Source organism: Rhinolophus hipposideros (genome assembly GCF_964194185.1).
Source record: "Rhinolophus hipposideros genome assembly, chromosome: 9".
NCBI lineage: Eukaryota > Metazoa > Chordata > Mammalia > Chiroptera > Rhinolophidae > Rhinolophus > Rhinolophus hipposideros.
The window spans coordinates 13,041,570-13,586,423 of NC_138055.1; the positions used below are offsets into that span (position 1 = coordinate 13,041,570).

The 544,854-nt window shown below is 43.9% G+C and overlaps 4 protein-coding genes across 8 annotated transcripts; 2 read left to right on the forward strand and 2 right to left on the reverse strand.

The window, feature by feature from the left end:
• Nucleotides 1-6,922: 6,922 nt before the first annotated feature.
• Nucleotides 6,923-30,065, forward strand: PRDM4 (PR/SET domain 4). 3 transcript variants are annotated; one of them, XM_081061527.1, is made up of 12 exons: nt 6,923-7,043; nt 7,361-7,627; nt 10,876-11,009; nt 12,737-12,922; nt 14,993-15,787; nt 19,567-19,716; nt 20,726-20,844; nt 21,802-21,887; nt 22,475-22,602; nt 23,231-23,545; nt 24,655-24,823; nt 28,404-30,065. In XM_081061527.1, the coding sequence occupies exons 2-12, from the start codon at nt 7,617-7,619 to the stop codon at nt 28,714-28,716; spliced, it is 2,406 nt and encodes an 801-aa protein (XP_080917653.1). In that variant the 5' UTR covers nt 6,923-7,043; nt 7,361-7,616; the 3' UTR covers nt 28,717-30,065. The 3 variants fall into 3 exon arrangements, with proteins under 3 accessions (XP_080917653.1, XP_080917654.1, XP_080917655.1); XM_081061528.1 differs by lacking the exon at nt 6,923-7,043 and adding an exon at nt 7,067-7,192; XM_081061529.1 differs by lacking the exons at nt 6,923-7,043; nt 7,361-7,627; nt 10,876-11,009; nt 12,737-12,922 and adding an exon at nt 14,697-14,831.
• A 4,619-nt stretch (nt 30,066-34,684) lies between these two features.
• On the reverse strand, nt 34,685-54,689 carry PWP1 (PWP1 homolog, endonuclein). Its single transcript, XM_081061530.1, has 15 exons — nt 54,503-54,689; nt 52,289-52,347; nt 51,650-51,834; nt 49,880-49,965; nt 49,680-49,776; nt 47,587-47,697; nt 46,621-46,751; nt 45,934-45,995; nt 40,972-41,068; nt 40,291-40,352; nt 39,155-39,266; nt 37,402-37,492; nt 37,186-37,307; nt 35,921-36,026; nt 34,685-35,043 (listed from the first exon to the last, which is right to left on the reverse strand). The coding sequence occupies exons 1-15, from the start codon at nt 54,572-54,574 to the stop codon at nt 34,934-34,936; spliced, it is 1,503 nt and encodes a 500-aa protein (XP_080917656.1). The 5' UTR covers nt 54,575-54,689; the 3' UTR covers nt 34,685-34,933.
• An 18,814-nt stretch (nt 54,690-73,503) lies between these two features.
• On the reverse strand, nt 73,504-349,426 carry ABTB3 (ankyrin repeat and BTB domain containing 3). 3 transcript variants are annotated; one of them, XM_081060704.1, is made up of 17 exons: nt 347,806-349,426; nt 176,499-176,648; nt 169,651-169,855; nt 135,483-135,635; nt 113,091-113,256; nt 110,940-111,029; nt 108,610-108,711; nt 106,586-106,679; nt 106,339-106,474; nt 105,422-105,642; nt 103,486-103,664; nt 94,307-94,412; nt 89,765-89,867; nt 87,381-87,462; nt 84,901-84,969; nt 83,145-83,258; nt 73,504-75,698 (listed from the first exon to the last, which is right to left on the reverse strand). In XM_081060704.1, exons 1-17 carry the CDS (start codon nt 348,944-348,946, stop codon nt 75,489-75,491), a joined length of 3,321 nt encoding a protein of 1,106 aa, XP_080916830.1. In that variant the 5' UTR covers nt 348,947-349,426; the 3' UTR covers nt 73,504-75,488. The 3 variants fall into 3 exon arrangements, with proteins under 3 accessions (XP_080916830.1, XP_080916831.1, XP_080916832.1); XM_081060705.1 differs by lacking the exon at nt 108,610-108,711; XM_081060706.1 differs by lacking the exons at nt 105,422-105,642; nt 106,339-106,474.
• Nucleotides 349,427-497,075: 147,649 nt separating this feature from the next.
• On the forward strand, nt 497,076-541,649 carry CRY1 (cryptochrome circadian regulator 1). Its single transcript, XM_081060870.1, has 13 exons — nt 497,076-497,955; nt 520,444-520,552; nt 528,378-528,520; nt 530,761-530,945; nt 531,325-531,413; nt 531,978-532,118; nt 532,200-532,511; nt 533,998-534,149; nt 534,385-534,587; nt 534,690-534,785; nt 540,059-540,130; nt 540,205-540,308; nt 541,038-541,649. Exons 1-12 carry the CDS (start codon nt 497,798-497,800, stop codon nt 540,306-540,308), a joined length of 1,764 nt encoding a protein of 587 aa, XP_080916996.1. The 5' UTR covers nt 497,076-497,797; the 3' UTR covers nt 541,038-541,649.
• The last annotated feature ends 3,205 nt before the right edge of the window (nt 541,650-544,854 follow it).

The window sequence follows — 544,854 nt, forward strand, 5'->3', positions numbered from 1 at the left end:
GAGGGAGGCTGCCTTCTTCAATACAAACAAGCAGATCAAAGGAGGCGGACCTGAGTCCCAGTCACCCAAGGGTTCTCCCCAACTTTAAAGATGTCTCCCATTAAACTGGTGAGATTGAGTTACAGGTATGCTAAACCTCCAAGGACACTTGGGACTAGGCTTCTATGGTCCTAGGTGGACTGCTCGAGTCACTACCGATCGGCCTCAGTAGATGTAAAGGGGCAGCTAAGGCCAAGGAGAACTTCTACCCCTAAAACTCAGGTCCTTTGTCACCTGCTTGAAACCTGTGAGATGAGACTATGATCGGCTCTTCACGACCTCACAGGAATAGCTTCCAGGGACCCACCAGGGCCCAATTACAGAGTTTTCACCCTCAGGGAAGCCTAAAACTATGCTCTCCCATGAGGTAATTATAGTTTGCCAGTCCAAATGCAGTGTACCCATCAGGTAATTGCTCTAATATAAGTGATGTTGCCTAACGATGTAGCTGACTATTCTATCTTTATCAGGTTTCAGAGGAACAGATAACAGAAAGTTAACTGAAGGTCAAATTGCTGTGCAGAAGGGTAAAAACTTTATTAATTCTTTAGCTACATCCTATTTTACAGATAACTGGTAACAAGATTTAAAGAACCACAAATATTGAGGTACAACTTATCATTTATTTTTTCTGTTGTTCCCAAACACTATTTGCATTTTCACCTTGTCTGTGCAGTCTTTTGTCATACAGAAATGTAAAATTTTGATGTAGTCCAATACATTAATTCTTACCTTATGGTTTTTGCCTTTTCTTTATTATTGAAGGCTACCTTCTTCAACTACACCTTTTACAAGGCCTTTTCTTGTCTATGTGGTGCCTTTGTGTGAATTAGAAAAAGGCACTAAACTCAAGGCTTGGGGAATGAATGGCTGACTCCTCAATTCGTCTGGAAGAACTTCGTGAGCAAGGTTGCCCAAAGTTGGAAAAGAAGAGCAAAGGTGACATGCACTTTTAATAGCCAGGAGGAACAAACAAACAAAGAAACCTGGGGTTCTAACTAGGATTGTATTAAATATACAGATTAATTTGGAGAGAATTGACTTTTTAAAAAACATCGAGTCTCTCTGATATGAACATAGAACTCATTTATTCAGGTCTTCTTCTTTTTTTTTTTTTTTGGTCTTATAAAAAGTTCCACAGGTTTCTTTATGTAGATCTTACATGTTTCTTGTTATGTTTATGTCAAAATGTCTCATAGGTGTGGTTTCTGTTGTGAATAGAATTTCTTTCTGTTCTTCAAAGCTATTGATTTATTTCATGTGAATCTTGAATTCAGTCATTTCAGTGATCTCTCTTATTAGTTCTAATGGTTTTTAATTGAGACAAAAATCTACATACAGTTAAATGCACATACTCTCATATATTAAATGCACAATGCAACGAGTTTTGCCAAACGTACACATTTGTGACAACACTCCACTCAAGATACTTCTAATTGCTATTTTTAAAACATGATTTTCTAGGACTTCTTAAACTATAATCATATTATCTACTAATAATGATAGTTTTGGTTCTTCCTTTCTAATATAACTCATTTGTTTTTCTAATTGAATTTCTCTGGAAGATCTCCAGTCCAATGCTACTTGTAGTAATCACAGCTAGCATCTTTGTATTTTTTAAGGGAAAGCTAGTAATGTTTCACCATGTAGATGATATTCTTTACCAAATTAAGGAAATTTTCTTCTACTCCTAGTTTGCTAAGAATATTATCAGGAGTGGCTATTAAATTTTATCAAATGCATCTATGAAGATATTCACGTGTATTTTTTTCTTCTTTAAATAGAATTTACTTCTATTACAGTACATTACGATGATAGGTTTGCTGATGTTGAGCCATTTTGCATTCCTGGGATTAAACCCTATGGAGTCATAATTCTTTTAATGCCCTGCTGGATTCAATTTGTTAATGTTTTATTTAGAGATTTAGTCCCAAGTTACATTGGCTCATGGTTTTCTACTCTTGTGTTCTCCTTTTCTGGTTTCAGCATTATTTTAAACTCTTAAAAATAAGTTGAGTAGCTTTCCATCTATTTCTAGGATCTGGAACCACTTGTAAAAGGTGGAAACTATCTATTTCTTGAAAGTTTGGTAAAACACATCTTAAAAAAACACATGGAAGTTGTTGAGTGCTAAATTTTCAGTTACCTTGTAATTTCTTTTATTATTACTGTTGGAATTTTAGGAAGTCTATATAATGCTCTTATCTTTCCCTCCTGAGTTTTTATCCTTCTTCTTTGGCAACTTCTCCTCCTTTGTTTATCATCCTAGAGTCACATATGGGCAGTTTAGGTTTTGCCCCTTAAAATCTCCAAAACTGATCAGAACAATACTTTAGTTAAATTAACTCCAAAGCCTGGTGGTCCCTCAGCCCCAAACCCATTCTTGATTCTTTTCCTATCTCTAATGAAGAATATTCCAGTATAGCTGACCAGAGCTTATGCAGTCAAATAAATGATCAATAGAGTAATACTCCAAATCGAAAAGTACACCCCTCGTTATCAAATTACTAGGGATAAATTAAAACCCAAAGTTTAAATAATTTGCCCTTGTAAGTTAAAATTTAAAGATCTCAATATCAATATTTCTTTGGTTAAACTCCACAGATTAATCCCCAGGATCGAATTCTGCTCAGTCTCAACTAGCGGGGTCTGACTCCAAAGCCTGAGTGGTCAGGGTTCCTTCAGCAGTCACCGCCTGGCCAGTCCTCCACTGAAATTAATGTAGTTCCTTCAGATCTGACAAATTGAATTAGTTCAACATCACGTGTGTTCCACTTTTTTAAGTCTAAAGAATTAACAGAACCCACAAGATTATCCCCAGTTCTAGTCCCACATCCACTCCATTAAAAAAAAGCAAGCCATTCTGCAGCCCTTACAGGAGTGAAATGAAGTCCTTGGACCATTAACCCAAGAGAAATAATGTTCCAAATATTAGTGCTTAATCTTTTATACCCATGTAACAGTTTCCAAAGGTCAGAGCAGAGACTTAGTGGTATCCAAGAAAAGGAAGGCAGCCTATTAGAATGGCCACCAAATAAAGCACCCTGAGACTCAGAAGCTTAACAGTATAAGCATTTATTTAGTTCATGAGCCTCAGGGGTAATGATTTAGGCTAAGTTTGGCTGAGTTCTAGCATGTCTGGTGTGGCAAACCCAAAATCACGAGGGAGGAAAGAGGCTCCACCTCTTTCTGGGATTACCTGTAGTCACCTTGCAAAGGGCATGGTTACCAGGAGGAAGAAAGAACCGGGGCCATTAACACAGATCACTCTATTTTACTCTCCTACCCTAAGATAATCACACAATGTGAACTAGGCACATTTCAGGGCTCAGTAAACACATGTGACTAGTGGCTAGTGGCCACTATATTGGACAGTACAGTTCTAATGTTACTGGCCTCCTTGCAATTCCTCAAGCTGGCCAACCACTCTCTTGCCTTGGGGCCTTTGCACTCGTCCTGCCCTCGGACTGAAACACTCTTCTTCTAGATGTCCACATAGATCACTCCTTCAACCTCCTTTGGTTCAAATGTCACCTTTTCAATGATATCTTCTCTGTCTACCCTATTTAAAATTGTAGCCCCCATCCTTGAGCACTTTCTGTCTTCCCTGCCACATTTTTTTTCGTGGTATTTATTGCTATCTGGTATATTTTATGTTTTAATTATTTATTTGTTTATTATTGGTTTATTATTTATTTATTATGTCCCACTATTAATGTAAGCTCTATATAGACGGGTATTGTTTGCCTGTTTAATTCTGCTTTATCCCCAGTGCCTAGAGCAATGCCTAGAACATAGTAGGCACAAATATTTGCTGAATAAACTCTAGCCTTTCCATGCCTTTCTGCAAATATTAAATAAAGAAATGAGTCACTTTGAATCGGATACAATAAATTATAATTGTATCAGGCTTTTATGGAGGAGAATCCCAAGAATGCCAAAGAACAGGTTCACCCACATGAAAAGTCGTTATTTCCAGACCCTCCTTACCATAAAAGATTAGAAGCAGGATTTGAAATAGTAATTATAGGCAATTGAAAGAAAGATATCCTGAGAAGCCTACTCCAGGCCCAAATTTACCTATCACTGTCCTTGTTTGAGGGCTAGAAGATAATGTTTAAGGGTAATTTGTTCTCTACATCTGTCTTTTCCACGCAGCAAAAATATTAATGGTTGTTATCTGGTTTATCTCATATACAGTTATCTCTAAGGTCTACCCTACATCTTTGTCTCACAGTCTTTCGAATACTTGGTCTTCCAATACCAAACAAGCAGCAACACTCTTCATTTCTGTTTGTCTGATTGGTCAGTAATTCTCCCGTTGTCTTATTGTCTTATTGGCAACTTGGTGTCTCTTTAAAGTGGGGTGGTACCGTAAATCAGCTCCTCAGGCAACCTTTAGGTATGCATTTGCTGTATGTCTCCAAGTAAATAGATATGTGAATCCATAAGGATAGCTTAGAATTATACCAGTTTGACTTTCATTTTTTCATCAAGTACTTATTGAGCTCCCAATATGTGCTAGGTATTGTGTTATGTCATATAGCATTAAATAAAACAGACATGGGCGTTTTCCCCAAAACTTAAAATCTATTTGGCAACACAATTTCTGTTTTTATCTAATTCTAATAAAGATAGAAACAATGAGAGAACATACAATGAACCTATTCTAGTCTGGGAAATAGAGTTAGGATGCTTCAGTTTTCGGTGATCCTGATAGCATTTATTTTTTAAATTGATTTTTTGAGGTATTTTTACATATAATAAAACTCATCAATTTTAAGTGTACTCTGGTGAATGTTGACAAATGTGTACAGTCGTGTAACCACTGTCACAATCAAGATACTTTCCATCACCCCTAAAAGTTCCCTCATGCTCCTTTGCAGGCAACCTCTTCCTTCCCAATCACTCCTAACTCCTGACAATCACTTATTTGCTTTCTCTTACTATAGTTTTCCCTTTTCTAGAATTTCATACAAGTGGACTCTTAAAATATGTAGTCGTTTGTGTATGGTTTCTTTCACTTAGTTTACTGTTTTTGAGATTAATCCAATATCAATAGCGTGTTCCTTTTTATTGCTGAGTAGTATTCTAATATGTAGGTATACTCTAATTTGTTTATTCACTCACCAGTTGATGGACATTTGGTTTTTTTCCGGTTTGTGGTTATTACAAATGAAGCTTCTATGAACATTTGTTTACAAGTGTTTGTACAAATGTTTTTATTTTCTCTTGGGTAAATAAATACCTAGGAGTGTAATTACTGAATCGTATGGTGTAAGAAATTGCTAAGCTGCTTTCTAAAATGGCTGCAGCATTTTGCATTCCCACCAGCAAAGTGTGAGAGTTCCAATTTCTTTAGATCTGCACCAACACTTGTTATAGTTGGTCTTTTTAATTCTGGACACTCTAATAAGTATGTAATGTTACCTCATTGTGTTTTGATTTGCATTTTCCTAATAAGAAATGATGTTGCTCATCTTTTTGTGTGCTTAATTGCCATCCATGTCTTTGGTAGCTATTCAAACATTTTGCCCATTTAAAAAAATTGGGTTGTTTGCCTTATTATTGAATTTAAAGGATTCTTTATATATTCCTGATAAAAGTCCTTTGTCAGATATTTGTTTTGCAAATATTTTCTCCCTTTCTCTGGCTTGAGTTTTTATTTTATTGACCGTGTATTTTCAAGACCAAAAGTTTTAATTTTAATGAAGTTCAATTCATTAACTTTTTAGTGGTTCCTGAGTTTTGTGTCCTATCAAGATTACAAAGATTTTCTCTATTTTTCTTCTATAAGTATTAAAATTTTAGCTCTTACACATATCTGACCTGATTTTTACATACACCTCTGATATTTACAAAATTGTTCAAAAAGAATAGGCATGGAAAACCAGAGTGAAATCATTCAGCCTTTTATCAAACACATCATCATTCCTTTGGCCCTGGGTTTGAAGTGACATTTTAGGGAATAATGTCTATTACTTACTTGTGATATGACTTTCTTGCTTTAGATTTCTATCTGTCGTCAACAAGAAAGCAAAACCAATGTGACCTGTCAATGTCCAGTGATTAGTTCCCTCGTGTGGAATGTGCTTTCTCCTTATGACAAGTAAAGAAGGAAACATTAAGTGAGTCGACACCACTCCCGGCTCTAGTCCAAAACGTGGTGTGTGCCTCTGCCCTTTCGCATGAGATAGAATTTTCCAACCTCACTAGTCCCCACTACACTGCTCCCTGTTGAAGGTCAGGACATGGGTCTTATTTTGTATCCCTGTGTTCGAGATGTAACTCAATCAATGTCTTCTGAAAGAAAGGAATTCCTGGGTCTCCGCTGTTCTGCTGGTGTGTGGAAGCTACCAGGCAGTGTGTTGTGGTTTCAATGGCCAATCCTCAGGAACCTGGAACCATTTTCCTTTAAAACGATCTCAGTCTTATTCCTACGGGTTAGCACACAGTGCCTGGCGTGCAGTAGGGAAAGAAGGGCAAAGAAAGAAGGGGGGAGAATTTTGTGCAAAATCCCACCACCACCGTTAGTGACTTGACGCAGGGAAACTGGGCACCCGACAGGTGTCATATGTGAAAAGTACTGGGGCTACAATCCCAATCCCAACACTGCCATTTCTGGGCTAAGTCCCTTGTTTCGAATCTTACGGGCTTGCGTGGGCCCGCGCTTCCCTAATGCGCGAACACCTGGAAGACTGAAACCCCGAGTCTGGGGTCCTTAAGGGACCCAGAACCCACTCCCTGCGTGCACATCCGCCCTGGTTGCCTAGCAACTAGGTCGATCGCTCGGCGCTCCACTGCATCCTGCCGGCCTGAGACGCGGCCCGCCCCGCCCGGCTGCCCCGGTCCCCACGGTGCGCACGCGCGGAAGGGGCTCGGCGGGCGGAGGGGCAGCCGGCGCGCGGGTGCCGTGTGCGGGCCGCGGCGGGGAGGGGCGCACGCACGAGGGGAGGAGCGGCGGTGCCGCGAGTGGCTGAGGAGCCGGAAACGCGCCTCGGAGGGTGCGGCGGGCCGGGCCGGGCGGGGAGCCTTAGGCAGTCGGCCCCGGGGGCGCGGGGGTCGAGCGGGCGGGGAGGCCCTAAGGCGACCTCTGCGCGGATGAGGAACAAAGCGCTGGGGCTGGCGCGCGCGCCCCCCGCGCGGCCGACAGGTGGGCTGCGCGCGGGCCGGGGCGGGGCGCGGGCGGCCTGGGGTCCCACGCGGGCGGGCGGGCGGGCCGCCCTGGGGAGGCGGTGTCCGCCGGCCTGGGCTCTCCGGCCGCGAGGGCCGGGGGTTGCGTGTCGCTGTGTTTTGGTGACGGCCCTCGCCCTCCCCGCAGGTGGAGCAGCCCCCCTCCCGAGGCTCCTGGAGGAGAAGCCCCGGGGGTCCCCCGGCATGTCCCCTCTCGCGGCGGGGTGCGTGGCCGCCGGCCCCCGGGAGAAGTCGGGCGGCCCCGGACGGCCCCGGGGACCAGTGGCCGCATCTGCGCAGCGGTTGTAAGCGAGATGCGGCAGCACGTGACCCCGGACCGCGCACCCTGATGCCGGTTTCCCGCCGCCCGTGTGCTGTTTCCTCTGAGCCTTGACCCCAAGCAGATGCATCACAGGTAAGGAGTGAGGCGGGGTCAGCGCTGGGGACGTCTTGGGAAAACCTGTGGCACTTGAGAGTTCAGAGAGCCTTTGTTTTGGGTACCTTTGGGAGGGTTACAGGTGTGATTCGCAAGTCGATTTGTGTCTCAAAGGGAACAAGAATTCCAGAAACTAACGTTGGGTATACTCTCATTCAACCTAATGTACTCCAGATTTGCATAGTTGTTCTAAGTAGCCATTCATCAATTGTTGGCTCGTTGTCACCTTTATCGTATGCCTTTGAATTATTTGAGCGTTTAATCATATCTTTATCTGGCTTCCAGAGTGTGTTTTTAGCTCATCACCATGCATCACCTTGAATTTTGCTGGTTACCGTCTGTCTGGATGGTAAGGTGGAGAAATTAAGTCCTTAATTCTGCAGGCTTCATGCTGTTGAAAGTTTGCTACGTTTTGGTACCATGCCAGTACAATACAGAAAGTTACATTTGTCTGGTCTTTTAGGATCCTTTCCCTAGGCTGTATGTTTAGGATACAGAAGATAAAGCAAATTCATTGAAATTACTGTAACTATTGCATTTTTAAAATGACTACGTTTCAGTTAGTTTTTTATATGTCAGTCTAAGTAAAGTTGTAAGTCCAACAACGGGCAGATGGTTCATACCATAGGTTAGTTAGAAACACACACATATTAGCTGTACAAGTATGAAGGGAATAATTTTATGAGGAATGAATAGGGAAGAAGAGAGAGCTTGGTATCTTGATTTCTGGCCCTTCTCCCGGGATTGCTTCCTAGATCCCATATGAGAAAGGTAGATAGAATAGAGTTGCACTGGGGTGGCCGGTTGGCTCAGTTGGTCAGAGCGCAGCGCTCATAACACCCATGTCTCCAGTTCGATTCCCACATGGGCCAGTGAGCTGCGCCCTTCACAACTAGATTGGGGAAAAAACAAACAAACAAAAAAAACAATAGAATTGCAGTTTAGAGTGAGAGTTTTATGAGGGTGATGTTGTAAATTCCCTTCCTTTGCTTTCTCTCTGGGATATTACTTACCTTTGGTTTATGGCTGCTGAGGTCATCACATTTTAGTGACTCACAACAGCAGAAATCTGCTGAGCCTTTCACATTAAACTCTGGCTTGAACTGGTTTGAAAAGTCAACCTAGAAACACCATTTTGATTTTTATCTCGATTGGTACACAGATTATTAATATTCAGGAATTTTCAGAATGGGATTTGAAGCCACAGACTTTTAATTGTACTTTAAAAAATTAGTGGAACCAATTTGTTGAAGGTCATTACTACTTCAGTAATTGCAGAGTTTTAAGGAAACATTCTGTTTGTAGCTATAAAAAGTTACAGAAAAAGTCTGTTTGAAACCAACCCAAGCCCAGAAACTTTCAGTACTGAGGTAGCTGTGGTTTCCTTAGGCTATAAGGTGTTTTTTTGTTGTTGTTTTTGTTTTTTTGCATTTTTTGATAACGTAATTACTGTCCTTCATCAGATGTACCTAATTTGTCCTGTGCTTCTAGTTATCTTTCTAGTACGGATGAGCTTGCATTGCTCCATCTAAGCTCCATCAATTCAGAGTGCCTGCTCTATACAGGGTACTTATTCAGTCAGCCTTGTATATTTCATTAATGTCTGGGAGCTTAGTTTCCTGAGATACATGGCCAGGGATAAGGTTGAAGCCTGTGGGTATAGAATAATGCAGGAACAGGTCTGGATGGGACTTGAAAGCATACCCCACTATATAAATACAGATCGAATGTATCGGAATTGTGTAAAAGGCAAAATGGTCCTTTTATTGTAATTGTCTTTCTCTAATTGTAATTAAGAGCTTGGTTTTATGAAGTTAGGCAGACCTGATTTAAATCCCAACTCTGCAACTTACTAGTTATGTAATCTTGGGTTAAGTTTCTTCATGTCTCTGAGTCTCATTTTCCTCATTTCTAAAATGGGATTAAAAATAATATCCACTTTACAGGAGTTAAGGATTAGGTGAGATAATTACATGCCAATCACTTAGCCCTGAATCTAACACATATAGTAAGGGAGTAATAAGTGTTAGCTATTATTTTCAGGTTGATTGATAGCTGATACTGCCACTGTTCAGAATTAAAAACCTATTTAGATTTGCTGTCATGGCTAAGGAATATGTAGATCCATTTGAGTCCTCCTTCCCTTCTTCACCCCTCCCAGGTATACAGGCGCACACAGAAGAATGTACGTTACTGTGATATTCATTGTAAGGATTGGCGGGTGTTAGTGACCTCCCTTAACTAGCCTGTTGGCTAGCCTCTTGAAAGTATAATGTTTATACTATGGCAGTCTGTAAATTCTGATCCAGGAACTAATACTTACTGATAACAACCTCCAATTATGTCTTGTTCAAATCAGTATTACTGTTACGAAGTTACTAATGGTAATGCAAGATAGACGGCATAGCAAAGGTGATTCTCAGATTCTTCAGCCTGCCCCAAGTGGTCTGTTGGTGAAAAACAATTGGTGTATTGAACAACTTTTTGGCAGTGTTTTGCAGCAAGATCTGTATGTGTGCACTTCCACTTAAGTGCTGTGTGATTTGGGGCATATGGCATACTCTTTTAGAGCCTCAGTTTCCTTATGTACCTTATTTTCATGACTTGGTGAGAGACATGAAGTAGAATCTGGCAAAACTTACGTAACCAACCTCGATATGTGGAAGATATTAAGATGATTAATTATTAAAATGTTGATATACAATTTTAATAAAATGCTGATCCATGAGAAAATACGGTGCTTCTTCACACCATTGATAATCTAATGCAGACCCAGTATCACTTTAACTCCTGGTAAGAACTAGCAAATGTTTTTTGAGCAGGTTAAAACAAACTGCCTATAAAAGTCCTGGTTCAAAATAACAAGCCAATTGGAGAAAACAAATATTGTGAAAGGAAAAACTTGCGTGATTTAAAAAAACAAACCAACCCTCTTTGCCAGTGTGCTCTAAGGATTGCAAAGTTTAGACAGCGTGCATAGCATTTGGAACAAGGCACACCCGAGTTAAATCCTATTTCTGCTGTGTGACATTGACTGAGTTACTGTCTCTGAATCCCAGTTTCCTCATTAATAGAAAGAATATGACACTATCTCAGAGCTGTGAGCACAAAATGAAATGATGGTTAAATCCCATTTCCCCACCCCCATTGTTTTAGGTTCTTTTGTACCTTAAATGGAGTTACTGAGGTAATTGTTTGCATAACTCCTTACGTGTACTCTTTCTTAGGATGAATGAAATGAACCTGAGTCCAGTGGGGATGGAGCAGCTGACTTCATCCTCTGTGAGCAATGCCTTGCCAGTCTCAGGGAGTCACCTGGGGTTGGCTGCCTCACCCACTCACAATGCCATCCCTGCCCCAGGTGAGTGGTAAGGGAGAGCAACTGAATTTCAACACCTAACTGCTTTATCAATTCTCAAAGGAGCCTAGACAGGATCAGAGTCAAGGGAGAAGAGAGGAAGGGAGAAGCCAAGCAGGTGTGAATGGCGGCCCCACATGGGGTAGTGGCACAGTGGAAGAAGACATTTCTGCAGAGTACTGGAGTTCCATTGGATAGGAGTAGCGGTTTTTTCTTAGTTCTCTGTTTCAGTTGGTGGCCTTTTGTCTCGAGCTGTAATTGACTTGGCATTTTGTCTAAGATTACCCATTAATCTGGTTCCCATTCTTGGCACTCTGTTCCTGGGTTAACGGTGGAGGATCAAAGCTTAATAACTATTCCTTGAAAGCATGAGAAATCCAGCTTTATTTTCTACTGCATCTGAAACTGGCAACAACTGCAAATGCTCCCAGCCTAGAGTTATGGGGAAAGAGGAGCACCAGAGATGGATCTCTTGCATGGAACTGCTCACGAGCCTCAATACCTGGGAGAACAATAGAGGAGAAGCTCATTGCCCATCACTATACTTTTAGACCCTCTTTTATCTGCCTAGTTTAATTTTCTTTTTTCTATTGAAATGGAAAAGAAACAAGTTCTTGATTCTTAGAGTGGTAAGCTAGTGATTCTTAAGGCTCCGTGACATTGTAATGTATTTGGACCTTTATCAAAATAAGAGTTAATGTTTAAGAGTATTTAAATCTATAAGTTATTTAAATGGTTCTCTGTAGAGAATTACTTGCTTAATTACTAAAATGCAGCAGTTAAATAAGTTTCATCTAAACTAAGGCCTCTCTACATTCCTCTAAGTGTCCATAAAAGAAGCCTGTTAAAAAATATTGCCACGGGTAAAAATAATGCAAATCAGTATTGCCTAAGTTGGTGAGTATTCATTATGATAATTAGGCACAGTAAGAGTCACTTCGACACTTTGCAGATGGATATAATCCAAGGTAGATATAAGCTCAGGGTTATGTTTTTTTAATCATGAAGTACAGCATATATGCAAAAGATTGTATAAAAGTACACACACACACACACACACACAGTTTTACCTCTAACTTTCAATTAGATTATTTTCCAAGTAGAAGTATATCTGTGCATTTTTAAAAGTGAAACATTCTCACCAGATAAAATGGGAAAAATAAAATATGTAAAAACCTGTAATATCACAACTCAGAGACCATTCTTGTGAACTCATGTATGTTTCTTCTCATCCTTTTAATCTCTGTATGATTTGTTTTCTCAAATTGTATTCAAACTAGATTTTTATTTCTTTTTTTTTTTTATTAATTAATTTATTTATTAGTTTCAGATGTACAAAACAAGGTAATACTTAGACGTTCATCATCTATATCCCTCATACTGTGAACCCCCCTCCCCCCATCCACCATCCCTCCGACCTCACACCGAACCATCACATTATATATATAAAATTATAGTCAAACTAGATTTTTAATTGTAATTAAATGTTTGGTACTTAAGAGCAGTACAGACAACTGGAGGATCAGTGTGGCATTTTAAAACTAACTTGAGAACTAACTTTCGGACCTGTTTGTGATGTCTGCACAACACTCCCTATCGGGGGATGGCAAGGGTTGCTAGGTGAGATTCTTGCCCGTAAGCAAAAACCTGTCTAAGAGTTTAGCCGGTGATTATAGACAGAATTGTTACATCCTTATTTTCTTTTAATTGAGAAAAGCATTTTTTTATAGGCCTGCCAGTGGCAATTCCAAACCTGGGTCCCTCCCTGAGCTCTCTGCCTTCTGCTTTGTCTCTGATGCTCCCAATGGGTATTGGGGATCGAGGGGTGATGTGCGGGTTACCTGAAAGAAACTACACCCTACCTCCACCACCTTACCCCCACCTGGAGAGCAGTTACTTCAGAACCATCCTACCTGGTAAGTATTATATGGTAGTTCTCCGGGAAGTTAGAAGAAAGAATAGGGCTGACTCCTGACCTCAGTGCTTTAAGACTTGAATAACACTTTTTTCTGTCTGTCATTATTAGATATTAATTAATTTCTAGGTAGAAAAAAAGTTGTTTATATTTATGTCCTTTTCCTCTTAGAATGTACAGGTAATGCATGATTAATGTAGCAGTTTGACTAAGCTTAATTTTCTAATGGCATATAAGTAGTTTTTCTCCTTTCTCCCGCATCCCCTTGGTTTAAATTTTTTTAACTCTGCAATTGTAATTTCTCCCTATTACATGTCCTGCTACAGTGTTGTCGTTTTTTATCAATTAAAGTTTATTGAATTTTTATTCTGATATAAAGTATATACTCATTTCATACAATTAAGCAAATAGGTAGGGGAACCTCTCATAGTACCATTGTCCATATTTGGTGTACTTCCTCCCTGTCTTTGGTTTATAGATTTTGCTGTTTTTATTAAGATTATACTTTTTACACAATTGTCTGTCCTTACTTTTTTCACTTAATATATTTCTCTATTTTTACATACTGTGTTTCCCCGAAAATAAGACCTAGCCGGACAATCAGCTCTGCTGCATCTTTTGGAGCAAAAATTAATATAAGACCCGGTCTTATTTTACTATAAGATTATATTATAAGATACTATAAGATACTATGATACTATTATACATAGTATAATATAAGACCGGGTCTTACATTAATTTTTGCTCCAAAAGACACATTAGAGCTGATTGTCTGGCTAGGTCTTATTTTCAGGGAAACTGGGTAGTTATTTTCCCCGACTGCTACATGGCTTTCAGAATCAACCTTTTTAATGATATATTACATTTTACTGAATGGATATTCCATGGTTTATTATCAGTCTTTATTGTTGGACAGTTTGATTCTTTCATTTTTTCTTTATTACTATTACATGAACATTTTTATGTATAATATTTACGAAATGCATTTAGGATTACATTAAGTGGAATTTCTTGTGCAAGAAGGAATATATGAACGTTTTTGAGGTTCTTTTTTTGGGGGGGAAGGGGAAAAACAGCTTTATTGGGGAACAGTGTGTACTTCCAGGACTTTTTTTTTTTTTCTCCAAGTTAAGTTGTTGTGCCTTCAATCTTTGTTTTTGTTGTGGAGGGTGCCGTTCAGCTTCAAGTTGTTGTCCTTTCAGTCTTAGTTGTGGAGGGCGCAGCTCAGCTCCAGGTCCAGTTGCCGTTGCTAGTTGCAGGGGGCACAGCCCACCATCCCTTGTGGGAGTCGACCCAGCAACCTTGTGGTTGAGAGGACGCGCTCCAACCAACTGAGCCATCTGGGAGGCAGCTCAGCTCAAGGTGCCGTGCTGAATTTTAGTTGCAGGGGGCGGAGCCCACCATCCCTTGCGGGACTCAAGGAATTGAACTGGCCCATGTGGGAATCGAACCGAACCGGCAGCCTTCGGAGTTAGGAGCATGGAGCTCCAACCGCCTGAGTCATTGGGCCGGCCCGAGGTTCTTAATATGTATACTTTTCAAAGAGCTTTTTGTAATTTACACTCCTCTCCTGTTAATGCGGGAAGTACCATTTCACCGCACCCTCACAAGCATGAGTAGTCAAATATTCCTTTCTGTGTTTAATAAAATAAGTGCACTTGTGATTATTTTGAAGAGCCTAGTGTGTTTAATAAGTTAAAAGTTATATTTAATCAACTTTTATTTTTTACATGGAAGATCTACTTTTAAATCATTTTACCTTTTAACTCTTGCAGAGCAAATTTCAGCATCTTAGGACTCAGGAATTCCAAACATGTCTATGTTAAAGGCAGCATTTAAATGAGTAATTTTCAGTGATTTCAAAAGAACATAGTTATTTTTTACGATTTCACAGGAACAACTGAATTATGGTATGTATGTGTTGCTATTATGAAGTGTGTGTATTGATTAGACCACAGAAGTAGTTCAGAGATTATTTTAATTTAGTTACATTTGTAAGGAAAATAGTTTCTAGCCTGTGGGACTCTTTCTATTTAACAGCCCCTGTTCTCTCCTCTTTTCCTTCCCTCAGGTATTTTATCGTATTTAGCCGACAGGCCCCCTCCTCAGTACATCCACCCCAACTCCATCAATGTTGATGGTAATACAGCATTATCTATCGCCAATAACTCTTCAGCACTGGATCCTTATCAGCCCAGTGGAAATGTTGGATTGGAACCAGGCATTGTGTCAATAGACTCTCGCTCTGTGAACACACATGGTGCCCAGAGTCTCCATCCCAGTGATGGCCACGAGGTGGCCTTGGACACAACCATCACTATGGAGAACGTCTCCCGGGTTACCAGCCCCATCTCTACAGATGGAATGGCGGAGGAGCTTACAATGGATGGTGTTGCAGGCGAGCATTCTCAGATCCCAAATGGCTCCAGAAGTCATGAACCTCTGTCGGTGGATTCGGTGAGCAGCAACCTTGCAGCAGACGCTGTAGGACACGGTGGTGTGATACCTATTCATGGGAATGGCCTGGAGCTGCCTGTAGTCATGGAGACGGACCACATTGCAAGTCGGGTCAACGGGATGTCTGACGGGGCCCTCAATGACTCTATCCACACCGTGGCCATGAGCACCAACTCTGTAAGCGTGGCACTCTCTACCTCACACAACCTCGCCTCCCTAGAATCGGTTTCCCTCCATGAAGTTGGCCTAAGCCTAGAACCTGTGGCTGTGTCCTCCATCACCCAGGAGGTTGCTATGGGGACAGGTCACGTAGATGTATCGTCAGACAGTCTTTCTTTTGTACCACCTTCGCTGCAAATGGAAGACTCCAACTCAAACAAGGAAAATATGGCAACCCTGTTTACAACTTGTGAGTGTGCTTGGCCTTTTTCTTTTGGAAATTTTTGTAGAAAGGGCCATCATCCCTAACAGGCTTAGTCACTGTCAGGCGTTGCGAGAGTATAGAAAGTAAGGGGCTTTGGATGTGCCTTTGGAGTGTCCTTTATATGAATGTGGTGCCCTTTGCTTCAAGTAAGCCGAATGACATACAGACATTTCCCTGGTTCCTACAGCATCCCCCTGAAGTACGGAAACCGTCATTTTATAGATAAGCTTACCTCAATCATATGTAAGGTATTTCCCAAGGTTTCACAGATAGAGAGTTAATTATAGGAATAAACTTTAATGAGGTATTCTCTATGAGATGCCTTGTGCTTTTTCAACATACGACAAAATTGATAAGATTATGTATACTTTTTTTTTGTCCCCATGAAGAAGTGTAGGTGGATACAAACACAATTTTGTGTTTGCTCAAAATATAAATTGCCACAGTTGGGCATGTAAAATTCTTTTTATGGGGCAACAATAACCAAAAGCAATATAAAAACGGTCATTTTTTTTGGTGTCACTGCATGTGTCATTCATGCAGGAAACATGTTGAGTGCTTATTACATGGCAGCCTCTGTGTTCGATGCCGGCGAGAGAACGGTCTACAAGAGACAGCACATGCCTTTAAGGAGCTTGCGGTCTGAGGGGAAGCATAGGTGAGCCAGGCTGTTGCAGTTCAGGTGTGATAAGTGCAGAGGGGGGGTGAAGTGCAAGGGGTCTGAGGAGGGGCAGGGGAAACTTACCGGGGGGGGGTGGGGGACATACGTGTTAGCACGGTCCTGAAGGGCAAGAAAGGTGTTGGCAGTTGAGGATCAGGAAGAACAACGTTCCAGGCAGAAGTTGGCTCCCCTTAAGTGCCCAGAACTGAGAGAGTCACGAGTGGTTCAGAATTGCCAAAGCAGAAAATGGGGGTGAGGGGAGGGGTATGTGATGAAAGAGAAGTAGGAGCCAGAACAGCAAGGGTTTTAAGGAGTGAGGCTTAGCACCGGTGGGAGGTGCTGATGTAATGGATAACTAGTTTAGTAGGGGCAAGTAGACAGGTAAGGAAGATGATGCCATCGTTGAAGTGAAAGGTGATGATTTTCCAACCTAGGTAGAGGTTATACGGATGAGGAAAAGTGGAGGACGTTTACGAGAACTCGGTGGAGCTTGTTGAGTGGGTGGAGCTGGAGTGAAGTGTTAAGGAGAAGACCCTGGTTTTTGGCAGGAGAAACCGGGTGGATAGTGGTGCCATTCCTTAGGATAACGAATGGCGGAGGAGGAGTAGATTGTTTTTTTGAGGAGTGATCGCTGAGTTTTAGACATGTTGATGTTAGTGTCTGTAAGATACTCAGGAGCGGTATCTGGAGCTCAGAGATCTGTCTGGAAATGTTTAGGGATCCTCAGCGTTAATCGTGGCCATGGAAGTGGGGGCACAGCAGCTAGGAAGAGTATGGAGTGTGGAGGCCTGGGGATAACATGCAGCAGCAGAGGAAGAGCTTCCAAAGGAGACCGGACAGGACGGTCGAAAAAGTGGGAGGAAGCTTCCGGTGCTACAGAAGCCAAGCGACGGGGAGACCCTTTTGTGTTAACCTTTTAAGTCTCAAATTTATAATTTTTGAATGTTTTCATCTGGGAATGTAATGTAGGCTCATGAATTTAGCAGGAGATAAGAGGTGGCCTGAATCAACCTGTTGGTCCTCTTGAAGAGGGCAAGCAGAACCTCTTGCTTTTAGTTGTGTTTTTGAAAACTGAGATATAATTCACATGTACGTTTTAAAGTATGTAATTTAGTGGTTTGTAGTAAATTGCCAAGATTGTGCAACTGTCACAACTGTCTAATTCCAAAGTATTTTTCTCACCCCGTAAAGAGCCACTCATCATTCCCTCCATAACCCCAGGCTCAGGCAACCACTATTTTCTGTCTCTGTGGAACTGTCTATTCTGGACATTTCCTCTAAGTGGAATCACCCAGTATGTGGCTTTCTGTGTCTGGCTTCTTCCGCTTAGCATAATGCATGGTGTCATGGCCCATTCGTGTTGTGGCATACGTCAGGACGTCATTCTTTTTATGGCTAAAAAATACTCCATTGCGTGGATGGAGCACATCTTACCCACTTATCGTTTGTAGGCGTTTGGGTTGTTTTTCCCCTGTGGCTGTTGTAAACTATGCTGCCATGAAACATTCACGTACAAGTTTTTGTATGAACATGCGTTTTAAATTCTCTTGGATAAATATTGAGGAAAATTGCTCTGTGTTGCACTTTTTGAGGAATTGCCAGACTGTTTATCCAAGTGGCTGCACCATTTTACATCCCCAGCTTCAGTTGAGGGTTCCAGTTTCTCCCCATCTTTACCAGCACTTACTACCTTTCTGTGTTTTCATAGCCATCCTAGTGGGTGTGAAGTGGCATCTCACTGTGGTTTTGTGTAGCATTTCCCTGATGACTGATGATGTTGAACGTCTTTACATGTACTTTTTGGCTATTTGTGTATCTTTAGAGAAAACTGAGCATTTTTGCTGTATGAAATCTTAATCTCCTTTATTTGGAGGTAATTCCCTGCTTATTAAGAAGCAGTTCTCAGTGAGGGGAGGGGATCTCTAATGTGGTATTCAAAGAAGTTTTAATCAAGTAGTAGTTGAAGAAGTAATAGGTTATTACTGTTTTGGCTAAATCTGAAAACACTGGTATTTTATGCCACATAAGTAGAAATTTTAACAACGTGCTTAGGAAAAAGATATGCTTAGGTGGCTATGGTTTCTAAGGGTTACGTAATTCATCTATTTTGTGAACACATTTGGGAAGTTTGAACTCATTTGTTGGCTAATCGAGGCATGAACTACAACATAGAGAAAGAAAAGTAAAAGGAGAGCAAAAGGTTTATGGTGAAAGACGCCCATGAGGTCATAACAGTGACGTTACACTAAGCGTAGGGAACAGTGTATGAAGGAAGGACCCTTGCCGACAATGCATAAAGACAGACCCTATGAACAGTGAGAAATTAAGAATGTGAAGCAGAGACACCTGCAAGAATATATGCTACCTGCTGCTCCACAGAACAGGTTGCAAATTTTTGTGTGTGTAAGTATCTGTCCTCAGAATCTGGCTGACCAGTTTGTTTGTAGCAAAGCAAAAGAGAACAGCGTGTAGCGTGGTCCTGGAATGTCATCTTTGGTTTGGCTTTACATGACTAACAGCATTTGGCTCAGTTTCGTCTTGGAGTTTAGTAGAACTGGAATCTAATTTTGGACTTTAGAACATCCTATCTAAAGGTATTTCTTATGTATTTAACGTAAGGAATGCTGTACAGTCGGCCCTCCATATCCATGGGGGGTTCTGCAATCTGCTGATTCAACCAACTGCAGATCGAAAATATTCGGGAAAAAAAAATCTCAGGAAGTTGATCCCTGAGCAATACAGTATAATAGCTATTTAAATTGTATTGGGTGTTATACGTAATCTGGGGATGATTTAAAGTAGATGGAAGGATGTGCGTAGGGATGAGGTAATGTAGTGTTAGTTTTTTGATCAGTCTCTCCCTTGTGCACTGGAGACTGTCCTGTTTGATCCAAAGGGAAAAAACCAGATCTTGCTGAAAAATATAAGAGTGCATGTATATATATGTGGTATATTTTAGTGTAAGAAAGTAGTTCTTTGGTTAATTTCTACTAGAACCTTGCTTCTTACTAGATTTTAGTAATTAGCGTTTAACTAAAAAGCGGGTGGTAATGCAGCGTGCTTGAACTAACCCATCTGTGTTTCTCATATTTTCCTCCTGCAGGGTGCACCCTCTGTGACCGAGCCTATCCCTCAGACTGCCCCGACCACGGACCAGTGACTTTTGTTCCTGACACGCCAATAGAGAGCAGAGCGAGACTTTCTCTCCCAAAGCAGCTTGTTCTCCGCCAGTCAATTGTGGGAGCAGAAGTTGGTAAGAACCGTGGGACCATAAAACCCCATCTGTTCTCTTCTTTCTTTGTAGGGTTGAGTTGTAAAAGTGGATATGTGTAATTTGGTGACTATTTGGTTGACCCCAGTCAATTTATGGCTGAAGATGTATCCTTTTAGGGAATCTTCATCTTGGGCCTTGGTGATAGGAATGAATCAAGTTGAAAACTTTATTGGGAAGGTTCCCCTTTCTTAGAGTCAGAATTGAATAGAGGAGAGAATCCTGGCCCGAGTCTTTGAAGACTTGACTTTTATTTTCAGCTATAGCATCCACTAACAATTACCATGACAAAACACTCTTTGAAACTTTGTTTCTTTCATAGAAACATGGAAAATTCACCCTGACAACCGTTTATTGCAAAAGATACTTAGAGCGAATGTTTGTAAATTGTCTAATACTCCTTTGGGAAAATGAATAAGGAATGCAGACTGCCTGAGTAAGCTTACCCATATTTGAATTTAACGTGGTTTTTGAAGTATTGCACCATTTCTTTGAAAATGTGAATCAAAGTTCGTTATTCTTTGAGTTGTAGCTTGGGCATGATGTCTTTTGAAAACATGAAACAACTTAGGTAATAATAGAGTAGTGCTTTAAGCACAAACGATTTTAGAAGTTTGATTTACTTTGTAATAATTGCTTTATATTTTTATAATAGAATAATGTTCTCTGGTCTTTTTTATGTATTAACTCCAAAATAACATATTTGGAGAGATATGCTTTGATTCCTAGTATATAAATCTGGGTTCAGGAATTTCCGATGCCATTTCTTACTCTGCATGTTTCTTCTGAGCTCCCTGTAATCTGTTCATGACATTTTCCATATTTACAGGATATGCCTATAAGACTTAGATATGTCTCAGAAGTGCTGGATTCTCAGTAGTTCTTGGGTTCACTGAAAATAAGATTCTTTGCGTGGACTTAGCTACTCTCTTCTGTATCATCTGAGAAGTTTAAATCATTGTGTGGCTGATCAGTGTGCTTCCGCTGACAGGCGTGTGGGCTGGAGAAACCATTCCTGTGCGGACTTGCTTTGGGCCTCTTATTGGCCAACAGAGTCACTCCATGGAGGTAGCGGAATGGACAGACAAGGCAGTGAGCCATATCTGGAAGGTCAGTGTTTAGGAAACTTGTGTGTGACTTTTGGATGTTTTTATTCTAATGAGGTAGTTAAAGGTGATGTAAAAGTCAAAATTAGCCACAACTCACACAGTGCCATTCACCTGTCAGTTACTTAATATTACTGACTTCCTGTTCTGGGTAGCCAAGTTATATATATTGCATAGCAAAACACCAGCTATAGAATATAGAGGATAAATGTTTTAGTCTCCATTTCATTAGAAAATCAAATGATTCTGCTTTTAAACTTGTGGCAGCTGAGGCTATTGGCTTTGTTTATATGATGAATGCCTTATTTTATAATCAGCCAAAACATTCCTGAAATATTTATCATAGAGAACAATTCTAGAGTTAGAAGTGACATGATTCTCTGGTTTTCTAATGGGAGGGGCTATAAATACAAGGTATTGACATAACAGCTATTTCTGTGACATGTTTGTATAGATCTTAGTCAATAGATTGGGAGTGACACTTTCAAAAGTGACATGAGGGGAAACGGGTCTTGTGATCATTGGAAAGGTAAGATGCCACCGGCACTGGGGACTTTTAATTTTGGTATCCAAAAGGGAACCTAGAAGAATGCTAAGTCCATTAAAAAAGAATGAGAAGAGAAGGTTCTCTGGCCTTACTGTCCATTCGGTCATTCAGTGGCACCATGTGGGGTGTGATAAAAACAAGTAGACTAGTTTTCTGTCTTTTCCAGTCAAGCCAAAATGCGATTCATCAAGAACAATGTCATTCTAAGCACTGAACGTTGAGTGTAGGTCTCTGATGGTCTTTATGGGATTGCCAGGGGGACTGGTGAAATGACAGATGTAAGAAGGCTGCCGTGGATTTTCCCACTGACTAGGAAAGCTGGTACCTAATGCAAAGTAAAAGAAATTGCTAGCCTAAATTTAGTAGCACTTTGTATCAGTTCATTTGATGTGTATGTTTGCCTTCCGGTGGCAGATATACCACAGCGGTGTCCTGGAATTCTGCATCATTACAACTGACGAAAATGAGTGTAACTGGATGATGTTTGTGCGCAAAGCCAGGTAAGCGTAGTCTTGAAATTGTTATGATTCAGATGTTTTTCAGTAGGAAACTTGATGTGACAGGGAATAGCTAGAGAATAGAAATTACACTGACATCTGCACATACTTTAAGGCCTAAGGCTTTTCACCTTCACTCCAGTAGTTGTTGACTAATCGTAATTGTAAATCAAAACACAAGAAACTATCCTTTCTTAATGAACAGTTTCTTCAGCTTTACCAATGCAGTAAGGAACAATACTGTTACCTTTGAATTTGCAAGTGGATACCTTCTCTTTATATTGGCTATTAGTTGTAGTTAATTCTTTTTCAACTGTCTCTCTCTGTGACTTTGTCATATTGTTTTTTAAGACTAAATTTACTTTTCTTCTAATAATAGACTCTAGTGTTTCTGACTGTAAAGGGCGATAAACTGATGTACTGAAGAATTCTGTTTCTATACACGTCTTTCATAATAGGTAGGATAGACAATTAGAAAAATGACCCAGAGAAGTCATTATATCATACAAGATTTTGCTAAAGGGATATGATGTATTTGGTAAATATTTCAAAATTAATGCGTTTTTGATCTATTAAATATGATAACTTAGGAACCGGGAAGAACAGAATTTGGTGGCTTATCCCCATGATGGAAAAATTTATTTCTGCACCTCACAAGATATTCCTCCTGAAAACGAACTGCTTTTTTATTACAGCAGGGATTATGCTCAACAGATTGGTAAGTGAACGTAAGATTTGTTTGTCATAAATCTAGCTTAGTAAAAACACCAAGGGCCAGAAGTAAAGTTTTGGTAATGATTTAAATATCAGCTGAAACAAATGACACACCTTTGTCTATATAAAAGGGCATTACCCCTATGTTAGACGTGTTAAAATTGGTGAGGTTTTTCACAAATCTGTGACTGTTACGGACCAAGCAGTATTCATTCATAGCTTTTGTGTTGGGACTTTGATTTGGGGAATTTGAAGTTCCTGAGGCTGCTTGTTGAGCCAGTACCATTGCAATTTAAGTTCGTAAAGGACAGGAAAACTCCTTGAATTGATTTCACGCTGTAGGTTTTTCTTTGCACTGTGTCATGATGACGCATAAGGTTAAGTGTGTGCTGCACTTGGGTTTCTTGCCCAGGAAACCTGCCTTGTAGTCCACGTTTTACTGAGTGCTTCCTTTGTGCCCGGCACTACTCGAGCTGCTGGAATAGAGCATTGAACAAGACATTGTAGTTTTAGCGGTAGTAGGAAAGCTGGAAATTGTGGTAGAAGGGAGAATTGTGAGCAACAATTGTTGATATCAAGAACAAGCATTACAATTTAAGTATCAGGAGACATTGAGTAATTTTTCTTTCGAGGTGCTCCCGAACACCCAGATGTACACCTGTGTAACTGCGGCAAGGAGTGCAGTTCTTACGCGGAGTTCAAGGCCCACCTGGCCAGCCACATCCATAACCATGTTCCCAGCCAGGGTCACAGCGGCAGCCATGGGTCCGGCCACAGCAAAGAAAGGAAGTGGAAGTGTTCCATGTGCCCTCAGGCTTTCATCTCTCCTTCCAAACTTCATGTCCACTTCATGGGTCACATGGGGATGAAGCCCCACAAATGTGACTTCTGCAGTAAGGCCTTCAGTGATCCCAGCAACCTGCGCACCCACCTCAAGATACACACCGGTAAGTGAGGTTGGACCACCAAAATGAAATCGTGCAACAGCAATTGCAGTGGTAAAGGCTTCACGGCGAGAGAGTCTTGCAGGGAGGGGTGAGAGAAGATGTTAGAGGATGAATCCAGCGGGCTGCCAGCAGGACTTCACTGGGTGGTAAGGGTACTGGGCACTGGGTACTGCTTCCTTAGAGTAGTTATGAGGTGCTCCACTTTCCAGGTGCCCCGCCATACTTTGAATGCGGCTGGGGAAATGCAGTTAATAAGCAGGAAGGTGATCCATTTGTTTGGACTTAAAGCAAAGGGAATTCTCTGGAAATAGCCGGAGCCTCCCCTTAGAGTTCCCTCTTGGTCACCAGCCAGAGCCAGTTTTCTCGCCTGGGACTATGGCTCAGTAAACGCTGCCAAATATGCTGAGTTTCCATCTTCTAAATTCCATGCAAACGAACCCCTTGCTTTTGGCACTTGTTTTTTTCATGCATACTACAAAACACCTGATGAAGTTTTAGTTTTCTTAGCTGGGTCATTTGTTCTCTTTACTTTGAAAGTGAAATTCTTGCTCATCCCTTTGCGTTACGACCGAGTAGTCACAACAGACACTGTATGTCCCACAAAGCTTAAAATACCGACTAGCCTTTAAGAAAAGGTTTGCCAGCCCCTGACATAGAGTCATCTTCTTTCTGCAGTCTTAAGAATTTTATTTCATCCCTGGTTTTTGAGGTCAATGAATGTAGGTTGTAAAAATATGTTTGCCTATAGAAAAGTACTGGAACTCATGAGGTTTTTTTGTTTTTCTTTTTAATTGAGTTAGGTTGGGCGCTAGGATTATAAGTGACTTTTCAGATTTTATATTGTGCCCGCTATAAGTAAGTAAATAAATGAATGTTTTAGGTAAGCAGTCCTAGAAGTAGGTTAGATTTATTGGCTTCACTAGCTTCAGTTGCAGAAGGTAAGTTGTGTGGCTGTGAGTGGTTCTCGGTAGACAGCCCTAGAAAGTGAAGTCCCCGCTTCCGTCGGGCTCTGTTTTATGCCTGCCTCTGCCTCTGCCTCGTACGTGTGCCTGCTCATACTGAGGTGCGAGCGGCTGCACGATGCCAGTGTGATCGCTTATAATGTGCAGGTCAGAAGAACTACCGGTGTACTTTGTGTGACAAGTCTTTCACCCAGAAGGCTCACCTGGAGTCACACATGGTCATCCACACCGGCGAGAAGAACCTCAGGTGTGATTACTGCGACAAGTTGTTCATGCGGAGGCAGGACCTGAGGCAGCACGTGCTCACCCACACGCAGTAAGTCGCCCCACGCCCGCTGGTCCCCAGGGCCTGAGGCGGGGCTGGCAGGTGCTGGCTGACCGCCTGTCCCCTGCCCTGGCGCCCTGCTGGGTGCCTCTCGTGTCCGCGGAGCAACAGGTCAGAAGCCCGAGGGTTTGGTTTTATCCTGGAAGATTTCACTTGGTTGCTTGCTTTCTTTTTTTTAAATTTTCACTTCTCTCTCTTGTTACTTTTATTCATATTTTCAAAACAAAATATTTAATTTAACAAATTTGGGGGAGGGGACAACATTCGACGCATAACACTGCCTTAGTAATCACCTGGGAAATGGAAACAACAGCAGTTGGTGCCAGGGCCCCGCCTCCAGCGATTCTAACTTAGTTGGTCAAAGGTAGAGCCCTGGCCTTGGTTTTTTAAAAAGCCCCCCCAAACGACTCTGGTGTCCGGTCAGGGTGGAGAACAACTGAGTTCATCCAAATGCAAGACTTGTTTCCACAGTATCTCTGGCAAGTATAGTATTTCTTCTTGAATACCACATAACTGATTCAGTTTTGAGGAGAAGTTTTGCTTGTTTCAAGCTTGTTTCAGCCTTTATCCATTTATTCTACATCTGCCCTCTGGAATCATACACATAGGTTTAATATTTCTTTACCTTGACAGCCTTTCAAACTTATGATCATTGTCGTGGTCTCTTTAAATCTTATTTTCATCAGGTCAAATGTCCATAATTTCTGCAACTTTTCCTCTTACCACCTAGTTTCAACTTTGGTACCCACAAGTGAACACAGTATTCCAGAGAAGATCTGTTCAAGTTTTAATAGAGTTACTCTCTTCTTTGATCTTGACTTTCTCTTCTTTCAAGTGATGCCTAAAGTTGCACTTTTTCTTTGTCACCATTTCACAGCATAATGCAATATAAATTATTTTGAGATTAGTTTTGTAGCTTTCTCTCCATGTGGGTTGAGAATGGGCTTTATCTTTTTGAAAATGGGCTTTATTTTGGGGAGGGGGGGTTGAGAATGGGTAATGACCAATGAAAACAGTTCTCTTAAATGTGGATCTGGACTCTTTGTCAGTATGATGAAATACAGAGGGTGCCAAAAAATACATACATGTTTTAAGAAAGGAAAACTGTATTAAAATTGTAATACTCAATATATACCGCTAACAGAAGATGAATACAAGTTACATTTGACTTCTGCAATTACAAGAGGTGGTTGTAATCAGCGTCCAGACACTTCTGATTACGGCAAACTGTTGCTTGAGCAACGCTGACCGGTGTCCACTTGTATACATTTTTTTTGGCACGCCTGCTATAATATGCCTCTTTGCCAAACTCCCATGGGATAGAAAGAAGTTTTTGGACTATCAAGACTTTTAGCTAGTGTAAGTCATTCATAAAAGAAAACTATCCACTTAAAATATATTTGAATGAGACTTTAGGCTTCCTATAAAGATCATTGGGAAAAATTTCAGGTGTTTGTGTTTTTACTTTTAGGAATTTCAAAATGGATAGAATAGTATTGCAGTTCATTCTGTTTACCTGATTAGAAAACAGCTACAGCCCTGAAGCCAAATGCAGGAGTGGGAGTTCCTCTCCCACAGGTTCCCCAAGACTAGAAGGCCTGAGGCAGATGCGTTTTGCTCTAGAGGAGCTTGAGCACAAGAGCCACGACGCTTACTCCCCAGGTCATCTCCTTAGTCCCGTGGCTTTAGATGCCATCTTTGCGATGTATATCTCCAGCCTTACGCGTCTAATTCAGTCAGCGTCTCTGAGTGGTGCTTGTTTGCGAGGCAGCTCAAACCTGAAGTGTCCATAACTCAGCTCTTACCATGATCTCTATGAGCTTGATTGTCCCCGTGTTCACCAGCTCACTAAGTGGCCTCCCCACTCATCCCAGTGGCTCGAGCCAAGCAGCTTCGAGTCGTCCCTCCCTCAGCCTTCCATCCTTCCCTTCCTTCACATCTTCCCTTGTCCAGACCACCAGCACCTTTTGTATGGAGCACGTCCCCGGTGCCCTTGCTGTGTCGGCTCTTCTTGCCTCACACATTTCCCAGCACAGCCTGCCAGGCCTGTGCACACAAACCCTGCCTTCTGTCCATATTCTGTCCACAGTGGCTAGAGCAATCCAGTGAAGCGGAAGGAAGGGTGTGCCCATCTCCACTTAGAATTCTCCAGTGGGCGTGCCATCATACTTGGCTTAAAACGTCTTTAACGGAGCCTAGAAGCCCCTTCATGAAGTGGTGAAGGTACTTGGTGACCTCTGCCATTTCATCTTTTATCACGTTTCTCCTCACATTCTGCTTTAGCCACACTGGCCCTCTTCTTGCTGCTGCTACAGCACCGTACACCCACTCCAGGCTCAGGGCCTTTGCACTATACCTCCTGTCTAGAAACTTCTCCTACTGGATAGCTTCCTGTCTCCATCCCTCACTTCATTCAGGTTTCTGCTCAAACGCCGTCACCTCCTCAGAGTGGCCTTCCTTGACTATCTGATCTAAAATAGGGCTCCTTCACTCTTACCTGGCTCCTTTTTTTTTCGTAGTACTTATTACTATCTGATGTCTTGCTATATATTTACTGTATTTGTTCATGGTGTCACTCCTCCACTAGGATGTAAGCTCCATGAAGGCAGGGGCTCCTGCTTGGAGAAGGGGGTGGAAATGCTAAGGTCGCCAGTCTTCCGAGCCTCCCACTGCCCCTTACCACTCCGTCACGGATTTAACCCCCTTTTACCCGTTTCACATACTGGGCTTTCATTAAGACAGGGTTCAGCTGCTCGAAGAAGAGTTTAAAAATGCCGGGTCTGTATGATCTCTAAGGTTCTTTTCAGCTCCAAAATGTCTAGGCCAGGGTTACTCAAACCTTGATGCTGACGTTTTGAGCTGGGTGTTTTTGTTGTAGGGGCTACTGTTAACACCCGAGTGAGGTAGATTCATAGACTAGCCAGCTGACAAACGTTTTCAAATTTGAGTCTTCCATTTGTTGATGAGAAAGTGGGCAATAGGAACTGTCAGATGGCTGCTCATGGATATGTATATTGATAGAACCACACTGGAAAACAGCTTAGTGTTATCTCAGAGCTGAATGTGCTTACTCTTTAATCCAACTAGACAGCTCCCGAGTGTACACGTGTGCCCTAGAGAAACCCGTGCGTATGTGAACCACCTTACAAGTAGAGGATTGTTAAGAGCAGCCTTGCCTGTGGTGATAAAAAACTGGAAACCACCAAAATACCCATTAACAACAGACAGACCCAGACCACAGATAAGGTGTGTGTTTGTCAGTAGTGTACAGCAGTGGAAGGGGACAAACCACTGACACTTGGAGCAACTTGGATGAATTTCACAAATACTATTGAGTGAAAGAAGCAAAACACAAAAAATACGCAGTATGATTCCATTTAGCAAAATCAATCTATGCTGTTTAAACTATACAAGTGTTTTATGACTCGTCTGTAGGTTATGTCTCCTATAAAAAAGTCTGATTCTAGATGGATGGAGCTTCTCTGACAAAGGCCTGAGGTTGGGAGGATAAGCCTGTGCCTCAGTTGTCATGTGTAACCCCAAATCATGTTTTTTCTCATGTTTCTCTTAGAGAACGCCAGATCAAGTGTCCCAAGTGTGATAAGCTGTTCTTGAGAACAAATCATTTAAAGAAACATCTCAATTCACACGAAGGAAAACGGGATTATGTCTGTGAAAAATGCACAAAGGCCTATTTAACCAAATATCATCTCACCCGTCACCTGAAAACCTGCAAAGGGCCCACCTCCAGTTCCTCAGCACAAGAGGAGGAGGAAGAGGATGAGTCCGAAGAGGAAGAGCTAACAGACCCCCTGGGGACAGAGGACTGTCGGATGAACAGTGCTGTGTATTCAGCAGACGAGCCTCTCTCGGCACATAAATAAAAGCCAGCTGTTTTGGATGGAAAAGGCAAAAGGGAAAAACACACGTAACCAGTTATCCACTACAATGGTTTATCTGTAAAATGGTTTCTGACTTCCTTCCAGCCAGCAGTCAAAACAGACTGAATGGGGTGGATGATGCACTTACAGAGGGGCATCCTAAAGAAAACACTTTGACACAAATGGGGAACAAGGGCACAGGTCCTATTTTTAAGTGATGTGTGGGGAGGGGAGTGTCAACTTCTGAGGTCTGTTCTGTACACGGTAATCTGCCTGTTGCTTTACTGTCCGAGTCAAAGTTGCCCTCTAGGATGAGAGAAGCTACCCAAACAAACCAGATTTCCTTTAAATTGTCCCATCATTCCCTTGTCCTGTGATTTAGCATCTGAACTGGGTCCCTGCCTCGTCCCGGATGCTGAGTGTTCCGGTGTTTTATGTGCAGCTGGAACTTCCACTCATCCCAGTGCAGGTCAGAACGCAGCCGTGTAAGCTCCGTACTTCGACGGCAGCTAACAAGTTTAAAGCACCACCTGCCTTAATCTCTGCTTGGGAGTTTAGGGTAGATCTTGCTTCCCCAGAATTTCCCAGGTGCCTAGTGGGCAGATGAAATAGCAGCAGCCAGGCAGTGGGCAGTGATGGAGAGGAGGAGAGATTCCCAGGCAGCTGTCCAAGAAACTGGCTTTGACGGAAGCCAGGGTTTGGCACCTGATGGCGGTTCCTTAGAGATCTTTGTAGGTTTAGACGTATCTGTCTCCAGTAAAGCTTCCAGCCCCTAGACGAAGGGGAGCTGGAGGTGGAGAGTCAAATAATGCCTGCTGGGTCATCTGACAACAAGCACTCAGCTGGCAAAGGGGTACCTTGGCCCACAGAAGGAGGGAGGCAGTGATCCTTTATATCTGGCTTACCCTATGAAAAGGATCAAGGCACCGTTAAAATGCTACCAACTCAGAATGGCAGATGACTCCAAATCCATTGGTGCATTTGCAAGGATAGGCCATCCTAGTTGTCTGGTGAAGGACCTCAGCAGTTAACATGGTGGATGCCAAAGGATTTGGAAAGTAGAAGGCTTACTGGTCACACGGGTGTGTTTGCAGGGTCCCGGCTTAGTTGCTGCTTCCCTCCCATCTGCTCTCACCTGGTGCCCCCCATGCATACCCTGCTCTCAGCAGGAGGCAGATGTGTCCTTAGGTTGACGTTGATAATCGTGCTCCTATGCTGAGGCATGCCCTCTGGGCCGGAGAGCAAGGACTGGTGGGAAGGTTTTGCTGCTAATGTATTTATGGAATGAATGTATTTCATTCAAATCTGTATTCCTCTAGGAAGGATTAAAATAAAAACTTTTTTTAAAATACAGGATTCGTGTAATTTCATTTTGTAGAAGGAGAGGAATGAGTCTTTTAGGGAAAAATCTGGTACAACTTGAGTTTTTTTAAGGTTAGAAGTGGAGAAAGCATTTCCTAAGTATAATTTTGAGATCATATTCAAATACACATCTGCATACAGTGCTTAGATAAACTGCTTCCTGTGTTTCCAGCTCATGTGCCCTCTGCTGCCTCTCTGGAGAACTGGCCGGTGGACAGTTGAGGGAGGAGGTGAGGTGGTAGTCAGGGTGGGTGGCTGCACACTGCGTCATGAAGCCTTTGTCAGGTCAGGGCAGCTCTGGTGGGGATGGGCCAGCTCTGAGCTCAGCCTTTTGCCAAAAGTATCCTGGTGGCAAATCAGCCCTGTTCCCAGGGAACCACTGATGCCAGAACTACAAGTTTCCCCTCTCCCTTTATCTCAGTAGCTCCTGCGGGGTTAAATTCATTTCCCAGTGCTGGTTGAAATTCTGCCTAACAGGAGCCTAATGTCAAAAGGGCCAAAACCAAAACAAAGCGAAGCCTGGAAGAGTTAAGTGAGACTAGCTGTGTAGCTGTTACTGCTTATACCACTGTCTCCTGCTTTTCACCTCTTAGACTTAAATGAGTCCTCCCAAGAGGAATAAATTAGTAACTGTCCTTCTGCCACGATTTGACTCTGAGCCTTTTCTGCCAATTGCAGGTGGCCACGTCTGCTGTTGCTGTTGGGATCAGTCCTTTGGGTAAGTGGTCACGTTGAGAAGCAGGATGTGACGAGCGAGCTCGGGATCCCTGCTGAATGTTCTCCCGTCTGGGCTTTGCTGCGGGACGGTTTGCAGCCGTAGCTAAGTTACGTAACCTCTGCCTCTGTACTTACCTGGAAGTAGAGAACAGTTTAAGAGTTCCCATTTCATAATCAGTTAGTTTCATTAGTTAAGTTAGTTAACCTGTGTAAAGGGCCACCACAGTGCTCAGTGTACAGTACACATTAGCCAATATTCTTGTTTTGGATTAGCTTAGCACAGATTTCTATCCTAAAGAAAGGCTGTCGATGGCCCAAGAAGCCCTAGATGTTGGAAACACAAGTAAAACTGGGCGTGATTTGAGTTTCCAAGGCCAAAGCCTGGAATGTAGTCTGCCGTCTTTTGTAGGTCCGTGTGTGTGGTATTTCTCCCTTAAAAGTAGTTGCTCGTAACCTTCCATGTGTGCCGAGCTGAGGCCCCACAGGGCAACAGGAACTAGTCTCCTTTGGCCTTTTCAGCCTGTTGACTTGTATACATACTCCCTAGTAAACGCGTAACTGTCTTGAGGAACATAAACACGGCAGAAGCTGTCAGCCCCCCATCAAGTGTGCCAACTTACAGTATCTGATCACCAAGCTACAGATCTTAGCGTCAAACTCAAAAGCGACGTATGTTCAGTTATGTAAGTGGTTGCCGTCTGTTGTGGGCTGGATTGTATCCCCCGACCCCAAATTCATATACTGAAGTTCTAACCCACAGTGCCTCAGGATGTGACCGTAATGGAGCTAAGGTCTCCAAAGCAGTGATTAAGGTAAAATGGAGTCCTTTAGGGCATGCCGTAATCCGGTGTGAGTGGTGAGGCTATGTGGAGAGAGTCGCGTACAGAGGAAGGACCGTGTGAAGACGTGGAGGAGCCTGCTATTTACACGCCAAGGAGAGAAGCCTGGGAACGAACACTTGGACCTCGGCCTCGGGGCTCCAGAACTGAGGAAATTTCTGTTTTTTAAGTCCATCTGTGGGACTGGTTGTGGCAGCCCTGGCAAACTAAACAGCGTCCAACCCCATAGTCCAGCTTTATGACGACTGCTTATAGAGAAGCAGCTTCTAGAACAGTGACTACAGGCAACCTCAGTTTTACAAGTTATGAGCAGCACAAACGGCGAGAACAAACTGTAGCGTTTCTGTCCTACCAAAAGGGACACAGTCACTCAACTGTTTCAGCTCCTTTGTGTCTCTTTCATACACACACTTGAGCGGCATGAAGCCCCCAGGCCTGTGTAGTGCTCAGACAAGAACAACTTTCTTTTCAAAAACCACTTACTAAGTGCTGGCACAGTTTAAGGCAGTGGCCCAGACCCTGTCCCTGCCCTCCAAAACGCACTCTCGCAGAGCCCTGGCTGCACAGCCGATCTCCTGAGGAGCGGCACCCTGTGAGGTGTGCAGGTCAGCCCAGGCCTGCCCAGGGGGTTCTGACGCAGTCACCACACAAGGTACAGACGCAGACATCTATACCTAATGCGAAGCAGACCGTGCCTGTGTTACAAGTACTAAAATCTAGGAGCAGGAGTGAAAAAGTCACACTAAAAGACTAGTCAAGAAAAGGTGGACGAGCCTGGGTTTGTGGTGTGGTAAAATAAAGCTGACGCAACACATTTGAGATACAGGACTACAGATTTTAGAATACCTAGTTTACCAAAGCAGCTTTTTGATTATTTTTAATCAGTGTTTCCTTGTCATACGCATTGTTCCAAGTGTTTTATCAATAACATCTACTCTGCACTGTAGGCCTGTGACTATCCTGTTTCCCTAGAGACGGGAGTGCAGAGCGGCGAGCCATTGGTGCAGTCACACACCTAGAAGTGGCGGTCTGGGCCTAGCCCACCAAGCCTCACTGATTCTCCAGTGGTCGGGTGAAATCGGGGCTCTCACCATGGCAGGGGTAGGTCCAGGCCACAGGTCTTTACAGATCAGAGAAGCTAATCTATTCCAGTTAGCGTTTGTTTATGTACGAGGATTACAGAGCTGTTTGGTCTGTTTCTGCTCTCTGCAGCCCGCTCGCCCCACCCTCCCGTTTGTGTGGCTGCAGACCTGCCCAGGCACAGGCTGGAGAGGGGCTTTGGGAGAAGACGAACACGTGAGCAGAATGAGGAGAGAAAATCACTTGCAGAGAAAGGTGCTGATTTGGGAAAGTTTACTTCTTCAATGAACTATCATTTGTCAACAGACAACTTCCTGCTTTTCTCAGCTAACATGCTCTCGGGCCGTTGTGACATCTATTTGCAGGTACAGTCTGTAATAGCAGTAGTATGTTTTAGTTTAGTATTTGTTTAGTCCTCATAGGGCACTCATTATAACGGTGGGTTTTACCCCCATTTTATAGATGGTGAAAATGAAGTTCAGAACATTTAAGATTTTCTGTATTTCATGTTGTGATTTGTGTCCTGGGAGTACTTTTAAAAATATTTCTCCTCCAGGGTTCACTTCTATGCTAATCTACCTGCTGCTGTGCTGACACCTCATCTCAGGCACATCACACTGCTACCTACAGAAGTTGTCTATTTGCACTGAGGTTGTGAGATACATTTTTATAAGCAGAGGACACCTTTGTGGGCCATTGTGCTTAATTGGTTAGAGACAACTGGCACTTGTCGGTGAAAAAAGGAATTATTCAAAAGTGTGGGAGATGCCTCACCCACATACGCTGTGGCAAAAAGAGAGCGTGCCAGGCTTCTCTGCATCCGCAATTCCCAAAATGGAAATAGTGTTTCGTGGCAAGAGGAAAGCAGGATGATCCATTCAGCACATACTCGCGTTGGGAAAGGTACATATTGGACTTTAAAGGTGGGTGTGTGTGGAGTCACATATATAAAGAAAAACGATGGCCAGAAAATCCAATTTTAAGTCCAGAAGCACACATGCCAAAAAAAAAAAAGTATGTACAGGATCCTGCTCCTTTCTTACAGGTGTGATTAGGATGAAGGAATACAGCAATGTTTTTAACAGAGAAGGTGGAAGGAACCTAAGTGTGCTGCAGAAGGAAAATAGTTATGGCATGTCCATATTAAGCAATACAATGCTGCTATCAGAAAGGATAGGGTAATTCATGTTTACAAATATCTCCAAGACATACCAATTTTCAAGTTTTCTTCTTGTAATTGATTTCTAGTTTCATACTATTGTGGTTGGAAAAGATGCTTGGTGTGGTTTCAAACAAATTAAGAACTTATTTTGTGTCCTAACGTGATCTGTACTGGAGAATTTTCCACGTGTGTTTGAGAAGAATGCGTATTGTTCTTTTGGATGAAATGTTCTGTATGTGTCTATTAAGTCTGCCTAGTCTAATGAGTTGTGTAAGGCCAATGCTTATTGATTTTTCTGTCTGAAGAATCTGGCCATTGGTTAAAGCGGAGTATTCAAGTTCCCTACTATTATATTGCTATTTCTCCTTTTAGGTCTGTTAATATTTACTTTATATATTTATGTGCTCCTATGTTGGGTGCATAAAATTTATGAATGTTATTATATCCTCTTGTTGGGTTAATGCCTTTATCATTATGTAATGTCTCTTTTCTTTGATAACAATGAATACCATGCTAGGAGTAAGAAAAAAAAGGCGTGCCACTTTTACTTTAGTTACCAAGTAGCACTGAGCACGCCTCTAACTCATGAGTGTTAACTGGGTAACAGTCCGTTTGGAAAGTGCAGTCCCTGTGGTATCTGCCTGTTTGTGGCCTACCGCGCAATCTTGGCCAAATCACAACCTTTCCAGGCCTGGGTTTACCCATCTGTTAAAATAACACGATTTTCCTCTTTTAAAATTCTATAATTTACTAGCTATTTTACAAACCTAGGTTACTATGACAGATGGCATATTTAAGGAATTTGTTTTTTAAAGACCTTTTTTATTATCCTTTTCAAGGAGCCCTGCAACAGGAGCTTTATACACCACACGCTCGAAAGGCCAGCACAAAGAACAACCCTGTTTGTGTTGCCACCACAGCTGCAGAGAGGAATGTCAGGTAGTAGGAAATGAGTTTTGTTCAGTCACTCCATGGCTGCAGCTACACATGGAACATTTTTAGGCCAGCTTCCTAAAACTCTGAGTTAAGGTAAGTAAAACAGGAAAGTGTATGATCTTCTTTAAGACTCCATGGGTGTGTCTGAGCTCCTGCTCCCAAAAGGACCACTAATAGATGAATTTCTTGTACTGCCGAGAACAAGCCTCTCTCGTCTTCCAAATGCTTCATTTACTAAAACACAAATAAATAGTTAAAAAAACTACCAGATCAGAAAATTAAGTCTATAATATACAGAGACTAAAATGTAGAAATGAGCAGTAAGTTACTCTGCCTTGTGGTGGAAATTTCATGAATGTGTAGTTAATACTTTGTAAATGGAAAAGTAAATAATCAGCTCAGAAGCCCAAGTTACTGTTCTGAATGAGGTTAATGTTAAATTGGTCTACTTTTTAAAATGCTTTCTCTGCCTTGTCCTGGATTTCTCTAATCCATCTTGGTAACAGATGTCCCCCTTATAACAGTGACTCTATCCTTTCATTACTCTACTTCTGATAGTTTCCTATTTTCTTTTTTCCATCTGTCTCTATCATGTATACATAGAATGTTTTTGGATTTAGGATGCTTTTTCTATATGGGAAGGAAGATTCAGGAATCAGATAGTGGGGCTCAATGTTTATAGGACAAACTAGACTACCTCAAAGTAATGAATAAGCAGCCAGGCTCCCAGAAAAGGAGAGGAAGAGAAGGGAGCCGCCCCTTGAGGAGAGCTAGATTCTATAGAAAGTAGTTGAAAAAAGGCAGATTTATTCACACTGGCAACTGGGAAGGGGAGGGTCATGCTACATTTGCTTCCAGCTTTCCTATTAAGATCTTTCCATTTTAAAATTCAAATTTTGTCATAAAGACAATAGGTATTTCAAATATGAAGACAAATTTATTTGTGAACAAGAACGTTTCCAAATTACATTTGCTCCTATTTCCTAAGCAGACTACACGACAGATGGACACTGAATCTGCCTCTGCTGTTTATCTAATGTATTCAAGCAACACGTTCTGTGTTAGCCATTACAGAGCTCGTTTAGAAAAAGCAGGAAATTAAGATTCTTACCTGAAGAGACTGTGCTTATATCCCAGACCCGAAGCCCTTCTTTCTGACCTCCAAAGGCATAAATAAATGGCAAATCAGGGCAACAGGCAGAACAGAAGAGAACTCCCTGGTGAGAATAGAATAGAAAGGTGGTGATTTAAATTTTTCTAGAGAGCTCTAATCGAGATCCCTGTTCCTGTCTACAGGACCTATGATTTGAACAATTACTCAAAACCAGCTCACCAGTATCTCTTACAAGCCTCCTGCAAAGGTGGTTCACAGTCAAGTTGGAAGGAATATTACAATAATAAAAAGCCAGACGAGTTCAGCATAATGGATAACTGTGGGAACGTGCGTATGGTGTGACTACTCAGGTCTCTTATCTCCATTAGCATTCTGTCTGTTAGGGATTTCCTAATAAATCTTATCTGCTAAGTATTTTTTATTTTACTTTTTGAGCAATGATCATAATACCAAAGGTCGCTATTAAATAATTTTTAAACTTTCAATGTTTTCTTTTTTTACGTTTTTATTACTAGGTAACACATGCAGTATAGAAAATATAAATAAGTAAAAGTATAAAAACCACTCAGTGAGATAATCACTGTTCATGTTTTGGGATAGGGTCTTCTAGATTTAAATATACTCATCATTCAAGCACTTAAACATTTAAATATAAACATGGATGGTATTATAAAACTTGCTTCTGTAATCTGCCTTTCCATAAATATTTATACCCACACTGGTATACATACCTATATAATTTTAAACACTGCGTAGTGTTCTATGTCTGCAATTTAATTTATATAACTCAGTGTCTGGCATGTAGTAAGTACACAATAAATATTTGCTGAATGAATAAATTCCAGTTATTTCTAAATTTTTTGCCACTACATAGTAATCAATTTCAGTGTAGTCAGAACTAGTTATGCAAAGAGGTGATAAACTGACCCCAACAGCTACGGCACTCTCAAGGTTCAAGACTTCCTGGGATGGTCCTGATTTTAGGGTAAAGAAAAACGTGGCCATTCCACTTGTGTCCTAGAAAACCTTCTCCCCCACTTGTACTTACCAAGCAACTGTTAACCACGGGAGTTGGAAAAGGAATCAGATGGTCCCTGATTTCCCCCTAAACTTTCCTAAGCCATAAAACTCGTACCAAATTTGGCTAAGCTCAAAATTAACTTCCCCCAACAAATTCCTACCCTTTACTGCAATGATTCCTGGAGAAGACAAACACTGCAGGTCAGAAACAGAAAACAAAAGATGCCCATGGATAGTCTTACCATTTTCATGTCCCTGGAGTGGACTAGACTTGGCCTATCTCCTAGTATGTCCCAGATCTTCACATATTTGTCTGCTGACGCGGTCACAAGACAACCCTTGATTTGACTGCTTAGATTAAGACCTAAGGGAAGATCAGTTCAGAGACTCTGACTTTGAAATACAGATTTACTTCATCATAATTGAATAGAAATGAAAGCAGCACTATTTTTGCTCACCAGAGATTTCATCATTGTGTGCATTAAGTGTAAAAATGGGCTTATTTGAACGTGCATCCAAATTATATACAAAGCCATCATCTGTACTGGCCTGGAAAGAGTAAAAGATCGAAAAGGTCAGGCTACATGACGTAACACTCATTAATGAGTGAGCAGTATAAATCACAGTGAAAATCAGCTATATACCTGACTTACCGGAGGAGCTTATTAAAAATTAATATGGAAGGCATTTCCTTCTGGGTAAGCCACGGTTGCTCTTACATGGACAAATTCAGCTGCTATGTCTGCTAGGCAGCTGGATATGAGGCTGTGGGAGTGGTGTGGAGCAGGGTTAGAGAGGTGGCAGTTACACCCATGAGAACAGAGGGCTATGCCCTGGGAGCGTAGACTTAAAAGACCAGTGTGTTGGGGACAGAGGCCTGGAGAGCATGGCCACTTAAGGTGCAGCGTAAGGAGGAGGAGCTCACAGAAGAATCAGGGAGGAGGGAATAAGGAAGAGTGTGAGAAAGCCAGAGTAACACGGCTTCTAGAGGAGTGATGACTGCTGTCAATATTTTGGTAGTCAGTCAATCAGATAAAAATTGAAAGGCAGATTACAGTGGGTTGTTACACTTTCAAACAAGGGAGAGGAAACGAAGGAATTAAGAGACAGACCTAGTCAAGGACAAGCCTACATAAAGGCCAAGAGCAACAGCCAGTGCAGACAAAAGGAAAAAAAAAAAAAAGACAATTGACACAGTCTTGACGACTGGGCTGCGGAAAGGGACAAAAACAGAAGAGGGAGGTCTCTACCTCTGAGACTGGAGGGAAGAAGGCACACCATTTTCTCTTTTGATCACTTCCCATTTCCCTAAATATTTGTGATTTTAGTACCAGTGACCATTTATTAGCAAATCACCTCAGGAAATATGGGTGCTTGACTTCTGAGAGCCAAAGTATAATACAACATTCAGAGACAACTGGGACCTCCCTCCTGGTAATTGTAAAATGGAACTGGGTTCACGGCAGCTCAGCTGGGAAGTGCATGCACCCGTCCATCAAGTGTGCTCAGAATCGTTACTTCAGGAACCTTCTTAAAACTGTCCACATATTTTAAGAAAGCTGTTTTGTAAAGAACTCTTTCTCTCATTTACAAGGCACTCATAAATATGGAAAATTAGGAAATGTATGGGTGTATCACAATTTCTTTTATTACTCTTCCCTCCAGATGAAAGCTGGCATATTATTTCTCCATGGATTGAAATGCCAGTGGAATCTTTTGGACGCTACATGGAAAACTGTCATTCTATAGACATTGAAGGTATCTATAGAAAGATCTCGTACTTTTTTCCTGTCTGGGAGACAGTGCCATATTAATTAATTAGGCTAGTATTCTCATTAGTGGAGCTCCATTTAAGTACCAGGACTTAAATAGTATCTTCCTGGATTGATTTAACCATTAAAAAACACAAAAACAATATTAACCATGCTAAGTATTTCAAAAAACACATTAATAAAATGATCAAAATCAATAAAATAAAAGGGCACACTTTGGTTTGGTTGGAAATTAGCAAAGTCATTTACATGTTTACTATTTTTTGTGGCTGATCTATTGTTCTCTTGTTAAAAATACCTTATTTTTTTACCCTAAAATCCAAACACTTCATATTATTAATACAAGAAAAGGTTTTTAGAGACTCTTTCTACAATGGAATTAAAGAAAATAAGTCATTAATAACCTGGATAAGCAACACAGTAGTATGCATAGTCTTACCAAAAAATGACAAGGTGAAAAGTGATTCCAGGTTACTCTCTCAATCTGCCCACTGAATCGCCACATTCGATGGCTTTCCTCCGGACTTCGGCAGTCATACAAAGCCACTGACCTGAACACATTCAGGCAAAGTTAGGGTTTTAACAGTTCAATTCTTCTATGTGTCTTAAGTTTATTTATAATGACATGGTAATAAAACACTGTAAGTCAAGATCTAATTATTTAAAGCCTGCTTTGAAGTTCTAAAATAAAGTATAAAAGATGAATTGATTTTCACTAACTGGTGGACCCTGGTCCTGTCACGTGGAGGCATGAGTGTCTCTGGAAGGAACAGTGGCCTTGACCTTCTCCAGATCGAATCCTCCACTTACAAGATGAATCATCTCTATTTCCAGAAGACTAGACAATCTCTACCTTCTGCTAGTGCTCAGAGCCAGGTAACCAATGATCTCAGTCACACTTACTCTCTACAATCAGGTTATTTGCTGGGGGAACCGATAGATACACTTTTATAATTGTGCATGAATCACAACTAAAAAATGTAGACATTATCACTCTTCAAAAAGATAAGGAATCAAAGATGCAAGTTGGTTTCATTTCCCACTGCATTTTGGCCAAGAGAATAATAAGACAGAAGTGTATGAGTTCTGAGCCTAGGTCTCAAGAGTCCTTGGTGTCTCTGCTTGAGCTTGCGACCCCGCCATGACCTAACACGCTGGTCCCAGGATATGAAACACAAGGATACTGCCAAGTCTCCATGGCCCAGCCAAACAAGCCATGATTAGTGGAGCTACCAGCTGAATATAGCCTAGATTACCTCAACCTTGCAGAGCTATAAGAAATAAATGTTTATTGTTTTAAGTCACTGAATTCTAGGATGGCTTGTTTCACAGCAATGGTTAATTAGAAAATCCTCTAAAAATCATAGTAGTTGCTACTTAGGAACTACATTATTATGACAGAACAACATTCCCTTGCAGACTGAAAGGACCCAAATTGAAAGGACAAATTAGTATTACTAAAAATTTAAACATCAATGCCTCAGTAATGTATTCTGTCTGAGCATCAAGTATTACTTTCTGAATTAGTTCAAGAGGATAAAAACAGAAGCAATAATTCCTGAAATGCTATCTTACTTATCATATGATCCAGAAATCAGAGTCTGTGCTTCAAATGGATGAAACTGCAGAGTTTGGACCTAAAAGGAGGAAACACAAATGAAGAGATCTGTTTGGTTTTGGTAAACTGCCTAATACTTGGTGAAAATCAATTTGGCAGTGTTTCTATAAATTTTATCTTTCAAATTTCGTACTAAAGAAATAACAAAACATATTGGCAAATAAAGGCTGACACTTAAAAGGCATAATACAGCATTCCCAAATTGTATTTGGCAGATAACATGTCCCTCAAACGTTAAAACATATTCTGAAGGGAAAAGGGGCGTGGTCAAACGTATCTGGGAACGCCACGTGCTCCGGAAGTCCCACGGTGTGCCTGGCACATAAGATCCCTGAGTTATGCAGGAACAGATCTATTAAATTCTTTAACCCCATTTGGTGGCTGATACCCCCAGTCCCTTTTTAGGAATCTCTGTAAAGGTGTTACTAAGCACTAGTGTTCCCAGTCACTTCATATTTCTGCACTCATATTTGTGTCTCTAAGATGGGTAATTATAACTATCATACAGGGCTTTGTGAAGAGCCAATAATGAGATAGCATGTCAAAGCACTCTAATTCACATAAATGTTTGGGATTATTCACAGCCAGTACCTGTCTCAGATTTTTTAGAATCCCTTTTATCCACGAAACCACCATACCTTGTCTGTGTGTACGGCAAGGCTAGCTGCTGGTTTCCCCAAGGACATATCCCACAGAATGACGGTGTTGTCAGCTGATGCACTTGCTAGCACGTTTCTAAGAAAGTAAGGAAATCAATCAGGTAATCTTTTAAAGGTCAAGAATATTTAAATGGAAGAATTCTATTTATAATAGCATCAAAAAGAAGAATATGCTTAGGAATAAGTTTAATAAATTCAAGACTTATGTACTGAAAAACTATAAAAGATTGTTGAAAGAAAATACCTAAATCAATGGAAAGTGATTTCATGCTCATGGATTGGAAGAGTTAATGTTGTTAACGCAGAAATACTGCCATCTACACATTGACCAGTAGATTAAACCAATCCCTTTCAAAATCCTGGATGACATTTTTGCAGAAAACTGACAGGCTGCTTTTAAAATTCATATGGAAATGCAAGGGATCCAGAATAGCCAAAATAATCTTGAAAGGAAGAGAAAAGTTGAAAAAAATCACGGTTCCTGATTTCAAAACTGACTGAAAAGCTACAGTAGTCACATGGTACTGGCATAAGGATAGACACAGTAATATTAATACAATGAAGAATCTAGAAATAAACCCTCAAATTTATGGCCATTGTTTTATGATGAGAGTGCCAAGATTACTCATTGCTCAAGGGGGGAAAACAACAGTATTTTCGACAAATGGTTCAGGGACAACTTGGTACCTTCACGCAAAAGAATGACATTAGATACAGCCTACCTCACACTATACACAAAAAGGAATTCAAAATAGATCATAGACCTCCTAAATGTAAGAGCTAGACCTATAAAACTCTCAGAAGAAAACATGTAAATCTTTGTGACCTTGGCTTAGGCCATGGTTTCTTAGACATGACACCAAACGTATTAGGTTGGTGCAAAAGTAATTGTGGTTTTGCAATTGTTTTTAACCTTTTAAACTGCAATACTTTTGCACCAACCTAAATATAAACAACAAAAGAAACAGACAAATTGGACATCATCAACATGAAAAACTTCTGTGTTGCTAATGACACTATCAAGAAAGTAAAAAGAACTCACATAATGGGAGCAAATATTTTTAAGTTATATTATTTTTAAATCATATATATCTAGAATATATAAGGAACTCTTAACTAAATAATAATAAGACAAATAATCCAACTAGAAAGTGGGCAAAGGATCGGAACAGATATTTCTTTACAGAAGATATACAAATGGCCAATGAGCATGCGAAGAGATACTCAACACTATTAGGGAAATGAAAATAAAAAATAGGATATTATTTCATACTATCGTTCATATAGCCTGGCTATAATGAAAAAGTCAGACAATAACAAGTGTTAGCAAGATGTAAAAAAACTGGAACCATCCTTCACTGCACTGGGAATATAAATGGTATAGACACTAGCAATTACACTCGTAGGTATACGCCCAAGAAATGGAAACATTATGCAAAATCTTGTTCATATGTGTTTACAACAACATCATTATTTGTAATAGACAGAAAAGCAAACCAAACCAAATGTCCATTAACTGGTGAACAGATACACAAAACGTGCCACTCCATACAAGGGAATATTACTCATCAATAAAGGGATGGTGTATGGACACACGCTGCAATGTGAATGGACCCTGAAAACATTATGCCAAGTGAAGAAGCCAGACAGCAGGCCACATGTTGTATGATTCCATCTCTAGGAAATGTCCAGAAGAGGCAAAGCCACAGAGACAGAAAAGAGCTTAGCTTAGTGGTTGCCAGGCGCTGGAGGGACAGGAGAATGAGGAGTGACTGCTAATGGGTGTGGACTACTTTCTGGATGGATGAAAATGTCATGGAATTACACTGGTGATGGGTGTAAACTTTATGAATGTACTAAAAACCACTGAATTATACACTTTAAAAGAGTGAATTTTATGATACGAGAATTTATTTCTCAACTGGTTTTTCTCAACTAAGGAGCATTCAGTACTATTCACAGGAAAAACCAATATATCTACCTCTTAGGGCTCAAGCGATAATAATGTAGTTTCCCAACAGAACATAGGCTTTAGAGCCCAGAAAACCTGAAATGGATTCATGGTGCTGCTACCATGTTTCCCAGAAAATCTAAGACCTAGTCAGACCATCAGCTCTAATGCGTCTTTTGGAGCAAAAATCAATATAAGGCCCACTATTATGTTATGTTATATTATATTATACACGGTCTTGTATTATATTATGGGTCTTATATTAAAATAAGACTGGGTCTTATATTAATTTTTGCTCCAGAAGACACATTAGGTCTTATTTTCGGGGAAACACGGTACTTATGAGCTGTAACACTTAAAAGTAAGTCACACTCCTTTGCCTGCCAATACGAATGATACAACCAGCCCCAAAGGGCTGCTATGCAAGTGCCTGGCTGAGTGACCAGAACATAGCAGGCCCCCGAGAAATGTTAGTGGCTACTTTTCCTCCTTGTAAAAATACAGACTCCTGAAATTGAAAGCTCATTTTTCAACATCTAGCTTTAAAACGGCTCAACGTAGAATCAAGTCCTTAATGATAATGTTTCTGTTCAGAAAACCAATACACTGTTCAAACAAAACATTGATAGGTTCATTTTTGGATATTATTTCCGGAAGAAGTTACTTCCATTACACAAACTACTTTCAGTTTTATAACCCCCATGTTTTCAGTTACTTGAAGTAACAGCTGTTACAAGAATTTAGTGTATGTAATTAGGGTGACAGTTTAGACTCGTAAGTAAGGGTGGGTTTCTAAAAGCAAAGTACACTCGTTATTAGATCTCGTATTCATTTGCCCATTTAGTCAGGCCCAGGCCCAATCCAGACAAAACCCTCAAAATTGCTTTTAGCCTGGTAGCATCAGATTCACCTTACAAAACAAAACAAAAAACAAAACAAAAAAACAAACCCACACAACAGACCAAAGGAACAAACCCACCACAACAAACAAACCTCCCCTTCCTCTTGCCCCCCCAAAAAAACCCCAACAGGTTCTTGGGCTGCTCTAGATCTGCTGACTCAATTTTGGGGAATTAGAGCCCAGGAACTTGTACTTTAAAGGATTGCGCAGAAGATTCTGACTTGCAGCTAAGTTTGGGGAATACTACCCTAAGCGACTTTCTCAGCTCCATTTGGCGCAATGGAAGTCTGACCACAAACAGGAAGATAGGCTACCCTCCGGGAAGCTAGCACTGCGGGATCCTCTTCTGAATGCTCACAATTACAGTGTGCAGTGTAAGAGGAATGCTACGCAGATGTAACTTGGGCAATCCAGTTTGTTCTTAACCCCCAAATAAGTTGTACTCAACCTAAAGCTTACCTTTCTTGCATTAGCAGCCCTTCAAACCACCTATCCTGTTAGGAAAATGGCTTTTTGGGGGTAACTGTTGTTTATGGATAAGCATAATGTGTGGATGACACATGCAGAAGAATGAAGATGAACCCTTACCTAATACCATATACAAAAGTTAACTCAAAATGGATCGAAGATCTAAACCTAAGAGCTGAAACTATAAAACTTTTTGGGGAAAAGCTTCATGACAATGAATTTGGCAATGATTTCTTGGATGTAACACTAAAAGCACAGGCAACAAAAGTAAAAATCAACTGGACTACATCAAAATTCAAACCTTCTGTGCAAAGGATATTATCAAGTTAAAGGCAACCCACCAAGTGGGGGAAAACATTTGCAAACCATAAAACTGGTAAGGGATTAATATCCAGAACCCAATACCCAGAATATCCAGTTATAAAGAACTATAACTCAATAACAAAAAACCCCCAAACAACCCAATTCAAAAATAGGTAAAGGACAGAACAGCCATTTCTCCAAAGATATACAAATGGCCAATAAGCACTTGAAACAGTGCTCACCGTCACCAATCATTAAGGAAATAAAAATCAAAACCACAGTGATACGACTTCACACCCATTAGGATGGTTACTACAAAAGCAAAACAAAAAAAAGTAACAAGTGTTGGCAAGGATGTCGAGAAATTGGAACCCTGTGCACTGCTGGTTAGAATGTAAAATAGTGCAATGCTACTGAAAACAGTATGGTGGTTTCTCAAAAAGATAAAAACAGAATTATCTCATGATCCAGCAGTTCCACTTTTGGTTATACATATATTCAAAAGAGCTGAAAGCAGGGACTCCAGCATATACCTGTGCACCCAGGTCATTCACACGTGTGTAACAGTAGCATTGTTCACCACAGCCACCACCTGGAAGCAACTCCCGTGTCCACTGACAGATGGGTAAACACAGTGTGGCCGAGACACACAACGGAGTATCACAATCCTGCCACATGCTACCACACGGATGAACCTCGCGCTAAGGGAAAGGAGCCAGTCACAAAAGGACAAACACTGTACGATTTCACTTACGTGAGGTACCTGGAGGAGTCGATTCAGAGACAAAGCAGGAAGGTGGTTGCCTGGGCCTGGGCAGTTAGTGTTTAATGGGGACGGGTTCAGTTCTGGAGACGGATGGTGGTAAGGGTTGCTTAACAACACCCACTGAACTGTACACTTAAATATGCTTCGGATAGTAAATGTTAGGTTACATCTATTTTACCACCATTAAAATAAATTAAAATATTATTTAAAAAATATGTGGATGAGATTTTGTGAACTCTAAATGCAGTGAGAGGAAAATCTTCCGTGAAGGAACCATTCTGCACCACTGACCCCGTGGAACAGTTCTCCCGGTGGTGCTGGAGAGGAGGACACCTATTCACCCACACGTAACGAGCAGCTGTTAAGTAAAGAGCTGCCAGGGGGTGAGGGGGATGCAGGACACACATGGCACAGCCCCTGCCTTCGAGCAGCAACCACGGCAGGGAAGGAAAAGGAGACACTGGCATGGAGACCTGCCCCACACAACGGAACGTGAGGTAAAATGGCAGTGTTACAGTCTTCACCAAACACTTCAAATGTTAGTTCTTTTACCTGATCAGCTTATTCCAAGAAAGGTCCAGGACCGCGTCGGTGTGCCCTTCTGCTGCGGAACTCTGTAATGAGCGTTCAATTTTTGTATTAAAGCCTCCAATTTTTGTATTTGCCCACGCAAAATAAAATTGGTGTTAATCTGAAAGATTCTTTCAATCTTGAGGTTACCGTTTTGATCTTAAGCAAACTTGCTTGAAGACCCAGAGAAGGAAACACTTGCCTCCCTGACAGAGACCCATGACAAATGTTCTTCTGAGAAGAAACTGTAGCCCTCCTTAATCTAGGTGTTATAATTCTGTAAGTATCAACCCCCTGCCCCCAAATTTAACAATTTAAAAATCTACAGGAATTAATACAAGGATATTTAGAATTCAACATACTAAAGGCTAAACAGAAATTGTTTTCAAGTTCAAAACAAGCATATTAGTGTGAATAGTTACTATATACAAAGGAAGGTCATGACCAGGGAGGAAAATGTTTTGTGTGACGATTAATAACGTTGTCAACAGAGGTTGTATGCAGTCAGGTATCGATTTATCCTTGGATAAGGTTTTCAAAACTAGCAAGTACTGTATTTATAACTCCTGTCCTGTTCCACCCAAGTGTCTGTTCTTATGTACCCCCCCACTATCCTCAGTAAACTTACCAGTTTGTCACTAGAGATTAAATCTCTATGAATTGGCTTACCTTCTTTCCTTTCTTTTTCTTCTTTTTTGATAGCTTAGTTCCAAGTGTGAAGACGGGCTCTAAAGAGTCCACTATATCAAGGTCCCACACTTCAATAACAGGGGTCATGTTTCCCACAGCAATGTAATTGCCTACAGGAGGAAATTATGGTAAAAAATAACTTGTACTGAACTACACTACACTGTGGATTAACTGAGCCAAGGCTTAGAGCAGTTTCTCTCAAACGCTTACAGGCACGTACATCACCCGAGTGCTGTTAAAATGCAGAGTCCTTTTCAGGAGATCCTGGGGGGACCCACGTCTACATTTCTAACTTGCTCCCAGGTGATGCCCAAGCCGTGCAGCCAGGTCCCTGGACCACAGTACGAGTGACAAGGGCTTAGGCTCTCGGCCCAAGGTCCTCACTTCGGTGATGAGAACAAACACCCCTTCCGCCTTCACAGGCTATTGTCAGGATGGGGAATCTGGTCAGATCACGAATGGGAATAAGCTTTGCAGATGAGATGTAAGGTTATGAGTATTATCAGATTTTACTCTTATTAAGAAGAAATAGGACGAGGCAACCAGTACTGTGCAGCTGTGGCTAAAAAGACTAACATGAGAACCTAATTCTCTCCTAGTTTTGATGTTTTCCAAAAAGGGTCATGCCACCAACCTCTAGCTGGCAACATGAGGCACATCATGTCATTTTCTACTGGGTTTTTATGAGACCTTCACACGCAGCCCCAAATGCTTTCAGGCCCTATTCTTCGGCCTACAGTGGAGCAGCTACCCTTTTAACCTAGCTAAAGCCTGGAGACATACAGACCCTCAACAATTAAGTGATTGTATTTTAAGAACTATATAACTACAACTTCACAAAACATCAATAGTTCTGAAAACATTCACACAGAACACATAACTTAGGTGGCTAGGAAAAACACCCAGGACTAAGAACCATTGAGCAATCTTAAGTTTTCTCATTACCAGTAGAATCCTCTGGGCTAGGATCAAAATTCAGCCATTCCACACTCAGAGGGTACGCAGACAGCAGTATATCATGATGCACATAAAAAGAATCTTCTTCTTGGTTATAAACTGAAAAGATTGGGAAAAGAAACTTGACTGAATCAGAATAAGAAATCACATCCCACTCTGAAGAACAGACTCTCCCTATTAAACCTACAGGTGCCACACATCTAAAATGAGACATTTTATGACATTAAAGGAGACTCCCAAGTTGTTGATATTGCTAGGCAAAAAAATTGCATGTCTACTGTGTTGCCATCACCTGGTGTGCCCCAAGGGGAACAGGACACTGGTAGGGCCTGGACATCTGTCTGAAAACTCCATCTGCGTGCTCACCGGCCAAAGTGGTCCCGTGTCCTGGTTCTCCCATTATAGAAAACGAATGCTCCTAAGGTCTCCTAAGGACTGGTCATGCACCGAATAACGACGTTTCTGACTCTCATGAAATTCAAAAGAATGACTAGAGTAAGTTCTCACATGAGACGGTATAAAAATCAATGTAATTGAGTTTCGATTTTTTGAAGTTAGAACTGGGTCTTTTAAAAATTTCAGCAACATGGTTTTCGTTTGAAATATGTAACAAGTTCACAGACAATTAGAATTACTTCACCTGGAAGTATCTATTATTTAAAGCCTTTTTGACTTTATAAATAGAGCACAATAGGCCACGGGATTAAAATGGTCTATTCCATAGGCTTCCTGCAGGCAACCTAAAGACTGAAGAATTACAGAAACCCAATCTGATACACAGAATAAATGACAAAGTAACCTAGAAGATGCCAGTAAACATTAAAGGTTTTCATTTTCAAACTGTGCAACTGTGCTTCCTATAATAAAAGGCCTTAAGCTTAATAATTTCTTTAAAGCTTCAAAATTTTAAGACAGATGAATAAAATATAGTTGGGGAAGGAGAGTATCTGGGCAAGAATGGACTTGTCTGAGAATGTCTGCACAGAGAAACAAAAAGGCATGAAAACAAAAGTGGGAATCTGAAGGCAGCCTATTCCAGACTCCTAGAAGGCCAATTTTTAAGGAAACAATCATTCAACTGATGTTTGTTGAATTAATATAAACCAATAGTGAAATACATCGGATTTAAAAATTCAAATAAAAAAGGAAAATTTAAATCATTGACTAGTTCAGAGTCAAAGTATTCACCCCATGTTCTGACACAAACATTCCCTGAACTGGGAAAGGTGACCGAGTGTTCTGATTCCTAAAGAGAAATGCAGGCATCTGTACAGAATTTCTATGAAGAAAATAAAGTGCATTGCAAAAGGGGAAATACTTGAAATGACTCTTGTGGGAGAAAAAAAAAAAAAAAGAAAAGCAAAGCAGGATAAAAGCCTGTCTATTGAGTATAATCTTTGCCACATAAAGAGAAAGCAGCCAGGGCAGCTGGATAGCTCAGTTGTTAGAGCGCGAGCTCTCAACAACAAGGTTGCTGGTTCAATTCCCACATGGGATGGTGGGCTGCGTCCCCTGCAACTAAACACTGAAAACGGCAACTGGACTTGGAGCTGAGCTGTGCCCTCCACAGGTAGATTGAGAGACAACGACTTGCAGCTGATGGGTCCTGGAGAAACATGCTGTTCCCCAATATTCCCCAATAAAATAAAAAGAAAAAAAAGAAAAAGCAGCCAGAAAGGAGACTGGAGTAAAAAGCCAGGGGGCAACAAGTCACCTTAGAGTGACTTAGATGGGATATAAAGTTTTTCTTATAATTTTATATAGTTTTACATCCAGGTTTTCTCTAATGGGGTGAATAAATGAAACATTGGCAAAAATATTTATATAAAAGATTAAAAATCCCTGTTAGAACCTTCCATGAGACCTCTTTTCCATAAAGTCGGGTACCGAAGTGATATACCAGACTATACATGCCCGGTACAATAACCTGGAAATCTGCAGAATTGAACCATGTAACCAACTTAACTGAGAGAAGGCAGTCTGGTGCCTAACAGCTCATAATAGTAACTATTATCATTATTATTTTAATATCACTTTATAAATAGACTAGAACCGTTTTGTAAGGGATGCATTTCACTTACCATGCACCTCTAAATTGCACTGGTCCTGTTCAGCTCTACCACAAACTATAAGGTTGTCAGTGGGTTTAATCAAGAAATCGTCACGCTCATATTGCTCCTAAGTGGGAGAGAAAAAGTCAAAAACCTTACCAAAGCAAATATGCGGTAAGGTTTCCCAAACACCTGAGGAGCATGATTAGAAAAGCCACGTAAATATTTACCGTATCTTTCAGAGTAACATAAGGATCTTGATCATTACTCCCATAGACTGTAAGACCCAAGAGAGATTCGCCAAGAGTTTCAGTGTCTGTAAGAATTCGTAAGTTTAAATGAATAAAACAGTCCTTTCCACAAAGGCATTTTTTCCTATGGCATCTTATTCTTAGACTTAGATCCAACCGTCTATTTCATAACTAACTCTGGATCATCTATAGCTGGGAAAGGAAATAGTGAATAATAATAATAAATAGGAATTTAAAAGCCATTTATATTTGACCTTAGAACACATATCTGATAGTCTTGGAATTCACAGTCTTCCAATAAAAGAATTAAATCAAACCATGAAACTCCCTTTGAAGGTATGAGAACTCTGTTCAGATTCTCTAACTTGCTCCTTGTAATCATTATTCAAAAGTGCTACAGAGAGGCAGCCCTGAGGACCTGGAAATAAAGTTACCCTAAAACACTGCAACCAACCTGGAATAAGTAAGGGTTGCTAGTCAAATAAAATTGAAAAATGATGGGCTTCACAAAGTTAAATGGCTTTCTTTATTGCAAGTTTCTCAGAAATTCTGATAATTTGCCTTATGAATCTGAAAGATGGGATACTATATACCTTTTTCACTAAACTTACCTCAAAATGGAATTCTTTTATGGCATATCTGCATAGAGTTGACCCCAAGTAACATAAAACCCAGGAAAAGGAAGGTAGTCTTAACTGTCAGGGGAAGCTAGTTTAAAGGGGAAGGACTAATAGGTCTTAAACATCTGACAGGCAACAGAGATGGGAACTTCTACTGGATGAAAAAGACAGAGCCAAGGATTTGTCAGGTGTGGAGAGTATTAAGGAGCAGTTTCTGAATGCTACCTCTCCAGGCTGGGTTAGCTCTTCCTTTCTCTGTATCCTATGGCACTCTGTTCTAGCAGGATGGTAACAACCGAGTTCAAAGGAAAAAGCCATTCTCTGCATCTAATGAAGTATACAGACAGTCCCGACTTACGATGATTCAACTTACAATTTTTCAACCTTCTGATGGTGCAAAAACGATACACATCACTAGAAATTGGCTAGGCTAAGCTATGATATTTGGTAGGTTAGGTGTATTAAATGCATTTTCAAATTAAGGTATTTCAACTCACGATGGGTTTATTGGGACGTAAGTCCCTTGCAGCTTGAGGAGCATCTGTACTGAAAAGAACAAAGGCTTTAGAGCCACAGAATGTTCAAATCTCAGCTCCATTATTTAGTTATGCGATACTGGCAAAGTTATTTCATCTTTGTAAGCCTCAGCTTTCTCTTCTGCAAAATGGAGGTAATAATTCCTCTCTCATTATTGCAGATAAAGAGAAATGAGTTACAGAGTATTATACTCACTGCTTACAATAAAATACACTATTTAAAAAAAATTTAGATCAGTGGGTTAGAGCTTCTTTTCAACTGAGGAAATGTTTTTTTCCTTCATTTTTATTTTTAACTGTGCTAAAATACACACAACATAAAATTGACCATCTTCACCATTTTTAAGTGTACAGATCAACAGCATTAAGGACAAGCACACTGTTGTACACCCAATCTCCAGAACTTTCTTTTTATCTTGCAAAAAGGAAACTCTCTACCCATTAAATAACATGTCAGTCTGTCTAAGCCTTGAGCCAGATTACCTGACTGACAAAGGACAACAAGCTCTCAGAGGAAAGCTTTGGAACACTAGAAGCATGATCTAATACACTGAGTTTGTGACTAAAACCAGTAGCAGTGGGTGAATTCTAACCTGGGTCGCCTTCCTCATCATATTTATCTAAGTCGTACTCTGCCAGCTCATCGTCATCCAGCGTCCTGTCATCCTCCGGGTCACCATCCTCCAGGGGCTCCCGTGGCCGTGCCTGGGTACGTGCACTCTGCATGCCACCTTCTGAAGGATCGCCTGTCTCCTCTTCATCACTGCCACCTTCTTCTCTATGCCAATGAAAAATCACCCAAATGGCATCATTCAATAACAAGACGACCTGGTCATCATTATTTAAGATTTACATTCTTAGGTATCGATCCAGAGAAATCCAAGACACTAATTCAAAAAAATATATGCACCCCTGTTTACTACAGCGCTATTTACAACAGCCAAAACTTTGAAATAACAGAAATACCCATCGGTAGACGACTGGATTAAGAAACATTTATACAATGGAGTATTACTCGGCCATAAAGAATAATGAAATTTTACCATTTTCAACGATATAGATAGATCTAGAGAACATTATGCTAAGTGAAATAAGTCAGTCGGAGAAAGACCATATGCTCTTACTGATATGGGGAATCTAAAGACCTGAATAAATGAGCACAGTAAATAGAAAAAAGAAAGATTTACATTTCATCTGGACTTTACTATAAAAACCAACATTCCTAAACTTACTGTAATTTTTCTTTTGCTTCAGCAATGAGACGTTTTACTTCATCTTTACTAAGCTCTACCTATAAGAGAGCAAACATTTCATTATGATATAGTTAAGGAAATCATTGTAAGTCTGAATTAAAAAGATGTTTGCAAACTAATGTAAAACGCAACTTGAACAGACATCAAGAATCAAACATCAATCCAGGCTCTCTAAATTTAACATAATTGTAGTTTTCACAGGTCCTTACAATTAAGATCCTGTCCCACCTGAAACTGTTAAAGAACGTGCAGTCTACTTCTCTCCAGTCTTTCCAAAAAAGACTGTATGAACTGGCTGCTATGGAAGCCCACCTCATTCTCCTCCAATTACTCTGACTCCTTATTGGTCACTTCCTAAACAAACCACCCTTGCCTTGGTCCTCTGCTCTTTTCCCTGTTATCACCGGCAAGTATTCACTCATCATGCTTCACTTCCTTGCAAAGTTCTTTCATCCTCAGGACTAAAACTACCACCTTTGAACTGATTACTCTAACTTTTCCTTTTTCTTGCACCATACTCCAGGTCCATTTTCCCAGTTGCCTATAAGACCTTCCACTTGGACATCCTGCTCAAAACTGAAGTCATTATCTTCAAAATTGGCATGCCTCCACCTAATCAATGCTTCAGTACCTTTTAAAACACCTCCATGACTGCCAAACTGTGAGCTCCTGGAAGACAGAAACTGACTCGTCATTGTGTGCCTAAGCACAAAGTTCAGTGCTCATGGTAGGGACGCTTGAAGACAGATGAATGAATGAATGAATGAATGAATGAATGAATGAATGAATCAACCAATCAATCACTCTGTTTGTACCAAAATGCCTCTAGTAATGTGGAAATCCTCTTGAGGGATCACACTCCATTGCTGGATAGCTCCAGAAAGGTTCTTAAGTTTAATTAAATGATACTTATTTTTCTGATTTCTCGTCATGGTCTGAGTTTTTCTTTCTAGAATTTTGTGGAATAAATTCAATTTATTTTCTATAAACTTCAAGCAATGGTTCCCAAATTTGTATGTACATTAGAATTAAGTGTGTGTGTGCGGGGGGTCTTTTAATAATTTCAGGCTATTCTCCAGACTAATTAAATCACAATAGTTGGGAGTGGGACACAGGCATCAGTATTTTCTGAAGCTCCCCCAGTCGTAACAACGTGTAGACATGTTTGGAAATCATTGTCTTCAAGTAAATGAAAGGCTATGGGTCCCTTTTAAATAACTTAGCCCCCTCAGTAATGTTAATGTGCGGTAACTTCCTGTCCCTATTCTACATACACACATTGAGTACCTCCTGTGAGCCAAACACCAGGGAAACTGGTGAATAAAATACACAGCCTGTGCCCTAAGGGATTTCCATCTATCGGGGCAATTTCAGTCCTTCATTCCTGTTAGTTGTCTGTCCCCGCCACTGACATTTCTACCCCCTTTTTTTAATCTGTCATCACTGGCCCACTTCCACCCAAACCACCCCCCCCCTTCTTTCACAGCCCTTGTTCCCACTGACACACACCATTCACACGTCAGCTCCATGACAGCGAGGGCTTGGTCACGCTCAGCGCAGGACCGTCAGCCATGGAAGCACAGCCCCCGGCAGGTGCCCGCGGAATGCCAGCAGCAACCTTCCCGTCTGCCACCCACGCAGCCCCCACGGCCGGGGGCTTTCCCTCCCTGGGTCACGTTTACCCCCCCCACTGCCACATCAGCGTCTCACTGGGTTACGGCAGGACCCTCCTAGTTCCACTCCCCGCTCCACGACACCCTGGTCTCCACGCCCGTGTCCCCACATCGCGGTTCTGGTCCTGTCCACGCCTCCGAACGCCGAGCGCAGGGCTAGGTCCCCGTGTACGCGCCCTCCCGCCCCCGTTACGCCTGAACACGCACCGGCGCGCAGCTGAAGCGGGGGTGTCACCCAACGCTTCTGGGGGGGTTTCCGACGCCAAGCAACCACCTGCCCCCTGCAGCCCAGGAAGCCCGCGAGCGCGGGGCTGGGGCTTGACTGCGGGGAGGCGCGGCCCCGACTGCCCAGGTCCTCGGACCGCGACCCTAGTCACGACACTCAGGCCTACGCCGACCTCACCCCGGCCAGTCATGCCAGCCAGGCCAGGGCCGCATGTTCGGGGTCCAGGTCCCCAGGCGGGCCTCACCCCGGGGCCGCAGAATCCGCTCCCTCCACGTCCGAACGCCCGGCCCTTACCTTGTCTGGCGTCTCTTTGGCCACGCCGCTGCGGACCCAGGCCACGCACGTCACCTGGCGGCTGCGGTTCATCGTGCTCCGTTCAGGGACGCTCGGCCGCCGCCGGACTGGGACTCTCTGGACCGCACGCTCGAGGATCAGCACAGGAGCGCTTCCAGGGCAAAGCGCAGGCGCAAACACCACTTCCGGCGGCGGCGGCGGGTCCTTCTGACGTCACTGGCAGGCGCCGAATGGGAAAGGGGTGGGGAAAGGGTTAGAAGCGGAAGTGGACGCCGAGGGGCGGGGAACCCACGTGGGTTCGACTGGGCTGCGTCGGGAGAGGTGCCTGGGTTTTTGAGGACTGTCCCGCCTGTGATGATGTCTTCAGGTTTTATGGCGGCGTTAAACAAATAAAATTGGAACTGCAGAGGTCAGGCAGAGGCAAGTGTCCACCAACATTTATTTTGCTTGCCGTTCCGTAGACTTCGAACTGATCAATGGTAGAGGTCTGCGGTGGTTGCACGCTTTCTCCAAAATGTCATTTCAAGGATGCTTCTGCCGTTACGTTTTATTACATTCTTGGCTGTTACATTCTCACCCTAAGACACTTAGCACCTATTATACACTAAGTACACAGTAGTGGTCGTCGCAGCAGCAAGCACAGAAGTGCCTGTCCTGTGCGAGGCCCAGGTTCCCGTGCCCGAGGTTAACGTGGTCACTTGTTAACCCCAGGTGGGAGGTCTTATTCCCATTTGACACACGGGGACGCAGGGATTGTCTTCCCCAAGGTCTATAGTAAGTGGTAGAGCTAGGATACGAACCCAGGTGCTGTGACTCCAGATGCTGCCTGTAATCCGTCCTCCTTCTCAGCTAAAGTCAGAGTCATCTATTAGACAATGTCAGTGGTGCGAGGACTTAGACTGGAAAGCCTTAGCATCCCGGAAAGATCTGAGTTTACTCTCTTGCTTGGCTGTGAAACCCTGCCCCTGTCACGTGCCCTCTCTGAGCTTCCCTCCGCCTCTCCTATCTCTGAGACAGGCAAGCAAAAACAGAAGAATGGCTGCTATGGGGAAAGTCTGGTGGCAACGATAAATTGGCCGTACTTGGCTTTCTCCAGTTGTATTGTCAAAGTGGGCTGTCCACCTGAGAGGTCAACTTGCGGACATTTTTTGCAACAACTTTGTCTTCATACATATATACAGTACATACATGCATAAATACATACAGTATTTACTTGGTTCTCATAACAACACTGATGTAACATGATCAAGAATTAGCTCTTTTTAAAGATGAGGAAGTTAAAAATTCTCAGCGGTGTAAGCCCTCACTACTTGAGATCACACACACAGTTAGGAACTGATGGAACTACAACCAAGCACCACCAGCTCTGTGCACTTAGCCTAATGCACTTGCACTCCACCAGCCTGAGGAGGGATGATCGGAGGAGTGAATTGCTTATTCTTTTGGAAGGCAGATTGTATGTTCATTAGGGCCTCGCCCCGTGCTGTTTCTGTAAACTGATTCTTCTGTGGTTTCTTGGCTTTTGGTCCATTTAGGAAGGTGGTGTGGCAGATGGTAGTTTTCAGAAATGGCTCCAACAATATCTTCCTTCACACATTTTTCTACAGTATGATCTTGATACTCCATCAAAACATGGAGTCTAATTCTATCATCTCCTACCTTGAATCTGGGTAGACTTACAACTAATTTGACCGATAAGAGTATGACAGAAATGACACTTCCAATGTTAGGCCATAAATGGGATGAAGGTTTTGGTTCTTTTTTTTAGGAAACACTCATCTTTGGAGCTCTGAGTTACCATATAAAAAGTTTGACTCTCCTGAGACCGTTATGCTGTGACGAAGTCAAACCACGTGGAGAGGCCACATGTGAGCTCGGTAGACAACCCTAGTTTTTGAGTCAACCAAGACATATCAATAAAAGAGCCTTTAGATGATTCCAGCACCCAGACATTGACTCACCTTCATCCAGCCTTCGAGGCTTAGATACTGTGGAGCAGAAATGAACCATCCCCACTGTGCCCTGCCCAAAGTTCTGATCCCCAGAATCTGTGAGCTTAAAGGACTGTTTCAAACCATTACATTTTTTAAATACTTCCATAATTTTTATGGTAAAATATACATAACATGAACTTTACCATTTTAACCATTTTTAAGTATATAGTTCAATGGCAATCAGTACCACACCACTAAGTTTTGAGGTCATTTTTTTTAATGCAGCAATAAAAATTGGAACAGGCTAGAACCTGTGCTATATTTAGACTAGAGCCCATGAGCTGATTTATTAGTAGAGGCTGATTTATTAACATCTGGCTGGGCTTGGCCAGGTGTGCACATCTGGTACGTGGGAGTGGGCCTGTGTTTGAGTATTTGCCCCTGGATCTGTCCCCTCTCTGCACTGTCCTTTTATGAGCCAGCTGCTGCTCTATGATGGTGCCTGGTACAGAGAGGGCACTTGATAAATATTTGTTAAATGGATGAATGAATTAAATAACAGAAGGTGGATTAGGACTCTGGTTATTTTGGGCCTGCTAAATTTACACTCTTTTTCTGGCCTTAGATCTGACTTTCTGCCACTTGACCCCAAGCTGTGAATTCCCTTTCAAAATGAAAATCCAACAGAAATTGAAAGAGCTCAAGCTTAAGTAAGTCCATTTCTAAGCCTGATTCTTGGGAACACTGATGAGCTTATTTGACTTAGAAAAGTCTCTTTGCCAGAGGCCAGAAAACGCATACTTGGTAGCATGGTGGCTCTTCTTAGAACTAAAGGTCCCAGAGGATTGGATCCAGGCCCAGGCCAGGCTCTCATTACACCCTCGAGCTCAGTGCCATGTATAATTAGGCTCATAAGCATTATTTCTGAATGGCCTTGAGCACGGGCAAGGAAGTGAAGTCTGTGGTACCCTCCTCTTCCATTACAATAGGCTCCATGTAAGTCTTGCCCCTCCTCTGATTAACCCTGTAATATTAGCTAATTACGAGTTGAAGGAATAATAATAGCTACCAGTTATCAAGGGCTGGAGACTTCTACCGCAGACAGATTTACAGTGACAAAATCAGTTGTACCAAAACGAAACCTTACTTTTCTAGACCTGAACTTCATTTCCATTTTCATGAGAACAGGAACCATGAGGGTTTTGTTACCACAGTTAGAGCCAACACCTAGTACGGCGCCTAGCACAATAAATGCCCATAAATACTGAATAAATGAATGATATCAGAATTCTAAACTGAAGTCCAAAGACAGTAGGCAATTTCCCCAGTGTCAAATATACTGTCCTGACTCCTTGCACAGAATCTTTCCCTCTGTGCCACAGTTTTCTGGTAGATCCATTCATTCATTTCTTCATCTGTCAGGACTCTGGGATGCAAGTGACAGATAGCCCAACTCTAACTGCCTTAGGCAAGATACGGGATTAATATGCTTATGTGGCTCAAGAGTCCAGTGACATAAATGGCTTCAGACACAGCTAGAAACAGGAGCTTAAACCATGTCATTGGACTGTGACTTCCCACTTACTACTTGCGGCCTAGAATGAAAGCACTTGCCTTTATTCTTACCTCTCTCTGTCTCATTTGTCTCCTCGGTTCTGACCCGGTCACTGTGCTCAGGAGACAGTGATGTTTTGCTTGGCTAGGTCTGAGCCATGGGTCCAGCTTTTGAGTCAGGGAGGGAGTCATTTCTTACATGGAGCACATTAGTGAGAATGGGGAAGGGAGGATTCTCTAGAAGAAAATGGGGTGCTGCTACCAGGAGTGGGCTGGCAAGAACTGCTGCTTATGACATTCATCAAACATCTTCTCTGCCATCTTTGTGCAGAGGTCTGTTGGGGAAAAGGGAGCTACAAAGATGAATATGACACAGTCCTTTCCCAGCTGTGGAGTTTATGCTCTAATGGAGGATCAGAGTTGTATAGTCAAGGGAAAAGTAAACAAGACGTGCAAGCAAATGTGGTTTCCGCCACCTGACTGGTGACTCACCCTGGTCACCATCCAGTTGTGGGGTGACAGCAGAGGTTTCTGATCATTCAGCTTCCAGCAGAAACTGTATTTCCCAAACCCCTTCCTCCTTGATGCCACCACCATCACCACCTTTTAGAAAAACTTGCCCCAGGTTCAAGGAGTAGTTTTCTGTCTCCTTTCACTTCTGGGTAACACTTCAGTGTTTATCTTAGAGTGAAACTTCAATCCCATAAACTTTCCAACTCAAGCTCTTCCTTGGTTTTCAGCTCCCATCTGTCTCCAGATGAGCAGGTTTGTGGTACCGGGGTGTGGTACCAGGGTCCCAATCCCAGATGTGAGGCTGGCGCAGTGTGACTGAGGAGGAGACAGACAGAGAGGTGGCAGGGAGCCAGATAGAAAACAGTCTCACAGTTCATGGTAAGCGGGGCCGGGGGCTGTCATTAGGAGAAGTATATGGCAGACAAATGACATGATCTAACTTATACTTTCATGTCATTCGATCTCCTGTGTGTAGAATGGGTGGTGGGTGGAGTGAATGTGGGGAGAACCATTTGGAGGCTATTATATGGCTAATCTAGGGGGAGATGAGGTAACTTGGGCTAGAGGGTGGCTGACTGTGAGATGTAGGGAAGTGGGGAAAGATGCCATCTCCTGAGGGCAGGGTCTGTAAAACATTTGCGGCCTTATGTAATCTACCACAGATGAGAAGACTGAGGCTCAGAAAAGGGATATCACTAATCTATGACCACACATCATATAAGGGACAAGATGGCGGTCAGAGCCCAGGTCTAACTTCAGTCTTACGGATTTTTCTCTGTATCCACACAGCCTCCTTTGGAAGGGAAGGCAGATATGTGTGTCCAGGGAAGAGTGAAAGCTTCCATAAAGCCCCAGATGTAATAAAATCAATCACATCCCTGCCATCCCAGGCCCTACCTAGGAGGCATTAACAGATGTCTGAGGGCTCAGGGGAGCAGATCCAATTGTTCACAACAAGCTGAGAAAAGGATGGATGGGGCAGAGGTTTTGATCTCCCCCTTCAGGATGCCCGAAGAGAATGACTTGATTTTAAAGGATCTTGAAGGTGAGTTCTGGGCCCCTCCGGCCAGCCTTTGGCCAACATCGGTCTTCACACAGGTTGGGCTGCCTGCTCGTTAGTCACGTGTTTGTCTTCTCCACTAGACAGTATCTGGTCCATCTTAGTATTCCTGGAGCTCGATGGAGAATACATGCCAAGCAAATATTTGAGGAAGAAACAGAGTAATTACGTCTCTGGGCCCTTGTTAAGGGTGGACTGAATGGAATTATGTAGTTGCATGGCTATGAGATTCCTTGCAGAAGCAGAGAAGTTGTCAGATTCTAATTAGTGTTCTAATTAAGTACAGTGTTTATTGTTGTACCACCATGCCTGGCACAGAATAGGTGCTCAGTAAATATTTATTGAACGAATGATTGAAGTGACCGAGTGAGTAAATGAGTGGACTTTTTCAATCCATCGCTTGTGAGCAAAATTCATACTCCTCTCTACAAAACGTTTGGGAACCTGTGAATGCAGAAACGTGGCTCCACCTAGTGGATCCTTCAGGATCATGCCTGGTACTGGAATATTTTCCCCCCCACTTAAAAACATTTTTTTTCAATTACGGTTGACATACAATCTCATATTAGTTTCAGGTGTACAACATAGTGATTAGACATTTATATACCTTACGAAGTGATCTCCCTGATAAATCTAGTACCACCTGGCACCATACATAGTTATTACACATGATTGACTATATTCTCTACGCTGTACTTTACATCCCTGTGACTGTCTTTTTGTAACTGGCAATTTGTACATCTGAATCCCCTCCCATTTTTCACCCGTGCCCCGAACCCCCTTCCCATCTGGGACCCATCAATTTGTTCTCTGTATCTATGAGTTTGTTTCTGTTTTGTTTGTTCCACTTGTTTTGAACTGTACCTTCTCTATTTGCTTGTTCCCATATCCCCCATTGTGGCACGACCCAACAAGTGTGGCAGCACAGCCCTCCAGGTGAGCGAAGCCTATTTGGAGCCCTGAAATGGGAAATTTGAGAAAGACGCTGGGAGGGGGTCTTCCTCAAAGGGGGCCAGATATACGAAATAGCTTAGAGCAGCTGATGGGCAAAGAACACTGGACTGTGTCCAGAGGCCTGCCACTGGTTTGCTGTGTGGCCTGGGGCAGCCAGCTTGTTCCCTCTGGGCTTCAGTTTTATCATCACCAGCTGTGTGCCCCATATCCCCCTGGGCTAATGCTCAGATGCCAACACAGCCTCACTGGACACATGGGGACCCCATGCCCATGTTATAGCTGAGAACACTGGCTTTAAATTAAGTAAGGAGCCTGCGACCTCACAGCTAATAAGGGTCAGACCAGGATTTGAATCGATATCTGTCTGATTCCAGTGCCTGTCCTGTTGGCAGTGCACTGTACCCCCTCCTTCGATGTTGTCTAAAGCCATTCTCTGGTTCTGTACATCCTGAAACTGCATCTCTCCTTTTGAGAGGCGATGCACTAAGTCCCTACTCAACGTCATCAATAGGGTCTTGGAGCTGCAGTGAAACGACATCTAATGACACCAATTTTACCATAGGCTAATGGATATAAACAAGAGTTAAGTTCAATATTACAATGAAATGACATTGAATGAAACGATGTTATTCAAGGACGCGCTATGTGACAAAAATAAAAATTAAGGATGTAGCCTCTAGAGCCAAACTCCCTCAGTTTGCCTCCTGATTCTACTTACATACCTGCTTCTGCTAACATACTATACTTTACTCAGAACGTGACCCAGGATACCAAGTATTAATATGTTTTAACTATAAATATGTAGTTCTACATATACATACATGGGGTGCCAAAAAAATGCATATACATGACTTGTATTCATCGTTTGTTATCAGTATATATAGAGTATTACAATTTTAATAGAGCTTTTTCCTTTCTTAAAATGTGTATACACTTTTTGGGTACCCTCTGTATATGTATATATGTAATTATTTATATATTTTAACTATTATTTTCTGCCTTTAAACTTTCGCTGCTCCTTATGACATAGCCTCAAAGAGCTGTTAAGTTGAGATTCTTTTATATTTTTCCCAGTAAGGTATATTTCGTTACAGAGACACACTGACAGGACTGAAGAAGACTTTCACTGTACACTTTTAAGGTTGTATCCCATTACAGGAAAACCCTGCCTGTAGGGTACTCTGAATTAATACATGCATTTTATACATATTGTAATTATATTGTGAATGGTATGAGTATGTTGCATTCCATTATTTGGGGATAGAAGTATTAATTTCTCATATGAAAATATTTAAAAGCAACATTTTATAGTCTCATTTTTGCCTTTCTTTATTTTTACACCTGGAGCTTCCAAAGGAGACGTGACCTGGGTTTCTCTTGACCTGCCAGAGGCCCTGATCTATGCCAAGGTAGCGGGACTGGAAGAAGCTAAACCCCAGAAACCCCTTGGAGGACTGAAATTAAAGGCGTGGTTGTGCTCCCTGAGGAGACCCAGACGACACAGCTGAATGTAGGTGGACTCGGCTCTGGGATCAGAGCCATTTGAGCTCATCCCTGGAGACTTTTCATGTCGACTCTCCTGTGATCCAGGAAACCACGGGAGGAAGTCCTGACCCACATTCCTTCAGTACCACTGGGTTTGAGGTGGAGACTCAAATCCGTCTCCCTAGAGCAGAGCTTTTCAGCCTCAGCACGGCTGGCATTTGATCTACATAATTCTCGGCTGGGGAGCTTGTCCTGTGCACTATAAGATGTTTAGCGGCATCCTGGCCTCTGCCCATTAGAGGCTGGTAGTATCCCCTCCCTCAGTGATGACGACCAAAAATGTCTCCAGACATTGCCAAGTGCCCCTAGGGGCAGATTCCTCCCCGTCAAACTTGCACCTTGTCACAAGGCTGGCGGTTTGCTAAACCAAGTCCCAATCATGTGATTTGTCCCCCTGGTCAGATGTTTTTGGAAAAGGCCACGATGATGGTTTGTGTACAGAGGTAACTGGGCTGGGAGGTTGGCCTTGAATTATTGGGATAATTGATCAATTTTCCTCTTCCATCCTGCATTGTAGGCAGGGCCCCAGGCTCCTTTGGGTCAAAAGAATTGTTTTTGTACCAGCAAAAAGGTCATGTTTCATTAACAGGGATATAGGAACACAATCTAAAGGCTGAAATTCCAGGAGTTGGGAGCACTCTGTAAAAATCAGTTTCTTGCCCGATTAGCGGCCTGTCTGTCCCACTTGGGACACAAGTTGCTTTTGACAAACCTGATGTATGTGCATGTAGTTTTATAAAAAGCCTTGGACTTCCTGTGTCATTTCCCCCCAGAATAGAATGATTTTTATCTAATGCTTGATAAAAAAGCTGATTCCTAAAGTTGTCAGCAGAAACAGGTGGCTGGAAAGGGTGATTGCTTATACAGTGTTCCAAAGCTCCCCCCGACCCCTCCCCCAATGTCCCCCACGGTGAGAGACAGCAGGAAAGCAGCCATCCAGTGGGTAAGGACATTTACCAGACATTGACAGCACGCTTGAGAAACATCTCACACCTCTCGTCAGGGGAGAAATTACTGACAGTAGAAAGATGCAGAAATGACGGTCAGAAGATGTGTCAGAGAACAGGGAAGTCTGAGAATGACTTATTACAGCCGAATAAATGAAACATTTTGAGAATCTTCTCCCACATCCCACCCCGGGCCACTTCCCAAGTCCTGACCTTATCAGATCGTGTTTTCAGGCATGTTTTCGTGTCTCCCTTAAGAAATACAGACAAGCTTGGTACAGTGACAGCGACCCACTCTTCTCAGACTTCAGCGTGTTCAGCAGTCACCTGACCCCCCCCCCCCCTTAACACGCAGATTCCAGGGCAGTAGGCCTGGGGTGGGGAGGGGTGCGACTCTGCATTCCCAATAAACTCCCGGGGTGGCCGATGCTACTGTCTGTGGACCCCACTTTGAGAGGCCAAGGAGGAGAGTACTTCTCTTAGGGAAAGCCATACATGCTTACTAGGATGGAGAAATGTGACAGAGCAGCTTCCTGCTCACCCGAAGCTGCCAACAACTGTGAGGGTGAGTGACAGGTGGCGCTGCCACTCCTGGCTCCCAAGCTGCTGTTCAAGTCTCTGTGGTGCTGTTGCTTTTCATTCCAAGGTGAAGAAGCAGCAGAAGGAGCAGCAGCTGAACTGTAACTTCCTCACTGGACCATGAAAGGACAATTAAAGAATTTTACCCAATCATAAAAACCCTCCATTCGCGCCCTACCTACCCTCCACTACTCTCCTTCAACATAACTGAGTGACGGAGTCGTGAAATGACCCACATACAGTAGGTCTGAAACAAAGGCCGGACCATCCAGCTCAAGGCTGGCATTTCTGAAAGCACTTTGAGGACCCCTCCTTGCCGCTCAGCCCAGAGTCCACATGCGAACCATAAGTTGTTCAATGTCCCGACTTCCTGCTGTCTTGGTATCAGAGCTGTTTACTTATTTCCTATAAAAAAATAACAAAAAAACTGTGCATATACTGGGCTTTCTCAATCTGCTGCAGGTTCTTATTCCCCTGAAAACATATTCTGAAGATTAAGAGTCTGTAGGTACAGTAGGAAATGGCAGAAAGCAGAACTGTGCTTCAGCTCCAACTGACCCATTTTTCTACAAACCAACAACCATGAAAAAACCAGAATCCCTATGTAAGCTTGAGGAGTTTTTCATGGTTTACTCTTGGGGAGCTTCTGAAAGGTTGCAGCTAAAAGCAACCTTTGTTTTTGTAGCACACAAACTTGTTTTTATAGCATTCTCAGCAACAGAAAGCAAGTGAACCTCTCGACCTCCCCGTGGAGGTCAAAGTAAGATGCCTGGTTGGTGTGTGGCAGGAACTGGAACACAGAACACACCTTCCTCACCCTCAGGGAATCACAGAGTCCCCGGTTGCAGGCTCCGTGGGCCTTGTCTCGGTTATAAAGCTCTAAGAAGCGGTTGAGTCTTTCTCAGCTCTAACAAGGGACTAAACATCAAACCTCCCAATTTCAGATTGCTTCCTGCCTGGAAAGAGGAATAAATCTGGCTTTGTATTAATACAGCTACTCCCTGATCCCCACCCCCATGGTAACGGAGAGCAGGTCTTGGAGGCCCAGAGATGCCTCCTGGAGTGTGTCTCTGGGTAAATGATTCCCATCTCTGAGTTGCTGTTGTGGCGAAATCTGCTTTTAGGGAACTTTCCCCAAACGCTTTCTCTAGTTATCAGCAAGGCTGAGGACCCAGGTTGGTGGAACCTTGGCTCAATAAAAGCCAAAATTCTGAGTTAGGAAAGCTGTGGACTCATAGGCATAACAGGCCAATCATGTTTCCTGTTTGACCCATTGCCCTACTGAGCATGACCATGACAATGGGTGACCTTGGCCCATCTGTCAAAGATGTGTGGGGGTGGTCCTAGGGGTGGTGGGTCCTTGGAGGCTATCTGGCCATTTCACTTCACAAGAGTCGTCCTGGTAGCAACTCAGTCCCCAGGCTGTATCTGCATGTCAGGGAGATGAAGAAGATGGAGGGCCTCCATCTTCCTCATCTCTGTCCCCAGTGACAGTACCCATTAAATACTGGTCCTTAGGAACTGAACTCTTATACCACTCAACACTCCTTTGCTCCCCAAACAAGACCCACAACAAAAACTGACATCTGAAGACAATGACCTTGGCATAATAGCACCACAGGTACACGAGTAAACTTAGTCTGAGCCCATAAGGCTTTTTCTTCCTCTTCTGAATAGTCATCTGAATGGTCATTTTCGCTCTCTCTTTTTTTTTTTAAGCGGAGAGGAGAGACTATCTTATCCTCCCCACCTCTCTTTAAAGGAGGCATTATAAGTGAAGAGACGTGGCAAAGAGGAATCACACCAACGTTGGTCCCCATTCCAGCTCTGCACTTCCTAACTTCTTAGCCTTGCTATCTGCATCTCACTTTCCCTGTCTGTAACATGGGAATACAAACCCTTGTGTGATTCACTGTGAGGACTCAACCATATATTTACAGCACTAGGTAAAGTGTCTGCAATGCAATACATGCTCAATAAAAGTTAGATGTCACTATAATGTCCAAGTCAGAGAGAGCAATGCTGGATTTTCCTTGTTTTCATATTTATGTATATTGCAGAGTGTCTTTCCATCATAGGTATGTATAGGATTAAGCTGTGGTGGTCCTTTATCTGTCAGCAAACCGTTCACTAAAACCAACCCTGAGTGCTGATTTCTGCACTCAAAGATATAAAAGAGGAACACAAAATATAAAGGAATGGAAAACACACCATGCTCCTGCCCACTGAAAATGATCTCTCAGTCCTGTAGAAGCATCTCTGATGCAGCTCACAGAGGCACTGTTTCCATCACCTCTGGGACGAAATGTGACACCTGGCTGACAGTCACATAGTCAATTCCATACCGTAGAGCTCAGAGCAGGAGATGAACAAAACGCTGGGGTTCCTGGGGGAGCTCCAGGGAGTAAGGCTGTCAAGACAGTGTTGTATCACACTGGAACCCAGGAATGACCCCTCAAACTCAATAGTGCAGAAAGAGGGGAGCTGTGGGGCTGCCCTGGCCTGGATGGCTGACAGAGCCACTGCTGGCCTTTGGGGACCCGAGGCTGCAGGTGAGGTGGACTTAACCAATCATTGATCAGATTGGAGGTGCAGCTCCAGGGCAGGAACAAACCCTGGTTTCCCTCTTGCTTCTCCCATTTGCCAGATAACCGTATTCTGTATTTTGACAGAGCCCTCCCTCCCACCAATGCTACCAGAGTACCTCTGTATCACTTGCTGTGACAATGCACTGACATTCCCATTCTGTAGGTGGGAAGGTTGAGGCCAAGAGGAGAACTCACCAGGCACTTGTGGCCAAACTGATGCACAGTATATGGTTTTTCTCTGTTGAGTTTCATTTAAAAAATGCATAACAGATGCAGTGTTGACACGTGTAATTTCACATACCTGGATTTCATTCTCTCAAAAACGGCCCTTCCCTAACTTGATTGGTTTACTGAAATCAAATTTTTTCCCTTTATAAAAAGAAGCTTCATTTTTCAGTGACCAAATTGCTTCTAGCTACTTTTTCTTTTCCTAGCTGGTGAGGTTTTGTAGACCATTTCTCTTCCTTCTGTATTAGATAAGTAAGAATCATGAATTGATCTGCTGCCTCACTAACTTGATGAGGATAAATAGGGTGGCAGGCTTTAATAAAATGCAGCACTAGCAAAAATGAAGGCCGGGAGGTCGTTATAAATTTTGCATAAGATATTTCAAGATTGATTTGTTGTCTGAGGCCAAATAGATGACTAATATCAGAAGGAGAGAACTAATAAGGACAAAATCCCTGAGTTATAAGGGACCTTTCCATCCTACACTCCTTTATTACTTGAATCTCTATCAAGTGGTTGCTTTCCTTGAATGCTTCCTGTGATGGGCAACTCACTTCCCCGAGACAGCCCCTTCCATCTTTGGAAGGCTCTGCTCTAACTTTTAAAATTTCTTATTTACACTTAGGTAAAATCTGAATCCATGAAGAGTCCATCATTGGAACAGCTCTAATCCTGGTGGCCATACTGAATAAGGCTAATTCTTCTTACTTATGAAACCTCTCCTGCTATCTGAAGACAACCATGATTGTCACCCAAGTCTTTTATGGGCCAATCATCCCAGTTCCCTCAGCCATTCTTTCACATTCTGGTTATTTCCTTCTGATGAGGCTGCAGTTTCTCTGTGACTTTTATTAAGTATAGGGGACATTTGTCATGTTCAAAGCTACCCATCAATCTTTCTGTATTTGTAGAAATACCTTATGTCCTATCTCCCTAATGCAGCAGCAAGAACTGAAATTCCCAGCCTCCCTTGCAGCTAAGACACAGTCATGTCACCCAGGTCTTGTCAGTAGGGTGCACAGTAACAAAACGCTTTCTGAAGAGAACAACATGAAGAAATGGGAGCGTCCATACAGCGCAAGGAGAGGCAGAGGCAAAGAGCTTTTTGGGTCAGGTTGAGCTCCTGATTCAAGGAGGGTATTGGTGCTGGCAGCAGTAATAGTCACAGAAAGCAAGTTCCTGGTAACTGTAGAATTGCCATTAGTAATTTTTCCCTTTGTAATATTTGGTGGCAGCAGTGGCAGCAATGACCTCATCAGACCTTTTCTGTGCCCTGTTTTGTAAGTTATTCCTAAAAGCTCCACCTTTAAAATGGTTTCTTTAGCCTTTTCGACGATTGGGTGAATCATAGAATCGCTTCGAAGAAATCCCCTTTCTTCTTAAATTAGCCAGAGTTGATGCTAGGAACTCTGACTCATACAGGCCTTGAACCGAATGTACAACTCCATCAGGGAACTGTCTAGTGCAGAGAGGGGAACCGTCACCTCCTCATTCTAGCGGCCATGCTTCTATTAATGTAGCCTGTAGCTGAATGAACTCTTATAAGCAACCACATCACAGAGCTGACCTAACATTAAACTCACTGGTCAACTGAAACCCTCACATATCAGGGTCAGGGACTCATTCCCTGGTGTAAGGAATTTTTAGAAAAACAGACTTTTGTACTTGCTTATTACTTGTTTGATAGAAAACAATGTTTGAGCTTCCCTTACATCCCAAACCATGATAATTAACGTATGAGAGAGATTCCTTTGAAGTGCTGAAAATGCAGTCATTCCCTTGACAAGGAAAGAAAACAATGAGGAATTATGGATAAAATCCTGCCACTTTTTCTTCTTTCCCATCCAGTCATTCCCCATAGCACACAACTGACAGGTCTCAAGGTCACCCAGCAGCCATTTTGAACCAGATGCTTCATTCATCCCTCTTCACTATCACGCATTTTGAGGCGAACATGGAAGCAGCAGCTATCTTTGATGTTTCCCTTCTTGATCCTCCTGGGTGTCCCTACCACTCCCGGGGGGCCTGTGTATGTGCAGAAAGAAGCCTCATAAAACAATCTTAAAATAAATAAGAACTTCTGCTCTCTTTCTACTGCCAACCCTGAAGGAGAAGGGAAACATAAAAGGGGGAGCGGTAGGGTGCTTAATGCCATAGCAAAGAGATGAGCTCCTTATACATATTAGACTATCAGTAAACACCTGTGAAATAAACACATGTGATTTAGACCAAAGGCAGCCCAGGAAAACGTGAAGGTAGGATGGGGTTGTATGTGAATAATTCCTTAGGCTTAATGCAGACTGTTTGAAACCTCCAACTAGAAAAATGTAATTTTAAATGATTTTCTCTGAGGTATTGCTAGAATTTCTTCATAGTCTGGGTTAGAAGGAAAGGCTCATCATAACTCACGAGGCTGAGGTCCCAGGAAGGTCAGGTGACGACAGAAGTCACAGGTTGGTCTGGTAGCAGAAAGGGTTTGCGATGAATCTGACCTCTATACCTGACATCTTCTCTACTCAAAGAGCGCTCCCTGGACCAGTAGCATGAGCATCGCCAGGCTGCTTGTTAGAAATGCTGCTTCTCAAGCCTGACCCAGCCCCACTGATTCAGAACCTGCCTTTCAGTGAGATCCCCAGTGATATGTACACAGAGTGAGTTTGAGAAACACTTCCATGTACCATCAACGAGGGGTTTGGAAAAGTCAATCATAGAAGGACCTTATCATGGAACTGAGAGACCATTCAGCCCAGGTGGGAACAGTGGACCTAAGAGATCCAGCAGCAACACTGAATTGTGAGACTAACCCCATGGGACAATCTCACCTGCATACTGCAGGATGAGGAAGTCATGTCTAGCTCCCAGGGGACATAGTTGTCTTCTGGGACCTGTGACAGAGAGTCAGCTGCCACAGCCAAGCTGTCTTACTGCCATACTTCCTGATATGCTCATGTGTTTGGTTAAAGAGAGATGGGCCACTGGGAATACTGCTGAGCAACAAAAAGGAACAGACTCCTTGATACACGCAACGTCTTTGGATGGACCTTAAGGGCTGAATGTGCTGAATGAAAAAAGCCACCTGCTATATGGTTCCATTTATATAACATTCTCGACATGACGAAGCAATGTAAATGGAAAGCAGACTCATTAGCGGTTGCCAGGGGTTAGGGATGGTGTGTGTGTGGAGGATGGGTTAGGATGGACTAGAAAGGGCTAGCATGAGGGAGGGCTTCATGGTGATGGAATAGCGATGGTGGTGGTTAAATGCGTCTCCACACGCCATTAAAGGGCAGCGCACTAGACACACACTAGACACACACGTAACCAATGTCATTTTCCTGGTTTTGATGTTGTGCTGATACTGTACATTGGAGGAAAGTGGGTGAAGGGTACACACGACCTCTCTGTACTATCTTTACAACTTCCTGTGAGTCTAGTTATTTAAAAACAAAGAGAAAACAAACAAACCAAAAGGAGATGGTAGTCATGAGGCCGTCATCGGCTTAGAGGCAGCCTCATCATAAAACACCCTTGGAGCCTATTGTAAGGCTTTTAAACAGGTTTCCTGCCTGTTTCACCGAAGACTTTGTACACAGAAGTACATTTTCCTAAGTCCTCCTGGATGCAATCCAGAATGTTCTATCACACGAGATGGTGTTACCATAATGTCCTGACATATGAATGTAGTAAGCGGAGAATGACATGTCCCCGTCTAGGCTCACAGAACATCAGCTCAGAAAACGCTCGTTTAGACTGGAGGAAACAGGAATGGAGAAGAGGCCTCGCCAAGGTCACCCAACTAGCTGATACAGCAAAGGACATTAGCTGAGATCTGGTTCCCATCCCAGGGCCCCATCTGCCTCCTCTCTGTACAGCTCTTCTCCCAGAGGTTTGAGATGGCATCAGAGCTCATCCCCAAGTTAACTCTAAAAAGCAACATCCAAAGAGCGTATCCATGATATCAGGGCATCTCTTCTAATTGCCTATTCACGCAGACAGACTGTCTTTTCAGATTCAGAGCTAAACTTGGAGACGTGTCTTTTCAAGGCACACTCGTTATCTGACTGCCTCATCAGTAATGGGAACTCATATGCGATGTGATTGCGGAGTACCAGTTCTATTTTTTTTCCTACCAAGCAGGAAGTTTAAAATCTGCTGGGTTATTTTTAAAAAGGCCAAAAAAAAAAAAAATAGGCATCTGTCCGAAGGCATGTGCTGCTTGTTTCAAGGCATTGGCCAACTGGGAGGTACAGAGGCGACGTGAAGTTTCACCAGGGAGGTTTCTCAGTGGAGGTGTGACGAGTGAGTGTCACACACTCAAGTGGCCACAACGGACACAGGCTTAGCTGCTGAGTTGAGGAGGACAGCAATCCGGACTTCCCTGAAGTTGACAGCTAGTAGTTTGTTTTATTTGTGGATTTGTGACTATTCCCCTCCTCTCCAAAGGGCTCTGGTCTCCAGTACTAGATAGTGGGTCTGGGACCTGCTCAGTTATTTGTGGGGTCTTGGGCATTAGACTCAACGTCATCTGAGTTACAAATGTGCGTCTCACATTCCTGAGTAGATGAGGAGTGGGGAGAGCTACTCCCTGCAACTCTAATATTTAGGCAATATAGTATTTATACGAAAGGCAGTCTAGCTGACCTTGGCTTCCATTGATATGAACGTTTCTTGATCACCGATTTTGTATGAGGTACTATGCTGAGAACTAGGATACAATAGATCTTTGCTGGTGGAATTTCCCCACCGCCCCTTGATAAGTACCAAAACCCTAGAAAATCACAAACCCCCATGGGAATTGCTGTAGAAACTTCTAGAAATGAATGGATGGCACTCAGACCTGGCAAGTGGAAGGCCAGTTACACGTGGGGCAGGGGCAGCAGAAGCCAAGTCGAAGCCTTTGTGTTTATTGGGGTGGCTGCACACACACTCCATCTAGTGTCTCATGGCACATGGAAGGTGTGGAGGGGAGCCTTGTGGCAGGCAGGCTCCCCTTCCTGCCCCCAGATGCTAAGGGCCTTTGTGTAGGTTTTCCTGAGGACTAGATGACAAAGCTGCCTGTCAGAGGAGTAGAAGGCAAATGCCGTAGCCTACACTTTGTCTTTCCTAAAGGAATGAATCAAGTGATTCCTCACCATGAGGCTACCTGAAATGTGATACACAGCCCAAAATAAATTGACTTTCTGTTCTCCTGGCCTGACTGGGAGATCTGGCCGCTGGCACTTGCCTGCTTTTGTCATTTCTAAAAGGAGAAATAGAGCACGACGGCTAAGCAGGGGTGGTGTCTGCTGTTTACAAGCCTGACTGGCTCAGGTCTCCTGGGGCTCCCTGGGTCTTTCCCTGGCTTCCTGCAGGCCTTTGTGGATGAACCATGGGTATTAATCTCCACACAGACCTGGGTTGGGCCCAGGCCGGGTCAGGTGCCACAGGGGACCAGCTGGGAACTTGGGCTGACCTCAGTGACGATGACACCCAAGAAGACAGCTGCACGTCCTTCCTTAAGCCCCATCCCAGAATGCTGTCACCATCCACGAGCATGGAGTCATACTGGCCCTTGTTGGGGGCCACACCAGGTTGAGAACTTGTCTTCGTCCCCCAACCCAAAAAGTTTCATCAGGGCACAGAAAATGCGGCCCCCTGCAGGCAAGTTAGCTACAGTAGGCAGAGACAGAAGACAACGGCCCAAATAGCTGCACCTGTAAGTCCTGTGCATGATGGGAAGGAAAGCTGAGGTGGCAACAAGAGGTGCACGCTGACCCAGGGGTCTAGAGTTTGCCCAGCCACCCTCTGGTTGGCAGAGTGGATAGATGGTGGCTCACTGCAAGTGACACAAGCATCCATCTTTGATCTAATGTCATTTCTCCCGACTTTTTCTGTGGGGTCTCACTTTCCAGTCTCTCAGATGAGTGAAGTTCTTAAGCTCCAGCTGCTGGGTAAAGAGCTCACTCACATCAAAAAATGGGCAGAGGACACGAAAAGACATCTCTCCAAAGAAGACAAACAGATGGCCAACAGACACATGGAAAGATGCTCAACATCACTAGTCATCAGGGAAATGCAAAGAAAACCACAGTGAGGTATCACCTCATACCTGTCAGAATGGCTGTCATCAAAAAGTCAATAAACAACAAGTGCTGGAGAGGATGTGGAGAAAAGGAAACTTTGCACTGTCGGTAGGATTGCAAATTGGTGCAGCCACTAAGGAAAACAGTATGGAGGGTCCTCAAAAAGCTAAAAATAGTTCTACCATATGACCTAGCAATTCTACTTCTGGGTATTTATCTGAGAAAACAAAAACACTAATTTAAAAAGATACATGCAACCCTATATTCACTGCAGCACTATTTATAATAGCCGAGATACGGAAACAACCTAGGTGTCCATCAATAGATGAGTGGATAAAGATGTGATCACACACACACACACACACACACAGAATGGAATACTACTCAGCCATAAAAAGATGAAATATATTGCCATTTGGGACAACATGGGTGGACCTACAGGGCATGACGCTAAGTGGAATTAAGTTAGAGAAAGACAAGTACTATATGGTTTCACTTATATGTGGAATCTAACAAAACAAAACAAACAAATAAAACAAAGGCAGACTCATAGAAAGAGACCAAAAGGATGGTTACAGAAGGGAGTGTGTGGGGGATGGGTGAAAAAAGTGGAAGGGGAATAGAGTCAGTAATACAGTGATAGGTTTGCACAGTGACAGAGGAGTACTACCGTGTTACTCCGAAAATAAGACCTAGCCCAACCATCAGCTCTAATGCGTCTTTTGGAGCAAAAATTAAAATATCAAAATATATTAAAATAAGACTGGGTCTTATATAATAAATATAAGTCTTATATTCATTTTTGCTCCAAAAGATGCATTAGAATTGATGGTCCGATTAGGTCTTATTTTCAGGGAAACACAGTAGGATTAGTGGGGTGATCACATTGCAAAACATAAAAATATCAAATCACTATATTGTACACCTGAAACTAATATACCTAATATCATATGGTATACCAACTATGCTTAAACAAACAGAAAAAAATTAAAAAAGAAGAGCTCACTCGTATACACAAAGTATGCGCAGCTTGGGAAAATCATTTCTTTTAATGACAGAGAAAGCGCACCAAACTATAACAGAAGCCCATCAGGAGCTGCCACTGTACAAGTCAATGCCCAGAGGCCCTGAACAAGCATGAGACATTCACAGGGAAGTCAGTCACGGTTAAGGAAACATCCACGCAGCATCTCTGAGGACACGGAGGCAGAAGGCAGTGACGAGTCACGTGCGTGCTGTGTATCTGTAACTTGGACTCCTCTGCACTTTTTGTTTCTTCCCCTTCCTCATTTGATGGTAGGGCCTGGGGAGGTTTGCAAATGACCAAGTGGAAGAGAGGCCTTATGTATCAACATCACAGAAGAGCCAATACGTAGACAGACGTGGCTCAGGATCTCCATGGGTCACACCCATGAAACAGGGACGTTAACATCTGTCCTCTGAACAGTGGCTCAGGGAGCAAGTACGATGGATGAACAGCAGCTCCTTTGAAATCTAGGGTCTGCGCACAACTTCCCAAAGGCATGCTAGGAAATAGGCTGAGCAACGAAAACTTTGCCATCCCAAAGGGTAAAAGTCATTCTCCTAGTTTTTACTGCATGTACCTAGGTTTCAAATTAAAGGACAAGAAAAAAGGCAGCAACTCAGAAATTATTTGGAATATTGTGGCACTTCACCAATCTCTTTTGCTTATAATATATGGCAGAGCAAACGAAACCCTGTCGATATAAACTTTCATTATAGATAACCTTATACTGTACACTCTCAGAATACAGAAAGAATCCATCCTATCATACAGGTTTCATCTTTAAAAATAATCTAACATAGTCATATTCTCTGGCTAGTAACAAACTATTAACATCTTCTGAGAATACAGAGAAAACTCTGAAATTAATAGTAAATTCTCTGACGTGCTCTCCCCCCACCCCCCATTCAGCATCATCTAAGAACACATTTCTGCAAAAGCATCCCAGAATCATTCGTAATTAGGAAAAGAAATGGATATGTTCGTTTCACCAAATGGAGTTTTAGCAAGAAGTGATGGAACATTTTTACCTTGGCAAAAAACGAAGCACAAACATTAACATTTCACAGGTTCGGGCCCATGCAAATGCATGTTTTGTTATGTGGGGCTGTTTTATTGTCACCCCGAAACCACAATTCGCATGCAGGTTGTTTTCGACTATTAAGAGATAATTATTGGCAGTGCACCTCTTTTGTGTAACCATGATCACTAAGGCAAGATTATTTCACCTTGTATAGATTATCAGCAATATCTTGTCAGATGCAGGTTTATACAGTGTGGACCTGTGACGGACTGCTTTTTTTTGTTTTTTGTTTTTTTAAAAGAAAAAAAAAATAACCTCAAAACACACATCCCTAAACACAATTCAGTTGAAAATGAACTGTTATGCCTTTAGAAATATATTTTAAACTACAAGGCTGCCCTGTTTTGGTAATTTTTTTATGAACATTTTAAAAAGTTCCCACCCCTAAAAATTTGTCAAATTATTTCTTCATCATTGGTAACAGTCTCACCAATCTGCTACCACGGTTGGCTCTTGCTGAACTGTAGCTACGAAGTCCTTAAATGTAATGTGATGTTCTTCAGGGCCAGTCAGTACAGTTAAGTTCTCCAACTGTCAACCTGGAACCCCAGCAACCTTTAGTTCCCAAACCATCCATTCGACAGTGGTCCCCGCAATGGGTGCTCAACTACCCCGGCGTGCTTTCCGATGGCGTTAGCTTGGCTGCCCCATGTTGACCTTCAAACTCTGGCTGCCCCATGTTGACCTTCAAGACCCAGCTGTGCTCTGATCTGTAGACCAGTGAACTTCCTTTGGTTTTTTCCAACAGGAACACATGGGAGCTGAACTTGCTTATTTAAGGGAAGCTGAGGCAGCAGAGGCAGCTCCGTGGCCCAGCCCAAGACAGACGCCAGGTGAAATTTGTATGTTTGTGTGAAGCCAATGCAGCAGGAGAACTGGAAAGTCCCCGGGGAGCATTCCCTGCACTGGACGTTTCATACAATGGAACCTTTGGAAGATGACAAGTGGATGGACTGAATCCTGACGGCCAACGTCCTCTGTAAGTCCTGGAGCACGTCGTGGCCCGTTCCCTCGCCGTTTTTGTCATATAGGAGCTGCTTGAACGCTTCGTTTTCAATGAGGACCATCATGTTTTTGAGGAAGTAGCCTTCACAATATGCTGAGAGCTCTGTGACTCCGAGAAACTGCAGAGTGGAGAGGAAGCACGAGATGGTTATATTTCTGAAATGTACCCTATGGCTTTCACATATGAGGCTGGTGCAAAAGTAATTGCAGTTTAAAAGGTTAAAGGTAACTGCAAAAACCGCAATTACTTTTGCACCAACCTAACAGAATAATGGCGACACCTATGAAGGCAGATTGACTGCAGAAGAGGCCCTGATTCTCCACCCTTTGCTGTGTTCACACCCTTGGGACAGGAGTCTGAAGCTCCTCCCATTACAGGGCTGGAGTCCACCGCGTAGTCCTGTGACCTGCTCAGACCAACAGAACATGGTACAAGTGAGAGTCACCAGTTCTGAGCTAAATTCAAGTGGCTGCGTGTGCTTCTGGGCTCTCTCTCAGAACCCTGCCTCTGCCACAAAAATGAGCCCGAGCCTGTCTGCTTGGAGAGTGACAGACCACGTGAGGATGAGTGGAGTCAACCCAAATAAGGGCTCGCTGCTTTAACCACTGGGTTTTGTGTTTCTTTGTAGCACCACAGGTCACTGGTACACAAGTGGAGTTGTGGACACGGTTCTAAGCTCTTTCCCAGTATTAACTCATTGAATTCTCACAACAGTCCTGTAAGTGGGCACTGCCTACCTACTCCCTGTATTCAGGGGCGATTTTGCCTCCCAGGGGACATTTGGAAAAGTCTAGAGATATTTTTGATTGTCATAGCCTGGGTGGTGGCGGTGGTGTACTACTGGCATCTAACAGGCAGTGCTGCCAGACATCCCGCGACACAGGAAAGCTCCCACAGTGAAGAGTTATGCAGCCCAAGCTGTCAATCAATAGTGCTGAGGTTGAGAACCTCATCTAGAGACATGGTTCCTGAGAGAGTAAATCAATATGCAAGGGACTATATTGACTCGGCTCACCATTATAAGCCCACGTAGAGGGCTTGGCAGATGGTAGATATTTAATACGTATGTGCTGAATGCGTGAATAAACAGTTAACTCTCAGAGTAATGAAACTAACGGCAAACATTTATCGAGAGCTTACAATTTGCCGGGCACTTTACAAATGCATTTCATATGCACCATCCTGTTCAATGCTCAGATTTCCTTGAGGCAGGTATTATTATCACCTGCAACGTACAGATGAGGAGATGGAGACAAGAGAGTAAGTCACAACAATTCACACCTCATGTCAAGGGCAGAAGTAGGAACTGAGTCCTGATAATTCAAGTCCTTTAGGCTCCTTCACCGTGAGGCTGGCACTGCCTCTAGCCTGACGCCATTAACCAGAGGGTAGGTGTTTAACCCCACAGGCAGGCTTGGTGGAGGAATTCATGTTTGAAATGCAGAAGCTAACGTGGGTATGTGGGTCTGCTGCCTGCCTTCAGACCTTTTCTACAGTTTTCAAAGCTTGTAGGTCTCTTATAACGAACTGGATGCTCAGACGTTGGTTGGGAAGTGTTCCTTGAGATGACATCCTGCTGCTTTATTTAGATGCTGAATCATCCTTCTGAATGCTCTAATATTCTGTCCTTTAGACCAGAGATGCATTTGAACTTGTTAAATGTGGAATGGTGGCATGATGATGAGGCAATGCCGACAGGGCTATGGTGGAATGAGCTGGAAGACTTGGATTTGAGCTGGAACTCCCCAACCTTTCTGAATATGTGACCAGGGCTGGGTCACTTGACCTCTGGCTTTAGGTTCCTCATTTTCAAAAGGGGAATTATGACTCCTGCCACACAGACTTGTTGGTGGGATTCAATGGAATATGATTTATGGCGGGGCTCTTGTCATCCGTCACACTCAGAGGAGGCAGGTTAGGAAGGTAGCTAAGACGGGGGGTTCTGGAATATGCCGCTCACTAGCCACCTGCTGTTGGGCAAGTTATTTAATCTCTGTGCCTCAGTATTCCTATCCATAAATGGGGGTCATAATAATAACCAATAAGCTGTTGTTGGGATTAAATGAGATAATACATGGCGTGTTCAGAGTGCTGATTGTAACCAGCCCTCACTCAATGCTGGTTGGTATTATATATGTAAACTATCATTATTACTCTTCTTTTCAATAACTTGTATCCAGTGACCCATGTGTGGCCCAGGTTGTGATAAGAGGAGTTGACTGTATCTAAAGAGTCTAGCTCAGCTAACTGGTCTGTAACCTTGAACTCTCTGACATCATGTGCTAATTCACTGAGTCAACAGCCCAACTGTCTGCATAAACGCCTTGTGCAACCAACTCAACAACAATAAAACAACTTTATTAAAAAATGGTTGAAGGATCTGAATAGACATTTTTCTAAGGAAGACACATGGATGGCCAACAAACACAAGAAATCAAGATGCTCAACATTACTGATTGTTACAGAAATGCAAATCAAAACCACAATGAGGTATTACGTCATAGCTGTTAGAATAGCTATTATCAAAAAGACAAGAAATAAGCGTTGGAGAGGATGTGGAGAAAACAGAACACTCATAATACTGTTGGTGGCATTGTAAATTGGTGCAGTCACTCTGGGAAACAGAATGGAGGTTTCTCATAAAATTAAAAAGAGAACTACCATATGATCCAGCAATTCCACTTCTGTGTTTATCTGAAGAATGTGAAAACACTAACTCGGAAAGATATATGCACCTCTATGTTCATTGAAGCATTATTTACAATAGCCAAGCTATGGCAACAACCTAAATGTCCATCAACAGACAAATGGATAAAGAAGACGTGGTACATATAGACAATGGAGTATTGCTCAGCCATAAAAAAAGATGAAATATTGCCATTTGGGACAACATGGATAAACCTTAAGGTTTTATTATGCTACGTGAAATAAGTCAGACCGAATAGGACAAAAATCATATGATTTCACTCATATATGGAATATAAAACAAAAAAGAAACAAAGGAACAAACAAAATAAAAAACAAACGCAAAGATACAGACAACAGATTTGTGGTTACCAGAGGGGAAAAAGCAGGTTGGGGAAGGGTGAAATGGTTTAAAGGGGGTCAACTATATGGTGACAGATGGACACTAGAATATTGGTGGTGAGCACACTACAGTGTATACAGATATCGAATTATAATGTTGTAATGCAGGGTCTCAGCTCCCACTCCCCGCACAAGAATGCAGGACATGGTGAGGCCAAAAAGGAACACCCACAGAGCCATAGATAGGGGAGTCATACCACTATATTCTCAATGGCGGCTGGTAGAGACACAAAAGCAAACATCCGCCAGTACCCCAATGAGAGGTCTTCCTGCACCCCAGTCTTGCTGGCGGCCGGGAGAGACACAGGAAGTAGGATCCACACGATCCACTTGCTAACCGCACTTGCTAGCCGCCATCTGCTTCTCTGCCAACCAACCAACCCCCTACCTCAGCCACGGCAGTTATACTAGTGGCTAATGGCTAACTGGTAACAGCTGACGGCCACCTAGTCACAGCTGATGACCATCTACTACCCGAGCCAGCACCTTTCCATGTGAGGCCGAGAGCCTGGAAACTGCTCTCTGGGACTCTGTCTCCACAAATGTTGCACACCTGAAACTTATATAAGGTTATTAACCAATGTTACTACACAAAAAACAGTAATTCTTCCAAAGTGCTTGAAAAACAAACAAACAAACAACCATGTGCAATCTTGTGCAAGTCAGATCACATCCTGGGCCTCTGTTTCCCAAGCTACAAAATGAGGGGGGTGGGCTAGAAGCAATCAGGCCATGCTGTGCATTTAGGACAGGGACACACCAAGCAATTCGGTGTTCTGGGAGTGAATGGAGACTATACACCAGACATTTGCCTATCTGCACATAGCTAACTATTTACAGAATTGGGATTGGAACTCTCATACCCTAGGCCAGTGTTGACAAACTTCAGGCCTATGGGCCAAATTTGGCCCAGCACCTGATTTTGTAAATAAAGTTTTATTGGAACACAGCCACACCCATTCATTTACATACTGCCTGGATGCTTTTGCACTACAATAGCAGAACTGAGTAGGTATACAAGGGACCGTATAGCCTTTGTGAAAATACCAGGGGTGCCAAAACACATATACAAGTGGACACTTGGGTCAACGTTGCTCAAGCAGGAGTTCGCCGTCATCAGAAGTGTCTGGACGCTGATGGTAACCGTTTGAGCACCTCTTGTAATTGCAGAAGTCAAATGTGACTTGTATTCATCTTTTGTTATCCATATATATTGAGTATTACAATTTTAATAGTTTTTTCCTTTCTTAAAATGTGTATACATTTTTTTTTGGCACCCTCTGTATTTATTGGGCCCAAGTGTGTTGATCCCTGCCCTAGACTATAATTTTTTCAAGGGCAGAGACCCTGTCTCACTAATTTCTTATTCTGATGAATACAATTCCTGGTAAATAGTGGGTGCTCAATAAACACTAGTGAATGAATCCCGTGTGTTCCAAACCTGTGTTCTTTTCATCACGGCGCGCTGTTGAGCTCACTGTATTAGCTTAGATTCAGTCTGATGAACTAGCTCGTTCTTTTACTCAAGGTGAAAGATACCCTGAAAGGGCCATCAGAAGCCTCAGGGCCTCTTTTGCTATAACTGAATAGTTCAGCACAACTTTACTAGTTAAAGGATGGAGAAGCCGTGCATTTATGGGCTGGGCTTCTCATCTGCGTAACACTAATTCTATGCCACGAATAACACTACATCTAACTGAGACAGACAGCTGTAGCATAGAGGCCTTGCTGACATTTGGAACATGGTTGTTAGCGTCTAAAATGCCTGCGTTTCGTGGGGTTCCAAACCGAGTGTTGGTTTCTTTCTTTTCCTTCTCTTTTACTAAATCAGCTTCAGTTTGCAGCAGTCAGTAATAGAATCCACATGGCGGGCCATCATTAGCGGGGGCTCCAGTATCCACAGCACAGAGGAAGCAGAGCACAGAAAGGGCAGGGGTGCTGGCATCGCCCCCTTCCCCATGTGTGTATCACGAAGGGCAGACGTTTGCATTGGCAGCACTCCAGGATGTAACCTAGGAGGCTGAAGCTGTCGTTTGCAAGAGGCAAAGCTCTGGCTGCAAAGGTACAAACACGACAGAGACATTTCGCTGCCATAGGTGTTCTAAGCCTGTAGCACAAACATGTTCCCAGCTGGGGCTCATGTTGCATGGGGCTGCAATAGTAAATAACAAGATAGCTACAGAAGCTGCCTGCTGAGAGAGAGAGAGAGAGAGAGAGAGAGAGAGAGAGAGAAGAGAGAGCCTGACTGTAGTTTTTGATTTACTGATGACCAATCAGAAAATGTTTGTTTCGAGTATCAAGGATTATTGAAAATATTTCAAACATTTTTTTAGGCCAGACAGTGAACACAAGGTTAAGAACCTGTGCTTTGGAGTGAGATAAATCTAGGTTTATGTTTCTGGGTATGTACCCCAAAGTACTGAAAGCAGAGACTCAAACAGGTATTTGTCCAGCCATGTTCACAGCAGCATTATTCACAATAGCCTAAAGGTGCTACCCAAATGGACAGATGTCCATCGATGGATGAATGGATAAACACAGTGTGGTATATACATACAATGGGATATTATTATTCAGTCTTAAAAACTGTAATTCTGACACATGCTACAACATGAATGAATCCTGAGGACGTTATGTTAAGTGAAATAAGCCAGTCACTTAAGGACAAATACTGTGTAATTCCATTTACATGAGGTTCCCGGGATAGTCAAATTGATAGAGACAAAGTAAAATGGTGGTTTCCAGGGGCTGGGTAAAGAGGGAAAGGGGGAGTTAATTGTTTAATGGGTACAGAATTTCAGTTTGGGAAGATGAAACATTCTGGAGATGGAGGGTAGTGACGGCTGCACAACAATGTGAATGAATTTAATTCCACTGAATGGTACACTTAAAATTACTAAAAATGGTAAATTTTATGTGTATTTTACCACAATAAAAAGAGATATAGCTGTGCGACCTTAAGCAAGTTACTTCACCTCTCTGTGCCTGGTTCCTTATTATGACATGGGACGAATGATAGCATTTACGTAAAAAGGTTGTGGTGAGGATTCAAAAAGTTGGTACACCAAGGCTCTTAGCACAGGTGCCTGCACATTGAAAGGGCTCACTGGCTGTTGGCTTAAGACAGAAAATGACATCTCAAACGCAACTTGATTTTTCACAATGAGCAACGAGAGCGTTCTTCACATCGGTTGTCACTCTCCAGAGCTGTGGAGGTGGGAGGCAAGGATGCTGGGCTCCAGTTATGTTTGTTTTAAACTAATTCCTGATCTTATTTCATTGTTTCCTCCTAGCAAATCTTAATCCTCCAACCTGAGCACACGAAACAAAATGGTCCCAGTATCCCCACTTGTGGAATTAATTGGGGGAAATCAGAGGTTCCTGCAAAATGACATGAAGACTGGCCTTAGGGCTGAAGTCACCACAGTCGCCCTGAGACCTTGTTCAAAATCTACAGAGGGTGCCCCCCCAAAAAGTGTAACATTTTAAGAAAGGAAAAAACTGTATTAAAATTGTAATACTCATATACTGATCACAAACGATGAGTACAAGTCATGTGTATACATGTTTTTGGCACCCCCGGGAGATTCCTGGGCCCCACTGCAGACAGTGCTCATTGGGGTGGGACCGGTAAACAGAGATGCCAACTCTCTCTGATTGGTGATTCTGATTGGTAGTCAGGTGTTGGATTTACTTCTCCATGGATCTCTCCAGTGTTGACAACCTGTTCTCAAACTTAGCCATTTCCAAGAATCACCTGAGAAGCTGGGAAAGACACCTGTTCCCAGGCTGCACCCCAGAGGTTGATTCAATTGCTCCGTGAAAGGTCCCAGGCATGGAGATTTTAGGGGAGCGCCCAGGTGACTCTCCTGTGCAGCCAGTGTTGGAACCACGGCTCTAGAATAGCAGTCCTCTCCTTTAAGCACGCACCAGAATCTTCTGGAGGGCTTTGGAAGCCACAGATGGCTGCGCCGCCTCATTCACCCCGAGTTTCTGATTCTGTAGGTCTGGGGTGGGGCCCTAGAATTTACATTTCTAACAGATTTCCTAGTGAGGCGGATGTTGATGGACTGAAGCCCACACTTTGAGAACCACAGTTTCAGAACCTTGCTACTCGAGGTGTGGCTTAGACCAGCCGAAGAGGCTTCTCCTAGGAGCCTGTAAGAAACACAGAGCCCAGGGCACACCCCGGGCAGGCTGAGACAATCTGCAATGTAGTTCACGTGCACGTTCGAGTTTGAAAAGCACTGTGTGAGAACAGCTCTGCTTTGAGAACTTCTGGGTTCCTGCTTTCACTGTATTCTGGAGGGGAGGGATGGAGGGAAAGGTGGCTTCTCCAGAGGAGGAAGCAGACGTTGGGAGGAGTGCAGGCGGGTGAGGCCCTGTGAGCAGGCTCCGACTCAGTGCATCCACGAAGGCGAAGCCTCGCTCCCGTGAGTGCACGGTGTCCGCTCAGCAGTGACAGTGGGCTGCTTACCTTGGCGTGGTTGTAAATATCCACACAGTTGTCCGTGCTGATGCCTTTTGCACAGATAATCTCACAGTGTCGCTGCAACGCCTCCAGCTGGAAAAATTTAGCCGCAGACAGAAGCTAAAATGCACAAAAAGAGCTTGTTAGAGGTTGGGGGGGTAAGAGGAAAGGAACAACAGTGCTGAGAAAAATCCTCATCTTCCACAGCGAAGGGACTGGAAAGTGTCGGTAGGTCACTTTCAAGCACGGAGGTTGACACTAGAGGAATAAGACACAGTGATGGAACGACCGTAGGGGACGATGACAGAGGGGAGGGATGGGGTGGAAGTGAACCAAGTTCACATCGATAATAGCCGGAGGTCAAGTAAAAATGCCTGAAATTGTTCTGTCCAGAAGTAAGGGTGAATGATGTTATTTAGCAAGATGGATATCGACGTGGCTCGCTCCCTTTGTTCATCTAGTATCCACTCAAATATCACCTCTGAGGAGAAGCCTCCCAGACGCCCTCGCCTCAGGTCGCGCCCTCCATCACCGTCTGTCCTCCTTACCCTCTCTTTCTCCTCCTCGCAGCCCTTCTCACACCAGACATACCATGCCTGTCACCCGCCCCAGAGTCCCAGAAGGCAGCTATCTCTGTCCATTTACATCACTGCTGTCTCCCAGCCCTGAGTACGGTGTGTGGTCAGGGCAGATGCTCAACAGATGTGTGTTGGAAGAGTGACAGGCTTGGGAGAGGAGAAGAAAAAGCTAAAGCAAGGATTCCAGAGTAAGAAAAGGATTAAAGGGCCACACAATGGGAGTATACAGCCCTTAGGGCACCCACTATGTGCCACGCACTGTTCTCAGCACCTTAGACACACAGGAACTCTTAAAATCCTGACAACCCAACGAGGTAGGTATCATTACCCCCATTTTATAGATAAGGAAACTGAGGCTCAAAGAGGTTAAATAACCTGTCTCAAATCACACAGCTCAGAAGGGGCAGAGCCTGGATTTAAACCCAGTTTGGCTCAGAGTCTATGTTTTAACCACTGTGTGGGTTCACCTCGTGAACTGATCGGGTTCTGACATCTCAGACCAGGCAGGTACCCTGGACATCAGACACCTGAACGAGGTCCTGGCTGTTTGAGCCACATTATCGGAGTGATTTTGGCTTTAGGTTCAAAGCTCCCAGCTTTGAGTAGAAAAAGCAACAAGGGTTCTCCTTTTAGGAAAGAACAGAGGAAATCTTGACCTTGGACAGAAAAGAGCAGAACAAGCCCCCCTGGAACAGAATGAATCACCAATGGCTGACGGCAAACGCGACAGCCGAGGCGCCATGCTATGGGAGTGAGGGATGGTCAACGTGCATGAAGCCAGGAGAGCTTGTAACTGGCTCTCGGCATCTGGTCAGCGGACAGTGCTGTGATCTGAGGAATGTTTTCAGATAATAGAATTCTCTTACAAATGACAAGGGGAAGAAGTCATCAAGGATATTTCCTGATGATGATATTTGAGCCCTCAGCTGTGCTTGGAGCCTCAGACTCTTCAGTAGATTTCCTTTACCTCACCTTCCAAAGCCAGTAAAATTGGGATTGAGCTACAGCATCGAACACCCCAGCCTTCCAGAGGGTGATAAGAAGCCTTCTGTTTGAGTCAAGCAGGCTTCCAAAGCCTGCATCGAAAGGAAAACCCAACACAGGTCCTCCAGACCTGCCCACGTGTGCTGGTGACCTGACTTACAAAGGCGCCCCTTCCCCCAATGACAGACCGAATTCCTTACCTCCATTATCTCATTGTTTTTAATGAGAAGTGACTCTGGGCCCCCGTAGTAGAGATACTGCATGACCAGCTGGAAGAAAGGACACAGTAAATAGAGGATCAGTGGCACACACAATCATCTTCAAATCTTATTAAAATCAAGTCATTCCCCTAGCACTTCTCTTATAAAGGCCAAACCAGTATCAGCCACAATAATAACGGCCCCAAACATAGGGCCTCTCCATGTATAAAGCGCTTCCCCATCACATTATCTCATTGACTCAAGGTTGCGCAGTGGACTTGACATGCTGCTCCTTAGTGGAGGCCCTGCGGCTAATGGAATTTAAATCGCGCTGTCCCATGCCTCCTTCAGACTCTGCCAGCACAAGCCTTTTCTGCAAGGGGGCCAAACGAACCATCATTAGGCTGAACGGCCTGTGTATGGAGTTGTTTTCCTTGGCAGCTGTCAACCTGCATGACGCAGGGCTTCAAATGGCATCCACAGCCTCCTGGAGGCCCCAAGGCCAGGTGCAGCCTCAGCTGTGTCTGGCTCCTGCCTGCCTGTGATGTTGAACAGTCTTGGAGGGAAGGAAACGCAAAGCAGTCTCATTTAGTCAAATGCTTCTGTCAGCATGGAAGTGAAGTGAACAGGCCCCTGGGACCCTCTTGCTGGGTTGAGTTCAGCCCGACTAGGCCTATTTCAAGCCACAAATGAGGCTTTTTTTTTAAATGGTGAAGGAGGCGGGGAGAAGGAATAGTCCCCGGGGCCTGCTCAGTCATCCCCATTACGGGAGCTTGAGGCTCGTGTGGCCGGGAAACCTTCCCCAGTCAAAAGCAATTACAGGCCTTGATTCTCCGGGACCGTGCCTTCCTGAGAAGGCCACTCATTCAGTGCATCTGCTGAATTTGCTGAGTGACACGGCAAGCCAGGTTCTTGTGAGGGCACCACCCCAAGCAGACCCCAGCCTCATGGCATACTTGTCCCGTTCCCGAGCACTCAGAGAGCTGGGGACACAGCTGCTGCCCTCAGGCCTGGGTGACTTTCAGGGAGGGCCGAGGCCCCGCAGCAGGGAGGCAGTTAAGAGATTGGGTCGGGGGTCCGCCCAGCAGTGATGATCAGCTGGAGTGTGGGCCACTCCTTTCACTTCCCTGAGTCCAAGTCCTGTCTGTAAGGTGGGAGGGGCAGCTGGAAGGCTTGCGAGAGATGATGGAGAACAATGGTTCTCAGAGGTGATGAACCAGCATCACCTACGTCCCAGCAAGAACACAAGTTCTCAGGCCCCCTCCCAGACGTACAGAACCAGGAATTCCAGGGGTGGGGCCCAGGAATCTGCATTTTAGCAGTTTTCTGTGTGTTAACAAACATCCCTCCCTGGTCATGACCAGCCTTGCCTCTTGCTTATCTCTGAGTTGTCTCATCAACCCTCTTAGAGTCTCCTGAGGGCTGGCCTGGGTCTTACCCACTCCTGTACTCTTTCCAGGGCCGTCCTTCCAGAATTGAACCAGACGAAACAAGGTCTTATTCAGAATCCTATGAACTTCATCCCCAGGATACCCACGTTGGCTTACTAACCCTGGCTGGTGGGAGGACAGCATCAAGGGACCGCAATTGCCCCTGCAGGCTGGCCCTGTATGGATGGAAGCAGCCCACCAGGACTCACGCCCTGGATGAGACTCGGAGCTCTAGAAATGGGCGGCAAAGAAGGCGTGGGGGTGGTGGTGAATTTCTATTAGCTGCAAGGATGTCTTTGTGGGCAGGCCATATGAATCAGGCATGAAGGAAGGTGGAACAGGGAAGAAAACTGCTGTGCCCCCTCCCTCAGAGATGCCACATAAACCAAAACCCATCGTTAGCGGTATGGACTTCCCCCAAACGGAAAGAGACATGGTAATGTCATCTGTTCTTCACAGAGAGATCTTTCTTTCCTCGTTATGTACATTAGGTTTATGTTAGATTCCGATCAATGTTAAAATGATACTGGGTCCCCCAAAGTCCATCAGTTCCCGATCACAATGGTCTCAACTGCAGTTCTGGGACTTCACACCTACTCCCTCCCACCCCCAGATTTCTTAAGCCCTAAGCCTTCCTATGGCTCACAAACTTCTCAGCCTTCAGTATTTTGGCTAACACCTCATCCAGGAAGCCTTCCCTAATTTCCCTGGTCTGAGATGCCACAGCACGTTGGGTCACCCCTCTCTCACACACCCCACATTACACTAGTAATTAATTACTCAGTTACCCCCTCTGGACTGAGTCCCCAGGAGAGGACTATCCTTTATCCTGTGTCCCCAGGTCCCAGCACAGTGTCGGGCGCATAGTAGGTGCTCAAGTAATGCTGTAGGGATGAATGGATGGTAAATGGGAAGGGCGGTGTGAGGAGGGGGCCAAGAGTACAGGAAACTTATAATGAGGTGCAGTGGCTAAGTCACAGGTCAAGGACTGGAGGGAACCACCTGTACCCCGCACCTACCGCCAGTGTTCCAGGCCACAGCAGGGCTCACCTGAAAGATGGGGTACTTCACATAACCAATCTCTATGCAGGTGCTGTCATTTGTTGGTTTGCTAGAGAGGAGCGCTTTGAACCTGAACAAGAACACAAAACAAGAGAGAAAAACTCACCAACACATCCACAGCTTGCAAGAAACTCAGCTCTTTTATCTCTTCTGACTCTTGACATACAACGATGACATATCCAGATTTCTTAATTTAATCCCCCTCCCTATGTGATTCCATAATCCAACATGAAGTTTAAACTCAACTTGAAAAAAACAACAACAGTGTTTATTTCTCAGGCAGGTGATTAGAAAAGAAAGAATGCCTTTTGAAACCCATTCCATCTTGCAGGGCCCGTCGCAAAGGCTGGCTCCTTCTTGGAGTCTTTCCTGAGCTCAGGCTTCACTCTAGTGCCCACACAGCCCTCCTCTCCAATCCCGTTCTTCCATCACCCACACAATCTTTGCTCCAAGAGGGCAGGGACTTCCACCATTTCTGTCTCTGCTTCATTCTCAGAGCCAATACCAGTCTGGACTTCATGCATTGTGGGTATTGAATCAACATCTGTTAATGACCTAATGATATCCCTCTGGCTGACCTTCTGTCTGGGGTTTTAGATGCACTTTCCTGCCACCGACTAAACTATACACTCCTTGACGTTAGAGACCCTTTCATTGGAATACACTGATACTCAATATATTTAAGAATAAGCTCTCTGGGATTTTTAAAATTAAACTTTTAATTTTGAAATAATTACAGATTTCCAGAAGAGTTGCAAAGATACTACGGAGTTCCTGTTTACATTTCCCCCAGCGTCCCCCAATGTTAACTAATGTTAACTAACTATGCAGCCATGGTCCCTTTGTCAAAACTGAGAAATTAACATCGGTACAATGTTGACTTGGTTCTTCTACGGTCTTGCAACCAAGAGCTATGCAAGGGACAACATATTTTTCTTGTGGTGGCAAAGCAGACATCTGGGGTTTGTATTTGGTTGTGTGGGGGGCACTGTGGATGCCACGATGCTTTTACGGTTCATGAAGTGCTGGTCACACACATTCCTTAGCCAACTTCCCGGAAGTGGATTCTGCTTCTGGGTGCCCAGTTCCTCAGCCTCTGCTCACCTGGTGACCTGCCTCCTCCCCGTTTCAGGGTCAGTCTCTCCTCTGCCCAGCTTCACTGATACTGTTCAGGTCCTTGGATAATGTGGTTCTAAATGGTCAACCCCATCTCATCTCAAATTGAGAGGCCGAGAAAGGCCAGTGGCAGAGCTGGCAGGAGGGTGTTATACTGTTGTCAACTCCACAGTTAGGGAAAAGTAAGATTCAGAACCTGTGTACATGTATTTTGGTGGCTTATGGCAAAGTTTCCTGGTATTTGGAGAGCAGGACCATCATGGCCACTGTGTATGAGGTTTCAGGTTGTCCGTTGCACGAGGCAGTTGGCTGAGGGAGCTAAAATCCAATCCATGCTCTGCTCACCACGCTCTGCCCGCCACGTGCTGTGTTTGCCTAGACAAACAGGCCCTTTGGCTACATCACACAAAGGTGCAACTGTTTACGCTGATGGCAGCCCTGTAATGATTTTTTGTTTTTATTGTAAGTAAAAAACATGTAACAAAATTTACCATCTTAACCATGTTTACATGGTTAAGTACAGTAATGTTATGTATACCATGTTTCCCCGAAAAGAAGACCCAGTATTATGTTATATTATATTATACCCAGTATTATATATTATATTATATATTATATTATGTTATATTATACTAGTCTTATAGTAAAATAATTTATTATTATAAATTATATTATTTATATTAACTTTTGCTCCAAAAGATGCATTAGAGCTGATTGTCCGGCTAGGTCTGACTTTCGGGGAAACACGGTATTCACATTGTTGTACAACTCCTCTTTAGAACTTACTCTGTGCCCATTAAACACTAACTCCCCATTCCCCCTGCCCCCAGCCCCTGGCAACCACCATTCTACTTTTTGTCTCTGTGAATCTGACTACTCATATAAATGGAATCATACAGTATTTGTCTTTTTGTGACTGGCTTATTTCACTTTGCATAACACCCCCAAGGTTCATCTGTGTTGTCGTACGGGTGAGAAATGCCCTCCTTTGTAAGGCTGAATAATATATGTATATACCACAGTGTGTTTCTCCAGTCATCCACGGATGAACACCTGGGTCGCTTCTACCTTCTGACTGCTGTGAACAATGTTGCTGTGAACATGGTGTACAAAAGCCCTGTACACTCTGGAATCCTTGATTTTGAGAAGATAATCTGCCAGTCTAGAGGAGATACCACCAAACTTGAACTTCAGAGAATAGGAATGGCAGCGGCCACGCTCATAATTCAGCGGCTTTCCCAAGTGACGACACATACCTTGGAGAGGCTGTAAATAACAGCACTTTGTGAGCATAAAATGGTCTTCCTTCTACCAGAAAGGTGACATCAGACATTTCTTTATTGTTGAGGAAATGAGGATCTAGAGTAGGAAAGGGAAAAACGAAAGCTTTAGCAGAGAGAAGAGTGAAGTTTAGATTCCTCTTTTGGAAAGTGCCACTAAGAGCTGATGGGATAAAATGCTCCCTGGTGACACAATGACCAAACAGGAGCTAGCTCAAAGGAACGCTCAAACCACTGAAATTGGTTTTCATAGGAAAGCTTCATAGCTTATTCGTGATTAGAAGTAGCCCTTCCCCATAGACTGAGGCACACAGAAGTTAGGGTGCCTGGCGGAAGCCAGTGACAGGTGGAGAAGCCAGGGTTTGAATGCAGACGTTCTGACGGGAGGGGCTGCTTTGTTCAGCACCAGCATCCTCTCATTTTAGCCATGTAGGCCTCGGGCTGCTAAGGTGCCCGTCTGTCCTCTGCCCTGCGCTTCTGCCAACACCCCCCACCTCTACCCCTACCAGGCTCCACCTCGCTCAGTCTCTAAGTCTGTCCCAACTGAGGCAAGAGGGCAAGGTGGCTGTGACCTCTGGTGGGGCTTCCTCTGAGGTCACCCACCCTGTTAGTTCACTGGAGCTGCGTGCCCCATAAAGGCCCCAGGGTGGACCTTTATGAGTCTCTAAATTGAAGATTATTCAAGTTCCTGAGGTTGGGGACCCCCCGCATTCCCAGCTCAGGTGAAAAAGAGCAAAATGCTCTTTGTCCAGAGCCTTTCATCCCTGCAGATGGCACCACCATCTACCAGTTGCCTAAGCCGGGGATACGAAGGCAACAGGATACTCTCCTGTCCTGGGCTCACTCAGATCCACAAGCACTGTCCTTTCTTCCTCCTAAGTGCTTCTCGAGTCCATCCCCTCTGCCACTGCCCTCCCTACAGCTACATTCTCTCCTGTCTGGGGAACTGCAGGAGCCTCTGCGGGTCCTGCCTCCACTCTCGGTTCCCCTCAATCAGAGTCACCCTTCCTAAAGACAGATCTGACCCCACCCCTCCTCTGCTGTAAACCTTGCAAGATCTCCCCAGTGTTCTGAGTCCGAACCCAACAAAGCTCCTGTGACTGGCAGCTGCTGCCTTCTCCGGCCTCTCCCATCACGGGCCCATCAAACTGCATGGGGGCTTGCGCCTCTGTCACCTCTGGACCTCTGCCCATGCGGCTCCTTATACTTAGAACACTCTGGTAACACCTTCCAAACCTGGCACACCCCTACATGGTCTTTGACCTTCAGCGCACCCTTGGAGCCATGCCTGATCTCTCCGCCCATCCCAGGCTGACCGAGTGTCCTCCAGCCGTGCTCTCGCAGCACCTGTCCTGTGCCTGCTGTCACCTCATGGCTGCAGTGTACCCACTCTATTTGTCTGCCTCTCCCTGCGCCCGGCACGTTCAGGAAGGCAGGACCTTGCCTGGCCTTTTCACATCCTTTCCTCTGTGTCTAGCACAGGAAGATGGTAGAGTATAGAGCACAGCTGTGGGGCTTGGAAGCCAGAAATCTCAGCTGTGTGACCTTGGGCAAGTTATTAAACCGCTCTGTGCCTCAGTTTCCCCTTCTGTAAGATGGGAATGGTAATACCCATTATACATCTACATTGTACAGTTGCAATGAGCATTAAATGAATTAATTTATGTAAAGCACTTAGCAAATTGGCTGACATACTGTCTGTAAATAAACATGACCATTATAGTAGATGCTCAATTAATTTTTTTTTTGCATGAATGAAAAAATGCCTGACCCTTGCTTCAGAGTGTTGTTCTCGGAGCCTGCTGAGGACCTCAGGCCCCTTCTTAACCTCGGGACCTTGCTATTATTGACTGGCCCTTCCTCAGGGGTTTAAGATCTGTCCTGAAATCAAACTCGAGCTGCTTTGTACGACTGGATTTAGGCTGTCCTAACCCATTGAAGGCAGGCCAATCCCCTGGACTCCTGGGGGCCATGACCCCCCCCCCAGCTGTTGGGCCCACCCTGTCTGACTGTACCTTGGACTCTGGCCTGGACCCATTTTTGCCCAAACCCTGCTGTAACTTGGACCCAGAACTGGCCTTCATGGATGATTCTTCTTACTCAGCCCTCAGAGGCGGGACGACCCCTCCATCCTGAGCTGCCCCAGATGGTGGTCCTGGTGGTCCTTCTCTCTTCTGTCAGCTCGTGTAACTACCTCACCTCTTCCCATGAAGAAGTTTTAATATAAATCATCAAAAAGGCACCAAAAGTCAAAATCACCTGTAATCCCCAAACTTCTAGAACTATCCAGGTAAAGGGAAGAGAGGCTACAAGGAAAGGCCTCAGAGTTGACTAAAACTCACTTCTCCACTTGCTTTAAAGACTGTTAACAATTTGGAGTGACTTTCTCCCTTGTCTCAGCAACCTGCCTCCCTCTGCTCACTGTCTCTCACTCCCACTGTTTACCTCCAACCAGCCCACACTCGTTTTCCAAATTGCTACTCCTCCTTCTTTTCGCTCTTTTTTTACATTCTCTCCCAGAATTCATTGGGATGGCAAGAGGATAATATACTACAAAAAAATCAGGCATGTGCTTACCAGTTTGCCAGAGTTCCTGCCACTCTCTAATGTTTCACAGTAAGCCCGTTTCACTCATTTACAGGACCTGCGTGGCTCTCTAAAGATGCCAGTTTGGGACCCTTGTCACTGATGATTCTTATCTTTCCTTTAAAGTAGGTCCCTAAAGAACCACTATTTGGCAAACTATAGTTATCCTAGCTTGAAATGCTATATTGAAGATGTAAAATACTCCATGCTTTATACTCCATTTGTTAATAATGACATATTCTGCCCTTTTTCTTTCATATTGTGAGCTTTGAGGCTCTCAGGCTTGCCTTCCTTCTCTTGTGCTAACCCTTGGAATTCCAAAGCTTGGCAAAACAAAACAAAACAGAAAACAAATACCCTTCCCTTAAAGTTGCTGATGAAAGAAATCTCAGTAAGTTCTGGAAGAAAAAAATGTTCCTTTTTCTCCTATAGTTACAGAAAAGCAGACTTTTATGCCGTGCCATTAAAACAGCCCTTGCAAATATTTGCTGTAACAAGGGTGTCTTGTAAGACACCTAGATGTCAGAGAATTGCTATGTTGTGAGAATATACCCTTCCGTCTCTAACATCTATTAATATGATTGGTCTTTATAATTTGTTGTGCTTATAACATTTTAATTAACACCTATTTTCTACAAGGTGGGAATACTTGTGGTTTTGGTACATCCTGGTTTGCCGACAGAATGGGTGGAAAGAGAAACAGACAACCTTTGACTCAGTTGCTAAGTTTTTCATTTAGCAAAAAAAGTTGTGTCATTTATATGAACCCGTTATTCATGACAGGCACAAAAACACTTTAAAACGGTTCCATGAATTCAGCCTTTTCACTCATTTAAACTAGCTCACCTGTTTCAAAAGTAATGATATTGCTAAAGAGTAGAATTTTCAGATGCTTCCATGGCTCAAACATTTCCCAGTCTTTACAAGAAAAGGAGCCAGGAAATTGGAAAGTTCCCCAACCTTCACTGTAAAAGGAATCCCTTATCCTGAATATTTTATAACTCCCCAGGCAGCAAGGAGACAGGCCCCTGCAACTGACAGCTCATGTTTCAGGTTTCAAGGCAGCCGAGTACTTTTTCACCCCCTGGACTGATCAGCGGGGTTTCAGCAGCCCCAAGATCCTCTGAATGAAATCAGTGCCTGATGGAAAGGTTTTCTCCTGGAAAATCCCAGAAGCTGGGACCGCAGAATGATGGAATCACAGCTTTGGGTGGACCTGGGTTCAGCCCCTGCCCCACCTGATCTGATACTGCAGGCTCTGCAGAGCCTCCCTTTCTTCAGCTGTGACAGGATGACTGTAGTGCCTGCCTTCTGGGGGGCGGGGGCGGGGCGCGGGGGATAGGGTCGGTCAGGTGCTTGGCTCAATACAAGTGTCCAAAAAAAATAGACAGTGGTTATCGCTGCCAGTTTCCTCAGCTCAGGTGAGTTCCCCCGGGTGTGCGTGTGGGGGGGTGCAGATGGGGGCTACTTGTTCCCTCACCCTCCTAGTTCCTTACAGAAGGACCCCATTTCAGCAACACTGCTGGCCAGTCACTGTCCTTTGCTCGGTCCTCCTCAGGCAGGAAGAGGGACGTCTTAGAAGGGAGAGGAGAGGGAAAAAGCTGCCATGCACAACTCAGCCTGCTTTTGGAATCCACCTGCCTGCAGCTGGGGAGACCTTCTTGCTGTCACTGCCTGTGACTGCGGGAGAAAATCCCTCAGTCAGAGGAAGGAGGTATCAGTGAGTCTCCTTGTCCCTCCTCCTGACGTATGTTGTCCAGTTTTATCACGTAACAAAGGTGATATCCTGATCTCCCCCCCCTTGACTCCTGTATCTATCTTGTTTGTCCCTGAATACCCGCCCCCACCCTTCTTTTATGGAGTTTGCTTCCTCTGCGCCCTCAAACCACAAAACAATAGCTCACTGAAGGGCAGGGCCGGAGAAACACTCACCCAAGCGCGAGGTCTGCTTCCGCTTGATCTCCGTGAGCTTGGGGATGGGGTAGGGCCCGTAGCAGTGCGTGAAGATGACACACAGCTGCTGGCTGATCACTTCGTTCTGCAGAAAAGAAAGAACAGCTCACCTTGCTGTGCACGACCTCATTCAAGCTGTTGCCAGGGATGTGTCCCTCCAGGCCAGAGGAGCCCACAAACTCACCTTCCAAGAGAAACTCAGCTTCCAAGAGAAATTGCCCTGGACATCACATATTCAGTTTGCCCTGGCAAGCCCTGGGTTGCTTGCTCTGTTTGTCTATTTCTAGTGAGTTCGTTGGTGAAAAATTAATTTGTAATTCAAATCCTTCCCTCTTGCCCTACTCATTTACTCTCCATTGGAAAGCAGGTTTTGGAACTCATGGAATGGAAAATAAGTTTCTTCCTCAAACATTTATCAATACTCCCAAATTCTGGAAGCAGCTAATTATCCTGGAGATACCAGCAGGAAACCCTTTTGATCTCGTGACTGTCTCCATCACCAAGGCACAAATGGTCCTGATTCAGCTTTCTTATGAATTTGATTCTGGTGCTGAGGGCTTTCTGCATCAGGAGTGCTCAGCTGAAGCACTTTCTCCAAAAAAGGGGGGAGGAAACAGTTGTGCCATGCAGAATCCCAGCTACCACTGATTATTGCTCAGGGACGAAGGATCCCTGTTTCTGATTGATCCCCGTTCTTCATGTTTTTGCCTTTTCCCTGTGGGGGCCCAATGCTGTTCCCCAAGTTCCCTCCAACTGCAGGTGTGCAAGACAGCCACGTTTCACAGCACTTGGATGCCTTTTATTGCGAGAAAGGGGGTTGAAACTTGGGGCTCAAAAGGGGGGCTCGATAGACATTTATAATGTATTCTAAAAAGTAGGTTACAACACAGTTTGTAGCACGTATTCTGGGAAATAAAACCGTATATACGTATTTGGATTGACAAGGATTTATAGAAAAAGGTCTGGAAGAATACAGTAACTACCTTTGGGTCGGATTATGTTTTCTTTGTATCTACATTTTCTACAACAAACAAATATTGCTTTTGTGATAAAAACAACAAATATTCTATTTGATTTTAAAGGATGGGTTTGGAACAACTAATGATGTCAGTGGTTCAAGCTGTTCATCAGTCTAATTCTTTGTGTTCCCAAAGCAGAAGGATATAGCTCAGCACATGAAAAGAAAATCCAATCCTTTGATTAACGTGGATGAGATCCCAAAAGGCACCATGTCACTTCAGACGGGATCCATAGAAGTGCCTAAGGGGACTAAATCATATTGGATGGAAAAAGGGACTCTGCTTTCAAAGAGGATGCCTTATAAACAGAGGGTGTTAAATACTCCTGTCACTTCATGCAAAGTAACTGCCTGTCTCCGGGCTTCACGCAGTGGTTCTCAGAGGGTGTTCCCCTTATCAGCAGCCAGCGTCACCTGGCGGCCTGTTAGACCCCATCCCGGACCTTCTGACTCAGAAATGCTGGGGGTGGGGCCCAGCAATCTGTATTTTTCACAAGTTTTCTGGTGATTCTGATGCTCCCTTAGGTTTGGGAAACCCCGGTTTCATGTACTGAAATTCTGTATTGGGTTTGACCTGGGCTGGGGGCTGTAAATTGGTTTCCTCTGCTCTAAGGCTTTGCCACTGAAACGTGCTCAATCGACCTGCAGCAGAAGTGTCACAGTGGAGACTGCAGAGATGCAGACTCTCACCTGAGGCCCACTGAGCCAGGAGCCACAGTAACACGTTCTGCACGGGATTCCCAGGCATGTTCGAGAAGCACTGTGTGGTAGGCAGAATTATGGGCCCTAGGAGACTGCCTGCCTTAATCCCTGGGACTGAGGAGCATGAGAAATCCCGCTTGTGAATATGTTACCTTGCAGGGAAAGGGGACTCTGTAGGAGTTAATTAAAGTTACTAATTAGCTGACCTTAAAGAGAGCAATTATCCTGGATTACCTGGGTGGGCCTTTATACTCAGAAGCAGAAAAGGAATCCAGAAGAGAGGAGGGATGTTTTACACCTGAAACTAATATAATATTGTATGTCAACTGTAATGGAAAAAAAGTTTAAAAGATGAGGGAGGAGAGGAAGTCAGAGGGATTAGAAGCCTGAGGACTTGGTGTGCTGTTGCTTGAAGATGGAGAGGGCCACATGGCGAGCTTCAGAGGGAAAGCAGACCGTGATAATAGGAAGAAAATGTGACCCCCTGCTGACAGCCAGCAAGGAAATGGGACCTCAGTCCTACAACCACAAAGAACTGCATTCTACCCACATCTGAATGAGCTTGCAAATGGATTCCTCCCTAGAGCCTCCAGAAAGAAGCCCAGCCTTGCTGACACCTTGATTTTGGCCCTGTGAGACCCTCACCAGAGAATGCAGTAGAGACACTATGCCTGGACTTTTGACCCATGAAAGCCATGAGATAACGAACGGGTGTCGTCTCCAGCCTCCGAGTTCTGGCAGTTTGTTACTGTAGCAATACAAAGAACACAAATACACCTCGTGTCGCATGAGCCTCAGGGACACTACATTTCGTCATCCCTGAGACCCCAGAGTGCCAGACACACTGTGGACGCTCAATAGGTACTTGCAGATCACAAGATAAGACAAGGCTGTGCTCTGCAAGATGCTCTGTGCAGATTGATGAGTAGCGCTGGTCTCACTCATCTGGACCAGGGTTTGTCTTGTGAGCCTTGCTGGTGAGTCAGGCCCATTTCATCCATTCAGGATGAAGGAATGAAAATCCATTTTCTGGACTTGGTGGCCTCTGAGAAGGACCTGAGCAGCCAGTGGACTCTTCTGTGGGGCTTAATTTTTTTGGGGGTGGTGGTGGTGGTTTTTTTTTTTTTTAAATTTTATTGGGGAAGGGGAACAGGACTTTATTGGGGAACAGTGTGTACTTCCAGGACTTTTCCAAGTCAAGTGGTTGTCCTTTCAGTCTTAGTTGTGGAGGGCGCAGCTCAGCTCCAGGTCCAGTTGCCGTTGCTAGTTGCAGGGGGCGGAGCCCACCATCCCTTGCGGGATTCGAGGAATTGAACTGGCAACCTTGTGGTTGAGAGCCCACTGGCCCATGTGGGAATAGAACCGGCAGCCTTCGGAGTTAGGAGCACGGAGCTCCAACCGCCTGAGCCACCGGGCCGGCCCCAGTGGTGGTTGTTTTAATTCAATTCAACATTACTTAAGCATCTAGAAGATGTCCTGCTCTGTGAAAGGAGCTGTATTCAAGTCAGTTAAAAGCAGGCAGGGCAAGACCCCTCCTCTCCAGGAATTCACAGGTCAACCTCACTTACTAATTTTAATATGTCACCTGAGAAAGTAAAGACAAGGTCTGGCTGTGTCAACTCCAAATGGACAATCCTCAAATACTCAAACATTATCTGGCAGGAGCATAACTGCCCACTCCTAAGCGAGGACTGCCCATAGAGTCTTGATTTCAAAGAGCGCTGTAGTCTGGAAACAGGGGGATGCGGTGGGGGGGTAGTGTTTGTGATGGAGAAACCTGATAAACACTACCTCAGTCAGGTGATCAATGGTGATAGTTCATATTGATAGAATGTACCTTTGATAAGATGTGATGAGAATGGCACTCTACCTCTGTGATCTTCCCCAAAACCCATAGCCCCAGTTTAATCATGAGAAAAGCATCACTTATTCCACTAGAGGGCATTCTACAAAATATCTGACTAGTACTCCACAAAATGTCAAGGTCATCAAAAACAAGGAAAGTCGGAGAAACTGTCTCAGCCAAGAGGAACTGGGTCCTCAGGACTCGACACTGTGTGGCCACAGAGAACTAAACGAGAATGAAGCAAAATCCTTAATCCCAGTTACCAGGAGACTCTCTAAGATGGAGTCCTGTGGATTTCAGGGCTGACATCTTCCCTCTCATTCTCTGCCCCTCACTCCTCTCCTAAAAAGATACCAAACACTTCCTTTTCTTTGCAAAGGAGTGCTAGGACTGTCCCAAAAGTCCTTTACAGGTGGTTTAGGCAGGGGTTCTACACAGGTAAAAACATGGACCAGATGGAGGGGGGCCCAGTCTTGGCTCCTCGCTTACTAGCTCTGAGACCTTAGGAAAGTTACCCAGCTTCTCTGAGCCTTGGTGTTCTCTTCCAAAGTGGATTTAAAACACCTGCTTGGTGAGGTTGCTACGAGGGTTCAAAAAGATAATGCATCACAATATACCATTAGGGTGAACAAAAGGCAAGTGTCAATATTTGACCATTTTTGAACCCCTGGAATTATAGAAACAGCAATTTTCCATAATTAAAATTAATCTCTATTTTTCTAGATTCTAAATTACTAGCAGCTTTTAGGAAGAGAAAAAAACCTCAATGCAATAAAAATACACATCCATCGTTAAGATCCATTTCAAATTGAGAAATGCAAAAAGGTGAAAAAAACTATATCTCAGAATCAAGAGAATGTGAATTACTGTTACTTTCCAGGGTCATTGACAGTGAATTCTTTGCCTCAATCCATCATCAACAGCGATTCGTCCTTACAGATGGGCTGAATATGCTGGGCTGACTTGTGAGCAGTGAGCCCCTCTCTGCTGGAGCACCCCTGGAAAAGGTAGAGGTGGGAAGGTTGTACGGCCCCAGATGGATTCCCTGAGGTCAGCACATAGTCCCGAATCTGTCACACACCCAAGTGAAGTGGTGTGCAAGATGAACATACAATGAACTTGAAGTGCTTTTCAATCATCACCCATTTATTTTGATATATACCTTCTATTCATGGAAAGTGATGAGAGTTTTCTATTTATGGTAGTCATATAATGTTTCTTTTCTAAATACATTTAAGGGAAGGTAAGATGATTTAAAGAAAAATATTAAGTAATTAATAACCAGTAAAAATATCCTTTAGGAATAAAAGGGAAATCAGACATTTCAGAGGAAGGAAAATTAAGAGAATTTGTCATCAGGATACCTACCCTAAAAGAACAGCAGAAGGAAGTTCTTGAAACAGAAAGGTAAGAATAAAAGAGGGAATTTTGGAACATCAGGAAGGAAGAAAGAATATGGTAAGCAAAAATATGGGCAAATATAATAGGCTTTCTTTTTCCTCTTGAGTTTACTAATTAGGTTTGATGGTTGATGCAAAAATTATAACAGTCTGATGTGGATCTAAATGTATGTAGATGAAATATTTAAGATGGTTATGTCATAAATGAGGGAGGGTAAAGGGACATGAGATAAGAGACGAGAGATAAGGTTTCTATATGTCACTTGAACTGGTAAAATGATGACACCAGTAGATTTCAATGTTATGTATGTATAATGTAATACATCAAGCAACCACTAAAAAAAGTTACACAATGAGATATACTCAAAAGCACTATAGATGAATAAAAATTGAATTACAAAAAATGTTCAAGTGCTCCACAGAAAGGCAGGAAAAAGAAAAGACAGACCACACAGAAAACAAAGAATAAGATGGCAGACTTAAGCCCCAAAGTATCAATAACTGAATAAAATATAAATGGTCTAAATATTCCAATTAAAAGACAGAAATTGGCAGAATGGATGAGAAGCCCAATTACACGCTATTTATTGAAAATCACCTCAAATATAATGACATAGGCAAGTTGAAAGTAAAAGGATAGAAAAATATCAAACATTAATCAAAGGAAAGCAGGAATGGCTATATTAATATCAGAATAAGGAGACTTCAAAGAAAATTAGCAGAAGCAGAGAGGGGCATTACATAATGAAAACAGGGTTAATACACCAAGAAGACACTGCAGTCCTAAATTTGTATGCACCAAACAATAGTGCAGCAAAGTACATGAATCAAAAACTGATAGAACTGAAAGGGGAAACAGACAAATCCACAATGATAACTGCAGACTTTAACACTCCCTCTCTCAACTAGAATAACTAGATGGAAAATGTATATGATATAGAAGAACATCATAACCAACAAGATGTTATCGACACGTATAGAACACTCCACTCAACGATCACAGAAAGCACATCTTTTCAAGTGCCTGTGGAACCCATACCAAGATAGACCATGTCCTGGGCCTTACAATAAATCTCAAAATTTTTAAAGGATTGAAATAATATAGAATATGTTCTCCAACCACAGTGGAATCAAAGTAGAAATCAGAAACAGAAAGATAACAGAAAATCTCCAAATACTTGGCAACAAAATAACACACTTTTAAATAAGCCATGAGTCAAAAAAAAAAAAGTTTCAAGGGAAATAAAAATGCACTGAACAGAATGAAAATAAAACATGAAAAACTGGGACACAGCTACAGTAGAGCTGAGAAGTAAATGTATCAAATGCATACGTAAGAAAAAAGAAAGTTTCAAATCAATAGTCTAAACTTCTACCTCAAGAAACTAGAAAGAGAAAAGCAAAACAAACCCACAGGATCCGACCACAGGGCTATCACCCAGGCTTGGGGAATGCCTGACTTCACACTTTATCACCTCGTCCTTGGATGCCTGGTATATGTGATGTGTAATACCACACTTGTACAGTACAGCTGCCTGGGAGCAGGCCCTAGTCCACACGTCCTAGCAAAGGCCCCTCCCTTCTTCCTGGCCCCCAGCTGCGGCTGTCAGAGCTGTTGGCTGGCCTTTGGGAGTAGTGGCTAAGTGGGGCAGGACGGGGCGGTCGGGTGCTAGCACTGTTCTATTTCTTGGTTTGGGTGTTGACCACACAGGTAGGTTTGTTTACTTGTGAAAGTTCATTAGGCTCTATCGTAATGATCTGGGCGCTTTTCTGTATGTATGTCATACTTGAAAATAAAGTTTACTTTCAAAATCTATAGATTAGGTTTATTTAAAACAGGATGCCTCAGTAATTTTTGGAATTCCTACTATAGCCCGAAGGAAAACAAACAAACAAAAAAACAATTAGAACACCAGACCCTGGGAACAGAACTAGGAATGTTTTTCATGCAGGTGGTTTCTTAGGTAATTTCAGGTGAAAGCCTTCTTATCTATTTTCAAGTTGGGAGTGGGGGGTGAGGGGTGAGAGGCAGGGAGCATTTGGTTTTGAAAGCTTCCTGCAGGTTTTGCTCTCAATGGCACTGCTGAGGCTCATTATCCGAGGTCCCTCACACCTGCTCCCATTTTGGGCCTCGGTGGGACCTGATGTCAACTGACGTCAAGCACCAAGCCAGCCTGAAGGGGACCCTGAGATGCTGGGCTAAGGACGGGGCATTCATGAGAAGACTGAATGGGACTCGCTCTGGACCCCAGGCCAGGTGCTCCAGGCTCAAAAAGCAGCTGGCCGGGTTGCTGCTGCCTTACTGTGGGACCATCCCCGCTGCCCCTTCACTGTCACTGTCACAGGCAGCCCATCAGCCAGCCTGGCAGCGGAACCCACGCTGCCTTTTTGGCTCAGAGGCCTATTTACCCCGCGACTTCACAGGCTCCACTGTCTTAGAGGGACCCCAGAGTTCCACAAAGCCTGTTCTGAGGCAAAGGGGTAAGAGGCTGGTGCTCGGGCTAGGTCGCTTGGGTTCAGTCCCAGCTCTGCCACTTACCAGCTGTGTGACCTTGGGCAAGGTAGTCACCCCCTCTGTGCCTCGGTCTCCCCATTTGTTAAATGGGGATAAGAACAGTACTTGCTTGAAAAGTTGCTGGTGAGGATTAAATGAGTTAATCCTTATAATGTGCTTAGGCGTATGGGAAATAGGAACTACATATTTTAGCTTAAGAAAGTTCTCATTTATGTCCTGAGACAGCTCATGACAAAAGGGTTCCAAGGTCAAGTGAGTTTGGGAAACACCTGATTGCCTTTGTGAATCAGGCTGTTCAAGGCTCTGCAGTAGAGAAATTGGGGTAATGTTATCCTGATTAGAGGGGGCTGACATTCGGCTGGTTACACGTTGGTATTCATAGGCTCCTGGTCCTTGGGGATGGTTTCTGCAGAACGCCCCTTGGGAAATACTGGAGGTACCACATCCCCTGCTGAGGCCATCATTACCATAGAGATTATAAAGCACACACTAAGTGGCAGGGACAATTTGAAGGGCATTGACTTATTTTATCTTCACAACCAGCCTAAGAGGTTAGTTAAATGGAGGCAGAGGAAATTAAATAACCTGACTGGGGTCACAAGGCCAGTGACTGGCAGAGCCTGGTTTGAACTCCTGTAGTTGGGTTCTAGAGCTCAGGCTCTGAACCACTGTGCTTTCCTGTCCTCTGTGGCCCCTAGGAAACCTTGGGGTATGTCATGGCTGGGGCACAAACTCCTCATAGACTCTGAAGTGGACGGGTCCCCCTGGTGCTTCTACAGCCACAGTGGTGGGGCCTTTGTCACCCTGATCTGGGCTCTCCACCCCGAAGGCTGGCCGGAGAAGGGTATGCCACAGCTGTCCATTCTCAGAGTTCCCCACCCACCCACACACCCAATGCCACATGGCCCACTGGCGAGGACTGGATGTCCATATGGTATCACCACATAAGTGACCCCAAAGAGATTTTTAAGAGCTGATGGCATGATAGCCCAAGGGCTGGATTGGGGTTTTGAAAGCATGGTTGCATTTCCCTGTTGCTGTGAATGCAGGTGCCAGGAGGAGTTAGGGGGCCCATGAGAAAGGGGTGACCCTCAAGGGGTCAGCGCTGGGCTTACCCAAACCTCTGTACCCGAAAAGCCTTCCCCAGGGCTTGGCTCCCAGGAACCTCGGCAGCGCCCATACCCTGTCCATCTAGGGTGCTGCACCCATTTCCCTCTGCCCGCTGGCCTCCTATCTGTCTGCCCGCTGGCCTCCTATCTGTCTGTCAGACCTGCTCTAGTCTCGGCACCTCAGTGGCACCTTCTCTGATCGTCTCACACTTCTCAGAGTCTGTGCCACCCAATTTTACATTGTTTCATAAACCATTTCAGATGCCCTTGGGGCACATGTGTTGGTATTATCTTCCCAGTTTTCGTGCAAGTTCCCTGGGTTAGAAGTTATCATTCTACTTTTGTGCCCAAGTGCCTTGGAACATAACAGGTGCTCAACAAAACAGCTGCCCCACCCACAAATGACCACACAAGTAGCTTTATCCAGCTGCGGTACACCCCCCCCCCCAGTGGCCATTACCACAGGGATCCTACCCGAAGGGCAGGATCAGGCTAAGGGAACACTGAGATCGGGAACCTCCAGCCTACTTCTCTGCCGATGACCACAATAGCATTAAACCCCTCGTACCTTGCTGGCCTTCAAGATCTCAAACATCAGGGGCAGGCCTTGGGTAACAAGCTCCTCTGTGTATTCTTCCTCCTGAATGGTCTTAAACTCCTTTAACAGGCACTGGATGAGAGGCCTGCGGTGCTGCTGGAAGGCGATCCGCAAAGACTCCAGCCATGTGTGCAGGGTCCACGGGACACCTGGGAGGTGAGGAGGGGAGGGGCAGGGCGGGGAGGAGAGGGCAAGGCAGAAAACAACCACAAGAGAAGGCATGTTTTTATAGAAAACTTGGCCTTTCCCCAGGACATGATCCAATTATGAGACTAAGAGAAAGACTTGTGATGAATAGAACCAGTGTTGGTTTTTCCCCCCGAGACTTGCAGAAGTTGAAATTAAAGGTCATAATTCAATTCCCTTAACTATGCGTGTCCATTTCTGCATGCTACTCATATTATCAGGGGCTGCATTTTCCAACATATAATTATGGTGCAGAATATTCGACTTATTATGCACACAACTTATGCCTATTACATAGTTCTGAGTGCTGACTTCATTCGTTTCTATTCCCTCTGCATTCTGGGGAGGGAGAAGCTCAGGGAGGGGCAGAGTCTTGCCTAGGATTGGATGGCACATCCATGCCCAGATGAGAGCAGAGAGCTGGTGAAACCCACCGGTGGGCTCCACCATCTACTGCTCTGGCTAAGACAGGTATCTGAATAAGGAGATGGGGAGGTTATAGCAGCTGCTCCCCTGTGCAAAACCACATTTCCATCTGCAGGCACTTTACCAGGTCTTCCTCCTTCAACAGAAACCTCTCCAGCAGCTGACTGCTGTGATGTGCTTCTCTCCTCCGTGGTGAGGCAGACGAGAGAACTTGCGTGTCTCACTATTGTGTATAACAAGCTGACCATTAGTTCTCTAGCTGCATCATCAGGCTACTATGTTTCCCCGAAAATAAGACCTAGCCAGACCATCAGCTCTAATGCGTCTTTTGGAGCAAAAATGAACATAGACCGGGTCTTATATTATATTAGATTAGATAAGACCCAGTCTTATATTAACTTTGCTCCAAAAAACGCATTAGAGCTGATGGTCTGACTAGGTCTTATTTTCGGGGAAACACAGTAAGTAGGCTCTCAGGGCAGAGGTACACATATCTCACATACTAAACAGCCGCTCTACGAGAGAGGCCCATTTCCAGAACAGCGACAGGGGGCCCCTTCTCAGGCCCTCAGTCTACCTTGACCTGTCACACGCTGTGTTTAAGGCCTAGGTTAGGTCCCACCGTTCCTGTGCAGGGTTGCTAATGACGCTAGACTGGTGATGGCTGGTCTAGCCTGGTCCCCAGATGCATGGAGCAGATGGCTCTAGGCTACCTCACTCAAAGAAGAGCCACCCCAAGCTTTTCCTGAGAGTGGCTCTGGCCGACTGAAGCTCAGAGGGTTGAGCCGTGGTCAGGAAGGGATGTCCTCATCCCCTCATCGTCGCTGCTGCCCCTCCAGCCGCAGCTTCATGCGTTTGGGTGCTCTGAGCAGTGACTCCCCAACCACTGGGAACCACCTGGGATGATTGTTAAATATAAAGATTTCCAGCCTTTATCCATCCAGACCCTCGACTGAAGAGCCTCTGGGTGTAGGGCCTGGCAATCTGTATTCAGACAAGCTCCCAGGTGATTAAAATTCCTAACTTCCCAGGGTCCAGAGTTTGGGAATCACGGAAAGATGACCTGAGGATGGGTCTTCGGGGCTGGCAGGACATCGCTGTTGATGGGGACAGTGTGTGTGTGTGCAGACTGGAAGCACAAGTACTGTAGTCAGTAAGTGAGAAGTTTCCTGAGCCCGCGTGGTGTGTGTGTGTGTGTGTGTGTGTGTGTGTGTGTGTGTGTGTGTGTGTGAAAGACCTAGAGCTGGGTGGGCAGTGGGGCCGTGCCCAGAGGTAAAGGCTGCTCAGAACTGACCTATGCTCCTGATATCAATTGTGACATCCACGTAGCCATGCTCAGCGCTGTGATACATGGCCTCTCTCAGGGCTCTCAGTTTGGCCTTGCTGTTGCGGCTGGCGCACAGGGGGGGCGGGGCTGTCTCCGCCAGGTCAGTCCCCTCAGCCAGAATCTCCTCCAGGGACAGGATATCACTCTTCTCCTTCTCTGGCTGAGCGAGCAGTTTGCGGAACACATTCCTGTCAATCATAAACCCAGAGAGGAAGACACTCAGAGATGGAAGGGCTTTGCCAGGACAGGGGAAGTGGGGACACCACTCACTTGGGACAAGGGAATGACGGGACCAACTCTGGGGTGGTGGTTTCGGAGGCCTGACCACGGGCACTGTGCTTCGGGGATGGAGGAGATGGTGGGGCACAACTGGCCGTGTTTCCTCAGGGACAACTGGAAGTTCAGTGTTTTCCTCAAATATCTAGGAGGCTCTAGAACTCCGCCCTTTTAACCATCAGCCTGCACCTCCCCGCCCCCAGTGAATTTGCTTTACTTGGGGTTATGTGTAATAAATCCTGATGGGGGTAAATCCTAAAGGAATGGTAGATAGGAAGTAACCAAACACGAAGGGTGTTATTAGTTTTAAATGGATTCTTCTCACTTCACTTCAGAGACGTAGTCTAACACTGGCCAAGAGTGAAGTCTCTGGGAGGTGAATGCTGGTTGGGAAATGACAAAACAAGCCACTCTAAGTGAATGTGTGCTGCATGAAGCTGGCTCTTCAGCAGAAAGCTAGAAGTTAAGACCAGTCTGGCCAGGCTGGGGCCTGGACTGCCTCTGGGCCCCACATCCAGAGATGCAGTGGGTCTGGGGTAGGCCTGGGAATCTGCATTTTTAACAAGCACCACTTTGGGACCTCGTGGCTTTGGCCCGTCCTAGCCTACCTGTGTCCGTGGGCTGCAGCCTGGCTGAAAGAGTTCATATCACCCTGGGGCGTGGTAGAAATTCCATTTCTGTACATGGTTCCTATCAGGGGGTCCGCACCACGCTCCAACAGCAAACTAACCAGCTCAAAATTGCCTGCAAGCCCAGAGAAGGGGGTTTCATAAGAGATATAATAGCAAAGATACAGTCACAGACACATCACAGTGTTGGAGACCCTCGGCCAGGGCGAGAATCAGCAACTCTTACCTACGGCGGCTGCGAGCTGGAGGGGCGTTTCCGAATAGTTCTCCTCGCCGTGCTCCACAGAGCCTTCCACCTTGGCCCCGGCATCCAGGAGGAGCTGCGGAGGAAGAGTGGCCATTGAGATGTTTAAAGGACATGCACTGTGAGGAGAGGTCAGAAAAACGTTGGCGGAAATCGGTGAAACGCTAATGTCCTGCTTTCCCTCTGGGTCAGTGATCACGTGCACAGGGTGAGGGGAATTGTACCTCGAGGAGGAACTGAGCCTCTCGTATCTTCTAGAGCCTGTGACTGCCCGAGGTGTGGTCCAGGGACCAGCATTATCAGCATTACCTGGGAGCTTGTTGGAAACACTGGCTCTCAGGCCCTACCCCAGACCCTCTGAATGAGCCTGCATGTTAACAAGCTCTCCAGGTGATTTACCCATACATCCACGTTTCTAGAAGCACCGAGCTAGAAGCCCACAGCCCCCAGCGTGCTGTAAGAGTCCCTTTTTGGGTCAGAGAGCATGACAGTGGGCTCTCAGAACCCCAGAATCAAGAGTTCTGAAGGACCTTGGGGATGCCCCCACCCAGGGCTAACCAGGGCAAGAATCCCTTCTAGAACACTCCGGCTAGCTCTGGGGACAGTTCAGCAGATGCTCAGCTTCTTGGCTACCAGGATCAATGAATAGAAAGAGGCAGAGTGAGCTTTTTGCTTCATAGGACTCCATTCTGTGTATCCCCTAAGATATCTGGGCTTCTTAAACACTGAGATTCTGTGCAGGCCAGATCCTCACTCACAGTTAAATGTGCTGTTACTGATGTGAAATGGGGGAAGCGGGGTGTCTGCTTTCTTTATTACCTATCCGGGGCTCCCTGAGGGCGCAGCCAGGAGGGGGCCGCCGCCATGACTTGTGTACCCACACCAGACAGGCGGTCTAACTTCTGTCTGGCTTTGCTTGGCTGCCCAGTGCTCCTACTCCTGATTTAAGGACAGGGCGACCACTGCCTGTTAAGGGATGGCATCTGAGTCTGCCGGGCCACCTCTGACCCCGCCTTTCTTAGAGTCCTCCACTAGGAGTGCACTGGGTATGACGTTCTGCAGGCAGCAGCCGGGTCTCAGTGTGACCCGTCGCACACGCAACCTCCTGACACGTGACTTTGGATCTGTCTTCAGGATTCCCATAGCCTAGGAAACAACAGAGGATTCCGGTGGAATTCCAGCACTGCCTCGTGGTCCCTGTCACACTGTGCCCTGCCCTGCCACTTCTCAGGGGTTTGGGCCACACAAAAGGACGTGAGTTCCTGCTGTCCCTAAAGCACAGCACTACCTATAGAGTCAGCTGTGGTCACAGACTCAGATGCTGATCTCTCTTTTTCGACGAAGCGTAGATCATGTTTAAGATCTAGAATGTATTAGATGGCTACTCACTGGACACCAATTCTACAACAGCCAGAAAAGGTGAAAGCAATACCCATTATGTGCCCAAGGACCTCGGATGAGGACATCTCTCCACGCTTGGGGAGCTGTTTCAGAAGACGCGGGCGAAGGCCCTCTGCTAGACCTCCTGGATCCGATTCTCAAGAACTGGGATCCAAGCGAGGGTCTTTTGGAATGGTTGCCTTGGTGACAAGAACACTTCTTTCCACTGTTGGAAACTACTAGACTCTGTGTAAATGCCGGGGTCACGCCTAATGGGAGGTTCTAAGGTCTCACACCAGCCAAGTTTTATGTTTACGTTACGACAAATAAAATGAACCGATCCACAAAAACCACAGCTCAGGCCCCACCCCCGAGCAACCGGGAACAATTTCATAGATTGGCCATTCTGTGTGTGAGGCTGCGTGTAGGTACGTGATAATTTCATATTGGTTAGAGCCAGGCATTACGTGTAATATTTTCATTCATATGCTACGAATGTGCTATATTTAACTGCAATTAACCAATATGAATCTCTTACCGCATATGCATGCTGGGACGGGTACAGATTTGCATAATGGAAGAGGTGAAATTAAAGGTCAGATGTGGATAGGGAAATACGTTAATACCTGAACTACAGGAATATGTCCATGCAACACAGCAAAAGTCAGAGCCGTCCAATGGCGGGTCTCGGGGTGGACGGATGGATATTTATGAGGAGTACTGACAACCTATAAACAAATTGAAGTTATTTTTAAAATGTGACCTTCACAATACTTAGACCAGCAAATCTGACCTGTCTGTGGCTAGGCATGTGGGCTAGAGACGTACAGAAGGGCATCCTGGAAGGTGCCTTGGGAAATGCTGGTGATGTGGGGTAGCTGAGAATAAAGATTCCTTTGCTTCTCATCTGAAAGGAAGTAAATGGATGACTTCTGAGCACCTACCTCTAAGGTGCCTTGGAGAAGCAGTCATGGCATCTACAATGAGCAAGCTCACCTGCCTGTCTCCTCTTTCTGCTTAAGTAAGGGTTGTGGTTCTGAGAACTATAGGATATCAGATAGTATGAGATGCCACTACCATTACAACCACACCATTAGGGGACATTCCTGGTGGCGGCAAATCCCAGGCAAGGGGAGGTCTGCCAGGGAAGACCACCACCCATCTGATGGAGAAATGTCACCATCAGGTCACAGCTCACTAGTGTCCTCATCTCATTCTTCTGCTGGTTTCCTGGTTGACAAGGACCTCACGCTACTGGAAACGGAGCATAACAACCTACCCTGGACACACCAGGAATGAGCAATCTGATATTGGCCTTTTGATATAGGGACCTCAGGACACCCCAGGCCAAGACACAGGTGGCAGGTCAACCTAAGGTTGCGGTCCTGCAGAGTTGGCACCCGCACATGGCTTTTCTCCCAAATATTCTTGGGACCATGTAACTGTGACGCCTGTTTCATTCAGAGCAGTTGAGTTCACTCATCACCCGCCAGGGAAAGACCATGAGCTGGGAGCCATGGGATGGGCTAGGGAGGACCAGAGAACCCCACCAGGACCCAAAGCAGAGGAGCCCTTGCAGGGATCTGCACCGTGCTTGGGGATTCGTAACAAGGGAAAAACATCCCCAATACTGGAAACGTGAAAGATCCAAAATGGTTCTGGATCCAAAACTATGTCTATTGCTTGCTTTCCTCAGACAAATATAAATCTCACTAAAAAAAGAAAAGAAAAAAGAAAAAAAAAATCCCAAACCCCAAAACCAAAAAACCCACAGTACTAAGACTTCAAGAGCATCTAATTTTGAACTAAAAATGTTTCCCAGAGTTGCTGAGTTAGGATTGCAGCACATCTAACTTCCCAGCCTCCAAGTATGCCAATGTCTGGCTGCTGGAGAGAGTGGGTCTTAAGACAGCATAGAACACGGCAAAAAAGTGTGACTTCACCTACTACAGTACAACCCTTGGCGGGGGAGGGAACAAATATTAACTGAGGCCCAAACTATGCCAGGTACTCTCTGTATTTATTTCTTCCAACAACTCTCTGAGATGGGTGTGATTATTCTCCCATTTCGCAGATGGGGACATCGAGGCTCAGAAGGTTAAACCACTTGCCCAAGCACAAAAGCAAGTTACTAAGATGCAGCAGCTTCAGAATTGGAATGCCAATGTCAAGTTCTAAAGCCTGTAGGGTTGTGCTTTCTACTATACCACACTGCCTCAAGAAAGCTTTGCAATCAGCTTTAAGACCTGTGGCTCCAACTCTGCTAACCAGGTGAGCCAATCAGGATTTGGTGGGGGAGAGGGAGCTACACCTCAGCTCAGGGAACAAGGCCCAGCTTTGCATTAGGCAAAGGGAAAGGGCTGATGGCTCAGGAGAGCTCTCTTTGCCCCAATCCCAGAAGGAATGGATCAGCAGTAAGAATCAGAGACTTGGTACAGCTGAGCCAAGGAAAAGCTGGAGCTCCTTGTAGGTTTGTTGATACTGTTTTCCAGAAAATAAGACCTAGTTGGACAATCAGCTCTAATGCATCGTTTGGAGCAAAAATTAATATAAGACCCAGTCTTTATTACATTACATTATATTTTATATTAATTATATTATATTATATTATATTATATTATATTATTAGGTTATAAGACCCGGTCTTATAGTAAAATAAGACTGAGTCTTACATTAATTTTTGCTCCAAAAGACAGATTAGAGCTGATGGTCCGGCGAGGTCTTACTTTGGGAGAAAAATGGTAGTTTTTAAGTGAAACATACATGCTGGCAGCTCCGTGGCATTTGGTTGGGCTGGGGCCTTGGGCTGGAAGAAATCTGTCAGCTGGTGTGACCTATCTGCTGGACTGAGTGCCCCTCAGTGGTGGCCCTCGGGAGAAAAAAGCCCCCCTCTCTTTGCTGGCCTGCTCCCGGGGACTGCCAGGCCCAGGGGCCCTGCAGCGCTCTGCACCCTCACCTCCACGTTCAGGTCAGCTCCGGCATCCAGCAGCATCTGAACCATCGCCTCGTCCCCACGGACGCAGGCGTACATCAGGGGGGTCATGCCCTGCGGTGAGTTAAAAACCAGAGAATGGAGAAGGTTTACAAGGTGGCTGTGTCACTTGATGTGAACAAATGGAAAATCTTGTGTGTAGAAGGCTAGGCTTGTACTCAAAACCTAGCATTAAAAAATAAACAGCCCTGTGATACATACGGTCACAATCCTCCATATTTTGAACACCAAAATGGCGGCCAGAAGGGAGCATAGATTGCCTTTTTTGTATTTATCTTTGCTAAAGTTGGAAAATTTTTGTTTGTCTGTCTTAGAGTTCAACAGACCTAAGAGTGTTTGCTAAAACAAGCGGCTGCTTTCAACTTACAGCACTGGGGAACTTTCTGGATTCTGTAACATCTAAGCTATCTAATTGACAAACACTGTTTCCTTGATATTTTCCCTTTTGCAGTAGAACAAGCGTCATCTTTACTCTCTATAAGCTGCTGGTCAGTGTCAAGGGAAATTGGATGCCTCTGAGCATATCCCCATCACTGACCCCTGGTTTGACGTTATCATTTATAAGCAAAAGGTAAGCAAATGAGGAATCGCTTTCAGAAATTCCATATTTTCCCATGGCTCCTGTTTATTAAAAAGTACCACAACCAACAGAAGGAAGGGATGGATTTTTCAATAAACTGTTGTGAAGGCGGCTATTGGGGAAAACATACAAGTTAGAGCTTTATCTCACACCATACACCAAAATCATTTCTAGTTTGATTAGTGATATGGAGAAAAAATTAAAACCATAAAAGACATCTAGGCATAAAATTAATAAAAGAAATAACAAAGGAAAATCATAACAGCATTGAGGACATAAAATTGAAAACAAAATTAAAACGTGAGCAATAAATTGAGACATCTTTGTCACATTATAATAAAGGGTTATTTTATATGCGTAAAATGTAAAGAGCTCTTCTAAGAAAGACAGTAAAGCTCCAATGAAAAACAGGCAAAAGATAAGTAAAAGATTAATAGGGAACTCATATAGTTGAAGGGTGTGTATAGGAAACAGTCTCTGAGAAAGTAATTTGAGATTAAAAACCCTAAGGAATGTTGATGAGTTTGAGCCACTATTTCCACTTTTAAGAATCTCCCTAATGAAATAATCACAGATTTGAACGAAGACTTGTGTTTAGTTAGCTCAGCATTATTGATATAAGTAATTAGAAACAACCTAAATATCCAACAACCCAGGCATGGTTAACTGAATAAATAATATGACCATTTTAATTAGCCATTAAAAGTGGTTAAACATATTTAATATTACAAATTCCCTTGATAAAAATGTTGAAAAAAACAAGATATAATAAACTCGTTTTTGTATAATAAACTTGTGTGTGTGTGTGTGTGTGTGTGTGTGTGTGTGTGTGTGTGTATGTTAGGGCTTCTTGGTGCTGCTCACGGAAATTATTAGCTGCTATCCCTTCCGTGGAACTCACTGCATGAGCTGTCCATGTGAGAAACCAGAGAAACCAGCTTCATCTCTCCCTTGTGACTTTCCCTCTGGGGCTTACATGGAAAACTTGTTTTCTCTGTCCATGACATCTTCACCCACAGAGGATTATCTCCCTGATCGGTAGACCCATCAGCCTTTCACTGTAAATCAGTGTCAGCCACTTGCGGGACACACAGCTGCTACTCTCTGAGGTGTCTCTGAAGGTCCCCCAGAATGACTTCTGTGTATCTTAAACACACCCTGAAAGTTTGGTGAAAATCTGCCTGGACTTGTTCTGTGACGCAGTGACAGGCAGGCAGAGAACTAATTTTAACCATGCTGGAAAAAGAACTTAAAAGGACACATACTAAATATAAATGATGGTGACCTGGGTGATGGCATTATTTACGTTCCAGAATAGGCCTATTTTTCTCTATTTTCCATTTCAGTTGCAATGATTATGTGCAACGTCTATAAAGATGAACAAGGGTATTTTTCATATTTTTTTTTTTAAAAAGAAAGAAAGAAAATCACCCTAGTCACCAGTAGGGGGAGCGTCTGTCCAGTGCCTACTGTTTCTATCTCGCCATGGGGCTGAGCTCATGGTGAAAGTGGGGATGCCCCAGAATTTCCTGTACCTGTTCGCTCATGGTGTTGATCCCATCAGGCCCCAGGAGAGACACTGCTTGCTTCACCAGGTCTGTTCGCCCACAGTTCAGCATCCGGAAACCCAGGTCCTGCTTAAACTTGGCTTCGATGGCCACTGCGTCCAATTTCCGAGAAGCGAAAAAGCAGTCGTCAGCCCTAAGAAGGGAGAGATGGTCAGTTGCATGAGCTTCCCCAGGGGCTGGTCCTGGAGGGCCACAAGAGTTAGAAAGCACCTGGAGACTATGCATTTGTTTTTCATGTTAATGGCCTCTTCTTGGACTCCCGTTCAAATATGGATGTCTTGATCCTTTGTCCTTTATAACTGCTGCGGATCTGGCCAGTCCATCCTCTGTGTTCCCAGCATACTGAGCTAAGTATAATAATGGCTATTATTTACTGGATGTTCACTAGGGGCTTGGCCCTCTGCTAAACTCTTAACACGAATGAATTTGTTTAATCCCCACACAACCCCAAGAAGTAAGTACTATCACTACCCCTTTTAACTCTGGGGAAACAGATAAGGGACTTGCTCAAGGCCACACAGCCAGCAAGCAGTGGAGCTGGGATGTGAACCAAGGCAGTCTGTGGAGAGCTGGACTGGATATCCACTGTGTCCCCCTGTCCCCATCACAGCACATGCTATTTGCTTTTTTCCTTGCCTGACTTCCTCTCCAGACTGGGGACTTCTGAGAGCAGGGACCTTGTCTAAAGTGTCTCTGCATCCTAGTGCCAGCCAGCACACAGCACACGGAGGTGTTAGCTGAATGAACACAGAATGGGTGCGTTCTCCACATTCACAGCAGAAGCAGGGCAGAACCGGCAAGAGGGAATGAGAGCACAAATGGTAAGATGCACTGGGCACCAACCCAGCCAGCCAGGCTCGGGGAGAGGTTAGGGAAGGGTGGACAGGACAATCAGCAGATTCCAGAAGGTGTTACAAGCTCTGCTTGTAAAGGATGTTACTTCCTTCTCACGGTGAACTCATCAATCAGTTATCAGATCAAATCACCAAGCATTCATTGAGCACCTGTGTGTGACAAGCTCTGCTCTAGGTGCTGCAGACACAAAGCTAAACATGTCATTGTCCCTGCCCTGGGGCCCCCTGCCCGAGAGGGGGGAGAACATGGCACCGGTCGTCATAATTCCATGCTGCAAATGCAATGATGGAGGGATCAGAGACATGCCCAAACAGAGCCCAGGGGACACAGAAAGGCTTTCTGGGGGAGGTGACCCCTAAGCTGTGACAAATAAGGAGATAGGAGGAGAGAGGGCAGAAGAACTTTGAGGAGGGCCAGTATGAGCAAAAGTATGGAGGTGAGACATGACAGGTAAAGCGGAGGGGAGAGGGAAACTATGAAAGTTTCAGTGTTCCTGGGACACAAACTTCTAGGCAGAGGGCCAGAAGCTGAGGGTGATGAGTAGGCAGGGGCTAGATTACAGAGGAACTTTACTTAATACTTAAGGCTCCAGTCTTTATCCTTAAAAGCCACTGAAGGTTTTTATGCAGGCAGGGGATGGCTGGATTGCCAACTCTAGGAAAGAGTGGAGGATGGGTTTCAGGGGAGCCAACCCTAGAGGTAGGGAGACATGTTAGTGCTAAATGAACGGCGGAATGGACAGAAGCAGCCAAAATATGAAGTGACAAGGTGCTGAGTGAAAGCAGTGGTTGCTAGTATGGAGCAGAGGCCGTGGATTCCGCCTTCTCCACCTACAGGTGCCCATTTCTCAGATTACGGCCCTTGCTCCAAGGCTGGGGAACCACACACTCGCATCAGCTGGAGTCAGTGCTGTCCCAGGCCCCTGCCTGTTCTTCTTCTTGCTAATTCAGAGGGTGGAAACTGAAGAAAGGAGCCAGGGGTTCAGAATTCCTGGTTCCATTCCTGCTTCTAACTAACCCACTTTGTGGCATAAGGAAAGAGTAGGTGTATGGGGGGATTACCTTCTTTTTTATTCTTGGAGGAAATGAGAGGGGCTATTGTTCCAGGACGTTGATGGCACAAAGAGTCCCGCTCATCAATAAGGCTGTGATGTGGGGACAGGACTTGAGGGGTGAACCACAAATAGAGCTACAGGGAGTGAGTGGGATGGGTGTGCACTTGACCCCTCACTGGGCTCCTGATGTATCATTTATCTCTGATAACAGAGGAGCCTTGGGCCCAAGGCTATCCTGAAATAGGAACTCAGTGGTAGGAGATATTAGGGCTCCCCAAAGGAGACTCTAGGAGTTTGCTTCTGGCCGCCAGGGGGAGCTGATGAAGCGAAGATAGAGTCCAGAGAAAAAGACCTGAAGCTTGGTGTCGACAGGGGGTCTAATATGTACACATGCTCCAGGAACTGTGTTTCAGGCTTGGCTCCAAGTGCCTGTATGTATGAGAGTCCTGGGAGGAACCAAGAAAGGCATTTAGGGGCCCAAAGTTGACCAGGACCCTGGACTCCAGGATTATGACCTTTTCATGGCAGGTGGAGGAGCTAAGACGACCCCAAAGAGCTGGGCGAGGAGCTAAGACGACCCCAAGGACTCTGGCCTGGCTTTAGACCATCCAAGGTGTGAACTTCTGGGGCACAGGATGGGGTGTGCCACGGGGCCCAGTTCATGGGGCTTTGGACTTGGGACTCATAGTTAAGGCTACAGATTTAGCAGGTATTGCATGGGACAAACTTATACTAATGTTTAACTGTTTATCTGAAATTGAACTTTTTTTTTTTTTAAATCTGAGAAAGGGCAGAGCCACTTGCCATGATCCGAAAAGCACACAAGAAGAGACCATGGAGCCTGGGGAAGTGTAGACAGCACCTAACTCCAGGGAAGAGGGGAGATCATTGGTGTGGCAGCAGGCTTCATGTAAAGGATCTATGCTCCCTAAAAATGGTTAAGGAAAAAGCTTCAGGCCAAATGAACTATCTAATTCTGGAAGAGCGTGCTCTGAAATCAAGAGCCTCCTTCTTGGGAACAAAGATGCTGTAAACTGTCATTGTCATAGACTTTGCCATTTCCTCTTTCCTGTCTGCTATCCTCAATGCTTCACTGATTCTCTCAAATAAGCATTTTTTTTCCGGAGTCAAGTGAATTCCACATGACTGGGTAACTGATACCTACTACCGTGTTTCCCTGAAAATAAGACCTAGCTGGACAACCAGCTCTAATGCGTCTTTTGGAGCAAAAATTAATATAAGACCGAGTGTGATGTGATGTGATGTTATGTTATACCTGGTCTTATAGTAAAGTAAGACCGGGTCTTATATTAATTTTTGCTCCAAAAGACGCATTAGAGCTGATTGTCCGGCTAGGTCTTATTTTCGGGGAAACACGATATGTGTGGGCAACACACAAGGGTGCTAAGAGGAGGGAGACACAAACCCCATCCCATCCGTGCCCACTGAGCTCCCGGGCTGCTAACATGGTAATTCCAACAACATCAGAAGTGTTTACCAGCTACAGATGCCCTTGACTTTAATTAGAAAGAGACAAATGGCAAGAAAATTACTGTCGCTAAGATGCTGACGTTAATAATTGTTATTATAGGAAGTTGACATTTACTGAATACTTACTATTGAAATCTAAGCTCTTTCCATCATATGACCTTCAAAAGCCCATGATGAAGGTGTGATAGGAGCCCCATTCTGGAAATGAGGACACTGCCCAAGGTACAGAGCTAGTAAGCAGTGAGCCAGGATTCTCCCCAGGGCATTGATCCCCCCTGCCAGACTCCTCTTAGCGGGACCTGGCACTTCTCCATCAAACCAGCGTGCCCACATATGCAACTGCCTACCTGAGTGCATCTTTTGGATGTCTCCCAGACCCTCAAATTTAATATGTCCCAAATGGAACTTTTTATTAACATATTTACTTCTCACCCTCTAAACATGTCCCCCGGTCAGCCCATCTCCATAACTGGCACCAGTGTCAACCCAGGTGCTTAGGCCAGAACCTTCTCTCATGCCCATATCCATTTCACCAGCTGTTGATTCTGCCATCCGAATCCCCAATTCCAAATCCATCCACTTCTCTCTACCTGCATCGTCCAGTACCTGCTTCCAAACTCCAGCATCTTTTTTTTGCCTAGGTTATCGCAGTTGCCTTCTAACTGGTGTTCCTGCTGTCATTTTTCTCTTCATCCAAACCAATCTGTTACTCAAGGGAAGAGTGGGCTTAAAACGTAAATAGGACCCTGTGATGCCCCTGCTTAAAACCTTTCAGTGCCTTTCCATATATTAAGAATAGGCTCCAGCTCCCTACGCATGCCCAGCTCTCTAACACTTCCCTTCCTCCTTCACTCTGCACCAGCAACTTCCCTTTTCCGTTCCTTGAACAGGCCAAGGTCTTTCCTGCCTTGAGGACTTTACTCCTGCTGTTCCCTCTCTTTAAATGTCCTTTCCCTGGCTCTTTGTAGGGCTGGCTCCTTTTCACAGTTCAAGTATGAGTTTGCATGTCACCTCCAAAGGAGGCCTGCCTTCTCTGACCAGGGTATGCTCTTCGCGTTTACACGCCCCATCTCTGGGCCAATTTCATCCTTCCCTTGTTAGCACCTTTTCCCATCTGTGACTATTTTATTTATTTGTTTTTACGTTTTCAAGTTTTCTTTTTCCCCGGGAATGTCAACCTCCTTGGCGGCAAGGTCACATATCTGTCTTGTTATGCCTATCTCGTATGCCCGAAGCACACGTATTAACTGACAGGTGAGCCACGAACTACACACCGTTCATTCTGGAAGCCCCTAGAAACATCTGTTTATTAAGAATCCCTCGGTCACACAAAGTAAGTAATGGTTCTGCTTACTGAATTTTACTAGCCAAGGTAGACAAGCAGGTAAGTAAGACAGTAGGTAAGAAACATCTCTCATAAAGGTCTAGGCAACATGGCTTTCTGTTCAACCGGGTTTGATAGAAAACTAAACTGTGCAAAATCTTAATTCCTGCAGCATTCCTGTAAAGATGACTCAGAGCTCCATTTCCTCTTTCTGAAAAGTCTCTGAAGGATCTGCCACTGAAGACCAACAGATCCCCGATGGCCTGGCCAAATCGGTGTTCCCTTCTAAGTGCAGGTCTTATCTATGCAGAAATCTATTAAGCCGGCAAGCTGGGGCTTCATCAGAAGGTGATCAAGTTAGTGGTTTTCCCTTCGAATAGCTTTCAGGGATGCCATAAAAAATTGGATCAATTCAAGTTAAGAGGTCAGCTACGAAAGCGGTCAATTTCTCTGATTTCTCAAGGGCCCCAGCCCCAACAGACTAGCTCAATAGCTTCCATCATTTCAGGAATGTGACTTCAGAAAGATGTATTCTCGGAGGCTTACAGGCCTCAGCACAGCAAGGAGTGGTGTGGAGGGGGGAGCGGATGCCTTCTGCTGATCTCTTGATGCTCTCTGAGTGACAAATGAAAGCTGGTGAGGCCTCAGACACAGTTTATTCATTTACTAATTTTTAAAGCTAGCATAGAAGTTATGAGCAGGGTCTCTGGTTCCCAGCTCTGCTATTTAGCAGCTGTGTGATCTTGGGGCAAGTTACTTACCCTCTTTGTTCAGTTTTCTCATCTGTAAAATGAGTTTAGTCATAATACCTTCCTTCTAGGAGTTTGGGTGAGGATTAAATGAGATAATCCATGCACAGTGCTTAGAGGAGTCCAGAGCTTGGCACACAGCTCTTGTTAAATGTTAGAGATTTCATATCATAATCATTACTATAGATTACAAAGCAAGGTGCAATCTGTTTGGAGAGAATACACCCTATTTGGCAGATGCAAATACAGAGACACAGAGACTAAAGAACATTCCAGTAAAAGTGCCTCTTAAGGTCTCCAATTAGCTACTGTATCTAACCACCTCCACCAGGATAAAGGCAGGTCTTTTCCCAGTGGGGAAACCCTGGGCCCCAGAAGGGCTGCTGTCCTGTCCAGCATGGTTTTTCAAACAAACTAAGTGATGACACAGGTTGGGAAGGGAGGGGGAAAGGGAGTCACTCTTGATGAGAGCAGTTCCTGGAACAGTTCAACAAGGCAAAAATGAAGCTTCTCAAGGTGCTGGAGGCCCGTGCAGCCAGGATCCCACACCTCTTTCCTCCTCCACCCCCGGGACCAACCCGGACGCACCGGTGCTGGAGGAAACCGGCAGCTCCCAGGTTCCCTGCGTGCTCACTCCAGTATAACTCTGGGAAGCTCATCCTGAGGGCGTGGGCTTGGAAGCCAGAATGCCTGGGTTCATCGCTTGGCTCTGCCCTCACTAACTGAGAAATTCTGCACAGGGTCCTTAACCTCATTTATTTTTCTGATGTGTACAATAGAAACACTAATATTACATGTTTTACTTGTTGAACAAATACTGAGCACTTACCATATACCAGGCATATTACGTATAAGCTTTTTATAAATAGTAACTTGTTTAATTCTCATGATCACCCCTATGAGGAAGTCATTAATATTATTAACTTGTACAGATGAGGAACATGGGGTACAGAGAGGTTAATTAACTTGCTCATTGTCACACAGCTAGTAAGTAGGAGTCAGGATTTGAACCGAGGCAGTCCCACTGACGACTCTGTACCACCCAGTTCTTAGTGATGCCCTGGCGATTTCTGGGCTTCCAAAGGGATTCCTCATGCAGGACTCTGGGATCTGTAGCCCAAGAGGCCTAAACAGTTCCCCCACCATGACCTTCCTCAGCAGTAATAAAAAAAGCTACCCTTTATTGCATGCTCATAGACACTGTGCTGTGCGCTCAGATCCCACCACTTCAACTGATCCTCTCCTCGAAGGAGCTGCTGTTATTCCCATTCGATTGGCAAGGAAACTGAGGCTGAGGTCTGAGAGTCTGACACAAAGCCTGTGCACCCTGGAGCGGGCAGAGCCTCGTGCCCAAGACCAGAGTTCACATCCCCATTTGGCTTCTGACTTGCTACCTGGGACAGGTAACTTAACCTCTCTAAGCCTCTGTTTCCCCGTCTGCAAGACAGGGATGAGAAGAGCAGCACCGTCTGTATCTGTGGTGAGGATTAAAGGAGAGAATACATTTGAACCACGCAGCACAGTGTGTGATACTAACTGCCCAGTGCATGAAATGCATATTCATTACTATACCATTATCTTCTAATTGTAGGTCCTCTTCTCAGGGATGTAATCAGTTCATCTGGAAGTCCCACCCTCCCCCCATCCTCCAACCGCACAATCCTCCAGTCCCTGAGGGCCTCTCCTTGCCCCCAATCTGTCCTGGCACCTGGCCCCCTGAGCGAGCCCTCCCTGAGTCCTCTGCTTGCTGGGCCCTGTGACAACTCTGCTGTTGTCCATGGCTCCTTACTACCCTCTCCCCGGGTTTCTGTTCTCATTCATGTGGGTCTTACCAGCAGGCTGGTAACGTGGGACAGAGCCCCTCTGAGAGGCAGGAGCCTGGGGTCAGCCTGGGGGGCCGTGTGAGGGGAGGGGCCGCTGTGCCCTACTCACAAGGAAGGTGCCCCAGCTCACCATTGCAGGACTGTCGTGGGGATGACCAGGTGAGGGAGCAGCCCCACTCTGCTACCCGGGCCCCACGGACCCATGATGTGGTTTACAGTATGGCTCCCCAAGGCCAGTGGAACAGATGTTAGTGATAATCAGAGAAATAGGAGTATTTACAGTTTTCCTAACACACTATCATTAATATAATGATGATGATAATAATAATAATAATAATTTATACTTAGATAGCTTTCCATGTGCCAAGCACTTCCCATGTAATGGGCCACTTCATCCCCCAAATAATCCCATGGACCAGGCCCTGTCCTCTTCATTTTACAGATGAAAACCCTGAGGCCTGGAGGTTACGTCACTGGCCTAAGATCACACGGCTCATAGGTGGTGGGGCTGGCATTGAGTCCTGAGCCTATGCTCATATCTTGTTTAAACCCTCATCGGAAGCCCAAAAGGCGGGTTTCAGCATCCCCATTTCACAGATGAGGAAACAGAGCCCGAGAGGAGTGACATATGTTGCCCTAAGCGCACTCGGCTCCTTCTCCCTCCATTTAACCCAGACCTGTCTCACCTCAAGGACCAGGCTTAAGGAAGACTTGGATTTGTGTGTATTCCCACACTCTGTTCCAGCCCAATTCCACAGAACCCAACATTACCGAATGTCTGCTATGTGCCACACACTGGGGACACAGGGAGGCCAACCGGATGAGATTTCTGCCCCGGAGAAGCTCGGAGGCTAAAGGAAGTGCCATGGTTCATGCATTCCCACATACACATTCTCTGAGCGCCAGCTACAGGCCAGGCACTGGGTGAGGTGCTGGGATGCAGCAGCCAGTGAGACAGACACGGGCCCTCCCCTCCCAGGCTGTCACGGAAAAGGACATTAAGCAAACTGGCTATAGAGGTGACTACATAATTGAAAATGCATGTGCCTCGGGGAGAAAAATGAAAATACAACACTAACACAAAATAATGATTAAGGATCAAGATGCTGGCCTCTCTTATCTCTCTGCAGGCACATCAGAGAGATTTATGATATCCAGGAGCAGACAACAAGGCTGACTCCATTTATCTGGAACCTCACCCAAGGGCGGCAGGAAAAACTATTGGTGTTCACGTATACGCCAACACAGCCTATTTCCTTGCAGTACAATCTTGGGCAAGTCTCCCCATCTTTCTCTAGGCTTCCACTTCCTCGTGTACAAAATGGAAGAGCAGTGCCTCTGTGTTAAGGTTTTTGTAAGGAATGAGATGGTTGCATATGAATCTATTCTTGTTGGGCTGGAGGCACTGTTTGAATATGGACACAAACCTAGAGCATGTGGGATACGTGATGCTGACATAGACGAAGAATGTCTAGAAGATGTGGAGCTAGGTCAGCCATCTGAAATGTAAGAGAGACATTACAGGCAGTCAACACCCCCATACCTCTTTGGGAACTCGGGGTAATGTGTTGGCTGTGAAATGACACCTAGACCAGGGATGGAAAACAGGGTTCATCTTGGGCAAACTTGGATTCCCCGGTCTGGCTGTTGGCAGTATGGGGTTAAGGAGGATTCTGAGGCCATGTCCAGACTGACCCAGAAAAGGAACCCTACAGAACAGGGGCTTACAGAACAGTTCTAAAGGCAACTGGTAAAGCAGGAGTAGGGCCAGTGGTTTTAAGTCATTAGCTGGATAAGTCACATTTCCACTGACAGCCTGAGTTGCCTTATCTATAAAATGGGGTGTTGGGCTAGTCAAACTCTTGGGTGCCTCCAAGCATGTACATTCTCTGAGCTTATCATATTTTCTGGGGCTCACGTGCCATTCTTTACAATGCAATAGCTTTTCTCCCTTCCTCTATCTCAACATTTTAGCTTCTCTGTTTTTTTTTTTGCTCTTATTTCATACAAATAGTTATTACCAAGAGGATCATTTGGGAAAGAAATGTGTGTCCACGAGTGTTAACTGTCCCCCCAGCATCCATTCTCCACTTCCTCCTTATAGTGATACAGAATCACCTGCCCTTACAAAGCTTTGACTGGGCATATGGCTGTTCAGATAGAGACTACCTTTCCCAGAAATTAGGAAATTAGAAAAAGCAGCCATTCTGACCGTAAGTCAAACAGTTTGTTAGGCACACTGAGAGCTTCCATACTCAAACTATTTTATTGGTTCAATAATAATAATGATAATAATAATAATAGTAATAATAATAGCAGCAAACACATATAGTATTTATTGTGTGCCAGGAATTAGTCTAATTGTACATATACATATATAAAACCTACACATATCTGTGAATGAGTATTACACACATACACACACATTCACATATATGAGCTTATGTAATCCTCACTTTGACCATAGAAAATTTATCTTCATCTTTCAGGAGAAACTGCAGTACTTGCCCCAGGTCACGTAGACTATGAGTAGTAGAACTGAGATTTGAAGCAGGCAGGCTGCTGCTGGAGTTCTGCTCTTACCACTGCGGGACTCCATGGTCTCTCTGTGCTACCAAAGGCCTTCCATGTTCTCACAAATTCTATTCAACTGCTATCTGGGTAACTACTAGACGCCGGGTACTGGGCAAGGTGCCAAAGAAATAGAAATTCCCATCCACAGGCTTCAAATTCAAGGCCCTCTTGCAATAGACCTGAAAAAATTCTCCATCTCAACCATTTCTACTTTCTCACCATTCCAGCTAACAAGGCCAGCTTCCCTCTCCATATACACAGTTTCCCACTGCTTTCTTGTCTGCATGCATGGTGTCTCCCTCACTTCCAATTCTCTCCCCTGTACCCTGCTTTCCTTCCAGTTGTATTCTAGAGACAACTACCATGTAACAGCTTGTGACTTGCAGAATCACAGAATGTCAGTGCTGAGAGAGGGCGCTCAGCTCAACGCCTGACCTTAAGATCAGGAAGCTGGAAGCCTGAGACAGGTTAACTAATCGTAGGGGTCACAGATGTATGTAGGAGCAGAATCCATGTCTTCTTCTAAAGTCATTTAGCAATGACTTTTAGAACCTTTAGGTTTGTGTAGGTCAGTGCCTCTCAGCCAGGGGTGATTTTATCACCCACAGGGGACATTTGGCAATGTCTGGAGACACTTGATTGTCACAACTAGGGAGGTGCTATTAGTGTCCAGTAGGTAGAGGTGAGGGATGCTGCTAGCCATCCTACAGTGCACGGGACAGCCCCCCTCAACAAAAAATTATCCAGCCCAAAATATCACTAGTTCTGAGGTTGAAAAACCCTGGTGGAGGGTAATAATTTTTTTTTCCATCATCTCTTATATATCAAGCAGTTCCCATTACAGGATTCTGTAAGCGTGACAATAAAATGGTGTCTTCAGAAATGGATTGTGAAATGGCAAATCATAGTCCTGACTTGGATACAGGCCCTCGACCCCCCTCTTCAACACATTTTCCCAAGAAAGCCAAATTCCCTTTCACAGGCGTCAAGTCCCGCAATTGATGAGTTTTTCTTTTTCTTTTGGGTAGGAAAAAGATGAACAAATTGAGACTTTTGTGCTGAAGCAAGTCACACCAACATCTCCATGCACCTTTCTAAGAAAAAAAATTATATTAAAGCAGCAAATGGAGCATGCGATGCTTGCAAAGTTCCTAGGAGAAATCTTTGTCCAAAAATTGTGCCCACTTGCTGTTTAATGCTGCTACTAAAATACAGAAAAGAGCCAGCTCATTAAACCTGCCTCGAATAAGAGAAAGAAAGGGTGATTCCACATTCTCCTCCCGGCCAATCTTTTCTGCATTGCAAGAGTACCGAGAGGCCAGGAATCATTCTCCTCTTTAGGAGTAAATGCCCAGTTCGTGGTAAAACCCACTGTGTTTGCCTCCTCTCACAATAGAAAATCTGGGTCTGTTCAAATATGTGAAAAAAGATTTATATCACATGCGAGCACCCAGGAGAATGAAACTAGTGTGTTCACAGCTGAATGTATTGTCATGTTATTTTGAGTAGAAAATAATGAAGTTCCATTACACATCTCTTACTTCGGCATCATGCCTTGTTTCAAAAGAGTTGAAAATAAGGCAAAGTCCCTAGAGAAAGGAGTCACCCCTGATTTTGGCAAGCTGTTAATGTATATACCCCTTTGCCTTTTTGGCAAAGACTTGTTGTTGTCCTCCAGAATGCTTCATCTCCTTTATGTATTGTAGGACCTGAATTTTTCGCTGGCTACGTGGCTGCCCACGACAAAGACTACATTTCCCAGATTCCCTTGCAGCTAGTCCTGGCAACGTGACTAAGTACTGACCAACGGGGAGTGAGGAGGAAGTGATGTGTACAATCTCTAGGGCAAGCCCTATCCTTCTACTTTACCTCTTCCTACCAGGTATAGATCTGGTAGGTGGGGACAGCCATTATCGACCACACAGAGGATGGTATCACCTAAGGGATGGCAGAGTAACAACAGGGAAGGTGCCTGGGTCCCTGACCTGCAGTTGCCGTAACAGCCCAGGACTGCTTATGCCTGGATTGTTACATGAGGGAGAATTTTAAACTCCTATCTTACTGAAGACACAGGTATTCTGCACGTCTGTTATAACTAATGAATCCCCAGCCTAGTTAATCCATTCCACAAATGGTTTTTAAATTTAAAGCAATTCAGTGAAACATGCAGAAAGGGTTAAGTCAATGCTGGGATACTGGGCTAGGTGCTAGAAATCCAAAGATGAATGCACACACCATCCTCCAAGAAATTCTAGAAAGAACTGATAGTCTTCTTGACAACAATTTTCATAAATGAACATACCAGTTCTCGAGGTGTAAAGACAAAGTTCTAGTGTTACACTCCCAGGTCTGTGCTCTATGAAATGCTTTATGACAGGTCTGCACATTTTTTTTTCTGTAAAGGTCCAGATAGTAAATATTTTAGGCTCTGTGGGCCATATGGTCTCTGTATAACTACTCAACCCTGCCACTGTAGTGTGCAAGCAGCCATAAACAATACTAAGCAAATGGGCGTGGCTACATTCCCCTACAACTTTCTTTACAAAAATGAGTGACAGGCAGCTGTAAATTGCTGACCCCTGATCTCTGGTAAAAGATTTAAATAAGATAACCTTCTCTTTGGGATTTATAAGAAACACAGGATGTTAAAAATGTTGAGAAAAAATTTTTAAAAGCCTATTTAATTTTTTTAAAATTTATTGGGGTGACAATTGTTAATAAAATTACATAGATTTCAGGTGTACAATTCTGTAAAGTCTATTTAATTTTATTTAAGCCAGGGTTTCCCGAGTATATTGAACCACTTAACAGGTTTTTTTTAACTAATGCTTATTAATATCCTAGAACTGGTCTTCTGAATGTGCTATAGCCAACACCAGCTAAGTAACTTTTATTGTTAGTGAGTTATTTTAGGCATACATAAAATAAAGAGGAATACAGTGACCACCTACATGCTTACTACCCAACCCAGCTGAAAAAATAAAGCATTACAAATACAAAGACCTCTGTACACCCCTCCTGATTCCATCAACACTGCTATCTTTTTGAGATCACCATTTCTCCTGAATTTGACATTTACTATCCCTATGCATGCTTTATATTTATACTTTTTACTACTTTTATGAATTCCTCATGATATATGGACTGTCTTGAAAGTTGGTAAACTTTCTGTCAATGGTAGTATACTACACAAATCCTGACTCAACTAGCTTTTATCCCCCCACAGTATTATGTTTCCAGAGTTTAGCTGTTTAATAACCTGTAGACCTAGTTCATTTATTTTCATTGTTACTTGGTACTCCAAGTATAAACATACCATAATTTATTTATCTATTCTCCCGTAGACAGACTGCTTATTTCTCTTCTTTTATTTTGCGATTACAAACTCTGCATCTATGAACATTTTGGTACATGTCTCCTTATCTCCATAAGGAAGTTTCTCTCTACGGTATAGACCTGAGAGTAGAATTATGTGTTTTCAAGTTTACTTGAAAGAGGATTCAGAGTCCCCTCCAGTAGTGTTTAAGAGTTCTCATTATTCTATATCTTTGCTCAAACTTGATATTGTCAGACTTTAATTTTTTTGCCAATCTAATGGGTATGAAATACTAGAGTTTGGGAGGTTTGTTGGCAGATGAGGAAATAAGCACGTTGGGCAGAAATTGAACAGACTCAAGAGTGGGCCAAAATAAAAAAAATTCCTGTTCTTCTGGAAGCCAAATCCCATATGGCACATGACATACCCTCAGCCTGCCAGCCTGAATTGGAAGCCCTAATTTGGAAGTGAGCCCCAAATGCCATTTAAGCTGTAGTTCTCTGTGTTGCTGTACGCACCAAATGTGTTTCTGTTTTGCTTTTAACACTTTGGAAGCTCAGAACAAATTCCAAGTGTTGGCAAACTGTCTGTCGCCTGCAATCTGGTTTCCACCCACATGAGGTTATTGAAACTGCTGCTGTAAAGAGTGTGGATGGCTCTTCACTGCCACGCCTGGTGGCATCTCTCGGTCTGCGTCTTCTCCTCCGCAATGGCAGCCTTGCATTCTGGTGACTCCTTTCCATCTGAAGCGCCCTTGGGGTCTGCCACCTCACTTTCTTTGGGCTTTTCTCTGACCTGGGACCACTCTTCTTTTGCCTCATGATGACGTGTTTCCATCAGTCCCTCCCTGGGCAAGTTCATCCACACCCATGACTTCAAAGGCCACCTGTCTGCCAGCATGTCCCCTAAAAGCCTCTTTGGTGAAGACCTCTATTCGGAGATTCACATCTGAATCTCACCTGTCTACCAATGTCTCCATGCTGAAGTCTTTTTGCTTCTGAATTAGTGCAGGAAAAGTCTTAGTCTGTTTAATTACAGTATCACCAACACACCTAGCAATAGCCTTTTTCCTCATTCATTCATTCATTCATTCATTCATTCATTCATTCATTCATTCATTCAACCAATATTTATTGAGCCCACTATGTGCCAGGGTTGGTGGTAGATCCCATGATGAAGGAAACTGATTTCTGCTCCAGTCCTAAAGAGAGAATGAAACCAACTATCTGAGATAAAGTCCAGGCTGTCACTCTTTCTTCTGGAATATTCTATGCCCCGTAACTTCTCTCCTAATCTCTGCTCACTTGAGACAAGACCATATTTGACATCAGGGGCCATATTTGCTGACTACACATGTCTTCCTTTTCTTCTCCTATATCTTCCCACTCGTGACTCCAAGGTTGCAAATGCAGCTGGTGATGGACATTCAACTGCTTTGGACACGGTTCAAATGGACTCCAGCCAATGACAGTTTTGAGAATCTGATACTTCAGAGAAAATATAAAACCAGAGTTATCCAGAGGAACTCTTGAGTCACTGAGGTGGGGACGGTAACCCCTAAGCCAGTCAGTCCCTGTTGATTCTTTTTTTGCACTGGGTGGGGACTGATTCACCAGCAGTGGCAGAAGGGCCAACACACATTGGACTCAGCCTGGCCTACAGACCATATCCCCTGTGATATCCCACCATATCTCTTCAGGATATTTATTTCCCCCCTCTCTCTCAGAGGAAGTTGAGGCTATTGTTTTGGCAACCAGAGGAGCTGACCTTCTTGGTTTGGGGTGCGGGTGGGGCTAAGAATAATCACTAATATATAATGTGCATTATTACACGATAGTGAGTCGTGGTAGCGGATATAAGTGTGCTACAGGGTCTCCATGCCTGACACGGATGCTTCCATTTCCACGGTCAACCACGTGGGATGGCATCTTGCACTCACCATTTTCAAAACTGAACCCGTGATCACTTCTCCCCCATTGTCCCTGTATTTGTATTTGTGATAAGAATCCCTAGCTATATACTCTCCCAAGATAGAAACCTTAGAGACGATTTTTAACATAAAAATTTGGTGAAGGGGAATCAGTATCACGTGTACACGCTACAAAGTCCACGAGTGAAGTAAGTTTCCTCCCATGTCTGTTCCCCAGTGTGGGGTTCAATTACACCCCCTAAAAAGGTATGTTGAAGTTCTAAGCCACCTTTCCTCCCGTGCCTGTGAATGCAATTTTATTTGGTAATAGGGCCTTTGTAGATGTAAGCAAGTTAAGACAAGGTCATTAAGGTAGGTCTTAATCCAGTGTGACTGGTGTCCTTATAAGAAGATGGAAATTTGGACAGAGACACAGAGAGAAGACAGTTGTGTGAAAAAGGAGGCAGAGATTGGAGTTATGCTGCCACAAGCCAAGGAACACCTGGGGCCACCAGAAGCTGAAAGAAGCAAGGAAGGATCTTCCTCTAGAGGTTTTGGAGGGAGCACGGCCCTGCTGACACCTTGATATTGGACTTGTGGCCTCCAGAACTGGGAGACAATAAATGTCTGCTGTTTTAAGCCACCTAGTCTGTGGTCCTGTTAGAGTAGCCCTAGGAACCTGATACACCCAGTTTTCCAATTCCCCTCGGATGTGACACTGGTTATCAGTTTCATATCTACACTTTCGGAGATATAAGTATGGACAGCAAATACACCTGTGTATATTTCACACAAGGGTGACACCTTATACACTATTCTGTGTGGCCTTTTTCACTTGATAACACGCCAGGGCCATTTAAAAAAAGTGTAGTAAAATATATTCAGTGCCCCTTAACCTAAACATATGTACACACATAATTATATGTATCCATGAAATGCTAACTCCCTATGCCCCGCTCCCCCCAGCCCACCTGGGCCTTTTCTAACACTTTTCACTCTATCACCCCCCACATTAGTCACCAAGTCCTGCTGCTTCTACCTTCTCTGTGTCTCTGGCATGCTCGCCATCTCTCTGTCCCCATGCTTCTGCCTTAGTCCAGCGGTCCACACCTCTCACCTGGGTTCTTTCAAGCTTCTTGGCTCCACGCCCCTGCTTCTGCCCTCCTCAGCCCATTGTACAGGCCACTACCAGCCCTTATTTCTACAATATAAATTGGATGTCACTTCCTTGCTTAATAATCTGTGATAATAACCATCAACTCCTACAGGATACAGTCAAAATTCACTGGCACGGCATAAAAGACCTTCCCCGGGCTGAATTTAGCCAAGTTTTCAGTACCAGGGGCAGGTCCACAGGAGGCACTCAACAGTCCTGCTGGCTGAACGCTCTGCACTTGATTTGAAATTCTTGTTTCCCCCAACACACGTTCCCATCTTGAGGCCTTTGCATCTGCGGTTCTTTCTGTGTGGACTTATTTTTCTAATGCCCTCCCTCTTCTTCTCCTCTCTTCACCGTCTCTACCTGGTAAATCTGTTTATTCCTCAGGATTCAGACCAAACAGTATCTTGTGCATTTCTAGCTCTCCCAGACCTCGATCTTTACTGCCTATTAGAGCATTTACCAGATTTTTCCTTCATGACTTTGACCCCTCTGCCCAATCGTCCCTCCCCAGTGTAACTCACAGTAGGTCAGCCACACAGTAGGCGCTTGGTATGTGCCTATGGAGTGCAGGGCTGCCTTGCCCGCTCAGCTCCTGGAGCCAGCTCCATGGCCTGTCCCTGGCACTGTTAGGGGAGGATAGCTGAGCCCCAAAGTGACCCTCCTGGGATCAGGGAGACGGCAGTTTCCTGTCTTCCAGGAGGCGATAATGCATTGACATCAGTGCAAGGGCGGCGGCAGCTCCCACGGGGTCGCCATGGGGCCTGCAGTGTGGACTTTATGTCTGCTGGAAGTGAAGAAGGGGCTGGCATTCTGTGGCTGCACTTCCATGGCAGCCGCGCCGGGGAGGCTATGGGGAGCTGTGGGATTTGTCTAGAGCTAGGCAAGGACAAGGGCACTCACAGGGAGAGGAAAGGGTGGTTCTGACTCTGGGAGAGGCTGGGAGCATTCAAGGGCCCCACAGAGCCATGCCCAGGCCCAGGTGTTCTACCGCTGCAGGTGACCTCCTGCGGGAGAAAGTGTGGAGGCCCTACGTCTGAATTCAGGGCTCGATGTGGACATGACTGAGGGAATGGCTGGCAAAGATGTAGCCCAAGATGTCCCAGTCCCTGTCTCTCCCAGACTCCTGACTGGGATACCCCGCAGGCCTCCAAAGCAGGAGAGTAACACTGTCCCCTCCCCTTCAGATGTGCTCTCTGGACAGCCCATCCAACTGTCCTTCCCTCAGTTCCTCTCTACCCTGTTTTGATTTTCTTTGTAGAACTCATACTCTGTGAAATTATCTTGCTCATTTGTTCACCAGTGTTTATTGTCTGTGTCTGCCCAGCAGGGACTCCGTCTCCTCTAAGCCCAGAAGAAGACCTGCATCCATCTAGATGGATGGAAAGCATCTGACCTTCTGACGCCAAGGGCTGGAATTCCCGTCATCTGGGTGATCATCTTCTTAAAGGGCCACTGATGTTTATAGGAACGAGGGCCAGCAGCTCCAACAGCACAGGGCCTGACTCCTCCTTGACTTGGCAGCACCAGATGCTGTGGTCCTTCAGGGAAGCAGCAGGATCTTTCCTGACTTGGTCTCCCTGTGCCCCACACAGGGCTTGGTGGGCCATCAGCACCTCATCCATATTTGGTGAATGAACCTGAACTTTCAGCTGTCATTATAGGGCTATGTAAGAGGAACCAGAATTTTAGGACAGGTACTATTGTGGCACAACCTCCACCTTAGAACCCAGTCTGACTTGCAGCGTACAAATCGCAAAACCTGCTAACCTCAAAAGGTGTCCAGGAGACCTGGGGCGGATGAAAAGTAGCCGATCAAACAATTCATATGTGGCTCTCTGTGAGGTTCCTCGTCCCACGAAGCAGCTGTCACCCTCATCTTTACAGGAGAGGACAACAGCCCTGTGAGAAGGGCTAGTGACCTGCCCAAGGTCACCTCTAGGAAGCAGCAGACCCAGATGACAGCATCTGGTGTGGGGTTTGGCACTTCGTAGGTGCTCAACAAACATAACGAAACTGCAAAGGAAAGGATATGATGACCCAGGGCTCCTGAGTCCCATCCTGATAACTCTTTGTGCCTTACACCCCAAAACGTATGCACTTTGAGACAGCTCAAAATCTGGTTTGAATTTAAGAAACACCTGCAAAAAGATTAACCATTTTCTAGAGCGAGTTCATGGTTCTAACAACCCTCAAATCCTACTGGTAGGTGCCGTGTAGCAGCTAAGATAGGAACTGGGAACACCCCTTACTACCATTTTTTTTTTAACACAGCCTCACTTTGGAGCAGAAAACCTGCCTCTTACAAATATGGAAAACAACAGTATTTACCCTTTGCATTTCTGAAATGTTTCAAAACCAATTAAAAAAGAAAAATGTACTAACCCTGCCAGGAGGTACCATTTGTCCTGTTCCTTGTTCTATTGCCCAAAAGACAGGAAAAAGAAAGAAAAAAAAGGGGGGAGGGAATTTCTCAGGGGTAGATTGATACTTTAATTAAGGAAGAATACATAGGTCACCCCTTCAAAACTGCAGCCGCATCAAATGGCATTCCTCTTGAATAAACCTGATCACCAGGGTGAGGCTTCTCTGCAGCCAGATAAAGACCAAAGCAGAAATCCCGCAGCTTCTGACCAAGGTCACTCTGAAAATCAATGGCAGCACGCGTGCCAGGCCTGGGAATCCTTGACTTCGGTTGCTCTGTCTTGGCTGGTGTCCGGTTGCCTCCCACCAGGAAACCTCAGCCAGCTGGTAGGTAATATGTGCTAATGGTCACGGACACCCGAGTCTCCCACACCAAGATCCCAGCTCCTGTACTTGTCAGGCCGCCCAACTACCCGAATTTTTCTAGGGCTGTTTTGGACAGGGGAACTCCACACTGACTGACTCAGACCTAGGAGCCTGTCTGGCAACTTCGAAGATGAATGTCTGAGGGGAAAGAGACAAGCAGACTATATATAGATTTTTTTAACTCTACTCGCCAAAGCCTCATGCCAGACCTCATCTGCCTCACGGTAGCCTGTGTGACCTAGGATAAGTTCCATAACCTCAAGTAACCTCAGCTTTCCTATTTGTAAAACGGGACAATAAAGTCTGCCTTGCACAGTTGTTGAGGAAAGCACACCATGAAGACTGTTAGTGCAAGGCTCAGAGTAAGGATGTCTGCATCAACAAAACTTCTCCGATCCTGCTACCCGTAAACTGAAGACAGTAATTCCTACCTCATGTCACATCAAATGAGAATGTACAGCTGTACCTATATGTTGCCTAGACTGAAAAACAGGTACTTTAAAAAAACAACTCATTCATCCTTTCACATACTGAATTTAGTCTAGTTAACGGAACTTGTCTTACACTTATTATTTAGGAAAGCTAATGAAAGACTCTATTTTAGTTGTTATTCGTTGAAAACGATTTTTAGACTTAATGAGAATATAGCTGGAACAATCAATTAGTATATTTTCTATGCACAAATCATTCTTCTAGAAACAAACGAGTCCAGAATGGAGAGATAAATGCCCACAAATAGCCCAGAGACTCACAGGGAACTGACTTCTTTCTCTCCCTGCTCTAAGTGTGTGCGTTTTGGCCTGCCAGGACATCACACGCACAGCCTGAATGCCATGCTGAGTTCTCAAACTGGACGGATGGTGAAATTGAACTCCTTGGCATGACTGTCAGAATAACACACACTTGGTCCCTAGACCATGGAGTGAAAACTCCTTGCTGGACGAGGGCCATAGAGACGCACAGTGGCCCTTGAAGCTCATGTTCAGCCTGTGGAATCAGGACAAAGAACACAGGCAGTTTGAAGAGGGTTGCCAGCATTCTCCAAGAGGACTGAGTCTAGGACTAGGGCGAGGGACCAGAAAACATGGTTGTGTCTCTGGGTGTCTGGGTTTGATATCCGGCGCCTAACTCTGTCACTTCATACCTGTGTGATGTGGGGAGAGTTACCTAATCCTGCTGGGTCTTGATTTCTTCCTCTGTAAAATGGGACAGCACTACTTTCCTGGGTAACAACAGTGTTTGTTTGGAGGCTCACATGTTCAAAGCCTTTCAGAACTGTAAAGCAACACGTAGGTGTGAGCCTCCAATATGAGTTCAGGGGTAGTAGAGACTGGGACAATGCGAGCTCGTAACAACCACGTCGTGAGCATTTATTCCTTTCAGGCATTGTCTGCATAGGTGCTTCTTGTTCATAACCCGGCTTTGTGCTTGCTTTCACCAACCTCCAAAGGGAGCTGCTATGAAGTCTCTGTTTTGGGTGGGGAAATGAAGGTCCAGAGAGGCTAACTAGCTTGCCCAAGGTTGCACAGCTAATTAACCATGTGGCGGGATCTGGACCCAGGCAATGGGACTCTGGAGCCCAGCTTCCTAACCTGTAAGCTGTGGGGTCTCTTAAGAGCATGACAAACAAGGAGTACTTTGTCAGCAAGAGTAAAAGAAACATCTTCCTTTTCCCACCACCCAGCCGCCCCAGGCTTCCTGCAAGGAAGCAAGCTAGAATCTCAAGGTCATCCCAGGTTGGAGCTGGGGCAGTGAGCAGGGGTGATGGGAGTGAGCCTGCAGGTAGGGTGCCACACGCAGGAAACAGGAGGCAGGAGAGTCTGGGGAGCAGAGGAATGGGCTTTGGAGTATGTGTCACCAGAATCTCAACCCTGGCACCTCCACCAACAAGCTGTCCGACCAACAGCTTCCTAATCTGCAAAACAGGAAGATTACACTAACCTCAGGAGGCTGCTTCAGGGACTAAAGGAAATAAGTAACGCATACAAATTTATTGTTGCAATTGATAAATGGCACATAAATGCTCAATAGATGGCTGCTCCCTGGCCTTTCCTTGAGATTTGCTGTTATTCTAAGTGGTAAGGAGTAAGGGATGGTGGCACAGCCAGAAAATGCCCAGACAGAAACCTTAGAATAGCACAACTCAGTCGTTCAAACTATGGGCCTGGGGGGTCTGGGCTACCTGAATTCATGTCCTGGCTCCACTACTTACTAGTCCCTGTGACCTTGGGCATGTTACTTAACCTATCTGTGTCTCAGTTTCCTTATCTGTAACGTGGGCATAATAGTACATGCTTCATAGGGTTTGGAGAATATTAGATATTAGTTTAGCTGTGTAAAGCACTTAGAACAGTGCCCAGTATATGGTAAGCATTCAATAAATCCTGCAATGATGGCTCGGATCAGCCCCTTGCTGAGGGGTATCTCTGGGCTGCTAGTGGGCTATGTTTGATACCGCAAACCCTCCATTTCCTTGCAGATCCCCAATCAGATCCTGGAAGAGTGAAAATCGCTGCAGCCTGGCCACATGATCGGGCCAGATGAACTTCAGAGGAAGGGCGGTTTCTCATCAAGTGGGCAGGGGGCGTTTGAAAATATGGACAATGACCACCTGGCAAACAGCTCAGGGAGTCGGGAAAGCGCGCGCACACACACACACCTCGGCGTTTCTGTGCTTTTTACATTTGGAGTCAGGTTTTGACTCAGCTGAGTGAGTTGTTTTATTTCTTTTGCTTTGGATGAAAACGAGCGCCCGTGCATGGGGTACCCAAGCAGCCCATGAATAATTCCCACCTGCCTGGAGAGGAGACAGAGGCGTGAGAAATAGAGAGCGAGCCACTAGTGGCTCCATCCCCAAGCACGTGAAAAAAAAGAGCTGTGCTCCTCCCTGGCCAGAAATTGTACTCTGCAAGCTTTTGTTACAAAACTACAGGAAGACCCAAATTTACTTCTTGTGGAGGGAGTGGAAGGGAGGTAGAGAGGGAGGGAAAGAGAGAGAGAGAGAACTCACGAATAGAAAGAATAGGAAAGAAACAAGGCACAGGATGTCTTGTAACTGAAGAATCCGGGCATTCCCACAGAGCCTTGCTTCTGTCCTCCATCCATCCCTGGAGCTCTGGGGCTTGCCTATTGTGAAGCCCACGCCCGTCATTTAAACCAGCGCAGCCTCAATCTCGGCCAGGGCACCGTCTGCTGGCCAGCAGAGCAAAGCGCCCTGCAGGACCCAGACTGGAGGGGTGGATGCAATGAGTCCCAAGGCCCGCGGGCTGCCGGCGGCTTCCTTCCCCCCGGACGCGAAGGGCGCCCCCTCCCTACCTGAGCTGGCGCGGCTCGCAGTCCACGCCTGGCAGCAGCAGCCGGGCCGCCTGGCGGACGTCGTCGCTGTCCATGGAGAAGCTGCGGCGGTGGCCGGCGTGTGCCACGGCCACCCGGATCCACTCCATCAGCGGCGGCAGCACGAGGAAGGGCCTGCAGCGGGGGAGTGACGTGGAGATGCGTTAGGGCAGCCGGGGCCCGGGGGCTGCCGGCCCAGCTCCCCCGTCCCCGTTCGTCGCCTGTTCCCTCCACCTCCCGACCCCATCCTGCTTTCCCGGGAGACCTTGCCTCTGAATTCCAGAGTAGCGGGATAGCCTTTGGAGACATCCTGACCGCACCGGTGACCTCGGCGCAGGCTCTCCCGAGTCTTTAGGCCTCAGTTTCCTCATCTATACACCGGGGCTAAAGTGACTGTGAAAGGATGAGATGGGACTATTCTGGGAGTATTATCTCCCTCAGAGATCATGTGAACATAATGGAGATGAATCACTTAAAGCACCAAGCACAGGGTCTGGTGCTTGGTAGAACCCCCCCCGCCCCCCTCCCCCGCTCCCCCCCCCACAAAGCCTCAGGGTATTAGTACTTGGGGCTCCCTATTCTGGGCTCAATGTTAAGGCGACCTTCAGCTCTCCCTTCCCGTCCCCAGGCTGCTCCCTGTCATCCTTCTGGAGCTCTCCCAGGCCTCAGCTCTGCCCAAGCACCCAGCTGCCAACAGGCTTTAGCACCTGGGAAAGGCGTAAAGAGAGCCAAGTCAACAAGCAGCTGCCCAGTCACAGCCTGCAAAGGTGGAGGGGCCCAGGGGGCCTTGGCCACAGGCCTGCAGCTCTGGGAGCCTCCGGTTCCTCACCTGCTAATGGGATCACAGCAGGGTGTCCAGCCAGGGGCAAGAATTAACTGAGAGACAATGCCTGTGGCTGAACTACAACTTTCTAAGTGCAACCCATTTGTGCCATCGTCCTGTTTCTTCCAGAGAGGATTATAAATCTCGGTCCTCCCATAAGGATTACAGAGGAGGGGGGGCGGAGCTTTTGAAAAATAAGGAGACCTGAGTCTATCCCAGGAATTCTGATTTAATTCATTGAGGATGGGGGCAGTCCTTGGTAGTTTTTAAAACCCCCCCCCCATGTGAATTTAATGTGCATCAGAATTATCTGGAGGGCTTGTTAAAATACAGATTGCTGGGCGCCACCCCCAGAGCGTCTGATTCAGTAGATCTGGGGAGGTGACCAAGAATTCGCATTTCTAAGGAGTTCCTGGGTGTTGCTGCAGCAGCTGGGCTGAGGGGCCACTCTCAAAGAATTTCTGCTCTAAAGTGTTGGTAGAGGGCTTGGGAATTACGCGTGTGTATTAAAATGCACCTTCCCAGCCTTATCTCCATAAACGTTGATTGTGTAGGGTCCAGGAGTATAATTTTAATAAGCAGCCCGCATGATACTGATTTAGGTAGACCAAGGACCACATTTTGAGAAACATACTGTGTAGATCAAAAATGTTTCTTCCCATTAAGCAGGGCTGAGACTAGGATGACACATGTGGGGTGTCTAGGGTGCAAAATTTGAAGAGGTCATGGAATTTGTTCTAGGTGCCTCTCTTGCCTTACCCTAGCCCTGGTGCTGACACTCAGTCCAGCATGGCTGCCATGGGAACGAGAGGGGGTAGAAAACAGTTTACAAGGCAGAGAACCCCTCACTATATGCAGATGTCATGAGCTTCCCACCAAGAGTTGGTGTCAGGTTCTGGTTTCCCAGAGTAGGGCCTATTTACCCAATGCTAACAATATCCAACGGCTAAGTGTATTACATTCATCTCAGTTAATCCCATTTATGATCTCATCTAAATGCTTAGGACCAGCCAATGGGCTGGGAGTCAGACCTAAGTGTTTAGACGACATAGTCCATGTGCCATAACACCATGTGATACCGACATTGTCTTGTCCAACTACCCAGCATGCACTCTGTTCCCCAGCACGCACCTGTTACCCGAGGGGAGTACCTTAATAGCACACCTTGCGCAGTTCTATCAATGCAGTCCAACCCCTCTCTGAAAGGACTCCAGCCCTTTAAAAATCTGTACCTCACTTAACCTTCAAACCACAGTTCAAATCCCACCTCTCCCTAGACATTTCTCCTGATGACTCCACCCCACCTGGACCCCTCGCATGGTGGGCTGGCCTTACCTGCTGTCCTTGCAGCTGCCCCATCAGAATGTAAACTCCACGGGGCAGGGACCTGGGACTGCTCAGTTCGCTGATCCAGCCCCAGTTCCTGGCAGGCCGTAGCACTTAATAAATGTTTGTTCATGAAACAGACTAAAATTTACCAATTTCTTACTGGGTGAAATGGATAAAAATCAAGTTTCTGGAGCCACGGACCTATGGGGCAGGCTACCAGGTTATTTCTGCCTGAATGGGCTTGCTGCTAAGCTGTCTCCCTCGTTCTCTCATTCTCTCCATCACCTAAACTGAATCAGGCACCCAATAAACACACACTGACTTGAAATTGAATTGGATTCTATTGTCTCAGGTGAGCAGGACTTATTTTTGTCACCACGTCTCCATCACTGCTGAAACTAGCCCCGAGTGCTCAGAAAACTCCCCTGGGTTGTTCTGCAGCGGCAACGCCATCCCCCTTCTGCCCCCATCACTACTTTACTTTGCTCAGTGCCCCCAAAGCACAGCCAAGCACTGAGCCCAGTCTTGGGGGCTGTGTTCCTTGGGGGCTGAACTCCATCACAGGCTGCCCTTCGGCTGCTGCTTTTCATATGAGATGCCAAGGCCCAGGGCAGGCAGCCAGCTCCTGATGAATGCCAAAAGAGGAGAAAAAGAGGCTCTGCTGCCTTCAAAACACCACCTTGACCAAGACAGCTGGCAGCACCAGAATAAGAAACCTTGATCCCTGGGATTCCAGCCTCCTCTGAAATTTTCTATGTACCTATTCTGTCCTTTCAACATTGCCTTCTTTTCATCCCTCGGACCTCAACAGTTTATAAGCTCGTGAATTCTTTGCCAGCAACTCATTTAAAAATCTTCTTATCTTGTCTACTCAGAGTGGAAAAAAAATAGTACGATTTTTGAGTTTCCTTTGGAGGAGTTGGCAATAGGAAAAAATTCTAGGATTTTGAGTTGAGGAGAAGGTAGAGAATGCTGAGGGAAAAAAGACTGCATTCTCCTTATAGGTTTTTGAAGAAAACATTGTTGCACTGGCTACCAACTTTGTTCTGAAGTCCTCTGTAGTGACCAAAACCTAGAGGGAGCTTAAGGAGCTCGTGGCTTAATGAACAGGCTCTTTAGGTTGTATCAGCATCAGGACCACGGGCGGAGTGTGTAAAAATGGCCAAATCCCTGATTTCAACAGGTCTGGGTGGGGCCCGGGCAAGTGCATTCTAAACAAGCTCCTTTGGGAATTCTACAACAAGCCATGTTTGGTAACCCCTGACAGGTGGCCTGAGGTGAACGGGGGGTGGGGGGGGTTACACAGTCAACTCACATAGGGCAGTGGCCATTGAAATCTTTGTTATGGTGTTCAAAGAGACAGTCTGTGGGGTGGGACCAGACCCTCTAGAAGGGAAGGGAAAGCCTAGATGGGCTTCTTGTAGGATCAAGAGAGCAAGTCAGCTTAGGAAGTTTGCTGGGACCTGTCTGAAATGTGAAGAGAGAGCTCTGGTGATGGGGGTGACTATCTAGAATTGAAAGGAGTTTGGATGGGGAGGGGCTGAGCGCTAAAGAGGATGGTATGACGTGTGGGAGAAGCATGGTTTGGGATTCTGCAGAACTGAATTCCAGCCCTGAATCTGCCTGGACCTCACAGTAGGACCTCTGGCTCCGGCCTGTAAACATTTGGCTCTCAGTGCCTTCATCTGTAAAGTGGGTGGTTTTGGATCAGATGATCTATTTCAGGGGTCAGCAAACCTTTTCTGTAAAAGGTCAGATAGTACATATTTTGGGATTACAGGGCACACAGTCTTGTTGCAACTACTCAGCTTGCCCATTATGAGAAAACAGCCACAGATAACACATAAATGAATGAACTTGGCTGTGTCCCAGGAAAACCTTCTTCACAAAATCAGACGGCGGGTCATAGTTGGCCGACCCGGGGGTCTATTTGGTTTCCTCCTTCTGTAAACCTTTTTGATTCTATTGAAATAGTCAACTGCCTGGGGGCTTAGGAAAGGTCCCTTGTGTGAAGCAAGGAAGGTGGGAATAAGCACAGGAAGGTGCTAGTGATGGGGACAAAAAGCTCTGGAGATATTAGAAAATAGGACCCTGCCACAAAGAGGTCATGGCTGGATTTGGGGACGACTGAGCCACAGGCATACCAGAGGCCATACCTTCAGTGATAAAACCCAAACTTGGCCATGGTGTGTTACTGATAAATGTCATCTATTGACATCATTTATTCACCCAACAATCCTTTAGGGAACACCAAATTGGACTCACACTTCGAGGAACTGGAGATAGAGTAACCAGAACTCACTAGGTCCTTGTTCACATAGACTTAACAGTCTAATAGAGAGACAGATAAGAAACACATAAACCAACAAGTATGGAACGAAGCAATTACAATTGCGATCAGTGCCAGGGTGCTGGGGTTGACAATAAACAGGGTTGAGGTGAGAAGGCCTCTCTGAGGAGGTGACAAAGCCTCTAAGATGGGAAGGAATCAGCCATATGTGAACGTGTGTGCAAAAGGATGGATGTTCCAGGCAGCAGTAACAGCCTGTGCAAAGGTCCTGAGGCAGAAAAGACCTTTACAGCTCACCAAGGGCTTTCACAGGTATCATCTCCTATTTGTCCTTCCAGGGCACATGGGGTGGCCAGGACACGTGTGAGGAAGGATCTGTGGTAGGTGAGTTCTGGCTCCAAAACACTTGACACCTTTATGTTTGGACTGCTAAAACTGATTTGGGACAACTGACCTCTAGAACTGCAAGAGAATAAATGTGGGTTGTTTTAACCCACCCAAGTGTGTGGTAATTTGTCCCAGCCGCCAAAGGGAACTAATATGATCATGAAGCCAGGGTAATGATAAGGTCATGGCGACTGAGGCTGGAGACACGGTGATAAAGAGGAGGAAGCAAGTATTAAAGTGGGAAGGAGGGTATCCACAGGGCTCTGGGATTCGTCTCAGATACCTAACCTGCCTTGTGCCTGCGGTAGGAGACAATATGGGCTGACGTGTAGCCCCCCAAATTTGTATGTTGAAGCCCAGTAATACCTCAGAATGTTTAACTGTATTACCATGAGGTCATGAGGGTGGGCCTTAATTCATTATGAGTGGTGTATCTTACAAAAGATTAGGACACCCAGACACCAGGGGCATATATGCACAGAGGGGCACCCATGTAAAAGTCGCGGCAAGAGGGCGGCCATCTGCAAGCCAAGGAGAAATGCTTCAGAAAAAAACCAAACTGGATGCAACCTTGACCTTGGACTTCCAGCCTCCAGCACTGTGAGAAAATAAGTATCTTTTGTTCAAGACCCTTAGTCTGTGTTAATTTGTCACGGAAGCCCTGGCAGAATAATACACCTGTGGTTTGACTTAATCCCGGCCCTGCCCGTGAGGTTTTAGTCTGAGGTAGAAGAGCGTCAACTTCTACCTAAGTAAGGTCAAACTGTTTAGAGGGCTGATGCTTTCGGTTCACTTCCTTTAACCTAGTGACAACAGTAGATGAATTCAAAGCCATCTGGAGGCCGTACAGTGCAGAGGTTAGAAGCTCAGGCTTTGGAGAGAGACTGACCAAGAGCTGGATTCAGGCTCCACCTTCTAGCTGTGTGACCTTGAACAAGGTAGTTTCATTGTGCCTCCATTTTCTCATCAGGAAAAAAGGGGATAATAAAAAGTCCCTATTTCAGAGGGTGTGGGGGGCTGAAGAATGGCTCCCCCCAAAGGGGTCCACATCCTAATCCCTAGAACCTATGAATGTTCCCTTACCTGGACATGGACTTGGCACATATGATTAAGTTACGGATTTTGAGAAGAGAAGACTATCTTGAATTCTCCAGGTGGGCCCTGAATGCCATCACAAGGGTTCTTAGAAGAGGGAGGTAAGAAGGTCAAAGGAGGAAGTAGGAGACAGGACAACAGAAGCAAAAAGTTGGACCGATGCAAGAAAAGGGTCATGAGCCAAGGAAGGCAGGAGCCTTCAGAAGCTAGAAAAAAGGCAAGGAAACAGGTTCTTCCCTGGAGCCTCCAGAAGGAACCCGGTGAGACTGATTTTGTATTTCTGACCTCCAGAACCATTTAGATAATAAATCTGTGTTGTTTTAAGCCTCCACGTTTGTGGCAACTTTTTACAGCAGTCACAGGAAACTAACAGGGTTATTGCAAGGATTGAATGGGATGATGACATAGCCTGGTGCCTGGTACCAACAAAGGGCTCAACGGCATCACGATCACCAGCTTGTTTTTAGCATCACTTGACCTTCTCTCTGCCAGACGGAGGAAAGGCCCTGTTACACACAGCGACACTCCTGTCTTCTCTTTTCCAATCAAAGCAAACCTCTGCTGTTGCTATGCCTTTACTTATTAATTGCATGGCCCTGACTTTTCTGTGGATTTTCTGTTATCTGTGGATTCTCTCTTAGGCTGAAGAGGAATTTAGATGTTTTACTGTGGTTTAGAAAGTTCATAATTCCACAGATACAGGGAGTGAAGGCAAACAGCAAAATTCATGGTAGGCCATCTCCAGTGCTGGTTTCTATAGCAATTGTCATTGTAATCTCACTGCATTTGTGGGCACGGGAACTAAAATGATGGCAGAGGTCAGAGGTGGCCATGATGGTTACTATAGTGACAATCCTACTGTGCAAAGTGTGGTCAGACTGCGCATGAGGGTGGTTCCTGTAGATGGCCTGGAGTAGGAGGAGCCAAGGGGTATGATCTAGGTCGGTGCTTCTGGAATATTTATGTGCATATGAGTCGTCCAGGATCTTGTTGAAATGCAGATTCTGATTCAGTGGGTCTGGGGCAGGGCCTGAGATTCTGCAGTGATGCAGCTGCCAGTCTATGGACCACATTTTGAGGAACCAATCCCTAGGGATTAGTACGACTCAAGCCAGAAACCGGAGAAGGTGAATTCTATTATCACGTTTAAGGGGGAGAACGTGAGGCCAGAAGTGAGAGAGCTGCAGGAGGGGTTAGAGGCCCGGGAGACAATGGAATAGAGGAGTTTTTTGTACCTGAACCTCCTGGTGAAAGATTGGCTGAGCCTAATCCACAAGCCTGCGCCAAGCTGCAAGGGAGGCTTGGAGAGCAAGTGTCTGGTGGTGATTTCAGCTTTTATCATGGAAGGTCGGTTCTGCCTCCTACCAGAATTCTCCTTTAGCCTTCCAACAAGCTTATGAAACAGAATCTTTCAGTTTGGGGGAGTTCATTTGGAACCAAGCACCCATCCCACTGTCTGATAGGTATCTGGTCTTCATGACGGTGTTTAGGATCCTCTGGGGAACGTAAATGCTTTAAAAAATATACCTTGTGATGGTTAATATTATGTGTCATCTTAGCTAGGCCACAGGATGCAGATACGTGGCCCAACACTAGACTGGGTGCTGCTGTGAAGGTCTTTTTTTTTTTTAGATGAGATCAGTACTTAAATCAGTGGACCCTGAGTAAAGCAGATTATCCTGCATAAGGTGGGTGGGCCTCATCCAATCAACTGGAGGTCTCAGGAGAAAAAAGTCTAACCTCTTCTGAAGAACAGGGACTTCTGCCAGCACACTACCTTCAGATTTGAGCTGGGGTCATACGCACATCCTATTGGCTCTGTTTCTCTGGAGAACCCCGAGTCCTGCACACCTGCCACAGGTGCCACGAGACAACAGCCAGGCAGCCTCCTCTTACCACACTGATTCCACTCTTTCACCACTGTCCACATCGGCCAGAGCAGGGCGGAAGCTTGGGGCTGAACCACCCAGAGTACCACTTCCCAGCATCCCCAGTGTGCAGGCACGCTGTTTTGGAAACTGTGAGACCAGGCCACTGTGGGCATGGCCAGTGATTTTAGGGAATGGTTAGCCATTTCAGACAAAAGGACCAGCCCTTTGTAGTGTGGAAGTCGGCCCCATTCACGGGTGATTATGTAAATTGCCTGACATGGGACAAGTGCCAAGGGGCACTGAGTGAGGAGGTGACTTCTGCTAATAGTGCCAGCTGGTGCCTGTGACCGACCACGGTACCCTCTTGGCTTTCCTGTCACGCATTTTCAAGAAGGTGACTTAGAGGGCTGGAGGGTTGGAAATGGAGTGCTGAAGTACAAGCAGGTTCAGGCAGAGCAATGATGATATACAAATAACAACAATCTCCTCCCTGATGACAAACAGCTGAGGACCCCACGCCATGCATGCCCTTCTCTGGGGACGTGGCTCCATCACTGTCCTCCCAGCAGTCCCATGATGCGACCTCCACCTCCTCCGTACTTTCCCAGCAGAAGCATTTAAGCATTTGACATGTTCCCGTCTCTCACAATTTGAATAGGAGAGAAGCAAAATGATGGAGTGTAAGAATCCACAATTCTCCTGGAATTTCAGTCTAGGTACTCTGTCTAGTGCACCATCTTTGGGAGGCAGGGCCTCAAAATCACCTGGAAAACTAGTTAAAATGCATATTCCTGGATTCCTGCCAGTTTGCTAGGTGTAGTAGTTTCCTGGGGCTGCTGTAACAAACTACCACAAATGTGGTGGCTTAAACAAACAGAAATTGGAAATCTCAAGAGTGCTGGAGGCCACAGGTCCACAATCGAGGTGTCAGCAGGGCTGTGCTCCCTCCAGAAGATCTAGGGAGGGCCCATTCCTTGCTTCTTCTCGCTTCTGCTGGTTGCTAGCACTCGTGGAGTGTGGCGACACCACTCCCATCTCTGCGTCTGTGTTTATGTCACCTTTTCCTCAAATCTCCTGCTGTCTTCTAAGAACACTTGTGCTTGGCTATGGGGTATGCCCAGAAAATCCAGGATAATCTCCCCATGTCAAGACCCTTCACTGCATCACATCTGCAAAACCCCCCTTTCTTTATAAAATAACATTTATAGGTTGCAGTGATCAGGACCTACTCTTTTTAGGGGTCATTACGTAGCCTACTATACTTGACATCTTTATCTAGTCCATTCTCTGCAGGGCTTGTGATGCTAATAGAAGGCTGAGACCCTCGGGTCCAGAGAACACTAGCTCTGAGGGGCAGGATGCTTGCTGGGCCCAGGGTCACTGCTCACACGCCACGCAGGGGTCAGCACACCAGCCTGCACGTCTCCTCTCCAGGCTGCTGGCTGCTCCACAGCGAGGCCTGGCTTAGGGGTGCGGAGGCCTCTGTGGTGGGAACCCGATCTCCAGTGGGTGGAATGATGATGGGGCCCAGGATATAAATGGCCATGGGAGGGGAGTGGTGGCTTCAGAAGTCTAAAAGGGAAGGGCCTAGCCTATTGCAGGCCAAAAGGCGGAGGTGAGAGAAGGGCTCCCAGGAGTCATCTTGGCCTGCCCCATGTCTCCCAAAGGATTCTCAGGAAAGTCTGCAAAGGCAGCAGACGGCCTGACAAAGGAAACCCACCACACCTTTGAATCTGGGGCGGGCGTGAGGGAAAGGGCACACACCCAGAAGACAGAAGGCCCTACATTTGAGCCCAGGCTCCATTGTTTGCTAGCTGTGGGACCCTGGGCAAGTTACTTAACGTCCCTGTGCCTCAGTTTCCTCCTATGTAAAACAGGAGAAATAGTAAGGCCACCCCACGAGACTGCTGTGAAGATTAGGTGAGAGAATCTCTGTAAGGTGGGCTCATTACATGGTAGGCACGGTTCTGAACATTTTTCTTTCATTGGCTCATTTAATAATGACAAGAATTACAAAGTAAGTACTGTTATTATCTTCAGTCTACAAATAATGAAACAGAGGCACAGAGCGGCTGTGTAACTCCTACGGGATACACATATAGGCAGTGGGACCCAGAGTCAGGGCTAATAGCCATGGGTTCTATCATTTCCAGGTACAGGCTACAGCATGTGCAAAGGCCCAGAGGCAAGCTGGGGCATAGTGCTTTGGAGGAACTCAGCTTGGTGTGGCTGGAGCTGAGATGGAAGAAAGGGAGCAACGGAGGGAAGTGGATTAGTAGGAGATAACATTGGAGAGAGACAGGGGAAGAGTCATATAGGGCCTTTACCTTCTGGAATAAAACTATAAACTCCTAATACTTTAATTTTTCCTCAGTTAGAACTGCAATTGAAAAACACAAAATCAGAAAAGTATTTGAAAGGAAACATCAAGAATGGATTGACAAAAATACCTCTGAGAATGCCAAACAATGGGTCTGCCATAACCGTTTGTTTAGAAAGTTAACAGAGAATATTGTTATACTCTGGCAGAGACGACTGGGTGTCCCTCTGGAAGTCTTATCCTCTTCTTCCTTGGCAATAAACCCCCACAATCTTTATCTGGGCTTCGGACCACCTAGCATACATCTTTCAGCTTCCCTTGCATTGGTGCTTAAGATGATATAAACAGAAGTTTCTTGAAGGATTTCTAGAAAGGTCCCCAAAGGGAGGTGGCCCAACTATCTCAGGCCTTCCATTGTGCTGGCAAGGACACCATGGCTCGTGCTCCAGCAGTCAAACTGGAACATGAGGTGGAAGACGCATGTTGATGGCAGAGCAAAAACACAGAAGAAGGACCTAGATTTCTGACAATTGCTTACGTGGCCAGACCTGCCTTGGGTTCTGACTCCCAGACTCTGTTTATATGAGAAATAAACCTCCGTCTTGTTTAAACGCTCGCATTTGTGTTTTCTGTCACTCACACCCAAACCTCATTCTAAGTGACACATCGGTTCCCTTGACATCTCAGTTAAATCTCTATTGTTCTTTTTTTGTGTCACTATGGTTTTGAATTTCTGTTTACCAAAAAAGAACAAAAAGCCTTCCTTTAATAGTTATCTTCTAAAGACTGTGAACTTGTAGCCCTGAGACTCTATTTGTGCCAAGAAACATTTATTCAAATATTTATTACAATTGTTTGTTCATTTCCAGGTATAAACTATGTCATAGAAAGTTGAGTTTGTTCATCAACCTTGTGAAAATTATGATGAGCTCCAATGGGCTTTGAGCTCATCATAATTAACCCAATCAATGAAAAATAACAATATAGACGCTCTTGGAGTCAGAAAACATATCTCAAAGTCTTTATCCTTGCAGAAGTCTTCTTGCAAGGAAACATTTTAAATTTAAAACGGACAGATCAATTTTATTTTATTTTAGCCATTTCCCCCCAGCTTTATTGAGATATAACTGATATATGACATTGTGTAAGTCTAAGGTGTACAATGTGATGATTGCATGCACTTATATATTGAGAAATGATTGCCACAGGAGGGTTAGTTAACACTTCCATCCCCTCCCATAATTACTACTTCCTTTCTGTGACGAGAACGTTTAAGATCTACTCTCTTAGCAACTTTCAAGCATTATAATACAGTCTGGTTAACCATAGTCACTGTGTTGTACATTAGATCCCTAGAACTTATTCGTCTCATAGCTGGAAGTTTGTACCCTCGTACCAATATCTCCCCACTCCCCACCTCCACCCCGGCCTGTAGTAACCACCATTCTATTCTCTGTTTCTATGAGTTCAGCTTTTTAAGATTCTACATGTAAGTGAGATCATACAATACTTGTCTGTCCCTGTCTGACTTATTTCATTTACATAACCCCTTCAAGTTCATCCATGTTGTTGCAAATGTCAGGATGTCCTTCTTTCTCCTGGCTGAATAATATTCCATTACACAGATCAATGTTATAATAAAACACCACGCAGAATCTCTTTCTTCCACACAAACAAAGGGCATACAAAGGAGCAGCTGAGTGTGGTCTCGAGCTTTCTCCATGCTGTCCGTGGTTGTGGTTTTGAGAAAACGATCTTCTAGTTCTCTTGTAATAAACCGTTTGAACTCACATTACCCTGCATTTAGCAGTGTGACAGGATGGATAAAATTCATACCCCAGCCCTAATCAATCAGAACCCTAGTTATCAAAACACAGATTTGAAAGAGCCGATGCCCCAGGCGTCTTGGGCCACCACTCATGCTTGAAGAGTGTTTTGGAGCAGGTTCTGCTACTAACTCGCTGTGAGATTGTGTCTCCTTGAGGCTCTGCGGGCCTCGATTCTACTCACTGTCAAGTTAGGAGACCAGAAAACCTTTTCTTCCCGCTTAAAATGATAGTATAATATTTTGAAATAAATAAACAACAAAAATACTGACATAAGGAAGTTAAGGGGGGAAAAAGCCAAGCAGGCAGCTTCCAATAGAACCTTCTGCTATGATGGAAATGTTCTCTATCTGTGCTGTCCAATGTAACAGCTACAAGCCACATATGGCTACTGAGTACTCAGAGGGTGGGTAACATTCTAATTTGATATAATTGTAATTAATCTAACTTTACTTTTATTTATTTATTCATTTATTTTTTACTTTTATTTATTTAAGTGTGTTTTACCAGGACCCATCAGCTGCAAGTCAAGTAGTTGTTTCAATCTAGTTGTGGAGGGCGCAGCTCACAGTGGCCCATGTGGGGATCGAACCGGCAACGCAGTTGTTAAGAGCACCGTGCTCTAACCAACTGAGCTAACGGCCGCCCCCTAATTAATCTAACTTTAAATAGCCACATATGGTGAGCAGCTACCCTATGACATAGTGCAGATCTCTGGAATGTCCTTCTGGCCGATATACCTTCAGACAAGAATCCTGGTAGAACACGGGTGGAGAAAGGGCTATAGTAGATATTAGGTCATGTGAATTTTTTAACCTAGTTTTTCCATCATCATGATCTGCATCATCACCATCATGATCATCATCAGGATTTTATAGTGTCTGCCATGTCTTGAGTGCTTACATTGTTCCAGGCTCTCTGCAAAAAGCTTTATATTAAATAATCAGCATTTCATTTAACTACAAAAGCATCCTTGGAAGGTATTTATTATCATCCCTACTTTACAGATGAGCAAACTGAGCCTTAGCAACACTCATTAACATAAAATAACTCAGAGGGGCAGAGCTGGGGTTTGATCCCAAGTCAGCCAGAATGCAAAGTCTGTGCTTAGTCATTATCATATCACTTCTCCAAAGATCGGTGTGGCATTGAGTGAGTCACTGAACTCTGAGCAGCTTCAGTGCTCGGTCTGTGAAGTGAGGAGGCTGGGCCATATGAACTTTAAGATCTGCTTCAGTGGGAAAAGGTCATCATTCCTATATGCCGCTTCCCTCGAGGGCCACTTTTATACAACGAATGCTCCTGTTTATAGATGTGACACGAAAAGACCCCAATTGCTGCTCTGAGCACAGTTCAATGATTGTCCTAAACAGAACCCTGGACTCCATTATAGATTGTTTTTAAAGGCTCCCCAGGTGATTCATACCATTAGAAAGGTCTAAGAGTATCAGCTCTGGACTGAACCTGCTCAAGTCAGAAAAGACCCTTCTGTGAACAGTTTTTGGATGAAGACTTTTGTGTTGGTTTGTTTTTGTGTATGTGTTTATATTAGATAATGAGAGCTTTATAATGCATGTTGCCCTTTCTGCCTCGCGGGCCAGGAAACAATGCTCAATTTTATGCTTTATTATAGTAACAAATCTGAGGTGAGATTTTTCTGGTACAGCGTCTTCCTTAGTGCTGATAACATATCTTTTTTTGTATGCTTATCCTTGTTTTGTGGTTCTGTTAGATCTAACTCACACTGTGAGTCTAGCCCAAACCTTTTTCAGAATTAGATTAGTTATAAATGATGAATAGATACACATCATCTGTCTCAGAATGAGCCAAAGTCCCAAGACTAACTGGGATAATAAAATGAAAAAGAGAATGTCACCATGTAGAATGGGGGGGGGGTGTCCTCTGAAAAGGTAGGAGATAGCAATGGGATAGAATTTCCCAGTAAAACAAAAATAAAAAAGGAGAAAGGAAGGAAGAAAAGAGAAATCCCCAGAGAGCCTTAAAAATCAAGGAAGAGACAAGTGGGGGGAAAGAGGCCGTTTTGGTGTCTACACAAAACAACTATTTGGCCATTTAGCAGATTTATGGGATCTCCACATGCGTGAGAAGAAAACATCTGTGCAATGTACTTCTCGGACCAAATGTTACCAATTTTACATTTTGCTGAATCTGGAAGTGAGAGATGACAGAAACCAGGAAGGATGCTTGCGATTTTAATAAAAGGAAGAAAACCAAAAGGGCTATTTTTTAAGCTGGACTTTGGTGCTGTCTAAGAAAGGACCCTTGTACAGGTCAGTACTCCAGGGCAACCTTCTCCAACTACACATGCAGAACAACCAGGGCTGATTATCTGGTGAGATGGAAGGGAGACTGGGTGTGTCCCTTACCCACCTACCACGACCCATCTAACCTTCTTAGTAGAAGAGTTCTTGCCGCCTCTCTCTAAAAACCAGCTAGTGAAGAGGTTGAGTTCTGGGGCCAGTTCCAGGGTAGGCAAAGTAATTACTAACCAGAAGAACCAAAGCAAATCTCATCCAGGGCTAAGCCCAGGCCAGGGAAGGGGGCCCCGCCAGCTCAGGAGCAGTACTTCTCCAAGACGGAGGGGCGTGGGCTGGCAAACAGGTGGGGGTGTCTGGGTGTGGCTGGGGTGCAGGTGCTGGTTCTGCATGGAAGCTGAGTGGATGGTGAGTGTATGAGGCAAAGATATCACCTAACACTTAGATCCTTCTGCCACCTAAAGACGGAGGGTCCTTCTTTACGGAGCCCCCGAGAGGATAAATGAGGTTAACAGGTGTGGAAGTACAATTATATGGAAGATTTACATTCGGGCATCTTCACATACATCAGGCATCTATCACATCTAGTCTAAGTTGTTACCAATTAAAGACCAGATTAAGAAAAACACACCTAGGAAGGTAAACCCACTAACAAAAACTTCCTCTTGTCAGGGTTCATTTCCTTTAAGTCCTCGGGCCACAACTGGAGCAATATCACAATCTGCCTGAAGGCGGAGCTCCTGCATACATGCTCAGGGCACAGGCTCCGTTCTGAAGGCTTTGCCCATCCTTTCCTGACACCTGTTCTCCTTCTGCTTCCAGCTTTCCAGCCTCTCAGTCTTGTCGTACTCCTCTCTGCTCAGCTCTGGGATGTGTCCAAGTTAAGCTTAATTGTACTCAAATTTGATTATACACACCGGTCTCATGCCTCCCCCCTTTCTAAGTACATCCTCCTCCTACAGCCTCCTGGGATACAGAGCTCTTTCCCAGGCACCGACTCCTCGGGGTGGTGGCTCCTGCAATGGGCCAAACATAAATCACTTTCCTTTTCTGGAACAGCCAGGCTACAAGCCAAAGCCAAGTGTGCATTATCACCATGCTGGGGTGTTGACTCCACTGTCCAAACTACTAGAAAGGGGACTTAGTAACCATGCTTATTCATCTTAGGTTGCTCCTTCCTATGATACCCAGGACAGGGGGTTTCATTGGAGTATGTGCTAAATAAATGTTTGTCAAGTTAAATTGATAGCTATTTCCAGGAGTGCGGGCTCTGGACTTGAAAGCTTTGGGTTTTAATCCTGTTAAATTGGGTCAGTTACCAAATCTCAGCAAGTCACACGGCCAATGAGCCCCAGGTTCCAATCTGGAAATGGGGTAATGTGTGCCCTGCAGGCTCACCTGGCACACAGATGGTGCTTGGTAAATTGCAGCTGTTTTTAAATAGTGAAAAGTTGCATCTGAATTAGGAATTGGATGGGTCTGGAAGCCCCAAGGAGCAAAAGAAGGAGAAATGGTAGTAGCTCCAGGGAGCAGATCCCAGCTCCACATTCAGTAAGTCCTCAGAGGATGAGTCTCAGCTCTCTGAAGCCAGATGGGAAGGAAGCCTCCAGGCTGGTGCCTTGGTTGGACAATCCCTCGGGTAAGATGTTAGAAAGAGATTCAAACATCCAATGGGTGTTTGGACTAGACGACTTTTAGAGTCCCTCCCTACCCTAAGAGCCCAACGTTCCAAATGGAACTGGTTGGCCACTTTAGCAGACTCTTTGTAGGATTGGACCATTGCATTATTTTCATAATAATTCCGATCCTAGTTTCTCTCTCCAATCCTTTCACACTGCTGCCAGGATGAATGTGCTAACATGTAAATCTGATCATGTGATATAAATCCCAAGGCCTGGCCATTTATTAACTGGCCTCAACCCCCGTCTTCATTCTCTCATGCTCCCACTCCATGCCTGTCCCAGATGACCAGCCATTTCTGGAACACACATGTTTTTCACTCCAAATGACCAGCCATTTCTGGAACACACATGTTTTTTTCACATCTCCCTGCCTTTGCTTCTGCTGTTGTTTCCACTCTCTTTCTACCCTCTCTATCCAGTTAAGTTCTACTTATTTTTCTAAGACACCGATCAAACGTCTCCTCCTCTGGGAAGTATTCCCCAAAAGGCCCCATACCCACAATAGAGTTAGTTATGTGTTTCCCTCGGTCTCCATAGAATTTTGTACTTAATTCCATAATACCATTTACATCATTTATTAGTGTTAGAATTTATGTCTTTACCAGCCGCCCCACAGCACTGTGGAGGCATGAATCATTCTTTGTATCCCCCAAACTTGCACACAGCAGCCACTTGCCACTACTCAAGGTGACATGTTATGTAGGTGCCCTCATTAGAGTTCTGTCTCCTGCACTGGACTATCAGCGTCATGAGGGCAGGGGCTTATCCTGTGCTCTGCTGTATCCCCAACATTTAGTATAGCACCTGCCACTTTGCAGGTCTTCAATCAACATTCTTTGAGAGAATGAGGGGATGTCAGGTACAGCATGGTGACTATAATTAATAAAACTGTGTTGTGTATTTGAAAGAGATTAAGAGCACACCTTAAAAGTTCTCATCAGAAGAAAAAAAATTTTTGTAAGTATGTATGGCGACAGATGTTAACTAGACTTCTTGTGGTAATCATATTGTAATATACACAAACATCAAATCATGTTATACACCTGAAACTAATGTTGTATGTCAATTATAACTCAAAAATAAAATAAAATAAAATACTTCCCAAGTTTCTGACAAAAAAAAAAATTCTTCGAGTGAATGAACGTTTGTTAAGTGAATCCATAAATGTATGGTTGAATCCTGTGAATGTGCCTAGCTTAAATTCTGGTGGGTTTCCCACTTTTCTCTGAATAATGGTTCACTGGAACGGTTTTATAAAGACTAAATAAAATGATAAAATTGGCTCAATGTAGTTTATTTCAGTTGTATTAAGGGTAGGAATTCCACATGATTAAGATTCAATGAGAACCAGGCTTGGGTAAAAAACTATGTTAAAAGTTAGGCCCTGGACCCTGGCCAAGGCCCGGAATAAATTCCAGTGACCCTCCAAAGACTTCAGACTCTGGGAAAGTCAGAAATAAAGCAGAAATGATAGGCAGCCAGTAGGGCCACATTCCTCTAGAATTTAGATATCCCCTGTACCTATCTGTCACCACAATGAAACTGGTGGGAAGTGGGAGGGGCTGGCCAAAGTGTCACTGGCCACAGGCTTTTGGAACAACCTACAAGGTCGCCCAGTTCTAGAACAGGCAGACTCACAAACTAACAAGTTCTCAAAGTGGGACTGTTTATAGTGCTTTTCCATTTGGAGGTAATAAGGGCAGGCTAGGGATATTGCAAGATTCAAAAAATTGTATACAGTCTGTACTAAGATGAGACCCGGTTCTGTTCAGCTCAGGGGAATCCAATTCAGTTCAGTTCAATTCAAATAATTCAGTTTAACCAACATTTACTGAGCTTCTCATCACACATGGACTAGAAACCCAACTCTTCAGCATGCCCAAAAAACTCTGCAAGATCTGACTGTGCCCACCTTGGACTTCATCTCCTTCATCTTCTAACACGCTCACTCATTCTGTTCCACCCTCATGGGCCTCTGTGCTGTTCCTTGCATGGCCAAGAATTCATTTTTCCCAGGTACAGCATGGTACTGTTCTCTCTCTGCCAAGATCTTTCCTCAGATATCCACGTAGCTTACTGCCTCATTTCCTTTAGTTCTCTACTCAAATGCTACCGTGTTTCCCCCAAAATAAGACCTAGTCGGAACATCAGTTCTAATGCATCTTTTGGAGCAAAAATTAATATAAGACCTGGTATTGTATTGGTATTGTATTGGTATTGTATGGTATTGTATTGTATTGTATTGGGTCCGGTCTTACATTATATTAAAATGAGACTGGGTCTTATATTGATTTTTGCTCCAAAAGACTCTTTAGAGCTGATGGTCTGGCTAGGTCTTACTTTTGGGGAAACATGGTATTTCTTTAGAGAAGCCTCCCCTAACCATCTTGGCTAAAATAGCACCTCTCATCATCTGTACCTGGTTTGAGTACCCAGTTTTATTCCTCTATGTCACTTATCTTTGCCTGATAATTTAGGATTTATGCATTTGTTCCTTGTGTGTTTCTCCTAGTAGAATGTAAGCACCACAAAGACAGGCATTTTGCCTGGCAGAGGGTAGATGTTCTATGAACACTTGTTGAATGAATGAATGAATGAATGAATGAATGAATGAATGAAAAACTGAGTATCTGCTATTTACCAGCTTCTATACTTGCTAGTATTACAACAGTCCCAGCCCTCAGTGAATTCCTGGTCTAATGTAAAACCACGAGAAAAGAAGCTATTTGAAAAGATTTATGGTAAAAGAATGCAGAAAGCCTTATGAGAGAACTAATGAAAATAATCAGCTGGAGTTGAAGGGTGTGGGAGTGTGTGGGGAAACATTGCTTTGAGCCTGGCATGGGGAGAAAGAAGAGCTAGGAAGAAGATTCCAGGCAGAGGAAATCAGATGAGGAAAGGCAGAACAAGTTTGGGGGACCCTGTGCAGACTGCAGTAGCTGAAGGGATAAGTGGTTAGGAGATATTGCAGCAGATGAACTTCAGAGATAATAAATGCATGAACACGGACGGCCATTTATGGAGCAAGCTGATCATTTAACTTGTTCCCCGTTCACTGACTATCTCTTTGGAGCAAGGGTCTATGCTGAGTTTTGTGGAGGACACAGGGATTTCAAAGCCTGGAGCCTGGTGGTCTATCTAGCAAAGGAATTTAGTGTGGCCACACGTCCCCAATTTCCCAGGGCAGTGCCTATTGCAATAAGTCTCTTTGATTGTCTTTAATTATCCTCGTATACTTGTTGGATCATGACTTTTGATTGGTGGATTGGAGCATAAAGTGGCCGTCAGAGAAGAAAGGGCAGATAACCATATGCAAGGCTTCCTGTGGAAAGTGCCTTGTGAGGTGTTACGATAAAGTGCTTGGGGTCTGAGGAAGGAAGTGCCTCCAGGGAAGGATTTTGGAGGCAGTGGAGCCTGCAGTCAGCATTAGTGTTTTCAACAAGTTGGTCGTTAGTTCTGCCTATTTACTCGTTTCCTTGTTTCTTCACAAAAATGGTCCTTTCCCACTCTGCTGTCATAGGATCTGGGGAGTGGCTGTCTGAGGGGTGGGATTCTGTGTAAGGAACTAATAGCAGCATGACAAGAGACTGCTCAAAGGGCTCACTCCAGCCTTGGAATTTGAATTTTTCAGTGAGAACAGAAGCCTGGGAAAATACCCACCTTCTTTTGCCAGCACGTTCTGTCTAAATTCCCGGGCAAGCCTGAACCTGACTGGCTGAATCTTGACAGATTCACACACCAGTTTGAAACAGGCGAGGAAGCCTTCATGGCCAATGTTTCTTATACGTGCGGAAAACATAAAAACAGAGCAAAAATTTTAAACCTAGAATTATAAACAAACACGACCACCAAACAAACAAATAATGTCTGGAATTGTGGAGACTTCCTCATCTAGAGACGTGGCCAAGTGCATATGCAATGACCTTAGTACAAGGTACAAGCTCAAAACTAGCTTTCTGATGGTATGTAATGTCTCTTCTCCATTCTAGAAGCAATATAGATAGGAAGGAGGGTGGGGATTTCTAAGGGTGCCTAGAACAGCCTTCTGGTTTCAATTTGGCCACTCACTGCTGTGCTTTGGGCATATCTCAGGATTTTAGTTCTAGAGTCTCCTGAGTTGTGAAACGCAACCTTGGCTGGTCTTCCCACTTCTAGAATCCAGGGAGATTGTATGTGTGGAAGACCCCTGGAAACCATGAAGTGCTTGCTCCAAGAGATTTTGATGACTGTGGCTAGAGACCTCGCAGGCCAAGAGGGCGACACTCCTTATGGTTCCCACAAGGCCTTTCTTCCTGGAAAAAACAACAGGGTGGGTGGGGCTGAGTAAGCCAGCCTCCCAGGCTTTCCTTCTGCAACTTCTCACATACACAGACCATCAGAGGTCTTGTGCATTAACTCTTTAGTTGCTCTCCTCCAGACAGATGACTCTATATTTATTCCTTCTACACGAGTGTTTTAGTCACGCTACTATGGACAGTTTCAAAAAAACAGCATTTCACAAATTGGAAACAACCCCAATGATCAGTAACCTGGGAACCAGTAGGCGAGTTATGGAGTATCCACAAGATGGACTAGTTAGTAGTCATTACAAAAACGATGTTTACGAACATTTTGTAGAAAAATGCTTATGGCATACTAAGTGAAATAAAACAGACATAAAATTATATATGTGCCCAGGACAGCTATGTTAAAAAGCCTCACTATTTGTATTAAAAAAAAAAAGACAGGAAAATATATCAAATAATCAGTTGGTTGCCTCTGGGTCACTGAACTGTAAATAATTTAAATTGTCTTTTTTTTTTGTACTTGCCAAAATTAAAAAAAAATAAGTCTATGTAACTAACTTTTCAGTAAAAAATACGATCATATAAAAATTTGAATTTATAGTACCTTGCATTATAAGCAAATGAAGTTCATGAGGAGACAAAAATGGAAGGGAGAGAATAATTAAATCAATAAAAACCTAGGAAAGCGGCAGACCAGGATACATGTAGACATGTATAGGCTTCATTTGGGAAGTCAGACTTTGAAGCATGCAAAATCAATGCAGATGCTACTGGGCAAATGACCAGATTTACTGCCTGGGTTATTTTCCTAAACATGTGAAACCCAGCTATGTGCTGGCAGCTGTCAATATACTATTTCTGACAGAATAAAAAGGAGCGGAAACTTGGCACAGGGGCAGATGATTTGGAAGCAAGCTGAGTCTCTCCCTGCAGCCTCTCTGTTCCCAGGCACTCGGTTTCCCTCTGGCCCTTGGCATTCTGGGGCTGTCCTCAGGTTGTACTGGGCAGATTCAGGGGCTAACTTTTGCTAATGTTCTTTAAAAAAAAATTTTCCTGCATGTTCAGAATATTCAGGTACAGTGCCCAAGGCCCCACACAGAGCAGGCAGAGGGCTGCCAGTTCCAGGCAAGTGAGAAAGAACTGAAAACCCAAGGAGGCTAATGTAGCGTTCTTTGGGACCATTAAGCAAAGGGAGGCGGCCAGCTGGTGACATTTCTCACTGTGGGATAGAGAGGATGGCATTCAGTCGGGCCACGCACTTGTCATCTGTCTTTAGGAGTCTTGTAGGAACCTTCTAATGTGTCCCTACGTCATGTTCAATTCCATCCTCCTGCTGCCATGTACTCAGATTGCTCTTTGTGTCCCCCAAGCACTCTGTGCCAGGCCCTGGCTGGCTGCCAGAGAGAGTAAGGGAGGATCCAAACCCAATCCCTGCCTGTGGGGAGCTCAAAGTCTGGCAGCAGACACAAGACATGAAAGCAAATGACGCCACAGCAACGACTGGAACCACACAGGAGGTGGTCAAGAGGACGCAGGCCTTGGAATCACAGTGCTTGGGCTCACCCTCCAGCCAGCCACTTACTAGCTTAGCTGTGTGACCTTGGGCACATCCTTGAACTTTGCTAAGCCTTACTCTCCTCATCTGTGAAACAGGCAGAATGACTGTATCTCAGAGGGTGATTGTGAAGTCCAAGTGGGGTGATCTGGAAAGGCACTCGTCACAGGACCTGGCATACGTTGGCGCTCAAGGGTTGTTAGAATTATTCACAGAGAGCTTCATGGAAATGGGGGCGGGGAGGAGTACAGATTTCACAGCAAAGGTGAGGATCCAACAGAACCTTGAAGGGTGAGCAGGCATTTGCATTTTCCCATGCTTCTCCCTTTGTCCAAACCGTCACCCTAACCCCACTGTCGAAGGAACAGGGCCCAACATCACTTGCAGGACATCCTTCTGTCGAACACACTTTCAACTCAGCAGTGATACTTAAATACATTTAACTATTGGTAAGGCACAGGCACACAGGGAGCCTGTTGGACAGGCACAGGCACACAGGTGCAGCTGCTGAGTAGCAGGCGGGAACACCAAAGGGAGCATGTGGGGCAGTGGCTCTTTACCAACCCACAGAGAACTATTTCAGTTTTTAACAACTGGCTTCACACCTGCACCTCTGCAAACTAGTGGAAGGTCAGCCTGGCTTCTCCCCGTGTCTGACTCGGTTGGTCTATGGTACATGGTTCCTCCCCATGTATCTTGAGATTTCCTACCTTGGAGCTTTTGCCAGCGGTTCCTCCCACCCAGAATGTGTGATATTATCCATCTTTCAGAGTTTGATTCAAAACCACCTTCCCTGATCCCCTTTAGCAGTTTATCTACACCTCCCTTCTGACTCTTTGCACTTTCTTTGACAATACATGAGCTGTGCAGGACAGGAGCCACGTGAGGTCCCCTGTGTTCCAGCTCCCTAGTACAGGGTCACTTCGGAGCCCTGTGAACTTGGGCAAGTTACTTATTCTCTCTGCCTCACTTTCTCCACCTGTAAAATGGGGATGACTAATAATATCTACCTTATGGGGTTATGAGAGATAAATGAGTTAATTCATGTAAAGTATTTATAATGGTGCCTGGCACGTGTGAGAATTTGATGAACACTAGCTCTTGCTAGTACTACCGCATGCTTAGAGCAGGCACTCAATGCGTGTTCACTGAACAGAGGACAAAAAACTGAACAACAAAGCCAATAAAAAAAATGAATAATTTTAAAAATTAAAAAATAAAACACAAATGGAAAAGCTCAAGTAGCATCGAGGTGAAGATTTAAAAGGCAGGTTCTATGTTTATATAGACAGCAATTTGTTTCAGGTAAGCTTGTTTCTCAAAGGTTTTTAGCTACTGTCTGATGAGATGAAGTCATTTGATTATCATTCCATTTGCAAGAGCAATATTTATTGAGGCCTAAGCCATGGAGAATACTAGAAGGAAAAGGGAAGAGGTAGGGGAAGCTTATTCAAGCAAGAATGCTAAGTTCCTCATGAGAAGATAGAGGGCAATAGAGAAAGATGGTGCTATTACGCTCATAAGATTCTTGGGAGGAGTCAGTGACTAACGCACTTAGAAGAAAGAGAACCCAGTGCATGGTAAATACCTGGTAAAACTTGGTGGTAATGTTGAGTGAAGATGAGAGTTGCTTCAAAAGACAGCTCTGGATGGCTCAGTGGGTTAGAGCACGAGCTTTTAACAACAAGGTTGCAGGTTCAATTCCCACATGGGATGGTGGGCTGCGCCCCCTGCAACTAAAATTGAAAACGGCAACTGGACTTGGAGCTGAGCTGCGCCCTCCACAACGAGATTGAAGGACAACGACCTGGAGCTGAAGGGCCCTCGAGAGACACGCTGTTTCTTAATATTCCCCTTCCCAAACCTCGAAAAAAAAAAAAAAGACAGCTCTAAGATGATCAAAACATGGAAAAAGGGAATATGCAATGGCAGGTAAGCTGGTGCCTGGTCTCTCCACTCCCTCCTTACCTCACTGCTTTGGGAGTGCTGATTACCGTGGGCTTTCTGTTTTTTTTTTTGGAGGGGCCCTACCTGCACTGAGTCTCAGTTCAGTGCTGTCCGATAGAAGGTTCTGTGATGTTCGAAATGTCCTGTATCTGCACAGGAACCACGACCCACTGGTAGCTATTGAGCGTCTGAAATGAGGCCGGTGGTACTGAGAAACTGAGGCTTTCGTTTGATTTAATTTTTTTTGATTTAATTTTAATTCATTTAAATCTAGGCAGCCTCACATGGCTACTGATGACCGTACTGGAGAGGACAGTGCTAGTTCCTCTGTCTTTGTGTGATAAAGGTTTAAGTTTCTCCTTCCTTTTTCCATTAAATGAAAAGAAGCTGGTGTTAGACCAGGCCAGACGCTGTGGCAGCCAGTCCACTGGGGTTCAGAAAAGACGTGGACACTGAAATGAACAAGGCTGGTGCATGCGTTTGATCGGACTAACCCCGTATAACAGCAGAGGGGGGGGCTGTTTTTAAACTTGAGCCCTTCAGCTTGTCACCTGGAGTCAGAAGCAACCTCTTCCCCTTGGCTGGGAAAAGACTCCTGGGTAAATGAGTCTAAGCTGTTGACAAGCCCTGGAGGCTGGAGGTGTTTCATAGCCCTGAAGCTGGTGAGGTTCCAGATATGCCTTACTGCCTCTCTCCGGGGAGGACACCTGTCACATCCTGTCTCACCTTTTTCCCTTGCATGCTTGTTGCTCATTTGCTATCCCTGAGCCGCTTTAGACTTGTTGGCCACCTTGTTAGGCTAAAGATGATCATTACATTCGGATACTCAGCATCTTTCCTTGGCTGCTGCTCCAAAGCCTGGGAGTTCGACAGGCCGGCTACGTCTGAACTCTGGGATCCATTCATTTTGGAAAATTGCAAAGGGATCCAGCATCTCATGAGGTAAGGTAAGTAGAGGTCCTGCAAGGCTCACGCCAGCTCCCAAAGCCTGCGAAATATTTAATAGGCACCTATTATGTGCCACAGTCTACCAGAGACGAAAATCACCATACATGCTTATTTCTTGCCCTTTTGTAACTTAGGAGCTGGAGTAGGTTGGGGAAATGAATGACAAACACACAAAAACTATCATATCTTGTTATTCACAGAGTGGTCCATGGGCCAGCAGCAACACCTCACCTAGGGACTTGTTAGAAACGAAGTATCTCAGGCCCCATCTCAGACCTAAAGAACAGAATCTGCATTTTAACAAGATCCCAGGGAAGTCAAATGCATATTCAAGTTTGAGAAACACTGCTATAGTACACATTCAGTTATGAGCACCATGACAGCGAGAATAATAATGGCCGTGATCTCTAAGGAGCCCATGCTGGGTTTTAAGTTCTCTCTTTAGATATATATATACATATATATCTATATATATGTATATATATATAGATATATATATATATATATCTCACACATATACATATACATATACACATATATTATATTACATATAGCATCTAAGTGCTATATGTGTGTGTACGTGTATATATGTATATACATGTATTTTATATATATACATATATATACACACATACACCTAATAGCTTCATAACAGCCCTCTGAAGTAGATTCTATGGTACCTCCCATTTTACAGATAAGAAAACTTAGGCTCAAAATGGTTAAGCAACTTGTTCAAGATCACACAGCTACTAAGAGTTAGTACCAAGATATTAATTTAGGCATTCTAACTCCAGAATAAAAAATATCCAGAGATATAATTATTGTGCAATGAAGGTCCTTAACGTTACCTAAAAAGCTTCCAAATAGCATTTTCCTACTAAGTAGCAAAGAGACTTAATTGTGTCATCTGTAGGTGCAGTCTACCTCACAAGTTTGATGTGAGGATTAAACTCTGTAAGTAAAGTGCCTTGCATAGCACATGGCACATAGTAGGTGCTCATCAAATGTCCATTACCTTCCTTATACCTCTGTCGAGGGAAGTGATTGTCAGATACAGGTCTCACCTCCTCACCTCCCTTCTCAGCATCCCTCCTGGTTCCTCACTGCTTATAGGAGGAAGTCCTGACACCTTGGCGAGTCTCGCGACCTCCTTCTAGTCCAGTTTATTGCTGCCTCCAACACCTCTTCAGAATAAGATCTCACTTTCTTTTGTCTCATTTCCTGCCCCGCCCCCACACCATAGCATATATTCTGTTCCTTTAGTGGATAGCTTTCTTCCCCAGCATTCATTTGATATTTTTGATATTTATAGACCTGCTGAAATGCGAAGTTATTTAACCTTACTGCTCCTCAGTTTTCTCATCTATAAAATGGGCAGAGGTAAGGCTAATCTTGCCTCAAGGGGTATTGTGAGGACTGACTTAGTTAATACACATACAGTAGGTACAGCAAGGCCTGCCACATACGAAATGTTGATCAAAATTTCTTTTATCTAAGAAGATACCACCCTAGATGAAAGGAGTAAATAATGATTCCTGCCATTTATGGATAAACCTGCTATGCACCAGTGATTGTGTGTGGCACTTACATAAGTTAGTTCACTAGTCATTGAAACAGTTCCATGAAGCACGATTATTTATTTACAGCTGAGGAAACTAAGGCCTGGAGCATGTGAACTGTAGAGCCAGTACCAACTGAGGGCTGCCTGAGTTGACAATGGCCACATGGCTCTCTGGACCAAGATCTGGAACACATAGGTTTCCGACCCAGCTCTGTTCAGTTCCACAAGCATTTATTAAACACTTACTATATGCCATGCCCTGAGCTAGGCCCTGGACACTTAGTGCAGATGGAGGAGGTGATACCTAAAATGCGTCTTGAAGGATGAAACTGATGGAGGTAGCCAGATGATGGAGTAGAGGGGCGACACTGTTCCAGGAAGAAGGCAACGCATGTGCAAAGGCACTGAGGCACTGCCTTGCAAATCCACTGCAAATGTGCTTACGACTCCAGACAAGTCCTCTTGTCCCTCTAGGCCTCAGTTTTATATTTTCTCCATAAAGCATGTTTGACAGGCCTACTCCCAGATCTGTCTTGAGTTTAAGTTCCATTTCCAAGGATGGAACAGTCCATTGAAAAATAATGCTTTTAAAGGCTAGTCAGTGATACAGACCAACCATGGATATGATCCTTGTTTTGTGAAACAACCAAACAAAACGTATATACACAGAAAGCTAAGGTTGCAAGGAAATGCCCCAAAGGGTCACAGTACTTATTCCTGGATGCAGAGACTACGGGTGATTAAAAATTTCTTTTTTATTGTGTGTATGTGTTTTTTTTTAATTTACCGCATTTTATTTAGTAAGTGTGTTAGTTTTAAATCCTGGAAACATTCATGAAGATTCTTTAAAAAAATTCTAGGGATTAGGGACAAGGCTTTCATATATTATGATTTCTTTAAAACCACAGTCCATCAATAATAGCAAAATAGCCTCGTGAATACAAGCACAGACCAGGGCCTGACTCCAAGAGTTCAAACACTAGTTCTGCAATGTTGGCTATATGACCTTGGGTAAGATAATCAACCTCAACTAATATAACTGAAAAAATGAGTTTCATGAAACATACTTTACCTCATGTAAACTACTCTGATTAAAGAAAAATCCAATTCTAGTTCATTTTTTATAAATGCAGGTCATAGTCCACAAGATCAGGGGTCAGCAAAATTTTTCTGGAAAGGGCCCAATAGTATTTTCAGCTTTGTGGGCCATTTGACATCTGTTACAACGAATCAAAAGTGGAAAAGCAGCCACAAACAATATGTAAACAAATGAGTGTGGCTCTGTTCCAATAAAACTTTATAAAAACAGGCAGTGGGCCAGATTTGGCCCGTGGGGGTATATAGTTTGCCAATCTCTGCACTGTACTGATTTAATGGCCCATTTAATGAGCTGTAACCTACAGTTTGAAAAATATTGGGATTAGAGTTGTTTTTACCCTGGCCAAATGAAATAAATTGCAGCAATGCTCAAGGTACAAATGGATCATGTTTTAAAACTTTGTTTCTTAGCTGAATCATTTAGAGCCACTTAGAACTCCTTAGAACCACTTGGAACCACTTATATGGTGGTTGAGGTGCCAGGCCAGCCCCAAAAGCCCACATACAGCCCTGCGTAAAACAGGTCTAATATATACATGGTCCTCTCCCTCTAGCGTGTCCCCAATTCTTCAGTTGACTCTGAATTTCTCCAGTACCCACTAGCATTGGGCTGGGCATTTTAGAGGACTTCTATGCCAGATGTGATCACTGTCCTTAGGAAGATGAGGGAGGATAATTTTTCCTCTGGGTAAAGGTTTCTGTATCCTTGCTTAGGATGCCAGGAACAGCTATTGAGGTTCCCAGGGTGTTAGCCCAAGGGGTCCTTATGCTGGGGAGTATTTTGGTTCTCAACTATGGTCTGTAAACCAATCAGTTGTGAGATGTATGGGTAATAATGGTCAAAAATACTGATTTGTGTAAATGATCCACTTGTGTCTTATTTATAAAAAACAAAAAGAACGAAAGAAAAAGCAAAGTAGAAGAGTGTAGTGGAATTTCATCAACTTTTTTAACTGCCTAGAACCACTGGTGACCTTACTATATTTGTAGAATTTCCCATACTATTAGTCCATGATTCAACAAGGTAGACTGTCACCTTCCCAGACTCCCTTGCAGCTATGGTGCAGGCATGTGCCCTGGGCTCCAAGCACCTGGTGTGACGTAGGTGAAACATGGAACTGACAAGGGTGATAGCAGAGACATACAGCTTTCAGAGGTAACAGTAACAGAAGTCCTGCTCGGAGTGTCCAATGCCCAGCATCAGTGGTAAGAAGGTCAAGTGTCTGTGCCCAGCCCTGGAGGCTGTGAAGTCTCGGCTGGAGCAGTCCTGGGGTGCAACTTGGGCACTGTTCCAGCTTGTGTAGCCTCGAGTCTGGTGCCCAAAAGAAGTCTTCTTAAGATCAACTAAACATTTAGACTCATGGGACTCCCATAAGTCACACTTGGCCCAGCAGGACATCATCAGGAACATCATCAGATGTTCCTTTGAGTGGGAGTCCTAACAGCAATTCACGCAGAGCTATCTTCTGCCCAGAGGACAGGTACAAGGAGATGGGATTCACTTGGGTGGTTGTGGAAACTTCCCTGGTTTATGAACCCCAATATCTCCTGTAACAACTTCATAAAAATAGTTCCCAAGGTCCCTGCAATGACATAAGCGTCAATGAATTTAAGGAAGCCCAAAGCTCTGGATATTTGTGAAGTATTTATAGTACCACCAAGTTAGATCTAATTTGCCAATCCACGGTCATTTTGACCATAAGCAATGTTGCTTAGCAACACAGTTGATACTGCAATTTTTAGAGGTTTCCAGGGGAACCGAGCTAGAGAATTAACCCAAGGTCATATTCTCATGCAGAAGGGGAAAGGATTTGGTAACCTCTGCCTCCACTAGACCTCCCAGGGGTTTTCTTTCTGCTTTAAGCAGTCATAGTACATTCAACTTTTATAACTAAGCATTCCTACTAGGAGTGCTGCTTGTATCGAGGATAACTCCACTCACTTGGATTCTGATACATTCCTTCACAGGAAAGAATGAGGGAGTTACAACTATAATGCTGGAAATTTTGTGTAACCTTGGATATGTCCATTGGAGTATGTTAAAATTTGAATATCATTTGTCACATATGCCACAGATGACAAAGCATTAAGAACTGAGGTGTCGGGGTGATCTTTCAGTAGGGTGAATGTCTTGGAAGATGTATTTGGATACCACTAACTTCTAATGTCTGTTATATTTGCTTTATTAACTCTATTTCTTCAAGTATAAATTCTTCCATTTGTTAAGATTATTTTGTTGCTTCCATTAGTTTTCCCTGAATAGTTGATTGGTGATTGTATACTTGTGTTTGCAGTTGAGATTCCCCTGGTAGACAGCGTGCCACATCTGTTTGTACAGCAACGGTTACAAAAGAAGTAAGAGCAGCCACTGCCTAAGTATAAATCCTTGTTTGTTTCCAGTGAGGTTGGGGAGAGTTGAACTACCTATTTGTCTAGTCTTCTAGGTGAAGCGATCACTGTTCCTCTCAGGATACCTCAGGAACAAAATACTTCTACTCAACCTACTGTTTTTTCATTTTGTGGTAACAAATTACCCAAATCATCCATGGCAAACACAGCTAAGGATCACTGAGATTTCCAGGAATGATACAGGAGAAGAAAATCTTATCACAGATTTACGATGATTCCATTTCAAAACAGCAGTCTCCTGGGGCCCCTACCATCAAAATTAAGGTGTTTACCTTTATTATTATTATTTGGAAAGTAAACATTGCCTAATCATAATCTTACAAAATAAGTTTATTTGAGTTTTTTGTGTTTTTTTTTAAATAAAAACATCAGAGGTACTTGAAAAATTTCAGAAGCTGAAAAAATAGTAGCCAAAGTTCTGGAAAAACTTAAATTACAGAAATTTCACATTGGCACTGAGCTGCTTCAAAATCCCACAGTGAAACATGAAACTCTCCAAAACAAATGCAGCAACTCTAAAGCTGTGCCCACATGAGAGAAGAAAATGGTTCGCGTAGGCCTAGATCCAAATACTCCCACCAAGAAAGGCTCTTCTGACAAGTAGAAATGGTTTCAGGCACAAAACAATCCATATTTCAGTCAACAACTATTTCCCAGGCTTTCTGCTGGGCATGAACAAAAGCAAATGATATTCATCCCCTGTTCCTGCAGAGCTTATATCGTCTAGTGGAAAACCATAGGCACCATGGCCCTACTTGACTTTGCCAGAAGAGAAATAGAGAGTCAAAGACATGTTGTTTGATCTGGGGGATTCAAAAAAAAGACAGAAAGAGAGAGAGACCAACAACTCCCAACTCGTGTTCTACCTCCCACTGGAAATTTCTTGTTTCAAGATTTTGGTAGGGAGTTGGTGTAAACACTTGACTGAGACAGTTAAAGGCTCTCTGTCCTCTGAAGCCCTCCCGTGTGTGTTTTCAGATGCTAAACACCAATGTCGAGTCCATCAGGGAACAGGAAGAAATAGCTTTTGTCTAGAAGAATTCACATACGGGCTTCTGTAGGGACAACGATGACAGATTTTAGAGCAACAAAAAAATGTGTAAAACCAGCTACTGTTTGGGGGGTGGGGAGGAGGGCCCTGGCACAGGATGTCTCAGCCATAATATCTAATTCATTGATTATGCCAGTCCTGCGAGGCTGCTCTGGTTCTCCTTCTACGGTTGAAGAAAAGAAGTTCAAAGAAGTGAAATGACTTGTTCAGAGCTGGAAGAAGCAGAGCTGGGATCCAAATCCGAGGTCTATCTGACTCCCAAATCCATACTCTTTCCAGAGGATCAACGTGAACAGAATTCTAAAAATGACAAGTTCCACTTTGTGTTTTGTGTGGTTGCCTGAAAATTCAACCAAAAAGGAATGGAAAGACCAAGATAAATGACTCCAACAAATTTTGGGACGTGTTCTCTTTGCTCTCCCTTGTAGTTCGTGACTCTTTAAAACTTGTCCAAGAACCACCTCAGGGATGATGTAGATGCCTGATCACCGCACTGTCCACCTGAAGCTGAAGCTGAACAATAATGAATGTCAACTACAAGTTTATATATACACATATATATATATATATAAAATGCTGTACTCCACTTCTTGTAAGAATGTAATGGCTGTATGCGATGTCAGAGGGGTAGTGGATGGGGGGAGGAGGGTTATCACTGTGTGAGAGATATAAATGATAAATGTCTAACTATTACATCGTTTTGTACACCTGAAACTAATAAAAAAATTTATAATCCAAAAAAAATAAATAAATAAAGCTTGTCCAAGAGAATTTGGAATTCTTAGATGGTCTTCCTAGATGTAGCCATTCCATCTACACTCTGAATTCTGAAATAGATTCCAGAAGGGAAGAGGGAAACTGCATATTAGAACATGTGACAGCAACTGTGCAATTGTGTTGAGGAGGGGGCAGGGAGTACGTCACGTGATGAGGTTTATATTTGAGAAACTTGAGTCTGGTGGCTGTGAGGGGGATGGAGCTGGTCAGAGGACACTCAGCCTCCCATCCAGGGAGACCATTTAGAAATCAAATGGATAACGGAAGTAAGAGGGAACGAGGTCCTGAGTCATGCAGTTGCAGCAATCTGGGGAGGAAGGACTAGAGACATGAGAGATGTCACAGGTGTAGCATCAATGAGACATACTGACCAGTTGGCCATAGGAGGCAGTGAGGGAGACAGAAAAGTGTGGGGCGAGTCCCCGTTTTCTGACTGCGGTGACCCGATCGATGGTGAGACCATTTGTAGAGACTGGGGAGAAAGGAGGAATGGTCGGTTTGGAAAAGATGATGGCTTTCGTTTTGAGGTGGTTGTGAGCACTCTACATTGAAATGTTCCGTAGGCAGTTGGATCAATGGATTTGTTCGTTCTTTCGTTCCACAAATATCTGTTGACTTCCCACTATGCACCAGATATTGAGCTTGGCATTAGGTGTGTGGCGATGACCAAAACAGATGTATTCTCTGCCCTCATGAAGCTTACAGGCAATAAACAAAACAAACACAGAAATACACGTATAATTATAAATTGTGGTACGTGTTAGGCAGAAAAGAATAAATGTGCTAAGAAGAACCAGATTGAGTATGAGACTTGACAGTGGAAACCAGAAGGATGAGGTGGATGGAAGGTTCTGGAGTTCAGAGGAGGTGCTGGCTGGCTGGAGATGGAGAGGGGTCAGCTGCTTCAGGAATTGAAGACAAGATGAGAGGCGTGAGTCAGAGAAACTGCTATTGCTCAGGCTGTGGGGGAGGGGCAGAGAACCTAGACACCGCACAGGCCAATGGTTTCCATTCTTTCTACACAGGATTCACACTCTTAGAAAGCAAACTTTTGGTGTGTCTGACTGCTGTTATTTTCTGCCCAGGGACCAGGGAAATTTTGCCACCTCTCATCCTGGGTATGTTTGGAACACGAAAAAGGCGTAGGGCACCCTCTGATTTGGCCTGGAGCAGGAGATCTGAGTAATCCTCTCACTAAGTTAACTCCAGACTGGACTGAAATACTAATGCTAACTTGGGATGTTTAAAAAGAAAAAGAAAAAAAGGGCACCTTCTGTCTAGCCCAGGCTCCGTCCTCTTTCCTTAACTGAAAAGCCAAGAGATGTGGTTTCGTAAAGGAGCCCAATTAAGCTCTAATCCATCCTGGCAGAAACAGAGCGTCCAATGAGAATTGCAAAACCACTTGGAAGCATTCAACAGAGAAAGGAAAATGCATTTGAGCCCAAATGGAGAGTTGTTCAGCTACGTGCAGATAATATTTACAATAATAAATTAACTGCAACAATAAAAGTGAACATTTATTGAGCACTTACTATGTGCTGGGCATTATTCAACTCATCTAATCTTCAAACAGCCCTATGAAGGAATTACTCTTTAGTAGCCCTATAATGCAGATGAGGAAACTGAGGCACTTTCCCAAGGCCCCCTGGCTTTTATTGGAAGAGCTTGGACTTGCACCAGAAGTCTGGGTCACAGAGCATGCTCCCTTAGCCACTGCTTTGATAAACAGGGATCACTGCTGCAGGAGTTGGAGTAAAGAGGCCTGTGTGGAGGAGGGGGCTGATTTGTGAGACACTCTGGGGAGATGAGCTCTGTGGGCTTGCTCCCAGAGGGAGAGGGGTTGCCTCCAGGCAGCCTTTTCTCCTCGGGGTGGTTCCTGATGCCCTGCCTCTGAGAGGCTGAAACCATCCTAAGAAAATCCTGTGGTTTTCCAGATAGAAGGGAATCTGGGAACCACTTAGGTAGGTCAGCTGCTGGTTTACAGATGGGGAGACTGAGGCACAGAGAAGCAGAGGGACAGCACCAAAGAGCAGCAGAAGCCGGGTCAGGGGGACCTTCGTCTCCTAGGAAGCTCTCCCTTCCATCTCTCCTGTTTTACCTTTCCCTTGAGGATTCTACTTCCCCAAGCAAGCCAGTCTCCTGCCTACCTGAGAGGTCCATTCTGGCTGAGCAGGTAGGTATGGTCCAACGTCCCCACTATACCCCCAGGCCTCAGGGCAGCCAGGAAGACAAGAAGACAAGACACCTCCCACCCAAGGAGCTGGCATTCCCCCAAAGCTGCCTTTACAAGGAAACCACCCTGCACTACAGAGGCCCTCGTGCCTCCAGAATTTCCTGACCTGCTCTTCTGACCCAGGCCATTTTTACCTTGAACTGGACTAGCCTTAAGCAATACCATTTCAAAGACCCTACCACGGTCTCAGATACCCTCTAAGGGCACCAAGTACCTTTCTGGACTCCTCTAGCGAATTTCTGGGACCTGGCAGTTCTGATGCCAGCTTCTCTCCCCTCCCCAACCTTGTGCTGCCCTGGAGGCAGTACCCACCCTCCCATGACAAGGCAGTGTTGGCCACAGGGCAACTCCTTTTGTAGGCCATCCAAAGCAAAGGTAAGTCTTACCTTTCCACCTGGAGGTTGACTTTGGAAGGCTCCACGTTGGGATTTTCCCACTCCATTTGCGGGCAGTGCATGAAATAGCAAAGGGTGTAGAGGGCCTCGGGCTCCCAGTAGAGCGCCCCCTGCTTGTGGTGCAGGGGGGTGCCGTTGCCATGGTGCTTGGCATTGAGGGGCTGCAGGTGATGCATTGCTCGGGACACCAGGTCACCTGCGGACAGAAGTAAGATTTCAGATCCTTCAGGCAGCAAAGACTTACAGAGAAGATGTGCTTGAAGATCTTTGAGAAATCCTGTTCTATAGATAAGGAAACGGAGGCTCAAGGTCGCAAGATTAGTGAGAGGCAGAGACAAGATTCCAAGCCAGGTCTATCTGACTCTAATGCTTGTGCTCTTCACTCCACACTGACCTAATGCAGCCACGGCCAGCTCCAAGTCCATCATGAGGCAATTTGGCCTTATGCAGCCAAGGTGTTAAAGAATGTTTTTTACCCTTGATTCAGTAATTCCATTTCTGGGACTCAGTCCCAATGTGAGAATCCAAAATGCAGCAAAATCTTTATGCACGAGGATTTTCACCCAAACCTTATTTATAGGATCCAAAATTTGACAAAGAAACAAATGTTTAAAAATAAGAGCATGGTAAAATCAACTCTGGTACATCCACATGATAAAATCATAAACTTATGCAGTCATTAAGAATGTTTACATAGAGGTACAGTAGCATGAAAAAAAATCCTTATGTTAAAATGGTAAGTGGGGGAAAAAGTGAAATTTAAAATTGCACAGTGTGATTAGGATTATGTTATTAAAAACTATGCACTGAATAAATACCAGAAAAAAATACCAAAATGTTGACCAAGGATTTCTCTGCCTCGTGGGATTATGGGTGATATTCCCTTCCATTTTTTCTGTAGTTTCTAAATTTGAATTATGGCATGTGCTACTTGGTATTATCAGAATAATAAGCCTACCAAGGTGGCATGTGTATGCTCTTGTACTTTCCTTTGGGGTCAGGTTGGAGGGCATTCACCTTTCCACCTGTTTTTCTTGAGACTTCCCAAAAAAGCAGCTCAAAACAAGAAAAATCAAAAGGGAATGGAAAAGAGAAGAGGGTCTGTGTTTAGGGCTCTTGTACCACCCCCACTCCATTCCCCAAGACACCGGGAAGCCTTTTTCCTCTGGCTAATTGTCTCCTCTGAGCATCACTCAGCTCGCCCTGTACTTCCAGCTTCCCTGCTTTTGTTCTTGTTTTCTCACCGTAGAGTACCCTTTCCTTCACTCTCCCAACTAATGAAGACCTTCAAGGCTGTGATCAAATGCCACTTCTTCCATGGAGCCCTCCAGAATGGCTCCAGTCAGAATCAATCTCCCCTTCTCCTGTGTACCCGGTAACACCTGCTAAGAAAGTCTAACACATTACTTGTTTAATTCTGTCGTGTTTCCCAGTTAATTGTCCCCATGTCTGCTTCCCCTACTGAATCTCAAGGGCAGAGACGATGAGACTCATTCATTGTCCTGTTCCTGAAGGAGCAGTGCAGTGCAGTGGTTACGAATATGCCCTCTGGACTCAGACTGCCACATCAGAATCCTTTTCTTCTTCCTCTTCTCTCCTCTTCCTCCTTTTCCCCCTCCCCCTCCTCCACCATCACCATCACCATCACCATCATTATCAGCCCAGTCCCTGAATCAGATGTCCCAGGCATGTTTCTGAGCAGGGCTGGCCGTGGGGGATGAAATTGGTACGGGGATTCTGTAATCACTAGCTCCATTTTAAACCCCACTCTATATAAGTGCTATCTGCTGCTTTATCTGTCAGCTTCATGAACCCAACACAACGAATCACTTGTAACCCCAAACAACAAATCACTTGTAACTAGCTGCCCTGAGTTTGGGCCGCTGGAGTTTGGCTCTAGGCACCTACTTGAGAATCCATGTATAAACCAGGTTTCCGAAATGTCAGCCATTTGGGAGTCACCATTGTGACTTCTTTCATATCTGTGTGCCACAGGTACAATTTATTTATTTAATAATTTTCTTTAAATTGGCTCATTCTTTCACACACATAAATTCATTTTAAAAGGAAACCTCCTATCAGTGCCATAAATGGAAAACCAATATTTTCCTAGTACTCATAAAAAATTCATAGCAATTAAAAACTGAAAGTGTTTTGTGTGTATCACCTACCATCATCTCCAGGGCCACCCTTTGGGAAATGCGGCTCTAACCTGCCAGACGCAGGCTCTGATCAGTGCAGCTCCCACTAAGCCGTCCTCCTGCATGCCAGATGTGACTGCCCTGGGACAAAGGGCCACACATTCCAAAGGGCAGGGGGTGGGGGGGCTCCCTCTGCTCAAGCTTGTGCTTAGACAGCACTTTCACTTCCTTCCCTTCTCTTCGTTTCATCCGTGGTCACCTACCACTTACTGCAGCACGTTTTCAAAACCTCCCACAACTCTGGGACTAGAGGCAGTTTCAAACGAGAAGAGAGGCCTCCCCTTGTCCAAGCAATAAGGGCTGTTTTGTTTTCTTTTGTTTCTGTTGGCACCGAGGAGAGACGACCCAGAAACGCTTTTTACACACAGCTGTAAATTAATGGCCCCAGTTTGACTGCCTCATGGAGTGGAGCAACAAGTTCATGGTTTAGTGTGAAAAGACAACAGGAAGAGGTATTTTTCAATGGGGCCCTCAGTTTTTTCCCCTTTAAATGACAGAAAGCAATTACTATAATTAATGACTGACCAATGGGGGGTTAATTGGGAGCTTGGGGGGCAAGACTGGGATGTCAGACAGAAGAGTAGAGACAAGATCTCGGGGGGAAAAAAAGAAAAACCAGCACCTCTCCTTCCGTCGGGCCTCAATGGAGAGGACTGGGTGGGCCCCATTCTCCCAGACCTCAGCACTGGTTCAGGAAGGAGACGTGGCCCGCCCACCAGACCCACCAAAGTCAGCTGTGAAGTTTGGTGCATCACTATGCAGATTCCCAGGGCTCGTGGTTAAAGAATCACCAGCCTGCGTCAGTTTGAGGACCCTTGTGGTATCTTGATTAAGCTTCTCATTCAAATATTTTAGACATATAGAGGCTCAGATCTAATTCTCTGAGTTCAAAATTCAGTTCAATAGAGTATTTAATATTTGACTGGCGTTTCGTGAAGAGTTCCCCTGACCTACAGCATTTTCTGCAGCTTTTGTTTCAGACTAGTTCACTGTGGGTCATTCATTTATTCATTTCACATTCAACGGGTTTTTCCCAAGCTATGGGCGATGTGTTAGGTGCTAAGAAGGCAAAGCTGAGTTGGACACAGCATATCAAAGAGGAGAAAGGAAAAACTAGGCTTGAATGATGACTCTGTTACTTACTAGCGAAGTGTGGCCTTGGGCCAGACATTTATCCTTCCAAGTCTCAGTTTTCTTATCTGTGAAATGGGAATAATAATATCTTTAATGTATTTAAATCACTTGGCATAAGTGCTCCGGAAATAGTGGATGTATTTTCACCCCAAGCTGTAACAGGCTGGACAGAGACGGCTCTGGACGTCACCACTGATCAAGGCAGTTCTATATTTTGATATGATGGCCACAGGGAGAAGACTCAGCCTGTAGGGGTGCGCACCCATCTAGGTGCCTGGAAAGGGACTTGCTAACTAACCTTTGTGAATTTTCACATCTCCAATTTAGTTTTGAGGAGCGCATCCACAATGCATCCTACAGAGAAAAGTGCAAATCCTCAGCTGGAAGGAACACAGATCAGACCAACACCCCAATCTTACAGAGGGGCCTCTCATTCCCCCCTGCAACACGTAGAAACATGTGCTGGGCTTCCCCCAGGAGGAGTCTAGTCCAGTGGTGAGGCACGAAAGCTCTGCCTTGTTACCTGGATTCAATCTCCAGCCCTGAATTCAGCTCACAGGTATGGTTGATCTTAGAGGAACTGTTTATCCTCGTCTCACCCCACTCCCACATCAATATAGATAGTAATAGTGACATTGAAAATAATTCACATAGATTTTTCATAGTTCCCTAGTTCAATAACATCACTTACTGCTGTTATTATTATTGGCTATTAATAAGGCCACGGTCAGGGGCTCCGCCCTCGAGCCTGGACAGTCTGATTCAAGAAGAGCAGGGACGCCTGGGCAAAAATTCTTTCCACCTCTCCTTTGCTGGAAAAACAGTGGTTTGTAAAATCCACACTGGCAGAGTAACCTTTGAATATGAATAATAGGTCTCTATGTACACAGAGAGAGCAAGGCTGTATTAATTCAGACCACAGAGCAAGCCAATCTAACTTACAATCAGATCAGAAAAGAAGGCAATTTTATTACCTTCAGTCACCTACTCAACATGCTTCCGTGCATTTGTTCTATGGGGCTCACTTAATGAATGTACAAAATCCGTTCATAATTAGCAGCACCCATTTGTGTGCCAACAATTCATATGCAAAAGTCAACACTCAACCACAATGACAGCATTTAATTTGCAGAGTAAATTGTCCTTAGAAACAATTTATGCGGCAAGCCGCTCCTGCAGACTGCCTGCTTAGGTGAAGCGCACATTTGTTTAGCAAATCCTTTCTTCGAAGAGAGCTCCAGAATTAAGCAGGGCCCAGCCCAGGGAGGGGCCATTAGGATAGCCCAGGACAAACCTTTAAGAACCCAGGGGACAGTGCGTGTGGACCAGCTGGAGTGGGGGCCTCTTCCCAGGTTATGCCTTGCAGACATGACCCAGAACTGTACCAGCTTCTGCATTTCCCCTGGGGTCCCGGGCATGTCTTGGCATTTCTTACAGTGACGTTCTCCCAGGGGGCTGCTTGACCCTCTATATCTGAATGGGCGGGGGGTGGGGGTCGGGAGGAGCTGTTACAATGCAGACATTTCCTTATCCCGTGCCAATTGTAGCTATCTCAAAATATCCTTCCCACACATCACCATCTCAAAATAATGAGGTCACCAGAGCTGCTGCTAGATTTTGTTACCGTGCTAAGCAAAAAGCATAGAATTACTACACCTCAGTTGAGATGAAAATGTTAGTGTAATTGCTTTCTTTTGTAAACCTATGCACTTTATTGGACAGGGTCCATAGGCTTTACCAGATTGCCAGAGGGGTCCATGGCACCCCAAAGTTGAAGAAAATCGACTCACTGGTAACTGGAAGGCCTGGTGACTTGGAAGCATCGTGTGACTTCAGGGCTTTAACGAGAATGGAAATGCAATTTCCAAATCCGGGTGCCAGGAAAGTGGCTCCAATGACCACAAGGCCCCACTACGGCTTCAATCAGCTATTACTTCCCTTTCCAGAGGTGCCATATGCTAAAGGGAGGATGGCTGCCTGTCCTGGGTGTATGCAGTCCCCTTGGGAAGAGGCACACGTTCCTGTCTAGATTCAGAAGCCTTTTATAGTTCAGGATTTTCTAGAATCGCACACCAACTCATCCTTGAGGATAATCTAGCATTTCTGAGTTCAATGATCCAGGCCCATCAGGAACGAACACACAGCTACGTCATTTAACATTCTATGGGATCATAAGGAAACACAGGTTTACTTTTCCTCTGAGAGCACAGCCCTAAATTAGGGGTGCACCAGCATGACAAATCGTTACTCCAACTTGAGGCACCCCCAATCTTCTTCAAAATCCCTCCCTTCTCTCTGCCTCCCCCCCTCCTCTCTCTGTCTTTCTCTCTCCATATATATACATATATAAAATTTCCTGAGGCCCTATTATGTCCCAGTATTCTTGGTGCTGGGGTTACATTAATAAACGAAACAAACATCTCTACCCTTCGTGAAACTATCTTCTAGTAGGGAGAGGGAGATAATTTTTTAAAAAATAAATGAGTCAAATATAGGGTGTAATTAGGGGGCAGGGAAGCAACTGCTAATGGTCATCAGGTTTCTTGTTGGGGTGATGAAAACATTCTAAAACTGATTGTGGCTATAACTGCACAGCTCAGTAAATATATTAAAAACCATCGAATTGTATACTTTAAATAAGGGAACTGTATATCAATTATACCCCAGTGATGCTGCTATTAAAAAACAAAATATGTATAGAGTACGTCATAGGATAACTGCTAGGGGGAAAGGTAAAGCAGTGAAGGGGGTAAGGGCCTCAGGGCCCTTATAATGTTAAATGTTATAATGTTAAATAGGGTGGTCAGGGAAAGCCTCACTGAGAAGGTAACATTTGGATGAGACTTGAAGGTAATGAGGGAGCAAGCGCTATGGATATCCGAAAGAAGCATGGTCCAGGAAGAGGGAACATAAGTGCAAAGGTCCTGAGGTATGCCTTCTATGTTCAAGGACCAACAAGGGGCCAGAGTGGCTGGAGTTTAGTGGGCCACAGGCGAGAGTAGAAAGAGAAGATGGCTGAGGGACATGGGCTGGGGGGTCCAGAAGCAATTCTGAGAACTTAGGGTCAGATGGGGAGCCAGTGGAGGATTCTGAACAGAGGGGAGATGTGATCTGATATATGCTTTAAATGGATCCCCTTGTGAAAATCAGGTGAACAGCCCCCGTTTACAGAGGATTTCCTGTGTGCCAGGTACCATACCAAACTCCTTTACGGGCATTCGCTCATCGAATCACCACAACTCCACTCTAAGCAAGGGAGTATTATTTTCTTTATTTTATGGAAAAGGAAAGTGAGACTCAGAAAGTTTATGAACTTGACCTACGTCAGTGGCAGGGCCAGGGCATTTACCAGGCCTGCCTGACTCCAGAGCCCTCCCCTGGGCACTGTTTTGTGCACACAGCAGGTGCTCAATAAGAGGTGTCAGCTGGCTGGTGAGAAAGCACTGCCCTGAGGGCAGGGGCACCTTGGGCACAGAGAGGGCTGGAAAACCAGCATCCACTTACTCAGTTCTGCGATGCTGCCCACACGGGTGGCCAGTAAGGACTGCTCGATGGTTCTCAACTCCGACTGGCTGAACATGGGCAGTTCTCCAGGCTTGTTTGACCTCTGTGGGTCTCTGTGAAGATTCAGACTGTCCGGCAGGCACAGCACTCCTGTAGTCAGTGGGGAGAGAGAAGGAAAGGAAACCAGATCGTTAGGTTTCAGTGAACTGAAGGAGCGGTACAAAACCTTGCACAACCTTCCACCACACCAGAGTGCACACCCTAGAGCCGAGCTGACACCCAAGGCTCCGGACTCCTTTTGGAAATGATGTCTAGCTGTTGTAGAAGGTTTCCAAGGTCCTGGCCTGCTGATTTTAACAACCACGTGGGCATTCGTCTGTATGCACACATTTCCAAAGGACACAGAAACTTTTCCTTGGTCCGCAGGATTCTGTCCGCTCAGAGATGCCTCTTGAAAAGCCAGTGGTCAGTGTCCCACTCTCCCTCCCAGAGGCAGCTGGTGTCCGTAAGAGCCCTGAAGAAGGGTCTCTGGTGGCAGTCTCTTCTGAGGGCTTGGTTTATTTGCCCAACACATTTACCTCTGGGTGGCTGGGCTGTTATCTATTAGACAAGGCTCTGGCTTTCTCTGTAGAGGTCAGTGTCAGGTGGTAAAGAGTCCCCATGGACTTCTGTAACTTGTATGGAGCATACCCAGGGGAAACCCTGGAATCCAATTATTCTCTTCCTTTTCTTTCCACTCCACAAATATTTAGCGAGAGCCTGAGCACTTACTCTGGTAGGTAATTCAGAAATAGTCACTATTCCCTTCACCACCCCAATCTCCAGAGGCAGAATGTGCTACCTAGTTCCTTGACTTTGGTCTTGACTACTGACTTACTCTGGCCAAAGGAATATTAATGGACACGGTGGAACTGAAGGCCCGAAAAGCACTTGTTCAGTTGAACTCTCTTGGGTCTCTGTCATCATCATGAGAAAAACATACCCTGGCTAGCCTGTTGGTCTCAGGAGGGTGAGAGATACACAGAGCAAACGCAGTACCAACCTGCGGCCCAGAGCTGTCCCACAAAAACAAATGCTAATTTGGTATGCCATTGAGCTAGAAGGGTTGTTTGTTACTCAGCATTACCATGGTGATAACTGACAGCTCCACCTACCAAGAGTCAATCACTGAAGATACAATGAACAAAGCAGGCATTGTACTGTGATAGGGGCTGAGAACACAGTTAGACAATACACACACTGCCTGCCCTCAGTGGGCTCACCTTTTAAGCAAAGGAGACAGACTGCTACACACATAACTACAAAGCCATATGAAAAATGCTCTATGGTAGGAGAACAGGAGGAATGAAGGGATGCCTTAGCAGGGAGCTGCACAATGAATAGTTGTCAATAAGTAGGAAGCACTTATTGAGTGCCTGCTGTATTCCCAATGCGGATAGGCATTTTGGAGATGCAAAAGAAGCAAAGAAGTGTTCAAGTAGTGTATAAATTAATTGAAGAGACAGGACTGGCGATGACAAAATAATTCGGGAACAATAGGACAGTATCAATATATAGGTGCTAAATTATTTAAGAAAACTGGCAGGGTGAGGGGAAACAGGGAGAATGCAATGGTCAGTAGTTCCAGTCTACTCCTCACCCTGCTCCAATCACAAAAGCTCCACAAAGGTTCCTCCTTTGAAGATGTGCCGGTGAGAGGTGGCACCTGTCCCACACCTTTCCTGGCCTGTGCTGCCTAATTAGTGGCTCCAGCCACACTGAGCCAGTCTCTTGTTCCTGAATGTTTCACCTTCACACCTAACAGGATGACACAATGGGGAAGGTAACTAGAGAAATGTTTTTTGGATGAACAGTGAATAAACGGATGAATGGTGCTCACTTTTAATGTTCCTATCATCAGGAAACTGGGCAAATAAGTTTCTTTCTAAGATTGTTCTCTAATCATTGTTTTTCAAATACTTTTGACTGTGACTCGGAAGAAGAATATATTTTGTATCATGATCCAGTACACACCCCACCACCAGCACCACCACACACTTTTCCGTTTTCCATGAAAAAACATTTCATGGAAAATGATGCTGACCCTTACTATCACACAATCTCCCCTCCCCTCCCTCCTCTTCCCTCCCTTCCTCTCCTCTCAATAAAAAGTGCTGTCTGCAGCACTAACAGTGATGTAATGGGTGATGATGGGCAGTTTGAAAAACACTGCGGACCGAGTACACAACTGGACATTAACTGGGCAATACAGACTCACCATTTACTGGACACCACCTCGTGCCACGAGAGGCTCTACATGGAATGCAGATATGACCAAAAGGTGATCCCCGCACTTCAGCAACCCTTAGCTTTTCAGGGAAGACAAGACCTTTACTGAAATTCCTATCATCCAAGGCTGGCCTCCCACCTGTCCCCTCTCACGTGCCAGCCCAGTCAAGGCATTCTCCTGTTGACTAGGGACACCCCGAGTCATTCCTCCTGTTTGTTCACCTGCCGGAACATTTGGTCAGAGGCCAAATCAAGTAGACGTTGCCATGGCAAGAACGTTGGGCCAATACCTTATCAGATGCTCTGGATGTCCCTGACTCTTATTCGGAGACTTACTACCTTGGGAGCAGTCACTGCAGATGGCACCAGAGGACCATGACCCTGTGTGATAAGGGACCCAAGGCTCCAGGGCATGAGTCCCCCCATCTAGGGGGAATGGGATGGTGGTCAGGGGGCTTCAGAACAAAGGAGACCTGAGACAGAGCCCTGGATAACGGGGAGGATGAAGTTACCTAATTAATAGAAATGACCCTTACACGTATTCACAGGATCGCTTTCTTGGTATAGCAAGTGTTCTCATCTCAGACCTGCATCTGAGAAGTTGCCTCACACACTGGTTGAGGCACAAGCAAATGGGACTTGGGAGTCTGGAACCCAAAGCTTCAGTCTTGGCTCTGCCACCTCCCACCTCCTCTGTTTAACCTTAGGCAGGTCACAGCGCCTCTGTGGACCTCAGTTTCCTCTTCTGTGAAATGGAGGTGATGGTAATGACCTTGTCTCCCTCATGGGGTTGAGGCTGCTGGGATTGGGGGGATGAAACAAAATAATGTATAGCAAAATATTTTACATATGCTGAGCAAATACCGTGCTTCCCTGAAAATAAGACCTAGCTGAACGATCAGCTCCAATGAGTCATTTTGGAGGAGAAATTAATATAAGACCCGGTCTTATATTATATTATGTTAGATAAGACCCGGTCTTATAGTAAAATAAGACTGGATCTTACGTTAATTTTTCCTCCAAAAGATGCATTAAAGCTGATTGTCTGGCTAGGTCTTATTTTTGGGGAAACACGGTAGTAGGTTCTCAACATGTTAACTGAGATGAAAATCAGTTAATATGTAGAAACCCAGCTTTAGACTACTTTACGCTTTATCATAAGAATAAACAATTTCCCTTGGGATTATTCCTCCTTTTAGAGGGTTATGAAATCTAAGCGTGAAAATATAATTATTCAAAGAGGCTTTGAAAGCTTGTATAATTGATCTATTATGCAAAGATTATATACCAAAATTTTCTTCTTTCCTCTCCTTTCCTTCCCTCCTTCCTTCCCCTTTCTCCTTCTCTCTCTCTCTCAATGGGGCTATAGAGGAGTATATACATAAACTGGAGTTATTTACTTTTTTATATAAAAATCAACTAGGTCAATAAGAAGTTCCCAGCATCACATTTTAGTGTCAGATGCAGGCCTGAATTTTGGGCTACTCACCAATTTCCATTATTGGAGCCAAGGACAGCCACAGCCTGGTGATTAAGACTCCTCAAGTTCAAAGACAGGGAGAACCAAGGTTCAAATATGATTTTGATTGGACCTAAAGGGAATAATTTCCTTGGACAGCAGGTGATCATCACCTACGGCCCACAATGGGCTTGAAAGGATCATGACCTCCCTGAAACGCGATTACTTTGGAATGGGTTGTGCATTTGTCTAAGGGGAAGTAGATTCACATTCTCAAAGGTGTCTGCGGGCCCTAAACGGTGAGAAACCAATACCTTTGAGTGTTTACACTCCCAGCCATCATCACCAGGTCTCTGCTCGGGGACCGACTGGCTGTAGGTGGGACAGAGTGGGCCGGGTATGACCGTGGGCCCTGATGGAGCCCTTTGTGCAACGCGAATAAAGACCTTCCCAGATCCCCAGTCAGCCTCCATGCCAGCAGAGGGGTGAACATGTCTACTTCATTGGATTATTGTGGTGATTAAACAAGACAATATATTAAATATTAAATATATCAAATACTCTGGCCTACAGTAAGTGCGTGCTAAATACCCTGTGCCCACAAATATACAGTTTTGTTTATTTCATGTCTGGATTCAAACAGTCTTGAGGATCATCTTTCGAAAATATCGTGCAACTGGAGACAGATAACTTTTGGGTAGGTCACTGGGGACATAATATATGCGAGCTGCTCCTCTGGGTGGGCCCCTGGGCTGACCACATCTGGCATCTGTCTCCAATGGGGTCGATCAGGGTGCACTTCTGCTTCCCTGTTACCTTCCCATTCACACAGGAAAGCCCCTTGGCAAATATAATGCCCTGCCATCCTTTCTCCCCTCTCAGCTTTTCTCTGTGTCTCCATTCTGGGGCCTTGATGTTATCTACCCGCTAAAAGAAAACCAAGTAAGAGCCGTCAGCACTCGCCCATTCTCCCCTCAGTGATGGTGGTGAGAATGGTGATTAAGGAGGAGGCGACTGCTTATACCTTGGCACCCTGGACATAGGCATGGGGTGTGCCTTGTCTGTCTCTGGCTACAAGAGGAGAACAGACAGTCCTAAGCCCCTGCCTGCCAAGTTACACCTTGTTTTCTGCTAAGTTATCCCCAGAATTTAAAGTGGAGGGTCCTGGCACCAGTCCCAGCTTTAAGAAATGGGAAGGAAGCAGGTGGGGTGCAGCAGACTGGCCCTTGAACGTGCACCGGACAGACGTGGCCAGGTTCACATTCCTGCCTTGCCATTTCTCAGCTGTGTGGCACGGGGCTTGTGATTGGCTCTTCTGAGCCTTTGTTTCTCCCTCTATAAAATGTTCGATGCTATCTACCTCCTAGCGGGGTTGGGGGGGCCCTAATGCGATAATGTATAGAGACAACCTGGCACAGAAAAGGGGGTCGATAAATGTTTGCTAATAATCCAAATGACGTTCTTTCTTCGAAGCTAAAGATTTAGGAATTCAATAACACAATGCCAGAAGGCATCTTTTACTGTTAAATTTATTAAGAAACAAAATAGGAAGTTATCAGATTTTTTCCCCTAACGTTAGCACAAGTAGCTTGGAAACCCCATTTCATTTTAAGAGACTTGACAGTGGGAAACAGATTCAGAGGCGATTCGGTAAACCCATTCGTCTATGAAAGGCAAGCCATACTCCAATTAGGATAAACCTAGACCATGCTTCAGTTTTCCCCCTCCCCCGCAGAATGAATTACATTTAAAGAAAAAGTTCTTCGGAATTCTGAAGCCAAACCATCAAAAAAAAAAAAAAAGAAATAAGAAGCAGAAAACACAAAATGGAGAATTTTCAGAAATGGGTTCAAGGACATGCTCAGACGTGAAGCCTGAAATACACAGGAGGAATACGTGTGCTCATCTGAAAAGAACATGAAGACACTTAGGAAGACACTGAGCACCAACCACAGAGACAACAGGACACGTTTCTGCCCTCAAAGGCTCCCAGTTGGCCGGAGAGACAGATCCCCCACCAACTGAAATACTATGGGGAAAAGACTAGAGCAGAGGCGTGCATGGGCTCCCAGTGGGGAGGACAGCAGGGTGAGCCCAAGTCAGCCTAGGAGCTTTCGAGAAGCTTCCCAGGGGAACTTACACTGCAGTTGGGGGTTAGGGAAGCAGACACCTCACAGTGATATTTAGAGTGGATTCTGGCGCCTGAATGAATGCTCTCGTTAAACCACAGCTGTGCACTTCCCAACAATGTCACCTTAGGCATGTCATTAAACCTCTCTGTACCTGTTCCCTTGCAAATATTAGGTCGGTGCAAAAGTAATTGCGGTTTAAGAGGTTAAAAATAATTGCAAAAACCGCAATTACCTTTGCACCAACCTAATAATATGGGTCATAGTATAATGCTCATAGGGCCACTGAAGAGCAAATGAGTTAATACATGTCCATTTTGGCCCCTATTCATAGCTCAGTAAATATTACCATTACTACTACAACTACTATTAATACTACTACCATTATCATCATCGTCATCATCATCATCATCATCATCATCAGAAAAGGACATTACAAGGGAGAGTAAGGCCCAGGGTATATGCTGTGCATATGAGTGATTGCATGGAGCAGAGGGTACAGAAGGTGGGAGAAGAAGCTGGACTGGGAAGCAGGGTGGGCCATGGAGAACCTTGGGCATTGGGCCAAAAAGGATTTGGACTTAAAAACTGAACCTTCGGGGCTGGCTCAGTGGCTCAGGCGGTTGGAGCTCCGTGCTCCTAACTCCGAAGGCTGCCGGTTCGATTCCCACATGGGCCAGTGGGCTCTCAACCACAAGGCTGCCAGTTCGATTCCTCGACTCCCGCAAGGGATGGTGGGCTGCGCCCCCTGCAACTAGCAACGGCAACTGGACCAGGAGCTGAGCTGCGCCCTCCACAACTAAGACTGAAAGGACAACAACTTGAAGCTGAATGGCACCCTCCACAACTAAGATTGAAAGGACAACAACTTGACTTGGAAAAAGTCCTGGAAGTACACACTGTTCCCCAATAGAGTCCCATTCCTTTTCCCCAATAAAGGTCTTTAAAAAAAGCACACACACACACAAAAACTGAACCTTCACCTTCCAGCTACTGCGTGTCTCCATCTTCTCCATTTCACAGCCAAAATTCTAGAAAGAGTGGTCTACACCACTATCTCCATTTCTTCCTCTCCCTCACTATCTCTATACCTTGTTATCTCCATTTTTGCTGGGTGCCCAGTAAGTTCATGTTCATCCTTCAAGGCCCAATTCACATGTCCCCAGATTCAAAGAAGCCACACGGCCTGTTCTTAGGAAGCTCACAGTCCAGACAGTGAGATCCCGAGACAACAGTACCCAGCATGTCTGCTGAGTACTGAACAGAGAGAGGCAGGGACAGGGTAGAGGGTGTCACAAAGGAGGAAGTGGCCCAGGCGGCCCCACAGGCTGGAGCCAGATGCAGTCAGCTTTCCCTCGCAGTCAGCTCAGGAGCCAGGGGAGCTCATTAAAATCTGGGCTAGGGAGTGTTAGTCCTAGGAGCAGGGCACAGAGGCAGCCATGCAGTCATTAAGACATTGCACATGGTATGAGGCACGCAGAGCCAGTATGGGGATAGTTTGGCTCTAACAGTGATAGCCTAAATAAGAAAATCAACTGTTACAGGACCGTGAAGAAACAAAGGGCAAAACACTTTGTTCATTCACTCCTTCAGTGGCTAGGCACAGTTCCAGGTACTGGGAATCCAGTAGCAAAACAGTAGAAATCCTTGCCATCTTGGTACATATGTTCCAAATACATAATTAGAATATGGAGCTAGTTGGATGGTAAGTGCCACGGAGAACAGCAAGAAAGGAAGATGGGGAGTGCTGCGTTGGGGAGCAAGGCACTGAAAAGGGGACATTCAAGGAGAGTCTTGAAGAAAGTGAGTGTCCAAGCCAGGCTAACATCTTGGGGTAAATACAGGCCAGCAGAGGGGACAGCAAGGGTAAAGGCCCCGAGGGGTTTGGGCTTAGCCAGTTGGAGAAAGGAAGAGAGAAAGTGAGGGGAACAGTAGTAGGTGACCAGGTGACCAGGTCAGAGAGACGGTGAGGGCAGAGCCTCCCGGGTGACTCTAGACTTTGGCTTTTATTCTGAGTGAGATGAGAGCTGCTGGCGTGTGCTGAGCAGGGGAAGGATGTGATCCAATCTTTTTGGAGAGTCACTCCAGCTAGTGAGTTAAGAACAGACTGTAGGGAGTGGCCAGGTACAACCCGAATAGTTATGGTGGAGGTGGTACAAACATGATTTTCAATATAAAGTGAATGTACGGCCACTGGAATTGCTAATTGTGTGTAGAGTGTAAGAAAAAGAGAGGACCCAAGAGTAACTGCAGGGATTTTCACTTATACAACTGACAGGACAGATTTACCAATTACTCAAATGGGGAACACTGCAGGAGGGTTGGGTTTGGGGGATAGATCAAGAGTTCAGTTTTGGTCACATTCAACTTGAGACACCTGTTGAACACCCAGGTGGAGTTGCTAAGCAGGTTTCCCTGCTCTCCCCCCACCTCCTATGATGCAAACCCTCATCCTGTAAGCTCCAAGGCTGTTTATGCTTCTTTTGCTCTTTCCTCTTCCCTGTCACCAGGAAGCACTATTAACATCCTTACAAGACCCTTGGTCACCTCCTTTGCCCTCCTTCCTTCTCTCCCAAGGTTAAGCCTTTATTGCATTATCTTTACAACCCAGCGTCCTGAGCTACATCCATCTCATAAGGACTTAAGAAAGACTCGTTTTCCTCATCTCAGCAGTAAGGAGTGCCTGGGGTCCTGCAGGGCTCGTGAACATCTGCTTCAGTCCCTGACTCCTCCTAAGAGGTTCAGGGCTCCAGTTCAGAGTGTCTAGTAATGAAATGGTATTAAAATTTTAGACCTCCAGCTAGGTTTTGGGTAGCTGTGGGCATGTCAGAGATTGGTCAGATTTTAGAGATCATCTGGCTCCTGGGAGCATGGACTGTGGCCTTTTGGAAATTCTGACAAGCATCTCCGTTGCTCCCTACACAGCAATGACATTTGTAGGCATAGTGGCATGTGGTGCTGATAAAATAGCCTTGGGTGTGACTGACAGGAAAGTTGTGTGTTGGAGTGTTTCGAGTTAAGAAATAGTCTGACATTTCAATTAACACATGTCAACAGGCCAGGGTAAAATAATGAGGAGGCAGTTTTTTGGAAAATGGAGAGTCTTGCTCTATATATCAAGGTGGCCATGCATTTTCCTGAGGGAATTGCAATCCAAATTCATTTATCAGTTCATCCATCCATCCATCCAGCCAGACAAGCTTCTGTTTATATAATGAACCATCCTTTACCAAATTAAAGGGTAACTAATTGCTTTTTTAAATGTGGCTGTCCAACTGTTCCAGCACCATTTGTTGAAAAGATTATCTTTGTTCCATTATATTACTTTTGCTCCTTTGTCAAAGATCGGTTGACTATATTTATGGGGGGGTCTATTTCTGAGCTGTCTATTCTATTCCTTTGATCTATTTGTTTATTCTTTTGCCAATGCCACACAGTCTTGATTATTGTAACTTTATATTAAGTTTTGAAGTTGGGTAATGTCAGGTTATTCTGGGTCTTTTGATTCACCATATAAACTTTAGAATCAGTTTGTTTATATCTACAAATTAACTTGCTGGTATCTTGATTCAGACTGAGTTGAATCTACAGATGCAGTTGGGAAGAACTGATATCTTGACAATATTGAGTCTTTCTATGAACGTGATATCTTTCATCAGACTTTGTAGATTTTCTTTTGTAGATTTCCTCATGTAGGTCTGATACATATTTGGGTAGATTTATACCAAAGTATTCAACTTTGGGGGTTGGGGCTAATGTAAATGGCATTGTGTTTTTAACTTCAAATTCCATTAGTTCACTGCTGGTATATAGGAAAGCACTTGACTTGTGTATGTTAATCTTGCATTCTGCAACCTTACTATAATTGCTTCGTAGTTCCAAGAGGTGTTTTTGTTGATTCTTTTGGGTTTTCTACACAGATGATCACATTATTTGCTAAAACAGACAGTTTTATTTCTCCCTTCCCAGTCTGTATACCTTTTATTTCTTTTCCTTGTCTTATTGCATTAGCAAAGACTTCTAATATGATGTTGAAAGGTGAGAGGGGGACATCCTTGCCTTATACCTGATTTTAGAGGGAGAGCTTTAAGCTTCTCACCATTAAATATGATGTTAGCTGTAGTTTTTTTGTAGATCTTTTAAATCAAGTTGAGGTGGTTCCCCCCATCCAAGTTTCCTGAGAGTTTTAAAATCATGAACAGGTGTTGAATTTCGTTAAATGATTTTTCTGCATTTGTTGATATGATTATATAATTTTTCTTCTTTAGGCGGTTGATGTAATGGATTACATTAATTAACTTTTGAATGTGTAACTAGCACTGTATACCTGGGATAAATTCTACTTGTTCATGGGGTATAATTCTTTTTATAACTGTTGGATTCGATTTACTAATATTTTGTTGAGGATTTTTACATCTATGTTCAAGAGAGATGTTGCGCTGCAGTTTTCTTACAATGTTTTTGTCTGGTTTTGGTATTGCAGTAATGCTGACCTCATAGAATGAGGTAGGAAATATTCCCTCTGTTTCTATCTTCTGAAAGAGACTGTATAGAATTTGGTATAATTTCTTCCTTAAATGTTTGGTAGAATTCACCAGGGAACCCACCTAAGCCTAATGCTTTCTGTTTTGGAAGGCTGTTGATTCTTGATTCAATTTCTTTAATAGATATAGACCTATTCAGATATCTTCTTATGTGAATTTTGGTAGATTGTGTCTTTCAAGAAATTGGTTCCTTTCACCTATGTTATCAAATTTGTGGACACAAAGTTGTTCATAGTAGTCATTTATTGTCCTTTTAATTTCCATGGGGTCTGAAATGATATCTCCTTTTTTAAAAAAAAGATTTTATTGGGGAAGGGGAACAGGACTTTTATTGGGGAACAGTGTGTACTTTCAGGACTTTTTTCCAAGTCAAGTTTTTGTCCTTTCAGTCTTAGTTGTGGAGGGTGCAGCTCAGCTCCAGGGCCAGTTGCCGTTGCTAGTTGCAGGGGGCGCAGCCGACCATCCCTTCAGGGACTCAAGGAGTTGAAATGGCAACCTTGTGGTTGAGAGCCGACTGGCCCATGTGGGAATCTAACCAGCAGCCTTTGTAGGTAGGAGCACGGAGCTCCAACCGCTTGAGCCACCGGAGCCGGCCCCAATATCTCCTCTTTGACTTCTGATATTAGTGATTTGTGTTCTCTTTCTTCTTCTCTTAGCCTAGTTAGAGATTATATGATTTTACTAATATTTTCAAAGAACCAACTTTTGATCTCGTTGATTTTCTGTTTTAAAATTCATTGCTTTCTGCTTTAATTTTGATTATTTATTTTCTTCTGCTTACTTTAGACTTAATTTTCTGTTTGTTTTTCTACTTTCCTGGGTAGAAGTATATAGGTTACTGACTTTAAACTTTCTTCTTTTCTAATGTATGCATTCACTGCTATAAATTTCCCTCTAAACACTGCTTTTACTGCATCACACAAATTTTGAAAACTAGTGTTTTCATTTTCATTTAGCTCAAAATATTTTTTAAATTTCTCTTGAGATTTTTTCTTTGACTCCTGTTTTATTTAGAAGTGTGTTGTTTAATTAGCAAGTATTTGGGTTTTTCTATCTATCTTCCACTACCAATTTCTAGTTTAATTGCACTGTGGTCTGAAAACAGACACAGTATGATTTCTATTGTTTTATATTTGTTAAGATATGTTCCATGGCCCAAAATATGGTCTATCTTGGTGAATGTTCCATATGAGCTTGAGAAAAATGTGTATCACTGTTGTTGGATAAAGTAGTCTATGGATGTCCATTATATCCAGTTGATTGATGGTGTTGAATTAACTATACCCTTGCCGATTTTCTGTCTGCTGGATCTATTTCTGATAGAGGGGTATTGAAGTCTCCAACTATAATAGTCGATTCATTTGTTTCTCCTTTCAATTCTATCAGTTTTTGCTTTTTCTTTTTAAAGGGTATATTGAGGCTCTTTTTATGTTTCTTCCCCAGATTAATTTTAATTCTGAATCATTAAGTATGTGAATATGGCTCAAATGGGGAAGGCTGGTCACACTAGAAAGGAAAGGAAGGAGATGATGGGCAGTAGGGGTGGCAAGGAGGTGTATGTCCATTTAAGAAATGCTCTGGATTCATTATTTGAATATACGTTATGTGCCCTAATGCAAATTTAGCTGTACCCTTCCCTGTTGCCAACTCCCTAATTCCACTGTGTCTCACTGAGACTCACTTAACAAGTGACTCCTGGGTGGAGTTACCGGTGGTAAAGATAGATTAGTAAGTTTTAAAGAAAGGTGTTAATAACACATTAACACCCCCACTGAAAATTTCTCCCTGTTAAAAGAAATAAAAGGCGGCTCAGAAATGGAGAGATTTCAAATCAGCTGTCAGAGCATTTTATGCCAAAGACAAATATTCACAGATCTGTAATCCCCAGGATGTTCAGAAACCACTTCCAGATAATAGCGAGCGTACCCTGTACAGTGGAAGCCCGTGCACCTGGCAGGCTTCCAACCAGAAATCTCTTTCCAATGAAACTTCTGCAGAGTAAGAGCACAGGATCATTAATATTCATAATGAAGGCCCCCAAGGCCTGTAAGATCCTGAATCATCCAAGAAAGATGAAATCCTGTTGAACCAAGCTTTAGTGTTAAGTGCATTTAATTGTATTCTAAGTCTTCAAAGACTGATTATTTTTAATTAAACAGCCGGGTGACGATAACTTGTCACTTATTTGATATAATATAGTGGGGAACTATTCACTAGAACGTTGAGTAAGTTGAAATACCCTATGGCTGACCACACGGAATGACAAGTACGTGTATGTTGACAGGCGTAGAGATTAGGCTAACATTTTGAGAGCTAGCTAAATGCTGCTGTTAATATAGTTTAGATGTTAATGGCACATAAAAGCATAAATCTGCCATTTGCAGCTATGTATGTGAATGCTGATATAAAGAACTAACAGGGCTTTCACAATCCATCAAAAATACAGCAGGTCCTCAAATAATGCCGTTTCATTGTCATTTTGTTATAATACTGATGAGATGCCGTAGGAACATAACTCTTGTTTCTATCAATTAGTCTATGATAAAATTGGTTTCATTGTATGTTCTTTTGTTTAAAGTCGCAGAACCTATTGGGATGTTAAGTGAGGATTTACTGTACAATGATTACTAAATTGGCTTTTAAAAACATTAGGATCCCATTAGGTTAAATTCAGCAGCTGATTACAGAGCAAAATAAACCACAAGAGGACTCTAAATTCTCGTTTGTTGCTGCTGTTAAAAGGTACTGCACTTTCAACAAGGCCAGGGGCCCCTGGTGAAATGAGCACATGGTCCTTGCTGGTGAAGAGGGGCCCTATCTGGCTATACATCTGGATAAGGATATTTATGGGGAGATGCCTCCTCCTAGCACCTATTCTGGAAGTTCTATCGAGAAATATGTGAAATAGCCCAGATATAACTCAATATTTCTCAACCTTTAAAAAAAATTATGGCCTTCTCCGCACCAAGAAAAATTTTTGGACATTTTCTTCCCTCCAACCCTACTCCTCACCTCCACTATATTCACCAGGTCTTTTATTTTCTGTATGCTGATGTTTTGACATCTGGGCCTTGCTCACCCAGTAGGGGCTGCCCCTCCCAGGTTAGCCACTTCCTAGAGATAGCAAACAACCTGCCTAGTGTGTGCATCTCCTTAATCGGGCTCTCCGCTCCAGACCACTATCCACCTGTCCTGATCATGATCACACCCCAGGGCCAGGTACCAGACAACCGGGGACATCCCCTGTGGGCTTCACCACCCCATCCCACGAGCCGTCTGAAATTATTCAAACCAGTCAATCCTAAATTTGCTCACCTTGCCTCACCAGCTCCTTCGCAGGAAATCACAATAAAGGCTCCTGCCTATTTGACCCCCCCTCCCCCTGCCTCTTGACCCACCCTGGTGCTTCCCTGTGTGTTCTCCCCACCCCCAGTGGTGCGCCTCTCTTCTTGGGAACTGAGATTAACAAACTATATTTTCAATGGCAATCGTCTCCTGATCTGTTGACCTCACTGTCCCTCAGATTTTCTATTAATATATATTTTAAAACACCCCACCCCAAGAACTTTTAATACCATAGATATACTGTGTATCAGCTTGTGGACTATGGCCCTTAGAAAGGTCACAAATCATTACAATATCTAAGGGCCTTTTTTTTTAAATCCCCCAACAACCAATTTTCACCCCCTTGGTGCTATTTTGTCCCTGTAGAAAACCTATGAATTAACCTATCATCACTGTACATGAAAACAACTTGAACTTGGGGAGTTCTGAGAAATACCTACACTCGGTCCCCACCCCAGACCAATTAAACCAGAATCTCTGGGGGCAGTACCAGGCACTGGTATCTTTCCAACATTCTCCCTGGTGATTCTAACGTGCACCCAGATTGAGAACCTCTGAGTTAACCCAAATCACAGGAGTTGCCCCACCCGACCCCTCACCAAACCTGGCTCCTGCACACTACATGTACTTGTACAGACAGGAACCACAGGAAAAAACCCAAATGAGTCAGGGTTCCACGGCCCTTCCACACTTCTAAAAGTTCTATCCTGTTTCAGCCCAGGAAACTGGCATTTAAGTGTAGACATAGAACAATTGTTATAGCCACTTGTAGTAAGTTGAATGGTGGCCCCCAAAAGATATGTCTGTACCCCTGGAATCTGTGAATGTGACCATATGTCACATAAAAATTTGCAGATATAATTAAGGATCTCAAAATGAAATCATCCTAGATTTAGAGTAGGCCCTCAAACCAAGGACACGTGTCCTTCTATCAGAAAGGCCGAGGGAGATTTGAGACACAGAGACACACAGAGACGAAGAGCGTGCGAAGATAGTGACAGAGATGGGAGTGACTCGTCTAGAAGCCAGGGAAGAGCAAGGACTGCGGGACCGACAGGCAGGAGCCTTTATTGTGATTTCCTGCGAAGGAGCTGGTGAGGCAAGGTGAGCAAATTTAGGATTGACTGGTTTGAATAATTTCAGACGGCTCGTGGGATGGGGTGGTGAAGCCCACAGGGGATGTCCCCGGTTGTCTGGTACCTGGCCCTGGGGTGTGATCATGATCAGGACAGGTGGATAGTGGTCTGGAGCGGAGAGCCCGATTAAGGAGATGCACACACTAGGCAGGTTGTTTGCTATCTCTAGGAAGTGGCTAACCTGGGAGGGGCAGCCCCTACTGGGTGAGCAAGGCCCAGATGTATACTGGTGTGTGTGTGTGTGTGTGTATGTGTGTGTGTGTGTGTGTGTAGCCATGTATTCATGTGACTTTATATACACACACACATAAGACACCCCCATTCACAATTTCCCATCTATCTATTTACTGTATGTCCATGTGTGTATAATTGAGAAAATGACACTTTTTGCCTGGGAGGAGTTTTTTAACAGATGTGAGTATCCATTTTGAAAGTTTGCATTCTGTTATTTAGAACCAGTGAGTCATGCAATTGTGGACTTGGAAAGCTGGGAAGGGTAGATACCACTAAATCCAGCGCCCCCCTAGTCAGCACAAGTATTGCCTGAGTGCCTAGATGTGCCAGACGCTGGGTGTGAAGTGGTCAAGCCATGGCCCCTCTTTAAGACAGCTTACAGCTCGACTCTTAGAGATGAGAAAACAAAGGTTTAACCAGAGAGGTTAAGTAACTCTTGAGGTCACACTACCTTGGTTTAATTATATTAACGATACTTCCAGTTCTAGGCATGAATCCCAGTTCCAGGCATGAATCACCAATTTTGAAAAAATCAGAATACAATCCTATAATATGCTTAACACCAAGTGGTAGGCAAAATAATGGTCCCAAAGATGTCCACATCGTAATCCCTTGAATCTGTGAACCTGTGAAGTTACCTGGCAAGGGTGGAAGGAATGAAGGGAGCAGACGGAATTAAGGTTGCTAATCAGCTGACCTCATGAGAAGGAGATTACCTGGGTGGGCCCAGTGTAACCACTAGGTCCTTTACATAGAGAAGAGGAAGGCAGAAGAGCCAATGTCAGAGTGACGCAGTGTGAGAAAGACTCGACTGGCCATAGCTGGTCTTGAAGATGGACGGTGCCCACGAGCCAAGGAAATGTGAGCAGCCTCTAGAAGCTGGACAAGGAACACGACCCTGCTGACACCTCAATTTTGGCTCTGCGACATCATTTTGGACTCTGACCTCCAGAACTATAAAGGAGAATAAATTTATGTTGTTCTGGGCCAATCAGCTTGTGATAATTTGTTACAGCAGCCATAGGAAACGAATGCTCCCTATAATTAGACCTTACAAAGCACCTCGAGATGCTGAGGGCCTGCTAGAGTCACTTTTCTTTCCAGAAGCCCAGACATCGCGTTTAAAACTTAGGACCTGTTTTCAATTAGGCCATCTTCCTCAGCTTTTGCTCTTTCCCCTCTGGGTACATTCCAGCATGTAATGCAGAAATAGAGATGAGCAAAGGATGCCATTTTTTATAACTTTCTTCCTCAGTTCTTCCAGACACTTCTCTATCTACCTCCAGATCACTGTTTCCGGCATTTCATTTACAGAAATGCTCTTGGTGTTTATTCCTTGCCGCCCATTGAAAAAGTGACTGTGGGGGCAGTGCTGCTCTCCCCATGGCCCCAGCCTCCTTTCATGTCTGTGTCTGCTTGGAGACTGTCTTCAGCTTCGGGGGCTGTGCTTCAGATCCAAGGCCCTCCTGACACAGATGGAAAGGAGAGGGCCTTACGGAGGGGGGCCAGGCTCCATGTTCAGGCGCGAGGAGGAGGAATCATTCCTGCCCACCAGGGTCAGAGAGCTGAGGTGGGAAAGATCCACTTCCAGGAGAAGGAAGGGTGCATCGGCCATCTTGGGGGAGGGAGATGGGCAGCAAATGGCTTCTCGGGGGACTCAGAGAATCAGAGCATTGATTTTCTGACATTGAAAAGCTGTCCCTGCTGGGAATGTAAGTGATTTTGAAAAAGGCCTTGTCATCCATTATTCAATAAAATATTCACTGAAAACCTTCTTAGTCCCGGATACCGTGCAAGGGACATGATGATGATGATGGTCATGATTGAGATGATGGTGATAATGGTTATGGTGATGATGATGATGGTGGGGGTGATGAAAATGATGATGAAGATGGTGATGATGGTGGTGATAGGAGCTAACACCCACTATCGTGTTTCCCCGAAAATAAGATCTAGCCAGACCATCAGCTCTAATGCGTCTTTTGAAGCAAAAATTAATATAAAACCCGGTTTATTTTAATATAAGACCGGGTCTTATAAAATAAAATAAAATAAATATAATATAATATAATCAGACTGGGTCACACTACCTTGGTTTAATTACATTAACGATATTTCCAGTTCCAGGCATGAATCACCAATTTTGAAAAGATCAGAATACAATCTTATAGGCTTAACACCAAGTGGTAGGCAAAATAATGGTCCCAAAGATGTCCACATCCTAATCCCTTGAACCTGTGAACCTGTAATATAAGACCAGGTCTTATGATATGATAATATAATATAGTATAGTATAATATAGTATAATATAATGTAATATAATATAATATAATATAATATAATATAATATAATATAATATAATATAATATAATATAATCAGACCGGGTCTTATATTAACTTTTGCTCCAAAAGACACATTAGAGCTGATGGTTCAGCTACGTCTTATTTTCGGGGAAACAGTATGTGCCAGGCACTGTTTAAAGTGCTTGTCATATACTCATACATTTTATATATTCAGGTGGTGAGTGTGAAATATTTGCGGAATTAATAAATTAATGAATAGAGGATGACTTGGTCCCTACCACCCTAAGCTCACAACGAGGGGCAGGGAGTGGATAAAGCAGAATGAAGAGAAGATGGGAGAGGGGAAACAGAACTAGAAACAATAACGGGATACAGTAAGACAGAACAGTGCTTAGGTGTATGGGCTCTGGAGCGCCAGGTTTAAATGCAGGCTTTGTTACCTATGAACTATACCAACTCCCTAGCCAAATGCATGAACCTCTCTGTGCCTCAGTTTCCTAACCCATAAAGCGGGGGTGATAGGAATAGCATAAGGTTGTTGTGCACACATACACACCTGAACAGTGTCTGGCACACATGAGATACTCAATAACTCGTTTCCTGTTATTGTAAGGCGCTCACCAGAATCCATCTAAGACACTCAGAGGCAGATTTGGTTGCTTCAGATTCCTAATCTTGGTTTCTTCCTAGTTCTCAGCATCTAATTGGGAGTCTTTACAGCCTCCATTTTTGCTGCCATCCTGGATGCCCAAATCCCCGCTTCTGATTAAACCTGATTTCCTATTTTGCATCTTCATTTCTTCCCAGCCAAGAAAGACTTCATCCAACAGATGAAATTTGAGGCGAATCTGTAGCAATGTGTAATTTTAAAAAGGAGGGGGAGTTAATAAAAACAGAAGGAGCTGCTCTGGCTAGAGGGGAAATGTGGGGGAGAAGGGTGCATTAGGCAGGAAGCAGAACGATAGTAGGTAAAACTTTGACCATATGAACTTTTTAGAAGTTCGGTGGGGAGCCACTGACGTTTCCAGCACTTTATAAACCTGTAATTGTTATGTACAGCCTAGGTGGGGGTGTTTATTCCAGTGGTGGTATTAGTAACAGCACAGACAGCAGTTGAAGTATTGTATGCCATTAGTCGTCATAGCGGTGATGACAGTGGTGAAAGTAAGAGTAGCAGCATTGTGGGAAGTGAGTCCTCATCATTGTCCTTCTCCTTGCAGTTAACGTGTATTTAGTCCTGACTAAGTGCCACTCTAAATAATTTATCTCATTTAATCCTCACACTAAACCATACGAAGTAGCTACTATTATTATCCCCATTTTACAGATTAAAAAATAGAGGCAAGGAAGAGTTATGTGACGTGGGCAAAGCTGCACTGGAACCCAGAGACCCAGGACCTGGATGCTTGTAAGACTATGTTAGGCCCCGTGAGAAGCCGCCCGGCTTACCCAGCAGGAAATGGACGTTACGAACTGATACCTCAAGTACCAGCTAAAGACAGGCCTTCCCCCAATTTTAGGGAGCACTCCTGGAGCACAGCCCCTGAGAGGGGATTGTGGGGTCCTGGCTGAGTCTTGGAAGGTGGTAATTGATGGAGGCACCCAGTTCTAGGTTCTCTGATGCCCCTGTGGCCCATGTCAGGGCTGGGGTTCTGGGATGGCTACACCCCGTTCTAGAGAGAACCCAGGCCAGGGCTATGACTAGCACACAGGGGCCGGCAGGAGCTCCCCCTGCAGGTCTCCTACCATCTGGGGCTCGCCATCATCCCCAGCACATGGGGGTCTGGCTGGGTCCCTGAGTCCCTCTGCCGCCTGCTTTGAGCCTGGTCTACTTGTAGAGCCCATCACATCATGGCTGAGCCAGTGGAAGTGGGCCTGGCTTCCTTCCGAGGTGGTCCAACAGGAGGCAACTGCTAAGGCAAAATGTAATTACCCCAAGTGCGCTTTGGCTCTGCTGCCTGCAAAACATGCCATGTCCCCTTTCCACTCCCCCTTCCCAGTCACCGAGGGAGAGGCTACATTCCTGAGGACAGCTGGAAGTGCAAACGCCCCAGAGAAAGGTCCTGGCCCCGGGGCCTTCCTCTGCATCTTGAGAAGCAACAACCAGCCTCTCTACCTCTGCATTTCCCAGTTAGCGACAGCTCCCCCAAGTCCCCCACAGTCCCCTGGCAGAAGACGCATCTTAAAAGTCCTGTTTTGCAGGCTCCAGGGGGAGTGCAATGCCATCTTTCTGTGCCTTGATTAAGAATGATCCTTGGGGCCCTGCGGTAGGAGAGGATGAGTTCCCCTGATGGTGCCGGATACAGGAGAGGGAGAGGGATACTGCAGAGAGAAAGCCCTCGCCAGGAAAGGGAGGTGCTGCCTGGGGAAAGCTGCTGGAGCCCTAGGGAGGGGGCAAGGGGAAGAAGGAGGCCTGCTGGGAATAGTCTGTATTCTAGCGCTGTGGGGAGAGGCCCAGGCAGAGAAAGCACACAGAGAAGAACATTACAGACAGCCTGAGGCAGATTTACTCAGCCCTCTGGTGGACACTCCAACGACCTCCTGGCTCCTGGCCCCTGCAAGGCCAAGCCTTATAGCTGGAGCCACTTGGCTCCCTGGCCACAAGAAGCCCAGGCCAGGAGAAGCCTCTGAACGCTGGCCTTTGGTCAGCTGGCTGAGCCACTCCCTCTGATTTCTGGTCAGCTCCTAACCCTTGACTTTTCCAGACCCCTTACCAGCGACTCAGCTCAATTCCCTCTGGGCTAATCCTGACTTTTCTGTCCCAGCCCCCATAATTGTGGGCAGCTGAAAGGACTCTGCAGGACGCATTCTGTAGGCCCTGAATTCCAGGCTTTCTTTCTAGTGCTTCCCTGGGAATCTCACAATGGTTCTCAGATCTCCTTTGCTTCCAACCAAGACCCAGGATTCAGGTCTCAAATGGCTCCCACATTGCCTGTGTGCTTGGAGATGAACAGAGCGGGGCTCACCACCTCCTCTTTTCTTGCTTACTGTGCGGCTTTGGATGAGTCACCTGACCCCTCTGAGCCTGAATTTGTAAAGTGTGGATAATAATATCTCCCTTTGCAGGCTTGCTGTGAGGTCTAAGAAGGTAACAGACTATTTTCGTTTCCTAGGGCTATCATAGCAAAGTACCATAAACTTAGTGGCTGAAACAACAGACTTTTATTGCCTCAGTTCTAGAGGCGGGACATCTGAGATCAAAGTGTTGGCAGGAGTGGTTCCTTCTGAGGGCTGGGACAGAGAATCTATTCCATGCCTGTCCCCTCGCTCCTGGTGGTTTCCTTGGCACAGAGAAGCATCACCCCATCTCTGCCTTCATCTTCACGTGGCGGTCTCCCTGTGTGCATGTGTGTCTGTGTCTAAATTACCCTACTCCAATATGACCTCATCTTAACTAATGGCATCTGCAGTGACCCTATTTCCCAAATAATGTCACCATCTGAAGTACTTGGCGTGTATTGAAACTTTTGGGGGAGACACAATTCAATTTATAACATGTACATAAAGGTACTAAGCATAGGTGGGTTTTCAAGAAACGCCAGACCCTTTTCCTTCCCCATGAAGGAGGAGCTGACCTCAGAGGCTGAGAGAAGGTTCCAGCACTTGGACTGCTTTGTTGGTGGATGCAGGCCCTACTTCCTGGAAAAATGCCCCGTGGCAAGTGCCGTCAGAGATCCGCATTCATGCTCTGGCCCGACTTTCTCATCGGGGATGCCCTGCCCCAGAGAACACTTTCCTGTTCCACACGGTGACGCTGTCCTTGGCATGACAGCTCCCCCTGCCTGTGAGAGTGGAGGGACGGGGCCAAGGCCGGCAGGGAAAGGCCCACCTGTTCTTAGTCCTTCTTGACCACGTTTCCCTGAGGGGCCTCTGAGTGGGGAAGCCCTAAGAGCTGCCTCAGTCCCCAGGTGACTCCCCTGGGCTGGCGCTTAGCGTTTTTCCTCTATGTCCTATTATGATGGAAGAGAAATCGTTTCTCTGTGGCTTGGCCCTGGGGGAGCTTAGCTCATCTCTCCAACCCTGGGGATTAGCATGCTTCCTGTTTGTCTAATATTCTGATCCTAACAGCAGCACAGTGAAAACAACAGGTACCAAACACTGACTCTGGGTGGCACTTATTAGCCCAAAGTTCCTTCTGGGCCCTCAGCTCACTCTGCACCAGGGGCCTGGGAGGTCCTGGGTACTCTCCTGGGAAGATAAATGACTGCTGAGGGCACAAAGCTAATAAATAAGCAGGGAAGCCAGGGCACCTTGGGCAATGCACTCCAGGCACGCGCGTCTCTCTGACCCTCAGCTTCTCCTTCTGAAGGACAGAGGGAGGGGAGCAGCGACGGCACTTGGGTTGGCAGCACCACCTTCACTTTTCAGATGAGGAAATGGTGAGTGGTCAATAAATGATTATTAGGAGGTTTTAGACAGTGGAGGTGAAAATGAAACATAACAGGAAAGGGGTAAAGGGGAAGGGGCATCTTTCCACTCTCGAAATCTAGATTCTCATCTAAAGTCTTCAGAAACAATCACTTTATAAAGTCTCCTCAGAGAACGGCTCCTTTTTATAACCCTCTCCTTAAGGCCCCTGGCTCCATGACTAGCACCACAACTCTACCCCATTCTTGGATGAAGTGGTTTATCACTGTTAACTCCTCCGTCCTACCCATTGATTGTGCTCTGTGGGGGCAAGGACTGGGTTCTGGTCAGCTTGCAACGCCAGTTCTTAGCTCAAGGTCTGCCACAAAGGGAATGCCTGGCTGATGTTTGTTGAATGACTAAATGAGTGAATGGGTGAAAGAAGGCATGAACACATTTAAAAGGAAACTGCACACTTCTGGGACCATGTTCCCTCCTGTCTGTTAACATCGTAAGCAGGTCTGAAGAACAGAGCATGAAGACTAGGAGTGTGGATCTGCTCTTATCCACGGGACAATCCAGGTGCGGAGGCACGTGGCTAAGGAGCTATGCCCCTGGGTGATGAACAGATGAATGAACCTTGGAGAGCTGGTCTTATCTTTGGTCTTGGAGGCAGGCTGATTCCTCAGCCACAGAGGCCTCCTGCCCACATAAACAGTATTATTACACAACAGTAACTCCTGTAAAGGTGTCGCCCCAGCAGGCTATGGAGTCAGGCAGAACTGAGTTCTAATTCTGAGAAGCTGTGTGGTCTTAGCCAGTGATTCAGCCTCTCTGAGCCTCCTTCCTCATCTACAAAAGGGGTTATCCATAGGGTGGTTGTGCAGACTGAAATAAGAGAGGCAATGATTTAAAAGCTCCCAGCACAGTCCTGGAAACACTGTATGTGGCTAACACATGCCAGTGCCCTTTCTCCCCTGATCCTTGATGCAGCTTAGGAAGCAAATCAGGAGCGGCCGGAGGGCTCACTGGTTAGAGCGCGAGCTCTGAACAACAGGGTTGCCGGTTCGATTCCCACATGGGCCAGTGAGCTGCGTCCTCCACAACTAGATTGAAGACAACAAGATGCCGCTGAGCTTCCAGAAGAGGGGCAGGATGGCTCAGTTGGTTAGAGCACAAGCTCTCAACAACAAGGCTGCCCGTTCAATTCCTGCTGTGTCCCCGTGCAACTAAAGATTGCTGTGTCCCCGTGCAACTAAAGATTGAAAATGGCGACTGGACTTGGAGCTGAGCTGTGCCCTCCACAACTAGATTGAAGGACAACGACTTGGAGCTGATGGGCCCTGGAGAAACACACTGTCCCCCAATATTCCCCAATAAAAAGTTTAAAATAATAATAAAACTGGTTAGCATTTTTTAAAAATTAAATAAATAAAAAATAAAAAAATAAAAAAGAATAAAAATACAGGACGCCCAGTTAAAAAAAAAAAAAAAGAAGCAAATTGCTCTACCCAACCATGCCTCAGTTTCTCCCTCTGTGAAGTGTGGTCAGTAATATCTGCCCAGCCTCCTACAAAGGACTGTTGCAAAGAGATAAAGAAAATGGCAGTGCTTTATAAACATACAGGCACCCAGGGAAAGGTAGTTTTCATTTTGCAGTTAATTCCTATGGGTATCTGCGCCATTTCGATTGCTAAGGGCGTGCGAGCTTCCAGGGTTGGATACTCCTGGTGAACATCCACAGTCCTCTGTCCTGGACACTGTCACGTCTAATCCTATAGCCTAACAAGTCCAGAGGCAGCACTACACCACCACCTGCCACTTTCCCTAGTTTGGATGAAATCATATTCTTCCCAAAGTGGACAGAAGATGCCCTCTCCTATCCATTACGTGGGCCATTGCCAGTTTCAGTGATGACGGCCAGGCTTTCTGTCTGGGCAGCTGGAGATAAGTGGGATTAAAGAGTCTATGGACACACATCCTCCTAGGAGGGGATCTCACTTTTCCATTGGGTCTATAACTCCCTAACTATTGCATATAAATATAATTTTTGTCCAACTCTATTTTAAATGCCTATAAGTACCTCCCTCCCTAATGAAGCCCTACAACACATCTTTTGAAAGAAAATTTTTAAGGGCCAATGCCATGGTTTATTGAACTATTCTATTAATCAGGGACATTCGAGTTGCTTCCACTTAGGGGTATTGCAAAATAATAATAATAATAATAATAATGATAATAATAATAATAATGATGTGAGGTTCATGGATATCAATACACACACAGCTTCGTGAAGTCTGTCTTATTCTGAGGATGGATTCCTGGGAAGTTGAAGCACGGGATCAGCTTTTGACATGTATTCCCAAATCAGTTTTCTAAAGATTGTGCCCCAAGTAATACACTAACATGCTAATTTCACCATAACTTCACCAGCATTAAGTATTATTAAGACTGCCAGGATCATAAGCCAAATAATATATTGGGAATAGAAGTATGTATTACAAAGAGCTTGAAATGTCCTTTCATTTCTTCTTGGAAATCACAGTCATCTTTGATTCTTTCTTTCTTATACCCAGACTGCAATCATTTACCGAATCTTAAGGGTTTTTCTTTCCTAAGTGCTCTTTTGTGTTTTTTCCATTCCTGTAAGTTCCTCCTTCGTTCAGGCCCCTACCATCTCCCAAAGGTCCTGTTCTAATTATGTCCTCAAGGTCTCCCTGGAGTTTCTCTCACCTCTGGGTTATCCTGCCCAATTCTTTTCTTAAAAACAAAGTTTAGGATAGTGCTGGTTGTTGCACAACAATGTGAATGTACTTAATGCCACTAATCAGTACACTTGAAAAATGGTGAAAATGGTAAATGTTATGTTATTTTTTTTAACACAATTTAGAAAACACACAGCTTTGATTGCTTCCTTGCTCAGATATCTTCAATAGATCCCTGCGTCTACCAGACACAAGTTCAAAGGGTTCAGCTTTGGCTTTTAAGGTTCTCCACAATCATAACACAACAGGCATCATAATGTGCTGAGCCAATAGTGGGTTACACAGTTTACAGGCCATTATCTCGATCAATCCTCACACGTTCCTAGGAAATAGACACTATTATTCTTCCCTCGTTCTGATGAGGAAATCAGGGCACGAAGAGATTTTCTTCCTTTTAAAATCAACTTGCAGTATAATTTGCATACAATAAACAATCCACTTTTAAGTGTACAGCGCGTTGAGTTTCGACAAATGTACAACCTGAGTACCTAAGACCTCAACCAATTCCTCGTAGATTTCCATCATCCCCAAGCATACAGAGCTAAGGGTACACTGCTAGCAAAGAGAGTGGCTGAGAATTGAACCCAGGTCTGATGCTGGAACCAGACTCTTGGCCACGCTGTCCTCCCAAATCTCCCACCACCAGCTGTACCTCCTCGGATGTGTCCCTTTGAAGCCAGGCCCTTTGTACCTAAATGTTTCCCAAACGGGAATGCCTCTCTTCCCTTCTCCTCCTGCTCGACCAAATCCCACCACTCCCTAGGAGCTGGGCTTTAACCTTTTTGCCTCCAGAAAGGCTTTCTGCCCTGACGCAACCCACCTAAGGGCAGCCCCCTCTCCCGTAAGTGCCCATCTCCTTGTCATCTGTGTCACTCCTTGGACGCTACTGAAATATTCAACTGATGGTGATCAAATACCATTTGCACTCTGGTGATTTTTAAAAAATTGTTCTTTCCCTCTCATGGACTAGATGACTGATTTTGTGACTGCCAAAATGTCACTGGGGTCTTTGTCCATCAGCGGTTTTCCTCAAAGATCAACCCCACTGGAACGAAAGGGAGGTACATTCCATTTGCTGAAATATGTCCAGGTTCTGGCAGAATTTATGCTGATCTACTCCTTAAGTGCAAGCAGTGAAAAGGCAGCCAAGTCACATTAAACACCAGTGAATGAAGCGGGTCTCGTCCTTCCGTTCTCCGGGGAATGCCTCCTAGCCAAGTTAAACAGGCGCTGGCATAGAGGATTGGCTGACCTCTTCCTATCGGCAGTCTGGAAGATAGAGGCCTTGTGTTTCGGCGGCCAGTACTGGATAGAAGTGATGAGCTGAAGGCACAAAGAAATGGAAGGGCACGTGTAAGGCAAAAGAGAAGGGCTTCCTAGTCCCAGAAAAATCCCTTTCTTCCTCATCCATTTGCTGAGCCCACTTCTTGGAGGCAAGCCGTGTTGGGCACAGGGGACCGGTGATAAATGAAATGACTTTCCTGGACTTGAGGGGTTCCCAGTAGAGAAAGTGACTCCACCTTAGCCTTTGGCTACTGAGCGTCTGCTGTGTTCCAGGCTCCGGGTCTGGGGTGAGGACAGGAATATTTGCCCTCCAGAAAACACTGGGAAGAGACAGACATGGCTGCACCTTATTGTAACACAAAGGAATTTAACCTGTATACTAGTTCTTGCTTCTCAACTGTAAATGGAGGGTACTAACAGCACCTAATGGCAAAATGGTGAATGGACTGGCCTCCGGAGACAGACTTCCTGGGTTCAAACTTCAGCTCACCTACTTACCAGCTGTGTGACTGTGGAAAGTTCCTTAATCTCTTTGTGCCTTGGTTTGGTCACCTGTCAAATGGTGATAATAAAGGCACCTACTACTTAAGAGTTGCTACGAAGGTTAAATTACTTAGCCCATGTGACATGCTTAGAACAGAGTCTGGCACACAGTTTTCTAGAAATGTCAGTGATTATTTGCTATTCAACATTTAAGCGAGTAAAATAGATATATAATGTCATTTTTTTCCAGACTACCCATACATTTTTTTTTCATGAAAGTAATTCTGACCATAGTTTTGTGCAGTCCTGGAAACAGTGCTTTCCAGAGAAAGTTATGTTTTGTGTCAATATGAAAAGAAAAGAAGAAAGGAAGGAAGGAGGGAAGGAAGGAAGACAGAAAGAAAGACAGACAGATAGAAAGAAGGAAGGAAGGAAGGAAAGAGAGAGAGAGAGAGAGAGAGAGAGAGAGAGAGAGAGAGAGAGAGAGAGAGAGAGAGAGAGAAAAGAAAGAAAAGACAGGAAAGAAAAGAGGAGAGGAGAGGAGAGGAGAGGAGAGGAGAGGAGAGGAGAGGAGAGGAGAGGAGAGGAGAGGAGAGAAAAGAAAAGAAAAGAAAAGAATAGAAAAGAAAAGAAAAGAAAAGAAAAAAGAAACAATGGTTTCATCAACTGCCCTACAGGTGTAATCCCTCTTGGGCTGGTGGAGTGGCTGATTTATTTGCAAGGTTGGATTATTCACTTCACAAGTTCACACCTTCTGCTATTTTCATTGTACTAGCCTACAATGTGCAAAAACATACACAGAGACACACATGGACAGACATACCCAGAGTCCTCTAAAGAGCTTCCCTTTCCAGGAGCAAGAGGCAGAGAGCCAGAAGAGAGAGGCATTCAAGAAAAAACTTCCAGGTGAATTAGACGGCCCCATTACCTGACTTGGGAGTGGTTCTTGTGTCCTTGTCACCCACAACCCAGCCTGCCCAGGACACAGCAGCAGCTGTGGTGCAGACAGGAGTTCTCCTCCCTTAGCTGGGAGTGACAATGATAACATTCTCTGGGTCTCCATTTCCCCACCAGTTTTTTAATCTCTTGAAAAACTGGAGGGGGCAGCATGGTAGAGAGGAAAGAGGAGATGGATTTGAAATCAGAGGGGCTGAGCCTGCTTTGTTGCCTATGTATCTCATGACCTCTGGCCAGTTACTTACCCCTATGACCCTCAGTTTCCTCACCTTTAAAATGGGTATAATATAACCCACCAGCCTCTGGTTCTTATACGTATTAAAGAAGAGAACGTGTATGAAGATCTTTTTGTAAGCCCCAGAATACGCCTCCTGTAGCCTTCTCCACCTCAGTAGACGCCTACTGGACATTGTCACTTGATGTCAATGGGCATTTCAGACATAACACGTCCCACACTGGCGTGTTGATCTGTATGTATCGTCCCCAAACCAGCCCTGCCAGCCTCTTCCTCTCCAGCTCAGTGAACGACCCTCCACCGTCCAGTGTTTGGGCCCAAATCCCTGGAGTCAGCTTTTACTCTTCATTCTCTTACCCCCCTTATCTAATCTGTCAGCCAACTCCGCAGTCTGTTTTTCAAAGTAAGTTCGGAATCTGATCACCTCTGAATACCCACACGGTTACTGCCCCAGGCCTGCCACCCTCATCTCTGACTGCGATTATCACCGTAGCCCTGGGACCAGTCTCCCCGCTTCCATCCTTGCCCCCACCCTCAACCAGGGCTATTCTCCACACAGGAGCCAAAATGATTCTGTCAAGAAGTTGGATCACGTCCCTTTTCCTCCCCAAACCCTCCAATGGCCCCCATCCCACTGGGGTAAGGGCTGAAGTCCTTACAATGCCTGGTGGGGGTATCATGCACCTCTGGGGCTCATCTGCCATCACCCACCTGGCTGGCTCAGCTCCACACACTCTGGCCCCTTCGCTGTTCTCTGACCTTGCAGGTACACTCCTCCCTTAACCTGTGCTCAGGCCCACTGCCTGGGGCCTCTCCCTAGACAACATGGCTCCCTCCCTCCCTCCCATCCTTCAGGTGTACATGCAAATGTCACTTTCTCAGGGGCTCTGGGACTCCCTGTCTGAAGTGGCAGCTTCTGCCCCTGGTACTCTCGATCCCCCATCCCACTTGGTTTTTCTCCACTCAGCCTTTCCAACCTGACATACTATCTACTTGACTTCTTATATGCTGTTCATGGTCAGCAACACGAAGGCACAGATGGTTGTCTTGTGTTTCCTTCCCCATCCCAGTGCCCAGAAGAGTATGTGGCACAGAGCACGCAGTCCATGGACACCCAGGAAGGACTTAACAGATGCTTATTTATGAGGCAGAGGCACACTTTATATTCCTGGTTTGTATTCCATTAAAAGGAAGCAACCTGGACCCATCTAATCAATGCCATCTCCTCTCTACCTGGAAAGAGCTTTGGGCAAGCATTCTGGAGTAAGAACAAACAAGTTCATTCTGCTTCTAGCTGGTGCCAGTCAGAGAGCTGCCAGGAGCCTGCCGGGAAAGGGGAGGGGGCTGCAGGGAGAAAGGCTGGGGGCCTCACATGTGGCAGCGTGCCTGGGAAGGGGCAGGGAGTGTCTGCAATGCCAGATGGTCTGACAACTCACTGGACCCCAGGAAGAGCAGGAGCCAAGGAAACCAGGAGGCGGAAACCCTCCACCCCTGCATCCCCTATAGATGAAAAGGGATTCGCAGAAACATCAAAGCAAACTCTGGAGGGGCCAGGAAGAGGAGGAGACATCCTACACCTGAGCGTCCTGACCCTCGGCCTGGAGTGGCAGATAAGCAGGTGATGTACATGCGACTCCTATTTCTCAGAAGGAGGCGAGAAGGGAGGAAGGGAGACAGGAAGGCAACAAAATGAACGGGAAGTCATTTCCCAATCCTGGATGCAGGCCCTTCTTGTCCTCTGTCTCCCTGAGTCTCTGCCCAAATCAAAGCCACCTGCCCCCACTCTGTTAACCACAGTAGAAACTGAGGAGAGCAGGGCCAGATCTCAGTCCCTGGGCTGTCCGCTCCCCAACCTGGTGCATCTTGGCCCAAGTGCCAAAACCATGTGTGGGGCCCTGGGAGGCAGCCGCTGTGCCTTAGGGACGATGACACGGCCGAAAGAGCAGGCCCGACAACAGGACACCTGGGCTGAGAGCCTGCTCAGCCACTTACTGGCTGAGGATGTGACCATCGTCATTTTGGTCCACTCGGTGTCCACTCCCCCTTCCTGGGGTAATAGCCTCGTCAGATTTCCTCTGGAGGACTGGCCCTCTGCCATGCTGAGCAGGCACTGGGGCCCTCCTGTCTGCTCTGGGATGGTCATTTGGAGCGTCCCTATGGACACGTTCCCTAATTCAGAGCCACAAAGGTGTACTCTGGGGACCGTTGCGACAGAAGCAATTATTTTCCCCTCACTTGAAGCTGTGAAGGTATAGCTTGGAAACCCAGGGATTATCTTGCCTCCAAGAAGGGCAAGACTTGGAATGCCCCAGGGAGAGAACAGAGCTGAGGACAGGAGAGCAGAGCCCAGAGGGCCAGAGGCGGGACCTGATGACACCGTCAGGGCCCCTGGACCCAGCTGTGTTTGAAGCTGGAATTCTGGATGTGTCGGTTATTGATAAGACACTTGGCTTAATCCGGTCTGAGCCAGATTTCCTGCCACTTGCCAGAAAAGTACGCGTGGGTACACAGCCACAGCGTTGGGCCAGTCGGCTCAGCTCCCTGGGTTTTATTGCCTTCCCCCCTCTACATGGGTGGGGGGACTTCATGTCATGACATCCTAGGTCCCCTCCAGCTCTGCACTGTAGGTCTGTGCAGAGGGCCATCACCATCAGCCCAAGTCCTGAGTTTCCACTAATGAGGGGGAGATGCGCCCTGGTGTCCAGAGGGACCCAGGCCAAGTGGGCACTGGACAGGGCCTCCTGGGTCAGGCCTGGGGTCCCACATGGTCCCCTTTCTACTGATGGTTAATGGATATCACAAAGCCTTCCAGGCACCTGCTCAGCACACTTCAGTCTGCCACTCCATAGGAGGCCAATGGCCCTCGATTTCTTCGGAAGCCGAGGGAAGCAGCGTGGAAGGCATGAACCCAGTGGTCCTGCTCAGCCTCTGAGTGTTTGTAAGGCAAGACTTCTTTCTCTCTGCAGCATGCTCAATATTACTGACATCAGGGTCGGATAATTATTGCTGGGAGGCTGTTCTGTGCTTTTTAGGATGTTTGGCATCACCCTTGCTCTCTTCCTGTGAGATAGATGCCAGTAGCATATCTCCCCTACTTGTGACAGCCGAAAATGTCTCCAGACATTACCACATGTCCCCTGGCGGGCGGAGGGGGCAGGGGAAGGCAGGGCAAAATCACCCCTGGTCAAAATTACTGCTTTAAAGAATGCTGATAGCCCAGAGGGCGACACTTGGTTCCTAAGCTGGAAGTGTCCATTTTACCTCTATCCTTATCTCTTCCCAGCAAAATCAATCAACAAACCAACCAATCAGTCTCTTTCTCCTTGCTTTTGGGTTCCAGGCATTATTCCCGCGGAATCCTGGGCTTCCCCTTTGGCTGTGACCCTGACACATCACAGTGGTTCGTCATTGTTGTTGTGGTGATGGCTTCCTCTACAAAGCAGTGACCATCTCCCAAGTGAAATGCCACCTGCGCACATGCTCACAGGACACACACACATACCACCATTCTGCCCACACAATGGCAGGGAGTCCTCCGACCCCTTCAAGCTAGAGCCAAGACCCTTTGGAGCTCGTGGTGCTTGAACCTTGCAGACCTTCTCACAGGTTCTGCCATGTCTCTGCCTAATAGAGCAGAAAGAACACAGAATTCAGAGTCAAAAGACCTGGCTGGAGTTTGGGGTCTACTAACTAACTAGCTGTGTGACGTTGGGTAAGTTGCCTGACCTCAGTGAGCCTCAGTTCTGAAAAGTTGGAAAGACCTCATTGATTTAGGGCTGCAAGGAAAATTAGTCATCATCGGATCCAATGATCTCCTAATGTCCACTCTCTCGACCTTTCATGCTACCGGACATTCCTCTCCTAGATTAATCTTCCTAGAGTACAGCTGTGGCCATGCTCTCCTCTGCTCAAAGGCTTTGCATGGCTCCCTATTTCCTAAAGAAAAACATCCACCTTTTGTCATCCAATACCCTCCATAGGCAGGCCCTATTTTAGCTTTCTACCTACCTACGCCCCAGCTAAAGCGAACTACTTCCGTGCTGAAACACTGTTTGTTTTGTTGTTTTACCTTTGTAGTTTTGTTCATGCTGCTCCCTCTCCCTGGAATGCCATTCTCTAGCCTCCTTGCTATCCGTCCTTTTTAAGGCCTTGTTCAGAGGACCCCGCCTCTGGCTCAAAGGCCACTTCCTCCGGAGGCAGACACCACTGCTTCCCACCCCAAGTTGCTACAGCACTTGGCCTCACGTCTTCTGTCTGTATCCCACACCTGTGGCTTCTCACCTACAGACGTCCTTCTGTGTGGTAGTTGAGAACATGGGATCTGAGGTTGATTACCCTGGATCAAGTCCTAGATAGCACCTGCTGTTTCAGCCCCTCTCTGAGCCTTCTTTTCCTCAGCGGAAAAATGGAGCTAATAGTAGTGCCTACATCCAAGAATTATTACGTGTGTTCAACTCCATGTCAGGCACTGAGCCAAGCTATAGGAGCGCACATAGGCTCCATCTGTCAAGTGTTACCACGGAGGATATGCTCAGTAAGTTTCAGTACTATCATCGCTATCGTTATCAGACCCTGGGGAGAGATGAGAAACGAGGCTAAGGTGAATTGATAACAACCAATTAAAGGACAGGAACCCACGTCAAGTTCCACAGTGGCCCCCGAGAAGGAGGAAATTAGGAATCATAACAGCAAATACCTACTTCATGCCGAGTCTGTGCCAGGCACTGTCCTGAGCATTTTATGTGCATGAACTCTGTAATTCTCACTATAGCCCTGGAAGGTGAAAACCATTAGTTCTCTTTTAGAGATACAATCACTGAAACACAGCGAGGAGAAATCATTCACCTGAGGTCACACTGCTGAACTGGGATTCAATCCCAGGCCCCCTGGTTCCCAAGCCCCCTACACTGTCCTAAGCAATCCTGTGCCCTAACAAGGTGTGTCTGTGATGTCCCTTGAAACAGAGACCCTGGGGAGCTCTTCAAGGAGCGTCCGCGACCAGGAGAAGAGTGTCATAGACCATCCGGGACTGTGAAAGGTGTCTTTATGCAGGGCGATCTGCTGTTTAGTCTGAGCTCTGTCCACACCACCTGGGATCGCGTATCACTCTGTAGGGCTGGAAAACATCTGGAGCCCAGATGCGTCCACTAGTCCCTGGGCCGAGTAAATGTATGTGCCATTTTCAAAACTTGTTGATCCTCAAAGCATTTTAAAATACTTCTTGAGAAGGAGGGAGAAGGAAGTTGGAGGGTAAGGTTAGAAAGAACATCTCCGGGGAGAATCTCAAACAAATCCCACTTCCCCTGTAAGTTTCAAAGTTTTGGAGGTTCAGGCAGTTCAACGGCTACTCCTGGCTCAGTGGGTATTAGGGCAAAGCTAGAAGGTGGCTGGGCCTGCGGCCATTGGAGGAGGGTGGCCAGAGGCTGAGAAGGTGGCGAAGGCAGAAAACTACTCTCAGATTCAAGAAGACGATGATCGGATGCGAGTCCTTTCTCCAAGGGGTGAGATGCAAGGGGTCCCATCTCAGCCATGTACAAATCCCGTGTACCCAAACATACTAGTAATACACTATATCAATACGGGGGAGAGGAGGGATGAGACTAGATTGCTGTCTGAGATCCAATCCTCCCTGACTTGAAGTCATTGTCTTCTTATTCAAACTCTTCAAAGGATGGAAAATAAAAACAACGTTCAGCAATGCTTCACGATGACTGTCTTAATGTGTCTCGATCAATTCTTTGCTTTAAATCAGTTATCAATCTTCTGTTCACACCACCTCCCAGCCCATTCATTCAGCAACACCCCGAGGACCTGCTGGATGCCACGTACCAGCCTAGGTACACCAGACCCCCGGGGCCCCCGCCTCCACCAGCCTGACCATGTGGCCTGATGTGGTGGGCTCCTGGCCCTATATCCCCTTCCACTCCCTCTCCACTCAACGGTCACAGCTTTTGAAACTAAAACAAGATCGTATGTTCTTAAAAAAAAAGGATGACATCGGATTCAACACCAGTTTAAAAATAATTGCATCTAGTTTCAGCTCCCGGGCAAGAATCCTGTGTAAAACCAACCCAAGTCATTGCAGGATCAGCAGAGTTGGGCATGTGGGCCATAGTGTCCCCCTCGGAACGGTACTCCGAGGAAGGCCTATGCTAAGCGTAACCACAGTGATACAGCTATTTAATGTGATGCTGGGCTCTCCGTAAGGATTTTCCTCCGGAGGCTGTTCTTCACGGCCCTGGGTCCTCTCCACAACGGGCTCTGAGGAAATGCCGCCCAGTCTCAGCTTCAGCCATAGCTTTGCTTGTCCTAATCAACAGGTTTGTTTGGTGGCCACTGGGACGGACCGCGTTTCCCTTTTTATAATGCCTTCCCGGAAGCTCCGAGTCCTCTTGACTGCTCACCATGGAATGGTGTAGCATTCATTTTTAAAATTCATCTCTATTTCTGGCTCTTTCTTGTGTCTTCGCCCTTGTTCTTCTTTTATCTCTGTCACTGAGTTTGCATGTAGTTTATCTTGCCATGTATTATGTAACCTTGAAAGCAAACGTTAATCCTTTTTGCAGCATGTTGATGCATAAAATAGAATGAAATGGAATGGGATGAAATACAATAGACTAAAGTAGAGTAAAATAAAATAAATTTTGACGCTGAATTTAAAAAAAAACACACACCAAACTCCGGTCTACCCCTATAACCAGGATGATATTCCTACAGTATTTACAATAAAACACACAGAGTACATTCTAGCATCTTCTTTCTAAAGGCCCAACACTGATCAGTTAATAACTTCCACCTCAACTGACGCATCTGGCAGGAGCCAGTTTTAATGCCAGTGTGTCTGCTAATCCACATGACCTTCCCACCCCAGGAAAAAATACTTTTCATCACCATTTCCCCACCAATAAGCATTAAGAAGCAGTCAACTTTCCATTCCTTTGTTTTTCACAGTGATGTGCTTTGACATTGAACTCTGTTATCACGAACACATGCTAAAGGCAACAGCAGGGGAGCGGCCCCGGGCTCCCTTGACCTTACTTCAGCCAGAGGTGAGAGAAGGAGGTGGTCTTTTGCCATCTTTAAAGGTGTGAGTACCAGCACCTCAGTGTTTAAGCACAAAGGTTCAGGCTGTTCACACACAGGTCTATTTAAATGCCCATCATAAGCCAGTTCAGAGCACGGGGAGTCCTGTGGACACAGCGGAGGCTCATTTCTCCCAAAAGCTGGACCCCCAACTAGAGAACAAAGCTACTTTTCTTTAGTTCAATTTGATAAAGATTTATTGAGCACCTACTATGTGAACATCATATTAGATAAAGTACATAGACATGAAATGAGTAAGGAGTCTGGGGGTATGTGTGCATAGATCACAAACAAGCAAGTTAGCAAGCAAGCAAATCTGTGCACACAGACTTGCTGTATTCCTTCGTGCACACACATTCCCTGACTCCAAGGAGCTCGCAGTCCAGTTCGGGGTGGAGGGACAGACATGTGCCTACAATCCTGGCTCTCTGTATTTCACTAATTGATTTCTTTGGAGACTCCAGAATGTAGCTCAGGCATCACCTCCTCTGGCAAGCCTGTCATGATCCTCTCCACGTCTCCCCCAGGCAGGTGAGGTGGCTTATAGGTCCAGTGACCAGTGACGGCACTGATGTTATAGAATACATCTGACGCTTAATAAGTACCCACAGAATAAAAGAGTAAGTGAATAAATGTGTGAGTGAATGAATGATAGCGCTGTTGTCCCCAGGAAAACCGAACCACAATTATTGTTTTTGAGCAGTGACTGCAAGTCAGGCCTGGTGTTAGATGCTTTTCACATGTCATCTTACTTAATTCTCACAAAAGTCTTATGCAGTAGGAACTACTATTATCTACACTTTGCAGATGATAAAATAAGACCCTACGAGATCGTCTAACACATCCAGGTTTCACGTCCAGGCAAAGGAGGAGCTGGGACTGAATCCAGGCCTCCAGACACCTAGAGGTGGAGATAAGGGGTTAGATGATTAGACCACTTCCAAGGGGCTCACCCTACCCTTTGGCAACTTTAGGTTCCTGGATATTTCAGAAAACTGAAGTCTCCAGATCACAATCCTGAAGGAAGGTGTGGGGTGGTGGAAACCCAGCGTGGTAGCTCCCAGCTCACATTTGGCACCTCTCACTGTGTTCCAGGAAGCCTAACTAGGGAAGGGCAGCCAATGGGCCCAGCAGCCTGAGCACAGTCTGCTCGGCCTGGACAGCCAGGGGGCCCAGGGGGCCCAACGAGCCAGCCAGCCAGCCCCCTCTGCTCTACCTCTCACCTGGCGGGGCCCCTTGCTTTGCTGTCTCTCTCCAACCTACTGAAGGAAGTAGTGGTTTAAAATTGCAAAGTAAGCAAATCAGGGCCCCAGCTGCTGTAGGAATGTTTGCATCTTGCCCTTACCTATACAAATGTGATCCATCATTTTAATCCCCACCCACCAAGAACCCATATCTCAGACCCCCAACACAGTGGGCTCCAGGGGTCTGGGAAGCTATAAAGGTGGTCTCTGGTCAGGCCAGGTGGTCCTACCCTGAGGTAATTGCAACCTTCAGCTGGCATGGCATGCTCTGCTGTCAAATGTCACTCACAGTGGCTGGGCACCCAGGCGAGGGCCAGAACACAAACTGGTATAGAGGAAAGCCCAGAAGCCTTGGATGCTAGGTCCAGCTTTATCACTCTTTCACTTCAGTTTCATTTTTAAAAAACGAAATTAACAATAATGTCATCTGCATAGGTTTGCTGTGAAGAAGAAATGAAATAACCCATATAAAGTCCCTACACCTCATGGGCTAACACAACGACACTGTAGGATTCACCGCAGTTCTCGCGCCCCTGAAGGGCTGCAGTGCAGGAAGGATCCGAGTCAGATCTGGGTTGTACTAGGGTCTCTCTGGGAACTGTGTGGATAAAATTTGGAGGGGACAGGACTGGAGACAGGGAAACCAGGCAGGAGGCTGGTGCCACAGACCCTGGGCAACGGAAGTGGTTTGCACTCACCCTCAGGTCCTATCTGTTCCTGGCTGCTCTCATAACCAGCTGGTCAGTTGAATTATGCTCAGCATGTGATATCCATCGTGTCCTTTGGTGATCACAACAACTTAATATAGGTCTTACTATTCCCAGTCTACAGGTGAGGAAACTGAGGCTGAGAAAGTTCAAAGTTCATCAGACTTCCATCCTGAACCTATCAGCCCACAGAGACTGCTTCCTGATCTTGGGCCTAAAGAGACACTATCTCTTATAAGGTACAAAAAGGAGGTCAACGTGAAGGGGGTGTTCCTTAAAAGCCGCCCGAGGAAGCTGAGATGAGAAGGAGGTCCACAACTGAGTTGCATTAATGCTGCAGCCAGACAGGGTGTACGGTTCAGGGTGTACGGTTAAAAAAAAATCATCATGAGAGTAAAGGGAAAGTGCAGTGTTGGGAAACCCGAGAAAGTCAGGGAGTAGGGAAGCTGTGAATGGTGAGTTGGGAAAGCTAAGCCCTTTTTTGATGGGGCCCAGTGTAGGCTACAGGGATTGCCTTTAAAACAATAGTTTCCAAACCTAGGATCAGATCACTACCAGAGCTACTGTGTTTTCCTGAAAATAAGACCTGGCTGGACCATCAGCTCTACTGCGTCTTTTGGAGCAAAAATTAATATAAGACCTGGCATTATATTATATTATACCCGGTCTTATACATTAAAATAAGACCGGGTCTTATATTAATTTTTGCTCTAAAAGACACATTAGAGCTGATGGTCTGGCTAGGTCTTATTTTCAGGGAAACATGGTAGTACAAACACATTGCTGGTCTGGTCCCAGTCCAGGAGAATATGATTCAGTGGGACGCGGTAGACCAGATGTCTATGTGAAACTCAACTCTACAGGCTCTCCTGCGGCCCTGGGAGGCTGGGAACTAAGCGTGACACTAAAGGTTGGTAAAACATGGGAACAAGTGGAGGTTCATATTATTCTAATTCAATGTATGTTCGACTGTCACCTCCTTGCCTGTCCTTCCAAAGCTAAGGGCATCCTAATAGACAACCTTTCTGGATTTCTCTCTAGTACCCCACCTCCCTTGTGTGACTGAGCACTCCCCTTCCCAACATCACTGGTCCAGCCACAGGTCCCCGGTCCCAGCCTATTTGCCCCAGAGCAGAGCCATTTCAGAAAACAGGCTCTGATTTCTTAATCTTTGCTCAAGTGTCCCTGCTTCCCTTGGCTTTTCATCATTCAGAACAAGCCTACTGTTCAGAGCAGTACTCCCTTAAATGCGTTGATGTCTTGCCATAAATCTTCCATGCGGCTCCATCCCAGGGGCCTGACTCGGGAGTCACATCCTGATTAGAGAAACAGTAAGCTGAGGTGGCTTTCCGCTGCGGTGGACAGCTGGGAGCCCTGCACAGAGTTTAGGTCAGAACCATGCCAAATAAATGTGGGCTGAGCAGCTCCTCTTGAGCCCGATGCTGGAGGTCAAGTACAGAGGACTCAGCCACCCCACTCCCCGGAATACACCCAAAAGTACTTCAGGCAAACAATCATCAAAAACATGTTCTAGAATGTTCATGGCAACACCATATGTGGCAGCCCCAGCCAGGAAATAACCTAATGCCCATTAACAGTAGAATGGATAAATCAAAGTGGGGTTGCTCCACCCAAAGCAATAAAATACAGCTGCACAGAGCAACATGGGTCGATCAAACAATCACAATATTGAACAAAAGAAGCCAGACATAGAAGAGTGAGTCCATTATCAGGAAGTTCATAATCATGTGAAGCTAAGCTATTACTGCAGGAGTCAGGACAACATTCCACAGGTGTGCTCTGGTGGTGACAATGCACTGAGCTGTCTACTTTTGATGTGCCCACTTGCTATATGTATGTTCCGTTTCAACCTAGAAAAAAAAAATCTTACCCCAGACATGTTCATGAATGAAAAAAAGGTACAAAATATCCAAAAAACTGCCACGTGGGACTCCTTTTTCCTCACTGGCTACTGGCTTGCTGTGGCCTCGCTGAGGTCCCTGGGCCTCCTGGGGCCTCAGAGTTGTCCTTCACCCATAGAGCAAGGGCACTGGAATGGGATGACCTCTACTATCTGGTGGGGACTGTCTCTGATGATGGTGCCAAGGAATATCAAAAGGCCAAGGTCATACTCCATATGTCTCCAACTTCCTCTGATAACCCCATGGAGCACCCTGGGGGTCAGCTAAACCTTATGGGCCTCTCGATGCTCAATTTTGTCATTATGTCTTATCCCACCAGGCTGTGAATTCCTTCATCTTTGCACCTCTCATCTTTGCACCCTGAGGGCCAGCCCCAAGTGGAGGGACCAGATAAACATCTGTCGAATGGGACAGCTGACATTCCCACTAACACAACAGCCAATGCTCATACAGGCCTTACTAGGTTTGTGCCAGGACTGTTCTAAGCCCTTTCCAGGTAGTATCTCATTTATCATCAGAGCAACCCTTTGAGGCAGGTTCTATCTTCTAGTCCATTTTACAGTTGTAACCTGAAGAACAGAGCAGCCAAGTGAACTGCCTAAGGTCACACAGCTAGTAAATGGTCGGGCAAGGTTTCAAACCAAGGGAGTCTGGCTCCAGAGTCTATGTTTTTACCCTCTCTCTAAAGCTGGCTGGGCTTTGATTTGTCCTGGCTTCTGGCAAGGCCAGGCTATCTCCTGTCCTGTGTTTGCTCTACCATCCCTTCCCTTCAACATTTTATTCCATCATAGCCCCTCTTAGCCTGGAGAGACCTTCCAGGTTTACCTGTACACACCCACGGCAGCTGCTCAAAGCCATCTGTCTTTGAAACGGCCCTGCTCTGGACTTCTCCTGTCTAAAACCATCTCTGCTGTAGAAATAATGGGGATAGATAGAGAAGCTATTTCATGAGTTCCTCAGTGTTTTCTCTTTGATCCCCACTGTCTTTCCTGGTAATGATCAGCTATTTTTATTTTAGGTTCAAGAGGTATCAAAGAACCCTAGAAACTACACTGGGCTGGGCGCCCCGGGTTCTAGTTACCTCTTGAGCCTCAGTTTCTGCATCTCAAAACTGGGGAGATAATGCCTGCTCTATCCACTCCAGGGGGTGGGGTTATAACCAGGGCCCAGAGGAAGGTCTGGCAGCCCTAATATCTGGGGCCAACGGGCAGTCACATAAAAACCTTTAGGGTGAGAAAACCAATACTTTAGAACTCCAGGCACTGGGGTGGGGGGTAGGGTGGTGAGTACCCACTATGCCATTGAGCCTCTGAGCTTTGTGAGAAAGGCATTCTTAGCCCGACTTCATAGATGAGGAGACTGAGACACACAGCTCTCACCCCACCACGGACGTCAGGATGGAGGAGCCCAGGAAGCCCCCAATGGTCTGTCTCAGAGCCTGACTTGGTGGATCACAGAGGGAGACGCTGCTGCTATGTCTCCTTCTCAGAGACTCCAGGACTATTTACAGTGTGTCCCATTTGTAAACGCTACACACTAGGGAGAAAACTTACACCAACCTCCAAATACTCTAAGGATTAAATAAGATGAAACATCTCCAGGGCGAGGTATAGAACTCAGCACACAGTACGGCCTCAATATCTAGTAGGTATTGATTTTATTACAACTACTTCCTCTCCTTTCCACTCCCTCTCTCTCCCCTTGACCTGCAATGGGAACCCCTATTTCTGTTCCCAATCCTAAGATTCCAGGGAAGTGAAAAGTGACACCTTTTCTGGAAGATCCAGTTCAGCCATATAATCCCTCCAAATCTCGTGATCCTTATCTTCTCTTATCCCTAATACTTCTTAGCTGTATGACTTTGTACTGGTTACTTAACTTCTCTGTGCTTTAGTTTCCTCATCTGTAAATTGGGGGTCATGATCTTTCATAGAGTTCTTGTGACAATGCATTGAGTTAATATATATACATGTTTAGAATAACACATCTCAAAAGCACCTCATGAGGGCTTGCTATTATAATTTATGCTAAAAACACCGACTATCTACGTATAGCCCCACCCACTCATGCATGCAGCCATTCAACCATTTATTATTTATTGAATGGCTCCTTTGTGCCCGGCATGCTTGGTACTTCACATCTGTTCTCTCTGACAGCAACAATTCCCAACAACTGTTCGAAGGTGCTAGGACACCAACGGGAATAAGACGTCCCCATCTCCTCCTCCCTCCCCATCACTCCTCTGTTAGACCAAGATCTCATTTCACCCAGGTGGCCAGTGAGGCGCTAGGCTAACCCCAGCTTTCCAGATGGCTCAGTGCTTTCTCCCCTGAGTGTCTGTTCTGGGTGGGTTTCTTCCTCTCTGGCCACCATCCCAAGTAGCAGGGGCAGCGTCTCCCAGCTGAGGCTCAGGCAGCCAGAGCCAAGCACTGGGAGAGGTGCCACCAGAGCAGGGTCGTTAATCTTGCCTTTAATTAGCAGACGCACTAAGTGACGAGGCCCAGGGGCGACCCTACAGATGGCAGCCTGCTCAGCTCCAAGTGATAAATTAGGAGCGTCCAGTTCTGTGAAGGGCCATGCCGAGCTGGTTCCGGTGACTGCACTTACCACAGCTGCTGTACGGGCATCAAAGTATCAGGGATTGGCGTGGTCAGCCCTCCGGAGGGCCCAGGGCCAGTGGGCTGGAGTGCAGGGGGGCAAGGGTGGGACCCTCAGCTTTCCTTGGGATTCCAGGCTGGCTTATCCCAACCAGATTCTTTGGGAAGAAGGAACTAAACACTTTTTGAGCCCCTACCATAAGGACATTGCCAAGAAATGACAAAAATAGTAACTATTGGGTTGAACCATATGAAGTTGCCATTATTATAGGTCAGAAAGATTAAATGTTGGCAATCTCATAAGGTTCAAACTAGAATCATCTAATAAGCACTGCCTGTGTGCCAGGCACTATTCTCAGATTAACTGGTTGAATCTTCACAATCACCCTCTGGGGTGGGTACTACTTGCTGGTGGCGGGGGAACCTTCTCTCTTTGGCTTTGCGTTTCAGAGTAGAGGGCTTCAGTGAGAACAGGCAGCCTGCTGCCTCACCCTCTCTGCTCCACTATTTGCCAAGCCTTGTCCTAAGTAATTAACACATGTCATCTCATGTATTCCCCACAGGAACCCTATGAGATGGGTGCCAATGCTGTTCCCATTTTAGGGATGAGAAAATGGAGTCCCAGAAAGCTTGAGCAGCTTGTTCAAGGTCACATACCTAGCAAAGGGCAAAGCCAGCACTGGCACCCAGTCTACACTGTATTGGTAGGTAAGCTGACACGAGCGTGAGGAAGAAGCTGAGCATACACAGGTCAGCCCCGGCCTCCCTCTTTTCTTGTCTGTTACTAGGAGCCAGCTGCCAACAGGAAACCCATTCTGCGTATGGGATCCCTTCATGTGAAACTTTACAGGGGAGACCCATGGCTGTCCACAGCTGTCTAATGCTGGGTCTGGGGTAAGGACGCCCACTGTGGCCCCACAGGAAAGCCACCTCCTTCAACCCAGCCTTTCCCCCATTAGAAAAGAGATACGGTTACCCTTGTCTGCCTGCTTTTTGGGTCTCTCTGTTTAGTAATCCCAAACTTAGGGGGTATGAGAAGACAGGTGTTATTTACTGAACCCCTAAAATTCTTACACTAACCATCTTTATTTTACAGATGAGGAAGTTGAGGCACAGAAAGGTTATGTGACCTGGATGAAATTCTCTGAGGTCACATGCGGCCCTGGACCATAGTTTCAGTTATGTCATCGGGGCCTAATGGCTTCAAGCCTCAACTGTCCAAGGGTGACAGAAATGACAACATTCAGATCACCGAGTGACTGCGAGGGTTAAATGTTATAAATCAGAGGTTTAAGACACCTAGAACACTCCATTATTGTTAAATATTAGAGGGAGAGCAGCAGGAAGAACACCCACCCCCTTCCTACCTCTATATCCAGATGTGTTTTTTTCATAGCTCTTATCTACCTCAGAAAGCATAGTATTTATGGATTTATTTACTTACTTATTATTTTTCCCCCACCAAAATGTAAGCTCTGAGGAGCAGGACTCTCATTATGTCATTCATTTTTATATCCCCCTTGTCGAAAACAGTACCTAACACACAGAAGGGACTCAATAAATACTTGTTGAACAACCTGATAAAATAATACGTGACTGCTCCCTCCGCTTTACCGAGTATGAAGTGCAACTCAGCTCACAATCCATAGCCCAGAAGCGGCTCATCTTTATAGACCAGCTTTTCCCATCCAGCCTTGTTTGTCCACGGCAGGTCTTTGAAGAGGCGCTGTTTGTTTTCAAGGTCACGCTCAAAGGCCTGCTTTCCCAGCCGGCAGCCCCCCAGCAGCGTGTGGCTCACACTCCAACCCTGGCTGACTGCAATTCCCATGGTACTGGTGGTGCTCTGCCAGAAGCGAGAGCCCCCTTCAACTCTACCCACTCACGAGGTCAGTGTCGGACCAGCTTCCCTCTCTCCCAGATTAAGGGAGGAAGGAGCGCCTGTCTCCTGCCAGGCCCACAGAAGTGAAAAATAAACACCCCACGCTGGCTGGCTCCAGCTCCACCTTCGTGCTGCCAGGGAGCGCCTGGTCTTCAGATTTCCCCTTTTTTGCTTGATTAATACCACTCCAGTTCCTTGTTGCCCAGCCTTCAGAGGGGCATGGTTTGCTTTGAATTCAGCTGACCTAAGCCCCTGCAGGAAGGGCTCATATGCAAAAAAACGCGGCAAAGGATGGGTTTGGCATGTCCTGGTTGTGAAAAGCATGGACGAGTTTTAGCAAAGCCCAAGAACCTTTGAAGTCCAGGCAAAGACAGGGGTGTCTGCAGGCGCCTCCTTTGCTCCTTCCCACACATGGGTGGGGGGCACTTCCGGTCCCTTTAGGCAGACCACATCTGGAGGGATCCCTGGTGGCCACATCTGGAGTCCTCTCAAGCCAGCCCGCCTCTGCTCTTTGTTTCTAGTAGGCAGCAGACAGCAAAGAGGCTCCAGAAAGGGAAAATGGGAGAGGAAACGTCTTCATAAACAAAAGGAGGGCTAAACCTTTGATGTAAAACAAAGCATTTTCTCCTGGTCCTCCCTCTACAGTCCCTTTCTCTGATGGAGAAAAGCAGGAGAAAAAATGAGTGTCGCTTCAAAAAACTGGCTCCCTTGGAGCCCTGAGCGGATCCAAATACAGGCTGAGTCTTGATGTGTGTTTGTGTGCATGTGTTTGTGTGAATATGTGTTCATGCATGTGTACGTGTGTGTGTCCCGGGGCTGGGGAATAATGCAGCATCCTAAGCAGGTCTCGAGTGAGCTTCTGTTTAGTCAATAGATGGGATTCAACTCAGGGAATAATTACTGTGTGCCCCAGCTGGCACAGAAGACAAGAGGTGACAGGAAGGCCCAGTCTGCCAGGAACCTGCAGGCTGTCTGTGACACACCAGGCTAGGCCAGGCTTGCTGCAGGCATAGGACGCCCAGCACGACACAAAAGCCTGCTTTCATGTGGCCCTAGCTAAGCCAGAGACTGGCTGGCTGTGCCGATGGCTTTCCTACTCCACCTGGCTGTTCCCTGCACCCCAACCCTGCAGACTGTAAGCTCGGACCAAGACTATGGCACCAAAGGATGTCAGCATTCGATAGCTCATCAAACCAACAATTTTTATCTCCCTCAACAACGCTATGAGATAGACGCTACAGATACTCAATCTTTTTTCCAAAGCGCTGAGGGCCAGATGTGTTTCAGAATTAAGAAGTTTTTGAGTTTCGAAAAGCTGATATGGCGTATATGTAATCCATCACCTTAATGCTGCTACAACCACTCGCAGGGATATTCTCACTTGGAAAAATAAGACATAGACAGCCTTGTGTCCTTTGGGCTAGGTTGAGCTGCCACATGAATTTGTGCCAAGTGTCTGAAAAAAACCCTCTGGTTTCCAGAACGTTTTGAGTTTGGGGATCACAGACAATGCAGTAAGAGCCCTCTTTTGTAGAGAAAAGTGACACGTGGCGAGGTGAAGCTGGTAAGTGCAGAAGCAGCTTCACATCAGGCCAACCAGCTCCAGAACTGGGCTCTCGGCCTGGCTTACTGCAATGCCTCCCTAATGTGTATGTGGAAACGTCTAAAGTTACCTTTCCAGATGCAAAAGCCTCTGGGTTCTGCTCCCAGCATGCCTCCCCAGACCTACTGCTATTCACACACTCCTGTTTGCACCCTAAGAACCAACCACACAGGTTTCTGAACACATCAGGCCCTTTCGCTCCTCATGGCATTTATAAATACTGTGTGCCTTGAGTACCCCTAACTTCTCTCACTGTTTGGCCAACTCCTATTCATCCTTTGAAAGCCACTCAAATGCTTCTTCCCTGATGAGGCACAAGCTGATTCCCATCGACCCAGAATGAATTGTCATATCCTTCTTGGCCTGGCTCAGAGCTACACAGCTCCTTGTTAATTCTCCAGGAACACTTTCCACTGAGCATGAACCAGGTGCCAGGGGACCATGCCTGCTCTCGGGATCTGGTACCTACCCCCAATTCCACAGCCCTCGGAAGTCCAAAGACCCCTCAAGTTGTCCGAAGATCCCTAGGGGTGGGGTCTCATCTGTGGTGACCACAACCTCCAAGCTCTCTCCTGTGAGCTGTCTCATTCACACAGTAACCAGCACCCTCCTTGATGTCCAGCACAAATCTATTCCACAAAGCAGAGAGAGGAGTGACCTTCGCTGGACATTTGCGTTTGGGGTGGAATAGAGAAGACGTTTACAATGTAGGAATACAACCCACCTCACACTGAATGTTCTTAAATGAACCCTTCTAAAATGCCCCTGCAGGACTACTTCTTGGTTTCCACTCCCCAGTGCCCAAGCCCCCCACCATGTCACTGGTCCTTCCCCTTCCCTTCCCTTCCGCCCTCGTCTCCCCTCTGCTTCACCCTCTTAGGAGCAGATCTGACTCCTGGTCCATCCTAGCAGAGAAAATGGCCAGCTTTTCCCTCACCTAGGACCTTCCACACACCCTTCCATCCCATCCCCTGGGCCTCGGGCTCCCACCTTCTACCACAAGCCGCTCATTAAGATTTTTCCCTAGAGCCAGCAGCATCTTCCCTGGGGTATTCTGAAGGCAGCAGCTAAAGTTATAAAAAGGTTCCATTTACTACAGTTGATTACCTGCCTAGCTTCCCTGCACTGGTCTGTTTTGCTCAGTGCAGTGTCCTCGGTCTCTAGCACAAAGCTGGATGCTTTTGACAATTGAATGCAAAATGAATGAATGAATGAATGAATTACAGCTGAAGACTAGCCCTGAGGGGCAGTACAAAATGCAGACATTTATTTTCTATAAGAGCATGAAAGACACAAATAGAGGAGGGAAGGGGAGGAGTAGGTGTAGAGAGAGAGACAGAGACAGAGAGAGAGAGAGAGAGAGAGCCAAAGAGAGAGAGAGGGAGAGAGATTGATTTCTGGGAATAGGGGTCATGGACGTCAGGCCTGGAATATAAGGTAGGAATTGATGAGACCAGCCAGGCCCATGAGATCAGGTGGGCAAGTCAGGTGCCAGAGGCTTGTGCCAACTAGAGCAGCCTAGTGATCAAGAGACACCGGCGGTGAGCTTGAGCCCAGGGCAGAGGTCCTGCTTGTGACTTCTCCCTGCATGTAGATAAGGACAGAGTCACGCTGAAATCTGTCCTCCTCGCCCTCTTCCCCTAAGCAGGATGCCTCCACTTTTCAGAATTGACAAGACTGCATTGGTTTTTCAATTTAAAAGCTGTGTGCCCACTTGTATCCAGTAAGCCATTACTGAGTACCTACTATGTGCCAGCCTCCCCATGCTAGGTGCTGGGGATAAAAAGGTATGAAGAGGCTCACAGCTGGGGGGAGGAACAGAGATGTAAACAGACGATCCTGAACCGGAGAGTGGAGCCTGCTGGCTGTGAGCTCATGCTCTGGAGTTAGACTACCTAGCAAGGTTCCGGTGTCACCATCTAAACATGTGACTTTGGGAAAGTCCTTTTACCTCTGTGTCTCGGGTCCTTCATCCCTGGAATGTGGGTAGTAACGGTGCCTACCTCACTGGGTAGTTGTGAGTTTAAACGAGTTAATATGTATCATGTCTTCAGAACACTGCATGGTTTGCAGGATATAAGGCACGAGTTTGATATATTACTACTACTGATGGTAACAGTAATTATGATTAGACCCTGACAGATGCCGTGGCAGTCCCTGCCGTGGGCCCCAAGGCCCTAACGACCTAGTCCCTCTCTGACCTCAACAATGAACACCTTTCTCACGTCACTCACTCTAGACCAGGGTTTCTCAGCCTGAGCGTGATTGACATTTGCGATTAGGGATCACCTTTGATGTGTGTGGTCGGAGAGGACTGCCCATGCACCTGTAGGATGTTCAGCAGCATACTTGGCTCTCCCACACTAGATACCAGTAGCATCGCCAACACCCCCACCCAGCTATGTCATCTAAAAGTGTTTCCAGATATTGCCAAGCATCCCCTAGGCGGGTAAAATGGCGCCTGGTTGAGAATCGCTGCTCTAGACAAAGTGGTCTCCTTGCTGTTCCTCAAATAAATAAACCTATTAAGGCTCTAGGGTCTCAGCACCTCCTGTTCCCTCTACCTGGAATGTTCTTCCCCCAGATAACCATATAGCTCAGTCCCTCTGCTCAAATGTCACCACCTCCTCAGGAAGGCCTTCTCTGACCACTGCAACATGTAGTGCGTGTGCACACACACATACACACACCACATACATGTTTCATGGCTCCCAAACTCCTTTCACCCTCCACCCTGCAGCTAACTTACATCTGGCCAGAGTTAGAGCTGGCCTGACTCGAAGCCTGACGACCCAATGCAAGGCGAGACGGAGAGCCAGGCTGTCAGAGCCTAGAGACTGTGTCCCTCCTTCCCCGGGTGGACCCAGATAGGCCGTAGAAATCATCTGTATTCCCCCCTTGCTTTCAGGTGAAATGACAGAGGCCCAGAGAGGGGGCAGATCTTCCCACAGCGGCAGTGCAGGGACCAGAATCCCCATCTTTTCGGATCCCAGGCAGGAATGGCATTCTCTAGAAGCAAGAAGCTGACTAGTTGAGGTCCCTTAACACAGCATTAGGGAACGCTCTTTATCTACAAAATGAAAGTAGAAACCTCTTGTGGGGTTCTTGAAGAAATTAAATGAGAATGTTTACGAAGCACCCAGCACATGCCTGGTGCAAAGTAGGAGCATGTGATGTTATTGCTGCTGTTATCATCATTATTACAAGCACTTGTCTCATACCGAGTTTATGTGGCTTAGGTACAGGCTTTGAAGTCTGTCTTAGTTCAAACCCCAGATTTGCTGCTGACGGGCTGTGTGGGTAAGTTACTTAACCCCTCTGTGCTTCAGTTATCTTACACATAAAATGGGGATAATCATAGAATCTACTTCATGGGGAGCTTATAAGGATGAAATGAGACCATGTGTGCAAAGTGCTTAACAGAGTGGCCAGGTACATAGCCAGTGCCCGTTAAAGGTTATTATCATCACCACCATCATCATCGTCATACTCATCATCCTCATCCCCATCAACACCATCACCTTCTGTATCATCCCCATCACCACCGTCATCCATCACTACCATCATCATCATTCTTATCATCCATCACTACCACTGTCCTCACCATCCTTAGCATTCCCATCACCACCATCACCACCACTACCATCATCATGACCATCATCATCATCACCATCATCCATCACTACCACCATCCTCACCATCCTTAGCATTCCCATCACCACCATCACTACCACTGCCATCATCATGACCACCATCATCATTCCCATCATCCATCACTACCACCATCCTCACCATCCTTAGCATTCCCATCACCACCATCACTACCACTGCCATCATCATGACCATCATCATCATCACCATCATCCATCACTACCACCATCCTCACCATCCTTAGCATTCCCATCACCACCATCACCACCACTACCATCATCATGACCACCATCATCATTCCCATCATCCATCACTACCACCATCCTCACCATCCTCAGCATTCCCGTCACCACCATCACCACCACTGCCATCATCATCACCATCATCCCCATCTCTACGAGTATCATCATCTTCTTCCTCGTTATCATCATCACCATCGTCATCACCATCAGCATTCTCATCATTCCAAATTTCCATGAAGGCTGGCACAATGCCAGGCCCACAGAAGGCCTCCACAAATCTGCTTGCTGACTGACTTCCAAATGCACACCCCTTGGTTCCCGGGGAAGCTTTTGTTTCTTCCAAAATAATTGCTTAGAGGATTTTTCAACTCACAAAAATTGTTCTGAATACCAGAGCAATCACAGGCAGGCCGAAAATGAACTCAACATAGTTTTATCCATGGAATATTAAACTAATATTAAAATCTCACTTCTTTGAAAGGCATTAATGAAAATTAGACTTTAATTTTTCTGCAAAAAAAAAAGTCAGTGCATAATTTAAAAAGATGCCCAAGGTCTGCAAAGCTCCACCCATCTCCTGCTAAAGGGATTTCTAAACTGAAGCTGACTTAAGGCTCAAGATTCTCCCCAGGGGCCCCAAAGGGAAACAATCAGTCAGGGAGGACTGGACTCCTCCCTGTTCAAACTATCTTTTCCTGGAGACACCCTCTTCTTTGCCCCAACCCATGATGCACAATCAGCTGAAACTATCCAGAGAAGCCCTGCTTCTGGTTGGCTCTCCTTATTTATTCATTACCAGACTTTAAGTCTAGCCATCTTTGGAATCACGCCAGGAGGGGAACACTTGATAAGGCTGAGCACTCCACACTCAAGATTGGCAGCTCCAGGCCGAGTTTATCTTCTTTCTCTGGAGGCTTCGGGCTGGCTGTGAATGTCTGAGATTTGGGTTTCTGACTCCAGGCTTCTGTGTCCTTCATCTCCCCAGCTTCCCCACCCTCAAAACTGTCTTTCTTTTTCAGGGTAATTCTGCAAGAGAAGTCTCAAGTAGAAAGCTGATTGTTCAGAAACCACAAGAGTCAAAGATTGGACAAACCAGGGGCAGGGGTGTATTCATTTCCCAGGGCTGCTGTAACAAACTCCTACAAACTGGGGGGCTTCAAAGAACAGAAATCTATTCTCTCCTAGTGTGGAAGCCAGAAGTCTGAAATCAAGGTGTCAGCAGGGTTGGTTCTTTCTGAGGCTCAGAGGACGACTCTGTCCCGGGCCTGTCCCAGCTTCCAGCGGGTGTCAGCAACCTTGGTGTTCCTTGGCTTGTAGCTGCATCACGCCAATCTCTGTCTCCATCTTCACAGAGTTTTCTTCCATCTGTGGCTGTTCTGTGTCCTCCGGTCTTCTTATAAGGACACCAGTCCTACTGGATTCGAGGCCCACCCTGCTCCTCTATAACCTCATCTTAACTAGCTACATCTGGAAAGCCCCTATTTCCAAATCAGGTCACATTCTGAGGTTCTGGGTAGACATGAATTTTGAGGGAACGCTATTCAACCCAGTACAGGGGGCAAGAATTTTCAGAACTTACTTAGTCCCTTCCTCCACTGGGCTCCTCTCTTGAGTGCCTCACACAGAAATGTGCAGTTAGCAAGAGAAGCAACCCTGTGGCTCTTCTGTGGGAGAACCTGGAATTTTCACACCATTTTCCCAGGCAGTACACGTCACTATAACCTCATAATGACCATGAACGGAGAGTGGCCTTCTTCATCTTCCAATGAAGAAAAAACTCAGAGAGGTTAGGCTACTTGCCCAAGGTCGCACAGCTCCTAAGTGGAAAGCGGGGCCTAGAACCCAGGCCTTCTCCCCCAAGCCCAAGGCTCTTTCTGTCTCCCCATTTTGTCATCAACAAAGGACAGGGATGGTGAGTTTGCAACAGAAAACCGGTTACTTGGAAACCTGTTGGGTGTTTGGGGAGAAACTGCCTCTTAAGAAAATAAGAAGGCGTAAAGGAGTGCCCCAGAACAGAGTAGCAGAGCACTGGCAGGGTGGAAGTCAGTCTGTTTTCCCTTAAAAAGAAAACATCAAGAGAAGCCAGAGCTTGTTGGGTCCCCTTTCCTGTTTTTCCCTCAGATAAGCTCTCGTCAGAATGCTGTCGCAGGCTCCTTCGGCTAATTCCCTTTTTACGCCCCCAGTGCAGCTTTAAAATCTGTGGAAAGATGAAAGTGAGGGGCTGATATATGTCTGTTTGGAGGGCGGGAGGGATGCGCTCAGCCAGCCTGCAGGGGGCACTCTGGAGGGCCCGGCCACATCCCTTCAACACACATGGCACAGGGCTGGACCACAAAGGACCACGTGCGTGCCAGCTAGCAAGCCCTGATTTCCCTCTGAAGAAAGCACAGGTATAGTCCTGTTCATTTAATAAATGGGTAATAAGCAAGAGTTTGATAATTGCCTTCTTTGTCCCCACCTGCCTTGGGGTTACTGTACTTGCTGGTCCCTCTGCCTAGAATATTCTTCCCAGACAGGCACATAGGCATTTCACTTGCTTCACGGCTCTGCTCAAAACCATCTCATCTTTGAGACCATCGCTGACCAGCCTTCTTAAAACTGCACCCCCAGCACCCCTGAGTTCCCTCCCTGCATTTTCCTCCAACATCTTAACATATTGTAGTTTTAAATTTTGTTTATGGTCTATCCCTCTAGATTGTAAGGCCCATGACAGCAGGGGTGTTTGTGGTGGTTTCCTCTGTCGAACCCCTAGTGGCTGCCATATTACTTGGCCTTCAACAAATATTTGTTAAATAAATCAATACACGAGTGAATTAACTTACTACAGGATTCAGTGTGATGACACGAGGCTCTGGATTCAGATTCTCTAGATTTGAACCTAATTACTCACTGTCTAGCATTTGACCTTGGGCAAGTTAATGTTTCTGGGCCTCAGTTTCCTCATCTGTAAAATGGGGATAATAACAGTGCCTACCGCATAAGGTTGGGAAGAGGATTAACTGAGATGAATCTGAAGTGCCTGTTACACTGCCAACCCACCCCCATATATATCAGCCATTATCATTATTAGATTTGTAGTATTATTTGGGGCAGAAGACTGCAAAGTTCTCCTGGGGAGAACAAAATGAGGGAGACAGGGCCGGCCCCGTGGCTCAGGTGGTTGGAGCTCTGTGCTCCTAATGCCTAAGGCTGCCGGTTGGATTCCCACATGGGTCAGAGGGCTCTCAACCACAAGGCTGCTGGTTCGACTCCTCAACTTGAGCAAGGGATGGTGGGCTGCACCCCCTGCAACTTAGATTGAACATGGCACCTTGAGCTGAGCTGCCGCTGAGCTGCCGCTGAGCTCCCCAATGGCTCAGTTGGTTGGAGCGTGTCCTCTCAACCACAAGGTTGCTGGTTCGACTCCCGCAAGGGATGGTGGGCTGCGCACCCTGCAACTAAGATTGAACACGGCACCTTGAGCTGAGCTGCCGCTGAGCTCCCCAATGGCTCAGGTGGTTGGAGCGTGTCCTCTCAACCACAAGGTTGCTGGTTCGACTCCCGCAAGGGATGGTGGGCTGTGCCCCCTGCAACTAGCAATGGCAACTGGACCTGGAGCTGAACTGCACCCTCCACAACTACGATTGAAAGGACAGCAACTTGATTTGGAAAAAATCCTGGAAGTACCCAATGTTCCCCAATAAAGTTCTGTTCCCCTTCCCCAATAAAATCTTATTAAAAATAAAAAGATGAGGGAGACATATTCCATTTCCTCAGAGGCAACCAGCATCACACAGTGCCTGACTCATAGTAGGCCTGCAGAAGGTGGCAGGTGCATAAAGAGAAAATGCCTCATTCCCCAGAGCCCCAGAGGATGGTTCTGTGTTCCAAGGCCTCACCCATGGGATAGCAGATAACTCGGTGGTGAGAAGAGTTGGTGTGTGTGTGTATGTGTGTGTGTGTGTGTGTGTGTGTGTGTGTGTGTGTGTGTGTGTGGCGGGGGGTGTCCAGATGGAGTAGTTGCCTGTTGGTTTTCCCTCCAGGGCCCTCCTGGCCACAGATACTCCCTGAGACACCTGAGGTTCAGATTCTGGCTCTGCCTCCAGCTGGCTGCGTGTCTTTGAAACAAGTCATTTGACGACTCAGGGTCTCAGTTTCCCCCTCAGTAACATGAGGGAAGAGAGTAGAGCGCCCTTCTCGCTGTGACACACTTGGTGGTCTTCACTGGTCTGACTATGGCATGACTGCACCTGGAAAACCCCAGAAGGAAACCTACCCCACCAGATTCCATCCTGACCCCTAAAACAAGTATTGGTGAGGCTGCTGTTCTGATCTGGTCCTTCGGCCAACCGCCCAGAGGGTACACCTTGGTCTTGGTATTGAGTGGACTCCAATCCCAGCTCTGCTCCTTCTCGCTGAGTGACCTCACAAAAGTCACTTGACTTCTCTGACCCCATTCTCTTTACCTGTGAAATCACAATAAAACCTCTTTATCCTACAGGGAGTTGTGACAGTGAAGTACCTGAGCCCATGTAGAACACTCACAACAGTGCCTGGCACACAGTAGGCGCTCAGTACACATGCCTTCCCTTCTCATCCAGCCTGGGAAGAAGGGGGAGATTAGGCAGCCCTGGCAATGATCAGGAAGAGGAAGAAGAAGAGAAAGGAGATAGCAGCAGTGAAATTCCCAAGTTTTTGCATCCAATCTTGCGCACAGTTAAATGGATCACCCATTTCAATCTTCACAACATTATTATTCCCATTTTACAGAAGAAGAAACTGAGGCTCAGCAAGGTCAAGCAAGCTGCCCGAGGTCACACAGCCACTAATGGACAGAGCAGGAATTCAAACCAATTTCTTTCTGTTGCCAAAGCCTTCGTTCTTATTGTGATGTACTGACTGCCTCTCACGCAGTGAACATTTGAGCCACTGGTTCTCTTAGCCCATTCGGCCGAGTGGGAGGTACAGAAGGAGGGAGGAACAGCACATGAGGCTGGGCACACAAGAGGCAGTTGAGGCCATGCCTCCAAGGCTGTGATTACACTGCTGCTTTTTATCGAGCTGAAGAAGGCCATGTTATCACTGTGTGCCCAGAAGGACTCTGGCCCTGGGCTGGGAGCCCTGAGCTCGCAGAATCATTTCTGCTCTAACAAGATTGAATGCTATGAATCTGTACCCAGAGACCCCATCTATTAGTTGATTAAAAGCCATAGATCAGCCTGCCTGGGACCCGCCAGCACCATTATGAATAAGAAGTGTCAGGAAATCTTTCGGCATAACCAATGTCTTTGAAATTGCCATGGTGACAGTTAATAAAACTTCTTTGGAGTCTATCTTTTGGCAAGTCGGCTCTGCTGCGAGCAGTAAAATTTGGAATAGCCCTTGAAGCGGTTTGTATTTAAATGAGTCATGAGCGCCATATCTCAAAGTTCCACACCCTCGGATTAAAAACAACCATTGCCATCAAAAGCAAGCTTGTCAAACAATTATTCCAGACTAATACAAGCAATTGTGAACAACATGAGGGCTGCCCGAAATTATGGAGAGGCAGTAACACTACCTTAACAGCCACATACATGGCTGCTGAAGCCAAACTGCCCAAGTTCAAATCTAGGTTCTACCACCTCCTAGCTGTGTGTCTTTGGGCCAGATACATAACCTCTCTGTGCTTCAGTTTCTTCACCTATAAAATGAGAATAAAACTTAGTGACTATTTCAGGGAGCTGTTGTCAAGATCAAATGTGTTAATATGGATGTCTTAGTCTGTGCTGCTATAACAAAGTATCATAGACTGGGCAGGATATAAACAACAGAAATTTATATCTCATAGTTCTTGAGGTTGGGAAGTCCAAGATCAAGGTTCTGGCAGATTCAGCATCTGGTGAGGACCTGCTTCCTGGTTCATAGATGGCTGTCTTTTCACCATAGCCTCACATGGCAGAAGGGGCAAGGGAGCTTTCTTGGGTCTCTTTTAAAAGGGCACTCATCCCATTCATGAGGTCTCCACTCTCATGACTTAAGCACCTCCCCAAAGCCCTATCTCCTAATACCATCACATTGGGGGTTAGGCTTAAACCAATACATTGGGAAGGGGGCACAAACATTCAGCCTGAAGCAACAGAAAAGGCTTAGGATGGTCCCTAGCACCCTAGTGCATATCCATTTACTTCATAAACATTTATTATGCATTGTATTAATACTCGTAAATGCTTATTGTTCAAGCCATTTTGAATTTGGTTTGCTTGTTACGCAGCGATACCTAACTGATACGGAACCGACTACATACTGAGATTCATAGCAGGCAGTGGAGGAAGCAGTGGTGAATGAGATGTTGTTCACACCTTCAGGGATTTGCTGTCAAGTAGGGAAAACAACAGCAAAAAAATAATCCTGTCACACTGGGCCTTTTAGGATCCCCCCATCCCAACCTGCCTCCACTCCCCACCCCCCAAGAAGGGGAAGGGGCATTCCAGGCAGAAATACCAGCATGGGCAAAGGCACGGAGGTGTGACAGTATTTCTTTCCCATCCCTCAACAATGATGAAATAGGAAGGAAAAACAAGTACAAATGATCTTCTCCATGTCAACACAAGAACGCAGCAATTTAGATGGATTCATGTCATCATCTCAACAACCTAAGTGGTAAGATTTTTCAGAGAGGTTAGGAGACTTGCGTAAGACCATAAGGTTAAGACACAGATTCGTCTCCCAACGTGTGCACTAGGCTCCAGCTTTGGCATCAAACAGACAAGGGTTCAAATCCCTCACCAGCTTTTATTTATTTATTTTTTTGGTCCCTCACTAGCTGTGTGCCTCAGGTTAAATACAACCCATGTATAGATAAGGTGCCACATACCAAGAGCTAAATAATTAGCAGCCATTTGTTATTATTATTTATTATAATTAAAAGTAACCTGAATTAACAGAGGTATAAATTAATTAGAGGAAAGGGGGAGTAAAGGAGGGAAAATGTATCCCCTCCCCACCCAGCATGTGGGCCTGGGGTAGACATGCCTTTGGAACCTGCAGTTTAGAGAGCAGGGTCCACTGCCTCCTCCTGCCCCAGGAGGGACACCAGCCACAAGGGTCTGTCTTCCCATCTCCAACTGGGCTATGTACTGCCCGCTGCACCAGGGCCTGTCCCTAAGAGCTGGGGGGACACATCATCAAGGAGAGATGCATGGCTCAATTGTTCCCCGAAACAGGCAGGCTGCACTCAGCCTGTCTCCTCCGAGCTCCTTGAACAGCTGAGCCCCTTCTGCTGCCTCTAAGGAAAGTTCTGCATCACACTTATCTCAGAAACCCTGGATGAACCCATGTTTGCCCTCAAGAGGCCGGCATCCTAATTAGGAACAAGGCCAGCTTCACGGGCGTGTGACCTGTGCAGTCACACAGTACTTTGTGCTTGGTTTCATGCTCTCCCGTCACCATCCTGAATTTCCTATTTAACAAGGGGCCCTCCACTCTCATTTTGTACCAGGCCCTGTGAATCACGTAGACTGTCCTGTTTGGGGCCTATTTAAGTGTGGACCGATCCTCTGGGTATCCCCAGATCAGGTCTGCATTAGCAGGGACCAAAGCTGCACCCCCACTGGTCAGGTAGACTTGACCTGTGTGCCAGGACAGGGCTAAGTGCTGGGTATGTATAATAAAACATGGACTCTACCTTCAAGAACTCGGCCCTCTTGATTTCTCTTAAACCTGTTCCCTTCTTCCTGTGCTTGCACTCTCCCCACATAGGAAAGCATGCCACTATCCCCCCAATCTCTCCAGTTGGAAACCCAGGAACCCTTAACACTTCCCTTCCCTTCACCCCTATGTGCAGAATCAGAGTAAGTCCTGAGGGTTTGACCCTCAAAACTTAGCTCCAATCTGTGCATTTCTCTCTATTCCCCCTGGTACCCCTCTTCCAGGCCACCATCCCCTCTCACCTGGGGGCTCCAACAACCTCACTGAGCTTCCCACTTCCATTCTTGTCCCGTCCCATTCATTCTCTCACCAGAGGAATTAAAATGTAAACAAGATCATATCCCTCCCTTGTTTAAAGCCCGCCAATAATTTCCTATTGCCTTTAGGATGAAATCTCACCTCCTAACCTTGGCCTCAAGCCCCTTGATGTGGTCTTCTGTTCTCCCCTTATACTGCTCTCCTCCTTGCTCATGATTATCCTGACATCCTGGCCTCCTTTCAGTTCTCTGAGTACAGCAAGCTCTTTCCCACCTCAGGGTCCTTGACCTGTGTCACTTTTCCCCTGCTGCTCCACAGCGGGTCTTCTCTTCCTTCAGTTCTGAACAGAAAAGTCACAGCTGCAGAAAAGCCTTCCCTGACCACGCTGTCAAAAGGGGTTTCAGCCCTGCCCCATTATCCCTATCACCTCTTGTTTTTTCTTTTTCACCCATCACTTATCGCAATTGGTGATTATTTCACTGATACATTATAAATGTTTAAGAATCTCCCCTCCATGACCCACCCCTGGAGAATGTAAGCTCCATGAAGGTAGAGACCTTCTCGTCTGTCTGAGTCACTCTTAACTCCAGGACCAAACACTGTGCCTGGTACATAGTTGGTGCTCAACACTTGTTTGCTGAATGAATAAATGAATGGAAAGCAGGGAGACAGGAAAGAGCACATGTGTCTGGCTACCTGGGAGGAGCACTGGGTGCGTGGAGAGAGAGCAGTGAGGGAAGCAGCTGGGGAAGCAGCATGGGTCAGGTCCTAAAAACGTTGTCAGCCTTGCTAAGAGGCCTGGACTTGGAGGGAATCCTATGGAGAATTTAAAGCAAGACATGATCTGTTTCAGATAGTGTGTTGTGGTGGTTGTACGGAGGATGAATGAGAAGGGGGCAGGAGAAGAAGTTATTTATGAACTCCAGGGAACACCATTCCATTTCATGCAGCCCATCAGAGGGCTCAGTAGGACATAAGGAGGTGGGAGAGTGGTGGGCTGTGGCAGATTATCCTGCCTCCCACATGCTCTGACATGCTCTGAACAGGCTCACCTTTGGAATCTCAGCATCCTGCTGACAAAGGAATGAGGTTTCTATCTCTCGTTTGGAAGAAAGGGAGGGTGAAAAGAGATATCACAGCACACCAAGCTCATCTCAGATCTAAGTCGTGAACAAGGGAAGGAAAATCCATCCTCTACGGTGCCACATTTTCTCTCTTTAATGTCACTTCTTTCAAACCTATCAAAGCAAAACGCGCTGTACATGGCAGTTGCATGATATCTCGGGGTTGCTACATGGAGTCCATCGCTCTAGGATGGGCACCGTTTCTGATGGTGAATTCCTTGACCTGAGCATTTTTAGAATTATTTCACATGCTCTCTTTTTTAAAAGTTAAAATTATATATATATCTTAACCCAGATGGGGAATTCGAGTTTTCTTCTGCCCTGCTATGGGAAGAGAAGAAAGTGGGGGGAAACAGAAAGAAAGAAAAAGGAAGAAGGGAGGGAGGAAAGGAAAGGACGGAATCAGTAAGAATAAGATAGACCAGAGACAAGTAACCCTCAAAAAATGCTTCAAATCACTCCTCACCCGTCCCCACGGGCTATTCGAGACTCCGAATTCCAGCAACAATACACGAATCATTTGGACAGCAAAGATTTACTATTAAGGGAAGAACACTGACATCTATTGAGCACCTACTACATACCCAGGCACTGTGCTAACCCATCATCTCAGGTAAGCCTCACGTCTTTCCTTCGGAAATGCGTATCTTATTGCCCTTATTTTCAAGTGCAAAAGCAGAGGCCTAAAAAATTCAGTGATGTACCTAAGGGTATGCAGACAGCATAAGGCTGTTGAGGATATTATGCTCCACGGCCAACACAGCGCGGTGCTTGGAGGGATTCCAAAGAAGTAGAAGGCAAGGCCCCTCCCTCCAGGATCTCAGTGTCCCCTGGGCCAGGAACGGAGATTTAGGTAGTGAAATGAGAAGTGGAGGAGAGGTTCCCTGCAGCGTTACATTTCTACATTTTGCGATGTCCATTTGTTACTTGTCCCACATGCCATCTGGAGATACGATGCTGACGTGGGCAGTTTAAATTTTAAGAGTGTTACTTCATCAGAGCGTATCCAGCCTGTCCACACCATGAAACAGACCCATCACAGGAGGGAGAGAACTCCAACGGCAGTGGCTCTCCCTGCAGTGCTGCCTGGGCTTCCTGGAGCCTAGCATACTGGGTTGGAAAGCTCTGGAGTCTAGCCTGTCCCCTTGGAATTTTACAAGTGGGAAACCTAAGGGCCCAGACACATGATGGTCTCACCAGACGTCACACAACTGGCAAGTGGCAGCGCAAGAGTGGCCCCACGTCACCTGGGTCGGTCCAAGCTTCCTTTATGCTACCTCAGTACTTACTTCTCAGTACTGGGCTTCCTCATGCTTCTCTAGATACTGCTTGGGTTCTTCGTTAGTTCGTTCATTCATTCATTCAAAAAGCTGCCACTGAGCTCCTACTCTGTGTGGTCCTGAGGCCCTACGATGAACAAATGCAGGTGGGGCGCCGACTAACTCAGGTGCTCCTCACAGCTGTAGCTGATGGTGGGTGTTTTTCAGGCCTCACTTTGGTCTTGGTTTGGATTTTTGCTTTAAGTTTAAATTATTTTGTTCCCATCTCTTCTAATTTCTTTGGAAACGGCCCTCCTTTCTTTCTGGGTGCCTTGTACAGCGACAGGAGTCAGATTAGAGCTCAGACTCGAAATGGCATCCCCTGGAAGCAGAGCCTGGAACTAATCGTCAAAGATGCCGTGCCACCCAATCCTCCATGTGGGACTTAGGCAAACAATTAATCACAGGGCTGCCACTTACGGTGTTCCCACCATAATTAACTACACACCTTAATTCATTTACCCCTCAGTAAACAAGCCCCATTTTTGCAGGTGAATACACTGACGCTGAGAGGATCAGTATTTTGTACAAGCCACACAAACTTAGGGGATGGAGCCTGGTTTGGGAGATGGAGTTCCAACTCAGGTCAGTCTGCCTCTCCACCCATCCCAGCCTTCTTCTTCTAATCTCTAAAATGGGGATTGCAGAATTTACTTTTACAGGGTTGCTCTGAAGTGCATTTAAGACAGTTATGGAAAAGTCATTACTTAGCCCGTGCTTCGCCATGAGTGCCTTTGTAAATATTTGGGAGGAGGAGACAACGTCCTGAGCTTGTGTTAAGCCCAGGGACCCCCTGAGACCCGCCCTGATCAATCCTGCTGCTCCCTACCCGAAGGAGGTCAGAGGTTAAGGCTCAAGTTGTCTCTTGGCCTCAATAAGCAAGTTCAAAATCATGTTTTCATCTGGCAGGTCTTAACAAAGGGCTGTGCCTCACGTCTCTGATATCCCTCTCACTTAGCAGAGGGGAGCCAGGGCAGGCCATATTATTCATGGGGACAAAACCATGACATGGGTTGACCTGTGAGTTCTGTCATAAGCCTTCCTCCTTGGTAATTATGACAGCACAGTGCAAGGAAGTGCTGCAGCTATTTGAATTTCAAATGTGGCAAAACTGCTTGAAACAGCCTGGTGTGCAGACAAGGGTATATTTCACTCTCTCACTACCCCTACCCCCAGCACCTGTTTGGGGTGCAGGTTTAAAGGATACCTGGATTCTCAGGTAACCACCACCACGAACAACCGTCAGGGCTTAGGGAGGAGAACAGGAGGTTTCAAAAGTCAACCTAAGAACCTCCATCTTCTTTTCTTAGCCAGGGAGCTGATGCCTAGGACCATACATTCTGTTCCCTCATAACGTTCTGTCTGTCTCAGAGCTGGCTTCTAAACCCCTCCAGTCTTTGCTCAATGGCCACTTCCCCCGCCCCAGCAACTCTCTGCCTCCCCTATTCTTGCTTTTTCCCCATAGAACTTATCACCATCCATCCAAGTCTGCATTACATTGATTGCGTGATCGATGGATTTTCTGTCTCCCCAACTAGAATATAAGCTCTACGAAGACTATGTTTTGCTCATGGTTGTATCCTTTTTTAGGTGCTGAGGCTACAACAATGAACAAAACATAGTAGGGGTTGAATAAATAGTTGTTGATAAATGAAGGAATGAAGGAATGAACGAATGAGTGAGTGGCTCATCCTTTCAGTCACATGTCTCCCAAGTTGACTCCTCTAGTTTCTAGCTCCCTGACCTCCGATTTCTCCCGAATGGGCAGTCTGGGACATCCCACTCCCTCTGCCCCCTCTGCCTGGTCATCCCAAGGTTCTCCTTTGTTCTTGAGAAACCTAAGAGAACAAGCCATGCCATTTTGTTTCCTCCAACTCTTTCTGACCAAATGCATCCCACTCCTGTGTGTGTGTGTGTTGAACAGAAATTTGGCTGCCCTGAGAAACACGTACACCCAGTCGAGGTGAGAAGAGTCCAGGAGAGAAGAGTCCAGGATGGCAAGCAGACCAAGTGCCCTCCACCCTCCCCTATGCTCTTTACTTAGGAATCCTCCCAGGCCTCCAGGAAGCACAATTATCTCACAGGACTTGCAAGTTTTATTCTTTTCGTGAGCCCCTTATCACCTATCCTGGAATCATTACTATCTGGGAAGAAAAGAAAGGAAGGAAAAGAGGGGGCAAGAAAAAAAAAACCCATAGACTTCTTGATTTACTACTGCATTTCCTAAAATTTTGGAGCCCGTGAAGAAAAGCGAGCCGATATTAGGATAGTTGGCAAAATTAATAATATTAAGTAAGTCTTCAAAGTCAATCCTCCACAGTTAGAAATACACAATTAAACAACAACCAAAAATATGTTTGGCTTCCAAAGGGCCAAAAAGGAAATGAAACCTAGAGTCTTCTCTATTTTTGAAACACAAATTAGGCTAGAAACACAAAATAGCCCAGAAAGGAGCAAAATGATTAGAGTTAACACTCTATTAAATTCTAACAGGACCCGAATTATTTTAGAAATTTCTTGCTTAATTGGAAAAAAAGGATCCAAAATGAAAACATTCAATCATCCACTCATTTACTCACCTGCCTAATGTTTACTGAACATGCACCCCATGCTGGACCCTGGAAATGCAAAGATAGGATGACCCCTCACTGTCCTCAAGAGTCAGAAAAGTATGTAGCCCAAAGGTGTTCTAAAAAAAAATTGATTCCTGGGCCCCCATCCCAGACCTACTGAAATCAGAACTAGGGGTAAAACTGAAATTCTGCATTTTAAGTAAACAACACAGGTGAGTCTCAAGCACGTATGAACCTTAAAGACTGAGCACCAGTGGCCCATCATCCTCACAGGAGCCGAGCTGATAGGGTCCTCCTCCAGGACCCTGCTCAGTAGCTAGTGCGAGCAGGTTATCTCGTCGGCAGACTTCAGAATGAACCCTAACCTCAAACCTGCCTAGCTGTGTGATTTGGGCAAGTTCCTTCCACTTGGGAGTCTTGTTCCCCTCATCTGTGAAACGAGAAATACTATGAACTTACAAAGGTCATTGTGAGACTTTAAAGACTATGGTGGCTGCCCTGGGCTCAGGCCTCAGCTCAGTGGAAGTATCCATACAATGCTGCTGTCATTTTTGTTGTTTTCATACTGAGGGCCTCTCCCCTTCCACTCACTACCATTGTCTCTTTTTCTCCACCTCCTTCCTTTCCCAGTCTCCCTTCTTTCCTCCTTCCATTTGAGAAATAATTATCACGTGACTAGGAGGCTCCCCGCGCTGCCTCAGGCGGTTGGGAAGGTCAGGTGTGGTCATTACAGACATGGCTCCAGGGCTGGAGGAGCACACATTCTCCTGGGTCAGAGTTTATAAAGACATATGAACAAACAAACAAAATAATCAAGGCTGGGCTAACTTCTAAGAATGAAATAAAGAAGGTGCAGAGATAGAGAACAGGGAGGGGCCCTCACCTAGGAAGCATGGTGGGAAGGCCTTTCTCAAGAGGCAACAGTGACACGGAGGCTGAAGGATGACGAGGACTTGCAGATTAGAACCTTCCCGACAGAGGGAACAGCATGGGTGAATGCTCTGGAAAGCAGGCGTGATCTTGGGCTGTTTGGGGACCTGAGAGAGGTCAGTGTGGACACATCATGAAGGAGGCAAAGTGGACCTGGAGGGGAAAGCTGAAGTCAGATGGTATAGAGACCTGCAAGCAGAATATTTCACAGGAATATTCTCCACAGCATCGGAATGGATGCTGACCACAGTGCTGCAGCTGGGGCCTCGAGCCCCCAAATGTGCCGGGTGTTAACCCTTCACTGCTGGGTCATGAGAAGCTGTTGGGAGGGGGAGGGGGGTTTCCCAGGTAATGAACCACACAAGACTTCTAATAACCAGTATAGCCTCACCAATGAATACCAGCTAAATAGCAGCGCACCAAATAAGGCCTATGAAGGCATTTAGACTTCATTCTAAGCACAACAGGAAGCCACTGATGGGTAAAGCAGCAGAGGGATAATGCCAGTAGGATGACATTTTAAAAAGCCCCCTCTGATTGCTGTGTGCGGATGAACAGCGGCGGGGGCAAGGAGGGGGTTTCTCTGCTGGTCCAGGAGAGATGGGGGAGTTAGGGAGGGGCCCTCAGAGGAGGAGAGGTGGGGCCAGTCGGTGGTCTCAGCCCCACCCATGTGGCACCCAAGGTGCCCTGGAGCTCACCCCACAGATGGGCTCCCGGCTATCCACAGGGCTCACCAGGGGGAATCTGTAGCCTGTCCACCCCAGCCAGCAACTGGACAGACAGGTAGAGGTGAGATTTCTGTCCTGCAGATGCCTCCCTGGGAGTAAGAGGCCCAAGTTAAGAAATGAGAGGCTAATTGGTCTAAATGCTTCCTTCCACATTCCGAATATCCCCAGAGCTCAAGTTCAGACCCAGCTTGTGTCAATCCGAGACAGCCAACCTTATTATTAAGCCAGGCATGTCTGGCTAAGGTTAAATCCTGGAAGAAGAAAATACACAGACCTTTGAAGTGTTGTTATCTATGAATTACAGCACCATTAAAGACGTGCAGTTATTAGCACTTCATGTGTGTGGATGACCGTCTTTATGTTTAAGCAACAAACAATTTGTTCTTCAAGAGACAAGTGCTAGCCACACTTCCATAGCTTTTAACAACCACGAAAAAAAATAAAATGGGTGATACCTTCTGTTTGCAAAACACAGCACCATTTGCTAATTGCCTAATATAAGCATAAGCAAGAGTGCTTTCTTCAGCTAAACAGATATTAAATAAGAATTTTTCGAAAAGGAGGTGTAATCATTTGGCATTCAAAGTTATTTCATCTGGAGCAACTGCCCTCTGAGAGGCAAGCAGCTATACTTCCTGATATTAAGAATTTATTTTTCCATCAAGACCATCCCTACAAAGGATCTGGTGCTAATGTGTCATTGAGCCTCACCTTTGGGGGCACTACATTGAATGAATGGCTCCATGAACTCAAGGGGGAGGTCGGGGCAATGATAGCAGTTTATTGGTTAAAAAGAGAAAGAGAGGGAGAAGTTCTGCGAGGGTGGATGCCTTTTATCAGTTGAAGGATGTGTGTTCTCGCCCCCACCCCACTACCACCCAAAGCACCGATATTTGCCGATATCGGTGCATTTCCTTTGCATTTCCTGAGGACAAAGCACTGAGCAATGTAAAGAATATTCTAATGTCTCCCAAGGCTACAGCAGGAAAAAGGCAGGCTCCATCTGAGCATTCATACACAGCTCTATTAGAGTTAAACACCACACCCCCACCTAAAGAAACCCATCACAAGGTTCTACACAGTTGCCATTAAGACAATTTTTAAAAGGCAGTCTTGTTTCTGTGGCCTGGAAAGGCACAAATTGGTGACTTTCCATCCTCAGTAGAATAGCTTACAGACAGTCCTCTCTACGTGTGCCAATGCATGAAAAAGCGGTGCCATGTGAGACCCCCGCCCCCCCCCACACACACACTCCATCCCCTTCACGTTTCCAGAAAATAACATCAGAGTGTTCACAGGGGCTGTAACCCAGAGCAGACTCAGCTGAGCTAGGCCCAGCTTACGTCTGTGGATCACCTCCGAAAGTCCTTCACATCAGAGAATATCCTCAGGAGAAGCCAGCTGGGGCCAGAGGAAACAGGTGAAATGCACACCAGGCCCTGTGGTTGTGACTGAACAGCTCTCCCCAAGGTCCAGGCTGTTGAGGGGTAGTACTGGGGTGACAGCAAGAAAAGGCAAACAAGCCCCCATCCCCACTGTAGGCGGCTGAATGGTGACCCTCCAAAGATATGTCCACATCCTAATTCCCACAACCTGTGGGAATGTGACTTTATTTGGGACAGACATCTTTGCAGATGTAATTAAGGATCTTGAGATGAGAAACCATCCTGGATTATCCAGGTGGGCCTAAGGTGGGCCTTGTGAGAGAAAAGCAGAGGGAGACTGAAGACAGGCAGAAGAGGAGGAGGTAATATGACCATGGCGATAGAAACGGGAACGACGCAGCCACAAGTGAAAGAATGCCGGCAGCCATCAGAAGCTGGAAGAATTGATTTTCCCTAGAACCTCAAATGAGTGCTGCTCTGCTGACACCTCAGTTTTGAACGTGGGCCTCCAGAACTTCAAGAGAACCAATTTCTGTTGTTTTAAGCCACCCAGTGTGTGGCAATGTGTTACAGCAGCCACAGGAATCTAATACGCATAATTAGAGGACATTACCCAAATGAGCTTAGCTTCATCTACAGCCCAAGCTTTCTCCAGAAGGATCCCTGGACCGAAGGAGCTCAGAGATAGCTTTCAACCCCCGAAATCATATAGCAAATTTTGTGTGACTGCGCACTCATTTTTGAGGGGAAAGTGCCCACAGCTTTTATCAGACTGTCAAATGGGACCAGGACCCCCAAAAAGTATCCAACACCACACATCTCCATGAAGGCCCAGAGCCGTCCAGGGTCATACAGCTCGTGATTCACTCCCTCACTTATTCTAGCAATCATTCCGCAAAGACTTATAAAGCACCTATTATGCGCCAGATGCTTGGCTGTGCCCTAAATTAGCAAAGATATGTAGTAGACTTCCCATTACACGCTGGGAAAATACAGAGAGAGGAGTCTGACACCTGGATTTTCTGCCCTGGAGGTCCATATTCCTTTGAGCCTTGAATGCTTGCTCCATCTGGAAGAGTGTGCCAGGCAGGATAAGACTTCCAGTGCTGTGAGTCAGTCACAGCCTTAAATATATTGCCACGTGAAGCCCTCACACCCTTAGAATGCTCCAGAAATTCCAATATGGTGATCATGTTCCTGACTGCCTAGCTCACCCAGAAGTGGCCCCAAATCCTCGTTTAGACCATGTGACCACATGACTGGCACAGAAAACACAACTCTAGAGCTAACTGCAGGCCACACTCAGATTCCCCGAGCCCAGCTTATCCCTCCCTCAGAACCACTGGCTTTGGTTAGGTCTCTGTCAGGGTTTGTCCCGTCATTCCCAAAAGAAGTATGGTTCCTTGTCGGTAAGCTGTTTGAGGGCAGAGGTAAAGTGTCATTTCTGAACTCTCTTCTCCTGGCACCACGTCTGGCACCTTGGAGCGTATTCGGCAGGCATTTCCTGAATGCAGAAATGAGCCTATCAACTGTCCCTTGTTCCCATTCCTTCTACCTTCACTTAGGAGGAATCATAAAAATTCCACGTGGGCAGATGTAAGGAAACGAGTGGCCCGGTGAGTTGGATGCATTTCTGAGGAGGACGCCCTAGAAAACCAGAGAAAAAAATTTACAACAGTCTCTGTCTACCAGCACTGTACAATATGGCACGCATTACCTACATGTAGCTAAACTTAATTAAAAGTTAAAAATTCAGTATTTCAGTCACACTAACCACGTTTCATTGGCCACATGTGGCCAATGGCTGTCATGTTGGACAGTGCAGCTACAGAACTTTCCATCAGAGTAGAGAGTTCTATTGCACAGCATAGGGCTATGGTCTCTGAGGCTGTAATTCCACTTCAGGAATTACTGTCTGGGAAATAATAAAGGCAGAACAAAATATCTTGTACAGAGGGCATCATTTCAAACAAGAGGAAGCTGGAAACATCACAAATGCCACCCAGGAGACTGGCTAAGAAAGCTACCTGAACATGAAGGTAATGACCCCTCACGTTTGTATTTATTCACTCATTCCACAAACATTTATTGAGCACCTACTGTGTGCTAGGCCCTGTGTTAAATGCAGGAGATATATGTCAAACATGGCAGAGAAGGCTCTGTCCTTGGGGACCTTTCATTCCAGAGCAGGAAGCAGATGATAAACACATTGATCAATGAATAAAGATGATTTCAAAATGGGTTAAGTATCGCCAAAGAAAGAAAACGCTTGAAGCCACAGAGAGTGACTGGAGGAGAGCACCATTTACAAATGACTCTCATGTGTGCTGCCCCCTCCCAAACCTGTGAAGACTCGGCGGCTTCTCCCAGACCAGGTGCATTAAAGTCAGGGTCTGGAATATGGGCACACAATGTCAAGTGTAAGCAGCAGGAGAAATGCCTGGTGTGCACCAATGAAATTTCCACAAAAACGTGTGTGCACACAGCGACAACTGGAAGAGAATTCAGAGGCGCCTATGTTTCATTAACACTCGGCAAGTATGGTTTTGGTTTATTTGTTTCTGTAATGCTGTTGAAGTCCATGGCTTCAAAGAAGAAACTTCAGCTAAGTATCAACCTTCCGCCAAAATTAGGGCCATGCGGATGTGTCCCTGGGGGACAAGATGGCCACGTAGGGATGGTGCTGGTCACATTTAAGAGCCAACTGACCACTCCCTTGGCTCCCTCACCTGAGCGGAATGATTTTCTCTTCCATGTTCCCAGTGGCCTTTATCCCTAACACAGAGATGCTTCTTGGACATTGAATTACAGTGAGTATCTGTCTCCCGGTCTGCTTTAACTATTTGGGTGGAGCCTCTGAGACTGTTGGAAGCCGGTGTATAAATACCCAAGCTGCCTTGCAGGTAGGATAATTCTGAGATATCCTACGTTGGCTGCCAGTTTCCCTAGAGGGAATAAGCTCCAGTCACCCACCATGGTAGCTGGCTTGCTAACATATATTTGTGGTCTTTCCGCTTCTGGGGGAAACCTAACCTAAGAAGACCGGGTTAGGTTACAGACCTACCCTATAAGGCTGTTATGAGGATTCAGAGATGGACAGCACACACCCAGAGTGACACAGAGTAGGCACTCAGCAAATTGGACTTCCCTTCGGTGGAGACTGCTCTCTCCTCAGTTTTTCTCTGTTCCCACAGAGTCCAGCAAAGCCTCCCTAGTCCGCCTAGGTCATACTAATCTATTCCCCCAATAGCTATCTGGGTAATTACAGTTTCTAATTATAACTCATCTTTAGGATTTGAGCTACCTCCAACAAACTTCCATGACTCTTCTTGTCTTGAATGTGTTAACCCTACTCTGTTGTGAAGAGGCAGGCAAATAGGCGTGCGTGTCCATGAGTGGGTGGTGAACAAGAAGCTGTTCACAACATAGTCTCATTAAGAACGATTGCCTAGAGCATGGGTCTCAAATTGAGGAGTGCCTCAGAACGGTGGAGGGAGTGTATTAGAAATGCATATTCCTGTATCCCTCCTACAGAGATTCTGATACAGAAAATCTGGATGGAGCTCAGGAATTTGCATTGTGTAACTTCCCCAAGAGATTTTAATGCCCTGGACCCCCAGTACACACTTGGGGAAACAGTCCTTGTGTTCTTTACTTGCACAGGTGTTCACTGGCCCAGTGCCTGGAGCAGAGTAAACGCCACCCTTTCATCCACTCAGCATCTCTTATTGGACATCTCCTCTGTCCCAGCCATGGCCAGGAAACTGGGACTACCATAATATTTGCCAAATGGAAACAGGGTCCCTATCATTTTAAGCACATCAGGAACCAGCTTTAAACACACAGTAGGTCCTCAATGAAGAAGGAATGCCAGGGCTTTCCTGGGGTAAAGGACAGAGGTTGATTCCTCCACAGAAGCTGAGGGGACTGCCTTATTGAGAACTCAATAGTCTTATGGTGACTAGGAGAGATTGAAATCAAAGTGTACCAGAGGGTCTTTCACACAAAAACAGCTCATAACCCACTTCTCTTCTCTCACAAGTGGGGGGTGAGAGGGCGCTCACAAGTGGGGGTGGGGGGTGCTTTTTCCTTCTCTCCTAACCCCCATCAGTCTCCCCAAGCCTCAGAAGGACCTTTGACCTCTAGGGCTTTCCACACCTCATACCACCTGGCTACACAAAGGAGGGATAAAGGGCGGAGCTAGGTTAATACAATTTCCATGTGTCTGGCCACGTGGATCTGACTTACATACTTGTTGCCAGGGAAAAAGGGGCACACTTTGCAGTTCTTTGGGTTGACTTTTTAAAGTACCTACTATGTGCCAGAACTCCTAGGCGTATAGAGGTGACTAAGCCGAGCCTGTTTACGAAACAGAATGAGAGGTTCCTGTGTGCGCTGCCACCCACTGGTGAGTGACTGACAAGAACAGAAATCAAACAGTGAGTCAGTTTTTCAATACAGAAGCACACCCAGCCCCAACCCAGGTCTAACAGGCTTTACTTTCCACTCTTCCAGGTCATGTAGACCCTGATTCATTTACTAGAAATATTCGGAGGGAGCACAAGCACTTACGTAGTCACATGTTTATGGTGAATGTTTCGGGGAATGGAGAGCCAGGAAGCCTTTTCATTTATTTTATAAAATTAACATAACGTTAAAACCATATACAGTGCTATGTTCTAAGGAAATTGTAAGTCTCAACTAAGAAGAGTTCATTCTAATAATAATAAAATGTAGTTCAATTATGAGGAAAATAATGTAGTTCAAACACACTGATTGATCCAAGGAGATAAAACAAATGATTTTCTCTGTAGATGACAACACAGGAATTTCACAATCTTCTTTAAGATTTCAAAAACTAAGAGTATAGGAGATTTTTTTTACTGTTATGGGGAATGGCCCACTAACCAATAATCAATACTATACTTAATGGTGAAACATTTGAGATATTCCCACGAAATCCAGGCACACCAAAAAGTGACCCATCACTGTTACTTAACATTATTCTGGCAAGTGTAGCCAATACATGGAGGAAAGGATGGATGGATGAAGGGGTAGATGAAAGAAAGACAAATATCAGAAAGAAGAGGCCCAAATCATGATTATCTGCAGGTGTGGTGCCTGCCAACCTAGAAAGCCAAAACTGGGGAAATGGGATTTTTTCAACACCGATCATTACAATAGAAATTATACAGACTTTTCAAGTGCAATATTGAAACAACAAACGTAAAAAAGCAAAAGCCTTTTTCATACCTTTTAACCCAGTCATGGCCCATCTAGAAATCTGTCTTTAGGAAATAATCTGAGATGCCTCGGCAATGGTATGTTCAAGGGTGTTCATACTGGAGTTGGTGCAAGGAATCACCTCATCGATTATATAAACACCTACCCACTGCGCTATACATGTGAAACTAATACTAAATAACACTGTCAACTATAATCATATATATGTATATGTGGATATACATATATATGTCATGGGATGTAAAGTACAGCATAGGAAATATAGTCAATGGTATTGCAATCGCTATGTACGATGTCAGAGGGGTAGTAGATTGGGGGGTTATCACTTTGTGAGGGGTGTAAATGTCTAATCATGTTGTTTTGTACACCTGAAACTAATAATAATAATAAAAGAACTCTGATAAGAATTTTGAAAAGGGGTAGTTACAAAATAGTCACAGGGATGTAAAGCACAGCATAGGGAATATAGTCAATAATATTGTAATAACTATGTATGGTGCCAGGTGGGTAACTAGGCTTATCAGGGGGAATCACTTCCTAAATTACATAGATGTCTAACTACTATGCTATACACCTAAAACTAATATAAAATAATATTTAATGTCAACTGTAATTGAAAAATAAAATCATTTTAATTAAAAAAGAAATACAGAAAAAAGGATGTTCAAATTATGCTATTTATAAAACTACAAAAGGAGATACAATCTAAATGTCCAGCAAAAGGGGACTGGGTATATCAATTATGATTTCCCTAGGAGATGGATGGAATATAAAAACAGTACTTTAAAATTCTATTTTAAGTAATATTTACTGCAAGAAAGTGGGCATGATACAGTACCAAATGAAAAAGGTATGATACAAACAGTATGCTTGTATAATCTGATTTTGTAAATCATAGCTTCGTAAAAGCACAGCAAACAGACTAGAAAGATTCCCACACAAATACGAGAACTATTATATTGGTAGTTTTGTTTACCTTTTCTTTGTGCTTATTATTAAGTACTTAGAAAACGAAAAGTGCTATTTAAAAATTCAGTTGACAGTGCTTACCAGCGGTAAGCACTGCCTGCCATGCTTGGTAAAGCATGCGTGCATCTCAGGTCACAATCGCAATGGGTACCCAATGCCAGACATGGCCAAGCCTCTTCACCAACCAGTAACAGGCTAACAGCATTTTCTGCTTTATGGCTGACTTGAACTGTGATTATCCGTGAAATAAAACCAGGTCTATGCAATCATAAAACAGACTGTTTTGTACACTGACCCTGGAGAAAACCTAACCCAATGGCCAAATCTCTCATCCACCCCATTCAGCCAGTGGCAGCTCATGGAGTTCCAAGAAATCCTTGGTTTCCATGAAGCAATTCAAACCTGACAGGTGAGGGCAAATGCCAGAACTTCTGAGAGCCCAGCCCACAGGGTGAGAAACTGTTTGGCCCAGGTGAGTGCATGAGACAGCTCTGATTCACTGACACTCCGCTTCCCTATCTCCCAGTGAAGAGGACAGACCAGGCAAGAAAACGAAAATTTAACAGCTGGCGTGGCTGAGAAGTATAGTCGACCAGTTGTCAACATGTATGGCAGGGCAATTCTCATCTCAAGCCCAGAGGAGGAGACACAGAGGGCTTCTGAGGCTGAAGGGAGGGCAGAGAAGGGTGCAGCCAAGGGTCAGCTGGTGGCTGGCGCCACCCCCTCTCACAGGCACCGTTCAGCTTGGGACAGGCTGACTCACTTCAGAAGCAGGGCATAGCAGGAGGCTGTGGGTGCTTGCCAGCTGGCACTGAAAGAAGACCAGCATTTTCTGTGCTTTAAACCAGAGAAGTGACCCCACGCTTCCTTCACCTCACCTCTGGCAACAAGTCCTCCTTTCAGGATGGGCCTCCCTTCCCTCCCCCTCTTTCCCCTGGACCTTCCTTCCCTCCTGCCCTAGATGCACTGTTGCTTGGTGGAGCAATATGGCAGCTATGTGACTTTGAACAAAGTCTCACCATGTTTCTCAGCCTCTGTTTCCTTCACCTAGAAAAAAGTCTGACAACAGCACCCACCTCACAGGGCTGCCATGGGGATGAAACAGTAGGGGCGTTGGTGGTTTCTCACAGCACCTGGCACCTAGCAAGTGCTCAATGATGTTATTGACTTTATTATTTTAAGCCTATGTCGCCTCTTCACAGTGTGTGTCCTTTCAGTTTGGATTTCCCCCAAAGCAGACCCTGAGACGAGGATTTGGGAAGCACCATGAGAGAGTGGGAAGAAAACTCAAGGATGCTTTAATGAGAGGGTTACACTATAGGCAACTGGGGCTCAGTCTTGCTGGGGACCTTCTGAGAGGCTGTGGAACACACCCCAGAACTGTCTCACCACGGGGGCAAAATTGTGAGGTGTTTACCCATTAACTCCCATCCTTCTTTGATGGAGGGTCACTTCTGGGGTGTTAAATCCCAACACTGCCGGCCTGCCTGGGTGTAGCCTACACACAACCCAGCGGCAGAGGACACTCAGGGCAGACATGCACTGGGGGGGCAGGCGAGGACACAGGTGGGGCACTGATAGTATCTGTTACTGTGGCGAGGGTTATTAGATTGACAATGTGATCCCTGGATGTCGATTATGCTAAAATCTTTGAGCCATTTCAGGGCTTAGCCAGGTAAGCTGGTCTTCCTGATTTCCATTCATGTGTTTGTTCATTGTTTCCATCCTTAATCCAGCTATTCACCAAGCATCTATTAAGCACCTACTGGCTGCTATGTGCAGCCAGTGTGTGAGATGCTGCGAGAGCAGATAGTGGTGGGCACAGAAGGCTGAGTTCTGGCTGGGAGAGATGAGTTTCAGGCCCTGTTGCCCCTGGAGTCAAGGCAGTGCTGGCACCCCCTCTCCGTAATGACTACCCTCTTTGCAGTCTGACCCCCAGCAAGGCTAGTGCGTGGCAATGAGCTAATCCAGAAAATCAACCTAGTCAAGAAGTGCAAGAGAGCCGAGCGGGGGACTACAGGGAATAACGTCTGGATGTTGCCTGGGTGACCAAGGAAGGAGGGGGAGAAGTGGGGTGGGGTGGGCAGGAAGAGAAGTCTACATCCTGGCTCTGGAGATGACCCTGCCACGGCCGGCTGGGCGTCCATCCAGGCCCCTAGCTACAACCAGTCCACACATGGATCCCCAGGCCACGTCGTGTCAGGGATGGGGAGGCTGCCTGAGGGTCCTGCCCTGACTCACAGCAGGCTCACAGCCACCACTTCAGGCCTGGCATCACCGCTGCCTTTCCCTGTCCCCATCCATCCACCTTCAGCCTGCCCAGACACAATGGGGCCAGCGGGCCACTACTTGGCCCCAGCTGTGTCCTTAATCAGTCTAAACTGCTCCAAGAAGAGGGACGCGGCACCGCTGTGAAGTGCTGATGGCACAAAATTGGAGAGAATAGTAAATAAAAAGGGAACAAACACCCAGGAGAAAAGCTGAAAAGGAGATGCCAGCATTTATGCAACTAGGCCAGAGAGCTCTGTGAACCCCCCTCGTGGGGGGTAGGAGGGGGATGGGGCAGGGAAGCCCGTGTTGGAAATGCAAATGTTGTCTGCAGCCGCAGAACAGATCCGCAGATCCGCAGAAGGCTGAATGCCAAGCATCTCCGTAGGAAGGCTGTGATGGAGGGTCAAACCCTCCTCTAAAACATGAGGACTTGAAAGGTTACAACCTCCCAGGAAGAGAAGGTGGGGTGGGAGGGTTAACATCACCTGAGAGCATGCCCATGTGCCTGGCCCGGTGCAAGCTACAGAGAATGCAGGCTGGATGGACTTGGATGGACGCAGTCAAGGAGCTGAGACTGCTGGGGGCACAGACAGGAACTTGAAGGAGCCCTGGGAGTGGTCTGATAAACATCTAGGCGGCATATGGTGGGTGTGGGTGCCTCCATGGAAGGGGGGGGACGACTCTGTTCCACCTGGGTGGTTCAGAAAGTCTATAGCATAAGCAATCTTTTTGTTTGTTTAATTAACATAAAATTCACATAACATAAAATCAACCATTTAAAATGGAACAATTCAGTGGTGTTTAGTACATTCAGAATGCTTTACGACCACCACCTTTATGGAGTCCCCAAACATTTTCATCACCAAGAAGGAAATTTGAGACCCATTAGGCAGCCCCCAGTCCCCCCCTTCCTCTAGCCCCTGGCAGTCACCAATCTGTTTTCTGTCTCTCTGGATTTACCTTTTCTGGAGAGTTCATATCAATGGAACCATACAATATGTGACCTTTTGTGGCAGGCTTCTTTCCCTTAGTGTAATGTTTTGGAGGGGCCTTCATGGTAGCAGGTGTTGGTACTTCATTCCTTTTTACGGCTGAGTAACAGAGGAGGTGATTCTTGAGCTGATCTTGAAAAATGAGTAGGTGTGTGCAAGCTGGGGAGACAAAGGGGAATGGCGTTCTTGGCGGAGGAGGGGATCCTGACAAAAGCGTGGAGGCATGAAACAGTAGGGTCTCCCCAGAGGTCAGGATGGCAGTGAAAGATGAGGCTTAGAAGGCAGAAAGTGCCTAGCAGGCTGGGGGGACTTTATGTGTAGGTAACGAGAGCCATGGGAGGCAAACCAGGGGGTGACGTGACTAGATCTACACTTCAGAAAAAAATGCAGTGAGGACCACTGAAGGGGGGAGGCCAGTTAGGCAGCTACTGGGAGAGGACGGGGCCAGGACTAAGGTAGGAGCCATGGGGACGTGCTGCAGGCATGTTAAAAGGACAGGCGTGGCCCACTCACCTTGGATTGAGGGTGACAGACGGGCAGGAGTCTCAGATAAGTTCTGGGAGGAGACGATGTTTTGAGAGGTGGAAGTGAGGGGATGAGACGACCTGCTGTGGGTTAGGTTTTGGGATAATCCAGATGAACCCCCTTCCCCACCACCTCCCCCCCGCAGCAACTGGGTGGTTTCTAACAGCAGTCTGCATTACAGAATGGGTGTGTGCCCATTCTACAGATGGGAAAACGGGGGCTCAGAGAGACTGAGCCACATACCCAAGGCCACATAGCTAGTAAGTGTCAGAGCTGGGCTTCGAACACACATTTGGCTGTTTCCAAAGCCCCTGAGCTTTCCATGAAGCCAAGTTGCCGTTAAAAGCCTTTCCTTGAAGTTCCCACTCCTTTCCTCACACTCTAAATCTACATAGCACTTCCTTGTAAGAAGGAATATGCACCTGAACACACCACAGAGCCGTAATTCTGCCATCTTGATGTTCTACAGTGAGATGGGCGGAGGGTGGAGAAAGGAGAGAGGGGGAGGAGGACAGTTTTCCAAGTAAACACTTAAAATTCCCCAGAATGTGCTGGAGATGCTGCTGAACCTGAAGTAGACCCCAGCGTGGTGGGGCCGAAGCAGCCTCCGACAAGGTAACCAGGGAGATGTCTCCGGGGTGGAGAGTGAGAACCGTGCATGTTTTTTTATACCACTCACGTGCCGGCTCTGGCCTCTCAAGGTAATGGCATTAGCTGAACCCTCCCACGTCACGTGGCCCGGCTTACGATGCCACGTGGGGAGGAAGATGCAAGTTAACAATTTCATGAGCAAATTTGGGGCTTTGGGGAGCTTCTTAACTGGCAAGAATAAACCAGCCCCAGAGGCAAACCCAACCCAGGGGAGAGCCAAACTACCTAAAAAACACCAACTCGGGGATGTGATTAGGTATCATTCAAAGCAAGAGAGGCGACGGAGGAACCATTATCTTAATGAAGCAAAAACAGTATCTTCTTGGAATGTTTCTTTAAATGAGTGCAGCTTGCAATCTCAAGGCCAAATAGCCCAGGTTGCTGAGGGCCAGGCGTGGCTATCAGATTGTCACTGAACTTGCATCTGAATAATTCAATATGATTCAGCTACCCTTTAAAACAGAAAAACCTGGTGTTTGGGGGTCATTAAGCATCACTGGCGACAAATCTGGACCTCTGTGCAATCGTCCCCCATGGTTCTCTGAGCCAGCTCCTCTCCTGCCCTGCCCCCAGCCACCCCACTGTTGTTATGAGTCTCCATTCTCCCTACACACTAGCTCCATGCAGTGTTCTATCCCTTCTGAATGCAGGAAATAGTGCGCTTCTTTCTGTTCTCACTGGGCTCATCAGGTGGCTAGAGAACATGTGCCTGTCAGCTCTTCGGGTTCAAGTTCCTTTTCTTGGCATGGAAATATCGTGTTCTGCAGCTGGATAATGCAAACTGGTATCCAGCACACTGCAGTTCTCATTGCTACAATTACTTTTTGTGTCTCCGGGAAAGCGTATTTTGTGACACAAGAAAAACGAGATGGCAGAATTCTCATTTATTAAAACAAAAAATTCTTATTATGTCTGCATAGTGTAAATCAGTCATTTTAGCCTACAGAGTCCATTTTTCTTCTGCCTAGTAATGCACAATTATTTTGGGGGTGAGGGGGAGTATGCATTTCCCCTGCCACCATCCAGATTCCAGTTTGGGAATGTGACAAGGGTTGCCAATCAGTGTATTCTGTTTCCTTGGACAGAATGGTTGGGTCAGGGACACACAGATGACTTAAGGTAGGTGAATCGTCAATTTTATTGATATCATTAAGGAAGAAATACCCTTTTCCTATGGCAATTGCTATCTGTAAGGTTCATGTAAGCCTGGAGCTGCAGGGGGCCACCACGTGAGATATGAAGACAAAATAAGATACAAAAAGAGAGAATGACTAAGTCCTAAAGATAGCACTTGTGTTGCTGGAACCAGCCGTACCTGAAGCCTATGTACAGTTAGACTATTCTGTTATGGGAGCCAGTCTGAGTTGGGTTTCTGTTCTTACAAGCAAAAGGGTCCTGATTCCTGTAACTTACCATAGTACTTTCCACCAAGGAGGTGTAAGAAATTATCTCTTCACCCAATTTATTAGCAAATCCTGCTGGATCTGTCTTCAAAACCTATCTCAAATCTCACCACTTCTCATTACCTACACTGCTAGCATCAAGGCCCCAGCCACCAATATCTCTCACCTAAACTACTGTGAAAGTCTCCAGTTCAGTTTCACTGTTTCCCTTTTTATCCCTCTTCAGCCTATTTTCACTTCACAGGCAGGCAGAAAGACTCTGTAAAAATCTAACTCAGACCACGTCACTTTTCTGCTCAGAAGCATTCAGAAAGGGGAAGAGGGGACAGCAGGTCTTGCATAAAGAGGTCATGGGGTGAAAATAAGAGAGAAACACCTGCCTGAGCCTGGTAACCAAATGCTTGGATAAAATCCAACGTTGGAGAAAATCCAAAGTCCTCCTACCACCTGCAGGGCTTTGTCATGGCCTGCAGGCCACGCAGATCTGAGGCCAGGGAGATCCAGCTAGCTCCCTCTCTGGCCCATCTCTCAGCCCCTCCTCATCCCTCTCCCGGCCCTGGCCAGGCAGGCCTCCTTGTGGATTCTTGCTTGTGCCATGTACACCCTCCCCTTAGGACCTTTGTACCCGCCCCTTCCTGTCTGCAACCGTCGTCTGATACTTTCCTGCCTCCTTCTCTTTGCTCAAATTTCACCTCTTCGAGACCTTCTTTGACCATTCCATCTAAAATAGCCCTCCTCACTCTGACCATCTTGACCTATTCTGTAGCACTTGCTACAACCTTTACAGCAAGACATTATACGCCTACATATGTTTTCCATTTGTATACTGCCCGTCGTCCCCACTGGAGCACAGGTGTGCCTCCCCTGGGCAGGGCCCAGAACAATGCCGGGCACATCCTAGGTGCTCAGAAAAAATTTGTTGAGCACCTGAGTCAGTACTAAACATGCAGTGACTGACCTTGGGCAATGAGCCGCCTCTTTGGTCCATCCATTTTCCTGTGTATGAAGGAAGAGACTGGATGAGATCTGTGGATTTCAATGTATAGGCTGTGTGGGTGTGAGGGGCACCGTGGGACTGCTTCCTTACTCCCACAGAACAGCTCAACTTTTATTTTTCTATACTGGCGTTCCACAGAAGAAACAAACACGTCCCGCTGTTCAGAGGTAGCTTACGTGGTCTTCTGGATGACTTCAGTGCTAAGGCCCCCCTCCCTCTCCCTCTCCACCCCCTTGCTGCATCCTGAGACACACACAGGTCATCTCAGCCCTCTTTACATGTTCTCGTAGCAGAAGAGCTTGGTGGGCTTTTTCGCTTTGCCTTAAATTCTGAGCAAGTCTTAGTGGAATCTCTTTCTCTTCATTAAAGAAACACGGAGGGGTTACTGTGTCTGTTACCAATTTATTATCCGGTCAGTATCTGCTGACACCCTCTGCCATGATAGATTCCAGCAGAGAAGTCCCTATGCTTCGGGTGTTTAAAGGAAATCCCTTCCCTCCTCCTCACTTGGCAACAAATCTCTCCTTTTTATTTTACTGCATGCAAGTTAGAGAAACTGGGAAATTTCTCTAAAAGTACCGAGATGTTAAGTTTAAACACGAAGAGAAAATAGATCCACGTATGAGGCGAATTAAAAAGCATCTCAGTAGAATGTGCTTCTTGCTTATTCTTGCACCTTCTCTTGGAGGCAAAAGTTTCCTCCATAGACTCAGCATATTGAGAGATGTATGTAGGGAAAAAAAGAAAAGGTTCAGAATAAACCTTAGACCAGGGGTGTCCAAACTTTTTTCAACGTTTTTCACCAAGGGCCATATGCGGTAAAATACACAAACAGCCGGGCCACTCACTCAAGGTGAAGTACGTATTGCCTCATCTGGTTTATTTAAGTAAACTAAATATATTTTTGGAATTTGCTGCGGGCAAATCAAAGATGGATTGTGGGCCGTAGTTGACCCACGGGCCGCAGTTTGGACATCCCTGCTTTAGACAATAACCTTCAGTCAACTTCCCCCAGGAAAGGGGCTCTGAGACCTCTCTTCTCTTTCACAACAGATTAGAAAGTTGGTGGAAGAGACAAGAAAAACTGGGTACCAAGACTCAGGTAATCTGAACAGTATTGATTCACGCAGCCCCCTTTGAGAATACGTACATTCAGGGGCAGGAAGAGAAACGGAAGGCAGGAGATAAAGGAAAAGGGTGGGGGAGGGGAGTAACTTCTATGTCCTTCATGTCAATCCCTAGACGGGTCTTTTATTCCCCAGGGTACAGAGTTGTTTCTGATGGTGAGAGAACTTGCCTACTCCCACAAGGGAGACAATGATGGAGCCGATTCCAACTCAGGACCGAGGTCAGGGTTCTCTCCAGCACATGGCATTGCCTCCCAGGAGACCCGATAACGTCTTAGGAAAGCCAAGGCTCTGGGCTTAGGAGGGATGGCGTGGCCCCATCTTAAGCAAGACAGAAAAGTCAAGAAGCGCACCACCTGAAAACCCACCACTGGATTAGAAAACTGGCGTCCCTGCAAGAGCAGTGAAGTGACGGGGACCCTTGTCTTAGGTTTGATCTTCATGTGGGAAAAACGATGCAGGAAAATCTTTTCAACATGCAAATCTGAACACATCTCCCTTGCTGAGAACCCTTCCCTGGTTCCCCTTGGCCAACCTCCCAATTTGGTCTACCAGGTTTTCTGTGACTCCCCCACCCTCATTCCCCTCCTCACTCCTCAAACCTCATACTTTATTAATACTACTCTGCTGGGCTCTCTCAATGCACAATGCTGTGTCTAGCCTTTGATCGTGCTCTTCCTTCTGCCAGGAATGCCCTTGCCTCAACTCTTCACCTAACTCTTTGTTCCTTCATTAATATTCTTATTCTTGCAACATGTGTGCAGAAAAGCATTCTCTGACGTCTCGTGCCAGGGTTAGCAAGTCTGGGCTGAAAACAAAGAGGAGGGTGATAATGGAAAAAAGCATTCATTGGGCATCCCCTCTGTGCTAGACTCTGGTCGAAGTATTCCTCGTGCAGTAATTCATTCGATCCTAACTATCCTATGTGGTAAGGTGCCATTCTTTCATTGGTGAGAGCCCAAGGCACAGAGGGGTTAAGTAGCTAAGGGTAACAGAATAGAGTGGTGGGGTGGTGATGGAGAGTGTTATGAACTAAATGTGTGTCTGCTCCCTCAAAATCCCTATGTTTGAAGCCCTAATGCCAATGGGACTATATTTGGAGACAGGGCATTTAAGAAGGTAATTACAGTTAAGTGAGATCGTAAGGATGGGGCCTGATCTGATTGAATTAGTGTCCTTATAAAATAAGCGCCCAGAGCATTCTCTCTCTCCTCTCTCGCTCTCTCTTGCTCGCTCGTTCTCGCTCTTGCTCTCGCTCTCACTCGCTCTCGCTCTCTCTCCCCACCATGTGAGGACACAGTGAGAAGGCAGCTATCTGAAAGCCAAGAAGACAGCACTCACCAGAAACCAAATCAGCCAAAACCTTGATCTTGGACTGCTAGCTTCCAGAACTGTGAGACATTAATGTCTGTGGTTTAAGCCACCCAGTCTATGGTATTTTGTTATGGCAACCCAAGCTGAAAAATATAGGGAGAAAAAAAAAAATAGAGTGCTCCAGGCAGTTCTCTCAGAGGAGGTAGCATTTCAGCTGAAACCTGAGTGGGGTGGTCACAGGGGGAAGAACAATAAGGCAGAGGAAAGAGAATGTGCAAAGGTCCTGTGATAAAAATCAATCCCACATATTGGAGACACAGACGTGTAGTGAGCAAAGGGAGACGGGTGCTAAAGGGTCTGGAGATGCAGGCAGGGGCCAGGCCATGGCGGGCCTCTTAGGCCACGAGAAAGGATCTGGATTTTATTCTAAGTGTCTCATTGGCCTATAAGGAGACCAAGCAAGTCAGAGCCTGGAGGAGTGGGATGGGAGAGGGCAAGGTCACAGAACAAACACCTCTTCTCCCTCACAGGCCACTGCACACAGCCATGAATGTCAAGCTCCACACCATTCTGGGCGGGTTGGGGGGGCGTTCACCTGGACTCTGCTGTGAATGTGGGCTCTAGGGCTGGGCGGCCCAGTGACCCTACTCACCCAGCCCTCAACTTTGTCCCTGACAACAAGCATTCCAAAAGTGCTTTTGTGACGGAAGATTTAAGGATGGAAAAAAAGGTTGGAGGAATGTAGTTTGAAGATGGAGGAAGGGGACATGACCCAAGGAAGGAAGATATTCTTTAGCAGATGGAAAAGAGAAGGGACAGATTTTCCTCTGAAGCTTTCAGAAGGAATGTAAGCTCTGCTGCCACCTTGATTTTGGCCTGTAAGACCCATTGCAGATTTCTGATCTCCAGAACTGCAAGATAAATAAATTCGTGTTGTTTTACAATAAATAAATAAATAAAAATAAAAGTGCTTTTTTTAAATAAAAAAAACAAGTAAATTCCCCAGTGACCTGCTCCCTTTAATGGCGTTCAATTATCAGGCCATCTGCTACCCGGGAACAGAGGAGCAGGTAAGCAGCCTAAATTCAGGGAAGTGGAACATCAAGAGAGGTTCTGGGTATTTCCTCCTGCAGTCTCCTTCTGCAACTCCAACCACTCCTGTACAGAGACACAGGGAAAGAGAGGAACAAAACAGTCTGGATGGGCTGGGCAGATATATCCAGAGTTCCAGTCACTGTACCCTGCCTGGGAGTGACTGAGACGGGAGACAGGAACCTGTGGTTCTCATGGGCTCCACTGTGAACTTCACGAGCTCTGGATGTGATTTGCGTGTCAAGGATAATTTCAAACTCAGAACCACTTTCTACCCTAACACCTGGGTGAGGTGCAGCTCCACTGTATACAGATCAGAGGCTAGAAGAGGTTGTCAGTTCTTTAGCATCCATTGGGCCCCCGTTCTGCACCAGGCTGCAGCTAGTACTGAGTTCGTAAGAGGATAAAGTCTCATTTTTAAAGGGAACAGAAAAGCATAGTGGGGGAGGTGGCACTCGAGATGCATCTTGAAGGAAAGGCAAAATCCAACAAATTCCTCAAATATTTGACTACGGAAGACAATGAGTCCCAAAGATGATCAAGGCTCAGTATTCTGCCTCCAGGGCTCACATTCTGCGAAGGAAGCAAGACCAGATACAAGAGCCAGAATGGCAGGCAGTACCTGCTCTAACGGAATGATGCCCAGAGTCATGGATTTAAAAAAGATGAAGGAGTAATTCTGTGTGAGAAACACAAGGGATGCTATACACAGGAGGGGACTTTTGAAACGCCTTTGAGGGACTAATTCCAATAATACTTAAAGGTGGGTGGGGTAGAGATAATAAATGCTCCCTAAGGATGTCCACATTCTAATCCTTGGAACCTGTGAATATGTCCTTCCAGGACAAAGGGGACTTTGCAGATATGATTATATTAAGGATCTTGAGATGGGGAGATAATCCTGGATTATCTGGGTGAGTGCAATGCAATCAGAAGAGTCCTTACAAGAGGGAGGCAGGAGTCAGAGTCAGGGAAAGAGACAGGATAATGAAAGCAGAGATCCTAGGGATTCTATGTGGGAAAAACCGGATGGGCCACTGTTGGCTTTGAAAATGCAGAAGGGACATGAGCCAAGGAATGCAGGAGCCTCTAAAAGCTGGAAAAGGCAAGAAACAGATTCTCCCCTGGAGTCTCCAGAAGGAACACAGCCCTGCCAACACCTTGATGATGGTCCAGTGAGACCCATTTTGGACTTTTGACCTCCAGAACTATAGGATAATAAAGCTGTGTGTTTTTTAAGCCACTGAAGTTGTAGTGATTTGTTACAGAGGCACTAGGAAACTAATATGATGGGGAAGAGCCTCCTGGGCTGCGGGAACAGCATAGCAGAGGCACAGCGGCCAAAAAGGCACAGTTAGGTTTAGAAAACCAAGAGGGGTACTTGGCCATAGGGTACGTGCAGGGACTGTCTGGAGGGACGTTGAAAAGTCGTGGGGACCAGGGCTTCCCAGGCTGGTGATACCATGCCGGTACCTGGGAATGTGCTCTGTAGGCACCAGGGAGTGCGAGGAGATTTTTAAGCATCCTGAGGTACAGGAATGGGGTGATCAGATCTGTATTGGAGAAAGAAAACTCTAAGGGTGGCAGCGAAAACAGTGTGAAGGAAAAATGAGAAGCAAGGACACAAGGAACCCCGATATCTACAAGTTGGGCGTCACGGCCCATGACGAGCAGAGATCTTGCCCCTGACAGGCTGTCGAGGTCAGCCTGTAGACCTACAGTGAGTCCACCCGGCACCAGTCCCCATCCTTGCAGTCGCAGTGTGTGAGGGCAGAGAGGTTTCACCTGAGTGGCCAGCTCCAGGACCACCTGGAGGGTTGTGGGCATACTCAGGCTCTATGGGGAAAAGTGCTGCGATGGATTAGTCATGTATGCTCTGCTCTGGGATCAGCCATGGGGATGGTGGCATGTCGGGAGCTGCCCGCCATGTGAGAGACCGGGAGAGGAACGTGGCAGTTCCCTTGGTGGCGGTGGTGGGAGTTGAGCGTGGAGATGGTGAGGAGGTGCTGAGACAGGGTGATGGGGGAAGGCTGGGAGACGGTACAGAGAGAAGAAAAAGATGGGGGTGAAGCATGTGAAGGGTGTCAGCCCAGCTCAGGCCAGGATGTGACCCTTTCTCATGGCTCCCTTACACTTTCAATGAAGTCCATAAAAATCCTTGGACTGAAGGGAGTTCCTGCAAGAGAGGAAAGGGAGTGAGTTCTGTATTCTGTTACTGAGGGAGGTACTTGCAAATAAAGAAGCAAGTATGGACACTTGAAAAAAAATCACAGGGAAGCCACTAAAGTCTCACAGGGGATGGGACTATGGACAGGGTGCCCTGAGTGGACATCTGGGTTACACAAAATGGGATTCTGGATAAGACTATAAAGCAAGCTTACTGCTTTTTCTTTTTCTTTTTAAGTTGGAGGACTGCTCTAAATCAACCCTACTGGTCTCTAGCTCAATATGTGAAACTTAAAGAAGTTCAGGGTCTTGCCCAAGGTCATACGAGGGAATCGCAGGGCAGGGCTGAACCCCACTGCCAGCTCTCCATCTGGCCAACTCCCTCCTTGGCTTTCCAGTTTCGGGGCTACAGTATGCTGCTCACTGCTCTCAGAATGTTCCCAGCCCTGTCATCCGTGGAATACCTACCATGTGGTGGATGAGAAGTGTCCTCGTCAACTACAAACACTGAGAAAAGACTGCAGTAGCTAGTGCAGGTGGGCTGAGGTGGGGGGCCAGGATGCAGGGCTGGGATGACTTCCAACAGCCAGGGAGGGACTTGTTTCCTCTATCCTGACAATCCCCGAAAGGATCAGCTGAGGAATTTTCTAGAACTGTCCCTACTAGTGGAGCTGTGGGTCATTCCACACATATATAGGAAAACTGGGTTTTCCAGAGTTCCTGGACATGTAACTGGGTAGGTAGGCCTTGGAATTAGACACAGGTTCTGCAGATTGTATCAGAAGGAACATGGGACTCAACTTGTCAGGGGATACAGTGGGAGCCTGACCAATATCTTAGCACATGATGGACACTCAATAGGTAAGAAAAACTGCCACTGATGGAGCCTGAGCTATGCATGGGCACTGAAAAAGTTTCCCACATATTATCCCTATGAGCCGTGTGGGAGAGGCATCTCCATTTTACAGCTAAAGACACTGAGGCTCAGAGAGGTTGAATAATTTGCCTAAGGTCATACAGTGGGTTGAATGGTGGGACCTGTGGATGTGTCCCTTATTTGGAGAAAGAATCTTGGCAGATGTAGTTAAATTAAGGATCTTAAGATGAGATCATTCTAGATTATCTTGGTGGACACCAAATCCAACGACAAGCTTCCTAAAAGAGACAGAAGAGGAGATGTAAGACAAGGAGGCCATGTGAAGAGGTTGGAAATATATGGCTATAAGCCCAGGAACGCCTGGAGCCACCAGAAGCCAGAAGAGGCAGGAAGAATCTTCCCCCAGAGCTTTCAGAAGGAGTGCAGCCCTGCCGACGATACCTTCACTTTGTCTAGCTTCTGGAACTGTGAAAAAAATAAATTTCTACTGTTTTAAGGCATCAAATTTGTAGGAATTTGTTACAACACCTGTAAGACACTAAGGCAGGCCAGAAGGCCAGTGAGTGGCAGAGGTGGGTCTGTCTGACCCCAAAAGCCATGCTTTTAACCATGAATGATCTATGCTTGGATGAATGAATGAGTGAATTACTGAGGAAACCTCATTACAGCAGAATATCACTAATTGTTTCGGTGTCAGGATGGGGAAGAGGGAGATACAGACAGGAAAAATAAATCTGCCAATTTCTTTGTCTTCAGGCATCAAATTTGACACTCTTAATTCTGCCCGTTCATTCATCATTAGGGTTCCTGTGCTCAACAAAAAGGGAAAGAGGAGACAGCAGGCCTTGTATAAAGAGGCCGTGGGGTGAAAATAAGAGAGAAACCACCTGCCTGAGCCTGGCAACCAAATGCTTGTCAGTTCAAATGTGAGTGGGTTACTCCCAGAAAGAGAAAATGGAGTCGTGCAGGAAGGTGATAGGTCTCTTAAACATACCTAACTAGGCATCAGAATGAACCATCTCTTCTTCAAAAGGTCAAGGGACTCAGGCATTCATCTCCTCTTCTGCTGTCTGTCTCCTTCCTCTTTTTGCCTAGGCCTAAGGGATAGATGCCGTGCCTTCAGGATAGAGAAAGGGCCAACCAGATGGCTTTCCAGAACCTACTAACAGGTTCTCGACTTGTAGGTGCTCATTAGAAGGGAGGAAGAAAGTGGACATTCAATACCTCTTCATCTAGGTGTCAGTTCCTGAGGTCACGCTTCAAAACTGCACAAGAAACGAAAGGGAAGGTGGTAGGACTTTCCTCCTACTACAACAGGCAACTTCCCTCAGATTCCGGGCTTCCTCGTGTCATGTGGGCCAAGTATTTCTCCAGGCTGCATCGACCTACAGCGGTTCCTGACCACAGACTTTCCCAATTTGCAGCAGGGCCTGCCTGAATTATTTCAGACTCTGGAATGTTTCCAAACTCCCATTACCGGCTGGCTGTGAAACAGAGCGTAACATGCCAGTCATATTTTTTTTTCTTTCAAATTCCATAGTCATCTGACATCAAAACAGATTTCAGAATCAAACTGTCAAGAGTCGGGACTCAAACATCTCTCGGCTGGCCTCTGAAGAACAAGAGGCAGCTTGGCTTGATGCAAAAGACCTTGAACTTGGGGGGTCATACAGGCTGGAGTTCAAATCCTAGCTCTGCCATTTACTGATGGCATGGCCTAGGTAAATGTTCTAACCTCTGAGTTCTCAGTTTGTGGGTCTATCCAACAAACAGTTACTAAGCCCTCACGCTGTACCTGGCACCGATCCTCTCTGCTGAAGGAGGCCCATAAACAAATAAACAAAAACAAAAAATCAGATGATGATAAGTGCTACTCAGAGAATTAAAACGGGCAGTGTCAGAGAAAGTGGCTGGATTGCAGCTTTAGATGGAGTGGCCATGGAAAGCTTCTCAGAGGAGCTGACATTGAAAATAAGACCCGAGTTAACAAGCAGAAGCCAGCCACGCAAAAAGCAAGAGGGGCAGCTCAAAGAAGAGGGAACAGCTACTGCAGAGGCCCAAAGACTGAGCCACACTTGGAAATTCAGAAAGAAGCCAGTGGCTGGAGTGTCGTGTGGGGGGGTAAGATGATGAAAGACGATGCAGGTGAAAGGCAGAGACCAGATGATGGAGGGGCTCTAAACTGGATACGCACGAGGATCAACCGAGGTGCAGGAAAATAATATTAGAACTTCTAACTACATGTATGTTTGAACCTAAACATATAAGAAGGAAATCAAACTCCTTAATTTCACTACGTAATTGCTTGTAGTACAGATACTTAATTTCTCAATGATCATGCATAAAATGAGGCTCCACGCTCCAAGCTTTTGGTGGGGATGCATAATTGAAAATAAGTTTGGATATCGCCAATGGAGGGCTTTGTAAAAGAATGAGGAGTTGGAGATGGAGTCTTGGAAGAGTTTAGAGTGGGAGAATGACAGGCACTGGCTGATGTTTAGAAAGCATCACTCCCTATAGAATGGCTAACTTCCTTGTCCAGATGACCCACCCAGTGTGTTTGGAGCACCCACACTATACACTTCAAACACTGTTTTTATTGCTTAGAAAACTGCTATCGGTATAGCCAAAAAGGTATCAGAACTATTAACCTATGACGAAATCATCACCATTACTCAAATCAATCTAACGAAAACCATTCGTGCTCATCTGAGTTAAAAAATTCTATGGCTTCTGAATTTCACATTGCCTACCATCCTCTCCTCTTACACACTCTCTCCCCATTTACCATGGCCTTTCTTTGCTAGCTATGCCTTCTTTCTTCTTGTATGCCCCTGGTCACCACGTTAAGAAAATAATCTGTTTATTTCTCCTTTTCATAATGTACATTGTGTATTAAAGGCCCTGAGAAATCTTGCAGTTTTGGGGTGTTTTTTTTTAAAAAGTCATTTGTCTCACCTAGTGGCTTTCAACCTGACCGCACATTAGAACCAGCTGGAGAGCTTTACAAACTACTTATGACTGAGTCTTGTCCCTAAAGATGGACTCAGGACTGTAGCTTCCCAGGTGATCGCAACATGCAGACACAGTTGGGTATCACTCCTTTAACTCAACATTTTCCAAATTTACTTGCCTGAAAGATTAAGCACCCTAATTAAGTAAGGGAACTAGGTCGGCTGGAGGCTTTGAGTTTGACTGGGCGGTCAGGGTAGGATGTATCTTCATTAGCCTGTGTGTCACCTGGCTCAGCTGTCATCTCTCTGGGCCTCGTTTTCTCATTTGCATAACAGAAAAAGGATCTCTGCGGCCTGCTCATACCTCCTACATCTCCGCGTTCCTCTGTGAATGCAATTTCATGAATGACATCGCTACTGGGAGGACACGAAGCACAAATGGCTCCTCTTCACTGCCCCTTTCAACCTGGCAGGACTGATGTGTCCTGTTTGGGTGAACAATATCCAACAGGAAGCGTGTAGACTCAGGCATCTGAGCCAAGCTCAGACCAGGAGCTGGGTGGCCTGGAGCATGTTACTTGCCAAACCTCGGCTTCCTCATCTACCCAGTGGGGAGAACGGCATGACGCACAGTTGCAGGAATAAGATGAAGGGCTGTCTGTACAGAGTATTAGCAGAGTGCGTGCTCAATGCATTTCTGCTGTTGAAGGTAGCAGTAATGTAGAGTAATAGAGGGCCATCCCCAAAACATGGTCAATTATAATAACACTCACGATTCCCAAGTGACACTGAAGCTGCTTGTCTGTCGGGAAAAGTCGGGAATACTGGGGCCCCAGTATCCCTGAACTAGGAACAAACACTCCCAGCGCGAAGCAGTGCAGGGCTGAGGGACATGGTAAGAGGAAGTGTAAACCTGTACAGCTCCCTGGCGCCCTCGAGCTGATGGGCCACTGAATCAGAGATAGTGGCTCAGAGGGCTCACAGTGCTACAGATGGGAGTACGGGAGGCCAGAGAGGGAAAGAGACTCACAAAGGAACACAGCTGGCCAGGGGAAGGCTGTGAAGAGCAAGCAAGCAGGGGATGCTGACATTTACTGCGTGCCTACGGAAAAGCCCACTTTCATTCAGGCAATGTCTAAGGACTGCCCGGTGCTATACTAAGTGCCTGGCATACATTACAGCATTAAATCCATATAATGCCCCCATGAGGTGGGTATTAACTTTCCCAGAAGAGAAAACTAAAGCTCACATAGGTGAGATGTCTGGCCCAAGGAGGGCCTGGTTCTGCGTTTTCATTCTCAGTGCCAGCTCCTCCTCCACCAGGCCAGGAAACGTTGGTCCCTCGACTCCCTCGCAACAGTAGTCCTGCCCAAGAGAACTGTCTGCCATGGCGGAATGTTCTCTATCTGTACTGTCCAACAAGGGTGACACTGGCCACACTTACGGCTGACCACTTGACATGTGGCTTGCGTGGCTGAATTTCTCATTTTATTTCATTTCAATCAACTTAAATTTGCTGAACTACAAGTGGCTAGTGACATACATACGCTCTCCATGGGTCACTTCATCGATACTCAGGGCTTCATGTTCCTTCTACACCTCAATACAACTTCCATCTCCAGTTTGGTATGTCCAGCTGTTCGATTAACATCTCTTTATATCAAAAGCACCTTAAATTCAACCAGTTTAGAATGAAATCCACGGTGCTCTTCCTCAAATCCCACTCTGCACTCCAGTTTTAGGTCACGGCACCTCCATTCACCCAGCTTCTTGGTCGCCCTTCCCTGCCCTTCCCTTTCTGCTCACCTACCAGCAGCAAATCCTTCATCATATCCTGTGAAATTCCATCATCAAAGTCTGTCCAATTCAGCTCCGTCTCCAGTGCCATCCGCCTGCTCCATACCACCAAGACCCATCATCTTCAACAGCCTCCTAACTGGCTCCCTGCTTTCAGTCCGGATGCTCTATCTGTCCTCGTAGAGCAGCCAGAGTGATCTTTACAAAATACGAATCCAGGTAAGTCCTTTCCTTCCCCAAACCCTCAAACAGCCTCCTCTGCTACCAGGACCAAGACCAGAATCCCTGCATTCAGGGCTTCTTTCCAACTCCGGCCACTCCACCCCTATTCTCACACTCACTAACATGACCCACTTATAGCCACCCAAGCACAGTCATACAGCCATCTGGTCCAGCACTTGTGACTTTTTCCCCTTCCCAGAACCCACTCCCACCCACGTCTTTAGCCTAGCTGACTTACGAAAAAAAGCCATTTATTTATTATCTATCTATCTATCTATCTATCTATCTATCTATCTATCTATCTATCTATCTATTTATCTATCCATTTTTACCGCTTGCAGATCTGGAGGCACACTGGGTCCAGCTAGGTGGCTCTAAGCCAGAGTCTCTCATTTCATTGCATTCAGACAGTGGCTGGGCCTGGAGTCACCTTGAAATCTTTCTCACTCCTACGGCAGGCAGTTGATGCAGGGACCTCACCTGGGGCCAGGGCCAGTGTCATGGACGTGTACCTTATACACGTGCTCGGGGCCCCTCACTGAGAAAGGCCCTGTGCTTGCTTTAGTGCTCTATTGTCACCATCTCTATATTTTCAGTCATTTGTCCACATCAGGGCCTATCTTTTTATTTTGCGCTGGAGCCTGCACAGATAGCTGGTCCTGGCTAAGGCTGTTGGCCTCAACACCTACAGGTGGCCTTTCCATGTGGCCTGGGCTTTCTCACAGCATGGCAGCTGGGTTCCAGGTTTGAGAGTTTCAAGACAGAGAGCCATCGCCTAGCTGACTTTTACTCCTTTAGAGAGCCATTCTAATGTCCCTTGCTTGGGGAAGCCTGCCAGACCCCCCAGATCCTGGCCACATGCCTTTATGGCATTATGTTCCTTCCTAGCAGCCATGTACTTTTGGGGGAGCGCCACAAAGTGGAGGAGGGCAGGAGCCTGGGGTTCGCTCACCACTGGGCCTCTAGTACCCAGCATAGCACCCAGCATATAATAACATCCTCAACTAACACTCGTTTAATAATGAATGAGTGAAAAGTGACAGAGCCTGTCGTAACTAACAGAGCTTGGATGTGAACCCCCAAATTGTCTGACTCTGAGGCTCATGGTCTTTCCCTGAGACAGGGAAGCAATGGGAGGGCCCAAGGCTCTGAGGCCTGGTTCCAATGTCAGCTTTTCCACTGAGGAGCCATGTGACCTTGGGCAAGTTACTTAACCTTCAGTGACTCATTGTTCTCATCTGCAAAATGGAAATCACAAGTTTAATGTAAGATAAAGTAAAATACATGTGTCTTGCACTAACTGCTCAGTTAAGCATTGGCTATTCCCAAGGCTCCCTATATCCCGTCTCCCGATCTCTCCTCCCACTGTCTTCTGAAATGAGTCCTGTCACAAATAGTCAAGGAGCTCCCCAACCATGTGGAGTGTTTAAACCACTTCCTGACAATCTTTAAATTTGCAAATTAGAAATGTCAACACACGCCTTGAATGAGCTAGGTAAGGATGAGACAGCAGTCTGCAGGACTCCAGGTTTTAATAAAAGAAAAATAACCAACAATATCAATTTTTAAAAAAACACCTGATGTACAATTTCCAAATTACCGCTCTTTGTATTTCTCTCCTTTAGGTACGTTGCAGTGAAATTACCTTTCTCAGAAAATCTCGGCCACACAGAGCATGCTTGTCTCCTCACAAAGCTGCACACATTTTTAGCATCCGCTTGGGGTTTTATTGTGGAGAGTACAATACACAGCAAGAGACAGTTTATCATATTTGGCGGTTTGCCCCTCATTTTTCCAGCTGACAGTTTTATTTATTTTGTTGCAAAGACAAATTCTATGGGGGGATGGGGGGCATTCCAGGGCTTTGCAGTCCAGCCTTCTTGCACCCATCCTCCATCTTTTCACAGCATTCCTGGAAGGAAAATCCCACACCACATCCCTGGGCAACCTGCAGCAGCAATCCGGTGAGTGTTTCAGAACTAGTGCCCCATGGTACAGCTGAAAATACAAAGACTCTCCCCACATCACTTCCCCTTACTGGAAGTTCTCACACTGATTCTCTCCTAGGGGTGCTTAGAAGGCCCAGCAGGTCCCATTAATGTTCACGATTCTTCACTCCTGCCCTTACTCACACCCCCTGCCATGTGACTTTGCACTGAAAGACCAGTCTATTTCTCTATCCCTCGGCTGTGGGGCTTGACCATGTGATTGCTTTTACCCACAGAAACAGGCAGAAGGGACAGTACTGGCTCAGTCTGTAAGCCCTGAGAGACTTTGCACGTTTGCGCCTTTGCTTCTCTGCACCGTCAGAAGAAGCCTGTCCCCTGGGCACCTCTCAGACAGGCCCCAAGACAGTGCACCCATGGGGCAGATCTGAGGCCAAACTCAGCAAGGAGCCATGCCTTGCTGGATCTGGATCTTGAAAAGCACAGCGGCCCAGTGAAGCCTAGAATATTTCAGCTGCCTCACCTCACCCACAGATATGTAAGCAATTAGAAGTTGTTGTTTTAAGCCACTGAGTTTCAGGGTGATTTGTTACACCACAATAATTAATCAGTGTGGGAGAGAAGGCAGAGCATCCACTCTGTGCTAAGCCAAGTGTTTTACACATATGATCACATTTAAGCCTTCCACGTCAGGTATCATTTTATGCCCATTTTACAGATGGGCAAAATGGGGCTCAAAGAGGGACTTGCCCAAGGTCATACAGGAGCAAGCACTCTTCTAAATGCTTTACAGGTATTAACTCCTTTAATCCTCATAAGTCCTAGGATGCAGACAATATTATTTTAAAGATGTGGAGACGGGACTAGAAAGGTTACGTGACTTGCCCAAGGTGGAGCCGGCAGGGAGTGAGTGGTACAGTCAGGGCTCAGCCACCTGGTCTGTGTGACTCCAGAGCTCAAGCTTGGGGGAGAATAACGGAGCGAGGGTCTAGCTTGGAGGAGGGTGACTCAGAACTTCTAGAGGAACACAGTAGGAACTGAGGCTGGGAGAGTTTGGACTTTATAAATCAGTGACTTTCAACCTGGGATAGGACTGGTGGAAATCAGAAAGTCACCTACAGCTTTTTCAAAGCAACACCTGGAGATTCGTGCTTATAGACTACCTGCTTATTTGTTTAGTGTCTGTCTCCCCCCACTAGACTGTAGGCTCCATAAGGACAGGGATTTCTGCCTGTCTGGGTCACTCGCGTTGCCCCAGTGCCTAGAACAGTGCCTGGCACAGCAGAGGTGCTCACCAAGTGGCCCTGAATGAAGGGATGCTTGTGCATGGGCTGGGACCACCTTGGCACTCTGAGCTGCCTTGAGGCTGCTGGGCTCAATGCCACGAGATTCCAAGGCCAGCGCCTGTGGGACTAAGAAACCAGGGCATCTTTAGGGAGCAGCCCAGTAAGTACCCAGCTCTGTCTGCGGAGTGCTGCTCGTGCCAGGTACCATCTAACACTGCGTGTGTGTGAACTCAGTCCTCGCAACAAGCCCCTGGGGCAGGTCCTATCACAACCTCACGGTCAATCCATTTCACAGATGAGGAATTGATACCGAGAGACGTTAAGTAACTTGTCCCCAGCTAAGGAAGACGCAAAGCCAGAATCAGAACCCAGAAGTCTGTGTGACTCTGCTCCACTTAACTGCTACCCTATGCTGCCTCTCATACTAACCAGAGCGGGGAAACAGGAGACTTTCTGAGGTCATCCAAACCGTGCCCTCCTTTACAGATGGGGAAACTGAGGACAAAGAGTGGAGGCATTATGCCCCAGTCAGGGAGCTGGTTGGGGATGGAGCAGACCCGCACCCGATCTCTAATCGCCCAGCTCTTTCATGGGACATGCGGACAATGGGGCCCTAGGCAGGCAGGTAAACAGACAGCCAATGCCACCCCCCCCAGGCGGGCAGGGCTTCCCTGGCCAGCGTCCACGTCGGGCCGACATCCATGCCAGGCCTTGTGTCTGTTTATAGCACAGGCCCCCAGGGACTGGTTTCTCTTTCCAGCAAGAGCTGGCCGGTCAAGTGCCCGCCATGGCTCTGGCCCAAATCTGAGGATTTCCAAGTGTCTGTCCTTTTGAAGTTCCTGCAGTCACTCAGCTGGACAACCCAGGTGGCCATGCCAGCACAGACCCCTTACGTGCTCCTACCGCTCAGATGGTGGCCACCTCAGGAAAGGATGAAAATGTGCATCGATTTAAAGAAAACTACAAGTAAATAAAAATAGGTACCATTCTGACCACTTAACAAATACTACTCACACCGTACAATGGCCCTGATAGGCTGCCATTATCATTATCCCCATTTAACAGATGTGGAAACTGAAATAAAGAGCCAAGATCACACAGCTTAAGTAACAGCACTTGCAATGGGTTGGGGACTGTGCCAAATGTGTTTTGCATGTGTTGAATCATTATAACTCCATGGATAGGCCCTACTTTCATCCCCACTGTACAGAGAAGGAAACCGAGGCTTACAGAGGTTAAGTACCTTGCCCAAGGCAGCAAAGCGTAAGTAGAGATCCAGGATTACTAACCATCAGCCTATACTGCCCCTTGTACTACAGATGCACAAAAATCATGGTTTAGTGTTCAAATAACTGGGAAACACTGGCCCTTTTGGGGACCTCCCACCCCAATACCAATGCAGCCCCGCAGAGCAGGACAGCCCACCATACAGGCCCAGTCTGTTCCAGAGTTTCCTGATGGGAAATTCAGGGCTGCTTCTCTGAATCTTAGGAGGTCAGAGCCTGGGCTCCTTTGTATCTACTTTGGAGGTTTTTAATGTTTACTTCTTTGTTTATTTATAACCACCAGAAGTCTTTATTCAAAGTCTCCCTCAGAATCCCAATACATAGAATAAATAACAAGGGCACTGCTCTGGTGGCAGGGGCCTCTGAACCCCCCCATAAGATCCTGGGGGGATCTGTGGAACCCACTTTTTGAAAATCATCACTCCGGACCACTCCCTCACTTCACACACGAGAAAACTAAGGCGCAGAGAGGAGAAGTGATTTGGCCAAGGTCACAGCAAAAAAGTAACTGAGATGGACCCAGGCCCAGGCAGCCTGCTGATCATCGGCCAGAGCCGACTGGCAAAGCCTCGGACATGGTCAGGGGGAAGCAACTAAGGGGCTGGGGTCGGGCACCTCACTGCCTGGGCCCAGATCACAGCACCTTTGCTTCTGGTGGTGTGGCCTAAGAAGAGTTCTTCTTAGGGCCTCATGTTCCTCAGCTGTAAAATAAAATCAGCACTAACACCACCAGGGTTGTATGCATAAACGAGATGGAGCAGCTCCCAAGGCACTTACGCAGGTGGTCAACAATGTCGCATTGTGATGGCCTCTGAGTCACAGCCCGAGGCCTCTCCGGAGGGAGCCCAAGTGTATCATCAGTTAGGTTAGGGTCTCTCTCTCGCACACACACATCCCTGTGGGTCAGTCCACCCACCCTCCGTGGATCAGGTCACAGCCTCAAAGGGATCCTTTGGGAGCTAAGCGCTCGTGATCGTAAGCGTTTCGTGGGCTGAGAAGCTTAGCTCTGGGTCTGGAAGCATCATTAGTGGTCTGGAAGGGGCTTGCTGCCTCCCCCCCCCCCCCGTAGAAGACTGGGCTGCAGGGGAACCTCTGTCTGACACTCTGACATCCCTCACGTATACACCTGTTCATTTTGCCAGGCCCCACCTCACCCTCCTCCTCTGGCCTCTGCAGGCCCCTCCGTGGTATACTACCATCTCTCAGCCTCTGGCCCTCTACCCCTTCCCTTAAAAAACTCTATTCTTCTCATAGTTTTGTAACCATCCCTCTCACACCATTCACCTGAATGCACAGAGGTATCAGGGCCAGTATGAAAGAGAGAAAAGGTACATGGAAACTTGTACGTGAATATTTACAGCAGCGTTATTGACAAGAGCCAAAACGTGGGAACAACCCACATGCTCGTGAAAGAATACATGGATAACCAAAATGTGGTCTATCCATACAATGGAACAGTATTCAGCCAGAAAAAGGAATGTTCTTATATACGCTACAGATGAGCCTTGAAAACATCACGCCAAGTGAAAGACGCCGGACACAATCAGTGACAGACTGTATGATTCCACTTATAGGAACTGTCCAGAATAGGAAAATCCATAGAGACAGAAAATAGACAGTGGTTGCCAGAGCCTTGGGGAGCGGGGATAGGGGAGGGTGTTAGGTGGAAGTTGAAGAATGACTGCTAATGAGTATGGGGGTGGTTTCTGAGGTGATGAAAATGTTCTAGAATTAGAGACTGATGGCTGAACAACTTTGTGAGTATACTAAAAACAACTGAATTGGACACTTAAAAAATTAAGAAGAAACTAAAGATAAAGAAAAAGAAAAAAGATGAGGTCAAATAACTAAATAAACAATTGCTGTTTGTATCTTGAAACAAAAAAAAGAAAAAGGTATATGGTTGTGCCCATGATACATCAAGTTTCTGTTGTGAGGTCACCATTAGGACGACATTAATCTAGTCATTCAACTAAAACCAGAAACCGTTTAATTATTAAAGATACATGACGGGCCCAGCCCGGGGCCAAGACACTGTGCAGACTGAGAGGTACGGCCAGTCAACGGGTAGTGTCTCCAACAGGCTCAGGGTCTAGTGGGGCAGATGCTTCACACCGGAGGGCATAGCTGTGATGTGAGCGCTGTCAGAGATGCAAGCAACGTGCTATGAGAGATCAGAAGACGGGAGGGGGCACTTCCTCCTATGGAGATCAGGGAAGGCTTCATGGAAGAGGCTGCATCTGAGCTAACCCTGGAAGGTAGAATTTGGACATAGCAAACATGAGGGACGGCCTTCTTGCTGGGGCAAACAGCAGGAAGAGAGCCACCGAGGTGGGAAAGTAGAGGAAAGTATGGGAAAAGGGCTGAGGGTGATGGGTGTTGAAAGGGATTGTGGGAAGTGAAGCTGTGTAGGTCATATAAACAACAGCAGACATGAACAGCTAACATTCATGGCTGCTTACTATGGACCAGGATTGTCCCATTCACTATACAGGAATGGACTCATGTAATCATCATACGAACCCTTGCAGAAAGACTATGCTATTATTCCCCATTTCATACATGAGAAAATTGAGGCACAGAAGGGGTAAGGAACTTGCTCTAGGTTATGCTTTCCATTAAGTTGCAGAGCCAGCTGTCCAACCCAGAGCTGTTGGGTCAGTACACAGCCTCCTGAGCTCTGTCACTGAGTAAACTGCTGAAAACAGCTAGAATCGCAGGGCTGATACCATTCACAGAGACTACTCTGCAACTGGTACCCACTAGAGTTGTGCAGTGCACAACCTGGCCAACTGTATGCCATGGCCCAAACAGAGGTGCCTCCTGGAGCTGGTGAAGCAAACCAACATGTTGTCTATAGCACTCCCAAGACCTGCTCACCAAAGCCGAGTCCTGCAGCAAAATATCAGGGCCCTTGGTTCACAGCTACCTGAATTTGTATCCAGGATCTGCCACCTCATACTGATGTGAGGCCTGGGGTGGGCGGGTGGGGGGGGGAGGCTCCTGACCCTCACCAGACTTTACTATCCTCAACTACAAAATGAACAATAATCATAGTGCCTTCCCTGTGAGGTGGCTAGGAGGTTTACGCGAGCTCAGACACATAAACAGTGCCTCATACACAGCGGGCAACTGGGACACAGTGATGAATAAGGCTTGCAGTGGGGAGAGGGAACCCTGATCTAGGCTGCCCGAGTCAGGGAAGAGGCTGTGCCATCCATCAGGGCCGCCCGTGGCAGTGAAAAAGCACCTGCTTCTAATGAGCCTCACAGCACCATTAATCAGTGCTCCCCAAACCAGTAGAAAAACTGGATATGCATTATTCCTAGAAGCCAAAAGAAGTCCTAGGAGAACCAAAGCCAGCAAAAGTGTTCGCAGCATCCTTCATCTTTCGGGGTGCTAGAGGAGATGCTGGCGTGGCTTTCAAAGACCATCTTAAGCCGATCTGTGTCTACGATGCCTTTTAAAGAGACAGGATGTGGGAACAAGGAGAGCTCTTGAGAGGCAATGGGGAGGTGGCATAACCACTGCACTGTGTGGAGAGAGACCATGTCTACAGGGGGCCAATGTGCCAAACTGCAACCTCACTGGCCCCTATCCCCCTGATCAAGATAATATCTCACTGTGGAAACAAGTTCCTTCTAGCAGATGCGATGTGGTTGTCATCAGTTTTGTTTCTGCCCAAATTCCATTTTGGGGAGGAGGCTGGGAAAGGAGAGTCTCACGGGCCTCCTTAGAGTTCCAAGTAAATATGCAGCCCTTTGGAGAGGTGCCTTCCTTGCCTGGTGTTTCCTCTGCCCTCTGGGATCTGTGACCGCAAAGGGCTCTCTGATCATACAGTTTGTTCCCTCGGAGAGCTGTATTTTTCCAAAAAACAAGGATGCTGCTGTATTTATAGAGGGTTTATCAAGGATAAGGAGAATAACATTTAAGTGTCAACTGTGGGTGAACAGTGCAGACATGATCTCATTTTATTTTTCCTAGAGCCTTAGGTGGTATTAGTAGGTATCTGTAGACCCACTTGAGGGATGAGAAAACCCGGGCTCCGTGGAGAAGGGCAGGCACGCCCTGGGCAGACGTAGCTGGTTGGGAGGTGGTACCACCCATCCCCCATTTTCTTATGAATTCTGGAAATAGACAGAGCCTGGTTAAACAACCCACTGCATTTCTGGCTTGTGTCAAGCCAGGTACAAGAAGGCTTTTTGCAAAGTCTGACTGGTCAGTAATGGCTATGGGGTGATATGCACCTCTCTTCATCCTGGCTGGGCCTTGGTTTGCTCATCCACCAAACGGAAGTTAATGAGACTATCTCCCAGGGAGCCAGGAGGACTGCCTTACATATGTGATCTATGGACCATGCCTGGGACATTACAGGTGCCACTTTCAATGGCATCCACGCAAGCAATGTATGACTTAGGTCCAAGGCTCACAGGAGCCCTCTCAGTAACACGGAGCAAATGGGGAAGAAGGAAGAGCAAGGATATGTGCCCAAGGTATATTACGGCTGGGGACCACCCCTATCTCACTTCCCAACGGTGCAGCTTGGGCAGGAAACAAACATGGGGTATATGACCCAACAGCCATAGTTACTATCCTAAAAACTGTTGGCCCCATAAGTCTCCAATGCCCTGGGCCAGCACAGAGATGCAAATCCAGGAAGAGAGGAATTTGGGGGTTAGCAGTAGGGGGCAAGGATGTCATTGTTCAGAATTCTGTCTGCAGAATTCTGAGTCTGTGGCATAAGGTGGAGTTGGGGTTAGGGGTTCGCAGGCCCCACCACTCCCACCAATCAGAATCCTGGGGGTGAACGGAGCAGCTAGGGTGCTGGTCAGGACTTGATAGAGGTAATAAAGCAACGTGTGGGGAGGAAGGGAAGCTGCAGCTTGGCTGAGTCACGGTGCTGAGCAAATTTCAGGACTGAATGGCAGTAAAGAAGTCCCAGGAAGCCATTCAGAGGCCAGCGGGTGTGACTGAACCACCGTTTTCCAACCAGGTGAGGAGAGGAAAGGGAAGGGGTACCCTATCCCAAGGGCTTTCCATTCCCTCACTTTATCCTCCAAACAACCCTGGGAGGCAGATTTTACCAGGACCACTTTACAGAAGAGAAAGCAGGGGCTCCAAGAGGATAAGACCCAGCCAGTTAGGTAACAAAGCTGGGCTCTGAATCCAGCTTTACCTCTCGCCCTTGCCATGCTTTACCCAGTGGGAGGCAGTGTATTAGCAGTTAAGTACATGGGCTCAGTGTGAGGCTGCCTGGGTTTACATCCCAACTCTGCCATTCAAAGATTTAAACCCTCCGAGCCTCGCGTTTCCCATTTATTAAATAGGATGGGACTAGTAATAACAGTTCCTTCCTCCTGGTGTTGTTGTGAAGACTCAATAACATAAGTCGAGCAATTAGCACATAGTGAGGATGCAGCTAATGCTGGCTGTGTTATAATTACTTTTTCACTTCCATCTCAATCAAGATTGGCTTAAACTCAAGACAGGGCACAGCTAATGGGCAGGGATGCTTCCCAGGCCCGCTCTGGGAGGGTGGGGGGGGTGCAGAAGATGGGGGAGCAAGGCAGTAGGAGGCAGCAAGGAATCCCTCCGCAGCTGCCACCTATTGTGTAAAGAGAAGAGCTTAAGGCTTAACATGCTATGCACATGGGCTTTACAAAGGAAAGCAGTTCCTTTTATTCCTTATTATTTTATTTTATTTATTATGCTATTCCTTTATATAGAAAGCAGTGGTTCTCAGACTCTAGGCTTTCATAGATCAGGAATTTCTCCCCAAAGTAGAGACCAATAATAGGGGCCAACTGTGTGTTATATCAAATGACAGAGGCAACCACTAATTAGTATCATGATCCTTTTGGATTTTTTTTAAAGGACATTTAAACATCAGCTCAAGATCAAGCACCAGCCTTTAAACTGTATATATTTTGCATCTTGGGGAAACTCACTACTCTTCTCTTATTTTTGTCTCATTTTGCCACAGACTGTCGAGACCTTGGGCAGGGACCAGTGTGCTGGCCAGCGATCGGGCGTTCCTGGTATTAAATATCTCCTGTCCCGCCACATGGGAATGCTGGTGACTGGAGAGGTGTCTATTTCCTATAATTACTGAGTGTTAATGTAATCACCGAAGAGGAGAGCCAGCTGGAAAGGACGGAGTCTGACATCCCGCAAAGACAGACAGCTAAATAAGTCATACAGCCTGCAGACAGCCTGGCTGCTGGCTTATGTAATCACCTCCCCTTGGCTCCCTTTCCATTGCTCTAGTTCTCCGTTTGGCCTTTTTGTGCTTTTGCTTTTGCTTTCAGTCTCTACAATAGGCAGAGAAGATACTGAACATGAAAGAGTGCCCATTTGGGAACATGGTGCAGACAGCCACCTCATTTGTCTCCAGGCTCAGAACCAAACCCCAGGTTTCCATGGGAGCTGGGATGCGGCCATAAAGAGAAGTCCTGCACTGCGTGATCCTGCATGTGAATGTGACATGGTCTGTGGCCTGGCACACACAGGCAGGAGGCAGGGGACGGGCCTTCCCAGATGGCGGGTGGCTCCTAGACAAACTCAGTTAATGCATTTTAATTTGACCAGGGCCTTCTGAAACAGAGCTGCTGAAGGAGGCAGAAGGTAATCAATTCTCCGCCAATCCATTTTCCTCCGGGCACCGGATCTACATGTAAGAGCTGGCAAAAGGAAATTAGCTTGAGCATATCCCAGCAGTAAACTGGACAAGGGCCACTCACTCCATCAGGCCACCCCAGTGCAGGGGTGTGAGTCCTCCATGCTCTGCCCGTTCCTAAATGTAGCAATAACACGGCTCCTTACCAGGAACCACACACACATCATGATTGAAAGCTTCATCTCACTGAATTCCCACACACGCTAGGAAGCACATCCTACCACCATTCCCATTCCACGCAAGAGGAGACCTGGGCTCAGAAAGGTTCAGTTCAGGAGAATACCCACACACGTGGAAACTGACAACTTGGACCATATCAGCTCAGCACCCAAACAGGGACAGAGAGAAATAAGATCCCTTCCGTGTTTCAGAAATCCATCTGTATCTAAGGGTTAGCTGGAGTACCTGTTCAAAACACAGATTCCTGGGCCCCCACCCAGATCTGTTCAATCAGAGATTCCAGCAGAGAGGCCTGGCAACCGTCTGGTTAATGAGGGCCCCAGGCGATCTTATCATGGGGCTCAATGGAGTGTTTATTACATACATATTATCAAGTAAGTTCACAGAGATCATTTAGAATGGCGCTGGACACACAGTGTTAGCTGCTATAATATTAGTGCTATGATTAGCATAATTTTCAGGGCTGGTGATTATACCCACTCTTGCAAACAGCTCGTGTCCAGAGTGCAGTGGAGATGGGAGTGAATCTGCTGTTTCCTCCGTGGCTCCTGGCCATCTGAAGGGGCTTCCTTCCTGGCCCAGAATTCACTGAGACCAGTGTTCAAAGACAGAGGCAGAGTCAGGTTCTGGAGGGAATGGGTGTGCAGGTGGGGAGCTGTGCCGCTTGTGGGAAGCTTCTCGGGTTCTGTTTCCACACTGCTCCTTTCTTCATGATCTTAACTATGATCATGAGAACATGTCGCTTAAGCATCATCGAAAAGGAGTGATTCTCAGGGAACGTGCTCAGCCAGTGGCACCTTGGCACCCCTCCTCCCCAGCCAGCTGTGCCTCTTTTTGAGGATAACCGGTTTCCAAATGCAGCCCCTAAACACACAAGTCACCGGTACTTCATCTGGTGCTCAACCAAAGAAACGGCGATCTGCTCTAACAATGGCAGGAAAACTAGCTGTGGTGTACCTGTTTTGAGAATGTAAGACTGTACGTTACACTTTACAGACAACGTTAGGGATTTTTCCAGAGTAACATCGACTCTCGCTTGGTGCCCTGATGGTTACACTTAGTCCCCACCCCGCCCTCACCGTTGCTCCTGCTGCATGAAAGATGGGATGCCCCAGTAACTCATTTAGGATCATAGAGGAACTCACCCCAGGTCTGGTCTCCGGAGTCCAGTTAGCTTAACGTTTTACTGATCGTACTGATTCTTGGGAGGCTCTGGGAAGCCAAACTGTGCTCTGCAAATTGCACAGAGCTCCACGGAAATCCCTGTTCCATGTCCTGGGCTGTGTGAGTTTAGACCCTCTGTGTAAAATGTAAACAATCAACTCACTCTCCCTCAGCCCCTGCTCAGCCCCAGTTTAGTCGGCTCCTAAATCGCATGCACGGGATTTTAAAATAAGACTGAGCAAGTGTGAGCACTGCACGCCAAGGCCACACCCTGGAATGCAAGAAGCAGAAGCGGGGAATCGAGAGATGTGGATGTCCTGGAGCACGTGCAAATGTTGCGCAAGGGATGTGGCCAGATGACATGCAGCCTCCTGGAGTGGCCCAGGCAAGCGGCACGCTTGCTTTTCTCCTGATGGCCTCGGCCTGTGGCCCAAGGAGGCCCCGACCTGGGAATGGACCTCCAGCCTCCTCTTTCAGTTGGAAGATGCCTGCCTATCCTGCCAATGAGCTGGGAGACTTTAAATTTTTCTCTGGGAACCAACTTGTGCTGTTGGGCATCTACATGATCTAATCTCTGTGGGGACAGGCCCACGGCCATGCTTACATTGCTCTGAAAAAGGACTCTATCACCGTGAGGACAGGTGTCCATAAACAAACACCAGCTTCTACAAACCAACTTGGGCTTTGCCTGCACAGGGCCACCCCGAGTAGTGTGGTATCTGTCACTGCTCAATGAGTCAGGCTTTCTTCTCCTAGGGGGGGGCCCACCACAGCCCCAACCCACTGAAGGTAGGCGGTTCACACCAGATAACCAGGCTGTGTCATGAAAAGGTCTGCGATTCATAGAAAAGCTAAGAAAGCAGTGGAATGGAGCAAAGGAAGGAAGGACCTGCCAAATCTTCCTGCTCTATGTTCTCATAGCATCCTGAGCTTTTCTTTTACAGCATTTGTCACAATTATGCTTAAGTAATTATTTATATCTAGAAAGAGATGAAAAAAGTGAGCCTAGGAAAAAAACCCCATATGCATGTCAACTTAGTAGAGGTGGCATGATAAAGCAGTGTGGAAAAGATGGATTGTTCAAACCATGGTATGGGGGGCAAATGGCTTTCCTTAGGGGGAAAATTAAATTAGATCCCTACCTCACACTACACACAAAAATAACTTCCAAATTTGTTTGTTTGGGTTTTTTTTTTAAACTTTTATTAATGTTAAGTGTGTTTTTCCAGGACCCATCAGCTTCAAGTCAAGCAGTTGTCTCAATCTAGTTGTAGAGGGCACAGCCCACAGTGGCCTACGTGGGGATTGAACCCGCAACCTTGTTGTTAAGAACTGACCGCCCCCGTAAGTTCCAAATTTGAAACCACCTCCATATGAAACTAAAACACAAACCTCAAAATTATGAAAAGGAAACATAGAAGAGTATCTCTATAATCTTAGGTCTCAAGACAAGAAAATTGTAATCATAAAAAAAATCAATTTGACACAACAAAATTAAAAACTTCTGCATGACAGAAAGCCCAATGAACAAAGCTCGGTGATAAGCAATACATCAGAAGACATTTGCCACACACATTACAAATAAAGAATTAGTCCCCAAAATGTTATCAAGAGCTCCCACCCAAACAATCAAATAAAAGACAAGCAAGTCAGTAGAAAATAAATGGGTAACGTATTTGAACAGGTATTTTACTGAATAGGAGACCTAAACATTCAGAAAACTTGGACTGATGTTCAATCACTCGTGATCAAAGGTATTTAGACGAAGAGAAGTACGAGATGCCATTCCACACCCAATCAGATTGGCAAAAATGAAAAAGTCTAATAACACCAACCATTGGTGAGAATGTGGGGAAACAAAAACTCTTGGATGTTGATAGAGTAAACTGGTACAAACGCTTCGGAAAACAAGTTGGCGCTGGCCAGCCAAGCTGCCAACGAGCACGCCCCGTGATTCAGCAATTCTACCCCTAGGAACACCTACCACAGGAGCCCAAAGAAAGGCATACCAGCCTGAACACCAGCCCTGGGGGAGGTTAAAGGTTGGGAACGGACGGAAAAAGACGTGTAGCCATCAAAATGAATGAAAAAAAACGTGTAGCCATCAAAATGAATGAACGAATGCAATGGTTCAACCTGAGTATATTGGGAAAACAATCCTGGGTGGGTAACAGTGAGTTGCAGAGTATCACCCAAGTTTGATATTATAAATGTAAATGTAACACACAAAAAGACCACCTGTGATTTACAGAGAGAGCAAAATATAAAAACCGATTGAAACACTTGCCCCAAGCTCAATAGTTGTCTTTAGGGAAGAACAAAGGTCCAGGGGTGTCTGGGTGTGTGTGTGGGGAGGGGATGGGGGGAGGCTACGAGGGATTTCTGCTTTTGCTAAAGTGTTTTCCTTCTTTTGAGAAAATCATGTAAATATGAGAAATTACTAACCACACTGTTAATTCTAGTTGTTAGTTTTACGTTCTCTGCATTTTTAATTATAGAAAAGAACATAAATCCCAAAACAAATAAAATTATAATTCATCATGTAAAAAAAAATCATCCATGTCACTATTTATTCTGGGTCCACTTCCCCCGAGGGTGGCGTTTAGGACCTTGTTCTTGCTACAGATCCAGAGCATGATGTCTGGCCACAGTCTATCCCTGCTGAATGAATAGACCTTTTTAATGCATTGCCTCACTCATTTCTCACAACAGCCTTAGAAGTGCCCCCATTGTACAGATGGAATAACTGAGGTTTGGAAAGGTTCAAGTACTTGCCTAAGCTCGCAAGTCTAGCAGATTTTGAACTTGGGTCTAACTCTACAAACAGGGGTAGGGAAAGTTCAGGGCATATGTACACGAGAGGCAGGAAGCTTGGGAGAAGGTGGGGCAGAGGGAGTGAGCTGCAGGCATTGTTCTAAATTCTTCATATGCATTAACTTATTAAAACAGCACAGCAAACCCGAGGCAAGTATTATTATTAACATGAGGGGAGGCAGAGAGAGGTTGGGTTGGGTTGTCAAGGGTCTAAAACGTAAGGGCTGGGCACCCTTTGCCCAGGACCTCCCCGATTTAGGCAGGGCAGTGCCAGGAGGAGGACGTGCTGGAGTCAGGAGCTAACAGGAAACAGGAACTTGTCCCAGCCAGGTCTGCGACTTCATAGCAACCTCCGCGTTGCAGGAGAGCAGCCAGGTGTTGGGTCCTATCCCCTCCAGCATCCTTATGGACCAGCTCCCTGGAACACATCGCACTGTGCTCTGCGTGTCTCTGGTCACCATTCATTTGTCCCACACGTGGTTTCACGTTGCCTTCTGTGAATTACTAATTCTCTCTGTGCCTGGGCTCCCTTCTGTGCAAAAAAATGGGAACTCAGGGGACAGTGCGTGAAAGAGGGAAGGCAGATGGGCATGGACAGAGTGACGGAAGTGACCGGGGCTGGCCCCTGCTGGGGGTGGGTGGCACTCCCACAGCACCTGGGGAGTGTGGCTGACTTGGGAGGCCATTTAACAGCCACAGAAAAAGCCGTTGATTGGGTGGATGAAAGCACCCATCTGACCAGGGGAGTACTTGCAATTGGGAAAATGCTTGGACACAGCTGGCACAGACAGTGGCCTTGAATTGTACACTGAGTAGGTGCTCCATAAACACATTTAACAAAACTAATTTGGAGCTACTGGCTAGGGGTCCAAGAAGTACAGGTGAATGCCCAGAGCAGAGTGTATTGGGGGGTGGGGCTGTCAAGGTCAGAAGCATATAGCCTAGACCTCTAGACAGTGTTAGCAGGGGACTTAAATGCCAAACCAGGAAACCAAGGCAGAACCCCCAGCATAAGAACCAGTTAAACCCAACAGCAGTGGGGTAGTGCGTGTGTGATGGGTGTCTGGGACTCTAACAGGTGAGGACAAAGGTAGCACTTCCAGATGCCACCGTTGATGAGGGAGAGAGTGAGCTGCAAAATACACGGGCTACCCTGAGATGTGCAGTACTCAGAGCTTCACGGTGAGGCCACAGCAAAGAGAGTAAAACATAAAGGTAAGAATGAGGACCCAGGTAATACCCCAGGACCTCTGCACAGAGTGGCCCCCCGGGGCTATGCTGGCTGCACCGGTAACAGAGTTGGGAACCCCACCATGTAGCTCTAGAGCCCACACTCCTAACAGCTCATATCTGAACATTGCTGTACGGTTTACAAAAGCACCTTGGCATTCGTTTCCTTGTTTGAGTGTCAAGTCTTAATGCAGTCATGCTGCACCCACCACCACCAGGGCAGCTGGGATCAGAACGAACAGAGACTCTGGTGCCAGGAGGAAGTCCCAAGCTAACGGGATGACAACTTTACTAATGAAATGTGTTTACAATTGTTAGTTTCACTCCAGAACTCTGTCATTATTACTCTGCGACTTTTAGGTAAGCTGATTATCCTAAGGCTTTGTTTCCCTCTCTGAAAAATGGGCTGATGTGAGCCATGTCTAACACCCACTGGAAAAATTATGTGACATGATATATACAAACTGCCTGGAGAAACCCGTTTTGGGGGCTACTTGTGGGGCTTTAAGAAGCACCCATGTAGAAGTTCTTCATAAAAGGGCTGAATGGAGCAATGGTTAAGAACCCTGGCTTTGAAGTCAGGCAATCCTGGGTGACAATCCAGGCCCTGCTAGCTGTGCAACCTTAAAGAAGTGAATTCACCTCTCTGTGCCTTGGTTTTATTCATTCAACAAACATTTACTGAGCGCCTACTATGACACAGGCACCCCGACAGGCATGATTCTGGAAAGTGGAGAGGACCGTGGTGAAGATTAAATGGCATCACCTCTGTGGAGGGCATTACATGGTACCTGGCCACAGTCAGTGCCATTGGGGTAGCCACTGTACATGCGAGCGCTCAGGGCCCTGTCATCACTGGGAGCTTTTGGTCTCATGCCCCCACTGGCACACAGCACAAGAGTTGAAGGGAAACTCTGGATGCTTACGGATTTCCATTCCCCTTGCTCTCCTTGGCACCCCCACACCTCAGTGCATTTCTGCCTCAGGTGAAATGAGACCCAGAGATGTCTTCCCCGCCCTGCTTATCCTTCCTACTAGAAAGCACGGAACATTCTTCCTGTGACCGCATTAGAAAACCACAGAAGCTTTATTTTTAAGACAAGAGTAGATGACTGCATTTTGCAGAGCAGAAGCTCCCATCACTGCCTGATGCCCCGCAGGGCCCCCCCAAGGAAGCATTTCCTGAGTCACCTGTGAGCCAATCACCAGCTTCATCAACAGCTGCGGCAGAAGTGCCGACCGAGTCCTGCACACCTGCCTCCCCCACCTCATCTCACAACAGCTCTTGCTCTGAAGACCACATCCTGAAGAAACCAAACCACCTCCCAGGTTCCCAGCCTCCATCTTCTTCAGGCCTTTGAGACATCTGTCCTCCTCGGGTCTGTAATGGAACTTCTATGGGGACATAGAATTTTCCTGAGTTAGAGAAATTCTTCCTGATACCCTACAAAAGGATTTACCTTTTCTCTATTAGTATGACCTACACTTTTCACTTCAATTCATTCTGGAAAACATGTGTGAAGGGACTGCTGTATCCTCAATACTGTGCTTGGTTCATCAGTGGGCGTGATTCCTGCCTTCATGGAGCGTCGCTTGGAGAAGAGACAGGCATTCGTTCATGGGGAATTAGTCAGCACTACTTAAGTGCTGACTATGATTGTGTTCAGTCCTACCCTACAAGCACGCAATGTTTTGGCCAAACTGGTATGCACACTATCCTCTCAAAGACACCCTCCCCCCCACCTCAAGCAGCCTCCCTTAGAAGAGGTGGTAAGGCCTGATGATTAGGATCCTAACTGGGTGCCAGCCCGGGTTTGAATCCAGCCCTGCGACTTTACGAGCTGTGTGAACTTGGCCAGGTTGCTTAACTTCTCTGTGCTCGTTTCCTCATCTATAATTGACAATAATGATGACACTCAGTTTTCTGTGTTGTTTGAAGGTTAAATGAATTAACTCACATAAAGTTGTAAGTATGCAATGTAGCTCATGGCATACATCACATAAGTTCAAGTATTATTCCCCCAGGACTCAGCCTTTTTTCCAAATCACAATCATTTTTCCAACATCCCACTTCCTCCAAGAAGCACCACCTGAGGTCATCAGTCTGTGGACTCTCTCCATCCTAAGAAGTACCATGTCGGCACTAACCAGCCTGACCCTGACTCAGTGGCTGGTCTCCAAAGGTGGCCCTGACTGGACCACCCCTCTGGGTATCATGCCCTGGTCCAGTCTCGTCTCACGTGGCATCTAAACAGGACTTGGCCATAGGAGAAGGCTTAACAGCTTCTGCTTTTGGGCTTCCAGGAGCCCTGAACCACCATGTAAGATAGTAGTTATTGTGCTGGAAAGACCGTACGGAGAGATATAATAGAAAAGCCACATGAAGAGGAAGTCGCCTTCAGCGGGGAGGGTAACACACACACACACACACACACCAGGTGTCCCACTGGACCTCAGACTTGCCACCATGTCCCACAAAGACACCCGACATGTCATGGTCCTGGCTCAGGCTGGGCTGGCCATGCTGGTGTGGAGGGTGGGAGGGAAGAGGAAGGGCTATTCTCACAAGGCATTCCAGGCCAGCAAGAGCAGGAAATGGCAGAGAACACCCATTCTAACAAGATTGCCCAATCTGATTCTGGGCTTGGGGAGGGCGGTATGTAGCCATGGGGCCCCACGAGCTGTTATCATGGCAGAGCTACTCTGAGTGGCACCTCCAGGATATCCAGACCAAGGCGAGAGATTTTCCAAGAAAATCTCAGCCCTGGCAGGCAGAGGACTGCTGAGTCAGCAGGTACCACACCTCCGGAGAAGCTTCGTGGAAGCCCATCCTAGCAAGCAGGAAACAAAGACAGGCTCCCCAGTCCTGACAATGACAGTTAAGCCAGCCTGTCAGTCAGTTATGTTCAAATAATAAATATTTGTCCTGTCCTGGGAGACTGCACTGAGCACTGCTATAAGGAGGGAATGCAAAGACGTATAAGTCACTGGCTCATTGTTGTCACTGGGAGGGCCCCCAGTCACTCTCCCAACACCTGGCTTTATTTTCATCACAGCCTCACCACTACCGGAAATTACCCCATGTGTTCACTTGTCTACTGCCTGTCTACCCAGGAGAAGGTAAACTCCCTGAGGACAGAGACTGCCTTCTCCCTGCTTTATTTTAGCACCTGGTACTTTCTCAGTAAACAGCTGTGGAATGAGTGAACCATCAAAAGAATGAATGAATGAATGCCTGGAAGGAAGGAAGCATGGGTAGATGGGCGCATGCATGGAAGCCACAGTGATACTTGTACGAGTGCTCTCTTGCTGTCCCCCGCCACCCATCCCTCTGGAAGCTTTCAAAATAAAAGACCCTGAGCGGAGATGGAAGACACTGTTATTATCTGAACTATCTGAAATTTGCTTATCACTAATTCAGATCAACCAGGGACATGTCATTTCCATAAATCAACCAACCACACACTAGGCCCGCCCAGCAAAAGCCTCAAGATGACAATAACAATCATGTGAATTTATGCAGTGCCTTTGTTCTGTAAAGCTCCAAACAGCCGACAATCATTATCTCATTAATCCCACAGCCATCTCTGAAAGATAGGCAGAGCACAGGCGCCTCTCCCCTTGCACAGGCAGGAGAATAATACCGAGAGTAACAGGGAATACTTATGGACCACTTATTCTGTGCTAGGCCGTATTTCAACTGCTTTATAAATATTAACTCACTTATAACGCTATGAGGCAGTTACTACTGTGTTTTCTCATTTTACAGGGGGGAAGCTAGAATCCAGACAGGTTAAGGAATTTGCCCAAGGCCAGCAGGAGCAGAAGCAGGACTCCACCCCAGGCAGCCTGCGTCTGGGGCCTGCTTCACGCTATGCCATGCAGCTCCCAAAGCTCAGGAGTCAACACACCACTGGGGGCAAATGCAAAAGGAAGACCTACCGTGTTTCCCCCAAAGTAAGACCTAGCCGGACAATCAGCTCTAATGCATCTTTTGGAGCAAAAATTAATATAAGACCTGGTCTTATTTTACTATAAGACTGGGTATAATACCGGGTCTTATATTAATTTTTGCTCCAAAAGACACAGTAGAGCGGATTGTCCAGCTAGGTTCTTATTTTGCGGGAAACACAGTATGGGTAGGAGACACCTCAGCGATGGTGACAGTCTCAGCAAATCGGGGAGGCTACAGGCTCCAACTTCAGGAGTGGGTCTGTATCCCAAGTGTGGTATTCACTTGCTAGTTGATCTCACCCCGAAATCAAGAGCCACCAAGTATGAATCGCCGTCACTTTGACCTTCTCCTGCATGACTGTCAGAGCGAGACACGGGTCTGGAGACAACACTGGTAGCACTGACCGGCGAAGGTGCCATCGAGGTGGGTGAAGGGACTCAGAACGGGTACACAGACAGCCCATCTTTTTCTCCACCTCATCTTTTCCTCCCTTTCTGCAATGAGCCCAGGCAGCACACACAGGATCCTTTTAAAAGAAGCCAATCCCATCACCACCTTAACCCTCCAGTGCCTTTCCACCTGAAGCCCTTTCCTTGGCAGACCAGGTCCTGGTCCCAAACATGCTGGTTCTTCTGGACCCTTGCACACACCCAACTCACTGCACATACGTCACCTCCTTCAGGAGGCCCTTCCTGCAGATAAGTCACCTTCCTCCAGGAGACCCAACCTGAGCGAGCCCCAGGCACATCTGTACATCCCTACACTAATTCTCTTATTGTCGGCTGATTTGTTATTGTCTGTTTACTCGTTTGCTATTTTTCTCCCCTAATCAGAACGCAAGCTCCATACCAGGGTGGTTCATGTATGATTTGCTTGTAATGTATCCCCAGCCTGCAGCACAGTAGGAGGCACAATTAATATCTGGTGAATGAACTGTAATCAGTAACACTTACTGAGCAGTTACTCTGTGCCAGAAACGATTACTGTGATGCACGTGAATTAGCTCCTCTCACAACACCCTGCTGAGACTGGTCCTGTCCTCATCCCCATTTTACAGACAAGGGAGCTGAGGCAGAAGGAGTTAAACAACTTGCCGAAATGACAGACCCAGGATGTGAACCCAGGCAGTCAGGCTGCTAGAGGCCCAGCGGTTCTCCCTGACCTCAGGATATAGCCTTCCATCCTTAAAACAATGAGGAATCCTTTGGTGAACGGATCCAATCTCCTTTCCAGGCTCATCTCTCGCCAGTCCCTGACACACACACTAAGTTCCAGCCCCATGGAACTGTCTGAAAGACCCTTCCCTCTCTACCATTTGCCCTTGCTGGTCTCCATCTGGAGCTCTCATCTTTCTTGAACAATTCCTTTCTGACCCTTTAGGTACCAGCTCAGGTTTCCGGCTTAGGAAACTCCTCCTGAGGCTTGGGGCAGGTGCGCCCTCTGCAGATGTCCCCTTAGCACCCCACACATCCCCAATCCTGTACATAGCCCATGAGAGTGGACATGCGAATTCACCTGTCAGCAGTGGCTCCACGTCCATCCATTTGTTTTAGCAAATATTTACTGCATGCTCATGACATGCCCAGCCTTAGAGGTACCGGGAGCCAGCAGCCGGCAAAACAAAGTCTCCAACCATGCAGAGCTTTCTAGTGAGGGAGACAGACAGGAAACAAACAAAAATGCAATGTAATGTCAGGAAGAAGGATGGAGACAAAGGCAGAGGAGACAGAAAGAGTAATGGGATAGGGCTACATTAGACAGAGTGGTCAGGGATGGCTGTGCATTCCCTAAGCCAATGATCTCCATTTTTTTTTTGATCATACACCCCTATAATTCTTGAGGACACCTCTCAGCATATGAATGTATGTTTAATTATAGACTATATCTAATCACTGCTGTGCTCCTGTATTATATAGATCATTATAAAATATACACAAAATATAGAACTACCAAAAGGATGAGAAAAAAATTATAAGGAAGAGATGCTCTAGAATGTTCTTTTCGACCCCTGGTGTATCATCCTGCTCAATCGTGTATGCACCCTGATTTAGAGACTCTTGTGCCAGAATGTCAGCTCGCCTTAGTGTTAAATAGGAAAAATACAAAGAAACAAGGCCACTCCCTGATCCTAACTAATTATACACAGCAGGCACCCAAAAATAATTTGTCAAATGACTCAGGGGATGGGGTTCAGTAGATGCCAGGTTAAGTCAGTCTCAGACAGGTCATTTCCTAATTCTTGGTCTCAGTTTCCCCGTCTGTAAATACAGGGTGTGGTGTAAATCCCCAGGGGCCTCCGTGAGTCCTACACAGGCACGAAGACCCAGGGTCAGGTTCACTCAGCCTGAACCACTGTTCCCTGACCTAGGAGGGGACTCACTCGGTTGTACCGCCACGCGCAGCCGAATTCTGGTGTGGTTAGGGCTTTCATTTGCTGGCCTTTTATTGATTTTTTTTTTTTACTGGTGTACATGGAAGGGGGGAAATGCAAACAAAGAAACAAAGGAGCTCTAGCTCTAACCCCAGCGAATTAAGCAGACATTTAAGAGAGTAATGAAAACCATAAAGCATGCGCTGAAATAAGAGCTCCCAATCTTCCATAATCTTTGGTGATAAAACGCAAAACAGCAGGCCGGTGACACCCATTCATAAATCCCAGGTCCGTTTAGCAGCACTCACTCCTGAGCACCTTCACCAGCGCTGAGAACCCATTCTGTTATTCTGCCCCAGACTTAAGGCAGGTCCTTTACGGGTCCTACATGGATGTCAACCTCGTGCAATGCCAGGGCTCCAGGGACCCAAGGATGGATGGTGGTCGTTTGCTTCCCCTGTGGAGCACAGCCAGACACAGCACTGTGATGAGTTAGGATGGGTGCGTGTCAGCCCGTTGTTCAGTTGAGAAATCTGAGGCTCAGAGAAATCAACTCATCTGTGAGTTACATGGCTAGGAGTGGAGCCCAGACTGAAAGCCAAGGCTCCGGCAGCCTGGTCCTCTGATCCTCATTCTTCTGGAAGGCTCTGTAGGCTGGGTCGGTCTTTGTCATCTGTCTCCCACCGCCCCAGCACAAGGATTTGCTGGCAGTAGGTGGTGACTAATATTAAAGAAGGAAGAAAGGGGGGTGAGAGAGGAAGGGATGGGAGCAGATGAGAGAGAGGAGCTCACTTTATCGTTTCTCTACCGATACTGAGAACAGTGCTAAAAACAATGACCATTCAGAAAGCCCTGACTCTGCACCAGCTGGTACATCCAGTGTTTTCAACACAATGTCTCATCTACTCTTCTAACAACCTATGGGGAGGGCATTACTGTGATCCCCATTGCATAGAAGGGGAAACGGGGCTCAGAGAAGTTCCGCAACTTGCCCAACGACAGTCAGCAGGTAGGTGGTAAACCCAGAATGTCAGCTTTGACAGCTCCGGTGCTTAACCACTACCCCGTACTGCCTGCCACAGGGAGCAGAAATCAGACTTCTTGAATTCTTTCCAGCACCTTCTGCCATGCTGTGCTGTAAGAGCGGGGGTGGCTCTCAAGTCAGGTAGAGACAGCATCCTGGGGACACCTGTGTTCCAGCCTTCTAAGGAACCTGATTCCTGTCCACAGGACAGGGCGTGCAGCCAAAGCCCAGTCAGCAGAGTTTCACAAGAGACAGAAGATCCATTCTCACTCTCAAAGGCAGAAGGAGCCACCGCAGTTGTAGATTTGGGCACGAACAGTCAGGTCTAGGATGAGAAAGGGAAAATGGAGGGAAGATGGGCCAGTGTGTGGAGGTGGAACCAGGAAGCTCAAGAGGAATGAAGGGCCTGGTAAGGGATGGGGTGTCCAGGTGTCAAGGTGGGAGGCAAAAAAGTGAAAGGGTGGGTATCTCCAGGTGAAGAATCATCAAGAGAATGGGCTGCATCGTCGGATAGCCCTGGCTCCACCAGTGACCTCTATGAGAACGTGGACAAATTACTTATTCTCCCAGAGCCTCTGGGCCGCATCTATAAAAGGAGGAGAAACAATAGTACCTATCTTACAGAGTTGCTACAAGGGTTAAACAAAATAGTGCACATAAACTGCTTCAAGCCCAGGGCCTGGCATACGAGAAGCGCTCAGTACGTAATAGCGATTGGTGGTGGGGCGGGCGGGGCGGGGGGTGCAGTCCTGTTAACTGACGTGGAAAGTAAGGGGAGGCAAAGGCATGAGTGGGCAAGACATAAGGAGGGTGCCGTCACATCACCCCCAACCTGTAAGCGACATGACTTAACAGACCACGTCTGAATAGAGCCAAGCCAAAGAAAGTCGTTAAGTGACATGCCCAAGGCTGAGTCACAGTGTTTTCTGGGGAGGAGCCATAGCTGAATCATCTGATATTCCAGCCCCCGGTTTTACCGGCTTTGCACAGAGTGGGCACTCCACTAATGTTCGAGAAATGTACAAGTGGCTGCGTCTCCTGAAGTCGATAATGAGATTATATTCCCCGCTTCCTCACTTTGCTGGGTTCCCTTTTACTTTCCTCCCTGCTGATTCATTTCTCTTCTTCCCACATTTCTTGAGCTTCTTTTGTGTGTCATGGTCCTTCTGGACTCTAGGAGGGTATTAAAAGCAGTCGGGACGGAGCTATAACTGAAGCCTCCAGACAGAAGCATTGAACAACCGGGACGTGAATTATGTATTGGCCACATCCCAGTCTGCCTCAAACAAGGTCTTTCCCTGGCTTGTGTGGGCTGTTTGTGATATCTTAAAGGGGCAATCCCATTTCTGCCTTTCTCATTTTCCAACCACCCATTCCTCACAAGCATTTCCCTAAGACCACGGTGTGGGCTTACAGTGGCTCAGCAAAGAGTTCTTTATCTCACCAGGGAAACAGCACAATTCAAAACCACAAAGAGAAACCATAACGAGTCTTGACTCTTGGGACAGGGGGACTCCCCTCCTCCTGGCCATCACTACCCATGAACAGTTCTGAGTCTTCCACCAGCGCGTGCTAGCCCTCCAAGACCCAGGACACTCCAAAGGGAAGCAGGGGGGCAGTCCCCGAGGCACGCTGCATTCCCCGAGAAGCGGAAGAGCTGATGGAGATGAGTATAAAGAGGTGTATATATAGGACTTATAGGAGCATTGCTGGGCTTGACCCCTGTGTGAGGGAAGGTGAGAAGCCGGACTGGGCAAAGGGAGAAGCGGGGCTGTGAAATGATCTCAACGGAGGACTGAGTCCAGCCGGCTGGATGCGCAGAAGCTGCGATGACCCTTCATAGGTGTCCGGAGTTGGCGAGTGGTGCTTTCATACCCATGTGTCAATCCATCACTAAGTGTGCACTGCCTAGAAAGGGGATGTGACTTTGGTCCAGATACTCTCTTTTATGGAGGCAATTTCCAAATAGGGTTGTGAGCCGTGGGCTGTACCAGCAGCAGTCCCAACAGCGAGGAGTGGCCTTAGGTCCTGATGGGGTCATCACCAGCACATCTCTGTGTACGAGACAGTCCAGGGGATAGCCACTGAGTTTTTGTCCCCATTGAAAGGCAGGAAAACACGGCAGTAACTAAGATGTTGGGCTCTAGAGTTAGACCTGGGCTCCAATGGAAAATCTGTCCCTCACAGCTGTGACCCCCTCACTTATAAAATGGGACCCTAATAGTATCTCCCACGTTCAGCTATTGCACGGTTGAATGAAACAACACATGTGCCTGGCAATGCAGTCATCACTCAATAAAAGGCACCTATGATCATTATTACAAACCCAGAACAGAGGACGGAACTGCTTACTTCAGGCCACAGCAGCAGTGTTCCTGTTTCTTAGTCTCACAGGGTGTGCAGCACAAATGCAAATTCATCAGGTATTTATTAGGGGCCTATGCCAGGAACAGTTCTAGGTCCCAGGGATACAGTGATAATCCAAACATAGAAAGCCTAGCCCTCATGGAGTTGATGGAACAAAAGAACCAGTATGTTTGACACAGGCCCTTTGAAAACACAAAGCCAGAGAAGAAGACAGAAGAGACTACCACAAGGACAGGTGGCGGGGGAAGGAAACGACTATTTTGGACAGAATGATCAGGAAAGCATCTCTGAAGAGGTGAGCAAACTCCAGACGAAGTGAAGACGCAAGGCATTAGCACGTCTGATGGACGCCATCTTGGTAGAGGGAACCTCGAGCTCCAAGGCTGGGGTTGGGAACTGCTTTGGAGAACAGCAAAAAGGGCCTGGGGGATTGGAAAGCCAGGAATGGGGGAGGGCACTAGGGTTGAACAGGAAAGCTGGCTGGATCGCACGGTCTCAGGCCAGGCAAGAGCTCTGGATTCTCCCCTGAAGGTGACAGAAGGAAGCCCCTCGCAGTTTTGAGCAGGAGAGAAACGCTGCTGGGGTGCATGGGGTTCCAGGACGCAGGAAGAGAAGTTCACAAATAAAAATTGTCCAGCGGAGCATGTCAATGGAGGAAAAAGGGAGAAGATCCCAAAGCAGTGAAGGGTCTCCAAAGTATGTGGCCCAGCGTCTTGCCTTCTGAGGATTAAGGAATGAATGTTGCCATGTGGTCAAGGAATCTGAGCCCAGAGACGTCAAGACACCTGCGGAATATACCACAGCCACTGAGAGACAGGGAGGATGAGGACTTGGTCTTCTCCCCTGGAAGTGCTCTGCCAGCACACACTGAGGAGAGAGTGTTAGTTTTGTTACTGATTTTTGGAAGATAAACCCTCAGACTAACAGAGATGGTATTTAAAAAAAAGAAAAAGAAAAGAGCTTAGGGAGGTTCCTTAGTCACGGCAGCTGAGGTGTCAGCTGTTAAACAGTTTCTCTGTGTCCTCTGACCAGCCTCTCTCTGTTCCACACACCACAGGGGGCCAAAAAGACTTAACCTTTCCCCAGAGCAGGCTACTTCCTCTGTCCCCAGGCACTCACTCAGGGCCCAAGAGGGAAAACGGTCCAGCTCTCAGGTGAGTTTGGATACGAGAGTGTGGAATAACCAGATCACTCACCATGGAGAGAAACTGCTCCTCAGTGTTTAGCTGGGCGGTGCCTGCAGAAAAGGCGTGAGAAGATTCGAGGCCGTAAGCCAAGAAGCCACTAGTAGCTTGAGCAGAGCTACTTCTGGTCCATCTTCTGGTGGCCAGAGCCCAGAAAGCAAATGATCTCCTGGGGTGCATGTCATGTACATTAAGCATCACTTGCAGGCAGGGAGGCCAGGAGTCCCTGTCTGTGGGGGGCAAAGTGCAGGGGACAGAGAACGAAGTTCCTTTTGAAAAAGGCCGAGAAGAATGAGAGCACCTTTGGCCCCTAGCCAGCCAAAGTGCAAAGATTTGAAGCCAGATCTTGGGCTTGATGTGGGAGGGTCCCAGCTGGGGAGGGTGAGGAGCAGGAAAGGATGGAAGCAACGCTTCAGAACGCCCCCTCCTCCAGGGCAGGGGAGAAATGTTTCTCAGCTCCAGGAGGGGCCAGACAAGTGTGAGCAGCAAGGGAAGGAAATGTAGGTTAGGCATCTAGGGCAGTTCTCAAGCCTGGGAAGTCAGGAGCTGTAGGAGATAGGAAATAGAAAAGACAAAAGACCAAGTGGGCCTCAAAGCCTCCCAATTTGGTAAAAAAGCACAGGGGGAGAAAAAAAGAATGGCTCTGATGAAGCAGAATGAGGGATGCTGGGGAGACAGGCTAAGGAGACGTAGAGTTGCCAGCTGCCCCTCCCCTGGCCACTCCTACAGCACACACAGGGGTAAGTGATACAGGAGCCAAGCATCACTTCCTTCGTGGAGACCCGCTGACAGCCCTCAGGCTCACCTGGGCCTCTGCCCAGGAGGCTTGCCATCCTGTTTCCCCCAAAATCAGCTCTAATGCGTCCTGTGGAGCAAAAATTAATATAAGACCCAGTCTTATAGTAAAATAAGACTGGGTCTTATATTATATTATATCATATATTATAAGACCCGAGTCTTATATTAATTTTTGCTCCAAAAGACGCATTAGACCTGATTGTCCGGCTAGGTCTTATTTTCGGGGAAACAAGGTAATACTAATTCCACTAAAAGTCCTCTCTGCGAGAACAAATGTCTCCCTCCTGTATTTCCTGAGTTCTCTGCATGGATTCCACCCTAGTATTTATCCTGTGTGACTTTTATTTGCTGGGCTATGCACTCAATTCTTCCACAAATATTTATTGAGCATGAAGAAGGTACTGGGCTCAAGCACACTGAGTTACGAGGTCATCCCTCTCTCGAGGACGATTGGGAGAGGAAGAGCTCAAGTCCAGCTCCGTCACCCCCTGGCTCTGTGACCTTGGGCAAAGTCCTCAACTAGTCTTCATTTCAGTTCTTTATGTGTAAAATGGAGGGACGTGGGGATGGGAGTGTGGGGTGATAAGGCTGGAAGGACCAACGGGGTCGGGTCAGGGCCTTTGCCCACTATCGCAGCTTCCACTTATTAAGCACCTACTACTACATGTCTTTATGGATATCACTCCTATACTTCCCAACCACTCCACCAGGTGGGAATTGCTCTATCTGCCCACATATACGACAGTGAATGGCAGAGGACCTTGCATAGTGCCCGGCACATGGTACAAGTGTGAATAAATGCTGAGTGAATTCATTCTCTCAACACACATTTGAATTGACTATGTGTTAAATGCTTCTGGGCCAGTGGTTCTCCATCAGAGGTCATTCTGCCCCTTCCCCAGGGGGCCTTTAGCAATGTCTGGAGACATTCTTGAGTGTCGCCACTTGGGGAGGGGGTGATGCTGCCGGCATCAAGTGGGTAGAGGCCAGGGACGCTGCTCAACATCTTACAATGCACAGGACAGCCCCCCACAACAAAGAATTCTCTGGTCCAAACTGTCAACAGTGCTGAGGTGGCAAAACCCTTCTCTGCACCAGACAGTGTCCCTGGAGCTCACACCCTAGGACAGTAGACAGATAATGAACAAATAACAGAGAAATGTGTAGAGGTCTGTTGGTACCAAGTGCTAAGGAGAAGAAAAAAAAAGTAGGACAGGAGGGAAGAGTGTAATGGGGTCACCGGGGACATAATGGGACATTTGAAAGGAGACCAGAAGGAAGTGAGGGGTGAATCTGTGGCTACCTGACATGACGTGCATTATCAGGTAAAGCAGAAGGTTCGTGCAGCTGGTGCACAGTGAGCACGGAGCAAGCGGTCAGAGATGAGGTCGGAAAGTTCTCAGGACAACGTAGTTAGCTGTGTGGTCATTTTACGGCCCCAGAGATGGTACACTCCTTGAGGACACAAGTCATGTCCCTGTGTGCAATCTCTTGGTGCCACACACTTGCTGGAACTAAGCTGCAGAAGATGCCAAGTTGAATTGTATCTTGGCTCAGGGCAGGCAGTTTCCTGCACTATGAAATTTACACGAGACAAGGTGTCCCTGTTTTTGTTCTGGTTGAAGGCAGGAAGTGGGTTTAAAGATGCTGTCAGCTTTTATTTTGTAATTGTTGGTTGGCTTCATTCCCCTAAGCAGAGTGTATACTGGTAAGTGTCACTGAGGAGGAAGTTGAAAGACCTAGAGCTGACTCTGAATAGAATGTCAACACTGTCCTTTTAGTCTTAATAAGAAGACATATTCTTCATCAATGCGACAAGTAGTTATTTGAAGGGGACCATAGGGTAGAGCTAGGATGATGCAAAGATAAATCAAGCAGAGATTCTTTCTTAAGCAACTTATGGGGTAGTAGAAAAGTTAAGACATAGATGTAGCTAATTAATAATATAAGGTACAAAGTACCAACTGAAGAGAATTAACAAAGAACTATGAAGAATTGGTGACTACTTATAAGTCAGTATAGCGTATTGCTTTCATCTCACATGCCAATTCTGATCAATAGTGGTTGCCTAGGCTTCTGGGTTAGATGGCAGAGTCGGTAAATGTTCCTCTCAAGACCACATCAAAATTATAACTAAACTACAGAACAACCATCATCGAGAATTCCCTGAAGATTAGATGAATAGAAGTCCTATAACTAAAGATATACAGTAGAAGCCACCTTGAGACTGGTGGGAATGTGGAAGGGCTGGTCTCACACTCACATGTTGCAGTTAAAAATCGCGAGGAGTATTTCGGCTGAAGAGGTCCCCCTTGAGGAGCGAGAGGTCCCAGCCCCAGACCATGCTACCCAGCCCAGATTTCCAGTGCTGGTAAAAAAAGTCCACATAACTTCTGGCTGTGAAAACCAGTGGAGATTGTGACTGAGTGAGATGGGGGATGGCTGGAGTCCCAGGCATTCCTCTTAAAGGGCCCAGGCACAGACTTACTAGCTGATGGACTCACTTGTTCTGAGCTCCAGTGCTGGGCAGCAGCTCGCAAGGCCTCAGGGACATACAAGGAGGAACTGAATTGCCTGGCTTCTGGGTGAAAGCTGGAAGGACAGCTTTCTCCCAGACTGAACTGCTGACAGAAGCCATTGTTCCTTTCTTGCGCCCTCCCACAACCCAGCCTATACGAGGAGGCAGGCACTGTATTTGAGTCTTTATTAACCTAGCTAACACCACTGGAGCTGCCCTGGTGATTCCCTGAAACCTCCACCTTACCCAACTTGCGGGCCCATCCAAGCCACTTCCAGCGGCTTTTCCATACAATGACCTGTCTTGACTCATTCTGTGGACTTCCTTAGAAATCTCTTGAAGGTTCACAAACCCCAAACAAACAGCATCTGGCCTTAGCATACCCCATATCTCTTGCTAAGCAGCCGCAAGCCTAGCACTAGTGGCAGCTGGCCTCAGTTCACAGCTTAGCCTCTTCTAAGCACCTCCAAGTCCAGCACAAGTAGCAACCATCTACGGATCACTTTGTAGTGCACACCAAGTGACCCCGGGCAGGGTGCAGGCAGCAGCTGAGTTTGGCCTGCACCAGAGCCTCTCCCAAGAGTCCCCAGAACCAACATACTGGTAGCCAGCTTCAGACTATACCAGAGCACCACCCAACCACCTCCACAAATGACACATCCAAAAAGCAGACTCAGCAGGCACCAAGCCCTGCTAAAGTGAATTTACCTCCATAGTGTCAGCTCCTGCATGACAGCTCCTCCACTGTAGTCATGGCCAGTCTTCATAACCAATAAACCTGAGGGTCAATCCCTCCCAATGACAAGCCAACAGCAACAAAGGCTCAACTACAACAAGGAGGGCACACATAACCCAAACAAGGGACACTCCTGGAGCACCCAACTTAGAAGAGCAGGGAGACTGCACCACTGGGCCCCACAGGACATTTCATAAGGCCACTCTACTAAGACTGGTAGACATAGCAGATGTACGTAATGCGTAGAAACAAACACAGGGAGGCAGCCAAAGTGAGGAGACAAAGAAACATGTCCCAAATGAAACAACAGAACAAAGCTCCAAAAAAAAAAGAACTAAACAAAATAACAAAATGGGGACAAGCAATCTATTAGATGCAGAGTTCAAAATACTGGTTATAAGGATGCTCAATGATCTCAGTGAGAATTTCAACAAAAATGATAGGAAACAGAAAAATAGAGATAGAAAATAAAGAAAAGAACCAGTCAGAAATGAAGACTACAATAACTGAAATAAAGAATATATTAGAAAGAATCAACAGATTCAATGAAGTAGAAGATCAAATCAGTGATTTGGAAGGTAGCAGAAAACACCCAATTAAAACAGCAAAAAGAAAAACAAATCCAAAAAATTAAGGAGAGTTTAAGAGGTCTCTGGGACAATATCAAGTGTACCAACATTCACATCACAGGGTTACCAGAAGACGAAAGAGAGAAGAAAGTGAAAACCTATTTGAAGAAATAATGATGGAAAACTTCCCTAACCTGGCAAAGGAACAAGACATACAAGCCCAGGAAGTAGAGTCCCAAACAAGATGAGCCCACAGAGGTCCACACCAAGACACAATTATAATTAAAATGCCAAAGGTTAAAGACAAAGAGAATCGTAAACGCAGCAAGAGAAAAGCAGTTAGTTACCTATAAGGGAGCTCCCATAAGACTGTCAGCTGAATTCTCAACAGAAATTTTGCAAGCCAGAGGGCTTTCACATGAAATATTGAAAGCAAGAACCTACAACCAAGATTATTCTATCCAGCAAAGCTATCATTTATAATCAAAGGACAGATAAAGATCTTCCCTGACAAGACAAAGCTAAAGGAGTTCATCACCACCAAACCAGTATTATAAATAACGTTAAATGGATCTTTTAAAGAGAAGAAAATATATATATTAAAAAGTGAATAATAAAATGGCAATAACTACATATCATCCACAATTACTTTAAACGTAAATTAAGTACTCCAATCAAAAGACAGAGGGTGGCTAAATGGATAAGAAAATATGACTCTTACACAGGCTGCCTACAAGAGACTCACTTCAGATTGAATTACACACAATGATGGAAAGTAGAGGGATGGAAAAAGATAGTTCATGAAAATAGAAATTTTTAAAAACTGGGATAACAATACTTACACCGGACATCATAGACTTTAAAACAAAGGCCATAACAAGAGACAAAGAATATGTTCATTGCAGCACTATTTACAATAGCCAAAATATGGAAGCAACCTAAGTGTCCATCAATAGATGAATGAATAAAAGAAGATGTGGTACATGTATACAATGGAACATTACTCAGCCATAAAAATAATGAAATCTTGCCATCTGCCAAAACATGGATGGACCTTAGGGTATTATTATACTAAGTGAAATAAGTCAGACAAAGCAAGACAAATACCATATGATTTCATTTATATGTGGAATCTAAAAAACAAAATAAATGAATAAACAAAACAAAAACAAACTCATAGATACAGACAACATTCTGATAGTTACCAGATGGGAGGGTATTTGAGGGGACTGATGAAGAAAGGGAAGGGATTAAGAGGTAGAAATTTGTTGTTACAAAGTAGTCATGGGGATATAAAATATAGCCAATAATATTGTGATAACTATGTATGGTACGAGATGGGTACAAGGTTTATGGGTGATCATAAGTTATATAAATTCCTAATCACTATGTTGTGCAACTGAAACTCATATGATATTGTATGTCAACTGTAATTGAAAAACAAAAAATTATTTTAAAACAATAGTGGTTGCCCAGAACAGTGTTGAAAAGGATTCTGAAGTCCCATATGAGCTCAGTGAGGAAACGTGCTATGCCCAATTACTTGTGTCTGCCATGAACAAAGGTGCCATGTGGCAGATGAACCAAGTATCTTCACCATCCAAGCTTAAGTCGGCACCAATTAGGCAGAAATGCAGTTGTGAGAGTGAATTATGTCCTTCCTTTTCACATGTAACACAGAGATATAATAAATATAATCGCGATATAATAAATGTTACATTATTCAAGTGGAAATGGAGTAGTAAAAAAATTCAATTTCATAATGATTAGTGTACATTTATTTACCTCAACTCGAGGAATATTTAAGAAAAAAGAGAGGAAATAATTCTCTACTACTAAACGAATAACTAACTACAGAAGGCTCTGTCAAGGTGTTGCAACTTAACATCAGGAGGCGCTGGCTCTGAAACCGGGTGGAGCTCTGAGCTAAGGGTCCCGCCCCGCGCACCCCCACACCTTTCCCTAGAGCTCCACAGAAGGCCATCTTGGGGAGTCTGACAGGAGATCAGTGAAATCTCTTTTTGAACTGGATTCTTCCCAGGGACTGGGTGGACAGCGCAAAATGTCCGTCTGTCACTGCCCAGTCCTTCACGAGACTGTTCAGCAATAGGTTTGGGGCACACTTCCTACATCTCCTTTGTCTGAGACCCTGTCCACAGCCCGTTTTTAGGCCGTTTGAAGAACCCTGTCAGCGTGGCAGAAGCAACACAGAGATGGGATTTAGTCCTGTTCTGACACAACAAAGCTCCAGAATGATCTGCCCACTTGCTAGTCAAGCTGGGATTGAGCCAAAGACAATGCACAGGTCTCAGGACCCAGACAGAATGAAATTGCTTTATTAATATCACCAAGTGGGGGTAGGAGGAAGAGAGTGTTCTGGACTTGCTGTGCCAGCAATACTTCAAAACACAAACAATCAGAAGGGAGGCGAACAGGAAGTGGGCGGGGTGAATACCCCATATACTGGGGGGAGGTGGTCGCCTTGTTGGCCAGTGAGCAGAGTCACCGGGAACAGCTCTGTCCTGCTGCCGAGAATGACAGCCCTCCAAGGCTGAGGAAAGAAGGTGACAGAACAGAGCCGCAAGCAAGGCATCAAAAGCTTAAATCACAAAAGTCCAAAAAAAAAAAAAAAAGTCCTTTTTTGAAAGGCAGCCAAAAAAAGTGCCTCCTCACAGAGCCAGGTTTGTGCGGCCTTTAAACCAAAGTATGTGCAGCAGCACAGGCGGACCAGCCCCACCAGGGTGCCCAGCCCAGCCTGGTGGTGAAGACTTCAGTGCCTCCCTCAACCTCATGGCTCAGAGACCTTGCTTTATTTTGTTTTTATTTTTATTTGCATTTCAGGAGAAAGGTCTCAGCGGGGGCTAACCAGAAATACGACGTGTTCCGGAAGTCCAGGTGCAGAAATGGCAGGCAAGATGAGCACTGGGATGACGCGTTCCACTTTCCTAGCTAAGCATCTACCACGCGCCAGGCCCTGGTCTTCGAGCCTCATGGGGCTGGACAATGCAAGTGTTCCATGGAGACCTCAGCGGTACCCACAGAGGTGCTGGGGGACAGATCAGGGGAAAGCTTTCATGAGCCCACGTGGGACAACACGGTGCACCCAGAAATAATTAGTGGGTGTCGTGTATTAGTAGGTGGGGGCAAAAGTCAACGATATTTGGGGTGCTAGGGGTAACATGTTCCCCATGTATAACCACACCTCGATGAAGCCTCAGGAAACGACTTAGAGCGTCATTACATTCATTTGTCTGATGATGATGAAAGGAAATACATTTATTGCGTGCTATGCATTTACATATATTAAGGCATTTAATTCTTACAACAATCCTAGAGGTGCATATTATCACCCCTGTTTTACAGATGAAGAAACGGAGGCTTAGAAGGGCTAAAGAAATTGCTCAAGGTCACATGGCTTTGAAGTAGGGGAGCTGGGACTGAGGGCAGGTTCATCTGACCCCACGGTTCCTGCTGGTTTCATTATGCTTCACTACCCCGTAGCATTACGGGAAATCACCAAGGCTCCCCTGCCCAGAACACACCATACAAATTCCCCCAAACAAAGCCTTGTTCTACTTTAGTTTCTGAATGGTACGGTTCAAAAAGCTCACAACAGCATAAAAAGCTCAGAAACAAACCCATGCACAGAAGACCTTGATTTATAATAAAGGTTGTACCTCATACGAATGGAGATAAAAGTGATTCCTTAATAATGCTGAAAAAACTGGCTCACTGAAAGAATCTGGATCCCTCTCATACACCATTTATAAGGGTAGACTCCAAATGGATGAAAAGCCTAAGTGTGAAAAGAAAACTATAAAGCTACAGACGAAAGTGTGAGAGACTATCATGTAAACTTAGAATACAGAAGGACCTCTTAAATAAGGTCCCCAAAGCACGAACACAGCGAAAAAAGTTCATGGACTTGATTACATCAAAAATAAGGGCTTCTGTTCAACAAAAGACACTATGGACAAAGTTAACAGAGAACTGGCAGAGTGGGAAAAGATATACGCAATGTCTAAATCCAATAAAGGATCAATATTTAGCTACCCAAGAAACACCACTAAATCAACAAGAAAAAAAAAAGCAGCAGAAAATCAGTCTACGAATATGAATGGGTAGTTCACAAAAGTGGAAATAAATGCTCGCTATGTCAAAAGATATGAGAGATGCAAAGTCACTCGTCGTGAAAGAAACAAAAATGAAATTTTCACGTTATACTCAACAGATTGACAAAATTAAAATGTCGAGTAATACCAAATGCTGGAGAGGATATGGGTGAATAGGAACGCTTACATACCGCTGGTGGGAGTCTAGACTGGTGTAGCCATTCTAGTCTCATCAGGTGATTATTGCAACCAAGTGCATATAAACACTATTACCCGACAAACCCACGCTGCGGGTAGAGCCCAGAGGGATACTTGCACGGGTATAAAGGGATAAGCAAAAGGAGACTCATGATGACACACTCTTTGTGGTAGTGGGGAATTGGAAGCAACTAGTTGCCTATCACTAAAGCATGGACAAATATGAAATATGATGGGTACGTACTACATGGTAATCATTAGCGTCATTCATCAATTATTTCCAGTTTTCCTCCTAGATTCATGGCAGGATTGCAGTTCCCGTGCCTTATGAAGTTGGGAATGGCCATGTGACTTATGTGGGCCACTCTGGACCAATGTGCTAATTTGCCATAGAGCCTTTATGAGCCAGGGAGCGACTTGCCACTTTCTCTTCTCCCTGCCATGGTGGAGGCTCCAGCATCCTAAGTCCCTGAGTGAGATGTGAAGCGAAGCTCCTACTGACCTGATGGCCACGCAGTCTGGCCATGCTGTAAACCTTTACTATTTCAAGCCATTAAAATTTTGGTGTTGTTACTGCAACATAACGTAGCCTACCTTGGTTGCTACAAGTATGCAGCTGTTAGAAGCAATAAACTAGATGGCCAGCCAACAACATGGACAGAGCTTAAAACCATGGTGAGGACATGGGTGAAAATGGTAAGCAGAGGACAAGCTGCTTGGCACAATAGCGTGTCTATAAATCAATAATACACGCACACAAAGCAATACTACATGTTTTACACACATATCTGTTCAAGAGCATATTAAATACCCTAGATGGGTACTTATAGGGGAGTGGACATCATAGATGAAGAGAAAAAAAATTTAAAACTAAAACTAGAAGAGAGCCTTGCATCGATGATGACATTTCCATAACTCATGAGTGTGAATAAGTCAACTCTCTCTTGTATCTGAAATGCAAAAAGGAAAGGGGAAAAGGTGTAAATAACTCTCCTTAGCTGACTTCTGTATGCATTTTAAACCCTTCATACCACTCAACCTCCTACATGCACAGAGTCTCCCTTTCCCACCAAGTTTCAATCAATCCAGACAGGTTTCTGCCTCACAACTGCCATGGTTACCAGGCCTCCTTGGAACAAAGATTACAGCCATGGCAGCTCCTGCCAATATCTCCTTTCTCTGTGATCTGAGGAAAGGTGCCTCTGTGAGGGAACAGAACAGCAAGCAGCCTGACTGGAGAGACAAGGACGGTACTGCACCAGCTGTGGCAAATCCCAAGCCAATGGCTTTGATGGGCTGCGCCCCACCCCCCATGTGGGGCGTAGTCCTGGCTCCTGATAGGATGTCAGCTGAGAACAAATGGAATGGCCAAGTGGGTGAGCCCGCAGGTCCTGCTCAGACTAGCACCTGCAGGAGATGATGTAAGGCTCTTAGTCAAGCGCGAGTTTGCTGAGTTCAGGGAGGACATGGGCTTCAGAAGTAGTCTGACTTGGAACGCCACTAGCTAGCCACAGTACAGCAATGACTATGCAAGACACACTTGAAAGACAAACACAGCTCAGCCCACACAACTCACCAAAGAGAGTCCCTTCATCATTTTCTCTCCATGATTAGTGCAAAGGGGCTGGGCGTGGAGTCCAGCAGACCTGAGTCTGAGTTCAGGGGATGCCCCCAGGGAGAAGCTGTCTCTTTGGGACAGAGACCAGGGATTATTTGATTTAGTCTCTCCCAGCACCTCATCAAATGTTTATTGTGTGAATAAAATAATGAATGAATCAATTAGTTAATTGATTAAAAAATTTTTTCTTCCAGTGATCTCTGTTTTACATATCTTCTCTCCCCCTAGGCATCGAATTAATTCCGGGCATTGAGCTATTTATCTCCATGCCTAGCACTGTGTCAAGCACACAGCAGAAGCTTATAAATATTTTCTGAACTGAACTGAATTGTTTATGTGCTTCTTACTTATTCATTTTCTTTTAGAAACCACTAACTTTGATAAATATATGCATTTTATTTGAGTCCCCACCCCCCAAATGTAATAGTAATTCCTTTCAATTATCAAACACATGATACAAAGTTCTTTCATATTCATTATTGAGATTAATCCTTGTATCAACCCTCTTACTATGTTCTTTATATCGATAAGTAAGATAAAGCTCAAAGAGAGTAAATAATCAAACCACAGTTGTCTGGAATGCAATGTGGTGGGAACAATAGAATTAGAAAATCACCATTTTGCAATCCTCACTATAACAATTTACTCAGGTAAGGATCACCAACCCATGTGAAGACTTTTGGGAGAAGACTGTGGGAACAGGATATTCACATGCTCTCAAAGAACCACTCACGGATTACTTACTAACTACAAAGGGAAAATGTGTCTCTATAATGGTGAGATCTTGCAGTCACTACATTTCACCAAGGGATCACACTTACTGTCTCCAACTGTGGGACAGCCAGACATTATGTGCCCCCCATGGGATGCAGTAACAAGTACACAATAACACCTGTGGGTATTCCTGCCAAACATGCTTCATTTTACTATAACCATGAGGAAACCATCAAACAAATCCAGAAGATGAGACATTCTACAAGGCACCCAATCTGTTTTTCTTTAAAAACAGTCAGTCATGAAACCATAAAAAGGCAAGGAGCTGTTCTAGACTAAAAGACATATCACAATCAAATGTAATGCATTGGTTCCTAGATTTTTTAAAAGTTACCCAAGTCATTCTTGGGACATTGGAGGAAAGTTAAATAAGTACTGAACAGTAGATGATGGTATTACTGAATTAATATTAATTTTCTGAGGTGTGATAACATTCTTGTATTAATGTTAAATCTCGTGATTGTGATCACAGTCTTATAATTATGTAGGAGAATGTCCTGGTTCTCAGGAAATGCAGCTGAAGCATTTGGGGTGAAGATTAGGGGTAAAGTGTGATGATGTCTGAAACTTACTTTTACAGGATTCAGCAAAACGAAAATGTGCGTGCGTGCGTGTGTGTGTGTGTGTGTGTGTGTGTAAAGAGAGAAAGGAAGAGAGGTCATGCAAATGTAACGAAATGCTAATAGTTGGTAAAACAAGGTAAAGAAAAAGGGTATACAGGTATTCATTGTATTTATTCCTTCAACTTTTCTGTAGGTTTGAAAACTGTCAATTTAAAAAAGCTGGGAAGAAAACAGAGGTGTTCTGATTTTAAGGCCAAGGATTCACCAGCACACTGACACCACCCCTATAGGAGACCTCTGGTGTATAAGCAACGTTCGTTCTCCCTGTCCCCTGGACTGCTATCAGACCCCTCTCTAGCCGGAAAGAATCATCAGTCATGCAGACATAGGGGGTTGTTTCCTTTTTACTCATTAAAAACATCTTTTCCGTTGATAGGGTACCAATATATATTCGATATGGATTATAAAATGAAGTCTATTTTCCACCCCATTTTCATTTTAATAGTAAAACCCATGTGCTAAATAACCCAATTAAAGATTGGAGAAAAGGCCATGCTTCACTGTTTGAGCTGCGTTTTCACTCATTTGGTCGCTAGTCAAGGGTTTAAGAGAGATGCCAACTGTCAGGCCTCAGTGCTGCTCTCCTCCCAGCCCTCTCCCAGCACGCATGACTAATCAATCACCAGGAGCCTCAAATAGTGTCCTGCAGAGTCTCCTAGTAGAAGGGTTTTTCTTTTTTACTTCCTCCCCCACCTTTTTTTTTTTTTTTTTAAGTAAAGGAGGAAAATAGTCTCTTCTCTTTCTAGGAGTCTCATTATATTCCAAAGATGTTTTCTCTGGAAAATAGTTGTTTTCAAGGTCCCTGATTTCCTCGCTTAATTATTCATTTAACAATCACCTGTGAACTGCCTACTGTGTGCTAGTGTCTGGGGTGCCAGGAAGAATGTGATCCAGTTCTCCTCCCATAGGCTCACCAATAAATACTGACAAGGGGTTCCAGTGGGGGCAAAAAGCAAGGAGTGGCCAAATGGCTAGGGGAGGAAAAGGCCTTCAAGAGGAGGTGACCCATTCTTGGAAGCCTTCTAGAAGAGTTAGCGTGGCCTGAGAGGGGTGCTGGTGGCAGCAGTGCTGTCAGGCATGTGTGGTGTGTTCTCATGATGCGTGACCCCCACCTGACTTCACCAGCTCCCCTGGGTACCTACGGGCACCTAAGCCGGCTGCTGGTTGATCCCGGTGTGAGGTGGCTATTGGCTGCCAGGCGTTCCTTTGCAGGTGGTCAAATTCCATGAATGTTACCCATTTGTGAGTGAAGTCTAACCTTTCGCTTTGCGGTAGATCAATTCACCACAGCAGGTGGAACAGGCAGCTGTGTGCTGAGATTCGTGCAGTGCCAAGCGGGACCCACCCACGGTCCTAAACCTCTTGCTCCCTGATGTCTAAAATCCCATCCCACCGTAGGAACAGCATTCTAGTGAGGAGAGGACATGATGGGATGGGGGAGGGTAATGGAAACCAACCCTGACTGAGCAGCTACTATGTACCTGCATTGATAGGTGTTTACATCAGCCCATTTAACCCTTGGGGGCAGGGAAGAGTTGAAGAAGATATCCCAAATGGCTCTCCTACAGCTGGATCAGGATCAAAATCTGACATGATTCTGAAGCAGGTGGACAGAAGAAGGGAAAAACATTTTTGGTGTTTGCTCTGTGTATTCAATGTCCACATATGTGATCTAAAAAGCTCTTCAAGGTAAGTATTATCATTCCCATTTTGCAGATGAGCAAGCTAAGGGCTCAAGAAGGTTTATTGTTGTTGTTCTTCATCATCATCATCATCACAACACAAATAACAATTACTATCCACGAACACTTATTTTAGGTCAGGCTCTGCAAATGCTTTATATCCATTATTTAATTACCACAGCAACCCTGTGATATAGGCATTATTATGACCATTTTAACTGTGAAGTCACTGAGTCTAAAAAAGCTTACATCACCTGGTCAAGGTCACACACATTCAGTATGTGTTGGCTCTGGGATTCAAACCCAAATCCATCCGCCTCTAAGCCCATATTCTCAAACACTCCTCATGTTACCTCCTAAATGTGTGCCACCTAATAAGTGCTAGAGCACTAGAAAAACCACTGTGACAGCGAGAAACACCCTTTTCTCCCAGGGGAGTCTATCAGGGCCTCTTTCAGTGAATGGAAGTTATTCTTTAGACCAAATCTAGAAAGAAAGGGAAAACAGCCTCAGTAAGAATTTAAATTATGTTTCGGCAGTGCCAACCTTCAGCAACAATAGCTTACACTTACTTCGTGCTTGCTGTGTGCCATGCACGGTTCTCATAAGCACAATACATACGGTGGTAGATGTACCACCACGGCTCACCCATATACCTGATTTCACTCTGCTTCTGGGCCCTTTCTGCCTCTTTGGATTTAAGCATGACCATGCAGTTTGCTTTGGCCAATGCAATGCAAACAGAAGTGGTGTGTGTCACTGTCTGTGAATCCTTCGGTAGCCAAAGACATAATTCTCCATACTCTGTCTTCTCCACTGTAGCAAGCATGAAAACACACTGATATGAAGGGGCTGTAAAAATGAAGCAGCCTGGATTCTGCTGAACCAACACAAAGAGGGCAGTGCGTGGGAGTCTTCCCAGTATTCTGAAGACTTTGTGTGAGTGAGAAACAAACTGTGCTTGCCGTCAAACTTCTGAGATTTGGGGTTTGTTTGTTACTGCAGCATAACCGAGCTTATCCTGACTAGTAGTCATCGAATCCTCATAAGCATTCTATGATGGGCGTGCTGTTGTCACTCCCATTTCACAGATGAGAAACTACAGCACAGAGAGGGTAGGAAACTTGCCAAAGATCACACAAATAGTAAAAGGCAGAACCAACTGTGAACCTCAAGAATGAGGCTTCAGAACCCATGCTCTTAATCAGTATTCATTCCCTCACTAACATTTTTTACCAATCAGGTAGGCTAAAGCATAAACACCAAGGTCTATAAATTTCTTGGTATACCTCAGTCATTGTTTAAAGAATAACGGAATTATAGAATTATAAGAACGTATAATTAAAGAAACACCAAAATTGCTTGCTTTCAAAAAGAAACCAAAAAAACAGCCTGGCTTTTGCTTGTAATGAAATTAAAACTGAAAATGTGTTACAACAGAAGTGACTCTTCTTTGGGGAATTGCCTGCAATAACAGAGAAAAAAAAACAGTTAAAGAAAAACTTTAAGAGAAAGTTTCTCTTTCTTTATCCAATTCCTTAGAGTTTACCCTGAAGGGCAATAGACGCAATTAAAAGTATAATTAGTGTTCTCATCCTCCCCCAAAATTATATGTTTTCTTTTTAACCAAAAATAATTATTTCTTTAACAGATTCATTATTTTCTCCCCAAATCAAAGCAAATCCTTAATGAGTTGCTGAGATCCTTCAAATAGAAATGGAATCATCAAAAAACCTCACATCGTGAACTTGAGTGTGTCCCTCTTAGTCCCCTTTTCAGTAAGGACACTTGTCAACGTCCTCTCTGTTATGTGCGATCCATCGTATCCACTGCCCATCACAACTCAGGACACTGGGTTAAGTGGTGCTTTCAAAAGCAATTAATGAATTCCTGGGAACAGGGCTGGTCAGAAGGTCTGCCCGAATGCCATGAGGGGCTTGCCATTTCAACCTGGGGATGGTGACAAGCTAGCAGGTCTGGCTCTTAGCTGACTCTTTCTCTAAGTTTAGGCATGGGTCAACCTTTCCAAAGTCAGATGATGTTGATGGTGGAAGGCAGATAAAGGAGAACTGAGAGAGAGTGGTGTCTGGAGTCAGGCTGCCTGGGTTCAAATCCCAGCTCCTCCAGGTACCAGCTAGGAGATGTGGGACCTATTATTTAATTCCTTAAAGCCTCAGTTTCCTCATATACAAGACAGAAATGGACAGAATACCTATTTCATTGTTAGAAGGATCAAAGCAGTAGATGCATGCAAAAACCTTAGCATAGTACTCAATCCAAATTAGTTATCATGTTTCTAATTATTATTGGAGAACACTTATTGCCCTCTTGGTTCTGTTTCCTGCCACATGAAGGGACATCCATTTGTATAACACTCCTGGCGTTTCTTTACCCTTTTACTTACTCCTTCCCAAGGGAGATGGAGTGACTCACCTGGTTAGTGAGTTGGGTAGCAGGAGCTGGGCCTGCATGGCTCAGCCCCTCCTCTCCTCCTTCTCCCTGGAAGCCAGCTGCCTATAGGAAGCAAGCATTCTGCTAAACTCCTGCACTGTTTTCCAGGGTGAGGTCTGTGGTTTTCCAGCACTGCCCACCAGTAGGTACATACACCTGGTTAGGTGCAGAGTCCAGTATTAGGAAGCCAGTGGTTGCTGCACTTCTAAGCCATGTTCTCCAAACCAGACTTCATTAGCAATAAAAGCAACACTTTAATCTCCATCTGCCTGATGTGTCCTGTGTCTACTACCTCAGCTATATGAGAACGAGGGTAGAGAAAGGAGGTGTTATTTTATTGGATTGCCTCCAACCTCAATGATTGTCATTGCAACCTTTCTGGCGGGCATTCAAGACCTTTTATGAGCTGGCTGGTTGAACCCAACAATCCCACGTTTAGGAATTTATCCTTAGGATATAATGAATCACATATGAAAAGTTATATTACAAGATAATTCACTCCAGAGCCGTTTATAGAATCGAAAAATGGGAAAACAACTTAAATGTCCAATATTAGGGAACTGAGCATAAGAGAGAACATTATTCAACCATTTAAAATGATGCTCTCAGAGTAGGTAAAGCTGTTCATAATCTGATAAGTGAAATAATCAAGTACAAGCAATATGTGCAATATGACTCTATTTTGTAAGGAAAATATTAAATGTATAGAAACGTTCAGAAAGGATATACAAGTTGTTAACACTTGATCTCTAAATGGTGGGATGGTGGGGTCATTTAAATTTTATGTTTTTTTGGTTATGTGAATGCTCTAATTTTTCCCTGATGTACATGTATTTCCTTTAAAATAAGGAAAAACATGGTCTTTTTCATTTTTCAAAAAGCCAGTTGCACAGTGGCCAATGGAGAAAGCGAGAACGTCCCTGGAGACGTCAACCACTACTTCCTGCCTTCAGAGGGGCCTGGCCCCCCTCGGAAACAGAGCCATCAGGTAAACTTGGCTGTGCTCAGGCCAGAGTCTTCCTGACGTCTGGCTGTTCTGACTCTGTTCTGAAAGAAGACGGGGCAGGTTCTGTAGGAGCCAGAAGCCCTGATGGGACAGTCAGTTGTGGCCAGGTAGGGGAGGTGATGACGCAAGTAAGGAGCTTAGAACAGCCTTGAAAGAACTATCAGGAAGGGGCACCTGGGACTTTGGGGCCTTCACTGCCAAAGGTTAAAGTACCAAATGCTTAGCACGGCCTTCGGGGCCTTTGTGATCTGGCCCTCACACTTACCCACTGGTCAGCTCCAGATAAAACCTTCACCACTCCCCAAATGGTCCATACTCTGGTCCCTCAAAACCCCTGATGAGATGTTTCTTTTCCTCACCCTCCTCCAATCACCTCCTGATGTACTCGTACACCACCATCCCCTACACCCACCTACACCACCAGTGTCCCCCCTATACCTACCAACACCACCAACATCCCCCCTACAGCTACTTACACCGCCACTGTCCCCTACACCCACCTACACCACCATCCCCTATACCAACCTACACCACCAACGTCCCCCCTATACCCACCTACACCGCCAGTGTCCCCTATACCCACCTACACCGCCAGTGTCCCCTACACCCACCTACACCGCCAGTGTCCCCTACACCCACCTACACCGCCACCGTCCCCTACACCTACCTACACTGCCACCGTCCCCTACACCCACCTACACCACCACCATCCTCATCTATACCCAGCAGCAGTGTTCCCTGGATGCCACAAATCTCTAACCTTTGAGCGCACAATTTGAAAGAGAGCAGGTGCCTAGAAGTCCGGAGGACCCACAGGAACCCTACACGTATCTACTTAGCAGATTTTCCCTTTCTAGGCCTCAGTCTTCTCTGACAAGACTGAGGATGGCACTGGATGTCCTCAGGCTCTCTGGGGCCCTGCAGCTCCTGACACTCAATGACCCCATCTCCCAGGCATTGGCCATCGCCTCCCTCACAGTCGCCTGACCTCAGTTTGAGTACTGGCACGGTGTCCGACTTCTTTTATTAGTCTGAATGTCAACTTTCAGACACTAAGATGATTTCATTTCTTGGGGTCAGGAGGTCAGGTCATCCATGACTGCCCCTTCTGTTTCGTATCCAACCCTAGAGGGAATAGCAGACCCTGCAGGAATGGTCAAGAGTGGGCCAGATGTTTGATAGCCGTGGCTCTCACATTTCAGCGGGCAGCAGAATCCCCAGAGGGCTTGTTTAAACAGAGATTGTGGACCCCACCCCTACAGTTTCTGATTCAGCGTATCTTGGGTTGTTCAGAGACTGTACTTGGAGAACCATTATTTAGAATTGAATTCCAAAGCCCTATAAAGGTATGGTTCCCACCCTGAACTCATCTCCTACACTTTGCCCTTATTCAATCCACTCCAGACATGCCAGGCACGGTCCTGCCTCAGGGCCTTGGCATGTACTGTCCCTGCTGCTTGAAAGGCCCTTCCCCAGTTATCTGCACAGCTCATTGCCTAACTTGTTGAAGGTCTTTATAAAATGTCGCTCTCTCAGTGAGGCTTTCCTCTGCCACTCTCTTTAAAATCGCAATCTCCCAACATTTATTATCCCCATTCTCTGCTTTATTGTTCTCGGTAGTATTTATTCCCACAGAACATACTATATAGTTTGTATCCCTGACTTTATTTCTTTCTGTCTCCCACACTACAAGGCGGGCTCCACAAAGGCAGGGGATTTTGTCTGTTTTGATTACTGTTGTATCCCAGAACAGTATGTGGTACATTGTAGGTAATCTATTATTCGTGGATAGAAGAGAAAGAAAGACGGGAGGAAGACAGGGGAAAAGGAAAGGAGAGAGAGAATGGAACGGGAAGACAGAAACAAAGAAGAAAGGAAGGAATCTCATAGACAATAGTTTAATAGTTGTAGATCAACAGGGACGCAGAGTTTGGTTTTTTTTCCAAGTAAAGGCTTTGAAAGCCCAGAAATATCAATTGCCATCTCCTATCCCATCAGGGCCACACAGGGTGGACCAGAGACCACCAGGCAACAGGCAGCCTGAGTGAACGGTGCCCCTGGAGTTGGATAACTTGCAGCCTGCATGATGCCATGCTGAGCTCTGAGCACCGTCATTTCATGACAGAAAGGACCTTTTAGCCCCAGTGCCTTTCAAGTAACAGAACAGGGGCTATAGATTTCACTTCAAATACCAACTCTGAATGTCTGGGGACACTGACGGACGCTGAGGCCACTTCCAGACCACCTAGCGGGGAACAGTTGGTAGGAATGCAAGCACCCATGTGCCATACATTTGCCAAACTTGCAAATGCTGCCTCATAAATGTTGGTTGAATTCCTAGATGACATTTGTCTGCTGAATGTGTCCTCAATATGTTAGCTGTCTAAGGTTGGGAGTACGGGGGCATTTCAAGACACTGGCCGACGAACATGCATCTTCCCAATCTATAGTTCAACAAGCTTCCTCAGGGTTCTCTGAGCTCCTTGAGGGCAAAAACTTAGTATCTTTGCTTTCTCCAGGCTGAGTTCAGATCCCCGCACACAGCTGGGCTTCAACAAATATTTGTGGAGTTGCGTTTTTCCTTTTACCCTCAGAAATCAAGTTCTGGCTTTGGTACCTAGGCCTAGATGATCTGGTTCTGAATCCTGATGGGAGGACTCAAGGGCAGGCAGCGCCGTGGTGGGCGTGCGGTAGGTCCTTAATCAATGGTGACTGATTGGCTCACGGACAGCTCTCCTGACTCCTCTACGTACTAAAGGTAGCTCTGCGGCCTTGACCGCTGCGGAGACTGCTGCTGCTGCATTTTCCTGTCGAGGAGATGGTGCTGAATCTGGAGTGCTGTCAGACGGGGGGAAGAAAACCGGGGGAGGTAGGAAAGCAGCAAGTGACATACAGAGTGGGAACTCTTCTGGCTAGGGAAACAACCAGATGCAGGCTGATTTGTCCTCATTTGGGGATCCAAGTGACTGGAAGGACTGTGATAAGATGACAATGTCCACAGTGCCACAAACCAAGAGCTTGAGAGGCCTGGAAGGACTTCCCACAGAGAACGTCAGCCTCCCAACATCTCCATGGTGGCTGCAGCCATCACAGCTGCTAAGCACCGTTGTTCTCCTGGCGTGCCCAGCTCCCTGCCAGCCTCCCATTCTCATCAATGGTCAGGTCATTCTAATCTTCTCCATAAGGAAGGGGCAATGCCACTCACTCCTCATCTTCCCCTTCATCACTCCATTCATTCTGCCATTTACTCCTTAATCATGTACCAAACGCCTCCAATGGGTCTGTTATGGTGCAGGTGCTGAGAGGCCAGGACGAAATCACAGGCACAGGCTGCTTTTAACTCCCCATCGAGGAACAAAGAAGGTAAGCAAGTCACTGCATACCACACATATCACTGGTGGACACGGCTGGTTTTAGGTGACATGTGGATGAACATTTTGATTTTGAGTTATGTGTTTATTTTCATGTATTTTAGAAAAATACAACGAGGACATCAGACCCTCTGCGTCACAAGGGCTAGTGCACTGGACAAGCTTTTGATGCACAAAAAATGTGAATGTGAAGTCAATTGTAATAAAAATGTTAGATAAATAAAGCACAGGTGGTAGAAAGAAAGTCATGAGGTCATGTGCAAATGACCGAGGTCTGGGACACACTGGTAGTGGACCCAAGCACAGACGAGGGTTCAAGGCCCAGCCCCACTGCTCACCAGCCAGGTGGCTCTGAAGGAGTTATTTCCCCACCGAGGATCTTGATTTCTGCCTGCCTAAAGTGAGTATGTCTACCTCGTGGTTTCTGGTGTACGTCAATGAACTTGGTGATGCAAATTCATTATTATTTTATTATCATTACATCATATTCTCCCCGTGCCTGTACTAGAGAGCTGGAAAACTGCTACACTTGGGTGGCTGGGGGACAGTGGAGAAGTGACAAGTGCTCAAAGCCCCGAGTTGGGAGACAGCCATGAAAACAGCTAAGGAACAAGAAAATGTCTTTGTGTATAAGCCCTGGGAGCTGCAGGGGCTCCCTGATGAGAAGGAAGACAGCCGGAGAGCAGAGACCCAGGCCCCCATGCAGCAGCTGTCCCCGTGGCTCAGGCCCCACCTGTCTCACTGGGCGGTGGCCCACACACAGAGTCCTCTTGCCATGATGTGCCATCAGAGCTGCGACACAGAAATTCTCATCCTGGTGGGTCTCCATTCCCCAGGGGTTCCAGCTCACTGACCACAGACTCAGCTCTACACTCTACAGTTCAGAGAGAGCTGCGAGAGGAACAGGCTGCGTCTCCTACAACACTGGCAGCCCAGGGACACTTGGCAAAGGCCTTCCTAACCGTACAAGCCCCTGACAATGGGAGAGATTTAGTGTTGGATTCACCTGGGCAAGGGGCCCCTCAAACATTACTGCACGTAAGAGCAGGGGCTCCGAGGGTGGTACATCCATGCAGGGAAGGCAACTCAGACACAAAAAGGTGCACAAGAACATGGACAAACCTCCAGTGCGTTATGGAGGTGGAAGAAGGCAGAGTCAAAAGGCTACATAATGTATGATTACAATGATCACATTCCAGAAAAGGCAAAATGATAGGGCCGGAGAATAAAGCAGTGATTGCCAGGGGGTAAGGGTATGTATGGGGAGACTATATACACTGAGATACCACTTCACACCCACTAGGAGGGCTATAATCAAAAATATAGATAATAACAAGTGCTGGCAAGGATGTGGAGAGACTGGAGCCCTCATCCACTGCTGGTAGGATTGTAAAATGGTGCAGCTGCTTTGGAAAACAGTCTGGCAGAGTCTCAAACACAGTTACTATATGACACAGCAATTCCATATGAAAACATTATATGTCCACACAAAAACCTGTATGCCAACATTCACTGCAGCATCATTTATATTAGTCAAAAATCAGAAACAACTCAAATATCTATCAACAGACAAATGGATACATAAAATGCCATAGAGCCATATAATGGAATTATTACTAGGTAATACAAAGGAAGGAAGTATTCGGACATGCCACAACATGGATGAACTTTGAAAATATTCTGCTCAGTGAAAGAAGCCAGTCACAAAAGACTGGATTGTGTGATTCCATTTATAATAAATGTCCGAATAGGCAAATCCACAGAGACAGAAAGTAGATTAATGGTTGTCAGGGGCTGGGGCAGGGGACGAGGAGGTAGGTAGAGGGAATGGCAGTGACTGCTAAAGGGTACAGGGCTTCTTTGGGGGTAGGTGATGAAACTGTCCTAAAATTGATTGTCCTAAAATGATGGTCATTCAACTCTTAATTTTTAGTAAAAAACCACTGAAATGTACACTTTAAATAGGTTAATTGTATGGTATGTGAATTAGATTTTTAAGAAAGCTATTACAGAAACTAAGAGATAATCTATTACCAAGAGAAAAACATATATATGTGAAGGGTTTAATGACAAAGGGATAAGATAAGGGAACTTAAGAGGAGAGGTAGTGGAACTATTCTGTATCTTGTTTGTGGTGTTGGTAACATGATTCTATGCAGTTGTCAAAAACACATAGACTGATACACCAAAGATGCAAAAATGCTGATCAATATTAAAAATGGTTACCATCTAGTAGATACTATGCTAAGCACTTTATATTCCTTGAATTGTTTAATCCTGAAAGCAAACCACTTAGGTATTGCTGTCCCCATTTTATAGGCAGGCAAACTGAGGCTCAGAGAAGTTATGTGACTTGCCCAGGATCACAGCTAGGAAATATTTTCAAAAATAGAATCCGAACCCAGTTTTGTCCGATCCCAGATCCCATGTCAATATCCACTGGGCTCTGCCTCGCTATACACTGATAATCTGGAACATTCTTTGAACACCTCTCAGGTAGTCTTCAATGGTTGACTATCCACTCACTACTGCCCCATTGGCGAGCTCTTTGAGAGGCAAGACTGTGCCTTAAGGTTCTGAACCCCCACCATGCTGGCCCCAGAGCCACTTAGCAGGCACTCTACAAATGTCCGAGGATCAGGGTATAAGGAAAGAGAGGCAGGCAGAAGAACAGCCTAAGATGAGCTGAATGCCTGGGTCTCCTAACTCCTGGCCTTGAATCTGGCCACTGGGCCACATGACCCTCATCTAATGGGTCTCCTGCAGTTGGATCAAATGTCTGAGCATGAGCTGGAGAGCAGGGGACCAGACCTAACGCTGGCTCTCTCAGTAGCCTGGGGGAAAAACACACTTTCAGCTGCGTTCTTCCATGATTTAGCGTTTCTGCTCCTGAAAGAATTTCCTCACTTCACCAACTCACAGGAGTTAAGGAGATCTAGGTTCACACAGGCCATGGACTTCCTTGGTTTCTGGAATCCATTCACTTCTCTCCACCCAAATGTCTCCCCATGCTGACACCATCTCTTCTCTATCTACAGCCCCTCCATGTGCCACCCCACCCATCTAATCCTTCATCCAACAAATCCTGTCACCAAAGAAAAGGCTGGAAAATACAAATTTGATCACATCATTCTCCTGATATTAAGGATAGCACCACCCCTAAGGCTCTTTGATAAGATTTCAAAACCAGGGCCTCCTCTGGGCAGGCATAGGCCCTTGGCTTGGTGAGTGGAGCCCCCCTACCCCACCCCACCTTAGTTGGCAAGACACAATGTGGGTAACCACCTAGGGCTGCCCTGACCTTCAATGTCTGCCTACTGCTCTAAAAACAAACACCAAACCCCTCCCAGGGGCCTCTGACATCCCGCACAGTGTGGCCCCCGTCTGTTTTTTCACATTCTTCCCCCCCCTCCCCAGATCACCACATCCCTCCTGCACTCCATCCTCCCTCCAGACAGCACAGCTCTCAATTCCCCAAGCGTTCCGTATGTGCCCTCTCTCTGCACAAAGCGTTCCCTCGCAGCCTGCACATCCTTCAGCCCTGACCTTACATGTCCCTCCCTTCACCACAGCCCCACCTGACCCCACCAAGTCCTAGACAGATGCCCTCACGGCACCTTGCAACTCCCTCCGAACAGCTCTTTCCACCCTGTACCCTAACAGCCTGTTTACTCAGCTGTCTCTACCCCAGACCCCAACCTCTGCAAGGGCAGGACTTGCTGTTTATTCACCATTGTATCTGGGCACATACTTGGCACGAAGGAGACATTTATTGAATGAATGAATGAGGAGGTGACTGAGTGAAACAAAATGGCTTGTCATCTGCAGGACACACGGGATTTGAGATCTGGAAAGGACTCTTACTAACTCAGCCTAAGACCTCATTTTACTTAGGGAGGTCCCACACAACTTCACTCAGGTCACTCATCTACGGTCTACAGGAAGGGGGCATGAGAAGCCAGGCCAATGCTCCATCCCCTACAGCACGCAGAGAAAACAGAAACACCTGTAGCAAACGGGACCCTCCTTTAAGGAGAGTCTGATGGCACAACACAGTGGAACACAGGGGTTAATCTCAAGGGCTTGGCAGTCAGAGGGCCTGGACGTACTTATTAGCTGCGTGGCCTTGCGCAGGTAATTCAAACCGTTTGAATTACCAATCAGTAAAATGGGAGCCCAGGCACCTCCTGCAGCAGGTATGGGTGACAATCAAAGAGATTCTGCATGAAAAGCCCTTAGCACAGCACCTGGCACTTACAAATCAATCAGAATTGGCTGTAAGTCCTGTAACTGAACAATGCTTTCCATAACCCAGGAAAGCACTCTCCCTCCTCCCCCAACTCAGCCCCAGGCTCTCTGGTTTTTCCTTTGCACAAACCCATCCTTCAACTCCCTCACCGAGATACAATGGAAAATTCAAACTTCATAGGGGGTTCAGTTTTAGAGATGATTGCAAGCAGCTGAGAGGACTCCAAACAGTCTTCATAGGTTCTCAGGGTTTCGAAACAACACCCTCAATCTAAACTGTCCGCCGCCATGTCTGGGAAATGAGGGCAGAGGGAGCTTTCAGTAATGGTGATCAGACCATGTTCAATATCAGGCCATTCATTTGCAAAGACAAATAACCATGAGTCTGGCAGGTCTCACCTTTTTAAAAATATTCCCAACCTGTTCTCCCAGTATGTTGCTGCTTGCAGCTTTACCAAAGAGAGGCTTTGGGTAAACTGGAGCCAAAGTGTGTCTTCTATTAGATGCCTGGGTAGCGCATGGCAAATTTACCTCTAGGTCTCCAAGGAAGCAGAATAATGAATTACTAGCATTTCATCTGAGACATGCACATTCCATAAAGGCAGGGAACGATGTGATTTCCGCCCCCCCCCAACTTAATTTCATTTTATTTTAAAATGGCCTATAGAAAATGAGTAGAAGTAATGAATTGTCTGTTTCCTGATCAACAAAGATCACCCTTTGCTTTGAGAGGGAAGAAAACCAAGTTCATCTTGCCAGATTACTTGGCAAAGCGCACTCGAATCATCCGTCTCACTTAAGGTGCGTGCATTTTGTGCTCGCGTGGTGTCAATTCCACGGTCACAGGGGCATTTGACAAGCATGTCAGCCATCAGCAAGGGTGAGTCTGGACTTTCTCTTAACAGCGCCAAGGGGGAGGTCTGTGTTTCCACAGCACTCTGTTTATATCTCTGACAGGAGGTATATACCTCACATTGCCCTGCACTGCAATTATGTTCTTCACGCCTGTCCTACCGCTAGCTAGCATGCGTTCTTCAAGGTCAGCCATTTTCTTCCCGCCCCTTTATCCCCAGGTAGGGCTGCCAGTGAAAATACAGGATGTACACTTAAAACTGAATGTCAAATAAGCATGTAATATTCAGGACAGATACTTAAAAATATTCGTTTATCTGACATTCAAATTTCTTTGGCGTCCTGTCTTTTTTATCTGCAAAATTTGGCGATCCCATCTCTAGGGCTGCTTCCTCTCACCTAATCCTCACAACTCTGAAAAATAGGTATCATACCATTGTCTAGTTGAAGAAACAAAGGCTCAGACAGGCCATCTAACCTGCTGAGATGACACAGCTAGTAGGTGAGACAGCTGACTTTAAACCTGTACACACTTCCATCTATATGTTCCATACATGTCTGGGGAATGAATGAATCAATGTAATGAATGAAGGCATGCAGGCAGGCAGAAGGTGAGTAGCCAGGGAACCTGTTCTGTGCTTTCCTCTGAGTCATCACTCCCTCTTTGGAACCCCAGCTACACTTCCTTATTAACGAGATGGCTCACTGAGATGACGCCGCCCCACATTCCTCCAGTCAGGCAAGGGCCAGCTTCCCGGGAACAACACTGATGCTGTGGATGAGGCCAGGTTCTTTCTAAGTGAAAACAAGTCTCCTGGTGCCAGGAACAGCAAGGGAGAAAGGCGTCCAGACAGAACAGGCTGCTCACCACCCTGAGAAGCCAGTGCCCTGGAGCTCGAGGCCTGGAGCTGACCATCTTCAACCAAACTGCCGTCCTTTGGGGCTCAGAGCAGCAGAGAGCACTGGACAGGGAGTCCCGCCCTCGCTCTCGCCGTTTCACTTCAGAAAGCCGACAGTGTACCAAGGCAGGTTTACAGACAGAACCCCCACTGCCAGGTAGATAATAAAAGTTCCCTCTGCCTGGACCTCTGTTCCCAAGATCACCCCGCACTTCTGCTAAGTGTCACCTCCCAAGAGGCCTTCCCAGCTGCCCTGTCTAAAACAGCATCCCTGCAGTCTCTGCCTTATCCCTCAGCACTACCTGAAACCATATCACATATTCAAATGTTCAATGTTGACTGCTGGTCTCCATCACAGGACATACGCTCCCTGAACAGATCTCTTGTTTACTGCTTTTGTTTTCTTCACTGCCCATCCTCAGCACCTAGAACACTAGTGCTCAAGATATTTGCTGAGTGGAAGCCTGCATGGAGGTCTCTGCTTTAAAAAACAGATAGATAGATAGATAGATAGATAGATAGATAGATAGATAGATAGATGGAAAGGTAGATACATAGATGTGTGTGTGTATATATATGTGTGTGTACATGTATTTATATATACATACATTAATACATACATATATATGTATACACACACACACACCATAAATCCAGCTAAAAGTAAATACAAGCAATGACATGTTGGGGTTGTTTCTGAGTAAACCCTTTATGAGACCACACCACCACACCTTCACACACACTGTTCCCTCTCCTTGAAATGTACAAACTAGTCATCTTTCAAAACTCAGCTCAGGTACCTCTTTTCTCCCACAAGACGGATCCTCTCCCTACCCTGACCCATCAGAGAGCCTGTTACTCCATCTCTGGGTCCCTCTTTCAACTTGCTGGTGCTTTTACTGCTGTGGTTATTACCCAAACTACATACTACACTGCACAACCTGATGTCCTTTGAGGCAGACTATATTTTGCCAAACATGGCTGCAACAATCTCTCCCATCTCAAATTGACCTTACTCTTCTGCAATGTGACCTTGCCCACTCCCCCATCAGGTGTGGCATTCTTCTTATGCCCCTGAAAGTGAGGCATGCTTTGTGCCTTGTGACTGCTTTGGCCAATGGCAAAAGTGACACTGTGCCAGTTTTGGATTTAGCCGTTAACTGCCCTGGAAGCTTCTACTTTCTACCTCTTGGAAGCCAGGCACCACGGACAAAGTGAAATTACCCTGAGCCCTCCATGCTGTAGGAAGCCCAAGCCATGTGAAGAGGCCCTGGAAGATGAGATGCTATGTAGAGAGATGGGTGGGAAACATCAAGATGGCTTCCTCAACGTGTGTGTGAGAGGAAGCCATCTCAGGGGCAGATCCTGCAGCCCCAGCCACCCCAGAGACGTGCACCAGGCTAAACCCTTCCCAGGTTCCTGACGCACGAAATTAGGAGCAAACTAAAATGGTGGCTTTAAGTCACTACAAGCCTTGGTTAGTTTGTTATGCAACAACAGTTCATTGAAACATCCGCGATGGAGGATCTCTTAGTTAACTTTTTATCTCCCAGCCTAGAACAGCGTGAGGCTCCTAGTCAGCTCCATAAAATATGGCTGAACTGAACTGACTCAGATGGAATTACATTTTCTCCAAGTTAGGATGACTACTTCAGTCGATAAAGCCAAAATGTCCTTGGTAATCAGCTGACGCTACTACCTAGCCCATGTGAAAATGGATGGGTAGAGTTTATTTGGAAATTTACAGAATATTAGATGCTACTCTAAACAAAAGACTTTTATAGGGACGAAATAAAACTATAATTACGCTCAGTGAGTTTTAGGAATATTGCCAGTTACGATAGTCACTATAAATATATTATATTAAAATACTCTTTTTGTGTCTGATACGAGGAGACCTGACAAATTTCTTTATTCCCTGCAGGACCAGAATGGAGACGTGCTCCTATGGCTTTGGCCATTTACTCCCAGCACTCAAAGACAGGATCTGCAAGCCAGGGTCTCTGGCTCCAGTAAAAATCACATTTACTTTTTATTGCCTAAAAATTAGCAGCAATTTGAAGGGCTTCCTGTCACATGATATCTCTGGTAGCTGAGATATCTCGCTGTAGGATGCCTTCATTGGACCATTACAAAGGCCATTCTCTGGCCTGGGGTGCTTCACCCCACGTACCCCCCAACTTCCCTCAATGGGGGTGCTTCCAAAAAGTCCTCTCAGTTTAGTTCCCGCCCAAATCCAGACATTCCCTCTTCCTTGAAATCATAAACTCAGAACCAAAAGGAACCTCAGGGCCACTTATGTCAGGCCCTGGTCGAATCCCTGCTCAAGAACACAGGCCATTTTCAACCAGATGCTTCCGGTTTGCAGAGCCGGTGGGTGGGGGCGGCACCAACTCCACCTTAGCAGCCCCAGGTGTGAGTCCTGATTCTGCTACTTATAGAAGATTTGACCTTAGACAAGTCACGTCACCTCACTAGGTCTAACCGGGCCAGGGACAGTTCACACCTCATAGGACTAGTGAAGACTGCATGAGATAACATCTTGTAAAACGCTTAGAATGTAGTCAGTGTTGAATACAAGAGCTGGTCTAGTGGAACAGACAGCAGAGACCAGCGAAGGGTGATCGTCTGCTCACCATGGGTGGCCTCTCGAGCTCAGCCCTCATTTTCTTCTATCCATGGTTCCTGCTTAGCTCCCTCAGTGCTTTGTCCCACCTGCCCAAAGTCAGTTCAGATTTGGGGGAAGAAGGTACCCATCCTTTTGCTTCCTCTTCAAAGCCTGATTGGTCTCATTCAGAATTTCCTTCATCCCCCACACACCTCCCAACCTCCCTTTTCATGCTCTCAGTTCCCATATTTGAGTCTCTGATCACACTCACCAGGTGCCCTGTCTGTCCCCTCTACGTGGCTGTGAGTTCTCAGAGTCAGGGAATGAATGTTTCATCTTCATCGTCCCAGAACGTAGGACGGGGTCTGGCCTGAGCAGGGGCCCAGTAGATATGTGTGTGGGGTGAATGAACAAACTGTGGAAAGGAAGAAAGGGAGGCAGGGAGGAAGGGAGGAAGGGAAATCGCTGATGAGGATACACCACTCTATCAGCTTCGGCCTGAAATCATGGCTTTCGTGCTGCAGCCCTAACAGCCCCAGAAAACCTCTCTTTGCCATTCTAGATCCCAACTCTATTTTCTGGTGTTTCTGGATATTGGAACTAACTGTTCAGTCTCCAGCTCTCTGGGACCACCCTCCTTTTGGAAGAAACCTCATTTCAGCATGGGTACCCACCCCCACCAGAGTGACGAGATCAGAGATGGGCCCCACCAAGACCAGGTCAGAACCAACGAGCACCAGATGTCTGGGGAAGGAAAGCTCTTTCTCACCTCCTAATGTAACACAGGGAAGTCAGACCTGTGGTAGTGACAGCCATCTGGCTAGTCCATGAGAAGCCACACTGAAGATGAAGCCCCCCGAGGAGGGAGGTACCGCTGAAAAGCGCAGAGGGCAGCAGAGGCCTGAGGACATGACGCAGCCCAATGCCAGCCCTGTTCCCGGATTTCCCATTGACGTGAGCCAATATTTTCCTGTCATGCTTACGTGAGTTTGGATCAGGCATTGTATCACTTGCAACTGAAAAAAATCCAAAGATACCAAGCCCTTCTTATCCAAGCACAAAATCAAGTCTCCCTCCAATTCTCTTTGCCAAACAAATCCTATAAGCCTCTCCCTTCACAGAGAGCTCTAAAACCAGGCAATGGAGCATTTACTTGCTTTTATGAGTGGCCTCAGAGCTAGGTTTTTCAGGCCCGCCAAAGTGTCTACTTACTTATTAAGGGTCTCTTGCCTCCAACATGCTTGATTTGGCCCACCTTTTCAACCCCGAGCCCGTCCATGGTAATTCACGAACAAGACACTTCACACTCATCTCTCAACACTAAATACCCTGAAATTAGTAGCAGGAGTGGGTGAAAGGCCTCTCCCTCCAGGTAGAGGGAACCTCGTGAGCAATGATAAAAGCAAGGGAGACCCCAGCTGAGCCAGGGTGAAGGACCTGGCTAGAAAATCACTGTCTTCCATTGGATATAAACAAGGTCCAATCCTAAAACGAGGTGGAGCGCTTTCTGGTCCGAGGCTCATTCCTTTTACAGGTCCCTTTTACCCACCAGGGTGATTTTAAAAGCACATCAATCATGTTTTTAAATTAGAAGTTACTCATTAATCTCATCAGGTTGAAACCTACAGAAATATTGAATCTGTGTGGAAGCTCAGTGTTGCATGGAATCAAGACTGTGCTCGTTATCAAGCACTGGGAACAAATGACTTTACTACAGAGGGCACGGCCTGGCTCCGCCTTTGCTTTAGCAAATCTTCAGTTACCCAGAACAGCAGGACCATTCCTCAGTGCTAAAGGATGAGCTGGCCATGACAAAGGTGTCAGTCATCACTCCTTTATGAGGCCAATTACAGTTCAGTGACTTTGGGAGCTCAGGGTGAATCATTCAAGAAACTCTAGTCTGAGGATGAGGTCTTGGAGACAACCAACCTCTAAAGTCCTAGAATTTACTGGCAGAAAACTTCAAAGCACGGACTGGAAATATCCATTGCCTTCTTTGACAGGTACTTACTCAGCCAGAAACACAATAGGTGCCATTAACCAGCTGCAAAAGGCACTGCTGTCTGCCAACCCAATCAATATCCCTTCCTGTCCTCTTCCTTACTAAAAGAACTCTGACTGAGTAGTAGTGGTAGGAGAAATATGTCCAGCTAAAGAACAAAATTTCTTAGCCTCCCTTGGAGAAAGGATGGCTCGGGGGCTAAGTGTTGGCCAAAGAAATATAAGCTGGATTATTGGGTGGGGCATCAGTGAAGTTCCTTGTCGTGGTGGGGACCCTGCTCACTGCGCCATTTGTCATGCGGGGCGGCCTGCGGGGTCTCAACTCCCGCTCCCCACATAAGAATGCAGGACATGGGGAGGCCAAAAAGGAACACCCATGGAATCATAAGTAGGGGAGTCACATCACTATATTCTCACTGGTGACATCCACCTCTCTGCAATCCACTCTTGCTAGCCCCCATTCCTTTCTGCTAGCGTAGTCACAGCAGTTATATTAGTGGCCAATGGCTTACGGGTTACAGTTGACGGCCAACTAGCCACAGCTGATGGCCATCTGATCACAGTTAATAGCCATTTACTACCCGAGCCAGCACCTTTCTATGTGAGGCCGAGAGCCTGGAAACTGCTTTTTGGGGCTTTGTCCCCACACTCCTTAAAAGAAGGGCTGATTCCACTGGAGCCAATATTTTCCTCTCATGCTTGGGTACCCTCTCCCCCCACCCTTCTTCATTCTTCATCCTGCTGAGAATGTAGAAGCAATAACTGGAGCTGTAGCAGCCATCTTGGGACCACAAGGGTATCTTGAGAAAGCAAACCCTGTGCTGAAGATGGCAGGGCAGAAAGAAGAAGGAGCCTCAGATGTTACAGAACCACATTCCTGACCTCGGACTGCCTACCTGCCTTGGACTGTTCTAGAACAGAAACCGACTTCCTGCCTTCTGTAAGCCACTGTGAGTTTGGTCTCTGACACTAGCAGCCAAATACAATCTGACATCAGAGTGGCGAATTGAAATCAGGTGTTCTTACTGCTCAAGGATGGCACCTTCACCTCCGGACACCTTTAGCAATCAGAACACTCTTACTGAATACATTGGTTTGTGCTCTAATTTGGGAAGAGTTAATCAAGTGGCATATTCACTGAGTACAGGGCAGGAAAAGAGACAAAAGAACTGGAAGATCCAGGCTGTGTCCTCAAAGGGCTGATGGTGTAATGGGAGAGGCAGATCACAGCCATAGCAAAAGGTTTCCAACAAAAGGACCTGTGTGAGCCACAGCTGAAGCATTTCAGACAGCAAGCTGGTGCTGTGGGATTTCAAAGAAGGCAAAAGCTGCTTGTTCTGGGGCTGCCCCAGGAAGGATGGAGGGCTTGGAATGGAGCGGTGCAGTGGAGAGGTGGGGAGGAAAAGAGCCATTCCAGGCAGATAAGTACCTTGAGCAGAAGCTTGGAATTAAGAATAAAGTGTGCAGGGGAAGCTGGGGCTACAAAAGTTCCACTGAGGCAAGACGAGGGGGTGCCAGGATTAGGAGCTCGGACTTGACCCTGCAGCCAACAGGGAAATAATGCTCTCAGAGCAAAGCTGATCTGGGGTTGCAGGAGGGATGACGGAGGCGAGGAGAGGGTGGAGAACAAGACTGAGGTGCGGTTCCAGGAAGGAGTCTAACTGCAGTCTGTAGGCTCCTGGGACATTCTGAGTGGGGATGGGGTTCGGTGGCGCTGGCCAGCTGGCAGGTGGAATGACATTGCCACAGTATCACCCAGTCCTTCCAGCTGAGAGTCCCTCTGGACAGCCAGAGGGACAGAGCAAGCTAACTCTACATCATCCCTCCGCTACCCTCCTGCAGGCAAGCTCCTTGGATGGAAGCTTCTGCCTTCAGACTCTTTCCTCCCCACAAAGAGAAATAAGTGCGAACCTGGGGTCCACATACAAAGAAATGTGCTAGCCAGATCCAAACGACAGTGCCAGATTCCAGACCCACGCTCATAATGACTTGGAATGGGAGGGACCTCACCTGTCATCAAAAAGCCCCAGGATTTTAGGATAGCATAGGTTCCCTAGGAGACTCCTCAGGCAGGGACAAGCTCACCTACCAGTTTTCAAACTGGGTGCCACAGAGCAGTAGAGTGCACTACATACGAAGGGATGCTGATTGGACCCAGACAACTCTGCTTTTTCATGTTTCATATATTGAGGTTCCCAGAACGGTTGCATTCCAAACCAAAGGGTCACTACCAAGCCGAAAACCATCCACAGCCCAACTCCCTCCCTCATCTCACAGAGCAAGTAAAGGAAGCCCACAGAACCTCACCCTCTCTTTCTTGTGAGTCCCATCAATTTTGTAATCCCTTGGTCAACGTTTACATTTCCTGGGCAGCCTCATGAGGTGGAGGCATTGCTGTTCCCACTCACTGCTGGACTCCCCAGTGTCTGGCACAATACCTGCTACAAGGTAGGTGCTTCGTAAGAACCTGATTCCTAAACGGAGCTACGGATGAAAGGGGACAGAGGTGGCTTTCCACAAGCCAGTGGCAGAACCACGGTTACTCAATGCCAGGCCACACCTGCAGCTCGGTTTGGCCCAGTTATTGCAGGTGAGTAAGCTCGGGCGTGTGGAAACAGGGCATCCTTGGCTCCTGTGCTCACACAGTTCCCAGCCACCTGTGGCAGGGCTTGGAGTCTGTGCTCCAGCCCTTCCCATGGCCACTATCTCCAGCCATCACTATAGTTCACGACAACCTGCATTTGAGTAATGGTGCGACCTCCTCAAGGGCACCCACTGGGTCACATTCATGGCTGTCTCTCCAGCACCCAACCTGGCCAAGAACAAGCACACGGCACTGCCTTTCTGCTTCTCTTCACCCAATTCCTTCGTTAAAAAATAAACAACATTTGGCAAGTGTTTGAAAATGCAGCTGGAAACACGCAAACTGTGAAGTAGCTGAGCTGGAAAAGGACTCCGTCCTGAGAAGTCTCTGGTGAGTGTCCCAGGAGTGGTATTTTCCTGCCTGGTGCTCACTTTTTTCCTTCTCTCTAAAATGGTAAGGTTGGCCCCTCAACCAACCCCTGAGGGCTGCACTGATGCTTCGTGTAGCTGTAGGAAAAGGGACCGGCGGACAAGGAACCATGTCACTGGCAGCAGCTATGTTTTCAACCTATATCACTGAGCCCAAACGCCAGCAAAACCAAACTTCCTGTCCAGATTCACAGACATGTGACACCATCCACCAGAAGTAGGGAGAGGCAGGACAGCTCATGGTTTGGTTTTGCACTCGAGTCTAATGATCTCAATGATTGCACAGTGTGTGTGGGGCACGGGGGGGGTTGGGGGGAGGCTCAGCAGAATAACCTTTCTGAGATTTTGTCACAAGCACAAGACCATTTTTTCTCACTAGGCAACTCAGTTCTAGGGTCTCTCCTTGGGCCTTCTTGAGCCTACAAAATATAGCCAATGCCTTAAAAGTCAAAATTATTAGCTCCAAAACATGAAAACTGCAAAGCCATAATTAATTACTGCGTAATTAAGTAACTAAAACCCGTAACATGAAGTCCACGTCATGAACTGCGTACTTCAACCTTGACAACAATTTCATGACATTTCCGCTGGTTAGCTTTTTCTCCTTTTACAAGAATTCCTGAGGACACATGATGATGATGGCAGATAAATCAGAGCCCACCAAAAAAAAAAAAAAAAAAACAGGTAAGACACACACAGCAAAATAATTACAAACTTTTTCCAGCCATACAAATTTAATGGGGATGGTAGGTACCTCCACAGATGGGGAAACCAGAGTTTTGGAAGACATTAAAACTACCTACATGACAGTCGACAAAATGTTAGCTATTGTAATTCAGCCTACACTCAGAAGCTATGGGAAATGTCTGATCTCCCACAATTCTGTTGTGCTGATATAGGCGCCTGTGCACACACACACACACACAGACATACACACACCACGCACATCAGCTGCCTGTTTCCCGGGTACTGCTGTGCTTAACAAATATTTCTCCTCGCTTCTTCCAAATGAAAACAAACTGAAGCTTTCCTTGATCTACGATGCACAATCAATAACCTCCTACTTCTTCTTTCATAGAAAACTCATTTTACTTTAAGGAAAACATGATGAGTGTTTAAGATCCAAAACAGAGACCCTGTGAAGAGCATACATAAGGATTTCTGGTTGCGACAGAAATGTCTCTGTGATGGAAAACTTGTAGCAAATTGAAAACAATAAAGATCAGAGACCTACATAGGAGCATAGCTCCCGATGGGCTCGCCCCACCTTTTCACGTACCCAGTGCAACACCGAGACCCCTGTTTTCTACGGGCACAGAATAGATTTTGCAGCTGAGCTGAGGCACACTGGGCTTCATGAGCCTCTGCACTGGTGTTTTCCTTCAGAAAGAGCTTTCTCAGGCTGGGCCACAGATTCCTCTAGGACGTCCCACCACGGGGAGGCTCCAGTAGCCGAAGATGGTGGCCCCTTCTTTGTGGGCCAGTGGGAAGTCAGTTAAGAGGCCGTGTTCTGCCGAGACCAACAGACGCTCTCATGACCAGAGCTCCCACAGTCCCCACACTCCTTTCTGAATGGACATCCCAAGGACTTCCTGACCTTCAAGTAGCAGCATCTGAAGCCCAAATCATAATGCTCTGGGGTGGGGGCCCCTTCCCTCCCCCAGCTAAAGATGGAAGGGTAAACGCCAGTGTCACACTCATGGTTCCACGGAGGCCTGAGAGGTTGCCGGGGAGGGTCAGAGTAACTCCATACGTCCACAGGTTGGAAGCTCCAAAAGCTGGGGTAAACTCCACATCCTGATTAGTCCTCAGATGGGCCCCGGTGTCCTCTTTTTCCCGCCCCTGAGACACCCAGTCCAGGTTCTCAAAACACTTGAGCATGAACAATGTGCAAAGAGTGGCACTGGGAAGCACCGAAAGTCAGAGATGCCGTGTGCTGCCACTTACTACATGACCTTGGGCAAGATACTGCTCCATTCCCACTCTCAGCTTCCTCTTATGCAAAATTAGGGTACTAATCCCTACCACCCACCACTACAGGGCTGTTAGGAATAGTAATAGAAATGGTTGGTGAGACTTTGTAAACCGTGCAAGTCTAAAGACTTAATAATAACAAGGTGTTGCGGGGTTCAAAATTACAAGATGTTGGGCCAGCCTGGTGGCTCAGGTGGTTGGAGCTCCGTGCTCCTAACTCCGAAGGCTGCCGGTTCGATTCCCACATGGGCCAGTGGGCTCTCAACCACAAGGTTGCCGGTTCAATTCCTCGAGTCCCGCAAGGGATGGTGGGCTGCGCCCCCTGCAACTAGCAACGGCAACTGGACCTGGAGCTGAGCTGCACCCTCCACAACGAAGATTGAAAGGACAACAACTTGACTTGGAAAAAAGGCCTGGAAGTACACACTGTTCCCCCAGAAAGTCCTGTTCCCCTTCCCCAATAAAAAAAAAAAGAAAAAGAAAAAAAGGAAAAAAAAATTACAAGGTGTCGTGACCTTGTAAAGAGTAAATATCTCCTCCAGTGGCCCCTTGCTTCCATTCCACTCAATTAGAAAGTGAGTTTGTTCCCTGGGGAAGGGGTATCAAGAGGCCAACTTGAGTTAGTTCAAGTTAGTCAATAGCAACGTTAGGTTAAACCAGCTCAGATTAAGTATTTGAATCAGTGTCACACTATTCTAGAAAAAAAAAATGGTTCTGGTCTTGCCAATCACAAAACTGGACTAGATGTTGGCAGTGGTGTGTGCCTTTCCTGCTATGGTAGTGCCTGGCACTTAGCAGACACTGAACTACCCTGTTTCCCCAAAAATAAGACCTAGCCGGACCACCAGCTCTAATGGGTCTTTTGGAGCAAAAATTAATATAAGACCTGATCTTATTTTAATATAAGACCGGGTATAATATAATACCGGGTCTTATATTAATTTTTGCTCCAAAAGACGCATTAGAGCTGATGGTCCGGCTAGGCCTTATTTTCCGGGAAACACAGTACATCCTGAATATAGGACTAGAGGAAGAGATGGAGAGAGACCAACAAAACCACGAACAATGAGTCATAAGGGGGCGGACTGGACAAGCGGTTGCTTTATCTTTACAATCCTATGTTGCCAATCTGATTAAGCTGACTGTTCACCTAATGGCTGATTTCCTCCCCGCCCCTACTCCCATGGAATTGACCGGCTGCCTCAGCACAATCTAGACAGTCTTAGTGTCATCAGAATATTTAAGGAATTTTCAATGGGTCCCACTGCACCCTTGTCACAGGCAGCCAACACAGGGTAGTGGGAGAGCCTGCTGATGACACGCCAGGTGGCTGGGTAAGAACCCCATCTCTTGTACCCCTATTGCGTCTCCTTGAGTGAGTCTTGCTTGCCTCTCTGAGTCAGTTTCCTAGGCTGTGCAGTGAAACAAACACTGACCTCACCGTTGGGGTTGGAAGGATTAAGCTGACAGAATATTAGGAAGAGTCCTCAGCACAGATGCTAACACAGGGCAGACCTCAATGAACAGGACCCGGTGTTAAAACACGACTAAGGAAGGAGAACAAAGCCTTGATTCTTCTTTTTCTGGGGCAGCATGGACATCAACCTGGAGATTCAGGGAGCTGTAGTCCAGACCCAGCCATGAAGTGAGGGCTTTCCGCTTGTAAAGCTCAGAACCTTCCCTCACCCATCTGCTGGCAGCTGAGGGGCCCTACCCGTGTCCATTAATCCCACTGGTTCTCAGGTGTCTGATTTGCAAAATCTGCCTGACACCCCTGACTAAAGGCAGTGGGGCTGCACCAGGAGAATTGTGCCGGCTTCCCCCAGCTCAAAAATCCAAGACACAGCTAGGCAGACACAGCTTTCAACTTTGAATTACGGCGAGGTGTCGTCTCACAGGAAGAAAGTGGGTATAAAGGAATAATGAGCAGTCATTCCTTTTCTGTTCTTCAAAGAGAAGCAAGCTTTGAAAAGGAGAGATTTTCCAGGCTGAGAATTCAGAAATACAGAGGAAGATTCCCAGCCAGTTAGCCAATAGTTAGCACGGGGCTCTTGGTTTGCCTGTCAGTGAAGTTCTGTTGATTCCTGGTTCATTTCACAGACCACAAATATTTATTCAGTGCCCACCATGTGTGGGCAGTGTTCTAAGTGCTGGGGTGATGGTGGTGAATAAAACACACCTACCGGTATCGCTGCGTACATGGAGCTTACAGTTAGTCTATGGTCTCCTTCATTCACTGAACAAACGTGTTGAGGTGCCAACTGTGCCTCAGATGTGGTCCCGGAGACACGAAGGTGAATAAGAAATAGTCTGACCTGGAAAGGCGAGCAGGTAAGTGCGCTCTTTGGTATAACCTGATGAGTGAGTGATAGAGGTTTCAGGTGACTGGGAAGTGAGAATTCCAATAAAAAAGCTGCCACACTAAGTGCTTCCATACATCGCGGCATTTCACTTTATCCCTGAACCCTCTTATGAGGTGGGCACTCCTACAGGTGAGGAAACTAAGGCTGAGAGAGAAATACTTGCCCAAGGGGGCGCAGTAAGGGATGAAGCTGGGATGTGTTCCAGGCTGTCTGAGCTCAAACCCCCGGTTACATAGCACGACTGACTATACCCCACAGAACGCCTCTCCAAAACATCAACCGGACTAGACGTCTTAGTGAGTAAATAACTTAGACCACACAAGTCACAATATCCAAAGTCACCCTCTTCTCCACCGAGGTTTAGGAATTTCTGTTTTTGTAAAATTGGTTTAGCCACAACACTTCTTTGGAGAAAATAAACATATTTCTTTAATACAGAGGCAAGCCAGTTTAAGAGGTCTGACCTTTGAGAGTCACAGGCGAATGTGCCAACTCTGACAAATGAACATTAAGCACTTTGGCATGGGAGCTTGGGAAGTGTCTGGCTGGACAGGGTTAGTATCGGGTCAGAGATAGCTTTGGTGAGTTCCACCTCTGCTCCCTTGTATCACAAATGCCACCTGGGAGGTGAGAATGCAGCTGTGAAGGTGAGATAAAAAGAAGAGCTTTGCATCAGGAAAGCAAAAAAAAGGCAGATTGCAAATAATCGTGAGGAGGGGAAGAGGAGAGTCATCTTCAACTTGGAAGCATCTAGGTGTCGGGCCCGAAATCCTATTAATTCTGTTTATTTCTCATCTCGGTTCTCTTCATTCCCTTCCTTCTCTCTTCCATCGCTTTTGGGTCCTAGAGCTCTGCAAAGGTTCCCCACCCCACCTTGCTCGGTGCTTCTCCCTGCCTCAGCGGGACATGCACTTTCCTGGCCACAACCAAAGCACAGACACACTGGGGGGTGGATCCCTGCTCCCAGTTGCCTGAGCCTCCCAGGATGGCAGAGCAGGGACAACTTGCTAATCACCCAGGCCAGGGCTTTTCAAACTCTATTTGGCAACAGAATCCCTTTCTCAAACACACCTTATGCAAAAGTCCAATGTATATAAAACAGATGAAAGGGTAACAACACTAGTGAAGTGCGTGTATTGGGTGAGGATGGGAAGCCTCCCCAGTTGACCCCCACGGAGGTCCCGAAGACCCTTTATAGAACTCCAAAACTCATGAGAGCCCGGACTGAAGTCACCGATTTGGACTAATCCCCTCAGTTTACAGATAACATCCTGAGGTCATTTTGCCTTCATTCCCTTGAGAAAAACATCTCAAGACATCCTTCTGGTTAGCACACTACTACTGCTCACTCACTGGGCCTGAAACAGTCCCCAGGGGTTGCAGGCAGAAATACCCCCGCAGCTGGGGAGTAGTAAGTACCTCGCGTGCCACACTACACAACTGATCACGTCTTCCTTCTAGGTACTTTCTTCTGTTGGCTTTTAGGACATTGCTGGTTTTCCTTTTTACTGGCTGCTCCTTCTCAAGTCTCCTTTGCTGGTTCCTCCTCTTCTGCCTGGACCAAGGAAGGGCTCAGTCCTTGGTCCTTTTGTCTCTCTTCCACACTCACTCCCTAGGTGACCTTGTCCTGGCTCCTTAAAAACCATCCAGATGCTCACAACTCCCAAATCTGTATCTCCCACCATTCCCTCTCCTGAACACCAGCCATGATCATCCAACTACCTAGCTGACAACTCCACCTGGACATCTGAAAGGCCCCTCAAATTTCACATGTCCCAGAGTAACCTGGGCCCTCCTCCAGCTCCAAACCTGTTTTCTCCTCAGTCATCCCCATCTCACTTTATGGCAACTCCACCTTTCTAGTTGTTCAGACCGAAAACCCAGGAATCATCCTGGACTCCTCCCGTTCTCCCACACCCCACACCTACCATCGTGTTGCCTCCTCCTTTTCATTATGGCCCAAATCCAGCCACTTCTTAGCCCACCTCACTACTACCATGTTGGTCTAGGCTACCGTCATCGCCTGCCTTGATTGTGGTAAGAGCCTCCACACACTGGTCTCTCTGCCTTCACCCAGGCTCCTGTAGAGCCTATTTTCAACCAGCCAAAGTGATCCTTATAAGTCAGAAGCCCGACCTGTCAATCCTTGCTCCGAATCCTGCAATGGCTTCTCAGTTCACTAAGAATAAAAGCCAAAGTCTTCAGTAGCCTATGAGGACCTACCCCACCTGGCTTCTCGGGACTCTCTGCTTTCACCTCTTACTCCCTCTTGGCTCACTCCCTCTTCACCACAATGGCATCTTTGCTGTTCCTACCTCAGGGCTTTGGCACTGGCTGCTCCCTGGGGAGCACTCTTCCCCCAGATGATCAGGTGGCTGAATGCCTCACTTCCTTCACCTCTCTGTGCCAATGTCCCCTTCTCAATGAGATACCCGGACCACACTATTTATAATCACAACCCACCGTCCCTAATCTTCCCAGTCCCCCTCACTGGGATTTACTTTTCCCATGGCAGGTGTCACCTTCTAACATCCTATATTGTTTACTTATGATGATTGTTTAGGGTGTCTCCCACTAGAATGCAAGTTCTATGAAGGCAAAGATTTTTGTCTGTTTGGGCACTGATGTATGCTAAGGGCCCAGAACCATGCCGCCTATATAGTTGGCTCTCATTCAATAAATATTTATTTATTGAATAAATATTTCTCTCTTTCATTCAATAAATATTTATTGAATGCACGAACGAACAAATGATTATCTGCAGCTTATAGATCACATCTGATGATTTCTTTGAGCTTCAAAATTGTCTTGGGATTTTTCAGATGAAAAAAATGGTCCAGAGAGGTTAAATCACTTGCCTGAGATCACACAGCGTGCCCGCTTCTGTCCTTAAACTCTCAAGCGCGGTCCTATCTGATCACACTGGTACCAATCTCTCCTAAGCCCAGGCCCCACCGAGCTCTGTCCTCTTCTCCAAACTCACACCCCGGCTTGCTGGTGACCAGATCTGCAGGGACAGAGCCTAGGTTGCTTCCCGTCGCCCTCCCCCACAAGAGGAGAACTTACACACTTTCACACAAATGAACTCAAGTCTTATCTCTGGGAGACCATTTGTCATAGACATAAGCTTCCAGACCTGCTTCTCACCCTAAACTCCTCCATCAGAACACATGAGGGACCCTGATAGGCTGCCCCACTCCTGGCCTTATGTTTATATACCTATCAAACCAACTGGACTATCAAAATAAGGAATGAGAGAAGGGGTGCAGGCAGCAGGGAAAGAAAAGAGAGACAGATACTTTACCAATCAAGAAGAGGCTCTCCTGGGTCTTCCTCAATAACCATGGGCTGAAATGTGAGGGTGCTAAGTGCAAGTTAATCACTGCTTCTAGTCTTTCAGGCCCAAGCTGCAGGAACAGCTACCGCAGCTAGTTTATTTCTGTCTCATCCATCATACTAGGAATTGAGTATCTGCTTGAGCTCCCTCCTTTTGCACAGGCTACTAGGAAGCTCAAAGGCAACAAATCCTGGTTTTCGGGCCTTCAGACTCCAGGACTTAATGAGTGGGCCCTGGTTCCCAGGCCTTAGGACTTAGACCGAATTATATCAACGGCTTTCCTGGTTCTCCAGCTTTCAGACAGCAAACTGTGGGACTTTCTGACCTCCACCATACCTGCGTGAGCCAATTGCTATAACCAATCTCCTCTTATGTATTATCTGTATATCCTGTTGGTTCTGTTTCTCTTGAAAACTCTAATACAGTGGTAAACACTCAATAAAGTTAGCTTTTACCACTAAGTGCTGGGCTTTACAGTTTTCCAAAGTGCTGCCTCGTTTGATACTTGTGACTCCATGAATACTGTAACCTGTATTATCATTGTTTCCCATTCCTATAGAGGAAGCTGAGGTTCAGAGGAGTCAGGGGCCTGTCCAAGGCCACAGAGCACTTCTAGGGCTGAGCTGAAGCCTTTCCACTGACTGGAAGGTTCAGAGGACCTTCCTGCACCCCCCTCCTCCACCCCTCACCCCCCCCCAGACTCCCGGCTGCCCAGAGCCAGCGGTTCCACATGATGTACAATCACCAGCTTGCTCTTGGTCTGTTCCTTCATCCACGGGTCTCATGCTGGGAAAAAGGAAAACTTGGAGCAGCAGCAGAAATCAGCAAGAGCAATAGAGCAAGTGGGGCGGAGTATAGGAAGTCCAGGGGAAGAGCGAGCGGGGACGCCCCACACCTGGCCACTCGGAGCAGCACCTTTAGCCTCTCACCCACACCAGACTGCCCCAGGGGTCTGAATAAGAAACCTGCAGGGACTGGTCATCTGGCCAGGAAGATGGCAGCTGCAGAATGGAGAGAACAGGAGGAGGGCTGGGTAGGCCCCTAAAGAGAGAAGAGCAGATGCAGAGACCCTGACTCAGGGATGAGATTCCCTGCTCTCCCCCCCCACCTCCATCTCCACCCTGAGGACATGCCTCCAATGTGGGAAGGAGAATCTCTAGTCTTAACCCCTAACTCCACGCCAGTCCCCAAATGTCTGGTGTCCTGGTGCTGGCCACAGCCATCTGTGGATGAAGAAGGGGCTACATACTAAACTTGACAAGCTCAGGGGAGGCCTGTATGGTCAACTCAGAGACTGAAATTAACCACATATGTCTGAACATTAAAATTCCTAACGAAAAGTGGGTCATGGCGGGTGGTCACACCCTTGGCCTGTAACTTCCTTGACAAAGGTCCATCTCTACCTTAAATGAGCCTATCTGTTATTGTCTTTTTGCATCTAAGATAACGTACCCTTGGAATGTCCGAGTGATCCCTTTTTCTGGACCCCTCAGGGCATAACCCACCACAGCAGCACACAAAAACCACAGAACCCCTCTTGCTATATTGTTCCGCGAATACCATCTCTATGTGCTGTAAAATGCTATTAACTATCCTGTACCCACCAATGTAAAAGTAGCTGTCCCTCCATTTTACGTTTTATCCAATCCCAGAGATTTTCTCACTTTGCTTTCTCCTGCCCCCTTAATCTACCACGAATGGATTTCATGTAACTCTCTTTACATCTCCTCCTTTGATTCTAATGTACAAAATAAACTGCAAAACTGTCACTCTCCAGAGCATTTTCTTAATCCGTTGAGATTTTGCTTCCCGGAAATTGTCGTCAGTTTGGCTCAAACAAACTTCTTAAACTTCTCTGCAGGTTTGGAGGTTTCTTACATTGACACACCCCTGCAAGCACAAGGGAAGGGAAGCTGGACCTCCCTGGACCTCACCCCCGCAGTCTGAGGAGGCTTCCTTCTATGGCCCCGGGGAACCTCTTCTAAGTAGCTACTGACCTGGGTGCAGTTTAACACCTGAGTGAGGATTTGTGAATAAACTACATCCATCTCAGGCCTGCAAACCGCATGAGTGCAGGAATCATGTCTAGTTCTGCTCTCAGGCCCCACCCTCAAAGTCAGCAAAGAAAAGGCTGCGAGGGGCTGAGGGAAGAGGCTGAGAAGGGAACAGCTGTGCCCGCTCCCCAATACTAGAAATTCTGAGGCATGAAGAGAGAAGAGGTGACCTGTCTACATGTTTCTCAAGCACATCCTGACCCCAGGGTGGTACCGCAAGTGGGGATTAGGAAGAAACAATGACACCTGCCACCCGAAAAATCCAGTTGATCCGAGCAACTTCCACCTCCGAGGCCAGCATTGTTTTTTTGTTTTGTTTTTTAAATATTTCTTTGCGGGGGTGGGGGGGAACAGAACTTTATTGGGGAACAGTGTGTACTTCCAGGACTTTTTTCCAAGTCAAGTTGTCCTTTCAGTCTTAGTTGTGGAGGGCGCAGCTCAGCTCCAGGTCCAGTTGCCGTTGTTAGTTGCAGGGGGCGCTGTCCACCATCCCTTAAGGGATTTGGGATTCGAGGAGTTGAACCGGCAACCTTGTGGTTGAGAGCCCACTGGCCCATGTGGGAATCGAACAGGCAGCCTTTGGCATTAGGAGCATGGAGCTCCAACCGCCTGAGCCACCGGGCCGGCCATCAAGCTGCCTCTCTGGTTTGTGTTCAGATGGCAACGCACTGGGGTACTGCTGATTTGATTCTGCGTTGAGCACACCTGATCTTTACAGTAATTACTTTCACTGGCTCAGCCACAAGCTAATGGGGACCTCCACATGCTTCCAGACTAGCATTTCTTTTACTGTGAGATGGAGAGTAAAACCAGAGATATCACAGCCAGTCGTAAATTAATCTCCAAAACTGCTCTCAACAGGCAGCCTCTCACCTCCCACTCTGCCTCCCAGGAGCAATCTGGTTTGAAGGAGACAATACATCACAATAGACAGATGTGCTAAGAATCCAGAAACCTGGAATACTGGTTCCAGCTCTGCTGTGTCACCTTGGGCAAGCTTGTGTCTCACTCTGGGCCTCAGTTTTCCCATCTGTAAAATGTGAAAGTTGAACCAAAGGCTCCCTAGGGACGAGGCGTGACGTGGGTGGGGCAAGGAAGAATTTGAAGTCCCCCAGCCGTCAGCTGAAATCCCCACTCTACCATTTATTCTTAGTGACTATGGGCAAGTTACTAAATGTCTCACTGCCTCAGATTCTTCTTGTGTAAGATAGGGGTGATAATACCTAATTGGCCTTTCCATATTTACCCTTCCCTTCCTTCATGTCTGCTCTCCACATGGCAACCTACAATGAGCTTTTTAAGAACACAAATCTGATCACAGCATCTCTCTCCTGAAAACCTTTCAAACGCCTCTCCAGTGTCCTTAAGAGAAACTCTTACTCTGGCAGATGCTTGTACCAACTCTACGCAGCTCCCCTCACTTCATTCTCCCATTGCAACCACATTGGCGGTTCTCCTTCTCATTATGCTCCTTTCTGCCCCAGGTCCTTTGCACTTTCTGTTTGCATTCATGGAGTACTCTTCTATCTTTTCAACCAAATGAGCCATGCTTCAATCTCACTCAAGCCTCACTTCTTTAGGAAAGCCTTCCCTTTCTCCCAATACATCAGGAGCCTCAGTAAAGACTCTTAGAGCCCCATGCATCTCTCCTTTGCAGTAACTGTCCCAGTTGTAAATTTATATCTGCATGATTATTTGATAAAAAATAATAATGAAGTCCACTACAGGCCTGCAAGCTTCGTGAGCGCAGGGACCATGTTGCTTAATATATAACACAATGCCCATAGAAAAGGTCATAATGAATATAATAAAATCCAATAATGCCAACATTTATTAAGCAATTTCTATCTCAGGTACTTCCCAACAGCCCTAAGAATTAAGTTTTCCTATTATTCGCATTTAACAAAGGGGAAGACTGAGTCCCAGAATGGTTAGGTAACTTGTCCAAAGCTGGGTTTTACACAGCTAATAAATGGTCAAACCCTGGAAGTCTGGTTTCTGGCAGACTAGTTAAAGCCTGACACTCAATAAATGAAGCAATGAAGCAAGTAGCAGATCTTTAAGCAAAGAGGCTGGCACTTCTTAAGCACTTGATAATAAAAATAATTGCTACCAGACATTGAATATTTATGATGTGTACAGTTCTACTCTAAGGGCTTTTACATGAATTAACTCATCTCATCCTCCCAATGAGCCTAGGAGAGAGTACTACCATTTTCCTCATTTAACAGATGAGGAAACTGGGACTCAGAAAAATTAACTTGCCCTAGGTTACCCGGTTTATAGGTGGTGAAGCCAGAATTTGAACTTGGTCCACATAACTCGAGAGTCTGGGAAAACCCAGCTCTGTGATTCTCAGGGAGGACCAGGGAAAATCCCCCACCATACTACGGATTTCTGCATTAGTTCTTGTGAGAAGGCCCATGCTCCTTCTGGCACTGAGCCTACCTAGCTATGAACAGAGCTGTCCCCTGGAGACCATAAAGCCACCCACTGCCCTGGGGCCTCAGCTGAGGCGGCTACAATGGCGACCTCATGGCCAGCTGGGCAGTGAGTCACGGGACAGCCAGGGAAGGGAAGTTGGTGGGGGTTAAAAAGAGACCTGCACCATATTACATTCATTAGACACAAAGACTGTCCTTGACTGTGACCACCAGCACCAAGGCAAGCCCCGCCCTCTACCCCCCACACACTTTGGGCTGCACTGGCATCCTTCTGGGCTCCTCTCAGGGGCTCCTCTGAACCCAATTTCACCACTGTGCGTAGCCATCCAGAATGCAGGTTCTGGAGCCCAAATCCCAACTCTACCCCTTAGTAGCAATGGTCTCTCAAACCAGTCACTAACCTTTCTGAGATTCCCCCTGTAAAATGGGGATAAGAAACAGCCGCTTCACAAAAACAGTGTGCAGACTGAATGAGGTACTGTGTGTGAAAAACCTAGCACAGTACCTGGCTTAGCAGCTGTTAGTCCTCCTGTGGATAAAACACGGGATGGCGGAGAGGAGAAGACAGGTGCACAGTACAATTTGCCTGGAACACCCACTCAGAGTCCTATTTACCCATGCCTGAGAGCTTCACACTGGGTCACCCCACTTCCAGAATATGATGATAACAGTTGTTACATGTGTACCATGTATGAGACACTGGGAAAAACACTTTGCACCCACTACATTTTTCATATATATACATATATATATACATATATATATATAAAACTTTAATCTGCACAAACACGCTATAAGGCAGTCCAGAGATGGGCTGTCTGCATTCAAATCTGACCCAAACACTTGCTAATCATGTCACCTTTGGCAAATTGTTTAAATTTTTTGTTCCTCGACTTCCTAATTTGTAAAATGGGAATAATCAGAATAGCATCTGTTTCATAAATTGCGATCAGGATTCAAATAATATGTGGTGGCAGAGGTATCTAGCACTCTACCAAAAATGTCTGCCCCTCCAATAGTGTAGAGCTGTGGCTGGCAATGGCCGTCCTGCCAGTGCCCATAATCTCCAGCCCCTTCGTATCTAGTTGAGGTCATACAACTAGGTTCTGGTCATTGGAATGTAGAAGAAATTAATATACCCACATCCAAAACTGTCCTATAAAAATGTCCCAATCCTCTGCACTCCTGTCTCTCCCAATCAGGGAAGTTCCTGGGAATCACATGACCAGATGGCAGAACCCCATCAACTGCCACGGAACACAGTATTTCCCTCCCCTGACATCAACTGGACTCAACCTGAATGAGAAAACAAACTGTACTGTGTTCAGCCCTAAGATGTTAGGGTTTATCTGACAGAAGAGCTAGCATTACCCTAACTAATAAAGTAATTGGTACCATACATAAGTGGGGTGCTTAAATATGCGACATTGGCTTACAAGTCAGAAAGCAGGTTATGATATTAGAGACTGGAAAACGGGCGACCCCTGTTATGCAGCAGGAAAATGTTTGGTTAAACTATCATCTGTGAAAACTTAGAAGGCAGAACTCATGCCTACGGAGCCTGTAGGCTCTAAAGAGGTTTGAAAAAATAATGGTAATCGAGTTTGCTGATTGTTTCTGGCTGCGTTTAGCATGGTATTAGGAAAAGAGAGGAACTCAGGCATGAATTAGCCAGTTTGCAAGTAAAATTGGAAAGGAATAGTGGAGAGGTGAAAAAGACAACTATTTCTAGACCTCAAACAATCAGAGAAAAGACCGAGAAGATGTTTAAGTGAAAGATCAGATCATAGGTATAAACTTCCACTTAAGCCTGATGGCCTCAAGGTAGCTGCCATGAAATTGAAAAAGAGGCGTGGGGTTAAGAAAGCAACAAAAATAATCCAGGCTTCAGAATGAGGTCTAAGCAGTAACTTTGGGTGTGGCTACTGGCACAGCAGACATCTGAGATGAAGGTCTTAAATTGTTGAAAGAACTGCATTGGCAAAATCTATAAGCCTGGATTTTTAAACAATCCTTGAGCCCCTAAAAGTCCGAGTGCAGGAACTAGGTTACAAAAGATTTAGCACCTGAAGGAGACCATACTGCCTAAGACCCACTTCAGGTGTAGCCAAGAAGAATAATGGACAAAGAAAACCCTCCCACAGGGCAGAGCCAAGGAGAGTGAAACAGGAAATTTCTCACAGAGGGCTTAAGCAAGGAACCTCACCCACTTCCAGGGCAGGACCACACAGTGCCTGCAGGGCAAGATTTCGTAACTGTTATGTGTCTTCCACTGCTGCCTTTTCCTAATGGGTTATCCCCCAATATAGGGACGTGGAGTGACAGATAAGATGTCTTTTTTGGCTCGTGGATCCCTGGACCATGAGGAGCCACACTCAATGCAATAGTTAGGACAGAGATCCACCAAACATCCGGAACTTGAAGTTGGCAGCCGTGACTGGACAGAACATGAGTTTTCTCCCGTGGAAAGAGAAACATGTTTTATGTGTGAGAAGGATGCACGCAGATGTTTGGTGGCCAGGGGGCCAATGACACATCTGGCCAATGCTATTTGGGCACAAGTGAGGAGGTCCCTTGCAGGTTGAGCCCATAACACCTTTTTTACAATCCTCCACACTCTCCTTCTTCCTCTATTGGCTGGATGAATGTCCAAGGAAGGCCCTGAAGGCCACATGTTGACCATAAAGAAGGCAAAAATCTTGTTACCTAAATGACCCTCCTGCCTCCTCCCACTCTTCCCTTCTCCCAATCTGACTTTAGTAAGAAATGCCCTTCTGTTGTGTTAAGCTCCTGAGATATAGGGGTTGTCTTTTGTAATAGCCAATGTAACTGTAATGATTATAATACAGAGAGCTCTTAAAGCAGTGCCTGGCACATACGTGTAATAAACCCGATACAAGTACAGCTATTATTATTACAATACCCATTTTACAGATAGGAAAACTGCAAGTTATGGTGTATCTGACTCCAAAGTTGATTACTATTTTATATTCACCTCTCAGTAGATGATACTCAGACCCATTTTATTGGTGCCTGGCTCAAGGTCACAAATAGCAGACCCAGAATTAGAGGCTTTCGTCCTATTCAAAGACCATCAGCAACCTCATCCTTGACCCCAGGTCTCCAGGTTGGTCCCCCATTGTTTTCTTTTGTTGTTATTTTTATTTTATGTTTCAGGAAACACCCTACTTGCAAATGCCCCAGCTCTGAACTGGCAAGTCTGTGTAGAAAACCAAATAACCCTCCACTAACCCAAATTCCAAGTTTTAATTTACACTGAGCTAGTTAATTAAAAACATGCTCTGTGAGCACAGACACTCCTGCGGCTAGCTCAGAAGACAGCTTTTGCTGTTCTTTGTAAGAAGCAAGGTTTCTTCTGTGACATTTTTGTTCATCACGGCGATGATGTACCATAGAACAGCACAGCCAGTTCGAGAACAGGAAAACTACCCAGTAAGCATTCAGTGCAGAATCAGAATCTATGGGGCACCCATCACGCCCGTGTTGGTGAGACCAGGGCTCATGTTAATTAATGTTTATAAAGTGATTAGGGATCCCTAAAATGAAAGAGACTATTCAAAATCCCCAAAGCGTTATTATTATCAGCAGCCGGAATAATCCGCTTTTTAAGGAAGCCATTATTATGGCGTGCCTACTACCGTCTTTTCCCGAAAATAAGACCTAGCTGGACCATCAGCTCTAATGCGTCTTCTGGTGCAAAATTTAATGTAAGTCCCAGTCTTACTTCAATATAATACAATACTGGGTATGATATGATATGATATGATATGATATGATATGATATGATATGATATATGATATGATATATTGGGTATGATATGATATTGGGTATGATATAATATAATACTGAGTCTTATATTAATTTTTACTCCAAAAGACACATTAGAGTTGATGGTCTGCCTAGGTCTTATTTTCCAGGAAACACGGTACTATGTGGCAGGCATTTTCACATACTTGATCTGACTTAATCCTTTTAATCGCCCTATGTGGTAGGTTCGGATTTCTTCCTTTTTTATGTCTTTTGTTTTGTTTTGTTTTTGTTTTTGATAATCTTCACTGTACACATGAGAAAACCAAATTCAGCAAAATTAAGTCATTTGCTAGAAAGCGGCAGAGCCAAAATTCGAGGATAGATCTTTCTTAGTGTCAAGTCCTCTCCCTTTCATCACACCACGCTGCCTCTTCCACTCTTCCCTTCAAATTCTTTCTGCATTTAAAACAGAATTTCATTCAAGGATGCCTAGGGCTGTCCTTTTTTTGTATGTCTTTATTTACCGAAGTATATTTTGCAATACAGTGAAACACACATATCTAAATTTTACAATGCAATGCTTTTGACAAATGCACATGCCTCTGAACCCACACCCCTATAAAATTCTGCACCCTGCTAGCTCCATCCATACTGAACACATGGGGCTGAGTTAATCCAGATGAGACAGTGATAAGAGGTACCACTGTGTCTGGATTATCATAACTCATGTCACCATTTTCGCCCGTCCTGTGTCAGTTACTAGACTGTAATATCCTTATACACATGATCTAATTTAATCCTCCTAAGTATTACCTCAGTTTTACAGCTGAGGAAACTGGGACTCAAGACAGGTTAGGTAGCATACCTAAGAATACACAGCTAGAAAATGGTAGCCTTGAAATTCAAATCCAAGGGGTCTGACTTCAGAGGCCTTTATAGATGTTGGTTACAGATGTTGATGGGCGAATTTTAGATCCTAAAGATTTAATGGGGGCCAGTTATTTTCCTTCAACAAACAACACTCAGCGTCTACAAAGTGTTAGGTGCTGTGCTGAGTGATATGGAAGGAAATACAAAGATGAATAGGACACAAGGTGCATGAGGCACCACAGCGTGATGGGGAAACACTTAAAACAAGGTCAGGGTCAGGATTCCCAAGGAATGGGAAAGGACTGTGTGTGTAAGGCCCAGGTTTGGGGAATGGGGGAGGGCTAAATCAAGTAAGTCCTCGCGGATATGCCAGAAAGATCCTTCTTGAGCCAAGTCTTCAAGGATGAGTGGGAACTGGTCAGTTCTGAGGGGGTTTAAGGTAAAATGACTAACACATACACCAGCACGGTGAAGCACTTCTGTCTGCTCTTTAGTTAGCTTCAGCAAAATCAATTGAGCCACATTTTAAAAGCCCACAGAAATGTAACACTCACTGGGGTCCCCAGATCTTCAAAACAGCTAAAAATCAACATAAGAAGCAAACCAGCTCTGAAGAATCAATCAATCACCACAAAGTGCATGCCTGAAGCCCATGCCTGTGATTTTTAAGAGCCACCAAGCTCTTACTTAGAGCCAATTATCTTTTATTCTCTGAGTTGAGTCCCATGTGACTGGCTTCCTGATTCCTCAGGCCTTGGCAGCACATTGCAAGGATGGACAGGCACAGGGATGGCAGTAAGAAGGGGCAACCAAGGTAGAAAGACTTGAAATGATGATTCAAGAAACTAAAAAATCCATAGTTTCTTCCAGGCCATCAGTGTCCAATACAGTACAATAGTTTGCTCAACAACGGGAACCTAATAAGCTCCATCTCTGTACCAGATCCTCTCTTAGGCTTCGCAGAGCATGTGAAAACGTAAAATTGGTATCGCCCAGTTCAGTTTGGTAGAACAAAAGGTGTATTAATTGGGACAGAAGAATGTCAGGCTGTGAAGGGCCTCTGTTCAACGGTGTAGGAAAGGAAGTGCAGGGAGGGCGGCCTGAAGGCAGGCAACTCATCTGTCATTAAAGAGCAAGACACTTAAGCAACATTCTTGTGCCTCAGTTTCCTCTTTGCATAACGGCGATAATAGTGCCTTTTCAAGTGAATGTTGAAGATGAAATGGGTCAACATACAGAGTACTCTTGGGTGTATGTTAGCTGTTATTGCCTCTGTACCTCAGGAATCCCTCAGTCATTAGATTTAGTAACTGCTCAATAAATATTGCTGAACAAATGCATTCACAAATGAATGAATAAGGAATGCTACGGAGTTAAAGGGGAAAAAAATCAATTATGTAAGGCACGGGCTCCTTTATATGGATTGCAGATCAGAAAGACTGCCATGCAAAATAGTGTAAGAAATAGGTTTGATGTATAATGTATGTTTCGGATACCTAAGAAATTAATCGCTCATCCCTTACTCTTCCGCACAGATGGCCTGCCATTTTAAACAAGCCCAAGGAAAAGAGATGAAGAGATCACAATGAAACGATACTATATCTCATACTAAGCAATGGCTTAAGGTGCCCTGAAGCCCAGGAGTTAAGCTCTGTGGTGTGGGAAGCGCTGTGATGGCAGCAAACCCCAACCACCACACACTCACCCTGCCCAAAACCAACACTGTGGGCTTCTCCTTCCTTCCATTATACTTATTCCAAAAAGGATAAACACAAACACTGTCTTTAAAAGATGTTCGAGATCATAAAAGTAAAACCAACTTGAAAAAATATAGAGGCTCCTAACATAAACAGACTGAGCTACAAGAGGACCTAGGGTGTCTTTTACAGATGAGAGGAGGCCCAGAGAAGGGAAAGCAAGTCACCCCAAATCATAATAACTGCAAGAGAATGGCAAAGACAAAGGTAGAGCGGGGTGCTCAGATTCCCAAACTGGAGCTCCCTAAGGGGATTGCTCCCATTTCCCAAAGGAAACATTGAGGGAAAAATTAGAGGAGGTTCCAGCCCCAGGAGGGGTGAGGGTTGGAGTGTGTGTAGGGGGGGGTAGAAGGGGGGTAGTAAGGAGTAATGGAGGGTTGTAATGGAGGAGGTAAGAACAAGGGCGGTGGGCACAGACAATGGGAAGAAAATTAAGCCCCTCTGTGCTTTTCGTAGGGCGTAGGGTTCCAAACAAGGAAAAATCCAGTCCAAAGCTGACAGTTCCTGCAGGTGTATCCAACCCCTTCAAAAGAAGCATACACAAAGACCAATGTCTTCTCCCAGGTGTTTCGTTTCCATCTTGGTCAGAATTTTTCACTTTGTTGGGGGGTAGAGGGGCGAGAACCTCACAGATACCTTCTCTTTAGGGGGTTGCACTCTCAACGGGCAGCAGAGGGGGAAGGGCTCTGGCCAAGAGATCACGAATAGTCTTGGGGATCAACGCGGAAGTCGCGATCCCGCCCCTAAACACACACACACACGTTTTGCTCCTTCCTTCCCCTCCCCCAACGATGATCAAAGCCAGGTGAAGGGGCTGAGAGCTGGAGGATGGGTTTCCGAAGGGCTTCTACTGGAGCGACGCTCCGGGCGCGCCAGCTCGCCCCTGCGCGCACTCACAAGCACATTTAACATACACACGCACTGCCGCACACACACTCACGCGCACACTCCCATGAACGTACTTGGCATCCCCAGAGGCCGGGCCGCGCCCGCCGCATCCCTCCTTCAGCCCCCGGGAAACCGACAGGCAGCAACATGAATGAACTCTGCCCAGAAAGACTGCCTTTCAGCTCCCACCACGCAACCTCCGGCCAAACCGCCGAATATGCAACAAAGTTTTATTTCGCTTTTAGCGTCTCCAGTTACGCTTCTACCATTTCCTGTGGAAAACTGAAGCTTTGAAATGTCTAGCTCCGGCTTTCGCAGACAGGCAGGACCGCCAGCTCAAGCTCTCGAAAATAAGGGCCCCCGGCCCCACCCCCTCCGCCGCCAGAACTGCAGGTTCAAACCCACCCAACTCCTGCCTCCAAAACAGGGGGATGCGGGAGGAATGACAGAATCTGCTGGAAACCACGCCCTGACAACCCCCTCCAGAACCCCATGGCACTCCCCTCCTGCCCGGGTTCCCAGTGGCGCTCCTTAAGCTAAGTGGGTTGTCACTTAGCTGCATCTCCCTAGCACAGGGCACTAACAGCGGCGAGAGCTGGGACGGCGGAATTGGGGAGTGGGGCTGTCTGTCCACTGCGCAGCACCCACCAGCTGTTCGCTCTGGCCCTCAAAAACTGCCCGGGAAAAACTTGGGAACTAGAAGTATTTCCGCCCCACAGACACACACACCTCTCCCCTACTATTTCTAGACCCACAGAGCTCTTAAACGTTCTACCCTTAGCGCCGCAGGGCCCCTCCACCCGCGTGCTGACAGTGTCCCCGAGGGGGCGGGGAAGTAGCGAACCGGGCTGCAGAGGGAGGAATGCGCCTCCTCGCGAATTCCAGGAAGCCAAACTCGCGCGCCCGAGAATTTGGCATCTTCAAGGTCAAAAAAACAAGGCTCTGACTGAAGTATGTACTGGGCGCAAAGGACCGCAAACCTGCCCCCCAAATGGGTGCTGGATTCTTCCCACAGCCTCTGGGAGGCAGCCGCAGTCTCCTCTCACAGTGGGGAAGGAACGGCGCGCTCTCGGACTTGGGACCTTAGGAGCCTCGTAAAGTACGCGGATCCGGAGTACCCGAGGAAACAGGCGGCTTTCCGACCGCGTCCAGCTCGGTGGTCCCCTATGATGCTAGGGACAGCAGCTGGTGGCCAGAGCCATACAGAAGGGGGGCACGAGGCAAACTTGCGACCAGAGTTGGCCGGGTTGGGTGGGAGGGGGCGGCACCCGCGCGGCTACTTACCGCTGGCGTTCTTCCCGCAGATGAGGTGCTGGTAGGGCTGCAGGAGCCCCCAGATCTCGGAATCATTGTTGACAGTGTGCTCCAGCGTCTCCACCGTAAACTTGGGCGCCTCGTGGAGCGCGTGGTGGTGATGATGGTGGTGGTTGGCAGCGGCGGTCGGCGGGGCTGCGGCGGCGGTGGCAGCGGCGGACGGCGGGGCGCAACAGCTGCTGCCCCCGCTGGCGCTGCTGGCTGCGCTGCAGGCGCCGCCGCTCGCCGCTCCCGCTCCGGGCGCCTCCCGCTCCTTATCCGCCGCGGGGGCAGCGCTGGGGCCCGAGGCCGGGCCTGGGCCGGAGCTGGAGCCCGAGCCGGGGCCGCTGCAGCTCCGGGGCAGCCCGGAGGCCACGACCCGCGCGTAGATGTCCCGGAAAAGGCTTTCCATGCAGGCGGTCAGGTAGATGGCGGCGTGCTCGTGGATGCGCAGCGCCACGCGGCTGTCCACCATCCAGCGGTACACGCGGCCCACAGAGAAGGTGAGGCCGCAGCGCGCCGACTTGCCGCGGCCCAGGCGGTCGCCACCCGCACTGCTCATGTTGTAGAGGGACAGCGCGGCCAGCGCGGCCGCCGTGCAGTGCGCCGCCAGGCCCCAGGACAGGACGATCTCCATGGCGCTCTGGATCTCGTACTTGGTGCACTTAGCGAAGCGCAGGCTCAGGCGCTGCGCCTCTTTGGCGATGCGTACCAGCGCCCGGCTCACCAGCGTCGACAGCTTGGCCAGCGCGTCTTTGGGCAGGCCGCCGGGGGCCGCCGGGCCCGCCCGGGGATCCCGCGAGCGCAGCAACAGAGCCTCCAGCTCCTGGAGGGTCCAGGGGACTTCGTCGAGGTCCGGCAGCAGCCGCGAGCAGTGCTGGCCGGCGCAGTCCAGCCCCTCGGAGTCTTCCACCAGGGCAGTGTTGACGGTGTCAAAGCTGTTGTGCCGGCTGTGCATGGAGTCAGCTAGAGGCGGCCAGCAGCTCCCGCCATACGGGGACACCGGGTGAGAGTCGGAACAGCACAGGGACAAGTTGGACGAGCGCACCGAGTCCGCGGCGCCACCATAACCCGAATCCAGCGTCAGGTCCTCCAGTGTCCGTACCACGGGCTTCTTACCTCTCCTGGCCATCGCTGCGCCACTTCATGCTGCGGCCGCCGGGGAGCCGAGAAGGAACAGCGAGGAGCGGCGGGCGCAGGGGCGCGGGGAGAGCCGAGTCCGCGCCGCCTCAGCTCACTTTTTCACCAGCCGCTGCTACCAAGTGGTACTACTTTCGGCTGCCTCCCCAAGCCACCGCCTCCCCAATACACAGCGCAGACCAAGGAGTCATCTTCCAGAGCGCGGGTCGGAGCTGGGGCGCACTGAGTAGCGAGCCAGGCCGGGAGGGAGGCTCACGCCGGAACTCGCTCCTCTCTTCCAAAATAAAAATATGAAGTGTCTAACCCGCTCCTCCCTGGGCCTGGCTGGGCGCAGAAGCCGCCGGCCGCCGGCCTCGGGGTTCCAAGGACGGAAATTGACTCTGATGCCGCCGCTGCAGCAGCCGCTCCGCGGGCTGCTGGCTCCCGGCTCCGGGTTCCCGGCTCCCGGCTCCCTGCTCCCCGCCCCGCTCAGCGCCCGCCCGCCCCGCACTGAATGAAGCTCAGCAGCGACCGCCGGGGCTGCAAACCTAGCCAAACCCCGCAAACCCCAGCAGCCAGTGGGGCGGGCGTATGTAAAGCAGGAGCGGAAGAGAGCCAATAGGATCTGAGTATGCTAATTACCCCTGCCCTCCCTTGTTTCCCTCCCCCCCCCCGCCTCAATTCCACGCATCCCCGCCCCTCACACACGCCCCCGGACTTGATCCAGGCTGCAGGAAGTGAGGAGAGGTGGCCTGGGAATCAGGGGCCCTTTGGAAGCGTGAAGACGCCTTTACTGCCCCCTTGCTGCTGTCCCTGACCCTCAGACGCCTGGCTTTGGTGCCAGAACTGAAAGGTGGTAGGTTGGGCGGGCAGGTGATTCCCCCACCCACTCACCGAGGTTTGTTCCCCCTAGCTTTTTACAAAAGTGTCTGCCTGGGGTCGCTCTCTGCCCCCGCGTTTCGGATTTCACTACCTTTTCTCTTTAATACACGAAGCATGTTTTTCCTCTCTCTCACCCCTCCCCCGCCTTCGGGTTCCAAACCAATTAATGCCGCCCTCTTTTATCCCGGGTTTCCCCAGTGTGGAGGGAAATGAGAAACCAGACCAGCTGAGGGGGCCAGAGCGATGAACACCACTGGAAGGCCGAATCTCACTCAGGATAGGCGCCTGCCACCGGAGCATATTAACTAGGTTTCCTTTAGTAGCCAGGAGGACCCTGCGCCCATCCTTCAAAGCCCTGGGGGGTGCACTGGAGGGAAAGCTTATGTCCCACTTAGCCGTCCTGGTGGGTCTGGTTCCAGACAGCTTAGCCTTAAAAAGGATAAATTTGCACAGAGAGTAATATTCTTTTTTGACTACAGAAAGATAAAACATGCATAACTTGGTTGCGTTTATGTCAATTGGCGTCCCATTTGTCTCTACCCACCAGGGCAGAAACCTGTATCTTTTTCACCTGGGGATCCCCAGCTCTCACACAATGTCTCTTCCTCTGGCTGGCTAGAATTTTCAGCTTAGAAGTGCCCTCCTGTAGGAAGGTAGCCCAGGTCCCTCAGCACTGACTTTGGGTGCTTGGCTCACCTTATGAGTTTGTTGATTTCTGGGCCCTTGTAACACTGGGTTTTTTCAGTGTGATATTTGTTGCAAATGGGTGAATGAAGGAAGGAAGGACATGCTTCTGAACTGTTGGTTTGAATGTCCAACAATAGACTTTCTCAGATAACCCAGTAGATTGATGTTTCTCATATCTGTCAATCCAAATCCACCATCACCGTTCCATTCACCACAATGAACCAACTAACTAGAACTTGAAATTGAAAACCATGCATCCCTTCACATCAGTAAACCACCCTCATGCTGTAGCTACCATTCTAATACACATCTTTATTGTCTTTCACTTTGACTAGTATAACATTCTACCAACTGGTCTCCTCTCCTGCCTCTTCTTTCTCCAAACCATGCAGTCCAAGAACCTTCCAAAAGCCCAGTTCTGATCTTGTCATTCCTCTAGAAAAAAATTCAAAGGCTCCCTCTTGCCTTCCAGATAAATCAAGTTTGCACTGACTGGCTGGTCTTCAGTGATCTCTTCACTCTGTTCCCAGCTTTCCATAAGATTCCAAACCTTTAGAAGGGATTGTGATGGTTAATCTTCTGTGTCAACTTGAGTGGGCCCCAGGTGCCCAGTTTAAACATTGTTTCTGGGTATGTCTCCTAAGGATTTTTCCAGATGACACTAGCATTTGAACCTGTGGACTCAGTAAAATAGATTGCTCTCCCCAATGTGTTTTCCCACCTCGCTGATTGAGCTGAGACATCTTATCTTCTCCAGCCTTTGGACTGGAGACATTATCTGCTCCCGATTCTCAAGTCTTCAGACTTGAACTGAATTATACCACCAGCTTTCCTGGGTCTTCAGCTTGCAAACATCAGCTCATGGGGCTTCTCAGCCTCTATAATTATATGAGCCAATTCCTCATAATCAATCCTATTTTTTTCTGTTTTTCCAGAGAATCAGAACCAATAGGAGATTCTGGTTCTGTGGAAACCCAACTAATACAGGAATATATGGTCTTTAATGACCTGAACTCTGCTTTCCTCTCTAGCCTCTCTCAAGTCTCCCTAACATATATTCACTCATGTAGACACACAGACACAGATAGACTCACACATCTATATAGATACACACAAACATACCCTGCACTGTCTCCATACCAAAATCACTTGCTGGTTTTCCAAGTTACCGTGTTGTATCTTGCATCTGATATGCCTTTGCAGACACTATTCTCTTTGCTCAAGACACTTGTCTTCCTCTTCTCCACCTGGCAAACTTCTCCCCCTCTAAGACTTAGCTCCAAGATTACCACCACTGCTGCCTGCCCTTCACCCAGCTCAGACCTGGGAAGGAGTCTATCTGTGATGCTTGGGGTTTGTTCCCAGGGCCTTGACTCTTCTCCTCTGCTGTTTCCCTGTGATCTCATCCACTTGTATGCCTTCAGTTACCACCTATGTGTTGATTGCTTGAGTGATGACCACTCAGGAGAGTGCAGGCAGCAAAAGTACCCCAGGGAAAGCCTTGTGCGTAGGGGGAAAAAAGACTGAAAGCAGTGAGCTTAATATTGATTTATTTTCTTCTGTGGTACCAGGTCGACTTGGGTTCCAGTACTGCCTCTGCCAGTTTTCCAATCAATGTACCCAGTGTTCACTCATTCAGTCTCTTTTATCCTTTCTTTTCTTGCCTTTGAAATGCACAAATGAGATTTTTCCATATACGGGCTTTAACACAGTGTCCCACACATAAATGTCTGTTACCGTTATCTACACTACAATAAACACTTATTTCTTAGAGAGTCAGGAAAAAAATGACAAATGTTACATATAAAATTCAACTTATGCTTTAAGACTGGGCCGAAATGCCATCCCCTGTAGGAGGTTTTTACATATCTCAGCAGACATGCTCTTCCTTCTTATGCTATAGGTGGTATGCACATGTTTTCTCTCACCTTCCAGAAGGCACACTCCCTGAGAGCTGGGACCTTTCCCCCTAACACAGTGCCAGTACGAATGAGCACGTTCCTTAGTATTGTGAATAAACCCTATGTCCATTTAGTTTACTAAAATAAATCATTCATGATAATGTTAAGTATCTGAGTGTGAGTGACCTCAAAACACTGAAAATAATAAACACATCAACCAAATGTTAAATATGAGCCTTATACAATTAGAAAACTCAGTGTCTGCAAAGAAGTTTGAAGAAAATTTAAATAATCCAAAATTCCACCTCACAGAGATCATACCAGTAACAACTTCTTGTATTTCCTTATAGTCTTTCTAATCTTTTCTTATCTTTTTTCTTCTACAAATATATATTTTAAGACTTGGAATTATTGTGTGAATGATTTTGCATTTTGATTTTTGTCCTCAAGAAATTTCCTCAAACTGGATAGTATAATCATTCCCCAGGCTATTAAATACTCATCCCAAATATTCTTTTCTTGTGTGGTTACAAAATATTCCAACATATGTTTATACCTTAATTGGCGTATTTTGAGTCCCCATTTGGTTGTTCCTGTTTTCTAACTGCTGTGATAATGAGCCTCTCTATACACAAATAACTCTCTTCCTCAAAACTGGAAGTTTTATATATGTTCTCCTCTAAAAAATACAGATAGACAGTAAGCATATACTAAAGATTAAAAGATAAACAAAAAACCCAGAAATGAAATTACTGGGATTCGTTTTGCTTATCAGATTAGCAAAGATTTATACAGTCAGCCCTAATGAATGTGTGTCACAATGAGGCATTAATTGGGCAATCTTTGGGGAGGGCAGTTTGCCAATATGTATCAAAATGTCAGTGTGCACTCCTGTGATTTCCCAGAAATCCTATCTTCTGATATGATCCAAGGTGCTCCTTATGAGTTTTTTCAAAAGTATACAGAATACTCTTGGTAATGTTGTCTTTTTTTTTTTTTGTATTTCTTTTCTTTTTTTTTTTTAATTTTAATATTAATTTATTTATACCATTTGAAGATCTTTCCACATAGTCTGGTAATGTTGTCTTAACATAGGACTTTGGGAAACAACCTCAGTGTCTTTCAATAAGGCCTGATGAAATGAATTACAGTAATTCATATTAGGAATACAAAGCGGTTACAAAAAATAATGGTGGCAATCCTTATTTCTACAATATAGTGGTGAGGAAAGAAATTTTTGAAAATAGGTTTTGGAATTGCACGTATGATTGCATTTATGTAAAATGCTTTATGTAGAACTAAATATATATATAGGCATACCTCATTTCATTGCACTTCACTTTATTATGCTTCACAGATATTGCATTTTTACAATTCGAAGGCAAGATCCTCCACCAGCAAAAAGATTACGACTCGCTTTCTTGCAGTAGTCTGGAACCGAACCCACAATATCGCTGAGGGGTGCCGGTATACGTATGTAAACTTGCCTGAAATGATGGAAATAATAGCTATAACTAGTTTGTTGGATTGCTGGTGATTTGTAAATGAGTTTTATTGATTCTAATTCTATCCCTGATGTTTTCTTCTTTTGGTTTCTGGTGATTTTTAACTTTCTTCTTTGTATGTCTGAACTTTTTATAACAAACAGGTATCATTTTTACTAGAGCCAGAAAGCTATTTTCAAAAGAAAGTTAAATTATTTTCTGCCCATTATTCTGAAGGCTACCTGTCAATCAGAGTACTAATATATAACCCTTTGTCCTTCAGGATTCTAGAAACCAATCAGCAAGCATAGCAACTAACCCAACAACCAGAACATGGACCAGCCTCTTTCAGCTGGACTCACACATGTTGGGGGCTTCATCATGTGCTTCCTACACATCTACTGTGCGTAGCAAGGCCACTTGGGTTTGCAGCCTGGCTCTACCACTATCTCCTAGCTATGTAACACGGAGCAAGTTTCTGAGCCTCTTCCTGCCTCACTGTGCCTCTGTTCCTCATCTTTAACCACCCGCCTCAGTAGGTTGCCGGTGAGGATTAAATGAGACCATCGGAACAGTGCCTGGCTAGCACTGTAAAGCTCACTAGTGTTGGTTACCTTTCTTACAGGTCAGGCACAGTGATATTTGTCGGGGGGGGGCTATGGGGACTCCATCTCCCGAGCTTTTAGTCCAAAGACAGACATTAATAAGAGCTGCAAGTGCAATGTTTCCAGAAAGGGGGATGTCCAAGGCTTACACACATGAATTAACAGTTTGTATAGGTTCCACGGCACCATTTCTGGCAAACCCTTGCAAACATCAGCTATTTCCTAAATGCACAGTGAGTGTGAGGGAAGCTCAGTGATGATCGTTTGGCTATGTAAGCGTCTTCATGAGTGCAAGACGCTGTTACTAAGTAGAAGACTATAAATGAGGCCACCCCAATTCCAGTCTGCTCCACCTCAGAAAGGGAAGTATGTGTCCACTTCTGAACTTTCTCCTGAAAGAAGGAATCGTAGAGGCAACATCATAGCTTGCTCATTCGCAGAGCAGATAGGTCACACAGCTCAAAGAGCTTTCACAGGTAACTTTTAAGCAAGGGGTATAATGTACCTGTCAGCATAAGGGGGCTCTCAGAGCAGATCCCAGTGTGAGTGTGACCTCATGGCAGCAATTCCTTCATGCATCCTTTGACAAACTGGTAAAGCTACCAACTCTCTCCCTTAAAAAGTGCATATATGTGCGTAAACACTACTTACATACAATTGCTATACAATATCGGGGGTTCACTGACCCCCAGATTCTACCCATGGAATCTAATAGTCCATTAATATGATCACTGCTATATCCCTCCCATGGAATTCTAAAAATGGAGGTACAGATCCTGTCCATTTGGAATTTATGCTCTGAGTGAGGAGGGGTGGTCCAGCCAGGAAACAAAAACCACTCAAGGTATTTCAATCTGAAAGAATCTAATGCAAAGAATCAGTTACAGAGGAGATGGGAGAGTTGAGGAACTAAATGGGATAGGAAGGAGACAACCAGAAAAGTAGCATCAGCAAGAAGGCTCTGCCACCCCCCGGGCTGCAGGGATGGGGAGAAGATGGTGTTACCAGAGCCCAGAAGCCAAGCCACCGGACAGAATCTAGAACCACAATGGGGGCCCAGCAGGATAGGTATCTCCAGTTTGGGAGGGGCTGCCTGGCAGGGTCTGGGCTCATGGATGAGACACAACTAACCGTTGCCAAGAACACAACCTGAAGCAGACGAGAGACAGAAACAACCTGGGCTCTCCTCTCCTCATATATCCCAATTTTCGGTCAATCCCTGTCGTGGGCCAAACACACCAAGAAGCTGGAAGGCAAAGGCCTTTGGGAAAGGTAGTTCCTGTGACACAAAGTAGGCAAAGCAGAGCAGGAGAAGGGCAGGTGTGGCTATGATCACAGACCAGAAAAGGACCAGTTCAGGAAGATAAGGTGATATTTCAAGACGTATCGATTATGGAGTATGTCCCAAAGAAATGCTGCAAACTTTCAGAGGGGGAAGCTTTGATTCTGTCTCGTCTTTGTTGCCACTGTCCTTACCCCAGTGAAATCATTCAGTGTGTCCTGTTGGGACTCTTCCCAAGAGCCCCTCACTTGGTCTCCCCAGTACCATTCTCTTTCCCATCCAGACTTACTTCTCCTCTGCTGCTTGGGCCATTTTTCTAAAACAACTCTCATCACCGTCAGAGAGAAGTGGTGCAGGTCTCGGTCCAATCTCATTTGGTGCCATCTGCCCTGCTTTCCCACCTCCATACTCTCTACAAACTAATCACGTTATTTGAAAGATCTTTTCAAGGCTTTGTTTGTTTCTTAAATACACTGTGTGTCTTCACTCGTGCTGTTCCCTATTGAATGTTTTGTTGTTGTTGTTTTGCCTGTTGGGCTCCTATGTATCCTTCAAAGCCCATCTTAAATTTTACCACTTTGGTAAGAGCTACCACACTCCTTGTGTCCTGCCCTATGGAACTAGCCTCTCTTTTTGCGCTATTTCTTTAAATGTACCTCCACTATAGCCCTTATCAATAATTATTAGCTATAATCAATATAATGAGCAGCAGCTACAGCAGCCCTCTGCTCTTTCCTCTGTGCACTAGGAGTTAAGAGCATGGACTTGAGGTCATAAAGACCCATGTTATGCACCAGTGGCTTGCCGTGTGGTTTTTAGGTAAGTTTTTAACTTCCGAGTTTCCATCTATTAATTCTTTATGTTGGGAAAATCATAACCTCATAGGGTTTTAGCTACATGATACAATGCTTGTAAGTACTTAGCACAGTGGGACATGGAATGGCTCCAGTGCCTACCAGCTACTGTTATCAAATCCTAATCTTTTAACCAAAAAAAAATATATTGTATATATTGATTTATAAATGACTATTTTTCATAAAAATATATCACTTTTTTCTTGTCCTTATTTTTTTTTACATTTTCCCAACGTTTTATTTTGAAATTTTCAAACAAAAGTTGATAGATAAAATAAACACCCATCCATCCCTAACCCATATTCCCCATTGCTAACATTTGCTTTCTGAGTGTGTGTGTGTGTGTATATGTGTGTGTGATACATGTTATTTTTGTCCTGAACCATCTAAAAGTAAGTTGCAAAGATCATGACACTTCAGCATGGAGTCTACATTCTCCTACAAGGAACTGTAAGACGGTTATCACACCCCAAAAATAACAGTGATATAACATTATCTAAAATATCATTCATATTCCAATTGTCCCCAAGATGTTCTTTGTAGTGGTTTTTCCTTATATCATCTGAGGGCTACATAGAATTCTACTTAACGGATGTTCAATAATTGGTTCAATGAATCTATTATTGTTGGACATGTAGGTTCTCTTGATATTGCATAATTGTATACAGCTCTGAAAAAATTTTTACAGCTATTTCTTTATATATTTGACTTCTTATTTCCTTGGAAAAAATTTGTATAATGGAATTTGGTCCAAGGCAATGCAGCATTCTAAAAGCCTGATGCTGATACTAAATTGCCCTCCAAGAAGACTGCACCAATTATACCCACTGGTGGTGTACAAGAGTACCTGCCTCCGCTCCTTTGACACCACTGCTATTATTTTTGTGTTTATTAATTTAACGAGAAATCATAACTTTTATATACCATTCCTGATGCATAAAACATTGTTCCAAAGTATGATATATATAAACTGGCCTACCCCTTACAATACCCTATATCTTCCATTTTACAGATGAGGCGACTGAGGCAATGAGCATTTCAGCAACTTGCCCAAGGTCACACAACGAGAGAGCAGCAACTCACGAAGCTTGAATCCAGAGACTGAGCCATTAGCTACGTGATGTTTTCACCTCTCAATAGAGTGTCTAACATTTATTTGCTCACCCCTGAAGTTGAATTTTGTTTTACGTATTTGTCTTTTATGTCTTTGCTTGTAAGAATTCCCTATTTACATCATTTCCTTTTTGGGGGTGGCAAGAAAGAGATAGGTCCTAAGATGTTTGTCTTTTCCTTAATGATTGTTAAGAACTACTTATAGAATAAAACTATTCTTTCTGTGTCACATGTATTGCAGGTAATTTTCCATGGCTTGCCATTTCCCCCTATACATTTATGTATTTATTAGCTAGCTAGCAAGCATAAAATATTTGATTTTCGCATAAATTTGTCAATTCTTCTGTTTGATGTTGGTAGGTTAGATAGGTCTGCCCGACTTTCAAGAGAATAAATATCATCCTCTATTTTCTGTCTTCACATTTTACTTTTAAATCTTCCACCCATCTCATTGCTCTGCACCTTTTCCAACACCAGCGCTGCCTTATTTCTAAACCAGATCCCAAGTGCCTTCCCAGGATAGAAATGGGACATTGTTTGCTGAGATGTGTGATCCCAGGCCATTTCCTATTTCATTACATCTGGAAATGTCACGTGAATTCCTAAGGAGCAATGCACCAAAGACAAAACAGGGTTGCCATTTCGATCTATTTCATAAATGAGGTGCCTCTTCCTCCCTGCTTTCCATCTAAAATATGAAACACTTGATCCATGTTAGACGATTGAGACGAAAGCCAGCTTCCCCTGGCTTCTCTGAAGCAAGCTGTTGTGGGGAGAGCTATGGTTGTTGAGGGAAAAGCATGCCAAGAATTCATTTCAATTTGAAAGATCTTTTCAAGGCTTTATTTGTTCCAAGAGTTCTTTAAACGTTTTAAATACAGTCCGATGAAGTGCTTCAGGCACTGTTTCAATACCAATTATGTCTCCTCTCCTTGAAGACAATGCCTTGCTTCAATACACATTACTGTTTTCAGCACAGGTTTGATTTTTAACATTAGCCAATCCCATTCTTTTTCTCCTTTGCTCTTTGCCCAAATGTTGTGGCTGAAACCATTATTCACAAAATGAAACAATTAGTGGATTTGATTTCCAAATATACTTCAGGAGAAATACAGCAGCCCCATATCCCGAGCAACAATTCAGTGCTTGCAGCGCAGTGGATAATCAGTCAATGTTTGCTAAGTATATTAGTGAAAGTGAGCATGGGGTCCAGGAAAAGAAGAATGGCTAGGAAGCCTATAATGAGCAAAGGGGAGCATACTCTGAAATTTTTGCAGGGGAGCTTAAGCCTTTAAAATTACAACTTTAACTCATTTACTCATTTAGCTACTAGAGAATTTTCCAGTATGTGTTCCATAAAACATTAGCCCTATGAAATGCAGAGAAAGAAAAAAAAAGTTTAAAAGTTAGAGACCCATTCCCCCTCTCTTAGAGATTCATGGCAAATATTTGCATATTAAAGGTGCTGTCTATTCTTGCAGCTTAGAAGCCTGTTTAAATTAATTTAAACTCCGTAAGGGCAGAAATCAAGTCTGTTGTGCTCACTAATGTGTCCCAAGAACTTCATATAGTGCTATTAGACATTTATTGAATGAATGAAAGAATGTTATAGTTATCTAAGGCTGATAAAGAATTACCCCCAAACTTAGTGGTTTAAAACGACAAACATTTTTTATATCCCAGTTTCTGTGGGACAAACATTTTTGATGTCATAGTTTCCATGGGTCAGGAATCCAGGCCCAGCTAAGGGGGGTGCACTCTTAAGCTCAGGGTCTCACGGGCTACAATCAAGGTGTTAGCAGGGGTGCCGACAGTCATCTCAAAATCACTTACAGCTTTTGGTAAACCTCAGGTCCTCGCTGGCTGTTGGCTAGAGGCTGCAGTTCCTTGTCACATAGGCAGCTCACAGCATGACAACTGGCTTCCCTCTGAACAAAAGGGCAAGAGAAAGTACCCAAAATGGAAGCCACTGTCTTTTTGTAACCTAATATCGGAAATGACATTTCATCACTTTTGTCTTCTGTTTGTTAACTGTGAGTCAATAAATCAAACCCACACTCAAGTGGAGGGGGGGGGGTGCAGGGGACTTACCCAAGAGTGTGCTTACTGAGAAAAGGGATGATGGACCAGCTTAGAGGCTGCCTACCCCAAAGAATGGCAGAATGAACCCAGCATTTTCCATACCTATTTGGCTTCCTAACTTTTTCAAGTAACAGTTTTTTTCATTTAGAAAAACATCTGAGGAAACATATAGAATATGTATTGAGTGCTAGGTCCTAGGTCCACAATTTCTTTGTCAACTTATTCATATATATATAAAACCTAGCACTGTCTCCTCGAAGAGCTTAGAGTTTAGCCCCAATCTGAGAATCCCTTTCAGAATGCATCACCTTGGGAGAAGCAGGCTTCACTGATCAGCAGTACAGATTCCCATCAAAAAAAGATGGGAAGAATTCTGTCACGTTTGTGGCCTTTTGACTGACTAGAATGTACCCTCCCTCATGTGCTTCCTTGAGGAAGCACTGGACATGATCTAACCTCGGCTGGTGGGATGAGTCTTCCAGGATTTTGAATTTTAAATGAGTCACACAAAAGGCAGAGCTAGTGAGGAAATGGTGGCAGTGGCACTGGAACTTGCGGAGTCATCGAAGGTAATCACAAATACAAAAATTCTCATTCTGGGCACTTAATAGAATTGCATTTCCCTAACTCCTAAGAAATTAGGCACAGTCATAGACTTTGCTTTGGTCAGTGAAATGTGAGAGAAGTAGCATGTATTACATCACAAGCTTTAAGAGCTGGTTAAATTGGTTAGCTGCAATTGTCTTGCTCCCCTTCCCTTCTCCACATTCTGGGGTCATGGAATCACAAGGCCTCTACTGGCCTGGGACCTTCAGTGACTCTGAGGAGCAGAGACACTGCTCTTTAAAGGCACCCTGCCCACCATCATAGAAATATAATGGGAGTGAGATATGTACCTTTGTCATTAAGCCATTGAGATGATGGGGCTGTTTGTCACTGCAGCACAATCTAGCTGATACAGTAGTCCGGCAATGAACATCAGCATTCAGTGTCCAGCAATGGTAGATGGAGTGTCCAATAGGGGTGATGCCAGTGGTAACAGCCCAACCAGCCATGACTTTGGCTATATTTTTTTTTATCTAACCTCGGTTTGTTCCTACCTATGTTATAAAGCTAGTTCTGTGAGCTCCATACTTCCAATAACTTCCTTTCCTGCATAAATCACTCAGGGCAGCATTCTGTTGCTTGCAGCCAAAAGCCTTGCCTAATACTAACTCTGTTTCATCCAAAAGGAATTTATTGAGCCCAGTGTGCCCATCATTGTCCTAACTGCAAGCAAGCGTAAGATGGGAACTCAATAATAAATAGGACATACTCCCTAATCTCAAGTAATTTATAATCTCATTAAACAAATAATATGCATATGAATGAAACATGGAGGAATTGAAAAAGGGCCCGTGACACTGAAGATACATGGGTGGGTTGTTCACCCAGGAATTTTCAGAAGAAAGACACCAATAAAACAGGATAGGGCATGTGCATTTTAATTTCTCTGTAGTACCCTTCACTTGCCAAAATTTCAGTCTTCTGATTTGAGCAATATTTTCTCGACACAGGAAATTATTACAACAGTGCCTGGCCCACAGTAAGCAGTAAGTATATAGTAGCATTTGTTGAATGACTTAACAAATGAATGTGATCGGGGCACGGGCTTTAGAATCCGTGATTTATGATTCGAGTCTTGCCTCTATCATTTAGTCACTGTGTGCTGCTGCACAGGAGCCTTGGAACGGAGACTTCTGTAATCCTGGCCACAACGTGGAGTACTACTGGTTTTCCAACATTGTTGGCAGAATTGAATATATGTGACGGCATACAGGAAGTATGTAATAAATGGAATATAGGCATTTAGACAACCACATACGTATATGTACGTGCACGCACACACACGCATGCCCATGCACTCCCAGAATTCATTTCACTTCATTTATTAATTCATATAGAAATAGTTCCTGGGCACCTACCATATGCTGTACATACTGCTCAGGACTGAGAAGCAATGGTGAGCATGATATAAACCTTATGATGAGTGAGATGGCAAGGGAAGTTCAGGGAGCTATGACACTATAGTACAGGGAAAGTTTAGACTGACCTCCTGTAAAAGTCAGCAATTCTGCCTTTTGCACTTCCCAATGTCCTGGGAGTTCTCCCACGTTCCACCCGCTATACTGCTGCCAGATGAGAAGAGAAAAAAAAAGTCAAAGGCCAGATATGGCAAATGCTGTAAGTCACCTTTCTGATATTCATTTCTCCTTGCTCCTTATTATTAAAACTTGATTTTTTTCAGGATAGTAATATGTCTCCTATAAGACCACATTTCCTAACTTTTGCAGCTGGGGATAGCTGTGCAGTTTAGTTCTGGCCTAAGAGATGTAAGCAGCAGTGGCATTTCTGGGAAAGATTCGCTTTTCTAATGTAGGTGTCACCTCCCCCTCCCAGTCACTTCCTTCTTTCACCAGCTTGGAACATGAAAGGGAGGCCAGAGGTGGAGTGAACATCTGTGCTCATGAGGACACCATTGGGAAAAGAAAGCCAACTAACCAAAGATGGCAGAGGCAAGCTGTGGGAGCCGAGGGGCCCTGATGGCATTGTGAAGCCAACCTACTGGCCTGGATAAGCCACTGCTGTTTGGGTCTTCTGTTCTGCAGCAGAATTCTGAGCCTTTGATGTTATAGTTATCCGGTTGATAAACTTATTTATTGAGCATCTACTATGTGCAAAGTACTATTCTAGGCCCTGGGGATAGAGCAGAAAGCAAAAAAGACAAAGTAACCTGTCTGCAAGGAGCTAACTTTCAGGGTTGAGAGTATAAACAATATTAGTAAAATATGGATTATGTTGGTGAAAAGTGCTGAGGAGAAAAATAAACCACGGAAGGAGGATAGAGGCTGTCAGGAGAGGAAGGGTTGCAATTTAAAAGGGTGACCAGGGAAGTCTCTAGTGCAAAGGTGAGTATCAAATCAAGACTTGAAGCATTTAGGGAGCAAATCATGAGGATACCAAGGGGAAGAATATTCCCACGGAAGGACCAGCCAGTGCCGTGGCCAAGGTGGAAGGATGTGGGCTGAGTTAGAGGAATAGCAAAGAGCTGAGTGTGGATGGAGCAAAGTGAGCAAGGACAGTAGGAGAGGTGACAGTGGGAGTGGGAATGAGGGGGATCATGTAGAACAGAGGCGGACAAGCTTTTTCTGTAAAGGGCCAATAGATTTTATCCTTTTCTGGACATATTGTCTCAGCTGCGACCACTCAGCTCTGCAAAGAGGCAGCCATAGACACTATGTAAATGTGGCTGTGTTCCAAAGCTATTTACAAACACAGGCAGCAGACAGCTGGATTTGGCTGGAGGGCCATAGTTTGCAGAGGCCAAATGCGGGGCCTTGTAGATCTTTGCAAGGGCTTTGGCTTTTCCTAGAAGTAATTGCTTACCTGTTAGAAGGATCTGAGCATGGGAGTGACACGATCTGACTTGCATCTTAACCAGATTGCTCTGGGTGTTGGGTAGAGAATAGAAAATAGAGAGTAGGGGCAGGAGTGAAAGCAGGGAGAACAGTTAGGAGATCACTGTAGTAATCCAGGCTCCGGTCACATGAAATACTTCTTTGGTTCCCAAATCATGGCCAAGAGTAGGACAATGTTATTCAAACGATTTGTTGAAACCGCCACACCTCATGCATAATTAATAATACCCACCTCCCCTGCAAAGGGGAGGACCCTAAGTGCCCCGTAACCCAATTTGCCAAGCAGAACATGCAGAACTCTTCATCTAATTGAAACAGTAGGTTTTATATAGACAACACACAATTAGCCAAATTAGAATAGACACAGGACATCAAGGCTCACCTAGCCCCCTTCCCAAATCAAAAACAAAAGCAGTCAAGCCCTGCACTCAGGTGATCTGCAGAGAAGACCTAGGACCCGGGCATTTTGTTGGCTTCACAATAGACCAGGCTCGTCACAAATACTGAGGTTTGGACAGGACTAATGAAGGGGCTATTTTCCTCCCTTGTACTGCACACATTAATCTGGCCTGGGGGTGGGGAAGGATCCTGATAAAGGAATCAGCCATGTGTGATTCAGGTCTGGCTGAGATGGACATGCTTAGTGGCCATCTGTCAGTACAAGAGCTGTATTGAGAGGAGGGCGGGTGGGGAGGGTGTCAGACATTGGTGCCCTCCTCATCACCATCCCTCCCTTCCTTCCACTAAGTGGCCAAGTTCCTGCCCCGGGAAGGAATCTTTATTGCTCTATGCCAGCCAGAGGGCTGTCATTCTCCTTGCTAAATGTGGTGGCCATGAGAACGTGTCTCTGAGATCCCCTGGTGCAAGGAGAGCAATTGGACATCAGCTCATCTGCTGTGCTTGAAAATCCACCACTGCTTTTGGTGATGTCTCCCATGGGCTGCTCCCAGCCAGTGACAGAGTGTGGCAGGGACACTAAGACAGGCTGACTCCTGGGAGACTCAGGACTCCTTTAACAAGTGACTTTGCCTTGAGTTCTCACCACAGGCCCTGCTGAGCTTTCCTTAGACTACACTGCACTGTAACACACTTTCACCCAAACTTCCTTCCTTCTCTCTCTCCTTTACGCAGGGTCTGGTCTGCACCGCTGTCCGTCAGCTCTCCCAGTCTCTTCCGGCTTCCTCCCCTTTTCTCTCACAGGCGTTTCCTCTAATAAATTTCTAGTATAGTTTCTTCTATTTTGGCATCTGCCTCTTAGAGAAACTGGACCATTACACCAAGTAACAATTAAAGCATGACGTGTGATGCAGTTTTGGCTAATGAGATACAAAGGGAAGTCTGAGGTGGGTGGGTAGGGGGCTTCCAGGAAGCTTTTCTTTGTTCTTAGAAAAGGGACCCACGATAGGACAGTTCTTTTTGTTTGTTTGTTTGTTTGTTTTTATCATTGAAGCAGGGATAGATGCAGATTTTGTGTGTCCTAAAGCTGATATAATTTGAAGAACTTTCTTTAAGTGAAAGAGAACATATCCATCTTAGTTTTGAAAATTTCACAAAAGTATACTGTCACTTGAACACATTGCTAGGCCCTGAAAGGGTCTGTGAAAGTGGGGGACACTGAAGTGTAAATTTCATTAGCTTATCAAATCTGCCTCTGCTCTTAATGTCGCGCAATCATCCTGTGATGACTGGAGCTAAGGCAGCCGTCCTGGGACCATGAGGGAAGCCAGTCCAAGAGGATACGCCAACAGAATGGAAGCGACATGCCCTTGCTGAGGTTTCTGAGCTACTTTCTGAGTACCCAACTCTGGAAATATACTACCTCTGGATTTAGGGGTACAAGAGCTAATAAACGAATAAATGTCCTTATTCCTTAAGACAAATTGAGCTGGGTTTTCTTTTATTTATAGCCAAAACTAGTTTGACTGATACAGATTTATTTCTGAAAAAGTTTCTGCTGCCAACCCCATCCCGTTATGCACTGGATGAGGAAGAGTAATCTGGAATAAGTAAGAGGGGCAGGGTGGCACCTGCATAGCAGTTGGATCTGCGCAGCTTATGTTTCCTTGGAAAATCCAGAAATTCTTCTCAGGAGACATGGGTGAATGAATGATTGAGTGAAAGAATTCACTTGCCTCTGGGAAAATGGTGAGGGTCCTGAGGAAGAGGAAAATGATACAGGCCTTGGTTGTGATATGGGGTGGTTAGTGGAGAGACAACGGGATGATACTTAATCACATCAAAACCACTCTGGGCTGTCCCAGCTGTATCACCATGGAAAATAGCAACGAGAACTTCTCAGGGCACAAAGCGCTAGCATCAAACCATAGGGCTTCACAGCACATATAAAATCCTTCTACCTGAGCTGTCAATATTTTCAACAGAAAACTGGTATCATTGAGGCTTATAGAGTATGACCTGTGTGGAGCCGTGGCTTTATGTCAAGCACTGTGCCACACTTTGCATACAGGATTTCATTGAATCCTCATAGCAAAGTTATGATAGAAGAACTGTGCTCCCCATTGACAGATGATGAAATTGAGGCTCAGAAAAGTCAAGCAACTTTCCCAAAGGCACAGTCATGAAATAATGGAGCCAGAATTAAATCGCAATTGTTTGAATATAGCAAGAGCTGTTTTTTGCCTCCTTTTCCTCTTCTTCAAGTCCTTCACAATTTCCCCAAAACTTTTTTTATAAAAAGCCAGATAGTAAATACTTTCAGCTTTGTGGACCAGTCTCTGTTGTAACTCGGCTCTGTCACTACTGTACAAAAACCACCACAGACAATACATAAATGCATGAATGAGTATAACTGTGTTTCAATAAATTTTTATTTGCAAAAAACAGGCAGTGGGCCTGACAGCCTGTGGGCCACAGGCTGCTGACCCCTGCCCTGGGTCATCACCTACTTGCTTCTCCTATTAGGACTCTCATCCCTTCTACTATACTTGCTACCACAATGCCTATTCCTGGTGAAATCAGAGTTCAGATGACTCCAGTTTAGTTGTGACAGAATAGGCAGATTACCATGAAATTATTCAAGTTATTGAAGCTTCAGCTACATAGGCTCACTTGTACCTGCTTCTTCCGAGGCCCCAGGTGGGCCCCAGCATGGGATTATATATACATATAATTATATAATAATTAAATAATATTGAATATATATATTGAATATATATACATGTATACTGAATATATATATGGATATATATATATATACATATATATATATAAAACTGCATAAGGAACATATTTTAACAGTACTTCCTCTTCCTCCTACTTTCCCTCATGTCAGGTGGCATTGAAATGATCAAGGGAATTTTAAGGGTCTGGCCTAAGGGGAACCATTTAGTTTACATCTAGTGAGATGATTATGCATTTCACAGTCAGTTGTGTGTATGGTTAGGCTATTGTCTACGGCCTTGTGTGGGAATGGCTTGCAGAATTCTCCTACGACCGACCGTGACACTCACCCACCGTTGTTACCCAAAGGAACAGGCTAGAGATCACTCGATGCTATGCCAGTGTGCTCCAGAGCCTGGCACTAGAAGGGAGTGGGTGGGGAGAGGAACAAGGCTTGAAATGTAGGAAGGCAGAACCCCATCTGTGGAAAATTCCTTTCAGCATCAGACATGTAAATTTCTAAGTGAAGGATTGGGTTCTCATCCATACCTAATCAAAACAGAATTTCTCTCTTTTCAGGAAAATACTTGATAATCAGCGTACTCAACTGTGAACACACTACACCTTTTTTATGGGTACCACACAAAATGGTAAGGCGCTTAATGAATGTTAGCTACTTCATTTCATTTTTCTCTTCACCGTTCTATAAAAATGAGTGGAAAATAGAATACTGATAACATTAATATTAGTACTGAGAAACATAGCTCTCAGAAATGTAACACTGTTAAAAAGCAAGAGGGAGAACATGGAGCAGACAAATCAGTAAATTTTTAGTTTCAGTTTAACACTTAACTGATATAAGCTGGCCAACTATATTTATTTGTGAAGAAAAAGAACAAAATGAAAGTATAGGAGCCATATCATCATAGATGACACAGAAATAGGAATTGCACAGCATTCTTGTAACTGGGCAGACACCTCCCCTCCTTCAACCCTTCTAACACTTGACTTACATATACATTTTCCGTACCTCATTTGTATAAAAGTTGGGCACTGACTAAACTCAGTTAATGTCCCTGAGCTTCAGTTTCTTGATCTGTAACATGAGGATGATAATATGATTTTTGTGAGACTTCCACTAGGAAATGTTTGTGCAAGTGCCTCAGAGGAACAATAGCTCAGAGGGAGTGGGTGAATGGGTTAGCTCCTTCCAGCATGAACTCTGAAGTCTTAGGATCTTGGATTCATATCCCAGCTCTGCTACTTATTACCTGTCAACGCTTGCACAAGATATTTCATTTCTCTGAGCCTCAGTTTCCTCATCTGGAAGATGGGCTTAATGAGTAGACCCACCCACAGGGTTGTTAGACAATCAAATGAGAAAACACTTTGTAGCTGTTAAATACCCTCTATGTAAGCATCAAAACCTTCATGCATGGAGAACAGAGAATAATAGTGAAGAGGAAATAGAAGCAGCTATAGAAAGCATGGCATGGGGAAGAGACATAAGAACTTTTATAGAGTTTGGTATTGAGAGTCTGCTCTGATTAGTAAGTTGAACCAGGGGTAGGGAAGAACTACAGAAGCAATAGTCTTACCTGGGGCATAACATGTTTTGGTTGTGAATCACTTTTCAGGTGATAGATGAAAAAGGATAACCAGAAACTAAGAAGCTGTCAAGCTAGTGTTATCAGAGGTCCAGAGATGGCCTCCCGGGATGGCACTATCCACACAGCCCAAGGAGGTATTGCCCAGGGGTGCTCCACTCAGCAGCTGTAAACAGTCAAGGTGTCCCTCCTGTGAGACATGGTCCTGAGGCCAACAGTGGCTGATTCAGGTAAGGATCGCTCTCATTGGTCAGGCAGCAGTTGAGGGTAGTTCCTCCTGTGCTCTGATTCCACCTCCTGCCTCCTTGGAGGCCCTGCTTCATTGATTCCTCTCTCTTGCCTCTCCCTGAATCCTCCTTAGAATACAACGTGCTCGAGAACCCCCACTCCAAAATCATCTCTCCACCCTGCCAGGTTTTCCCTCCGTGTTCCTTTGCTGCCACACTTCTTCAGAGAGTTGTCTATACTTCCCATTTCTTCCTAACTCTCTGCTTATGCCTTCACTTCTCAGAAGCATTGAATTCCAGTTGTTACTTGGTCCTCAACAACCAAATGCTTATGAAATCCCAGAGATTTTTGTATCCTTAGTATCTTTCACCTCCATCCCATCTCCTTGTTATTCTGATGGCTATGACCTTGATTTTGATACCAATTACTTTTGATATAGATAATTGCAATAATCTCTGGCTTCTCTCTTTACTAATCTACATCCACATCAGTTCCAGACTCTTTTCTCTGAATCACCACTCGGAGTGTCCTTCTTAAAATCTCTCAGTGGCTCATTGTCCACAGAAATAGTTTAAACACTTTAGATTGCTTCAAAGACCTTCATGTTTGACTCTCATCTAGCTTTCTGATTCTATTTACTCTCATCCATGAATCTTACATTCTCATCAAACTTCATTATTCTTTTTGCCTTGCACATACTGAGTACTTTAATACCTTCCTGCCTTTGCTCACGCTGTTCCCTCATTCCTAGCAGTCCACCCCTGCGAGTTCTATACACCTAAATCACAACAAAGCTTCCAAGCTCAGCATAAATATTTCCTCCTCCATGAAGCCATATTTTGTCTTCTCAGGAGAGATATATCGTTCTCTCCTCCTTCCCTAGAAATGGACACTGTTGTACCTCTTAGTATAGTTTTTGTACATGTTCTCTCTCCCTTTTTGGACTGAGGACTTCTTGAGAGTACAGCTCATCTTTGTATCAACACAATACTCAGCACACTGCATTGCACACAGTAACTGTCCAATTAGCATTTCTTGAACAAATAAATGAGTATATTTCAAAATATCATTGGCATAAAAATGATAGCCCTAAGCCATCATCACCAACAATTTTACCATATAATAAAGTCATGTTTATCATACTCATTAACCTAGGGGTTGCAAGCTTCGATGACTACAGTGGGGGCCAGGCAAGTAGTGTAAATGGTGAAATGGGCTGGGTAAGTATGGCGGCCAATGTTATAGTGTCGGTCAAATCTAATGGAGGTAACTGCAACTCAGCACCAGCCAACTGTTGCCAGTTGGAAATGTGGGCTCAGCATTACCAGGTCACTTGATGACTAGGGATACTAGAAATACAAATATTTATGTGAAATCCTCCAGTTTTTAAAAGTTGGCAACTGACTCACTTTTTAACAATTGGGCTGCCAATTTGCAAGTTTTGGGTTGGAGAACACTGTAGTCCATTTAAATGAAAATGCTAGTTAATTGACATACCAGATACAATAAATCCAGTCAAAGATGATTGGTTCTCTGAGAATCAGAACATCTTACAGTGCACTTAAGGCTGGCTGCATGGCTGCATACTCAGGAGTTACGTTGTGGCTTTGCCATGTCTAGGCTTCTCATTTCTAGCATTAGTCATCATCAAGAACCCTCTGCTTGTCTGTATTCTGGAAACAACTGCATTGCTTTTTCTGACTGCATCTATTTCTAAGCCTATTCCCATTTTCCCTCAGTCTCCTGTACTCTGCTGGCTCAGGGCAGGTCTCAGAGAACCCCAAGAACAGGTCTCCGAGTCCCTCAAACTTCATATAACCTCAGTGGCTTGGCAGGGCCCAAACTCAAGGAACTGGGGACCAGACAAGAAACCACCACACTCCCTCAAAGCCTCATATCATCTGTTTAGTCCCATTTTATAGAAATATTAATAATCTTGTTGATAACAATAACTATGTATGGCACCCCTAAGCTAGGCATTTCATAAGCTTGTTGAACTCTCACAACAATCCTGCAAAGTAGATAGCTGTAAGCAAAGTAGAGAACTGTATTAATTAGGATATGTTAAAGACTATAATAAGACAACCCCCAAATTCTAGTGGTGAAACCCAATGAAAGGTTATTTCTTGCTCACTTCACAATCTAATGTGATTTGGGTTGGGGGGGGGAGGAGCTATGCTCCATGCAGTCATTTGGGCAACCAGGATCCTTCCACCTTACAGCTGGACCCTTCTCTGGGGTTGCAGGATTCTCTATTCAGCTGGAAGATGGGGAAAATAACAAGGAATGCATGCACATGGGAGATTTTTATCAACCAGTCTCGGAAGGGACTCACTAAGTTCTACTCACATTCTATGGAACAGAACTCACACGTAGCCCTACCTAACTGCAAATACAGTCAGGCAGGAAGAAGAGGGGAACCAGATACTGGTGAGCTCCAGCAGCCTTTGCCGTCATGGTCATTCCCGTTTCCCAGATGAGGGAAATGAGACTCACAGACACCACTCGCCTAAGGTCACAGACCCTAAGTGGCAGAGCTGGGCCTCAAATCGAGGCTGGTCTGGCGCTGACATCCACTTTTACTTGTTCCTTTCTGCATCTCCCATTCCATCTTGTACTATCAACATGAATGCATACGACATCTCCAAACCCATTAGACCACTTGCACCTGGAGAATATTTTATTGGCATATCCCTGTGGGACTTTACCTGAAGAGGCCCTCAACTCTTAAATCTTTGGACTGTCCTAAAGAGGCACAGACTGCTTTCCTCTAGGGTAGGAAAAGGAAAAGATCACGCCATAGAGACATGCACCTCACCTATCCATCAAGGTTTACCTGGGGCACTCTGAGCCTAACAGTGTGCCACCTCATATTGTTGGTTAGCTTGTATAGTGCTTCCCTCACCCCCCGTAGCTTGAGAGCATATTGAATCTCATGCTTCCTGAACGTTCCAGAGCCCTACCATAGACCTGTACACATCATCAGTACCTATTCATGTATCTTAGTTGCTTATTTTCTTAGAGTTAAGGTGGCTTACACGGTCCACACAAATGTGTCCATCTTAACTATACGAGGGATTTCGCAAGCATCATCAGTTAAAGAAAGGAAACCTCACTGTTACTCTTTCCAGAACTACCTTCCCACCAAAAAATCGTGGCTAGGTGCTCCTGTTACACACTTCCCCAGCACTCTATCTTCTCATGTACTTCCTCAAGACACTCATCACGATTTTAAATTTTGCTTGTGTAATAATTGGTTTGAGGCTTTCCTCCTTCTCTAGACTATAAATTCCATGAGGACAGAGCATGTCTTTTTCATTTACCACTTGTATCAATCAGCTAATGCTAAATAGGAAACAAGACCCAAACTCTGTGACTTACAACAATTATTTATCCTCAAGTATCCCCAGGTTGGCGGGGGTTTGACTGACCTAGGTTGGTCTCTATTGAACTTAACTACAAGCTGATAGTGCTTCTCATTATTCAGACCCACTGGCATGTTTTTCTCATGGCAGTGACAGAAGTGCAAGAGGCAGTGAAAGTTAACAAATCTCTTAAGGTCTAGTCTCAGAACGCACACACAGTCATTTCTGCCCACACTCCATTGACTGAAGTGAGCCACATGGCCAAACCTGACCTCAGTGGGCTGGGAAAATACTCTCCCTCTAGTAGGGTCACCTGCAGGCACACAGCATATCGGGCAGGTACAGGGGTGGTGGAGAGTTGGGCAATAGTGCAACATGTCACATGGCTGTATCTGCAGCTGCCAGCACACTGCATTGTACATCAGAGATGCGAAATAGTGTGTGAATACATATATAGGGTATTTTTAGTAAATTAATCTCTCTGGGTAGAAAAAAAAAAACACTGGTTGGTGAGGATTAACTAATGTGGCAGGATAATATATTAAGAGATTAATTTGTGTTTGTTCTTCCTAAATCTTTCCCTCCCTGCAGTTCAAACAGAAGCCCAGTGGATTCTGTGTGCCTGCTGACAGGGTGGAAGAGACAAAACCACCTGGAGCCCAGAGCTTTTCTGATCTTTTGTTCAAGTCTCAGCCATTTGATGAGAAAATGTTGGCCTCCCCCTAAAGGGAAAGGAGAGTAGAGAGACTTGAGAGAGGAAAACTTGCACAGCCAGGAAGAGGGGTGTTGACATGGTTTCTTCATGCGGCAGACACCCACACGCTGATCGGTGGCCTATTCTGAGAAGATGTAAGAGCCTCAGAGAGGACAGCTGTTTAGTGTGCCTGAGGCAGAGAGACCCTAATCCCATCTGGGAAAATCCCTGAATCCTATGAATAGCCCAGGAACAAGGACTTCGGTGAGGACACCTGACCCCTTGAACCTCCCTGATCCTGTTAAGACCCTGGGACATGCAGGAATCCCCAGTAAGGTTTGAGATTAAATCCCCCACATCCCCGGAGGAAAAGGGTCTAGTGTCATAATTAAGATGATTTAAAGGAAATAAATAAAATGTTATTTTGTATATGCCTGCGTTAGAGAACAGTTATTGACACCCATTCAACTATGAAAATGATAGCTGGGAATTAGCAAAGCAAAGCTCTTTGAAAGCTTACGTAATGATAGTGTTTAAATATTTTGAGGACATTTATTACCATTTTCATGTGAAACCTTGTAAAGCTGTACAGAGGGCTGCACAGAGCACCGGGGGAGATAATAAAACAAAGGACCTTTCCCCCTCACCTTCCAGGGTGTGATGGCTCTTTTGTAGAACCCACACAATCCAGATTGTGTAGTTAAATTAGCATGTTTAAATTAATGTTTAAATTATGCAGGCTCCCAGCTGTGCTGTGATGTTTGCACACTTTCTAGGAAATGACTAATTATAATTAGTGCCTAAATACAAAAAACATACTGTCATTAAAAGAAAAGGAGAAAAGTAAATCTTACATGTTTAGACCTTGGTCTCCCAGCACTGGCTATTTTCATTTGCTGAGGCTGGGGTTGCTAGCTGGAGGACAGGGGGGAAATGAATGTTGGTGTCCCCACTACATGTGAGAAGATGGATTTAGATGTTTGTGGGTCACGGGAGGAGGACATAGAACAATTCCCATGCCTAAGAATGTGATGTCAGCTGGTCACCTCCCCAGGAAGGCCATGAGGAGCAGAAACAAGGAGCAAGCAAGCCATCAGCAGAGCTGGGACTCATCCCCACTCTGTCCCTCACTATTTATGCAAGGTCACTTAGCTTCTCTGGGTCTCAACTTCCTGATCTGTAAAGTGGAACCAACAATGCTGGCCCTATATATTTGATAAGGGGTGGGTATGTGTGCGTGTGCGTGTGTGTGTGTGTGTGTGTGTGTGTGTGTGTGTGTGTGTGTTCCGAGGCAACAGCCACTGGTTTTTGAGGGCTTACAAGGTGCCAGGCCCTGGGCTGGATCCTGTGGATTTGAGGACAAAGAGGAAACAGAATTTCCCCTCTTGTGCTCCCATAGCCACCCTCCTTATCTTTATCATAGTGGCTTTCTCATTCACCTCCCTCACTAGTCCTTCGCCAATTGGGACAGAATCTAGATCTTGTCACATCCCTAGTACCTACTACTGTGTGTGTACATCGTAGACGTTCGATAAATATTTTGGGGAAGAAGTAAGGAAGAGACACACCTTGCTTCATATTGATAGAAAATGATTTAAATGTGCTAGCCTTGCCTCTTCTGCACAATAAATTCTTTGAAAACAAGAAGTGTGTCTGGCATGTCTTCTGGTATTTACTACAGTGCCCAGCAATTCTGAGCATGTAATTATTCATGGTCCTCATGAATATTCATTGAGCCCCTACTTTGAGGAAGGCTCTGCAGTAGGTGCTGAAGGCACAGCACTGAACAACACAGCCACCCATCTTGCCTTGTGGGACTTAAGTTAGAAAGGATAGTTAGATCATTACGAAATCATCAAACCAAGAAATACTCAACCACAAGTTATGAATAGTACATCAGCAAACACTACGAGCTGCCTATCCAACACCATCAACCCTTTTCTTTTGCTCACATACCCTAATTTTGTTTAGAAAGCCAAATCCCCAGTTTCCAGTGATTCACTATAATTTAGTTGAATTGGACTAAACTTTCATAATACTTCCATTTTCCTCTGTCACTCACTGGTCTGGAATGGACATGTGACCCAGTTCTGGCCAACAGACTGTAAGGGAGAGTCTACTTCAGACTTCTGGGAATTATTTTCCTGCCGGATAAAAGAGAAAACTACTTGAAGGAAAAGCCCTTTTGTCTCTTTCCCTGTCCTTCCTGCTTGGGATGCAGTCATGTGATAATGTGATATTTGCAGCTTTGGCAGCCATCTTGTGATACTAAGAAACACACTGTTGACACAAAAATGATGGCAGAGGAGGCAGATTGAGCATATCTGGGCTCCAATAGTGGTGTCTATTGGAGTCTCAAAAGAAGCCCAATGAATAGCTTCCTTTTTCCCATTCTGAGTTCTGAACACATTGAGAAATCAGATAAAGGAGAAAGAGATGAAGGGAAAAATATTATCTTGTTTACTGATGAATGCCAGGTATCGGGATGTTTATTAATGGGAGAACCAGTTGGGCCTCACCCTCCAAGTTAGGCAGACTTAGCACCTAGTTATAGATCATACCCAGACCAGCAGTCCCACAAGAAGTTTGACCAAATTTATCAAACAGATAAGCCACTCTTCCTCCCCAGGGATGGAAAGAGTAAAGGGGAAGAAAGAGAACAGGAGTTACAGTGATTGAGCTTCCTTCACATGGAAGAAAACTTCAGGAAGGGGCACAAAGCACCCCTCCCTCATCCCAACCACACAGCTGAGCCACCACACCAACCCTAGAATTGCCGTTTAACCTCTAATTACATGAGACTCGTAAACCTCTATTATTTAAGTTACTTTTAGTCAGATGTTCTGTTCATTGCATCCTAACTGTTATAAGAACATCCTAATTGTTCAGTTCAAAGCATGCTATGTGGTCTAAGCACCATAAAGGAAAAGCAAAGGATGGTGAAAGGGATTGTACAAAGGGAAATCCCATTTTCATTTGGACAGGGTGGAGGTAGTCAAGGAAAAGCATCTCTAAATTTATGTCATTTAAGCTGGTCCTAAAGGGTGAAGGGGATAAGGCTTGGCATGCAAAGAGAACAGCAAGTAAGAAGACCCTGAGGCATCAAAAGGTCCATGTGGCTGAAGTGGACTCAGTGAGAGGGAGATTCATGAGTTATGACATCAGAGAGGGAGGCAGGTGCTGAATCATAGCTTTATAGACAGGATGTGGCAGGTTGGGTTCCCAGGAAACAGGAAACCAGAGGTTTTGCATGCAAGGATGTTTATTAAGAAGTGCCCTGGGACCTCTCAAGGGTGAGAGGGAGGGAGGGAAGAGAACAGGATTGGTCAGAAGGACCCTCTGAGCTGTGAAGAGGCCCAACAGCAGCCTCGGCTGACTATATGGGGAGTTCTGGGTATAGAAGAGAATAGCTGTATCAAGATGGGTCAAGACAGCCAGAACTTTGTACCCTCAAACAGCTCTGTAATTGCATGTGAGCTACCCCGGGTAAGGTGGCACTGCAGCTGGAATAATTTCTGAAGGGGCTGACAGCTGAAGGGGCAAAGTTGCGCACATTAAGAACCACTGTTTTAGCCTCAAATATTTGAATAATTTGCTTAAAAGCAAAATACATCCCTTATGGCCTTGGCCTAATTGTTCAAGATCCTTGGGCTTCTTCCTGGGGTAGGGTGGGAGTTGGGCTTCAACTAATGCTTAATGACTTCTTAGAAGGAGAGAGGATTAATGAGTTCAGCAAGATTTGCACACCTTGAAAACCTGCCCAGGTATAAACACAGAGGTCACCTCCACTGCCTGCTCACAAGCTGATTATTTACTGGTACTTAATGAGTTTTGCGAATAAAAGCAAGATCATAGCCACCAGATCTTCTACTCTCTTACAAAACAGGTTCATTGTCTTCCCTTCTGGCATTTTCCTTGAGCTTCTTGTCAAGGCTGACTCAGCTACTGTCTTCTTTCAAAATCTCCACCCAACTTTGGACTCTTTGAATCAAGCCCCAGCAGATATTCCCTGAGTTTTTATTAATATGCATTGTATCGACTTCTGCTCCTGTAAAGAATTAGCCACTCACCAGCTTTTTCTTTTCTGAACCATTGCCTTTGTGACAGGAAGGAGCTCCCAGAATTGGAAGGCATGCCTGAGAGCAAAGACAATTAGACAATGGAGGCTGGGTTCTGTGGTTGCCATCTAATTGGGATTTGGGGGTCTCCACAACTCCTCTCCCTCAACTGATTACTGTTCTTCCTCTTTTTTGGGAGAACCACCTCTTGGTGTAGGCTACCAGTCACGTATGTTCCTTACTCAACCTCTGGGGTTCTCATGGTCACACAAGATAGACCAACAGGAGGGCCACTTTCTTCTGGCTGTAGTGATCGATTCAATGATGAGCATGTGACCTCAACTGAACCAATCGTTGTTCAGCTCCTTTCATTCTAGTGCCAGATTTGGATGAACCTGGAGTTGCTCATGGCCAACTCTCCCACCAGAGGGAGAATAAAGCCCACACAAAGAGACAGCAGAACAAGAAGCAGAGAAACATAATAGCATCTGAGACCCCTTGTGGCAGCTGAAGGCCAGCCCATTCATCTCCTTGATTATGTAGGGGCAAAAATTCCATATCCCTCCTCCACCCCTGGCTTTTAAGTTTTTTCTTGAACTAGTTTGAATTGACTTTATGTTACTTGCAAGGAAAGATTTTTGACTAATACAGATTAATTAAAGCATGACCCCCATATCTATAGCCATATTAGATATTAGATTAGAAAGGGATATTTTTATTCACTTATTCATGTGATCGTCCAGTAAATATCTATCAAGTGCCTACTAGTTCTAGCAGGCATAATAGCAAAATAGAGAATTACCACAAAGAGTATGAACATCATGTTTAGAGAGCTCTACCCCATCTAAGTTAGCACCAGCCGTTTCCTCTGCTATTTCTGTACTGTGGGAGATAGTGAGTTTCTTTTCAATCGCATATCCAAGCAGAGAGTGAATGGCCATTTGGCAGGAAGAAGATACTATTGATAATTTTGAGCATTGTTGGAGAACCAGATTCCATGAGTCTTAGGGCTTCTTTCAGTCTTGACATTCAAGGGTGGAGGCTTCCATGTCCTTTTACCCATTCTGTTAGAGAATCTTGCCAACCTAATACTGATTATGTCCACTTCCAGCTTGTGGAAACTGGGAATTCTGCACGCAGTAAGTAGGTGCTCAGTAAAAGGTGGGTAAGTGTTAGGTAGGAACTTCCTTTCCCCCTTGCTTCAAGTTTCCAAGTAGAGGGATCACTTTTATAGTAACACTTCTGCCCTCTTCCCCCAGAGGAAGAGTGACTTACCAGTATCTGATTGGTGAATTTAAGACAAGGAGATGAGCATGCTCGGTTCCTTCTCTCTCTCTTTGTGGGGAGATGCTCAGGAAACGTTCTCATCAGCTCTAAGCAGATCTGTCCCTGCAGGAAAGTTCTACATTTGGGGAATTAAGTTCAGTACTGGGAAGTGTTACCAAGCAATTTGGCCAGATCTAAGCCATGCTTATTGTTTTATCAGCAGTAAAGCTGACATTTTTATCTCCATCTAGCTGACTCCTTGGGGTTTTTCTCAATTAATTAGGAACTCGGGCAAGGAATAGGGGTGTCATTTATTAGCTCCCTAGATCCCAACAGTAGAATTATTTTCCTGATTTGGTTTGCCTACTTCTCCAATCTCATCCCACACTACCCCCTAATCCAACTTTTATCCTTCAGGGTGTTTGTCATTTCTTTCATACCTCTTGCAATTTCATGTTTTATGCCTTTGCTTATGTTATTCCTCACCCCCACCTCACTGCCTCATCAGCTAACACTTATCTGTCCTTAATGCCTCATCTCAGGGAACGCCTCATCCAGGAAGTCTTCCCTGATTTAGCATCTTCCCACCACTTCATGCTCAGTGTGGGGGCGCTATATGAATAAACCTCTAAATTAATACACCTGACATATTGTTTTAAAATCTCTGTCTCTTACCACTAGATGGTAAACTTATTAAGTGAGGACTAAGTATTCTTCATCGCTGAATCCCTCAGATTCAGAACCTTTCACAAAGGACATGTGCAGTGAATCTGTATTAAATCAATGCAGAAATTAGCCAATAGTGGTCAATACCCATTCCTGAGGCCAGGCTGAACTGGGGAAGGTATATACACCAGCCAGAGGTGAGGAACAGAATCAAAAGCATAACCAAGGAGGCAGGGCCAAACATTTAGTCCACTGGGCTAGGCAAGGCAAAAAATAACAAAGTCAGCAGAAGTGAAAACAGACAGGTGGAAGAGGCCAAAAAGGAATACAGTGCAAGGGATGGGTCAGGGCAAGTAATACAGATCTCAGGCTGTGAGGGCAAATGAGCCTGGTGTTCACGTGGTCCCAGGTGCATGGTGAGGATAGGAATGGGAATCCCTCAGATCACAGGCAAGAACTTGGTGACAGTGAGTGCAGGGGAAAATCAGAGGAGTGAGCAGAAAGAGATATGGAGCCTGGTCCCAGCTCTGCCACTAAATACACGGGTGAGCTTAAACAAATCACTTCCTTTTCCTAGGAAAGAGTTTCCTCATCTATAAACCTGAACAGCACATCCTAGATTACTTCTGAGTTCCCTTCCAGGTCTAATGAATTGTGATCCTTCAAATGCTATTATTCTACAGTATAATTGGAGAGGATTCTTCTGTTACATAAATCATATAATATTTATGCTCCATTTTATTCTTTATATTCAGTCAACCAAAAGTACTTCCTCCGTCTTGATTTCAGTTCTTCTGAAAGTAAGGAGATTAGACTAAATTATTTTTGAGATCCCTTCCAGCTATAGAATATTCACTGTGCCGTCATTTTCTCCATTCATTGAACACTTATTCTATTCTTTGTTCCTTTCTGTGCTTGGCACTGTGGTGCTCTGTGTTCTGAAGGAATTTATAATCTAGTTGGAACAATAAGGCTAACCCCTTAAAAGTGATTGAAAGAAAAATCCAAGCCATTGCATAATTCAGTGCTAACTTGTACGCTATAGACTATAAGGAATTGACATAAATGAGGAGGATGAAGCAGGACTGACAATATTAGGGAAGATTTCCTGGAAGAATTGGGCCTCCAAGAATGAATAGGACATAGATAAGTAAAAGGTAAAAGGAAGATAGAGATGGAAGGATGGGCTAATGGATGGATAGATGGGTGGATGGACAGTTAAATGAAGGGGTGGATGGAGAGATGGATGGAGTAGTATATCCTTAGTAAGAGTTATAGCCCAAGCAAAAGTAAAACCCTAAAGATAATCACGAATTTGTTCAGGGCTCCTTACGGAAACCTACTCTGCTAGAGTAATGAGAGGAGAAAGATAGAGGCGAACATGTTGTGCTAGGTGCTTGTAGCTGATATATTTTCGTGTTTGCACTCCTACAAGCCCTCTTTCCAGGAGTGATCTCTATACAGATCTGAAAGGGTGGGTCCAGCTAGGCCCACGTTTATCCTGTGTGACCAGTCTAATACCCTGATAACAGATAATTGGATCACGGATACGCACTGGCTCAGTTGATGCAGTTATTCTCCCCAGAACATGGCACTGGACACAGGAAAGCTGAACAGGACCTTCTGTGGAAAGGCTGGGGTGTAGAAAGGTATAGAGAATGGGAAAATAGCGAGAAGTGGAAAGGAGCTGAGGAGAGCAGTCTGCAGAGAGCGAAGAGGGGAAGATATGCACAGAGGAAAAGATGGAGGCACCATAAGACAGATTCTGTGGCTCCTCGGAGGTGCAGCATGTACCTGGATTCTGACGATCCAGTTCCTGGCTCCTCCCCCTGCAACTCTGTCTTTTATTTCCTGTTCCTGGATTTCAGCCGAACCAACTGAAGCGGCTTCCTGTTCTTTAGAATACAAAGCCTTTACCAGGACAGTCTGTTCACCAGCATTTTTTCCAGATCAATCCACACAATTCGATGAGATAAGTATTATTTCTACATTACGAATGTGTATACTAAGGCTAAGACAGGAATATCACCTGCTCAAGTGCTCAGCTAGTAAGTGATTGAACAGGTTTGAACCCACGCCTGTCTGGCTCCAAACACCTTCTGCTTTACCCGGCGGTTTCCTAAGGGACCTTGTCAGTGTCAGAATCAACAGCTGATCCCAAGACCACTTTCTCTGTAACCGGCGCAAGACCTTTCCACACTCGGGAGAATACTGTGTTTATTCATGGGCCAGTTCAATAACTTCTGGTAACTCTGAGATTCTCCTATGGAGGCTCATGCATAGAAAGCTTATTTAAAATATGCTAATTCCGAATTTATGAAAAGTCCGACACTGTTGTTTGTGACTCTTATTGAGTTAAATTCGAAGCAATCTTGTCCTCAGAGAATATCTGCAGTCTAGTGAATACATTAATGAAAATTTTCCAAACCAAGAAAATGAAGAATTTCCTTAATTTGGGGATCAGATAAGTAATTCATTCATCCTAAGCAGTATTCATTGAGTGGTTGTCATGCCTAATTCTTATATTTTAACGACCCATTACAAATATACCTCCTTCACACAACCTACATTCTAGTCAGACTCAACTCACCATACGTATTACTCAAACCTCTATGCCATAATATGTGTGAAAATTCATTTCCTTCCCCTGTCCATCTGGAAAACGTTCATTTTTCCTTCAGGATTCAGCTAAAGAGTTGCCTCCATAAAGCTGCTGCTGACCACTGACTGTACCCCAGAAAGGTTAGCAGCTCTTTCCTCTGTGGCTCAGGAAACCTCGACCTTCACTGTGAGCACTATTTTGTAGTTTGTCCCTTTGTGGTTGAGGCGAGATGTCCTTCTCCCAACCATGCCAGGGCCCTCTTTTTCTATTCTAATTCCCACCTTTCCCCCATCATCCCCCACCTAATGGGAAAATAACTGCTCATCTGATGAGCCTGAGATATTGATTAGGCCACATTTCATTAGTGAGTCAGGCTGCCAGGGTCAAGATCACACTACCCTTCCTGTGCCGGGTCAGAACTTTCCTCTCCTTTCCTTGCCATCAACAGAGAGTTGGTGACTCAGGCAAGCTTTCTCTTCCACTTCTTCTCTTCTGTACCATTGCTGCAGTAAGAAAGCGTACTGCTATGTGATTATGGAGACCAGGCAGCCTTGCCGTGCACGCCCAGCCATCCTTCTCTCTCTATGCTTGCATCTTCACCTGTGCCCATGTAGGTAAACCAGGTGGGGTGCGCGCTGCAATCTGCTACCTTTTTTAGGGGGGAAAAAGCTGGGGTTTCCCAGCTTAAGTCTAGTGGTCTGACCCTGTTCACCAGGGAAGCCCTAATTTGTATGATTGATCGTCGAGTAATTGGGTACCTGCTCATCCATTAATAAAGTGGAACCTGGGTTTTCATTTAGTGTTTTTTCCTTGTTATATAGATACTTGCAATCAGAATTCTGGGGCGAGGAGATTCACAGATCAGGGTTTGGCACAGAAATCTCACCCCTCAACCCTCATAATACCCTTCTTAGTGAAATAGTCTAACCCAGTGATTCTCAACTCTGGCTGCACATTGGAACTACCTTCCCCACAAGAGATCCATATGGTTTTAATGTGTGGCTAAATTTGAGAACCTTTGCAAAGCGGAGCTTAACAATTCCCCAAGCCCCGTTCTACCTGAGGACATGAATTCTGCTATGAGACAATACAAAGAAGCTTCAGGAATCAGTAGATTTAAGTAGAGCTCCAAGTGACCCTGAATTCATCTCCCTGTGCCGCACACCTATCATCTGTGAAATAAAGAGGTCTCACTGAGAGTTCTGCTTTTGACATTTGGGGAGTCACGGACACCTTTGAAATTATCATGAAAGTTTTGGACATCTCCCCAGAAAAATAAACATTTGTTCACGCTCACATATTTGCATATAGCTTCTGGGGTACTTGGATCCCCTGAGATGCTGAGATGCTTCCAGCTTTCAGGTCCGTAATCCCAGACTCTTCAATCTGCCAGTAGAAGCATTGGGCCAGCCAAACTTCACTCCCTTTTCACCGTTATTCAAAACACTTGGCTGTGTCTTTAAACACTAGGAGAAGTGTGTAACATCTGACAACTGAAGGAACTGCTGATTTGGTTTTTTGTCAAACATGTTTTGAGACCTACTAGGCACGAGGCCCTGGGAATATAGTAGTCAGCAAAACAAAACAAAAATCCCCATACTCATGGTGTTTATATCCTGATGAGGGATTCGTATTAAAGTATGCTCCTGAGTGGAATTCTTTACTCAAAAAATGTTCTCTCCCTCCCAACCTCTCTCCCTCCTTCCCTCCCTTCCTCCCTCCCTCTAATGCCTGAAAATGTATAGTTGGCTTTTTATAAGAAAATGCAGTATGTCCCTTAAATTTGGGCAAGAGATTCTATCTACCTTTGGTGCACACTTTCGAGAGTCCCGTTCTGACTCTTCTCTGCCTATACCCCTCCACACAGAGTGAGAAGTCCATGAGGCTAAGAACATATACCCACTCAGAGGCTACATGCCACCCTCCTACACCATGTCCTTATGACTTGTGACCCCGTGTTCCCTACTGCAATGCCCCTCGGTCTGTTTCCAAGGCCTTGCTGGCTTCTTCTCCAAATCAGTCCTCCCAAGCTGGATCATGCTGCTGGGTGGCCACAGGGCAGCTCTTTGCTGGGGATATGGAAAGAGCTTGCATGTGCGGGTTGGGATGTCCACAGAAATGTGCAAGACGCCTTTCAGAGGGCCAGAGATGGGAGAAAAGGAGGGGTGGGCCATAAGCAGGAGCTGGGGTAGGGACCAGGCCCATAGTTAGATGAGCCGGCAGGCAGTCAAGATCCCCCGGCTCCATGGGAATGCTGCGTATCAGACAGCCAGTTCTGTACGCTGGCCTACAGTCAAGCTTTCCTGGCTTCTTGGGATGATTCTGTGTGCCTGAGAGTAGACCTGCAGGGCCTGCATCCCACGGAATGCTCTTTGTTTGGCTGTACCCATAGAACCTTGCTGCTTCTCCACCTGAGTGTAGAGCGCTACCCCTTTGGCCAGCCACCCCCAGAGACTGTCCCCAGTCTGTAAGTCTCCATAAACCTAGGTCCTGCACTCAGCCACCTGATGTGTTCTCTGTGCTTGTGGCTTCTCAGGCACAAATCTTGGAACAACTCAGACTCAGTCCAAAGAGCTGAGGACTACCCCTCTCCAGACTGTCACTATAGTTCTGAACTCAGGAGGAACTAAGAATTCGAAATTCTACCATGGCCCTCCAGAGCAGTATAAAGGCATATTTCTCAAAGTAGGAAGAGAGACATTATTTAACTTCACAGTCTCTTAGTCTGATTTATAACTTTTACAGATTTATGTAATGGTATTTGGGTGTCTGTATGTACCCTTGTTCTGGACCCTGCAAATGTTAGGGAAGGGTCTGAGGAAACACATATGTGATGTAATCCACCCAAGCTGCCTTGATTTCTGACAGCTTTCCTTCACCAGCCCCTTATAATAATAATGACAAGAGGTAACCTTTTAAAAATAAAATTCTTGCTGAAGCATACATACATACATAAAGTGCACACTCATAGAGTAAACACATCCATGTAACCACCACCTGTGTCAAGACATAAAACATTACCAGCATCTCTCACTTCCCCTCCAATGACCACTGCGTCCAGCCTTCCCAAAAGTAACTAATATTCTGTCTTACTTTTGCCTATTTTGAACTTTATATAAATGGAGTCTTATCACGTGTATTTTTTTATATCTGGCTTCTTTCTGATATTCATCCATGTTTCTGCAGGTAGGACGAGGTTATTCACTGACATTGCTCCTAGTATTCCGTTGAAGGCACTCATTCTATTGCTGAGGGACATCTCGATTATTTTCACTTGGAGCTATTAGGAATAAAGCTGCTATGACCATTCTCATACATGTCTTTTGGTTTCCTTATAAACTCATTTATGTTGAGTATATATTCCTAAAAGTGGGATTGCAAGGTCTTAGGGTATGGATTCATTCAACTTTACTAGATGCTGCAAAAAGTTTTCCCAAGAGGTTGTACTAATTTCCATCTCTCCCAGGAATATGTGAGAGTTCCAGTTGCTCCATATTCTCAACAACTACTTAACATAGTTTTTTTTCATTTTAGGCATTTTGATGGGTATATAGGTATATCGTACTGTGGTTTTAATTAACATTTCCTTTGTGAATAATATTAATGATTATTAATAAATATGTAATAATACATATTGTTGTATGTTACTAATACATATTTTTTTGCATATTAATAGCCATACCGGATATTCTCTTTCTTAAAGTGTCAGTTTAAAACATTGGGTTCCCTGTCTTTTTCTTTCTGATTTGTAGTTCTTTACGCATGCCAGATACAAGTCCACCGTTGGTTACATCTAATACAAATTCCTACTCTTTGGCTTGCATTTCATTCTGTTAATGGTATCTTTAGATAAACAAAAATTCTTTAGTCAAGTGTATTTCAATTTATTAATTTTTTCCTTTATGGTTAGTGCTTTTTGTGTCCTGTTTAAGAAATCTTTGTCTGTGAAGACCATAATGTTTAGGAGGCCATGGAGACATTCTCCCATCTTGTATCCTAAAAGCTTTATTGTTTTATCTTTTGTATTTAGATTTACATTTCACCTGTAATTGATTTTTGTGTGAGGTGGAAGCCAAGATTTTTTGTTTATATACATTAGTACTTGACAGAGCTTGACCATTTTTATGGGAAAGACCTTCCTTTCTCCACTGTTCTCATGATTCTGCCATTGCCATGAGAAGGACATACCCTGGGAATCCTAAGCCATAGAATGTGACAAGAGGAGCTAAGACACCCCAGCCAACTCATGGACCAACATCTGCCTTGGAAGAAAAGCAGCACAAACTATCAGGCTCACAACTTTTTGTTTCCCTTCTCTCTGAGATCTTAGGCTCTTGACGTCTTCTCAGCCACAGTAATTTTCCAATATCTTTGGCATGATTTTGAAAATTTCCATCCAGCTTTTCTAGTTGTCCTTGATGGGAAAGTTGGTCTGAAACAGGATTGCTATTATGGAACTCCTCAACAGCTACCAATTATAAAAAGTTTAATATGTGCCAGGTACTGCTCTACACACTTTATGTGTATCTACTCATTTAAACCTCACCACAATGCTAAAATGTAAGCACTCTTATTTCCCCCACTTTACAGAGAAGAGAACTGAGGAAGAAAGATAAGTAGCTTGTCCACGGTCGTCCAGTGTAAGTGGTAGATCCAAAATTTGACGCCGGGTAACTTGAGTTAGAACCCTATACTTAGCCTAAAACAATAAACCTCTTAATTCTCAGCTCTTCATTCTGCATTTTTGGATCCATGAGGTATACCTAATGCCTTACTTTTTTTTTTTTTAAAGCCATGGTTTACTTGAGCTAATCTGAGAGGGTTTCTGTCACTTGCAATCAAATTATTTCTGACCAAGTTCTTTGGACAAGCCAACTTTCCCACCAAAATGCGTCATCAGAATAAAATGCACTAATAGCCTTTCTCCAAATAGATATCGTTTTTCTTCCCAAAGCTTCTCATTAGTTAACATTCTCATGATCTCATTTACTTCCCTTGTTTTTGAAAAGAAACTCACTGGACAATCCCCTCATACTCATGGTTCCAACAAACCTACCTATGAGAAGTAAAGAACATATTCCAGCTAAAAGTAGGCAGCCTCCGTGAAGGAACCAAGTCCTTCAACAAGGGCAGAATTCCACCAGGCTTATGTTCCAAGGCCCAAAGCACAGCTTGAACAGAAGAGGTAATCGAGCCAGCTGCTAAGAGGCAGCAACCACCTCCCCTCAACTCATTAATCTGCCTCCCTCATCTATGAGAGGGACCCAGGGCTTCCATTTTAGCAGCAAGAAGAAGCACACCATTTTCACACATCATTCCATAAAAATCCTCTCCTAGAGTCCTGATCTAAAACAAACACAAACACAAAAACAAAAACAAAAAACTCAAGGGAACAGTCTCTGCAGCTTCACAGAGCTCTTTATTTAGCAAATCCTACCTCATAAAATTCATCCAGCTGTTTATTTCCTTCACTACTGGTCAAACATGGTACCCAGCGGTGGGTTTTTTGGTCCATTCTAGCCTACACTGAGGCCTAGAATTCAGGAGAAGCCCAGAGAAAAGGTGTTTGCCTCAGGGGAAATTGGAAGTAAGAAGTCTCTTTAGGGAAAATGACCCTTAAATAAGCATGGAAACAGAATGGGGAAGAGGTTGACAGATATTCATCTTGTCCAATGGATCTGCTCTTACCCCGTAATCAGAGAGAAACCTTGAGTTTCCAGTGAGAAAATAAATAAGAGGCCACCAAGAGCTTAGCCAGGACACCACAAAGGATTTAGGCTGCTTGTCTCAGGAGATTCCAATAGAAAGTTTTCCCAACTCCTGTACTAGGATGATAATGATGATAGTTCATTTGATTGGATATCATGTATCTTGTGACTTACCTGCCCTATCTAAACAACCTGCAGGTATTTTTATTCTAATTTCACAGATGAAAAAATGAGGTTAGAAAGGTTGAGGACTTTGCCTACAGTTTCTCTGCCTGTGGCAAAGCTGGGATTCTAAATGAAAGCCCATGTTCTTTTCAAAACACCACACTGTTTTCTGACTTCTCTTCATTGTCATACCAAAATGGTATTGAATGTTCTTAAATGACAGTGAATCTACAGTGTAACAGAATAACTATCCTCCTGCAATGAAACCAAAATAAATACTGTCAAACTGTTAGAGATTATTAAACAAGATATTAAATGGGAAACTTTCAGTTCCTGGAACTGACAACTGAGACTGAACGAAGTTTCCACATACCCAACCTTCTCAATACAGCCACAAATAATTGGGCCAGATATCCACCCAGGACTTCATAAAAACAGCAGAAATACTGGGTCTATATCGGAAAGAGGAGTTGTAGAAGATCCAGGTAGTTAGTCACAGGCCTAGTGGGTCCTAGTGCATGTGGGGTAAGAGAATTTTTCTTCTATACTGGATGGAAAGGGTGTCTCCCTATTTCCTAGCACAGCAGTTCTCAAATTTTTTAGTTTCAAGACCCCTTTATTCTTACAATTTATTGATGACCCTAAAGAGCTTTGGTTTATGTGAATTCTACCTATGAATATTCACAGTATTACAAATTAAAATTAGAAAATTTTAAATTGTATATTTATTAATTCATTTGGAAATAATAAACCCATTACCTGTACAAATAACATTTTGTACATGTAATGTGTTGTACATGTGTTTGTACAAATAACATTTTAAGGAAAATTAACTGCATTTTCCAAAAACAAAAAATTAATGAGTAGAGTAGCATTGTTCTACATTTTTGAAAATCTCTTTAATGTCTAGTTTAATAGAAGACAACTGGATTTTCATGTCTGCTTCTGCATTCAGTCTGTTACATTATGGTGCTTTGATTGAAGGGTATGAAAAATTCTTTCCTCACACAGATATACAATAGGAAAAGAGGAATATTTTAATAACCTTTTATGTAACCATGGATATTCTTTGATGTTATGCCAAAACTCAACAAAGTAGTAATTTCTTAAGAATTATTTGCAATTTGGAATCTGAAACCACGTTGATCTTTTTTGTACTTTTTCATATTAAAGTACATTGGGTGAAATGGGTAAAGGTGATCAAAAGATACAAACTTTCAGTTATAAGACAAATAAGTTCTGGGGATGTAATGTACAGCATAGTGACTATAGTTTACAGTACTGTGCTGTATATTTGAAAGTTGCTAAGAGAGATCTTAAAAGTTCTCAACCTAGAGAATATTATGCTAAGTGAGATAAGTCAGACTGAGAAAGACAAATACCATATAATCTCACTTATGTGTGGAATCTAAAGAACAGAATAAATGAGCAAACAAAACAGAAATAGACTTCAAGATATACAGAAAAAAACTGATGGTTGCTACCTAGGAGGGGGGTGGGGATGGGGGAGAAGGTAAAAGGATTAGAAAGTACAAGTTGGTAGTCACAAAATAGTCACAGGGATATGAAATACAGCATGGGGAATATGATCAATAATGTTGTAAAGGTTATGTAGGGGGTCAGATGGGCACTGGACTTATCAGGGGGATCACTTCATAGGCGGTGTAGATGCTGACCACTGCATCATACACCTGAAGCTGAAGTAGAACAACATTGAAAGTCAACTATAATTATATAAATATATATGTACACATCCCGTGACTATATGTGTGTGTGTGTGTGTATGGTCATGGGATGTAAAGTGCAGCATAGGGAATATAGTCAATGTTATTGTAACGGCTGTATATGATGTCAGAGGGGTAGTAGATAGGGGGCCTATCACTTTATGAGGGGTGTAAATGTCTAATTATCATGGTTTTTTTTGTACACCCGAAACTAATAAAAAATTTTAAAAAGTTCTCATCACAAGAAAAAAATATGTGAAGAATGGATGACAACTAGACTTATTGTGGTGATCATTTCTCAATATATACATCTATAATCAATAACGTTGTACTCCTGAAACTACTACAATGTTATAAGTCAACTGTATCTCAAAAATTTTAAGCATGGCGACTATAGCTAATAATACTATACTATATATTTGAAAGTTGCTAAGAGAGTAGATCTTAAAAGTTCTCATCACAAGGAAAAAAGTATAACTATGTAAGGTGATGGATGTTTACTAGACATACTGTGGTGACCATGTCACAGTATATATGTATATTAAATCATTATGTTGTACCCAAACTAATATATTATATTTTAATCATATCTCAATTAAAATTTTTTAATCCATTGGTCTATCTTGTACTCAGGATAGATCTTTGTACATCATCCATTGATAAGTCATTGGAAATACTAGTTCACTAACTTACGCATATCTTTCCAATTCATGCTTTTCATCATACCAGTCAAAATCCACATTCATTATCATCACCCACAATGCTATCAGAAAAGTATGGGAAGGTAGCAAGCTATGGTTTCAGATGCCAGTTTTGCAAAATTCTAACTTCTGCTTAAAAACTCAAATTTTATCACCAGAAACCAATACTGTCAGCTATTTTTCTGGAAGTGACAGGCTCTCTTTGTACAATTCAAGAAATAGCTGCCAAATACCCAAGTCAGGATAGCAATAGTCTATATGTCAGTCAACCTTTCAAATAAAAATGTTCCATGAAAGAAGTGGCTAGTTCAGCTTACAACTAAGTTGCAAAAGTGTTTTCTCCTAAGACAGCCATCATACTTCCGCATGTAGCAGCAGTGATTTACGTGTACTTCCCATTCTGTCACATAGTCTATTATTACAAAGACATATACCCAAGGGTTGAGATTTACTCAATTTAATCATTCCTACTACTTCATCAAGACATCCTTAAGTGAAACTGAACTTTTTTCTCACACTGGTGAGTGTGAGAATCCAGTGACTACTAATACATTCTGGCGCCACTGCCTTCATTCAAGCTAAAGGTGCCAGCAGTTTTACCCACCAATGATTTTGGGACCATTAGTGCAAATGTCATCACAGTGAAAAAGGCAAATAACGTTTTATTATAAAAGTAATTTTGACTTTGTGGATCCCCTCACAGGGTCTTGAAGACCCCCCAGGACTCCACAGACCACGATATAAGAACTGCTGTCCCAGTAAATGGAGGGGAGGGGAAGTTCCAAGCAAATCAGAGCAGTGGGTGCTTCCAAGAAGTGGACACTGGCTCCCTCTCTGGATACTTGTGGAACTGCAGCCAGTGGGCAAACCCTGGGCAGCCATCAGAGTGAGGAGATTTGGGGAGAACTTGGCTTGTGTCCCTTGGAATTTGGGAGGATCACAGTGTAGGATTGTGCATTTTTGCCCTGCATTAAGATGCCTGAAAGAAGAGGTGAATAGAGGCTGAGGAACAATGGGAAAGGGTAATGTTTTTGGTAATTTGTCCACTCAGATGGGGTGTCCTTTCACGGTACACACAAAGCACAGTGTATACTAAGTGATAGCTCTGGTTTGGGGTCCTGTGTGCATCCAAGCGCTTCTCGCCCGGACATTTCTGAAGTCAAGAGGCTTGCTGGAGGAGCCTGTGATGGTAAAGAAAGAAGGTACCAGGCACTGTGTACACAGGAAGAAAATGGGACATCTCTACCCCAGCCTAGTTCCCCAGGCCATCTGAGAGTGATAAAGGGGAAGTCGGAGGTTCTCAGGCAAGACCCCATGTGAGGCAGCGGAGGTTAGAGGAAGGGGTAGGAGATGTGGGCTGTCCAAGGCTGACAAGAGAAGGGATGTCTCATAGGTGAGGGGCTGCTAGCAGGGGATTGGAAGGTCAGGGGCGGCAGGAGTCAGGATGAATCTCAGTATTGCCCCTAGAAAACTGTGCAGATCATCTACACAGAGAGCCCTGCATCAAACAGAGAAGGCCGAGGGCATCTCCCGACCCCCACCAACAGATAACATATCTCCTGTCCCTGATTCTCAATACCCTGCAGGGAGGAGGCCCAGAAAAGGGAGGGGAAGTGAGTTAGCCAGAGGCTGCTCATCCCTCCTCCTCTTCCCCCGATTCCAAAGCTACAATGCCCAAGTGCAAGGGGAAACAGCAGCTCACAGTCCCCTTTTCTGGGATGGGGCAACGGGGAGTTTTGAAAGGACACTCAGAGCAACGGTTTTAAACTAGACTGAATTGAGTTTTAATCATTGAGTTGTGTCATTTAGATCATTTGCTGATTTAAATGATTAGATCAGCTCATGCTCTTGATAACGTATCTACTACCCAGTGAGGAAGAAAGATTTAATACAGTATATCTGGGAGTAGTGAATAGAATAAATAAAATTGTTACATGTTTATTCCCCCCAAAAAAGCTGAGACTCCTCAAACCCGTCACATTTAAACAAAACCAGCTGAAAGGAGCAATGACCAAAATTCCTTTCAGCCATCCCTCTAATGAACCCAGGCAAATGAAAACAAGTGTTGTCTCTTTCTCTGCCTGCCATTGGCTAGAAAGTCTCCATGGAGTAGGAAAGGGAACACTAGGTAGAATGAAGATACACAGCTTCTGTCCATCCAAAACCCTTCTCTCCATTGTCACTGTACAGACCCCACCCCTTCTGGTGCCAGTGGACTGTCAATCACATTACCTTGCTTGCCCTCTGGCCACAGGGGGACATGACATTCAGGCCTGACCAACCATGACACCCCATCCCCTTCTTACAATGATTACTGTAATGGTAGGGGGATAGACACAGACCCCAGGAGGCCATGAGTGCCCCTCCAAGTAATTCGAGGTATGGTTGCTAGGAGAGGGAGTAGCTCTGTTTTTTCTAGAATGATGGCGCTCTAAGGATGAACTAAGCTTGTTGCTGATCGAGGCCATCTTTAGTGGACAGAGCCTATATAAGAATGAAGATCTGAGAAGAAACCAGAGCTGAGGGGTGGAGAGGGAGAATGCTGATGCTCTCATTGGACCCCCATGGGTCCAGCTGTACCTGGACTGTATCCCCTTGGACTTCTAAGTTTTGGGCCTATTGCTTTTTTTGATTAAGCTTGGCCTACTCGGGGCTTTGTTGTGCCTTATGACCAAAAAGAGTCTGAATAAAGTGATTCTAGATTTAGCTGTTTCATTTACTAACCTCTGAGCCTGGGGAATTTATTAAACTCTATTCATTCTTTGATTTATTCACTCATTCGCTTATTCAAAACATTTATTGATCATATACTAAGTGCTAGACACTGAACTTGGCACCAAAGAAGAAAGACGAAATTATTTGTTCCCTATTGTTAAGGAGCTCACAGTCTCCCGGGGAGACAAAGACGAGAAAAGGACTACAAAAACAATGAAAACATTTGTTTTAAAATTCAAGGGAGGTATCGAGAAAGCACATAAGTCTGTCTGGAAATACCACGCAATGCCCTGAGCTTCAGACATCTGCTGCCAGAGAGACAAGGGCATTCTAGACAGAGAATAACATCTGCAAAGGCAGATGGGAAGGTCGCACAGGACGGCTCTAGCATGAGGCAGGGAATGGCCACCATAAATCGGAAAGGTGGGTGGGGCCAGGTCATGAACCAGGTCCTGCAAACAACTTTGGCCTTTATTCTAAATGTCATGGTGAGCTACTGAAAAATTTTCAGTAGGGGAGAGATAGGAAGGGACTTGAAAGATTAAAGAACCCAACCAACCAACCAACCACCCAAAATGATTCCAGATAATTGGAAGAGGGCAGATGGAAGACAAAGAGATGAAGTGGGGGGGTGGGGATGGGGGCAGGTGGTGGTTGAAATTGTCCAGGTGTGAGACGGTGAGTGATTGGGCAAAGGTAGGAGATACATTAATTGAATAGAAAGAGCATGGCGGCTTTTTGGGAGTGGGTAAGCAGAGTGAGGATTGCATACTGCCTCGTGGGTTTCTGATGAGAACACGTCTTGCATTTCTGAGATTCTTAACCTTATGGGAGCCATGGTTCATTTGAGAATTTCATGAAATCTATACACTCTCTTTCCAGAAATACTAACATGAATACTAATAGGTAACATTTGCTAAACACTTACTATGTTCCAGTCACTGTTCTAGAAGCTTTATTTAATCATCACAGCAAACCTATGATTTGGTACTAACTCAGAGAGTTAAAGTAACTTGCCCAAGTCACACACACAGTAAGAAGCAAGGTCATGTGACTCAAACTCACTGATTTACCGACCATGTTTCACTGCTCCTCATACAGGGAGTATCTAGATGGTGCCTACAATATGGGAGAGTCCGTTTCCTCCACGCAAAGCCAATCCACTATCACTTAAAAGTCCGCAGATCCAGCGTGAAGAACACCTGCTGTATTTGAAAGCACTTGGAAAACTCGATGGAACTTGAGGAAGATCAATGTAAGGGATTCTCATCATTGATTTTGGGTTCCCACAAACTCCCCTTGCCTCACTTTGGCCAGAAGAGTCCAGCTTTATGCCTAACCCTGTGTTAATATGGTCTTCCCTAAAGTAGCAGTTGAAAGCATTTGTTTCCTAACAGATTCTGTGAAATGTTAATAATACAAACAAGTGTCCACCTGCTTATGTACTGTGTGAATACCTCAGCATTATAGATAAAAAATAAGAGATTTTTTTTAGTTCTCTCTCCCACCAAGACTCGACTTGCACCTGGTTCGGGGGCTACTGTCCCTACTGAGACGGCACACCCTACTCCTAACCACCCACCAATTAGAGCTACTTCCGGTGTTCGTGCCCCTGTGTTCATATATTCATTCCCTCTCTTAAGTGTCAACTGACTTATTCTCCTCCTATCATTTTTTGTAACTATTAAAAATTTAATCAAAAGTTTTCCAATGTTTCAACATAAATCAGATTAAATTTAACATAAGTCAATTTTTAAATTTTTATTCAATTTATCGGGGTGACATTGGTTAGTAAAATTATATACATTTCAAGTGTACAATTCTACACTTGTACACCATCTGTATATTGCATTGTGTGTTCACCACCCAGAGTCTGTTCTCCTTCCATCACTGTATATTTGGCCCCCTTCACTCTCTTCTCCTATCATTGTGAAAAATTGTGGTAAAATCTACTTAGCAAAATTTACCATTTAAACCATTTTAAGTGTACAGTTCAATGGCATTAAGTACAGTCACATTATTGTGCAACCATCACCACCGTCCATCTTCACAAATTTTTCATCTTCCCAAACTGAAACTCTGTACCCGTCGAACACTAACTCCCCATTCTTCCCTCTCCCCACCTCCGGACAAGTACTTCCAAGAGTACTCCTGGAAAGTACTCTTCTACGTACTCTCTTTCTGTCCCTATGAAGTTGACTATTCTAAGTACCTCATATAAATGAAATCATACAATATTTGTCCTTTTGTGACTGATTTAATTCACTCAGTATAATGTCTTCAATGTTCACACATGTTGTAACATATATCAGAATCTCCTTCCTTTTTAAGGCTGAATAATATTCTGTTGTATATGTGTACCATATTGTGTTTATCCATTCATCCATCAGTGGACACTTGGGTTGTTTGCTCATTTTGGCTTTTGTGAATAACGCTGTTATGAACATTGGGGGGTATAAATACACTCATGCTCAAACACAGGGGTTTGAGCCCCTGCTTTCGATTCTTTTGAGTAGATATCCAGGAGTGGAATTCTTGGATCGTATGGTAATTCTATTTTTAACTTTTTGAGGAATCATCATACTGTTTCCCACAATGGCTACAGAATTTTACATTCCCACCAATGGTGCATAATTTCTCCTAGGCTGAGTTATCGACTTACTTCTAATGAATAGAAAAAAGGTACAGTGATTGGATGTCACCTCCAACATTAGATTATAAAAAACCTCTGTTGGTTTTCTGGCTCTGAGGAAGGCACACTGCCATGTTGTGAGCTGCCCTGGGAGAGGTCTAGGTGGCAAGGAACTAAAGTGTCTAGCCAAAGCCAATAAACACCTGAGGCCTGCCAAAAGCCGTGTGTGTGTGTTTGGAAGCGGATCATTTCCCCATAGAGCTGTGAGAGGACTGCAGTCCTGGTGGATGCCTTGATGGCTGCCTTCTGAGGGCTCTTGTGCCAGACACTTCTAACTAAGCCGTGTCCAGATTCCTGACCCACAAGACCTGCGTAGTAAGTGTTTGTTGTCCCAAGCTGCTAAGTTTCCAGTGTAATTTGTCATGTAGCCATAGATAACTAATACAGTGGGGCTAGAGTAAGAAGAAAGAAAACAAGTTTGAATGTGGTTGTGAATAATCTTGTAAAGGGAAAAATCCAAGTGAGAGAGGAAAGAACGGCTGAAGTGATGTCCTTTGGTGAGGGGATAAGATCTCGTGTACAGGAGGAGGGATTGACGTGAGATAGAAGCAGGAGTTCATCTACACAGCGAGAGTGAATTCACTGGAGAAATATCAGATGAAGTCTGTGGTCATGAATTTAAAGTGAAACCAGCAGCAAGTTTGGATGATTTTTTTTTCCAGTCACGTTTAGCTACATAGCTTTAGACATGGAGTAGGCAGTGTTGGATTTAACCAGGGCTTTGTTTTGTCAGAAAAGGATGACAAAGCTAGAAGGAACTAAGGAGTTGAAGATATTTGCAAGGGTTGTAGTATACAGTATATGTAATAGTATGTAATATACAACCTTTGTATGAATATATATGCATCTATATAGCATGTATACTATATAACATAATATATAGTAGTATATATACTATATATACTATATATATATATATATGTGTGTGTGTGCGCATATGCTTATAGTGTAGATATATGAGGATCTGACAATTAAGTTTGCGAACTTGTTGCAATGCTATTGCTAACATTTTCTAATACCAGAGGGATTATTCATTACGAATTTGTACCAACTGGACAGTTAACCAAATTTACTATTTGGAAGTGCTGAAAAGGCTGCGTGTAAAAGTTAGACGACCTGAACTTTTCACCCACAATTCATGGCTCTTGCATCACGACACTGCACCAGCTCACACGGCACTGTCTGTGAGGGAGTTTTTAGCCAGTAAACAAATAACTATATTGGAACACCCTCCCTACTCACCTGCTCTGGCCCCCAATGACTTCTTTCTTTACCCGAAGATAAAGGAAATACTGAAAGGAAGACATTTTGATGGCATTCAGGACATCAAAGGTAATACGATAACAACTCTAATGGCCATTCCAGAAAAAGAGTCCCCAAATTGCTTTGAAGGGTGGACTAGGCGCTGGCGTCGGTGCATAGCTTCCCAAGGGGAGTCCTTTGAAGGTGACCATAGTGATATTCAGCAATGAGGTATGTAGCACTTGAGTTTGCGAACTTAATTGCCAGACATCGTATATATTGTTTATTGTCTGCCCCCAGAATATAAGCTGCAGGCAGTCAACAATTTTGTATACCTTGGTCATGGCTATGATCCAATGCTAGGCATAAGGAATCAGTCACTAAATCTTTCCTGAATGAGTGTTGAATGAGTGACTGTAACTGCTAATAATAAAGACCATCATCGACTAAGTAAGGATTTACTCTGCGCAGGGCATTGTGCTAAGTACTGGATATGAATTGCTTCATTTAATCCTCACAAATAGCCTAAGAAACAGGTATGATGGTGCCCAAATGTACACATGACACACATAAGGGGCAGGTGGGGCAGAGCAGCTAAGTGACATGCTCAAGGTCACACAGTAGGTAAATGGAGGCCCCCAGCTTCAAATCTATGATTCTGTACGTAAAGTCTTGTCCTCTGTAGGGAAAGTGCGTTTCAGGTAAAAGACTTCTCCTGTCTTTCCTTGCCAGAACTTTCGTTCTCACATTCCAACACGGTTGCTATATCTGGCACTCGGCTAGGCTGCTCTCAGGTCCACCAGGGAACATCCTGGAAAAGACCCAACTCAGCTCCTTGGAAAGGAGCCCCAGCTAGGCTGGGAGCGCCAGGCCCTGCAAGGCCACGGCTGGCTCACACCCTGCCTGCTGGCATCTCCACATGTCGGTGACGATTCTGAGCAGAAGCCACCAGGTGTGGGAGTTGGTAAGCCAAGGGTCTCAACAGCCTTCTCATCGTTCACAGCCTACCTTTGCTGGCCCCCTACCTTCTAGCTGTACCAGAATATTTGGTATTTCAAGAAAAAGCCAAGATGCTTCTCTATCCTTTACATCAGAATATTTTGCCGTTCCTAACTCCTTACCCTCAAGCAAACTCCTGTTCATCCTTCAAGACCCAGCTCAAGAGTCACCTCCTCCATGAGGCTGTTTCTTATCTCTCCCAGGCAGATGGGACTGTATTTCCTCTGCCTCCCCTCTCAGTGTTGTAGACAGAGGGATTAGGAAGGTGGGTTTGGAGCCAGGTGCGTTAGATTCACATATTTGTCCTCTGCTGGAAGCTGTGTGACCTCAGCGAGTTACTTAAACTCCCCAAGCCACAGTTTTCCCATCTGTGAAATGGGGACAGGAATAGTGTTGGGGACCTCATAGTGTTGGTGTGAAGCTTAAATGAGCTAATCCAGGTAAAGTGTCTAGCACATGCCTGGTATATACTGAAACTTCAATTAAATATTAACAATAATTATTAACTATCTTTGTTAAAAAACCTACTAGTCGGTATTGAAACCTGTGTGTCTGTTCATCTCCCGCACTAGACTGTAATCGAGACACTGCTTTGTACTCCTAGCCTTCCCTGTGCCTGGAACACACTATGTGCTCCATAAAAGTTTGTGGAAGCAATATGGTCATTTCTCTCTCTCTCTCTCTCTCTCTCTCTCTCTCTCTCTCTCTCTCTCTCTCTCTCTCTCTCCCTCGCTCTCTCTCCCTCGCTCCCTTTCTCCCTCTCTCTCTTGTTGTTATTGGCAGCGCCAGAGCTGCCTTGTTGGAGTGGAACAGTAATGATGGAGATGAAGTGATAAGCAAACCCTGTGACCTCTGCACGCACCCCCAGCCTGCAGCCTCAGTCTCCCTCATCACCAGTGCACGAACAATGGGAAAACCTTTATGGGAGATGATTGCTGCAGGCATCTCAAAACCCCCGGAGCCCAGAGAAAGAGTTTGGCCCCTCTTCACCAGGGTCATGAGCCCAGATTATTTCCTGGGGATTTCCTGAGGATGTGTGTAATCGGATCCTTTATTGCCCTGTGCTGGGGGGCAGCAACAACGGTAGCCTATAGGTTAAAGCTGGGGAGTTAGGTTTCCTCCCCACTTCCTGTGCCTATGGTGGTCATGGCTTAACTGGTGATGAATGATTCTGTGACTGAAAGTGCTACCGTACAGGCGGGTTTCTGGGCTTAGAAGGGAGATCCTTATTCCACACCCCTCTTCTCATGTCCTTCCCTACAACGGGCCAGTACCCTGACTGCAAGGGGGGCCTCCTTCCTACCATTTCTTGTTCCCTCTCCTCATTTCTCCTGCCTTTTCTTATATTTACTTTTACTTGAAAATAGGTCCCACTTTAGGCCAAAACACTTTCAACAGAACTTCCCCTACATTAACATAGTACATTACTGCCTTTCTTTTTTTTAAAAAAAATAATCCTCCCACTACAAATGTAATAAATGCTCATTATAGAAAATGTGGAAAATGCAGGGACATTTTAAAAAGAATATTTAAATCACCCATAATCTCAGAGCCCTGAGAAAAGCACAACTAGCATTTTTGCACATTTCTTTCCAGACTGTTAATGTATGCTTATATACACATTTATACATAATTAATGCCAAACTACATATTAAACAGAGATGCATGCCATACACTTTGCGTTTATTTAGATCTTGTGGCTTTCCATGAAATGTTCCATCATTTCTTTTTGCCCTGGCCACCACCACAGAAAGGAGGGTAGATGTTAGTATCCTGGGATTTTGCATACAGGAAAACTAAGACCCAAGGAAGTAAATTCATTTTATCAAGGTCATACAGATTGTTGGCATAACGGGGATTGCAGCCTAGGACTCTTGGGTCATGGCCAAGTCTTCTTTCCACTGAACAGAAAAAGAAACCTGCCCTAGAGGCACCAAGGCAAAGAGTCTTAAGTACAAGTACCAAATTTGTAAAATGGAGCATCAGACTTTTTAGGTTATTTACATTTTTACCCAATGTCCAAAGATAGAAAGTGCTGAAATACTTTCATGTAGCAAATTTGAAAATGTATTGTCGTCACTGAAGGAGGTAAGAGACCCCCTGTGAAGGTCCAGGAGCCCTGACTTTGGCACTCTCATTTCTTTTAGTCAGGGTGTTAGGTTGAAAATCAAAACATACTCTTTTATTATGCAGAAAATTAATTTATTCAAGGATATTAGGTATACATCACAGAATGTCCAGAATGGTAGACATATAGCCAGGGACAACCAAACCTAGGGATGATTGTCACATATTTGACAACCGTATGATACGGGCTCCAACTAATCGGAAGAGTAGAAGATTATAAATCACCTCTACAGCTGTTCTAGAACATGATCACTGACTGTCAGCCTAAATTACACCTTGGAAGCTTTCCGGTAGGGATACTGCACTAGTCAGGTTTCATCTGTGACAATGCCACATAACAAATATTCTCCAATCCTAACAACAAGCATGTTATTTTATCTCCATGGGTGACTTGTGATTTGGCTCATCTTGACTGGGCTCAGCTGCGCGTAGTTGGGAGGTGGGTCCAGAGTTGGGTCAGGTTCAAAGCTGTGTCACGTATCATCACTGTAGAGCCCAGGCTGAAGGGACAATGGCTACACAGAGCACGCTCCTCCCGTGGTGAGGGTGGGGGCTCTAGTGGGCTGATGGAAATTTCACCAGGCTTCTTCAACGCTCAGCCTAGATAGAACTAAGACACTGTCTCTTCCATCTACATTCCATGGCTCAAAAAAAGTCATATAGCCAAGCTCAAGCTAAACAGGTCTGGGACGTAGACATGTAGAGGAACCTTAAATGCATAATAACAATCAACTGAGTGAAAGAGTAGGCTCCATACTGTCTGATTTCAATTATACGACATTCCAGAAAAGGCAAAACTATGAAAACAGGAAGATCAGTGGTTCTGGAGGGAGAGGTGAGACGGAGGCAGAGTGCAGAGGATTTTTAGGGCAGTGAAAACACTCTGGGGCCGGCCCAGTGGCTCAGGCAGTTGGAACTCCATGCTTCTAGCTCCTAGCTCCAAGGGCTGCCGGTTCGATTCCCACGTGGGCCAGTGGGCTCTCAACCACAAGGTTGCCAGTTCGATTCCTCGACTCTCGCAAGGGATGGTGGGCAGCGCCCCCTGCAACTAGCAACGGCAACTGGACCTGGAGCTGAGCTGCGCCCTCCACAACTAAGACTGAAAGGACAACTTGAAGCTGAACAGCACCCTCCACAACTAAGATTGAAAGGACAACTTGACTTGGAAAAAAAAGGCCTGGAAGTACACACTGTTCCCCAAAAAAGTCCTGTAAAAAACACACACACACACACACACACACACACACACACAAACAACACTGTATTTTATATGATGATGGATCCACGGCATTATACATTAGTACAAACCATAAAATGTACAACACCAAGAGTGAACCCTAAGGTAAACTATTGAATTTGGGTGATTATGATATATCAATGTAGGTTTATCCTTTGCAAAAAAAAAAAAAAAAAAAAGGACCATTTTTGTGAGTGATATTGATATTGGGGGAAGCTATGTATGTCTGGGGGGAAGGGACATGTGGGAATTATCTGTTTCTTCCTCTTTTTTGCAAACCTAAAACTGCTCTTTAAAAAACAAAAGTCTTAAACACAAGGAAGAATACTTTACTCAAGTATCTTACAATTTAGTGAGGAAGGAGGAAACAGGAGCAACAAACATATCCACAGCAGAACAAAATAAATGTGAAAAAGAGTGCAGGCAAAATATCGAAAGCAAAAAGAGGTTTTACCGAAATCCAACTGGAGTCTAGTTACCAGATAAAAAATACAGAATATTCAGTTAAATTTTATTTTCAGATAAATAACAAATTAAATTTTAATGTAAGTATGTCCTATGAAATATTTGAGAAATACCTATATTATAAATTACTTATTGTGTATCTGAAATTAAATTGAACTGGGTATCCTATCTTTTTATTTGCTATATGTGGCAACTCTAAACTTGGGAAGATCAAGGGAGACTTCAGAGAGGAATTGGCATTTGAACTGGGCCTTAAGGGATAATGAATAGGATTTCAATAGCTGAATTATTTAAGACTATTCCAGGTTGAAAGGATAGCAAGAACAAAGGATGAGAGATTGAAAATATCTGGCATATCTTGGTAACTAAGCATTACAGTTTGGCAATTCATCAAAGGTGGCTATCATGCTGGTGGATCTAACTAGTATTGAGCCTAGAGAAACATGCAGCCATGTTGCAAAATTCAAAAACCAGGATCTGGGATCCTTAGCATGGGGTCCATCTAACAGTAGATGTCCTGAGTTCTGAAAGTACAACTAAATCATAAAGTGGAGAATGTAAAGAAGGAAGTGGTATAGCATTCGAATAGTGACATTCTATGCTAAGAACAGGAATTGCAACCCACACTTTCTTTCTTTGCAAGACAATCCTAGTATCTACTACTTGCTCAGCTCACAAAGATCTTAGCTTGCCCCCTCACCCACAGGAATAGGTCCCAGGCAGCCATATGTGTTCTATGAGGCCTCTGCCACCTACCCAGTGTTGATTGGGCCAACTATGAATAAGTGACTCAGGTTGAGCCAATCAGAATTCATATCCTGGCGGTTTGGAATTGGGACTAGAAGATTCTAGTTCATTCTGAATCAGTCTCTTGAAAGGAAGAGATTTACAGTTGTTGACAATCACTGACTATTACAGCAAAGTCTTGTCCCCACAATGGCCTCGAGAACTCTGCTCACCAGGTGTGATGGCGATGTAAGCGGGAAGCCTGGAGACTCTTCTGACTTTGATGATCATAAGTTGGAAAGTTCTCTGCCTCATGCTAAACATTGATATGGCTGTGAAATTTGCAAATAGGCTGATAACTTCTTTTTGTTCTTCACAAATTATTCCTTAGCCTTTGTCAGGGTTGGCTTGGGTTCTTGGTCAAGGTGCTGTCTGCAGCCTGCTCTCTTCTACATGCTGGCCCCCCTTCTCCATATTTATTCTCAGATATGGCAGTAAGAATGTATCCTGATCCCTAGGAGTCCCCTGCTCTGTGGCTGCTCTAAGTGGTGAGGGCTGCTGTTTGCACTATTGATAAGCAGGCAGAGAATCTGAAAGGTCAGCACAGTGAGCTTGCCTCTGATACCTCATTTAAGCATGGGCTTGCACACCACGCCCCCACCCATGATTCTAGTTTGGCAAGCTTGGGATTTAATGAGACTATCTTGGGCTTGACCCAGTTTTGCTTTGGTCCTTTGGAATTCCCACAGAAAAGGATTCAACAGACTTATTAGGTGACCTCTCTCTGGATAAAATGAAAATTAATTGGCTACAGTGTCTTGCACTCATGAATAGTGGTCAGGGAAAAAAAGAGCTAAGTATGAAAACTAAGGAATTGTTTTTCTAAATTTACTGCCTAGATGTGACTTTGAGCCCTATCGGGTTCAGTGTAATTGTGGACAGAGGATGCTTTAAAATGAGAAATAGGTAAAGATTGGAAAGAAAGAATTCACTAGTTTCTTGGGGCAGGGAACAGGAATGTATGATGTAGTCCCGGGATGTGGTGTCTTTTTCCTGACACTCTCTAACATCCCTTTGAAACTAGATCTTGTTTCAAAAGTCCTCATTAAAGAATCTCAGTCCAGTATTGTTTACAATAGAAACACCAAACTGGAAAGGATATGACCAATCTACAAATCTCCCAAGGTGCTGGACAGAAATGATTTTCATGGCTGGAGACTACAAAGGCAGAATCAACAAAACCAGCAACCCTGTTACATAACCAGCTCAACCAGACCTGCCAAGGTGACACAGGACACAAGTCCTGAATGATCAGCTTGCCCCAAATTTAGTCCTCACTTAATTGGCAAAACCCAAGAATGGATTCATGATTAAAAAGGTAAAATATCTTTTAGGTAAAAACAATGGTATCTGTTGTAAGGAAAAAGCCTCAGTTCTCTGAACCAAAGTAATCTTTCATCAATGTCCATGTTTAATGTCTTTCCAAGATGATAGGGATTTTTAATACTTTTTATTTTATGTATGAGATTAATCTGATGTTCCGTTTCTCATTCCAGGCTCTAGGGAACAATAGTAATTTTCCACCTTGTAAAGCTTTCACTTTTCATCCCACTCAAAGGCAGCTGTTCTAAACTTTGAGTATCATTTGTATAATACGGGCATTCCTTGGGCTATTATAAATGGGTATTTAGTAAAAGATATTGTCAGTTGACTCTAGCTACACCAGAGAAACAGTCTTATTGTGTGGAGTTACATTCCTTCCAAGGACCAGTACTCAGTGTTTTATAGACATGACCACAAACCCTGCACTTAATCAATTATCCATTATATGCCTGTACATTAGACAGTAAAGCCTTCTAAATTATCAATAAATCACTAAAACAGGGCAATGCAGAGATGAAACACAGACATTTAATTCATTCATGAGTTTCCAAGCAGAAGAGCTTCATGACAAAATTGTCCAGAAAAATTCCCCAAAGGGAAATAACCTCAGAGCATCAAGAGGTACCCCTTCTTAGCTTAGGAACTAGCTTTTTAACATAAGAAGAGGCTTCTCAAAGCACCTTGAGTGGGTAGGTGGTTGTCTTACCTAACCGTGCACATCAAGAACCAGACTGAAGACAGACACATCTGGGTTCATATCCCAGCCCCACCGCTTACTAAGCATGTCACTGGAAACAAATTACTTAAACTTCTTCTGTCTCTGTTTCCTCCAATACTAACCTGATCATTATTAAACAGTTAAATGAGATACTGATATTAATATTAGCCGCTAACTCTTCCAGCCGGGAAACACAAACCACTCCAGGTCTTTCAATCAATAGGAATTTAATACAGGAAACAGGTGACACAGGAAACAACAGAGTTGATACCAAACAGATACCGAGCTCAGAGATTAGAAATAGCAGCATTCTGTTAGGGCTAAAGGGACAGTAGCAGGCTGTCCTGCAGGGGCAGAAACCACAGCAGGGTCTGAGCTGCAGCCATGGAGGAGATGCCACAGGAGGCAGACAGGAATGGGAGAAATACTCTGCCCTCTCCCCAGACCTGTCTTCTACTTTTCCACCAGAACCTTCCATGACTGAACCTCCCTGAGAGCTAGATAGGGCCAGAGGGCCCAAGAAATGCACTTCCCTGAAATACAAGGCAGAGTAAGGGAAGGGCAGGGACTGTCTCCCACCCTTGCTAGGAGTTTGAGATTTATGATACTGTATAATCCCATCACTTTGTATCAATATTTTGGCATTTTACTTTTAAAAAGTTTGAATATTTCACAACCAACCCAGCAGCATTGAGCATCCCCCCCCCACCCACCCCCCGCCTCTACTGTGGGCCTTAACTGCCATTTCCAATGACAAAGAACAACGCTACTTGGAGAAATAGCTGATTTCTTGTCTGAGGCAAGAAACATGTAGATGAGCCTGGAACATTTTGTTATGCCAGAAAGCAAGAAATCCACCAGAGACTATCAGACCATGTCCAAAGGACTCAGGAGCCAACTTGAACAGTTTCCCACTAGTCAAAAATGAGACAATTTGAGCATCAATAAGAACTACTGCAATAGATTAAAATATATAAAATGGGTTAGAAATCCACAAGTTTATAATGATATTAAAGGGTAAACAATCCTCACTGGTCACTTTGGAGAATGCTAAGGAATCAACTGCTATGGGCTGAATGGTTTGCCCCGAAAATTCATGTTGAAATCCTAACCCCCAATGTTTCAGAATGTCACTGTATTTGAAGACAGGACCTTTCAAGAGTTCATTAAAGTCACTGGGGTGGATCTTAATCCAATATGATTCAGGTTCTTAAAAAGAAGAGATTAGGACTCAGACACACACAGAAGACCATGTGAAGACAGAGGGAGGAGATGGCCGTCTGCAAGCAAAGGAGAGAAGCCCCAGAAGAAACAACTCTGCTGACACCTTGATCTTGGACTTTTTCCCTTCAAAACTGTGAGAAAATTAATTTCTGTTGTTCAAGGCCCCAGTCCATGGTACTTGTTGTGGCACCCCCCGAAAATGAATATACCAACTAACTCATCATTCTGAAATTTGGTAAGTAAAGGGACAGAATCAGGCATATATAAGCATACGTCGGGGAAACCCAATAGTCGATGAGAAAAGTTTCTCTTTGTGGATACATTCCATCTAATAAATAAAGAAGGGATGAAAGAATTCTTTAGTCACTATTTTGCCAAGCCTCCATTTAAGGATAAAAGGTTCTAAGGCAATATCATCACTAGCAGCTACCATCACAAAGAGGGAAAACTCAACATCATGGCTCCCAGTGGGAGCCTACGATGCCATCTGTAACTTACTTTTTGCCCAATTCAAACCTGAATCAGACCATTTCTCTACATCTAACTACTGATTCATAGAAAATACAAGGGACAGAAGAACATGTTGAAAAACAGCAGAGATGTGATTAACAAATTCCAGGATATGGGAAATTCCATAGGACGAGTAAGCGACCTGGTTTCCTCAAAACAATAAATCCAAAAACAAACCAAAAAAATGGGGGATACATTTGTAGAGTTAAAAAGTCTTAAGATACACTTCTAGCAAATTCCATTTGCAGATCTTCAGATTCTATTTCAAATAAACCAATTTTTAAAAAATTATGAGACAAGCAGGGAAATTCGAACACTGACTGGATCTCTAATATTAAAGAGTATTTTTATATTTAACATGAAAGAATATTTTAGATGTCATAGTGGTTTTATGGTTATGCTTTCTAAAAGTGTTTATCTTTTTGAGATACAGACTGAAATATTTATGGGGAAATAATATGATGTCTGGGATTTCCTTAGAAACAATTTAATGTAGGAGGCAGAGTAACAGGTTATAGATGAAACCCATCCATCCATCTATGGGTGGGTGTCATGAAGCTGGATGACGGGTACATGGAGGTTCACTACACTATTCTCTCTACTGTGAATGTTTTATGTTTTCAATTACAAAACGTTTTTTAAAAGAGAATGTTTTAATGTTGCAAGTTATCAAACAGAGGCTCATATGCTCTCTCTTATTAGTAATTCAAGAAATGTAAAGAAATATACCTTTTGGCCTATTGAATTAGCAACCATTTTATTTTAATGGTAATTCTTAATGGTAATTTCTAAGATTAGGTGAAACAGACACTTGCATGCGTTGTAGCAGGAATATGAACTGGTAGGTACAACACTTTGGGAAAGCAATTTTGTAGTACGAGGTCAGACAATTAAGTTTGCGAACTCATCCTAGAAAAAGTGCTACATACCTCATTGCTGAATATCACTATGGTCACCTTTGATGTACACCCTTTGAGAAGATATACGCTGACACCAGTGCCTACTCTACTCTTCAAAGCAATTTTGGGACTCATTTTCTGGAATGGCCATCAGAGCAGTCATCATATTACCCTTGATGTCCTGAATGTCATCAAAATGTCTTCCTTTCAATATTTCCTTTATCTTCAGATAAAGAAAGAAGTCACTGGGGGCCAGATCAGGTGAGTAGGGAGGGTGTTACAATACAGTTATTTGTTTACTGGCTAAAAACTCCCTCACAGACAGTGTCGTGTGAGCTCGTGCATTGTTGTGATGCAAGAGCCATGAGTTGTTGGCGAAATGTTCAGGTCGTCTGACTTTTTTACACAGCATTTTCAGCATTTCCAAATAGTAAACTTGGTTAACTGTTTGTCCAGTTGGTACAAATTCCTAATAAATAATCCCTCTGATATCTGAAAAAGTTAGCAATATCGTTGCAACAAGTTCTCGAACTTAATTGTCAAAATACACAAACTCTCTCTCTCTCTCCGGGGCTCACACACAGCACTAAGTACAATGAAGAAAGTACATCAAGGCAAGGGTTGAGAGTGAGGGGAGCACAATTTTAAAAAGGGTGGACAGGAAAGGTCACCCTAGGAAGATGACCTTTGCGACCTAACTGACGTGACAGAGGGTGCCTTGTGAAGATCTGAGGGAGGAACATTCCAGATAGAGGGACATTGTCGCGTCCCGCGCAACAGGGGCAGTGAGGGTGCGAGAAGGGGAGGTTTGGGTTAAGTTTTTAAGCAAGAAACAGTTAATGCAGTTAAATCTCTCGAAGGCCAGGGGTCTCTCAGTCTCAGAGACTGGAGCCCAGAATAAAGCTGGCTGGAGGTTTTTATTGAGAGGTCTACAACTACAAGAAAGCAACATTGCTTTCACAGATTAAACAATCTGTGAGGCTCAGACCTCATAACAGAAAATGTTTATTCCAATTACCCTTTGTCTTTAAACAGCGGAAGGACAAGGTCCCAGGATATTTTTACTTAAAGCATGTACCTTTTCAGGATCATGTCTTTCATATTGTAACAACTTTGTTGAGAGAAGTGGAACCAGGTGCAAGGGGAAAACCAGAGCCCGCAATAGACTTTCCCAAGCAGGGGGGAGGGGAGGCAAGGCCCTTTCCCATACCTGTCCAAGGCAGCTCATTGGGGTCCCCACTCGGTTCCGCCTGGCTTAGGTTGTATCTTCCGTGAGATATCTTACCCGTCTTTGGCTGCAAACCATCTTTTGGGGACCAGACAGTGAGACATAAGGTGTAAACACAAGGATGGAACAGAGTCCCAGAAAGGCACAATCTCACAAACTCTTCTTTCCTTAAGGAAAGATATGAAGGGACAGTTGGCTAGGCTGTTGTGTGACTACAGGACATCAAGGGAGAAGTCTGGAAGCAGACACCTGCTTGGCATACCTGCGTAACAAGCACAAGGGCCAAGATTGCTGGAGAGAAAGGCAGGAGAATGAGATGAGGGAAGACTGGAAAGGCAGACCATAAAGCCCTTGAGGACCAGGCGAGCATTGGATTTCATTCTAAGCATAACTGCAAACCACTGGAGGATTTTAAGCCGAGGAATGGCATGAGCTGATTGATGTTTTCAAAGCACTGCCTGGCTGCTGTGTGAGAACAGAAGGAGAGTGGAGAAGACAGGGCGAAGGGAGGTCAATTGGGTCCTTGCTGTAGTTATCCAGGTAGCAATGGGTTAGAAGCAGCTGGATTCTGGATATACTTTAAAGGTGCAACCAACAGCACTCGTGGGATTAGATGCGGGTGTGAGAGTGAGAGGAGAGGCAAAGATAACTCCAAGTCTCTTTCAAACAAACAACCTTACATCAATAAATATTGTGTAAGATGGTCGGGGTACACCTATGAATAAAACATGGTTGGTTCATGTACTCCCTTGAAAGACAGACACAACCCCAGACCATTTTAACAGAGTAGGGCCTAATATAGTACAGGCACTTTAGTTAAGCTAAATGTTAAAATGAACATGGTTGGGAACCCAGAGAAAGGGCAGTAAAGGCTTTCTAGAGGAGAAATACCTGTACGAGTCTTGGATGGGTCAGGGTTGGCAGGTGAAGGTCTTTTCAGGGAATGGACCAGCCTGGCTGAGACCACGAAGCAGGAAACCGAGGGAGGTGTTGAGGAAAACACCAGGCACTGGGTGTTTGTGACTTCAGGTTAGCATGCAAGATGGAACATGGAGGGAAACGAGGATGGAAAGTCCAGAGCCCACGCCGAGAAAGGTCTCGGCCATCCTAAGGAATTTGGGTTTTATCCTGCCGACCAAGAAGATATGTGGTGAGATGTGGGCTTCAGAAAGGTTATTCGAGCAGCCCAAGGGTGGAGAAAGGAATCAAGACCAGATTGGAGGTCAGAAGGCCAGTGTGGAAGCTGTAATAGTTAAGGGGAGAAAATGCTAAGAGACTGAAGCAACAGTAGATAGAGAAACAGATGTGTTAGAGAAATAGAAGATAGGCTGGACCTTGAAGGCAGTGTGCTAAGTGAAATAAGTCAGAGAAAGACACTGTATGCTGTCACTTACATGTGGAATCTTAAAATCAGACAAACACCAAACTCACATATACAGAGAACAGATTGGTGGTTACCAGATGTGGGGTGTTGGCAAAATGGGTGAAGATGGTCAAAAGGTCCAAACTCCCAGTTATAAGATAAAGAAGTCCTGGGGATAGAATGCACAGCAGGGTGACTATAGTTAATACTATAGATTAGAAAGTTGCTAAGACAGTAGATCTTAAAAGTTCTCATCACAAGAAAAAAAAATTGTAACTATGTGGTGATGGATGTTAACTAAACTTATTGTGGTGATCATTTCACAATATATACGTATATAAAATGATTATTTGCACACTTAAAACACACTGTTATATGTCAATTATATCTCAATTTAAAATAAAAAAAAATAGGAGGTAAAAGGGGCAGGTCTTGATGACCGATTGGATGTTGGAGTGACCAAGTGTGGTGTGGAATGGTTCCAAGTTCCCAATGTGAGCGACTGAGATGGAGAATTATGGGGAAAGGCAGTGGGTGTACTTGGACATATGAGGTTTGAGTCTCCTGAGGGACACACCCAAGTGGCTGGTCATGCAGGCAGTTAGATACGGAAGTCTGAAGCTCCAGGGAAAGGTCAGGGCTGGAAATAAATACATGTCCATGTCATTTTGTCCCTTGGGGCTCTATAAGTCAAGTCTGATTTGCTTTTACATGGAGGTCCTTTAAACACTTGAGGACAGCCATGACATTCTTGAACTCCACCCTACTGAGCTGCCTGGAGGCTAACCACTCAATTTCTCCCATCACTGCTCACTTAGGAGGCAGTCAAGCAAAGCCACTGAAAAGCCTTGCTACTCAAAGTGTGGTCTGTGGACCAGCGGCATCACCTGGGAGCTGTGCGAAATGCAGAACCTTGGACTCAACTCCAGATTTGCTGAATCAGAGTCTGCATTTTAAGCAGATCCTTCCCCTACCCACCCCCACTCCGTGATTTCGCAGACAGCTGGTTTAATATATTGACTGGATTCACACTGCCAGGGTTTGTACTCTGGTCCTGATGCTTATTAGCTGTGCGAGAGCAGATTATTGAACATCTCTGTGCCTCAGTTTGTTTTTCTATCAAATGGGAATAATTTGGGGACTTATTCCACAGGGATGTTATAAAGGCTCAAATGAAGCAATCCAGGTAAAGCACTTTACACAGTCAGGCCCTAAGTAAGTGTGAGTTTATTAACGATGACAGGGCTCCCGCCCCCTTCCTGTACCAACCAGCCTTCTCTGAATCACCTCTGATTTGTCTATGCCTCCTTGAAAGTAGATTACCCAGAGCTGAGCACTACCGCTGACTGGTCTGGCCAGCCCTGAGTAAACTGGACTCGTTCATTCTAGGTGCTCACTTTTAGACCTGCGGCTGTCAGGTCCTATAGGACAGAGTCAACAGCACAGAAGGGCTAAGAATTGAGCTAGGGAGCCAGAGTGCCTGCATTTGAACACTGTCCCAGCAACATACCGTGTTTCCCCGAAAATCAGACCTAGCCAGACCATCAGCTCTAATGCATCTTTGGGAGCAAAAATTAATATAAGACCCGGTCTTATAGTAAAGTGAGACCGGGTCTTATATAATATAGTATAGTATAATATAATATAATGTAATACTGGGTCTTATATTGATTTTTGCTCCAAAAGACGCATGAGAGCTGATCGTCCGACTCTTTCTTCTTTTTGGGGAGGCATGGTAGCAGCTGGGTTGCACAAGTCATTCAACCTCACTGTGTCTGTTTCGTCATCTATAAAAGTGAGATAATAATAGTACCGACTTCACAGCGTTATTTTGAAATTTGCATGACTTAAAGCGCTAGAATACGGCTTAGGTAGATAAAGTATTCATTAAATACAACAATCAGTAAAATCGCCACAGCAATGCACCTCACAAAATCATGACATTTTAGAGGTCCATAAAGGTTAAGAGACGTGGCCAAGCCACACCAGCTAGAGAGGTACAGGCCAGAGAGTGGCTCAGAAAGCAGGCCCCTTGACTCACGCCTGTCACCCTCCTCACAGCGGGTACATTACAGCCTGTGTGAGTGGGATTGTCCTTGCGCCCTGCTCTGCTCAACCTGCTCAGCTGTGTAGGACGGACCTGCCCTTTCTGTTCAGAGCAGCAGAACCTAGCTGCCTTCACGTAGGGTATCGGGGGAGAAGGGGACCCACTGTCTACACTCACAGAATCTTAATATCTTTAGCTTTTGCTTCAGGTCAGTAATGGCTTCTGTAATTATGACTTAAGTGTGGAGTTAATTTCAGGGAGAAATAATTTTGACGTTTCTTCCTCCCTTAGTGCCTTAAGTCTTGAAAAATGTTGATGGCAGAGATTTTGCCCAGGAACCTGGTGTTGAATGCATTCATTTCTTTACCTTTTCCTATAAGTGCCGGCAAAGTAATCGTCTCTTTTTGGTCTGGCGGTGGGCTGGGGTTTTGTTGTTTGGTTTTGATTTGACGACTCATCACCAGGCGCAGGGGACTAATGCTGGAGGCAGTGGGCTAGCAGTGCGCGAGGGTGACAACAGGATCATGGCAAGCATCAGAGTTGTCATTCCCAATGCCCTCCCCCAAAAGCTGATTCAGTAGGTGAATATAAGGTCCAGGAGCCTGCATTTTGGATAAACACCCCAAATACTTCTCATGAAGAATAGTCTTTGGAGTTAAATGAGGGTCCTTGGAGTTAAATAATTTCCTTGGGAGATCTTAACTTCTCTAAGCTTTGATTCCCCTTAGCCTGGGCCTATCATTGAAGCCACCTCACAAGATTATTATGAGGATTCAATGAGATAAAATGTGTAAAACACTTACACTTTGTGTCTCGATAGCCTGTGAGCTCAAAAAAAGGAAATTCACTATTCTTGAAGAAGGGTAGCCTTTGTTTATAAGCACAGAGGTTGGAATCCACTATATCTGGTTTTAAATCGGGTTCCACCATTTACAAATTGTGTGAGCCTGGTTTCCCACATTATAAAACAAGGGGACAAATACAGTTCCTCCATGATGAAGTTGTAAAGATGGAGACAAATGAGTCAAGAGCTTAACATAATGCTTGTATACTCATCAGCGCTGCTCCCCAAATATTTCTAGCTCGCTTCTTTCCAGGCACACGATAGAACTGTACCTTCCCAATGTATAGTTAGGTGTGACCATGTGACTTGCTGTGGCTAATGGAATGTGAGGAAGCTGATATGACACTTCTGGGCAGACATTTTAAGAAATGTTGTGCAATCTGCCACATTCCCTTTGCTCTGCAGTGTGGGAGCACAGGTTGTGATGGAGCCTCTGCCAATCTAGAGCAGAGGCTGCCTGATGACCCCAATGGACCAGTACAATGAGCAAGAGATAAAAACAAAAAACTTTTGTTTTGTGCAGCCCCGGAGATTTTGAGGTGAGTTGTTATTGCGGCATAACCTAGCCCATCCTGCCTAATACACCTGGTACAGAATAACCTCTCAATTATAGCTATGATTATTATAATCATTGTCTCTCAGAGGCTGATAGCTCATGGAAAGCAGAAGTGAGACTTAAGAAAATGAAATATTCAATAAGCTGTCGTGCGGGGAGTCACACAGGGTCTCTGGTCCCACTCCCCACATAAGAACGCAGGATGTGGTAAGGCCAAATAGGAACACCCACGGAGTCATAGGTAGGGAAGTCATACTAATATATTCTTGCTGGCGGCTGGGTTGGAGACACAGGAAGCAGGAGCCACACTGTCTGCAACCCTCACTGTTCTGCTTGCAGGCTCAGCCACCATCTTCTTGCTAGCCCCCACTTTTTCCTGCTAGCGTAGCTACGGCAGTTATATTAGTGGCCAATGGCTCACTGGTTACAGCTGACGGCCAACTAGCCACAGCTGATGGCCATGCAATCACAGTTGATGGCCATTTACTACCTGAGCCAGCACCTTTCCATGTGAGGCCGAGAGCCTGGAAACTGTGCTCCTGGCTCTGTCCCCACATAAGCTTTCACTGCCTATGAGAAGTGCCAAATAAGTGAAAAATTTCAATACGCTGTACATTCTAGAAGGTACTAAAGAGAAAGAGATTGTGTCTGTCATGCAGGGTGTCATGCGGGGTCTCTGGTCTCGCTCTCCACATAAGAACGCAGGACATGGTGAGGCCAAAAAGGAACACCCACGGAGCCATAGATAGAGGAGTCATACCACTATATTCTTGCTAGTGGCTGGGTTGGAGAAACAGGAAGCAGGATCCACACGATCTGCAATCTGCCATCCATGCTTGCTAACCCCACTTGCTAGCCGCAATCCACTATCCGCTTCTATGCCAACCAACCTCACTTGCTAACTGCAATCTACCTCTCCGCAATCCGCAATCCACAATCCGCCCTCCGCGCTTGCTAGCTTAGCCACGGCAGTTATATCAGTGGCTAATGGCTAACAGGTAACAGCTGATGGCCAACCAGTCACAACTGATGGCCATCTACTACCCAAGCCAGCACCGTTCCACGTGAGGCCAAGAGCCTGGAAACTGCTCTCTGGGACTCTGTCCCCACGGTGGCCCACAATGATCAGGAAAGGTCTGGGTTTATAAAACCCAAATTTACTGAGACTTTGATTTTTGTTCTATCTAAAATAAAAAGAAATTTAATTCCTGATGAGTCTTGTCATATACCCTTGATCGTGAGTTCTTGGGAAGAATCTTGAATTGATTATTTAAGCAATTATCGCAACCAGGCTTCGCAGAACATTACCTGCTTTTATTAAATCTCAATTTCCAAGACAGATGTCTTCCTTCTTGGCTTTTCATAAAAGAAAGAAAATAAAAGGAAGGAAGGAAGTACAGTGAATGGCGATGGGATAAGTTGGTGTTTTGTCCTTTGTTACTAGTCTCCCCTTGCCTCCTCCCTGGCTGGAAGCAGTCTGGACTCTGGTCCGCTGTCCAAGTCGCTAGGATCCAAGGAGGCCTAGGCAAAAGGGTTGGGATGAGAAGGCTGCAGTGGAGGAAGCTGTGACAGGGACCACAACTTCCAGCAGCAGGTGCCAGCGTGAGGCAGCACAAGACGAGGTGGGAGCAGCCAGAGCCCAGAGCCTCAGAGCTCCTGTCTGGAGCGGTAGGAAGATCCCAGGCACGTGCGGAGATACCGCCCCTGCAGCCATGACACTCCCTCAGCTCCCTCTTGCAACCAGATGCCATCCTAGGAAGGGGGTGTGGGAGGAAGGGAAACCACCCCCGACAGAAGTTTCAATTCCTAATTGATGACGCAAACGGATAAGGTAAGCTGAAAGAGAACCTCTCCCTCCAAATAATGGGAACTCCAGGGCAAGGTGAGATCAGTTCTAGGAAACCAAAGTACTGGGTTTCACACCTGAATAAATTTTGATTCCACCATGTGTTTATTTATACTCATAGGCAGTCAAATTACGATGATGACACAGTACCCGCATTTGAACAAGCATGAAACAAACGAACCCAGCAGCCGTGTGGCTCCTTTCTTGCAAGACATGAAAACGGTATTCACCAATTCAATAGTTCTCCACTTCACAGCATGCCTCAAAATCACCCAGAAGGCTTGTTAGAATCCTGATTGCTGGGCCTACACCCACAGCTTCTGTGCAGTGGATCTGGGGTCGGGGGACTTAGAACCTACACTTCTAACAAGTTCCCGTGTGACGCTGACACTGCTGGACCAGGGGCCACACTTTGGGAACCACTGAACTAATTCATCCAGGTCTGCCGTTCCATGAGGCCTTCCTTTCTGTGGTTTCTCCCATTGATAATAAATCCTGGCAGATGAAAGACGACAGAACACAGTTGCAGCTACTGTGTTGCGCTGACCATCATCCTCATCCTCATTTCCTTCATCTTCATCATCACCATCGATGACACTTACCCAGCATTTACTCTGAGCCAAGCACTACCCGAAGCACTTTACACAGCTGATCTCATCTAATCCTCACCAACACCATTACTTTCATTTTCCAGGAAGAAAAGAAGGCTTTGAAAAGTCAAGGAGCTTAAGTCAAAGTTATAGAGCCCTCAGGTGGCACAGATGGGACTCACACTGGGCAGCCTGCCCCAGAGCCCGATTTCTAAACTATGGGCCCTTCTCTGTCCCTTGAACTATGCTCTTTATAATGGGGTAGTTGAGGAGGCTACAGAGTCTCGGAAGAGGTAAAACAAAACCAAAACCACTGAATATTTAAAAACTCCGTTTTAGTTGTCCTTAAGCCACCTTAGACACTGGGACCTTCCTCGTCGTGTTTCTCCATAGCATCTACCCTGCCACCATGTCACTTACTTGTGAGCTCTTCCCTTCTCCATACTCCACTCCAAAGTTTCCTATCAGAGATTTTAGCTCTCCCTGCATTGCCTATCAGAGAGTTTAGCTCTCCCTGCTTTCTTGTCACTTTCTCAACCATCTCTGATTGGGCATGGGAGGGGCCACAGGAAGGGGTGTTTGCTTGAGCACCTAATTAAATTGAATTTTGCTAAGCAAGAAGCTACCTCCTCTAGAGAGAAATTATATTCCTTTTTGTGAGTAGAAGCAGCTGTTGGCAATTGTGTTTTAAATAGCAGGGTTTATTTTTCTGTGATATGCATAGTGTAAAAAACTCACTTGTACGGAGAAGCAAAGCCTTGAACAGAATGGACTTGAACAAGAACAGTCCACGTTAGAGAAATGCAAATAAAAACCACAATGAGATACCACCTCACTCCAGTCAAAATGGCTATCATCAATAAATCAACAAACAACAAATGCTGGCGCGGATGTGGAGAAAAGGGAACGCTGGTGCACTGTTGGTGGGACTGCAGATCAGTGCAGCCACTATGGAAAACAGTATGGAGCTATCTCAGGAATCTGAAAATGGAACTACCCTATGATCCAGTAACTCCACTCCTAGGCATCTACCTGGAGAAATCCAAAACTCCAATTCAAAAATCTGTATGCACTCCTATGTTTATTGCAGCACTTTACACAATAGCCAAGATATGGAAACAACTGAAATGCCCATCGGTAGATGACTGGATTAAGAAGCTGTGGTACATTTATAAATGGAGGATTACGCAGCCATAAAGAAAAAAGAAATCTTACCATTTGCAACAACGTGGATGGACCTAGAGAACATTATGTTAAGTGAAATAAGTCAGAAAGAGAAAGACAAGTACCATATGATCTCACTTATATATGGAATCTAAAGAAAAGACTATGTGAATGAACTAATCAGAAACAGTTTTGGGGACACAAATTAAAAACCGAGAGTTGTTAGATGGGTGTGGGGTGGGGGATTGGGGATAAGGGGAAAGGTGAAGGGATTTGGAAGCAGCTGGTAACCACAAGATGGCCTCAGGGTTTTTTTGAAAATTAATTTGGGGAAGGTATTCAATAATGTTGTAAAGATTTTGTTGGGTATCCGATGGACATGCGTCCTATTTGGGAGACCACCTCAGGGATACAGTGGATACCTGATCATGGCATTGTACACCAGAAGCTAAACATTAATGAATGCCAACTATAATTTTATATATATAATGTGATGGTTCAGTGTGAGGTCGGAGGGATAGTGGATGGGGGGAGGGGGGTTCACAGTGTGAGGGATATAAATGATGAACGTCTAAGTATTACCTTGTCTTGTACACCTGAAACTAATAATAATAAAAAAAAAAGAACAGTCCACGTTAAATCCACCTTCTGCAATGTGTATATATCACCATCTGCCTTATGCCAGCTCCCCCCCACCCCCTGGCCTGCTGAGTTTTGAGCCACCCCTGCCCACTTGGCAGATGGCCCCAACACTGTGAGCCAACCTCAGACCCAAACTTGAACTTTCAAAGAATTAATCAGAGCCACAAATCACATTAGTCAGCTGCCAAGAATGTGCTCCCTAGGTTTTCTCACAAGAATTTCCAATGTGGGTATTCCATGCGGCAGGACAAAGTGGCCCTCCGAGCTCAGCGGAGTGGAGAATGTGTGTGTTGTTATTCCCCGAGGCCTGACTCACTTCTGCCTTCTGGGAATGGGAGGGGGAAAACCTGCACGGAAACCCCACTGCTCTTCTGGGCTCATGGCTCATTCCAGCTGGGTGCGGCGGCACCTTCCTGAGGACTAGCTGGATTGTGCCATAATGCCAGGAGGCTGGTGGAGGAGAGGGGGAAGCAGGGAAAGAAGTGGATGGAGGAAGGGGAGACAGGAACCATGACAGTGGAGCCATTGGTCAGCATGGGTGGTCATTGGTGAGTTCTGGACCTCTGAGCAGAGACTTCTGCACCCTCCAAAACAGAACTGATAACCAGGCACCTGCTCTTATCTCGTTCATATCCTCTCACGCTCTCTCTCATACACATTCTCTCTTTATAAGGAAATCAAGATCCCTTCATCCTAAAGTAATCACTGTTAGCAATTTTATGTATATTCTTCCAGATATTCCACATATATACTGTATGTATATAATGTTTCACAACCTGCTGTTTTTTTCCCCACTCATAATAAATTATGGGTCTCTTTCCATGTCAATCAATATACATCTATATCATTATTCCCGGCAGCACGTTACATGGCAGACTATTATAATTTATTTAACAGTCTCTCTTGTTAAACTCGGTGCTAGACTAGGGTCCTTTTTCCTCCCCATCCCCTACCCCCCAGCAAACTAACATCTGGTCATTTTCTCCCCACAGCTGTTTGGTTCTAACTTTCCCCCCTGCATTGGGGCTCTGGGGTCTTTCTCCTGTATCTCCCCATCTTCTTACAAGCTCCTTGTGGGTGGGACCACCTCTGCTTTAGAGTTCTCCCACCTCTGCTTTATTCTCCCTCCCCTCACAGACATTCTAACATGTTCTGTCTCTGTCTCCCTTTTACTCCTGCTCTTGTATTCTCCTTAAGCTTACTTTGCTGACACACATTCTAGAATTCTCCCTCTTTTTCTTTATCCCCTTTCTTTTTCTTCTTCTTCTCTTTCTCTCATCCATACAAGACACACATCCATGCCACACCCACACCCCTTGTACACCCCACCCCTACATCCCCTCACAATCCTGGCTCTGTTGCTTCTCAGCTCTATAACCTTGAACAGATAATTTCCCCTGAGTCTGTTTCCCCATCTATAAAATAGGCAAATGCTGCAGGCATACCTCAGAGATATTGCAGGTTCGATTCCCGACCACCACAATGAAGCAAGTATCACCATAGAACGAGTTGTAGTCTGTTTGCTGGTGGAGGGTCTTTTTTCAATCTGTAAAAAACGCAACATCTGTGAAGTGCAATAAAGCAAATATAATGCAATAAAACTGTTATCTTGTTTAGGATTATTGCGAAGACTAAAGGTCAAGATGGTAAAGTGTCTGGGTGCTCAATAAACGGTGCTTGTGGTTATTATTCAAATGATAAGAGCCAATCATGATAAGAGACATCATGATAAGAGCCAATTGAAGGAGGACTCAAGTGTTAAGAGTCTAAGGAAAAAAAGTGTTTTTTGTCTTAATTTTTCATTTGTGAGGCAACAGCTCTCAGCTTCAGAGTTGTCAGCATTCCTAAATGTTACCCACTGTGAGAGAGAAGGCCATTAGCAAAGTGATAAAAAGCTCAATGGGGAACAGGAAAAGGCAATATTGTAATATAAAGGAGTGACTTGTGGGGCTGGCATCAGGTGACATTTTCTTCTGGTTTTAGAATGAAGATGAATTGTACCTAATGGCCCGGTAAACTGTGTACTTGATCCAGTCTCCCTCTTGGCCTTGACTGCTGGAAAACAGGAAGCCAAATGTGTGGCTTTACATCTACCAACATGCAATGGAAAGACAGTCCTTTTGTATTTGCCTCACTCTTGACTGATATCTCCAACATGGCTAATTTTTCCTCTTTCTCACTTCTAAGTTGTGTTCACTTGTAGTAGTTCATGAATTCCTATAAGACTCTTAAATTCTCTCTTGGACAAAGAATGAATTAGTGGACAGATGGATAAATGAGTGAATGAATGACTAGAACCTTAGATTAGATTACAAGAGGATCTCAGAAACCATGTAATTCAATTCAGGTGTTTCCTCTGCAACATTATTAGCAGATAGATGGTGGGTCCAACTGCCTGATCTGGATTTTGCACTGATTAGCTCACCACGTGGTAAGATAATCTATTCCAGCTTTACCATAGACTATTGTGGTTTATAGAGAGTTGAAATCTGCTTTCTTATAGGAGGTAATACTAACAGCAAGAGGAAGTAATACTTTTAATAAGAAAAAAGGCAACAGAAGGAAAGTAAAGATATAAGAGCAAAATGGAATGATGTTAGTTCTTATTCTCAGTAAACTCATATTAGCTCCAAGTGATCTTTTTAATATTTTCTAAATACTCACAAACCATCTGTGTTTGTGATTCTGCTAGTACTCAACTGAAGATTAACTAACTCTGTTTTGCAAATGAAAAATGAGGTGTACATCAATAAAGTGAGAAGACAACCCACAGAATGGGTAAAAATATTTGCACATATTATATCCAATAAAGGATTTATATCTAGAATATGTAAAGAATTTTACAACTTAATAATGAAAGATGAATAACCCGATTTAAAATGGATGAAGGAACTGAATATACATTTCTCAAAAGAAGATATACAAATGGCAATAAGTACATGAAAAGATGCTCAACATCATTAACCATGAGAAAAATGCAGATTAAACTATGATGGCATACCACTTTACACCCACTAGGATGGATATAATTAAAAAAAGACAGATAATAACAACTGTTGGCGAGGAGGTAGGGAACTTGAAACTCTTATATGTTACAGAGGAATTGTAAAATGGTGCAGCTGCTTTGAAAAACAATCTAGCACTTCCTCAAAAGGTTAAACAAAGTATGACCCAGCAATTCTACTCCCAGCAATAAAAATGAAAATATATGTACACACAAACACACACACACTCACCAAAAAAATCCTCGTACACAAATGTTCATAGCACATTATTCATAATCGTAGAAAAAACTCAAATGTCCATCAACTGATAGGCAAATGAGGTACATTTATACACTGCAATATTATTCAGCAATATACATACAACATGCAATGATCTTGAAACTAAGTGAAAAAAGCCAGTCACAAAAGACCACTTAATGCATGACTCCACTTATATGAAATGTCCAGAATAGGCAAATACAGAGAGTAGATTAATGATTGCCTAAGCCTTGGAGGGTAGGGGGAGACAGGGTGTTGGGGGGAAATCAGCAGTAACTACAAATGATTATATAGTTTCTTTTTGGGGGTGATGAAAATATAAAATTGACTATGAATGGCTGCACAACTTTGTGAGTATACTGAAAATTACTGAATTATACACTTTAAATACGTAAGTTGTATGGTATGTGAATTATATCTCAATAAAGACGTTATTTTAAAAATGAGGTACAGGTGCTGTATCAATCATTGTTCTTTGTTGCAAACAACGGGATCTAGTGTTGATAGTTTAAACAGAAAAGGGAATCTATTAAGGCTATTAGGAATCTCATAGACTCTCCAGGAGAATCAGGGTGTCAGTCCCCAAACTACACCTTGGGGACTTCCCCAGTGAAGCCGCCACTCACCACAGACTCCACAGCTCTCGCTGGGGATGTTTGGAACGGTGCTAGTTTTTCCCTTGCTCCTACTTGCCAAGATCTGGATATCTCTGTTGCTGCGGTTTACACTGAGCTTCCTCATGATGCTCTCTTCTGAATAGAAGTCTAGAGTGGAGCAATCTGATTGGCTGAGCCTAGGTCACATCTGCGGCTAAGCTGCAGAGGAAACTGGGAAAAGGAGTTCTGGCTTCTGTCTTAAGGGGCAGGTTGTACGATGTGAGAAATACTCTAAACAAAGGAAGGGTGTTTCTCTCCTGCTTTCCATCGGATAGGGTAAGTTTTCTTCTGTTGGTTTAAAGGTTATATATTCTATGTTTGTTATGACGGTTGTGTTAAGTAAGACCCATTTGCGGCTTTCTTTTTACCATGGGGAGCTGCCGACAACTTATGCACCTCTATTCTCACTCTATGTTCGTTGGCTTCACCTTAGAAACTTGAAATTTGTATGATGGGAATACTTACAACATGGAAATTGTCTGACACTATAAATCAGGGCATTCCCCTCCCCTCAACCAGTTGTTAAACATTTACCAGCATACTGCTGTCTTTATCCCTATTGATACCTAAATTGTCACTGCAACAAATATTTTAGTACAACCCTTTCTACTATGGGAAGCATGGACCTGTGCTGGCCTTCAAACTGTTCATTATCAGTCTGCAATAAATGCAGAAGTTTAATTTATAGCATTTTGAAATTGCTGTGACATCCAAATCCATAATATATATTTTTTATATTTCACAAAGCATCAGGATGGATTGGAAATTTAAAACGGATCCATCATCACAGGTGGCTTGAGAAGCACTGCTTTAGCCCACACTCATCTTTCTTCGTTCTACATCTCTTCTCTCACACAACAGGTATTGATATTGTCTTCCCAGGTGTTAAAAGTCTCCTTATCTAGTTGTAGATACATTCTTCATTAGCTTCTTACCTCTTGGCCTTTAAAAATTAATTCTGCTGTCTTTGCTCAGGTTCTATTCTTCTGACTTCTCCTTTGCAGCCTCCCCTCTCAACTGAGGGGCTAAAAAAACACGCCAGAGTTAAAAAACTCGCATGGCTTACAAGGTAGTTCTCCTCTCTTTCCCTTTACCATATATAAAACCAAAAAGGATACATCCAACCTTATGACAATGGTTATCTTTGAGTCATGAGACTAAGAGTAGACGTGTTCTTTTGCATATCGAATTTTCTACAATTGATATGTATCATGTTACAGAGAGAAAAAGAAGTCCATGCCCTTATCTTCTGGGTTTCAAGGACTTCCCATGGATGTTCCTTCTCGTTCCCTTGTTCCCTGCACAGTAAATGCGGAATGAAAATTCAGCAATTCATACATCATTCCTGGAAATTCTTACGACACTGTCATAGAGCTGTTGTCTTGACATTCAGATATTAAGTCCATATCAGAACTGGTCTGCAAACACTGGGCTGTCAGGTGGAATTGTGGTTTGCACCCCCGCCCCCATTTCCTGCCAAATCCTGCAATTCCTTCATTTACTGGGACACTATTCTAACCTTGGTTTGCAGGAACATTATCACTAATATTCCTCAAGGGTGGGTATGACAGATACATGCTTTAAACCCTGAGTTCTCCATATACAAGGCAGAGATCTTTCTGGGCTTATCCTAAAGATCTTGAATGCAAAGATTTGTGGGAACTATTTTGGTTTGTGGTCAAACTTTAAGTATTGCAAGACAGTAATGCATGACTTGCATTTCTCTAGACATTTTTTACATCCAGGGGGATTTAAACACATATAATATCATCTCATCCTGTTTCAAGTAAGATCCTTGAAGTAACAGTAATTAGAGAAATTTAAATTAAACCCATAATGTGGTAAGATTTTTGTCTATAAATTGTGATTGATTTATTTAATGCTATTATCCAATCGTGGAAAAATGATAAGGAAATTGACACTCTCGTATACTAGTGATAGGAGCATAATTTGGTATAATCTTTCTGGAGGGCAATTTATCCCTCTGTATCAAAAGTATTAAAAATGAATACACAAGAGGAGCTTCTGTCTAGGGCAGAGAGAAGAGGCAGGAAAATCCGCCCCACCACCAATAACCAATAAAACCGAACAAAATCATTCAAGAATGATCATTTCAGAGCTCTAGAAGTTGACCAAAGGCAAACAGGAAATTAAAAACTATTTATTCATGAAAAACTGCTGAACTTTGGGTGAGAACAGAAGGAGTCTATAGCATTCTTCACAAAAAGAAAAACCCAGAGGTAGATGTTATCCCTATTGTTTGGGATAATACGAGGTTGGACCGAAAACTGAGTCACAGGTTAAGGGACATAGTTACATTATTACCCCATTTTAGAGCTTGGAAAACAAAGACTGAGTTTCAGAATGATTGAGGTACTGCAAAATCACACAGCCTGTAGGATGCAGAACCAGAATTTAAACTTTCCATGAGAAATAATCATTATTATGAGGTTCTATCCAGAATCTTCTGTATTGTTTGATTGCTGACCTTCTTTGGAAGTGGGGAAATAATAGGTGCTGGCACAAATGGATTTATTTTAGTGCCAGTAGCAAGTAACACTAGTTAAAAAGAAACAGTGTAACCTTCCAACAGCTTGTCGGGTAGGTGTTTGGCCTACTTTCTGCCCTCATGGAGTTTGGATCTTTAAAAAGGTAATTTTCTTGTCTTTCAGATTTAGCCCTTAATTGGGATGTGAGTAAGTGCTCTGCTCATGTAAAGGGCATAATACAAGTGGGTCAAGTCCATGTGTGGCTGGATTTAAGGCAAAAACAGCAACGTTAAACATGACAAATCTAAACCCTCTAAACATTGAAATACATGTTTTGAGTATATTCAGCATCTTAGAGTGCCTTTTAGGAACCAGGCACTATAAATATGTATACGTCCTTGTGAGCAGCTAGGGGAAGTTACAACAGGTAACAGTTAGTCATGAATCCAGGAATGCTTGTGCAACTCCCAAACCCAGAACATTCAGCAATAAAAATATCTACTTGTATTGAACTTAGTGCTTTGTATGCAGAATTTTATGAAATCCTCCTTCCAGCAACCCTACAAGGGAGGTACCATTTTTATCCTCTTTTTACAGATGAGGAAACTGAGACTTAGATACAATGTAACGTATCCAGGCTCACACACCGGCACTTACTTGGCCGAGCTAGAATTCAGTCAGATCTGTTGGACTCCTGAGTTGAACAGTAGACTCTGAGAATCATGCTCACAGGTATCCCTGCCTCTTTGAAAGTTTAACTACAACAACTAGGTGTGTTCTCAGAATGTTCCCAAAGACCTCTAAAGTAGTGAGAAATACTACATTTGTCTATTATCCCAATTTCAGCTAAAGTCTCTAAGCATAAAGGAGGTAGCTGCTTACTGACATTAGAAGATTTAACTGGCTGGTAAAGATTAGAACCAGAGATATTTAAAGTTCATTAATTCATTCAACTCAGATTTCCAGATAGCTATCTATGGTGACAAGCCTTTCATTAAAGTCTGGGGGATTGAATTTGACTGGACATGGTCCCGACCTCAAGGGGCTCATGGTCTAATAGCAGACAGAAGAGCACAGAAAACTAACCATAACACAATATTAGATGTGTTACAGTGACAGCAGGGTGATGTTTTACAGTTTTAACCTCTAATATGGCGTGGGCCCTGACCAACCAAGTAGACAATAGAGTAGATTCTAGCTATTGGTATGAATGTGAATTCCTACCAGCGAGTGTCAGTTTTGAAAAGTAATCTCTGGGAGAGTGGGAAAGCCTCAAAGCAAAGTAGTATTTGATGATTCAAATTGAAAAATGAATTTCATGTCACTAGGTTAAGAAAAGCCAAAAGAGCATTCTAGGAAAGAAGAGCATGAACAAAGGAAAGGCAAGGAGGCCAGAGGGTACCTGACAAATGGAAGACAGGGAAACTGGGAAAGGGGATGCCTAATGGGGATGGTAGGAGATAAACTGGAAAGGTGATCAGAGCAATATTCTGAAGGGCTCTGAACATTACAGTGAATAATTTAAGCTTCCGTTATATATGGGTAGTTTGGAGCCTTCATGGTATTTTTGAGCAGGAAGAGGACATATAAATAGAAGCCAGTAAGAATCATTAGACATTCCCTAGTACATCCTTAAAAATGCAGGTGTTCATCTCAGAATTGATTAGCCAACCATTCCTTGAACACATTCCAGAACAAGCAGCTCATTCTTCTTAAAGTAGTCTAATTCTTTGTGAGGGGAAATACTTTCTCAAATGCCTTTTTAAGGAAGTTACACTTTGTTTATGATATTTTATGAATGAATGAATGAATGAATGTCCATGTGTTAGCTCTTTGTACTGAGATAGATGGTAAGTCCCTGTTTTATATGCTCAGCTTTCAACAGCTTAAAGTTAGCTAAATTCACTCAAAAATCCCCTCTGTGACCTGTTACAGTCCCTGCCATCATCTTGATTTTTCTCCTCCTGAACATAGTACTTTTAACTTACTGACATCCCTTGGAGGCCCAAGGCTAGAGAATCGACTTGCCGTACAATCGACCCACCACATTCCTGTTCTTCATCTGCCTCCTTTAACCTCCATTTTTGTTAATCACTATTTGTTTTTAAAGATTTTAAGATTTGATTTTTATAAAATTAATAAAATGCTCATTGTAAAATTAGTCACGTCATAGAATATGTATAAAGTAAAAAGTATTCCTTCGTTTCCTTCCAGTTCCACCGCCCAAAGGTAACTACCAGGAACAATTTTGTGCGTCCTTCTGACACTCCATATACTAGCACACGGGATTGTGCCATTATTAGGATTTAATTAGGTTTATAAACATTTGGCTGGCCACTGTCTCTGCAGGCTCACGTACAAAGATCGTGGTCAGCCAAATCTCCCATATCCTCATGTTATTAGAGAGTCTTGCTGATTCTGTAGCTAGACATAGTGCTTTATTATTATTATTATTTATTGAATTTTATCATGCTTGTTTGGACCCATTGTCCCAATCTATAGTGGTCGCTCTGATTCTTTGCTTTGCATCACCCATAGATTTACTGAGTGAGTTCAGCAGGAGAACCCTGTTGGCCCCTCCCCGATTAAAATCCTTCCCACAAACCTTCTGCGTTTTCATTTCCTCACCTGTAAAGCTGAGTATGATTTGATGGTCTTCAAGATCACTTTCTGATTTAAAAGTCTTTGAAACGATTTGAGCTGTGACATGCCCTGTGAAGCCACCTTCTAGCAGTAGCTAATGCTTTACAGCCTGGGAGAGTCCATGTTTCCAAGACACATTGCAGCAGACAGTTATCCTGCAAAGCCCATCAAGGTCAAAGCAAACAGCTCTGATGAAATTATTCAGGCTTTGCTTTTAAAAGATGGGACACAGTCAGGTCAACTCTGGATGTGCCAGCATTTGCAGCACTTCTAAAGAGAGGGACCTGGTTTAGTTCTGTTTCCAAGTTTCAAGTGCTGGATGTATTTCGTCCTGGAGGGAGAGTTTGATCTTTAAAAAAATCAAACCCTTGAGTTATAAATGTGGCTCCAGCTTCTTACAAAGGTTAGCTGGAAGTTAGTAACTTCTGAAAGTGACTTAATTGCTTGGCTGAGCAATTCTTTTGGATAGAAATCTTCACCTAACCAGCCTTGTGAGAGTTTTCTTGAAATGGAATTCTGTGCTACCTCCAAAAGCTTGTCCTCACTTAACCCCAGGGAAAAGGGAAGCCCCACAGAGCAGGGCAAGGAGATCTTTGAAGTGTAATTATATATGAGTACACTTTAATTATTTGGCTGAAGTACATGATAGGAATAATTTGCATTTTTAAATGATTTATTTTTTTTCTCCTTTCAGTGTAAAGGACTTTAACAGTTTCTAATTCTGTTTCTCAAGGGCATATTTTCAGGGTTCTGTCATGACCAGAAACGATTATTCCTTCCCTTCACACTATACATCACAATAGGCAATACTGCAATACCCAGCCTTGACTGATTTTAGGGAACAGGATACAGAAGGACTTCTAGGAGAATGGGAGGCGATAGGAAGGGAAATCAGTACATAAGGAGACACCATGATGATTACCTCTAAGTGAAGCTTCCAGAACAGAAGGTGGCTGAACATCATTTGGCAAGAGCAAAGATTCTGGAACCAGACTGCTGAGGTCAAATCACCGCATACCAGCTGCATGACCTTGGGCAAGTATTGCTTAACCTCTACATGCCTTGTTTATGAGTTGAGTCACATGATTATAGAGGCTGGCAAGTCCAAAATCTACAGGGAGGGCCAGCAGGCTGGACACCCAGGAGAGCTGATGCTTCATTTCCAGTCAAAGAGTGTCAGGCTGGAAAACCAGAAGGAGCCAATATTCTAGTTCTAGTCCAAAGCCAACTGCTGGAGAATTTCCACTACTCATGGGAGGAGAGCTCTTTTTGTTCTATTCAGACCTTCAACTGATTGGATGTGGCCCACCCACATTATGGAGGGAGATCTGCTTTACTCAAAGTCCATTAACTCAAATTTTAATCTCATCCAAAAACAACCTTATAGAAACATCCAGAATAATGTTTGACCAACTATCTGGGCACTGTGGCTGAGGTAAGTGAATACATAAAAGTAACCGTCACAGCTAAAAGTAACCATCACAGTGCTTATCAAAAAAAAAGAGGAAAACAACAAGCATTGGCAAAGATGTGGAGAAATTAGAATCCTTGTGCATTGCTGGTAGGAATATAAAATGGTACAGCTGCTGTGGAAAATAATATGGCAATTCCTCAAAAAATTAAACAGAAGTAGCATTAGCATTAGCAATTCCACTTCTGAGTGTACATATACAAAAGGACTGGAACAGATATTTGTACACCCATGTTCATAGCATTTTTCACGACAGGCAAAAGATAAGATTCTACCAAATAATCTGTACCCCCAATATCTACTCCAATCAGGAGCAGGGCAGCTACCAGCCTTGGACCCTCACTCTGGCAACAATCACACACTTGCAAACCCTGATAATAATACTAACAGTAGTAATAATAATAATAATAATAATGGCTAATATTTATATATAACCTGGCCCAATTACTATGTAACAGAAACTTAAAGTTTCTGTGTTTCACATGTATTAACTTGTCCCAGTACTCACAACAATCCTATGAGTTAGATACCATTATTATCCCTCCATTTTACAGGTAGAAAAACTGAGACACACATCGATGATTATACCAAGAAAATGGCAGAATCCAAGATTCCAACTCAGACAGTCTGATTCCAAATTTCATGCTCTTCACCACCGTACTTTATCCCTGAAGTGGTTTAGACAAGTGATCCCCAACCTGTGACTACAGAGTAACCGTGAAATATTGCAAAGTGCCCATGAATCCATATGGCAGGCAAGCATATTCTGTAAACAAATATATAATGCCTGAAACATTTATGTACAAATGTTTTTCAAACGTATATAGATATTGTGAAGAAGAAAAATATCAATTCAATTTAAAAATATTGAATATATTGTGGCTTTTACTCATTATATAGTTTCTTGATCACAAATACAGGGGAGAAATCAAAGCCCATGGTGATATATCCAATTACAGTCTTCTCTTGCCTTATCTTGAGACATTGATAGATTTGCTTTTTCCTAATATTTTAGAGAAACATAAATCAAAATAATAAACAAATTCTCAACAAAGGTAACTTTAAAAATGGTTTTTGGTTGAAGCATAACATCCATAAAAGAAAGTGCATATATCACAGAGGAATAGCTGGATGAATTTTCATAAACTGAAACCACAGTACAACCAGCACCCAGATCAAAAGCAGGAACACCACCAGTACTCCAAGAGAGAGTCTTCATGCTTCTCGCAATGACTAACCAACTCCCTTCAAGCAGAGCCATGTGTAGTGGGTAGAATTGTGACTCCCAGAAAGATACATTTAAGTCCTAACCTACCACCTGGTTCCTGTGAATGGGACCTTACTTGGACACGGGATCTTTGCAGATGTGATCAAGTTAAGAGGAGGTCATCCTGGATTAGAATGGGTCCTAATCCTTGGTTTTCCAGGCTTTCTTTCTGGGATGTCTGATACACTTGTTATGGAGCTAAATTTGCTATGCTTTTCCTTTGCTGGTTCAATGAAGTAAATTTATATGCAATAATAAACAAATAATAAAACAAATAGTCCTTATACATACTTGAAAAGATAGGGTGCCATCAGAGAAAGGGATTATATTAGTTTGACAGGGCTGCCATGACACAGACTGGAGGCGCTTAAACAGCAGAAATTTATTTACTCACAATTCTGGAGGCTGGAAGACCAAGACCAAGGTATCGGCAGGGTTGCTGTCTTCTGAGGTCCCTCTCAATGGTTTGCAATGGCCTCCTTCTTCCTGTGACCTCACGTAGTCTTCTCTCTGTGCACACACATCCCTGATGTATCTATGTGTCCTAATCTCTTCTCAGAAGGACACCAGGTAGATGGGATTAGGGCCCACCCTAAGGACCTCATTTTAATGTCATCACCCCTCTTTAAAGAACCTCTCTCTAAATACAGTCACATGCTGAGGTACGGGGGGTTACAGCCTCAATATGTGAATTTTAGGGGGACACAATTCAGCCCATCACAATAATTTAATATTCATTTTTAACTTTTATGGTCACTCTGACCTCACTATAGGAGACGTTTACACAAACAGATTTTAGACAGTAAAACCTGAACCACGGAGATTGTTGGAGGAATTGTTGGTGGATGGCCCTAACACAGAGGCTGTCTCCTAGGCCACCCTGCCTGTGGTTTGTTTGTTTGTTTGTTTGTTTAATGTAAAGAAGTTCTGATTTTAGAATATGGAAGCAAATGCCAAGTGAAGTTTTTAATGTCTTCCATAATGAGGCTTGACACCAGTGTTGTCATATGTAATAGTTGTACTGCCCATGACTGACAGTAATGACCTAAAAAGGGACATTTTTCCACTCTCTGTAACTTTCAGGCAATCACTTTTCAGATATTTCTTTTTCTTTTCAGTGCACCCTTCCCCAGGATATGCCTCAAGAACCTCACCATTGCTGTTGTTGTTTACTTAATGTGTTTTGTGGTGTTTTTGTTGAGAGATTTGTACACAAATCATTTATTATCATTTGAAAGCAAATGAAAAAAAATGCTCCTTCATTCAAGGAGTCTTGGTGGGTGCTCACAATGTGCCAGGCAGTGTGTTGGCACTTGCACTACAGAGATGAGCCCCAAGGCAGCTCACGCTCTAGTGGATGTAAAAAAGATATAGCGAAAGATTTCCAGAAAGCGAGATGCGTGTGATGATACAGCAGCCCGCAGTCCGTTCCACCCCAGCTCTTGTTTCTCTGAGAACTGCCCTTTCTGGTCCATAGGAGTAGGACCCGATAATGATGTGCCACAGTGATCCTGCCATCCGGTCCTTCGGTCGTAACAGATGGGGGAAGAGGTGGACACCTGCCCCAAGCTGGGTGAGTCATTGTTTCTCTCCTTGGGAACTGTGCTTCAGGGAGGCTCATCAGTCTTTGCTGATCACCTGCACTAAGGAGTTGTGAATTTGGGAGCAGTGGGTGGTCATGCACTGCTGCTTAGGGAGAGGACAGCCAGGCTGTAAACAGGGGAGAATAAACCTCATTCTCAAGGGAGGGAGAAAGGGAAGGAGGGAGGATGAGAGAGGGAAGGAGGGAGGGGGGGAGAGAGAGAGAGAGAGAGAGAGACAGGAAGAGAGACTGGTACTATTGTGCAATAGACTGGAACAATTGCAGTTTGGGGTCGAATCGTTCTTGGTTGTGGGGCTGTCCTGTCCTGCGCACTGTAGGGTGTTCAGTAGCATTCCTGGCCCCTCCCCACCAAATGCCAGTGGCGCTCTCTAGTTGTAATACTTGTCAGAAATATCTCAGGACAATGCCAAGTATCCCTCAGGGAAGGGAGGGATAGCAAACTTGTACATCCATGAGGAACCACGGTGCTAGAGTGAGTCACGTTCTGTTATTTGCGTCCAAAAGAGCGCAGCCTGTGAGCCTTCCTGGAGGAGGCGGGGCTCTTCCCCAGCGTTGGAGTTGCATAGACAGCAGGAAGAGTGTTCCAGACAGAGGAGCAAGACTAGACTTGGGGTCTACACTCTTAAAGAAGACACAAAATTGAAAGAAGTATGGCCTCTGCTGTTAGAGGAAGAATAATTTTAGAATAAACAGCTCCTTAACATTTGAGGTATAAATATGGTCATATCTGTTTTATTTTATTTTTTTAATTGACTGGAGCCCTCATTTGTCACATTAGCAGGAATACTCACTCTTTGGTTCCATTTTCCACCATGATTATCTGAAACAAACAAACCCTGGGAACTTAGGCAACCTCAAAGGGGAGTCAATTCTTCTTTTAACCCCAAGGGAAAGAGGATATTGATTCTAATGCAGGGACCTTCAAACTATTGACCGTGAACTCCTACAGTAAAATCTTTTGTCTCCCCAGTGCATGTACCTATGTATACATTTACTTATTTATAAACCATGGATGAGTTCTTTTATATTAATATAGTAAATTACATACTCGTATACTGTTATAAAACACACAAAGAAATCAATATTTTTAAATGATTAAAAATACATATAGTCCATCAATGAGTGAATGGATAAACAAAATGTGGTGTGCCCATATAATGGAATATTATTCAGCCATAAAAAGGAATAGACTACTGAGGCATGTTATTATAGGATAAACCTTGAAAACATTATGCTAAGTAAAAGAAGCCAGTGACAAAAGACTGCACAATAAATGATTATATTCATATGAAAGCTCAAAATAGGGAAATCTAAAGATTTGTGGCTGCTTAGGGCTGGTAGGGATGGTGGGTGATAGGAGGGTGATAGCTAAAGGGTATGGGGTTTCTTTCTGTGGTGACTAAATGTTCTAAAATGACTATGGTAATGGTTGCACATATCTGTGAATATACTAAAGACCATTGGGGGAAAAAAGACCATTGAATTGTGCACATGAAATGGGTGAATTGTATGCTATGTGAATTATATCTCAATAATGCTGTTTAAAAAATACATACAAGCAGTTTTTTTCCTTCCCCTCACCCATTGTTTTGTGCCCTCCTGGGGAAGCACATCTCACTTTGGACACCTCAGGGACAATGAATGAGACCCATTCTGGCTGCTGCTGCATTGCCACGCTCTTAAAAGCTGGTCATCCTACCACACAGAAATCTAATGGCTAAGGTTAAGAAGTCTTGACACACCAAATATTGGCAATTATGTAGAGAGACTGGTATGGTAAAACTGGTACATTCAGATACTTTTTGTCGGAGTATAAATTGGCACAACCACTTTACTATTACAACTAAATAATATGCATTCCCTAAGTCCCAGGAATTCAATTTCTTGGTATTTACCCAACTAAAATGCAAATATATGGTCATCAAAAGATATGTGCTAGAATGCTTTTGGTAGCATTGTTCACCATAGCTCCAAACCAGAAACAACCCAAGTATCCATCAATGGTAGAATGGACAAATAAATTGTGACCCATTCATACAGTGGAATTCCAATCAGCAATGAGAGTAACTGAAGTAATCTTATGCACAATACAGGAATAAATCTCACAAAGAAGCCAAACACAAAAGAGCACATACTGTATGATTCCACTTAGATGAGAACAGGCAAAACTAGCTTTTGTGGTCAGAAATCAAGCTGGTGGTTACTTCTCAGGATGGGGGTGGAGACTAATGACGGGGGAGGGGTCTGGGTTGCTGATAAGTTCTATTTCTTGACCTAGATGTGGCTACATGGGGTGGGAGGGGGTTCACTTTATAAAAATTCATTGAGCTGTTCGACTTTGATTTTTGCACTTTTCTGCATGTGTGTTATACTTGAATACTGCGTTTATTGAAATAAATGAAGTGAAAAAAGGTGAACAAATGCAGTTGGGGTGAACTCTGCCAGAGTCCTGATGGGAACAACTGACTCACTCAAAGGGCTGCCTAGATCTGTGGCCCCGCTCAGCCCCCATGACAGCCAGCTGCCTGGGTCCTCTGAGGGATGCCAGCTCCACGCCCCCCACCCCCAGGCTAAGCAGAACCAAAGTTGCCTCAGCCTCCCCAGGTCCTCAGCTCCCTCAGCCCCCTGCATAGTCCGTTTCACCCCCTCCCCCCACCTCCACAATCCCGCTGCCTCAGGAGGGTTTTATCAGAACCATTTAAGCATCATCCTCTTTCATATCCAGAACCTCTTCACCATTCAGAGGGGTCAGACCAGTTCCTTTCCAGTCTTAAACAAAGCATGTAGCTCTCAGTTCACACTCTTTCCAGTCTATTAATCGTGCTCTCTGCTCCACCTTCCTGTGGGACGCTCCCCTCAGCACCTTTAGGAGCCATCTCTCTATGTCTCTGAGGAAGGCTCTTCTTGGTGGCCATGGCAATCACTCCTGCTTATGGAGGGTTTACTCTTCACCGCATTCTGTGTTGGGTGCTTTCGATGCATTGTCTCATTTAATCTTCCCAACAATCTTTGGAGGTAGGTACAGTACTCCCGTTATCCTCACTTTCCAGACGAGGAAGCAAGAGACAGCAAACCATTTATTTGCTGAGGCAATTCATCCCTGTAAAAGAACTTCACAAGGAATTCCACTCTTCCAGTGGTTCCTAGGCGAATCCCTGGGACGTCTTTCAGAAGAATGAAGGAAAATATATTGCTCTTGCGAAGCATCTCGCTTCCATTATAAACGTATAAATAACAATGATATGAGGGGAGTATGTCAAATGATGCAAGGCATAAACAAAGGAGAGGTGAGATGATGTCATTCTGAGGAGGGCAGAGCATACTGCGTGGAGGAGGTGGTATTTGCCTCAATGAGTGGGCAGGAGTTGGACAGGCAGAGATGAGGGTGGGGACCTCTCTGTACCAATGTGGGAAGAGCTGGGCATGATTAGAAAGTAGTTGGGGGTCCTTTGACTGGGGTGTGTAGAAGAATGACTGAGAGGCGGTGCTAGAAAAAGAGGCCGGGTGCACCCCAATGGCAGTGATGGTTAATTTTATGTGTCACTGTGACTGGGCCATGGGTGTCCGGACATTTGGTCAGATATCACTCTCAGTGTTTCTGTGGGGGTGTTTCTGGACGAGTGTAACATTTAAATAGGTACACTGAATGAAGCAGATTTCCCTCCCTAATGTAGGTGGGCATCATCCAATGAGTTCTCAAATAGAACAAAAAGGCTCATGTGATTATGGAGGCTGACAAGTCCCAAAATCTACAAGATGAACCAGCAAGCTCAAGACCCAGCATGAGCCAGTGTTTCAGTTGTTGTCTGAAGTCAGGAAAAGCTGATATCCCAGTTCAAAAGCAGCCAGGGAGGACTCCTCTCAGGAGAAGGGTTAACTTCCCCGTGCCTCCACACTTGCCTTCCCCTACATACCATCTATTTCCACATAGTAGCCAAAATAATTCAAAAAATAATAAGGTAAAATCATGCCCTTCTCTAGACCCTCCAATGGCTTTCCGTCATACTCAGAACAACATATAAAGTCATTACCGGGCCTTCAAGACTTCACATGATCTTACCTCTGGCTACCTCTGCATCTTACTCTCTTCCAGCTGGCCTCTTTGCTTTTCCACGAACACACAACGCTCCTTCTCACCTGAGTGACTTTGTGTTTGTCATTCCCTCTATCTAAGACATCTGCATGTCTTCTCTCTTCCACAAGCAGGTCTCTGCTCAAAGTTCTTCCCAGGGAGGCCTTCCCGACCACCCTATCTAAAATAGCCCGCTGCATCACTTTTCACGCACTTACCCCTTCCTATATTCATCATAGTACTTAACCCTACCTGACACTATATATTTGTTTGTTTTCTATCTCCCCAATAAAACAAAATCTCCATGAAAGTAGGGTCTTTGTTTTGTTCACTGCCATCCCCACAACTCCAAGAGCAGCAGCTGGCCTATAGTAGATGCTCAATAAATATTTGTTGAGGGAAGAAAGGAATGTTAATACTTGCAATCTCTCTTATTAAGGGAGGTACCAATGTCCCTTGGCTCATCACTGTGTCTCAGTGATCTTAGGAAAGTCCCTGACCCATGAAAGGCATTAAGGGGATATACTTGGCATGGGTCATTGCCTGTATTCTTTTATTTCTATACGAGCTTCTCTTCTACTCTAAATTACAAACTCTCTGAGGCAGGGATCACCTATTTAGGTCCCACATCACCTATCACAAAGTTTTGTGCATCCTAGGCCATGAGTGTTTAGAAGTCAATTGAATTGTGTCTCTAAAGTAGATGGTAACTATTATTCCATCTAAAAGGCACTCCATCAATATTTTGAAATTGCTATTGAACATTTCCATTTAAAACTTCCACTCATGGGTTCATAATGAAGAAGGAACTCACACATCACACAAAAGAATGACCACTTGGGGAAGACTTGACCCTCATTTTGATTCGTTGGATGATTGTATGTCTACAGCATTAGCAACCTGCTGTTTGACGATGCCACAATTATTTTGTTGAATACAGGATTGGACCCACTTACAATGTGATTGGATTCTTTCTGAAGTGCCACTTTTGCCATTTTCAAAGGTCGCATCTTCAAACTATCATGTCAGGACATCTTGTTTCAGAAACTTACATCTTCAGTGAAGTACAATAGGCTTGATGAGGAGCACTTTTTGGAATAAGCAAATGAAGGCGAGAAGAAACTTTGCTTTTTTGATCAGAGAGGCACAAGAGAAGGAAATTGTCAAACACTTTTGCCCTCGTGAGAGAGCTAAAGTGCTGAGCTTAAGCTGTTTCATTACAGGGGGAAGTGAAGAGTGGAAAGGAGAGGAGAGAAAGAACGGTAGTGTTATTTAGTTAATTTCCTACAGAAAACTCCAAGCATGCCACACCAGTGAGCTCAAGCTGCAGTGTCCACCTGGGGTGTGGCTTCTTCCCGTCGGATCAGGGGCCATGCTCGGGCAACACGAAGGTGATACAGATTCTTGTTTCATCCACATAATTTACCTATTATACGCAAAGCACAGGAGAACGTGTATTCTCTCTGATTCTGGAATCAGAAAGAGGGCAGAGAGGGAATTTTCTAGAATCTAATGATTCCCTTTATAAGCCAAAGGCAAAAATGTTAGCTCAGGGCGGCATGATAATGAAGCTGGTCATTAGCAGCTAGGAAATACCATTCCTGCAGATCTTGCTCTAGTGAACCATGTGAAATTGGTTGGAAGATTACAGATTGCCGATTTATTCTGCTCTCACTGAGCTGTCTCATAGCGAGGGCTGGGGGTTGTCACTAGTTGCCTGTTGGTGTGAAAACAAAAGAGGCTGAATAAGGCTGAAAAGAGTGTGTAAAAAATCTGGAAACAATATAAGCGGGTGATTTTTTTAAAAAGGGGATCAGATATGAGGAACAGAGCAGGGTTCCCCATCCATGAGGAATATACATACCCATCTTAAGGAAAAAAATATATAGCATCATCCTCTCCCACCAAAGAATTCATTTCCCGTAAGAAAGTAAAGCCTTTGTGCTGAATGACTGAGAGTCACACACAAAGAGAAGTTTCATCTCTATACCTGGTAAAGTTTCTACAGATTCCCCGGGGAAACATGTACTATATTTTTTAAACTCTGGTACAATATCAACATGCAGACCCCAGTTTAAGAAATACTGCGTTGAAGAAGGGACGGCGTCTGTCAACTTTAGCTTCTGTCATATGTTTACTGGCTTAGAAAACTGACATTTCTGGAATAAGCCTAAAACCATGTTAACTATTAGGGAGAGGTAAAAGAGGAAAATGTATACAAATTTAGTGCATGTCTGGAATATGACTTTGCTTCTATTTCTGTGAGTCATGAAACATCAGGTTTTAGAAGCGTGTCTTCCCTCCAAAACCATTTGTTGAGTTAGTATTACAGGTTAAACCCCTCAATTAACCAGAACACTCAAGGAACGCATATTGTTCTGGAACTTTGGTAATCAGATTCTAAAGACTAGGAGCAAAGGTCTGTTAAAATTCAAAGGCATAGAAGCAGAGATATGCTGAAGTTGCGAATACTGGTTCTTGAGAGCTAATTGTTAAATATTCAGGAGTTTTGGGAGCTAGTTTTAAGGGCGATGGTACCTTGAAATCTGCTGTGATAGGCATATCTCCACCATGGCAATCAGCACACACTACATAGCTTGACTTTTTGCACGTTGTTTGAGAGCATTTCACCAGCATACCCCACTCCACAGAAGGATTTTTGGGGGCATGCAAACCTAGTCCTTCAAAGGGCTGGCAAGTTACACGTAGGAGTCCAGGCTAAGTGAGACCTCAGGGTCCAAGCCACTTATCTGTTTCTGACCACTCCTGAGGTCTCATCTCGTGTCACTCTGCCTTATCTTTAAGCTCCTGTTTGCCTGTTCTCTCTCTCTCTTTCTCTTCTTCGCCCCCATCTCTGTCCCTCTGAAGCCACAGAGGGTGGTTGGCTGCAGTTGGGGTGGGGTTGAGGTCATTTGTAATCAGCATGTTAAACAAGTACAACTTGTGACATAATCCAAACACAATTTTATATTTATCTCCCACCGTCTTTTTAAAAGTGATTCAGTAAGCAGTCCGGTAGTTCTTCAAAAAGGTTAAAACAGAGTTATCATGTGATGCAGCAATTCCACTCCTAGATATACACCCAAGAGAAATGAAAACATATGGTCCAAACAACAATTTGTAGACCAATGTTCACAGCAGCATTATTCATAATAGCGAAAAAATAGAAACACCTCAATTGTCCACCAACGGATGGTAAACAAATACAGTAGATTCATGTAATAGCATATTATTGGGCAAGAAAAAAGAATGAGGTACAGAGTCATTTTACATGATGAACCTTGAAACCATTATGCTATGTGACAGAAGCCAGTCACAAAATATCATATAATATGATTTCATAAGCAAACCTGTAGGTACAGAAAGTAAATTAGTAGTTGCCTAGGGTGGTGGGCTTTGGGGGAAATGGGGACGGACAGCTAATGGATATGGGATGTCTTCATGAAAATGTGATAAAATTGATTGTGGCAATGGTTACACTAGACTTGAGGTAAAGGAGGGAGAAACCCCTCCCCTCCCCCCGACCCCTGGAGGATAGAGAGGACCAGACAATGCCTCCACACAGAACCTTCTCCACAAATCCTCTCTCACACACTCTAACTCCTTTTTATAGCCTTGATCTGGTTGAGGTAATTGAACATCACAGAATTGTTCTTGGAAATTTATTCTGTAAATTCTGCAATAGTAATGTGACCCCCTTGGCTTTGAGGCACTGAACCGTCTGGGCACAGTGAGTACAAATACCATACACACTGGTCACCTGGCCTGGTTCCTGGGCAGTCTTTGCTTTCGGGGGATGGGCCTACTCAGCAACTGCACTTTAGACCCTGGTGAGAGGCCTAGAAAACTCTGCTGCCCTATTGGAAAGTTAGCCACAGATTTTCCTGAGCTAACCTGGGCTTTCCCCGTGGAGCAACAGTGGGGATGCTGACATGCAAATCAATTTGCTCTATTACTCAATTGCTCGTAGTAACTTAAGAATGGAAGTGGAGTGGGCAAACAATTTAGTCCATAATCTAAGGTGTAAGATATGTCACGATACTTTTCATTTCTCAGAATCAAATGTAACCTGCTCCGAGCTCTTCAACCTTCTCCTGGCAGGTGGGAGACGTACTGGGACCTTAGTAATTGCTGTGGGAGTAGACCTCTCTCTCCCTCTCTATTGGGTAATTCAAGAATTCTGGAATTAGTGAGACCAGAAAACTAGGGTAGGAGACAACTCGTTACACCTTAGTGTTCACCAGCTTTACCACTGCTTCTTCATGCTGTGTCTGCTGAGCACTGGTCTTTACCATCCATCTCATGGATGCCTCTGTGTAGGTGGGCCCACAGACACCCTTTCAGGAGTAGTCCCCATGGCACAAGGACATGGCACCCTGCAGCCATCTCCCAAACTGGGCTGCTCCTCAGGGCATTAGTCTCTGGGATCCCATCTCCACACTTCTCCCCATTCTCGGATGACCACTCTCAACCCCAAAGCTCTTCCCTTCACCACAATTTCCATCCATGGGTCTTTAGAAATCTATTGTTAGCCTTGTTTCAGGGAGTGGGGCGGCGGGGGGTGGGGGAGGGGAGAATTGATACTAACAGCTAGTCTTTTGTCTGTTTTTATTTTTTAATAATTTATCCCGTCACAAAATCTCAACAAACCCTGAGGCTTAGCACCCAGACTCATAACCTGTTCGACAGGTTATGTGGACATGTGGGCTCCTGGGTGGCCACCACAGGGGGTCCAAACCACAGATAACAGAGCAAGCCAATAAATGACTAAACAGGAGGACCGTCTTTCATTCTTCTCCAGCCAAATTCTCTGCATACCTGGAGGCCCTGCCCAACTGGACAGCTGGCAGTGGCTCTTGTGCGTACATTCACTGTCCCCCCGCCCCCAGCCCTGCCCAGGCTGCACCCGTAGGTTACACGCATGCTCTGGGAGAATTCAAACATCGTGATGCTGAAGCCACACCAGCACAGTCCCCAGTGCAAAGTCAGCCTTTCACGGAAGTAAATTTCAGATTTAGAATTTTGTGTGGAAAGAAAACAGTAATGATTGATTTGTATTCCCTGAGAAAGAAACTAGACAGGCCTTTGCCCACTGATTAAAAACCCTGTGCTCCGTCAAAGCAATCTGTGTACTGACCTCTTGAAGCCCATTACACCCTCTCCTGGAAATCTCACCATCTTCCTCCTGCCACCCAGATAGAATAAGGCCCAGGTTCTCTGCCACCACCTCTGGGAAGCCGCTGTGGACCATGCCAGTCTGAGGGGCTCTCTCCCCCTCTGAATTCTGATATCCCCTCTCTCTACCCGTCCCTAGAGCTCAATGAACGTTGCCTTTTATTGTTTTCATATTTGATACACCATCTCTCGTCAGCATCAGGGACTGTGTCCTCTGCTTTGTGCCTCCCATCTCTTTTCCAGCACGTGGTTTTGATCATTATTGCTATTTTGATCATTATTTTGTTATTTTGATAATTTTTTGATATTTTGGTTTTTTAGTAATTATTGTTATTGATGCTATTCTTATAGTTAACACTTGTCAAGGACATACCTGGTGTCAAATACTGAACCAAGTGTTCACGTGCATTCCTTTCCTAATCCTCGCAGCAATCCTACAAAGGGGGCACAATTACCAACCCCATTTCACAGAGGAGGAAATTAGGGCTCCCATAGGCTGAATCTCCAGACGTTGAGTCTTAGCTCCAGCGGACCCCAAACCTGCAGTCCCCGTTTCCAAGGGTTACTGTAGGTCAGCTGGATTACAGAGGAGAAATGGAAGGTAAGGATTACTTCTTTAATATTTCTTTTATTAAATAACAATAATCCTAGGCAAGACTCTAAAATTCCGAAGGAGGACTTGCCCCCATTGTAACAGTTTTTCCAGAGCAGCGTGGGGTGTAAATGTAGGATCCTGACCCGAAGCCAGCCCTGTTTCTTCCATAGCCTGCTGCTCTGCTGTATGACAAAAAATACTCCTTTTAGAAACTTAGTCTTTTTGTCCTTCTCTACTGTAGAACAAACCACCCTTTAGGAAAAACCAAAATAGTAATTTTCTGTGGAGTGGATAATCACTCACTCCAGTAAACGAAAACAACATACTGTGGTTAGAGCAGGAGAAATGTGAAAAGTCTTTTGCTTTGTTTCTCTCTCTCTATAAAACTGTACATGTGTGTCTGCGTGTATACACTGTGTGTCCATACTTTCCGGTTCACCTAACTTATACACCAGAGCCGCGCCGGGTCTGGCCACCCACCCACTGCTGCTCTGAACTCCTTTCATAGCCTAGAGCAGAGCCAAATAGCATCCATTTCTGTGACTATTATTTATAATCTTTAGTTTTAAAAATCCACATCCTGGAAAACTTTTGAACAGTGTGGCATTGACAAGGCATGAAGAGGCTGCCTGAGAGAAAGGGGCGGGGAGAAATAGCTGAGGCTGCACTGTGTGTAGAATACCCCTCCCAGAACTGTTCCCATTCTAATGGAGGTCAGTTCAGTGGACGTTGACTGAATGCTTGTTACCTTCCAGACTCTGCTAGTTGGTAAAGATGCAAAAATGAATAAGATTTCCTCTCCGGTTTTACAGGCTCATAGAGATGGGATAAGCTACCATGTCAGAATAAACACTCCTATGTAGACAGGGAAGATTAAACGAAAATAAAAAAGACTGCTAGTAAAGGGTTCCTATTAAGGAGGGACTTTTTAGAGGCAATATCGTATATGTAGGAGTCAGACTGTCAGACAGCCTGTGGTTACATCCCAACTCGCTCACTAAGTTCCTGCCTCTGTAAAATGGGATAATGTCCACACCGATGCCTTCAGTTGTGGTCAGCATTAGGGAAGATAATGTACATCAAATACTTACTGCAGTGCTTGGCATGTGTAGTAAGTGCTCAGTAAATTGTAGTAAAAATAAAATGTCAGTTAGAAAATAAAATAGGTAAGATCCCTGTAACCGGAAGCATGAAAGCCGAGATGTGGAGGGACTCATGAATCAGATCAGAGTTGGGTAACTTGCTGTGCTCTAAGGAAGCTTCCATCCCTGAAGCACTATACTTTTAAGAATACTTTCTAAACCTAAGTGCTGTGTGTGTGGATCCAAGGGTGAGGAGGGGGGCCTGAGTGGGAGGGTGAGGAGAGATGCTAGATGGCGAATGAAAGTTTAAAAGTATAATAAAAGTCCCTGTCCTCTAGCAGTTGACAATCTACCGTAGCTAGAGAAATAAGACATATCCATGGGCAAAAGTAAATGACAAAAAAGCAGGATAGGATGAGTATTCATTAAGCAGTAAAACAAATACATTCATTCACTTATCAATAATGGAAGAATTCAAGACACTGAGGCAGACTGTGTGAGATGTTTTTGACAGGTAGGACTTCTGTCTATTCATTGCACGGATTTTTTTTTTAGTTAACAAATATTGCTAGTTTGCAATGTTATGCATTCAGCACTGTTTAAAGCACTTTACAAATATGAACCAACTTAATCCTCATAATAACAACCTTATCCCTACATGCCTGCTGTTATGTCCATTGTACAGATGCGGTGGGGTAGAGGGCATTGTCTGAAATTTCACAACTGGTAGGTGGGGAGCTGAGCTTCAAAGATGGATCATCCAGCTCTAGAACCTCTGTTCTTCACCTGTGCTGTGGCCCACAGTGGACCAGACACGGTGCTGGAGACTGGGGTTTCAGCGGTGACCCAAAGCCCCACCTTCTTGGAGCTTATATTCCACTGCAGGGAGACGGTAACAAACAAGCAGACCAATCCCCATAGAATGCCATGGGATTGTATGTACTATGAAGATAAGTGAAGTGGGATAAGGGTTAAAGAGAGATGGATAAGAGAGCTCTTTTTTAAAGGGGTAGTTGGGAAGACCTCTCTGAAGAGCTGAGACCTAAATGAGGTAAAAAAGAAAGGTACAGAAAATGTGCCCCAGGCAGAAGGGACAGGAAGTGCAAAGGCCCTGAGTCAGCAGCATGCTTGGCGTGTTCAAGGGAGACCAGTGTGATCTGAGTGGAGAGAAGGGGGTGAGTGATAGGAAGACATCAGTGGGGTAGCCAGGGGCTAACTCATACATGGAAAGACTTTGGCTTTTGTTTTTGTTTCCCAGTGTGATGGGAAGCCACCTACAGGTTTTGAGTAAGGGAGTGATATGATGTGTTATCCATGCATGTTCCTGGGTGGAGAATGGACAATGGGAATCAGAGGTGCCGGTTAGGAGGCTGGCTCAGTAACCAAGGCCAGAAATGATGGTCACTTACACACTGGTGGCAGGGGAGGCAGTAAGCATGGTCAGATTTGAGATCTATTTTGAAGATACAGTTCAGAGGATGTGACACCATGGTATTCATTTACTTGTTTAGTATCCATTTCTGGCAGTAGAAAATGACCTCCAAGAGGACAAGAATTTGAGTTTTTGTTTTGTCTGAATTTTCTTTTCATTACTTTATCTATGGTTCTTAAAACTGTGCCTGTTGTATAACTGGTACTCAATATATACTTGTTATGTACTTGCTTAATGAATATGTGTAATACATTGAATATGAGGTCTGAGGAAAAGAGGTATCAAAATGATTCCATCACTGGGCTACCTTTGCTTAAATCCTGATTCATTATGGAATCAGCCTTAATCCTATACTCTTCTCAAGACAAGTAGTTGAAAACTGTACAGTATGTTATATATATCCAAGAATCACAGGATGTGACCTTGAGAGGTCATCTAATATAGCCTGGTTCCCTCAGATGCGTACACAGTCATACTCATTTTGACTTATGAAGCAAAGTGAGTCCCAGAGAGCCAAAGGAACTTACTTAATAAAAATTAAACATAATGATGATAATAGATATATTTATTTTATACTGACTATGTATCAGGTCCATTATAAAATGCTTTATACAGTTAGTTAGCAAATATTTAGTTAGCACTTACAGAAATAATAATGTTATGCCCACTTTACAGATGACAAACATGTGACACTGCAAAGGTGAAGCCCAAAGCTATACAACCAGGAAACAGTGGAACCAGGACTCAAATCCAGGTCTAGTTTTATGTTAAAGCCACACCCTATACAGTTTCCCAGGGTCACATAACTCATTCTGTTATACAACCAATATTGGTCTCTCATCCTCCTGGGTTAGGTAGATAAGAGCAACATAAAGGCTCATGAATAATTGGCTTCTGGGGTTCCTCCACTGATTTGTTGTTCTTGTGTCCTCTTGAACTTGGCTCCTATTAAACCGAGGAGGTGGTGTGACAGTCAATCTATTGCTTTTCTCTGTCCCTAGTTTTAATCACCCCACAAACAGATCATCTTTAATGAAACGTATAGCAGGTTACCTTGATAGTGTGTGTTATCAGATTGCAAAGACCTCTGCAATTGATTTCTATTGTCTCTTCAAAAGATTCAAAAGCTATTGTATTTTATCTTATGTTTATGTCTCAATTAGCTATAAATGGCCTAGAAGTTGGATAACATTTACATAATACTACATAGGTCACTGGTTATTATTGGTTACCTTCTCAATGTTCCCATGCATTTTACTGACATACTGATTAGGATATATTGATTATTCAATCTCCAGTGCTTCTGAGATGGTTTACGTGTAGCCAAGAGCTAACACGGAACCACCAACTCAGAAGCTACAGCATCAGTTGAAAAAAGTAAAACGGCAAAGCACGTCCTGATATGTTAAGTTTTAAAAGGCTAACAATTTGTGTTTTTCTCAAATTTTATGAGACTATGGCTTTTATTCACACAAGTACTAGATGGATTTTAAAAATGATTTCACACTTTTGGATACTAGAGCATGTGAAATAATCACAAAAACAAACATTTCATATTAACATGAAATACACACACACACACACACTCACACACACAAAAGAAGGGCAGGCATATAATTTTAATACATAATTGATTATGAACCTACTATTTATACCACACACTTGGACAGAGAGTTATAAGACATAGCAAGAGAAAACTGCATGTAGAAAACCGGAAGATTTTTCCCTTTTTTTTTTTAACATGGAGAACACAAAAGGGCCAGTATCATGTGATCTCTGTCAAGTCATGATGGCTATTTAATGCTGTGCTGTCTCATTTGAGAAAGAGATGAAATTGGACCAAGGGAACGTAAAACTAGCACACTAATAGCTAACATTTTGAGGTGCTTAACTCAATCCTCACAATTCTGTGAAGCAGATAGTATCATTATTATCATTTCGTAGATAGAGACAATGTGCAATGTGAGATTGAATTACACAAAATGAGATGACAAGTAAATGGCTGAGCAGGGATTGGAATGCAGGCCGTCTGGCTCCAAAGGCTAGGTTCTTAAGCACTGCACTCTGGTGTCTCTCTATCAATTTAAACAACATCATTGAAGCTCTTAGTATGTGTTAGGCCTCGTTGTGAGACCATCTTATCTTTTACCTTGTTTAATCTTTCTAAGGAACCCAATGAAGTTGGGTTTCCTATTTCCATTTTAAAGGTGAGGAGCTTAAAATTTTAGAAGGCTTAGATTTATCCTGTTACTTGTTTCTGCTTTCTTTCCTCTCCCCATTGAGTTGTTGCGCTAGGAGACAGAAACAGGGCAAACACTTGAAAATATAGAATCACAAGACTGTACGGGAATTAAACAATAACGAAGCTCAACCCCTAATATGAACCTTAATCCCCTTCCCCACTCGCTCTGACTGGGCTTGAAAGTCACTAACAAGGTTGTGACTTCTAGATCTTCCTCTCTGGATGGAGAAATTGAATTCTGTTTCGGATTACAAAAAGGAAAATCTTCTTTCATTTTAAAGAAGCTGAAGTAAAAAACAACGTGAAGCTATTAAGAGAAATCCATGGGAAAGAATCAAAAGGCTAGGAGAGTTCAAGACTACCCCCAAAGCTATCAGTTTTCTAAACCCCATGAAGCTAAAGGGGGGAAAGATGGAGGTACAGTCTGACAATCCAAACTACAGGCAAAATGACTAGCATAGATGTCCTTGCTTTAACCTCGAGTCCACTGTCAAAAGTGCAAAAGGGTTTATAGCCAGGCCTGGAAATGACATACGTTACTTCTGCTCACATCCCATTGGCCAGATGCCCGTCACGTGGTCCAACCTGATTGCAATGGAGGCTGAGAAATGTAGTCTTCCAATGTGACTAGGAAGAAGAAAATAAAACAGGCTTTGAGAAATCTATAGTTATCTCTGTCCCCAATTACAATGATTTCTACAATTCTACCCCTAGATTTCTGTCTCATATTTGAGGAGGCAATTATAAAAAGTAACCAAATGAACTGTATCCCTAGCACCTAACACTATTCCTAACATATAGTAGGAGAGCAGTAAATATTTGCTAAATGAATGATGATGATTCTCGCAAATTTGAACAAGACAAGTTCACTCCCCCATAACATCTAGGACTTGGAATACAAACAGAAATTTCCCTTGACCTGGCTCCTCACCAACTTCCATTTCTTCCCCAGAATTTTCATTGTTAAAAGGTCACGTTAGAGAGCATGACATGGAGAAATTAATTCTAAAACATAAGACCAAAGATTTGGTCTTGGCTTTAACATTCTCTAGGTATGTGGTCTTGAGTAAAGCCCTTCAATTCAATGGACCTCAGATTCCTCATCTACCAATGGTGGTGGGAAGAGAAATATGGAGATGGTTGGGTGCCTATCCAACAGTCCTTTCACTTTCTTCTTGAATAACCGACCCCCAATTTTTCATAGGTGTCAATGTGCCCACTCTCAGGGGATTCATTATGTTTAGTTGAAGCCAACAATGGCAATTCTGTTTTTCAACACGGCCAATGAGATTAAGGGGGCATCAGCTGGAGGCCTTCAGAAAAAGTTTGTCCTCTTTGATAAAAGAGAAAACTGCACAAGAAGGAGGACTTTTTGGCCCTATCCATTTCCTTTTTGGGGGGTTGCTGAAATGTGAGATTGTGACAATTGGAGCTGCTGCAGCTTGCCTAGGACCCTGAGAGGAGAGATTGCAAACACCCTGGAGATCCAGCACAGAAAGATAGGAAGAGACAGAGTCTCCTGTGACATTGCTGAAACTTTGAAACAATCCTAGGACAACAACCTATTTCCAGTGTTTGTGTTAACATGAAAAATGTGCACCCCTACTGTTTGAACCACTTTATTTGCATATACTGTTACTTGCAGCCAAGAACAGTCCTAACTAACAACGTAGATAACTTTTAGAGGTCTTTCGAGGTCCAAAATTGTCAGAATTTTAAATAACATCTCAAAAAAAAAAAAAAAGACAAAAAGCAACTGTCCTGGAATATATGAAGGGATAAGAAAAGTTTTAAAAGGAGAAGAAACAATTGAAGATGGCTAAACTTAGATATATCAACCAGCTGACAAGCATGGCATAAAGAGCTAAAATGCAAATTGAAATGCCCATAGGAACAGGAAATTGGGCCAGGTCCCTATGGAGGAGGGAAAAGAGCTGGTGCAAATCTGTAGGAACATAACTGGAGAGTAAATATAACCCGAACAAATGTACAGCTTTATCAAGAAGCAAATGACCATTAAAAAGCGTTTTGAAATTATATTCATTCAAAGTAAATGCTGTCTTTTGATAAGTAAAAGAGTCAAAAAGACTTCAAAATGATCCCTTCCCATCTAAATTTTATGTGACTGTGGTTGCTTTTTATAACTGCCATCTTTCCAGAAAAGAGTTCCATGGTCAGATGATTAGAACAAGTTGAAAGTCAAACCAGAATAAGGAATAAGAAAGTTGAAAATGTGTACAGGTCCTATGCAAAACAGTTCACTATCTGTGTCTGATTCTGTGGTGGCATAAACCTTTTTGGTAGAAAATCTGTAAGCACAATATCTGATTCTTATAAGTTACTCCATTATTATCGGTTGAATCTGATTTTTCTTTTTAAGTGACTAATTTTTTAGGCTAATTTTAAGTGACTATTCTCTACTTAGAGCAATAACCAGAATTAACTGATGGACATCAGTTGGCCATGAAGAAACAAAAATACTTGTGGGGTCTTCTAGAAGGGACATAAAGACTTCGGGTCCCACTTTGAGCAATAGACCAAATTTACATTCCTGTATTTGGGTGATGTATAAAGGGTTACAACAAAAATGACCAATGTTTATTGAGTGTGCCACACATTGTACATTCATTTTCTCATTTAATCCTCATAATAGTTCTCTAACCTAAGAACCTTAATGATCTCCATTTTACAAGTGAATAAACTGAGAATTGGGTTAAGAAACCTCCCCAAGTTCACTCAGTCTAAAAAGCAACAGAAACAGGACTCAAGCTCAGTTCTGACTCAAAAATCCTGTTGTTTTCCACTATTCGACACTGAATCTATGTTAGGAAAATAAAAAGAAGAGGAAAATGAGAAGGTAGAGTGGGTTTTGTAACAGTCACGCCTAGAAGAAAGTTGCTTCTCAGACAGGCAAGATCAAAGAAGTGTAGGCTATAAGCAGAAACAGAAAATCGAACAAAATCTTCCTTGGACATGTGAGAGAGTTGGGGGAGGGAAATGACTCAGCTTGGAGCTGGGATAGAAACAGGTAAAACTAAAAAGAAAAAAACAAAAACAGATTTTTCAAAAATAATCAGAAAGAAAAAGAAATGTAGAGAGAACGGTTAAATTCAGGTATCCAGTGTATCTGGATTTCTCTGGTAACACAGGAAATCTCAAAACAAGTTTTTACCTCTCATACTGGATTCTTCCTAATTCAGCTTTTTTGAAATCTGATAGAACTCTCATTCTGCAAAAAGCAAAACATTTGATGAATCTTCCACTTGCCTTGTTAGCAATTTCTTCTTTTAGAAGATCCAGGAAGCAATGATGAGGGGCATGTGATTTGGTGGAGAGTGTGCTGATGAGCTCAGATTTTCAAAGGGCATGTTCCAGAAGAGAAATTGGGGGCACATAATCAAGACTGAATGCGCAAGACTAGCAAAGCCCTGTAAGAATTATGTCCTGGAGGCTAAAGCTTCAAATCTCTAAGTCTTATTTAAAAATGCTAAGAACAATAATAATCAAAGATTTTGTAGTTTATACAGAGAATAGGTCTGGTCCTTGGGACTGAAAACACAATGCCAATAAATTAAAAAACAAAAAAGAAATGGAAACAAATTGGCAAAATCAAATTAGAATAATTTGTTTACAAAGGAGCTAAGAACAAAAATGTGAGCGGAACCTAGGAAGACCAAAAGAGATGGTGGAGAAATCCTGGGCTATCAGCAGAAGAGGTATTACCACCCTGGGATTGAAAGGACCTGGAGAGAGTGAGATTACCAGAACCTGAAAAGAGAGAGCATCTGTGGAGCAGGGAGCCTTGAGAGAAGCAATAACCTTCTGTAGGGGAACATAGCAAACCCAAGACTACCTTACAGGAATGAAGCCAAGGGCATTTATCTCTGCCCTTCTCTCCTTGCTCCATTCAGTCTCCTGCAAGCACCCCCATTGGCTAAACCCAGCTGGGATCCAGAGAGCAAAAGCAGCCTTTAATGTAGGACAGACAGGGAAGCTCCTAGGCCAGAGAGGGGAGCAGAAAAGGGTGAGAGTGAATCAGGGGATCCACAGAAGATAGCTGGCTCAGTGACTGTGCTTCTAAAACTACCGCATCAAGTGGGTACCAAATAGTAACCAGCAAAACATCTTTAAAGCAAGAGTCTTCCCAACATTTCCCACTAGTGGCTCCCACTAATTACGTTTCCCTTCCCTATTACTTATATCTGAGCCAATGCTGATGATGCAACTCTCCTCCAATTTTGCAAATATTCCTGTGACAAAATGCCTTCTTTCTAGATTGCTGCAAAGGAACAATGTTTTCAGGCCTGTCTGGGTTTTAGTAGGATGAGAAGATCCACTTACTTTGAAGCCTATAGCAGACAAATGATGCCAAAATCCATGGTTCCCTTCCGTTATGTATGGTCTTGGAATGGGGAAGCAGCCACCCAGGGAGGGACTAAATCACCCAGCCCCACGTTCTTCTAGATGGTGGTCAGGTGACTAGTCCCAGCCAATGGAGTGAAAGCAAAGGTGATGTGTGTGGAGAGCCCAGACACAGGTATGGGACGCGAGCTCATACTCATGTTGCTTCCCATAGCAACAATAGAGGTCATTTGTGAAGATTGTGGTGTCATGAGATGGAGAAACCCTAATCTCGAAGTCACCACTTACATGAAAACCACTCAGGAGAGTCTCCTGACCAGGAATTGCCACATTTTGAAAATGACAAGTAAATTTTTATCGTGTTAAGAGTGGTTGGCTCTTTGTTACAGCCGTTAGCCTGTCCTGACTTACATAAGCCTCTTTGTTCTGGAGTTGCTTCCTGAAATCCCACTTTCAAATTTCCCACCCATGGCTTCAAATTATAGTAGCCGGGATAAAAGACAAGAATAGGAAATTGTCCCCTTGCTGCCTCAACGAGATTTTGCTGTTTGGCCATTTTGCGTAGGAACCACTTGCACTGATGTCTTTTGTTGTTAAGGGACATCCAAATTGTTGTCTTTTAGTTAAATTTCAGGTGGATGTAATTCTGGGATCATAAAAATATAGTATTTGGAGTAATCTGAGTCTAAATTCTACGCTTACTTCTGCTGCCTGACTTTGGGCAGATCCCATCAGCTCCATTCCCTGTCCAACAAGGATATTAATACCACCTCTCTGTCAGGTTGTTGTGAGGATGAAATAAGATAAGGAATATGGAAACATTTTGTTCACAATAAAGCTTTAGACAAAATTAGTTCTTATCTCCAGTAACAGGGAGTCAAGTTGCATTTGCCTTTTAAATTCATTCTCTCTGGTCATGATGCTGTCGAGTTAATTGCCCCCACCCCTCCGTTTCCCTCAGATGGTCAGGTTCAGTTCCTCACACTCCCTCTCACCTCTATTAACAGGAAAGTTCTTCTTTTTATAGTTTAGAATTTTGCAAATTGAGTTTTGCCCAAGGAATAATGGTTTTAAAATAGGGGTCCAAAAACAAATTAATAGAAATAACTTCTGTACGTTTTAGGGCCATGGGTTTACAATAAAGCTTATTCTTTGCTGTGGGCTGTAGTTTCACATTGAAGTTGTTGAATTTCTCATATACACTATGATATATATATATATATATATATATATATATATATATATATATATATCAAATTGCAAAAATATATGTGTGGGTGTGTGTATTTTTTTTTCCAAAGGCCTATTTAGTATTTTAAATAGAATGTGGCTTTTTGTTGCTTTAAATTTCCTCTGTATGTTATAAGTAGAATTTTTTAAAAAAAAAATCACTATGTTTTTTGTTTGTTTGTTTTAACTCAAGGCATAAATTGTGGATCTAGTTCAATCCTCTTGTTTTATAAATGAGGAAACAGAAGCCCAGAAGCCCAGAGATATTTCATGACCCAGTTTAAGTATCATCTCCGCCAACATGCTTTCCCAGTTTTCTCTTCTCTATTGCTGACTGCGCAAGGTACACTTCCTCTGTCATAGAACTCGTTGGTGAAAGACATAATCAGATTCTGAACTCCTTATGAGAAGGAGCCAGATCTTCTCTGTATCCCAGGAACCTCTGGCCTCCATTAAATCTCCAGTCATCTTCTGCTTCTATTTCAGTGGCCCAAACTGTGTCATATGATCACCTCTATTTGCAAGGGAGGCTGGGAAAGAGAGTTTTTAGCTGAGCCCATTACCTTCCCCCACCCCAAAATCAGGGTTCTGTGAGCACAGAAGAAAGGGAGGTGGATATCGAGTTGGCCACTGACAACATCTTTGCAGCCGATGACATAGTCAGAGCTCAATAAATATTTGTAAATTGAATGTCAGCACTAGGCACTCAAGGTTGGATGAGGAAACTGTCCAAGTTCAGCCTAGTGATGATAGAACAGGGGCTAGGACTTTGGTGTGCTGAGTTCCAGCCCAAAATTCTTTCTACAACCTAGTACCACCTCAATATCTTAAATCTAGTAATATGAGTATTTGGTTCTGCATTCTTTTCAAGAATCATAGTTCTAGGGGGGTGGGGGGAAGGAGCTGAGGGGAAGGGGGACCAAATATATGGTGATGGAAGGAGAACTGACTCTGGGTGGTGAACACACAATGGGATTTATAGATGATGTAATTGTACACCTGAAATTATGTAATTTCACTAACAATTGTCACCCCAATAAATTAAAAAAAAAAGAATCATAGTTCTCTCTCTGCAGTATCTGATTCCTGTAAAAGGTATATAACCAATCTGATTATTGGGGATTTTCTCTCCAAGTCCTCTGTACTATTTACCCAAAACCCTTAGTAATAGGAATATGACGTTGGTGGGAATCTAATAAATGTAAGATCTCGGTGGGTTTTGTGGGGTTTTCCCAGTTTTTGACTTGACTTACTTCCAGACTCAAATTTATTATGACGGGTAACTCTGTCTCACCCAACACTACAGAGTTATTAATAACTTGCCCTGCTGAATAAATCAGAGACCCTGAAAAAACGTGGAGTAAGCATTTGTTATGCACATATGGGATTTACCAAGTTTCCGCATTTGAAGGTCTAATACTAGGATTCACATGTTGTGCCAGGCTTTGCAGAGGAAAAGACATTTCAAATCTTCTCAACTTTGAAAATAGGGTATACTTTGCATGCAATCAAGTCTGTGTGAGGATAGTGATTTTGAATAAATCACCAAGAAATAAGGTTTCAGTAAACTATAAGAACCACATTTCGGGATCATTTTAAAAGCAGAAAATAAAACTAGATGGAAGGAAAAAGATTAGATGGAGGGATTTACGTGGACTGATGGATCAGGAGTTAGTAGGCTGTACTTTAGGTCGGGCTCTGCCTGTAATTAGTAGTGTGACCTTATGGGACCCTTTGACATTTAGGGGCTTCAGTTCTGTCATCTATAAGAGGAGAAGCCCTGTGCATGTCTAAATTCTGTGATTCCATTTCTTACGCACTGAGAGCAAGAGAGCTACTTTGTGAAGTTACATAATGGCCAAATCCTGAAAAGGGCATGCTAACCTTTTGCCGGTATTACTCTTGGATTTAAGGCTGATACATTTTTCAAATTTATTTATCATAGAATTATTATGATTTGGGCATATTACCATGTGTTGGCAATTTACAGGCTTATAATCATCAGACACACACTGTTTTGAATTCTACTGTTTTTGCTTAACATTTTATCATAAATATTTGCCTATATTTTCGACAGTCTTCATAATTATGGTCTTAGTGCTGCCATATTATTCCATCTGGCTGATATGTCACAGATTTGGAGTCATCCCTCCCTTTTTACACCCCACCTTCAGTGCTTCAGCAATTTGTCTGCTCTATATTCAGATTACATACAGAATCTGAGCACCTCTCACCATCTCCATTGCAGCCATCCTGTCCAAGCCACAACCATTACGTACCAAATAAGTTTGCGTATGTCTACCGGCTCAGCCCTGAAAAACAAAACAAAATAAAGAAAGTAGCTGGTTTAAAAGAAATATTATCTATGGTAGAGATAGTATTTATCTACGCATCATCCTTTCTCATCTTCTTTATCATTAATAAAAGTCTGATTTTCTTAGGGATAGCAACATGTTCAGCTAAAAGTCTACTTCTCCCATCCTCCCTAGCAGCTCGGGAGATGTAAATGCAAATCTTGGGTGGGGTTTTCAGGAACACTCCTTAAAGAAGAATAACTTGGCAGGAGGGAGCCTCTCTTTTCCTCTCTTTTGACCCTTGGCCGCCTTCTTCTTACTTTCTGGAAAGATGTGAAGGCTAGACCTCCAGTAGACATATTGGGCCCATGGAACTACTTTGGGAATGGAAGTAACATGCTGAGGGTGGCACAGCAGAAAATACACTCAGGCCCCTAATGCTGTCAGAGATACAATCCCTTCTCTAATATGTTTGCCTAGAGGCTTCTTGTTTGTGAGAGAATAAACCCCTACTGTTTCAGTTGGGACTCTGCTATTAGCAGCTGTACACAATTCCTCACTGATATGTCATCTTATACACCTGATTTTGAATTACTATTCTGTGCAGGTCTGGCCTTCTCCAAAAGCTGCCACAAAAGTACTGCAATACTAAGAGCACTGAAAAAGCCAGCTGCTTGTGAAATAGACTTACCTGGTTGCTGACGCCTAACATTCCCTGGATAGCAGCCAAAGCTTTGTTTTAACACTCAAGAGAAAGCTTACGAGGCAAAAACAATAAAATTTATTCTCTAAGCTTCTCCTGAGTTTTGATCAGGGGTGTGGAAGGAACATGACGTGGATGAATACCTGGAGTGTCAAAGGGAAAGGAACTCATGGCAGAGCCAGGTAGGCAGACACTAGAACCCAGATGATATACTTGGACCCGCGACATAAGTTTGCTTTAGGATGGGCTCAGTGAGGGACCAGTAGTAAAATAACTAACATCTGTAGAGCACTCATTCTGTACCATGCACTTTACTTAATTATTTCATTAATCCTTACAACATTCCTAATAGGTGTTATTATTGTTACACCCATTTTACAGATGAGGAAAGTGAGGCACAGAAAAGTTAAGTAAACAGGAGGTCTGACATTTGAACCAAGGTCTATTTTCATGCTAGAGCCTTAGTGCTAACTAATAATAATTTTTAAAAATAATAACAGCCAACTTATATCAAGCACTTATCATGTGCCAAGCATTTTACATGTTTTAACTTTAACAACCTTGTGAGGTCAAACTCATATCCCCATTTTGTAAATGAGGAAACTGAGGCAAACAGAGGTTAAGGAATTTGCCCGTGGTTGATGTAGCTAGAAAGTGAGAGACCTGAAATTTTTTTTTTAATTTATTGGAGTGACAATTATTAGTGAAATTACATAGATTTCAGGTGTACAATTCTGTATTACATCATCTGTAAATCCCCTTGTGTGTTCACCACCCAGAGTCAGTTCTCCTTCCATCACCATATATTTGATCCCCTTTACCCTCATCTTCCTCCCCCCACCACCCTTACTCTCTGGTAACCACTAAACTATTGTCTGTGAGACCTGAAATTTGAACCCAAGTTTGCCTCACCCTAGCACTAATAAATGCTGAGGAGAGACATTGTTTTTTCTAAATTTTTTCAAGGCCCCTCATTTATTTTTTTAAATTTTTTTTTCTTTCTTTTTTTTCCCCTCATTTATTTTTTAAATTAAAGTTTATTGGGATGACAATCGTTAACAAAGTTTCATAGATTTACGGTGTACAATTCTGTAATACATTGGGGGTGGCCCCTCAATTTTTAACCCACTAAAAAGCCAGAACATAAGCAGCAGCATGCAGTACAATATAGTTATCCAATGTTCTACTCGCTGTTAGAAGCGAGCACTGTAGAAACCCTCTCAGACATTAATGATACCCAAAAGACAGTGATACCCATTAGTCTCCTTATTTTACAGATCAGGAAGGGCAGACATCACATGATTTACCCGAATACAATAGAGGAATCGAAATACGTTCTATGGGGGTCCTATGGCAATAGGACCCCACACCTGGCAATTTAGTGGGGAGATACAGGATGGATTTCTTCCGCATTATTCTGAGCTTGTAAAGTCTGAGCACAAACCCCAGACTTAAAGAGGAAATTTTAAAGCTTTATTTTCCCTCCTTCTCTTCCCCTTTGGGAATAAAGTTTCGTTTTTTACTCCTGAGGAATTCAGTCACCGCAGCGGATAGTCTGAGAACAACGCGTTAAGTACTCAGGGGATGGGGCTAGAGGTGCTTGGACTGGAAGAGGTCCCATGACTCATACTGACATCCAAACAAGGGCCTTGGAGAAAGGAGAAGGGACTGACTGATCTAGGACTACCGCCTGCATTGCCACCATCAGCCACTGCTTTCTGTGGCCTCGGGCATGTTCTCTTCCATCTGACAGAGAAAGTCACAAAGGTGACCAGAGGACACAGAGCAGACCCTGAGCTGAGGCTGGAATTTCTGGTGCATTGGGACAAGTTCCCCAAGAGTCTCCTTGGCTTCTCCTCTTTGCTGAGCCCTTGAGGAAGATAGCTTGAGTCTCCCCAGCGGATAGTCTGGGAACAATTCAAGTTGGAGGGTTCTGAAAGGAAGGCAGGTCTCTGTGTTTGGAAACATCCCCTGGTTGTGCTGCTGTGAGGGGACAGAGCTGCCAAGGGTCAACACCTTTGAGTTCCACCATGTTGAGCAGCCCAACGAGTGGACTTTTGAAGCCCATGTTGGTTAATGCTCATTTTTGCTTGGATTCGAGCTTGCTTATAATATATTTTTTAAATAAAATCAAAACAACAATGAGAAACTATTTTCCACTTTCCAAATACCGCTTGAAACATTTTTATAGCAGTCAGTGCTAAGATGGGAAAGGGCATGCCACGATTTTGTAAGACTCAGCAGGTAGAAGTGAAGATTGGCAAACAGCTTGGCAGGAGCCTTGCAATATTCCTATTCTTTGACCCACTAATTTCACTCAGGAATTTAACCTAAGGAAATATTTAGAAAGGCAAACAATGATTGGTATGCAAGGATATTGTTATCAACACCTTTTTTGAAATCTGTCCAGAGTAACTACTCACCACACTCACCTTTGTGAAAATTCACCTTCTCCTGTGGTTGAAATGCTCTCTTTTTACCCGTCCCAGCTTCCTAGCCACCACTGATTGATTGGAGAAAGCAGAACTGGGCACCTAACCTAAACTGAGCCAGTGAGAGTTCCCATCCCCTTGACCAATGGTCATGTATACGTCCAGGGAAGGCCAGTTACTTTTCAAGTTGGGTTTCACTAGCACCTGAAGTAGTGCAGATATTTATTGCAGCATTCGTTTTAATCACAAAAGTTTGCAACACAAAATGTGTTCTGATGCAGGACTGGTTAAAGGAACTATGGTGCGCCGATAAATGGAATGCAGTATTATCCATCACAGCCCACATTCAAACATGCTGTGTAATACCTCCCATTTAAAAAGATATCCTCCCTGGACCCACTGCATCCTCCTCCATCTCACATCCCATCTTTCTCCTCCCTTTTCTGAAAAACTCCTAGACAGACTTACCTGAACTCACTGTCCCTAGTCTCTCCTCCTGTTCTTTCTGGAAGCCCCTCTCTCAGGCTCTGCTCCATAAAATAGCTCTTGTCAGTGTCATGTTGCTCTTTCACGTTGTTAAGTCCATTGGCCAATTTTTAATCCTCATCTTTCTAGACCTGAGGCCTCAGAAGCATTTGACATGGTCGACGGCTTACGTCTCCTTGAAATTCTTCCTTCGCTTGGCTTCTGAAACTCAACTCTTTCTTGTTCTCCTACCTCCCTGGTCACACTTTCTTAGTCTTCTTTTTCTGGTTCCTCCATATTCTCCCCACTTTTAGACATTGTAGTGCCCCGGAAGTCAGTCCTCAAGTTTCTATTCTTTTTTTCTTCTCCCTTGGTGACCTCATCTTGCCCATGGTTTTAAATTTTATCTAGGCACTAATGACTTTTAAGTTCTCGCTTCAATTTCAGTTTCTCCCCTAAACTTCAGACTCCTCTATCAAACTGCTTACTTTCCTTCTGCACTTGGATATCTAGTAGGCATCTCAAACTTGTCCGAAATAGAACTCTTACTTTCCCTTACACCCCAATATCCATCTCTGAAATTTGCCCCTCTCCCAATCTTCCAGTCTATATAAATGGGTACTGCCATCCGCCATGTTGCCCAGGCTCATTTATTAATAGAGACCCCTGGATAGTAGAATTACAGGTGATTTTTCTGTTTTTCTTTACACAGTTGAATGAAGAGCGTTCATTGATCAGAGGAAAAATCAATCGTATTAGAGAAGGGAACGAATTTAGGAATAAAAAGTAGATATGAATACTGTGAATTTAAGGCATTAGGTATAGACAAAAAGACTTGGTTAAAAAAAAAAACTGGTGAGATAAAGAGATGGAAACTGGAGACTGCAAAATGTTTGCATCCTTATAACCGAGAGGGCAAGATGGCCAAGAGCAGCTGGAGTTTGACCAAATAGAGCAGCAGGTCCATTTGAGACTGACAATGGCGGGACGTGGCATTACCGCATGTGTTGAGCGACGCCATAACATTTGGTCTGGGTTCTAGACTAGGGAAGAATGACACCTGAGACAGTTCAAAATTCCATCTCTTTAGGACTACTCCTCAAGTAGCACAAAGAGTGTGAATAGGACAAGAGTGCAAATGGATGGACTTGGTCCCCATTTTCTTATCTCAGAGAGATGTCCCTAAACTTAGGCCACACAGAGTGAAGTGTCTGCCAGATCAGAGGAGCACAGAATCACAGGCTCAGTGCTTTCTACACCCTCAGCTATGGCAGCGGCTAGAAACAACTAATATTACCATATAAGGCAAAAATTCTGCTTCTCAGCCAATCAGGTCATCTAAGCTTAAGGTCCTGGTTCCAAGACCTGAAATTCTGTACGGGGTAATCGTCCATGATCTGTGCACGCACTTCAAGGCCAGGCATCTTCTGTTTCTGTGTGCCAAGGGGCTTTCTGTGTGCAAGATGAGCCACGGGAATCTGCCTTAGCCAGCATCTTCGAGAGAAACAGAACCATCAAGGGGCATGTGGGGAGAGAGAGACAGAGAGAGACTGATGTTAAGGAATTGGTTCACACGATTACAGAAGCTTGGCAAATCCCAAATCTGATGGGGCAGATCTATAGGCTGGAGACTCAGGAAAGAGCTGAAGGTGGGCTGACGATTGACTGAAGACTGTGTTCTGGCAGAATCCCCTCTTGCTGGGAGGAGGCCAATCTTTGTTCTGTTCAGGCCTTCAACTGATTGGATGAAGCCCATCTACCTTAGGGAGAGGAATCTGCTTTGCTCAAAGTCCATTGAGTTAAATGTTCATTTCATCTAAAAACCACCTTCACAGAAGCATCCAGAATAATGTTGGACCAAATATCTGGGCACCATAAAATTAACCATCACAACAGCTTCACTTCAGGTAAGAGATCCCTACTTCATGGTGAGGCAATTGCATGCAAGAGAAGTTAAAGCACCATGCATGATCTAACTGGCTCCACCTTGGGAGAAGCTTAGGGAGGGGTTCTGGGAGCGGTTTGTGCAGCAGACAGAACACATGTGTTTCGCATAAATGGCCTAAATTGAGCCTGGGCACGTTAGTGTTTCTGGGTTCCAAATGGTGTTCTCACAACTCGTACTGACTTCAGATGGCGTCCATGCAGGTCCTAAGTCATGTGGTTGCATATCTCTGGTGTTCCATCTGCTCCATCCCCTGGCATCACTGACTGGAAGGAACCTTGACGTAGCGAGTGTCAGCAGCTCACTCACCTGTCATCCTGGGACCACCGCGATTGTAGCCACCTGCTGATTAGATGGCTAGAGCCCAGGAACACCAAACACAGCTGGATATGATCATGGGAGAAGACCAAGGAAACAATACACGTTTTCTTATTTTATAAATTTCCTACCGAAATATACACGTGTGTTTTTTCTATAGGAAATATAAAAAACATCCTTGTTGGGAGAGAGGAAGGAGAGCAGAGAGCAGGGGCCAGGAAACACGAGAACACAAAGAGCAGAACTAGGAAAGACACAACAACTCTTTGGAGCCCTGTCCCCTGGGCCTCCTCACCCAAGTCGATCCCTTTGTTCTTGTTTCCTGCCGTTAATCTAACCTTGACTCCTGGATTCTGATTTTACCTACTATTTCATCCTTGTAGTCTGTTTGTCCCAACGTGGCCTGTGAGATTGAATATGATTCATTTTATGATAAATGTTCATGGGAAGAATCTGAACCTTTTTCCTAACATTTGATGGACGTGGCCTTGTAATACTGATTTTTTTCAAGCTACTTTGCCATTTCTTATTTATAAAATCATAAATGACAAGGCTGGATGATATGTTAGGGTTCATCGAGCTCAACTCTCAGAGGTTTAAGAACCTGAGGTCCGAAGAGAATCAATGACTTACTCATGACCCGCATGTCAGTGAGATGAGCCTAGGCTCCAGCTCACCTGAGTTCCAATGCTCTCTCGCCTGTGTCACAGAGAACAAGCCAGCTTCATTATGAGGAAGAAGCCGACAGAGGCACGTGACACCTTCCACACATTGCATGTTACTCTGGGAATTCATAGCTCAATTTGATATTAAACAAAATGGCTCACATGGCCGAGCTGGCCCAAGTGAAGAAGGATCAGCAAAACGGAGGCCTGAGCTCCCCTGGATGATAGCCGGGAGCAGTCCCTGAAGGGGTAAGCCAAACGTATTAAGCTTTTCTGCAAAGCCAATTTTGGGCAACGGTCTATTTGCTGGATAGATCACACCAGGAAATTGAAATGAGTGGTGAGGATGGCACAAGCAGGGTACATTACACAGTAGCAAACAGTCCTCTGTACCTTAGAGAAATCACTCTATCAAAAGTGGAGAGGAACCGTGCAGAATGTCCAGGGAAATAAGGAGAGACAAGGAAGAAGAAAAGAGCATATATGAAATGCATAAATCAAAAGGACAAATTGATGTTAGAGGTAGTCTGAAATGAAAAGGACATAAGAAGCTGATCGCTAAAAACAGGGCAGAAAGGGACCAGAAAAATTGCAAGGGAAACAAAAAACCCAAAAGCATACTTACCTCTCAACAGTTCATGGACTTGATGATTTATTCATAGTATATTTTTTTAATGTCAGGTTAGACGGACATGACCATGAAGTCCAGAACCCCTGCCCCCTCTCTTTGCTAGCCTATACACAGAGAATGCAAATTGGTGTGATGCCAAGTAAAGTATGAACAGGACATTAAATGTATTGCAGTCTTAGCGATCAATCATTTATTGAATTATTCAATTTTTCCAACATATTTATTGAGCATCTAATATATACCAAGCACTGTGCTACAGTACAATAATACACAGCATTGCTGCAGTTTCTTTGCGCTAGTTCCTTAATGGGGGCGGAGGAGTAATACACCACAAAAGCATTTAACAGTGATTTTTAGGGTATTAATCACCCTATAGCTTGGATGACTAAAACCCTAAAATCACAGGACTGTCATCTCCTACACATGGCAGAAGACCTGAATAATAATGGCTTAAACAATAGAGATTTATTTTTCACACATAATAAGAAATACAAGCAAATAGAGATTTATTTTTCATACATAAAAATACAAATATAGGCAGTCCAGAGAAAGTGCAAACTGCTCAACATGACACCAGGACCCAGACTGGGTCTATTTATCTAGACAGGTAGTAGGGGACAGTTAAGGGCAGGGATATTTGTGCAAGGCTCATTAGCTTTTATTAACTCTTATTATTAAATGTTGGCTCTGCTACTTATTAGCTGTTACTTAACCTCTTTCCAGTTCTCCAGTTTTCTTGTCTGTAACGTGGTGATGAAAATAATAACCCCCCACATAATTATAGTCCACTGATCTTTGACAAAGGAGCAAAGGCAGCACGATGGAGCAAAAATAGTCTTTTCAACAAACGGTGCTGGAACAACTGGACATCACAGGCAAATGGCGATGCCTTTTTAGATACAACACCAAAGGTATGGTTCATGAAAGAAATCATTGATAAGCGGGGCTTCATTAAAATGAAAAACTCTGTTCTGCGAAAAAAAGTGTCAAGGAATTGAGAACACAAACCAAGGACTGGGAGAAAATGTTTGCAAAAGATGAGTCTTTCAAAGGACCATTATCCAAAATATACAAAGAATGCTTAAAACTCAACAATAAGAACACATACAACCCAATTTAAAAATAGGTCAAAGACCTTAACAGACATCTCACCAAAGAAGATATACAGATGGCAAATAAGTACATGAAAAGATGCCCCACATCATATGTCATTAGGAAAAGGCAAACTGAAAGTTATGAAACCTGTCCAAGACACCACCAAGGGAGCCCTGCTGGGGCAAAAAGATGAATGCAACATACCACAGTGTGAGCAATGACTAAAAAAATAAAACTGCTTTGTGATTGTTGTATCCACATGGTTGGAGACCCTTCACAGAACTGATTGCACACACGATTATCAATTTGGACCTTAGAATCAGTCTGTGAGGTGAGTTATTATAGTCCTATTTTACAGATGAGGAAAGAGAGACCCCCAAGAGCCCTGTTAGATGGCTTGTCCAAAGTCACAAAGCTAATACATACATAGCAGAATCAAAAGCGGAACTAGAAGTCCAAAGGTCTTTCCAGTAACCAGAAAATCACGATTCTCTTTTATTAACTGGTTACAATGGAGCCAGACCCTAACTTTAGTTACAGTATCTCATGTAATCCTTACAACTCTCCTATGAGGAAGATTTGCCAACTTTGATTTTGCAGACGAGGAAACTGCCTTTCTCAATGCAGGTTCTGGCAGCAATCTGCAGAGCTCTGTGTGGGGGTGGGAAAGACACAGCTCCTGCTTTCTGTGGCTGAGAGCAGCGTTGTGCCAACACACAGCCAAGTCAAAGATCAGTAACAAAGTAGAAGGTGATTAAACAGCAAATGAAAGGCGTAGTCTATAATGTTATAGGACTCGAAGTAGGGAATGATCACGTGAAGATGGGGCTATTGCCCAAGGCTTCAAGAAAGAAATGGCATTTTTACTGGGTCTTGAAAGATTGTCTCTGTGTGGAAGGCTAAGCCTGGAAAGAGTAAGATGGGACTCCGAGAGGTGGAATAGGGGAAATATTCAGCGAGGCCACAGCAGTGGAGTGAACAATGTGGATTCCAAAGTCACTAAGTCCTCTAGTTTGGCTCAAGGTGAGTCTTTGGGAACAGTGGACCTTTACTACATGCTAGAACTTTCTCCTTATCCTTTCTTTTCCACCCCTCCCAACTCCTTGCCCCTGGCTTACGCCTACTCATGCGTTCTATTTATGCTTAGACATCGTTTCTGCCAGGATGCCTTCCCTAATTCCTCTCATGGATTCCCATGGCCCTTCATGCTGTCTCTCTCCATGTTAGTACCCAGACCCTTCTAATTCATTGCTTGTTTACTTACCAAAGCCCTTCCCCAGTCAATAAGCTGCCTGAGCAAGACGATGTCTATCTTTTCACCACGCAGTGTCTAGCAGAGTCTCGGCACAGTAGGTGATCCAAAACCTACTTGTTGAACAGAAGTGTGACTCTCTATAGGTCTCTTACATGCTAGTATAAGGGGTTTTGACTTCACCCCCAAAACTCTAGGGAGTCATTCAAAATTCCAGAGCCAATGAGTGACATATCAAAAATAAAATCTTTTAAACTAATTTTGGAATAACTTTAAATCTATAGAGACGTTGCAAAGATAGTACATAGAGTTCCCATTATACCCTCACTTGATGATTTCTATTGTTGACCTCTTACATTTATCACAGCTAAGAAACCACCGTTGCTTCGTTACTGTTAACTAAACTCCAGACGTGATTTGGATTTCACCAGTTTTTTATCGTTAATGCCTTATATCTTTTCCAGGGTCTATTACAGAATGCAGCATTGCATTTAGCTGGCCTGTCTCAAACACAGCAATTCATTGAAGATCTGGCAGCCTGGGAAAGAGATTCAGGGTGAAGAGACCAGTTAGATGAGAATTATAAGAATCTAGGTTTAGGGATTGAGCTTAAGGAGACAACAGAAGTGAGTGACGGAGTGAGAAGACATATTGATAAAGAAAAAAAAATCTGCACTTGGTAAGAATTTAGAAATCATCTATTGCTCTCCTTGACGTTTCTAAAACTCCAAGCCGGCTCCTGGCTCAGGGCCTTTACACATGCTGTTGCCTTTGCTTCAACGCTCTTCCTCTCCAAAGCTTTACAACTAGCTCCTTCTCTTCCTTCCCTCTCAACTTAAAAGTGACTTTCTCAGTGAGCCTTTCCCTGACCCAGTTTCCGTTCTCTCCCTAACATTTGACATCTTTCTCTCATGCTTTTTCAATTCTCCCTTAGCATTTATCACTAACATGCTATATAATTGACTTATTTATTCTCTGTTTCCTTTGTAAGAGCAGGGATTTTGTCTGCTTTGTTCACTTCTATACCCTGGAGCCTAGAATGTTTTCAAGCATGTGTTGAATCCATGCTAAAGGGCTAGCCAATAGGGACTCAGGGGTTTCGAATCTGGGGGATGTCGAAATGGTGGTTGGGCTGGCAGAGATAAGATACCTGAGAAAGTTATTAATAGCTTGGACAGAAAGACTCAGCAGCTGACATTTGTAATAAGTCCTGTTAGAGTGGCCGCCATGAGTGTGAAGAAGAAGGAAATCCTAGGTGCTTAGTGTCCTGACGTATGGTCGATGAGCTCTGTTGGAACCCCGTGTCCCCACCCCACCCCAGCAGGCCACTGTCTCCCAGCACACAGCTGGCATCTTTTCACTCCCCACCATGCTCCCAGATGTTCACCAATAAGCTGGGAAGCGCTGGATGTGGAGCAAGCCCACAAGGGCTCTTGTCCTGGCTGAGCTAAGAACTAGCTAGGTCACCTTGGGTGACCAGTCCTTCATTTCAGATTTCAACTTCCACATCAGAAAAAAAAAAAAGAATGAGAGGGTCGAAGATGATTTCTAAGGTTCTTCCAAGCTTCACAGATCCTGTGATTCCAGGTCTAAAAGGCTGAAAGCTAAGCTATTACATAAGAGGTCCTTTCTAGACTTCATCATCTGTGATTCTAAGGGCAAATGTGGGCATCCTTATGTGCAAACAGCATATGCAGAGCTCAGGAAGACAGGCCCTGTAGGGGGGCTGGGCAAAGCTGTTTTCTTCAGGGAGATGCCCAAGAAAGGGTGGAAGTTTGCTTTTTCGCCCGAATTCATTCTCCCCACTATAGCAATCTTATTCTTAGAGCACCACCTACTGATAAAAGACTTTTCAGCAGCAGATGAAATGTGCTCTCAAAACGGGTTGGTTATCTGTTGGGCTTTAATGCATTTCAGGAAAGAATGTCAGGTAATATTTAAAAACAAAAATTATCCCGCAAAGAGGCTTCTGTAACAGCGTTAACATTTATAAAGGAAAAGGAAACAGAGCTTTGCAGGCCTTCTTCAGTATTTATAAGAAAGAACCAAACCTCTAATTTGCTCTTCTCCTGTACAAGGGGGTCCCTTGCTTAATAAAACAAGCATTTTCCTGAAAAGTCATGAGTGTTAACCAAATCTGAATAGTGAAACTTACATTTTAATTGCAGTTGGGGCAGGGGGGATCACTGCTTTAAAGAGTCCCAAGGGTAATCCTGTTCTAAAGAAAAATAATCACTCCAAAATGTTTGCTTTAGTACGTTTAGCCTCTCATTTATATTGTTTTCAATCTGGGCCCACCTGTTCTTGTGACGTGGGTTCTGGGCAATTTTAAATGACAGCTTTTAGCTCACACTCTCTTTAAAAACAAACCAAGTACACTCAAAACCCATTTTGAGCTGGCAGTGAGGTCTGTGTAAGAGGTTATTTATGACGTGCTACGCCTGCCTGGATCCGGTGGGCTGCCCAGATGGGCCCCACACTCTTGTCTTTCCCAGACAAGAGGCCTCTCTGCCCAGCCATCCCCAGCTTGTTAAATGTGGTCTTCAGCAACTACCACTCTAGACTTAGAGAGAAAAAGACTTTGTATCTTTTGCGAAGGAAAGAAGTTTCTGTAATGTCCAGCCACGGTACTACATAGTTAAAAGCTTAAGTTCTGAGGTCAGAAAGAACTTGATTTAAACCCCAGCACTGACTTTCACTTACTGTCATTTAAAATGCTAGGTAACTTACTTATCCTCTCTGGGACTCAATTTTCTCAGCTATAAAATGGAATAATAAGAGGAACTTACCTCATCAGGCTGTTGTCAAGACTGAGTGTGATACACAGAAGCAGGCTCAATAAATGGTAGTGATCATTATTAATAATTTGGAATCATTAATAATATGGATCATTATTAATAATTATGGAAGTCCCTCAGCCAACATTGATAAGGGGATTAAAAGGGCAGAACGAGGCAGGGGATTGGATTAGAAATCAGAAGACCTATGTTCTGTTAGGAACGACCCGTGTGACTTAGGGGGCTAGTCCAGTTGGTTCTCTTTGGGCCCCAGTCTCTTCATTTATTAAATAAAATCCCTAGCGTACCTGGTCCTTTTCAGCTCTGAAATGAAATCAATGAGAAATGGTGCTTTTAAAGTGGCTTTAAAGTTCTGAGTAATGGAAATAATATTATTATAAAAATGACTATTCTGAGGCTAAGAAAACATTTTTCAATCAAATCTTTAGGTTGAATATTTTCTCCCGCATTAGAGCTCTTATAAATATGAGAACATTTTGGAGCACAAAGACTTCCTTGTAGATTGTTATTAAAGGTTTGAGTTGAAATGAGGTCGGGAGGAAGCAGAACCTCAGCACCAATGGCTGGGCTGAGCAGCACTCCAGACAGGCTTTGTCAGGGCACGGCGAGAACAGGGCTGGTACAACGCTGAGGTTTCACGCATGGGGCTCCCACTGGATTGAATTATGTCAAATTGAGGAGCTGCTTGTAAAATGAGCAAATACACCCCAAGGATCAGATTCTAACCAACACATCGTACCTTTCAAACTGCTGAGTACAACATGTGGGGAAATTTGTAATCAAATCAGACCGCCAATGTGAGGTCAGCCCAGAATGGAAGTGATTTTGGAAATAGAAATCAAATTTATAACTTGTCTTATTCCACCATCTTTTATTGATTCTTTGGCTAGATTGGGGATAGGTAGTCAATGTAGCCAGTCTGAAGGCAGCTAGCTTGCTGAGCAGTGGAATTCTCTTTTCCAGAAAATTTAACGTGGTCTCACTAATGAATCAACCCAAGGGTAAGATCTTGAAGAAGCATATAAAGGTAAGTTGTAGGTATTGTATGATAACCCTTGACAAGCAAAGCATATTGGTACTGGGGAATTTTCCAATAAAAACTAGTATTTCTTTTACCAGCTAATTTGTTTGGTTGGCTTTCTTTTGTTTTAAAATAGTGAGTTATATTCAAATGGAATCGCTTAGGACTGAGAACTATTTTCTAGGTCCACTTAGCCAACCAATACCACACATTTTTATTACAAAACTAAAATTATAAATAGAAAAACAGTAACAACATAAACAAAGGCTTCCCTTAATCCCAGAACCCAAAAAGAACCATGAGTAACGTTTTACAGTATTTTCTCTATATATCTGTATGTAAATGTAAATAAAATAGGTATAAATCCATGGCTTTACTTTTTAAATAGCCATAAGAAAATTCTGGCATGCTTTGAAAATCAAAAAGATTGAGAAGGAGTGGATCATAGACAAGTTAGAAAGCTAAAACTTAAAACAATGTTCAAAACTCAAGAGGGCATTTGATATTCTGGAATAGGGTATAATTTCAGAAGACAAAAGTAATTTGCAATTTAAAAGGTGTGTTCTTCCTTTCCGAGTATTTTTCTGTCAGGTCTGTGTGTATATTTTGCAGTTTTTCTGCTACTAATTTCTACAGCAACTTGAGACTATTTAATTATGCCCTATCTGTCTTTTCCAGTATTCCTTTTATTGGAAAGAAACTGTAAAGCACTCCCCCCAATCTAATCACAGTTATCCTCATTAAACAGTAAAGGGAAGTTATGTGACTTAACATGCTCCACAGCTGTGAGACAGAAGGGATTATATTGCCAAGTGAGAGAAGAGGATGCAATTAACACTGATTGAGTGTAAGACACTGCAAAGATCTGTGTGTCAATAACTCTGAAATGAGCCCGTGATTTGTTATCTTAAGATTCAAGGACTCTATTCCTATCAATGTGTCTGTGTTACCTATGGGATCTCTTATGACATTAGGGACAAAAGCATTCCAGTCGTCGCCCCTTCTCTTTGGGGGATACGTTCCAAAACTCCCAGTGCATGACGGAAACAGTGGCTACTGTAGAACCAAATGCTATACATACTATGTTTTTCCCTACACATACATACCTATGATAAACTTTAATTTATAAATTAGGCACAGTAAAGAGATTAACAACAGCAGCTAATAATAAACTAGAACAATTATAACAGTAAAATAAGTGTCACTTGAACACAACACTGCGATACCGTGACAATTGATCTGATAACCAACATGGCTCCTAAGTGACTAATGTAGAGCATATGCAACATGAAAACGCTGGACAAAGGGATGATTCCCGTCTCAGGTGGAAGGAGCTGGATGGCGCAAGATTTCATCATGCTAGTCAGAACAGTGCATAACTTAAAACTTATGAATTATTCCTGGAATTTTTCATTTAATCTTTTCAAACCACGGTTGGCTGAAAGTAACTGAAACCATGGAAAGGGAAAACACAGATAAGGGGTGTGGGGACAAAACCCCAAAAAAAACAGTTTCCAGGCTCTCGGCCTCACATAGAAAGGTGCTGGCTCGGGTAGTAAATGGCCATCAACTGTGATCAGATGCCAGCAGCTGTGGCTAGTTGGCCGTCAGCTGTAACCCGTAGGCCATTGGCCACTAATATAACTGCTGTGGCTACGCTAGCAGAGAAGGAAAGAAATGGGGGCTAGCAAGAAGATGGTGGCTGGCAAGCGCGGACTGCTGTTAGGCAGATTATGTAGATCCTGCTTCCTGTGTCTCCAGCCTAGCCGCCAGCGAGAATATATTGGTTTGACTTCCCTACCTATGGCTCCGTGGGTGTTCCTTTTTGGCCTTACCATGTCCTGCGTTCTTGGGCGGGGAGTGGGAGCTGAGACCCTGCACGACAAATGGCGCAGTGAGCAGGGTCCCCTGCGTGACACATGGCGTAGTCGGCAGGATACGGTGCTGGCCAAAGCTTTCCGAAGGGCAGTGGAGCAGTTTGTGTGTATGAAAGCTCAGTCTGAGGAAGACCAGGAGGAGCAGCTGCCGGAGAGCTTGATCCCCGTGGAGGGGTGGAAAGATGTGGATGGTTCCCCAACCAGCAGAGGCCGGAGAAAGCGGAGAAAGCGAAGGTTGTTGCTGCCCTGTGGGCTGGGAACTGCTTGCTGAGGCAACTTGGATGCGGGACTTGTCCCAGGAGGAAATGCATGCTGAGTCCTCCGTGGGAGATGAGGGTGAGGTCAAGGTTATCCCTCACCCCCAGGACAGCCCTGGCGAATGACTATGGACTATGTGGAATTGCCTTCTATCCCTGATTTAATGGACGCTTGACTGTTTGGGAACATACCACCATGTAGTGGGACTGGTTTGATGTTTGCTTTTGTGTCTTGACTGGCCGCTATTGATAATATGTAAGCACCTTGATGTGAGCCGCTGTTGTTCCAGCACAGTACCCCGAGAGGCCCAGAGAGAGAGTGGCAGTGCCCTGAGAGCCCTGGCTGTGTCCAGGAAGTCTGGCTGTGCCCAGAGAGAGTGGCAGTGCCCTGAGGCCCTGGCTGTGTCCAGGAAGTCTGGCTGTGTCCAGAGAGTGGCAGTGTCCTGAGAGGCCCTGGCTGTGTCCAGGAAGTCTGGCTGTGTCCAGAGAGAGTGGCAGTGCCCTGAGAAACTCTGGCTGTGCCCGGGGAGACAGGTGGTACCCTAAGAAGCCCAGGAAGTCTGGCTGTGACCAGAAGTACTGTGGTGGTGCCCTGAGAAAAGCTGGCTGTGCCCGGGGAGACTGGTGGTACCCTAAGAAGCCCAGGAAGTCTGGCTGTGACCAGAAGTACTGTGGTGGTGCCCTGAGAAGCCCTGGCTGTGCTCAGAGAGCCTGGCTGTGTCCAGGATATTGCATTCACATCCAGGCTCCTTGCACAGGGCCCCTCGCAGAAGACGCTTGTCGCGTAGATTGTGAGGCGAGACCCTGTAGGGGTGGAGTGTGGGGACAAAACCCCAAAAAAAACAGTTTCCAGGCTCTCGGCCTCACATAGAAAGGTGCTGGCTCGGGTAGTAAATGGCCATCAACTATGATCAGATGCCAGCAGCTGTGGCTAGTTGGCCGTCAGCTGTAACCCGTAGGCCATTGGCCACTAATATAACTGCTGTGGCTACGCTAGCAGAGAAGGAAAGAAATGGGGGCTAGCAAGAAGATGGTGGCTGGCAAGCGCGGACTGCTGTTAGGCAGATTATGTAGATCCTGCTTCCTGTGTCTCCAGCCTAGCCGCCAGCGAGAATATATTGGTTTGACTTCCCTACCTATGGCTCCGTGGGTGTTCCTTTTTGGCCTTACCGTGTCCTGCGTTCTTGGGCGGGGAGTGGGAGCTGAGACCCTGCATGACAAGGGGGAAACTACTGCACATTGTACAACTCATAACTATATTATGTGGCTCATGACTATATCATGTTGTCATGTGAAATGACATGTTGGCCAGATTCTCCTGTGCCATCTACACAGGATACACACACAACAATCAAAGCCAAAAGATTCAGAAAAATACTTAGCAGATTGTAGTCCACTGCTCTAATTCACAGAGATTTTTGAATCTGAAACATAATTGACGTGCAATGGATGTTGCTGAATATTCCAGTAAATAAGGGCCAGCATGCATTGAGTGCTTACTTTATGCCAGACACTTAAGTGCATTAATTCATTTAATCCTGACAATAATCCTGTGAAGAAAGTATTGTTACTTTTCTAATTATACAGATGAGAAACCTGGAATATAGCCAGTAAATGTCAGGGAGGATTAGACCCCAGGAAACATAGCCCAGAGTCTCTGAGTTTAACAAGACACTCTCTTGTCTCTCACTAAAAAAACAAAGATTCCCTTAAGGTGAATTACAGGCTCTCTCAGTGATTCCTGGTCTACTCAACTCAGTCATCTTTCAAAACCCAGTAGAAACCTTGCTTCCTGAGGCTACGTCTGGTCCATTTTCTTTCACTTGCCCTCCTATGCACTCCCACCAGCATAACCCAAATCATGATTACTGGAAATCACTCATTGAATAACTGTCCTCCCCCATAGAATCCTTTGAGAAGGCAGGGACTTTGTTTTGCTCACCATTGTGGTCTCAGTACAGGACACAGAGTAGGCACATGATAAATCTTTATTAAAGGAATAAATAAGCACATGATAGCCGCCTTGATCGTGGAGGATGATACAGAAAATGTGCCTTGCGTGGTACAATGCACACCACATGTGGAAAAACATTGTGTGATGAACACAGTTAACCAAAAGCAGAATCACCACAGAGATCAGGCAGGACATCCACTGGTGATTCTAGGGATATAGAAAAGGCTGGTTCCCAAGCAAAAGACTCCTGACATGACACACTCTCTTTCCAGCCCATTCATTCAGCCAGGCCCTCGACCTTTATGAGGTTCTCACATGACACTATTCTCGGAGGGATGTGACATAAAATAGGAACAATCATTACCAGCCTGACAAGCTCTGGCTGTGGACCCTTGAAGGAAAAAGGGCAAACAAGTCAGTTTACTCACACCAACTTTAAAACTAGCTTCAATCTGTCCAGGCGTTTTGTTGTTCATTGTGCTGTATGCAAAAGAAATAGAAAATCCCCAAAGACTTTGTTGATTTAGTATAAATATTATCTCCATTTTATCATGGGTTTCTAATGACAATAGTTTATCTTTACTAACTTGACCTATTCATTTGATGTGGGACCCTAGCCTTGTAATTTAATTCCAGTTTAGTTGGTGTATTCATTTCACACATTTTCATCCACTGTTTATTACGTATGTGCTAAATGCTGTGCTAGTCACCGGGACACAATAATGAACGAAACAGATGCAACCCGACCTCACAGTGTAGGCAGCAGATGTGTTAATAGGCAATTGCAAAAATAGCCAGGACCTATCGCTCATGCATGAAATTCAAGGAGTTTTTAAAAATCCCTTAAATAGTAAGTGAAACTGGACATATGTGTTTATGTGCCTTTCTCGTTGTTTTCGGCAGATTCTTAATCATCTTCAGTCCAATGGTTGAGGTGAGGCAAAACTACATGCAAAAGGTACAAGGGCATATATAACCAAAGCATCAACAAATCATTCCACTCAGCTGTTTTGAACCAGACGTACCACATAATTGGGGCCAGGCAGGGGCAGCCCTCTATGAGTTACTGAAAAGATCTTGCCTCGAAATTCTGTGTAGAGACTATTCAAACAGAACAAAGACAGGTGTTGCAGACTGTATTATTGTTCCCTGTCATTCTGTCCTCCCTCCCTGTGATGTGATTATATTTCCCCACCATCCCCCAACATCAGCGTGGCCAAGTGGTTTGTTTTGCCTAACTCAATGCGCATGGAAGTATTGTATGCCTTATCCAAGCAGAAATTTGAAGAGCTTTCCAGTAATGCATTGCTCTTGTTCCTCTGACACCAATAGCCCCTCCAGATATGGATGGGTTCCTCCTCCAACTTAGGTACCAGAATGAAGAAGACGTGGAGCAGAGCTGACCAGTGAATAACATGTAAGATGAATAAGAAGTAAACTTTTGTGATTGTCAGCCACTGAGATGTAGGGGTTGTTTGTTATTTCACATAACCCAATAAGAGTAGACTAGAACATCAAGTTTCAGAGTCACCCAATGGCATTTAAGCAGAGGCTTGAAAGGAGGTGCAGTATAAACATATAATAGGCACTTCCTAGAGCAAGACAAGAAATTAAACATGTAAAGAAGTTTATGGTCAAGGAGACAAAGAAGTCAGTGAAGATAAAGATGATATGAACAAGCTTGATATAATCTCTATTTATAGTACACTGAACCCAAGAACAGGAAAATATGCATTCTTTACAAACCCCATGGAATAATTTATAAAAAATAACTTGTATACTAATCATGAAATAATCTCAACAAATTTCAAATAATTTGCATGCATAATCTCTGACTACGATGCAATTAATTTAGAAATCAAATTTTAAGAAGCACACATTTGGAAATTGAAAACATACTTCTAAATGCTCATGGAACAAAGAAATCATAGTAAAAATTAGAAAATCCTTAGAACTGAACAATAATATTATTTGTCAAAATTATTGAGATGTAGCAAAGAGAGGAGTTAGAGGGACAGTTAAATTCATAGACTATAAAAGAATAAAGGCTAAAAAAGTAATTAAGTAAGCATCCAACTTCAGAAGCTAGAAAAAGAAAATAAACCCAAAGAAAGTAGAAAGAAAGAAGGAATACATATGAGAGCAGAAATTCATGAAGAACAAACAAAACCAGAGAGGCTCAACAAAACTAAACATTTTTTTTTAAAGGATTCATAAAACTGACAAATCTCTGGAAAGTTCAAATAAGGAAACGAAAAGAGAAAGCACAAATAAATAGTATTAGGATCATAAAAGGGACATAATTAATTGTTAAAGAAATAGGAGGGTATTATGAACAACTTCAAAATTATAAAAAGCTAGACAAGTATAACTTACTAAAACTGACTCCAGATTAAATAAAATAATTTTAACAATCATATAAGCTTTAAAGAAGTTGAATAATTAGTTAAAAATCTTTCCACAAAAAATACTATGCTCAGGTAATATCATGGGGAAGTTTTAAAAAATAATTAAGGAATGAGTAAATCCAATCTTAAACAAATTCTTCTAGAATATATATATATATATATATGTATATATATATATATATATATATATATGTATATATATATATACATATATATACATATATATATAAAGAAACATTTTCCTGTATAATGTCAACACAAGTATGAGATACATCAAAAACAGACAAGACAAATATAAGAATTAAAAATTACAGAACAATTTCAATAATGATCACAAATGCAAAACTCCTAAACAAAATTTAGCAAACTGATTCTAGCAATGGTTAAATCAAAAAATCATAGTTCATCATCACAAAGTTGGTTTTGTTCCAGGAATTCAAGGTTGGTTCATCTTTTGAAACTATTTTAATATACCACAGCAACAAATTAAGGGAGAAAAAACATATGATCATTTCAACAGATGCGGGAAAATAATTTAATGGCATGAAACATGAAATCATGATTTCAGAAAAAATTCTTTGCAACAAAATAGAAGAAAACTTCTTTAACCTAATAAAGTTTATCTGGGGAAAAAAAGATATAGCAAAAATCATGCTTCATGATGGGATTATAAAAATGTTCTTTCAAGATCAGGAGCAAGAAGTTCTATTTACCACAGTTCTAGCCAGTGAAGTAAGATAAGAAAAAGAATAAAATAGGTAAGGGTTGAAAAGGAAGAAACAAAACTGTCTTTGTTTGCAGAAGACAAGATTGTCTATATACAATACTCCTAAGAATCTGGAGATAAAGTTTAAAAATTAATGAGAGAGTCAAGTCGCTGGTTACAAAATCAATATACAATAGTAAATTGTGTTTTTCCATATCAGTAAAGAGGATTTACAATAACAACAACAACAAAAAGTTACTGAGAAATAAATCTAATAAAAGACATGTAAGATCTCTGTGGAGAAAATTACAAATCTAATATGAAAAAACATTTCAAAAGACTTAAATTAATTAAACAAGGAGGCCATCCGATGGAGGAGGCTTTAAGCCCTAGACGCCTAGGTAAGCTAACCAAAACCTTAAATTAGGATACCAATGCCTCAGAGTTAAGAAATTGAAACCCAAGGATAATCAGTCACAAATAGCCACTAAGCTCTCCCAAATAATGCAATCCCTTAAGCTATAACCAATCAACTGATTTCCTTGCTTTGCTTCTGCCTCTTTTCTATAAAAGACTTTTCTTAGCTCCTGTGGTGGAGCAGTCCTAATGACTTCCAGTTTGGTACTGTTCAATTCAAATTGATATTTGCTCAAATAAACTCTTAAGAATTGTAGTATGCCTCCATTTATCTTTTAACGAGACCAAATAAATTAAGAATGATGTATAATGAGAATGTGTGTGTATGTGCGTGTAAATGTATATGTGCACGTGTGTGTGTGAGAGATCTAGTAAGCTATTTCCATGCATTATATGAAAATGTAAAACAGGAGAATGAGGTAGAAATATTTGCCCTATCAGATAGTAATTGAGGCAAACTGACCAATGAAACAGAACAAACATCCCTGAAACAGACTCTAACATGTGTGGAAAATGGATTTGTTATAGAGCAATTCTCTATTGCTATGTCACAAACAACCCCAAAACTTCGTGTCTTAAAACAGCTGCTGTTTTATGATTTCTTACAATTCTGTGGATTGATTGGCCAGTTCTCGTGTTGGTCTAACCTTGAGTCAGTCATGCAAGTGCATTCAGCTAGCCACTGGGCCCAGCTGGAAATCCAAACAGGCTGCTCTCCCATGGCTGGGGCCTTGGTGCTGACTGCTGGCTGGGGTTCAGTTCTCTTCCAGGGGAACTCTCTCTATTTGCTAAAACTAGCATCTAGACCAGTCCAGATTCAAAGGGAGACGGGGGCGGGCGGAGGGCAGGGAATAGACCCTACTTCTTGATGAATGGAGTGGCATGCATATAAAGAGGGAAGGAACTGATTATGGCCATCTTTAGAGATTATCAAACACAGCTGGAATTACAGACTAGTGAGAAATGAAGGGCCTATACAATAGATTATCCATATTGAATAACATGTAATTAGACCCCTACCTCATATGTACACAAAAATAAATACCAGATGGGTTAAAGTCTAACATATTGAGAGTAAAATTATAAAACTTCTAACAAACCTACAGGAGAATATGTTTAAGAACTTGGAAGAGGAAAGGATTTCTGAATCGAGACACAAACAGGCATAAACCGTAAAAGAAAAAGATTGATTAAACTCAACCACATTAACATGCAGAATTTCTGTTCAGCAAAGTAACATGAGAAAAATGAAAAGATACACTATATCCTGGGAAAAGGTATTAAATACATATACAACTGACAATGGACTATTATCCAGAATATGTGAAAAAGTCCAAAATATCAATAAGGACAACATAATTTTTAATGGGCAAAAGTCTTGAATAGAGACTTCAGAGAGGAAAAAAAACATAACCACAAGTCAAATAAATATGAAACAATTCTCACTTTCATTATTATTCAGGGAACTGCAAATCTAAACTAAAATGACATATTTTACATATACCTGATTGGAAAAAATTTTTAATCCTCACAATATCAAATTTGATTGGAGATGAGAAGCAAGAGATATTTGTACACTCTTCCACTGGGAGTAGAAGTAGATACTACCTGTTTGGAAAATGATTTGACATTAAGAATTCTGAGGATGCACATATTTTATGATCCAGTAATCCCACTTCCAGGCATACTTCCTAGAGAAACTCTTGTGCATAAATATCAGAAGACAAATATTTATAGAAGTCATGTTTGAAAGAATAAAAAAAATGAAATTTATAGAAGTCCATTGATCAGAGAATGGGTATATTGTGACTTGTTCTTTCAATGGAGTATCAGGCAGCAATGAAAATGAGTGAACTTGGCTGCATTTCAAAAGCATAAGGTGAGCAACGACACAACAAGTCATAGAAGACTGAATTCAGTATGATTCAACGTATAAAAAGTTCAGGGGTAGCCTAGGTTAGCTCAGTTGGTTAGAGCTTGGTGCTGATAACACCAAGGTTGCCAGTTTGATCCCCGCATAGGCCACTGAGAGCTGTGCCCTCCTTTAAAACAAAACAAAAAAGTTCAGAAATACAAAAAATTAAACAATGTACTGATTAGAGATTGATATGTGATGACATCATAAAGAAAAATCAGGAAATGATAAAATTCAGTATCATGGTTCCCTCTGGGAAGAAGGCAGAGGAAAGAGATCAAGGAGACATTCACAATGAACTTGGCTCCAAGGATGCCGGTAATAGTCCATTTTAAATCTAGACATTGGATGTATGTTCATGGTATTGTTATTCTTTAAGCCTTACATGTATGTTATAGTTACTAGTTTTTATATATTTGGTAGGCAATGAAAACAACAAAAAATTCAAGTCTTAAAAAAAAAGCCACGTAGAATATAATGAAGAAAGAATGTACAATAGAAAAAAAGAAATACAAGTAACATTTTAGAATAGAGTTGATCCCCTTTGCCTTGTTTCCCAAAAACACTCAGCAAAAGTTGGTTTTTATTTTCCCAACCTTTTAGTTTTCACCAGTAATTTTTCCTCCCCATCTTCAACAGGGACCTGAAGGGAATGAGAAAACAAGCCATGGGGTATCTGGGAGAAGCTTCTGGAACAAGGGTAGAGTGGAGAGGTAAATAAACAAATTGATTTTTTTGTCCCAGAGTATCAAAAGTTCATCAGACCCATCAGGAAGGCAACATGAAATCACCTCCAGTGGCTTGCATCTTGTCTGTATAGGACATGTACCCCATCCCCCACCAGTGCCCTTCACCCCCAAATCTCAGTTTACTTTGATCCTATTACGATAAAGATCCTGGGTTGCCTTACAAAGCCCTCATTCATTAACCTGGCACAGTAAGATCCGTGTCTAATCACTAGTTCTTTATTCCCATGATTGAGAAGGGTTGCACTTGCTGGGAGATGGGAGTCCCACATTCCTATTACTTCTCAAATTTGCTCCCGTTTCTCTACCTTCACCTCCACCTACCTCATTATTATTCCTGCCTGTTCCAGTCATTCATCCTCCCTGCTACCAGAGATGTCTCTTCTCTTAAAATATACATCAGCTCTGTCCCCTGCTTTGAAACCTCATTTAATTCCCTTAAACTCCAGGAAGCATCCGCAGCCCTTCCTTTGATATACAGGATGCTTCCTGAACTGGCTTTAGCACCTCCTCCCTCTTTCTCTCATGCTCTCTGTCTTCCATGCTCAGTGCCTTTGCACATGCTGTTCCTTCTGCCTGGACTGTTCTTCCCAGATCCATGCTGAGTGGTGGGTCTTTTCCAAGCAGCTGCATAGACAGTGTCCACACACACATGATATCGACTGACAGAGGAAGATGTAAGTCACACCTTTGGGTGTCTTCTGGAAATAACTGGGGTCACTGGTGAGATGGGGGCAGGCTGTGGGATAGCTCCTCACTAGCGGGCCCATGAAGCTAGCAGACATCTGGGCTGCACGTAGAAGATCCTTAACGTTGGTATGGTATTCAGCAGGCTTTTCATAAAGAGTAGGTCTAATCTAAGCTTCCCCTTCATTGACAGCAACGTCCTACAGCCCTGGTCACCAAACCTGATTTCTGACCCAACTCTGTGTTCCCTGTTAATTTCAGCAATCGTTTCATTCTATCGTAGCTGCCATCTCTTATGGCAGCTTACTCTTTGCTTCTTGCCTAACTTCCTATACTTCATTTCAATCACTGTTTCCTAGAAATCTGAGCTGTATCAAAGCTTGGCTTCACCCATAATATTTGGCCAAAGTCTGTTTTGGACATTGGCTATACTCTGGAAGGGCATAAAGCCTTCTGGCATTCTAATTAGCAGAATGCCAACTTCTATGTCATTTCTGGCCTCCCTGAACTTGCATGATCGATATGCAAGTGACTGCATAGTTACCATTAAATCTAATCCATGTCGATAATAAAGTAAGACATGTCATTCAGTCATTATTAATATCTGTATACGTACTTTCAAATATCGGTAAGCATTTTAGATGGAACACTGCAAAAAAAAAAATTTGTGTACTTTGGACTTTGAATTCTAACTGTATATTTTTAGTTTACAATAATAAAATGTTAGAATAATTAATGAGGATTGGGAAAGCTCTTCATGTTATGAAAAAAATAGTTAAGAAATTTCTAATATAGAAATAGAGACAACATTCACTACAAAGCTTTAGGAAGGACATATCTTTTTTAAATCAACAAAGCTTTATACAAATTTAAATAGCACAAGGCAGAATAGTAGAGGTTAGATTATGTCATTATTCTAAGGTTTGTAGAACTGTTTGGTGTTCTAGGATTCATAACTATTCAATACAATAACCTCTAAGACTGTATATGGCTTTTAGTTATTTAATTCCACTGAGGCCACGAATTTTCAGTTGTGTTTTCTGAAAGTAATTAGCACGCAGCCTAATGAAGCAGAATTACTGACTGTAAACAGAAAGATAACAGGCCGCTGTCATCATTTTTCTTCCAGCAAAGACAGACCACAAGGCAAGCGAGGGATTTTGGAACTGCCTTGTCATGTACTTATACGAGATGTTCAAACAAGATGAAATAGCAGCGATTACAGTCTTAAAAGGCTGCTTGAACAAAAGAAAGCCTGTAATGTGGTACCTGGCAGATTAAAATACCAACAGAGCAGGACTTACTAATCACCAAAGGTTGCCTGCAGAGAAAGTGTCTCATACACCACAACCTGCTGAAGAAGTACCAAAAGCCTTAGGAGAGCAGGTCTTTCTTATTGCAAAGATGCTCTTACCATTTTGTGCCAGGAAGGCACTAAAATTGGTGTGCATGCCACAAATCGAGCTGCAGATGGAAATGCTGGAAGCCAGTTAAATTGGTCCATTGGTGTTAACTTGGAAGCCAGTTAAATTGGTCCATTGCCACATTTCTGGACTCAAGACTTAAGAACAAATTCTTTCTCAAGTGATGGTGTGAGGCAGCAAGTATATGTACAAATATTAAGAATTAAAAAGTGGGGGCAGCTGGTTAGCTCAGTTGGTTAGAGCGTGGGTTGCTGGTTCAATCCCCGCATGGACCACTATGAGCTGTGCCCTCCATAAAAAAAAAAAAAAAAGTAAAAGTGATGGCAATAATTTTGTCTGCTTCAGAAAAGAGCCTCTTCTTCAAATACTGCACAGAACTTTTATTTGTATGAAATTGCCTCAAAAAATTGAATCCTAACTATTAAGCAAGCATGAATACAGGGAGGGGCATAATTAAGGCCATTTTCCCGATTACCACATTTTTGTCAGCCAGAAATTCATTCTGTGGTGGTAATATTCAACTTCTGACCTGATTATAATGCTCAGCCCTTGAGTATTTGGCCAAAATGTGTATAATGCACCACTACCAACAGGAACAAGTATTTTGTATCTTTTCAATAAACTAGAAAGCTGTGGCTTACTGGCCTACACATTAGGTATAAGTTTCTGAAACTACAACACTCAGGTGTTTAAAAAACAAACAGGGGGCCTGCCTGGTGGCTCAGGAGGTTGGAGCTCCCTTTGTGCTCTCCATGCTCCAAACTCCGAAGGCTGCAGGTTCGATTCTCACATGGGCCAGGTTCGATTCCCACATGGGCCAGTGGGCTCTCAACCACAAGGTTGCCCACCAGGATGGTGGGCTGCGCCCCCTGCAACTAAGATTGGAAGGACAATAACTTGACTTAGAAAAAAGTCCTGCAAGTACACACTGTTTCCCAATAAAGTCCTGTTCCCCTTCCCCAACAAAAAATAAATAAATAAATAAACAAAAACCAAACCAAAAAAAAACCAAACAGATATTAAGCTTATTTCCCAATAGCCAAATTTTGTTTTTCAGCTGAGCTCCCAATCTGCCTGAGGGCAGAAATCTTAGTCTGGATGTTTTCAGTTTTTCTCAGTCAGCTCATGATTTTCTCAGGCACCTTAGGTTTAAATGCAGCTGATTCTGATTTTTCTCTTTTTTCTTTATTCCCTCTTCCCCAGGACTGATCAAAATTCTAGGCAGCTTGGAAGCAAGACAGGGAAATGTCTGATTAGCAGCTAGCTGTCCTTGGCCCTACACTGACACTGGCTAAAAGGATAAATCGTAGGTGAACGTTGGGCCTGGGCGTTCTTCCAGGCTGCTTGTACTGGGGCAACCACGGCCCAGGTGGCATCATGTACACTGCTCTCTGCATCGACCCCATCCCTGGAACTGAGACGTTTTCTGTAAACTCGCTCTCTCTCTTAGCTCATTCCTAAGCCTTTCATGGAGACTCTGGAAATTACTCTTGTTCTCCCTGGCAAACTGTCCTAAGTTAATTTGTCTGTCCTGTCATTGCTAGGCTCTTTCGGTGAGGATCAGGGGTGTCCCATGATTAGAGAGACTAATATGTCATTCTGTACAACCTCACTACTGGATGGTATCGTACAATGAAAGCAACAGGGACAAACATTTATTGGCAAGCAGGCACACACACAAAAAACATCATACAATCTGTATTTTCAGTGAAGTGTCTGCTCACTATCCTTATAGAGCCTGACAAGCATCTTGCATGAAAAGTTGGTGCAAAGTCAAAATGTAATAGTATTCTGACCCTGGAAGCCTCTAAGGCAGAACTCTATAATAAAAATAGAATGTAAGTCACAAATGTAATTTAAAATTTTCTAGTAGCCACATTTTAAAAAAAAAAGAAAAGTAAAAGAGAACAGATGATGTTAAAATTTGATTTATTTGTTTTTTACTTTTATATTGTAAGAAAAATAAGACCATAGATACTGAACACTTCACAGAATAAATGTAAGGCTTAATGTGTTATTATAAGGTGAACACCTGTGCAACTATGACCCAAGGCAGGAAATAAGACTTTGCTGGTTATCTCAGAAGGCTGTTAAAGTGTCCTGGCCTAATTCCAACCCAATCCTGTCTTCTGTGTGTTTTACCAGTCTCCTCACTTGTTTTCTCCTTTTTTTTCTTTTTTTTAGTCTACAGACATAATTTTCAGAACAGTTTTTAGATTTACAGAAAAAATAAATGGATAGTACAAAGAGTTCCCATATGCCTTCAGAGATACCCAGTTTCCCCTATTATAGTCTTACATTAGTAGGGTCTATTTGTTACAAATAATAAATCAACATTGACACATTATTGTCAACTAAAGTCCAAAATTTATTCAGATTTCCTTCACTTTTACTTACTGTCCTTTTTCTGTTCCAGACTCCAATCCAGGATACCACATTACACGTAGTTATGAAGTCTTCTTGGGCTCCTCTTGGCAATGACAGTTTCTCAGACTTTTTTTGTTTTTGACTTTGAGAGTTTTGAGGATTGCTCATCAGATATATTGTAAGATACTCCTCTCCTAGAATTTGTCTGATGTTTTCCTCGTGACTACATTGGGATGATAGGTATGTGTGAGGAAGATCACAGAGGTAAAGTGTCATTTAGATCTCATCATATCAAGGATACATACTGTCAATATGATTTATGACCATTGGGTGTTGAACTTGATCACCTGACTAAAGGTGAAATTAATTCTAATAACATTCTATTTGATCCAATATATCCAAAGTGTTATCATTTCAACATGCAATTAACATAAAAGTTATTAGTGAGATATTTTACATTCTTCTTTATACTAATATATTAAAAACTGGTGGTTTTACACACATCTCAATTTGGATCAGGCACTTTTCCAGGGTTTAAATGCTGCATGTGCTAGTGGTTACTGTATTAGACAGTGCAATTCTAAAAGGCTTCTGCCTCCCAGGATTCCAGGCAGGAAAGGAGGTGCTAGTTCCCTCTTCTTGAATTGCCCAAATATATGTATCTAAGGGTTCGATCATACCTCCCCTCCACATGTTCTTAGCTAATCTCAGAGATCCTAGCAGAGGTTAATGCTCTAATTTCTTATTCAACTTTCTCCTTTCTCTGCATGTAGCCCCTTTCCCAGGGGATCTTTGCATAATTGGGGGAGGGGCAAGTGACATAAGTAGCTTAGCAGAAATTAATTATCCAAATCTTTTCACCTTACTCCTAAAACACTGTTTGGGTTTTTGGTTTGTTTGGTTTCTGGCCGGTTGTTTGTTTTGTTCTTACCTAAAACCCAGGAGTTTGAAAGCTATGTTCCATCAGCTCTGCTGAGCTTCCTTCTCTTTGGAACAGTTGAAGTGTTTGAGGGGCTGACCTACCTGGAAAAAATGAAGAAATTCCAAGGGTATTTTGGAGGGGGTGAGAAAAGAGAATGCTGTCATTAATACTTTACAATATTACCTTGCCACACTAATTACTAACCTTTAAAATTAGTTCTAGTCCTTTAAAAGCAGCAACATAACACTGGCTCTCATACATTCTAAAGTGGGCCATATACGAAAGTATGCATCTCTATCTTTCAGAGAAAGTCATTTGTAGGTAATTCACAATACTCCTCCTGGATATTCGTCCGTTTTTCTTTCATTTGTGAAAGTAATTATTTGACTTCAAACTTCCAATTGTTTCATGTTTTAAAAGTTCTAAAATGTACGGAATTCCATTTCAATCAAAACAATTTTGTCAACAGTTAAGTTTCCAGGCTAGTTCTCCAAGCCTATTTGATTCATATTGTAGCTGAAATAAATTACATTTGAACTGAAAATTGTGGGAAACAATACTGTTACAGTATTTAAGGCAGCCCTCAGCATAGAAAGCTACAACAAATGTGTGTTTCTTATACATAAATGGTCCTGTAGGAAAAGCTGATCCAGCCAAATTGACCTCATGGTCTCAGAAGCTCTCCTTCCCTCTCCCAATTTTCTTCTCCTGAAGTCTTGGGATTTCATTACAGCCAGGAACTTTAAGCTTCTTTTTTCCTTTTCACCAATTTTGCTAATAGTGAAAGCTCTTAGGGGAAAAATGAAAAGACTGTTCTTTTAGCTTGGTGTCCATGGAGAAAGAGAGGTGGAAGGTTGGTGATATGTACAGAAAATATTTTTAAATTTATATTCAATTTTTTTAAATGACAAAATTTAAAGCATAGTTTCCTTTCAGCCTTTAAGTTAATATACAAATCATATTATTCTATTAATAAGTCTAGTACATTTTAATAAGGGGGCTTTGATTAATATTCTCAAGTTGAACAAACGAAACTCCCTTCAACCTGTTATGTTTACAAGCTTAGTTTAATTAAATTTCTAATAAATGTTTTAAACTGCATTTATAAATTTAACATATTCAATTTTCTTTTTTTAAGCACATTAATCACCAACCTTGACAAACAAAACATTCTCAAGTGCTTACAGACTCAATTAAATTTATAAATATAATGAATCTCTTAAAAATTCCAATATTATACTGCTTGCAAACCACAAAGTCTTCTTACACCTTTCAGCAATAAGTTATAAATCTAAAGTTGCTTACTCCATTACTCATTTCAAGTTGAAATCAGAAGGCTGATCTCTTAGATATTCTCATACACCCAATTTTTTTAAACATTATAAATACTCTGAATACACAGATTGTTGTTCTTAAATTTAATACAAAAGTGTTAATACTGTGGATTTGGCCTTTTTATTTTTCTATATTTAACTGTAAATCTTCCCAAGGCTGAAATACATTCATATACTATGACTAAGGGTACAGTTATAGCATCTCGGTATGAGTTGATGTTCCCATCCCAAGCAAGTTGCATTGATTTCTTGCCAGAAATTTTTGGCCCAAGGCAGGATCTGAATTCCAGGGTTATTTTTCCAACAACAAAAATAGATGCATTCGACTTTTTAAAAATTAGTCATTTATTTCAACTGGGAACTTTAAGTCCAAACTTTTTCCAGTGGAAATGGTTGGTTTTGCTGAACTCACCTTCTGGATTTAAGTTACACCATTTATCTAATTCTTGGCTCCTATTTGAGTCCACAACCCGCCCCATCCCCCATGTTGCTTCACAATTTTAAGTGGATTCAACTAAAATTGAATCGGGCATGATTTTGAATCGGGCAAGATTTTCCATTTTTTTGTCTTTGTCTGCTATCTGTACAATCTTTAAGTCTTAACCAATGGCCTGTGTTTGCTTCAAGGAAGGAGTGAGTCCCAGGAATGCTATGACAGTGCATTCTGTTTTAAGAAGGAATGGAGAAGGAAGAGAGCCTAGCTGGGAAGGGAACCATCTGCATGTAATGGGAGAGGAAAAGAGCTGGCTGGATATCAAGAAGTACACGCTTAGGAGGAGAGGCATAATGGCAACAGTGGCCCAAGGCAGGGAACTTCTATTCCATAACTCCCCACCTTCCCACTTTCAACCTCTGTCCTGAATTTGCTATAACCTGTACCCATGAGGTGGTGGTGGTAGTAGGCAAATCAGTAAGGTCTCATCTCACTGCTGCATGGAAAGACATTCTTTCTGACATCCTGATATGCCACGGGGAACCCCTGAGTGTAGGTTTTGTTCCCTAGTACAAGTTTGCAGGCAGGCAGCCTGAGAGCCGTTGATAACTACTGATAACATTTTACAACAAGAAAATTCATTTCTGATATGTGGGCTTTGCTGGCCTGCTTTATCCGACTGTAGCCGTTTTGCCCTGCTATTCCCAGCCTTGCTCTGTCCACTCCTCAGCAACCTCTCACTTCTGCTTTCTCCCAGTGTAGGGCCTTTGCCCTTGTGTCCCCATCCCCCTTGAACCTTCAGGTCTGTTTCAATTCCACTTGGGTTGACTCCTTTATAAGCCCCATATCCTAAGGACCTTCCTCTTGGGTAGGGTACACACCCAGGTCCTGATAGCTTCTCAGTGTGGTCTTCCCCACTGGACTCCCAGATGCAAGGACTATGTTTGTGTTTAGATATATTCCCCAAACCCGGCATATGTCTGGCACGTAATTATGCCACAAAAACTATTTATAATGTAGACCTGAATTGAAATTGGAACTCTAATCTTGAAAATTGAAGTAGAAATAGTGTATCTTGAAATTCAGTGTTTGAGAAAAAAAGGTTTAATGAGGAATTTAGTGAAGACTCTGAAGAATTCAACATTGACATGTATCTAGAGAGCAAGTATACTTTCTATTGAAGTATAACATACAGAAAAGTTCCATAATCAGCATACAGCAACCTGAGTTTTCACAAAGTGAGCACTCATGTCACCAGCCCCAGATCAAATAACAGAACATTTCCGGCAATCTCAGAAGATGCCCCTGGAGTCCCCTAACCCTGACTTCCATGACATTTAACCTTTCATTAATAAACAATTTCTGATTGTACTTCACTGATTGTAGGCATTTACATCACTGAGGATGAATGTGTGATCTCGGGAAGGTTCATCTCTCTGTGCCTTCGTTGCCTCCTCTGGAATACTGAACTGATAGCTGCTTCCAAATAAGGTAGTTGCTAAAATATACCAAGAAATGTTAGCAACTGAATCAATCGGGGCTCAACAAGGAAATAGGAACCATTTTAAGTCTTTCAAACAAAGGGAAAATAACAAAGGGACTTGGTAGTGGAGGAGCTAAGAAGCCAAGAAGTCTGGTGAGACAATCCAGAGGTCAGCAACAACACTAAGTGGCTCCCGTCCCTGGGCCTGGAGGAGGAAATGAAGAAAAATCTTGTCAGAGCCCAGAAGACAGGCTGTGAACGGGATCCAGAACCACAGTGAGCGTTACCAGGCAGACTCTGGCATCACTGAGAGAGGGACTGTCCAGCTGGTAGTAGAATGATGGAGGAATCACAGATTCTGCCAGAAATGGTGACACAAGAAATAATGGTAGCTGAGAGGTATGGGGGATAGAGATAAATCTGAGCTTCTCCCTTCCGTCTACTTTGCAGTCTGATGCCAATACCTTCCACTGGCCAAACCTATCTAGAAGCCAGAGGCCAAGGAGCCTGAGGAAGGTGATTCACTGAATTCAGGGCAGAGCAGATACCAGCTCATACACATCTGAAAGGGAATACGCAGCTGATTGGTATGGACATTATTATTGTTGTTATTATATTCTAATTTCAAAATGTATCCCTTTCCTTATCCTTGATAAAAGTCTTTCATTGGCATCAATTTTACATTTACCAATAAATACTAAAATTTCTTTTGCGCTCACAGTGGGGTTTCAGTTACCATTGCTGTGTAGCAAACCACTCCAAAATTTAATGGACTAAAACAGCAATAATCATTCATCTGTTCCCAAGTACACCGTCCGAGCAGACTTGGGAGGTACAGCTGTCTCTGTGCCACATGGCAGCTTGACTGGGAGCAGAGGACGCCTTGCTCACCCTAGTATCTCTACTGCTTAGAACAGAGCCTGGAACATAGGGACATATTTCAATCCATTTTTTTGACTGACCAAATCAATCCCAACCTGAAACCAGTCCTGTGTCTAGATTTTCAGTCATTTAAGCCAATATAATTTCTTTTAATTGAGATTGAGCTATATTTTCTGCTGCTTACAGTTAAAATATTCTTAGCTGATAAGAGGGAGATTAGGATATGAGGGTAGAATAAGGTATCTCAGAGAAGCAGGAAGAGGGGTTCAGATCACTAGGGACTGAGAAGAGATGTTCCCTACGGGGGGGTGGGGGGAGGAGGGAGAAGCAGGGGCCCCATACACCTCTTGGTACCAGTGCCCCAAGGAGCTGACAAGGCCCCAGAGCCACAGAGTGGTGACCTAGGAAGGTGGCTGCCTGTCTGGGGCTGGGGGAGAATCCAGCAGCGAAAGACAAACCATCATTCTGTAAGAGAGGCACAAAAATTAGCAGACAGTACCCAGCAGGTGCCCAGCACTTAAAAGACCACGTAAGAGAGACAATAGCCATCTCTGTAGAGGCCACTATGGACAGATGACTGAGGGCCCCCAAAATGTGGGCCTGCACAAAGCCTCGTAACCTTGCCACAACTCCCAGGAAGTGAGAAGAGAGCTCCAAGAATGACTGCAATAGATTTCCTGCCAACTTGGAGCATGACATGAGAAATTAAGTTGATTTGTAGAAAATCATTTTTCTCTACACCTGGTTTTGCGGACTGAGATTCATATCAGCTAAATAAGAGTGATAAAGAGCTTGCCTGAGGTGGAATTAAGTTTTGAAGAGAAAATGTGAGCAGGGCTGTGGGTGGGGGGGATTGATGGGGATTAGATGCAGAACGCTCAGTAGGTCAAGATCCCCTTGAATGTTTGGGAAGGGAAAATGGCTTACAAGCTCATCCAAGACAGACAACAAGTATATCTGATATGCAAATTATCCACATGTGATTGGTCAATGGAGAAGTGATGTCAGTAAAAGGCAAAAATTGTGTTGACTCATACACAATTTTACCCAATAGGTCAATGTTTTGTTCCACTGAATTTGTTCCACTTTGTTCCACTAAGTAACAGCAGCTGAACACAGCAAGCCACAGAGGAATACAGTACAGTATAAATACCCATGATTCATCCCATTGTTTTCTTGTCTTGACCTAACCATGTCCTGTCTTCGAGGTGAAATTCTACCAGATCTTTGTTTATTGAATATTGTCTCCATAAATCAATAGCCTCAATTTTTTCTTATACCTGTTTACATCAAGCTTCACTTTTTCAAAGTAACAGCCCTATATTTAATTACTCATTTTTTTATTAGGGGTTAAATTTATCTTTTGAATTGTACTGTTATTTTATCAGGTTCATTTTTGCTATTGGCATAGTTACCGTGTTTCCCCCAAAATAAGAATCAGCTGTAATGCATCTTTTGGAGCAAAAATTAATATAAGACCCGTATTATATTATAAGACCAAGTCTTATAGTAAAATAAAACCAGGTGTTACATTGTATCATATCATATCATATCATATCATATCATATCATGTCATATCATATCATATCATATCATATCATATCAATCATATCATAGACTTATTTTACTATAAGATTGGGTATTGTATTAATTTTTGCTCCAAAAGACACATTAGAGATGATTGTCCAGCTAGGTCTTATTTTGGGGGAAACACGGTATTAAGTTGCATACATTTTAAGCGGTGTGTCTCAACAAAATATTTTTCCGTAAGCCTTATTGTTTTGACTGTGCCTCTTTGCAGAATGAAGATTTTTCAGAATGCATGTATGGATTGTTGTGGAACTGCTTGTACTTCTTGCATTAGCCACCAGGTGGCATTACCAGCCCCTGACAACTTCTTTGCTTTTCTGGGAGGTTGGAGCCAAGGAAGTTGGCTGGTTGGGTACTGCCTGTTGTCACACCAGCATGCATGTATACTGTGTACCTTGCCTCCTTGTTATGCAGGGTCTCTGGTCCCACTCCCCACATAAGAACATAGGACATAGTAAGGCCAAAAAGGAACACCCACGGTGCCATAGATAAGCGAGTCATACACTATAGTCTTGCTGGCGGCTGGGTTGGAGACACAGCAAGCAGTAGTTACACTATCCGCAACCTGCCGTCCACTTCTCTGTAATCTGTAATCCACACTCCACCACGCCACGCCACTACACTACCATCTTCTTGCTAGCCCCCATTTTCTGCTAGTATAGCCACAGCAATTATATTAGTGGCCAATGGCTCACTGGTTACAGCTGATGGCCAACTAGCCACAGCTGATGGCCATCCAATCACAGTTGATGGCCATTTACTACCTGAGCCAGCACCTTTCCACGTGAGGCCGAGAGCCTGGAAACTGCACTCCTGGCTCTGTCCCCACACTCCTCCAACTTGTTTCAGTCTTGTCTTGCTAAATATTGCTACTTAAAAATTGAGCTTTAAGGGTGGCTGGATGGCTCAGTTGGTTAGAGTGCAAACTCTCAATAAGGTTGCTGGTTCAATTTCCTCAATGGGATGGTGGGCTGCGCCCCCTGCAACTAAAGATTGAAAACGGTGACTGGACTTGGGGATGAGCTGCTCGCTCCACAACTAGATTGAAGGGCAATGACTTGGAGCTGATGGGCCCTGGAGAAACACACTGTCCCCCAATGTTCCCCAATAAAATTTATTTATTTTTTTTATTAAATTTTTTTTTGATTAGTTGCCAACACATTTTTTTTGGGGGGTGGGAGGGGGTTTGTTGATTCTATTCTGTATATGTGTTTTTCATCTCATTAATTTCTGCTGTTATCTTGACTCTTTCATTTCTTCAACTTACATATTTTTTTCCAAGACGTTGTTGTCCTTTTCAATCTTAGTTGTGGAGGGTGCCATTCAGCTTCAAGTTGTTGTCCTTTCAGTCTTAGCTGTGGAGCGCGCAGCTCAGCTCCAGGTCCAGTTGCCATTGCTAGTTGCAGGGGGCGGAGCCCACCATCCCTTGCGGGACTCGAGGAATCAAACTGGCAACCTTGTGGTTGAGAGCCCACTGGCCCATGTGGGAATCAAACCAGCAGCCTTCGGAGTTAGGAGCATGGAGCTCTAACCGCCTGAGCCACCAGGCCAGCCTAAAATTTATTTTTTTAAAAATTGAGCTTTAAGTACAGAAGAATTGTTCTTTTTTCTGCCTTGAGTTCATAATACTTGCATTATTATTTTCTTTAGAGAGCTCCTACCAGTCCTTTTTGGCCTTGGTTAACTTATGAAGCAACTCCTAAATCCATTTCTCTACCCTGACCCTTCTGCATGTGCTACCATGTCAATACAACAATCCCAGGAATGGCTGGTTTATTCCTCACTGAATGCTCAAGTACCATTGGGGGTGAGCCCTCCAGAAGCCCATCGAAAACTCTGAGTATCATGCAGCACAAATTCAGTGCCATCCTTCTGCCTTTTATTTCCGTTACTACCTTCTTTTATACTAACAAGTTGTGCTGATGCTACAATTATCACAAATGCCCTTTAGGTTTCTGTCACTATTTACTAGGTTTTTAATTCATAGTTGGCAACGTTTTTCTTGTGCATACTTCATTCCATAAACATTTAAAATAAATGTGCCTTCTGTTGCACGACCATCTACTCCTTTGGAATCCTTCCCTTCATTCCTTTGAATTAAAGAAAAAAAAATTTTTATTGTGCCATTGCAAGTGCTGCTTTCCACAAAAAGCCTACCCAGGTCCATCTTAACAAGAATCTCTCAGCCTCCTCCATGTTCTGACAGTCCTTATTTTGCACCTACATAAAAGCACCCACATGCTAATGCAGTGAAGGAAGTAGAGTATGCTGGGTAGCCCATAGCCTTTGGAGTTGGGAGAGCCTGGGTTTGCTTCCTACCTTTTCAACTTTTGAGGGCAAATTATGAGAATTTAACTATTCTGAGTCCTAGTTTTCTCATCTGTAAAATAGAAATAGTAATATCCCATGTGACTGTTGTGAAAATGAAATGCGATCATGTATCTAAGGTGCGTAGCAAAGTGCCTAATATAGTAGTTCTGTGTCTGACACTTATTAAGGACTCGATTGATATGGGTATTATTAATAGCACTTTGGGTATTTATCCACTCATTCATTTAATAAATATTGTGGGATGTCTTAGTCCATTAGGGCTGCTATAGCAAAATGCCACAGACTGTGTGGCTTGCAAGCAACAAAAATTTATCCCTTATAGTACTAGAGGCTGGAAGTCCAAGATAAGGGTGACAGCATGTCAGGTTCAAGTGGAGGCCCTCCTCTGATTGTAGACTGCTGTCTTCTTGCTGTGTCTTTATGAGGTAGAAGGCGCCAGGGAGCTCTCTGGAGTCTCCTTTATAAAGTACTAATCCCATTCCTGAGGATCCACCTTCATAACTAAAGTATCTTTCACAGGTCCCACCTACTAATACCATCACCTTTGGGGATTAGGATTTCAACATGTGAATTTGGTGGAGGGGGGAGAAATAAACATTCAGCTCACCACATGGGGCCCCAAATTCAAACCTCAAACCCCCAATGTGACTGTATTTGGAAATAGGGCCTTTACAAAAGTAATTAGGGTTAAATGAGGTCATGAAGGTGGGGCCCTAATCCAATAAGATTAGTGTCCTTGTAAAAAGAGACCCCAGAGTGTTTTCTCTCTTTTTCTTTCTCTCTCCCCTCCCTCCTTCGCTGGTTTCTTTCTGGTTTTCTATTTCAGGTAACTTTTGCAGCCCTCTAAGGAAGGGACATCTAGAAAAACATCCAGTTGTTCTCCTCGCCAGCAGGTGGCTTGGCAGGGCTTTCCAGGCCCTCTCTGTCCGATGGGATCCCTGATAGGCTTTTGTGCTAGGCCACAGTACAGTGGTACAGGGCCTTCCATGAGGGTGAGCCTCCAGATTTCAGATGGAAAGCTGGCACAAATCTCTTCCACTCTCAGAACACCCTAAGCTTATCTAGGAATCTGGAGCTAATCCCAAATAAGAACAGGTGAGATACTATGTGTTAGGCACAGCCGGAGGAATGAGTCGTGGGAGACCAAAGTTGGTCTATTAGAATTGATTTAGCGTGTTTGAGCTGCGGGAAGTCAGGCTAGAGCAGAAGGAAAAGATCATAACCTCTCCGAGCAAAGAGGGGTATGAAGTTTTATAGGAGGGGGTAAACAAGGCTGTTCCCCCTTCAATGCTTCAGGGGGTTTTCTTTGACAAAGGGTTTCAGGGCATGACCAAACCCTCCTGCTCCACACCCTGGTCCCAGGTCACCATCCAGGTCTGCCCTGGTCCCAGGTCACCATCCAGGTCCGCCCAGGCCCGCTGATCACAGGCCTCTAGGAGATAAAGCAAGACAGGATCAAGACAAGATGGTTTTTAAGATAAGGTGTCTGCTCCTGGTCTAAATATGGCTTAACAGTATCTTCTTATTTTAGAAAAGATTGATGCATATCTATCTTGTTTTCCTTTCACTTATATTCCAACCCAGCTTAGAGAATTTTTATATAGTGTTGGGGGAAGGGATAGGGAGCAGCAAATCTTTCCTGGCTTACCTGTGGATCAAGGCTCTTAAATTTAGAACAAAAAACGTTGGATTACCTTTGTCCTCTAGTTCTGCCCCTCTGAGGCAACAGGACTCACATCCAGTGACCTGGATGGGGATGGTCACAGGACAAAAAAAGATCTGTGGGGAAAAACATTAGCTAATATTTCACAATATCATATTGCCACAGGTGGCATTAAAACACTTTCTAAATGCACTTGGTCAAGATAAACGACAAGAACAAGCAAGAAATTGTTCACAAGTACATCTTTGCGGACTTGGTCAGTTAATGGATTGTATCAGTCAGTAACCATGAGGAGACAGAACACACACAGTAAATCCAACAAGGAATATTTCATTAAAAGATTTACTAATTATCACAGGGATTAATTATAAAGAGGGAAGGGAACTATGAAGAATACCCCAGGACAGAGGGAGAGTACCTGAGGAAGGACAAATTTGCAAGGGAGAGTGCCAGGGGTCACCTCCAAGGGTGGGTTCAAACCTCATTGGGATCTGAGATGGCTACCACATGATGAAGTTAGTGACTGGGCTGCCCTGTGCCACAGTTGATCTATACTCTTGAAGCCAAGGCTGGTGGGAAGAAAAGCATGGGTGGGAGTAGCCACAGGAAAGGAAACACCTGGCCAGAAGGCAGGTGGGCTGACACAGGATAGTTGCCTGCTGGAATGCCAGCAACGCTCACCAGCAGGGGTGCTACTCAAACTTGACAGAAGTGAGTGTCACAGTGTGTCCCCATCCCAAGCACCTCTGGCAGCAGTGGAGTACCAGCAAGAAAAGAAAAACATAACAGAACCAGGAAGGGAGAGGCCCTTTCCTCCTGCAGTGTCCCTCCAGCGCCCTCTACTGACAGTGTTTAACACGGAGCCGGTGGAAAAGGAGAAATCCTTACAGGGTCTAAATCTATGCACACGGAAGAGAGGTGAAAGGTAAATTTGGAGCTGAGAGATAATAAATTAATAACTGACAAGTGGATAAAGTACAGTGTCCATGTGATCAATTGGGTGTTAGCATGGTGTCCAGAAGAATATTGAGAGTCTGTGGAGTACCAGGCACTGTGTCGAAGTGCTAATGACACAATGAAGAACCTGATAGACCCAAATCTGCCCTCCTGGAGCTTGCATTTGGGGTGGTGGCAGGCACAGATTGACTGATAATAAAAGTAAACAACCGAAGTCAACATCCGGCCTGAGAGAAAGCTTATAAGAGTTTATTTGAGTCAAACTGGCAACAATTGCAGGGAAGCAAAATCTCAAGAGATTGAGAAAATGCTTCGGAAAATGGTAATTTTGCAATTTATTTTATACATTAGATTCAAAGGAGGAGGGTTACGTGAAATCCATTGGTGGTAGATTAAGGAGGTGGGAGAAACCAAAGGTGGGAAGAGAATCTCTGGGATTGGGTGAAAAGTTAATTGAAGAGACAGATACTTCTTCTACATAGGTGGGTACAGGATAGTTAAGAGTTAGCATTTTACAGAACTTAGAGATGATGATCAAGGGACCAGAACAACAATGAAGGGTTCTGTAGTTTCCTGCTCTGGGGCAGTGGGTTGCGCCCTGGGGGTGGGGGTCAGCAAAAGGGATTACTGACATTCCAGGAGTTTGTTATCTTTGATGCAAAAAGACAATAGACAGGTAAAAAGACTTAAGGTAAAGTTTGACGTTATCAAGGAAGCTTCAGGCTAAAGATGTAACTTCCAGCCAAGGCCCACTTTAGTTAGGAATTTTTATGTCAAGCCATGCAGTGCGGTTAGTTTCGTCTCTGAGAAGGTACAGCCCACTATGTAAGCCTCCCCTGAGCTTGTCAGGTTTAACATGTCTACATGATCATGTAGACAGCTTTTCTGTCTACAAGATCATGATTAATGCTCTCATGAAAGTAAATAGGGAACTATAATAGAGACAAAGAAGGGGGCCTTTTTAGAATGGGCTGCCTGGAAGAGCTCTGTGAGGAGGTGACAAAAATTATGAATGACTTTGAAACAGGCAAAAAAATTACTGGATCTCTTGTCAGTTGCACCTTTCAAATTACTCTCTGCCTGTTTTTATCTTTGAACTACTTTACAACTCTGTAAATTGTAGCTGATTGATAGCAATGCAAATGAACCCTGTCCATGGACATGGAAATATATTTTGTCCTGTGCAAGTGCAATTGATTTCCCTCTCCTCACCCCTTTGTAGAAGAATCCAGTTTTACATATATTAAGTAAATTCATTTTTAACATTCCTGATGGGCTATGTATGTAACTGCTCTTTGAAATCTTCTTTTACTCCACTGTAACATCTTACTGGTTCCCTCATTAACAAGTTAAATAAAATCTTTGACGTGTTCATTTTATAGTCATATGAGTCATAATTTTCACCTTTAGAAAAAAGTGATCCTTTAACACATTTAAATTCAATCCCCGAACAACGTTAGTGTTGGGAGTCCCTCAGCCAAGGCTACCAGCCTAATGAGACAGATTAGCTAGCATGTTGTTAGGTAGACAGACAGGAAGGTCCCTGGTGGAATAAACAAAAGGCAGCCATATCCTTCACTCCAGGACAAAGATATAAGAATGCACCTTGAAGTTAATAAATTATCTCATAAATTCCTTTTGGCTGGACAAAAGGAACAGATCTGATACATAGGAATGGGTTCATTAATCCCTTTAGGGTGGGCAAACAGACAAACCTGATAGAAAATTCCATTAGAAGGCGCCAGCTCCCTTCTCCAAAATGGCACGGGAAGGTATAAAAGTAAGAGCTTTTGCTTCAGTCACTGGGCACCCTGGTCGGGACTCCCTCTTGTTCTGAGAGCTGCAACTCTTTACTCTTTACTTTGAATAAACTATCCTTTTTTACAACTCCTCACCTCTCCTTCATCCGTGCTTCCATTCTTTGGTTTCACGAGACACGATCCTGGCACAAAGAAAATATTCTACATCACTAACATTTGCATCACACCAAGACTGAATGAACTGATCACACTTTCTACTCCTTCATTATTTGTGTGCTGATAACGCATGCCAAAAAAATCACCTCTGTAAAATGGGGTCAAGAGAGAACACAGGCTTTCAGTTTAGAGGCTGACATACTTTTATCAAGGGTGCTTATGAAATCAAAGAGATATTGATTTTTCTAACATTGGTGGCAGTTAAAAAATGTTTAACAGAACTCTTCTTAGATATTTTTGAGCCCATGGCAGGGTTGTGTTGACAGAATCCTAGAATTTTAAAATAGCATAGAAAACTTAAAAGTCATCTACTTCAATCTCTTCATTTTATAGATGAATTAATCAGATCAAGAAAGTCTAAGTGAGTTGTTGAAGTCAACTAATTAATGGTGAGCTGAAATAGAACCCAGTCCCATACTCTTTCTACCACCATGATGTCGGAGCCCAGCAGAATTCCACAGATTCCTGAAATGCTCCCCATCTCTCTTTCCCCTTTTAAATACAAATACTCACTCTGAAAAAGAAGGGGAGTGGTGGTGTCAATGAGGGTAGTATATCATAAAGAAAGAGCTTGGATTCAGAAATAGTCTTGAGCGGGGCTGCCGGTTGGCTCAGTCAGTTAGAGGGCAGTGCTCATAACACCAACATCCCCAATTTGATCCCACATGAGCCATTGAGCTGCGCCCTCCACAACTAGATTGAAAACAATGACTTGATTTGGAGCTGATGGGTCAAGGAAAAACATACTGTTCCCCAATATTCCCAATTAAAAATGAATAAATCAATAATTAATTAAAAAAGAAAAATAAAAAAAGAAATAGTCTTGGTTTTTTATCTAGTTTTATTACTTGTTTGTATTTCTGAGCTTTAGTGTCTTCAGCGACATGGGTATAAATTATTATTAAATAATACTGAGCTGCCTCATAATATTATTGTGAGGGTAATAATAACCTATATAAAGTGCCTGGCACAGAGTAGGTGCTCAATAAGCCATAACTATTATTAAGTGGTTACTCCCCCCAATAACAGATATACTAAAGTAACTGTTTTCATGCCATAAATACCCTCGTCTTTGTGGAATGGAGTTGACAATACTGACACTTTTATAATAAATTAGTACTTTTATGTGTAAATGAAAATTACACATACACCCACCTACAGCTGTCTGTTAAAAAAAAATCCATCTTTATTAAATGAACAATACGCAAACATAAGTCAACTCTACACAAATCAATATTCTTTACCGCCCACTGTTTCATTTGGATGCTTGAAAACAATTCTTATGTCTTTAGACACAATTTGCTTACTTTCAAACTGCCTGAAATGAAACATGAAATTGTATTTTTAAAAGTACAACAGGCCCTGGAATATGAGGCGATCCAGGTGAGGGCACAGCTCTAGACGCCACACCCTCTGCGTAGGTGATGGATCCCTCAGAGTGGTAATTACCCAAGAATCATCCCCATTGATAAAAATAACTATTTGTTTAATACTTTATAGTGAACAAAGGGTTTTCATATATAAAAATTTAAATGTTCTTAAGAAACCAAAGAAAGAATGCTATGCAACAGAGGCAAGGGTAGGGAATACTATCCAGATATATTGGCTCACTAGATAATTGAATCTCTATTACTGTTACTAGTTTGCTAGTGCTGCTGTAACAAAACACAAAATGAGTGGCTTAGAGCAGCAGGCGTCTATTGTCTCGCAGTTCTGGAGACCAGAAGTCTGAAATCAAAGTGTTGGCAGGGCCGTGCTCCTGCTAATGGCACTAGGGAAGGGTTTGTTCCAGGCTGCTCTCTTAGCTTCGAGTACATAGTTCCTTGTGTGTGGCAGCATAACTCCAATCTTCACATAGCATTCTCCTTATGTGTGGGTCTGTGTCTAAATTTCCCCTTTTTATAGGACATCAGTCATATTAGACTAGGGCCCATCCTAATGACCTAATCTTAACTTGACACACAGGGGGTATGTAAATTTTAGAGGGACACAATTTAACCAGTAGCAATTGCCATAGCTTTTCTCCTTTTAACCTTGCCAAACACACAGGTGGCAGCATTCATTAATTAATTCATTCAATGAACATTTGAATGCATATATGTCAGGTTCCGTACTGGGTATTGATAATGCAAAAAAAAAGAGAAATGGATGGAGCCTGTCTTTGAGAAGTCACACTTTAGAGAAAAGCAGAGGCACATTATAATGATAATAAGTACAATTATTGAGCACCTACTTCGTCCTTGGTGTTCAGCTAGGCACTTTTCATTCAATCTTTACAATAATGGGGTAAGTGATGTATCAGAGACAGGCCTGAGGGATTTGGTGAGGCGCTAATCCGCTCTGGGGACGGGATTATTTTCAGAAATTAGGTAGCATTTCATCTCAGTCTAAAGGAATGTGCAGAAATATACTAGGTAGGGTAAAGGTGCTTGTCGGGAGCAGCAGATTCCAAAGAAAAGCATTTTGTAGAGGAAAAGATAGCACCTGTAAAGGTTGAGATACAGATTGTACACGCCACGGAGGGGTGGGGTTTTAGCCTGTTTTCTTCTCTCCTGTATCTACAGCACTTTGAAGAGTGCCTGGTTGTTGAATGACTCTAAGGGCATCATACGAATAAGGAATGGCGTGGCTTGCGGTTCACCGTCGTTGGAAAGGTGGGCAAAGAGCCCTGTAGCCCACACTAAATGTAAGAGACTGGGGCTGACATACTGACGTTACAGCTCTAGTATTAAAAAAATACAAGAAGTCTAGGAGTGCTTGGCACTCGCCCTGCCAATTACTCCTCTTCCCCAGACCAAGTCCAAGGGTACAGCGTGGAGAGGTCCAGAAGACTGTGGAGCTGGTACCCCTTCCTCCCACTCTACCGTGCCCTCATTCCCCGCGGGGACCCATCGCTGACTCTGGATGGGTACCAGCGCGTCTTCAGGCCTTCCGGGGACCCACAGCGGAATCCCTGAGCGCGCTCCCGCCCGCCCGCCCCGCCCTACTGCCTCCTGCCTCCTGGAACGCAGCAACAGCGCACGCGCCCCTTCCAGAGCAAAGCGCGCGCCCGCGAGCTCCCCGCATCCCCGTGCTCATCCGGGTCTCAGCGAGCCTCAGCCAATGGTGGACGCTCGCGGCCCCCGGAGGTGGAGCTAAGCCTTCCTTCACGTGGGGCCTGTGATCCCCGCGGGCGCATCTAGGCAACGGCGATCAGTCCGCGGAGAAAAGGGGCAGAGGCCGACAGCCCAGTGGCTGGGCGAGGATCGACGGTTTTGAGACCCAACGGCTGCCGCCCCCTAGAAGCGACTGAAGAGCGAGCACATTCCTCAGTCAGATCCGCTGTAGTAAACACATTTCAGAAACGTGAGGTGCCGGTAGTCACGTGGCGAGCGCGCCCTCCAATGAGGAGCCGGGGGCGGGGCCGGGGCCTGTGACGCGGTGGTGTCGGCGGAGTCACCCGGGCCGCCTCGGGACCCGTCACCGGCGGGCAACCGTCCAGCGGCCTGGACCACCGCCTCCGTGCCTCGCGCGCGGTCGTCACTCGCGTCGCTGGGCCGAGAGGCAGCGTGGCCCGCGGGGGGTCCGAGGCCCTGGGAGTTGTGCGAGCCGTCCGGGCCGCTGCGACGGGCGCCGGCTCCTAAAGGGCGTCACGCCCGGACTCCGCCGACTGGGCCACCTCCATTCATCTTCCCGCTGCGCCGCCGGCGCCCTCTCGCTCTCGGGTCCCTTCCTCGGACTCGTCGTTCCCTGTCCCCGCGTCGGCCGCCCCGTGCTTCCTCCTCGGGGGCGGCGGGTCTCCGGGCAGCCGCGGTGTCGGGCATGAGCCGGACCCTCGCTCGGTGAACTGCCCCGCCGAGGAGCCCGCCGCCCGCCGGCCGCCGGCATGGGGGTGAACGCCGTGCACTGGTTCCGAAAGGGGCTCCGGCTGCACGACAACCCCGCCCTGAAGGAGTGCATTCAGGGAGCCGACACCATCCGCTGCGTCTACATCCTCGACCCCTGGTTCGCCGGCTCCTCCAACGTGGGCATCAACAGGTGGCGGTGAGTCACGATCCCGGGGAGGCCGGTGTCGCTGTTTCGCGAACCGGGGAGCTGGAACCTGGGGCCGCCCGGCTCGTCGGCGCTTGGGGTGCGAGAGGGGAGGGGTTTCGCCGTTCGCCGGCGAGCGCGTGCGGGCCGCCGCCCGGAGGGAGGGACGGTCGTGTCCGCGGGGCCGGGGGCTCTTTCCCCGGGTGTGGGCGGCGTTCTTAGCGCTGCAGCTCGAGAAACGCCCCCCTGGTTCGCAGCGGCCCGCGGGTTGGGGTCTGTGGCCTCCGTGTGGCGCCGGAAAGGCTTGTGTTTCCTCCTGTTACCCGGGGTGTGTGTGTGTGTGTCGGTGCGTCGTAGGGTGGGGAACGTCCTCCCTGCAGCCCCGTCGCCTGCCAGTCCCGCTTCCCTCCCCCTGGAGGTCGCCGTGGGAAAAGCGGGGGGAACCGCTGGTTTCTCGGTGCTCGGCTCTGCCTCGCAGCTCCTCCTCCTGGCGGTGGACCGCACGGAGCGCCGTTCTCCTTTCTAGGCAAAGGCCGAGCCTTCCAGGGTCAGAGCGGGGCAAGGACTAGTGGGGAAGCCTGGCGGCTGTCCCCCGAGATGCCAGGCGGGTGGGCTGCGAGGCCCCCTGGTGGGAGGAAGGCGCGCTGCTCTGCACCGCGGGGGACCTGCTGGCGGTGAATCCGCCCGACCCGAGTGCGTGCGCTCTGCAAGCACGTGTCCTGCAAAGGAAGATTTGCAGCGTTTGGTGGCGATAAATGCTACGGAGAAATACGGAGCAGAAGGGGGAAGACTGCAGGGGGTTGGCATTAGCGGTGTAACCTTAAGGACGGTGACTGGGGAAAACTCGGGGATGAGTGGCAGTTGAACAAGGTGATGAAGCAAATGCGGATCGTGGATATCTAGGGAAAAAGCATTCCAGGCAGCAGGAACATGAGAGAAAGGGCCCTGACGTGGACATGTGCTTCACCTTTGGAAGACACAGCCCGAGAAACCAATAGGAGGAGCAGAAGTGGAGGAAAAGAAGTAGGTGAGGTCCGAGACGTAATAGGGCCACACCGAGGAGAGCTTTATAGGCAATTATGAAGATTTGGGCCTGTCCTCAGAGCAAAGTGGGAATAATTGGAGGATTCAGGGCAGAGATATGGCATGCTCTGACTTAAGTTTGAAAAACTTTCCCTGGCTGTGAGAACAGACTGAATCGGAGTGTGCAGGAGGCCAAGAAGCAGGAAGACCAGTGAGGAAGGTGTTGCATTCACCCAGGTGCGAAGGAGTAATGGCTTGGGCGTAACGATGCTTGGTGGTGAACTTACTGACAAGTAGTCAAAGAATGCTGAGTATATTTTGAAGACAGAATCCACAGTTTTTGTTAGCAGATTGGATATGTGGTGTGAGAGAAAGAAGAATTGGGAATGATTTCAGAATTTTTGGCTTAAGGAACTAGAATGGAGCTGTGCTTTGCTAAGAAAGTGACGTCAGTCAGAGAAGTCATTGGGGGAGGGTAGTGGAGTTCTCTTTTGAACTTGGTCAAGTTTGAGATGGTTATTACACATCCTTGTGGAGATAGCAAATCGGTTGTTGGAGTTCAGGGCAGAGATCCAGGCAGGAGGTACAAATCGGTGAGTCATCAATTTGTAGATAATATTTAAAGCTATGTATTCATCCATATATTTGTCATGCACCCAATGCGTGACAGGCACTGTTTTAGGTGCAGGGGATTCAGCATAAACAAAATAGCTAAAAAAACAAAAACCCCTGCCTGGTGAAGCTACATTCTAGTGGAGCCATGAAACTATATGAGAACATTAAGAAAGTGAGTGTAGGTAGAAAAGAGAGGAGGTCCAAGGACTGAGCCTTGGGTGCTCTAATGTGTAGAATTGTGGAGCTGTGGAAGAACCAGCATAGGAGATCGAAAAGAACATCTAGTAAGGTAAGAAGAAACCCCAGAAGAGTGTAGTGTCTTACAGACCAAGTAAGGAAAGCATTTCAAAGAGTGTTTTACGTACATCAGGTGCTGCTGATAGGTCAAGTGAGATGAAGACTGAAAATTAAAAATTGTATTTAGCATTTTGAGGTGATTCATAATCTCGATAGAGTGGTTTCAGTAGTGTCAGAGGCAAAAGCCTTTTTGGATAGCTCAAGAGAAGCTGACAGGAGAAAGGTTAGGAGACAACTGATAAAAAGTTCTTTTAGGGGTTTTGCTGTAAGTGGATCAGAGAAATGGTGTGGTTCCTGGAGTGGGATGTGAAGTCAAGAGAGGAATTTTTAAGATTGGAGAAATTACAATATGTTTATGTGTTGATGGGAATGATACAGCAACTGTCTATAAAACACTCTTTCATTAGCAGAATTAGTGTCATTAACATTGATTCTGGAAAAAGATGGTAAATGTAATATATATCTTAATGTATTAATATCTTATAGTAGTATAGTAAATCCCCTTTTCATAAGTTGTTAAGAGGATTAAATTAATCAACAACTATAAAATTCCTAAAATGTGAGAGGCAGCAGTAAGTGCTTCTTTTTCATTTGCTATTAAATTGGGAGCTGAAGGTAAAAATTATCTAATTAAATGTCTGCAGTAAGTTTCTTCTAGAGCAGTTTGTAAGTTTATACAGTCTAGATTGTAAGCTTCTGTAAGATAGGGGTTATATATTATTTAACTTTGTACACCCAGCTTACATTGTCAAATAATGAGCGAAATAAAACTGGTATGCACAATAAGAATAGTTCCATGTTTTCCCTTTTAAAAAGATTTTTTTAACTACTAAATATTGCCCTTTCTAAAAGATGGTAAAAGATGTAAATAATGAATAGAGACAGACTGTTTTCCTCTACTGAAACTAAGATAAAAAGGCAGGGATAGAGTTTGATCTCAGGCCAATGAAAATTTTATCTTGAATTTGTCATCTTTGGGATTGAATGATTTAAAATATTTCAATTCCTTTCTTCACTTTTATTAAAATTATTCCACACAAAACATGTACAAATGTTCATATTTATTATTAGTCTTAATAGCCAAAAGGTGGAAACAACCCAAATGCCCATCAACTGATGAATGGCTAAACAAAATGTGGTTTATCCATGGAATGGGATATTATTCAATTATAAAAAGGAATGAAGCACTGATGCAGGCTACAACATGGATGAACCTTGAAAACATTATGCTAAGTGAAGAAGCCAGTAATAAACCCCACATGTTATTTGATTCTATTTATATGAAATGTCTAAAATGGGCAAATATGTAGAGACAGAAAGGAGATTAATGGCTTAGAGTTGGAGAGGTTGGGGGAGTTGGAAGGTGGTAGCTAAGTGGTTTCTATTTGAGGTGATAAAAATGTTCTAGCAGGTGATGGTTGCACAACTCTGAATATACTGAGAACTATTGAATTGTACACATAAAAAAAATCTACTCACCCCTTGGTCCAGTCCAAATGCCAACTTTTCCATAACACCTTTCTTTATCACCTTGTCTGGGATGATTAAATCTTGTGTTGTGAACTCTTACACCATCGTTTTTGATACTGCTTCTCACATTGACCTTAGTATTGTTTCATTTGTAAATATTGATATAGTTCTCATATATTCCTTTCTCCTCATTTAACAGATTATACCTCTTCTTCCTGAAGAGAAGGTACCAACCATTTCATTAAATCAAAAACTTATTTTGTATTCCTGTTCATGGCAGGCACTATTTTTGGTACTGGGGATACAACAATGAATACAATAGAAGAGGTTCCTGCCCTTGAGAGCTTCTAGTCTAGGAGGAGAAATAGACAGTAAAACAAATATGTTACGTCAGGTGGTGGTAAGTGTAATGGAGAGAAATAAAGCAGAATGTGAGAACAGAGACCTAAGGGAAGGGAGGAAACAAGCTATGTAGATATCTGGGCAAAGAGCCCTCTTTGTATCCTCGGTGTCTGGCACCCTGTCTTGTACAAAGAAGGCATTTGATAAATATCTTTCAAATTTTTTTTGTAAGTCTAGGGTTTAGGAGAGGGGTAGTTACTTCATTTAACTTAGATATTAACGTATATCTTAAACTTAGAATTCTGAAAAATAGTTTTCAATGGACAGATTATTTTTAATATTTCAGTTCTACATGTTTATTACACATTTGATACTATCACATGTAGATAGAGTCTCTTGATTTTCAGTAACCAAGTCTATCATTGTACCTACATACTTACCCCATTCTTTCCTTCTACTGCATGATCTCTGAGGAAGAGATACTGCTTCCTCTCTTCAAAACCAAACTCTTTATACCCCATTTAAAAAAATTTTTATTGGGGAATATTGGGCAACAGTGTGTTTTTCCAGGGCCCATCAGCTCCAGGTCAAGTTATTTTCAATCTAGTTGTGGAGGGTGCAGCTCAGTTCCAGGACAAGTCGTGATTTTCTATCTTGTTGTGGAGGGTGCAGCTCACTGGCCCATGTGGGGATCGGACCAGGGATCTTGGTATTATGAGCACTACACACTAACCAAGTGAGCCAACTGCCTGCCCAAAACTGATTTTTGATTATTTTCTTTCACGTTTTCTTTAACCTCTTTTTAGGTTGCCTCCAATCAACATTTAAACCTATGTGAGTCCAAGCTCTATAAAAACAAACAAAAACAAGGGAGGAGAAAACCTACCTTTGACTATGTTCCTCTCTTGCAACTGTTTCTTAGTTCCTCTAAAACTTCATGAACAAAGTGTCTTATGCTGGCTAACTTCATTTCATTATCTTCTACTCAGCCTTGAACTCTCTTCAAACTAGTATGGATTCCACCCCCCACCTACTCCACCAAAAACTGTTTCCATTCAAAGGATACTTTAAGACTTTTCATTCCTTGACTTTTTATTATGTTTGACACATTTGACCATACCTTCCTTTTCTTTCTTTAAAAATTTTTTTTTTCAATTATAGTTGACATTCAATATTATTTTATATTAGTTTCAGGTGTACAGCATAGTGGTTAGACATTGATGTAATTAATGAATGATCCCCAATTTAGTACCCACCTGGCATCATACACAATTTTTACAATATTGTTAACTATATTCCCTATGCTGTACTTCACATCCTCATGACTGTTTTGTAACTAATTTGTACTTCTTAATACCTTTACCTTTTACATTCAGCCCCCCAGCCTCTCTCCTATCTCACAATCCTCATTTCTTTGTTTCAATGAATCTGTTTCTGATTTGTTTGTTCGTTTATTTTGTTCTTTAGATTCCACAAATTAGTGAAATCCTATGGTATTTGTCTTTCTCTGTCTGACTTTTTCATTTAGCATAATACCCTCTAGGTCCATCCATGTTGCAACTGGTAAGATTTAGTTGCTTTTTATGGCTGCGTAGTATTCCATTGTACAAATGTACTACTTCTTTATCCAGTCGTTTATTGATGGACACTTAAGTTGCTTCTATGTCTTGACCATTGTAAATAATGCTGCAATGAACATAGGGGTGTACGTATCTTTTTGAATTAGTGTTTTGGATTTCTTCGAATAAATACCCAGGAGTAGAATTGCTGGGTCATAAGGACGTTTTTTATTTAACTTTTTGAGGCACCAGTCCCACACTCATTTTACATCATTCCTAGGCAATTTCATCTGTCTTTGTAAAGTCAGTTACCATCTATATGCCCAGCCACAAATCAGTATCTTCATTCCCTATCTCTCTCCTGATCCCAGATACATATCCACTATATATAGATTCCCTGCCTATTTGACTCAGTCAGAGAGGCAGAAGAAGAGCCAGGAGAGTGCTGTATCATGGAAACCAATGGTGGCAAGAATTCTCAATTGTGCTAAAGAAGGCAGGATGAGTTAGGATGAGTTTTGAGAAAAAAACTGTCAAGAGACTTGGAAATGGGCAGAAGAAATTACTGTGTATCTTGAATGCTGGGTGTTGGACCCTCCAGGACCTAGAGGGCTCTCCAGGAATTATATTATTCTGATTTAGGGATATGCACCTTTGTTTAATTGTATAGGGTATTACTGAAAGTGTGTATGTGTTGTGGGGAGAAGAGCAGTAATTGAGGGATTGATGAAGAGGGTTTTTACGGGAGAGGTAAGATATAAGCTGGGGTGCACAGGTCCTGGACAAGCCGAGGAAAAGTTAATTTGGGGCAGATCACCAGACTTACAGTCAGGACAATAAAATCACCAGACTTATAGTCAAGATAGGATAACAGATAGAAAATAAAATACAAGTATATAGATAAGGTGAGACCTGAATGTGGAGTTCTCTGAATGATAGACTGAAGTTGAGAACATTTGGCTGTCCTAAAACCTGGATTCGAATCCCTTTCCTACTAAGTAGGACTGACCTTGGATAAGTCACTCCTCCATCATTTTATTCATTCAGGAAATATTAAGAGTCAGTTACCTGCCAGGCACTTTGCAAGACTTTGCAAGAATACAAACGTGAAGGTTGTGGTTCCTGCCCATAAGGAAACTTTCACACCCCTAAAGAACTAAAAATTAGAATGTAGAATGTGAATATGCAAAGATAATCATGGGAACTCAGAGAAGAGACAACCCTGGGGGAGAAGAAAGGGTGACTTACAAATATTTATAGTGAGTTGCCCACTCTAAAAATTCACTTGCATAGCATGAGCAGGAATAATTTGCACTGGTATGAGCAGGAAATATTTGTTCTGTTATCAGTTTTCTACAATTTAATAACTTTTATTCCTTTTTACATGGTTGTAAAACAAAAACAGGTGGTGGATGTGTGGCGGGAGTGGACTGGAGAGGGAGGAATGAGGGAGTGAGATACTGGTTGTCTCCTGACATGCAAATTAGTTGTAGTGATATCCTTGTACATAATTCTATGTAATGATTTCTTTGGAACATAAAAAACAAATGACTAGAATTGCTGGGTCATAAAATAGCCCTATTCCTGGTTTGACAAAGAAATGCCAGATTTCTATCCACACAAGAGTGGATCCAGCCTATATTCCCATTAGCAATACATGAGTTTTAAAATAAATATATATTAAAAATACATGCAATGACCAACAAGCACATAAAAAGACACTCAAAATCATTAGTCATTAGGGAAATGCAAAGCAAACCCACAGTGTAATACCTCTTCACACCCACTAGGATGGCTATAATAAAAAATGTTTTAAAGGAAAATAAGTGTTGGTGAGGCTGTGGAGAAATCTGAACCCTCACACATTGCTGATAGGAGTGGAAAATGGTGCAGCCACTGTGGAAAAACAGTTTGGTAGTTCCATAAAAAGTTAAACAATTACCATATAACCCAACAATTCTACTTTAAGAATTCCAAAAGGATTGAACCCAGGCATTGAAATAAAAATTTGTACGTGAATGTCCATAGCAGCTCTCTATTCACAGTTACTAGAAGGTGGTAACAATTCAAATGTTTATCAACTGATGAATGGATAACAAAATGTAATATAGCCATATAATGAAATATTACTCAACCATAAAAAGGAATGAGATACTACAACATGAATGAGTGTCCCAAACTTTATCCTAAGTGAAAGAGCCAGACGCAAAAGATCACATATTACATGATTCTATTTATATGCAACATCCAGAATAGGTAAATCCATAGAGACAGAAAGCAAATTAGTGGTAGCTAGGGGTAGAGGGATGGAGAAATGGAGAGTGATTGCTTAATGGGTAGAGGGTTTCCAATTGAGGTGATGAAATGTTTTGGAACTAGAGAGAGGTAATGATTACACAACATTATGAATTGTATAGTAAATGCCACTGAACTGTACACTTTAAAATGGTTAATATTCTGTAATTATGTTACTCGACAAAATTGCAAATAGCTTTCCTGTATGTCAGAGATTGGCAAACTTTTCACATAAAGAGCCAGGTGATAAATACTTTAGATTTTATGGGCCACACAATCTCAGTCACTGCTACCCAATTCTCCTGTTGTAGCATGAAATCAGCCATGGACAATATGTAAACAAATGAACATGTCTGTGTTCTAATAAAACTTTACTTACAAAGGCGACAGTAGGCTGGATTTGCCCATGGTCCATCGTTTGCTGACCCCCTACTATATATTAATATATAAAAAATCAGAAAGTACCATAATAAGAAAAATCCCATTTATAATAGCAATACAGCGATAACACTCAGTGATAACTTAAATTCAGATACAAAGAGATTGATGTTTGGATCTTATTCTCTGCCTAAACTCTTGTTCTCAAATAATAGATAAGGGAGATGTGGAATAGTTTAGAAGTTACTGGTTCATGACTCATGAGACTTCCTCAGTTGAGAACGTTCTTTCAAGACTCAGCAAAGCTTTCCAAGTGAGAAAAGGCAGCAAACCTATGATATTAATTATCATTTGGTCAGTTTCAAGGTTTCAGCCTAGTTACAGACTCCTACTCATCTTCCTGCTTCTCTTCCATAAATTTTTTTAACACCTCGCTTCCCCCATTAGTCTGCAGTCTAGTATCCTGCTGTATAAATTCTCCTTTTCTCCTAAAAGGCCTCAGGAACACTACAGCAAATTTGAGATATCTCAATTATTTAAAATGTAAAAAACAAAACTATAAACATTATAAAAGAAAACTTGGGAAGAATTTTAAAAAATACCATTGAAATGTAAGGTATGTGTTTCTAACACACAATCAATCCAAGAACCAAAATGTAAAGAGTGGTAAATTCAATTACATAATCATAAAAGTTGTACATGCTGACATCAGCATAAAGGCTGAAGACAGCCTGCTAAGGGAAAAAAAGGCAGTATATGTGATAAAAATATGTTTTTTTAAATATATGAAGTCTGTCTATACATAAGTGAATTATGGTACCTAGGGTTAGCAATTTAAAGCACTAGATACTAAATGTTTTAGGCTTTGTGAGCCACACTTTAAATCCGTTATGTTCTTCTTTTAAACAACTCTTTTAAAATTTAAAAGCCATTCTTAGCTTGTGGGCTATACAAAAACAGGCCATGTGTCAGATTTGTCCCATGGGTCATAATTTGCAGACCCCTGTTGTAGACTGTTCCTTCTTTCTTTTATTGAACATTTTTCCTTTGAATGATGTTAATGTTGCTATTCCTACTTTCTCTTTGTTTTGATTTGTCTGCTGTATCTTTGCTTTTATTTTTTGTATGTTTGTTATAAACAGTATGTAGCTGAATATTTTTAACCTGATTGGAAGTTTTAATCTTCAGTAGCAAGATATGGTTCATTCACATTTGACAGATTCAGTTCCGTAGTCTAGGGACATTTTCTTCTAACATATTTTTGAATACATTTTGTATTCCACAAAAGCATCATTAACTGCGTTATATATCTGTCATTCTAATCATTTTGTCACGAAGTGATTATCTTGACATGAATTTGTCAGTGATTCTGTTTTTGATTTTAGAACAAGCTGTGTTTTCTAAGCATTTCTAAGCTTTGTTTAGTAACCCTTTCTATTATTTTTCAGGGGTGAATAATCAAACCTACTAGCTTATACTTTTGGAATCTCCTCTATACAAATATACCTTTTAAAAAATCGGACTTATTTTCTCATCTCCAGTCCTCAGACTCTTCTCAGTCTGAACTCATTCATCATGTCTTTGGTGTTCTGTTATTCTTGCCAAGATTTATCTCTTGGACTTCTATTTTCGCGTTAGTTTTAATACTCCTATTTAAAGTTTGTTGTTGGGGTGTATTGTGTGTATGTGTTTACCAGGGGCTAATGGAATAGGACATTATACATTTTTCCTGTCTTATATCAATATTATTATCCTGAGAATAGAGTTGAATTCTGTTCATTTTTTTGGCCATGAGCATGATTTTTTAAAGGTTAATATAGTCATCTTTAGCGTTTAAAAAAGAAAAATTTCAACTTGAATATTCCAGACACTTTTCTTAAAGGTTTCTGTTTTGCAATTTTACTTAACATTGTGTGCCATTCTTTTCACTTTTGAAATTTGGGCTTCTGAAAAACCCCCTTAGAGAGAGAGATAAACATTCTTTTATCCCCCAACCCCTATCTTTGTTTTATTTCTCACTGGATTCATTCATAATAGAGTAGGAAGGACTTTATCTTTTTCAAATCCTGTACTATATTGCTTTCTTGCCATCTCATTATGTACCAATTATTATTTATGTCTACAGTGTAATAAGAGGTACTTTGTAAATCTTTTTACTTAGCATTTACCAATTATCATTTATACTTACGGTGTGACAGATATTTTGTAATTCTTTCTGCTTTACAAGTTTTGGTCTTTCTACCATTTTCAGTCTTGTCCAGTCAGTTCAGATTTTTCAGTGTTCCCTATGAAAGCTTTACTAAGTATTGTACAATACTTTTTAAAATGTGTCATGGTGCCTATATAACTATTTCTCCTGCTATATTGTGAACACTTGGAGGGCACCTAATCCAGTGATTCTAAGTATGTATTTGAGTTGGATCAGGAAACTCATACTTAGAAAGATCAATGGTTTGGATATTGTTTTAAAGAGTTGGAACTCTAACCCAGATCCTCTGATTATCAAAAATTCTTCCCCATAAAATAGGAGTAACTTGGTATCCATGTGGAAGGAAAACAAATCTGGATACTCTCTTGCACAATAACACAAACATCAATCGTGGATCCAAATGTGAAAGGTAAATCAATAATGCTTGTAAAGAATAAAATCTAGGAAAGAATCTCTATGAGTTTAGAGGAGGCAAAGATTTTTTAAACAGGATGTGTGCTATTGCACATGTGTGCCTGTGCACACACACACACACACACACACAGGCATCAACTATGAAGAAAAAAATTGATTAATTTCATTAAAATTAAGAATTTCTATTTATCAAAAATGGTAGTAAGCTAGTAAAAAGGCAAGCCAATGAGAAGCCAGTGGGAGGAGATATTTGAAGGACATCTAACTAACAAGGAGTTGTATCAAAAATGAGTGAAGAACTAGAAGTAAGAAAAATATAGGTAACTCAATAGAAAAACGGCAAGAATTTGAATAGTCATTTCACAAAAGAGGATATCCAGATAGCTTAAACACATGATAAAAGTTGCCCAGCCACCTTAAACGTTTAGAAAATATAAGTTAAAGTCACAGTGAAACACTACTGTATACTTGCTGGATTAATTGACTAAAATGAAAAGATCTGGCAGTACAAAGTACCGATGAAGATGTGGAACAGCTGGAACTTTCATGGACCGCTGTTAGGAGTATGAACAGTTAACACTTTGGGAAACTGTGTTGAGTATTTACATTACCAAAAGCCAGCCTTTCCTTCATCACTATATACGTACTCAACAGAAATTCGTGAACATGTGTAGACGAGTGCACATTATATTCATAGCAACATTATTTGTAGTAGCCCCAAATGAGAAATAACTCAAATGTCCATTAACAGTAAGATGGATAAATCACAGAATACCATAAAAAAGGAACTAACTTCAGCTATCCACAATGACATGAACACAACTCACAAATATGTGTAATGAATCAGAAACAAAACATGATTTCATGAACTAATCTAATTACGTTATAGTACCATAGTTCACCCTCTATGACCTTGATTTCTCTCTCTCTCTCTCTCTCTCTCTCTCTCTTTCTCTCTCTCTGTCTCTTTGGCGTTCTTGTTTGGTGACTATTAGGAAAAAACTGGCAAACTTGAGATAATTGTGTGTAATTTAGGTCAGATCAGAAAAAAAATCAGTATAATTTTTGGCATTTTTTTAATAAAAATTTTTTAGAAAAGAAATATCTTTTAGACTATCTGACTACAGAAAACCATTATATATAGCTCTCTAAGACATTTGCCATTAATAAATGTTTAACAGATTTTATTTAATTCCATGTAAGTCCACTAAAACCCCCAAATAGACATCCTATCTGATTTTGTCTGCCCTTTTGAGGTCACAGTGCAGTTCTGTCTAAAAATAGACAAAGATTAGTAAGAGATCTAGATTAAAAATACTTCTATGTGATTTTTGAAATGAGGGTGGCATAAGTTCCATATTCTTGTATTAGTGTAATTCAGTTCCAGAAGATTATCTGATATTTCTGTTAAATATCATCTTTCATTGCTATCAAAGTGAAATGCTATGATAGGAAAAGACCCATATGAACCTTCATCTTTGTGAAATCTTATGGCCCTCTCTGACAGATTTGATTCATCTGTGTTTCCTTAGTGCCATGAACTTCAATAATATAGTTTAATAAGTAATATAATAGTTTTTATACCTTATTTTTATTTGAGAGTCCTTAAGGATGAGGATTCTGTATTTATTTTTGTATCTCAAGGAAATACCCAAATGTTGTTTTAAAGAATGAATGAATGAAAATGCGTCAGATATATTTTTCTACATTTTATTAGTCACTAGTTATTTACTATAAAAAAATCATAAAAGTAGTATGGACCATCGCTTCTTGGCCTTTTGGCTAAGACCAAGTGTAGTAGTATGGGCCATACCACCAGTGGACCATAAAGGCAGTAGAAGTCAGTATAAGCCTAAATGTGACTTTTTACCTAAATAAGATGATGTCGTTCACATAATTAGTTCATTAAGCACACTTCTGTTGTTTTTTTCCATACATCTATATGGTCAAGGAACATTTCTTATTTTCAGATGTGCAAAGACATGCAATTGGAATTTGTTTGCAGTCCATGACAGGTCCAGAGCCTCTTATTTGGAATTTAAAAACTATTTCTCTCTCTTAGTCATTGGAAACTACACGATATTGGTGGCCATCTTAATTGGATTTTTTTCATTTTTCCATTTGGCTCTTTTTCTTTAGAGCCCTCACATCAACCTCTTGTTGGCCCTCCTTATCCAAGTGTCTGTCTTCCCCTTTCTTTCCTTACCATTCAACCCTTCCTTTGTTTCATTCTTTCTCCATCCTTCATTCCTTATTGACATCCAGACACTCTCTGTGCTTTCTAAGATTGGTTAGTTAGTCCTTCCAAAGACTGGATGTTTCATACATGTCTTCCTTCCAAAAGTCTGTCTTATAAAGGTCTATCTTTTCTGCCAACCTGTCTTCCTGACTTTGTCTCTCTCTTCTTTTTTTGTGTCATGTGCTTTTCTATTTCCTTCTTCCCAACCTCCCTCTTCTTGCCATCTTAGTGCCTAGTTTCATAGTCCCAGCCCCACCCCAGCCCAGGGATCCAGTGCCAGGAGAGAAGTCCCCGTAATTTCTGGGTGTGAAAACCAGCAGATTGTGACTGAGTGAGTTGGAGGGTGGCTGGAGTCCCAGCCCTTCCTCTTAAAGGGATCATGCAAGGACTTACCGATGGAATCACTGGCTCTGAGCTCCAGCGCTGGGACAGCAGCTGGAAAGGTGGCAGGGATATATCGTGGGGAACTGAGTTATCTGGCTGGGATGGGGGCTGGAGAGACAGCTTTCTCCTGGAGGGAGGAGCTGGCAGACCCATTGTTTTTTTTGTTGTTGTTTTTTGTTTTTTTTTATCCCTCTCCCTTCCCCGCATGCGGGCATAGGTGGCTGCCATACCTGAGTCTCCATCAAGCGGGCTAACACTGTTCCTTCACCACACCCGGTGAGCTGAGACCACGCCCTGCCCAACTTTTGGGCATACCCAAGCCGCTTCCAGTGGCGGCTTTGTACAAACCGCCTGCCTTAGCTCATGCTGCAGACTCTCCTAGGGTCTCTCAAAGATTCGCAGAACCCAGACAGGCAGCATCTGGCTTGAGCGTGTCCTGTACCTCTGGCTGAACAGCCCTAAGTGCAGTACTAAGCAGAAACTGGCTTTGATTCACAGTTTGGCCCTTTGAGGCACTACCAAGCACTGCATGGGCAACAGCCGTCTGCAGATTTCTTCGTGGCTCCTTCTGGGTGGCCCCAGATGGGGCATGGGCTGCAGCTGGACTTGACCTGCAGAGGGTCCCCTCCAAGGTGGTCCTGGGGCTGGCACCCCCAGTGGCCAGCTTTGAAATGAGCTGGAGATCACCCAGCCACCTCCAAGAACGACACACCCAAGGGGTGGATTGGACAGGCACTGGAGCCCTGCTGAGGCAGATTCTGCTCTGTAGGGTCAGCCCCTGCACCACAACTCTTCCACTGTAGTCATGGCCAATCCTCACAACCAGTGAACCCGAGGGTCAATCTCTCCCATTGATGTGCAGTTAGCAACCAAGGCTCAAATGCAAGAGGAGAACACATACAACACACACAAAGGACACACCTGGAGTGTGTGGCTCAAATGACCAGAAAGACTGGGCCACTGATACCTACAGCACATCTACTACATAAGGTCACTGTACTAAGACCAGAAAACATAGCAGCCTTACCTAGTATATCGCAACAAGCACAGAAAGGTAGCCAAAATGGGGAGAAAAAGAAATATGTCCCAAATAAAAGAACAGAACAAAGCTCCAGAAGAAGAATTAAACAAAGTGGAGACAATCTACCAGACACAGAGTTCCAAACACTGATTATAAGGATGCTCAGTGATCTCTGGGAGAACTTCAACAAAGAGGAAACATAAAAATGGAGATAGAAAACATGAAAAAGAACCAGTCAGAAATAAAGAATACAATAAGAGTAGATTAAATGAAGCAGAGGATCGAACCAGCGATGTACAAGGTAAGGTAGCAGAGAACACCTGATCAGAACAGCAAAAAGAAAAAAGAATCCAAAGAAATGAGGAGAGTTTAAGGGCCTCTGGGACAACATGAAGCGTACCAACATTCACATCATAGGGGTAGCAGAAGGAGAAGAGAGAGAGCAAGGAATTGAAAACCTATTTGAAGAAATAATGACAGAAACTTCTCCTAACCTGATGAAGGAAATAGACATACAAGCCCAGGGAACACAGAAAGTTCCAAACAAGATGAACTCAACAGGCCCACACCAAGACACATCATAATTAAAATGCCAAACATTAAAGACAGAGAGAGATTCTTAAAAGCAGCAAGAGAAAAAGGAGCTAGTTACCTACAAGAGAGCTCTCATAGATTGTTGGCTGATTTCTCAACAGAAACTTTGCAGGCAAGAAGGAATTGGCAGGAAATATTCAAAGTGATGAAAAGCAAACTACAACCAAGGTTACTCTACCCAGCAAAGCTATTATTTAGAATTGAAGGACAGATAAAGAGCTTCCTAGACAAGAAAAAGCTAAAGGAGTTCATCACCACTAAACCAGTGTTAGACGGAATCTTAGAGGGAGTTAAGATGAAAAAAAAAGTTAATGCCATTTTATTCTTCATATTTCTATCAACAGTTACTTTCAATGTAAATGGATTAAATGCTCCAATCAACAGATAGGGAGGCTGAATGAATAAGAAAACAAGACCCTTACATGTGCTGCCAACAAGAGACTCATTTCAGATCAGAAGGCACACACAGTCTGAAAGTAAAGCGATGGAAAAAGATATTCATGAAAATGGAAACAAAAACAAAAAATCTGGTGTAGCAATACTTATACCAGACAAAATAGACTTTGAAACAAAGACATAACAAGAGACAAGGAAGGACCTAGTAATCCCACTTCTAGGTATCGATCTAAACAAACCCAAAATGTTACTTCAAGGGGAGATGCTCATCCATATGTTCATTGAGGCATTATTTACATAAACCAAGATAAGAAGGCAGCCTGGGTGTTCCTGAATGGATCATTGGATAAAGAAGAGGTGGTACATATATAAAATGGAATATTACTCCACCATAAAAAAGAAGGAAATTTTGCCATCTGTGACAACATGGATGGACCTAGAGGGTGTTGTGCTGAGTGTAGTCAGACAGTGACAGTGTCATATGATTTCATTTATAAGTGGACTCTAAAGAACAAACTAAACAAACAAAACAGAAACAGACTCATAGATACAGAGAACATTTTGATGGTTGCCAAATGGGAGAGGGTTTGGAGGTAGGTGAAAAGGGGAAGGGATTAAGAAGTACAAATTAGTTAGAGTAGTCATGGGACGTAGGGTATAGTATAAGGAATACAGTCAATAATATTGTAATAACTAGGTATAGTGTCAGATGGGTACTAGATCTATTGGAGTGATAGATGGGAGGGAAGTTGGAGGCAGTGGAAAAGGTGAAGGGATTAAGAAATACAAATTGGTAGTTACAAAATAGTCATGGGGATGTCAAGTATAGGGAATATAATCAATAATATGGTAATAACTATGTATAGTGCCAGGTGGTACAAGTCAAGGGATCATTTCCTAAATTATGTAAATGTCTAACCACTATGCTGTATACTTGAAACTAATATAAAATAATACTGAATGTCAACTCTAATTGTAAAATTTTAAAAGGGGGGAAGATCAATAATATTGTGACAGCGTGGTGCAGTGTCAGACGGTTGCTGGACTTCCATGGTGGTCACTTCTTTAGCAAGAGAATATAACCAATAGTGTGGTAATAACATTGTATAGAGCTAGGTGGGTCCTGGTGAATAACTATGATGTACACCTGAAACTAATATACTACTGTGTATTAGCTATATTTTAATAAAAATCTTAAAAAAGAAATTCACCATATGGTATGTATATGTCAGTGTTGGTTGAGATATTACAGTAGGTGTTACTACTGTTCACTTTTATTCAGTGTTACTTCCTGCAGGAAGTTTATGCCTTCTGATTCTTCAAGTCTGATTTGGCCATGTGACCTGCTTTAACCAATTAAATGTGACCAGAAATGCCTTGACTGATCTGTAATAGATAAATAACATGAGTGAGAAATAAACTTTAATTATTTTAAGATGCTGAGGTTGGGGGTTGTTTGTTACCTCAGTGTAACCTAATATATTCTGTCTTACTTGACACATATGCTTGTCCTCCATCTGGAAGGCAAAAACTATTCTAGACATCTTTATGTCCTTAAATCTGTCAGACTAATTTTTAAAACATTTTAGATTATTGTATCTCCTGTAGGAAAGTAACATTGTATAGTGCAAAGAACATGGGTTTGGAGTCAGACATATCCAAATTAAAATTTTCACTTCATTGCTTAGTTGAGTTACTTTAGAAAATGTCCTTGATGAATTTCAGATTCATCATTTTTAAAGTGAGATAACCTTGTAAAGTTGTTGGGAATATAATATATGTAAAACACCTAGTACAGTAGACATTCAGAGGATGTTCTTTTGCTTCCACTCCATTGACTATTGAATCAAGTCTTTAAAATTCTGTTAATCTACCTTCATTAATTTATTTATTTGATTTTTTTGTTAGGTAAATATTTTTTGAACTTCTCCTGTATGTCAGGCATTTTCTAGGCACTGGCGAGTGATAGACAAGGCCTATTCCAGTTTTCAAGGGAGTTACAGCCAAGTGGCCAATAATTCTCCCTCTCTAAGGCCAGCTATTAAAATCATGTTAATACTGCAAAGGCCTCTCTCTGCTATCACCACATCCTTGAAATTGTTGCCTAAATTTCTCCCCCTCTCAAAAAAGAAAAAAATCCAGAAGTGATATCTCCTTCCTGATTTTTCAAAGCATATTCATGGTACCCATATATATCTCTGATAATATATGTAACATTCTGCTGTAATAGGTATATTCATGTACATCATGTACATTTTCAAGTTTTTTTCTAGATTTTAAGCTTCTTCAGTATTGGAATCTCATTTATCTTGTATTCCTCAAATAAATGAAATTATGTGATTAATGAACAATAGTAATGAACAACATCCTTAGGAGATGTTTTAGGAATTTGTGGGGGCATTTTTGTTCACCACAGTGATTAGAGGGTGCTCGTGGTATTAGTGAGAAGCCAAGAATGGAAGACTTCTTGCAATGCTTAGTATATACTGTTTCTCAAAATAAATAGTTGTCCTGAGTCCTATATATCTTTCAAATATTGTACCAGATATTTCATGTAAGTGAAGAACTTATTCATATTTTCTACTCCAGAGCTTAAATCCATTTTTATATGGAAACACTGGGACTTTACTTACACAATTTTAATATATACTGAGTTTTCCTGAAATATATTTATCACCTATGTAAATCAAGGAAACATTGTACTTTGTTTTGTCCAGAACTTTACTAAATCTTGCTCTACATTACAGAAAATAATGTCACCAAAGTCAATACCACTCAGAATGTTCAAGTCACCAATAATACAACTCTATTGGTCTGTTTTTGTAGCTGTTGAATTTAAAAATCACCCTGTATTGTCTTTTTGTGCCATGCCCAGATATTTACATATAGAAATAAATGTTACTTTTAAAAAATAAATGACTTCCTTTAGTTTCTCCTATATATTACATTAGAGTATTATATAGTGCTTTAAAGTTCTGTATATAGATATGCTATGTTATCTATGAATTGCATTTCAGAATTTAAAAGACGACATTGCAAAATATTTTTTGTAAAAAGAGACATTGTGTAATGGTATATATATAAGTCCACTGATACATTACCATTAAAGCCTGGCAAAATACAAAATTTGCTTTTAAAATATATATTTAATCTTTACTGAACATTAAACTATTCTCTTTAGGGAAAATGTATATCATAAATATTCTGACAATTTGAATAATGATTAATTTAGATAAAAGCACTAAAATTTTGTTACAAACTAGAAAAAAAGCATATGTAAATTTTACGCAATTTATAGAGACAGACTGCTATTTATAATTTTAAATTTCTAATAAACACCATAGACTTTAGTTAATGACTGAGACTCTCCATTTTGTTTTATTGTGGTTAATATATCCAGAACTTTAATTTTTAAAAATTTTACTCTCTTGTTGTTTCATGAAGAGTATAGGGGGAGGATATTTTGCATGTGGTTTTAATGATCTTCATTTATATTCTTTAAATCAGTTCTCTAGAGTCAGCAATGAATTGTTTTGGTTTAGATATTCTAAGTGTAGTTTTCATTGTTGAGCATATGATATGATATATTTTATAGACTGAAGTGCAGAACCAGATGGCTTTATTCTGGTATGATACATATTAATTCATAATGCCTTGTTTTCAGCAGCAGTGGGATTATGTTGTATCCTACCATTGCCTGTTTTAGACTATTTTATAGACAGAACTAGAAATTCTAGTTATATAAAGCTGTTCTAGCACAGGCTGGAAAGTAGGTCATTGTGACTGGGAGTGTACCAAACCGCCCACTGGTTGCTATAGCAGTGACCTACTTTGAGAAACAATTGCTGTTGATTCATGTTGAAATCATCCTTTGGAAATGGTATAAGGAAACTCACTGACTGTATTTTTTTCTAATAGCAATAGGTAGTGAACTCTAGAGGTTAAGAAAACCTTAAAATGTTTAAAGTGAAGCAATATATTTTCTCACCTAACACCTCTGTAATTTATTATGAGTAGTACAATTAATATTGTTAATTAAATAACATGAGAACCGTGCTTCTATGTAGGCAATACAGTTATGCAAATGTACTGGGATGATGTACTGGGTTTTACTACCCTTAGGCCTATTTAAAAACCAATCTGTTGCATGTAGTTCATGCATTATTAACTGAGTCTTCAAATGACTATAGTTTCAAGAGAACAGTAAATAAAGCCAAATTGGAGGTCTGAAAATAAATTCCTGTTGAAAGTGTACTTTCAATGTACAGTATCATAGTAAATCTCTTCATTCAGTATTGGATGCCTATTCTGAGGACCTGCATTTGTAATATATAGAGATTGAAATTGGTGTGTTCTCTGGAACTCACTGAATCTGAACTCAGACAGAACTCACTTCCCAGCTGAGGGTAAAGGATGAAAGGTTAGACTTTACATAGCACCCTTTCAAGTAACATTATTTGTTCAGCACTAAAAAGAAATCTTACCTGTCAATAAGTTGGTACTTTGAACCTGGGATATTGGAGGTTTTGTTTTATGGTATTAACAAGGAAGAATTATATGCTTAGAGATAAGTTGATTCAGAGTCTTAATTTCACTGTATCTTGCCGTATATATTCAGATTCATGCCTTGTCACTGGGAAAGATTTTCATAGAACCTTCAGGGGAAGTCACATTCAGGGGAAATTAGGAGTTCAAAATGATTCTGTACATATAGTAGACATCCATCTAATTTATAGTCTTCTGTTGTCATGCCCAGATATTTGCATGTAGAAATACACGTTACTTTTTAAAAACATATAAATTATTCCCGAGGGAGAATAATTACAACTTCTGCTTAATGACTATCGAGTACTAGTGATTCTACTAGGTGATTTGTGCTGTTTATAATCCTTTCAACAGTTGTACAAGACAACTCTGTAGGTCATTTTATCCTATTTCTAAGCTTTTCAACAAATTGTATCAGGCATATATTTGTCAAATGTAGAAACCAAAATCTAGGTTAAGAAACTGTGTAGTTAGGAATGAGATACAGATACTTTATTTGAAATCCATCAGGAGAAGTTTATGATGGCTATAATATAAGATACAGTCTGAAAGTTTCTCTAGGATGAGGTACATATATTCTTTGACAATTGAGAGAATGGAGAAGTTACTTTCAACTTGAAGATTGAAGATTACTAGGGTATGAACTTGAAGAGATAGGAAATTGGGGAAAAGGTATTTCAGGCTGAGGAAAGAACATGGAGTAAATTCCAGGAGATTGAATGTTCTGGGGAAAAGAGAAGTAGTAGGAGGGAAAGGGGTGTGGTGGGAAATGAGCCAGGAACTCTAAGTTAGTGGCCAAGGAAAAGAATTTGTTCTTTATTCAATAGGGAGTGAGTCTTTTAAGACCTTTGTACAGGAAAGTGTGCCTCAGCAAGATTTGGTGGTGTGTACGTATAAAATGGATTAGAGTGGAGAGAGATTGTTGGTAGGCAGATCTATTTTAAGGCATTGTAATAAATAATGCCAGCAAAAGATAATAAACACTAGAATTATTGTAGCAAGAATAGAAGTGATAGGAAGGAGGGGACAAAAACATAATAGATAACAATATAATCATGGTTACTATGGGTGGCACACTGTTTTAAGAACTTCACATATATTAATTTACTTAATTCTCAAAACAGTGCTATGTATGATATGAATCCTATTACTATCCCAATTTTACAAATGAAGAAATTAGAACTTTTCAGGATTGATTAAAGGTTAGTAATTTGTTGCTAGACCTATTAAATTATGGGATATCTGTGCAATGGAATACGAAGAAATCATGATAAATTATGCCATGGAAATATTTCTATTGCTTTCAAAACATGTTTATTATGTATTAAACCAGGTTTACAGTAGATACAATATGTCTGTTTTGTTCCATTTTGAAGGAGTGTATGCTGATTATCAATTTTAAACCCTTTTATGAAGTAAAATAAAAAAGTGTATGTTTTTCTCTTCTTCACCCCCACCCCAAACTTGCACTCCCCAAGGGTAGCTATTGTTAATAGCTTGTTGTAAGTATCCTTCTAGTTATTTTTTTATGCACATATAACTGTACAGTCAATGTAAATTTTATTTTATCAAAATGATGTATCTATATAGTTTTAAATGTCATTGTGCAAAAAGTCTTGTAACAAAGGAGAGCATTGCTGTGTGTTCTCCATCCTGCTTTTTCTTTCTTTTCCCCCTTTCTTCCTCCTCCCCAGCCCCCTCCAGTTCAAGCCGTTGTTTCTCAGTCTAGTTGTGTAGGACAGAGCTCCCTGGCGCATGCTGATGTTAACGAGATTTTTTTCAATCGAATTGTGGAGGGCGCAGCTCAGCTCCAAGTCCAGTCACCGTTTTCAGTCGCAGGGGGCGCAGCCCACCATCCCATGCAGGAATTGAACCAGCAAACTTGTTGAGAGCTGTGCTTTAACCAACTGAGCCATCCAGCCACCCGTGTGCTTAAATTCTTTATTCACTTTCTTAAATTGATTAAATAGGATGTTTCCATTTTTTTTCCCAGTAGAAAATGTTCTAGATTTTTCTTTTCTTTTTTAAACTTTTATTTATTATAAGTGTTGTTTCAATGTAGTTGTGGAGAGCGTAGCTCACAGTGGCCCATGTGGGGATTGAACCGGCAACCTTGTTGTTAAGAGCACCGCGCTCTAAGCAACTGAGCTAACCAGCTTCCCTGAAAATGTTCTAGATTTTTCATGTTGGCTTTTCTTCATGAACTTGAATTCATTTCAAGTTTAAATAATGAGATCAATTCATTTAATTACTTTATTTCTTTATATAATTTTTATGTTTAAAAATTAAACTTTTGCTAATAGTCACTATTATTTAATGAAAGCGATTTAATTTAGGAACTTCATTAAAATACTAAGAAACTTGTGTAATTTAAAAAAATTATAAGTACGATTTTTGGAAGCAGTAATTTATATATCAATTAACAGTAATAAGATGATAAGAGGTAATAAGATGTTGGGGTTGCCATTTTAACTTTTAGAATAACATAATTTTGTAATATTTTATATCTTCTAAATATATATTTTAAGAATTTTAGTGGGGGATCAAATATATGGTGATGGAAGGAGAACTGACTCTGGGTGGTGAACACACAATGGGATTTATAGATGATGTAATACAGAATTGTACACCTGAAATCTATGTAAATTTACTAACAATTGTCACAACAATAAATTTAATTTAAAAAAAAGAATTTTAGTAATTATTATTCTCTCTCTAGATTTTTGCTTCAATGTCTTGAAGACCTTGATGCTAATTTGCGGAAATTAAACTCGCGGCTGTTTGTGATTCGTGGACAACCAGCAGATGTGTTTCCCAGGCTTTTCAAGGTAATTATGCATAAAATAACAATCTTTTGTCAAAGACACATATTTGGTAAATAAGGTGTTTTGAGTAATTTAAAGTGTGGGAAATATAAATATTTTTAAATAAAAATGTGGGTTTTCTTTAATAAAAAAAGGTTACACATTAAAATCAGACATTAAAAGAAGTGGTTTATAATGAAACATTAAATCTTTTTTTATTATTAGTTGTACAAAACAATGTAATAGTTAGACATCTATACCCCTCAGAAAGCAATAACCCCCCGCTTCAATTTTACTACCCTTCTAACATCCTATACAGCTGTTACAATTCCATTGACCCTATTCCCTATGCTGTCCTCCACGGCTGTGACCATATATATATATATACATATATATATATGTATATATATATATATATACACACACACACACACACACACACACATATATACATATACACACACATATACATATATACATGTATATATGTATGTATATTTGATTGTAGTTGACATTCAGTATTATTCAGCTTCAGGTGTACAGTGCAGTGGTCAGGCATCTATACACTCTTTTTTCTACGTTAAATTACTAGTTCCCTTCCCAGAAGTAACAACTACTCCTAGTTTCTTGTGTATTCATTAGAAATACTTTTTTTTTTTTAAAGTCCTTTAAGTCAGTAGCTCTGTAATTCTGTTTTTGTTTTTAAATTTTTTATTGGGGAATGTTGGGGAACAGAATGTTTTTCCAGGGCCCATCAGCTCCAAGTTGTTGTCCTTCAGTCTAGTTCTGGAGGGCGCAACTCAGCTCCAAGTCCAGTCACTGTGCAATGGAATATGAAGAAATCATGATATATTCCACTGTGCAATGGAATACGAAGAAATCATAGTTTTTAGTCTAGTTGCAGGGGGTGCAGCCCACCATCTCATGAGGGAATTGAACTGGCAACCCTGTTGTTAAAGAGCTTGTGCTCTAACCAACTGAGCTATCCGGCCTCCCCTCATTAGAAATACTCTTTGCATAAATAAGAATGTATATGAGTGAGATTGTGTGTCTGTGTGTGTGTGTGTGTGTGTATGTATGTTACCATCCCCCCTTTTAAAAGCCAAGATGAAAATACACTACATTACACCATTCTGTGCCATGTTTTATTTACTAGCCATGTATTTTGTAAATTGTTCCATATTTCTAAATGGCTTCATAGTATTCCATTGTGTAGATATGCTACAATTTCTTTAACTAGGTTTCTACTGAAACCTTCTATTTAATTTTTTTCCACAGGCCTTTTGCTAATACAAGTAATGCTTTCAGTGAACATCCTTGTCCTAATATATATATATCTTTGCTCACGTGTGCCATTACATTAGTGAAATAATTCTTAGGAGTTTCTGGGTCAAAGGACTGGAACGATTGACATGCTACCAATAAGACAAAATTGTGGGTTTTTTTTAATGTCTTTTTTTTTTTAAATATTTTATTGGGTAAGGGGAACAGGACTTTATTGGAGAGCAGTGTGTATTTCCAGGACTTTTTATTGGGGAACAGTAGTGTGTTTTTCCCAGGAGTCATCAGTTCCATCCAAATGAACTTGTTGTCCTTTCAATCTTAGTTGTGGAGGGCGCAACTCAGCTCCAGGTCCATTCGCCACTGTTAGTTGCAGGGGGCGCAGCCCACCATTCCTTGTGGGAGTTGAACCGGCAACCTTGTGGTTGAGAGCCCGCACGCCAACCAGCTGAGCCATCAGGGAGCTCAGCGGCAGCTCATGACTTCATTCTAGTTGTTCGCTCGCCCATGTGGGAATCGAACTGGCAGCCCCATTGCCCAGAGCTCGCATTCTAACCAACTGAGCCACCTGTCCGCCCCGGTGTTTTTTGTTTTTTTTTTTTTCAAACTCTGTAGAATCTTAAAAATCTCCTAGTCTTATTTCCCCCCCTTTTTTTTCCAAATGAAAAAATTAGTCTTAGAGAGATTCAGTGAGTTACTAAGATCATACAACTAGCTCATGGAAGTGCTCAGACCAGAATCTGAATTTCCTGGCTTTTTTTAACTCATCCTTTCCTATTTACTATCATTAGAATTCTTAATGTGTTTCAGCTTTTTTTCTTGCAGCTGTTTGAGTCATCAAATTTTTATAATAGCAATGTTTCTATTTCTAATGCAGAAGAGAACAATTCCTTTCCCTGAATGAGAATGTCCCCCATGCTGGGAATCAAATCAACACTGCCTAGCCTTTTTCCATTGGTATGAAAGAACTCGTCAATGTTTAGAGTTTGGCTAATGCAACAGTTTGGGCTAGTGAAAATTGATTACATTAAAGTTTGTTCACTATTGTAGCTGCTTAGAGTCAGAATTTAACTGAGGAACATGGAAGAGTTCTGAGTAGAAAGCATATCAGAGGCAATGGTAATATTAATAGTTTATCTGCAACTCATGAGTAAAAATGTATGTGAGGATAATTGCTTCAACCCTCTAAATTCATGCAGTATAAGTAAAATGAATTGTAAGAGGATTTTAGTTGCCTTAAAATTTAAAAAAAAACTCTTTTATTTACTTATTTTTTAAAAACTTGTTTTAAGTCCACAAGTCTTTTGTGTTCTTTGTTTTGTGCTTTCTTCTGCCTCAAATAGCATATTATTAGATCAAACTGTCTTCTGCAATTAGATGATGTCCTGTCTTGTCATTTTGGCATAGAGGCAGTGGTTTCTACATGGGCCATAAAATACAGATACATAAACACAAGCACATACACAGAGTGTTTATTATTTTATTCTGATTTTTCGTTGGGCTACATACAGAAGTCTAAATAAAATGCCATTTATTAAAATTTCCTTTCATATTTATTTACTGGGTTTAGAGCCATAGGAGGAGTTAATTTCTTTTTTATTGCATTAATTTAAAAAAAATTTGTTTAGAGGTACTACATGCATTGTTTAAAAAAAGAAAAGCCTAAAAGAATATACAATAAAAGAAGGTCTCCTTTCCACCCCTAACCTTTACAACCCCAGTTTCTCTGAGGGAAAAGATTCTTTTGTCTGGAACTAGCTGACTCATTTACATGATTGTCTCCGGTTCTATTATTCTAGTACAGAAAATAGAATTTTTAATAGATAAGTATCCTATTTCCCACATTGGAGGTAAAGCTACTAGCTTAGACCTGATAATAGTGCTTTCAGTGGTTCCAGTATTGATGTCCCCTCTAGTATGCATCTTCTCCTCTCTATAGCATTCACTCACTTTATTCCATTTATATTGAGTAGACTGACACATGGTGTCAGAGCGTTTCTGTACACACATATTTACACACATATATATCTGATAAACTGTTGTTTTTTTGATATGTTTTGAACTTAGAATTTTTCTTGTTAAATTTCTGACAATATAGGCTGACAAGATGGCTTTTTAAAAAAAATTTCCTTTTTTCATGTTCTATTGAAGAAATAATAAACTTAGCAGACACTAGCCTAGGCAAAACTTGGATGACACTATTAATTATAGGTAAATTATATAAATTATTATTATTATGCAGTTAAATCTTGCATTTCTACATTTGGTACCAGGCTGGTATGCTACCAAGACCATGTACATTCTAGGCTCTGCAGAAACTTTTTATGAAGAGTATAAAGTATTGGTTTAAAATATTTTCATTATATCCAAGAAACAGACGTGGATAAAATCTTTATTGATGGACACACTGAAATATAAGATATTTAGTTCAAAATCGCAGAATAAATCAAAGAAGAACATATAAAGCCACTAACATTTCAATGCATACAATTTATATTATCCTTTTTTAGTTATTTTGGATTCTTTATTATTTGATGGTACACGCATTTTAATAAGCTAATTTATTCAACAGATATTGATTGAGTGCCTACTGTATACAAAGCAGTGTTCACGGTGCCAGGGATATAGTAGTGAACGAAACAGAAAATGTTCCTACCTTCATAGAGCTTATACTATAGTGGGAAGGAAACAGATAATAAATAAGTATAAATATGCTGTGTCAGGTAGTGTGATATGTGCTAAAATAAAGCGTGCGATAGTAAGTGCCAAGATGAGGGCAGAGTAGTTACTTTACATGTGCTCGTGGGAGGCCTCACTGATGAGGTGATATCTGAACACACATATGAAGGGACTGAGCCATGCAGAGATGTGAGCTGTGATACATGGAATCCACAGTATTTTGTAGCTTATTCCATCAAAAGGTGGAGTTTATTTTCCTGTGCTCTTAAATTATGGTTGGCCTTATAATTTCTTTTGACTAAGTGCCAAAGGAAACCTTCAGTTCCAAATCGTAGGCCTTAAGTGACCTTGCAACTTCTACCTTTGCCCTCTGGGAATGGTCCTTGTACCATGCAAAGGAGCTTGGGTTAAAATACCAAATTATAGGGGACCACAGGAGAGAGGGAGGTGCAACCAACAGCCAGCTCCCAGGTCTGAGATGTGTAAGAGACATCATCATAGGTCCTCCAGCCCCAGCCAAGCTGCCAGCAGGCTCGTGAGTGACCCCAGATGAGACCAACAGAAGAACTATCTAGTTAACTGACAGACTTGTGAGAATTAATAATTTCTTTGAAGCTGCTAAGATAACAGAACATAGGGAAAGAGGATTGAAAGTGGAAGGAACAGCAGTTACAAAGGCCATGATGTGGAAGTGTGTCATGACTTGTTTAGGAACAGCAGGAAGGACCAGCATAGCTAGGACACAGTGAGTGAAAGAAGAGATGGGGTCAGAGAGGTTGCAGGAAGCCAGATCAGAGGCTTGTGTAGACCATGAAAAGGACTTGGGCTATTAACTCTGAGTGAAATGGGATACCACGGGAGATTTTTCAGTAGAGGAGTGACATGATCTCACTTAAGTTTTAAAAGACTCACTTAGACTTTTTGTAGAGAATAGACTTGGGAGAGTGGAAGGTGTTGTAAAGGCAGAAACATCAGTTAGGAGGCCATGGCAGTTATTCAGAAACAAAATGGTGGTGACTAGGACTAGAGGAGTAGTAGAGGAGTTGAGAAGTAGTAGGATTTTAGATATACTTTTTAAATGTATGTGGTATACGAGGTCTGACAGTTAAGTTCATGAACTCGTCCTAGAAAAAGTGCTACATACCTCATTGCTGAATATCACTCCGGTCACCTTCAAAGTACTCTCCTTGGGAAATTATGCACCAACTCCCGTGCCTAGTTTACCCTTCAAAGCAATTTTGGAACTCTTGTTCTGGAATGGCCATCAGAGCTGTCGTCATACTACCCATGATGTCCTGAATGTCATCAAAATGTCTTTTCAGTATTTCCTTTATCTTCAGGTAAAGAAAGAAGTCATAGGGGCCAGATCAGGTGAGTAGGGAGCGTGTTCCAATACAGTTATTGGTTTCCTGGCTAAAAATTCCCTCACAGACAGTGCTGTGTGAGCTGGTGCGTTGTCGTGATGCAAGAGCCGTGAATTGTTGGCGAAAAGTTCAGGTCGTTTTCATCTAACTTTTTCACGCAGTCTTTCCAGCATTTCCAAATAGTAAACTTGGTTAACTGTCCAGTTGGTACAAATTCATAATGAATAATCCCTCTGATGTCAAAAAAGTTTAGCAACATCGTTGCAACAAGCTCGTGAACTTAAATTGTCAGACCTCATGTAGCCTATGCTGTAAAGTCTGTTATGTCTTGTATAAGTATTGCTACCCAGCCTTTTTTTCCGTTTCCATTTTTATGAAATATCTTTTTCCATCCCTTTACTTTCAGCCTGTGTGTATCTTTCGATCTGAAGTGAGTCTCTTGTATGCAGCATATGTAAGGGCCTTGCTTCCTTATTCGTTCAGCCTCCCTATCTTTTGATCTGGAGCATTTAGTTCATTTACATTTAAAGTAATTGTTGATAGGTATGTAGTTATTGCCATTATATTATTCATACTTTTTATCTGTTTTCTTTCATCTTAAAGAAATCCCTTTAACATTTCCTTGTAATATTGGTTTGGTGTTGATGAACTCCTGTAGCTTTTTCTTATCTGGGAAGCTCTTTATCTGTCCTTCAATTTTAAATGATAGCCTTGCTGGGTAGAGTAATCTTGGTTGTAGGTCCTTATTTTTCATCACTTTGAATATTTTGTGCCAGTCCTTTCTGGCCTGCAAAGTTCCTGTTGAGAAATCAGCTGACAATCTATGGAAGCCCTCTTGTAGGTATTAGGTTGGTGCAAGAATAATTGCTGTTTGATTAAAAATAATTGCAAAAACCGCAATAACTTTTGCACCAACCTAATAACTAACTGCTTTTCTCTTGCTACTTTTAGGATTCTCTGTTTGTCTTTAACCTTTGGCATTTTAATTATGATGTGTCTTGGTGTTAGCCTCTTTGGGTTCATTTTGTTTGGGACTCTGTGCTTCCTGGGCTTGTATTTCTATTTCCTTCATCAGGTTAGGGAAGTTTTCCATCATTTCTTCAAAAAGATTTTCAATTCCTAGCTTTCTCTCTTCTCCTTCTGGTACCCTGATGGTGTGAATGTTGTCACGCTTAATGTTGTCCCAGAGGCCCCTTAAAGTATCCTCATTTTTTGGATTCTTTTTTCTTTTTGCTGTTCTTATTGGGTATTTTTTGCTACCTTATTTCCTAAATCGCTGATTCGATCCTCTGCTTTATCTAATCTACTATTGATTCCCTGTAATACATCCTTCATTTGCGTTATTGTATTCTTTATTTCTGACTGGTTCTTTTTCGTGTTTTTGATCTCCATTTTTATGTTTCCTATCTCTTTGTTGAAGTTCTCCCAGAGATCACTGAACATCCTCATAACCAGCGTTTTGAACTTATGCATCTGATAAATTACCTGTCTCCATTTTCAGTTCTTTTTCTAGAGCTGTGTTCTGTTCTTTCATTTGGGATATGTGCATATCTTATTCATTAGTTGTTTTTCGATAAATTATTTCTAGAAACAATAGGACAAATGCCCCAAAATGTTTAAGATGTATGCATAAAGATGTGCACTGCAAGGTTTATAATAGCAATGAAAAACAAAAATGAAAAACCAAGCATTGTTGCGGACAGCCCTTGTCTAATCTGTACAGGTTTGGAGAATTACAGTATGTTATCATATAGTCAGTTAAATAGTGGTGAAATTACAGGTGATGTTTTTTTCTTTGAAAGATATATCAGAGCAGATTTTAGAATTTAAAAAAACTTTATTACTTCCCTGGGAAACCACTTAATTCCCTGAAGTCACAGTCTCCTCATTGAAAATCACTGTAAGGAGATGTGCAGAACTTATTAATATAGCACCTGACATTCAGATAGCTGTTATTATTACTATCTCCATCTTTTCTACAGTTAACATTTTTTGGTACTCAGAAATAAAACAGTACCTCAGCAAAGCAGCTTATACCATAATATCTTCAAAGATTTATTAAAAACCAATTCTGAGAATCAGCAGGCATAAATTCAGGTATTCTGGCTCTCTGTGAACTTGAACAAGTCCTTAGATTTTAAAAATAACCATATCTGCAAAATGGAGATACCAAGTGCCAAACTCGGAGAGGTATTTTGAGGAGCAAATGAGGTAACGTAAGTGTAAATTATTTGAAAAAGTAAAGTGCTATACAAACACATTTAGTATTGGAAGCTGGTTTTAAGCATATTGCTAGATTGTGTCTTGCCTAGCTTAATGCTTGATATCTAGTAAGCATACATTTCTTATTTATAAATTGAATTTATAAATTGTACATTTTCTTCCTGCATATTCAGTGTTTGATTTATGAATAATTATTTGATATATAGAGATTGAGCTTTTCACTTTTTTCCAGCCTGTATGGTTGTAATGGAAAAATTATTCTTAAAATTTGTGTACATTTTTGCCCCTTTATCTTATTTTAGGAGTGGAACATTACTAAACTTTCAATTGAGTATGATTCTGAGCCCTTTGGAAAGGAACGAGATGCAGCTATTAAGAAACTGGCTACTGAAGCTGGAGTAGAAGTAATTGTACGAATTTCACATACATTATATGACCTAGACAAGTAAGTATTTTTTTGTTTTTTTAATTATAGTAAAATACGCATAGCATGTTTGTTATCTTAACCATTTTTAAGTGTATAGGTCAGTAGTAGTAATACATCAACAAATAAGTTTTAATCTGTGGAACTTAGGTTTGTAAAATGGAAATAACATATGCATAATAGAATTGTGGGAGACTTAAGTAAATATATATCAAACCCTTAGCATTTTTAACTGCTATGATTTTTGCTTACCTAGTGATAGATACGAAAATTACAGACATAGTGCATAAGATAAAAATACTGAATTTTAGTTTTTAAGCTATTAAGGGTGTCAAAATATTTCTTGACTGTTCTAATTCAGCCTACTGTGTTCTTGCCTTTCTGGGCTCTTAGTAATATCAATTTCATAGTTTATGTGCTACATAGGGATAAACTGCCTTGATATTTTTGTATGATTGTCTTAAGTTATTTTACTTTGTGTGTATGTGTCTTATATATCTAGATTTTAAGTCCAGATGCAATTTGTATGAAATATTTTTTTTGCATAGCTGTAGTCTTTTGAACAAGGGTATAATACAATATTTCTCAAAGTGTATTTCTTGAAATACCAGTCCTTAGTAATGTTTTGTCCAACAGAGTCTGTGGTCAAGTTTAAATTTAGGAAATATTATACGAGCTCATATGCTATGAGTTTTGGGGTTTCATTAAGATTCATTAACTTATGAATCTTTGACATACTGTTGTCCTCACAAGTGCTGAATTCTCATTATGTACCTTTTAAATTATTTTCCTTTTTTAGTTATTTACACATTTTATCAAGTTAATAAAGTGAATTCTAAGTAACATGAAAAACTAGTTAATTTTATTCCACTTTTCCAAGTGTATCAAAAAAATTTGGTTTGATTCAGGCAAGGGTCTTACTTGATATTAAGCCAGAAGCCATACATCCTTTGATAATAAACTTGTCTTCTAGTTTACCAGTTTTCTTAACTTTAGGGAGCTGATAGCAAGGAGGTATACTAGGATAAGAGCAGTTCCTTCTAAGTGGAAGATTCAGTGTTACACATAAAATTGGATTGTTTATTGGATTGTATGTGTATATTTACCATATATAGTCCATCATAAAATCATGTGACATACATGAAAAAAAACATTTTTTCTAGGTTTTTATTTTGCTTCTGTTAAGTAATTGGCAGTGTCTTCCATAGTGTCATTGCAATATTGTTGCAATTGACAAATTTCATGATGACCCTATGTATAAACTTAAAGGATTACACCAAGGCAAAATTACTAAAAGCAGAGAGGATGGTTTTTATGATGATTACTTTCTGTACTTTCTGTACATACAGTTATATGTGGCATAATGAAAAATGTACTGTATTTGGATTAAGAAAACGTTGATTTGCTATTTATTAACCATGTGACCTTGACTAATGTATTAACTGTCTTGGTAGGTTTCAGTTTCCTACCATAAAATGATGGAGTTGGATTTTATCAGTAATTCTTTATGAAGGCTAAATGCTAAGCAAATGGCCTTAGTAAAAAAGAATAGTTATTCCCAAATAGCAACTAGTCCAAACTATCATTGGATATCCAATCCTTCCTTTTAGTATGGCTTGATTGAAGCAATCAGTGATCAAAAGTCAATATAAAATATGTACATAAGATACATAAAATACATTAGGTTGGTGCAAAAGTAATTGCAGTCTTTGAAATTATTTTTAACCTTTTAAACCGCAATTCGTTTTGCACCAACCTAATATATAAGATACATATATGCTGACATTTTTAACAAAATCATGAACACAATAGAAAATAGCAAGTGATTATCATTACAGTCATATATAGAATTCTAATTAATGAGACTTGTTTGCTCCTTGATATAATATTGGCCTGGTTAAGTTTTTATTGATGATTAAGGGATTCTTTGAGCTGAGTTATAATAAGTTTTTATATTTTCATTTTTTTTTGTTACTGCCTTCAGGCTAAGTTAGCCACTTGTTTTTTTCACTCATAGATGCCCTTTGTCTTAAAGGTTTTAGTGTTTGCATACTGTATATTTTTGACACCTAGCAGATGTCTAGAATATGAAAGAAATGATTCTTAGATCAGTAACCATTTTTAACAAGTTTCCTGGTCATTCTCCTAGAAGTCTTAAGTAATTAATTTTATTTTCTGATTTTAAGCCTTTTCAGAGTGTATCAATCAAAATATATTATCATTTTCTTATACTAACTGCATTTTATTACCTTTTGTAATAGGATCATAGAACTCAATGGTGGACAGCCTCCTCTTACTTATAAAAGATTCCAGACTCTCATCAGCAAAATGGAACCACTGGAGATACCAGTAGAGACAATTACTTCAGAAGTGATAGAAAAGTGTATAACTCCTCTCTCTGATGACCATGATGAGAAATATGGAGTCCCTTCATTGGAAGAACTAGGTGGGTATAAATGACAATAATTGTGAAGCTTAAGAATTAATAAATCACTTAGAAAACCCACTTCTAATTTAACATGTAACATATTTTGCATTAAGAGGGAAAGAAGAAAGGAGACGAAAGAAACTCAAACTAAGAAGTGATAGATTGTATATTTATGTTTTCTAAAAAATGTGATCTATTTGCTGTCACCTTAAGATGTGCATTCTACAGAATAGAGAACGTTATATCCTTTATGTGTGAGGATCTTTCCCGAGCGCTCAATTCATTTTTATGTGAGTGTCATAACTTTTGTGCAAAGTAATATTTTCCCACAATTATTGTGGTTAAATAAAAATTATTTTTGTTCCAGAAGAATGACAATTTTATAAATTTTTTTTAGGTTTTGATACAGATGGTTTACCCTCTGCAGTATGGCCAGGTGGAGAAACTGAAGCACTTACACGTTTGGAAAGGCATCTGGAAAGAAAAGTATGATAATATAGATCATGCTCATATTTCCAAACTAGCATTTTAAAAATAATTTACTCTTTTTAAAAAAACAAAAAATAGACTGTTGAAAAAGGGTTGAGAGAAATACTTAAAATAGCATAAACCTAATTGTTTGAAAATTATTATAACAACTCTCTCTTCATTTAAATATCTCTTCCCTCCTCTTCTGATTATTTCCTCTTTAGCTACTACCAATACTACTTTTCTTTCTGTGTATACTGGTATCTGATGACCATAACTTTAAAGCTAGGATAGAGTTCTTTTTTACCTTTACTTCGGTGTCAGAGACAGGTTGCAGGTGCTCTCAGCCTTTTGTTAGGAATTTGAAGATAATTTATTTCACGTGGGTATGTGCTATATGAGAATCGCTGAAAAAATAAAAAGCTCACTTATATCCTTTCTTTTTTATTAAAACGTCATTTGTGGCTGAATAGTAAGCTTTTATTATGCAAGATCTATGTAGCTTTTATTTTGAATCTAAATTTTAAATACTCTTTTAAAATGGAAAAGTCAATGGGTGTAATTCTCTCTGTGTGTTTTCAGGCTTGGGTGGCAAACTTTGAAAGACCTCGAATGAATGCGAATTCCCTGCTTGCTAGCCCTACTGGACTCAGTCCTTACCTCCGATTTGGTTGTTTGTCATGTCGACTGTTTTACTTCAAACTAACAGATCTCTACAAAAAGGTATTAACTAAAACCGGATGTTATTTTTAAAAGTACTATTTTAAAAATTGCTTATAATACATCTTTGCTTTTTAATCTTAGGTAAAAAAGAACAGTTCCCCTCCCCTTTCCCTTTATGGGCAACTATTATGGCGTGAATTTTTCTATACAGCAGCAACAAATAATCCACGCTTTGATAAAATGGAAGGAAATCCCATCTGTGTTCAAATTCCTTGGGATAAGAATCCTGAGGCTTTAGCAAAATGGGCAGAAGGCCGGACAGGTTTTCCGTGGATTGATGCCATCATGACACAGCTTCGTCAGGAGGGTTGGATTCACCATTTGGCCAGACATGCAGTTGCTTGCTTCCTGACACGAGGTGACTTGTGGATTAGTTGGGAAGAAGGAATGAAGGTACGTGTTCTTTTACCTTATGCAGCATAGTCTTATTTTAAAGGACTTTATACCTTATTAAAATAATTCCTACAAGTTATCTACTATGTAGATTCATTTATAGTCTAGTTTTTCAATGGGGAAAACATTTAATTCCCACAATGCAGTCACATTTGGAGAGCAAAATGGTGTAATCAGACAAGAGAAATGGTGAAAACTGGTTCAGTTAACCTAAAGTCATTTCTACGGCTAAACCAGCCTAGGCATCAAGGAACTATAAGATTTAACACTTTGGACTTACTGTATTAATGTATTTATAGGTGATCATTTCTGTCCCAAAAAGGATTCACCCAAGAATTCTTAGAAATAGTGAATTTGTAGTATAAATTTTAAAATATATATTATTTCACCTTATTTCAACATCACAGCTTTGTAGTAATACTTGTGATATGTAAAGTAAAGCATACTACATTTTGTAACATCATCTTACCGTTATACGTAACAGGATTTCCATATATGTTTTACATTCCTACCTGTATCATAAATTTATCCTATCCAAGGACCATTTCTGATCCTATGGTTTTTTTGCATCTCTTATATTTCCTAGTACAAAGTTGTACATGAGGTAGATGTAGAGCACACTCTTAATGAATTTATGAAAAACAGTTTACTTTGATTCAGTTTCCCTTTTGGATCAACTCTACAATACCAGTGCATTTAAAAGTTTATTGGTTAATATCCAGACACCTGAGGATTTTCCAGTTCTTTTTTTGTTTGGACCTAGTTTGGTGTTTTCTTTTTTCAATTATGGTTGACATTCAATATTATATTAGTTTCATGTGTACAGCATAGTGGTTAGACACATATTTTATGAATTAACTCCCCCCCAATAAGTCTAGTATCCACCTGGCACCATACATAGTTATTACAGTATTATTGGCTGTATTCCATATAGCCAAAGCTGCACTTTACATCCCCGTGACTGTTTTGTAACTGCCAGGTTGTACTTCTTAATCCTTTCACCTTTTCCCCCTTCAACACCTCTCCTATCTGCCAGTGCATTTCAAAACGTCATTTATATTTGGATGCTCCCTTTATGTAGGCCAGTGTACCAAGCTTCTGAGTTTCTGTTGATTATTTATTTGGTAGCATTTTGTGTTCTTGAAAGTATTTACTTCTTCCATTTTTTAAATCTCCTCATGTCTCTTTTAAATTGGTGACATGAGTAATTTTTTTTATCCTCCTCCCACATAGCACTGAAAAGATCACAAAGGTAAATTCTATCCAGAAATCCACTTATATTACTGATATGTTTCTTTTCCTGAAATAACTCATTATGGAACAGAGCATAGACAAGGAAGCTAACTTTGGAATTAGTTTTTTGGTTTAATTTTACAGTTCTATACTAGATTTTCTTTGCCTTGACTTTTGAACTACAGAGACCTGGCAAATGCTTGCTTTAAGAATTATGTGTGTGCAAACTAATTGGTTACTGTTACTTCTGAAGGTATTTGAAGAATTATTGCTTGATGCAGATTGGAGCATAAATGCTGGAAGTTGGATGTGGCTGTCTTGTAGTTCCTTTTTCCAACAGTTTTTTCACTGCTATTGCCCTGTTGGCTTTGGTAGGAGAACAGATCCCAATGGAGACTATATCAGGTAAATCAAGGGTGATTATTATTCAGTTTGGAATAACTAAACCAGGAAGAGCTTTTCATGTTTAAGCAACGTTTAAAGTATTCCCAACACCTGATGGGCAGCAGAGATGAGGAGAAAGTTAAACAATAATTTAAATGGTATTGATTTGATTTTGGTCATACATAGCTAATAAGTAGTTTGTTATAATTTGCTTATAGTTCATTTTATTAATAATTTTTCTTCCTTCTTCCAAAAGGCGTTATTTGCCTGTCCTAAGAGGCTTCCCTGCAAAATATATTTATGATCCCTGGAATGCACCAGAAGGTATCCAAAAGGTAGCCAAATGCTTAATAGGAGTTAATTATCCTAAACCAATGGTGAACCATGCTGAGGCAAGCCGTCTGAATATTGAGAGGATGAAACAGATCTACCAGCAGCTTTCACGATATAGAGGACTAGGTATGTCAGTAACTGCCGTTGATTTGTTTCTTTGGCAGTTGTTTATGTACCTATCCTTGATATGATCTGATCATAATTTAATAGGAAATGTTTTCCCTTTAGGTCTTCTTGCATCAGTGCCTTCTAATCCTAATGGGAATGGAGGCCTCCTGGGATATTCTCCTGGAGAAAATATCCCAGGTTGTAGCAGCAGTGGAAGTAAGTGAAAAGGAAATTTATGTACTTAGTAACGTAAAGAGATTAATAATCAAATATATTTTTATTGAACTTCACTATAATGATTTTAAAAATCTATCTTTAAAAGTTATGTAATAGGTTCTTTGTACACATGCATCCACGTGTACACACATACACATGTGTACACATACATGCACATACATATACACACACCCTCACTCCATTCATGACATTTTAGAGATGCAAAGCATCATTACATGTAGAATTTGGGTCAAGGTAAAGATCTTGCAAACTGAATGAGGAGAGCAATTTTAAGGGGAAAATGAAACTGAAATATCATGTTTTCAGAATGCTCATTATTTTTTACTCTCTTAAGGTATATATCAGCTATAAGGTAACTAGCGAAGGTCAGTGGCCCTGTGAACATGGCCAGAATATTTATCATGCACACGCATAGTCCTTTGCACGTGAGTTTTTCCTTACACAGTCTGGTCTGTAATGGTTTTCTGTATGATACATATTTAGTTGCCACCTATTATTTCTAATATGGTGATATTAATAATATCAAGAAGTCAGTATGCATTGGAAATTTGAATCATATCAGTTTTCAAAGGTTCTAACCAAAAATAACAGGAAGCTAATTAATTTGATTAAAAATAAGGCAGCATTTGAGGAATGCTTTTTTTTAACGTCAGGTGTTCAAAATTGTTATTAAAAGTAAAACCTTCTAAAAATTAAATCTTTCTGAATTCAGAAATATCCTGCATCCTTTTGAGAGAGAGCATGTAAATTATCCTCTAGTAATTAGGGAGAAAGGAACAAAGGCACTCACATTTTGACTACCTACTTTGTTTCCGGTACAAAGGGATTCTTGCCACATTCTCACACTAACCCTGGGGAGGTGATGGTGGGATTCTCATTTTATGACTGGGGAAATAAGCCTAGAAAGGTTTGGTGATTGAACCGAGATCCCACCCACAGTTAGTAAATAGTTGAGGTAAGATTCAGATCCAAGTCCTAAACTTCTTACTCTTCCTGTATCACTGGGCCTCCCTTGCAAATGTAATGCCATATGTTATGTTTATAAGATAAAATAATTTATTACTGGAATGAGTTTCACCTGGCAGTCAAGTAATTGCCAGTGATAGTAGTATACTTCAGAAATGTTCTTTCCCAGAGTCCCCTAACAATTTGAAGTAAACTTCAACAAGGTATCATTTCAAAAGTTCTGTCAGATCTCTTGTTCAGTTCATAACCTGCCTTTTCTGCCCACACATGAGTTTGAGGGACAGAGTTCTGTGAAGCACTAAGATAACAGGCAGGTAGCGGAGGGGTAAGCCCCAATAAGCTCCAGGAGCCTGGCTAATGGGTAATGATGGTACATATTGCTTCTTAGTCCACTCAAATCTGTATTCATTATTTGGAGTTATCTGCAAAAATTAATCATAGTAGCAAGTTAAATTGGAATAATTTTGCTTCAGAAATCTAAAAAACAACATATGATATTTTATGATATAATAGGATTAATAAATCTTAAAAGTAATCATGTAGATATTTGAGTGTAACACACTTTGTAGCTAGGTGCAGTGAGGCTTTCAAAAGACATAGACGACATAAAAGCTACAGTGAGTTTGCAGTCTAAATGGGAGTGTGGAGAGGAAACAAAAACAAATGAAAAAAAATGGTAAATTATAAGATGCTGTCTCCACATGCAGTAGGAAAAAAGGGAGAGATCATTGAGAGATGAAGGAACTAAGGAAGTTTTCTTAGAAGATGAAGGAGAGAGCATTATAGACCTGGAAATGGGAATGACTATGGAAAGATCCTTAGGATTTGGACCATGCTGTTAAGCATTTCTCCTGTCAGATTTCTACTCCATTGGAAAGGACTTACATACTTCTGAAGCATCTCCCTTTATGCCCTATACTTACCCTGTTTGTAGGATCTTATTTCACAGTGTCTCAGAAAGCGTATCAAAGGGCAAGATTCTTTATGACTTTTCTTAGGTTGTCAAATAACTGTGGAAAATTCTTAATTTCTGCAACATAAATTGCATTTTCTCCCTCTCCCCTTATAGAATTTTTTGTGCTCATGAAAGAAATAAGTTATACATAAATGTCTTGAAGTATTTTTGTTTTTGTAGTAAAACAGACCATAATCTGTTTACTGTAGTAATGTATTTTAGTTTTTATTTAATTTTTAGTTTAATTTTTTTTCTATTATAAAATACCTGTTTGGCATTATTAGTCATTAGGGAAGTTCAAATTAAAACTGCTAAGAGCTAGTACCTCACACGTACCTAGGGTGACCAATTATTACTGATTGCCTAGGATTGAGGGGTGTCTGGGACACAGGACTTTCAGTGCTAACACTTGAAGAATCCTGGGCATGCTGGGGTGAGTTGATCACTCTGGGCCCACTCAAGTGGTTTTTTACCCTCATAAAAAAGACAATAACAAGTGTTGTGGAGGATGTGAGGGGACTGGAACTCCCACACACTGCTGAGAGGTGTGGTGTAAAATGGTACAGCCACTTTGAGAAAGAGTTTTGGCAGTTTTTAAAAGCTACATATAAATTTAACATACAGTCCAGAAATTCCATTCCTTAAGTATCTATCCAAAAGAAATGAAAGTATATGTCTACACAAAGACTTATATGGGAAGGTTTATGATAGCCTTCTTCATAATAGTCAAAATGTGGTCTATCAATGCAATGGAATATTAATTCATACACAGGAACAAAAGATGATACATGTTACAACATGGATAAACCTCAAAAGTATTACGTTAATTTTAAGGAGCCAGACACAAAAGACCAAATACTTCGTGATTCCATTTATATGAACTATCCAGAAAAGGCATGTCTTTAAAAGAGACCAAGTAGACTAGTGGTTACTTTAGGCTCAGTGGTAGGAATGAAAATGCAAATGGGCATGAGGAATCTTTTGCAGGGGATGAAAATATTCTAAATCTGGATTGTGGTGATGGTTGCACAGCTTTGTAAATTTACTAAAACTCATTGAATTGTACACTTAAAACAAGTAGATTTTATGGTATATCAATTATACTTCAAAAGTGCTAATACCCTCATTCCCTCCAATTTACTGTAGAGAACTTAGAAAATTCAGACATAGAAAACAAAAATCACCTATAATTCCATCTAATAATAGAGACAGTCACTATTAAAATTTTGGTGTATTTCCTTTGAATGTCTTTTCTATGCAATTTTCCCCTATTGTATCTTTAACTTTGAATTTTATAAGTGGAAAATCCTTTAGGTGTTACTTATAGTGTAACATAAAGAGAAAGTGATCATATAAACTTTTGGCCTTAGAAAACTTTTTTAAAACAAGAAATACTTCTTTTCATTTTTTAAAGTTTTCACTCTAAGATCCCCATCTTGTATAATCTTGGTCTTTGAAATTGAACTGCTGTAATATCACTGAAAGCATGTGAATGTGGGATTTGTTATATTTGTAAGTGACTAAGCTAGTCATAGCCAATTGATCAGCAAAGCTCTGTTCTCATTGTTTCTTGTACTGTTATCCTCATGAAAATATAATTTATTACATTTTTTATGGGAAGTTGTAAGTGATAGAAGTATTCATGAATTTAGAGACTCAGGAAGATACTAAGTGCCTGTTTATCATTTAGCTCTATAAGGAAATACAATCTCATCTTAAGGAAATTCCTAATATATTTATTGAACATACTAATTTACCCTCTCCTCCTGAAAGGTGATCACTCTCCTGGTTTTTAATAGTAGTTTTGCCCATTTTTAGAATCATATAGTTTGTATTCTTTTTTGTCTCTGGCTGCTTTTGCTCAATATTTTGTTTATGAGATTATTCTCATTTATCTTAGAACTGTAAGAGGAATAAAATTGATGAAGTTGAGAAAATGAAACTAAGGTGACTAATTTATGACTTGACCTAACTAAGGGCCACCTCTGTGAATCTTCCAGTGAAACTGACCTTCCCTTCCTCAGTGTCCCCACGGTATCCTGTACCAACTTCCATCCTAAAACCTAAAACACTTCTTTGTACTTAGTATTCTGTGTATCTGTCTCTTTCTACTTGACTAGGAGTCCCTTGAACACAGACATTACGTCTTAGTGATATTTGTATCCATAGTACCTGGTATAGTTTCTAGCATAAATGGGCCCTCAACAAATGTGTAAGGTATGAATAAATTGTGAAATACACATAACATAAAACTAAGCAATTTAACCACTTTAAATGTACAATTCAGTGGAATTAAGTACTTTCATACTGTTGTGTGAAGTTTTAAACAGTGTTTTACAATAATGCATGACAACAAGTACATTAGGGGAAGCCCTGCTGATGATAAGACCAGGAGTAGCACCATTCAGTGGTAAATTTGCCATAGTCCAGAGTCTGACCTTCAGCCTTACAAGTTCAAAACTGAATGTTTCAATATAGGGGTCACCATTCTATGAATGACAGACTAGAAATTTTAAAATCATGTGAATTAAAATATCGACAGGGAATCCTAGATTATTAATTTATGGTGGCGCTATCCCTTTCCAGTGGTAGAAGGCCTCAGCCTTGATCAGGACATCTACTTTTTAAATTTTGAATACCTGAAAAGCTGAATTGTTTTCAGAAAAACTTAATGAGCATGAAATTACAATAAAATTAAGTAAATTGTCTCCGTAAGGCCATGAGGTGACTTCTCTAGGGACTAAAACGCTCATATTTTTTCATAATCTGGACACACTGACAAATATGTTTCTCTAGAACCTACTTTTCTGAGCCAACCCATTCTCCTATAACATTGTTTCATTTTAGAAGGGTTAATATAATTGCTCAGATTAGGTAACTACCACTTGCTGGCTCCTTCTTGTGTGATTTGAATTGTTTAACTCAAATCTGGCAGGCCCTTAATCCCTTGTCTCCAAGGACATGTTTTGGACAGGTACTGAGGGAGGTGTGTGGAATAGAGGGACAAGAGGTGAAGGAACGATGTATATCTCACTGTTGCCCTGTGTTTTGCCTTCATGGTCAGGTATCTAATTGTCATCCAGTCAATAAATGTTTTTTTTAGAAAATGATTACCAGTGATTTCGCCTTTGAACAGTCAATATTTCTATGACCCTGATTTTAATTTTCCTGATATGGGCATTTGATTTTTGGATCATCTGAAGGATTGAGGTTTAGTCCTAAAAAGCATACATGACCTTAAATACAAATGCTAAGAATTTGATTTGTAGTCTTAATACATACATCTTGGAATTTATTTTAAGTCATTTTACTGTGCTTTAAATACTAACAGGTTGCTCTCAAGGGAGTGGTATTTTACATTATGCTCATGGAGACAGTCAGCAAACTCACCTATTAAAGCAAGGTAAGAATAAAGCATTTGAGCATACTGTCCTTTTCACCTTTCCTATCTTAAACGTACATTTTTTAAATGTGTAGGAAGAAGCTCCATGGGCATTGGTCTCAACAGTGGGAAACGTCCTAGTCAGGAGGAAGACACGCAGAGTATTGGTCCTAAAGTCCAGCGACAGAGCACTAATTAGGTAAATATTTTAGAGCTTTATTTTTTGTTTTAGAACACAAATTAAGATAATTTCCAAAATGGAGCTGATCTCTATTTTCAAACCAGAGAAGTATACATTTTTCACTGATTGTTAGTTCTTAGAAAAGAGAAACGCATCTGTACTGGACAAAGTGCTGCCCTCAGTTTCATGGTCATCTTAATGATCTTTACATTTGAGAAGCTTATGAATTTGTGCTCAGGAAAAGACATCTTTTTCATTTCCTTCCTATGTTACCGTGAGTCTAAAACAAAGTGACTTTTTAATTTTAGTGATATTAATATAATCCCTTCAGGAACTTTTCCCCAAATCTTTGCCTCTTAAATCTTTATACGTTTCTTTTATCTACTATGATAATTCTAAAATCTAAATTCTTTCCAGTTTAGAAAGAGTTTAATGTTTTTTTAAATGTTGGCCCTTTTTGGAAGTATCAAAAAACCATGCCTGTATTCAGTTCAGTTGGCTGTGGGATACTATTTTGTGAGTTAAATTTATATGAAAAGTATTTATAGAGTACGTTTGCCATTTTTAAAGACGTTTGTTTCTTCAGTTATCTTAAACTATTTGTACTTTTAAAATTATCGCTGTTTTTTTTATTGCCAACCTAATCAGACTAAATTTCTTAAAGATCAGTAAATACTCATCAAATTTTTATCATATAATTCCTTGCAATCAAGGTTTACTCATTTTGTTTTCTCCCTTAAATCACAGAAAACATTCAGGAGGAATACTGTTGCAGCTGAAATGGTGGGGAGTTCATTACTCTTTTCAGTTAAATTATTTTAAAATGTTCTCTGCTCATTGATGGAAAGCAGTTGCTTCTAATGACATTTCTGTGGTTTTTAACTTTTTAATGAATTTCACATAGGACACATTGTAATTTGTATATAAAGAACTTGGTAAAAGAATTTGCTTAATGTAAATATGGTCACAATTAGTATAGACCCATCAATATATTTTTGATAATTTTTCATGTATGGTAAAAGTTCAAGTGGCAAACTGATATTCTGATATAAAAAATCAAAGTTTTGAGACTCACTGTGGGAAAATAGGAGGTTTTTAGACTTTCTTAAACGACTTTGTTAAAATAATCTTGACATTGTTTGGTCTAACTTCACTCTTTGATAATAATGTTTTAGAAAATGTGCATAATCAAAATTAGTAGTTATAGCCTCTGTTAACATGGACAATATGTTTTAAAGCTTCATGTATGCCCGTTTTGACCAAACTTGCGGGAGTGTCATGTGTTAAGCTCTCTGTCTCCCTTTCTTTGTTCATTTACAGCTAAAGTGACTTTGTTATTAAAGTATATGCATATGTGGACTCTTGTGTACTTTGTGGTGGTTTTTCTTTTCTTCTCTTCTAATTTTTTGTTTGTTTTATGTAAGGAGAATAACATTGCTTTGTGAGATGTGATTACAAATTAGAGAGTCTGTAAATCACGTCACCATTCTGAATAAAGGAACAGCTACCATCCATTTAGTAAAATAGTATTTTTCAAGATTATTCCAAATAGGGGGTGGGAGAGGAGGGTAAGGGGGATCAAATATATGGTGATGGAAGGAGAACTGACTCTGGGTGGTGAACACACAATGGGATTTATAGATGATGTATTACAGAATTGTACACCTGAAATTATGTAATTTTACTAACAATTGTCACCCCAATAAATTAAAAAAAAAAGATTATTCCAAATAAAAATACTGTCTTCCAAATACTTTATACTTTTAAAAATAAGGTTATCTGCAAGAAAGATGTAAAACCAAAGAGATTTTTTTTCAAGTAATGGGGATTGTAACTATGAGTTCGTCAGCACAAGGTAACAGGTTAGGAATGTGGGCTTTGGAGTCAAATGCCTGGCTCTGCCACTCATTAGCTTTGAGATCTTGGGCAAGTTATTAACCTTCTGTGCCTTCTTTTTTCTCATCTATAAAATGGGGATGAGAGTAGTATCTCTTAGTGCTGATACGAAATGCTCATGACAGTGCTGGCATGTGGTAGGATACACTAGGGAGATGTTCATTTCAGGGCTGCCATGCGTGTCGCTCACTGGATTGTGCAGTGCATAGTCTGTATAACTGTGCTGCAGCTTTGGTTAGCTGCCATTATTGATATTACTATTATTATCCTGTTCCTGTCTCCTGTAGGCTAATTCTTGCCATTTAGAATGATAACAAGTCGCTTTTTGTTTTCCCATCTTTAGTAGAGATCATCTTCAGTGTGATCATCATATTTAAAGGTAACTCAAGATAAATTTTAGTGAAAAATCCAGAAGCTACAATATATTTTTAGATGCTATGCATTTTTAAAGTATCCTGGATAAGGAATTAATACTGATCAATAAGTTCCATTACTGAGAAAAGAAAACAAAAGATGTATCTTCTTTCACTACTGTTACTAAGGAGTAATATTCCAGTTGTTCTTCATGGCATCTATATGTCACATCTTACTGGTTGGACCTGATTGCATTGTACAGAATTGATAAATTCCTAGACCTGGTATTTACCATCACCATTCAAGGGAATAAAAAATTCAGTTTTAAGAGAATACATAAATATTTTAGTAAAAGAACACTATTTCAGCATAGGCACTGGTATTTTACACTGATGTGTAAGGGGATTTTGTTTTATTTTTTAAGGTTTTTTTGGGGGAAAGCTTTTTCAGTTTGGTCTAAATTGTGACAATAATCACTGAAAGGGAAAGAGAGGTATCAATCAATGTGCTCCAGCAGAGCAAATGAACTATGTTTGAATATGGTGTTCTTCCTCTAACTAGCTGGGTTAGTATTCTAAAAACCCTGCTGGGAGGGATTCAAGACCTTTTATTCATTCAGCAAATACTTATTGAACTCCTACTACTTGGAAAAATTGCATTGAGGGAACCAAGCTTTTGAATGAACCTATGCAAAGTCCTTATGTTTTTCACATTCACTTAAATTAGTAACTTTGGGACATAAAAGACTGATGACAGTATTATTTTTAATGCATCTTTTACATACTATAAACTCCCACAATTTCAAACATTTTGTCAATTTCTTATAGATAATACGCATGGTACTATGTTCTTACCCCCATATCTTCAAGTGTTTTTGTTTCTTTTCGGATTTTATGATCCTAGAAATGTACTATTTAAATATGTAGGATGCAAAAGGCTTTTGGTAACATATAATACAGTTGGCAGAGCTAAGTTGGTCAGTTTCAAGTTTTGATTACAATTCAGAGAGTTATATGTATTATCATTCCTCCAACAGTTATCTGGAGCCCCTGTAGAGGCTGCCAGCACCCTAGTGCATGTCTCTGCTCCCTCCCTCCTCACCAGTGGTTGCAGCATGCAGTTCTAAGGCCCTAGTTTATATTCCTTAACTTCTCCTCTCTGTATCCTTCCTAAATGCATGTGAAACATTTTGGTTAGTCTGGACCCTGAGTCCTGGTAGTTCAGAAAAAATCTTTTGATAAAACCATGAATAATTAGGTTTTCGTATAAGGATAACTAGAGAGAAAAAGGTTACTGAACAGGCGCTCTCCTACTCATACCTTTATTACTCAGTTCTAGAATATCCTGGAGATAAAAGTTGATCTTGAGACAAGGAGCCAGGATCCTTGCTGCTACTCTCTGGAATAAAAGTACAAGTGTCAGTCCCTCTCAACAAAGCCTACTTGAGCACAAATTGGGTACGAAGGCTAAAGTCAAGTTGTAATTAGCATTTCCTGAGTCCCTACTCCGTGCTAAGCATTGTTCATTGGAAAATAAATTCATCAGCATCCACAGGGAGTTTTGAAGGTGAGAGGAATCACTGGTGTGTGTGTGAAGGCTGTTAGAACTGCGCAGTGTGCTGCGGAAATACTAACGGGGGGGGGGGGGCACTGCCAGCCTAGGAAAAACCACTGCTTTCCCGACTCCGACTCCACACACCAGCACAGGACAAGCAGGCAGGCTCAGGGCAGTCTGTCCTGAGGAACATTTAGCTCTAGTTGCGATTAAGCATGTTGTTGGTTGTTCACCACTGGGTCCTCCACTAGCGTGTCAACTCCACCAGAACAGGAAATGTACTGTACTCCCGCTGGTCTTGTCCAGCGCTGTCTTCTCATTGCTGTTTCACATGCATGACACTTAACAGGCATTCCACAAATATTTGTTGATTGGATGGATGTGAGAATAAGTGAGACAGACAGTAAGCCTGGCTTTAAGGAGAAATTAATTTATGAAGTCGGCCCCGCAATAACTGGAATGTAAACCACTTAGCAATTCTCAAAAAAGGCAAGTAATTAGGTGACGGTGGCAGGAGGGAATCGGACATTCTCCGATTGCTGGGTGAGTCGAGTAGCAAGAAGGCTAGGTATGCTCCAGAGAGGTCTGGGGCCTTTAAAAACTACATCTCTTTCGTAAATAAGTTTTTTACCTATCGAATTATTGGAATTCAGAATGGCTCTAGATTAGATATAGCGGTTTCTGAGTTACCGGTATTTCTACCTTTTCTTCTTACGGGCCAGTGACAATCCCCAAGGGACTGAAACTCCAACTTTTCCAA

Bases quoted from the DNA above. Each gene is read 5' to 3' on its own strand.
- PWP1 (XM_081061530.1), bottom strand. From the start codon at position 54,574: ATGAACCGCAGCCGCCAGGTGACGTGCGTGGCCTGGGTCCGCAGCGGC. The intron at 49,777-49,879 runs GTAAATATTTAC...TCTCCCACTTAG, and splicing joins ATGTTACTCTGAAAGATACG to GAGCAATATGAGCGTGACGA. The intron at 40,353-40,971 runs GTATGGTGGTTT...TCCTCCTTTTAG, and splicing joins TTGCCGTACACACAGACAAG to GTCCAAACTCTGCAGTTTCA.
- CRY1 (XM_081060870.1), top strand. From the start codon at position 497,798: ATGGGGGTGAACGCCGTGCACTGGTTCCGAAAGGGGCTCCGGCTGCAC. The intron at 497,956-520,443 runs GTGAGTCACGAT...TTCTCTCTCTAG, and splicing joins GTGGGCATCAACAGGTGGCG to ATTTTTGCTTCAATGTCTTG. The intron at 520,553-528,377 runs GTAATTATGCAT...ATCTTATTTTAG, and splicing joins TGTTTCCCAGGCTTTTCAAG to GAGTGGAACATTACTAAACT.
- ABTB3 (XM_081060704.1), bottom strand. From the start codon at position 348,946: ATGGCCAGGAGAGGTAAGAAGCCCGTGGTACGGACACTGGAGGACCTG. The intron at 108,712-110,939 runs GTGAGGGTGCAG...ATTTGTTTATAG, and splicing joins GAGCTGACCTGAACGTGGAG to GTTGTCAGTACTCCTCATAA. The intron at 106,680-108,609 runs GTATTAACGTAT...CTTCCTCCGCAG, and splicing joins GACATATTCCTGTAGTTCAG to CTCCTCCTGGATGCCGGGGC.
- PRDM4 (XM_081061527.1), top strand. The intron at 12,923-14,992 runs GTAAGTATTATA...TCCTTCCCTCAG, and splicing joins CTTCAGAACCATCCTACCTG to GTATTTTATCGTATTTAGCC. The intron at 19,717-20,725 runs GTAAGAACCGTG...TTCCGCTGACAG, and splicing joins AATTGTGGGAGCAGAAGTTG to GCGTGTGGGCTGGAGAAACC.